This window comes from Ischnura elegans, chromosome 2, assembly GCF_921293095.1.
Source record: "Ischnura elegans chromosome 2, ioIscEleg1.1, whole genome shotgun sequence".
NCBI classification, from domain to species: Eukaryota; Metazoa; Arthropoda; class Insecta; order Odonata; family Coenagrionidae; genus Ischnura; species Ischnura elegans.
In genome coordinates, this window is record NC_060247.1 from 117,591,655 (window position 1) to 118,161,492 (window position 569,838).

The window sequence follows — 569,838 nt, forward strand, 5'->3', positions numbered from 1 at the left end:
GCTTTAACCTCGGGAAATCATTGATGGATGACATTTCAGCCACTCAGGTGAAGTATCACCGGAAAGGGTCGTCAACAGGTCGGTTGCAGTTAGAAGTTTGGACTAAAAACTTGGTGTTGTATACTTGAAAAAAATCCTGTGTCAATGTTGAAAATCAATATTTTAATTAATAATTAACAACACTCCAAAGGAAATCATAAGATAGATAAGCGGTTAAAACGAAAATTATCCAAGAATTGTAACACGCTGAGATAGATGGCTGAGCGGGGGACGAATGTAAAAATATAGCGTTTGTTTCTCGTACAGAAAGTTGTTTTTTAATCGTTATTGTTGAGATCGATTTTGAGCTGTATAATCGGTAGCCTGTGTGAAAATGAGTTTACTGAAAATACTGGTGAGTCCTGAAGTTTTCGATCGAAGTCATGGAAAGCCTAGGTTGAGTACATTGGACAACAAAATGAAATGTGCGTTGGCGGGGAAAGAAGTCAAGGATATATACAAGTGGCCTTTATATAAAAGAATACTCGATAAATATCTTGGCTTAATAACCGACTTTAAATCCCCCGTACACGTTTCAATAGTAAAAACCTTGGCCTCATCACCAACACGACTCGTTTAGGCAGAGAATAGCAATGCATTTAGGACAACGTTGGCCGAAATTAAGAGGGCAATTGAGCAATTGGATACGACATGGGAACGAATAAACGAAAGACTTGAAAGCAATACTCCGCCGAAAAAGGAAGCAAAGGCTATCATCTCCGAGAATCGTTCCATGAAGAAGTCCGCGAGAAATAATGACAAAAGAATTCGGACCAGAGTGGGACACGACGCAATAGCTAACGTGTTCAGCGATCCCAAACATCCTGCTGGCTTTTCCAAAGCCGTACAGATTAAAAAAATAAAATAAGAGAGACGTTTTCCCAAATGGATGGGTCAACAAATTTCAAAATAAATAATAATCAATTTTCAATCAAACAATTTTTTCCCAAAAAAATGATGGACTTCACTTGGTGCTGAATAGAACTCATGCCATCAAATTTCTTGCTAAAATCCTTAGGGGTATGAGATAGTTTTCCATCAAATTAAGTGATGCAATGATGTGATAATGTTTTCCTGGCTTCCACTGCATTGATAGTTGTCTGCGACTTCTGATCATAAGATTCTTACCGGCAAAACTGTCTTCAACTGACAAAAAACAATAAGTTGCCCAGAAAACATTATTGTATCTGCCATTTACCTTGGAGGCCTTCGCAAGAAAGTTCTTCATAGTGATAAAGACACACTGGTATTTTGGATACCGTTGACCATATCATGGGATGCATGTCAAAATCTAACTTAAGAAATGATACCAATGGTTTGATTCTCTCCAGTCTTTGTTTTATTAGTTTTTGGATAAAATATTGACATTATGGGACACATGTTGTAGCCTTCTACGTTGGGAATCTTCTTCAAACACTTTTGTCACTATCCTTAATGACTTTCAGATCCTCGGCTACACATTGATCGTTGCATTCTTGTCAAAAGTCAAAGTGACTAAATTGATGCTGTTGCTCTCCACAGGATTCATGGCTGAAACCTGCATAAATTAAAAAAATTAAATTTGGGATTGGATGATTTTATCAACCAGTACACAGAATCACATAAGCCTAGTAACAATGGTAGAAACCCTTACCATATGGTTAAAATAAACAATTGACTTTTATTGATGCTTGAAAGTTAGTCGGTAACCTACTTAACCACTATGAGGTGACTTTTTTTTAAATTCAAATGCTTATAGCTAATTTTCTTTTCAACGAAACATCTATTCTACGCACGGGCCCTGCAGTGGAAAATGAATGCTGAGAGTACAAAAAGAACATATAAGGAAACCCGTGACGGAATTATTTCACGCTGCATGCACCTGAAGCAATTAAATGGACTCAGAATAATGCGGTTGATAGCAGTGACAGTGAGAGAGACAGTGCTGAAACTTATGCCCTCCCTTCTTTCATCCCTATCATGCCGAGCCTCTCACTTCAAGGTTTCATTTTTACCATACCATGATGTAAGGCTATGGCCATGGATTTTGCAGACTGCAGGCCAAAAAATGTAGAATTCATTTCTGTCTTTGCTTTAAATCATAGAAAAATAAAAGCAACTACATACTAAACGATGAATTTTTCTAGCATAGCACTACACAGGTAAAACGATTTGCTCCAAAAGAAAAATGCAAATCTTTTCACTGTGAATGATAGCCAAAAATCTCAGGAAATCCTTTGATGAATGAAACTAGATATTATACAGATGTGTACATACCGTGGGAAGAAATGGAATAGGGGTTGTGGTCGTCGTGTTCGTTGTGGATGTACAGTTGACTTCATCAGAGTTGTCTTGGCAATCATCTTTTCCATCACACACCCCAGCCCTGAGTATGCAATTTTTATTTTGGCACTAAAAGAAAATAAGGCATAGAAATGAGATAACACCAATTCTTGTAATTTATAAATTGCTTGCACATAAGAGACAAAGATTTGGCAATAGGCATCGCAGTTGCTGATATGAGACAAAGGAATTAAAGCATGAATAGAGTAAACTGCATGAATTGAGCTATTAAAGAGTTTAAATTGGGTATTAATCAAAGAGACTACATACATGGCACATATGGTTCAAACAAAGAATTTAAAGCTTTCATTATGAGTTATCACACAGCTCTGTTTAAACATCCACGGGGTTTTTGTCTGCCTTGTCCTTTACATACGTAAGCAAATAATCCTGAAGATCAGGCTGCGATATGTGAGCACAAGGGAAGTCTGGCATATGTCTCACCAATTATATGAAACATACATCTCGCCCTGAGATTTGTTCAACACTTCAGATGAAGGAGAATTAGCTCGCAGCTGCATTGTACTCGTGAAAAAGCCATCCACGTTGGATTAGCTGTTGGTCTTCTATCATGGCAAAATTGGATAGCTTTTCGATAACTATTCAAGATAGTTGGGAGTGATGGAATATGTGGAAAAGCCCTTTTGAGTTTTTATGGCACTGCTTCAAAAAAGATATAATATTTTAATTTCTTTTTACTTATTTTTAGAAATCAGGATTCGTGAAATATAGATTTTAAGTATATCCTGCCTTATATATTTACCATATTGGATGAATTTTTATAATTGTAAAATTTTCCAACTGAATTTAGCTGAAATTTTTTCAATTGAAAAAAGTCAATTGACCGTTCAATTGAAAAGTGACAAATTTCAATTGAATTTTTTTTCAACTGAATATTTTAGATTTGACAAAATTCGATTGAAATTAGTCACTTTTTAATTGAATGTTTCCATTGAGTATTTTTAAATTGATTATTTTATATAGGGTGGGAACATTTCTTATATGAAATTGGGCATTTTCCTTATAAGAATACTCTTATTAGAGAATTTTTATAAGAAGCATCCTTGCGTAACAATTCTCATATGTATCAATTACAACATGTTATTTATAAGAGTCAGATCTACATTTGGTCTATACAAGAGCCAAATGCAGCTCATTTTTGGTCTTCTGGTAACGTATAATTTAGGTCTACGGTTCAGCCAAATTTAGTCATAAAATATTTTTTACATGAACATCTATATTATTCTGCTCATTTAACAGTAATAGGTAAAGCTTTACACCTTAAGATGAATTTATGGCAATTTTGATGACAACCTTCGAATAATTATCAATTATATCCGCTAATAACATAGGATGGCATATTTCTGCAGCAGCATTGCAGTAGGATAACATTTCCAAATCCCAGGAAAGGACATTCAAGCTCTTTAAAGTTCACCTGACTGGCCAGACAAGGCGAGATACCATAGAGGTCGTTCAGGTCATTGGTTCTGCATAGGATTAACGTCCCCACATGCAAAAAGCAATGAAACCAACAATAACCTAGAATGATGTAATGATAATGGAGTTCAACTTTGGCAATCACTACGCAATGAAAGATAAAGGAATTGCAATACGGAATTTGGTTTAACCTGGAAGACTGAATAAGGAAATGAAATAAAATTCTATTTTGACTTGGGATACTAATTGGGATACTTGGAACAAATTAAATGGAAGGAAAAGTTGACAAATTTAATGCATATGTGCAATGTTTATTTAAGATACCAGAGGGAATGACCTGTACATGTAGGCTAGTGTTGCCGCGAGACGAGACTTGCACCAGTCTCGTCTCAGCCTCGTTTTCCAGACTCGGGTATCGTCTCGAGTCTCGTCTCTTGCACCACAGTCTCATCTCGGTCTCGAGTCTCAAAAGAGACTCGAGACCGAGACACTTGAAGCATACTCGAGACTCGACACCGAGAGAAGAGTACCTTTCTTCTCTCGCAAAGGAATGACCTTTGTTCGACTACATTGTGAAGGCTATGCGCCCGAATAGACTCCAAACATAAAAACTCATTGTCAACCGGCCTTCACCCTTGTGGAGCCTTTGCTTTAAGCTTATTGTATTTTTTTATTGGAGCTAGGCGCTGCTGCGTCAATGCGGGACTCGTCTCCATAAGGTAGAATTTTCTGAGCGAGAAACAATGGGCAGTTTTGCCCCACATTATATTTTCACTTACTTTATAATTTACTGAATCGGAAGGGAAAAGACTTCGGGTAACCATTTGAAGAGTAAGTTTCCTTATTATCATGCTCTAGAGCGCACTATCTTGAAGCATACTCATCGTTGCTTTGCAGCGAAAACAATTTATTATGTACTTCGTTACGGGATCACAAAACGTCCGATTTATTAAAGTGGTTTTCCGCTATCAATTCGTACCGTTCTAATCTCTCTAATTACTTAGTACGTCATTCCCCACCGAAAGTGAAAGTAGTATAAAAATATATTCAAGAGCACATGCAAACGAAGCATTCCGCCGTCTAAGACTTCAAAAGCAAATCATGTGGTCAGAAACGGTCGGAAATATCGTTAGAATCGAAATACACTATCGATGGTAGCACCAGTGCGCATCATTTCTGCGCATAAAATTCGCCGAAATCATTTACCGTGCATAGCGGTACCGGCAGGAGAATATAATTCGAATGACAAATGAAAATTCACCTTGTTCAGCGGCCTTTACACGGATGACAAACGAATTGGGTTGGGTGCCGCTAGAGATTCGGAGGCTGCGCGCTAGGCTTAGATAGCTTGAGTAATTGGGTATGGATATCTTCAAGGGCGACACGGAGATCATATTATAACCCCACTTAATTTTCAGGTACGACAAAAACGATAATATAATGGAGATATTTAGGCGAACGGACAGGTGCAGGGATTTGTTATCTCCCACGCACAACAAAGGATTTTGATAAATGTTAAGCGTAAATTCGTTAGAACATTTCCTTTTCATATGAACACGGCGGGTTTCCCGACATCCCCCGCTACACGCCTATTGAGGCAGCTCGCGGGGCAGTATGCAGATGTAGATGACCACTATAAAACTTTTATTGATAAAACGGCCTACTACACGTGCACGGTAGTGTGTTTATTTATCAAATAATTTGCCAAAAACTGCCGTCTTTGAGTCTTAAAAATCCCAAATAAGCAGGAAGGAAATTCCCCGACGCCCAGTCCCCGACCCTTTGGTCCAAACTTGGATCCGCCTATGGTATCAGGCGTATCACTGTAGGTTGTGAAATAGTAGATCATTTTGTTCCTTTGCGTTTGGCGCAATACGTATATTGAAAATAGAAACTAAGCGCACAAAAAGTTAAAATACGCGTAAAAAAACGAACTAAAAAATAAACGCAATTGTTGAGATAAAAATGAACCTCACGGAAATTTGACTCGAAGCGCATCACAAGGGTTTTTTTTAACTATTATTTACATAAAACTTAATGTATCAGGTACTGCATTATTATGTAATTGGCATATATTTTGTTAATTGATAGTGGCTCATTTCTGGTCCTATGACCTTCGAGAACACCTAAAGCTCCTCTTTTTTCATTTATTAAGATGTAAAAAAACAAATGTAGGAGTAATAAATTATTATTAAAATATGAATATTCCAACGTACCTGAACTTATATTTAAACTCTCAATGTGTAGTAAATCGATACAGGAACCACTGTTCTTGTTCGGCAAATCACTAAAGTTTTTTGAGATGTTATTAACATAAAAGTTTTTTTTTCTTCTCACATCTTTTCAGTGCACCGCTTCTGTAAATACGCTTCATATAAACGCTTCAAAGAGGATGAAACTCTCTCACTAACCAGACCAGCATTCGCTGAGCTACTACGTTGTACTAAGAATTTCGCGATCTAGGTGAGGAAAAACAGAGAATATTTGTGTGCGCGCGCAGCTTCCCCCCTCCAACAACGCTCCCTTCCCTACTTCCAGTCCTGGAAGAACTACTTGGCACTGATTTCCACGGTACCCTTTGTCAAAAAAATATTTAAGAGAAATGTGTAACTACATATACTCTGACATTGTAATCTGATATTTTTCTCGATGAACGAATTGGGTTATCGACTACCAAGAAGCACCTACAGGGATATCGGGTTTCGCTAGGCAACTGGAGGCTTCGGGGAGAGCGGACTAGGGAAAAAATGGAATGCCACATGATCCGTAGTGAGCGTATACGCGAGCGTTGTGTGGGCCCCCGAAGCTCGGGGCCCCCAGATGGCAGTTCTCTACACAACACCCTCATAGCGTCATGAGGGTTTACACAATGACATTATCGACGATCCAGAGGACTCTGGGGGACCCATGAGCTCGGGGCCCTCGGCGATCGCCGACCAGCCGACCTTGCCAGACCGCTCCTTGGAAGATATCGTATATCAAGCTGAAGTAGCTGACCCTTCTGGACGTCTCACAAGAAAAATTGGCAGCAGTTTTCAAGATAGTACAGTTGAAGAAAGAAGTTGATTTTTAACACCGAATACGTCAACTCACTGGTTTAAAATGGAATATCATCGAAATATTAAAAACAACCTGAAGACATAAAACCGTTATTAACATTTTCTTATTTAAAGAAAATTTTTCTTCAAAAATCAGAGTAATTAGTCCTATTTAAAATTAAATATCTGTCGGAGAAAAAATATTAGATACTGAAGTTCAGGAAGAGTACTGCGTACACATGACGGTGTTGAGAGGTTAAAGAACTAGGCCGCAAATTGAGGGCTCTGGGTTCAAATCCCGGTTAGGGCAAATGATTTTTCCTCTCAGACATTTCGCACATATTTGCAAATAGATTTTTTTCTAGAGGTTTTTGGACCCTTTTAGAATGGACTGCGTGCTACTGAAATAAGATTTCTCTCCTCTAATTAGTGCTTCTGGAGAAAATATGATGAATGGATTAAGGAGTGATTTATGAATAAATGCCGGTTAGATGATCCTTTATGGACCTTTGATTAAATGAACCTTTGACTAGCAAAATAAGTCAAAGGAAAGCTATCCTTTTTAATTGTAACATCCTCAACACAATTTAGCGACATTCTGCTACATATCATCACTAACCTCGGAAGATATAATATACAGAAAGAGATACATAGTTATTCGAATTTTTATTCTTTTCATCTTCACCAGCCAATCACTGGTGGTTGTTAATTTTTTTCTATTTACGGGAAAATATGTCATCAGTCGTTCACCTCTTATAAATACTCGCTGAATTCCACTTGTATGCTATAAATTCATGTCGAGCTGAGCAGCGAAGAATGTTTAGTACGCTGTTCTGCCGTCTTTGGCGCTCCAACAGAAGCGACTTCATTTTTATTTATTTATTTCCAACTTCCCCGTAAACAGCACTTTAAGGCCTTTACAACGCAGGATGAACAATACACAACAAAAACATCCATGCCCTGGATAGGGACCACCTACCCAGGTGGGATTCGAACCCACGACCTACGGTTTGGCAAGAAAGGACTTTACCCCACCGCCACCGAAGCCGGCAACTTATGTTAATCTGAGGATATTTGACGGCATTCCTAACCTATTCTTTCCTAAAATCTTATCCTTGCCTCATTTAAGTCCCTTGTCTTACGATAAGCTGCTTATCAATTTTTTCCGTAAGAAAACCATAAGAAACGGAAAACTCTCTTACTTTGTGCTATCTGGGAAATTGATTTTTGAACATATTCTACAATTTAGATTACACTCTAGGGTAATGATCACTCCTCTGGGTGTGGCATTTTTTATTGTTCCCCCCCCCCCCCCCAGAAACTTCTCCGAATTCCTCCGAACTTCCTCCGAACTTATCCGCAGAACTTCTCCCGCTAAGGACTTTTCGCGCTAAGGCCCTTCGACAAAAGGCTCGGAGACCTTGTCTCGGAAACTCCTGTCTCCGGAAACTCCTGTCTCCGGAAACTCCTGTCTCCGGAAAATCCTGTCTCCAGAAAATCCTGCCTCCGGAAAACCCTGCATCTAGAAATCCAGCACCCAGAAACCCAGCCCCGAAACCCATCCTACCTGCAGTGCAAGACTTATATAGGACTACTGCGGAGGAATACTTACCCCTTGGCAAGCAAGGGTAAATGGGTGCTGAGTCCGTAGTATGCAGTTTGGAGTGATAAGTATTACCATAGTCCTATCACAACTCTCTCTCCCTCCAACACCTCACCCCACTATGTCTCTCCCCTCCATGTGTTCCAATGAATATTCCTCTGATTCGACTGATGTGTCCAACCCAGAAGTTTGAGGGGAAAACTCCGGCTTGCACGCTGTTCACTCAAACCCAGGAATGATGTTTTGCGGAGCAGCCTGTCAACAGGGGCAGTTACGCAGCTGATAGAACATCGCCCTCTTTACCCCTCCACTACTTGGCAAAATCCCTCCCCTCCACACTGCCTCGTCGTGGAATACCCAGGTCTCTTCTGCTCGGGCTCTGGTGGTGGGTGCATGATGTGATTGACATGGCCGATTTTAGAAAAATTATACTGCTGGTATTTAGTTTGGTAATGTTTCCTATAGGATCATTAGTTATCATCGTTGTTTTCTGTAATAATTCTGATTTTGAATTGTCTACTTCAAATATATATTGAACAAAAATAACTCGTAAATATTTTTGGCAATTTTTTCTTGTGTGCTGATTTCTTGTTTGTGGAGTCTTTCCCTGAACCAGCTTGTGACCGACGGTTGGAGTTTCCCTATGTCTGGGCTTACGCGAGCAATCTGCAAGATTAACGACGTAACGCCATATAGGTACAATCAATACACTCCTGCGAATAATTTGGCAATGCATTCAGCCTTCTGAAACAAATGAGCATGCAACACTCAAACTCACAACACAAAACAATCAACTCCATCTGCATTCTGTCTCACCGTGAACTGCCATGATTCGCAGGTGTCGTTCTTGCAGTCTGATTCATCGGAGCCATCAGCGCAGTCTGTATAACCATCACAGCGGTACATCATCGGTATGCAGTGTTTGCCACAGCTGAACTCAACAGCTGCAAGACGGAGGGGAGGGGTTATCACACAGAGGCATAGACAAATATACCATAGGTACTTGAAATAGGGCAAATTCCACGTTGCCTTTTCATCAAATATTTAAAAAAATGATAATTTTAGGCAGATGATCACCAAAATTATTCAACCATTAAAGGTACCTTTTCATGAATGCGTCTGGTGCGCACTCGCGCACTATTCTTCGCGAGAACTGTTCTCATGAAAGCGAACCTATATGCGTAGGCGAATCTACGCGTAGGAGGCTCCCGCCCGCTATCTGTAGCAGAGAAACGACAATAAAACAAATGAAACATGACGACCGTGAATACTTCCACGGTAGCGGTGTTCTAATAGTCTTTTGTGGATCATACAACCCAAATAAGTGTAATTCTTCAATTTTCTCTGGGAGTCCATTTCTCTCATCCACACGTCAAATTGCTGAAGGTACAGGGTTTGAAACTTGTTACGTAAAGACTTCCATTCGACCGACACATCTACATAATACCCTGCGAGCCACCTCTAGGGTGTTTGGCAGGGGGTGACAAATCACCATCATGCAGTATGCAAGAGGACCGCCGCATGCACACCGCACGGTCATAGAAATATTACGCATACTAGCAAAATATACTTGTTTATTCATAAAAAAACACTTTCTAATGGTTTGTTATTCCTAGAACAAATACATGGAAAGTTAGAACTATGAAAAAAACATGCATTGAGTGATTCCAGCGAGCGACGCCATTAATTCTATCAACTGAGATAACGTTGCTATCCTTAATAGTACGAGGGAAGAATGACATTTTAGATGTCTCTGTTTTGCAGTATATCTTTTTTATTCTATTCTCATGACCACGTCTAATATAGTACGATAGTAAACGAAGGATGTGATTCACGTCGTCTGAAAAAAATATCTTCTTCGAATTTCCTAAGTAACTTAAGCCTATACTTCGACCTACGCTCCTCTAAAATTCCCATCCTAACTCGTGTAACATATTAAAAACACTGCACTTTTTGTCGTAACAACCAATCACAAATCTGGCCGCCCTGCGCTGTACTCGATTGATTTCAGCTATTAGTCCTACTAGCGTAAGGGTCCCATACGCTAGCAGCATATTCTAAGTGAGGCCTAACTAGAGTCAGGTAGCTTATTTCTTTCACCTATTTTGGGCGTTTACCGAGAATTCTTTTTTACAAATCTCAGTTTACGGTTAGCTTTCCCGCATACTTAACGTATGTGTTTACTCCACGAAAGATCGCGGGTAATGGTGACCCCCAAGTAATTAACGGATTCGGCATTTGATAGTGGAATCCCGTTAGTGGTGTCGCTCCTCCTTGAAGATATATCCTTTTTCCAAAAATGCATCACCATACACTTTTCAAGATTTAATTCTAACTCCCAAGTACCGCACCAGTCATTTATGGCAACAAGGTCCTTCTCTAATGCTAATCTTTTGCTATGGTCGTAAACTTCACTGTATACAACTACATCATCTGCGAAGAGGCGGATTTTGCTCGTGACCACGGGGGTAATACCATTAATGTAAAGAAGGAACAAAAGAGGGCCGATAACACTGCCTTGGGGTACTCCTGAGGTAACTTGAATTGTATCCGAGCTAACTCCATCCAAAACATTCCTCTGTTCGCGATCATTTAGGAAGTCTTTGATCCAACCAATTACGTAAGTATCTATGCCGTATGCTTCCAACTTTTGAATCAACTTTAAATGCGGAACGTTATCGAACACCTTTCTGAGGTCTAAAAATTTGGCGTCGACTTGAACGTGTATGTCACCCGCGGATAAGATATCGTGAACGAAGAGAGCAAGTTGAGTTTCACAAGACCTCCCTTTTCTAAATCCGTGCCGTTCTTTTGCTAACAGATTTTGGCTACCTAGATGATCTATTATCGAACTGAAAATAATATGTACCAATACTTTACGCGAAATGGAAGTAAGTGAAATCGGACGGTAATTACTAGGCTTTTCCCTATCCCCACTTTTAAATATGGTCGTGATGTTCGCCGTTTTCCAATTTTTAGGGACTGTGTGTTCTGCTAGAGATTTTTCGAACCTTATCTTCTAGTAAGGTGCTATCTCTGATGCTGATTCCTTATACACTCGATCTGGAATGAGATCACTGCCTGTCGATTTCTTTGGATTAATAGATATGAGTTGTTTTACTAAACCACTGCTTGAAATACAGCTAGACGGCATCTGATCTTGGTAGAGTGGAGGAAAAGGTGCTAATATATTGGTCGAGAAAATAGAGAAGACACTATGGAAAAAGTTATTTAAGAGGTTAGCTTTATCTCGATTGTTCGTCACTTTGTCGCCACGCTCAATTATGAGTGAAGAGACTGTAGCGCTATTTCCCTATACCTGCCTTACATATGACCAGAAAGCCTTAGAGTTATCATCCAAATATTCTCCCAATAATTTTGTTTTGAATTCACTCATCGCATCCCTAAGTGTTTTCTTCGTCTCTTTTTTCAATTTTTTTATAATTTTTCTTGTATTTTCTCAAAAGTAAGTCCCGCATGTGTCTTTTTTATTTTAGCGTGAATTGCTCTCTGTCGCTTTAGAGCTTTACGGACTTTAGCATTGTCCATCTGGGTTCAGAATTCAAACGTTTTAACTTACTGGGTATCGTTTTATCCACGGCCTCTTGCATAATACTAATTAAATTATTCCATGCGTTGTTTACCCCAGGTTGAGAGTGGCGTCTTTGAAAACAGTGAATGAGTTCAACAAGTACTTCTTTAACCCTTCAAAATTCGCGTTATGGAATAAATAGACCCTTCTTCTCGTCACACACATTTCGCTGCGAAACACAATGATGTTACCACTCATGCTTCAACATTATCTATCTTTGAGAATCATCAGAAATTAAAGTTCTCCTTGTCTTCCATTCCAACAGATACTTACATCTCCCTCTAGGCTTTATACTTCCGTATCTGTAGTCTCCAAAAATTGCATGCGTGAGTACATTTCTCCCTCATTTAGGATGCAATAACTTCATCAACAGAGACAAGGCATTGAATAATTATATTCCTAGGGCATAAATAATTAGTTTGGTTAGGCATGAATTTGTGTATTTTTGCCATGATAATATTAAACTAACGCTGAATACACCCATGCCTCACTTAGCGCAAGGGATGCGTTCCCCAGGGTCTTTGTGCCAATCGAATTTCCGTTATTGGAGACCATGTTAACATTTAGAGGAAAGGGAAGCATTCCCGGTAGCATAGGTATTGGGTACCGAATTTCCTATAAACCACATACTATATTCCTATTAATAGCCTTGGAAAACCTTTTTTATATAAACTACTTTTATAGTTTAAAATATCTTCAAAGACAGTAGGAACTACATTTAAACAGGTTTTTTCTCGTAAAAAATATTTGTACGTGCTTTAGAAATCCACCTTACATGCGGATGGGCTAACGTGTAGGAAAAAAATGCATGCTAGCCCAGGGGTTTATGATGCATTACTGGAAGGAAGACGAATTTTCAAACTGGTCTAAAAAAAATTCTTGTGTCAACCAGTCCTTATTATTTTTTATCCAAATACAATAGAAGCCCGGTTTAATGAGTGCTAATTGTCCATCGGAAATCACTTGCTCAACTGAGCGCTTGCTGTAACCGATGGTGTTGAATAAACCCACCGAAGTCTCTTGATCGTTCGTATTTACAGATTTTCTTTTGTTTCCGTGGTATTTGACGAAGTTAAACAGGTAAAGAGTCATTGTCAGGCACAATCTATTTGAGTATCAACATATGTAAAGTGAGAAACAGGGTATTTTTGTTTTATAAATAATTAATTTCCCCAGTCTCAGTGCTTTTATTCCCGTTATTATAATTTTTGATCCCCTACGAAACCTTTAATAACAGAATAACTAGTCGGAATCAATATATTTGGTATGCGGAGGAAGAGTTTTTGAATTATTTTGTGAATGCATCATGCCCACCAATGGCGTACCCAGGATCAAAACTAGGTGGGGGAAGCAGTGGTTATTCAAGTTGTAGGTAAGATTTAAACATGGAAAAGGTGAATGAAATAAACATTTTATTGAAACTGTACAGCTTTTTATTAGTTTTTAAAATTATTTGCTTGAAATATATTATTCTCGCAATAGACACTTGCGATTTTTGCTTCTAGGAGGGCAGCTGCCCCTCGCTGGGTACGCCCATGATGCCGGCAATATCAGTTTTGCCGAATTTTTGAATATTTAACCACTGCGTCAGTCAGTTGGGAAAATTGGTCCATAGGTTTTCTGATATACGGCATAATTCGGTAATCGAATATATGCCTCCCCATTGGCAATGTAGTCGGCTTTAATCTTTAACATGCAACCGTTTTTGGGCAGTCCTGCAGACCTTTGTTGACAAAACCACTTAAGTAATGCATATTCCATTTGCGGTCCCATTACAGTAGGGTCATTGGTGCAGGTTCATTCACTGCAGCACAAATTTTACCTTTTTTCTTTAATATTGTAAATAACTTAGATGACATATGAGATTTAATCAACAACAAAAACGCAGTGGAGTGATTTCGAGGTTGGGGAGTTACTCACGCAAGCAGGTGGCATTGGGGCAGGCCGCTTCGTCTGATCCGTCATAGCAATCGTCGTCCATATTGCACACCCATTGTTTGGAGATGCACCTCCCGTTGGCACATGTGAACTGCTGGTCATTGCATGTGACATGCGCTGCAAAGGAGGAGGGAAGCAACAAGAAGGTCATAAACTGCACTCAAAACTCGAATGGAGCATCAATCGAAAAAGAAGAGTAAACCCCAAAGATCGACTCCGTAGTGACATGTTCTTCTTCATTCACTAAAGTTGATACTAATTGAATGAAGTGGGAATAATTTATAATAAAGAATTAATTGCTCCATAATATCCAGAAACTTTTCTACATGCCACATGCCCACTTTCACACGTTCGGCATGCTAAGCAACTCCTTGTTAAACTATCTTGGGATACATCTTTTCAGTAACAAAAGATGTATCCCAAGATAGATCCCAAGATCTTAACAGTAAGAAAAGATGTACATTTTAATGGTAAATTAATTATATATGATAGGCTTTAATATCAACGACCATATTTTTTAATTGCACAAAAGTCTCGTGCATCAAAAATGAATAAGATAAAGGGCACATCAGAATATAAACTACCTAAGTAAATATGCAACAACAGTTCTTACGAAATATCTATACTTAAAATTGATAATGGTATTAATTGGGTTTTCTTGAAAAGATAAAAACCTACTAATGTAGTCACATAAGTTTCCATGACATTTTAACAAATACCTTTTTAACAACATAGTGAGGCTTCTCCAAAATGGCCTGACACATAGATTGTTCTTTTTTTTAAGTATACCGGGACTAGCCACGGTGATAACTTTACGGGAGTCACCCGCAATGCACAAATTGTGCGAAAAATCCACAGAGAAAAAAATCATTCGCCTTGACCGGGATTCGAACCCGGATCCCTCGATTTCCGGCCGAGTGCTTTAACCAGTTAAGCTATCGAGGCGTATCGAATCCCGGTCAAGGCGAATGATTTTTTCTCTGTGGATTTTTCGCACATAGATTGTTCTTGTTGAGAGCAGTGTTCTTGTCCAGTGATTATGAAAAACTCTGTTACAATGTAAGTATGGTTTTTGGAGGAGGCGACCGACAGCTGAGGTCATTTGTGCCATGAGGGAAGGGTAAGGAAGGAAGGGTGGAGAGAAACCCGGCGTCGGCATTAGCCTGCTCTTAACGAAAAGCGCCAATGTGAACAAGGCTTAACGTCTCAACCGACGGACGGAGTGTTGACCTTGAAATATCCTCCAAACAACACTCAAGCAAGGATCGGGCTCTCTGAAAATTCTCTGTAACCGCCGGGATTTGAACCCGAGCCCACCGGGTGGGCAGCGAACACCCTTGACACCACACCAACCCGATCCCCCCATGTAAATTTCCCAAATTATATTTTTTCATGCATTTCAGCTAAAAACACATGGATACAAGACATTGGAAGAATATTTAACTCTTTACAAATTGCTGGGAGAACTATTGCCTTTTAATGAATGGAAACAATCGCTTTGACATAGGATCAACTTCTTAAATTGATTTAAGTTCTACTCCTACAGAAATGCAATTTCTTACTACCATTGAATGACATGTATATTAGATTCATGTAATAATGGGTCCACCGGTTATTTGGGGAAGCCGCTTAATTGAGGCAGATCTTAAGGTACAGAACCCAGTAGAAGAATATCCTAGAGTTTTCTCCGATTAACTGCGACAGCATTCCGCTATATCGGGCCATAAGTCGGTGACATTGACTCATGACGAAATAAAGAAATTTTTTTTAACATTCCTCTCCTATAATTTGGTCTTATTTTTCACAAGGGTACCTATTATTGCCTTATCTTCAAGCTCTTGATGTTTTATTGTTTGTTAGAGGATTAGGATTCCGTTTCCCGACAATGAGGCCTCATTGAACGTAATGTTGTTTTTAAAAGGAGAGGACTCCTATGGCTGTAGTTGGACTATAGATGACAGAATGAACACGAGATAGTGAGAAAGAAGTGTTGCCACCCGTGGTGAAGGTTTAGGAGTTGGTACGGGCCAATTTTAGGGATTTTTTCATTAGGGGTACATTTTTAGGGATTACTGGCCGATTTCGAGCAGAGGAGACTTGTCGAATGAAAAATATATATTGCTTACCAAGAGATTTTTGTTTGCGACATATTGCACAAAATTAAACTGACAGGTGTGGTCTATCCCTTCCGCCGCTTTCCACTATACAACTGAGCTACCGCCAATTGAAGATTACAATGTTTCGTCGTTCCTTTCTCTTTTTCTTATTCCCATCTCAGCAGGTGACGCATGCACAGAGTCATTTTTCTCTTTACTCGTAAGTAAACATTTGAGAACTAACAGTCTAATGCCAGGGTAGATGGTGCGCTCGTTTGGTGGGATTTATCCCATGTTCCACGATCTAAGTGAACTTGAATAAGTGATATTGTTTTAGTGCCGAGAGTTCAGCAACACTCCTTTTTCTGAGTGGTTTGCCGCGAAAAGGCCTTTTGCTGGCTGAAAAAATTGATATACTGGTTAAAATTAAAGATTATTCCCAAGTTAGCCATCGCCGTGAGGCTGTGATAACTGGGGCGCCGAAAACGACGATGGCTCAATTATTGCAGAAACATGATGAACTGAGAGAAGAATGGAGCCACAATGGAAAGCAAGCACCACCCCTGAAATGCACACATCAAAGTAAGGATCCATATGTAGTGGATTTGGGTTAAACTGTTCATTTTGATGAATCGTTCACTTTGAACATGCTCAGTAAAAAGAACAGTTCAAAATATCTGTTCATGCCGAACAGTCATATTCATTCAGGTAGAAAATACTGTTTATCGGACCTTTAGAGAAAATGAAAGCTTAGTGTGGTATCATATGCTTTGTGCAGCTTGCCATAGTTATTTCATGCAAATTCTGTCCCGGGCCTTCACTTGGCTATCCGTGTTCAGGACAATATTTGCTGTCCACTTGTGGAATAAGCCAGAATTATTTAATTTATCAACCCAGCGTCTGATGTTATTCGCGTATTTAGCACCAGATAAGTTTTTAAATGCTACTCCTATGAACAATTTAGAATTTCGCACACTGCTAACTGTTCTATATAAATATTTTTAGTATAAACGTCATTTGGGATATCTCTGTCGTAGATTCCTTGGTAAGATATCGATTTTTTCTCCTCGTTACAGTTTGTGTCAGGTATTTATACATTCTAACGATGCAATTAACGGTCACTAATAGCATCCGTAAGACGGTGAGGAACAATCACTTTCATGGCTATATTAGTACTTTTGGTAGAATGTAAAAATAGTAAATACGAGTATGTTACACCCATGGAATTCTGTAACATATTTAAATATGAAACATGGAAAACAAAGAAAGAGGTAACGCTTTGAGGTGTATTTATGTGCAAATTTATTGCAGGTTTAGTCGAAATTCATTGTAGGGATCACGTATTAATTTTTTCCATAACGTTAATCCGTTCGCAACTGGTAGTTAATGACTATATTATTTTTCCCATTTATTTCGTTGATCTGTCAGAGAAAATTTATGCAAAATGGATCACAAGGGCGAGAGTCTCCAAAATTATAGGGAGCCGAGTACCTATAACGAAGATGAGTCGAAGGGAGAAAAGTCAGGGGGGCTAGTCGAAATTTCTAGTGATGAAGGCGACCAGGTTGTAGAGGGTGGAAAAACTGAAGGTAGGCCAGAGGGTAAAGCAGCAGGGAGTTTGGAAAACCCTATTGAGATGCTAAAATTGTTTGATTTGCTTGCGAGAATGCAGGGGGAAAAACTAAACAAGCGGAGGAGAACAGGAATAATTTTGCGGGATTGAGAGAGAAATTTGATAACTTAGCGGAAATGAAGGGAGAACTGATTGCTACGCTTGATAAGCAAGCAGAGAAACTTTATACCTAACCAGAGAATCTTGATAAGCATGCAGAGAAACTTTATAAGCAAGCAGAGACATTTCATAAGCAAGCGGAGGAGATGAGTAGTAACTTGGCGGAATTGAGAGAGGAGATAACTGACAAATTTAACAGGCAAGCGGAAGAGATCAAAAACAATTGGGTGACGATTAAATAGGAGATTAATGAAATTAGGGAGGAAAGTGAAAGGACTCGTACGGAAATAAAAAGCAGTATTGAGAAAAAATAGACGATGATAAAGGGCTAATGAGGGTACGAGTTGAAGAAGTTAATATAGAATGCCAGATGGTTTAGATGAGAAACTAGATGAGATGAAGAGAGAGATGACGAATGTAGTTGAGGAGAGAATAGAGGGGGTGACGGACACTAATGTGCAGCAGGGGAATAGATTAGATGAAGTCACGAATGAGATCTCAAACATTCGCCGATATGGAACGAATAGTACAGCTGGTTATAGTTTCCCTAACCCTCCATCAAATTTGGAATTCAGTGGGAGATCCGATGAAAACCTAGTAGCGTTTATGCGAGGGGTAGAAACTTATTACTATATCTATGCTAGTCCTCAACGGTTGAGTAGCTCGATAATTCACAAATTCACTGATTGGGTGATTGATACAAATTAGTAGCCCAAACTGTGATATGTATTGGAATTTATAATATTGGACGTAAAAGTTAAAAAAAAAATCATCGGGAGGAAAAATCTGAAATCTTAAATAAGTCGATTAGTTTTCGAAATATATCGACTTGAATTAACATGGGAGTCTTATGGGTCTAAAACTTTTCCGTTTTTATATTATATTTTTAAATGTGTCAGGAACATGCTTTTCCCTTGACATAAACTGCAATTTTTGGTTGATTTTTGGTATGGTTTTCATTGCAATAAATTGATATTTATTATTTTTTATGATTTTTTGAAAGTGCCCAATGCTTTTCCTATGACACTTGCCTAAGAATTTTTTTTACCAACTTGCTATCATCGTTGGAAAAATTCCTTGAAACGCATGATACCAGATTTTTTGTTTGATTTTTTGGCTATCTTGCTATTTTCATAAGTCGAAGCAATTCCGAGGAATAAACAATTTCGATTGTAGGCGTGCTCAAATTTTCAATCTCGGATTTCGGTCTTGAGACATGTGCCATGTGGAAATTTGGAATCTCCTGGAAAAACCGTTTAGGATGCTTCGCACTAAAGAAATGTTGGGGTATAGTTACAATATACTGTTTTTCATACTATATTACCGACATATGTTTAGGAGGTGGCATATCTTTTTATACATGTAACGAATCTGCGTTTCATTTTCAAGTTTAGCTGTTCACAAGGCTAACCACAAAATCGTCGCTTTCTTGATATTTTGAGAACCTTAGTCCAATTATGTCTCAATGACTTTTGCAATCATCTCTCCCCAAGTTTTACCCCAAGAATGACCTATCCGTCAAATAAAATCCTATGCAAATTAACAAATGTTTTTAACAGTGCAGAATTTTTCCCTTTCAAAGAAACGGCGGGGAAATTTTTGAATGTTTAAACCACTTATGGACACATGAATCGAAAACACGTGACACCAGCAAATACCCTTACCCTCCCCAACCCGCATAATGAATTCGAGAGCTTATAGACATGTCATGCAATTGCTCTTGCAGTAAAATTGGAACAGTTGCAAATTTACCAGAATATTTTATCACTTTGACATTATTTCAATAATAATTAACCTTTATGCCTTCATGTTCACCTTTGTATTCAATTTATAATGATTTATATTTTTCATGCCAATTAACTTGGAAATAACCATCTATTCCTATTACACGGGAATTTTTCGCATCTTCTGAGAAATTACCTAGGTTATAATAGAGAGATTGGTTACGAGGGGTAAGTTTAATTTTATATTAGTAAAACTGAATGTATTCCGTTAATTATTTTGCAACATGGACTTCTCATATTATAACATTGTTAAATATATATCCGGCTCTTCCACCAATTCAAGTCTCTTAACCGTATTTATGGTAATCAATTCCTTTTGCTATTTTAAACCTTCCTTAGGTGTAATAAGGTGACAGCATTGATAGAAATATGTCGTCAGTGACATCCCAAACAGGCTTCTTAAAAACCTACCTAACCCAACGAATTCTCCTCCTGCACCGCCTTTTCAACTTCCTCCTGTCAACTTCCTATTTTCCCACATCCTGGAAAATGCCTAAAATCATCATGATACCCAAATCCGGTAAAACCCCCGCCCTTCCCTCATCGTATCGGCCAATTAGCCTCCTCAACACTCTGTCGAAGCTCTTCAAGAAACTTATACTTCACAGGCTCAGCCATGTTCTATTGGCAGAAAACATCATCCGCCCTGAGCAAACCGGATTCCGCCGAAAAACCTCGACCGTTCAACAAATAGTCCATTTAACATCTGTATTAAACCAGCACCTGATATCGCATGCAGTATTCTTAGATCTCGAGGCAGCCTTCGACCGCGTCTGGACCCTGGGCCTCATCCATAAACTTTCCTCACTAAACAATCCTTCCTATCTCCTGGAAATAGTCCAATCCTTCATCTCAGACCGCTCCTTCTTTGTAACCCTAAATTTTGCAATCTCATCCCGTTATCCAATTTCCTCCGGCGTTCCACAAGGCGCCATCCTGTCCCCAGTACTGTTAAATCTTTACGTAAACGATTCTCCTCCCTTCCGCATACCCTGCTTTTCCTTTATGCCGACGACACTACCATCCTAGCCCAGGGATGGTAGTGTCGTCCGGGACCGAACCGCTGATCTCGCTCAAGACCACCTCGATGAATATGAAGAATGGCCGGCCGACTGGAAGCTCAGCGTGAACGCATCAAAATGCACACACGTCGTCTTCTCCCGATGACCGAAGGTAGGAGACGGTCATTGACTCTACTACGGTAACCAAAGAATCCCGAAACAACAATCCACAAAATTCCTTGGCGTCCACAAGGAAAAACGGCTAGCCTGGCACAACATATAAAATCTTCAATAAATAAGGCGAAAGGAATCCACGCAGCACTGCGACCTCCAATAAAATCTACCTCGCCGCTGAGATTCAAAACCAAACTGCTCCTATACAACAGCTGCATCAAGCCTCTCCTGTCTTATGCATCCCCGGCCTGGCTCCATGCTGTTGCGACGCATTTAAAATGCATTTAATCTGCCGAAAACGTCATCGTAAGAAGAATTGTTGGGGCACTTTTTTCGTGTCAAACAAAAATATCGGGAAAGACCTGAAAATAACCGTTCTTCTTTCCGTCCTAAAATTATACCTTCCCAAGTTTGAAAAATCCTTCGCAGCGACGCAGAATGAACTACTGGAAACTCTTTGGGATTATACCCCATCAGCACACACGGAACACAATGTCCCCAAAACTGCCCTTCCCATATTCCCTCCTCCACTTCATCAAGCCGTACAATCTATGCCATGATCACACCGACAATATTTTTGCCTGAAACTACAAGTAGTCAAGAAACTCTCAGTAGAAAACCAAAATAGCGGGGAAGTTGAGACACAATAAAACCCGTGAAATTTATGCGTAGCGTGGAAGGGGGAGCCGATACTAGACGAGCCGGCCACAGCCGTTATGGGGTTGACAGCTGACTGCATCATCCACAGAGGGAGGAATACACTCCTGGAGGCAGAATGGAGACGAAGCAGTTCCCGTGCTACGTCAACGAGAACTATGGACCGTATACGTTTAAGGCGACGCGTTGTGTGAATGAATAAAGTATAGGGAAAGATAAATACACAATAACAAAAATAATCTATCCCATTCAGCTATTCATTTGAAGCTTAAAATAAATAAATACAAAATTTGCCCACCAGCGTTCCAAAAATTGGCGTTATCATTTGAGATTCAGTTACTTTACTTAATCAGGGAGAACCTTTCAATAAGAAATAGAATCACGAATAAGAGTGTAATCCGAAACAAACGACACGAGTGATGGATCGAATAAAGGGAAATTGTGGGTCTCAATATTTTCAGAACTTCATCACCATTCACAATATTAAAAACATAACCCCATTGCTGGGGGTAGTTTTTTTATTGTTGGATATAAACAGTTGGAGGTGGTGCACACTTACCAGGGCACGTTCCATTGTCATACGACTTCTCACCACCAGCGCAGAGGCACCCGCCGTCAGGGCCCTCAACCATGCTGTCAGGGCAGAGGCATCTGTGACCACCACGTGGCATGCCCACGCAAATGTACGGACATGGAGATGGCTTTCGGGAGCAGGAATTCTCTCCCTCCTGTACACCGTGAGCAAAAATCTGGGAGAGAATACAAAAGTCAAGCTCAAACAATGGCATGTCAGGTAAATAACTGGTGAGAAATTAGTTCAAAAATAGGCAAAAACCTTCTATTTGAAGAAAAACTGTGGCACATTGAAATCTACCAGTTAGACATGCTTTTATTGTAGCCCTAGAGTTGTAATTATATTTCAAGTAAGAGATGCTGGATCGATAGTGAATGTGGATGAAATGATGAAGAAGATGGGAATAACTTATCCAAGGAAATATAGGGCTCAAATACATATGCACCTCAGAAGACAATCCAAAATCGGAAAGAATGTGGGATAGAACATAATGCAAAGTGGGGAATTGAGCTCTGCGGCCTCAAAGATGCCATCCGAAACATCCTAGTCTTTCGCCTTCTTTTCTTTATGATAATAGCTAGCAATAATAATCCCTCACCACACAACACCATTTTAACTACTGCTGTGTGCTGGGTAAATTTTAGAACCAATATTTGTGGCACCACCGGTGACCTGGGTGGAGTAAACCCGAGCAACCAGACGCAACACCGGTGGAAGGCTCGGCGGAAGGCCCAATGCTTCTGTTTCTTGTAGATATCTCATTGTCCTCATCAAATTCTCTTTATCTTCTTTGACACATTTTTCCATTAAGCTGCTCTAAAAATTGACCGAAAATACAAGGTCAAATCTAGTTTTACATGATGTATCGTGTTATATATAAATTATACGAAGTATCTTTTAATATCGTGAGTCTTAGTCTCAAATGGACCGCAAACATCAATGTGAATTATTTGCAAAATTTTGTTTGCTTTCATTCTTTCAGTATTAAATGGTAATCTGGTTTGTTTAGCATTCACGCAAACAGAAGAAAATTTAATTCCATTTGTACTTGCGATTTCTGTAGGTACACCATGGCATAGTGATGACAATTTTTCAAGGCTTTTAAAATTTAAATGACCGATTTTTCTGTGCCATTCTATGTCTAAATTAACTGCCTGAGTTAACATGGCTTCGGTTGCTTCAGAATTGCTTCAGAAAAATTAAAATATTTGGAGGTCAAGTACAACTTTGTCAGAGATTGTGTAGAAAATGGGAAAGTGTGTTTTGAGTATATTCAAAGTAACAATAACTTGGCCTACTTCTTTACCAAATCTGCAACTAGTGTTAAAACAGGATTTTGTGTCCAAGTTGGGACTAAGATAGTTCTGTTTGTGAGAAGCACCTTCATTTTTTTCTTAATTGATATAGTTATGTTCATTTTGTGTCTGATATCCGACCAGGGGAAGTGTTGGGGTTTCATTCTTGTGTCAGCTATCAGCCAAAAAAGTTGGCAGGCGTGAGAAGGTGCTGATCATTCTTCATGTGTATTGGTCGCGCAATCGCGACGAATGATGTAACAAGTGTCGTTCATTAAAGTTGTTCGCCCCTGCTTAGTGTGTAATTTCATTGCCCACATGAACGCTACACTGCTAATCAGCCCACATGGAGGAGGCTTTTTTTGCTGTAGGTTTGTTGAACTTAAAACGTGTTCGACATGGCACTGGCTCTGGAAGCCGCTTGCGGTCACATGACGCAATTGCAGTTATTCTTTGAAACTACTTTGGCATTGCACCGCACTGACTCGCGAAAGGTCTCAACAGGCCATTATTCGAGATTTGCTGATGGTGGAGTTCCAGGAGACATCCAGGGACGCAACAGGGCCGAAAACAGTGGACCAACGGTAGACCGGAGTTGGCGTTCAGATCGACCGCAACCTTCTCCAGCTAGGCCATGCAATAGGTTCACAAGTGATCATGGTCCAAAATTCTGTGGGTTCCGCAATACTTTAAGCCATTATTGCTGTAAGGTGGGGCATATCGATCGGGCGTGTAGAGGAACCGGGGGCTATTTCAGCCGAGAGATATTCAGCAGCCTATGGACACGAGGGACGAGAATTCCTGGCGCAGCTGCCAGCTAAGTAACGAGGATTCCAGTGGTAGCAGATACAGAATGGTGCAACCTTGCGACGTTAGATCTGGGGATGCGACTCACAACATGAAACTGCGGGCGACGAGTAAACATGGACACACAATTTTCTGCATGTTCTCATTTCCCTGAAACTATGCATTCCCTCGAATACGACTCCTTGTTTCATCTTCCCTCCGAAGTGTCAGCACCTCCAATTACTATAACTTTAGGAGTAGAGGGGCACCAATTAAAATTGGAGGTTATACCCTGGTACTGGGTATTCTATTGTTGGGCACAAGACTTTCAAGGCCGCATTTCTCCATCGTGCATCAGGGGCCCTGGGGGTTATCCTTAGCACCTGGTCAAAGGAACAGTTGACATTGATGGGAATTTTTTTTGAACGTGCATTTCCCAACACACAGTGCTAAACTTCCTTGTTAGTGATGACTTTCCTTATAAACAATATAAAGTTATGGTACCTTTTCACACGATTTATTCAAGACGACCGGTTTCGTCGCAGAGGAGACGTCATCAGGTACAGAAATCTTTGTTTTTACTGTTATTTTGTTGTTGTTTATCTGGTTGTTATGACGCGTCGGTCGCTCCAAAGGGGGATAGCTCAATAAGAATTTGTCTGGACTATAGTGCCACCGCCCATACTGCATGCATGCGAAAAATTTCCCCCTGCCAACCATTGAGTAAATTGTCTGCAAGAAGTTTCTTCGCAAAAATAGACTTATCTGAAGCATTTCTGCAAGCAGGAGTCTTCAAAACTCCTAACGTAGAATACACATAAGGGGGTGTTTCGTTGTCCAAGATTACCACCACGATTATGTTGTGCAGCAGCTATTTTCAAGGCATAATGGAACAATCCATGCAGGTTTGGAAGGGGTCTAAGTGTATATTGATGATGTACTGTGTCATGCACCTTCAAAAGACTTGCTGTGGGCACGTGTGAAATCAGTTTTGGGTAGAGTAAGGGATGCAGGATTCAAACAAAAATCGGAAAATTGCAAATTTGATGTCAAGGCTCTGGAATTCATGGGCCTAAGAGAAGGGTATTCAACCGACTTAGGAGAAATTAATCTCCCTTTTAAATGCTCCCTCTCCTACAAATGTGGCTGGATTACAAGGTTATCTAGGGTATATTAATGATTATGATCGTTTCTTTCCAAAAAAAATTATATTATGTTTTAATATTTTTTGTTTGAGCATAACTGAAAGGGGTAGGAGTTGCAATGTATGCTTTGCGGGATGTTTTTTTGATGTTCATTTATGCATAGCAGCCTGCCCAGCAGGAGGAAGCGACAGTTCAGGACAGTTGCCAACGAACATTCGGGATAGCAGAATGCAGCCCTAGTTCTCGACATTTATTTCTCGTGCATTGTGAAGTAAATAAATCCTAGGCATTCAACGCAGAATTTGTTATTCCAACGCACAGACATAACTGTTAACCTGTGGGATGTTTGAGTCATACATGATAAAATTTCTATTTTGTAACATTTTCATACATTATTTACCGCCGATCGTAAGCAGCCTCACTGAATGATTTATAAAATAAATAGTTCATTAAAGTCACACATTAAATACATCTAAGAGCCCATTACTGCTGAAAGTGCCATTATTATCGAAAGCAAAAAGCATGATCATTATAAAAGAAGCTTTTTAGGAAAAACGGTGAGACAGGATATTCATAGGATACACGGTTACAGAGGAGAGATACAAAAAAAAACATTGCAGCTGAAGTAAGCTGGTTTTATGTACTCTGCATTGGACAAATTAGAGACAACAACTTTGAAGCTTCCCGGCTTCTTCAAAAGAATGTGAGAGATTTTTAGAACAAGTGGGACTATGTTCAAAATAATGAGGTAACTAAATATTTTACACCTTGTTAGACGCGAGGCAGTGGCTATAATACCACATTTTGTAATATTTTAAGCCAGAACTCATTCGTAGAGCAGTATCAACAGGATTATCTATGTAAATATAAATAACAGGACAATGAAAGAAGTATAAACTTTCAAAAAGATATAATGCCTTAAAATCATTGCCGGAAAAAAAATATATACTAAATAAAGATTCTTCTACTACAAAATTTGAATTCAATAATAAAATTAATTAAACAAAATACATCATGTTGACAGGGTATTTTCTTTATTGTGATAAAAGTCACGCAGTTATCCAATAAGGGATTTAAAGTGAAAAACAGAGTCATTGGAATTCCTTTAACAATTAAAAATTAATATATACCTAGTACTCAAGGAATATGCTATGCCTTGATACACACCTTGAGGTCCAATAAAGCAGTCAAATTCTCAGCAATGGCCGTGATGCCAATGCCCAAGTCCTTGTCGGCCATGTAGATGGCATGCTGATCCCAATCGTCCCAATACAGATTATCCTTGAACACAGCAACAGCAAAAGGATAGAACCCTTGACCCTGAGGAAATAAGGATAGAGGAAACTATAGTGCCTAAATTTCGATAGACAGCAAGGGGGAAAAAGTACATGCCATCTAAACCTGAATAAGAGAGGGGCAGCTATCTCCGAATCATCCTTGCAAATGAAACTACTTGAAGAAACGAGATAGTACTAATGAAAGATACGCCATACACTATTCAAGCTACTTTTCACTAGGAAGATAAAACATAAAATAGAATGCTATCTAGGTCATTCACCTCAACCGCGGTTGAAAAGTAATTAGTATGCAAATTGAGCATTTTGAAATACAGGAATATAATGCCTTGGAATTCTCACCAGTTTCTTATATTTCAAAAAAGTACCTTCTCACATGCGATAATCCCAGAAGAGTCCTATCATCGCAGTTGAGTATCCATTGGGAGGGCTATAGACCGCCCCATAGAGGGGGCTATGGCTGCTATTCTGGATGGAATAGCATCATGCTATTCTCCGATATTGCAACCGATGTTGCTATAATATAGTGTATTGTAACGCCTATGCTATTTGGTATTCAGAACGGTTGCAATTCGTGTTTTTACTACACCGGAAGACGTAATTCTCAGAATAGCATAGGCCCGTAGCAATTCACTATTCAGAACGGCGAATTGCAACCGGTAGGCTTGCTATAATATTACGCAGTCTTCGAGGCCGAGCTATTCGGTATTGCAACCCTGAATACGTGCGCATTGCGATGTCGAATTGTTTTTCTGAGGTTAAAGTAACATAATCAAGCATTGAAAAATGGAATAATAGCCAAAAATAAAATGTTATCTGCTTTATTTTAATTAAATAATAGTAGCATAAGTGATGAATATTTCACTAGTTAAGTGAATTGGTTAGAAATTAACATTCGAGCTTAATATATGAAGCTCAAGCTTGCTTCATCGACAGTACGAAAACAATAACAATTAATGCAAAGAATTACTACGATTGGCCCAAATTTTCCGTGTTTTATTCATATTTACAACTCATAATTTTATTTCATCACTTGACTTGCTACTAAAAATATCCTCAATGTAGGCTATCAGGTCGGTTCTTGAAAATTTTCAAGCTTGTGTGAACACACTATCTCGCCAAATATAATAACAGTTATAGCTTTCAATGAAAACCATATATTACCATAATAATACCATATACTTTGATCAGCCGTTCATTTCCTCAATTGGACAGTATATACAAAAACATGCAACGAGTCGAAATTATTTTCCCCACTATTTGCTACCTTCTACAATTAAAACTTAAAATTTACAAACTTATAACACGGGCAGTCGACTTGAATTACTTGCTTGAAAACAAAGGATTTCTCCGAACACCAATAAAGTTTCCGAACAAATATGATTCGCCACAAACGTTTAATGGAATATCCATGTACATCATTAATGCAATATATATCATGTGGAATTCAATACAAATTGTTTCCTCTATAGGCAAGTAAGTTATTCACACAATTAAGTTTTAGTATATCGGCACAGTTCAGGGTCTATCAAAAATTTCAGTGAGCATATTAAAATCAGCTGATACGAAAACAATAATAAGTGACACAACAGCACTTTCCACGCGATTCACTTTTTCACAGTTGTTCCATCCATCCTCAAATTCACCATCACATCCCTCTGCTTTTTCCAAATCTGCAGCTGAAATATTGATACTATTCCATCATATTACATGAAAGCACAGCGGTGACGTTGCCACCTACTTCATTTCCTAAACAGAGAATGAATTGAAATTAGGGAGTCATATAATATAAAGCTAGTATTAGAAACGAAAGCTTCTAGTTCATACAGTAAAGCTATATCGTCACGATCAAAGCAATAAAAGTTGGTACATATTTATTTTGACATGCAACGAACAGACAGACTTCGAAGCCTAAGACAATTACGAAGAAAATCAAACATATTTAGGTTTCAATGATTATTTCGCATAACATATATCTCACGATAAAGGACCGATCGGATATAGGTAAATGATTCAATATTTATGCCCGATAAATCATCATTATAACAGTAAAATTATGACCTAACCCACCTGTCTGAAGCCATTGTGATATTATCAAAACAACAACAATCAGCTGATTTCCTAAACGAGATTTTCAAAGCATATTATATAAATCCACGGTTTAATATAATTTTTAAATGCAAATGAAGCAATTATTTGTAATTGCAAGTCAATATTCCATAAAATACAGAAAAATATATAAAATATCTTCTCCCTCATTGGTTGCGCAAACTGTTCAGAAATTTTTTCATACGGGAAGGGGCGGAGCTTCCAAATAGCTCACGCAAGAAATAGCATGCTGCTATTCCGAACAAAATTATTACTACGCTTCATTCTGAATACGGGGTCGTTGCAATAATGACCCGCAGAATAGCATATGCTATTTTTTGCAACGCTTATCCAGAATAGCAGCATGCCTATAGCTACTCCTCCATTGGGTCGAAACACACACTAGATTAAATCGAACTTTTTTAAGGTGCCACTTAGCACCATTTATTTCGTTATATTTTCTGATACATTAACACGCTGTAACGAATTGAAATACTAATTATCCTAAAATTTAAGGCCTATTTTACATGCTAATGGTATGTTTCAATACAATGGCACATCCAGAGAGGGGCTATGGGGCAATAGACCCCAATCCTGGGTAGCTAATTTAGCCCCCCGTGCTCCGCATCCTAGATCCTAGATCCACCACTAATTAACCGTCAATCCCACAAGCAGGCCGATTTTCAAATGCTAATACATATATCATATTATTTCCATGTCCCTTGTTCAGATTGAATGATAAAAGTAAGTGGATTGTAAATATATGCAAAAGAGATGAACAGTAAAAGCAACAGTTCAAAAGTAGAGAGTCCTGTGATGCATATGGAGAGAGAATAGTTCAATCTACCCTATTCCATTGTCATGTGAAAAGTGGGAAAAATTGCCATTCTTAGACCATATATCTTACATAATTGTAAAATTTCTCCTTAACTATGATACTAAGCTAATCTCTTACAATTCAGTAACATCCAGATGTTATTTTTACAAAGCATTCTCTGTAAATACGCTTGAGATAAGGTAGTACTTTACAAATTCTTTTCACCTCATAAAAAGGAAGCTTATTAACTGACTCGACTGCCTATCGATTTTGCCTATTTCTGTTCACAGAGCAATACCAAAGCTTATAGATAACTTCTGCCACCAAATTCGGTGCAAGGCTAGTTCAGGTAATAATGGTTGAGATCATGACTTAACATAAAATAATATAGAACCCAATTCCACAGCCAACCCATCATAGAAGAATAATGCTCAACTTTGGCAATTGATTGGCACAGTGATTGTGTGCGACAGGGGTCTGGTACCAACTTAGGAAGGGGTCAAAGATTCATCCCTGGTTTGGAGAGCATACTTAGGGCGGATCGCAAAAATCGATTTTTTTCAAATCCATCTGGCCCAATGAAAAAAAGTTGTGGGACCGATCAAAAATAAGGCCTGAAAAATTTGAGACCTGTACGTGAACCCCTGACCCTCGCTCAAATGCAATTTAGGGGGGGAGGGTCAAAATTCGAAAAATACAATATTTTATGGTCATTTCCAATAGATTTTTCCGAGTTACTGACCTTCTAGGTAAAAATTTCGTGCATTTCGACGTATCTGCCACCGTTTAGCCACAAAATGCCTAATTTGAGTCCGCGTCCGCGAAGAAAATATTCCAACGCCCACGCAGCGTCGCGGATACCAGTGCCGCAGGCCGATCCCTTCCCCTCCACGCTCGCTTCTCCCCCTCCCACGCCTCTAATACAGCAAAATTCATCCCGCGCATGCTGCTAGGAGGTCGTTTATCTTTGATAATATAAATCAGAAGATGGTAGAAGGTAAAAAGCGATGCGTAGTGAGACGACTTGTCCCTTATTTGGCGCCTCGTCGGCGTTAAACAAATCGGTGTTACCAACTTTTAGAGAAGTTATGAAATAATTTTAGACCTGCGCACGCAGGAAAGGAGACTACGGTCTTGAAGACGCCTCTCGAGTGGCTATGAAGGTTTGGGAACTTAGGTTATGCATTTCTATTCCGGTATTGTCCGACAGCTGTGACTAAATTGATGAATAAGGGTGAAGGCCGCCGGCGTACCCTCCCCGCTCTCCTCTCGAACAAAATTCATGCAACAAAATTCACACCAAGTGCGTCTTTCTTCGTTGGTCTTACTAATATTTGATGTATCAGCATCGTCCAGTGAGGAACAATCACGAAGGAATTACTCAATTACCTGCTTTCCAGTCTGTATTTCTTATGTTAGTGTAATTCCTCGTCTTTTGATGCTGTCAACAAAGTTTTGGTAAATTCTTTCGCGATTCTCTCGTCCGTATGTATAATAAAAGGAATATTGAAATTTAAATTTGAACTTTCATCAATAGATTTTAAAATTCCACAGCGCTAAGCTCAGATATAGCCGAAGGAACCGGAGTCTCTCTCCAATATATCATCAGCCTTTATGTCGATATTAAAATCCAGCAATTAAAAAAATCTCGAATTGGTCGCCAAACGCATCCTTGCAGAAACGCAAATTGGGTCCCTAGATTACCCTCCCAACGTTCATGTCGCAAATCCAAGTAACATAGTGCAATTAGCAAAAAGACTACTGTAAGGGATGAAATACGATTTGATGCTTTCCCGGCGAATGATGTGGGTAAACTCTTTTCGGGGTTCAACAAAATTTATCCCTTAGGATGAGCCCCCAGTCGGAGCTTGAAATGTTGGCCATCATGGAAAAATTAACCCGGTGGGAATCCCGAGAAGAGGTTACCCACACTGCAAGGGATGTTGAAATTATGCTTATATCAAAGGGATGATGCCTCCTTTTTGGGCGGTATTCGCTTGGTACCATCATAATCAAATCCTTTTTAATTCTGTTATCTAATTTTCACTCGGAAAGGAATCGATAATCGCAGATTTTATAACTTTTGCTAATCCTCCGACGGGGGAGGCAAACCTCCAAAAGTGGGACCCTGTTTCTTCAACTAACACCACACATTCCCCTCTAAACTTGTATTGATAAGTCATCCTTTTGCCTTTTTTCATCAGACAAGAGTATAGTATTTCATTCCAATTAAATGGAATCCTTTGATGACGCCACTCTTTTCTTATTTACAGGATTTAGCATATTTTTCTGTATACGTAAGTAATTCTGGTACACTAGCTTTGATGTATCTTACGAAGTTATGACTTTTGCGTTAGCTAAAGTTGCGGGAACGAGCATTGCTGTTGCTTGGTTCTTGCATATACCTCTATCACAGTTGGCAGACGCATTTTCCCCGAAGAAGTTCCAATTTGAGGTTATAGTCCTTAATGTTTATTTCATGAGGAAAGTAGAGATACAAATCGGCTAATATCTCGCCAGTTTAATTTTCTTCGGATGAATTGACGAAGAAAATTTTTGATACTTTTTTCCCGTACAAGAATTGACGATGTCGACTCAACACTCTCCTTTGATTCCCTTTTTTCCTCAGTTGCCGAGTTTCTTTAGGGTTCAATCCAGCAGCCATCATCTTTCTTTTCGTTAGATTGTCTCTCAAAATACTTCTCATTGGGGGAACCTTATGCTCCTCCATGCACTTACACGCAAAAATATCGCACAATTTAAAATTTTTTGAGTCTTATACTTCAATAAAACCCACTTTTGGCCTCTTACGATTTTCCGTAAGTTTTAGTACTTCCTGTGGTACCGCTAAATCCATTTAGTCACATTCATAATGGAAGAGAAGCGCGTCACCATAGTTCGCACACCTTCATAGCCACTCGAGAGGCGTCTTCATAGACCGTAGTCTCCTTTCCTGCGTGCGCAGGTCTAAAATTATTTCATAACTTCTCTAAAAGTTGGTAACACCGATTTGTTTAACGCCGACGAGGCGCCAAATAAGGGACAAGTCGTCTCACTACGCATCGCTTTTTACCTTCTACCATCTTCTGATTTATATTATCAAAGATAAACGACCTCCTAGCAGCATGCGCGGGATGAATTTTGCTGTATTAGAGGCGTGGGAGGGGGAGAAGCGAGCGTGGAGGGGAAGGGATCGGCCTGCGGCACTGGTATCCGCGACGCTGCGTGGGCGTTGGAATATTTTCTTCGCGGACGCGGACTCAAATTAGGCATTTTGTGGCTAAACGGTGGCAGATACGTCGAAATGCACGAAATTTTTTCTAGAAGGACAGTAACTCGGAAAAATCTATTGGAAATGACCATAAAATATTGTATTTTTCGAATTTTGACCCTCCCCCCCTAAATTGCATTTGAGCGAGGGTCAGGGGTTCACGTACAGGTCTCAAATTTTTCAGGCCTTATTTTTGATCGGTCCCACAACTTTTTTTCATTGGGCCAGATGGATTTGAAAAAAATCGATTTTTGCGATCCGCCCTAGCATACATGTTAAAGTTGCCATCATTGCCATGAATTTTAAGCGCTACCAAACAAAAAAACACACTTACATCATTGGAAATGACTTTTCTAAACATTTTGCCGTCCAAGTCTGAAGAACAGATCGACGCAGCATCGACCCAGTAAATGCGCTCTGCAATATGATCAACCGTTATGCCATTGGGCAAATCCACCAGGGGTTCAGTGAATAACTTGCAAACATCACTGCCGTCCAAGTTGGCTCTGCTAACGCTAGCGTCACCCGGAGACCAGTCCGTCCAGAAAACATAGCTGGAGAACAAAGACTTCACATGAGAGAGGGAAAGATGGAGAGACTAAGGAGAATGAGGATAATGGTACATAACGTTGACATCCTCCTTGTAGATATGTATGCACCAACAGTCAAGTAAAAGCACATCCGAAAATATACCAAAATGCTATCATCAGATGAAGTGAATCGAGTGCTACTTTCCTTATATTGTGCGAGGAAATGCCTATCTCATATAAACTGTGAAAATTTCTTTAATTTACATTGAGCTACATGCTAAATGTTGAGATAATAGGGTACATTCCTTCATCAAAGAAAACGAAAGGCATTGATTGCGATTCATTACCCATCATTATTGTATACATAATATACAAATTCTTTGGTTTTAGGAATCCCAGTTTAACCCCAACTGGCCTAACTCAGCCCCATACCTTCCCAGCCCTTCTTCCTACCACAACCCCTCTTCCTGCCTTCAAAACCACCCTTCAATGCCCGATATCCATTCCCTCTCCCACCGGAATGCACTTGAGTTTTTATATATACGAACGTGAAATGAGCATATTCAACAGTCCAATATTTATTTATGAACGACGATATCAAAGGTGTTATAGTGAAATGAAGGAATGCAATAATTTGAGCGCCCAATAAGTGGTCAATGACTTGTTAGTGAAGCCCCATACAGAAATAACTGGACAATTTTGAGTATTGATGAACTGGATGCTGGATGAACTGTATGAAAGAAGGCCATTGTCTATTGGAATACTATTGACTGCAGGTGTTCTTCGTTCTGCAAAAGAGAATGTAAAGGAGTTGTGGTCAACTGATACCAGCATTCGTAGAGCTTTTTTTCACAGCATCTATGACCTGCACAAGATTTGAACGAATCACGAGATTCATGCGATTTGATGACAAAGATACTAGGGCCCAAAGAAAACAAATTGACAAATTAGCTGCTGTCCGTAATGTCTGGGATATTTTCGTTGGAATAGCCAAAATATGTTGATCCATGTGATTGCGTGACTGTTGATGAGCAACTGGTATCCTTCAGAAGAAATTGCCCTTTTAGGCACTATATTAAATCCAAACCAGGGAGATATGGGATAAAAATCTGGGCTGCAGCTGATGTCAAAATTTCGTATCTCTTCAATTTGCAAGTTTACGCAGGGAAATTACCGGGGCAGCGAGATGAGAAGAACCAAGGGACTAGAGTGGTCAAAGATCTCATGGAGCCTCTATATAACACTGGCCGCAGTGTCATAACGGAAAATGTTTTTACTTTCATGGAGTTGGCACTCTTTTTTGCATCGAAAAACGTAACTCTTCTAGGAGCAAAGAGAAAGAATAAGCTGGATACTCATTATGACTTGAATAGCACTAAATATCGTGATTTTTTTTTTCTAAGTGTGCTTTCTTACATAAAGACGGCCATGGTCTCGTACATGCCAAAGAAAAATAAAATGGTGCACTTACTAACATCGCTATACTTGCATAACAAAATATCTGACTGTGAATGTAAGAAACCCCTAATGATATTAGAATATAATAAAACAAAAGGAGCTGTAGAAAATGCAGACTAACTCATAAAAGGAATACATATGTGCCCGAAAATAACTTATAGATGGCCAATCAGGCTATTCATGAATATAATAGATATAGCAACTAGTAGGTATGCATTTGTCATATTTATGAACAAAAATCCAGAATGGAATAACAAGACCTCGTTTAGAAGGAGAATATTTCTCAAGTGTTTAGGGCATGAACTTTTTCTACCAAGCATGAAAAAACGCCCAGAAAAAACTAATAGTATACTTGTTACTTCTGCTCATCTGGCATGATGAGTAAAATAAGCAAATTCCGAAATGGCCGAATCTGAACCCAGTTACGGCAAAACCAAAAGGGGCAGATTCCGAGGTTAGTGGTAGTTTTCTGGGGCCAAGAAATGGTCAGGTATACTGGATGGGAGGGCGACCCTTTTTCGAACCCTTTCTCGGGGTCTCAGAGATAATCCGGGTGCTCGGGAGACGGGCGTCACAGTATGAGGTAACCGCTGCCGATATGACCTGTCGTAGTACATTTTTTTACTTTACTAATGTCAATACTTGGAGGTAAAGAAATGCGCCCATCATACTCATAGTCGTTGGGAGATTAAATGCGTTTTTTGATCGAGGTTCTACGATGAGAAATAAGGATTCGATGCCCAGTGTCCAATCCCTATCTTACCGGTATGCAACGCAATTTGTATACATGCTGATGCGAAATGATGCAAAACCTGGGTATTAAATATATAGCTTGGTTTGTGGTCCATCACAATGTATGATTGCTATTTTTCACTACGGTAAGAAGTCAAACTAGACGTTACGATCGATGAAAAAAGTCGAAATTTCGATGTGTAAATGGTATTACAACAAAATGTTGGATCGAAGAATCGCAGATATTTACCAGCAAGCAAACTTGCTGAAACGTAAAATGAAGTCAAAACATTTCGAATGCGAATTACCTCTGTAATAGTGGATATATGTATAACTGAAACGAGCAGATACGACCAAACAGTATTTCACTAAGGGAAAATTTATGGATTATACGTACGGACGACATGTGCTAAAGGTCACCAGTGAAGGAACGTAAAACAGGACAGAGGACCACAATATAGATAGAGAAGTGGGGATAAGCTATCAAGGGGCTCTTTCCGTGCGATAATTGTGACATTCCTCTAAGATCACTCGTGCAGTTTGAGACGACTGACAGTAGGCTAAGTAAATACAACCCCATGTTAAAAATTTTCTTGATCAGATATTATTCATGAAAATCACCAAAATCCAAATCTTGATGACAGGGAATAAAAATAATAATACTTAACAATATCAATTGTTTATAATGAAATTAGTTATGTGAATAGAAGTAACATATATTAATAATTAATTATAAGGAATCAGTTGTACACGCACACATTTTCAAAACAGTCAAACATTCCGTCTGGAACATTGGTTACCAAGTGGGGTCCATCTGGGACCCCATCCGTATTTTTATTGATACAGCTTACAAATAAATGTAATTTTTATCCTACTTTGGCCAATTATTCGGATTTAAAAAGTTGTTCACATACCTGGAGACACATGAACGTGAACATTTTTTTTTCCTATTTATTAGCGATTTTTCAAGTGTGGGGTCCCTAAAGGACCCCGCTCGGTAACCAGAGGGTTAAAGAATGTTAATGGTCGATTTCAACCTTATTTGAAAAGACCAGATTGGGTGCTTCCCATTCGTCGACGCAAGTTGACTTGCGTCGACACAAGTCGTGTTTTTTGCTTTCCATTCGCTGGAGTTGCCGACACAGGCGGACTCACACCGACTCTGACGAAAAGCTGAGTTTAAGACAGCGGACAGAGGAATTGCGCATGCATAGTTGTTTTGGCGCCTTTCGCCTACATTGGAGATAACACTATTTTTATAGGAGATCAATTTTTGTACTTTAGTTGAAACATTTTTTAAATAAGTTATTGGCAAGTGTGCGATATGTTCAAGGTATGACGTTTTAAATAAATAGGTTATATGCAGAGATAATAATGCATTTTTTTAATTTGCAGTAGTTATTATACAATTGTGAGATAAAAATTTATTGTTATTTTAAAATTTTGTGATTTTGAGTGAAATTATTTCTAAATATACCTGCCATGCCTATAACTAAGTCGAATTACATGGGCTATAAACTGCTCTTCGTTCATCTAAAATAAAAGACAAATTTCAGCACAAGTTTTACTTTAAACGGTCAAGAGAACAATCCAAATAACCAATGATCAGAATCCAACATTGGTCAATAATATAAACAAAAAACATCCCAGATCTTCATTCTGAATCACTTACATCGTTCTCTTTGGACAAATTTCCAGGTTTTCTAAACTCGTGTTCTACCAAGTTCTACGCGCATCAACTACTGCGCCTACGGTGCTTTCCATTCGTGGCTGGCTAGGAGTTGACTAGAGTTAACACAAAGTGACACGAGAGTCGCCTGAATGGAAAGCACCCATTGGTGCACATGCGATGCCTCTTCACGTGACGTCACAGGGACCTAGATTCTAAACGAGTAGATAGGAGTTTTACATCGCCTGAGATTACCAATGTATGCATGAGGCACAAAGCTATGGGAAACATGTCTTAATAATAGCCTATTAAAACTACCTATGGTCGGAAAGTTCTCTTCGTTTGACAGGGAATTAACAATCTTTATTTAAACCTAAAGCAACCTGCTAGCAGGGTTCTGTACGCTACCACCATGCTCAGTAGCAAGCACTCTGCATCGTAGCGGCGTTCATAGCCTCGTACCCAGGTGGCCTCACGCAACAGTAGCCAGACGTCACGCGGGCTATCCCCAGCATTCATACTTAGCCGTCACGTTTTCGTGCGCTTGAAAATTTTCACTTTTCATTTAATCGCGAAAAATAGATATCGTCATTTAAAAATCTAAAAACGTGAAATATGAACTCCAGCGGAAATAAAGGAGAACAAAGACTTCACATGAGAGAGGGAAAGATGGAAGGTCTAAGGAGAATGGGGATGAATGGAGTTTAAAATGTCATTCTCCTTGTAGATATGTAGACAACAACAGTCATGTAAAAGATATCCGAAAATATACCAAAATGCTGTCATCGGGTGAAGTGAATCGAGTGCTACTACACCAATACTGTGAGAGGAAATGCATATCTTATATAAATTGAGAAAATTTTTGTAATTTACATTGAATTGCATGCTACATTTTGAGATAATCACACTGATACTGGTAGTACACGGCGTGCACAGGTAGCTATCACAATAAGCAAATCTTCAATAATCTTAATAACAAACTTCGTAAGAGCGAGTTTTTCAGGAATGATTGCAAAAAAACATAGCTTGACAAAATTCCTAGTCTCTTCAATCTCCCGTACTGAAACGCGCACTGCGGAATAGCTTCAGAGTATAATAAACGATACATTAAATTATGCAAAACTATAGTAATTCTTCGACATACGAACAATATGCGCTCCGGGAGCTTGTTTGTAAGCTGATAAACCTACACTAAGCAACGAAAAGTGTGGTAATCCTGCAGAATGAAACTCTGCATTACAATTTTGTGTTCACTCACGATTGTGACGAACCGATCTAGCTGTACGTGTGACGCCGATGGAGACGAATAAAATGCGCTGTCGGCGGGAAGGTGGAAAGGGCGAAACGCTGAACAGTTACTGACTTCATAATGCATTTAATTGACACTGCGTTCAGATTGTGCCCAATGTGCGAGTTCCAACTGCATTGCGCACCCAGGGAACTTCTTAACTAAGGTAACTTTATAACCCCCGGGACGGGAACAGAAATTCGTAATTTCGTTATAACGTTTCTATTCCTATATTGGGTTAGCCTTTTTGTCAGGACCAACGATTTGCTTCGTAAAAATGAGAACTTCGTGATAACGTTGTTCGTACTAACGAGAGTATACTGTACCACAACTACCGTATATGCATGAGATATTGCAGTACCTACATTCTTCAGCATCAGAACATATTCGTTCATAATAAACGAGGACATGATAATAAAATGAGGAGGAAAAAGTTGTACAACATACCTATTCACTAATTCGAAGCTACTAAAAGACCTCCCATTCCCATGGCAGTGAAAATTCACAACTGCATGATAGGTAAATAAAGTGCCATAAAAATTGTATCGACTGCAGACTTTGAAGTCTGTGCTAAATGAAAAGTCTTATTATTTGATGAGTTTTTAATGGACAATTTCAGAATTTAATTACTGCACATTTATATAATGTTGATGGTGGTATATTATTAAATGTTTAAAATACATTAGAAGATCAATAATCCAGAATGCTTCGGACCAGACGCATGCCGGATTAAAAATATGTCCAGTGAATAGATCAGAAAGTACCTAAAGATGTAGGCAACACTGCAATATGGAAAATATTCTTTTCGAAACGTGCGCTGCCATCAGTGGAAATGATGCACTGTTGACTAATGGGTAAAGTAATGAGAAAACCCCAACCAAATTCATAAATTGTGTGATTGAAAAAGATTCGAAACATTTTAAAAAGTTCTTAAACTGTAAATCACTAAGACAATCAATCAATCAATCTTCAACGAATCACAAATAAGTCATGAAAATATTATTGATGAGATCACCTGTGAATAGAAGGTTTATGGCACAACATTTTTACAATACGACAAGAACATCAATATTTTTCCTCTCCATATTTTTCAATAAGTACCTTTATTCAATAACTAACAAATTCCATGTCATTTTCACGACTACTTACATAAAATTATCAGTACCTACTTATCAAGCCCAATAATCGAGTGAAATCCCACTTCGAATATCTTACGATAAATAATAGCCGAGTGTGAATTTCAACTCTTATTTTCCATATTAATGGTCGCAGCTAAGCTTATAAGTGCGGAGAAAGCGAGTATTTCGGAAAAAAACTTATTGGCATTAATTTCATTTCATGGCATTACGTTTGCTTTTCACTCCTTTCATGGAACTGTATTTCACAATCCCCGATTTTACAAGCTTGGGCCATGAGGAAGGGTTAAACATTTTGAGAAAGTGTACTTGTGAAAAGGGATGACATATCTGGTAAAAAAAACAACTGCAAGGCTGCTGCGCTTGCAGCAACTCACTATTTCACTTTTTCATTCGGGAATTTACGTAAAAAGACCTTCTGATCGGGAAAAGAGGCTCCTTCAGATGTTAAAAGGTTATCTATTATGATAACGATATCTGAATGAACAAGTTTGAAACAGAATGTTGAATCTCACTGCTGCAAAATGATTGAATGTAGATAAAATATTTTAGTAGAATTCCTCTTTATGGCGGTCGGAGCTCAATGAATGATAAAATAAGTAATCATACTTCAAGGAGGTAAATGAACAATTATCATTCATGTTCACAGTATTTTTTATAAAACTGCATACGACATCGAATAGATTTCGTGTAATTTTGGGCGTGCGTCGTGCACAATGTAAATTTCAACCTATTTCCATTCCTATCCAAATCAAGTCCGGAAACTTCAAGAAATGGACATCATACCTGTACTGATACCGTGAAAGGGAGGCTTTTGTTTGATTGGTGTGAAGACAGCTAGATTATGAGACCGCAATTAAACCACTGAGATAGCCGTTTATTGACCATGCAACTTTTAAAAAAAATAGAAATTTTGAAAAACTCGGGAAAACCTTCCGTAGTAACGATCATTTTCTTATTTAGATTTCCGGATCATCGATCATCTACTGCATTACACTTTTACTTCCGTAACGACAAGGACAATTTATTTAGCAGTTGATAACAGTAAGAGCAGTAAATATTATGTGTGAAAAAATTATAATATTTATTTAACCAAGATACTCTGCTGTATTGACCAAATTAGCCATACCAACTCAAGAAGAGAAACAAATCAAACAGCGACACCAAAGCAACACCAACTCGAGTAAAACTTCACTGACCCATTCACCCTTTTGTCGCAGTCGAAGAGACAGAGAGGAAACAAAAAATCACATTTGATTCCGCACAGGATTGTAGTTACCCTTGCATGGGATGGACAGCAATCCCTCGAGGTTCACTGAGGACAGTGGAATTGAGGATTGTCCTGCGCATCCAGCCGAGCCTATTTGTATCAATTCGGATCACCTCAATCGTGGGTCTCATTGCATCCACAAAGAAGAGCAGGTTGCTCACCCAGTCTAGAGCCATGCCTCCAATGGAGCCCACATCTGTTGCCACTAATGTCTCAGGCAATTCCTTCCCATCTGAAATGCATTGCCTCTGAAATTTGAGATGCGAAGATGAAACAAAGAAAAAAACATCAACATATCCTCAAATATTTAAATGCTATGAATACGTACTCGAATAACATGATCCATGATATCGTCCCAATATACACAGTTGTTTCTCAGGTCAAATTCAACGGCTACCGCATGTTTACGGTTTTCAACAGAGAGGACCTGAATTTTGTTGTTTTCGAGTTCAAAACGTAGAATTTTCCCCCATTGTACAGCAAGCATGAATTCCTTTTTCTCCCTGAAAAAATTGCAAAGAAAGGGTTACAAAATTAAAATTCAAGCTAAAATTAAGTTTATATCTTTCAGGTATATTCGATTACTTGAATGGGCAAGGTAGACGATCTGGCAGGAAACGTGTTTCATAACCTCCTTCACAACTATCCCCAGGAATTTTGACGTAGCCCTTTGTCCTGTTGTACATCTGCCCTGGGCGGCAGGAGGCCGGAACAGCGTATGGATCAAAGCTCAGAGACTTGAGCCTAATGCACTGGTGAAACACAGGATCACGCTCAAATCCATCGTCACTGAAAGCAAAAATTGATACTTTACAGAAATGGGTCATTAAAAATACAGAAATGGGTTACATAATATTGTAAATCAATCCATACTAAATTAATTGAATAAATGTTTTACCGTAAAGTTTTGGAAAAAATGCTGTTAGAAATATGATGCTCAGAAAATAAAGGAATGATGCAACGCTAATTTGTATTGGTAGAACAGAACGATGGTATATTATCAAAAAACACTTACGAATCCAGACTAAATGATTATGAGCTGTGCTGAAATTCATTAGATAACTTATTCAAGCCCTTGCACTTGTGTTGGGTGGTAAAATTTTACACGACCACCGCTGGAAAACGATCATCGTAGATCCTCAGCAAATGAAGGAAATATCCAGGAAGGACAAGAAGGATTTGAGTCACCAAGGAACTTTTTCCTGAGATTATAATTGATTGTATTTCAGGGCCAGTTAATTAAATTTTTACAATATTTTATACTCTCCCATGTACTGACAAATAACAAACGATTTCGATCGGGTATAGCCACGGTATAGATCAACAAAAATTCGTGTTGATATTCTGAAAATTTTAAATTTTTGAGATTTAAAGATTGTTTAATTTTTACCTCAGTAACCAAGGGTGAAAAAGAAAAATGTTACCCGCAAACACAGTGGACAACATAGATAACAACATGTGATAATCTTTTGAAAATGAACCGGACGGCTTTTTCACAGTAGAAATCGTTAATAAAACTTCCATAAAATTATGATTTGGCCACATTTATTGGCTCTCTCAAAAAATAATAACCATTCGCAATATCTCACACAGAGTTTGGGAGTATTAATAAATTAAAATCCCAAATCCCTCCAGAAAATGTGTGAAACGTTCGCCATTTAATTTTTTTCCGGGACGATCGATGCAATCAGTATAATAAAGTTTACATTTTCAACCACAAAACCAGTGTTGTATATTATTGAAAATTTAAAAGGACATCGGTCAACTAAACAACTAAAAGTCAACTAAATGACCTGTCTTTAGAATTTAAATGTAATGTTTATAGAATCGAAATTTTCGGTAACCTTAAGCAATTTTTTAATGTTTATCTCCACAACCTAGGGTGACGAAGGAAACTGTTACCAGCATACAGTGGACAACATTATAGGCATACATAATAATTTTTCCTGGAGTCGATATTACAAAATTCCGTCGACAGCTGCACAAAGTATGGAAAAAAAATACAATTTGTGCCGTTAAATCTCAAATCGGACGGCTTTTTGGCAATGACGCACGAAAGAAAAACATTACAAAATTATAAGAAAACGTAGAAAAATATATCATGTAACAACAACCAACCATTTTACGTGAATACTATGGGAGTATTTGAGAAAAATTCAAAATCCCATTCTGAAAGTGTAAAACATTTCTGCATTTTAACGTCATTATAAGAGCGCGGAGAAAGTCTTTTGACTTTTTGTAAAAGTGGGACTTTTGTGGTTTTAAATAAAAATCTTCACCAACCTCATCAAATAAGACCGATTTTAATGACTTTCTTAGAGACTTCTTGGGACTTTTTTGCTGTGGCGGGATTTTTCGACTACAAGAAACTTTTCTGGGACTTTTTTTAATACCTGCCTAAGTTAATATTTGGCTCTTGTGACCTCACTCGTTCAACTTTGTGTCGGACAAATCTTGTTTTTTATGCGGTGCATACTACACGGAGTATATATTTACCGTAAAATGTAAGCTATTAACATTTACTAATGCGGATTTTATTAATAGCTCCGGAAACTGCAATGAATTCTTTCGATTACTCCACCGTTCATGAAGTAAACCCATGCAGTGCTTCAACTCGAAGGTGTTTTGGGTATGTGAGGGTAGAGCTCACCACGTACTTATCCAATTGCATCTTAAATTCACATATGGTTTCTTTCCCTGGGCCACCTCACCCTTTTTTGCTAAGGGTTTCCAAAGACTCCACAAAAGGACATTATGAACCAACTTATTTGAACCCGGGTGGTCTGCTGACAAGGGGACAGCGCTAAACTGCTTGCTAGCACTCTGCTTTTTTGCAGCAGATTAGTGGAAATATGATACAAATATATGAAAGGTTATCTAGAATTTCCGACAAAGTGAATGTCTCACGTTGAGTGTAGGTGGTTTCGAAAGGAGCCTACATTGTAGAGAGGCAAACAATGCGCTCTTGGTACTCGGTCGAAGAGGAAAAATGAAGGCTCAAGAAGGACTGGTGAATGTATACACATTGTATGAACGCAATTCTATATATTCGAGTAAGCCGCGTAAAGTTTCAGTCATTTGCTGAGGTCCCCAAGCGTCGCAAGACCATCGTCCGCTCGTTTGTGCAGCCCAGCCCAAGAAAATGTACAAGGTGAAAGGACAGGCGTCTCCAGAAGCCAAGCTGACTGCGTATGCTTCACTATGCAAGTACCTACAAGTACTGAGCAACCGTATTTACTGAAATGCTTGTGAAAAAACCGTGAGTATCAACACAACTTTTGAATCTGACGACTTTAATAATTATAATTATTATCTTAAGAATTTTTTGGCATTCCCGAATAAGTCAAAATTGTGAGATAAATCTTAAACTGTACATTGTGTGTGTTTTTAATTATAATTATTTATAAAAATACAATGACCAATTTTGAGCTATGCTGAATAATAACTTTAAAAGTAATTATCATAATAATTAACTTTCTCATTTTTCAAGATATCACCGGACAAAAAGTCACATGTGAAACAGCATATTGACAGCTCATCGCATCTATCTCAAGTGAAATTAAAGGAGACTGTGAGCTTGCAGAGTTTACGACAGAGCCAACTATCGTTTGCAGCCACCGGCGATGAGTTTGCTTTGGACTTGTGCTAGCTATTTGTGGCATTGAAAATGCTACTCACAAATCAAAACACCCTCTTTCACGTCGTTTATGGAAAAATATTTAAGAAGGACAGTTCCATCTGAGAGTTCTCTTCGGAAAACTTACTTGCCGAGACTCCACGAAAAGGTATGAGTTTCTAAATACTTTAACGTATTAAATGCTGTAAAAACCTTTTGCATGCCTGCTCTTTGGATAAGCGTTTGAAACTTTGGTTTAATACGATTTCAAAGAAATATTCGGCTGTATCAATCATTGTATTACATAAATAGTTCACTCAAATATAACAAGGTGTAAGTATAAAATATAACACATACCTTGAATGGGCATTCCCGAATAAGTCAACATTGTCCGATACGTCTTTAACTATGCATTGTTTTTAAGTATAATTCTTCATAAAACTACAAAGACCTATTTTCTGCCTGCCTTTCAACATGCATAGTTTGCGTCGGAAATAGTATTATCTATTGAAATACTTTTACTACTTTCTGGTCGTAATCCGACTGGAATAAGATTAAGAACGAAAAAGTATTAACTATTTACTAAGAAAGTAATTATGTGCCCTGGCCAATTTTTATTGCTCTTTTAAGTGCTTGCCTTAATATTTTTTTTTAATGTTCTTGTGTTTTAGATCACGAAAAGTATCAAGGATGATCTGAAATTAAGCAAGTTATATGCCATTGTTGATGAAAAGACTGATATTAAGGGTCGATATATGTGCAACATATTGCTGCATTGACGAATCTTTAAGTAAGTGGTGATACCTTATTTGGTAGGGTGAAATGTTTGCTGAAAAGGCGAGCATATTCAAATTAGAACTGAAATTAATTAACGGTATAACTAATGTTGATGAGTTTTTACCGCATATTTACCTTATTTATCGTAATGTGCTCACCAATTGTTTAAAGCTTCCTTGTTTAGAGATAATAGTGCCAGAGAAAATTTGCTTCTTCTCCTAACCGATGGAGCGGCGTACATGGTTAAAGCCGCCAAAGTTTTGGTGTTTTTCTACCCTAAAATGATTCACATCACTTGCATAAGGCATGCTCTTCACAGAGTATGCGAAGAAATTCGCAAAAGATTTCCCACTGCAAATAAGTGGGTCTCTACCATTAAGAAGGTAGATACTTTCCGTTAATAAAACTAAAAATAAATTTTCCAATATATTACTGCAGAACTAATATTTAATATCTTCGTAGGTGTTTTTGAAAGCACCATCGCGCGTGGAAATATACAAAACATTCTGCCATTGCCTCCGGATCCAATCCTCACGAGATTTGGAACATGGCTGGAAGCTTGCGTGTTCAATGCACAACACTTTGAGAAAATTAAGAATGTAAGTAATTATTTGTAGTTGATTGTGAGTGATGAATCAATTTCATTATATGAAATAGAATTACTGCAATTTTGCTCAGTTAAAAATAACTTAAACTGCACGTTCTAAAATAAAGAGGAAAACTATATATTAATTTTTTACTACAGGTTGTACAGAATATTGACCCTGAAGACGATGAATTATGTATAGAAAATGCTGGAGATCTCTTAGAAGATAGCTCACTCCCACTGGAAATGATTTGTATGTCAGCATCCTTTGGGTTTTTGGTAGAAAAAATCAAATATCTTGAATCTTCCATCCTGAGCCTCAGTGATTCGGTGTCGACAATAATGGATGGGAAGAAGAAACTTGAATGTGTAAAGGGTGAACAAGCCGTAAGTTTTTATGGCAAATTGTACAATGTTTTGAATAAAAACGAAGGTTTCGAGTTAATGACTGATATAGCTCAGGTTCTCAACGGAAAGGTGAAGGGGAAGACATCTAATGTTTTACAAAAACTCACCTTAAGTGAAGTGGCTACGCTGCGATATGCTCCTATGTGAAGTTGAGCGATCGTTTTCGACGTGTAAACTTATTTTGACCGAACGTCGCACAACATTTACCATGAAAAACACAGAAATATACCTTATCTGTCACTACTTCATTAAATAATTTTTTGGCAATACAACTCAAAGTGAATGAAAATACGTTTTTTTTTCTTTATTTTATATCATGCAATTAATAAATAAAATCTGTTATCCATAACCTGTAATTTGACTTTAATTTCTCTATTTCAAAATAAAGATAGATATTGATCAGCTAAAAAATTACAGGGGTCAACTATATTCTTAAACTATTGCTGATCATCAAAGAAAGTGTTATTCAGAAGTTAAAAAAATATTTTGTAAATCATGGTGATCTCCTGTCTTGAAAGTCCATAAAATACACGTAAACCCACAAATCCGCATCTCTAACCTCTTTTCTCCATCAATTCAGTTAAATTCAGCCACTTTATCATGGAAATGACTCAGACTTTCAAAGAGACTTTTTTTCAAAAATATTGACAACTTTTTAGGCGACTTTTTGTGAAAAAATTCAGGGTTTGGGAGTTTTGGTTTCCTCTTAAAACACACACCTCCTCAAGGAGGAACTCCCAGAGGAAATTTGAGATCCTCCTCCGAGTGGGGAGAATAGAAGAAGGGAGAAAGAAAAAAAACTCTCGCGTTTCTGAAGCCAGCCGCTTCCTCCCGATCGAGGAAGAGGAAATTTTTCGTGGAGGAAGAGATATTTTGAGGATTATTTTAGGTAACCAAATGTAATCCTCTTGTTGGAGCTACGCTGTCTGGACTCTGGGAGGAAATTATAAACTATTTAATGAAACAAAATTTTGACATTTTTACCGATTCTACAGTTAAAGAACAAAAAATGAACGCTATTTTTAAGTTTTATATTGTTTATAGCAATCAATTAAGTTTAAACAAAGTTAGCAACAATTTCGTAACATTTAAGAGCGTTTAAAATTTCAAAATGCCTTACGGGTTAAACAACAACAAATGAACGAACTTATGACTCTCTACATTGTTTACAACAATTCTTAAAGTTTAAACAATTTTAGCAACAATTTTAGTAACTTTCAAAAAATTAACAATTCCCGCATGTTGTACGGTTGAGAAGCGTTGGATGAACAATATACCCGTACCCTTTCATGATTATAACAATTACTAAAATTTAAACAAATTAAGCAACAAATTTAGCAACTTTGACAAAAATTAACAATTCCCCCATTTTATACGGTTGAGAAACGTGGAATGAACAATGTGTTCCTACTCTAACACGTTTACAATAATTACAATTGTTTAAACAAAATTAGCAACAATTTTAGAAACATTTTCAAAATCTTACAATTTCTTTAATTTCTCGGGTTAACCAACAGCAAAAGAATGCTTCAATGGAATTCTACATACTTCAAAACAATTTTTAAAGTTTAAACAAATTTAGCTACAATTTTAACAGCATTTTTAAAGTAACATTGTATTACGGTGTAAATAATAGCCAATGAGCACTGTTGTGGTGCTTTCAGTAGGTTCTGATTACCGTTAATGTTTAAACAATTTAGCAACAATTATAATGTTTATGACGATATTAACAACCATTAGGTATGGTTTTACTAAGTTTACAACATATATATGACATGCATCCTGTAAAGTAGACATACAGGTTGAAATAAATGCTTAATTGAATTGTTTTATTATGACCTGACATTTTTTTCAACTTTTTTCATCCTCTTGATGAGGTGCCTCCCTCTGTCCAGAGCTCTGCCATGTGTGCCGCAGATACTTTTTTTGTATTGCTCTAGCTTTTTTGGGAGGAAACTTTTCAGAGGAAAGCCTTTTGATTCACACCTTGACTCATGTTGGAGGAGAAAAAAAAACTATGAGAGTATTTTTATTTCCTCTGAACAGAGTTCTCCTCCCAAGAGTTTCGGAGGTAAGGAGTTGGGAGGAATCCCTCCTGACTCTCCTCCAAGGAGGACTCCCAATTTTTTTAAAAATTGGAGACTTATTTTCCGCGCTCTAGTCATTATATTGGCAGATGAAGCACAACTTCGGTTTTCGGAATCTGCCTTCACATCAGTTTTGGTCCACAACCTTTCCCAAAATTCATCCCTCCACCTCTTCTGGAAGTGTTCGGGAATTTACATACGTGAGTGAGTCACAGGTCTGGTTTTATATTTAACGGAGAATTCCGACGATAATAAACCTCAGCCTGCGCTTACCACTGGAAATCTTCGGCATCACATTCACAGTTTTCAGTTTTGACAGGGCGGTCAAAATCCCGACCATTGTAACAGTTGGAATGAGATATCCTCCGCAGGAAGACCTCTTTCTTTCCGAGGAGGCAAGGCATCTTGGGCCCGTCTTCACTGCTCGGAGACCAGTACTTGTAGTCATCCTTGGTGCATGGGTAACCTAGGCCAAAAACATGCCTCATGTAATCAATCAAAACAATTCTATGTATTGCACCATTGATAAAATCAATAAACAGTCACCTACTGTAAATGCCATATCAATAGTAAAGGGTTTAACTCTAAACGACAGGTAACATGATGTCCAACACTATTACCATCTCTTCATTAGCAGACACTTCAAAGCTCTCGCTGCCTATCGACAAATATTGCCTTGGCTATCAATTCTTCGTGCTTACATACAGTTTAATTCCAATGTATTGGAGCAACTGGAGTTTGGCCTGTTCAAAATTGGTATTCACACGTGGATGATTTTTTCGCAGAACCCCCTCCAGGTTAGCTGTTCTCAGTAGAACCAAAGAAAATAAAGAGAAGTCGATCACGAGGGATTGCCTCCGATTCATATCTACTATATGCGGAATATTATCGAAGATTCTGGGTAAACATCTAACTGAGACAAAACATTAGCCACCGCGGTAGCTAAAGAGCCATCTAACTAGATTCAAGGACAATCTTTTGCTGAAGACCCCAGAGACCCTTTGTTGGAGAGACTTGCCGGTCTATTGAGGCCCGGATCAAGGAACACAAGCCATGAATTAGACTGGCCCAACCCCAAAAGTCAACCGTCGCGGAACATAGCCTCAGCCGGGACAATCGGATCGTTTTTCACGATGCAAAACGTGTTTATAGATCTAGAGGATACTGGGACCGGCTGACAAAGGAGGCTATTCAGATAAGGTTTTCAGAGAAAAACTTCAACCGCGACACGGCATACGCAATCAGTGAAGTATGAAAATCAGTGCTCAAGATCATTAAGACGTCACGGGAAAATAAAAAAGACGAGATCGACTAAGGCCAATCAGAAATGACCCTACGCACGGCCAGAAGATATACGAACGCAGACAAATCCTTACCCAGCAATCCCCATCCTGAGGACGAAGGCAGAGGTAGTCATTGAAACATCGGCCCCAATAGAACAGCTAACCCGCCGGGAATCCTGCGAATCATTCATCCACATCGTTCGCCAGGAAAGTACCAAGTCTTATATGGTATTCACATCTTTGCTGTAGCATAAGGAGAAATAAAGTTCTAACTGTAACGTATGGAGCATTGGGGACTCGTTAAATTAAATAAGAGAGAACTGCGTTATGTGAGAGGAAAACATTGACTGACGTCGACCAAGGTGGTTTCCCAGACTACCTTGTACATATCGGGTCGGGGACTGATACCGGAAGAAGTGGCACGAATGATAGTCAATGAGAGTTTTAGTTATTTTATATACATTATACCTCCCCACTCAAAATTTGAACAATGTCTGGATCTCCACACTAATATCTGTCACATGAAAAACACACCTGGATGACAAAATATAAAAAATCACAAGTTATTCACATTGCACTCAAATGATGTGGATCGCATCAATAAGAAAAGCAATGACTCTAAACAAACAATAGGGGACAAATGCCTCGCTAACACATGCTCTTGTGGCCATCAGGGCTGCTGACGCTTTTTAATAATACTACTGTCAAGGGCAATCAGCTGATCAATGAGTCTGTTCCAAATTAACCCTGATTTGATAATAACAGATAGCATAATACTACTCGATTTTTCAAGGACAACACACTTGATCCACTTGTTTTCAGAACGAAAATTCCTCACTAACGCAGATTAATTAGGATAGAGAAATCTACCCTTTCTACCATCAAAATACTGCTTTTTTTATCATGTTTTAGTTGAACGGTTCTGGCTATATTGGGTCTCAGGAGATCAAGTCTAGACCTAAGTGATCTGCTAACATCAATTTTTCAGGTGTCTCATTTGCGGAGGAAAGGACTGAGTTTCTATAATCAAAAAGCATTCTATTTATGGCTATTATGATATAAATATTTTCAAGGAAAGCTAGTCTAATTTTACGCAATTTTACTGAATTATCACCTTGTACGTTGGACTGAGAATCGTGAGCAGGTGAAATGTATGTCTAATACCATTTTGTTGCATAAATTTCTCGAATTCCAATGAAATGAATGGAGGTCCATCATCACTATGAACTGTGACTGGTAGTCCAAATCTATAAAAAAAACTCTCCCAGCTTCTCAACTGTTAACTAACCAGTCAGCACAGGAGGGGGTGATATTATACGCTTAAAGTGAAAAAATACTGAACGTGAACCTGCCCATTTTCTTGAGCTTTTAGAGTCTGTACCGATAAAAAGAGCTTTCTATGAGTAAAAAATATAATTTGTCGGTGAAAGGCGTCACAGGCAACAAAAATAATACTCATCAATATAATATGCGCTTCCCAAAAACGGCTGGAAAACACTTATCAGAAAACAGCTAAAAAATAAAATAAAACATAGTTTACAATTCGTGTGTGATATTTAAAGAGAATTATACATCAATTGATTTAAAAAAATTCTCACTCAGAATGTTCTTCTGTATAATTATCAACACTGATAATTCCAATCGCCCATTTCTCAGAGGTTTTGATGCATTTTAACAATGTTATTCCTTAAATGTGAGATTTAGGTGGTAGGTAATCAAAAAATCATCATCAGTGCATCATTTAAGACAAGCAAAATAAAGATACAGTAGAAGAACGTCAATCTGGCATTCTAAACTACCGAATATCTGATTAAATAATGGTGTATGCAGGGGCGGATTCATGATTTTTCTTTGGGGGGGGGGCACAAGAGTCTGACTAGGATTCTCATAATTGAGATTAAAAACAAAATGCAGCAATTACTGCAGATAACATTTTCTTTGTTTTGATATGGAAGTTATAAATATTAAATTAAAGGATTGAGGCTCAGTAACATACGCAATGAATTTCACAATGGCAAAACACGGAGCAACATGACGCACGATTGATTTTAAAAAATCTAGAGTCATGGCGAAGGAGAAATATTTCAAACTTCTAGTAGAAAATAGCCTCCTACACGTCCAAAAAGTTAAAGTTGAAAAGGTAAGAATATTGTGCTAAGCCCTCATATACTAGTACAAAATCGTTAAAGAGGCGATGAAAAACAAACTGGAGAGGCGGAGGTGAATACGGACACTGGAGTCTACCTCAGCAAAGCGTGGTGACTGATTTTGAACAGGACTGTTCAAGAAAGTCCTAATCAGGGGCAGGCTCCGGACCAGAAGGTGGCCTAATTTTTATAAAGTGCCAGTTATTCAAAGCTGTGAAATAAAGCCAACAACGAAAAAATAAGAAAACTTAATATTGCGCCCAGAAATGGACCTCTGCAAAAAGCAGCAGGCAAATCGAGAGAAGAAAGAATAAGGACTTAAAGGACCAGGGCATTAGTGAATATAAATGACAAATTAGTAGACGATATTATAACACTGAAGTTGAAGCACTACATGCACAAACGACGAATAGGAAAAAAAAGTTCCCGAAGCAAATGAAGCAGTAGATCTCAGAGGGAAGGAGATGGGGAAACAGGCAAAAGAAAACATGGGGTCAGAAATAAATGGCGGAAAGGGGATTAGATGAGGGACTGAGGAAGGCATGGAGATTAGGAATTTGAAGACTCAGAATACCTATCATAAACCGAAACTTAATTTATATTAGCAACTAAAAGAAATGATGACTCACTGAATGCATTGCGGAGGTCCACCTTCACAATGTGCCACTCGTGATGTCCTTTGACTGAGCCAATCACTGTGAAGATGGTCGTATTCTTCCCTTGCTCTGTTATCAGTCCATAGATGCGAAGGTCATCCTTGTAAAATTCATATGAATTCCATGTCTCGCCCTCATCGGTGGAGTAGAACAGTTTCCTAGTCGTGCCACTGAATTTGGAGTAACTGACAGCCACCAGAACTCCTCCGTGATCACCAAAGTTAAAGAAATTATGACCTTTCAAAACCTGGAAAGAGAAAATTACACAAATGAATAAATTCCAGTTTCAATCTGCTCATGAGCAAAGGGTTAGGGGGCAAATGAGCGTGTGAGAAGGTCAGGATAACTTTGGCAGGAAAATGAAATAGATCTGGCGGTAGGTAATACATATTAAAAACATACATGGCATGTAAGCAGTGAGTGAATGGGTCCTTACCTGATTCCATGTTAGTCCTGCATCTCTGCTGAAGAAAACGCCGGGTTGGCCCTTGAGGGACTCGCCAATGATGCCCGTAGCCATGATGAGACCGGGTGCTGATTTGGACGACAGGATGGGCACAGAGCGAGTTATTGGGTACAGCTGGTTGAAGCGCTGAAACAGATGCAGCGAGCACCCATCCGCCTGCAGCATAAGAACGGCCAGTAGGGTAGAAGTATTATGGTCTAACCATTATAATTTGGCCTTCTAGTATTTAAATCTACAACCAATAAGATTCTGGCTGGCGCAGGGTCTTTAGTAGTGACATACATATAGCCTCCAACCCAGGCTGGCGTTGGTAGTGCTCAAAGTAATTTAATTTCTCATAATTTTTATGATTTTTCATGCTAGCCAAGAAAATTTAAACAAAGCAAAGTAATGGTTTGAAGCTTTGCCATAGCAATGGCAGAAAAACCTAAGTTGTTTCTATTCTGGCTTATTAGAGGCGTAAACAAACGTCATGCAAAATTGAATTCATGACACGGTTGATACTATTTATTAAAGACAAATATGTTGTGAGATAATCTAAATATTATGCAATCGTCTTTAATACTCATAGATGTAAAATTATAATCTCAGTCAAATAGGGCACATGTCAATATTTAAAACTGCGCCTGGCGCAAATTATGACAGTTCTTTACGTGCATCATCACCCAGATGGAATGTAAAAAATAATTAATAAGAAATCATGAAGCAGTGACTTCGTTCAGTAATTTAAAAATAAATTGATAATACAGTCAAAATGATATGCAAATGATTTTAAGTATTATATTGATTATTGCCCTAGACAAAGGCTCAAATTATTACCATTTGCAATACAAATCACTCTGTGATAGATACAATACAACTGAAAACAATACAGTACCCAGTGAAATAAATAGTATTCTACAGTGATGACCAAGTAATCAAATAGAGATGGCATGGAATCTGTTTCTGATAGAGAGAGCCCTCACCATTGAACAATTGATTGGCCGCCCTTCGTTATCAACTTTAGGGGGCTTGAGGGGCCTCCACTCGCCACCCATGTCAAATGTGATGACGGTTGTGAGGTCCTCAGGTCTTACACCCGGCACAGATATGTTTGAGATTTGGGAAGCTATATAAATCCCCCTTAAACCTTCAACCTTGTGGAAATCAGCAAAAGGCTCGTCTGTCACACCGCTAGAAAGCATATAAAAAAAGGAATTAGAATACTTCTGCCATGAAAATTTCTGAGAATATTTTACCCGATTTTCAGATACGGTAAGTTTACCAAATAATTTTCATTTTCAATTTACACAGAATTTAAATAAATTTAAATACGCCTAGAGGCATTTTGTACAACCATTCTATCATGACTGCAACATACTTTGCACATTCAGCCTCCTAAAAATTATACTACCAATTTTGAAATTACTTAATCATTTTCAAAAATAACTTTTGGTTTCATGGTCCAAACATTTATGCCAAATTTATAAATTATGTTGTAGTGGTGGTTTGTGATGCATATATTTTACGAAAGTTGAAACTACCATCTGTACCGCTTGCACTATCCCGATTTTAGTTTCAAAAAGTTGTTTTTAATGCTGTTACTTGATCCCACAAATCTGAAACTTACTTCATTTGAGAACACATTGCACTTGCAAATATTTAGGTAAACAATACAGTTTTTGGCGGACGAGAAATTTTGCACAGTGCAAAATACTCGAGGGTAGGTAATATTTCGTTCCCAATATAAAAATTCTCAAACTTATCAAATTTCCAATGGCACAAAAAGCAGCATTTGAGAGGGGTCGGGAGGCTCTGATGTCACAGCTGTCATTCCTAGGACTCCCACGCCATCCCGTTGTGCCCCGTTCACACTACGCTCTTTTTACGCCGGTTAGCCCCAACCATGGTCACAAAACGAGGTGTGAACGCAAGTTATCGTTAACCATGGTTGGTATTCTTACCACCGTTTTCCGACCATGGTTGGGGGTAGTTTATGCTTGTGGGAACGCAAGTTGGTTAAAAGCTGGTTAGAAAAAGAAGAAGGCGAAGCAGCAACGAGGTGGGATAGTAGCTTAGACCATATGGTAAGGGAATACAGGTGGCAGTACTAAATTAGGTGTCATGGCCGAATAGATGGTCGGTTGCGTAAGTACGTTTGTTCGTGTGAAACGACAAATAGCCAGCACTATGCCAGCAATGCTCTCTTAACCAAATATCAATAGCCTTATGATGGAAAACTTAGAAGGAGGAGTTCATGAGAAACAAAATTTGCGGCGGCGTACCAATAAGTGTTAGACAAAAGCTATCTCTCTACATAGATTCCCCAAAACTCTTTAATTGAGAAAGAAGAGGGAGCACGTCTTGAGAATGGGAAAGAGCTAGCTAGCTTACGTAAGAAAAAAATTAGAAAGGGTAAGACTGAAATATATGAAGGGCACGACAACGTCAATGTATTTTTTTAAACCTACATAAGAGATGATCGTATGGGAGTTCCGGAGGAGGGGATGCAGACAGAAGGAACCGAAGGAAGTTCGATCAACTTTGTGATAACTGTCAATGAATTTTCAGCTATCCAATAAACCAGGAAAGTTAGGTTTACGCGCTTCTGTTACCCACCCCTTCCTCTCGCTGAGCGGTTGTCTCGTTCTGTTCCCGCAACTCGTCGCACGTACGCGGCGTTATAATGTTATTTCAAACATTGTTAATTCCGTTGCAGATTGCGCAATTTCTATTTAATAAAATTATATGCTGTTCATATTTCTTTCATTGCGTAGAAACATTTTCATTGGCATAAAGAAAACCAATGCGTGCAGTGTGGCATGAAACCATCGCGAGGAAGTGAAAAATCCACCTCACCACAACTGGAGCAGTTTCGGGTGAAACACAAGCATGCGATGAGAAATTGACCACATTCGGGAGAAACGTATTTGAGGTATATTAAAATTCAATCAATGGATTATCCGAAAATTGAAACCTATTTCCATTTCCAATCGTAAGCATAACAGTTTAGATCCTGAAACGTTTAAAATATTAGTGCTTCTAAAAATAACTTGAAATACTATAAAAATGATTTTTGATCAGTAAAAATGTAAAAATGTGTATGAGAATGTAAATAACATTCCTTTGATTGCATATACCCCGAAGAAACTTGAATTATTGTTTCGTTGTATAGCAGACAGTTGAAAATGCATTTGGATCCGGAAATATCCGAAGATCCGACACCTGAAATCAAGCATCCGATCAGGATCCGGGTCCGAAAAAAATCCTGGATCCGTCCCTATACATAATCATTTAATAAATAATTCATCATTGGGCCATTTCACCATGGAGTTCTATTGAGAATTTCACCACTAGTGCACACTAATGATGTGACTGAAAGGGCATCACATATTTCTCAAAGTAGACCCTAAAAAATTCTTCCATAATTTTGCTATTTAATTCAACCAATGAAGTTTAACATCTAACATCTATACTTCAAACCTCATAAATAAGATTAACATTTGGAGATACTTAGAAAGTTTATTAAGAATGCACTTTTGGCTATATTTTTTATGAAAACAACAAATGACTCTTTTCGTTATTTTTTCAACATGTAAACAAAAAATTGACCGTGACACCCCGACTAGGGGGAACTGTTAGAGTGGGTAAGAGTCACGCACGGTCTTAGAAAAAGAGAAGCGGTCGGACATCTCGCGAGGTGGGGTCCATGATGATGCCTGGGACTCTTTTCCCGTACATGACGGCATGATAAAGAATGTTTATCATGCCCTGCTTAAACAATGTTCGTAGGCAAAGAGTTTAGGATGGGTCGGTCCTAATTTTATTCGAATCCAACACCAGCTTGGTCCCTGATATTGGTTCTCCGTTCCCATTTTCATTCATGTGTTGCGTTTTCATTGTTTACTTTTCAAAAGCTATCAATGATTTTCGTTGGAGTGACATGAAAACTCCATAAAAAAATATTGATCCATTACTTCAAACTATTGCTTAAACAACTTAAAAACTCATAGATTCATAACTTAAAACTATTAAAAGTATTTGATGTAAACTATGCTAAATAAAGGTTATCTAATTGATATTTGAGCTCAAAATATTGGTAACGTTTTTTTGCATCCCCTCTCACAGCTAAGGAAACAGAGATATTGAGAACTGAGCAGTCATCATCATCATTGAATTTTAGTTTTCTATTCTTTGGAATTTGTAAAACTTTGATTTGTGGCTCACTCAGTCTCATGAGAAGCCCTACTGATCAGAAATAGCTACACAATAACGACCTCCCCATAGCTGAGTTCTTTTAAAGAAATAATTGCTCCACAATTCCAGCTGCTTGAGGCACTTACTTGAGCCATGAGACTTTCCAGGTGTTATTGGGGAAGAAGCATAATATCTTCGGTAGAGATAGGGTGAACAGCATACCATCCTCAGTGGCTCTGTCAGACACATATAAATTGACTTGCCCATCACTATCATGGTCAACTGCCACAAACACTTTCCCATCTGACACTTCTACTACGTGATATTTTAAGTTATTCGTTTCAGAATTAAATACAGCCTTCACAAAAGGTTTCCTCTTATGGGATATATAAAGGTCCAGATTTTTCTGAAAAGTAAAAATTTAATTATCACCATACATTAGCCAATTTCAATTAGAAATTAACTCAAATAAATAAAAGGCCATATTTTAAAAATTAGAACAACAACTCTGACCTCTCCAGCCTTTTTAGTAGCAAACATAAAATCTTCCCGAACTTCAAAGTCCTCCACATCCCTGAGGACGACCTTGGTAAGCTCCTCATCTTGAAAGTATGATGGTGAAGAAAGAACAGTTGAAGAGCCGGTGGGCTCCTCTCTTACCACATACAAAAGTTGTTTCTCTCCAGGGAGGTTTGACCAAAAGTAGGCTTTCACATTTTCTTGAACGAGCGTCCAAGTGCTTCCGAAATCTTTTGTGACCCACAGCTGTAACATGAGATTTAACAGATGTGTTGCAACAGGCTCTCTTCCAGCTTTTGTCAAGAAAATAATAAAGGATAGCAATACCTTTTTCTGAGGGTCAATTTTGTCGTAAGCCAGAAAAGTGAGTGGTTCTTCTTTATTAAAACATATATAAGTGGGATGGAATTTCAACTTAATCATTTCAAAGTTCTTCCCATGGTCTGCGGTTGTATATATAGCCCTGTTCGTGCTGTCTTTAAAAACATACTGCAAGTAACGATTTGAAGATTATTACATTTAGAGAATGAACGATACATGGATTCAAATTTACAGTGTATGAACCACAGGGAGTCCATAAGTGAATGCAAATCCCATATTTCATGAAGTAAAGTATGCTCGTATTCAAATACATAATTGGACAAAACAGATCCTTTGCCCTCACATACGTCCATCCATATGACAACACTAAATGGTTCACACACAGTATGAATTGAAACGGGTCATACTGGAAAATATATCTTCATGCCTAAACCTATTTAGCCTTATGTGCACTCACATGCGTATTATACTTGGGATGATTGTAGAATTTATCCACATTAGCGTAGTCACCCGACTGGTCTTGTAACGAGAAGAAATGGGTTTTATTTTCAAACGTAGTTCCGTAATCATAAGAAATAAAAACGGACGATGGTCTGCCGCGACCAAGAGTAGAGTCCCTGGCGAGACAAACGAAGACGTCAGATCCTTTACCAGCCCAATGCACCGTTAGCTGCTGGTGACTGTCGTTCAGACTATTGACCTGAAAGTGAAACGGATAAGCATGTTAATGGTAAATAATGACCAACCACTTCCTTTAAATTCATGATTATAAAAACACAATATGAAATGCTTGAGTAACATGTGATCACCACACAGTACGACGCCATTAGGAAATCCTAATCCTAGCAATATTCTAAGCTTAAAATTGGACATTATTAAAGAACCTTGAGATACCCTTTTATCAAACATACCACTGAAATTATCTCGCCGTCATGAGTAGACGCTCTTTTAAAGCGCTCTAGCTGCGACTCGATGTTGTACCCGTTTATGGGGCCACCCTCCACAAAAGAGTCTCTATTGAATGTAAGACTTCGACCATGGTGGACCTTCGTGTCTTTCACATACAAATTTTTACTCCTCGGTCCTTGTAAATCTGCTACTACCGACAATAACTCAATTGCCAAAAGGATAAAAATACATATCAACCTCCCGGGGGAAGCCATTTTTCCCGACTAAACACGAATAAATGACAAACGCGGCTCACAACTTCGGCGACAGAAAACTTTAAAATTCAAGCCGTCACAACCACTACTTTTCCGCAACGCATATTCATCATACCCACACGGCAGACGGACGAAGACTGATATGACGACCAAGCAGATAACTGTAGTGCAGTCTGAACTCCAGTGATCTCGTGCCATTTGCGTGTTATCATTAAGGTCGATGTGCTGTTTACTACGTTATGATCGGTGATAATGGGGTCATACTGGATAAAAACATTGCCCTATAGTGTCGCAATGCATAATTGAGGAATAACATTCTAGAGGGCTCACGGCAATGGCGGAGTTGCTATCAGGAGATTTAATTCTCAAAGGGGCTGTTACGAACGACATGGTGCACAGTGGTCCGAAATCGGGAAAATGAGGACATAAGTCCCAAATTGCTTTTTTTTTTAGGTAGAGACTTGAAACTTAGTGAATATTCTCACAAATCATTGGAGATCATGAAACGATAAGTCATTTTTCATAGATTCCAGCCGTTGCTATGGCAAAGAGGAACAAACATAACCGAATTTCCAAAATCCCGCGCGATCTCGTATTTCTTCGAAAAACTACAGAGATTAGATGGTGGCAGAGTTTTGGAGGGATTTTAATGGGAAAAAAACATTATATTCCAATAATACGGTACTTTATCCATATTTTACATCATTTTTAATATTTGGGTCGATATCGGTTTGGTATAATGTCGAATAATGGCGGACGCTTTTTTCCGGCAAAACCTGATATAAAGTGGACAATATCTTTAGTTAGAGAAAAAACAGTTCTCCTAATTCTCATCAGAGCATTTAATAGAGGTTATTTAAGAATATAAAACAAAAATCTTGGAATAAAGTTTGCGGCAGCGAAAATGAACGCAATTTTTCGATCTCGGTTTCGCAACGTGGGGGCTTATAAGCGTGGAAAATCAAACAATGTCACAGAGACTCTATAGACGATGTGACACTGTTTGATATTCCACGTTCTATGGAACTTAATTATTTTATTAATTTGATAGACACATAGTTAAACTGTTCATTTTAACTATGTGTCTATCAAATTTCAAATAATGATCCATGGTTATACCTAAGTATTTGTAATGTGAAACTTGTTCCAGAGGAGTGCAGTTACAAGTGCTAGAAAGGCCTTTTTTATATAGACATTTATGGTCATGCATATTGTAACCCCACCGTGCGGGGCACATTCGGGGAGGGGGAGATTGGAGGGCAAAAGGGGGGTCAGAGGTGTAGCGGGGATATTCCGTGCACCTGGGGCGAGGGAATGGGATTTTGGGAAAGGGTAGGAGGGGAAGTTTAGGGGTGATGAGACCTGAGACAGGAGCGTTCGGATAAAGAAAGCCGTTCGACTGCGTAGTTCGCTCAACATAAATTTAATGAGTTTAAATATGATCATTTACAAATACAAGCAAATCAATGGCAAAAGTAACAATTAACCTCTTCTCCTTGAATTCAATGAAATACAACGCATAATTCACTATGCTGCACAACAGAAAAATTTCAGTCCTTAACCTAAACCCAAAAAAAAAATCACGCTACACGTTTTCACATTCATAACCCATACAAAAACCACAAGAAAAGGGGACAAATAAAAAAACAAGAAACGGGGGGGGGATGGAAATATGAAACAACGAAATAGATATTGCACTGAAATTCACACGGTAATGGGGGGGAAGTACTGTCCTCTTCTCTATTTGTGCGGGGGGAATTTTATCAATGTTTTTAATGAATTCTCTTCTTGACTTGGTGAAGTGGGAATTTTCTTCTGTTCCTTGAAGGGGGGGGGGTTGGGGGGGGGGGGAATGGGATTTCGTGGCTTTTCTCTTACAGTTTGTCGAATTTTCGGGGCTCTCGATCTGCTGATCGTGGCGATTCCGTTCCGCGGCGTAGGCTGCTCTGCGTCAACTCCGGCAGGTTCACGAGTGGGAGATGGCTTCTCTGCGACAGTTGGGAGATCCTTTCATCGGCACCACGAGTCTACCTTGCAACTCCTACTCGTATTGGGCACCCTCTCTCTCTCTCTCTCGGGATCTCTCCACCAACTTTTTTCTCTGCCTCCCCAAACTCCGCCTACTCTTGGGAGCGTTTTTTATTGCTTGGAATCGCCAAAAAAAATCATCTAAGCCCCTTTTCCTCCGGTGCACCACGTTATATAGCCATTGAGTGGAGGAAACACCGGGGAGGGGGGGGTCAGGGGAAAGAAAGGGATGATGCACTTGGGGCTGGACGGTCACTTCACCAAGGACACGGGGGGGGGGGGGAACCACGCTCTTCTTCGTCTTAAGAATTCGACTCGCACACATATGGAGGGGGGGGGAAGCATTACACATTGTGGGGAGGAAAATAGGGAAACATCAAACGGGGACTCAATGATTCATGACACTCACGCACACATTCACACGGACACATATCAAAAGAAAAAAAAAACGGCCTTCCTTTACCTCGCACTCCCGTCTCATGCGCCACTATGTAAGCGGGCAGAATGCACCGGTTACAATATAGAGTTTAATGGGAGTAATCTTAAATTCTTTATTAATAATTTGCATTACTTTTGTTTTACTAGGGTTTATTGTTAGGTCATGATCGTGAGACCATACAGCTATGTTTTGCAGATCTTCTTGCATGTACTTTACTGCCTGAGTGTAATCTTTATGGTCTGTTATTAGAACCGCATCATCTGCATAAAGTAAAATTTTACCGTACTTAATGGCTTTAAATATTCCATTCACATAAATGTTAAACAATATGGTCCTAGTATTGATCCCTGAGGTACTAGGTTATAAGTAAGATGGAAAAGCTGAATGAAACCAATATTTTATGGAAACTGTAACAGCTCTTTATTAGTTCTTAAAATTTATTTGCTTGAAAAAATATTATTTTCCTTGAATACATTTGCGATTTTTGCTCCTAGGGGAGGGGGAAGGGTGTCTGCCCCCTCCTGCTCTTGCTGAGTAAGCACATGCTTACAATCACAGAGCTCGTATTGAAAACAAAACTTATATTTATTCATTGATTTTAAGCCTTACATTATCCCACGCAAGTGGCACATGTGATTTTTCTCACTATTATTCGTTGATACGGTTAATATAATTAAATAAACAAACTTCAATACTTGCTTGATCAAACAAGCTTTATCATGAAATGTCATCTTTACGGTGAATACGCAACTGACAATCTTTACATTACTGTCAGACATTCATAGATAGCGTAGTAGCACAGGTTACAAACCAATCACGAGCACACGACAATAGAGCACTGATAATTACAAGTCTAGACCGACATTTTTCAATCTTGCCAAACCTGATTGCATTACAACCACTACCTCTGTGATTATCAGCAGAATATTAACGCTATATGTCACGTTGAAAATAATACTATATTGGCACAAAGGATGTTTGTAGAAATCTCAAAGCATCGAGCAAAAATTGTATTCACCTTACAATAGAAGCAATCTTAGTCCTTTACGAAGAATTTTCCGATACCTATGAAGAAATGGATGAAGTCCTTGCATATGAAAGCATATTGAACATAAGAAAGCATCAAAATTTATCTATGTAAATAAATGAATGAGGTGCTGTCGGTAAAAACAACTTACCCTAACATATCCACCTCCAACGGCCGTGGTTCAGACTGCCAGAAAGGATGTTAATTAGGTTTTATAAAATTTTTTGTTTCAATGCTCCAGTTTTATATGTTATGCCCCTACTCAGATATCAATAATAAATGTGAAACCTTAGGGTCCCTCTCGTCCGATATTTTGCTTTAAAAACGCCAGTTCGACCTGAAAACGGTAAACGAACGTCCTCCATTAAGAGGTCGGGGTCATAAAGGCAGGGTATCCGGCCGTGGTATCACTCCGACCCCTAGCCGTTGTGTCGCTCCGACCGGCAGTCACTCGTAATCGCTTGGAGGCGGTTAACGTGCTTCCGGGCGGTACGACACCGTATACGGAGTTTCACGGCATGCGGTTAGCCGTTCGTAATAGGCCCCAAAGAGCAGATAGGTGGCCCCGGAGTAGCGAGCAATAGGCGATAGACCTCTCGTTCATTGTCTATTCTGCACCTCGATTGTGAGAAGGGTGAGAGCGACGTCGCCGAGTCGTCCGGATCGCGAAAATTTTGGGCAAAAATTAGATTTTTGTCGGATTACTTACAGAATTGCACACTCAATCTTTTCAATCGAATTTGTTGAATTTGTTTTGGGTAGATATAATATTTTTTGATGGAAAGTGAGTCCATTTTCCATTAAACTGTCTCTCGCACAGGCAAGAAATAACTACAGATTTCCAAGCTAGATGAAACAACAATGTTTGTCGTAATATCCGCGATAGGTGGTCTGAATGAAGGTTTCTCGTTAGATGTCTACTTGCAAATGCTATTATTTCCGGTTTTTACGAATTAATTTCTAACACGGGTACATCATATTGCAAAAATATGTTATTGGCTTGAGTTGAGAAGATAGCAATGAGGAAAATGTGGGTTGATTCTTTCTGTTTCCACATCCATGTTTACTTCGGCACCAGAGCCTCTACCCCATTCACCTGAAAAGGACACATGTCAGCAAAATCTTTCCTCAGACCACCCCCATCTTTTTGACGTGTCGTTGGCAGTCCCAAGAAAGGTATCCTTTCTTCTTAGTGTGAAAGGTATCTTCTTCTCTAGGATGAAAGGTATCCTTTCATCCTACTTCTTACAAGTGGACCGACTATCTTACTAACACCCCTTGCTTCTTCTCCGCACACCCTCCAACCTTCGAACAGCCGGCAGGAGTGGTGCGAGCCTAGAGACAATCCAATGCACCGTCGTAAAATAATCTTGAAAGCGGAATGCCTTCCATCTCAAGCAGCTGTAGTAAAGGGTATTTGAAACCCATTTGTGTTTAATATCTGATGCTTGGGGGTGGTCGTATGGGAGGAAAGGTATTGGAGCTGGAAAGAAGATACGAGTAAAGGAATTTGTGGTGAAAATTATTATACATTGAATGAAAAATATAGAAATTATTCAATATTCTAGAGCCCTACCTAGACACTGAGGCATGCTAACAAAAGAATATGCCGAAATATCTTGAGCGGAATCACCATCCCAAGGAAACATCTGTCCATGGCGATTCCTTGTATTTATAATTTGCATTACATCCATCTAAACCAAAAACGTCCTATGGCGACGGCAAAATACCAATGGCGATACCAGTAGAACATTACTTGCCTATTTTCCTAGTACTTTTTTGGTTACTTCGCGTAGGAAAAAATTGAAAGAAAACGGTGGCGCGGGGCTAAAGCCGATCTTAAGCAGCCCGCATCAAGCGTCTATCCCTCTGTGCGGTTGACGTGATATCATGTCCTAAATAAAAAATTTCACAACTATAATTACGGCCCAGAAATTTTCTGATTATTTTTTCCAGCTCTTTGGGAATCCATGTATGCGTTTTCCCCTAACAAACGGAAGCTGCCACAGGGGATAATGCTGACTTTTACTTGGTCAACATTGAAAGTGCTAAGATTGCATTGATAAGCGCTAGGAAGCAGCGGCGACGCGTGTATATACGCATGTTAGCAAGTGGACACCATAAGGTGAATGAATTATTAAAAGGAACCTATGTATTCCTTTACAACGAGAAAGATAAAAATCCTGTAAATATCAGGGACGTACCCAGGATCAAAACTATGGGGTGGGGCAAGCTATGGTTGTTCAAGTTGTAGGTAAGATTTAAGCATGGAATAGGTGAATGAAATCATACCTTAAGGAAACTAACAGCTCTCGATTAGATTTTAAAGTTATTTGCCAGAAAAAATATTATTTTCCTTAAAGACATTTGCGATGTTTGCTTTTAGGGGGGCAGCTGCCTCCTACTGCTCCTCGCTGGGTACGCCCATGGTGGACATATAAATTGGATATGAAGCTCCAAACGCTACAGCTATCTCCTTAGCGAATTCACCGCTCTATAAGTGTGCGGTCCGATGACATCGCGCCGGACGCATATTCGGTCTACGCGTTCGCTTGTCGGTGCTCGGGCGGGAAGAGGTAAGCGGGGGGTCATGCAATGTTCACATGGGTGCTGGGAGCAGAATAAACACGAAGTGAGTGCGCACCCGCATATTTGATGAGTAACTCGTAGGTAGTGTAGCTGCCACCTACACTACCTGCGCTCAGGATCCAAGTCCGTCAATGCATTCAGTGCCATTTAGCAGTCATCATTTGAACTTTTTCATCATCGCATATCTTCTCCAATGCAAACCTGGATATAAGTTCGCCGGGTCAGCTATTGTATTCATAAACTGAACGAATAGGCTATTAGTTAGATAGCGACAAGGAAGTATTCACTCGACCACCACGGATTATGATGAAATTGTGAGAGATATGCTCGAATACCGAATGGACGTTGGTGGGGTTTTATATTCAGTATTGCAATAATATGCGAGAAAGAATGATATATTTGACGAAAGTAGTGATTATTTGAGGTTTCCACCCAGAAAACCGGTTTAAACTTCCTCTAAGCTAAAAAAAAACCACCGCTCATCACCAGTTTAAACTTCCTATTCGCTTCCTAAAAACCCCCACCACTCATCACCATGCCCCCACACCCTCCTCCTCCTGTTCAAGTCCTTGCTCTATTACATCAAATTAACGAACAGCATTCAGGGACAATCTTAATTCACTAAACTTTCCCTTATTGCGATGATTCTCCTAGCGATTTTCCTGCGGATCGATGTATCATTATCTAGGTCACATCTCTTCCTCATTACGTTACCTTGACATTTCACTTTCATCTAGGCCAGGGGTCGGCAACCTGCGGCTCGCGAGCCACATGCGGCTCTTTGGATATGAAACTGCGGCTCTTTAGTTCCATACGCAAATATTACTTATTATGTTGTAGTTGAGACAATTTCTCATATATACTGTGACAATTGACTGTCGATATTGCGGTGTGGGAGAAGCTGTGTGGCCTGCTCGGGCTAGAGCAGTCCGTCGAGTCTGTCCAAGTTGGTCAGTACGTGTGTGTCGGTTCGGTCGGTTGGCCGCAGTCATGGTGCGAAGTTCGCTAGATCCATTCTTGTATGGTGTATCATATCCTTTTTGTCTTTTGGAATAAAGTTCCAATACCCAGAGAACAACTGTGCAAATTGATTCACCCCTCCCAGAGGTTATGGACCCAGGGGTTACGAGCGCAGGAACTCCAGAAATCCCGGAAACAGTGAGAAAGTGACTTGCGACCACGTGGTGGATTAGAACTTCTAATATGGAAGAAGAGCGATATAGAATACCGCTATTAGACGGGAAGAACTATAGTGACTGGAAATATAGAATGGAAGTGTTTTTAGATGAGAAGGAAGTCCTGTCACATGTTGAAAGGTCGTTCGATGTCCTGTCAGAACCGTACGCAATATTAGCAAGTGACAACGAGTCCGCACGAGAAAAGAAGCAGAAAGACATTATGCAATTACGTAGGAACGATAAGAAATGCAAAAGTCTAATAATTCAGAGAATACAAGATAGTCAGCTGGAGCTAGTCAAAAGCAAAGTTACCGCTTTTGACGTGTGGAAAGCATTAGAGAATAGATTCGAGAAGAAGTCTGTGATGAGTCGAATGATGCTTTCGAAACAATTACATACGCTTGTGTATGACCCAACAGAGGAATCGTTTAGCGAATACTGCCTGAGATTCGACAGACTGATCCGTTCCCTAAAACAAACCGGCGAGAAAATTGACGATGACGGTGCCGTAATAAGATTCCTGATGACGATGCCATCATCGTATGAGACAGTTGTAACTAGTCTGCAATCGCTGGCTGCAACAGAATTGAAAATGGAGTTTGTTAGAGTGAGGATTGAGGAGTACGAGGCACACAAGAAAGAGACAAGAGATTCAGTCGCTTCGGAACGAGATGTCCCGAATATGGCCTTTGCTGGCTGCAGGAGGGGCAACCAGAGGACCCAAAGTGAAGGAAGAGAGAAGAAAGAAAGCTTCAAATTCAATTGTCACAATTGCGGCTTGAGAGGACATAGGAAGGTGCAGTGCTGGAAGCCTGGAGGAGGAGCGTTTCATGGGCGCTCGAATGGAAGAGGTGGACGAGCAGTTGGTCGCAGAGGAAGACCATGGAACAACGGAGGCAGAAATGATGCATGTTTGGTGGCAGAAGAGGAGGTGGAACCTGCCTACAGCTTCCAAACAACGGCAGTATCATCAGCGGTGGTAAGCGAAACCGCAACACCTGAGAGTGACTGGGTGTTGGACTCCGGTGCATCAGATCATCTTGTTAAGGTGGGAACTCCGATCTATAATATTAGACAATTTGACAATCCAATAAAAATAACGGTAGCAAAGTCAGATACTTTTCTTGTTGCTAAAGAAGTAGGAGATATAAAAGCATTTGCAGTTGTGAATGGAAAAGTAAACAAGATAGAAATGAATAATGTGCTAATAGTGGAAAATCTCAAGTTCAATTTAATTTCTGTTTCAAGACTAGAAAAGAAAGGGTTTGAAATTAATTTTCGAAATAAGAAATGTTATGTCAAGAAAGGTAATGCAAATATTGTTGTTGGTGATAGAATGGATAATATCTATAAACTTCCTATTGTCATTGACGAGTGTGCCATTGAGAGAAAGGCTTTTTCAAGTGTAAGTGATCAAGTTTGGCATACCAGGTTAGGTCATATTGGCAATCCAAATTTAAAACATCTTTGTAAAATTGTTGATGGTATTGGTGATTTGAAATGTGATAATTTAGATGTGTGTAAAATATGTATTCAGGGCAAACAGACGAAACAACCATTTAATAGAACGAGATCTCAAACCACAAGACCATTGGAACGAATACATAGTGATGTTTGTGGGCCAATAACTCCTCTTGCGTATAATGGTATTAAATATATTTTGACTTTGATTGATGATTATACACATTTCACTGTTGTTTTTGGTCTAAAGTCCAAATCTGATGTGTATGAATATTTAAAACAGTACGAAGCTAGAGTCACGAGTCGTTTTCCAACTAAAATATGTGCCTTTAGATGTGACAATGGTACAGAATATGTGAACAGCCAAGTAAAGAAATTCTTTAGAGAAAAAGGAATTAAATTTGAGCTAACCATTCCAGGAACTCCGGAGAATAATGGCGTTGCTGAAAGAATGAATCGAACAATTCTAGATAAGGCTCGATGTATGCTTGTTGGTAGTCGGTTGAGAAAGTCCTTTTGGTTTGAAGCTGTGATGACAGCAGTGTACTTAATCAATAGAAGTCCTACCACAGCCCTTAATGAAAGTAAAGTCCCTGCGGAGATGTGGTATGGTGAACGTCCTGACTTAAGCAAATTGAGAGTGTTTGGGTGTGAGGCTTATCTTCACAAACCGAAGGAGCAAACACATAGTAAATTTGACTCAAGAAGCAAAAGATGTATTATGTTGGGATACTGTGATAATGGGTATAGGTTGTGGTCATTAGAAGATAACAAAGTTATTGTGGGAAGGAATGTAATCTTTGTTGAAACTAACAATGACTCAGTAACTGAAAATTGGGATATTGCATGGAAAGATAAATCTTTAGATGAGAGTACTGAGCTGATTGAACCAATCGAACAGGGAAGTGGTGAAAGTGAGGAACCACTCAGTAGAAGTAGTAGAGTGAAATTAAAACCTAAATATCTAGAAGATTACGTAACCTTAGCCACTAATCCTAACGAGACTGAATTTGCAAATGAAGTAACTGTGAAAGAAAAGAGTGATGATACTCTTGATAATTTTAACTTAAAAAATAATTGTGATGTGTCACTCTTTGCAACAAATTACTGCAATGATGTTCCAAATTGTTATACTGAACTACAACATAGGGATGATAAAGATTTATGGTTTGCAGCAGTTAATGATGAACTTGATGCATTAGAACTTAACAATACCTGGGAATTAGTTTCTCTTCCGCAAGGTAAATTACCAATTAAAAGTAGATGGGTGTTTACCATTAAGGAAGATGGTGATGGAAATGTAGAAAGACTTAAGGCAAGACTGGTAATTAAAGGTTGTGCACAGAAAAGAGGGATAGACTATGAGGAAACTTATGCTCCTGTAGCACGTTTGTCAACCTTTCGTGCATTGCTATGTCTCATAAACAAAGAGAAATTATTTGTCAACCAATTAGATGTAAAGAATGCTTTTCTACACGGTGATCTTAAAGAGGAAATTTACATGTACCCACCGGAAGGCTTGAATGTCAAAAGTGGTTTAGTGTGTAAACTCAAAAAAACATTATATGGTTTAAAACAAGCACCCCTTGAGTGGAATAAAAGGTTTGATGAGTTTATAAGAGCACTGGGTTTTGAAAGCAGTAAAGCTGATGAATGTTTATACATAATGAGAAGTGAAGTGGATGTAATGTACCTACTGCTTTATGTTGATGATTTCTTAATTGCAGGAAATAATAGTGATTTGTAAAATGAGGTGAAACAAAAGTTAATGGGTGAATTTAAAATGAGAGACTTAGGTGTTACCAGTAATTTCTTGGGAATTAAGGTAACTTTTACTAGTGATGGTCTGTTTATTAATCAAACAAATTACTTAAAGAAAGTTTTGACTAAATTTAATATGGAATCATGTAAACCAGTGAGTACTCCAATTGAACTCCAACCAGATAACGATGTGACATCTCAAGAATGTATCATTGGTGTTAAACCATATAGAGAACTAGTGGGAAGTTTGATGTATGCATGTCTAGGAACAAGACCTGATATTTGTGCTGCAGTGAATTTTTATAGTCAATTTCAAAGTAATGCCACTGAAATACAATGGAAAGGCTTAAAAAGAATCTTGAGGTACATTCAAGGGACACTTGATTTTGGTTTAAAGTATGAAGGTAATTCAAGTACACCTTTGTTGTGCTATGCCGATGCAGCTTTTGCAAATTGTAGTGATAGAAAATCAACATCTGGTTATTTATTGAAAATGTATGGTGATCTAGTTGTATGGAACACAAAGAAACAAAGTACAGTAGCATTGTCTTCTACTGAGGCTGAGTATGTTGCTTTAGCGGCAGCTGCGACTGAAGTGTTATGGTTTAAAGTGTTGATGTCTGAAATGAATGTTAATATGAAGGATCCAATAACAATTTTCCAAGATAATCAATCATGTATTCAGACTGTAGAAAATTGGAAGAGAAAACACATGAAACACATTGATATAAAATATCAGTTTGTAAAAGACTTGTATAACTCTAAGGTTATCTACATTGAATATGTGCCTTCCTCTGAACAGGAGGCGGATGTACTGACAAAAGGGTTATCAGCAAAAGTGTTTTGCAAGCATAGGGTAAATTTAAGATGTATGAGAAATTGAGGAGGGGTGTTGTAGTTGAGACAATTTCTCATATATACTGTGACAATTGACTGTCGATATTGCGGTGTGGGAGAAGCTGTGTGGCCTGCTCGGGCTAGAGCAGTCCGTCGAGTCTGTCCAAGTTTGTCAGTACGTGTGTGTCGGTTCGGTCGGTTGGCCGCAGTCATGGTGCGAAGTTCGCTAGATCCATTCGTGTATGGTGTATCATATCCTTTTTGTCTTTTGGAATAAAGTTCCAATACCCAGAGAACAACTGTGCAAATTGATTCACCCCTCCCAGATACTAAAAAAACATTTATAAACGATTTTGAATCGACTAACGAGGATTGGGCACCATTTCTCTCTCTCAGCCCATTGTACTCGCTTTTCACTCCACCTCTCCCCCGTGACACGCGTTGTCACTGTCGTCAGTATGGTAGAAGCAAGCTCTCGAATGACGCCGTCGCCGCTGTGCTGTGGATGTGCGAAAGAAGTGGGGGCCAGTCCGGCGCGAACCACGGTTCACGACGTAAGCCACCAATTGTCGCTCTCATCGTCCGTCACTACTCAAACCGACCTTCGCCTTCCTACCGACTTCGCTCCAACTCAGCAATACGGACCCGCGTATCGCCAACCGATCAGACACTCGCTACGCCCACGGGTCAACGCTTTCGACAAAAGTCAAGACCTACGGACACCGTCCATTCGTCGACATCCGCCAGACACGTGCTCGCCGGCTTCCCGCATTTTGAGACAAATCACAAATCGCTCCTTGAAAAAAGTAAGGGAGAACCTACCTACCTTCGCTACCTACTTTAACCAAACACTACTATATATTGCTGTACCTGTAAAACACCGACCACAATTAAATTTTATTTACGAATGAACACATTTATGACTACAGTGTAAATTTAGAAATAGATCAATAGTCATATTTCCCAATGTATTAAATATATCTCTCTTCTTGAAATAGAAGTGTTTTTTTTTCTAAATCAAGTGAATCAGTTATTTAATTATATTTTTTCCAAATAAGATACCTAACTATTGTAGTTTTTTGAAGTCAATGAGCATTGTCAAAAAAGAAACAAAGTGCTACTGTTTGATATTACCGCGAAAGTATTTTTATTGAAATATGTAGGTATGTATTTAATAAATTAACTATTTTGATATTTATCCTTTTTATATTCTTCATTACAGCATCACCGCAAGCATGGCATCTACAAAAAGAAGAAGAACTGAAGAGGAAAATCGAGAATTCAATCGGGATTGGACGGCGTCGTTCGCTTTCATATGCCACTCAGCTGGCCTTCCAACTTGTCTCATTTGCCACGAAAAACTCGCACACAATAAAAAATCAAATTTAGAGAGACACTTTACTACAAAACATACTGAGTTTGCTAGTAAATATCCAGCCGGCGAAGAACGAAAAGAAGCTGTCGAAGAGCTCCAAAAAAAACACAGCAATCAAGTTCCATGTTAAGTAAGTGGACGCAATCTACAAGTAATGTTAATCTAGCAAGCTTCGTGGTATCACTAGAAATTGCAAAAAAAGGCAAACCATTCACAGATGGTCAGTATATCAAAGATTGTTTCATACGTGCATCTGAAGAACTGTTTCGTGATTTCAAAAACTAGCCAGAAATCTTGAAAAAAATCAAAGATTTGCCACTATCTGCTAAAACAGTCCAAGATAGAATAGCTAAAATGTCTTCAAATGTGACATATTTGCCGGTGGAAGACATTCAACTGGTGTCTACCTTATCACTTGCTATAGATGAGTCTTGCGACATAAAAGACATGGCACAAGTTGCCCTTTTTGTCAGGTATATGTCTTCCCAAGGACCAAAAGAAGAACTTCTGGGATTGCTATTGCTCTCGGGACAAACTAGAGGGGAAGATATAGCAAATGCCGTGCAAAAATGCCTCGAAGATAATAAGATTGATTTAAATAAAATCGTTTCAATAGCAACTGATGGAGCAAAAGTACGACAGGAAAAAATAAAGGGACAACAACGATTCTTCAGAGCAAAATAAATCATGAAATTTTTACGTTTCACTGCATAATACACCAAGAAGCGCTTTGTGTCCAAACATTTCCGGCCGAACTAGTTGAGGTCATGAATTTGGTAATCAAGATTGTTAACAGCATCTTGTCAAAACCACTCTACCATCGTCAGTTTAAAGAATTCTTAAATGAAATGGAGACTCAGTATTCCGACCTCCTTCTTCACAATAAAGTGCGATGGCTTTCCAAAGGTGAGGTGTTGAAACGTTTTGCTTTGTGCTTAAATAAATACATTCCTCAATGAAAAAGGCATTAATCACCCTGAATTAGAGAACGGCAAATGGTTGCAAAAATTTTATTTCATGGTAGATTTCACGGCAAAATTAAACGAGCTGAATCTAAAACTGCAAGGGAAGGGAAACCCAATCTATGTTTTGGTAGAAGAATTGGTTTGCTTCGAAGAAAAATTTACTATTTTTGCAGAAGATATTCAGAGCGGTAAATTGCTTCATTTTCAACTTCTAAAGCATTATCGCGATAAAACCAGTGCAACTGTTGACACGATTTACTTCACAACAGTTATAAAAAAATTAAAGATGAATTTGCTGACAGATTTCAGCAATTTAAAACCAACAAAACCACTCTAGCATTCATAGTAAATCCTCTCAACACAAATAGTGACGAAATCCACATTGAGCCATTTGGAGTTGATACTGGATCTTTAGAAATTCAATTGATCGATTTAAAAAGTAAAGCTTTGTGGAGTGGAATATTTACAGAGTTGAAAAGCAAGTTGGAAGAGTTGGAGGTCCAGAAATATATGTACGTAACGCAACAAAAATGGACAGCTTAAAAAGAATTGCCGCGAGTTGAGGCACTTATATTCGACGCATGGGATAGTCTTCCAGATTGCTACAGTGAGGTGAAGAAGTTGGCATTTGGAGTACTGACAATCTTCGGATCGACATATTCGTGCGAGCAAGCGTTCTCTTGCATGAATATAATTAAAAGTAAAGTAAGAAGCCAACTAACAAATGAAAATTTGGAGTCGTGTATGAAACTTAAAACAACAAGTTATGAGCCAAATTTATCCGAACTTTCTAAAACCATGCAAAGCCAACGCTCCAATTGAATTTGTTTGTTTTTATTTTTAAGTACAAGTTACATTGTTTAATAAAGTTTAAATTTTTGAAATGTATGTTATTGTTTGTTTTTATTTTCACATCGATAGGACATGTGCTTGGAGAGCAACACTTTGCCAATTTCAAAGAAGTTAAAAAATTGGTTAATTCATGGTTTAACTCACAGGAGTTACAATTCTTTTAGAATGTTATCCATAAATTACTTCAGAGATGGTAAGATGTATAGAATCGAATGGTCAATACTTTGATTAAATAAATTTTAAGTAAATACTTGAAATAACGTGTTTTATTTTGCGAAAAATCCGATAAAGACCTTTACATACACCTGATATATTACCTAATTTGTTGTAAAAAACACTACTTATATAAGAATAAATAGATATTTTTCTTATGAATAAATAGATTCGTTTTTTTATAAAAAAAATATTTATGCGAGTGCTATTTATTGTTGGCAAGAAAAATTTTTGTGGCTCTTTAAAACTTTGAAATTTTGTAAATTGCAATTTTTGGCTCTTCCGACTCAAAAGGTTGCCGACCCCTGATATAGGCGAACCTCCCATCCTACGCACGTTGCATTAGCCTTGACCTCGTTTCCAATTAATGAATTCGTATGCATCGTGGCATTTCATGCATTCCTTCTAGCCCTAAGTGTCCGAAAATCGAATTCAAGTTAAATTTGTGCTTGGAAAATTTCTCTGACATTGGGGACTAATAAATTCTTTGATATCTTCCTTATTTGATTATAAAAATACACCCTTTAAACGGAATAAATGTTTGCATTTCATTATCTCTCGAATTAAACATTTAAATTTCCTCATACCCTTGAGGGTCCATTGCCAGGGTGCAAGGGTTCCCCTATTTAATATAATACAATATAATATAATAATATAATTTTATTCCACTCATATTCAAATACCTTACATCGATAAAACGCTGTAATAAGTGTGGAACATATAGGTACCTCCTTGTGGAATAGTTTTGGGGGCTACCATCGTACACTGTTTAAAACATGACCGGTGCTAACATACAGGAAAAATACATTTATTTCGTTTAATTCAGTGATGTTTTTCTAACCAATTGCATTCTATTGTGAATTTACAGTAATTTACACATGGATAACTAACTTTCTTACATAACGCATAAGAATTACATACAATATACATTTATTTGAAATCGTTTTATACCACCTTTCTTACAATTAGCAGAAACTCTACGTCCTCATATTGCTCTAGCCATTTTTTACCTGCGGATGTAAAACCCCACCTCTTCTCCCTCTGTGCCACATTTCTTGGCAGCATACCATACAATTTTGACCCCAAGTATTGATATGACTGTATATATTTCAGTCGTCGGCCTGGATATATTAAAGTTTCTACAAAATCTGATGGAATAACTTTGTGGTCTGGCCTTATCACCGCTACGGTTATAGAAAACTCTAAGGACTTTAATGCCTTAATGGGTGGATATCCAATTTTCTGAAAAGAGGGAATGAGTGGATTTTCCTATGCGATCGCGTTACAAACCTGATAACACTTTTTTTGCGCCACTATCAATGGTTTAATTTTGGTAAGATATGCTCCACCCCAGCAGGCTATTCCATATTGCAATATTGAATTAACAAGGGCGTAGTATACCATTCTTAATGTCCTTTTTAATGTGCAATGTTATCCATGAACTGGTGCATCAAAGGCAGTGAATAATACAATTTATGGAGGATAAATGTAATTAAAGGATAAATGTAATTAACTCTTATTCAATAATTTGTCTTGCTAAAATCACGTTTCCTTGAGTTATTCAACTGTAAACATTGTCGAAATCTTGAAATTCACAATGTCTTGTTCATAAAAGGCTGTCATCTGCTACTCACCAGAATTATTGCTCATTGCGTTTGATATTAAAGCTGTATATTTGTGAGCTGAGATATTTGTGTATCCCGATTCATTAAAATTTTAAATACAGGTATTTCTCAAGTGAAATCATTCGCGATCATGATAAATAATATTTCGATAAAATTCGTCATACTAGCCCCAATTCATGCTAAGGAACTCCATCTGGTGCATTTGCACATATTGATATTGCCGATATTGATATTCAAATCCTACGTAAATCTATTGTGTGGACCATCTATCTCTAAAGTATACGAAGGGAAACATCTGTCGCATCCTATCCATATATCAATAATTTGGTTGAGTTATGTGAAAAATAATTAATAAACGTGTTTTTCATTGTAATACGTAAAGTCGTTGTGTTATGATATTACGTATGAATTGGGTATTACAGTGGAACATGGTCTCAACGTTTTTTGTAATTGAATTGAATAATTTAGAGACGCTTTCAGACTTGTAGAAATTTATTTTACTTTTTTAGCCCCTCAAAAAACCGTTACTCTTTTATGAATATTTTTTTCATATTGTAGCCTACGTACCATGCGCTCGTTTTACGTGAAAGTGGAAATATTGCTTATACCTAAGCTAGCCAATTTAAAAGTAAACGATTTTTTAAGTAACAAGTGGAAAACAAAAAGTGTAAAGCCTCCCACAGGGACCATAACAGGCCGCAAGCCTTTTTCGGGGGTGGGGCCTGAGGGGACAGAACCCCCCAGCGAGCAAAGCGAGTCTTCTTCTTCTCCTTATATATACAATCGCATGTGTAACCACTCACTCACTCATGTATACTACTTCCCGACCACTTCCGGAAGATCTGGAGAGCTGAAATTCGTTGCACAGATGGAGAAAAAATATTGATCGGGAGGAAAATTCCGAAAAGTCGAAAAAGTCGATTGGTTTTCGAGATATATCGACTTGAATTAACATGAGAGCCTTACGGGACTAAAACTTTTTCCCACCTATTGCGTATTTGTTAACGTTTCAGGAAGATGAGATTCCTGTGACGAAAACTAGATTTTTTTAAATTTTTTTGATGTGATTGTCATTGCGATATTTTGATAAAAGTATTTTTTATGATTTTTTGAAAATTTCCTATGCTTTTCTTACGGGCCTATCTTTGGAATTTTTTTTTGACCAACTTGCAATAATCGTAGGACAAATTCCTTCAAACGCAAGATACTAGATTTTTTGCTTGCTTTTTTGGATATCTTGGAATATTCATTTGTCGAAAGAATTCCGAGGAATAAACGATTTTCGATTTTCTATTGTTGAGATGACGAATTTTCAAACTCGGATTTCGGACTTGCTAACGTTTTCGGCTACTTTCCCCGTGACCCTCTAGGTTAATGAATAATAAAATTCCGAAAAATATCCTTCACATGAAAAATTATTGTCGCCATTATTTTGTGAAGCACACGATCTTTAATAACTTGGCAACCGTTCAAGCTAGACGAATGACATTTTCAGGGTAATACTATTATCAACAAAGGAAAACTTCTGAAATGATAACCATTCCACTCGATCGATTCATGTGTGAGTTATATCGATACCAATCTTCTTGGATACGCTTTATTCACTAATAACTTTTTTATTAAGCAAGGTATGAATACAAAATTCAAATATAACAGTAAGGTTGACGTGCTTAATCAGACAAAAGTTAAATCAAGTGCATCAAATAATTAGAAGCGAAGTTATTATCGATTCAAGTGTGCATTCGATATGTCTTTTTCAGACTTATTTACATAGTTACGGGGATAATTTTATTTATTATTTGCTTAGAAAGCAACGTACTATACGTACATGTAAATTATTTTGATGAGTAATGATTCCTTATGAACCCAGATAACACGGCATTTGTATTACATCAATAATACACAAAAAATACGTGCCCAAATACATATGTATAAGATGGAATACGATCGTATTACATCGGTATATTTCACGTAGAAGTGGTTCAAAAGTCCCTATGGATGTATGTATTCGTGCGTATTACAAATTGGAAATCTGAATACCTATACATGAATTATACATATGTATACAATGGAATACAATCGTATTACTTCTGTATATTTCACGTAAAAGTGGCTCAAAAGTCCCTCAGGATGTATGTATACATGCGTATTACAAATTGGAAATCTGAATATCCTTACATGTAATATACATATGTATCTGCAGGCCCTCGTACACGAATTATACATATTGATTTTCTGACCCACATCCACTTAATATCAATATGGATCTAACGGATGAATAAGGAAACCAGAACATCCAGATAATAAAACATTTATTCAAAGAGAAAAATAAAATAATACACACAAATAACAAGTGTGGCCATGAATATTGCTAACAAGCATTAAGGGCCAGCAAACAGTAGGTGAAACTTAGTTTTAAAAAATGGCACAAAGATAAATCAAGTACAAACAATGGTTTGAATTGGAAAATAGAAAAAAATGTTAGCACGGAACAAGCATTGTAACCCATTGCACAAGAAAAAACCTGAATTCAGGAAACCAACTCTGCACAATTAACCACTTTCTGAAAGGAGAAAAGAAGAAGTCAAGTTTAAAAGTCATGCAAAAATATATCTTTTTGTAAGATCTTAATAGGAGCTCAAGGCCTTTCAATTTTATTTTTTTTCAATTCATATAGGCAGTCAGTATTCTGTGAAGTCTGTAATTTTAGTACTAATTCTGTATTCTGAATGCAAATGAAAGTTTGGCTTCTCTGCTAGATTCCAGACATAAGTTTTAAATTTTTTCATTTACCAATTATGTCGAGGTCCCAGCTAGCGCAGATTTGACCTTGTCCTTTGAGAAATCATATATTTTGGGGATATGCTTTCATTTTACAAAATTAATAGCCTTTCTCTTGAGAAGAATGAGAAATATGAGAAAAGATCATATGACTACTTTTAAATATAAATTAACTAGGAAAACGTGAATCCATTGGTATGCTTATTTAGTACATGATACTAATATATTAGTACCATGATTAAGTAGCGGATGACTCACACAGAAAAAATATAAACTTGTGATATCAAATTTTCAAACAAATAAATTTCATACATAATAGATAATTTCAGGCTTAACTTTAAGAAACCTCTCGATTATGGTTTTAAAAAATTTTTCCCTCAAAGCTTACCTCGGTATTAACAATTCCACCTGGTCTTCTGGCTTTGCGTCGTCGTTTTTTTTCGTAATCCATTCTCCTCTTGTCCAGGCCAAGCTATTTACATCGTCGCCTGCTGGGTATGCGCGAAAGAGCATGAAAAGAAAATTACAATTAATTAATTTGGCCCGTACGCACCTTTTTCTTACATATAATGACAAACTTTCGCATGAAAATTACGTATTTATCTTGTGTTAATAATAATGACGAAATGCACCTTGATTGACTGCATTTCAAGATGAAAGAAATATTACATTTTGCTTTAAGGGAACCGATATTACACGACCAATACTTCTTGTTCGTTAAATAATTAGAAGTAGAGGGCAAAACCGCTCGGAACCTCGAGGAATCTATTAGTGACAAGGCTACGCTGATAAGTCTAAGGTCAAAGATGTTATGACTAAAGCATAGGATAACTAGGAATACAAGAACTACAATACAGTAGGTTGTGGTAATAAACAGCGATAAAACAACCTACACGTGAACGAAAACATTCCTTTAAACAATTTTTTCTGCTCTTAATTAAGAGAAGAAAAAATGTAACTTCAGCCGCGAAGCACGGAATTACTATACGACGCATAATCTATTAATTTATACGTACAAGATTGACATTACTATGTTTTACCATATAAATTCAATGGACACCAGTCTCCTCGATACATAACTCAACAAAAAAGGAAAACAATAGCCAAACATAAACAAAATAATTACCTCTATTGGCGCAATGTGGTCAACACATTGCGCCAATAGTTGTATCCAAATATACTCAAATAACATAAGTAATGTAGTCTATGTATGCGTACAATATAATAAAAGATAAATCATACCTTACCTTAATTATCCAGTGACAGGAAACTGTTGGAGCTGGCTTGCACGAATCGCAATAACGTGCGGGATTGAAGCACATTTCCAGCAAAACATAGCTTCGGTTTGAGCACACCATCCACACGCACCGGTTATCGAGGATTAAAACACTATCTCAATTCTTCCAATACGTATAATAATACAAACAAATATAAAATTAACTATACATCAGTAGCCGGAGTTCCTCCTACAGCACGTTCTCGACGTTCTCGTAGTCTCGAACGAAATGCCGAGCTAACTGTTAACGAGATTATCACTCCCACTCACTTCCCTAGCCTGTTGCGACAGAATTGAGAATTTAATTTTTTTGTTTAAACAGTTAATTTAAAATATTGTTTAAAAAATTAAACTTCGCTTTTACTTTTGCGCTGTGCAAGAACTATTTTTTGTATTTTTCATGTATTGTGAACCATTTTCCATGTGTATATTTCGCGGATGGAAACTGAATTTTACATATGTAATACGTCTGTATTTCGCGTGCATTTACAAATTAACATAAATATGGTCGCCATACTACCCTTGCTCACATCGATCAGTATATGATTTATTTTTAAGCTTCCTGGGTATAAATTCGAATGGATGAATGATCATTGAAATGAGGAAATCTGGCGTTTGCAGTGAACATATTATTTCTGCAAAAATGTTTCTGAACATTTCACTAGACGCCACGAAAATCCACTTCTCAAAAATTACAGGAAATATACATAATGTATATTTTGTGTATTTTTGACCACATTTACATATGTATTTCCTCTGTATTCATACATATGTAAAAGTAGCAAGTGTTACACGATATTTACATTTGTATTTTTGACCACATTTACATAAGTATTCAAATTTCAAAAATACAAATGTATTTATCGTGTAACACGTACCACTTTTACATATGTATGAATACAAAGGAAATACATCCAATAATACATATGTATTACACATGTTATACATAACAAAAATACATATGTATGTGACCCATGAAAATACAATATAAATACATTATGTATATCCAAATGTGTGCTGTTGGGGAAGGTATATCGAAATCAAATAATATCGATAGGTCTCATTTTCTCCTTTGTTATTGACCGTACCTGTCCGAATTTTTTAGGATAGTACGTGATTGGTGATATAAAATTTCTGTTATCTTTTGGTCTCCATGGCAACCATAGTTTTAACTTTATGCCGAAATATATTTTCAATGTAAAGTAAATGGGGATATATCAAAATCGTTTCATACAAGTTTCCTCTTTTGCGAGATTAATAAAAATAAAAGGACATAACCCTTACCGTAGAGGTCATATTTAGCAATAATGAACATGCCGCTTGACCATTTTCGTACAAGAAAAATCGAATGGAAAATCCTGGAATTCGATTTTTCCCTTATTTCTTTTTTATTTAATTAGGCAAGGGACTGAAACTCTTACCGGTAGATAAAAATAAGGTACAAAGCAAGACAAGTTCAAGAAAACTATCGCATTAGTTTCAGTTGAACTTATGATCGATAACATTGTGCATTTTATAGATCCCTTTTGCAGACCTGTTACTGTAGTTGCTGGGATAAGGCTTTTAACGGTATGCTAGAAGGCAACGTAGCATTCATATATATTAAGTACTTTTGCAGAACTACATCCTCTTATCAAGATATATCGATATGAAGTTATATCAGTAGGTGTCATTTTCTCCTACCATATTAACCGTACCTGCCCGAAATTTTTGCCTTTTAGTGCGATGAAGTGTACGGTATTTATAGTAAGTCCATCTTTAGCCAACACAAACAAACTGAATGTTTCACCCAAGCGATAAAGCCTGTCACGTAAGATCGCATCTGTGTGAAAAACACGATTTTCCCATATCTAAGCCACGAACAGATATACTTTGGTCTTCTTTATTGTCATTGCGAATTCCAATCTAATTGGAAATTGAACCCGTTTGTATTCAATTGGCACAACTTTCGGAATAATAGAAACTCGTGGTGGTAATATATCTTCTTGGAACATGCCATTTATAATTTAGTGTAAGAAAGAAATTTCAAACGACATAAACAATACTAACGGTCGTCAAGGGGACATTAAGAAAAAAAACGCTAAAATTTCAGCATTTTTTTGATTTTGTTTCTAAATTCAGCGTAAATCAGGTAGAAAACGAAATTTGATTGCTGGAATAAGATAGTGCATTTCTATTTCTTTCCAATGGTATATGGCTTAACTTAATGTGACCATTATAACTAATTTAAATATGCAAAAGCAAAAACGTCTGCAGGCATTGAAAACTAAATTTAAACTAAATTTACATGCATTTCTCATGGAAATGACTCAGGACCCATTCCAGGGCCTCATGGATCCAAGGAGGTCAATGAGAATCCAATCAACTCTTGTTTACATGGTTCCGTTTTGGCGAATCTCGGCAAAGGAAAGAAAAGAGATCGAAAGAAATACTGTACAGGGAAAGATATGAATGCAACTATGTACTGTTATGAATACCAGTGGCGCAGCGAGGGCGGGTCAGGAGGGATGAACCCAACCCCCCCCCCCCCCCCAAGGCTCACATATATTTTTCAGTTAAATCTATTTTATTTATTTGAGCTAATATTACTTACGGATATAATAAAAAAATATCCCTCAAGGGGCCGTAACAAACACCATTTTGAACCTTTTATCTTATTTTTTTCCGGCGGAAGGCCTTCGCACCTCCCGCTTACCCTGGCGGGTACGCAATACCCCAAGCACCCCAGTATTACTTGCGTCTGTAACCCCCCCCCCCTAGCCTTAGTTCCTATCTGCGCCCCCGATGAATACATTCATCTAATATATGTATACTTATGGGGTTCTTAGGAGAGATTTAATAACTTAATTCAAATAAAGGAGTCAAATAAACCATCCTCTCCCCTCGATGTAATTTCAGGTGTAGGATAACAAAAATGATTATTATATATGCTCATAACAATGTCTACGGAATGTGTGTAACAATTTTTTTTCTAGTCCTTGGTTACTCAGAAACAAATTTAAAAAATCCAAAAATCACCGAAAATTACGATTTCCAAAAGTTTAACACAAGATTGAGCCCACTTATTCCTGATCGATGTTGTTAAAACTCTTCAATTACATACAACTATGCATGAGGTTTTGGAAAACGTAATCGTTTAAGAAATGTTTCAATCGATATACCAGCGAAAAAATAAAAATGGCGGACACTACCCATTTGTTTCCCGGGAGAGACTTACTTTTTACTGTATTACTCTCGAAATATGGATGTCATGGGGGAAACCTCTATTAGATATGACAGTAAATAAATGTGACCATATAATACCGTCATCTTCGAACCCCCTGAAACACCCTCAAAAAAAAAAAATTATGCATATGAGTCTCCTTTCCGGGTACTTTTCGCTACAATTCCGCCGCTTTTCCAACCCCTACCACTCATCGCCATGGAAATGATGCGGACGATTGGTGACCCCTGGCAGTGCAAATCTATTAACCCCCCGTTTCCCCAATACACCCCCAAAAATATTGAATTTTGCATTTTGAAGCCTACTTTTTGGGTACTTTTCGTCACAATTCAAACGCTGATCCCTACCCCCACTACTCATCCCTACGGAATTCATGTGAACGACTGGTGACCCCTAGCAGTACACCCATATAAACCCCAGGCATATCCCCTGAAACCCCTCAAAAATGTAAAATGTGACATTAACTCTTCTTTTTGGGACTTTCTGGCCGACATTTCCCCGCACTGCCCGTCCCTCACAGCTCTAAATCTGGAATATTTGGTAAGGGCGGGCCACCGTAAACCATACGAGAAAAAAACCTGAAAACTCCCGATCACCTCCTGGAAACTCCCCGAAAAATTAATTTGTTTAAGGGCACCTCCCCGGGTAGTTCTCGTCACCATTCAGCCCGTGTTCTCCAGCCCTACGAGCTATTAAAACCCTCGATAACCCCGTGAAACTTCTCAAAACAATTGTTTCTGAAAGGTCGCCTGTTCGGGTATTTATCGTCAGAATGCCGCCACTGTTCCGGGCCCCTACGACTAATCGGCACGGAATTTATGAGAACGATTGGTGACCACTAGTTGAACACAAATATAAAACCCCCGGTATTCCTTTGAAAACCCCCCAAAAATTAAAATTTGCCATTAGGTCTTCTTTTATGGGTACTTGTCGCCGCCATTACGCCGCATTGCCCTACCCTTTCCGAACGTCCCTACAGAATCAATGCGGACTATTGGTGACCTCATGTATAACACAACTTTAAACACTTGCCATTTCGCCCCCCTCGGAGGAGGGGACCAGTTACGGGGACTTCAACGGGGAACGGCGGAGCCTTTCGGAGGACTAGCTGGCGCAGGCGCGGGGGGCGTCAGTAACCCTTGGGCGGCGAAGCCACCCTTTACTAGAAACAGTGAAACCGTCCCAAGGAACAGGCGGCGCAGCCGCTGGTGGGTTCATCCCCCCTCCCCCCCCCCCTGGGCGGCGAAGCTGCTCCTTGACAAAAAAACGGCGAAAGAGTTCGGATCTTCCACTGCTGATCTTTTTCTTCCTCATAGGAAAATCTACTAGAATTGGTAGAAGAAAAATTGCGTACGCATGGTTTCGCTAGGTAGGGCCTCCTTCGCTTCGCGCTGGAGTGTTTTATCCCTATTTCCCCCCCTTCCATTCCCTGGAGTCGTCGGCGGGCTCCGATCGCGACGGCGCACAGTGGTCCCAAATCGAAAAAAGCTGGCCAAAAGTCATTTTTTCGACTTTTTACGAGGAAGTTTTGGATTATGTATTCGGATTCTACAGGCTATAATTATATTTCGTACCTGATAGGCCTATGTGATTATTATGTTGACCTGTGTAACCCGTCAAACATGGGCATGTTCAGCCTAAAACGCCCGAGGCGTAGAAATACTCGATTTAAGGGTAATTCAACTTAATAAATGACTATTTTAATTTCATAGGATTCATCTGTCAATTTTAATACGGTAATTTTGCATATTTTTTCACAATATTATAGTATTTTTTGTTCGTTTCAGAATTTATTATAACAATATTTAATTATTTATAATGCTAGCTATTTTTGGGCCTATTTTTAGTCAAATGTGTCGATATAGTTTTGTGCCCCTCCGTGCCCCTCGAAGATTCCTATGCTGAATCCTTAGGAAGAGTATGTACAACAAGATGGAGAAAGAAAATCTTGCCTATACTTGCCTATCCGACATCAAGAGGGTTTTAAGTTGAGCGGTGCACCGCTCCGCTGAGGGCGGCTGGCCGGCGGCCGGCGGGAGACAGTGGCATTGTCGCTCAAATATTCCTGTATCGGTGGTCAAACTTGCATGGTGTATACTTAGCATAATTCTACATCCTGTGCGATTACATAAATCAAGTGCTTCACGCCTATCGTATACATACTTCTCGTTTGTGCACTCACCTTCAAATATTCATGAAACCAATGAGGGCCGGTTTTCATGCTCTTAATGAGTAACATTATTAGTGATCAAAACCGACTACTTAAGTCCTTATGCGAGAACCTTATAGTAACCACATGATGCTTTTCTCTGCAAAACTTTCCTCATATTTTTATAGAGAAGAGATCCCTTACATGCTGTACAGCGTTGTCAGCACGTTATCCTGAAATAAGGTATTGGAGCTAAGAGAAATAAATGCTCCCTAATGCCAAGATTTGTTCACAGAATCATTTCAACAGCCCATAGACGTAGATAGGATTGAATTCGGAGGGAAAAATTCGTCTAAACCCACCAATGGAGCGTGAATCTTGCAAGTGCATTTTTTTATAATAATGGAATGAGGATGACGACCTCCCTCACCATAGCCATTGCATGCATAGCATTGCATTACCAACTTTTAGAAAAGTGATGAAATATTTTTAGATCTGTAACATCGATTTGTTTAACGCCGACGAGGCGCCAAATGAGGGACAAGTCGTCTCACTACGCATCGTTTTTTACCTTCTACCATCTTCTGATTTATATTATCAAAGATAAACGACCTCCTAGCAGCATGCGCGGGATGAATTTTGCTGTATTAGAGGCGTGGGAGGGGGAGAAGCGAGCGTGGAGGGGAAGGGATCGGCCTGCGGCTCTGGTATCCGCGGCGCTGCGTGGGCGTTGGAATATTTTCTTCGCGGACGCGGACTCAAATTAGGCATTTTGTGGCTAAACGGTGGCAGATACTTCAAAATGCACGAAATTTTTGTCCCCAAGGACAGTAACTCGGCAAAATCTATAGGGAATGACCATAAAATATAAAATGTTTTGAATCTTGAGCCTCCCCCCCTAAATTGCATTTGAGCGAGGGTCAGGGGTTCACGTACAGGTCTCAAATTTTTCAGGCCTTATTTTTGATCGGTCCCACAACTTTTTTTCATTGGGCCAGATGGATTTGAAAAAAATCGATTTTTGCGATCCGCCCTAATGTGCATACTGTTAAATCCTCCTTAATGCCATGAACTAAAGCTAGGTGGAAGGGCATCGTGCATAATAATCCCAGGGAGAAAGCTATTGAGCATTATGATTTGGTATACTTTTTGTTAGCAGCTCAATGCATTGTTTCTAATCAGGGTCCATTTCAGCTACTAATTGATGACCTATACTTATAAAATCTAAGGATAACTACATCTTAATTACATTAATTGATACTCATGGGAGGTTACAGGAGTGAGGACACTGAAGTTCATAATAAATAGGAAAGAGGCCAATGGAATCTAGTTACAAAAAATTTTAGAGAACAATCTGAATGAGGTGATTCCTTTCCACCCCTCATGCCAAAATTATTTTCAGGCAGCACTCATTTTGTAGTCCACCCCTAGAAAAAATTTGCCACTCATCCATCCAAAATCCAGCACTTTATGAGGATGCAGGGTGTGACGAAAACCTTAATTGTAGACCCAGCATCTTTAGTGTAATCCCTTGAAGTTTTACTTCATCTGCCTACCCAAACTCGTCTCCCTAGTGTGGCTGGTCCAAAATAAGTGAATATTTAAGATTGTTATGAATAATTTGGCTCCTGAAGTTAATTCCTAAGGGGCTGAGCATATTAATTATCACTAATTTCCATTTAAAAAAGAATGCATTCCGTTTTCACCAACTTATTATGAAAGCAATTCCACAGCCTTAGTAGCTTTTGATGCATCGACTGTCAAGCACCATCTTCATGTTGGCAGTTAAAGTAAGAGTTTCATCATAAGAGCCATCGATTTCACAACATAAAAAATTCGCCCCAAAAAACTCGATAACCTTTTTCATTAAAAAGGTACATAGTTGGAAGTTGAAGCTGACAGATTGTAAAAAGCAATGAGGCATTATTCGGAAAAATTCAAATGTAATCCCACTCAAAGCTGCAGCCACAAAAATTGAGTGGAGGGATTTCATAGTCTCACTAAAAGAAATAACCACCCAAAATTAAAAAAAACTCATACAGTCAATGAGAACAAAAACTTCTTTCCCTTGAAAGATGAAACTGTAGAGTAATTAGTTCAAGAGAAGTGATGATGAATTAGGGAAATATGAAACACTGAGGAATGGACACAGGAAGACATTTAAAAACAAAGTGATTTCACTAAAAAATTTATTGTGCCACTCAACACATTCTGGTAAAAATTTGTATTCTTCGTAAGATTCACAGACAATGACATCAGCATCTTACTAAACACCTTCTAATCAATTACTTAGAGCAGGAGAATCACAGTCCATGTAAGGACATGAAAATTGAACCCAAACCAGTCAAATGTGAGAAATATACCCTTTTTCTCCAACTCATAGCGGATGAGCTTCATTGTGAATCTTTCACTCATCTAGCCAATCACAGAAGAGTGGCACGTGAAATTGTGGACGAGGATCCAGTCTCTCTATCCCACTTACGTGCAGTAAACAACATAGGCAGATCCATGGGGGTGCACGGGCCCCCCCCCCCTCAGATCCTTAAATATATGCAGGATTTTTAATACAGTCCCATTATCATTGCGTTCATTTTGTATAACGAGATACGTGCCTCCCCCCCCCCCAGAACAAAATCCTGGATACGGCCTTGCTTGTGCCCCCCTCAGAAAGAAATCCTGGATCCGCCCCTGGTAAACATCCCTCTCCAGCCCACAGTGAAGCCAAATCTAATTTTTGGATATCGCACAGCATTACTCAGTGTGGTTTTCTTTAGAGCGAGTGTACCATTTACTTTTGCAGATTGGCAACACTGGTAGGAGGCTTGGAGAGGAATAGTGAAGTGATGAGGACAGCACCTCTGAATGGCTCCTAGCTCTCATCTGTAGAGCGGCCAAGAGTTTAGAAAAAGGGTATAAAGTAAATACAGGGTATGAGCATAGTTAAAAATACAAGTATTAAAAAATAGTGATTACCCATTTTGATTTGGGTAAAAAATCAATTCCTCAGGGATACAGAGTGTGATTGGTGTTCGATAGTTAGTACGCGTCTTCAAACCGACTTGTCCGAGAGTGGTAACTTTAATGAAATGAAAAACGCGTAAAGATACTTAGTGGACTGTATTAACAATAGCAATGGTTCACATCACAGGATAGATGCTTTTCGGTTGATGTCACGCCGAACACTGCTCTTGTCTCTGTCTCTGAGCATGAAACCCTCGCACTAAATCATGTCACCCTAGGGCCTCCGCCCCCGACCCCACCGAAGGCCCGTAACCCAGTCCTCCACTCATAGATCCATCATCGACCCCCACTCACCCCAACCCTAAGGTCCAAACAATTGGTACCACTGAAATTTTACTCTGGTTAACCCTTGGGCTGCGGGAGTTCTCGATTTTAGCCGCCAGCCAGTGCAGAAGAGACCCCCTCCCCTTGTACAGGAGGCACCCTCTGCCACAAGGGTTGGTCTGGTTGAGTTAATCCCCTTAGTGATCCTTATAGTGAAGGAAAGTGCCCAAAAGCAAGATATTAATAAGATAGCAATAAAAATTTTGGGTAAATGCAGGAGTCAGCATTCAAAACGTATGAAAAAGTTCCCGCGCTCTAAGGGTTAATATACATACGTACATGGAAGTCTAGAGTTTACTGAAGATCACGTTGCTACTTCATAGCACAGTTTCCATAGACTACACCTACTTAACTTCATTGTAACATATTTTGGCAACCATCAAAAAATATTTTTATCATCTCCTCACAAATACAGTGTAAAAATTCAATAAAAACTCTGCTTCAGTAAACTTTAATAGCACCACTTAATTAATAAGCACTTTCATATTAAAACATCTTACTACCTGTCCAATTGTAGGCAGTAATTGGTGAAAAATCCTAGGCCCACCTGTCTCTCCCAATACAATTTCATGAGGTCCATACAACCTCTTCCTGTGACTTTCAAAATGACGAGAGAGTTTATGGACTGTTGCTGAAATTTGACAAACCGATATTCACCAATGAAAAATCCATTTAAAAATCTGTAGGCAATCAACAATACAATACCAATTTGGAGAAGTGACCGACTCATATAAAAGACTGTCAATCACTATATCAATTAGTCAGATTTGAACCTGAAATCAGACCTGCCTAACTGAATATATGAAGTATAAACAGTGGGTCCTAGGGAGTGTAAGTAACTGAAGTGTTAAGTAAGTTTGGGCCTTCCACAGACTCAACAGCTGCAATACTGCCAAATTCAAATAGCCAAAGTTTTAATGCCATCAGAGCAAGCTGATATTGACCAACTTGGTTATGGACACATTGGCAGAATAGAACCCCTACGGGAGATCAAAATTAATCTAACTTTCCCGAACTATTTGTAAGGTTTTGCCAAAGTACTACAGAACCAAGAGAGCATCAAAGCTTCACATTGAGAGTAAATATTAACTTATATATACTAAAGGAGACCATAGCTATGCCTGGTTCAATTTATTTTTGTGGCTGAGTGGTTGTGGCTTAAGTAACAGGAGTGAGTGGAGGAAGTTTCTCTAAACGTGACATTCTCTTTGCCAATCAAAATACAGCAGGCATTAGTGCTTCAAATATTCAGTCACTCCAAAGACTTCCATTGTGCTAACATAGTGATTCCGCTAGCAGTGTTGCCAAATCTTACACTCTCTTTTGGCGGTCTACACTTCTTTGATCCATAAACAACTAATTCCAAACTACTCCTGCATTCTCCATTCCATTTTTTTCCAACACTTTCCAAAAACTTTTTCCACTCTTATACTTCCAACCTTATACTCACAAAGTCTCTTCCAGTCCTGGATCATAAGACAAGGTTTCACGTAGGTTTGTCTTTCGCACAAATGGCACCAAATTCAGTGTGATAGCTGACCATTACCTGACCAGCTGGTTCTCAGAGAAGGGATTATCCTTGATACCCTTCAAATGAGTAAGCATATTGCCTCGGCACCAGCCCTAAAATATCTGTGGCCACCCACAACTCACGCATTTTCTTTGACAAGCAAGGGTGGATCCATAAATTTTGCAACATTAAGTTTGCTCTAGTTATCTACTGCTGCAGTTCCTCTCCCCCACCATAAAGACCCGCCCAACAGAGACCAGTCTCCCACGAAAGACCATTTGCTATTGCCACAACTACTCAACCAAAAAGATATTTGAACCAGCTAGTTGGAAATAGATGAACTGGAGAAATGGTATGCCTAGGCATACCATTTCTCCAGTTCATCTATTTCCAAATACGGTGAGAGTCTTGGTAAGCTGGTCCTTGCGTGCCACAGGGATTTCCTGACCTCAAGCACCCAAAGGGGAAGACAGATTTGTCACAAAATCCACTTAAAAGACCCTCTCGAAAAAGTTCTCCGGTTCTGACCATGCAAGCAAATAATCTAGCTTGCTCTAAGTGATGGCTCCAGCCTGATTAATGAGAGGAGTTCAGATTTACATAGGTAGAGCTTGTGAGGGTTTAGCGACGTTTACTAAAGGAACCAATACACCTGAGGGCTTGAAAATGAACAGGTCATCTTTTGTTAAGCCAAGTGTAATAGTTCCTCTAAAATAAGAGAGCAAACAAAGGGGGGCCTGCCTTCTTATACCCCCTTTAGGAGACAAAGCTGGTTGTTCAACTTGCCGTGAAAGCATTTAACTTTCCTCTTCGAAGAAGATTAGAACAGTGAGAGGACAAAATCAGACACATTTTAGTGGTGCTGGAGGAATCATTTTTATATAGAAATACTGATAGTAAAAATAAATTGTCTTAAAGTATAACACAGGTAAGGTGGAAATATTTTCACATGGCAGATCCTCCAATTGGCGATTTTAAAATCAAGATGAAACGGTCAATATATTACAACGATGGCGGGAAATTAACCTCACAATTATTTGCAGTCACCTAATAGGTGTCTCGCTACAGAGGTTAATTAAATAAATCTACCTAATACACGGTGAAATAGTTCTTAGCACTCCCACCTGTTCACTGAGGGTTTTAAAAATTGTTTTTAGGCCTTTTCGTTATCCACCAGTGGTTATGACACATTTCCATTCATCCTTTGTTCCCATTTTGAGAATATGACATCCCTGTTGATTTCTGGAATATCTCCTGCAAAAGAATATAAAACTTAACGAAATTCACAGCTTCATTAAAAATTAAATGTCAGATCAGCATACCTATTACTAAGGATTTCCTCAAAACATCTTCCCATCTGCCATCGAGGCGATGATGAGAATGAATTTGCAAATCCTTGTCTTGAGTATTCAGTTGAGATGCTTCCATTTCTTCCAGCTCAACCTGAAATTTGATTCCTTGTCTCTTGATTATCAGCTCCCAGACTGTTTCGGGTGTTGCATCCAGAAGGTCTTTCTTCATTCTAATACGGAAATAAATAAGACAGCAAATCTTAAGAACAGAATCTAATAAAGATTAAAATGAGAACACACTCCAATGTCATACCAATCTTACCTATCGAGAGCCGAAGTCCTGGAGAGTTCCTTTTTGACTGTCTTGAAATCATATTCTTGAGACATTACGGTGGTTTATTAAGAGTTTATAAAAATTTGAAAACACGCTCGTGTAAATTACACAATGTGGCTTTCCTCTTTTGAGGTTAAAGTAAACCCAAGCACTTAACAAAGTAACATCCCTTCATTGACGATAATTACTCCAAACCGAAGTAGATTTTGAGTAGATTAGCATGTTAGCAGGGTCCATTATCTTGACCCACGTAAGGTCATCCCACGCCCTGGGAAATAGCGACAGTGAATATGTAAAGAAGGAATGGTTTGTATTATTGTTATTTAAGCGAATTTGTTAATGAAACGAGGTGGAATAGTTAAAGTAACGTTAATGATTTAATTTAACAAAATGAAAATAATGTATTTTTGATATAATGGGTGAAAATAAGACTTTATCATATTAGTGTAGACAAAGCTTTATTGGGTTATTCATAAATACATAAAAGCGACAATGCTTTGAAAACAAGCGTACAAGTAGAGGTAAGCAATCAATATATATGTAACGTACCATTTCAACCCGTTTACAGCAAATGTATGTTAACAATAACACTGTAATTACTAGGGCGCTATTCCAAAAACAGACCCCTTGGGAAACGAGAAATCAGGTAAACTTTGACATTGGATGTTACATAGCATAAAGACAAGGCAAGAATGAAATTATTCCTTAATGAAATGGGAAATATTATAATCTGTGAAGGGGATCATTAAAAACATCGTAGTATAACGATAAAGAAACAGAAGACATTATATAAACTGGAGCGCTATCGGAATGACGCCTCGTCGAAAAAAGTGATTGCAGGCCATATGTCACTGGGTCATTCATTTGAACACCTATACGAATAATCTAAAACAACGAACTTCATAAGAAAGAAGAAATAACAAAATGTATTAAACATAGGATCCCCATAACCATTCAGCTCACATAGAAAAACCAATTTTTTTTTTTAAATAGGGCGCTATTACATTTCAACACCGAAGAAATCCTCAGTAGGGGTTAACATTTACACTGACACATTCCAAAAGTTAAAAAGCGAATTTTATTCAAAACGCAAACCTAATTGTGATATGCAATGACGAAATAAAGACACAGCTGGAGCAGTTTCTAAAATTGGAATTGACGAAGTAGGAAAATAAATAATAATAATTGACCTACCAACAAATCGAAGTAAAGTTTCAATGGGTAATTTTTTTTAAATTGCAGGGAATTTTTTTGTCCGAACTCCTCTAAAATACGATAAAAAAACATCGAAGATTACAAAGCGTCCATAGACCAAATCGTTTAATAATAAATACAGTAACCTGGAGTCAACAAATACTAGGGCGCCCACCAGGGGCGGATCCAGGATTTTTTCCTGGGAGGGGCACAAGGATACCTCGCAATACAAAACGAATGCAATGATAATGGGACCGTATTAAAAATCTTGCAAATTTTTGAGGGTCTGGGGGAGCACGTGCCCCCGTGCCCCCCCCCCCCCCCCCCATGGATCCGCCTATGGCGCCCACACGAAATCACGCCCATGAAAAAGGATTGAACAGGCTTGGAAGTCATTTTTTTCTAACGACTGTGACGTACCTAGAGCTGAGATAAAGCATACATAACAGAAAAGACATACGAGACCAAATGGAAAAAATGAAAAACAATCATATAACATCACTTAGCCTCTTTAAAAACTAAACTTGGGCTTGCACAACCCACAGTCTCCGCACCAAATCAAATTCAGGAACAGTAAACATTTTTATGTCTGATTAATTTGCAGCTGCGATGAAAGCAAAAATTATAGACACTTTAATAAAATCAAAATAATAGGACTTGAGGGTTTGAAATAACTTTCACACATAAAAGACGGAGAAATAAAATAATTTGCCAGAAAAATATTCGAGAAATGGGTTTAAATTCGTCATTTTAAAAAACCGTTAAAGCGAATTTCAGATGTAAAGTCACCAATATTACGTGTGAACACATCTAATATTATGGGAATCCCATAACCCAAATCGTTTTAATAGAAATGGAGAAACCACGAGTAGAAAAATAATAGGGAAGCCACACCAAATCATCCATATGGAAGGGAAGTGACATGAATGAGAAAATATTTTTTTCCGACGACTGTGCCCGGCGTAAAACCGTGAGAACACCCTAATCATAGTCAAACATTTTCAACCAAGAGATGAAAATGAAAAACTCCATTCAAATTTCGTCTTTGAAATCAAGGCCTGGGATGGCATAAAATACAGACTGCGACAAAAATAATATATGAAAAAGTAATAAGTTTTTAAATTCTTTATTTTCGGTAGCAATTTGAAGAAGTTTACAGAGTCGCAAAAGAAATAAAAACACGGCGATAACACCGTTTTAAAAATTAACTGCAAAATGTAAAAAAATAGAGGAAAATAATAGACCCAAAAAAATGGAAGTAAACATTTAAAACTCACATTTTCAAAACTCTCCTTCAGAAATACGGATCGAAACTCATCTACATTACAAGGTCACACATCAAAGATTACGTAACACACATAGCCCATACAGATTTACGTTACATAGAGATACCACGAGTCGACAAATACAAGGTCGCCCACCCCGAATCACCCGCAAGGAAGGTAAGTGGTATGAATGGTAAAATATTTTTTTTCGAAGATCGTGCCCGGCCTACAGCTGTGATGTCAGCCTAATCGTAGAAAAATTTTTTCAACTGAGAGATGGAAATGAAAAACGACTACGAAATTACTTTTCCCCTTTGAAATCTAGGTCTTGGATGGCCCAACCCACAGCCCTCGACGCCATTAAAAAAATCTGGAAAAGTGAAACATATTTAAAATTTTTATTTTCGGTAAAAATGAAAAGAAATTTACCACAATCATAGATGAAACGAAAGCACGACGATACCAAAGTTTTAAAATTCAACTGAAAAATTGACCCACAAAAAACTGGAAGTAAAAATGTAAATGTGACATTTTAAAAAGACTCCTTCAGAATGTAGGATCGAAACTCATCTACATTAGGAGGTAACACATCAAAGATTATGTAACACACATAGCCCATAAAGATTTACGTTACATAGAGATACCACGAGTCGACAAATACAAGGTCGCCCACCCCGAATCACCCTCATGGAAAGTAAGTGGTATGAATGGTAAAATATTTTTTTCCGAAGTTTGAGCCCGGGCTACAGCTGTGATAACACCCTAATCATAGAAAAACATGGTCAACCAAGGGATTAAAATAAAAAGCGATCACGAAATTACTTTTTCTCTATGTAATTTAGGCCTTGGCCGTGAAATTTAGCCGCGTTATATATAATCAAATATTTGTTGTTCCCATGGATTAATAATATATAAAATGAATACCTTGTGTTTGTCTGAGCGTTAAGAAGTTTTAAGCGAACTCCTAACGATCATATTGACGGATTTAGACTACATATTTTTATTCCATATTGGCTGATTTGGAACTGAAATGAACTCCACTGATATTAACGCTAGAACTCCGATTGAAATTTCCATGTGATAAGCGAAAAACGAAGAATTCATGATTGACTTCAGATGTAAGCTACGAATATATTTTCGGAAAAAAGACCACAAATAGCAGTGGAAGACCGCGCGGAGGGGATAGAAAAGGGTCATTCAGTTCTATGAAGGGCATGGACTCGAGGGACATCCAATAAGCTGGTCTTTTGTGCCCTCGGCGGACCCTTTCCTAACCCCCGCGCGGTGCGGTCAGGCTCTTTAACCACTTTTTCGGATAATTTCGTGCCACACGGCATGAAACTATGCGACGCGGAAAATAAAGTGTATGGGATCCTTAACTTTCAAAAGTGAAAAGCTTCGTGCCGGCCTGGTCCGAAATAAATCGGATCGTTTCGTGCCTTTTCGTCAAATGTTTGTTTCACCGCAGCTCAGTTGTAAATATGTTCATAAAATTTTCGTAAATACTTTCCGTTAACACGGAGTCATAAAAATTTCAATTGTACTGAGTGTGAAATCCTTGATTTGAAATTCATCTACATCTACATAATACCCCGCAGCCGCCTAAAAGGCGTGTGGCAGAGGGTGTTAGGACACCAGCCGTTTACAGCTAAAAAAATGAAGTGCTCAAACGAAGTTCGGACTAGCGTTTATTAAAGTCCAATATGGTTCGGGGAAAAACGAGTTCCCATATCTATCTGGTCCGAAAATTGGGGTGGGCAGGCCCAAGGCTAGTTTAAAAGTATTGCAATGAGTCTTGTGAATTTTTAACGTACGCGATTACATGTTTTTACGATGATCTAAGAGCAATAACAGTTTTTAGCGCGTAAAAGTCGCCGTAAAAACATTTTTCGATGCCAGTCTTCCACTGGGCCGATTTCCGGAAGATTCTGCATATTGTTTATTGGTTTGGGGATGTTCTGCTTCACAAATAATGATGTGTAATATTATTAATAGTAGCGGGCGTAACTTGGTGGAAATACATAATCGCAGGAATAGAAGGATCTACAACTTTGCTATTTCCACGTAGTAGTTTATTGACACCGACCATGGTTTCGTAACAGAGTAACATAACAAGGTGAAAAATGCTGGTAAATTGACAGTATGTATAGCAGAGGGTTGGGTGTGGAAATACATTACAAGATTTTCCTATAATACAAGATTTCCCTACCCAACATTCCACTATATATACTGTCAATTTACTTGCATTTTTCACCTTGATAATGTTACTGTGTAACGAAACCATGGTCGGCCTCAATAAATTACTATGTGAAAATAGCAAAGTTGTTGATCCTTCTATTCATGTGTAATATTTATATTGAGGTGCATTTACAATGGAAATTCTCTTTATTTTTTATGAATGACATAGTGAAAGATATATTTTAATTTTTTTCTAGGCTAATTATTTTGTTTTAGCGTCGTATTTTGTTGAAATCCCGTTTTAAAAAGTTTTTACTGTGCCTCGCTTCTATCTAAGTTTATGAAAAATTGCATATTTTATTTCCCAGAAATAACGACATGATTAAATTATAATTAATTTTCCTGAGTCTGAAGTACCTGTTATGAAATTGGGATGAAGTGGCCCAACGGTTTTTTAAGCGAAGAAGCAATGAAATGGGTCTTGCGTTTTTTTAACGCTAGAGATAAGATGATTATACGCTGATGTAGATTTAATAACAATTTTAGGCGCGTCAAATTCGTTGGAACAAAATAAGTTCCGATGCGTATGATTTCTCTTTCCATAGGGCCGATTACCGGTTGGCGCACTAGTATTTGGTGACCCGGGAGTACCCTGTATGTACATCGATTACGGTTTTAAGGAAGTTCTCTTTCTTTCATTTTATTATTTCATTTTATATCAATCCATCTGAATTTCATTTAAAATTTTCTTCAATTGTTGCGTGATTACCCGGAGAAAATATCATTTAAAATTTTGAAGGTTAAATATTTTCCATACATTTGTCTTAAATATTGTCATAATTGTCTTAAATTCCAAATGAAATTTTTCATTCGTTGCGTCATTGTTGCATCTAAGATCATGAATAATTTCATTTATTACTTTCCAGAAAATAACAAAATTATAAAATTTTTACTTTTCCTAATCGTGATTTTCTAGCTGGGCAAATGAGGTGGGCATAGATATCAAGATATTTCAAGATAGATTCAAGCATAATTTCAGGAAGAAAAATCAATGAAATGGGTTGTAGTACTTCGCGACTTGCATGTGCTCTGAATATTATTTATTGGTCTCGGGATGGCCTGTTACATCAATTTTGATTTTATATCTTGACAAAAGGATTATTCGAAATTTGCTTTTATATTATTTGTAAATGACCCAGTGAAAATTATATTTCGATTATTTCGTGTATCTTTTCTTTTCTTATTTTTCAAACAAAGAGTCGATAAAATTGCAAACATTTCTTACCATGTGTCATTATTAAATATAAGTGTGTGGTAAATTTCTTTTCTTATTCTCCGAAAATAACGATAAAATTAATTTTAAGGTGGGCCAACCAGCAGTGGCGGATCTATGGGGGGCTACTGGGGCTATAGCAAACGTTAACCTCCTTGGGAATCCAATTTACGTTAGATAGCATGGTAATTATTTCCGACCCCCAATATACTGCTGGTATTTTTGACCCCACTTAGCCCCATTCCCTTTTCCCTATCCTGGATCCGCCACTGCCAATCAGTGGCTATTTATCAAAGCGGAAAAGTATTGAAATGATTCTGATGTACTATTACGTTATGGAATAACATACTTTTACTATTTAAAACATCCTGGAATAATATCAGCAATCGGCACAAAAAGAGTCGACGGGAAAAATATAATCCAGTACGTGCCATTTCTCATCCGCCGCGCCGGGACGATTTCGTGCAGGCGCCCTATTGATATTTATTGATTCGCAGTTACATTATACATAGTTAAAGTTTGGGATGGCGTTCTCCCGCAATATTTGATGTTTTATCTTGTAATATAGAAGAGTTACGCTTTGAAATTCGATTCCAATTTTTTTTAAATAACGCGTTAAAAACATTACTTCGACTTTTTTTGTCAGTAAAATATTTTCCTTCAGTATCCTCCGTTGGTTATATCCAATTTCTAACATCGGTGACGTGTCGTTCTGCCATCTAGTTGTGTGGAAAGTTTCCTTAAAAAACTTCAGAAAATAAGGAAGATATAAAATTTTTACCTTTCCCTGTTTTGAATTGGTGGCGGAGACTGTGGGTTATGCCAGCCCAAGCCTATTTCTTAAAGATTAAAAGTGTTATACTTATGAGTGTTTCTGATTTTTACCGAGTCGTTCAACACGCTTTTATGTGATCCATGTGGTATCACAGCTGTAGTGACAGTTGTCGGAAAAACATAATTTTCCAATTCATGTCTTTTCGCTTCCATGCGGGTGATTCGGGGTGGGCGACCTAGTATTTGTCGACTCGTGGTATCCCTATGCAATGTAAATCGGTATGGGCTACAGTCGTTATATAATCTTTTATGTATTGCCTCGTAATACATATATATAAGTTTCGACCTGAGTTTCTTATGGAGTATTTAGACAATGTCAAATGTAAAATTAACTTAGATTTTTTGGTGGGTCCATTATTTTTCTGTAGTGCCGTTTTATGATTCCTTTAAATTTTAAAACGGTTATATCGTCGTGATTTATTTCAGCTATGATTGTAGTAAATTTCTTTTAATTTTTACCCGAAATGAAGAATTTAAAATTTTTTTACTTTCCCAGATTTTCTTGTTGGTATCGTAGGCTGTGTGTTGGGTCATCCTATGCCTTGATTTCAAAGAGGAAAAGTTAATGGATGACGTTTTTAAATTTTCGTCCTCGGTGGAATATGTTCTTCTGTGATTAAGCTCTTATCTAAGGTGAAGACCTGGCACAGTCTTCGGGAAAAAATATTTTTCCGTTAATATCACTTATCTTCCACGGGCATGATTTGGGATGGGCGACCTAGTATTTGTCGACTCGTGGTATCCCTGTGCAATGTAAATCGGTATGGGCTACGGGTATTACGTAATCTTTGGTGTCTTACCTCGTAATGTATATAAGTTTTGATCTGAATTTCTCATGGAAAACTTAGAAAATGTCACATTTAAAATTAACTTCGATTTTTTTTGGCTTAGTTCTTTATTTTCCTGTAGTGCCGTAATTGTTTCGGTTAAATATTAAAACGGTGATATCGTCGTGTTTTTACTTCTTCTATAATAATAATAATAATAATAATAATAATTATGGTAAACTTCTTTTAATTTTCACCGAAAATAAAGAATTAAAATTTTTTTTTTAGATTTTTAGTTGGTGCCGCAGGCTGTGGTGTGGGCTACCCCAGGCCTAGATTTCAAAGGGGAAAAGTACTTACGTTGTCATTTTTCATTTTCATCCCTTATTTGAACATTTTTTTCTACGATTGGGGTGTTATCACAGCGGAAGGCCGGGCACAGTCTTCGGGAAAAAATATATTCCCATTCACATCACCTATTTTTCCATGCGCTTGATTTGGGGTGGGCGAGCAAGTATTTGTGGACTCGTGGTATCTCTATGAAATGAAAATCTGTATGGGCTATGTGTGTTACGTAATCTTTGATGTGTTACCTCGTGATGTAGACGAGTTTCGATCCGAAATTCTGAAGGAGTCTTTTTAAAATGTCACATTTACATTTTTACTTCCAGTTTTTTGTGGGTCCAGTGTTGTCCTCTAGTGACGTAAATTTTTCAGTTGAATTTTAAAACGGTGGCATCGTCGTGCTTTCGTTTCATCTATGACTGTGGTAAATTTCTTTTCATATTTACCAAAAATAAGAATTTTTTAAATGTTTAACTTTTCCGGATTTTGTTGATGGTGTCGTAGGCAGTTGGTTAGGCATTTCAAATACCTAGATTTCAAAGGAGAAAAGAACTTACTATGTCGTTTTTCATTTTCATTCCTTGGTTGAACATATTTTTCTACGATTAGGGTGACATCACAGCTTTAGGCCGGGCTCGATAGTCGGAAAGAAATATTTTACCATTCATACCACTTACCTTCCATGCGGGTGATTCGGGGTGGGCGACCTTGTATTTGTCGACTCGTGGTATCTCTATGTAACGTAAATCTTTATGGGCTATGTTGGTTACACAATCTTTGATGTGTTACCTCCTAATGTAGATGAGTTTCGATCCGAAATTCTGAAGGAGTCTTTTTAAAATGTCACATTTACATTTTTACTTCCAGTTTTTTGTGGGTCCAGTGTTGTCCTCTAGTGACGTAAATTTTTCAGTTGAATTTTAAAACGGTGGCATCGTCGTGCTTTCGTTTCATCTATGACTGTGGTAAATTTCTTTTCATATTTACCAAAAATAAGAATTTTTTAAATGTTTAACTTTTCCGGATTTTGTTGATGGTGTCGTAGGCAGTTGGTTAGGCATTTCAAATACCTAGATTTCAAAGGAGAAAAGAACTTACTATGTCGTTTTTCATTTTCATTCCTTGGTTGAACATATTTTTCTACGATTAGGGTGACATCACAGCTTTAGGCCGGGCTCGATAGTCGGAAAGAAATATTTTACCATTCATACCACTTACCTTCCATGCGGGTGATTCGGGGTGGGCGACCTTGTATTTGTCGACTCGTGGTATCTCTATGTAACGTAAATCTTTATGGGCTATGTTGGTTACATAATCTTTGATGTGTTACCTCCTAATGTAGATGAGTTTCGATCCGAAATTCTGAAGGAGTCTTTTTTAAATGTCACATTTACATTTTTACTTCCAGTTTTTTGTGGGTCCAGTATTTTCCTCTAGTGTCGTAAAATTTTCAGTTGAATTTTAAAACGGTGGCATCGTCGTGCTTTCGTTTCATCTCTGATTGTGGTAAATTTCTTTTCATATTTACCGAAAATAAAAATTTAAAAAATGTTTAACTTTTCCAGATTTTTTTGTTGGTGTCCGGATAGCTCCTTAGTTTCTGAACATGCGTAGTATAGCGCCTTAGTTTTTGAACTTGCGTAGTTTATGCTGTATATATTGTCGGGGTTGGGAATGATATGTTACCATATGCTTGATTCCTTGTGTTTCATTTACAATTCCCTGTTGTAGATATGTCGCATAGGTGAAATAATAAATGACCAGGTTACATATACACTGCAATCTCTTATTGCGACTTGCCCACCTCTCGATAGCGCCTAAGTATTTCATGTTATGAGGTTTATTAACGGATAAATTAAGGTCCCTTTCAATGTCTTTTTCAGTGATACTGAAGTTTATCGTTAATTCTAAGGTGGATTCAGTCGGTTTTTCGCTGTAATTTTTCGTAAAAGTCAGTGTCAAAAGTTGCCTTTACTAGCGCTCTCCACGGGACACATCAGGATAGCGCCCTAGTATTTAACGTACCTTTTTTTTACATATTTATCCTTTATGCTGCTTGAAATGTTAAGTTACATCAATTTTGTTTACTTCTCTATACTTTTAAGGTAATTTGTTTGCTATATTTTGTTTTATGACTTATTAAATGACCGAGTGGAACATTGCCTGTACTTATATTTTAGAGTGTTTTTCCTGCCAATATGTGACAAGAAAGAATAACTTTCTTGCTGAAAATAATAAAATTAACCGATTTTAAGGTGTAATTATAAGTTTAAAAAAAAAGCCGTCTTTATACCAGAAATATAAAGCATTATGTGTTATTTTAATTTTGTCGCTATTTCCCGGGGCGTGGGTTGACCTTTCATGGGTCAAAATAATGCGCGTATGTTAGCATGGATTAGCAGACAATTGCGCGCAGCGCTATTTCTCCATCTTCCCCGCCATATTCAAACTGGTAAATCTATTTTCACGTATTCCCCCTGCAAGTTTTTGACAATTTACTGACCGTCAATCATCTGACGTTGATATCAGGGCTTTTGATAGTAGTGGCGGATTAAAGAAGGGTAAGAAAATGGCCTTTCGCCTTTTAACTTTTGGCATACTTTCTTGCAAATGGTTATAATACAAGTTGGTTTTCTTAGTAAAGTATTCAGCACATGCAGATTCAACCAGTAGCAGATGCAGGAAAAACTCAAGGGAGGGCGCAAAAGATACCTTGAGTTACATTTACTTTTATCGTAATAAAAATAATCAAGTCACATTCAAAGTTTAAGAAGGTTTTAATTAAAGTGATTATGTAAAAATACAAGACAATGCCATATTATGATATAAAAAAGTTAAAATTGTGGTTCTGCAATGCTTGGCAATACGGGCAGCCCCAAAAGGGGGGCGCGCCCCCTCTGAGCCCCCATCTGTATCCGCCACTGGGTTCAAGACAGTTATTACGCATATCAATTCATGTTTACATATCAAATTCTTGACGAAGATTCAACTACATCGAAGTATCCTGGATTTATGTTGCATACCTTCCAGGAACCCAGGAAAGTGTTGCAGTACATGATATCTCAAACTGTCAAAAGCAAGAACTGAACATATCCAGAACCCACCTTGCCTAACCAAGCCTATGGATTGTTTGCATGGCGCAGACAGTGGCGATTACCAGTGGCAAGTGTTGCAAGCCCTTCCTCTGCTGATACTGGAGGCTTCATAGGGTGAAAGCTTTGGAAGAGATGAGGCTTTGCGTGCTTTAATAGGGGAGAGGAAAACAAAATTACTCTCATTCTAACACTACCTATTAGCCAAAAATGGCTAATAGGTAGTGTAGGTAGGTAGGTAGTAATAGGTAAATGTGTGTAAAATAAAATACATAGATTGTTTCCACTGGGGAAGCAGAATAAATGGTGACCACTCCAACCAATGCCTGACATCTGGAGTATATATAAGAAAAACTTATAGAAGAAAGAAAACAAACCTGCTAGTAAACGGAACAATCAGAGGCCAACTGACCATGAATTCACTTTATTTAAACATAATTTTGTAGCTGCTCGATCACCATGAAGATGATGGCAAATAACAATCTAAATAAATCAAAAGAAATGTATCATTATACCCAGTAGGAAACCCAAGCTCTCTTCCTACTACATATCAATATTCCAGGACACCCTGAGCTGCCTAGAGAAGAAGGGGGCCATTGATGCATCTCATTCCCGTCTTCTCTACTTCCTTCTCTCCTAAATGGCCAATTACATGTACTCACCAGTGCCTCTCCTCAATCCTCACAGGCGTAGACAGCAGACTGCTTGAGAAACCAAGAGGGGAAGAAATCCAACAAACTTCCCCTCATCCTCCGTCCCTGGTGCACCCTCATCCCATCGGCCATTCTGCTAATTATTTGTCTGGCCAGGGCAGCTGATTGGCAATTTGAGGCCCCCATGAGCTTAAGAAGCCTCCGCAACACGTTATCTTGAAGCGTATACATGCTACATAATTGTAATAAAAAAGACTCAGGTTACTCGAAACAAAGTGTTTTTGCCATCATAAAATTCTATGTTTTCATTTGTTGCTTTATTTTTAAAACATACTCAGAGTTGAAAGATCACATAAAAAATAGATAAAATAAAGGTGTCAGAAAATAAAAGAGAACCTGATGTTTTTTTGATAGATTATTTTAAAGGTTTTTTTTTTCAATGCAGTTTTAAGGAACTAATTCACTATATAGATAATAGAACCATAATACATTATATAAATTTTATTAGTTGTGAGTATAGTAGTATGTATGCTTTTCATAGTACATATTTTTTCTTACGAAATTGCTATTTTTTTATTAACTTTTATCTAGTTTTTAAGATTCAGAATAGAGTCAAAATCCATAACCGGGCATAGATTTTTCTAAAATTTGCCAGAGGAGGACCCCCAAATCCCCCAGTATGGAGGGTTCCATCACAAGCTCCAGCTGAGGGTCCCCAGTCACCCCAGACGGCCCCTACTTGTCCCACTCCCCTTCTATATCTGTAACTAAACCCACTCCCCTTCAATATCACGCAGACCTAACTCCCATTCGCTGCTGTTTGCAAACCTGTCTCACTTTCTATCAGGATTAGCCTTATTTCGGCATAAGTTATTCTCATATTTGTTCTTTTTCTGACTTCAAGTACGACTCTGCAGAGGCCTCCTAGAGAGTCTGCTCCTTAATTGTGTTTCATAAATCTTCACTCACTCGAAATATACAGACTATTTGCATGCCCATGCTAGGTAATTTTTTCAGTGACGATCTCTCATTTGCTATAACCTAATGTCAAGAAACCTCCAGTTTGTACACATTACTCCAGAGAAAGTAAAATGGACCATGAGATCGTAATACAATAGGAAGACTTGAATCACGCGTAAAAATATATGTATAGACATAAAGAAACACATAACATCTTAGTATGCTTCTCTTAGGAACAAAGGCATGGGTGATGATGGCAGCATAGAGGTCAAGGTACACAAAATGTGGTACATACACAGGAATGATGAAGATGAAATTGATCAAAAGGGTAAGTAATAAATAAGATTGGGAGAAAAGACAATTCTTTTCAAAAACCAAACAAGAAGACAGGAAGGGGCACATGCCCAGGGCGGCAGATTTCAGGCGATGACAAAATTTGAAAAGTTATTTAATTTTCTAATTGACTTATTTGATGGTAATTTTTAATTTATAAATTATTAATCAATAATATTAACAAAAATTTTAAATAGCAAACATATATGTAGTGTTTAATTTCAATTATGGCATATAAAAAAATGCTTACCGATGCAATGTATTATAGAGGTGAGGCTGGGTAGGGAGAGGGGGGAGGGAATTAGGAGAGGGGAAATGGCAAACTGATCTTTGCTCCCCCCCCCCCGGAAAAACTACCAGTAATGGCTCTGCTCATGACTAAATATTGATAATTACATAACCATAATTCACCACTAAACTCTAATATTTGCACGACATGTTTCACTGCAAAGCAAAATCATCAAGTAGGTAACTACATTTAAATTACAGAATTCTTGTTTAAAGTTTAATGGAAAGTACAAATATATAATGAAGCCTGATGTTGTTAAACATAATCTTATGACTGTTGATTAAAGATATTAATGAGAGATCATATATCATCGATTAAACCTGCACAGCTACAGTTTACAATTCTGCAATGGATGAGAACAGGCCACGCATAAGGAGGCATTGGCGCAGCAAGGGGGGGTTTTGGGGGTTAAAACCCCCACCAGAGCTCAAAGAAATAATAAATTTTAATCTATTTTACTTAATTAGATTGATATTACTAATATAATAGTGTAAGGATTAGTAAAATATCCCTCAGAAAGCTGTAAAACTCACAATTTTGAACCATTTATCTTAAAATTCCGCAATTTATTAATATGGCACCAACCGCTTATCCTGGTGGGTATTCCATACCCCCACACACCCTGGTATTAGTTGCACCTAAACCCCCCCTAGCCTTAATACCTGGCTGTGTCCCTGTAAGGTGCAAACTGTTAGACAAAGATGGTGGACATTTTAGTAGGACTCAAAAGGTAAAATATTACAGGTACCACAAGAGGTAGCATAGTTGATTGCTATAACCATGATTTTCAACTCAAGTTTTTGGGTGGCACTTAATATAAAATGGTAATATAAGAAAAACAAGCAACAACGAGGACACAGAAAGTTACATTTCACTCAGGCCAGGAGCAGTGATCCACTATGCCGTTAGCTATCAACAATATCAAAGAAGCTATCAAGAATAGAAGAGTTTAGAGTTTATCGAAGTGCTACAAGCCAGTATTTCAGGTAGGAGGCATTTAAGAGCATGGGCAAGTAAGAGAGAAACAGTTCCTTTTCATGGACCCTTACCACTCACTTAAAAACAAAAACCTTCGAAATGATACCATCAAATGGATCCATTCTCTCACATTAAGGTTGAAATGTTCATACCACCCAAGAAAATAAATTCTCTCCAAGCTCTCTCATATTATTATCAGGGCAGAGTTCAGCAAAAGCAACAAAAAAAAACGAAAAACTTCTTCACCAATACCCACTCACTCCGTGTTTCAAACTGAAGGTTGGTTTGGCTAGGTGAGGCTAGGGTCACCCCAGGGTAGGCCACAGGTGTAGGAATATTACACATTCAGGGTAGGGATAATTTCCCTGGGCCACCTGAAATTTCCAGGATTTTCAATTGGGATATCCGAGATGGCTTCACCTTCGCTCAGTGGCCAAACGCTCCGTCCACAAAGCTAAGTATGTACCACCAAAGCCGTAGCCAGGGGAGGGATCAAGGTGGATTGATCCCCCCCCCCGAAATGAAAAAATTAAATAGATAATTTATGCTTGCTTGGTGCTCACATGTCGATATTATTTAGCGGCGCAGGGACATCTAGTAGTCCAATGCGACTTAAGTCAATATTTATCTAAGCAAATTTGTAGGTGCAGTGTGTGTAGTTGTAGTGCAGAGTGTGAAATAATAGTGCTGTGAATTAGTAGAGAGGTGAGTGACCTATGAGCCTCCTGAGGGACCGCAGAATTGACATCGACACCGAGGAGTTAATTCATTGGGTCGCCGCAAAAAAAGCTAGAAGGCTAAATTCAATTTTATAATAATATTTTCATATTTTCCTTTAAGGGTTTATAATAAATATGTATATTTAACTGTATACGGTATTTTATTTATCTTATAAAAATAATTTTATGTTTGCCTACTATTCCATAAACCCCACGAAAATATTTTCTGGCTGCGGCCATGTGTACCACGCTACCCCTTCTTTGCCATGAAGCCTTGTAAACCACTAAAAGGACTTTACACAAAATCACATCTCAAGCAGCATTACGGTTTTGAGGAAAGAGAAGCATGAAAATCAAACTGCTCATCATAAGGAAATTGAAATTTCATTTAACTTCTGAGTGAATTTTGCGCTTGAAAAGATTTTAAAGCCAACACCGAATGATTCCCAAAGACTGTACATATTGTATGGATAGTGATATTATGGAAATATTTGTAAATTTGCACATCCCTTTATCATTCAAGAAAAATGCTAAAGGAAATAATAAAAGTTTTCAAAATTAAAAACACATAGAAGTGAAACTCATTCCTGAGGACACAAATAAAAAAACATATGGTGTTGGCATATTTTTAATTCAAGAAGTGTTAAGTTTCTTTTATGAAATACAGTATTATACAGTATAAAAGACTCAACCAAATGATATATTGAAATAAAAATTTCCTACAAATTTATGTCCATTAAATAACTTCCTGTGTATATGGGTCTTAAAATTAAATGTTGGACAATGCTCAGAGTTTCCGAAAAGCTGCCAGTCATAGTTATTGCATCTTCAGACAATTAAGTGTCTAATTCCTCTGGATGAAATAAATTTTTACAGGATAATATTATTAATACACATACACAGATGATTTACGTACTTGAAAATTTCTAGACACAAGACAAAAAGCCAATGATATATAAATAAGGTGTTGGTCACAAGCTGTTCTATCTTTTGTACCCTGAGTTACACACAAGCAATCAACTTTATTGGATTAAAATTTTGAATAACTCTAACAAACTGGTGCCTTTAGGCCATTGGACATTATAAGCTTATTAGCATATCTCCCACCATCTTCAACTAAAACCAAAGATGATTATTCACAAAATTCTAGAGTGAAAGAAGGGTTTTCGTGAAGTACTTTCTCTAAAAGGTTATTGGTTTCATACCTCATGACAAAATAAAGAAAGCAAAATAGATTTTGATAGGTTGATCCACTACTCATAAAGAAGGTCATGAAGTTAACTTATTTCCTTCATAACATGAAAAGTTACATATAATTGAACAACATTATGTCAAAATGAGATAGATGATTGCAAATTTAAATGGCAAAAAACACCCAATTCGTGTCATGCTAGCTTCAGTATAGTTGTGTACCAATTATAGTTTTCATGCTAAATCCACAAAAGGTGCAATTTTTGGAGGTAATATCAGATTGAGGAACAATTTACAAGTACCAAATAATTTTTTTTATTAAATACTGCTCTGATTGAAATGAATAAAATTAATTTAAACATCTACCAATCAGTACAGCTTACAGATACACATTCGTTTTCCCAATCATTCTAATGAAATAATAACTATTTCTCCATCAATTTCTTCAAGCACAACTCACTTTTTGAAGCATTTACGACTATAAAATAAGATATTTGACAATTTTCTGAAATTGAAATCAGTCATACCTAAAGTACCCTCTTGACAATTATGGTTGTTCAATCAATAATAAGAAACAATATTTAACTTATTCTCATGCCATGGCAAAAGCTACGATTTCCATCAACCAAATGACTGAGGAAATTAAAATTATACTATATACTTACTTCAAAACATTCTCTACAGATATTACCATTCATCACACTAAATAAAATTCAGCTCTATTTAGACCAAAATAAAAATCGGGCTTCATAGTAAAATTTGGACAAATAAATATCTGAACCAACAGTAAAAAAATTATCACATAATTTAAAGGTACTCCACTAAGTCAAATATTCTCTAAACTTATGCATCAGAGCAACTAGTTCAAGAAATTCATAACTGCCAAATAAAAATAATATTAAAGGAACAGAATATTTATGAGAAACAACTACGAAAGAATGAAAAAGTAATGCATTGTTACAGGATATACTAAAAGACACATTTAATAATGGTAAAGTCTGGATGTTGCATATATGTGTAATGGCTTTATAATGTGCTTATTACAACCAAATGCACATTGTCAACCGATAAAATAGTGTCAGGCAATGATATGTACAAGGGAAACAAGGAATGAAAATGTCACATACGTATATTAAAGAGTGGCACAAGTAAATGTGAGTTTCAATGGGAATTGTGCACAATTGTGCACCTATTGACACAATCTTAGGCAGGCACTGATTGGCTCCACCACTGCAATGAAAGTGACACTCCATAAAACTGTGTGCCTTGACACAAAATACGAAATTGATCCAACATCAGAAACTAGCTCAAGACCTGACTTAAAAGATAAAAATTACGGGTATTCATAGAATTCCAAAATAAACATCCATCTTTTTAAGAAAATAATAAGACTAATCCTGGTGGTCTGAAATCACAAGGAATCATATCACGCAGTTACATCCAAGAACTTAACAAATGCAATGGCTGGCAAAGATTTGCCAATGACAATGGAATGCAGTTCTTTACCTTGAACTCCAGCCAAAGCACTTCATTATTGGTAAAGGTGTGTGAAAAGCAAAATTGTAGCAACATACCAATATAAACCATCATACAAATGCTCTTTACAAAAATGGAGAATCAGCAAATAAAAACAATAAAGGATTTTCGTGGCTAAAACTTCTTTTGGCACACAGGCACTCATCTTTGAATTAAATCAAAGAACATAATCATAAAAGACAACATTTCATCTAGCCCTCACCTCAGTCAGCTGGTAGCAGATATAAACCGCAATAAGAGTAAATTTTGGAATAACACTGTTCAATGTGCTATAAGTATATAGAATAGTTCCCTTCCGCAGCAATGTAACTATTTAAATTCTGACACAGTCGACTGTAGTCTATTATTATTTCTGGCACAAATATTAATTTAAACAGTAAAAATAATTGTAAAATGTCAGCACCATCCAACTTCTCTCTAGCACTGGATGGAAGAGTAGCACACAGGCGTAACACGTTCACACTTCAATGAGCTCTTTTAATGGCTGTCACTCCTCCTCGGGGGAGCTTCTATTCACATGAATTACATACAAATCCCCTGCAACTTGAGCGCCGCAGAAGGAAATGTCCCACTGCCATTCCCTGAGGATAGGCATGGTGGCGGCACCACTCGGTGACATTGTGCCTCAAGTTTCTTATTATTACTCCATAAAAGAGAAGAGAGCAGGGTAACATAAGGACAAGCAAATCAATAATCACTTCAAAGACAGTCACAGTGTGCGTAATAGGTGATATGTTTCTGAAACACATCAATGAGACAAACAATGGATACATTGACAATGAGTGACTTTTCCAATGGTGCAATAATTACAAAAGCCAAGTGAAAATAGAGAGAAAATCATAACTCAGGGTGGGGGCTTCTTGAAAATTTAAAAAAAAAACACAATGTTTAGGATTATTCCTTGAGAATCTTTCTTCCTGCCAGAGTGAAAAAAAAAATGTTTGCTGGAACATCAGCTACGTCATAGGTACTTCAGTATGAACAGCGTTTCCACAGAGTACAAAAACTGAGACCTATTCCACAAATAATGTACAAAGTAGAGTCCAAGATTTCAATCATGAGATTCACATTGATATTCAAACTTTTTAAAAAGGAACTTCAGTTAAATTAATTTTAATTTTCTTTAAATCATTCTTTCAAGTTTTACTCATTATTCTAGCAACTGTCCAGTGGAATTGAATGAAGTGAACAGTGGTTATTGGCGAATGAAAACAGCGCCAGTTCCATACTCCTAAGATGGAGGGAAAGAGTAAGCAATGTTGCTCGTGTATTGCAACTAGTAACAACTCACACGTACACTCACGCAATCACCCATTCGCATGGTCGCACTCAAAGAAGACACACACACGCTCACACACACACACATATACACAGACGCAATTGAACACACACTCACAGACACGGCTCTTCACTTGGGGGGGGGGAGGGGTAGAGGGAGGAACCCCCCCCTTCCCCCTCACAACTACATGGGCAAGTGTAATGGACAGATGAATGGCACAGACGTGTGCACCACCATCAGCAGTAGTTGCCTTACATCAATAAAGTGCACTCTCTGCATTGTTCTGAAGGCTGGATGATTTCCTTTAAAAACCAATCTTCTCCATTATGGCTTAGGCGCTAGGGCCAATTTAACAAATTGAAACACCATCACACTTGACACCTTTTATACCAAATCCATTTAAATCATCTTGCTTTCAATCGCTCAGGCATAAAACTCCCGGTTTGAATTCTTGGTGTACGAGTTGACCGTCGGAGAACGTTTCGGTTCGTCAAGGGCATATGAGCCCTCATCCTTCTTGCGCATTCTGTAGACAACAAACATAACAACAAGGATGGCACAGAGTAGACCGACAACAGCGCCTCCGATGACTGCTGCTCATGGAAAGTGGAGAGAATAGAAAGAGAGTGTAAATACAATTCAAATAAACGAATAAAACTACATATTGCATGTACAAAAACATGCTAAGAATCCTGAACATATAAAAAATTGCTATTAAACTTTTCATTTCCTCAACGAGCAAATTTCAACTTTCAAAATTATAACATGATAAAAACTCTTTAAATACATCCAGACCAAAAGTCAATAACTAAGCTTCCCCTATCCATCTTATGCATTTGTCAGTTTGTATCACCTTTCACATTATGACTGAAGGACAAAATTAATTGAATAATAAATAAAAGGATTGAATTAGCAATGGAAAACTATGCCTTGATATGCCACACAGGAAACTCTCTCTCATCCACATTAGCCAACAACCCACTTTACTCGTCTCGCAGTGAAATGGATTTGCCCAACTCCAAGGATCAACAGTCAAGATTCTCATCCGACCTCATTTCTAATTCAAGTCTGGTTTCTCCCCTCAGGCATTGCTAGTTCCACACTCATACCGGCAGATGGAAGCAGAGGGCAGGGCCTTGGGGAGAAGATGTGACGTTGAGAGAGTGTCTCAAGGGATGCCATTACCATGAGTGGATGGAATGAGAGAATTCCTGTGGGGAGGGCAGCTCGGAAATGAGGACAAATGTCCACGTTTTAAAAGAATTAAACAGATTAAGGTCTTCATACATTTGATACCTCTACACCGAGAACATTTGTAAGGAAAAATTCTGATTTTGAGCGAGGATTACAGCACAACTGGGAGCAGCAAAGAATGACTGGAGTACATTGGATCTTGGAAAAGTCTCTTTCAATAATTTAATAACAACCCCTTAGTGAACCTGATGCTGCACTCCATGCATCCATCTTGCACTTCTTGTGTTATGGCCATATATTTAATATTCCTTAGTGAGGCAATATGCCACACACGGTATATTTTTTTAGAGAAAGACTGAGGAAAGTATGAATATGATGAGGGCATTAAGTACATGAACGCCAGAGATGGTAAGTGAGGATGGTGACTGATTTTCATTGAATAGGTCAGAGGAAAATAATTACCTCGAAGAAAGATTTCATAAGCATAAAAACTATTCTCTTGAGAGACAACTAATGAACCACACATACATAGAGGTACTTTCCCACAAAACTTGCCCTAATTTACCTACTGAATCATTTCATTTCAATTCCTAGCTGCACCATCTCAGATTTCAATTTAATTTAAAGTGAGAGGAGAGCCAACCTTTCTAACACAAAATACATGAGCTGAATTTACTGAAAAAAATTTGACCCTTGGGTATAAGCTTGTCTACAGTAGATACAGACATAATTCGATACGTCCACTGCACAAACACTCAACAATCGCCCACCAAATCAAATCCACTCATCTAGTAGCCCTAGCAGTACTAGATGAGCGGATTGGATTCGGCGCACGATTGTTCAGCATTTGTGCAGTGGAGGCATTTAATTAAGACATAAAGTTAAAGCACCACTACTGCCCTTTACCAGTATGCGCTTGAAATTCACTTAGTGTGAGATTTAATGCTATGTTACCTGCTCTAGTGTGAAACTTGGAGATGTCGTTTGTAGTAAATTCAGGAAATAAAATAAAAAGGAGGACTCCTAAGATGGAGGGAGAGAGTAAGCAATGTTGTTCGTGTATTGCAACTAGTAACAACCCCATCTTTCTGTGTCAACAGTTACTTGTCAGTAGTACAGGACTAGTAAATACAATGTACCTTCCCATCGTCCATGACAGATAAAATAACTCAAAAACGTAAGAAATTTACAAAAAAATGTTTTTTTTCCAGAGCAAAGAAAATCTATGTGGCACAGGTTTTAAAAATCACGGAGTAATAATTTTTCCAAGCCTTTAAGGTGTCATTTTAAGATAAAGCAGAATTGAATAGTGTATTATAGGAGTTGGAGAGATGTAAGGATTGGAATTTTCAAATATAACACTGGCAGGTATGGAAGTATGTTATTTTTGACAAATTTATTATAATTAATACAGACATAGAAAACACATAAATAAAATTGCCAGGACTGCCCTATATCTGTATGCACTTAAAAATGTACTTTATGTGAGATTTGATACTATATTATGTGCTCTATTGCAAAACTTGGAAAGTCATTATATATTTGTAAAATGCATTAATTTAATAAGCCATGGTTTACAAGTCTGATCAATGCATTATCCCAAAAGGTATTACGATGAAGCTTGGAATCATCTTTAAACTATCAAAAGCATTCATTATTTGAATAGACGGTATAAGTAAAATGCATTAACGCAATATTTATTTTTTAAATATCTAAGAGTATCATTGCATTAACTGTTGAGACATTTTTGCCCTCTCGCACATAATTAATCTCATTCAGTTCATACAGTTGGAATGGAATGGAATGACCCAGCTGTGACGTTGAATTTCATGCAGTTCTGTTATTCTTAAATATCAATAGAGGGGAGGTGTAACTTCTTGCTTTGGAATATTCAATTAATTCCAATGAGCTACTACCAGAGTAATTTGAGGCCTGCTAACTCCAAAATGGTTGGTACTCACATCATCTATTTGTCAAACTAAACTACGAAGTGACACTGGGTCTGATTCACTTCCATTGAATCAGACCCCCTTTCACATATTTGCCACTTTCCTCAAGCATTTCAGGGCACAGATTTCAATTTTCCTCCATTGTGTTCCAATAGGCCAAGTGATTTCCTTTCTACTTACTATTCATTCCTTTCTAAGTCCTCATAACCTTTTTCAATGCACATCATCTTTTAAACATAAAAAACAAACGCCACATGATAATATCATACTGAGATACAGCCTCACATCACTAAAACATTAGTAGGACAGAGACCTTAGTCAAATAATTCAAACGTTTTAAGAAGAAAAATAAGATATACTTCAAATTACTTGACATTTTCCATGTAGACATATGTAAATTTAAAATTTCCTACAATGAATATCCGAGAGAATGTAAATTCTTGATTTTCCTGCTAAACTGATGTCGCTAGAAAACTTATCACAAAAAAAATAAAAAGGTTTTTTTTTAGACTAACTAGAGAAATTACCTGCAAGGATGCCGGGTTGTGAGAAGAAGGAAGTGGCTCTTTCCTCTGGTTTTGTGTCCATTATGTACACGTCGTTGTTTTCTTGGTTACCATCATCAGGCCTTACTTCGTTGAAGTCACCATCTTCACTTGTAGGAGGTAATCCACCGGTACCGCCTCCCACACTGCTTGGAGGAGCTCCGATTTCGTTCTCTTTTGAATTTGGAACTGTCTCAAGAGGAGTCTGGAAAAACACAAGAGTTACTTTTATTTGGTAAACAAAAGGAGCAGTGCATTAAACTAATATCAAAATGAATCACTGAAAGATAAAAAGACAATCAAACAATATATGCACATTGTTTTTTTGTACAGTCACCATAAATTAAATATCATCCCAAAAATATAATCCATATAATTTCAGAGCAACACAACTCATATATTTTACCATATTTCAATAGAATGGCTTCTTTCACAGCCAAGTCATAAATTCTATTGCTAAAGTAATATTTTGAATCACCACGAGCAATGTGAAAAACATGGGATTGCCATACATTAAAAGCTTCATACATTAGGCAGAGTATATGTACCACGAACACAACTGGTATGGAACATAATGATTTTTAATTACCGTATTTTCCGGCGTATAAGACGACTGGGCGTATAAGACGACCCCCAACTTTTTTGTTAAAATATATAATTCGTGCTATACTCTCCGTATAAGACTACCCCTTTTCCAACGCACACTACCGGTAAATAAAAAACATCAGATTTGATTTCAATATAGAAATTTTTAATTAATATGCTTATGACATCATGGCATGACATGATAGCATGAAAACGGTCACTAATAAACATAAGTCAGTTCCTCATAAAACATATAAGACTAAAACAGTGCAAGTGGATTAAACTTTTCCTAAAGCAGTCTGATACAAGGAAGTTAACAAACGATAGAGAGAGCTCGCAAGTCACTGCGAGTCAGCAACGCAGTTTCCATTTAAAAACCTTTAAAATCCTCCTGTTCGTCATTTGATATCATCAGTACATCAATAACGTCTTGTTCTACATTTGTAAGGCAATCATCATATGGATCAAATTCCGTATCAGATGGTGTGGTCTCAGCTTCGACTTCCTCTTCATTTTGCCACAAGTAGTCGTCCTCCATACCATCTAACGAATTTGATATGCCACACTTTTTGAAAGACTTGATTACTGTTTTTGCATCAATGTCATTCCAGGCTTTTATAACAAATTTGCACAAAACATCCAACTGTGGAGCACGCATGTTTCCTCCTTTTGTGAATGACTTCTCACCGCTAACCATCCACTCATTCCACTGTTCTCGAATGCGATCTTTAAACGGCTTGTTTAGGCACACATCCAGTGGCTGTACCAATGATGTCAATCCTGCAGGAATAACTGCTGAATCTGTATTTAGTCTCGTCTCCGCCTTAAGTGCCTCCGACCGTTGGTTTAATTGTCTTGCTTGGTTCTCCCTTGGCCTCCTTTTAACATGGAAGTTCACAAAGCCTGGTATATTAGATCTCAGCACTGGGTTAGGGTTAGGGTTCTGCAAATGTGTGAAGTGTTTGTTCAGTGCGGCCACCCCTCCTCCTTGCTGCCACATTCCCGGCGTATAAGACGACCCCGACTTTTTAAAAAAGATTTTAGGTGCTAGAAAGTCGTCTTATACGCCGGAAAATACGGTACATATTTCAAGAGAAATGAAGACAATATGGGGCAATTCAATATTGGTTTTTGATAGGGATGAGTCGATTCCACTTTTTTTCGATTCCGATTCCAATTCCGATTCCCGATTCTCGATTTCGATTCCATCGATTCTTATTCCTTCTAACAGGTAGGGTTTTGATTTATCTGTAGCAATGCTGTCTTTAAAATTTAAGAATTGAATGGAATAAAATAACTAGGGATGGACGAATCCAGGATTTTTGGAGCCAGATCTTTCGAATCGAATATTTTCAAATCCAAATGCATTTTCAAATTCCTGCCATTAAATAAAATCATTTTTCCGAGGCCGCTTAGGTATGTTCGTCGCAGCACCCGCGTCCCGGGCGTATCCTCCGTGCGGGCAAGGCTGACTCCGTGGCCGCTTAGGTGTGTGGCAGCCTTTATGCCCCAGGCTTATCGTCTATGCTCAAAACGTTTATCTTCTTGGAATTGATGGAATCGGAATCGACTTTAGGCGATCGATTCTCGATTCCAATTCCGTGCCCGAGAATCGGTGGATACAAGAATCGGCATTTGGAATGGACTCATCCCTAGTTTTCGATGAGGAAAACGTTTATGCTATTAATTTACTCAGAGTAAATCACTGCCTTCTAGTAGATTTTGGAGGTGGTCACCACCAAAGAGTCATTATTTTGGCTACTTTTCGAATGGTACTGACTTTTAGGAAAAATGATGCTCGCGTTGATAATTATTCTTTTTTTATTGAAATTGGAGGTTGTAAGTATCTGAGCAAGTACACAAAGGAGAAGAAATACCTTAATTTACTTTAGTTCAAGATTGTGTCTTACTGATATCAAAAAGTCATTTGCATTAAAATCACATTAATCATCAAATGACATGAAATACAGATGGTGAAAAATTGAGGTCAGAATGAAAGATTTATCTTCCTCTCAGCAAATGGCTGACATAAACAGTTCTAGGGTTTCCATCAGGATCTAACACAGATGGAAACTTGATGTCCAAATCTCACAAAAAAGGATTCGATGATATCCTTGATTATTTTACACCATAATAATTCATCTTTCCCGATTATTAAAATGAGTACATTGGGGGACCAAAATTTTGATTACATTATTTGTGCATTCAAAATGAGACCAATTCTTTTCTTGGATAAATTAGATGTAATGCACGACTTCACTTTATGTGATGCAACTCACAATTTTTACTCATCCATTATTCTAATGAAAACTGATTTCGCAAAGCGATAAAAATGATAACATAAAATAGGAGATAAAACGGTAACTACGCATAGAAAAGAATCTGGAAAATTGTCAGGGGCTGCCATACATCCGAAAATAGTTTCAAAGGAGCCACTGCCACAACAATCAGGTTATATGTATTTCACTATCCAGAGCCTTTCTATTATCATTGGTCAAGTCCTACTCAATGAAAACAATGTGGCACCTACTTCCTACCATTCCAATTGCTGCTACCAATGACTGCAACTTATCATTCAAAGATTTACTCCATTTTTGTGAAGTAGGCTGACCCCTGAATGCTTTTAGATTTTCAATAAAAATATTGTAAGCAAATAATTTAACAAAAATGACAATAAGTACTTTCCAACTTCTAAATATTTAAAAATTATGTAAAATTTCAGGAAGAGGACATGTGCCCGCCAAGATAGAAGTAATTTAACAGAAGAGAGTACTATTACATTATTGAAATTATTTAGCAGCACTATAAAACTAACTACCTATGTTACATACAATAAGGAATCTGCACACCTTCATTTGTGAATTCAACTCCATAAAAACTTACCAATTCATTCACAGGGATGAAATTTATAGCAAGCCATGCATTAGCAAATAAATTAATGAATTATAAAGAATGAATTATCATGGAAGACTAAAGAGAATTCCACGGTTCGATAAAAAGAGAAGAAATTAGTAATGAGTCCTACCTTGAGGGAACAAGGGCTTAATTTTGGATACTAAACAGTTAAGGGAAACAAAAGCATTTAAAATGAGAAAATTTAACAGTCAGTTGACCATTTACTTAGTATAGCATTTACCTGTGGATGCTTCTCAATTTCTGGCTCCCTAGGTCTGTATGGATCACCAAGTGGTTTAGGCGGTAGTTTAGGGTTCTCAACACTTATTTCTGAAAAAAAGACAAAAAATTTTGATTTTATTTAGGAGCCATAAGGCGCAATAATCATCGGTTTGAAGTTTACCAAATTCCTGTTTCATACTAAAGGAACACAGTAGTTGCCAACAAATAACTAGAGAGACTTGGTCAGTTCTTTTGCATCAAATTAATTTTTCCAGCTTAATGGACATAAAAAGACATTAATATTAAATATAAACATGCACAAAATTCAAGCCACTAACTAAAAATGTGCTTTATTTATCAGCATTAGGTTATCAGCCCCGAAAACCTGAGGCATCAGCGGCTGGACTTGATAAATAAGCATGATAAATAAGAAAATATGAGATAAATCTAGAATTAAAAATTCTTAATAATCCAACCAAACCTCAAGATAAAAAAGGGTGAACCAGTGGCATAGACGGGGGAGATACGACCCCCGAAATATAAAAACACAATTAATTTCCTTCATAAAAGAAAACAAAATATTGAAAAATACTGAATAATCAAAATATTTCTTTAACAAATGGAGTTTTTTTCGATTATGAAAAGTGTTAAAATTAGTTTAAAACTTTACTTAGTACGTTGTTTTTCAAAAATTGTCCCCCCTGGTTTTGGAACCCCCCTCCACCTCCAAGAACGAAATTCCTGGCTACGCCACAGGGGTGAACCTTCTTTCCTGATTATAGAGTAATTATTATCCAGCAACGCTATCGATATGAAGCCCAGACATACACGTTTTCCTACGAAACGAGGGGATGGCATCGAGTAGAATATAAATGTAACTTTACCTGCATGTAAAACGGTAAATATTCATGTGACAAGCATGAAGCAATTGTAATTATGATCCAGGCGTCAGTAATCTTCAAAAATAGGACGGCAGTACTATTGGATTCTGATAAATTCTCATTGAAATTTCTGTCCTTCCAATTTTCGCAACTGAAAATATGTTAATCTTCCATTAAATTAACTCCACTTTAGCCGCTGGAGTGATACCACAAGGCAAATCCAAGCATAATAAATAGAAATCCATTTTTAAACATGAACGGATTGTTTAATTTTCGCGCATTAACAAGAAATTGATTTAAGCGACGGCAAGCAATAAGCGTTATACTTCCTTTTCTCCAACGCATTTATATCAGTGAATGCTTCAATGCAATCAGCAGCGATCTTACAAGCGGATGCACGCATACTTCAAGGGGGAACGACCGAAAGAAAGCGAATTTGTTGATAGGAATGCGATGAAGGGAATAGAAAACCTAAATTTCAACGCCCAGACTTGAGCGCACCGTCTGTGTCACTTGATTAATCCGTCCAAATATCTCGAGAATAATCGTTCGAAGCACTCTTGAGGCCACTTGGGTAAATAAGCATTGACTGCATTGAGTGAAACAATCGCAATGAGTGGGAGGGGACGGGATCGAGAGGGGCGAGACGGGGCGAGAGATGGCACCTGTAAAAATTGATTGACACGCAGCCGTTAGCACAATGACGTCTTCCCCGCTCGACCTCCCGCTCAACAGATTCCACAAGAAATGAGACAGCCGCAAGGCGCGCACGATCCATTCCCTTTAACCTCGCGATAAAAATCACAACACAGACACAATGCGGGACAAATCTGCTCCGGATGCTTACTGAACGCAGCCCTCTGGACCATACGTCGCAAAATATTGACTCCGCCGAGACCCATGGTGCGACGGAACACGTCGAAAGGGTAAGACTTACAAGCAAGAAGGCTAGTTAAGAGGACGGGGGAGAGCCCCTGCAAACGTCAAGACACATTCAATTAACTCGGGAGGGTAGGGAGGCAAGACCTGCTTTGGAGGAGAGAGAGGAGACGAGGCGCAAAACAAGGGATTGCCCCGAGCCGCCATAACAAGCGAGGAAGCCAGACGCAGCAGCGACTCAACGCCCAACAGATAAGGAGAACTGGGCTATTTGATGGCGGGCGAGGAGGGAGGCAGGGCGCAGAGAAATTTCGCGAAGCGCGGCAAAGATGGAGGAGGCGGATTTTCGAGCGCAGAACGAATAACTCACCTCACGAATCAACCTGCTGCAAGAATCCGCCCCTAAGGCAGAGCAGCGCAGAGACTAGCGGGCTCGCAACGGCCCCAAAAATTAGGGTCCGGCAGCAGGGGAGAAACGGCGCAATAACAATCGGCGAGCGAGAAAGGGCGGCAGCATCCGCTTCGGAGGAACCCCGTTCGCCTCTCTGGCGCATATCAGGCGAAACGACGACGTGGGGAGGGAGGGAGGGAGAGAGGATGGGGGGAGGGGGAAAGCACCACCCCAATGCGGCGGAGGGGAAGGGCGCCAGGGTGTGTGTGTGTGTGTTTGCGAGGAGGGTGGGGTGGGGGTTTCGACGGCCGAGGTTTCGGCAGGGTAAGGGTAAAAATGGAAGAGGGGTGGGCAGGAGGGGAATATATAACCCTTCCCCCACACCCTGACCGCCCACGCGGCCGACACATGAACCCTGCCCCTCCCCCCAACCCCACCGCCCCCCAGGGTGAACCCTTCCCATCAACTTTCCCCACCTCCTTTCCCCAAGCACGTGAGAAATAATCCTTCCACGAATTCCCTTCCCCATGTGCCCCTCCTAGGGTGGGAGTCATACACCTGCCCTCCCCGCACACATAACATACCCCTGCTGCGTGCATAGCTCTCGTAATCACCACCAGGCAAGGAGAAAAGGGTACATCTATGCAGAGCGGCACATGAGAGGGTACGCCCACAAAAGATAATGGGGCCATTAAATATCTAAATATATCTCCAGACATTTTGAAGAGAGCGGCGTAAGCAACGTAGAAGTACTCTAACTGACAGTAAAAATCCTCTTTGGATGAAACGCTGAATATAGACCTAAATTTAAGAGCTGATAAAAGGTTCGTCTTAACTGATACAGAAAGGTAATACGAATATCAGATGGACACTGGAAAGGTCTTTCAGGAGAAGGTACCGGGTTCATATTCCAGTCAAAACGGGGATTATGTATAAGACTGTTGAATTCTATACAACGCTATGAACACATTCAAAGCCATACTCAACACCTCGAATGACATGCTACGAAATGGCTCAGTGAGGTTCGGAGAATTGTCAACAGGAAGATTGAGTCCCACCCTGTGCAAAACTACTGTGAATGTAACTCAATATCCCTGACTCCATCCCATTAGAAAACAAACAAGAAACAAGGGATACGCGTTCCGACTTAAGCATTGATAAACGAATAAATTACCAAGTGGAATTTCGGGATTGACTATTCAATCCCTGGCATCAAGGTATCTCAGCAAAGGAGGACCGATATCTCATCATCATCATCATCATCCAGTAAGCAAGAAGGCAATTAACTCGAGGATCGCACCTCTCAAACACACACAATAAGAAGGCGCACCCCTGCACTCACCTGTTTCGTATCCGTCTTCGTCGTCGGGCCCCGGGCCGTTTCCCGATCCGCTCGACTCGAGATCGTCCTTGACTTCGCCGCCTCGTCCGCCGCCCGAGCCCTCGATCCCGTCCTCGCCGTCGATAAAGATTTCATCCTTGGAGTAGGGATCGCCGCCGTCCTGCAGAGCCCAACAAACCAACAAATTAAAATCTGCACACACAACTCGTGCGCCGCGCGGGCAACACGGCAAAAAAAACAAACAAACAAGAAAACCCGGCCGCCGACGCGGCAAAGGGGTGAAAGCTCAGCGGAAAAAAATGTTTTAATTTTATCTTAATTTTTCAAAAAAATGTTTAGTTTCCCTGGGCAGGGGAAAGTGTGGAGAGCGGTGCGGAGGGTTTTGGAGGCGCGGGCGTGATAGGGTGCAAAAGTGACTCGGGCTAAAATACACTCAATTCAATAATAATAATAATAATAAAGACCAGCCCTGCGCTCCCGGTTGCGAGCGGCCGGCGATGGCAACTGAGGAGTGGGAGGGGGTGCACGTGGGGGCGCGTGTGCTGATAAGGGTTCGGCGGGGACCCTGCGTGGGAGGGGGGAGAGCAGGGATATCTGGACCCCGCGCAAGCGCTCGCTCGCAGACTCTGCCGGAGGGATCAAATCTTGCCGTTTGAGATGAGGAGGGGGAGGGACGGGGCGGGAGGAGAAAGGGTCGATACGAAGCATGGAAAGGGAGGATAGGGAAGAGATATATGAGAGGGGAGAGAGAGAGAGAGAGAGAGAGATATGCGGGGGATGGAGGAGGGGCGGCCGGGGATGGCAATGTGGCCGCCTTTCACAGAGAGAGCGAAATTAGGAGAGTGCGGCCCTCTCTTTCCTTTTGCACGAGGCATTTTATTGAGCATTTTAAAGGCGAGTTTTTGGGCGCAGTGAAAATTCCATCGCTTACTGAGGTGAATTTCGACGACAAATGCACGCGTTCATGGATGCACAATGCTGCGATATACCCACCCCTTTTGCGACTGCGAGGCGTTGGAAGTTTCACTGAAAATGCCTTGTGGATAATGGAATGCGTGCCAGCAACATCACCAGAGGCTGACATCCATTGTCCTCGGCGGTGCGACACGGGCGAGGCTCGAACCCGCAACTCCAAGGAGTGGAGTGGAGAATATTTAAATACGGGGAGGGATGGAGAAGGAGGCGGGCATGGAGCATGCATTTGCGCACTCAGAGAGGGAGTGATGCAGTGGTGGAAGTCGGTTGGCGCATTACGCGTGAATTAGGGGCAGTTGCACTGCGGATGCAACGGGGGTGGGGGGGAAGGAGAAAGGCAGGGGGTGGGGGAGGAGAGGGCAAACGGCAAGGTCGCCTGGAAGACGGATTCGTGGAAGTAGGGTATGTGCGAGGGTACGACCACACATACGAGAGGGGAATGGCTCAAAGGGTTTGTGGGACATGGGAAGGGGGGAGCGCAAAAAACAGGCAGGGGGGAAGGGGTTTTTTTCATGGCAATCATTTCCTTCGCGGAGGCATGTGGGGAAAGGGAGACAAAAGACCTTTGGGAGGGTTAACGGCAAGCGGAATGAAATTGAAAAGTTCAATTATCGAAATTATGGGTCATCCTTAAAGCCAATCACACAAATGGGAAAAAAGCTCAAATTTAATAATATGCTTCGTGACTAACTCAAAATATTAAGCAATCGATCGATTTCGGAAGTATCTTCTACCAAAATGCAGAGTTCACTGCATCTGTTAATAACCTTGTCTGACGCATGAACAGATTATAATAATATCTACTGATTAATATTAAATGGTATAGATCAGACTGGTGGTCATTTTAGGGAGGAAAAGTAAGTGTTTAGGATTAATTTTCTCAGTCCCAAGCCGTTTTTGGATTAAAGGCCAAATACGTATTCTGCCGGATCCAGGATTTTGTTCTGAGGGTGCATAAGGGTACCCCGTAATACACAAAACTAAACGAACGCAATAATAACGGGACCGTATAAAAAATCTTGCATTTAAGGGTCTGAGGGGCACGTGCACCCGTCCACCAAATGATTGAAATATCTGCATCGAACACTTTCATTTCCATTAAATTGCAAATTTTAAGATGTCTAGAGATTTACAAAGAGTTGTTCCTGGCTTACTCTTCTTAAATTCTAATATATAAATAAATTAAAAATACTGGCAATTTCCCACGGTTAATTTAATTTCACGATAGGGTTAAATACATTTTGTATCATCTTTAGCTGGAGATAATAAAAACGTATTTTAAACGGTCGTTAAATTGAAGTAATCGTGGAAAATTGCAAGTGATATTTAATATTTTCGTATATTTCAGGCGATAATTAGTACAGACTCGTGACTATCATAATCACGTGATTTGGACCCACTCGATTGGCTTCAAGAGCGGCCTCTTCTCCGAGAAATTGAATGGGGGTCAGGAGGGAAGGTCAGGGAGGGTTGTGTCCGCCCTCCTCGGTGGCCCAAAAGCCTCGCTCAATTATTTTACGGAGCGACGACGCGCTCATCTTTTATTCCAAAGGTCGCGCAAAGGATGACGACGTCCGGAAAGGAATGACTCCCCGACGGTCCAGGGCGGGGGCAAAAAGAAAGGCGACGCCGTCGTCATCAAGAGGGCCGAAATGGAACGAATCCGAGTCACTGCGGACGCGAAAAAAAATCCCATTCCGGCCATCGCTAAATGCACGAGCCAAACCACCCCACCCTCCAAGCCCCTCCGTGCATCTCTCTCACTCCTTTAGGTGAAATTTTCCACGAGGTGCGCGAAATGCGAATGCAATATTAAAGAGAGCTCATGCTTTTGGACCACATCCACCCGAGTTGCCAGCGAGGCCAATCTTCATCACACTAACCGTAAAGGGTAATGCAGGGAAGCAAAACAATGTGATTAAAACATGGAGATCATACGAGAGTACCACTCTAAGAGCTAATTGTGCCTCCAAGCTCTGCGGTAACAAGTCAACCAAGCATGCAGTAGGTACACTATATATACATTATATACAAAAACAAACATAGTATTAAATACGGCTAATCCAATTACTAAGACGACCATGCAGCATGATACTTGATCCAGTGCAGTCATCGGACGCTGCTAGAATGGCAGCTATACGATACTATGAGATACAAAAGGAGTCATATCATAAAATTCATCGATCGATACGACGCAGCGTTCCTTCTCGGTCATGTATATTACTCAACATCCAATATCTATTTCAATATCCATTCTCCATCATCGAGTACAGGTCAGGTCACTGCACCTGATGATGACAATAGCTTCGAAACACCCAGTCTGTACGAGAAGAGACGCACGACGATTACGGTACCAAATATACAATCATGATACGTCATTCTTGTACCGTCATCCAATATATTTTTGGGTATTATTATTACTTTACAAGCAGAACTACAATATTTTTGTGCTTAATGAATATTTTCATACTTTTCACTACATGTTGCTGAGAACAATTTCATGTTTAAATTCCAATTCCATGTTTAAATTCCAATTCCATGTTTACATTCCCATTGGCCAATTTCACAGAGTGGTTATTCAGATTCCTCAGTATCAAAATGTCAAATCTCGCAGAAAAAAATGAAATTGATCACTTATACAACACACTTATTCTCAGTATTGAATGGAGACGACGGGACTGGAGTAATTATTGCACTGGATCAAATGTCGAGCGGCAGGGGCAAATGACATCATTCGATTTGACTAATGGTTACACTAAACTCTATAATGCACCAATGTGGTCATACACTAATATTCCACACCATGACTATTGAGTGATAGATCTACAGGTCAAACTATGACTATTGAGTGAGAACCTGGAAAAGTATCCATACCCAAGGTTCAGAAATCAGAAACAATGAAACGGATCCCGTCATTTGAAGGCTCGTTCGAGGAGATATTTAAGCGAGACAGCAGAAAATCTTTAACCCAAAGCTTCCTCGGGACCGCTTGGAACTCATAGGGCATAATGTAACCTGGTGGCCGAATTTGAAAGTGGGGATCTGACCCCGCAGGAAATAACTTGTACGCCACACCAGAAATGTTTAGAATAATACACGATGCGCAATGAAAAGCGGTCATAATTGAAAGGGTTTTATTAATTAAAAATTGGTCGTGTCCTATTCAATATATGGTTTCGATACTCAATCGAATTAGACATTCGAGTACCAAAGAGTTGGGTTCCATTGGAGATATTTATTAAAGGAGAAAACATTTAAATTAAATAAGATATAATAACATAACATAAAACTACTTCTTTATTCAAATGAAAAACTCCTGAGGAGGTAAGAGCTATATACATCAGCTAACAAAATAAACATTTTAATTTATTGAAAAACACAACCTGATTTGAGGGTTGGAATAGATTTAAATTGTGATTCGATCAATCAATAGAAATACCAATCGTACCGATAAATTAACGTTCCCAGCCTAAATTATAAGTGCCATTTCATTAGAAATATCTAAAAAAGAACAATTAAAAGTTTCACATTACTTATTTACGTCGATTGCAAATAAAATACATTATTATAGCTATATTAATTTGGACTTTATTGCGTAATAGATTTTTTTCCACTTGCTACCAGTAGTATTGGTCTCTAGATTGTCTTTTCATCATAAGCGGTATATGGATGAGAAATTTTAAGGAAACAACCACGAAATAGCGCGCCAGACCGGAGTCTTCAAGGAGTCACTCGAATGCGTAAATTATGAAAGTAAAATAAATTGGTCTTGAAAAGGAGTCGAACCAAAAATCTACTACAGAAGATGACACCTTGATGGCTTAATTACCGAAAACAAGAGAAACAGGATTAATTATTATCTTGGTTCGAGTCCAGGCCAGGGTAAATGATTATTTTGTGTGGTGGAAATTTTGTAAAGTTACCCTACAAGTAAAATTACTTTCCACCATTTTCTCTCTTCAACACCATGGAACGCGAGTAAATACGAAAAGAATAATAGCGCAGAATAACATCAACAACGATTTCTAAGAAAAACATTTTCATTACAAATAAGTATATTATGGAATATTATTTTCTCAATCTTATGGCTTACTAATAGCTTATCTTAGCAGTTAATCAGAGATTTAACTCTTTAAGGTAAGCTGGCCATTGCGAGGGCAGATCTAAACAAAAGTAAGGCGTAACTGCTGGAAGAGGATCCTTGATTTGGAATCAATGCGATGCCTATTAGGAGCTTCTCAATTTGATGGAATTTTTTTCTCCAAATCGGACTGGCGGAAACATTTCACAGTCATTATAGGGGAATTAGCAGGAGTGTAATATGGTTTCACTCCAAACGAGAAAAAGATGATTGCCAATTAACGATCACTTTCTCAGGGCCTCGATAACGATTCTTCAATTATTAACGTTAATGAGCACGACTTAATTTAGTTATGTATTTCACCTGAAATTATCATATAACGACATACACGTGAATTTACATAGAAACCGAACCAAATTGTGAAATGTTTAACGGTAAATAACCACAATTTGGAAATGTTACCAAAAAATGCAATATAACTAATGAAAAAGAGAACTTTTCTTCGGGAATGATAATGAAAAGCTCCTTTCGTAATAAAAAAAATCACCTGATAATAGAGATAAACAAAACATCTACCACAATAAATATCTAGAGAGATTAAAATACCAAATTGAACAAACCGATGTTAATGGGAACAAACTCGTCAGACGGAAGCGAGTTTTAAAATAAAAAAACGGAACTGCAGCGATACAAGGAGGGGAATCCATCGATGCGAATTGGATTGGAAATTGATATATTCCTACACATAAAATAAAAACGCTGGTTAAATGGTAATTAGTACACGCAAAAAAAATATTTAGCAGCCTTGAGAATCGGATTCCGCTCAAAATCCATACCCATAAACACTTCCGCGACCGGAACACCAACGGATCATATTCCCAAGGTTATCCACGCGGCATTTCATTTCTCACAGAGGACTGCCGGAGAGGAATCAAACACATTTTCGCTCCACTTGATTCAGGGCCGTCAAGTGCTATTTAAATCCTCCCATAAAATCGAGCAAAGGCTTGGCCAGAGGAGTATGGATTCGTCTGGCCGATCATGGGATATCTACGGCTGGAATATAAAACTGAATCCGAATCAAGCTCTCACGAAAAATCAATGGAGGTAAGCGTGCCATTTCTTCAGAAAATGAGTCCAAGGCCTCGGTGATTGTATACATAATTAGCATCACTTGTCTAGATTATGGAGCTGACGCATGATTTCAAATATTGAGTTCCTCCAGTGAAAGAAAAATTGACCAAAGTTCAAACACAAAGGTAGTCACTCTCAAAGTAACTCTGAGCGCTTTCTCTGTCGACAAAGACGAGGTAGGATTGAGCCAGCAGAGATGGCATCTACAGTGACAACCAGATGATTTATGGATGCCAATACACGGAGGCGCCAGATACAAACGAGGCATGCGAACGAGAACAAATGGACTCGGCCCTCTGGCTCAGCTTGTCTCCTGATCGGTCAGAGAAGACAGTACCACTGGACCGACGACTCTCAATTATTTTATTGTTTTAATTTAACGTAGGCTGATGGCAATGGAAATACATGGAATATTTACGTTTTACATACGGGGTAAGTTATAAATGTTTAGGGTTTTTGTGGAGTAGCATCCATTTCATAAGAAACGAATAGGATCACTTTCGAAGATTCTCATTGAATTCAGCCATAATTCTTTAAATAATGCTACCAGTGAAACTGATAGCTAAGGCAAAAACCTGGTTATAGGAATCACTTTCAAATATTTACTAGCTCGCGTTATCTTTGGGTACGGAATAGCTTGCCTGGTTTTTCACTAAACAAATCTTGGTCCTTAAGTCAATTAATAGATCTATTGTTGGACATGTGTATTTAGAGTATATAATTAATATGTTATAAGAAGACAAATAACGATTAATATGAAAACCTTGCCCGCATCAATATTTCAATTAAAGCAGTTAAATAAGAGAACATATTTTTCCATACGTTTTCTTTAAAAAGATGACAACTTTACTATAAAAACTTTTTTGCCTTGACCACGGCTATTTGTGTAACTGAATTAGAAATCTCCTCAAGGATATCCTCTGGGTAATCCGACCACAGTAAAGGAAAACTAGATATTAAGAACATTTTCTCCAGTAATTACTCACTTCATCCAACCTCAAAAAATCGCAAAAACATTGCCCCTTTAGAGAAAATCGAATGTTATGGGCTCAAGAAATTCAAAGGCCTTCCGACGAAGAAGGGATACTCTTTTTATAATTTGAGTGATGATGATTTCAGGATGAGGACACTTAAGTTCTCAAGGGGGTACGTGACATTACAGAAGCCCCGACGGGACTTCAGATGGGGGGAGGGTGGGGATGATCAATAAAAAGGTTGGTGAACTTATACTAATAGCAGAGGCCATAGAAAAGGCTTCCGCGAAATCACAAGAGGCTCACTCCCGTTCAGAGGGTTCAAACATGAAAAGAAACTAATTTCAGAATTCTCTGATATTACAAAAAAACAGCTTAAAGTCCTAGCTACACATATACATCCACAAACTACCCCGCGAGTCGCCTCAATAGGCGTGTGGCGGGGGGTACCAGCTGTTAACAAATATAAAGGAAATACTCTAAAGAAGTTCCCCCTAGCATTTATTTTTTCCATGACTGATCTGGGGAAATGGGAATTCCCATTCCTATCCGTTCGACAAAATATCTATCATAATTTATCGTTCCTGTCGGACCTGGAAATATTCCAACACCAGCCTAATTCGTTTTACATCTGTGTTACACCATCTATCTGCGTAGCAGTTTTTGTTGAATCGCGCAGCTTCCCTTTGCATTTTAATAAGTTAACGGATTAAGTCTTTCTGCGCCTGATCCCACATGCTCGTAGCATATTCAAGGAGTGGAAAAATATACACCAAACAAACTTAGATAGAGATAGGATAGAGAAGCACGACACATAGTGAAAGAGCGAAATGCTGATTTTACCTGAAAACTTTTGCTGCGTTAAGTAGCTGTACAGTCTGACGATCCACAAATTCATAAGGAATAAAAACGCTAAGAAAATCGAATACGTGGATGAAACGAGTAATAACTGACGGTTAGATTCATTCGCTGAATACATTTTTAGGTTGAGAAAAGATTGTGAGCTGTAGTGAGCTGCGGAATGCATTAGTATGGCATTTGAAAGAAGCCACCGACAGCACAGGTCATTCGAGCCACGAGGGAAGGAACGATAGAGAAAAACCCGACGACGGTATTAGCCAGCTCTGAACAAAAGGCGCCAGGAGGACCAGGACATAATATTTCAATGAAAACCCCCAGCAAGCCCGCTCGAATTGTGTACTCATTTCACAATTTACACCACCAAGAACAATTAGTCAATCGATAATCCGTCATCCTCTCCTATGCGCATACCAACAACGTATAACCTAATGATTAAGTAGTTTACGACAACATATCAGCGAATACTAAACCAAATCCTTCAAGCTGACCTATCACTCTTCAATTGGATAGACCAACTCCAGAACAACTGGAAAATAAACCGTATTGATGGATAGTGGATTAAGACACGGTTCCTCCATAAACTGGGGTATTTTTTGAAAATTACTGCGGAGAGCAAAATACAGTCGACAATTCAGACAGCTGGAACACCGTCACAAGATATGACAGCGTGATAAAGGTATTATTAAAAGGACATTAAGACGGCAAAAACGGCAAATGAGGGCGAAATACATGAAAGGGATGAATCGAAAGAGAAGAGCTACTTGAATGTTAGAAGATTGGCTGATTGGAGAACTGTGTGGAGTGCAGCGTCAAATCAATCTTATGATTGTTCACCGGCGATGATAATGATGGGAGACACGCGCGTTAAAATGTCATCCAACACCTAATTGCTATTATGGCGTTCTCCGATGACCTACAGCGCTATACGACTAATCTCGTAATCCAACACACAGCTCGCTCATCACGCGAGCTCACTCGCGCACTCCAGTGATGCGATCGCACTAATGCAATCGATTCTTCCCTTTGTGCTTCGAGGAGAAAAAAAACGTGGTACAAGCAAATTGACTTCCACAGTTGCGTCATTTCTCGCATTACTTCCACCGTGTAGCCAGGCACTGTAAGTCAACGACCTTAGATGCGTTTCAGGACTTTCCCGAACTGAGAATAAACTCCAAAGAAATGACCCACAGATATCCGCTTAAGCCGTAAAAAATGATTGCGCAATATGTGAGGCATAAAAATCATAAATAAATATCAGTGTCAATCGGTTCGAGTGAAATCATCAGTTCTCGTTACTCAGAAAAAATCGATTAATCAACTGATTCATAAAGATAAATTGGCAAATAGTGACTTTTATCTCACAAATCAGATCACCCAAGTACTGATAAATATTTAGCCTAAGAATACTGTAGCGTTAGTCAGTCAGTTAGTTAGAGATACATGAAAATCGCACTTTCATTTTTTATTTATCGCACTTTCAATAACAGTTTATCGCATTTTATAGCGTCTATTTTTTATTTTCACAATGAGGTAGATGGCGATAAAATGTAAAGAAACACATTTATACGGCAAAATACAGAATATTTTAAATAATTATGTTGTAGAAAAATAATAAATTTAGGAATGAGACAAATAGCGGCGGAGGTGTAGCTTGCCCGCGACCACTTACAGTTGGCGGCCACGTAAGAGTCCCAGCCAACCAGTAGCTGGCCAGTCGCTCACATGCTTTAAGCGGTGAGTGTCGGCGGAGCATTTAAACTGCGCTCGGCACAAAATGTACGAATTTTGCCGTCGAAAAGGCAAATTAGCGTAAAAATATCATATCCAGTCATCGCATCTACGTCGCATTTATTTGCGCACATCGCATCTATATCGCATTTGCGATTTTTACGCATCTCTAATGATAAGATAACAAGCATCTAGAATGATCCATCCCTGATTCCAAGCACTAATTCTTCCCACAGGCGGAAATCAGTAGACATTGGGTTAAACCAATGATTTCTGAGCTGTTTTTCAGGAAGGTCGTACTATCATAATATGATTATGGTTAACATATATACAATCAAATCTCTATGTAATGAGTATTTGTTCCACACCCATTTACCAATCCTACAGATAGACAAACCCCACACGCCTTAATATGACGCAATCTTCTACCCTAAACCGCCTTCACCCTCATAAATACATACATTAAATAAATAAATACATTAAATGATTTAAATAAATACACCCTTCCAATTCCTCATTTAAAACCGTATAAATCTTACAAGGGGGAATTGAGCACTACATACTCAAAGATGCAATACGGAATGAAAAAACTCTAATGGCCGTATAATATCCCCCAACGCTCTTCCACCTTGCAAAAATGAAGTATGAGTGAGTTGTCAGTGAGTTGAGTTTGGCTTTTCCAGTTGAGAGTCTGCGGTTTGGTCCATTCACTGAAACTCTTCCCTTTCCGCACACCAACAACACAGTGACAGTGGACGAGAGTTGGGATATATTATAAGGCCACTTGAGTTTTTTTTTCATTTCATTATTCATATAAATCCCGTCCAATTCAGATATCGCTACCCACTGAGTGTTGTAACCCGGATCGATGAGAGTACAAAAGCTTTTTTAGGATTAAAATGAAATTATTTTCATTGAGAATATTGAAAACTTAAACAAAATTAAGACGGAAATATTTACTTATTTTCGTAATATAAAATGAAAATAATAAGATTAATATAGACCAGCAATAATCTTGTAACCCAATATATAGATACATTGTGTGAGGAAGATGTGCCGAAGTTGCCGAAGTCGGTACTGCACTCCAATACATCTCCATATGTGTGGCGGTGGAGGGAATAACAGTAGACGGGTGCAACACACCTCCGTAACTACAGGTCTAACAGAATTTGCATTTGTTTTTTGTTTGGATTTTGGAAGCAGGGAGGGAGCACTGGGATTTCGTGAAATTTCCTCGGCTAACAAAAAAAAGAATGCAAATAAATACGGAATGGAGAATTTTCCTCGAATCTTGAGGTCGTCGTGATTTATGTTTCATGCTCGGCCCCTGCCCCGTCCCCTCGTGTTTTTTATCCCAATGGAGAGCCCTGCGTGGTTTTTTAATGCCCGTGATATTCCCTAAAATTTTCCCCGTCCATTTTTAAAGCTACCCTCACAACAAGGGTTTACAATGATTTCATCCCGATTTTGTGCAACACTGTTTACCCTACCGATTCAATTTCATTAATATCTTGGCATTTAAAATTTGTATTTTTCACCCAAGCCTTCCCTGCACGCAAATCTGCCAAACCATGCACGTACATTTCTCTGAGGAGACGGTCGATATTTATGGAAGATTTCTCTGAAAAGAGTATGATTCAAACCTTGTTTCTCTGAAGCGATAGGCTTTATCTATAGGTATAAGGTGGCAGGGGGAAAAAACTGATTAATGTAGTCGCAACCTTCAAACCATAGTCTCTCCGGAAGGAGGGTGTTTCCGGTATCCACTGCATAAAGAATGGAAAGTATAATCTCACCTGTTACACATTTTACCGTTGAGGTTACCCCAGCAATAAAACTGCGCAAGAGATGATACAAAAAACATTGTTTCTGCACGCAGACTTTCGCAGTAAGTACGTACTCGGAGGTAAACTGAGCACATATGTTTACATAAATAAGTTAACACAAGCAAATGACAAAGCAATACAAACGCCTCTAGGTACTTTAACAAGTTATATCCCGTTACATTAAATAATAAGTATATCCTGACGCTGATTTTCGTATCCGGACCCATAATTTTTATTTGACGAGCGGGAGCAACTTTTTCACAAACCACGGACTCTGTCCCGCAGACCATCAAAATCGGACACTGAATCAAAGGCAGCTCTCTCTCTCTCTCTGGGCCACTATGCTAATGCTCCCCTTGATGTGGTGCGGCCGATTCCCGCCGCGCTGACATAACTTTGTTGCGGATGCCACGTAAATTGGTTTAGCAACCCTCGAGGGCAAAAAGGAACCCGTCCCTTTTTGTTTTTCAACCCCCGCTCGATTTTTCGCAAAGGATCGATAGGGCGGGGGTGTGGAGGAGGTTAGGGGGGTTTGGAGGGGACGAAGTTCGCGGGCCGCTTTCCTCCCTCTCCCTCCCCCTACAACCCTCCCCCACACCCCCTAGAATGTACACACCGCGGACGCAGGGAGTGGATCGAAGGGATAAAAGGATAGTGGGAGTGGCCGCAGCATCAAAGTAAGTAAGCCTCCTCGAGGAACTTTCCGCCTATGCGGTTACTTCCACTCACTCTCTTAAGTAAGAAAACTCACGCGGAACGGGGGTGGGGGGGATGACGAATATTAACGGGTGTCCAGCCAATTAAAAACAGAAAAATTCATGAATAATTCCAAGATTTTCCAGGAAATGATACAAAATTTCAAGTTAATCTTACGGGATCAGAGCGAAAAATAGGAATTTTAAAACACCTGCAATTACTCCAATACTTTTAAATAGTACTAAATATCAGTGATCGAAATTTTGCACTTAATTTATGAAAGTTTCACTTGGCACCAAAAGGCATTGGTCATAATTTATTAATGAGTAAAACAGATATATGCTCTCTTAAAGTGAATACAGAAATGTAATCAATACGTTGCATAGCATACATGCACATATATTTTTTTTATAAATTAGGAATAACACTTTTTAGGCTATATAATGGGTGTTGAGCTGGCAAAATTTTATGTGAAGGAATTTGAAATAAAATATTTTTATATTCCAGACTGGAACAAAGATTCATGACTAATTAATGCGTAATTCCAGGAACTAAAAATTCACGCGTAATTCCAGGAACTAAAAATTCACGCATAATTCCAGATTCTCCCTATTTTTCTTGTGACCACGTACTCTGTATTACAATAGGGTGGTTTCCTATTTTTTTATTGCCTAAATCGAAATATTATTACTCCTGGAGTACGTATTTCACGCTTTCAGATTTTTAAATGACGATATACATTTTTCGCGATTAAATTGAAAGGGAAAAATTTCAAGCAAGCGAAAACGCCACTTCAAAGTATGAATGCAGAGAAAAGCCCGTGTGACGTCATTCTGGTTCCGGCTACCGCTGTATGAGGCCACCTTGGTGCGATGTTATGAGCGCCGCTACGATGCAGGCTGCTAGCAGGTAACGCTTGGCTTAAATAAGGATTACTAATACCCTATCAAACGAAGGAAACTTTCCGACCATTGGTAATCTCAGGCGATGTAAAACTCCTATCTACTCGTATAGAAACTAGGTCTCTGTGACGTCACTTGGAGTGGCATATCATGTGCGCCAATCTGGCCTTCTTCCAATGAGGATATAATTGACCCTTGCCATTCGTCTAAACCGGTATTTCTAAAACCAAATAATTTGTATATTATGAATCCTCTAACGGTGTGTAACGAATCGCAATCAATGCCTTTCGTTTTCTTTGATGAAGGAAACTACCCTATAAAGACTACCCTGTGGCATCCCACCAGATATGTTGCCAGCTACCGCGCATCTTAATGTGTTTACTATAGTCGCCACTTGACAGGCAAACCGATCCGAACTACACAGTGAAATAAAATATAATTGGGGGTGCTAACCGGAAATAATATTCGCGATGATGTAGATTGTGGCCAGTCTAATGCATAGCTTGAAGATGCTATTCATCACGACAGTAAATATTAAACAGTAAATATTGAAAATAAATGGATTTCTCTCACTTCATCGCTGCGCAACTTACACATGTCGCTTCTCCTCCTTAACACACTCACTTCCTTCCTACATCGATGATTTTTACGCATCATGCAACAATTTCACCGTACAATATTTGTCCCACCTGCCAGATAATTTCATGTTTTCATTTCTCCTCTGGTATATTCTTTGTCAGCTTTTATAGTGCTTTAAATTTTGTCTCTTTTCAAGTTTTCATTAAAAAGTTCACTTTAAATTGGCGTCACTGCTGTATTTGAAAAATAATTTAATAAGTAAATAAAATAAAAATCAAGCCTCAATGAGGCGGACTGGTGCCTCGCATGAGTAGTTCCCTCAAGGGGATAATGGCGCCCTCTAAATGTAAAAAAAACTCGCATCAACTCCTCCCTAGAGATATTTACCACAAGCGGGGAAGAATCTCAAGTGGATTTACTTAAAATATACGTCTCTTAAATCATTAGCTGAATCTGAAAAAAATGCTGTTAATAATTACACATACGAAGTCTCTCATTTATGTACAGCATTTTAAATTGGTTTCCCTTGTTCCAGTGAAAGTAGAATTCCCTAAATACATAAATTATTTAGGGAGTTCTTCGCCTGGCATGGGCGAGAAAACGTCCTCCCCCGGTAATCTCTAAATTCGCGGGTCATACTGAATTTATTCATTGGTCTCAAGAAATGCTGTTGTCTCCGTAAAAATAAAAAATAAATTCTTCACATTCATGGATCGTCCATTTATGTATTATGGTTTTCAGAGTACTTCATTCATCTTCAAGATAATGACCTATAGTGCCTACTATAGAAAAATACTTCATTAACTTATCATGAAATTTTAAGTCCACAAAGTTATATTCACGTTTTTCTTTATCTAAGTCTTAGCGCTCAACTAGGAGCTTATATGCTAGATGTACAATACATGAAACGAGCATGTTTAAATAATTATATTTTTTACGTATTAGGCAATGTATGGGTTAAGAATGGGTTTGAACACATAATAAAACGCTTTATAAAGTCAGTAATATGAGATGGACTGGAAGCAAATTCAACAAAAATACACCATTAAAAATATCTTTGGAATCAGGGATTCCCTTCCCAAATCAAAACATGCAATTAAACCAATGAATGAATTGCGCATATCGGATTACCATTGATTATGAAAGAAATTTTCCCTTCTTGAGCATTCTGATAAAAAATAATTTATAGACTTGCAAAAATACAAGATGATATGCATAAAAACTTCATTATTCTATAAACAGGAAAGCTGCTATTTAAAGGAAATTATAATTATAAATCATAAAAATAATTAAATGGCCTTTTAATAAACCTACTTGATCCATCCTAAGGTTCTTGGCTTTTATAAAAATGAATTATTTTAGCTTGATACCTTTTCATTATGAGGATCATGGTTTTCAGCTTCAAGAAAAAGTAAGATACGTTTTCTTGGCAAAACATTTGGCACGTGTCGTAAAAATAACTATAGAACCTTAAAATTTTCCAACAGACCGAAAAAAAACTATCAGACGGCTGCATCATAATAACGCCATTTCAAAATATAAACCATGATAAAACAGTCCGAGAGCATCGCAACCAGCAAAAAGGTTCTTCTTGCACTCATCAAGTATTTATTTGAGTTTCTCCCAGTAAATCGATGTCATCATCGGTTGCGTATCCCTCCGGAATTACGCTAATTACGAAACAAGCAGCCTTCAGACGTAATCGAACAACAAGGTCGTCAGTGAATGAATGTTCATTGACGTCTCTCGAGAGAAAACAGAGTTTACTTTTGGCAGTGGCTCCGATGATTCTTCTCCATTTTTTGAGCTTATTTAATTTTTCTTCCCTTATTGGGCATTCCCAGGATTTTTATACAGCTAATTACCTACGAAATTTCAATAAATGAGCAATACACCGGTCATAACGTCAAATGCACCAAAGACAATACTAATATCGAAGCGTTAAAATAGAATTCGAGCCTAGTAGCCTCATAACGAACAAAAATATCTGAGAAGTGAAGAAATCGCGCCTCGACTTATAATAGGCAACGTTATTTAATGCGATTTTATTTAAAAAAACATACCTAAATACTCTTACATGCTGACTTTTCTTAGCACAGACGCATTAGCTTAAGTCAGTTTTAAATTCCACATAATTCCCTTACCTAAAATTAACCGTTTTCAACTAATATTATCTCTACTCGGGTTGCATAAGCTTTTGGTATATGCCATAGTAAAAAAAACATCGTCGTCAACACTTTCACTGGATCAATAAAAACTCGGTACTTGATTGTCGCACGATATTAAATGTCTTCTTTATGCGACAAAATGGCCAGCTGGTCACGTTATCACCGGACAGTATATGAACACTTTTTGACCGAGGGGCAAATAGCTTTCACCAACGAAGAAACTCCCACTCCAAATTTCCAGCGAGAACCGTTTTGCTTTATGCAACTTCAATGCCGATATCGATCAGCGAAATCTTCTTCGGCACTTAGTGGGTTGATGATCAGCGATAAACAGCTACTAACTCTTCCTCCGACCTTCGTCCTGGCACCGAGTCAACCATTTGAATGCGATGATAAAATACCGGCGCCGTTCAATTATGGTGGCCAAATTAGGCACGCTTGTATCATCCCGGTTCCGCTCCCCGTAGTTTGCCGATAACATCCCATCTTTACGGCCGGTGATTCAGCGAGGAATGGGGCGGGAAAAATCACCCGTCCGACGGGGACGACTATCATAAAAAAAGACACTCGGAATGCGAATAGAGGAACCATTCCATAATGGCCAAATCCCAGAACTATTACCGATGTCCATTCTTCACACCTTTTTCGAGCGTTCACCGCCCGCGGGCTAAATCCCAGCAAATAAAACTGCAAAGGAAAATGCTTGATCGCAGAGGAGAAACGAGGGATCCCTTCCAGAAGTTTCATCCCACATTCAAAATTTTCAGAGCCAATAGGCAAACTATTCCAAAGTGTATCTTTAGTTTGATTTTTTACGAAAATACCCGTAATATTAACCCAATTCATTGGAAAGAAAGATTGCTCACGATTGTCCGAATACATTAGCGCTTACAATTGCAGAACAAATGCTTCAACAGCACTAACCTCCGAAGGTAAGATAGTATCATGAGAATACGCTTTATGAGCAATCACAAGAACAGCTTAGGGTTGGCTTTGGAACCATCACCTAAGATAGCGGCGCGCTGAACTCCAGCTCGGAGGGAAAAGAAATGAATGAGTAATGCCGACGGTTGGAAGTACATTTTGCCTATTATAGTAATAACGCCTGATGTCCGCACGTAAATGATACTACGGTGATACCGAATTTATTTTCGCTTTTCTTAAAGAAAGAAGTCTTAGCAGTACAAACATGTCGGTAACATTAAATCACAAATGCTTCTTTTAATTTTTGGGAGTTGGTAGAACCAAATCCATTTATGAGAACTTAGTGACTAAACGTATATGACGATGGGAGATTACAATCGTCACCAATTTTACCTGACTTCCTTATCGGTAGGCAATATTTAATGTCGACCGTAATCTCACAGACTCATATTGATCAACCTACGGTATTTAAAAAAATTTTGTACACAAAACAACAACCATTATTTACAACATGAAGCGTATTTATTTCACAGGACCACGCGTAATCTCGTACAATATGAGGTACTGTCTACCTCTTCTAACGAAAGATCAAACTCAACTATCGCTCTATTCCAATTCTTCGCTATTGACGAGTAAATGTCTTCTCCTTATCTTTCGAGAGAACATATATTTGTTTTTCGATGGCTCAAGTGTTGACCTTGAAGATACCGGTCAAATCATGATTTGGGCGTTGGGAAATGTTCTGAGTAATCCCGATCAACGACTTATCCTTTAAATATAAATACCTCAAACACCTGCAAAATATCCCCTAAAGACTGATATTTTAGGCTTTACTAACAGTAAATAATATTTGAAAATATTTCACCGGTCATTGTTCAGTTACCTAATTTCAATTAGTTAGAAACTTAATTTTGCATGTTTGTCCGTTTTTATGGATGTTTCTTTTGCATTTCTCCGGGATCATTCAGGCGTTATACCGTACTCTCCAGTTGATCTCCGTCCTTTTATTTTTGTAAATTAGGCCTTTTTATAGTCAATTCAAGTGACCACATTTCTTTGCGTTGTAAACTACAAACACTAAAGAGAGCAGTAGCAATCTTCTTTTTAAGCTCCAATGGTGCATTCCATAGGAAATAAGATTTAAAGCCTCAAACATTCTTCCCGTCACATGAAATACGTGGCTCCGGTATCTTTGGAGCTTGCAGCTACGAGAAGGCTAACCCTGACGCCGGGTTTTCCTCCGTCATTCCTTCCCATTTCTAAGTTGATGCCGCAAACAACAAATGCTCTCAGTAATATCGCTCTCTATAATACCATTTACATTTATTTTATCGTGATTTTACTGCTTCTATCCAATGGTATGGGGAGCGTGGTAGCCAAGGGGGCAGAGCGCTAGGCTGCTTATCGAAGAGTCCCGGGATCCGATCCCGGGCGAAGTCTTTGGACACCCCAAATAAAAAAAAAGTGCGAGGTGACCAGGTGAATATAACTGTCCCCTCCCTACTTGAATGTGTGAAGTTCACACGACTGTAGTCCGGGGTGAGCTCTAACCTCACCTAAACAAATAAACCTTCGGATTGAATCACTGAATGTGCGTTCTAATGGTTAAAATAGTGGTTAAAAATAAATGGTTAAAAAACATAATTGCACGAGGGCATTAGTGCACTTTGGAGGTGACACGTTCACTGGTTATCTTCGGATAAATAATCAGTAGCTCTTATTAGTTGCGTCATAGGCATTTTTATGGGGGAGCACTGTCTTCCCAGCTGCATATAGCAGTGGTGACATCAACACATGGGAAACAAATTCCTTCAATACTAAATTTTACGATGCGTTGGACAAATAGTTAGCCGATAAGCAAGACTGGCAAGTAGAATACAGGAGAGGTTAGGTAATGGGTATGAGGCCTTATCAAGGGCTGCTTACTATTAAGTAATTTAGCCTTTACCTTAAATGGACATGGGTTAGACACACTGATCAGATTATTAGAAATTTAACGTTTAGACTGTAACGAGAGATAATGGTCTTCGGGTCTAGATGGATTGTAATTGCATTGAGACCGGGAAATAAACTTATTTAAATATTTGGGAAGGCATTTTTTGTCGAACCCAATAATAAATTTTCGTAAATAGAAGATGAAAAAACACAACAACGGCTAATAAAACGATAACTCAGAGAGATGCCCTTTAAACCCGACAAAAAAGACAAAAATGCCACACTGGTTACAGAAAATGACGGAGTCACTCCAGAGAGACAGCAGACTTTCCTCCTGTTTGCCACGTGGTGAAGCAGGAAATGTTTGCCGGGAGAATCTTTCGGATAAGTCAGCAGCCTTACGTCATGATTTCTCAAGAAACCTGATTGGTTGATTGATGCTGCCCCGTCGCTGAGCTATGACGCCCCGTAAATAAACAGCAATCTTATATGCAAGGCATGCCGCACACGTGATGTTTCATGTAATCAACAGTCATATACCATCGACCAAGATAACTTACGCAGGGGGCACCATCCATACATGGAAAAGGGTTGACAAAAGTGAAAGAAGGGAAGAAAGATAGAGGGAGTCGAGGTATGATTCAATACACAGATTGAAACCTTTAACAATACCGATTGATAAAGCACCAATATAAAGTATTTACTTAAGCCAGCCTTCTATTATCAACAAGGGCACAAAACTGTCTTCCGACCAGCATGAAACATAAAATCAAAACAAATACCAGCATTACATTGGGCTAATCACCTCTACCACTATACACGCATAAAAAAGTGAATTAAACATTCAGGAAAGTTTTAATGTGATAGGAAAATACGACTTAAAGAAAATGATAAATTAGTTCTTCTATTTTTAAAATCTTGGTATTTTATTATAAAAAGAAACCTAAATCATTGTCCGACGGAAAAACAAAAGTCGCAAATTAAGTTTAACTTCTGGTAGTTAAATCGTGGAGTTAAAATATTATAAGTGTAATCATTGTTAATCTTGCTCACTGGTACCCTTTCATAGGAACAGTGAGAATATAAAATTCGGAATAATAGCAATGGTGCAGAGAGAAATCAAAGCCACGCGCTTAAGGGAAAAAAAGAGTAAATTGGCCTTAAAAAAACCACCAGTCTAAATACTTCCATACAATAAATGACGAATTATATAATAATAATACAAAATATATTATTTAACATTGATATCCATGCACGGCATTAAAATAATAAACTTGCCAAATGTGGTATTAAATAAGAAAATAGCATTGTGATAGCCAATACTCAAGTACTAAGCGATCGGAAATAGTTTTCTATTAGAGACACGACGAATAAGTGTGATATGCATATTACAAATAATTCATCATAGATTATTACCTAAGTGTATAAGTATTATTTATATTATATTGCAGAGTAGAGGAGAGATATTCAGGACTAATTAATAACGTTTACTGAGAAAAGTAAAACCATCAAGTTGTATAATATATCATCTCATAAAATTGATTCCTTTAGCAGTCCTTTGTTGATCGAATACATAACACCTCAATTTTATCAATAAATTTATACATTTTTATCCAATCAATAAAAAAATGTGTATACCATACGACATATTGGAGTGCATGGCAGCATGTTAGCGGATCAATAATCGCAAGAAGTTTCTTTTTCTGCCCAAAAACAAATAAGAAGACCCCATGTCCAACAAATCAAAGAAGGGGTAGCAGTAGGATACCAGAATTATTGATTATGCGTGATTAGGCATTCTCTCCACCTTGTGATGGGCCCTAGAGGCAACTTCACTCCTCATCGTTTGCACGCGATTTTAAATGTGGTATTTAACACGAACCCAATGACAACGAAAGAGTTTAATCCGTTTAACCGACAATGGGTGCCTTTACAGAGCGCCAAACATACGAGAAATATTACATTATGTCACCCATTCAAACATCGAAATGCAAATTGCGAAATGCAAGAAAATAAACAAAGGCGAATATAAAATATCAGTGGGTAGCTATGTCGCAGTTCCTGACCTTTCAAATAAATCTTTATGACTGATGGACGGGCGGATTATTAGTTTGGTCTTCAGAATTATTCGCCACCTGGCTTCCAACGTTTCGCTCGTTCATTAGACCATCATCAGGTCTGAGTACAAGACCATTACAGCAACACTGTTGTTCTTGTAATGTTGCAACAGGAACAGACTGAAAAATATCCTCTGAGAACAACAAGATCAAATGTTGTCGTTGTAATGTTGTACGCAGCCCAACATTGTTGAGTCATATATAGTTGTACTCAACCCTGATAATTATTCTCGAATATAAGATCAGGTCGTGGAAATTTGACGAATAATTCGAAAGATCAAGCCTTCATAACTCATTCCAATCAGATGCAAATATCAACAAGATTAAAATGAAAACAACCAATGGTTATGACGACAGTAAATGAGGAGAAGTAGACCGTAAATGAATGGTTAATCGAGCGAGAGATAGATATTAATACTCCCCAGACTCGTTAGCACAAATACGAAATCGAGCGCAAGCAATGAATGCGAATCCAAGGACAGATAAAAAGAGTCGGAAATTCGCCGCCGGCTCTTAAGAAATTCTTTACGGAATATTTCCTAGGGGGGAGGGGGAGGTTGTGTGCTGCGTATCTTGGTCGCGGAGAGCATCAAAGCGCGGCGTTATGCTCTCTTCCTTGCCAATGCCATTCACAGCGTGGAGCGCAACCCGCCGAGAGCAAACGCACTTCGAGTCGGGGCGATGAGAGCAAACAATTCGCTCGAGCTGGCCTCGCACAACGAGGAATTCGCATTTGAAAAAAAATAACACCCGAAGGGCGTTGCGCGCTTCATTCTCAGAACGAAAACGGGTGTCGTAAACAAATGACCTCTTGACCTCGATGGATCGCGACTAAATCCAGGGAAAATGCGGGAAAATTACCAACAAAATCAATCGAAAATCCTGAAGATAATTTTTCCACGGAGGATATTCTGTATTTCCGAATGACAATGGCGACATTCTGCGAGTTGTTGGATCTTCAAATGCACCGAACAACGCGCAATTAATTGCTTGAGGAGAGAACAATGACCCGATGGAAATAAACCAATCCTGTGTAAGAGTCCTGTAAGTGAGCTGTTAATCGCGCGCCGTATGAGGCCATTTATTGAACTTCCAAACAATGCCAGTGTTTAGATAAAAACTGTAACGTCATTCGAATTCGAGTCCAAATTGCAGAATAAAAGTCTGATCAGACAGATGGAAGGATTACCATACAGTAGTTAGGGTGATTAGCATGTAAAGTAGTACAAGTGAAATATGCTATGAACACGAAATTAATACATACACACGTGAAAGTCAACAAATAATAAATAAAAAGTTTTATAAAACGTCCAGTGAAGCGACAGAGTAAATCACCACATAGCCTAATCCCTAACTGGTAGGTATGTCGCTTAAAATATGGGCCATATTTTCACTCACGACATGGCTTAAATACGTATGAACGATAACAGAAATTGATTAAAACCTATATTATAAAACTGCATTGACAGATACTTCGAATTACAAGGGAGAATTTGATAGATGCAGTGAACCAACCCTAGGATATCAGCACTAATAGCATGAAACTAATATTAATTATAGAAATTTATTTATTGTTTACCCTGAGTGAGAGTAATTTCCCCGTTGATAAGTTCTGATCGAAAATGGTAATTATGTATGTGCCTTTGTAATTACTAGTAACTTTACTATACAGAGACGTGTGTCATTTACAGAAAAATTGATTAATTACTGCTATTAACCGCAGAGATTTTTAGATCCTAAATATAAGGTCTAAATTCAACAATAAAGGAAATTCCCACCCAATGAGAAACTCTTATCCGTATTAAGACGAAATAATCATTAAATGATATTATATTCGTTTCATGGGGGTACCTAACTTCCAAAAGACTTCTCCTCGACATTCCCATGCATCGAACCACATGGCCATGGTTTAGGACTTCGAATTTAAACGCTATGCCATTCAAAGTAGACGATTCAGGGTAACATCAACCTATTAACGATCCGGTATTCCTGGATCCCAACTTGAGTGATTCGCGAGCCTGCGAAATTAAAATCCAGTTTATTTCACTGCCATTAAAAATCACAATTCCTTACGCCGGGTTTCAATTATTACCCTAAAATACGAAAATGTAATAAGTGAAAAGTTAATTACTTCGAGGCACTTCGAGGAATTATGCCTTTGAATAAGTAAGTATCAACTGTGAGAGGAAAGAGAGGATACACAAATTTTAAGTTGGGTAAATTAAATTTCATTTCCCAGAATAAAATTTGTATCTTTTTGCTCACGTACCGTTTGGAACACATTGATCAAAGCGATACAATTAACCACTTGATGCTAACGAGGATTTTCAAGCGAGAAAATTCTTTGCGGTAAACCCTTGGGTCCACTGAATGGAAATAATGAGAACGGGCGTTCGCAACCAACAATCTTTTGACTCTCGTACACGTAATTTAATGTCTTTGTCCGAAACAAGCGACGCATATCCAAGGACGATTTACCGCTTGTATATTTTCAACAACTTCATTAACAGCACACAAACCACAAATGCGCATTAAAAAATCATTCGCCCACAAAACTCCAGAGCCGAGCGAGACTCGTGGAGCTGCTCGAGATCTGAATTTGAGTCGTAAGCAGAAAGAATTGCACCATTGGCCACAAAAGGAATGACTTGAGGACCAATCTTCCAAACACAGCAAAAACCGAAGAGGAAATGAGTCGACTCCGCTTTAAGAGTATGCATGTAACAGCAGCACCACCACGAGAAGAGAAATGCGGCCTTTATGGTCTCTTTAACGGGTTCCTCCGCTTAACCTTGAAGGGGGAGGAAGAGTTGCGTGTTTAGCGAGTTTTAGTTTCCCCCCCTTCCCCCCCAACACGTATCAGATAGCCGCGCCGCCGAAAGAATTCTAGGCGCCGCTTGTTCTCCACCACGCCAGCGCCGCGAAGACCAAGGCACACACACACACACGACCCAGACGAGACTCACTCAGTCCAAACACGAGGGATTTTTCATCGCTCATCGTCGACGAAATAATACTTGTAAACTGCACGTGGAGCGGTATGTCATTCTGAGGACGCGACCGACAGCTCAGACCATGGGTCTTCATCCGTTTTTAATACAATGGCCACTCTTCGATTTCACATCGTCCGGAGGGCCACAATTCTCCACGTCATAATGTTAGAACGTAGGTTTCCGCGGCGATGGTTTGATCTCTGCATTTCTTCAGGGTTTCCTTCCGCGTCAGCTTGTTTGTGGACAACAGTTTCGGGTCACCTTCGACATGAAGACGCTGGCAGGATAGCCAGCGAAACTGTTGTCCACAAACAAGCTGACGCGGAAGGAAACCCTGAAGAAATGCAGAGATCGTTCTCCACGTCACTTTACCACCATATCAATAAAATAAAAACATAATTATAAATTACAATAATCTTTAATGGTTAAAAAGTTCAAACAATCAATCCGATTTTTGACATTGTTTATTTTTGACGAATGTGTCGATTTTCATATATTTTATATTAAGTGGCGCGACACAATATTTTCTCTAGCCTTTAGGGGCCGCAATAAATTAGTCGGCGGGCCGCGAGTTGAAGACCCTTGGCTTCGACCATTGTCGCGCCAGGAGACAAGAGCAGGGTGCCCAGCCAATCAAAGCAGAGAAATTTGAGCCTAATTCCTGGTTTTCGACGGAAATTTTACGAAATTCTAGGTTAATCCAACGTGATTACGGCGATGGATAAGAATTTTAAAACAACCAAGATTACTTCAATACTTTTAAATAATATTATATCTATGTACTATTATGTCCCCTATACAGCTGTCATGCGAAGATCGGGCAGGACAGGGAAAATTATCTGCCACCTCCGAGATATGAACCCGGACCCATAAGGTGGGAAGCCAACTATCCACCACACCTCCTCAACCCCTTTCCGATGCAAAGGACGGAGTGCTGTACTTAAACTGCCCTCCACAATGCACTCCAGCAGGAATCGGGCCTTGCATGAGACTTATCCACAACCGCCGGCATTCGATCCCGGACCCACAAGGTGGGCAGCCAACACTCTAATCACCACACCGATCCGATCCCCTAAACTAAACAGGATTTTTTCTCAACAGAGTAGAAATTTCTGTAGGAAAACTCCCCTCCCCGAGTATCTTCAGTCGCTTCCCCGAATATTTGCCACTGCTTTCAAGCCACAACGCCATGTCCCTATCTGCAAATCTTTATGTACTTGCATTCGAAACTTCTATCCAGCCAGCATCACAACAGTTTCATAATTAATTAACAACAATTTACAGCCGAAATTTTATATCTATTGGAAATATTGGATATTAAACCCTCACCATGGGGTATGATTGAAAAATATTTCAATGATGTATAAACTCAGTTTCAGGCATATATTCTGAGATTGTTTTTACACAGCTATTCACTGAAATTTTCAACTGGATCATATTTAAAGTAATCATACATTTATTTTCTTTTAAATACTTCAACATTTGAAATTTAAGCTATCATATATTATATAGAAATATTATTTATAAAAAAATTTAAGCATTTATATACCATCCATGCTTAATACGTTCAAGTCTCGTATTTCTTTAGGCCTTTGTAATCACATCCATGCTTAGTGACCTCAAATATCTTGAATTTAGGATTTTAAATAATTGAATACTAAATATTCACATTATTTTAAGTAGCTTAATGGCATTAATATCTCCTTCAGTGATAGAAAGGGATGGATGCAAGTTATGCAGAATCCTACGACAAGTAGTGAGCTTCTCATTTGCAGCCTTGATAATGTGCAAATAAATATACCTTTTTACTCAAAAAGAGTTCTCCAGAAAACCCCTTTCATAGCAGTTATATAATTATAATTAATCCTCGCGTAAAGTTAAAAGAACAACAGTCTAAGAGAAGCCATTGCCATTCTTCCCCAGCAAACATTTCAGCGGAAGACGAAAGAAAATGATATTTTGTAGCTCCATAGTTAACAAGATAATCCTGCTCCGCGGTTTTAATTCTTAAGATTCACAAGACTAAGTAATTTGTCTTTAAGCTGTACTCGGATTAAATGAAGTCTTTTATACGACCATATTTCAAAAATAAATCGGAGATTAGACATTAGACATAAAAGAGTTGGAAACGATATTCTATCCTGGCGACATAGCAAGATAAATGATTCGTAATCGATGTATTTTGAGGGAAAATTCATCATCTAATGTGCACAAATCCATTAAAATAAATCGAAGTCAACCCTAACTTGATGTCATCGCGATGATAGTATAATACGTCGTTGGTCAATTCTAGCGAATTTTAAGTAGGAACACATAAAACACGACGATGAAAGCGGAAAAATTTATTTCCTGATTTTATTTCCTGATTTTTCATCCTGATTTGCATCGGCGACATGAGCACGGAGTTATTTTATTGGAAATGGAATACGATAGCCAATGGATATGCAATGGTGTGACGATAGTTTCTGAATATGAAGACTTGTTCCTTCGTGTTGTTGTCTTCACAGCTACGCATACGGCTCGCTGATCCACGTCGATTACCAACTCCTCAAGGTAAAGTCTGGTCAATCTCCGCAGATCGCATTCGGCCACAAACTGCGAACATAACTTCCGGTCGACTTGCGCCTCAGCTAATTCCATTGAGAACTCATTCTTCTTCATTCAGATGAATAACCAAGCAGAGCCAAATCTTGGCCATTGTAGATGACCGAGTTACATGTTTATGGCCATTTAGTGGAGTTTGACTTCGACTGCTTTGATGGAAAAAAGATTTTATTGCTATAATCAAAGACTCGCGGCACACAAGGTTAAAATAATTTGACCTTATACGCATAAAACATAAGATATATACGTTGGAAAACCATAAAGATGCGGAAAAAGAAGCCAAGACACTTTGAATAACAATCACGAGGATTAAATGGTTAGGCGAATGGAAACTGAACGATATTCACCTAAAAGGACATTGCGTAAAAAAAGGACACACAAATGAAATACAAAGAAAAATGGAAAATATTCATGAAGATAGAGTAGATGAAAGCGCGTTAGATCTTGAGAATCAAACTGTCTGAAGACAAACTACACCGGAAGCCCATTAATTAGTCGTCTAACAAGGCAACTCACGTTACGTCATCGCCGGCAACAAATTTCCACCGACTGACGAGAATTCCCAATGAAGCGATTTAAACGGTTCGCAGAAGATAAGAGAGGGCAAGCGCCCCGACAGGGAAGAGGGGCGAATTAGCCGAGGGACTCGCTCGGATATAGAATAGAAACACAGCCGAGGCGGCGACCAAGCTGCAAAAGAGCTTTGAGACTGATGCGACCTCCCACACGCCCCTCTCCAAATTAACAGCGACTCCAGTTTCAAAGCTTACGCCTCGATAAAAAAAATAAGTCCACGAAGACATAGCATGAATCCCAGAAATTTCTTCCGTCAGCAGTTTGTCTTTAATAAATTAAAAAAACGCATCCAGAAAAAACTAAGTCTTTTAGAATACCACGACTATTGTAACATTCGTCCTACTCTTACAAGAGAGGTTTCAGAGATTACTTTGCTTTGCGAATTGTTTAATGACTAGAAATTTATTGACATTTAAAATTTGAAACTTTATCATTATTTTAACAACAAAATTAAAACTGTTATTCATAGAAAAGGATAATGAAATGCACAATGCGACAGTGAAGTCACACACAATCGTTAAATTTTCCGCCGCGAAGTAAATAAACAGGGGTCTTTTTTCTATCTTATCAAAAAAACCTACCCTGGCCCCCCACCCTGAATGAGTGACATTTATACGCCTGTGACCTAGTTCGGGTTGAGCTCTGCCCTCGCCTCTCCAATCCAAGCTTTGCGTTGAATCACCCAGTGAGAAACCCATTAAAAAATAACTAAGATTGAGACATTTTTGTAACTACGGCAGTTTAACTTTTTCCAAGCAAGCTTTTTAACGCACGTTTTATTTTCGTGGAATTGTTTTCCCAGAGAGAAAGCTTCCAAACGCCAAATCCGTTTCTTATCGAAGCGGAGAGCAGGGTGAGATGAGGGGGGGGGGTCCTTTTGCCGCCGCAAGCGCGCGCTCCGAGACAATCCGGGATGAAGATCTCGTGTCGGGGTGGTCCAGCGGAGGTGGACAATTACGAGCAGCTGAACAATTACATCGAGGCGCACATTTCATGCGTTTGTGTCTCAGCAGGACCATCGGCAGATTAAAGGAGACGCTTCCGCAGCATCCCGTGGGCGCTAGTTCCCATTCAAGGGATCGTATAACACGAATGGCGCATTGCAGCCCACATATGTTTCTTCCATCTTTCTGGCTTGCATCGCCACGTCTTGACACTTATTTCCGCATACCCCTCAATTGTCGAATCAACTAAGAGGAAACCCAGACGCTTATGATAGTTCAATTTCCACATTTCAATTTTTAATGTGTTAAGCACTGAATTTTTCACTCAGCATACTTGGAAAATGCATTAGCAAATCACTCGTACGTGACCCAAATTATATCATAGGCACGGCGATAAAAATTCCAAAAAATTCTTCGATAAAACAGTACATTCCACCCCACTCTGTCGCTTGTCTTTAAGACGGTGTGTTTATTGAAATCCTATTCGTGTTTATTCAATTACTTCCTAGCTGACTAAGTGGAATTTTCTTCTGGTCGAGCGACTATATTGACAACTTTTTCTACTCAAAAAAGTTCTATTCGGTACAAAAATTGGCAATAAAATAACTTCCACAGAAGGTTAGAGTACTCGGCTCGCCTTCGTCGCGATTTTGGAAATGAAATGTTGCATCTAGCACTAAATCACTAAATAACGAAAATCCGCAAAGAGAATAATCAATAAAATTAATAAAAAAATCCATCAATGACTGGCAACGAATCCCCAGTTGACGGTCATATCTTAAGCACTCGCGTGACCGTTATTGGAGGAGTAAAACCCAAGATGACGTTTCTCGCCGCATAATAGACCTCTTTACTGATCCGATCTACGTAAACCACATTAATCAGCGATTGAGATTGACCGATAAATTGGAATACCCTGCCGCAGCACTACATCAATGTATCACGAACTGAAAGATGGGTCGAATTTCACCGCTGACAAAGCAAAAAAAATTTTCCGCACTAGAGGGACGACCGAGACGTTGGTTTGAAGGGCGAAGGCGCGACGACAGGAGTAAATATTCAAATCGTCTAGGCAGGGGTGCGAGCGTTTACCGTGATTCCTCTCCCAAGACCACCTGAGGTTCCAGCAAATTCAGGCGACTAGAAAATCACATAGCCTAAAGCACAGGCCGGCATGCAAACACGGACATGCTCTGAAGGAGAAAAAATGAAGGAACTCTATGAATATAAATGAATATATGCAAATGACACGAAAAACAAAGGAAGACATGAAATTAGCACAAAATAAAGGCTTCCATAATGTAAAGAATTTAAGAATTATGAGTAGGCAAGACTGCCGATGAAAAAAATTAAGCCGCAGCAAATACATTACTAAAACTTAAGGAATTCCAAATATAGAATACTCATAAAACATTAACTTTGATAAGAAAACATACAAACTGTCGTTAGGAAAATGGCATTTTTTTCTTCGAAATTAGAGGAAATGTAAGCGGAAATCAATTTCCGAATAAACTACAACTACTAAATAAAACTCAACACATTGAAGTCTGCTAACGTCAAAATATGCGTTTCCACTGCGCACGCTAATTGATCGAAAAGTTAATTTACGTTTTCACGTAAGCTGTCATTCAATTTTTTCTGGAATAACAGATGTGGCTAATTCCCCTCAGCGGTAAGCGTTTCACGTAACAATTTATAGCGGCCCGCATAGCCAACAATTTTACACCCACGGAAGTGAAGTTACTTTTCGAGAGATAATGTAGTGCACCGCCAATGATTACACAAAAATGTTATGAGAAAATACCTGTACTAATGGCCAAAGAATTTCATCCACAAGGCACCCACAATTTGAAAACGAGGCCCGCAAGTACATGCCCATAAGAACGAGTGACCTATGAGAATGAAAAGGTTGCCGATACGTTCCTTATAGAAAATTCATTACCATTGATAGCCCTTACGTGGTTGTTAATTCTTGCTGAACTTCTGGAAACCAATAAGATATTTAGCATTGTCAGGGTTCTGGCGTGTCTTACGTGATGTATATATTTACGATTCGCTAGCAGGTCAACGCTTCAGCGAATGGAGGAAATATATGAATTTTCACTAAACATAAAAGTGAGAGACGTTAAAAAAATACATTGAAAGAAAACTTAAATGAATAAATTACTCCTATTAATGTCAACTGCTTGGAGTCGCACGGGCGAGATATGCCAAAAGCATTTTAATCAAAAGTAACAGTTTCGAGAAAAAATTCCTGCCGAGTAATTTTGTGACACATCAACATGCATTTTTTTTAAATTTCACTCTTATTATAATAATTTTTAACTTTATAATTAATCCTGAATTTTTATTCAATGATTTATTAGCTGCATAATTATTAATTAAGACTAGTAACTACCTGAAAGGCAATATTTCGCCCCGTGGCACTTTTCGGCTGATAAGCATGAGCCGATATATCGGCCCGCGACACAGAGGGTTAAACTATTTCAAAAATCCGTATTCAAATAGAGGACAGCATGGATGCCGACTTACAAAAAATATTGGGGGGCCCAAACCGGGTATCTTGCCCCGAGAAATTTTATAAGTAGTGAGTTTTAAGATTTTTAAGCATTTTAGACGAGTCATATGATCAACATTATATCCCTGATAACTCAAATCTCGATATCTGGGCATTCCGGGGGAAAATCGACAAGCCTGACACATTTTTTCCTCACACCCGTGACGAATTTTTGAGGGAGCTCGGGCCCCCTCAGGCCCCAAAGAGTCGGCGCCACCGGAGGACATTTAACAATAGAACAAGAATATTTCTGTCGGCTGGGAATTACGGAATTCAAAACTTGAACCTCCTATACTGAACCTATGGCGAGATGAGTAAGTATGATGACATACTCTGCTACGGTGACAGGAAAAATCCCTTGGCTTATTGCAAATGCTCCAACTAAATCAGTGATAAAAACAGCTGTGAGTGTGATTGGGAAAGACAACAAACGATACACTAAGCTGACATCTGACATTCAAATGGAACTTGCGCTTTTGATCTATTGGCTTTCCGCAGACTTCTTTGCATAAAATATTGACAGATTATCAAAATTCATGGAAAGGCATGCGTCACATATCGATTTCAACGTTCTAGCGCCAGGGAAATGTTCGAGCGTATCACCAACTGGCGTTTTAAAGATACCATGCATAAATTACGCCCGAGGTTGTGAAAGGCTCTGCTGGTTGCAAATTTCCCCAGCACACGTGCACACGATATAAAAGAAGGATACTGTGACAATCGATAGCTTCACAGCGAATTGTAAGCAAGCAGCGAATTTCGCATTATTGCCTCAACATGAAAAAAAAACTCCAAATGACACATTTCACAGATGTCATTCTGAAAGATCAAGCAGGAAACTATAGCCTATGGACCGCATTGCTTGCGATGGATTTTTCTATTATTTATTATCAACTTCCCTCTAAACAGCACATAACGGCCTTTTACAACGAAGGTTTCCAACATTAACAAAGTACAACACAAACATCCATGCCCTGGATAAAGATCACCTACCCAGGCGGGATTCGAACCCACGACCTACGGTTTGGCAGGCGAGGATATACCCCACGGCCACCGTGGCCGGCAAATTATGCTGAAAATAGGAAGAAAGAGTTCTCAAAAGCGGTAAAGTTATCATCGATTAGAATAGCAGGCACAAGTGAGTCAATAGGCTTACTTTCTCGATAATACTCGATAAGAGAGGATGAAAGCGGTATTCGGTTAAGCCGCCTTAAGTACTGGATTAGCAGACGGCAGTTAACGGTCTATTATAAATAATTTTTAGAATAATAGACGAATGCGATAGTTCGTGGAACTGTAGTACGTCAAACATTACATAAGAATCTACTTTGGTCTTAGTTGAGTTGAGAGGCTCTTGAAAATGATACACTGTCGTAGAAAACGATCGGAGCATCTAAAAAGCTGTGAGGAAATTACAAAGTAGTTTCTTTTAACATATTTATGTTCATGAGGGCCCCGAACTTCTGGTCAGAGAATATTTTTAATGGATCCCTTTACTGTTTCAAATCGTATATTATCATTATAAAAAATTCAGGTGCATGCCCGAAATGAAAACTTGACCTCCAGTTCTTCTCAGTTGAAAACAATGTTAGTGGGTAAACGAGGGAGAGGAAGGAAGAGAATAGGACTTTTAGAATAAAATGAAAGTACCTAGGCTTTACTGTGAATCTGAGAGGGAAGTATGCAAAGGGAGGGGAGACTATCGGAATAATTTTTAAATACTCCATGGAAACCTGCCTCAATCGATAGGATAATCTAATAGTTAAGTACTTCTCCGAGAAAAAGGTTCATATTCAGAATATACCTTGGTCATTATTGGCAAGTGTCAACTCCATCCGCCAACAAAATTTCAAGAAAATATACTTTGCTTTTGGTAAGTATAAAAACAGGAATTAGAAACAGAATGGGACAGGTTGGGCGGGTCGTGAAGCGACCTCCTCTTCAGGAAGGAATTTGGCCTTCATTTGGGATTTTAATCAGAGGCCGATTGTTTGCCGTTCGTAAACAGCAGGTTACCGGAGACGGAGTTCCCACTTTCCTTCCTCCTGCCTTTCAATTACTAGCCCAAAACCTATCCTCCCGGGCGAAATTAATCGAAAAATTACTAAAAGAGAATGAGGTTGGTGTTTTGCTCGACTATTGGATTGAATTCAAAACACGACGAATGCCGAACATTATAAGGTGATTCGCGACCCTTACTAAGGTGTTGGACTCCTGAAATACAGCGCAGCGGCCGTCAAATAGACCGTTAAATCGGTATCCACATGGTGGTATTCTCACATTCTGACGTGGACGGCGTATTTTCCCCTCGCGTTCCCTCCCTTCAAAGGTTAAATGACCTCAGCCGTCAGATCGTTCATCGCAAGTGACATCATTATCACTAAAAAATATGGTTTCTGGCGCAATAGCGCGCAACAACTTGTATTTATAGCCAAAATATGGTGGGAAATCGTCACCCAGACCGAAATGATAAAAAAAAAACTACTCTCCACTCTCGTGGGATTGCCTCGGGGGAGCTTCCTGGATGGCCGCGACTCCACGGGATGGATGATATATTTCGCCACCATTTCAATTTCCTCCGCCGACTGCAGGACGGGCACAAAGGGATCCGGAGAAGTCGCTCGCTCCTCAGAGACGACACGAGTGGGTCATTTGAATAGGGGAGCCGCGTCCCGCGCAATCTTCTCTTTTCCTCTCCCTCGAGGACGTCCACAAAAAATAATTCGATAACGCGAGGCAAATTTCCAAGCGGCGTGGGAAAGGGAGGAAAAAAAAGCGAAGGCGGAAGTATATAGCGGCGATAAAACATGATCCAGCATCAAATCTCTCAACACGGATCGAAAGAAAGAGTATACACAAGAGAGAAAAAAATCCACGATAAAAATGTCGGATACTGGGGAAGGCCGCGTATATCGATATTTTTTTTCGCCGCAGGGTGGATCACAATAACAGAGGATGGAGAGGAGGAAGTAAACAATAATGGCAGGGACGGTGGGGAGACGGGGAGGAGGGAAGGGATAAGTTGGGGCAGGAGGAGGGGCAGGAAAGAGAAAGGACCTGGAGGAAGGAGCGGAGACGTACTCTTTTTTAAACTCCTTCCCATTCTACGCTGCACATCCTTTTAACGAAGATGGAGCGGTTAAGAGGGAGATACACTCGAGGGGGACCAAGAAGAGGGGGATCCCCCCTTTTAAAGGCAACGAGAAGGGAAGGAGTCCAATAAGCCGCTCTCTGTGTGGGAGCGCAACAACTGTGGGGGAGGGGGGCAGAGTGAGGATGCACGACGAGAGAAAGAGTGGAATGCGAAGGCGGAGCTGAGGGAGACACTGGGCTGGACTCGCGCCCCCATCCACCGGCACCAGTTATCGAGTCGCGCCCATATCACCACAGCCTCGTGTCTTATTATTATGCTTTGCTCCCACCTCGTAGAGTGTCCAGCGTGGAGCCACAATATTAAGATAGATTCCCTAATAGGGGACCTCAAGCACAACATTCGTCCGCCGATGAAGGACGACACGCTAACAGACTTGTTCATTTTTAAGCCTGAATCACACGATCAATTTCTTTCGTCCTTCCCCAGCCACAGCTCCAGCGATCGCTCCAATGATGGCGGAAGCATGACCGTACCGCGGTGGCTCCAGGGAAGCGAATCCCATTCCCTCTTTCCACAGCTCGGCGCGTCCCTTTTTCCTTCCCCGGTAACGTCTTCCAGCCAATTAGAACGCACGGCCGCTAACAGCGATTGTAACGGCACGCTTGGATTTTAATTGAATGATAATTGTAAATACGGCAAGTGACGGAATAAGCGATGGAAAAAGGGACGGTGGAAATGACTGCGTGATTCAGAGGTATCACTTTGAGAGAGGTCCCAATTAGCTCGGAATAGCGAGATTCCACTCCACTGCTCCAGATGTTTTTCTAAATCAGGGTTCCCACTCTAACTAAATTATAAAATTCACGGTTTTTTCCAGGTTTACACGGTTTTAATGACGCCTAATTCAAGGTCTGTTGAAAAGCCATTTTTGATATAAATATTGATCACGTAACAATCAGAGCCGCGCGTTAACTAAAAGTAAAAAAAAAAACGCGACAGACGTCGTGAATGCAAACGCAGCAATGAAAGTATTACCTCTAATGACGTCACCTATCGTTGGGAAAATTCAGGGCCGGCTAAAGGTTATGAGTGGGAAAATGGAGGGAGCAGGGTGGCATGGAAGTGAATAATTATCTTATTTTTCGCAAGGGTTAATGAACACTCTGATTACCGGTCTTCCAATCACAGGCGTAAGGTCAATGTATCGTCACGGCACACAGAGGAATTACAGCACTTCGAATTTACGCGGGCAGATAAATGGGTGAACAGCGTCCGCACGTGACTCGGCCTTGAATCATGATCGAAATATATATTTTTCTTTTCATCTATCAGATGCAGTTCTACAATCAAATTTGAGAGATTTTTAAGGTTCATTAACGAAATTCACGGCTTTCACCAGGTTTTTTCACGGTAGACGAAATTCACGGCTTATTTACGGTTTAAAGGTTTTCACGGTTGAGTGGGAACCCCGTATATATCCGTCGAAGCAAACTGCAAAGCATAAGATGATAGTAGCAGGAATACAGGAGAGGAGTGGAGGGAGGGGTGGTCAGGAGAAGACCAAAGCAGGACTTTGGGTCCGTGCCCCCTCATTTGAGTCGCGCCTATCACACGGCACCGTCTCGGGCCCTCCTCTCTCCCATTGTTACCATGACCACCCACCCCCCCCCCCTCCCGTGTCTCCCTGCCTTCCCTCCACAAGGGCACTCTCCATACGCGGCGGCAACGAAAGAATGCTCCCCCCTCCTTTTGTTAGCGTCTGCGACCACCTCCTCCCTCACCAAAGAAGAAGACGGCCTTGCTATTCCCGAGCGAAACGGACCCTCAATGGCAGGGCCGCCGACGACGACGGAGCGTGTGGGCGGGCGCCATATACCCCTCCACAAAAAGTCCACAAACTCACGAAAGATAATATTCAAGCATAACTCCCGGGTTTTCGGAGTCTGCGAAAGACGCATCACTCAACCTTCCCCCTCGATTTTCGTCACTGGTTACGTGAAACTAATAACATCAACCTCAATATTTTCAGGTCATATTAATCAGACGATTGTTCGAATATCAAATTTGAAAATTATGACACAATCAGTACACTCCCAGATGTAAAATTCGTGCATTTGAAATGCGTGCATAAATATGTTCATGTACACTGCAGTATAGAAATGAACATTTAAGAATTGGATTGAATTCCATACGACGAAAAAAGAAAACTCTAGATAACATGAAAATTTCAAGAAGACAACGTTAGTTTTGCAAGGCACGAGAATAGGCAAATTACGACGGTTTGAACGGGATAATAACAGAACTTTCGGTAAAGATGTTCAACATGTTTCCCTTGGTTATGAAAAATTGATGTGATAACTAAATTGAAATAATAATTTGATAGATAGGTAATTTGATTAGTAAATATTAAAAGGTAGCAGAAAGCTGCGTCGGAGTCGTCCAAAAATAAACAAATTCCATTCACGGAGTTTCTCACAATGATATTTTAGCTTTTAATTCAAAAAGTTTGAGACCTATTACCTTTGGTTGGCTCTGTAGAGTTTACTTGCAGCGATAGAGCCTTTGTAGTTAAAAATTTAACTTCTAAAAATAGAAATTCACCTTCTTACAAAAAAATCATACTTCCTTGTTACGTCACTTCATACATCGCTGCCATCGTGGTTGATTTCAAATACATAATAAGGATATCTTGAAATGATAATGCAAAAATTCTCAATTCCAACCAAAAATTCACGAATGAATTAATCACGGAAATTTCCCGGTTTCGATAAGTGGTTTTCATAATTTTGTACATGGTTCCAAAAGACAAAAAAATATAAATATTCAGCCGTCCAGGAATTAAGAATTTGCAGTTGAACATGATACGTATCTCCTATTGCACGTTACGTATTCAGATTTATCGATCTATCATTTTTTATTTCCTTTCTTTATTCCCATACCACCAAAACAGCTCTTTATGGGCTTTTACATCGTTTTTTTGGACGCATTCTTTAATTGGTTTCCGCAATATATAAACGGAATATATAACCGTCACGACAAAATAAATTTATCATTCAACCAGGAACAAATTGATTTTGAAAAATAAATTTTACAGTCAGAATTTTAGATACCTACGTGATTTTGATAATCTTTTGAACGGTTTCAAAATACAGCCCAGAAAATATCAACGTTCAGTCGACATGACATTATATCCGCCCTCCCGGGTATGTTTTTCTTTTATACAATGTCCTAGCTCTCTACCATCCGCACGAGACGGTCGTTCCGTGATTCAACAGATGAGGAGATGATGGCCCGAGAGACGGGTCCAGTCGCCAGTTCTCCCCCCTCCCTCCCCCCTTTCCCTTGGTTGGTCAGAGCGCGGTTGAGGCTGATGAATATGCGGACGGATGCATCATTATTTCGGCGGAGATGTAAACTGATCAGGCTCCCCGCTCCAATTTGGCGCCGTCCACCAGAGATTGAAATACGAGGACGGCATGATGCACGGCAGAGGGAGCTATGCGGACGAGTGAGGGTCCCCGCCAAACAAATGCACGACGCTTCGTCGCAGGAAAAAGAAAAAAAAAGATTGATTAAGCGGGACGGAGTGCGAGGCTTCGTTAAAAGAATAGACACAATGCTATCACAGAGCACCCTTTCAAAATGGTTACTTGAAATAGAGCAAAACAAATTCGCGCTTCACGCTAGCAATGAGCCTTTCCGCAATAAAAAGTGGGAATACTTAATCAGATGCAAAAAAAGCAAAATATACCAACTTTATAAATTAAATTAAGAGGGGTAATAGTGTAAATGTTTCAATTGTATTCAAATATACAATTTTTATACATTATCATACAAGTAAAATGGCGACTATTACGTCCGTAGTTTCAAGACTAATGGAAGTTAGATATATACGCTATCATTAAATGTCTGCCTTCGGTTACAAGTTATAAAGCCACTTCTTGGTTTAGCACCAGCATATTCGCACATTTAGACATAATTATTCAAACACGCCAATATCATCAAAGCCTTGGAACAAAGGAATTTCCCATAAAAATGTTAATCGTTGTAATGGTCAATAACATGAGGCATTGGAGACCGGTATGGTTCGGGTTCGAATACATTTTTTGGGCATTAATGCTATCTTATTGAACGAAATTACTGCGCGAGTACCTGCAATATAAACATCTCGGACTGAGCGGCATTATCCCTATGCATGCCAAAATGCGCTATGTCACTCAGCACGCGAAAGCAAAACATTTCTGTAGGATGAAGTCGGGCGTACTGATCGCACGGAGCGGTGAAATAAACCGTCTCCACTGATTCTTTAAGGAACAATTACCGTTAATGACATTCGAGTACGAGGAGGCCATTAAAGGGCCTGAAACAGACCCCTTGGGCAACAAACAACAACATGAGAAGCAGTGGCAAGGAGTTGCGAAGGTTTACGACTCCGTCCCTCCAATTGGTGCACGCGGGGGCGGACGGAAGAAGAAGGAACGTTTCTCCCGTTGACCCCTCCACACCCTCCCCCCTGAAAGCAGTTTTCGGAGAAAGCATGTTTCCAGGTAAGAGGCGAGGAAACTGCAAGGCATAGAGGGAGAAAAGGGTGGCTGTGTATGTTTATAGTGGCGGTGGGGAGCATAAGGCAAGGATGAGGGCCGAAGGTGTAGTAGGGAAGTTTATAAGGGCTCCATAAGGATTGGCGAAAAGGGAGAGAGGGAGGGGATGCGTGTGGGGGAGGGGAAGTAGGGGAGGTAGAGTAGGCCACATGGCGTCTTGAGCGCGGAGAGGAGGAGGTCTCCCCTGCGTCAGTCTCGCCCAGAGAATCAATCAATACGCGCCGCCTCCCGAGGCAGGACGGCCAACAGTCCGCCCATTTACAGGTCAGCGATACCAACGTGGCGGAGAGGAGCACAACAACAGGTTTACGCCTCCTTTACTCACGCACACGCGCTTCGTCGTCCTTGAGAGGAATGGGACCGGCGCAGCGGCGAAAGATGTTCCGTGGAGGAAGTCGTGGAGTTGGGTGGGGGGGGGAGGGATGGCGATCGGCGGATTTGGCATCTTCCCCTAGGAACCACTCGCCCAGTGGCGGCCAAACGCTTGGGCCAACCTCACGACGCGTACATGGCGAAACGTAACTCACAACTTCATACGGTTCAAGTCGTGATATGGGCCAGCATGGAGACAAGTACGCAGCGACGGGAGGCTTCAGCCCCCCGAAATATTCTGCCTTGTAGCGATACAGATGCTTAAGATACCACTAGTCCAGGGGCAAATATCCTACGCCACTGTACTTCTTGTTATACGAGGAGCGTTCAGAAATAGTGGGAATTCCAGTCTTTTGAAAAAAAGTTTATTTATCCGTCGACATTAATGCTGTCGCCTTCAAAATAATACCCATTAGATATTATGCACTTGAGACAGCGCTTCTGCCAATCTTCGAAACAATTATCAAACTGGATCTTTGGGAGGGCCTTTATCTCGGTTAGAGATTTATTTTAATGTTAACGAAGATAAAATGGATCGACTGATAGTAAGTAATTAGGAAGTGCTACGAAGACTGGGAGTAAAGAGAAGTCTTCGTAAAACCTCAAGAAGAAGACGGTACGACTTGGGCACATTATGAAACATGATGGTCAGATGAAAACAATCGTAGAAGGGCAAGGGACGGCCCCGAATGAGTTACATAGGACAGATTATTCAGGATGTAAAAGAAAAGAAATACGTCGCTATGAAAAGGCTAATTGATAGGAAAGCGGAATGGGGAGTTGCGTCAATCCAATCATAGGATTGTTGACTTATGATGATGATGTCATGTATGCTTGTTAAACTACGACCCTTTCAGGTTCTCTCTACCTTTGGAAATATGGAGAAGTCACATGGTGCGAAGTGGCGAATATGGAGGCTGGAGCATCACAACAAATTTCAGCCAAATATTCAAGGGCATGCAATGAAATGTGAGCCGAAAAACGCCGAGCTCATAATTAAGATCATAATTCAGGGGTATGTATACCAACATCATACAAAAAGTACACGGCCAGACTCTCCAAATTCGCGACCAATCTATAAATTTAGTTAGTTTCTGAGCACAGCTCGTAGTTACATTTCATGTCTGTCATAGACGAAAGATGAATCGAAATTTCAGCATTATACAAACGAAATTTATAGCTGACCAAATAAAATGAATGTTTTTCTGATGCGTGCGAATTGTCAAAAAAAAATATATCAATGGGTAACCCGCATCATAGAGTATGTATATATAGAATATACTTACTCTATGCCCGCATACTTCAAAGCACCCCTACCCCAATAAAAAAAATTCTGGCTGCGTGGCTGCACCGAAAGTAGTTCGTTGTACAACCCTCGGAGCAATTCTGACCAAGAGTTCTCAATTAATGGTTACGGTGGTTAAGAGGTGATTAATAACCCCGATGAATAAGAGAATAAATTGATAAACATTTAAACACATTTCCTGCACTTCGCTTCAAGGGCATAAATGATCAAGTAATTCTTAGCAAAACACATCCATCACAGAAACATTAACGGTAACAAGGAACTTCAAAGGATAATTTCACAGAAAAACCTTGTTCTTACGTCTCGAGGACCTAAATTAAATCGCGATACGGGAAATGATAACAGTCCTTATCATGAGATCACATTAAGTTACCAATAAAAGCATAAATACCGAAGTGGATCAGCTCTAACTTACTAAATAAGGGGATGCAATCTTAATTAATGACTTTATAATATGAGTTACATGTCGGAGTTAAACAGAGCAATTCGTGCAGTATAATTTTAATTTAAAGAAAAAAAATTGCAAATTTCACATGCTTGATATATAGCTTTTAGAATTATTACAGATATTATCGCACCTCTTCCGGTCGTCCAAAATTATATACATGTGGAATTCACAATTTTTTAAACCTAAAATTAAGACATTTCACCAAGTGACGCCTCAAACTATTGATTATACAATTTTCATTCTTAACTATAATGCCATATCACAAGAGTTCGGAGGTGAAAACTAAATTTATTACAACAGTTTTACTACAGTCGCCCATAACTGCAATTGTCAGGCCTTTACGTTATTTAAAAATTGGTAGAAAGATTTCATTCATTACAAATCTACTAAAAGCTATAAAGGACACGGCAAAATCCCACAAAATAATTAGTCGCGGAGGGGAGAAAACTTCTCGACCGCTTACGAAAACAGCCGCTTTCCAATGGGAATGACATACTTTTACGAAAAATGTTTACCTAAGCAGACGTAACACATTCCATTTTCTTCTCATATTCCGGCCACCCTGTTCATTTTCTCACTCGAAAAGATCTACTAGTTGACCTCGGAAACCAAACGCGGATGTTCACAGCATTAAGGGGAATAGCTTCCGAGAATGTTACTTCAATCCATGCAGTTATGATCATCATTAACCTTATGCAATACGCTGACCTTAAGAGATCAATTGAATATGTACTTATATCGCGCTACAGGCTTCGCAGTAACCCTTTACAAGAGGGTAACTTCCGATCCGTCGAAAGGACAAGACGCAACGACAGTATTTAACAGTTTCTCACAAGCAAACCTGTGAAAACGCATTCTAATGAGTTCCCAAAAATTCAGCATCTGATTTGAATACCACGGCTGCGATACCGAGAATAAAGAACCCTGGGAAGGTGATCTACTTGTCATTTGGATGCATGCCTTTTCCTACAATACTCCACGCGTGAAAGCGATTTCTTAAGAAACTGCGCCCCACACTCCCATTCTGCTCCTCACTTTTTTTCGTTCCTCCTTCACGGCCAACACGATATCGTCGCCCCAGCCTTCATCAACAACTACTCACCAACTGCTTGCTACTTTCCGCGAAATTTCAGCTGCAACTTCCTCCTATGACAGCCGTCATGACCAAACACTTCCTCCATAACCTTTAGTCTTCGCATTTCCACATCTCAACAGCCTCATTATTTCCCTATCATTGTCCCATGCATTCATTTCCTCCTCTTCACTCAGACCGACAAAAGAAGCTACAACTTTAATTGATAATCCACGTAGGCTTCCGCGGAGACTGTGGGCAGTGATTCTTCCGGGTTTTCTTTCGCATTAATCCCTTTTTTTCTGGACAATATTTCGCTAAGAAAGAGGTCCAATTTCTGCATCGGCACTTCAGTGGACCCGAGTAAGCCAACTGGAACGTTAGCGGAATATTGTAAAAAAAATTGATAACGGCGGAAGGAAACCAGGAATAATCACTACCTACAGAAAATCCTCAAACTTTTCTCTCCCAACTTCACCGTACACATTTTTAAATGAAATATAATTGCACTTTACAATAATTTATTTTCTGCGTACGACGTATTTCGGCTCACTGAGTCATCATCTGGTGCAAGACATCCTTCGCTTTCCCTTTTCCTTTACAGCCTCCCCACCGTACTTCTGTTTCCCACCCCTACCTAAAAACTTGTCAAATCCTCCCACACCTCTTCATCAAATGCATAAATATGATGCTCTCACTCACTGTGTTTTCTGATTCCAGATTATGGGTCTCTCAGCCGAAACACGTTGCACGCATTAAAATAGATGTGGGAATTTGTAGTTGGATTTTAATTAAATACGTCCAACTTCCACCAAATTTCGCATAAATCGGTTTAAATTTACCAAGTACCAAATTTAAATAGTTCTCCACCTTTATCGAATAAGGAATCGAAAGAATGACTTACGGACACGAAATTTCCATGCGTAGTCACGCGCACTTTTTTTGTGCATGCGATCAGCCTCTTTGTCGTACGTAATCCTACTTCACGGAAGGAAAAAACTTCGCTTCCAACAAATTAACTTTTACTGTCGACTAGTTTCGATACACGTATCACCATCAATACAAGAATTCAGTCCATCAACCCTACTTAGCTCCGTGACTCTCACATTTAGATATTTCGTGAGAAAAGTGACTCAAATCCAGACAGAAACTACCTGTACATACAGAAACATAGAGACAAACAGAAACTACCAGCTCGGCTGAGCCTTGTCTACCCGCAGAAAAAATTGAAGTGATTTTCTGAAAATCGCTATTTCCACCCCAGTAAATAAAATTATTATATGGGCAACGAAAAATCATTCAATCACTCTTATTTATTTTTACCACTTCTTCAGAACCTATTTTATGCTAGAATATCGTCTTTACATAGTGTCTACAAAATACTCGTAATTTATCATTCGCACCGATAAGACTCTCTTCGGGGTGGTGATTTTATTTTAGCTTTCCTTAAATTGAGAGATTGACAATAAATTGCCGTTACTACCTTTTTCATACAAGAAAAACATCAACATGGATTGATGTTGCCTTAAAACGAGAATAATTTGGCTATTCATCAATTCAAAATTTTGATTTTACAAAAATAACGGCCCGCTGAGTTCAAATGTGCACGTGCTAGCTTGAAAGACAATCCCTGTTAAGTAAGCACTATAGAGAACGCCACATCACCAGTAACTATATAGATAAAAGTGCATCGCAGGTTCCTGGATGATAACCTCGAAGAAAAGGGATGACATCGCAAATGAAAGACGCTGGGATACAATTTAGAGGAGGAATTGCATTTGAAGGTTTTCGCTGAGTAGGGAAGTGTCTCGTCAAACCCATCAAGCAGACAGGCGGATGAGAGCGCAAAAAGTAAGTTTGGAGGCAGCCATTAAGAGGAAAGATGTTATTCGCGAGTCCATTACGGCAGAAACTTGGCTCCCTCGAATCCTATCAGCCAGAAGAGTCAACACAGCGCACAGATGCATTGATTTCTTCCTTGATAAGCGTTAGTGGAAGCATCAATGCCGTCGCACTGGTCATTTTTCGCATTACTTCATCGAAAATTACGCCACCATTTTCAAATGCTCAGGGAGTAAAGAAAAGCCTCTCGTCAGTATATACGTAGGTTACTGTACTTAAACTATAAGAAATTTTTCCCTGCCTCTCAGAGAAGCCGTTTCTAGCATAAAAAGGCGTCACTGGAGATTTCGCAAGATAAAATTATTACCAAACGGGAGGTGATACGGAAGCAGGCACATTGGTATCTCTGATAGAATTTTTAAAATTTCATTTCTACGACAATAACTTCTGAGAGCACACACGTACAGCACTTTCTATAAACGGATCTACCCCAGCCTACCCGATGTTTCATTAAATTCAAACAAAGACATATTCGACGTAGCCAGAGAAGAGAGGAAAAATCACAGGAGAGTCAAGAAAAAGATATAATGAATGGTTTAAGATATCAAGGGGATAGGTGGGTTCCGAAGTCCGCGGTTTAAGGGAGGATTGCCGATTGAGAAGGAAAGAGGAGATTAGGCTCTTTGAATGCCATAAAGAAAGAGGAAGAGTGCGAATCAGAGAAAGGAAATGGGGACGTGAGTGAAGGCTAAGATTTACGAAGGAAGGGTAAAGAAATAGTGGATCTCTTGAAAAATAACGGTTAACTGCAAATTTATCCATTGAATTAATAGTAGAGATAGATAACTACAATTGAATTGGAATACAGATAATGAGTGACTTAATTTCTACTCGCAGAGTATGACTTCACCACATATATATATGTATTACGAAATCGTACTACTGAGAGTCATCCTTGGTTCGTTATGGCAATAAAATGACACAAAAATGAAATTGATATATCGACTAAAGTCAGGTTAGAAGGAAATTTGCAACCCCATGCAAAGTTTTAGCAGCTAAGCGTAGGTAATCCAAAACTAAATGCCTTATTTCTTCAGCTTAGCTATTGTCTATTTAAAGCACTAAGGTGATATAAAAAAAAAACAGCTTTGGAGATATCTAAGAAATTCATTGAACCAGTATAATCGAGCTTGTTTTTCTACAAGCGAGACAATATTTATCTTTTTAGAGACAGACAGATTTCGAGACAGTATTTTTTGAATTAATTTTTAACAATAACTTCCATTTTTTTCTCGATCACATCTCAAGTCAATATGACCACGATCGGTAATATATTTCGGTTTTGGGGGCTAATGACCCAGCATAAATAGGCGTCATAGGTGGTAAAAAAAACATTGGTTTAACATACACAACTGCGCTACCACCTACAGCTTTTGTTCTTTCTTTTCTGCTACGTTTTTCTAACAGCCTCTCTCACAACAAAGCAAAGGAGGAAGACTGTTAGGCTGAAGATAAACGTCAGATCCAAGGCGAATTCATCGGCTTACATTTATTCCACCTAGAAAACATGAAAGGAAAAACTAACGAATCCGTGGGATACATATTCAGCATTCAAAGCATACTCTTCCACTAATAAAGTAGTGAAGTACCTCGTCACCCTTCGGTGTCCCAGCCTAGAATATCAGTCGACGGCCACGGACTATGTGGAACGAGGATCGAGGAAATTCAGCAATAACACTAAAACTCAATGGATCAATCGTGAATATTCACCACATGCCACAAAAGTTGTTGAAAACAAATTGCTAGATTTCCATTGCACAGAACAGAATAACGTCGCATTCGTAGTGCTACTCGGACACCGCGACTCGAGGCGGAGGTTTGCATTACGAGAACGCGATGCCTAAGCGCTCCCTGACGGAATCCTCGGAGAGAATTGCGCGATTGTAACCGCTATCTCGCTCTTGAGCAGCTCCCGTCAAAATCAATAAAGAGCCGCTGAAATATTTCCGCGCGTGAAAGCACTCAATTGTTGCTCTAATCAAACACCACGAGAACAGCCGACCATAATTTCACACGACAGGAACGAGCAGAGCAGAAAAAAGCCGATAAACCGCACACGAATAGCATCCAAATCGCTGTAAAGGCGATATAGAGGCTGGTGTCCTTCCGCTCAACAACAGCCAACCATATTTCCACCTAAAGCCTGAATCACAGGATTAATTTTCAAGCCCAGTGATCATTTTAGCTATGAAATTCAATGACAGGGAAAATGATGGCTTAATATTTAATCAAGCCTGAATCAAACGATAATTTTTTCAGTCCCTCCAGTGATAGCGCCAGAGATAGGTTTTCAGGGACCAAAAGAGTGATGGCTCGACACATCATTTTCTGTATCACACTGTTTTCCCACCCCTTGCCCCTTTTTACATCGCTTATTCCGCCATTTTCCGTACTTACAACTGTCATTCAACTAAAAGCCAAGCGTTGCGTTATAATCGCTGTTAGCGGCCGTACACTCTAATTGGCTGAAAGACGGTACCAGCGATGGTTTCAGCAATGGAAAAAGGGACGTGCCAAGTGATGGAAAAAGGGATGGTATTTACATTCAAATGGTTCCGCGAGACGGTCACATTTCCGCCATCATTGGAGCGATCGCTCGGAAGGGACGGGAATAATGATCGTGTGATTGAGGCTTTACCCATATCACACGGTCGTTTGAGGCGTCCTTGATATCAGCGTTCGTCCAATGACGCGTTTGCTATGTTCGCTGAAATAAAGCTCAGAGTCGTCGCCACAAAATGCATTCGGAATAGTGCGTCGATTGGCTGCTTCTCCTGCAAATCACGTAAAAACGTGTTCAGTGTAGGAAAATGCGACAGAAAAAGATAGGGACATATCGACGATGATCCCTATCACTGCCATCATGGAAAATTATGACGTCCGAGAGTCATCACTCGAGCTCTCATTACCGCTATCCCCGAATCTGTACGATTTGAAAAATGACAGTGTGTGTAAATACGCGTCGTAAAACGAAAGCTATGCTCCCGTGAGATTGTCTCACCTTGCTACTACTCTGCCGGGGCAACATTCCTCGACTGCGAATGACCGCTAATTTGAATGCGCTCTTGATCTACAAACTCACTTCATTCATGGCGTCGCCTTGGAATCGTTGCCTGCGGCGACTCACTAAGCAAGGCCTCGAGTAGGGGAAGGGAGAGTGATTTCCAGAGGAGAGCGCATGAAAGGAAGTCCCATTCACAGAAGGAGTTCAACAGAAACAGCTTCCAACGTTATTTCTAAGAAACTCATACACCCAGGCCCACAATGGTATTCCTCGTACCCCCGCTCGGTTCTGCCATCACGCCACAACAATTCTTTTTCCCGCCGCAGGTTGGACCAGCCAAATTTATCACACCCTAGTTTCAAGTTCTCCATCCCAATTAACCACGAGTAGTTAAGGAATGAACTGGAAAAAGTTTCCACGGATATAATTACGGACAAAATATTTCTAATCCCTGCGTTCAACCGATTGACTGTACCTCATGCACATCTAGAGCGTAAAAAAATAGCAGTTAATACAGGAAATAAGACGCAGAAATAAACTTCACTTTGTTCTTCAATTTGTTTACCTATGTATCAATAAATTACAACAATTACAATCAAGTGATAATGTTGTTTGTAACGACTTAACGCGTGGTGTCATAATAAAACTCGGTGGAAATATTACAATGTCTAATTTTACTAATATTAAGAAATTCCACCATATCGTGCCCAACATCATACAAGAAATTACAACAAGTTCACCCGAATGTTAATCAAATGTTAGCACTTTTTTAAGCCTTATGTTTATGGTGTTTATAATATGTTCACTAATTAATTATTATCTTTAATCCCCAACTCTTGAATGGGAGGTAACAACTAAATATCTTAAAAGAATTCAAGATTGATTACAAGCTATGACTACATCGGTTCCCAAAATGCTTCGTTATGCTCATTCTTCGGCAACCTGTTAACTATAGCCCATAAGGATGTTATGAAAGGATAAGTTGTGCTCATAAGTCATTTATCCCTAGAAGGAGCTCTATACTGGACAGCTTATCAGTCTTTAAAATGGATATATCACTTAATATAATTAGCCAGCGATTTTAAAATTTTCTGGTGAATAACAATCACAAATTTTCGGGTTCTACACCACATTAATTCAGTCGTATTGGCCCATAGGACAGAATTAACCAGGTGTAGGACCCGAGAAGAATTCCAGAATATCATCAACCAGTAATCCTATTAACCAGTAACCAGTAAGGGAAGTAATCCTCTCCCCACGTCTTCTAAAACACACGCAGTGTCGTCATTCAGGTTAAACAGTGCCTACTCGCGCCCATTATATTAACATTCGGAACGAAATTATGCGAGAATGAGCCGGCTCCGAATGTCAGAAAATGCTAAGTAACAAGAAAAAATCTTTTACTACCATTGTATTCCAGGAGATACAGAGGAGTTCAAACACTTTCTATTGCTAACATAGATTCGGGTTTGGTCAAAATCCGAGTATAAAGTACCAAAGACTACACCAACATCCTGCGAAAGCCGTTTTGCATACGGAACGATAAATAATCAAAGGCTTAAGGGAGGAGCACACACGAGAATGGATGGGGAAGGGAGCCGTGTGGGAGGGTTGCATTACCAAAGTCATTAAAAATATGTTCTTTGACAGAAAAATCCGAAATTAATGGGGACCTCTCCAGGCTCCGGGCTGGAGGCTAAATGATCCCCCCCCAAATGGATTCAATGCGGACACTAATTATCTCTAAACGACGTACTGTTATTATGCCCCTCATTAACTCACTGTTTTGCAATTATAAAAGAAAAAATGCCTTTCCACCATTGACACTAAAAATGGTTGCATTTTAATGAGGACTAGCAGGTTAATTATGATTTGGGGAGGTGTGAGTGCCGTTGAATGAGGAAAGGAATGGGTAATTTCATCCCAGAATCCACCGAAGCTGCTTGGGACGTATGTGCGTCATAATGTTACACTGCTTCAATAAACTACACCACATTTCTCAAAAATATTTTTTAAGAAAATTTACTATTTATTCCGAGTGAGCGGGATAGCTTACCTTTACACCACTAATGTTTTCTAATGGTTGAATAAGTAATCTCAATTTAAACATTTCCAAAATAATCAGTTTCTTCAATTTAAAGAGTAAAAATAATTGAGTGAAGACAACTTAAGCTTTCAAAATATTTCACAAGATTTTCAAATATCGGCACAAGTTTTGTTTCAGTATGTTTTTTTGTTTCCTTGATGAATTAGGGCGCTACGAATTAATACGAATAAAATTATCAAATGCGTTAACATTTAACTCGCGAGAGCGATAACACGACGAAAAAAGGGTGGTATCTTTATGCATTATTGATAAAAATTAAAGAAACGATCTACACATTGAAGTAAAGGAGTTTCACCGGCTTATTTCCTGCCCTTGCTTATAAACAACAATTTAACAGCTAAGGCACTTAACTTCACTGTGATTAATCTTGGAAATGTTTTAATTAAATACGACGTATTGTTTTTAAGTATTTCGCTGAACCGAGTCCATCATTACGACGGGCAATTATAGGCAAAGCCGCAGCAGCAAGTACGGTTAAATGATGTACATCGGATCGGATGACTGTCCGTGTCTATCGCACTGGTGCCGGCAACGGCCTTCGAAGGTTACACTTGGATACGAGCCAGTGGGATGGGAATTGTTAGAGAAAAGACATCACCCTGCTTCGGCTCAATGGATTCCGTTACAGCTTGAAATGATGAAACGTCTGTTTACCAGTAAATTGAATCGAACCACGAGATTAACACGAGGTTCTGTTCCAGAAATTGACCGCCAACAGAAGTTATTGGCGTCAAATGAATACGTGAGTGCGCATAGGATGGATTGGTAATTTATTTAATACAAATGTTCTCGTGACTGAATTTTTTTTATTTTTTTATGGAAGCACATTTAATACATTGCACTTCCAGGAGGACGTGTCTCATACTCTCATCACGCGATTTAATGTTCAACACGGCGAACAACCTAATCCTCTGCAAGCCGTCCTTAGCTTATTTTCTGATTTTAGGATTAAATGTCGAATTCGGCGGCAGTTAAAAATCTCCTTCGAGGGGACAATGACATTAGTTGTACTCCACAACTCGCTCCACTGAATCCATTATTTAAGGGAAGAATAATGCCTACACTCGAACGCAGGACGAAGTGAATCACTTCCCCGTGGTCGAATATTTTTCTCTTCCTGATTGTTCCTCCATTATCAAGATTCCTTCCCTCCATTCGGATGCCCTCATCCTCAACCCAATCAATTCTTCTCAAACCACTAAATGTTCTTCCCTGTCATCATCTTCAACAACAGTCCTTCTCTTATTGTTAGTCAATTATGTCAAGCACTTCCTTCTTGTTTTCCGTTCTGCCCGACTGGCAACCACAATTCGTACCCTCAATATTAAACCCCAAAGCCTATTCTCATCCACCTTCCCTGGTATAAACGAGACGTTTATTCTACTAATATTCCTACTAAAAATATTCCACACTTATTTACTAACTCCACACAACTCATTCCGCTGAGTTGTCAAGTACACTTATGCTCAAACCATACCTCGCAACATTCCCTGCCAAGCAACTCGCGAGCCTTTTCAATGCACTCTTCCATCAGTTGCCTCCCGTCCTAGAAGACCATACATTATACTATCATAGTTCCCCTCTGAATGACATTATTACTGACCCCTATCACCTCCAATTAACTTGTTGTATAATTAAGTCGACTTAATACCTTCATTTCATATCAGCCAACATTTACGTATAGTTTACTTGTTTGGTAAACAAACAGTTCATCTAACCCATCATGAAAAACGCTAAGGGGTCCCCGAATCATAAAATTAATTAGTACTTTTGCTCCAGCACCTACTTACCATCTCAGTCATGCATTTCTTTCGCAGACTGTTTGAAGAGCTCCTTATCTTGCCAACCCGACCCACCAGGGTGCGGGGTCATACCTCGACGCCCACGAAGGAGACGATAGCAAAGAGTCACGTGCAAGGACAAAGAGGCGACATCCAGCGGAAGGATACGACCAATTCAACTGCTTCATTCAACGATGCAGGGAGAACCTTGAGTCTTAAGACTTGAGGTGATGGCGAAAAAGCATAAGGGTGGGTTATATCATTAGGTCAAGTATCAACTCAAAAATACTATGTAAATCTACCCGAGAAATTACTTCGGCTGAAAGTGAAGACAATTCAGAGTCTAGCGAGCTAACGCAGAAGTTTCTGTCCAACATTGCTTCCATCATGTACACGGCGCAAATGGCTTTAAATATTGATAGTATCCTATAAATAAACAGTCAAGGAATTCAACGCCACGTAGAAAACATTAAAGAAATTTTAAAAAAATTGATAAAGGAAGACAGTTAACTTAAAAATAAGAAGAGATTGAGAAGCAGCGTAAAAGGCGATAGCAGAGAACAAGAACACGCCTATGCTTACGGTAAAAAGGTGCCTGGAAATAGAGTAAGAATAGAGATATGAACGAAAGACTATTTTTTAATGTCAACCAAGGCAAACCGACGGGAACGATCATGATTAAGCCAATGCCACCCTAAAGAGCAGAGAGGAATATGGGCTGTGTAGCGAGCGAGAGGGTGCCACGCGAGCTGCAGAGGTTCCAGCATGAGAAGCGAGGGTGCAAAGGGGGGGTAAGGGGACGGCAGGTGCGAGGCGGTCGGAGGCGCGAATGGCTTCATCCCATCCGGAGCACTTGGCCTGCAACCCCACCGCCGCGCTCTTTAAAAGGTTCACAAAGGGAGCAGAACAAGACCCGAGAAAAAAGAAGCCGATCCATTCCATTTCGCCCGGAGTTAAACGAGAGAAAAATTCATGACTAGCAAACGCTCATAGGAGGAAACAAAAAAAAAACTGTCAAAATAATGGAGCTTACGCAGAATAACACTGAAATATCGCCAATTTACAAAAAAATTATTGCATATTCTCATCATACAATAAGCGAGAATCCCCGAACTCCGACATTTATCGAGTCGTATCCTGCTCATCGAGAAATCCGCAGAAAATGTAAAGTTCTAAAAACACTACGCGGGGGAGCGTGGTGGAATGTAGGGCGTAGCGCTTGGATGCCAATCAAGAGGTCCCGGGTTCAAATCTCAGATGAAGCCTTCGGACACCCCCATATTAGTAGTGCGGGGTGGCTCAGGAGAAGATAATTTTTTTAACCACAAAAAACTGCCTTTCCCGTGCTTCCTCCCTTAGTAACCACCAACACCACTTTCTCCGGTTTTTCATGTCATCATCTTCCCCTCTTTTACTCTCCTCCCTATTCCATTAACTATCTTCTTATCTTTTTTCATCTCTTCACCCTCCTCTCTCCCCTTACTTCCTCCATTCCAGTTAAAATTTGCATAAATTGAATGCACTACACAGTACTAGTACCTTGAAGATGATGTAATGATATTGAAACCTAGGTCGTAACACATTTTATATCCTTGGAAAGTTGCAAGTATTTATTCCAACCCGGGACAAGGAGCTCCCCTCCTGCCCTCCCAAAATGAATTTGAGACATTAACACGCTTGTGGCTCAGTTCGATGTGAACTGTACTCTCAACCGTCCAAACCAACCTTCTCCTTAAAGGACTGATTGATTAAACTACATATCGCAAGAGTAAAGTTGTTGAAGAGTCACAAGACCCCGTCGGCGGCAAGTACGACATTTAGTCAATAATTTCCTAAGTGACATTTTCATCGACGATGAGATTAGTGGGTAAATAACATTAGAGAAGATCGATCTATATGATAAACTGACTTCCACTGTATTTTTTTAAGGAGAACAAATGAAGTAAAAATCCAATGACAACTAATTTGACTTTGATTCGTCATAAATAAAATGACCGCAAGAGAATAAACTCATTTGCCAATAAACCAATGCGGTTGCATCAAGAACCTTGGCAAACCAATAAAGCGGATATACATATTCCATTCCCTCTTTTGCAATTGAAGATTCATGACGCCGCGAATTATTTTGTGACGAACAGAATAATTCCCGATTTTTTCCCGAATAAGATTGTAGAAGGTGGAACGTAAGGTGATGTTTTGTCAGCCGAAAATCTTTTTCATCGTCCATCCACCGAATTGATGAATTAAATCGCGGATTCAGGTCAGCGTGAAGGGGCCCGAAGAGCAGAGGCAGGAGAATAAGAGCACTTGATGAGCGGTGCTTCTGGAGGACCGCTCCACCCACCACCAGTGGCATTAACGAGTCCCTCGCGGAAATACGCTGATTCCGACGCTGCAAACCTCCACTCGATCAATCGGGAGAGCAATCGACGACGAGAAATCGATAACTACTCGAGGCTCACCTTGCGCCTCGGCTAATTGAGGCCAATGTTCACGTGCCGGCATTAATATTTCACATCATCACGAGTGTGCACGACCGAAATTATTTTCATGAATTTTAAATGCATCCCCGGCCCCAAATGCGAACGCCATTCCATTACTCGAAGGATAAAATGCGATTCCAGAATACGTAAGAGAAAAAATATACTAAGTTATAAAAATTAACCAGCTAAGACCAGCAAGATGCATGAAAATAAAGTCTCTTTCACGGCAACTTAACTAGGCGTTTGGCATAACTATCAGGCATAGGCATTATTAAAAAGCTAAAATTTTCCTTCGGCATAGTCAGGAGGAAGAATGATGATTACTCTAATCGACTTCCATTACTGATCCGCAGTCTGAGCAGATTTTAGTGGAACATTGCACTTAATAGTCTGGGTCGTAATACCTAAAGTCACGCCAAGCTGTGAACTTCAAGGCAAGGCACGCGTTAAGGCTCTCGTTTCGGAAGATTTTTTCTCGTTGAAAATGCATCCACCGGGCTACCCCGTCTCACAACTACAAATTATCAAGAATTTTGAGATCAATACACGGCGCATAATTCATAAAGTGCATAGAAATGATTTTTTTCACGAATTCACTGAGCACCTATTACTACGGATCCCAAATAACAAGTACTTTAAAATCACTAGCCACAAAAAAATTACACATTAAATGATTGAGACTAATTAATAAATGATCATCTGAAAAATGTAATTTATAAATTGAAGAACCGTATCAGTTATCGCTCGCAGGGTCGCACGAGTAGCCTTCTCAAATGAAAAGGTACCTCGAATCTTACAGATCACGGAGCCACTTAAAAATATGGCGCCATAAAACTTATACGGCACACAAAAAGGTTTAACATAATGGAGGGAACACGTCCTAAGCATCGATTTACGGAAGAATATTTTTTTAAGGGCTCTCACAATAAAGGGATTATTTTAACCACTCAACAAATGGAATCAATTAAGTGTCTTCATTTTCTTTGGTCTTTTTATCCTCTAATAAAGCACTCTACAGCAATGCCATTCCAAGCAATTAAACATCTCTTAATAGGTAGCCCCTTATAATATTGAGTGGGCCCTTGTAGATATATTGGTGTTTCACCAAGGCATATCAAATGGACGTGATAACTGCTGGATGAAAGTTAGCATTTTAGTTGATAGACCGAATCACAAACACAGACAAAACAATATGGTTAAGTCAAATGAAATAAAAATCTAGTGCGAAGGTACATATAAACCTATATATAATACGGAATAGGCATGAGTGCCATGATTAAGTTTACACATACAATATGATTTCTCGCCTTTTCTCGATTACTTACAGAACTGAAACTAAAAAATAACTTGCGATTATACACCACTCGTAACACATAGGCGATAATGAGAAGCAAATAAATAAGATGCAATGGATAACACACGAAGAAAATGCCACGAAGTAAATTCACTTCGAGGAATAAATCTCTTGCTTGATTGAGAAAAATAAGGGAGTGTGTCTGAGAGATCTTGCAAATAAACTCTTATAAAGTTTCTTCATAGGATTCAAGATAAGTCATCTAAAAATCCTCAAATATTTAAGCAATTTTAAAATGAATTCTTCAAAGCTCAGGCAAAAAAATACAGAAGTGTTTCTTTACCTTCGGTTCATTTTTAATGAAGAGCTCCAGAAAGAGAGGACCGTACTACAGAAAAAAACTGCGTGGAATTTTCCCCAGGGTACATCAACAACACTGTCAAAAGCAAGCAATGCGAATCCAGCCAACTTGTCTACGATCCAGAATCGACCATATATAGAATTTATACTATTTTGCAAAAGAAATACAATATGCAACGATCAAGATTTCACACTAGACACCAGAAAAATTCCAATAGTAATTGGAAGTTACTTCATTTATTATCCACCGACAGGGCTTTGTAAGTCGACACGGCCGATAAACGAACAGCTACATATTTCGACGGCCAATGATAACCTTCGACAGTCGCTGACGGTTGATTTTAATCGAATTTGAACATTGAAAATTAGGCAAAAATTTAAAAAAATCTGTTGGAAATCGACTAACTGTAGAACACGGGCGAATACCATTGGAAGTATATAAAAAAAATATATGCCATCGATATCCGCGGTCCTTGTCAAGTGGACGATTAATCGAACCACCAACCAAAATCATAAAGCAGAGCATAGCGGCCAAAATAACGGATATGCACCCATAATTGGCCACTCAAAGAGGAGCATCCTTCGGCGGGTAAACTCTGCTTCCGCAGAGATTTTCACGCATCGCTGCCCCTCCCCCTAATCTTTATCCCACGAGGCGGCTGCTGACTCCCACCGTTCTCCCTCTACAAGCAGGCGAATGTGATTGTAATGGCCTCTCTCCCCCCAACCCCCCAGACCATTGAGCCTTCCTTCGATTGGAACAAATCCGGCTAAAAGGGTTCGAGCGGAATCCGCTACAACGCAATAAAAACCCCGAGAGAAGCACTTTCACCCGGGGAGGAGAACGGGCCCCGAGGAACGACTGACTTCGTGTGCTGCGGGGAGGAGGAGAAAAACATCGGCGGGAACACGAGCGCATCGCCCGGAACAAATGCGAAACGGAATCGTCAAAACCGCGTCGAGGACGTAAAAATACGATTTCAAGCTCTCACGGAGGAGCCAGAGCGTCGACAGACTGATGGATTTCTCGAATGAGACAGATACTCAAAACGAAAAATAAACGCAGAAGGAAGCGAAAGATGAAAATGCAATCCAATGATAGAGTCCGGCGATTCCGACTTACGATTCACTCTTCATAGAGATCTTAGAATTTATCCGGATTCTTTCGTGACTGGGAGTTAGCTACAGCTAAGTCAGCCATAAGAGAATAAGGCAACCATTGTAGATAATATTAGCCTTCTTCGCTAGCTTTAATTAGCGACTAGAATAAACTCCATGATAACTATGACAATAATTCTTTGACTATGGAATTAAAACTATTTTCAAATCAAAAAGAAAAGTAAAACACTTAAGAACATATAAATTACCAACTAATATGGGCAATTTTCCACAAATAATTCAATTTACAACGGTAAACACTGTAATTCGTTAATACGTCAGATTTCCACGAGATTAAAACTGAAACAACTCCCTTAGAGCAATTAATATATTTCGTAATTTAAAAATAGAAGAAGAATAAGATTTGAGAAACAAACCGTTTTTACTTTAACATATTAAAAATAATCAGATGCCAATCTTTGATCGGTTAAGATTTTCAACGAATGTAGTAATGTTTTGAAGCTTTATTAGATGAGTAAGGCGAGTAGAAATACAATGCAAGTAGGAAAATAATGATTCGCATGGAAAATGAAAGGAGGAAGACGGAAAAAATGAAAATTTGGATAAAGAAAAAGGTATTGAGACATGAAGACCCCGTCCTCACTGTGTGGAACAAAAACGAAAGAGGAATAAAGAGCAAATATTGGGCAGAAAAAAAACATTAAAATGGATATAAAATAATGATGATGATGAGGAAAATTTAGCAACAAAGATGCCTCTTAAAAAAGTAAAATGGAAATTTTACAGGTTAACTCTTGAAAATTAATCGAAATATTAGTAGGATACCTAAGGCCGGGATGACGATTGCAAATAAACAACGAATTAGCCGAAGGTAGAGCGGGATGAAAAATAGGAGCATATATAACTTAACACTAAACAGAAATAAAACGAGTTGAATAAAGAGGTTATGACAGTTGCAAAACTTATGCATATTTTATGAAAATACACTAAACAAAAGGGGGGCTAACGCAGGGCAGGATGAAACCGTTTCTTTCCTTATGATAACAACTTGTCATATACAGAAATACACAAAATAACGAAGGGAGCACACTGAGGAGGCAGATACATTTACAAGCACAGGCTATCTCCTTCAAGCCGTACCGTCATCTGCACGGTAGTAACCTCAAATCTCCAGGTTTTATCAAACAATAACGAAGGCTAACAATAGCTACGCGCATTAAAACTGATTGAAAGGGAGATAGTAATTATTTCGTTCGACTCTAAGTCTAAGAAGGGAACGTGCGCAAGTATTCGAGACAATTATTATTTAATCTGCTCCTTTTTGCCTCAGATAAAGAGCCACAGCTTGAAGGGATGATCTTATCTCGTTTCAAAAGAAGTAGTCTGATGACATCTACAAACAAGGAAATCACTTCACACAGTCCGTACAAAAAAATGACGCATCCGCAATCACACAGGCACTTTGTGACATCAGAGTTCATAGCGATAAATACTGCTGTGTTTGGAGACAGCTGAAGAGGAGACAATTACAGCTCGGTCATAACCAATGATGAAAAAATAGGGTGAAAAATTAAAGCAGCCACCACAATGTCGTCCCGGGAAGATCGGCAGCAGTCACTCTAGTGGAAAAAATATCTCCACATAGACAATTTTTTCTACAACTATAAATGTTAGAAAAAAATAAAATTGGCAGTTCACTTTGATCTTTCAGGCTAATAAATACGGATAAATTATGGAAATGGTGACAATATACATCAAATAAAGTACGTAAAGAATAGGAGCTACCTTTGAAATTAAAATTTTTCGTCTCGAATAAAAGTGACATAAATAATAAATCCAAACACAATTACAGTTAGGAAAACTGAACTTTAGGGGATCCACGATATAGGTACCAGTAGAGGAATGGATCTTCCTTCGGCAACAACAGCGATCGCCCTCTTTACTGCCATCAAGCACCTCCCAACGAAGGATCTCGCACTCACCGGGCGGCAGAACCTTTCCGCGAAAACAACACACATTCTCAATTACCGAATCTCGATTATATTATTTACGAGTGTCGTGCCCCCCCCCCCCTCTCTCTCCCTCTTCTATCCACGTACACTCGCTAGCTCCCAGCGTCTCCCTTCGTTGAATATTTACGATCGGAGGCGGTCAAACACCGCCCGAGTGCCACTTCGTACCCTGTCAACAACTCCCCCCCCCCCCCAATCTCAAATGGTCGGGACAGATCACGCTTTTTCCGCAACACATTCGGACACGGGCGATGGTGAGAAAAAACGGGGGTTGAGAGGGGATGAAGTCGGTCAAATTGCCCGGGGGATCAGAATGGGAGGGTAGAGCAGCAGCACGTCTCCACCGTATTTTCCTCGGGATTCGCTTAACCCGATCACTCACCCACCCATCCTAAAGAGGTGATTGAGTGATCGAGATCTTCAAAGTGATCGATTGATGAACGGGATCACTGGGATGAACGATACAATCTTTTTGGTCTTTCGCGGCAGAAGTGGTTCGTAGATCATTCGCGACATATTTATGCCGTCGAACATTCGACCTAAGATCAGGCGCTTCGAATGATATCAGCCGCGATTGATATAGGTATTAACCGATCATACAGTTCCGTAAGGCAACTGATGTCAATATCTAATAACATCGGTTGTAAATAACATAGGTAGTGACCGACGATCGACCGTTCGCCATTGACTCACTCAAACGAACGACATCAGTCAGGGGGGCAGCTAGGAATTAAGGCTGGGGGGGGGGGGGGTTAAGGTGCAACTAACACCGGGATGTGTGGGGGAATGGAATACTCACCACGATTAGCGGTAGGTGCGAGATGAGTAAATTACGGAATTTCAAGATAAATGGTTCAGAATGGTGATATTTACGGCTTTCTGAGGGATATTTTATTAATCCTTACACTATTCTATTCGTAATATCAATCCAATAAGGTAAAATGGATTTAACTTTTTTCTCTGATTTCTCTGAGCTCTGGGGGTGGGGGTTTATCCCTAAACCCCCCCCCCTCGCTGCGCCACTGACATTAGTGACCGACCGACTTGGTTCATCACTACCACTCACAGCTCAACAACTCACCAGGGGACTCGTCACGTCCACAATTCTTATCCGCTCAGACTATCTAAATGTAACGCTGACCACGCCCGCAATCCTGCGACGGGAAGAAAATACAGGATGTTCTGGGCCAAGCGCGAAGTATGCATTCTTATTCACACCGACGGAATTCGTGTGACACTGGCGGGGAAGAAAAAAAATACGACTCAACTGGATTATTAGTGTAGTGAGATGATAACGGACGCCTCTCCGGCAGCTAATGTGGAAATTATAAGATCCCGTTCCCCAGAAAAAAATCAGAGGAACGGCACGAATTCCGCATAAAGAGAACCTATGTCTTATAAAGACGTCTTTTTCAGTTTTTCTGAGTTGATAGCAATCAAAAGACCCAAAAGAAAAAAACATGAAGTAATAATCATATTCGCTTCCAAGGAAAGACCTTCTGTCTGGCAATGGCTCTCCGAATAAGAGCTAAAGACACTAAATCCCTCCGAAGAAGTAAGCGAATAATGGGCGAACGACGGATAATGACTTCAAACACATACCGAATGCCACAAAACAAGAACAAACGGCGTTACGTCTAAAAATATTTCATTAGAAACCTTATTTTCCAAATTAGATCATTATTATTATCCACTTTCTGCGGTTTATCTTAGCGAAGATATTTTCATTTTCAAACAGTCTGGCTAAGCAACTTAGATTATAGTATGAATGAAGCATTAATTTGACAAAAATACATCTTTTATGATAGCAAACCCAAACCATTCGGTACCAAGAAAAAGAAATGCCACTGCTATCTCATAAATCATAATGTACAATAATATTATATATTATTAGTATGCTACATACTACTTATATAATAGAATGCACATGAGACACTTTGCTCCAGATGTTCACCTAATCTTACGGGAATAATTTGCAACATAATCATCTTATAATAAACTTCTACGCGATAAAATTCTACAAGGGAGTCCAATAACCATACCTGATGATGAAGTATCGTAGGTCAAAAGCAGCGAATAAAATCTGCCCAGTAAAAAATTGCAAATATATATCCGTTATCTTCAAATTACAATTTTAATTTCAAAATATGGAGGGGAAAATCTGAATTTCCTACGAAGATAAACGATGAAACACCACTTCATTTCCTGGCATCCTTTAACATGACGAGAGTGAACTAGAAAGGCATCTACGACCACCCAGTAAGCAATCATGAAACGAGCACTCTCCACCGAAATGTCAAGAAGATTGTCTTACGCATCAGTAATGAATGACTTAAGCCGTGCGGGTGTAGGGTTCAGAGGCCGTTGACCGCTGGCTCTATATAGCTCATGCTTAACAATGCTAACGTCTCGGTGATCGAATCGAAATCATACCCAAGGTCAATGCAGCGCGAGGCTTATCGTCTCAAAGGAATCGTCAAGAGAGCGAGCTATCGATTGCAAGGCCCGTCTCCTGCGTTTATTAACAATTTACGACACGATAGAGCTCGACATTCGTCAAATAAAAATCGATTGGTGGACATTCCAATTTCAATTAACTGGACAAGCGATGCCAGTCGAGTGAAAATAAGTTCCCTCGCAAGGAGAATGTTGCGGGTGGCCGGAGAATGACGATCAATTTGTCAGAAGCACAGAGGCAGAAGCAGAGAAGTGTCTCGACTCACGCAAAATTATTCATCCATTATCGAGCATTCAATATATTATCTAGAATGAAAACTTTGCGTTATCCAATAAATGTTATTAAATACAACGAGCTACTAGGCTTCGATTGATGTACTGCCATAATTGTAATAACTAAATAAAAACTTCAACGAAACCCGATAAGAGACGTAACATATGATTGTATGTTCAATGGATGTTTGGGAAAATGACTGTATCAAGTTACACGAAAAGTGACAATTGACAACTGCGATCGAGACTCAAAAAGAACTCTGGGTTCAGATGTACTATAGTCAAAGGAAATGAGTCTATAACTTTTGAAAAGAATTTTTGTCGCTTAGTAATCAGGCGAAGGGGTCGAGTAATGCATATATTTATCCACACGTGACGCTTGCGTAAGAGACAAAAATAAAATGTTTCTCAAAATCACGCAATGACGGAATCAACCACAGCGATGCTTCACGAGGATCATCTGACGTGAATAGGAAAAAAATAGTTTTTGCTCAGCAAGATAACAGCAGGGATGATCGCACTTAACGCAAAAGACACGGCACTATTAATTCATCCAAATAATCAACTCTAATCAAAGGAACTTACGCCAAGTAGAAATCAGTTGCATCTCCAAACGCCATCATAAGCAGACCGTGGACTAACAAAAGGTTGACGGAAAATACAACCACGAAAAAAAGAGAAAATAAAACAGCGATTTCACAAAAATCATCTACTTAATTACACACAACCATGCGCTGAAGAACATGATCTTGAACTTCAAGTTTTCCGAATCAGAAGATGCTAAACCGTAACAATGTATTTTGGCTCAAATGCAGCGTTTTTCCTCTTCTCAACGACGGAAAAATTCCTTCCAGTTAACTTCGAAACAGTTTTTTATATTATGATACAACAAACAATGAAAATTATAAGATTCAAAAACTACAGACTTTAAATCGTATATACACATGTAGTATTTAGAGAAAAGGGCACAAAAATGAGGGATGAAAGCGCAAAAGAAACCAAAGAGAGGAATAGGAATTTGCATTTCAGATACTGACGAGGCAATGACTTCAACGATCTAAATATTTTATACATCAAACACATATTCCAAAGCGAAATACATCCGAACAAACACTTCCATGCGAGTGTTAGAAGGTCTAGATCCAAGAAAAAGTGATCAGAATACTTGTCAAATTAACAAGCGAGGATATGTAATTCGTTATAAAGTTGATTCGTTCAAAATGATACTACAAGTAACGATTATTATTGTGAGCAATCCAACAAGACGACCTTTTACAAATATTTCCGTCGGGAACCTCCCTCGACTTAACTCTGGGTGAGAGAAAGGGCGGCGGCCGAAGGAAAAGCTCTTCGTTTTGTTTTAAACTTGGTAAGCACCCAGTAGCTAAAAATTAGCAGCCATATATCCGACTACAGTCACCCACTTTCATCCTGTTAAAAATTTGATTTTGGTAAAATTTGATCTGATTAATCAACCGGGCTTGAGTGGGAATGTGTGCAATGATTAGAGGTAAAATTTAACTGTGCGTAAGAACAGCCAATTTCCTCATATAAATCTATTTCGGTTCATAATATCGCCGATTACATTCTATTTCGTCATTTCAAAAAATCACAATTTTTATAGTTTTAAAAGTTCTTTTGTATTTGGTGTAGGTATGCATGGAAAAGAAGTTGGTATGCAAGTTAATGCTGTTTGCACAGAAAAAGAATAATTATGGTCAGCCATGTCTTCAGACGTAATGGCATTTTTATTTTCCACTCTAACAACATACGGTGGCATAAGGTATTAACACAATCCCGGCAAAGGCATTGTAGACAGTTATCTTATCGTTAATGGCGGGCCATTTCAAATTCTGAGAACCAGATTACACTGTGTGGCGAGGGGAATCAAAAGGTATGGAGAAAAACACATGAATCAAGGCAAAAGTCTGTTGCAGAAACGATGAAAAACGATGTTAGAATGTATTTAACTGTTGAAAGATGTAATTGTGTAGTAATAGTGTAATAAATATGTTTCTTAAGAAACAGCCTCAAAAAAAATTAAGGTAATACAGTTTTTCTCAGGCTTTGTTGAAAAGTTAGCGCGAGAAAGAGCCAAAATGTAAATTTTCCGCTTAACCCAGTAAATTCCGAATATTCGTCGCGTACTCGCGGATCACGAGAATGTGACGGTTCTTGCAACGATTTTAGCACTTGAAATGCATGTTGGTGCGGCGGATTGTATTCCTTATTCTAGTGCCCCAAACATTATTTCGTTTTGTTTTTCTTTTTAATGTAAATGTTCCGGTTTTTATATTAATACTGATGCACGCAGATCTGTCACTACAAATGGTAATTTATTATCTTTATAGTGTACCTATGTAATTAAAAATAATGTACTGCTTAATATCCAAATTTGAAGAGAGAGAAATGTATGTTGCAGTAAGAAATCGATTAGAAATAAACGGGCGACGCCATATGTGATAACTTATACTCTTCATAGTGATTGTTCTGAAAAATGATGTAGTGATTAATGTCACGTGCTTAAAAGTTAAGTAATTAGAAGAGAGAGATAAGTATGTTGCAGTAAGGCATTAATTGGAAATCGATGAAGAGAGTTATCTTTCAATTCAATTGAAATAATGTTTGCTCGAATAGATTAACCAGGGTCGTCGTCATTCAAGTATTACGAAATATTATTAGCTGTTTTTCCTAAGAATTAAAAATTACCAAGGAAAGTTTACTCTCGATGTGACCCCAAGATAGTCCTTTGTTTTTCTCTTGGTCCATGTCTCATAAATATCCGCGATAAATTTCTCATCGCTTTGACCCCAGCTCTTCTTTATTTGTGCCGCAGTAAGCATTTTAGGGAGTACACTTCAGATGCACCTTGTGCATGCCATGCACAAATTTATTTAACCTGTTGGATTGCTGATTATAATAACTGATACTAATAGTATCGTTTTAGACTAGTCCAAATGTTTACTCGATGTGAAGTGCTAATGTTTAATGGACACCAATGAGTCAATTTTTTGTATTTTACAGCTATGGATGATGAAAGGGGAACACAGAAATCCGATTTTGGATTAAATGTAATAATTTTGTATATTATCGTTCGTCCTTTGCTTCAGTTGCCATCAAGGAAAATGCAGACATTGAATGAATAAGGATAAAATATATCAATTAGATTTATTGCCTTGGGGTGGAAATAACACTGCATGTGTTTTTTTTACTTCGCCTGCGTTTAACTTTATTGCACACTACCTTTTTCCTCGTCCCACTTCAGGTACGCTCTATCCACCGCCATTGACTCATTAATGAATAGTGGGTGCGTTGAGTTACGTGCTGACGTGAAAGGGGAATCGGTTACATAAGAGGTCATTATCTCGCAGCTATGTGGGGCGATTATTTTCGTTTTGATACAGTCAATTAGTGCGTCAAGATCTACCCCATAACATTTGTGGAGAGGAGAAAATATGCCTGTACGAAGAGAACAATAACAACAAGAACTTAACATTAATCCTAAATGTGCCAATGCTTTTGTTTTCACGTACCATGCTATGGATATCCTCAAGCGACGCGGACCGAAGTGGTTGCATGAATCGTATAATGAGGTTGCTTACAACCTACGATTAAGTTGCACTGGGTTGGAAACATAATGAAGTTACAATTTTGTATGTTCCACAAGAGTTTTAATACCGACCCAGGTTTCGACAGTACACTATGTCATTATCAAGGTGTACAGGACATAGTGTACTGTCGAAACCTGGGTCGGTATTAAAACTCTTGTAGAACATACAAAAGTGTATCTTCATTATGTTTCCTCTCACCAAGTTCCACCAAGTATCGCCTTCCAGCCTTAAGTTGATTGCACTGGGTTCATAGTTTGGATTAGCTCTTTCACAAAAAAATAAACGTTTTAAATTTATCTTTAAAAATGTAGTTAACATTGTCATTTATTCGTACTTTTTGTATAGAAGTTGACTTTTAAATTTTATATGTTAAAATTTACTGCGCACTACTAAGTTGAAGATAAACACTAGAGCTTTCCCCTCGATCGAGCCGACTTCTCTCCCACCCAGAGCTTCAGTCATGGGAGGCTCCCGACGGAGGGATTTGCGAAAGGTCGACCCTCGATCTCAGCCCGATGACAAATGATGGGATTCGCATCACGTACGCGCCTGAGCGATTTCAGTCTGCTGGGAGGTAGCAGCTCCAACCCTTTGACACGGCGGCCTTCTTTTCAACGACAAGGCGGAAAAAGTCAAAGGGAAAAGCGCCCTGACCTTGCTAGCGGATAAGGCGGCCAAGCAGCCTAAATCGGTCCCATAGAGCTTGGAAGGGAATCGAGAAAAAAATTGATCCAACAGTAAACTCCTTCTCACATCCTCACACCTGAACATCAATGCACACGAATGGACCTCCGGGAAAGACAATAGATTAGACGTTATGGACTTCGGGAAGGAGAAGACCAAAAAAAAAGTTGCTATCGTTACGATCAGAGACGCTCGACTGGCAATCCGCCAGCCCCTCCGGCCCGCCTGAGTTCCCAAGCCAAGTTTATTTTTATAGCAAACTTTTTCGATTCATTCCTTTGTTTTCCACGCATAAACACAGGTTGATACTCCACTATCCCATTCGGTGGTCCCATAAAGACGCCGTTAACATCTTGATAGGGATAGGCGTTATAGTTTCAAAAGAAAATTCACCGCCAAGCACAGAGATTAATTGGCTGTTGGAAGAAAACGTACGCTCAATGAAACGGATGACTCACTCTGGAGGAAAATATGGTATACTGAGCATACATCCCATGAAAATTAAAACAAATGGAAGACATTCTATGTTGATTAAACGAAGCAATCCATAAAAATAAAGCAAACTGATCCATGAGTAGCATGAGCATCCTTAAAATCAATAAGAAGTGGCAAGCATAGAGTCACGGACAAGTCATAAGTCATCCGTGTGATGCCATAACTCGACGCCCGCACCGTGATTAATGGGGCAATGAGAGAACTTTGGTCGCCCAACAAAGTAGCGTATAATGTGAGAATCAGTTTCAAGGCACCGCATAAAGCCGACCTCAAGAATGAGAGACGGATTAATCTGGTGGTGAGGCCTTTGTCGTGACCTTCAACAAAAGTAATGGCAGTTGAACTCCAATCGCTAAAGATTCACACTTAGTTCTTACGAAACCATTTCTGCATTCATGCAATACAGCTTAGCTGCACTGAACTGTATAACAAATGGCATAAGAAAGCTCCATGGAGGGTGGTTAGCAGCGAATGAACAATTGCGCAAAGTTATGTATAAGGTTATCCATGCTAATTCCTCGTGTCAACTCCATTTTTCCACATGGCACACGTAAAATTAAGACTTGTATTCCTTTTACAAGCATCGAAGGGATAAAACGTAATACTCATGTTAGAATAACATGGAGTTCGACCCAAGCAAGCTCCATTGCAAAACAAGTTCATATAAATAGGGAAATGAAAGACTCCTAAAAGAAAGGATTCATCTTAGACCGAATGAAAATATAAATGCAGCACTTGATGCGAATATTCGAATCAGAGCAGTAAATTAAAACCTATACTATAGTATTGCCAATTTTGCCAGCAACTTTTAATTTACTTTTACGTTATAATTCCACCAGATTAATTGAGACAACTCCCAAAATTCGAATAAGATTATTCTCAGATATTGTACAATATCTTGACGATAGCAAAGAGTATCTCGGTACTGCGGTAGAGAGGATAAGGGAGGGCAGAACGCGTACGTGTTTTAGAATGTACCTATTTAAAAAAAGGGGGACACAGAAAGATGCAAGTTTCGGAAAACCAATGCCACCGCCCTTGGCGTGGCTAGCAAAGAATTCTGCGCTCTGAGGACTGAAAAGATAACAATACTTTTGGAGAGACAGCATTGATTCACCCCTCAGATGAAACGGATGCCACACTAGACCAGCTGGCGGTTCAGTTAAAGGACAAGGCGACTCGATTAATGCGGTTTAGACATCTACTCACATCCACGAAAATATGACGCAAAGAATTCACTAGGGAGATTAAAAACCACTGGATGACGGAGCGCAGAAAAATACGGCGCACCAGGAAATTCTTCGTTTCGCGGAACCTTAGTCACGTCAAAGTCGGGACGAAAAAAAAATTACTTAAATAACAAACAGTATCAATTCCCACGAAAAGAATTGCGACATTCACAGACATCTCCTACTGAAGATACGACGAGCGACTCGCCGACGCAGAGACAGATCTACGCATTTTAGCCTTGGCATTACGCAGAAACTTACTTTCATAGGAAACTTACTTCCATACGAGCCTGCTTGCAACGAGTAAAGAGCAATTTCTAACGGCACAACGTAGTCGCGGCGGCCACTTGTTCCTGCTTATCGCCACTTCTTTCAGCTTTGCTCATGAAAGGGTCTTTGCCAGAATGAATAGCGTAGATTCCCTGAGTCGACTGCGAGGATCCTTCCCTATCACATGCAGTAAGCATGTCAAGAACTTTAAGTGCCTGAACCAACTTCAAATATAATTTCTCAGTTCCCATGGAGTGCATACAAGCACTGTACATATTGCATTCTTTGCTCACCTTTTTGGTCTCCTCTACCTTCTTAATTCCATTCTTCAAAACGCTGATCCCTTTTCTCTATCATCAAATGCATTCAAAATTTGCCTCGGTCTCAACTCTCTGATAATCAATAGCATCACTTCTTTATTCAGTGCCTTACCGATTGTTGCCATTCTTTGTGTTACGTTCTATGTATTTTTATACATTTTTTGATGTGGCCAAGGCATATATATGGGCATTTTGAATCAAATAAATAAATAATTACACTGTACATTGGTTAAAAAAACTCACCCCCTGCCAAACACCCTCGAAGTGACTGGTAGGGTATCATGAAGCATATACTGAAGAGTGATCTGCTTTCATGAAGTCCTTCTGGCAATAAACCTCTAATTCAATTATTATATCAAAAGACATGAACAACATATTTCAAACTCGCCCTTGAAGGAACGCATCCGGGGTGAGTAGTGATCCCTTAGTCAGGATGTTGAAGTAAGCACTGTGGCTACGATGCCTGATGCAGGCACTACAAAGCAGGCGCTGGCCGGACGTGATTAACGAGAAGCTGTGAATCATAAGCCACAAATCACGCGGCTCTTTCGAATTAGGTCATTCTGGAGCAGATGCTCATATTTCTTCCATAAGAGGCAGCTAAGACGTAATGTAAGCCAAACGGGCTTTTATTCCCATCCCGCACTTTCATTCAATCCTATCGAGGGTGTTGAGGCACACATTACCATTGCAGTGAAACTTCTTCACCAATACTCAGAAAAAAAATGAGAAAATAGACGCCGTGCCTTCCCTGCACACAAAAAATATTGAAAAATATAGAGGTTATATGTCACATTTCACCAACCAAAAAGTATTTTTTTCACAGCAAATATCATTGAAAATGGCTATCACGACAAAATTATAAGTGAAGATCACTAATTTTTACAATACCTATCAGCGTAAACAAATTTATATCAGCGAAATAAACACATGGAAAATTGCAATTCCTGGTAATATCGTATTTTGTTACGTATTCATTGTAATGGAAGCTACATTTGTCATCGCTAATTTATATAAATTAAAATCAAATGCACATTGATTATCGCCTAGATATTTAAGTTAACTTAACGAGAATAAAATTTTCCCTTATTAAACATGGAAGCACCCTTTCGATAACATGGATTAGGCGGTTTCAAGTTAGTTTCAACTTCTACATAATTATTGCTTTAAAAAATTACTACAACACCTCAGTGGAATACCCGTAATTATTCTGACGTCAATAACATAACCCTTCATTAGTAACAAAAGAATAAAGCAAGGTTAAAACATCGCGGAAAGATGGGTTTACGCGCTAGCGAACACTAATTCTACTATTTATCTATCAAATCAGTAGTAAATTGTAGATGCTAATGGCTGGCCCAAATCTACAATTTATTACTGGTGCAATCCGTGAAAATAGGCAACATAATGGAAGTCGAATACAAAAACGTAGTTTCAAAGAGGACAAAAAAATCATTTCTGTGGGCTTAGATCTGAGGATGACTACGTCATTCAGCACCCCACGTTATGCGAGAGTCGAGCAATGACTATTGGCGGAGAGAAATGCACGCCCGACGAATCCGGATTAAATTTAGCAGCCTCATTTCAGCACGACCTAGAATTGACGGAGATCGATTCTTCAACGGCGAAGCAACCGATTTGGTCGCGCGAAAATTACAAAATCATTTCCGCAGCCACTCGATGACGACAATTGGAGCAGGGTATTTTACTTTAGGACCCTATCTGCACCGTGGGCGAATAGTCATGACAGAGCTGCGTTGTCCAGCAACCATCACCAAAATAAAGCTTGGCAAGGACTTAATTGCAATTGCTCATTTGAAATTTAATTCCTGATTAATCAGCATCGAGAAAATAATAGTCTTAAGTAAAATATCAAAGTCAAGGAGAATTTTGAAAACCTATACATTCATTACAAATGTGTATATTCATTTATTTATTCCTTTCAAGACATTAAATATATTTATAATAGCGATAACAGGTCTTTTTAGGCTATCAAAAAGTCATCCTTTGCAACACGGTAATGAATTTCACGAATCCCTTTCTCAAGGCTACATAAGAAGAGGTCAGCAAGGTTTAAACAATAACATCAGATTTAATAGATAATTAAATACATCAACATCATTAGGATGTAGCTGCATTATTAACGAAATGTGATTGCTGTACCTTCATATAGTCCTTCTCAAGATGATGAAATGAAACCCTGATGATAAAATTCATTACATTTTGAAAAGTTGGCTAAGGATGAAATTCTGAGCACCGTAACTGATGCATAGGTAGTCGCCAATTTGAAAGCCACGAAGTCGAATAGAAGAAGAGGAGTAACCGAGTTTTGAGTTCGGGGGAATGGATCAGATTGAACAGTGCATCGCAAAGAGAATAATAAAATTATCACAATGGGCCCTTCGATCAATAAAACGTGTTAGATCCCGTTGATAACGCAAATAAACTACTAAATTGAATAAATTAGAGGCAAAAATCAAAACTAAAACAACCACGACGGTATTTCCAACAAGTGCTGTGATAAATATTTTGAATGAATTAAACAGATATAATGCGAATATTTTTATGATTATTGTCTGAGGAGGGTTCAAACTCCATTGTTACCTCAAAGATAAGAAGAATACAACATTTCGATACAGTCCACAATAAAAGACTGGTATCATCATGTCTGGAATAAAAGAAAAGGCTTCGGGAGTGAAATCATATTAATGAAATTACGATGAATATTGAGAACGTAATTATTCACACTTCTGGCAGCATAAGTTTATAAAAATGCGTAGGATGAAGTACAAACATTACTCGAGCTAAGATATGCTCATAAGTTAAAGGGAATTTAGGACAAAGCAGATTAAGCAAATCATTACTTCATCATCAACGGTCCTAAGATTAGTTTGACGTAGCTCTCCATTCGATTCTCCTCTCAGCTCATCTTTTAACACCTACATAATTATTCTACTTTCCACCTTTCAGCACCTTCTCCATGTATCTAATCCGGGGCCACCCTCTGCCGTTTTACCCTTCCACCTGTCCTTCAACAATAATTTTCACTTTTATAACATCGTTTCTCTTGACGTGTCCACCAACATTCTCCGTCTTCCATCCAAGGTTTTCAAAAGACTTCTCTTCTAACTAACTCTTGTTAGAACTAACGCAATACTCGTACGGTCTATCCATTTGATCATCTTTCTTCCATAAAACTACATTTCGAAAGCTTCCAAACTTGATTTCTCCGATGCTGTCAGTGACCATACCCCAATACCATCATTCTCCAAATATTTCCTAGCTTCAATGCTTATATTTTCAACTGCAAGAAGGTAAGATCAACAAATTTCTCAAAAAATATATAAACGCATATTACTCCATCCCAAGTTTAATATCGATTCCACATACAAGCTCCACTAAATGCAAATTATGCGAGATTTACAACTCGGGAGTCACATGTCGAGCGCCGCGGACATGAAACCATAGCGTTATCTCGGCCGATTCATTCCAACTCGTACGAAGTCCGGCACTCGGTGGAACGCGGTGCGCGGCCAAATTCAGCCCAATCGACCCAGCACACCCCGCAGCACCTGGCCCGCACAGGTGGTCCATCCCCGGAAAACAAGCGGCAGAAAGCTTTCACCCGTTGGCAACGGGGCGATGTACGCACCATAATGGACTTCATCCGAGGAAGTTGCGCGGCCAATGGAATGGAACAACGACGCGGACCAACGGAACATACAGTTATGGACACCTGCGCACGGCCGCCCACCACACCTCCCGCGGGACTCGCTGATTCATTGGTCGAGGATTACTACTCGCAGCGCCGTGATAGATAGGCCAGAGCGGCCAGCGCAGATTCCACCATGGAGCTCAAGGCGCCCCCGCGCCCAGAAAGAGTGGGTCCCGATCCCAGGAGAGGAAACGAGGGACGAAAAACGTGAGCAAAGAATCCACAATCAACGAATCAGTCCACAAAGTCATTTTAAGCAAGTGGCGAGAAACTCAGGAACCCCCTACATGGAGATCAGTATCTCTACTCCAGTTAAAATGTCTTCATAAAAGTTACCATATCAAGCCGCCAACGTTTTTTTTTTCATTTCTCCTACATGCCTATGCAATATCTATTCAAATATAACAATTCCTTTACTATGAATTCGTGATGTATTACTATTTCCTACTTCTGCATTCAATGGCATTGTTCTGCAGTAAGCTCTTAAGCTCTCATGTAAGTTACACCAAAGGTTAAACTCGCCAAGAAAACAAAATGTCAATAAATAAGCCCAATATTATGTTCATGGCGAATATCACCGTTGATATACATAACTTTGCATCCGTGCTAACAACAAGTGCTTCGGTGCGAGACTTCGCAACAAAGCACTTGTTTCAATCAATGGTTTCAAGTAAATTTTATATATTTCTCCATCCATCTACGTTACTCTCGTTTGTAGCCTGGGGAGTAAAGACAACAATTTCCTGAAAAAAGCATAATATAGAAACTTAAAAAAAAAAAACTACATAAATTGAGCTCATTCAATTTGGAGTCACTTGAAAAAAATCGCACTCAATAAGAAACAATAGAATAATCAGGAAAAAATGGAAATGGTCTGAATTAGACCTAAAGACTACTAACGCCACTGGGAATAGAGAAGGGGAAAGGGGAAAATGAGAGGGATCTGGTAGCTGGAAAGCGGACGACCGAAGGAGATATATAAAAATGCCTCAATTACAAATAATTACTAAGATTTTTAGATATAAATGTAATTTACAAATCCCCGCCGATATAGCTAAAAATTAAAAGGTCTCCCTATACGATCAATTTCTCCATTTAATGAGATTGTTTCCTGTTTATTGGCGGTAGATTTTCAACGTTTGTGCATAAACCAATGATGAAATTCGGATTGAAAATATTATGCGGCTTGACCGTAATTCCAACCAGGATCACCATTTTAGCAATCAGGAGTGCTGGTGCCATCGCTGTCTTTTAACGCTTATCGAGTTCCACTTTCAACCATTATAAATGATTTTTTCACAGAAAATTTGGTCTTCGAGCAAATTTCTATGAAGCTGCGCGAGCGCTGCTCAAATTATTAGTTTGTTCAACCAGTTTGTTGGTATTTCAATAGAAAACTCTTTACCTTCTAACAATATACATAAAAGTCATTGCCAGCATACCAACAGCTGGTGCCAAGATATTGAATAAATTGAAGATATGCAAACTGTAACTGTTTAGAATATAAAAACTACCACCGTACACACTTGAGTTGTATCTATCGAATAACTCATCAAGTTAGCAATTTACGTCAAAACCAAATGGAAAACAAATATACATGTTAGTGGAGTATTTACATCGTTAACGTCTCTCACATTTTCTGAGCAAATTCTTCGTCAGTGCCCTGCTCTCCAATTAATTAAGGTGAGTGGTATTAATGCTGGAATGGTATCACGAAAGGCTTCGTGTGTCTCTCTCACGGAATAGGGAGAGTTAAATCGGCCGGAAAGACTTATGAGTGAATTCTGTTTCAATACAGGATCAATAAGGAAGATTACTTAAATGAAGCCACGATTAAAAGGAATATACGACGAAAAAAAAAACTGAACGTGAAAGACTTACATTAATCGGCAAATAACTAAGGCACATAATGAGCAATAACTGGGATACAGGGAGAGAAAATTAACTGGAGAAAGGCAAAAGAGAGCACAGGCTTTGATGATTTACGACACAAATAGCAACGGAGACAAAATTTAGGGAAATGATTTTCGAAACAAATTGAGATACAACCGGAAGGAAAGAATTTTCTCCTGATAAATGGATCTCGAGCGATATAGCGTGTAAAACATTTAAAATAATTCTCTAAGCTCACGATTTACACTGAAAATATGCAATTTCAGTTGAAAACGACACCGAAAATGAACGCAACCCACCACTTAAGAAAAAACGAATTAAAATGCAACCGGTGTCGATCCCAGATAATAACTGCGATTGCATAGGGGAAGAATATTTTAAAACCGTTCACAATCATACAAACGTGGCAAATGAAATCCCATTCCGAAATCCAACTGATTGTCATGCGGGACAAAAAACAAAATAAGAGGAGAGGAATACTATCACCGCCAGTAAATAACATGTAACTCAAACCAATATGACTCTAGCTAATGAGGACATTAATTTCGAGCGATGCAGAGAGACGAAAGGCCAGAAAATTTCCTCTTAAAAGATAGAAAACAAAACAAAATACAGCCTGCATTGACGATGACGTGTATTCGTCGACGACCTGAAAAAAGGGTCCACGGAGAAGATCAGGACCTACATCTATGTTCCCTCAGGAGGGACACGAGTCATTGGGCCCGAGTCAACAGTTCCCATGGCATTCACCGGATCGACACGGAAGATGAGATATTTGGTCCATGGTGAACAAACCACCGAAGCGAAAATTCGCTACCGCTAAGGTCAAGGCTGGCCGTCCTGAAAAGGGCGGAGGAATACATTTCGAGGAGAATGACTTAAGAAAATCACTGAATGACATTTCCCATCCTTCTAAATTGAAAGTAAAGTTGAGTTATGCGAGTTAGGATAGGAATCTTTACAAGAGCGTGGAGTGCAAAGTATAGGCTAAATTTACTTCGTAAATTCGGAAAAGATTTTTTTCTTCAGATGACGTTTCTCCAGTGATCTTACTGGCGTCTTCTAGTCTATAAGTGAAGATCACTTGAGAAACCGTCAATGAAGACTATGAACGCGTGGGGCACCCGAAAAGATAAAGAACAACCAATTACTCCGCGGAAACCAGCCAGTAATTTATTTAAATAATTTTCAAGAGGAAATTGCCCGTCATTTTTCAAATGGAGTATCAAAATATTATTACCTGAAAAGGGCCGAATGCAGGACATCTACAGATAATACTGGTAAAAAATAAATTCCATAAGGCCACACCAACCTTCTTCTGTAATCCCTTTGATTCGTAAACAAGAACAATAGTCCATGTTTACGGAAGACATTTGGAAACAGAGGTAACTACTACAAAATCAAATACGGACATCTTAACCAATTATATAGCCAAATACAAGAACAATACATTTCTTATAAGTGACCGAACAAAGGCATTCATAAAAAATATAAATTAAATTCCATGGCTCACTTCATGAATGGGGAACCAAAATATACCGAAATAAATACGTAAGGATTCTTAACGTGGCAACACTGTTCACCGCCCATTCTCTTTTGAGAGCGACAGTAGATGAATGGACGGGAGGAAACCCTCAAAGGCTGGGGAAAGCATTAAGAACGCCTTCGGAAAGAAAATATGACGAAAGGGAAAGGGACGACGCAGCAGATGAACGATCAATCATGCTAAAATAAGCGAGCGGGAGTGTAGGTGAATTCATGCGATAGAATAGTGGCAAGCCATTCCAGACAGTATTCTTGAAAAAGCGTCACGTGCCGAAAGCAGAAACTATAGGCGTGAACACATCTCGTCGCGGCCAAACATCGACAGCGCGCTCAGAAGTCCACAGATAATATTCGTTCAAATATCACTGCAGACAGTTCCGTACTCAGAGGAAGGAAATAAAGTGAAAACAAAAACGCCGAACAGCAATCGTGTTAAATCGTTGCCAGACTTATACGTCACACATTTCATAGTAATGAAATGACTAAAGAGTGGTGAATGAAAGACAGAAAAATTCAAAATAATTTAGATGGAAGAAACAACGGGATACATTTTCCCAAACATTGAATAAAATTCGTGTGTCGTACATCATACATTAATGCGATGTCATTACGTATTAATTAATATCATGCCTCCTTATGAATATAATCCATAAAACTAGCTCAAGCAAGAAGAAAAAGATATCTATGATATTGATAATAATATAATATTGATACATTTGTTTAACAAGAACAGGCACAGTGGGGTTCATTCAACGATAGTAACAGAAAACGACACCTACCACAAGATATAATGATCAAACTGAAAAGCCAATATCTCCAATTATAAAACATATTAGAATTGCCACCATGGGAAGAAAAAGTTTAATAAAGCAAAAAATTAAAAATACTTGGACCCGAAGAATCAGGTGAGAGAATTTAAGATGAAGTTTCGAGGCTCGTGTTATCAAAAATGAATGAAACGTCATGGGAATTCCTTATTCTCAAAGGGTGAATCACTCTCATAAAAGCCCTCGAAAAATCTGTTGGGAGTATCATGGGATCAATCAAATAAACCTAAAAAAAAAAACTGGGAAACAACCGTATTACCGTTCATTGACCTGATTCTGTGGTCAGAGATTTTTGGAAACTCGTCAGTGAAAGACGAAGGAAGGATCGGAGCGAAATGTCACGCTCTCGCGCAAGCGTGAAAGAAGAAGAAGAAGAAGCACTCTTTGTCGCGTCGCGTGATCGGGGATTACGATTCGCAATCACGTATCTCGTTGAACGGCGCGGGGGAGTGGTCAAGGTGTGGAAGAGGGGCCGGATGCGAAGGAGGAGGAAGTAGCGTGGGCGAAGCTGGCGTCGACGGCGGACGGAAGTTGAAGGTGGGCATAGTAAGCGGCCGAGGCTAAAAAAGAGTCCATCAGCTGGGAGCGAGCCATCGGAGGAGGTGGCAAGCGACGACCTTTCGACCGACGCAACGCACGCACCGACAAAAGCAAAGGGGGAGTCAACACGATGTCGCACCGATGTCTTCCTCGTGACGCACACGAATACCTTCCCGCTATTGATGCAGATGAATGCACGGGAGTCGTTTTCCACGCACTTACAGCGGGCCAGACAGTGACTGATTGTGAGTAAAGGGAGTTAGAAATATAGTGATAACAAAAACGCCAACAGAAATTACGTTAAATCGTTTCATGACCAATATGTCACACATTTACCACCAATGAAATGAGACATTCGATAAAGAAACAGTGAGATATATCTCCTCCTCACCCGTGATTTTTGGACAAATTGAAAAGATGATCATTTTAAGGTGCCTCTCTAATAAAAGATTTTACTTCACCACTTTAACCAGCAATGATTGAAAATTATATGAGAACGAAGGTTTCGGCGGTGTTATGACTCCAAATGGAGGAAGCCAGGATTATTATAGTGAAAGAAGGCAGATATTATCCCATAATTATCCGAGAATCGATTGACATGGCCAAGACGGACACTTTCAGCAGAGACGATGGATACCACACCTAGACGCTTGTTGAAGGAGGCTGCTTAAACGGGCCAATGGGAGAGCGGAAAAAAGAACTGGCGGGAAAGGGCCTGTATGTAAATAGGGCCAAGATCGAGAACCGGGATCTTTGACCTGAAGACAAGGGATACTGTTGTCTTTTACAATGACGCAACAGACGCGGTAGTAAGAAAAAATATTGGAGATTTTGGTTTAAAAATATTTTTAACATGCAAAATCCACTTGTCCACGCATATCATGTCTTAATCTTTTGTCATTGATACCTTATGATAACTGAGACTGTATATTCAGGAATATGTTTATATACTCTGCACGAAATGAGTTGCCCCTGTAATTATGTTGTTGGGAAAACTATAAAATGAATAAATAAATCATACCTCAGGCGCATTGTCGCCGAGTGAGTTCATCGTTACTTGATACCATTAAGGCGCCGAATTAAATCATAAACCCCTCTCCAAACAAAATAATGACCCTCACCCGCCCACGGGGCCAGAGGAGTCATCTGTATCAAGTCGTTGTCTAATAAGTTGCCCAGTTTCTAATAGGGTCTATACCGCGATTATAAATTCTCTAGCCGCATTTAAACACGTCACCGTTCTACACACTTGCCAAATGTAGACTTTGCAATAAAATTTAAAAATAAGAAAAAATTACTCATCACCAAAAAATGCGCACAGATTTTTGTTCCTTATCAGTTCTAAGATCATTATGAGTATCTAATCCGTTATTCAAGTTCGATATAAGACAACATTGATAATCTGCGAGGTTATTGCCGCTGAAACAAAACAGTAACATTAATCCCCAACGTTCGGCTCCAGCTTGGGAAAAAATAACCATCGGACAATGGCTAGGGATGCGGCACAGGGCTAAAGATAGATACTACATACCGTCAAACCTTATCACGCACAATTAGGAGGCATTTATTCACATCTACCACGTTTCGAAGGAGAAGTAATTTCAATTTTCCACGATTTTTCATCGCCGATATAACTTATATAGCAAGTATTTTAAGTGATTAAAATGAGAATGGTAAATCGCCATCTTCCGTCAACAGGCAACGCAGAACCAGGATTGAGTTCTAAAACCATGAATTTCAACTGTATTATCTTTCACATCTCTCACCACCAATGCTAAAAATCACGATCACCACCACACCAAAAGTATCTTGTGTTCAATAAGAAGATATTCTGAATTCCATGCAAGGCAGTGAAAAAAGATAATCCCCCATTTGATGAATAAATTGTAATTTTCGCGGATAAGCCCAAACAATTCTATCCTTTAACAAGAAAAAATTTAGCTACACCGATTTCATCAATTCATTTCCCCAGGTTTGTGAACATTTAGATCAAGGGAATATTTGAAGTCATCCTTTTGCAATGTAACAGGAAACACTGCACGCAAACTCCGTCACGAATCACAATTATCGAACCAAAGTAGAAAACCGCGCTAACAACCTAAGACGAGAAAAACCTCACTGATGGGTGATTTTTTTTGCACGAGTACTACCAAAGAAACCAGAACTTGAAGCTCACGGCTTGGCGAGATAAGGCAGCATATTCGGTCAACGATTCCAAGAAGCCGCTTTAGAGGGAGTAACTCCGATAACATAAGGGCACCAGTCAAGATTAGCGGAGCATCCTCCATCGCCAAGTAGTCGCGATTGCTGACTGCGCAGTCACGCCATCATCGAGTTGGCACACTCGCCGAAGCCCACAGAACACTTCTCGATGAGTGAGACTGGCCCCAAACTCTTACAGTGCGTTGGAAAAGAATAGCAAACAGTGATTCTCCCAGTTTTCAGTTTCGACAAATTATCATATCATATCATTGACCTCCACATTCCAAAACATCACACGTCTCATATTAACAAATCGTTCATAGTAACCGCCTCACGAATATGGAACTCTCTCCTAGCCCAAATAGGAAGCATTACAAACATCAATAGATATAAACATAGCACATATTGGTTTATAAAAACTGCCTCCTTAACATCAAGTTGAATTTCTTTTGTTTATATTCATGGTAAGCCTAATTATTATTATTATTGTTATTTTTATTGATACACATGTGAATAAATAGTTAACTAAATTTAGAATTGTGCCAAATCACAGTGTTATCTTAATGTTATGGTTTCCTTAAAAAACTGTTTGTTTTACATAATTACCACAACGAATTATCACCTTAAATTCTTGTAATTAGTCTGTTATATCTAAGTGCGATTATTTATTTTTTTTTTGAAAATATTGTTTGGCTGAATTTTTTTCATGTTCTTGGCAATCTGTGCTGATTGCATTTCTTTTTATTTATTAATTCTTTTATTCTATTTATCTACCAATGCAGAAAATGTAGAAAGCTGTAAATATATTTTCTCATGGGCCCCAGTGCCTACGAAAGTGAACGAAATTATTATTATTATTATTATTATCAATCAGAGAGTCATCAATCAGAGAGTCATTGCCCTTTCTTCTTTTGGCTGGAAACACAGTATATACCAAAGTTTTAGGTAGATAAGAAACAATAATATTTATTAAGAATAAATCTGCCTCATTTGATACAGAGCCAACTTTTTATTCATGTTAGCATCATGGATTGTGTTCTAGCTATTGGAAGAAAATACAACGGTTAAGTTATAAATCCATGTATATGTTGCTTTTCGGAGCCAGTAGATTATAGAACGTGAAAATGTTGAGACGACTAAATTTCGGGACTTGAACCGAAGAAAACCTAAAATGCCACTTGGACAAACTTTTGTTTACTATCGGAAACAGTCTTCGGTAGGTAAAACAATAATAGCAAGTTGGGAAGGCAAGTACTAAAAAAAGCTTTAAGGTACAGCATCATCGTAAAAAAGCAGAAGAAGAATTGGTATCGGTCACTCATGAATCAAAAAACTGATATAGACGCACTGGTAATTGATTCTGGGGCAAAACAGTTGGGGATGACTTGACCAGATAAAACCCTATTTTTCTGGAGGGGCACATAAGATAAGGGTGCAATAAATCGCAAATTCATTAACTCCATAGATATAAACACCATCGTCGGAGCCTCTGCCTAAATGAACAAAAATAGGTAGGAAAATGTATGAAGCTCTACAATTAGATGGACGCAACGCGTTTCACAATTAAAAGTAGCATTCAGCAAGTTCTAAGTACAATCATGAGGAATTCGTAATTACTCGAGCAAAACTCTATCAAGATCGTGGTTTTCATTTTGCTGGAGTTAATTGATGGCAAGAAATCAAAATTCTGGAGCGAAACATCTGGAATCAGGAAGATGGAGGACGCCGTGGGGGCATTTGAAGAGAGCATCGATTGAAAACAGAGAAGAAAACATTTAAGCAGCCATGTGTGATCAAAATGAAGGCCTCGGGGCTATTCTGTTCACGTCAACCATCCGTCAACGGATTCATGCCAGAGATGGGGGACCGTGAGGACGCTGGAGATGCCCCATCTAAATAAACACAAAAGGTTCCAAAAGCGCAACAGGGCCGATTACGAGGGTAATAAGGACGCGGTGCCATTGAGGACGTCCGCTTCCACAAAGTGCAACACTAGAGTCAAATTAAGGCCGGCCGACCTCTGGTTAAGAGCCTCCGTCCTCATAACCTTGACTGACTGACATTAGCTGTAGCCGCCGAACGAGGAAATTCCCGGACTACGAGAATCAATATCCACGAAGAGCAGAAGGAAAATATCCATCATAAACTAGTGCAGTATATCACGATTTTGCACTTTTATCTATCATTTGTATTTCAGGCGACCGCTATTAATCGACTGTAATATCATATTTAAAATGATAAAGCCAGCTGAGGCAGGTCGTCTCAAATAAATAGACAGTTTGAAGAGGAAGACATGCCATTCATTTCACAAGTTGACGACAAAACTATTAAGTGCTTTTAACATTAAAAGGAAGCATTATATCACGGAGAGACGACAATCAATGAGAAAACAATATCATCAATTGAACATAGACGCATCACGAGGCAAGAACGGAAATTAGACAAGGGTAAAAATAATGTTTGAACAAAGCCCACACTTAAGTCACTCAAATGACAAAACATATTTTTTCACTGACTTTAAGGTTACTCCAATTCTTTCACGATTGGCAAAGCAGAAACTAGAGCGTGTCATTATAAATTCTAAGCATACTTTTAAAATAGTTAACTGCTGGTATTATCTAAACAAAGTCAGAAATAACGCAACACTTCTAAAAAGATTCCGTGAAGAAAACTTTCCTATGGAATAAAGAATATAATAAACGCATTTCAAAACTAATTCGATGACAAAATACGCCGACTAGACATCCAAGCCCTCGACCAAAGGAAATAAAGCGTCAAAAACCGAGACTGGAGAGAAAGGGCGGATTGTATTCCCTGGCGATCCACCAGCCACCGTTGTTTCCCTTTGAACATCCCCACATGTTTTCTCGCTCACGACAACGGCCCCGGAAATCACACTCGTCCTCAAGGTTGGTTTCTCGTTCTTCCTCATTTGGCCACATCTCCTCCGTCTTCCGACCGCCGGGGCCTGCGAAGGACCGCAGCGAGAGAGTCCTCCCTTCTCGTTAGGCCATAATTACAGCGCATCCTCGCTCGTTATCCAGGGAATTGCGCGACGGAAACGTTCAGATTTCAGCGCAACAATGACTTCACCCTCCGCTGCAAAAACGAAATGAGAGCCCGGCGATGCTGCATAGCGGCGCTGATTAAAGGCGCTACCAGTCATTACCGTGGGTTCCCAGATTCCGAGAGAGTAACGTGACAAAGCTAGACCAATCGAATCATTCCTTTTTCACCATTCAAAAGGGGTGATCCCGCGTCCAGTCATGCTTTTCATGACCCACAAAGAGCCCACCACGAATCCGAAACTTAAATAAAACCGACGCGGAATAATATACGCTTCAACAATACGATCCGATTCAATGGAAGACAACAAAGTGTGTAACCCAGATTAAGCTTGACCTAGGTTGCACCGTAAAAACCGAGTGGACTATGAAGATATGAAATATCATGACAAGAATTAAAATAACTACATTTTACATAACTACATTTTACACAACTAATTTTCGTCCAAAAAATTCCTCTCGATAGATTATTTTCACTGGAAATTGAATAATTGTACGTCGGATGTAGAGCCTATTTCATTTGGAGATATGACAGATACCATGACATCATCAACTTCACGTACTATTATGACAATCATCCATAAGAATTATATCAAAAAAGAAGAGAACAGAAAAGAAAATCAATTACAATATCAGGTCATTGCCATAATTTTACCTAATATGCTCGAAAGACAAATTAGGCTTGACGAAAACAAAGAAGGATAGGGTCTCACCCTAAAGGTTGAAACGGGATTTGACTCATAACTATCGATTCGAGTTGACAGCCCTCAAACCTCTCGGCCGATTACCTTTGAGCAGTATAGCAAACGCTGCGGTTAAATAACAAAGCCACTAAATGCCAAGTCTCGAAAAACCCTAACGGCTTGGTTGGGCGTAAAATGGTAAAGTAACGGCCTACTCAAACGAGACCTGGAGCTGCGAAACAACGGGCAGCTGACTGACAGAAAGCCTTGCTCTATTTTTTTCACACTCGCCGAAAAAAACACGCGGACGAGTGCGACCGTATTACAAACCCGATACACGCGACGAAAAAGCATCATTTCGCGCGATCTGCACTCAACGGGGATGCGAGCTCAGCTGAGGGTGGAAAGAATTTATCACGGCGTGGAACGGTGGGGGGGGGGGGGGGAAGCGTGGCACGGCAATAAATTATGTTGAGGATGGTGGAATCCAAGGAGAGAGAGAGAGGAAAGGGGAGGGGGAATAAGATCGGGGAAGGGTTTCCGGGGGGAGGGAGGGAAGGGAGGGTGGGGGGTCAACCGAGGGGAGTGGCACGGGGTGGGCGTGGGAGGAGAGCCTCCCAAGAGGCAATGGCGCAATGCCTGCTACCCAGAACAATCCCGGAAGGCGCGTTGAGGCCGCTGTAAAGGAAACTTAGTAATGAATCATCCCTAAAGAGACCTGAGAGTGACATTGCAGTATCCATGCGTCAATGCATTTTCTACGGCGTTAATTTTACGCAAATTATATGGTTAAAAAAAAAACAAAATACTGCCGAATGAGCGTGGGTGATGCGCCCGTAATTATTATCCTCGGAAAACAACTCGGTACTCATTCTGTCGCCTCCAAATGGCTGATTCGGGTAAGTCTTAAAAAGCATTACACGTTTCTACGTTTCAAAGTCAACATTCCTCCATTACCGTCATAGAAAATGCCAGAACGGAACCTGGTGAAATTAGCGCAAAAACGACCGGGGTTCGGTCGATTTCGAAAAGACGGGTAAATTCGAGCGAAACTTTGGTACGCGCACGGTCGTAGTCATATCTTTTTTTTCATGCGTAACTCATCTGTGATTCGTTAAACCGTAAATCGTGGAATAGGACGCCTCGGAATAAAGAGTAAAGTGGATAACAAACGGATTTGAGAGGTAAACTCCGGAAAAGTCATCGACGCGGCTGAGAATTGACTCAATTTCAATTCCATGCTGGGGGCAGTTTGCAATTACAATTCTGCATAAGAATGATGAATGGGGTACAGTCCGTGCTATTTTTTTTCTAAAATCCCCCCAAAAGATGAGGTGCTAATTTAGGTACAAGAGTTAATATTGCTAATATTTTTCTATAGACAGGCCTTCCGTGGCAACCTCAAAGGAAACACAGACGAGAACGATTTTCGCCTCTTAAGCATGCGACCAAGACTGAAATGGTAAGATTGCTAATCACATGATCCCTGATGGACCTGATTGTCTAGCTCCAACGATAGCATTTGTTTATAAGTAGCCAATTGGAAGATTAAGCCAATTGTATTTAACATTCACAAAAAAGCAGAAGCATCAGGATATAAATGAATCAATTTTCAAATATTTCATTGGCTAGCTTTTTCCATTTCCCGCAGCAATGCTGAAGCTGTAGTATCTGTAATAGCTCAATGATTGCAGAAAGTAGGATCAAAAATTTTATCAAATACATATATTTGGAGAGGGCTGAAGAGTAGCATGCGGGCGATCAGCGGCCCAGAGACCACAGACCGCCGACCGAAACCGTGAGTGGGCCCACTCGCCCGAAATTACTCCCAAAATGCACAAGGATATTGATCACAAGAGGAAAAGAAAATTAAATTATAAATTTAAAAAATACCTACGATTCGCACCTTACACTCGTGCGCAATCCCATTCCAAGGATCTAAACAGATGGAGTAAATTTAGGGGTGAAAATTGCATGGTCTCAATCAAGAACGGCCATTGTATCATAGAATCCTTCCACATTAAGTGCCATTCACTGAAAACAGGTTCTGGCGGGGAGTGCGCCTATTCACATTATACGCCGGCCAATCAGTGGCGCACGAGCTGCGGGCAGGTGCGGGCACAGAGCACCAAACGGGAAGGGATAGGGAAAGGATCGACCATTAGAGAGGAATGTGGGAGAAACGCATGAACGGAATGCTTTCTAGGTCCACCGAACTACCCGAATCACCCACTGGCAGGCGAGGGAATTGTTTTCCGAGGATAAGAAATAAATACGGACGCATCACCCCGCTCATTCGGCCGTGTGTTGTATTTTTTAAACATATGATTTGCGTAAAACTTACACCATCGTCTTGAATTTTTCAGGGTACATAGGAATGCCCCATGAAAGAAATTGCTTATCACTCAAATATAAAAATGTTACACCTATGAAAATAATAATAGGATTACATTTGTATATTAGAGATACGACGAAATTGTCGAAAAATATCCACTCTTCGTATCCTGAAGATTTCAATATGACAGCGTCAGTATTGGCCATGTAATATGTCCAAAAACAGAAAAATCGAGCCGGCATGATGCTGGATCTGATATTCACGCCCATAGAAAAATGGATAACGGAACGGAAAACTTTATCAACTCATGACACTTGTGACAAGAGGGAAGACGATAATATAATATGATAAGATAAGACGATACCTACCATCACTGGCAATGAAAGCCCAATCCTACGCTGATAATGTAGTTATGGAGTTAATCTATTATTTACTCATTCCGGTACTTGTTCAGTAGCACTAAAACGACTAACGGATCAAATGAATCGACTAGCAGTTCCAATCTGCTTATCCCACACCCAGATTGTTTCACAACACCGGGAAGATTATTTTTTCCGCATATAGGTATTACCGTGAACTCTATGTCCGTGTATTGAGAACGTGCATGCACCCTTTCAGAGATAATATACGCAATGTATTATCGAAAGCATGCATCGCGCCATGCGAGTAAAAAATGAACACACCAAACCCCATTCCTGTAGCACTTGGTAAGACTGAATAAAACACTGAGGTGAGACTGCGAAGGCTGACACGCTACAAACGTAATATTTATGGATGAGTGGACCAACGAATTACAAAAATCTATACTCTGTACTTGGCTACCCAACTTCTGTATCAAGTTGAAAACTAATTACCGTGAATACTAATTGCACTAATAAACTCGCAAAATGACTGCTGTAGAAATAAATATCGTATTCAGAAGCATTCTACTGACCACGGTATCCATAAACAAATAATACATAAACTTCGATTCGATAAACAACTTCAGTTTTAAATATTATCACTTCTAATTTCTCTCGCATCTAGATCGATTTACACGACAAGAATTAAAGTAAACCCTTGCATCAATAAAATTGCATCTTGCGATGCGGCGATTTTCACGAACGCTGTCGCAATTGCTTGAGGCTTTCGCAGAAGGTGGGAGAAACAAAAACTCCTGACAAAAAAACCCTAAACGTATGCAGTGCCTATCAAGTGCCTTTCAAGCCTAGTAATAACTATGACCATCTTCTCTCATTTCGGGATGGATAGAAACAAGTATAAAGATCCGCTTCGTTGTCGTGACATTTGCCGATTCGTCAGCGCTGAATCTGAGGCTTCTACGAGGGGCGTGTAGGAGAAGGATACGACCCTAATTGCGAGCGGAGTCTCCCTGTAAAGAGCTTTCTGGGGGCCGAGTCACTGAGGAAAGTGGGCATGGGTGTTGAGAGGGAAAGAAATGATATGAATGGCGGGCGGCTCAGGGCGGTGGACTAACGACGCTGCGAGTCTCATCTCTCTCGGCCGCTTCTCATTTCCTCCGGCCGACAACAACAAAGGGACCCGCTCTTCCCGGCGTCCACCCGCGTCAGCCCCGGGACACGCCCACCGCTTGCAAGCAAGGAACTGGGCTCCCATTTGAATAGGCCGGGCTCACAAGAAAGGGTACGGGTAGGCCGAGGAAGTCAAAAGGATGGACGAGGGGTCGGAAGGGGGGGAAGATTTATGACCGTGAATTCCAGTGGAGAACCCGATCCCCAGTTTTCACCTGAGCCGTGGGATTTTTCTCCCTCGCCCGGGGGGCCAAGGAATAAAAAATCCGCGTTCCGTGGTGGGTCGCCGAGGTGGATAACAGGTGATCGGGGGAATGAGGGCCAATTTGCCCATCACCTGTCGTTTGATTCAACAGCTGAGGGCCGGGGGGCGAAAAGCCGCCTTCTGCGGGGCGACACTTATCCACACCGGCCCAGCTTCCGAAAGAGCTGAACACCTTCCACTTCGGATGCTACTGATGGGACTACAGCTCAACAATTCTGTATTTACGCGAAAATAGTAAATAATTCCTTCCTTAAACAACTCTTAAGCAGTTTTTCTCCAACAACAGCATACAGTTTTATAATACATTAGCTGCTATACTCATGAATACAAATAGCTTTCTAATACGAGTATTAAGAGCCTAAAGAAGCACAAATTATGCGGGTTACGATATTGATTTCAGCGATGAGTGCAGCTATAGGTTTTACGTCCGGTTATCCAAAACTCCCGTGCGGATCAAAATCGCTCCTTCAATGGGGGAAAACGGTTAACTAATCTACTACTTTTCGTGCATCCCGAAGGGTTACACCCGCAAGCGTTGACAAACTGCGTTTCTGATTACCATATTCATCACTATGGAGGAGCGGTCTGCCTCCTAATCCCTCATAAATGTGTCACAGACAAATACTACTACTGATATTAACCGATTATTCAACGACCCTTGTTGCCATTCCCAAAAATATTTCTTTTTAATCCCATACCACCGAAAACAGCACATAATGGCCTATTACATCGAGGCTCCTTCAATAGTTCAGCTATTGCACATGCACGAACAACCATACCCTGGGTAAGGACCACCTACCTAGTCGTGACTCGAACCCGCGACCTCTAGTTTGGCAGGCGAGGACTACCCCGCCGCCACCGACGTCAACCAAATATTAGCTAGGAATTATGATAACGGGTCTTCGTATTTCAGCGCAGGCAAATAGGAATCAGTACGTTTAATTACGGTCCATTCACATTTCGTTTATATATTTAACTTACATTGTCGTTCACAAGGCTCGTTTCTGTCACCCTAAATTAGGGTCCCGTGAGTTTCCTAGATGACTAAACAATCAGAGAATTTTCATACAAACAAATGGAAGAGCCACGATGATACGCTAAAGCGAAGTGCTTTTGATGCTCGAGTACACAATAATGAATACGATCCACTTCGATGCGGTGTATCAACTGAAAAAAATATTAGTGGAAAACTAATCATCGCAGAGGCGGATGATAAGCACCGGCAATAAACCTAAGTGGTTCCAGGGGCGCAGTCAGGAATTAAGATTAGGGGGGTTTAAGGCGTAACTAATACTGGGGTGTCTGGGGGTATGGAATACCCGCCAGGGTAAGGGGAAAGTGCGGGGGCCCTTCCCAGAAAATTTTTAGAATAAATACTGAATTTTACGGCATTCTGAGAGATATTTTATAAATCCTTACACTATTATATAAGTAATATAAATGCAATTAAGTAAAATAGATTTAACTGAAAATTTTCTCTTAGCTCTGAGGGGGGGTTTGTCCCCCAAAACCCCCCCTTGCTGCGCCACTGAGTGGTTCCACATGCTGTCTTCCGAAGTAAATTGCATTCTATTCCACCCACATAAACATTTATAGTCCTAAATATTAACAATATTGCATTTTTAGGGCTGAAAATCTAGTAGGTATCTATGCATCATTTGCACGGAAGAGTTTATAATTATGCAAGCACAACCAGTGGCGGATTCAGGATAGGGACAAGGGTGGGGGGATGCTAAGTAGTGGGTAACCTCGTAGCAGTACTGGTGGTCCGAACAAAATTAGCATTCCCTCTAGTGTAAATTGGGGGCCCTCCCCAGAAAATATCCAAGGAGGGATAGCCCCCTTAGCCACTCCTCCCCCGACAGATAAGCCAGTGAGCACAACACGGTTCCACAGCTCCCTTGTATGTTCCTGGTAAGCAGAGGTAGTCGATTCCAATAATCCAGAGGAACGATCAAATACACGAATACACCGACAGGAAACACGAGTCTACGTGTCCCACCTTAACATGCCATAGACCCGACCCATGCATAACGCCCTTTTCTTAAATCATAGCAGCTCATAGGATGGACTACGAAACATGAGCATACTTATATAATAAGAGATTTCTCACGAAGGGATCACAAGTAATCGTCATATCCAAACTGAATTCCCACCATTTCAAGATGCTCCGGAAACGAGGAAAAGAATCATTTTTCAACTTCATCAGTGCATTAGATGATTCCTTATTCCACGAACGTAGGGTTCTCGAGGCGTCACGCAGACATGGCACAATGGAGGCGAACAGCCCGACCTCGACTTCAGAATCATTCAAGGCCCCACCTTTAACTCTACCCATGGCCCAACCATTTGTAAACATTGAAACCGACTCAAAAGTTTCCCGCGAATCACAATCCAAAAACTCCATCTCTACAAATGCTCCTAATGATGCCTTAATAACCGAAATAAAAAAAAATTAATACCACAGAAAAGTTAAAAGGAAGACTTGAACGAGGAAAAATGTGATGCGAGAGCAAACGCAGAAATAAACCACTAGGCAAAAATAGTGGATTTCATTCCGGCCAGAAAATTATCAACGCTCTCGCTTACCGTCTTTAAGTCTCAATTTTATCAGATAAATCGTGAAAAGATAGCTGGGGGATCTTTTTAAACGATATTACTGACTGACGTTAAGGCCGCTGTACACGGCGAATGATTTCATTCGCATGATCATTCAGCATGATCATTCACCGTGTATAGCGGCCTTTAGGCACGTGAAATTTCTGATACCAGGGAAGTTTATACTATATAATGTGGGAGACTACTCATTTCCAATGACACACTCAATTGTATGCTCACTGAAATAAAATGAATACACATGAACAGAACCTAGCTGGGATCAAATATTATAATTAATCATTAAACATATGGTTCACTATTTAATTTTGTTGTAACTTTTTTATAAAAGCTAACTTTTATAAATGAAAATTTTGCATAAACTGATTCAAACGTAGCTTCAGTGACAACGTAACAGTTCATTTTATTCGTTACATTTTGGTGATTGTCGATCAGTTCGAATTTGAGAAAGAAACTTGTCCAACAGAGAGGAAAATAAAACGATTTATAATAATGTAATATAGCAGGTCAGTTGTGCCAAAATGCAATGAATAATTCCGGAAGAATGCATCCAAACAAAAGGAGTGTATCGGCCGCCCAAGCATCGGAATGCAACCTCAGACGAGAATACACGAGACAACACGAAGATGATGTCCGCGAAGGCAAGAATGACTCCTCGGCGACATCGCGTTATCCATATCAGAGTGTTTGTTGAACATGATATAGAGGGTCACCAAAAACCTCTGACTGGTAACGAGGGGAAGTAGCTCGTTATTTGTTCAAGGTGACTGAAAAAATAACTTATGACTTGAAAGAATTAGAAACATTAACCCGTTACTTTTTCAGAAAAGCAATTTTTAACTTTAAACAGCTACCTTTTAGAGAGATTTAAGTAAATTAATAAACGATTAACTTTAATCAGTTAATGTTTTCGGTAACTTTTCCAGCACTGGCAACAAGAAATTCATAGTTCATATTTTGCAGAAAGCAAACAAATGTGATTCCCAAAAATATATGAACAGTGAGCTGTGCTTCGGTGACCTCAACACAGCCCAAAAAATTGAAATGGATGTGATCATACGAGCAATGGCGGAGAATAGTACACAACCATCAGAGAGCTTATCGTACACATTCGAACTAACAGCTTAAACCGGTCGCTTTTGATATGAAGTGGTTGGAATTCATTACAATCATAAAGCATTTCAAAGCAGGTGAAAGTCTAAAGTTCTGATTATGCTCCGACAAATCACTGATTTTTGCATGATATCAGTCAGGATGTGTTGGACGTTATTAACATTAGTTAAATGTGAAATTGCAATATTTACACTGAATTTATTTTATCAAGACGTGTTTCGTTGTTGGAAACGTTTTATAACTTCGAAAAGAGCCGTGCGAAAATAAATTCAGTGGAAATACAGCAACAATATCTCATTTAACTAACATCACACGTCACTCAAACTCAAAAGTTGACTTTACGCATCAAATAGACAGCAATTATTGCGTTCGTTGAAGAAAATTGGATCGAACTTGACCGAGCATCAAATAATTGTACAATAGGGTTGACATCGATATTAATTTGGCTGGCCCTATGCAATTTATTACCCCACTGTAATCGAAGACACGATCGCATAACTTCCTCATCTTTTCATCGTCGCTGATTGGGGTTGACATCCAATGTAGCTTAAACCACAAGTGAGGAATTTTAAAAACATACGCACTATGAAAGAAATGCCATGAAACACCTTAATGTATCTTTAGATATAACATATGATTACTGAAACTGAATTTATTTAAACCACAGGGGAAACGAGACCCTGGTCGGTGTTAATGCGGTAGAAAATAAATACTATCTATGGTTGCTCCACTGCAAATTTCCATTAACTGGAGGCCGGGCATTTGGGCAATCGCTAAAATTCCACGAAGCATCAAGTAAGGATAGGGGCCCGTCTTCTGCGCAATTTTATCATTCCGAATTAACAACGGCTTACTTGGTTGAATTAAAATAATATCATTTTTTAACGAAACCTTTGAGTCAAAGTCAATACTTTCAATATGCAAATTTTTAACGCTACCCTTCACAGTAGTTCCCTAACAAAAATAAACGTAATACTCTACCCTTGAGACGAAAAACTCACATGTAGCCTCGATACATCTATAAAAGGGAGCAGGGGTCCGCTAAGTCACCCAAATTACATCACGTATTTCACGAACGACCCCTAGCCTATAAGAATCAAGCGAGTCACTAATATCAGCATTCAGGTCATGCATTTGCAATAAAACATCGCATGATTCCCCTCCGCGATCCGCCACATCCGACCCCATTCATTCCGTTGAATATACATTGCTCCAAATCACGAACCTACGGTTGGCGCAACAATAAAGTCAATCAATCCGGAGGAAGAAGAACAAAAACGATTTACTAGGTGCTCAAAACATTTTACAAAGCTAAATTTGTATTACCCAGCGAAAAAAAATATCCTCCGTCCATTGGCGATAGAACCAATATGGGTAATTTTGCGTTCGACCACGCAGTGCATAAAAGAGGACTCATGAATCCCGATCACACGGTCGCACTGTGTCTCATTCTTGATGTAAGTCTCTTTACAAACCATACGATTGACCTGCCTATCAAATATAAGCATCGCTGGAATATACAAATGCGAAAATAATTGAGTAAAATTTTTATATTACAGATACACACAAATTTGGACTAAAACAGTAAGGGTCTGCAATAGAAAAAATTTCGAGATGATAGCGTAGCCTTAAAAACAAGTAATTAAGCCGTGCCAGCCGTTGAAGATCACGAGTTCCGAGTTTTAATGACCCCACTAGATCCATTTCCGTCGCAAATTCATAACAGCAACATGCAATTGCGATTTAAAGCACAGAAAACAAGAAAGAAGTGAATCGCCGCCCCCTCTCTGTACGTGACTAACATACTATACGCCTGTGAGCTTGGCGATTATGAGGTCAGCTCCTATCACACCATATTTGCCGTAGATTGCAATGCGTACGAATTTGCTTCATCTCAATTGTCGCCTTCCCTTAAATCTATAGATAGACTCCATCCTTTTGAACGTTATATAATTACGCACTGAAAGACCACGAATAAGCAATAATACTGCGTCGAAGAAGACTGCGATGTCAAAGTGCAAGGGTTATCGCCTCATAAAAACGCTGGGTGGTCCCAATAAAAACTACTAAAATGTAATCCGACCATTTTGAAGTATTTCTTAGAAGATGAAGCATCATAGGCATGCCTAAACAATTCATAAACATGCAGGCGTGAACCTAAATCTCGGTAAGTCATTCTCCCTCATTACACCCGCATCTAGAATAACTGAAATCTTCGGCAATCACAGTTCGGCCTTGAATATTGAAATTAACATTAAAGTTGCTCTAGTGAGAATATTAATCGATGAATGACTCCCATACATTAGTGAATAAAGGTATAATGTAGTAAATAATGTTAAAACTAAGAGGATCCAATCATTACAGCAATCGCTCCCGGCGATTCAAAAGGAAAGAATTAAAAAATATAAAAGTGCGCATTAAAGAAATGTTTTCAATCGTAGCAACGGGCTTAAATTTAATCCTCGGCTAATTTTACGCAAGGAACCCTCGACTTGGAAGAGGCACAAAGGCAGAGTTTTAAGCTTGTTTTGCAGATGGGTAATTTTAGTGGCTACACGGAACAAAATTAGCTGAATGTAAACACACTTATGCTTGTCTGCCAATGCAGTCTCAGGAAAAATCTTCGAATATATCAGAACCATATATGAAATAACTATTTTAAAGTAGAAATGACAAAATTATAATTGTGACTTAGAAGGCTAGACTAGAAGGAATCGTATACAAAACTTCCAAGTTCTCCTTTTCCGGTTACACGGAAAATATTAAAATTATTTGCTGGAAGAAACATAAACTGACGACACAATGAGAGAAACAATAAATACATTATTATAAATATCAAATCGCGAATCATTCCGCGATTCATTTATAGGGACGGAAACGATAGTCTTAAACTGTGGCTTACTCGGGCAAAACGTAATTCCTGGGTGAATTCTACCCCACAATAGGATTGGCTTATTTAATTAGAGCATTGAAAGCTACGTTTTCATTTTTCAGCGATCATCAGAAAAGAGAAGACTAGTCCGTGTTTTTTTTCCAAATCAGAAAATGGACCTAAATGCACCCATGCGATTGAAATTCCGGAAGAAACTAACATAATTTAAATCCACGATGATGTATACATCACTCTATTATTTATTGACACCAAGGAATACGCAACTAAACGAACCGCAGAAGAATTGGACGACAGAGACACGCAATTCACGATGAAAAATTAAAACCGTGGAAAATACAACGAGAAGAAAGTAACGGTTAATGGGATTCTGGGAAAAAATAGAGTGGGTGACCCACCCGAAGAGGGCAGACGAGACTTGGAACGGTACCTGAAGAGCACCCGAGAGACGGCTACCGAGGAGGAGCTATCAGAAGAACTAGACCACCCGGATGAAATAATGGAAATAAAGACGCTATTAATCGGCCATAGACTAGCACGATGTCAATGCTTCGATCACAAGACAAACTGAGAAAGGCAGCCCACGGAAACGCCTTCCCCTCAACCACCACTCCGTTCCCAAACACAAACTTCATCACCATGATCGCTGATCGACAATTTTGAGAATGGTTTAAAGCAGCTCTCCAAGCAATCCGAATACCAGCAAATCGTTTCATACCAACGTGCGTTTTTCCTAACATCCTCTGAAACTCGAAGTATGAATCTCACACATGACGATCCTTCTTTCCACTTTATCCTGGATGGTGATATTCATCAGCCCTTCATGTTTCACGAGGTGGTCGATGAAATTATGCCATATCCTATGATGATCTCCTGTCTTACGATGAAGAATTCAACGGCCGAATTCAAAATCCCGTTCAAAATTGGCGGCTACAAGAGGATAGCGTATAATCATATAAGGATTTAGCATCCTTGAACCAAAGGCCATGATAACAAGAACGATTCGTTCATTCTAAGTAACAAGAATAAGTTCACACTTTGCAGCGATCGTTAGAAAAAAGAAGGCCATCCCGTGTTTTTTTAATAAGAATAAGGGTAAAAATACACTGCCATGCAGCATCTCTGGCGACGACTGAGGAAATGAGGATCAAACTTTCTACAGACGGAAGACAACTTTGACGAAATATGTATATTCACTTTCATTCACAAATGTTTGGGGTTTTATTCGGTAAATTAATAAATCGTTTGTGAATTGAGCTCATTTTAACTGATCAGATTTTTACCCGAACAAAGTCTAAATATAATACATCATTAAATCAGATAGCAACATTCTAAATACGCTTTAGAACCTAATATGAAAACAGTCAACAATACCCAATATTATTAATATCGCGTATTAACTACCATTAATTCTACCAAAAAAGTTGAAACATGTATTATTCCCTGCCAGTCAAGTTATTAAATAAAAAGGAAACACATATTTCACAAAAAACGCTTCAATTAGGTAACGTGCTGACATTCAGATTAAAATTTTGGCAGATAAAAACATCAACTGAGAGATATATGCTTCGACGACCTTGTATCTATTCATCGTAAACGCCCAAGACTTGACAAACCAGGTCGAACCTACGGCCAGAGAGCATCGGTACAGATGGAAACCCAAATATAGGCACCGAAAATGCGCTTAACTGGTTTCTCCAGATGGAATTTCAATAATGATAGCTGTGCCCGGAGGAGTAAACCAAATCGACCAATGGATTACAAAAGACAAATCCAATAAGCTAAGAAAGGTTAACTTGAGTACTGCATGGATTTTAAAGTCAGTATTGAATAATGAAACACTCGAAGGAAATTAATTTACCAAAAACTAAGCCTTTTCTTATCTATATCGCTTGTTACGTAGTTGAAAAGTCAAGTTGCATGACTAATTTGTTTTCAATACGACAAAGGAGAGTAAAAAGACGATAAAATAATGCCAATGTTGATAAATAGGAGAGGAGCATTTTTCAAAAGTATTCGCACATACCTACACTGCACACTATTCGGGTTTACCTACTTCAAAGACGACATGGAGTAAAAATAAAATTCAAAGACTACGTATGATTAATTACAGGATTTCGGTCTGCTTCGGCAGATCTTTATTGAGACAGGAAAACCTCAAGACAAATTTTCCCTGATAACACTCCATGCTGAAACAATTTCGCATTCAAAAGAAGCAATAGCTTATTTGCTTCAGATGACGAGATATCGAGCAGAAATAGTGAATGAATCCTCAGGCTCACTATAAAAACTTGTGGGCTGAAAATAAAATCATTGTGGTTCTCAAGGAAGGTCTGCACAAGGCGGGAAACTTGCAGAACACGCGGACAGCAAAGCTAATGGCCTGAGCACACAGTAGTTGAGGATGCTCTAACCTCCACGGCCGAGAGGAGAAAAAATAACGAGGAATGTGAAGCACAATGTCGATTCAAGAAGGTACAGCGGCTTGATACCGCCACGACGCAGAGGATTTTCTAACGATGACTAATTTTTCAGTTTTAATGGTAACTTGTCGAGGAAAAAACGCCTTGTTTTGATCTAGGAGGAGGAAAAATCCACTTAGAAGGAGCACATGCGCTTGTGAAGAGTCGTTCCTCAAGGCACTTGCGGGCTATTTCCCCTCTTGGTCCTCGAAAGGCAGCCAGCCTCTTCCACCACCACTCCTCCCTGGTCCGAGCGCCGCTGCCAGATCTACACCGACTCCGAAAAATACTAGGCGCAGGGAGGAGCAGGCGATGGCACAATGACTCCGTTTCACTGAAGGCAGGCGGGGGCGGGCGGAAGATGCACTATTTTTTTAACTTTCAAAACAACTGGCGATTTCATGCGAATAACTTGCATCTAATCGAAACCACATGTGTAGTCAATAAATTAAAATGAAAATAAAATACTAAACCGCAGCGTTTAGTATCAACAACGTATATTTTTCTCCTCACTGCTGAAGAGATAGCAAAGGTGCTTTGTAACGATAACAAAGATAATCCCAAAGTGGAGATAAATGGGAGAGTGAAAGCGATTTCCTCTAATCGGGCTGAGATAGTATATTTACGGGATATCCACAGTTATCAAGACATTAAATCGTAGAGGGACCGTAGTAGCCTGGTGGACTATCTACCGACCGCAGGGTCCCGGGGTCGTAGCCCGGGTGAGACGATCGGTCATCCCTGACCAAATTCTACTCAGTTCGAGGTGTCACAGAGAAATTCCATGCTCAGAATTACTCCATCACTTTCATTCACCATGATGCAAAGACAAATGTTCAACAGAAAACAACTTATTTTGTAGAGGTTTTTTGAGGGGTTTTTGTTATTCAACGCGATTGACGGGATGGCTAAATGGAAAAACGAACCCGCTCTGATTCCGTTAAGATAAACAATCGGTTGCACACTTCTTACACGCCAAATAACAGTTAAATCAATTTGGAAATATCAAAAACTCGTAAGGAACAACACTGTTTCAAATTCATTGATACACTCGATAAATACTCTGCCATTAAAATAAATAAATAAATGAATGAATATGATCAGCAGTAAACACTGAAGAAAGGGTAAAGACGCATAAAATGTCACAAGAAAGATCGAGGAGAGCGGACCCTGAATGCATCCTTACACGAGGGAAAAAAAGAATTGGCGACGGGCTAGCTCGTAGAGTGGAAAAGATTTGGCAACAAGGCAATTTTCGAGCAAGGTGTAGAGTTCAATAGTAACCTTTAAAAGGACCGCATATTTACCTTATTCATTATGATAACATTTGCACCTCATGAAACGACCTTTTATGCTGCAAATACATAATCTCAGACGACTTACAATACGGAATCTAAGTATTCATGGGTTATGCTGGAGTAGCTACACAGCTTACACTTCTTGCTCGAAAACTAGCCGTCGTAATACCATTACCTCGAATTAAAAGGAGGAATAATAGACTATAGTATACATGAAACCCTAAAACACAAGAGTACGCTGTTCCTAGAAGTGTTCAAGATTTGAGAAATAGTTTAAGTTAGTACAACTTAAAATCAATTCCTTACATGCTGAGAGAATGCAAATTTATTTCTTGATTAAGTCAGGTTCGCAAGAAATAATTAAAACTGAGATTGATTACAAAGGAGAATAACACTGAGGAGGCGCTTAGCGAATGACGAACACAAGAATATTAAGTTAGATAGGCATGTTTTAGTAATCATACAACAGAAAAATAGCTACAGGCTAACTTCCAGAACGCCGGGGACAAAGGAGTCGCAAGTGCAAACCTATCACTAGAATAATTACTGAGACACTAATCGTTAATTCCATATCATCCCCTCTGAGTTTTAGTTTCCTAATCAATGTGTTGTATGGAAGTTCTTAGCTATGCAGGAAAGCTTACACAAAATTTCCTCCCGTTCATGGCTTTCACACTACAAAATTGGTGAACAAAAATAAACAATATACAGAAATAAAAATGGATACATGGTAACCCTCCCGGAGCTGGACTGAGTTCCATGAACCTGCACAAAAACAGGGGCGTATTGGACTTTAACAAAACTCAAAAGCTCACAATTACCAATAAAGTTCTCCACCATAAACACAGCTACATAAGCTAGAAAAAGACTATTCCTTGAAGAGATATTGTGGGGATTTTGATCTTCATTACAAGATAACCGACTAGGCGAGTTAAACAACATAAGTGATGTTAGATCAACTTTCTACCAATCGTTCTAATGATTGACGGAAAACAGAGGAGGGATTGATACTACTTATGGGTAAAAATTGCTATGAATGCTGAAAGAGGAAAGAATACAATTTCAGGTCGGATGAACTAAAAAAATATGTACAGAAGTGTGGCATATGGCAAAACCCATTCAAACTAGCAAAGAATGCAAATAGCGTGAATAACTGGGCACTTAAACAAGCGTGTTAAGTATTTAGTTATACATATAAGTGTGAAGTAATACAATTTTTTTATACTTTTAAATGCAATGCAGTATAGACAAACAATATTTACCGGATAATATTCCTTGTGCCACTGCAATAAAGCAAACAATGACAATGAAATTCACTGACTACACAGTAAATTAAGTTATACCATAAAAGCACAGTAGAAAAATGACTCAATAATTCAGGATCACACCTTAAACTTTTTGCATGAACTGGGATTGCGATCAAATACAGAACATCAATGCAAAGTAATCGGTAACAATAACCTCTGAAGATCAACAACATTCAATAACTGTAACAAAGCATTCCTACATAATCTGCGTAAAACAGCAACTTTGCACATTATACGTTGAAACATTTCTCACATATTTAAGATAATAATATTTTTATACACAATGCAAAATTCTAATTCCGAGTTCGAACTCCACTCGGTTTATCTCACTCTAAAACAAAGAAAGATTCTAGCCAGTCACAGAATGGATACAGGAGAGAACACGGATAAGTATCTTAATTCGTGAAACGTTATCTTACTTCTCAAATAATTTAAACTAAGCAAGGAATAAGAAATTCTTCATTGGCAGCCATGTCATTACAATACATCCTAATGCACTGATCTTACCTGTTGTTGAGCCTTTGTGTATCCGACTAGGAGTACACCGAACACAGTTAGATATATCATAAGATTCATCACCACTTCCTTAAAACAGTTCTTATGTTGGAAATCACCGACACAGGTATAAGCACAGTGTACGTATCGTCCACTTTTTTGGCACAACCTCTCACTCCTTCGGCAGCACTTAGATCAATGAAAACTCAGTGTCAGTCAACCGATGTAGTTCCATGGCACTCAGCAGAATATCCCTACGCTCTGCGTCACATCCGGTTGTTCCGATGTTCCGCTTAGTTAGCAGAAGGAAATTTGTTGACAAATTAACTATCATGTAAATATGGTTAATTTCTATAATTATGAAAATGTTTTTGCGAAGTACTTTCAAGAAAACGTATGGATAATATCCTTCGGGTGCAATTAGCTCGTACACTGAAGAAATGCGTATTATTGTGGTGTCTTTTATCAGGTTAGCAATGGTCTTTTTCATTTCTTCCTGATATTAATTTACCGTCGGAGAAATTAGCCTCTGTGCTTCATTCCTCAAACAAATTTCAGTTTTCGGGCTGCGCAGAACTATTACTTTTCGTTTTGGCTTGTCTTTTGTAATGAATTAATTCAATTTCGAATTCTGCGATCCAACTTACTTCAAAAATTGACAGGTAAACATCGCATACTTCTTTATTTTTCAGTGTTATGCTGTTTAAGGGAATTAATTGATCGCATGTATAATTCTAGGTACGCATAAAATATACCGCCTATGATTTTTGTTTAATGTAAATACGGTATCTGTAGGTAGTGATATTTAAACTGATTTTAGGGTGCTAAACCGGCTTGTGAATATATAATTCTGAGTGACACGCGGAGCAACTGAGTAAATTATGACCAGTAGAATTATCAATATGGCCAGTAGAATAGTTTTCTGACATCAGTATAACCGTGGGGAATCATTAAAATGAGCTATTGCCTTAATCTTGAATAAAAAGTTAAATTCTTCAGTTTCTGTCATCTTCACATTTGATGTAGCTACTGGTTGGCTGTAACATGTAGTTAATATTTTGTTGAATTATATGGTTGCTATTCAATATGATTTTTCTGTCTAAAATTGGCTTTTTCGTCAAATTCCCTGAGGGTTGAGCTTGCCTACAGTCGTTTAGATCCTCCAAAAACTCTTTGAACTACAAGTAAGATTTCAAATCATGTTAGAAACATACTCGTCATTCGTTTGTTGATCTGGTAGATCCTTAGTACATTGATGTATATGGTAGTATATTCTACTGGAGTATTAGTGAGTGTTAGCTTAGGATCAGAGAGAAATCTACTGTTCCAGTACACTACCTCAAATTTACATGAGGAGGTGTAGCATTTTCCCTTTTGCTGTTCAATTGAATGGCGTACTAGACTTATCAAAGTGGCAATGCCAATCAAAATTTCTGAAATAATTATGTAGCGAGGCACTTAAGTAATACAATGTAACAACACTGTAATTACAATGAAAACTCGATCCTCTGTAAGGAGTTTCCTCTCCTCCAATCAACAAATAACTTTGGGTTGTTTTGTAGGTTCTTGTGAGTTTCTATTAGTATTTAAGGAATATTATTTATTATAATCATTTAAAACTTCATGTAAATATAGTAAAAGTAGTTTGATCTTTAAATTTCACCTTTCTTTAAGTTTTACTGAGACCACTCAAATTCTACAGTCACTAGATGAGTCAGGAAAAGTTGCCATAAGTCAGAAAAAGTTGAGTTAACCATACCCTTTGGTGGACTACATAGTGCAAAATATGAGAATAAGGAGAAAAGGATTCTAGCAGACATTGAAGACGAAGAGAGGGCAGGACGGCCACTGAGGAGAAATCACCCATATAATAACAATAAATAAATATTATCTATCGTCATTAGTTGAAGTCAGCCCATTGGCCAGGCGTCACTTTAGACACTTAGGCAGGTAGATTAGATAGCAGTTTTACAAATGTCAGCCTGACCTACTCTTTACTTGACAAATGTCTACTCAGGGTGTCCCTTTTTATTTAAAAAAAATACAGTTAAGATTTCATTGCATTTCCTTAATTACTAATATAATGAAGAAAAACCAGCTTTAACCCTGTAAATCCAAATTCAGAGATTCAAAACTAATTTTCAAGTGAATACACTCAGTCCTGTCTGATAAAAATAGGCTTCATCATGCACATTTTGTCAGAGTGGGAAGCATCAAACAAAAACACATTGATTTTTATTTATAACATGTATTGACATTCAAAATGTACATTGGAATAAGACAAACTACATTTGATTTATTGTTCTACTTATACAAAAGAAACGTGGCATGGAGTAGGCTGTAGTCTATAAAGTAATGAATCCAAATATTCCACAAGTTAAATTTCTTCCTAATCTCCAACACTCCTCCTCTGATGAAGCAAATTTTTTTATTTCATTGTGGCAACAGGTTTTCTGGTTTATTACACCACAACTTCAAAAACTAACTATACTGAAAAAATACAGGGCATGTACTTTCTAGTCTATCATTTTTTAACTTAGCTAGAACAAGTGAATTGATCTTGAACAAAAAAATCTATTGTATTGGTGGGTGAGAGGATGCACACAGCATTCAGAAGGGCCGCAAATTAATGGGTTTCAAAGGAGCAGTGTTGGGAAACATCTATCTTAAATGGAATGATCAAGTGAGGATCAATATAAGTCTGCACTTCTTCTCCCTCCACATAGATGACCATGATGAAGACAGGAGGACATTGCCATCATATTTATACATGTATAATAAAATTTAAGTACATCTTTAATAATTATTCTTTTGTATTAGGTATCAAGTAGATATTAATGAAAAAATCTTCTACCTACTCCCTCAAATTGATCTGAAATTGGTTTTGGAGCACGAGATCAACATATTTAATGTAAATAAATATCAATCACTAAAAAAATAAATTTACAGCTCTAATTAATAAATGAAGTAAGCACAATGACACCAAAATGTGGGACACTTCCATCCTCTTACTTGTAAACTGAGTAAGGTGGTGTGTCTCCCATTGATTACGAATGCTCACAGCAGTGTCTGACAATCTCATGACATTTTGGCATGCTATCATTTCTTATGGTAAGGATGACTTAGCATTCGGTTTAATTCAATAGATATTGTAAGTGCATACATCAATTAAGGACAAGGAGAAATTTCAACATATTTACAGATAATCTTACATGGCATATCAACACTATACATTTACTGCTGCAAATGAATTTTCACAGAATGAGTACCTATAACAAATAACAAGGAAACTAGGCAGGGTTAATTACAAAACAAAAACAACACATACAAAACAAATTATTCACAAATCTCACAATTAAAATTTCTAAACATTTTTTCCTCACTAGGCTAGTGCTTGTAATTTTAAAAATAAACAAAAATACACTAAGTACATATCAACCAATTAAAACCGAATAAATTAGGATAGGTTGATTTTTTTGGTCCAATGAATGGAATGCAGAAGTTAAAATATAGATACAAATATATACAATAGAAGAAGTTCATAATTACAAAACAAAACTTGTCAAATGCATTGAAGTAGAGCAAATGAAAGTACAACATGGCAAGTGACCCAATGTTTTCAAAGATGACGGGGATGAAAGGTACCCCGCACCATCATCACAACCAATCAAATCTTCCCTCACGCGGTGACCAAGACTCTTCGACTTCCTTCACACACACACATACACACTAATACGCACACTGTCAACACTGGATTATGTACAAATCAATAATGGATAAGTATGAAAATAATAGGAAATGTACCCACACAAGTGAGGAATTATGTAAATGTACTAGAATGACACTGAAAGTAACAATGAAGATCAAGACAATAATGTTTGGCTCCATTAAAAACATCTAAGGAATCACATCAAAAAGAAAACTTAGTGACTGCATCAAAAAAGACATTGGAAGTGTTCCCAAAAGAAAATGGAATTTAAAAAAAATGATCATTGGCAAAATGGTGTTAAAATGCACTTCCTGAGGAGAGTTAAGGAGAGGCAGCATATGAATAAAAACTCACAATGACATACCACTGGCTAGGGCTTAATCAGTCACAGAGAAAGCATTTCAAGGCATCATATTTACACATGAAAACCTTTGTTTCCACTGAGAAAAGAGCAAAGGTTACACAAAATATGATCTCGATTAAGGAGAAAAGGACAACCAGCCCAGAGAATAATCTGCCAAGGTAGAAAACTAACATGGCCCTTGATGTGACATAGAGGCTCTCTTCTGTATGTAGTGCTTCGAGTTTTACGTAGGTTCCTCTGGTGTACATTGAAGACACATGAAATGTGATTTTGCTGGAATATTTTTAGTCTTTAATCCCTAAATGGATCCATTTAGGTTTTAAAATGTCTATTATAAGGAAAATATTGATGACTAATCTAAGCCCTACAAAAATGATGATTGTGAATTTGATGTTAATGCTGAAATGATTTTGAAAAAAATTATAATTCAATAAAGCTGAAACATTCTGGAATCATTCAACAACATAAATCACTCAAAATTTCTAACACAGAATGTTTCTTCACCCGAAAAAAAAAAATCTTTGGACTATAATACACTACGGATGGACTATGTTTGCATGATGCTTTTACAACCCTTTTATTTTGAATTTATAATTTTTTAAATATATATAATATTTATATCTTTTTATTATGATTTCTTGGACAGTGATAAATGAATTGGACACAGTTCACTCTTCAAAATCTTGTGCCACAAAGCCACAATTATCCAGAGAGCAAGGCTCCTGGCACTGTGTTTTCTGCAATGCCACAAGGAGCAATCACAAATACTGCAACTATACTAATTTTTTTTTCAAGCTGCACTTAACTGTCCGATCACGGCAAATATAAGGACTCCAAAATGGACCATGAGCAAATAATTGTGGTATAAAGTGATGAGCAGAGGTGGTGTTTCAAGTGAGGCAGGACTATTTGTGGTGAGAAGAGAGAAAAAAAAACATCTTTCAATGACGATCGTAAAAATATGTAAACCCAGCGTTCTGACCACAAGCCCCACTGCACACCACTAGCTCAGGAGGGAATTGGAGTGTTGGAGCAATGAATCAAAGAAACCCAGATGAGAAAGTGGTTGGCACAAAGCACACCGAGGGACTCCATTCAGTTTTGGGGGATTTGGGGACGGAGAGAGGTGACTCGGCCAGGAGTCAAAAAACGGGACAAAGGTGACTCAGCTTGCAAGATCCCCAATTCGACAAGGATGGATGAAGCGACCAAAAGAGGTGGAAGATGCAAGACAACTGGAGTATGCCGACTCATGGGCACACGTGACACACAATGGCTGCCAACATTTAATTCATCATCTCTCTCTATTGTATTTATAGTTTTGACCCTCGACGAGCACTTCAGTGAAGAAGATTGAGACGGTTAGCCGGGAGTGGAATGAGAGGCAAAAGGAGGCTTCCTTTCCACTTCATTCTCTCTTCTCCGCTAGCACCCACCTTCCTTCATCCCTCGATTAAGGAAATCCCCTCGCATCCATATGTCACTCCAAGAGATTCTTCTCCCTAGTCCCAACGTTGCTTCCACTCCCCTACTTGCCCCGGCTCAATCTTCCTCCGGCAAGGCTGAGGCCTTCCCCACGACTTCGAGATCGATGTATTGTTGATAAACCTTCACCTGGAAAAAACACCAACCAATAATGAAAGAGTGAAATTATTACAAATCACTCCAAACGATCTGATGCACAGAGCAGATGTTGGAATCAAAGTGAATATGTAAAGAGTTTTAATTTTATGTCACCACACAATGAAACGTGAGAATGTGGGACAAAGCAGTTTCTACAATTTCATCGGTGACACAATATACGCAGATAATCCTTTTCATCTACAAACTGCAGGATGAATACCATCCATCACCTGTAACTACAGTGTGTCAGAACAATTGCATCCCTCGTCTCCATGTCAAGATGAGTTCATTGAGCAGCTACCTTTCTATCTCTTCTAATATTTATCTTTAGAGATCTTTCCGGTCAATGGATTACAAACAGAACCCACTGAATCTTAAAACTAGATGTTTCAGTTGCATTTGAATTGACTCAGATAAACAGGAGTAATGTAAAATATCCTGAAATATGTATGGACTGTATACTAGTCAAAATTGTATCAGATTTGAATGGTTTCGCTTAAATATCATTGATGCCAAGAAATTAAAATGGCTCCATGGTAACATACAATTCAGGATGCATAACCAATTAGTACAAACTAAGCCTAGGTACACATTTCACATCATTTACCTCTGCTCAGGCTGCGCTTCATGCTTGCAGAAGAGATGGAGTTTGAGGATGAGGCACGCTGTGAAGTGGTCATCATGGTGGTTGCATGACCTGCTTCGGAATGTTGCTTCCCACTGGAAACATTATTGCCCACCCTCATGGCACGTCCTCTCCTGTCCTGAATCAGCTTGTCCGCACGAACAAATATCCCACATTTTGGGCGGCAAGAAAAATATCGCTCTCCCTGGACTGACCCATCATTTTTACCTGAGGATTGAAAAGAAACTTATGCTACTGAAGCTAGCAATTTTTGAGTGCTTTTTAAATTTAAAGGGTATATCTCCTTCTATCATATCAATTTCATCATCACTACATCTTCCGCGAATACACCAGTTTTTGAACAAAAAAAATGATTTAGCTACTTGGATTAGGAGTTGGGCAATTTCACACAAATACCTTAGCCAGCAGTTACATTGGGAGGCAATAAGAAAGGATCTAAGTAAGTAGGAAGAAGTCCAGACCTTAATAGAAGATTGAAAGTGAGACAAACTAGAACCTAATTGATGGATTTATATCGCAAGCACTCTGACTTAAGAAGGCCAGAGCTTATTAAGTTTTCTTAATCCTGGGTTTAGATAAATACAGGTGATAAGAAGGTTTTATGCCTTTGTGGGAATATTTATTTTTCAATTTGTTCGCCAAAAGCACAAGTTCAAGTATTCACTCCTTTCCTAAAGTTTTATCTTCAAATCTGTTGGTAATACAAAATTATAAAATTTGCCAATGCTATTTACAGATTAATCAACCCCAACTGCCCCTGCAACAGAAAATTTCTGAAACCAATTTAGGAAACAACCAATTCCCTAAATAATTGATTATATTTTTGCTAACGAACAGCTTTCTATAATTTTTTTTTCTAGTTTTTCCTATGTTATTCACATTTTATCCATATACCGGAAAAAATAGGATTTAATTTGAGATAGAAAATTTCTAAGTCCGCGGATTTTTGTTTACATGACAAGCCCCAGTATTTTCTTTTAATTCATTCAATAATCAATGCTGGAAAAACGTTGTATAAAGTTTGTAATCAGGTAAAAAAATCTTAATTTCATCATTTGTTGCTTACCTGTAGGAGCATCAAGTTGGACGCCTATCCACAGGCCACCTGCAAAGTGCGTGGGTCCAATGTAAGCTACAACACCAGAACTGTTATATGGCCGGATTAGAACACTCTCCCCCAACACAACCCACTCTGGCAGCGATGAGGTGAGCGCGGTACTAGATGATGTCAAATCTGGACGGGACTCAAAGGATGTTGTCCACTGCTCCTCATGACCACTCCCCTCCACAGACTCCCCTGTGATTGGAGCACATCACATATTACATATAATCATTTGGTAACTGGTATCATATACACACACATAATATCTACGTATTATATTTCAAATTCAAAATGACACATATCACCAACAGCAAGTCTGCAAACATAAATACAAACACAGGTGAGACAAAGAGCTAGAAACACAAAGACATGAAATTGACACAGTGATGGTGCGGAGATTGAATGATTGGCGAAAGCACACGGAAAAAAATTTCCATCTTGAACAGGAATCGAACCGAGGGCTTTCTGCTTCCTGGGGAGATGTTCAGACAACCGAGCTATCACAGTTCCTTTCATTTGTAAAGCATATGTTCTTATACTACAGCACTGGAAATAGCAGGAGAAAACCCCCAAAATTAAATGATATGATAAAAAAACTGGGATAAACCAGGGAAATAACTGAAGTTACTGGGAGATTTTCCATTTAAATAATATTGAAGAAGAAAGAAAAGCAATCAAGAAAGAAGAAGAAAGCATAATATAAAAAGAATAACACAAGTAATGTTGACTAAGTTATAACATATTGCTGATAACCTACTTACAGTGACTTGATATATTGAATGATGAATCAAATACTCTAAGAACACAATAAGTAATCATAAAATTAGAACTCACCAAGGGAGGAAAGGGAAGAATTTGAGGGAGATGAGGAATGAAGGCTTCCCTCCACAACGTCAGGGCCATTGAGGGATGTTTTGTTGGCCACCATTTGCAGAGCTCGACTGCTTTCCCACACTGTGGGTCGTGCCTGAGGGAAAGACGCCCTATGGCTGCACATTATGGCTTCCCTCTGCTTTTCTTCCACACTATCACGAGATTTCTTTGGCCGTCTGACCACCTATCAGACAAAATTGGATCAATTTTAAGTATTGGAACGATATGCATAAACTTACGTCACTCAGCATTAAGACCAAAATTCTAAATAAGAATCAATAATAAGAGTAAGTTAGTATATCCAGTGAGTAATTCAAAGACTAAAATTCATAAAAACCAAGCCACAAAATACTTTGAACTAAGATCGAAGAAAAAGATTATTGAAAAGGCATTGAAATTTGTGACAAATTTTGTGAGAACATACGGTAAAAAAATTTAGTTTAATATGAAGGACTCATCAATTTTTTGCAAAAGCAAATTATTGCAAATTTAGGTTTTAAAGCGCTCTCTAGGTTTTTTGGCAATCTTAATGACTTTTAATGCGATTTGGAAAAGTTTTTCGATTATTTTGCTGTTTCTTTGCTACATTTCAAAGCACAAAATACTAGTAAAACTATCAGTTTTACTAATGCCGCAACATAAGTTCAGACCATGGATTAAAACACTAAATTCTTGATCCTACTGCATTATGTCATCCTAAAGGTCCCCATCAAATGAGGCGGCAATAGAGTGGTTTCCTATTATTTTTTTATTGCCTAAATCAAAAGATTATTACTCCTGCAGTATGTATTTCATGCTTTTAGAATTTTAAATTACAATACCTATTTTTTGGGATTACAGCACACTCCCTGTTATCCGGGGTAATGATGGGGAGAGACGGCACGAATAATCGGAAAACACGGATAACCCAAACCTTCACTTAAATGTCTTGCAATGTTCATAATTCACCTAAAACAAGCAATATATTATTCTTTATGTAGGCAACTATGATTGATATTCACTACTCGTCTGTGGCTCAGTCTGAGAGAGCTCTAACCTTACCAATCCAATCTAACCTAAAGCTTAAATTAATGTGTGAGTGAGTGATTTTTACCTGATCGGCAAATGATTGCAAGTCTAAATTCAAAGGCTAGGAAATTTGGTTAGGAAACTCGTGCCCTGATGGGGCCAAGTAACAAGAACCCAGACTTGAGTATTGAGACTTGACTTTGGAACTGAAAAAGTACCAGTCTACAAAAAACATAAAATTAATGACCCTGAGGACTGGACTTTTTATTGTTTCGACCTATGTTTTAATGACTATGAAATATGGTCCTCCTATCTACCTAACCAACAAACCTATCTACCCATCAAAGAACAACTTGCACTAGTGAGATATGACCCACACATCTTACTGATGCTTCTTTAGACTTCCCTTATGCCATTTGAAGCAAATTTGGATCATTAATATTTTCTTAACACTTTCTCCATGGTATTTTTGCCATTTTTTTTTGTACAGAATGAATACAGTCTCCACCGTGTACCATTCCGCAGCCAGTAGTAAAAAAAGACGTAAATTAAGGAAAAATGCTGTACTGGTATTATAGCAATGTTCTACTGTGTTAAACCTTTGAATGGTAGGTATTTTTGAGGTGTTTCTTTCAAAACCTACTCAAAAAATCACTCTCATTGCATTATCATTGGTGTCAGGTCAACATTCCTTGCAGAAAAGATCTCAAACATTCTATGAAATTGTGTAAATTTCATGAAAATTTTGCCACATTGTGTTATCGCTGTTTGGAAAAATTTGGTCCCAGTAAAGATAACAAAATATAGCCAGAAATACAGGTATGGCTATTGTGAATACATTTTAAATACAGAATATTCACGAGTTTCACGGGATTGTAGTACATTCAATGAGCATTAAGGGCCGTATTCTTAGTCGACCCTACATAGCAGTCCCTGCATAACATAAGGCCCCTACATTCGTTTCTCAATCGACCCTACATAAGTGGTGGGGGGTTATTCTGTTGTCAAGTTCTCTGAGATGATGTAGCGCCAATTTTCCACTCTAGTGGTATAATGGGAACTAACTATGAAACTAAGAAAAGACGTCCGATAAATTCCAGGCGTATTGTTAGGGAAACGGCTCAAGGTAAATAAACAATAGGTGTCGTCTGCCAGTTCCTGTCGGTACCTTAATTATCGCTACAATTACTCTAATATCGAGCCAAAAGTAGAATCTTATTGTCTTTAAATTACTTCAAAAGCGGTCTGTACCAGGTAATAATAATTACGGAGCAAATATAATAATTGACTCGGGAACTTACGTTGCATCGTCAAGGTTCGTCATTCGCTTTCACCTTCCGTAGTTAAGTTTATTATGTGGCAAATAGTGGCATGAAAATAAATTTTCTATGGTTATACGTAAACGAAGTATTGGTTTCCCAAAAGTATACCAAGTGCCAAACGTGAAAAATATTATTATATATTCGTAGAAACAAGGTGTATGTATACCGCTATATTGTTATTATTAGTTCAGTCAATTTTATAATTTATTTAACTTGGTGGCTATAATGTGGTAGTATTATTACATTTCCGCTGTCTTGCTGTGCATTTTAAAATGCTTTGAGTGAGCTCGTCTCGCTTCATATCCATTGTAACGAAGATTCTTTAATCGAAGTGATCAGCAGACGATATTTGGCCACCATGTTTTTGTAGGGTGTAGGGCTGGTTCGGGTACCTTACATCATGTAGGGCCCGTTTAGTTCCAAAAACGGCCATATGTAGGGCTTGATGTGGAGTATGTAGGGCGAGATCGGTTTATGTAGGGGCTGATGACATATCCAGGGTCGGTTCGCCCTGCAGGGTCAACTAAGAATACAGGTCTAAGTTGAAGAGGTAAAAATTCTGAATTTATTTTATTTCTAAGTATAAAAAGCTAAATAAACTCGATTGTTTCTGGCTTTACCTTGTGAAAATCCATTCTGAACAATAAAAAGTTATGGTACCTGTTCACACGATTTATTCAATACGACCGGTTTCGTCGCAGAGGCGACATCATCAGGTACAGAAATCGTTATATTAACAGTTATTTTGTTGTTGTTTATCCGGTTGCTACGCGTATTAGCAACCGGATAAACAACAACAAAATAACTGTTAATATAACGATTTCTGTACCTGATGATGTCGCCTCTCCGACGAAACCGGTCGTATTGAGTAAATGGTGTGAAAAGATACCATAACTTTTTATTGTTATAAAAAGCTAAATTAGTCTCATGCTTGGATCTACAGCACTTTGACCAGCCCATCATAAGCCAACCAACAACCAATCCTTGTACTTCACTCAATCAATGGCTCAGCTGGTGTGTTTGATAAACAATATCTGAGTTATTCAAATGACATGCATAAAAAAAGAGTGAGAAATTATTGCGAAATAATGTAGAAACCCATGTAGAAATCCAAGTCAAATCCTTATAATACAATTTGCCAAAAAATATAATGAATAAAATGGATACTCTATTAATCAAAGGCAAAGCAGTATTACATACTTCTTTTACTGAAATTTTGTCTTCAGGAATTTCTGGAATGACATCTTGAAGCTTTATCACACCAAGGTCTTTTGGTGGACTCTGCGATGAGGTGTCCATAGATCCCTTCTCAAAGGTTGATGTTTTCTCGCTCTCAGCAGTGATTATTTCATCGCAAACTCCCTCTGGTATGCTCGCTGAATGAGGAAGCGGCATTCCCAATAAGTTCAATCCATGAGTAAGAGCTGTGATTGGGCGAGGCCCTGGGGCATCAGGAGTTTCATCCACACTTATGCTTCGCAGTGAAACACAGTCCTCATTAGTCAAGTTTGATGATGATACTGCCTGAGAACCATAGCCACTGAAATTTAAAGTACATAATACTTCAGATTGAATTTCACTATGCAAAATTTACGAGCCCAATTTAAGTTGGTACTGATGTTGGGAAAACAGGTGAGATTTGATTTCCAAACAGATAATTTATTCTTAAAAGAACTGAATTATATAAAAAATATGAAAAAAATATCAAAGATAAACAACAAATTGACTAAAATTTCTTTCCCCAAATAAGCTATGTGGTAAAAGGTAATAAAAAAATTAAATCTCCAATACCAATATTGGAATAACAATGACTGCCATCTACTGGAAGGAGTTTTGTAAGCTGCGAGCCCAATAAAAGCCAGACATAGAATTTAAGAAATACATCGGTTAAGGTGAAAACTGATTTACAAACAGTTATATGTACTCAGAAAACAAGACTGTCCAAGAGGGGAAAAGAATCCATACACGAAAAAATTCATTTATGGAATATATTAGCTTCAGTATGATTTATGCATTACATATAATCATGAATAGACCCATGTATGATTTTATCAATGAAAACCAAAAAAGTTACATCACACAATAAGGTAGAGAAAAGAAATGTTAATCTGATGATGTAATACATTGGAAAAACATATGAGTGGTTGCCTATTACAGTAGATTCCGGTTAATTGGCACATATCGGGACTTGTGCACTTTGACCCAATTAAGCGGCTGCTCCAATTGGGCGAACTATTCTGTATATGGGCATAAACAAACGTTGAAATGGTAGAAAGATGACAAAATAATGTTTATAATGCAACATAAGTTTATTAAACTATTAATTTGATTAATAAATCAGCGAGTTTAGTTAATTTATTATCATTTTGAAGAATTATAACGTTTTCGTTAAAAATATATTTTTATTTATTTATTTATTTTCATTGCCCCATAAACAGCACATTTACAGCCTTTTACAATGGGGAATAATTAATAATTAACAATGAAGGACATTCACACACACCCATGCCCTGGATAAAGGTAACTTATCCAGGCGTGAATCGAACCCACGACCTTCGGTTTGGCAGGCGAGGACTTTACCCCGCCGCCACCGAGGCTGGCAAGCCTCGCCTCACAGCCTCGGGCGATGCTGAATTAATGTCTTTAACTAAGTCCTATTAAAGAAAAGTCCTAGGCTCTTGTGGATAGTATAACAACAAGAGCTTTCAAAATAGGGCAGAAATAGGAACATTTCTGAAAAATAAGAGTAAATCAAAGGAGGAAAATATAAAAAAATAGTATTCTGAAAACAAAAAATTTTAATTTCGTCGCGAGTATAGAGTCTATGTCGCCAACTCATGGCCCAATAAAGCGGCATGCTGTCCCAATAAAGCGGAGAATACAGTGGGATATTCCTCTATTGGGTTCTGTTTTTCAAGATCTGCCCCAATTAAGCGGCTGCCCCAAGTAACCGGTGGACCCATTAAACGGAATCTTCTGTATTTTAAAGTAAATGCTGCTGAAGGCTATTATATTATATTATGCACTAAATTAAATGAAACAAATTAATCCATTTTGGCAATTCATTGCAGTTTTCCCTAACGTTAGGCAGTACTAATTCTTGGTTCGAGAAAATGAATGGCCCTCACCTTGACATAGTGCTGGGAGTCCCAGTTTTGTTTGATCCACCTGTTTGCAAATCAGACAATGAGTCAAGGGTACGTGAGGTTGTGAGAGGGGCCCGCAAAGTTTCTGGGAAGATACTCCTATCATTGGACATCTGCTTCCCATCTGCACACTGAAAAGGTAAAAGTACAAATCAGAACACATTTGAGAGATAAGCATTTTGAAAGTATGATGTCACTAGGTATTTTATTAATTTGTAATAAACCCAAAAACAGTACATGAGACCTTTTACATTGGATTTTTAAACAAATGGTTAAATAATAAAGTGTAACAAGAAACAACAACAAAAAAACATGATTAAATACACTCAGATATCACATAATACTTCACTTCTATGAACGCCTCATCCGCTCACTTGTTATTTGGGAAGGGCGGAGAAAGAAAAGAGGGATTTAAAGAGGAAGTTTCCTGAAGGTGGTCGTAAATGATCCTCTTTAATCCTACGTAAGACATCTAGTATTTATCACTACTCTTCATTAAATACAACATATTATAAGAGAAATAAATTATTTTTTCATAAAAAGGAAATATTCTAAAATTATAACTTCACAAAACTTGTCACTTTATGGTGCATAGGCATTATGTGATAATTAGAAAAAATTTCCATAAGTAACTGTAAATACAATAGGTCTCTGGACAAAATTTTAATATCCCTTCAAATATCAACTAAAAATCGTGAACTATAGTAAAATTTTCATAAAGGCCTCTTTAACGCACTTATTTCACATATTTTCTTAAGAATTTACAAAAGAAATGACCGAAACAGTTCCAAAAACACACCCACTTCAAAACGTAATTCCATTGGCCAGCCGGAAAGTGATGTCAGCTCATGCAATCACGTGGGAAATCCAGTGGCGGTGCACATTGTCACCAAATTTCTCGGTTTATTTAACGACTTTAAGTGAGGTTTTATTTCTTATATATCTTTCGGAGGTTTTATCGTAAAAAACAAACGCCACGGAACCTGGTTTCACCAAGGCTGATTCCGGAAACTTGCCAAAAATTACAACGGCAGCAATGTTTACTTACATTAGCAACAGAAATTGCTACATGCATGCTGAAATCCGGGGAGTGAAGATGCATAGGTATGGAAATATAATATCACCGGCTCTTGTAAAATACATATTAAATGTGTTTTTGAAATTTAACAATGAAATTCCATTTATTAGGGTCGGATGAGAAGATTACGCTGACGATGCCATTGGCACAGTCTAAACATATGTTTAGACTGTACCATTGGTTGCGTGCAAATTATGCACAGTCAAAACCAATGTATCGTTCAAGCTCGTGTGTGCCCTGAGCACAAATAAGACCTATTATGTGGAGGCACAAGTTTTTGAGTAGGACGGTGAAGTGGAAGTTAACAACCTTTCTTGCAATGATTGCATAGCTAGTTCTGTTAAGTTCTGAGAGCAGTTCAAGTATTATGTAAGCAGGGCTGGGCAAAATTGAAATGCACAATACCTGTGACTTGGGTGTTTGAAATCTAAAACAGTATATAAAATACTTTTTGAAAAAAAAAACATTTGTATGGAAACTAAGAGATCTTAAAAAAATATTTAACCTGTTTTTGCTCGTAAGGATAGTTACAAATAGTACACGAGAAAGGTATGTTTTAAAAATATATATTTTATTTTTTAAAGTAAAACTTCTCAAATGATGCTCTATATGGTTGCATTAGTCTCCTTGAGGAATGCAATTTTTTCAAAAAGTGTCGGACAGAGATCCCTTCAAAGTGGATAAAGCCAGCAAGTGAAAAATCTTTCCACTGGTGGAGATGAGTAGGTATAGGATTTTGTCAAATCTGATAAACAATGCGTTAATATTAGAATTCATTTTTTTCATTCATTCACATTCGTCGGCACCTTCTCATCCGAACCAATCTTCGTTCTACGTCTTGGGTGACCGTATGAAAATATTTATTCGGAGCATTTCTAGTCGTATTTCTGCACTTAGGCACAATACAGTACTTGAAGCTATACGCTGCGACATATCGAGAAATAACTACGACACGAAAAATACGGCGTAATAACCACAATATCTCCACTGTAAACTTCAATAATGTGCACGATCAAGTTGGTTAAGAACAACACTATTGCATGAGCTGACGTCATTCAAGATGGCGGCGGTGCGATTACGTTTTTCTTTGATGGCTTGTAAGAGGTATTTTAAATGCTCATAATAAAAAATAGATGACTTTACAGCCATATTGTTACAACTTTTAGCTTAATAATTACACCTACTTTTCAGAAACGTCTTTATCTAAATAGGTGTTCTATTGAGACTGTAATTAGTTGGTGACTGTATTCTCTTTGGTATTTTACTGCAACGATTTATTTCTGGGGATAACAATTTTGCCAGCCTTCCAGCTGGCATTGTCAAGTCCTGAATGAAATGCGGACCATTTCCTTATATGATGACAGTCATGTGCTCACTGGCTCTATGAGAATTCAAACTCAATTGTTGGATGAGCCTTTTACACGTTGAAGCTAGCATAGTACAGTAGCGGATACGGGAAAAACTCAAGGGGGGGGTGCAAAAGATACCTTGAGTTACCTTTACTTTTATCATAATAATTATTTTTTTTATTTATTTTTTATTTGCCCTTAACCTGCTCCCATCGTCTGTTGACGATTTGAACTATTCTTCTACTCTCCCAGTCCATGTGCGCTTAGAAGTTCTTCCTTTGACAAGTAGATGTCATGCGGACCTCTTTTTATTTTTATTGCCCTAAGTATTTTTGAAATTTTTTTTTCTTAAGTAAAAAGTTATAATTAATAAAATTATGCAAAAATAAAAAATATAATTATTATCTTTATGCGCCTCTGGGAAGCTATATTTCAGCTTATTTGCACAGTTGAAGGGTTAATAATCATGTCACATGCAAAGTTTAAGAAGGTTTTCATTAAAGTGATTATGTAAAAATACAAGACAATGCCATCTTATGATATTAAAAAAGTTAATATGTATAGTGGTCCTGCAATGTTTCGCAATACGGGCAGCCCCACAAGGGGGGATGCGCACCCCCTGAGCCCTCCATCTGTATCCGCCACTGGCATGATAACAATCTTCTCTATGTGTTTTCCACTATTTTGATATCTTCCCTTATTTACTAATTTTCTCAGAAAATGGTGTTACACCAGTTAAAACGGAAACGTGATTGGATCCTGAAAATACATGCTTAGCGATTGCAGGGAGTCAAAAATTATACTTTTGCCATTGTGTAACTAGTTACTCTTTAAAATTATTACTGGCAACTGTAACTGATTAAATACAAATTTTTAAAAGTGCCTAGTTACATTTGTTTGGCACAAGACCGATCTCTGAGAATCACACAGAAAACAGCAATGGACGGTCACACAACTTGGCAGCCACCTACCTTGTATGATTCACATTCGGAGAAGTCCATTTCGCTGGGGACGTCATCTTCGTCCTCGCACGTAGTCGCCCCTTGCACCTCCTCCTTCGACTGAGCGGGAGCAGCGTCGTCCGCAGCCGCCTGCGACAGCTCGGACTCCTCCTCCCCCCCCTCCACCACGCCTTCCTCCTCCTCCTCCCCATCTTCCTCCCTAAGGAGAGAATCCCGCTCTCCCCTCCGAGACCTCCCCGCCCCCCCTCGGTGCCTCCCCCCCTTGGCGACCATCGGGGGGGACGCGGTTGCGTTGCCCAACTGCTCCTCATGCAGCGTCGTCATTCGCACAGGCAGCTTCCCTGTGCCGGTGGAATTGGGAGACGCTTAAACGTCGGGGAGGGTTAGGGGCAGCAGGAGACCATGGATCCAAGGGGGAGGGGAGGGGAATGATTTAGAGGAGGTGAGGGAGAGCGGATGGAGAGGACGGGATGGAGAGAGGGGAGACAGGAGAGGAGAAACGAAAAAAAAGCCTGCTCTAAAAACGTGCCAACTCATTTCTACCACTGTGATTTGGTTTTGGTGAGTGGACCAAACTGCATGATGAAATGACATTTGCCATTGCACCTCCTTCTTTGCTTTGGGATCAACCCGATATCGCAAAAGAATGACAGTGGTACGAAGAGTACCACAACACCCAAAAAAACCAACACCACAGGAATGAGGGGTGGAATTCTTTTCAATACACTCCACGAACTACAATGAAAATCAAATCCCAAGAGCTAAAATCAAGTCTTCAAAATCAGCTGTCTTAATAAATTACTTATATGCACCTCAAAAAGGCAAAGGCAATACAATGATTACAAAGCAAGAAAGAGGCAAATGGCAGAATAAGTATATACAAGTATTGTAAACTATTTCTCAAACACAATCTAAGCAACACATTTCTTCACAAAATTTATAACAGCATTCCTGGGACTGTGTTCAAATGCTGAACACTATATACAATTATACAAAAATTGTCAACAATGCCACATATTACACACAATGTTTTGGATGAAATGTAAAGTAATATTAAACTGAAAATTAAATATAACTGCATTTACCAATTAATGCAGTACACCATGCTGTATTTCAAGTAATTACGGCCCAAATTTGAAATTAAAAATAAGATGGGAAATCTCAACATACCATGCGATCACATTTGAATATTGAGAGTATTATGGTTTATGCCTGAATATACTATAACCACAACAATTAAAGTATTTCAAAATGAACATGATTCCTTCATCAGTGACTTTTCTTAACATACTTATGTAGCCAAGAACAAGGCAAAATATAAATTACAAAATCAAAATTCCGGCTAAGTTAATATTTCAGATGTATGATGAACAATATGAATAAATCATCCCTTAAAATCATGACTTACACTTGATAAATTCATAAAAAGAACTACTGAATGAAACTGTAACAAATAAGTGACCTACTCATACCTTCACATAAGCAGTTGAATCTCCCTTGATTCCAAAAATATTACCAAATAATTCCAAAACGTTGAACATAAGTGTTAAAAAATGATCTTTGCAAACCAATATGTAAGGATGAACAATAAAAATACCATCGCATACACAAAGGAAATTTCAGCATTACACACAGGATGTGACATACAGTCAAAATGCTTACTTTAAGTATTTAAAAACAAGTAAAAAGTACCAACACTATTAAAGAAATGATTTTTGGTATGCTGAGATTTGTCACATAAATGCAAGATTAAGGCTAAAAAAAATTCCTTCCAAACAAATTATACCGTAAAAGCAAACATTTCATGCAAATTCAATATTAAACGCATTCACAGTCAAAAAGAATCCATCAATGCATAACTTCCGCAAGCCAGTATTCTTAGCAAAATATTTCATTATTCATTAAAACAGGTTTTAAAATCCAACATTAGCATGACTAAAAAACCCAATGTAAACAAAAATATCCAAAACATGCCACAATTAACTTGATTATTAAAACAATTGATATCATAAAAATTTTTTTAAGATGTTAAAATATATTCTTTCACTAAAAGATAATACTTGCCATAATTTTACAACGAGAGAAATAAGTCAACAGCCATAATAACCCTTAACAAAGCAATAAACTTATACTTTATCACAAAATCAGAGAATTGAAAAATGGAAAAAATCTTATCACTATTTAAAAAGTAAATTATATTACAGAATCACAAATTAATTTGCATTTAGGTACAGCAGACCACAATTATAAACACAAAAGAGAAAAAAATTGTAATAAATATGTTTCAGCATCCTGAGAGTACTGCAACATAAACTCCATAACGAAAAGATTATTAAATGAGAAGAATACTTAAATCACAGAGAGCAACTTTAATAAAGGGTTGCATGCCACTAAATATATTAGTAAAACAACAATAATGCAAGATATGCCAATAAAACACATTTTTTAAGCCCTGCACTGCCCATTAGCCAAAGAAGTAGGATGCTTACAAATGGAATACATCATGCAACTGAGGAAACATCACAAACTAATTTATGCGACAAGCAATAGAAAAAGAAAAATGCAAGGGTCAGCATGCTTTAGCTCTTTTTCCTACAAATGGAAAAACATCTGGCCACCTCACCTGAAAAGCCTCGAGAGAAATAAACTTTGATACAAAAGAGGAAAAAAGTACAGCAAATCTTTACGAAAACAAAGGGAGGAAGAAAATATGGATGTGCAGAAGCATGGGTGTAGGTAAATAAGGTGGGTGAGAGGAAAGCCATGGCTAAGGCAAAATGTTGTTTTATGCCAAAAACTGCCCAAATTCAGTACTTCTATGGTAAGTCTCACTATTTTTATGTACTCATTAGGGATGATTTGCTTGGGCTATTTATGTTAAATAAATCAAAGGCAAGAAATAACAGACAGAGACATTACAATTTACTAGTTACCAAACATCTTTGAGGAGAATAGGTAACACAATCTAGTGTTTACTTTTAATTTTAAGGGTACCTCTAGGAGATCACACTTCATAACGACAGTTACAAATAGCATTTAATGGTCATTGATACAAAATTTTAAGTACCATTAGTTTTTGGCATACATGGAACTAGACCCACATGATATAGCTATTAATAAATGTGTCATTCCATAAAAGATCAAATGGACGTTTTCCAGGCACACATGTAGAACTGAATAAATTATTTTAAAATAAAAGAGATAGGTATGTTAACAGTATTTCTCTAATCAACAAGTACTTAAGCAGTTAATGTAATAAATGTGAATTATGCTAAGAAAGAAGAGAAAGAGCCAATAATTTACACAAATTTGCATCCATCAAGACTCACTCTACAGAGCAAGATACCAACCTGATAATTAGTCAAAAGTCTGATCTTATAAGTCATCAAATATACCACAAAAAGTAAAACCACAAAGAGTAATGACAATTACTTATCTTTTACTTGCCTACAATCCATTTTATATTTCATGGAATGACTGATAAGGCTTGTAGAAATATAGTAAGTGTAGTGATATTTTATAGTTGTGAATACACACACAGCAAGTAACAAGAATAAAATTTTATCCAAAATTTTATATGGAAGATACTAGAAAGGCAATTAGTAATCTGATTAAAATGCAAAACAATGTTAATCTTCAAATTGTGAGGAAAACTTGACTTTTAAAAGATTACTCAGGACAGGTAAAATTAATGTTAATTTTGCCCACTGAAATAATACACCTAGACAACAAATTGAATTCAGTATTTATAATTGAAGCCTTTCTAGAACAATCCACTGTGAGTAATTGGTTTCATTAAGCAACACTTATTTTGAAGATAACAGAAAGTTAACACAGTAATATAAATGATAATAAAAGCAGAGTGCTGCACAAAGATTAGCAGTTTTTTACTATATTCAATTACGTTAGTAAACAGAAGAAAAAGTATTGAGAATGAAGCAAGAGAGTACAGGTTAATGATGTTAGAAAGGGGTAAAAGCAGAAAAGACCTACGTTTAGCCCCCGAAGATGGCTGCAATCGCAGAGAGTTGAGGTTGAAGTTGAGGTTGAGGAAAGTAGGTCGGGCTGAAAGAGAGAGAGAGGAGGAGAATGGACCACAACAATGGCACACATCACAACAATCAGATCATCAGAGAGAATGAATGCTCTGGACAGTTTCATTGAGATCTAGACCACATCAAAACACACAGCTCTTTCGCCTTTAACAGGGGGCTCTTACAACGTGAAGTATATGTTCAAGGTATTTCTTCGCTGCTATTGTACATTGAATCCATAAGTAATGATTTGCATAAATTGGTTGAAGGATTGGGTATTAATTGGTAAGGTAATTGAAAAGATTTCTCCAAGTAACGTTGATACTCAAAAATATTCAGCAATTGAAACTCAATATGTGAAAAGCTCATGGTGTAAATACTGCATCTAAATAAATACTCTGGACCTAACAAAGAGCACTAAAACCTCACGATTAATCTTGCAAGGAATTACTCATCTCAATGCATTATCACTCGCAGTAGACTAAGGTTGAATGAAGAATGAGAAACCCACGGTAAAAAATTTAGCACTAAGTCTCCTTCTTCCTTATTTTCAATGGGTTTGAATAGCATAAAAAATAAGGGAATGAATAATGAAAAATGGCTCCTGATGGGTTGACTATGTTGTCACCTAATTTATTTTGAGAAATAAAAAGAGATTTCTGATCCCAAGAATTTTCTAGGAACAAGAAATGAAGCTTCGGGACCCATTACTTGGACAACATCGTAGATGTGCTGATGTAAAACTGATGGTTAATCACACGTAAATCTAATGAAATTTACAGTGAATCAATGGAAGCCAATTGATGAGAGTTGTATGAAGATTCTGCGCATTATTTACATCAGGTGATGTAAAAAGGAATCCTAACGTTTTCACAAGCTTAACTAAATTACATCAGAAATTATGAATATGCAAAGGTCAATATGTACAAGAAGATGAAGATGATACTGATGCCAATGAAGTGACCCTATGAAATGGGTATTTAAAAAAGCCACTAGTCACACCATTGAGGGATGATCCTTGCCAGCTATAAACTCTTCCATCCACCAACATTTTAGTATTCATGCTGCATTAATAAATTTTCCTATAAGGGCCTCACGAAGGAAAAGGTTATTAGTGACTGGTTAAGGATAAAAATAAAGGGGTTTTAATGATAAAATACTGTTTAGGGTCTACAGTGCTTAATAATCAGTAAAAAAGTACTTCATGAAATACAAGGTAATACTTTTTTCAAAAATCTAACTTCTAATGGATTGATCACAGCTCTAGTATAATGCTAATACCTACCAAGTTAAATATTCTATGAAAACTAACATCAATCAAGTTAAGAGATGATATTTTGGTCAATTTAATACCTTAATTTAACAATCTTAACAGTACACATTGGAAAATCTTTATCACAGATAATTAATCTAATAGAAATACTTATGCTTTCAACTGATACAGTGAATATAATTGACATTTCCAAGTTAGGATATTTGCCTATTGGGTACAGGGTAATAACTTGAAAATTTACTCAACTTTTGCAGCTGAATGATTCACTCCATAAGCATAGTTAAAGCTTTTTAGGTTTGAGCCCCAAATATATTTAAAGGACCGTGGCTACTCAAGCACTTAATCATTTTTAATACATGCAACTATCTCACAGTAATCTATTTGCTATCCTTCTCTCTGAATTAGCATACAGACAATATTTGCTCGCCTTGAGTAATTATTCAAATTTTCACCAAGCAGTATGTACAGATTAACACAGGCACTCAATGTTGGTGAAGGCAATCCTTATATCTCAACTCTTGTACATTCAAACCCCATCACTGGTAGACAACCTTGAAGTTATAAATAAAATTGATAAGTGACCACAAAAAAAAAGAACTCAAAAGCAGTAAAAGGAGATCTTACGGTGCGATCCACTTTGCGAGCACTGTTGAAATAATTGTTGCACACAAGAGTAACTAAATTCAGCATTAAGTGATCGGAATTTTATTTTATAAATTATTAAATAGTGAAAAAAAATCCATCTTTAAAGCAATCAGAATGCTATAGGCACTACTTGGCTGAATTTCTTGCATTAATTGCATTAAAATTATCAGTAGTTGTCCTTGCAATATTCACACTATTAATATATTTCATTACACAATGTTTTTTTTTAATTCCCTTACAGAAAGATGCTTAAGGCAAAACTAAACATTTTCTATTTTATTCATGGCTTAAATATAACCATGCTATTCCGCGTTTGCTACATGGAAGAATGACTTTGTGCTTCCACACAGAATCTTTTCCCTTCTACTCGCTCGTAGGTGAAATAAAAAAGCACTGCATTATCAATGTCCATATCATGATATTGATCAGGTCCCCAATCAGCAAGAACACACAACATAGTTGCAGCGCAAAATTGAGGGGTATACAATGATTTCGCATTATCATCACTATAACATTTATATTCACTGGAAGTCCTCTGTCCAATCACAAGCTGTAGAGTGATAAATACATTCATCGTTGCGGGATTAGGTATTTATGGGTAACGTATCTGACGCATAGAATTATCCATAATTCCTTATATCCTGAATGCTGGACATAATGAAGAGTACAAAAAGTTGTCCACCCAAGTCACACTGGAGCATAATTATTAGTGCTCATATTATGATGGAAATGGCTGTTCACTCAGACCCAAAGTCTTTATTTAATATGTTTCGGTAGATAGATGGGAAAGATAAGTTATAATGAAAATAAAGTCTTCCTTTTTCAGCCATTTCCTCATTACTTTAAAATGAAAAAAAATCCAATATTTGCTGCCTGAGTTAGTGACCCCATTAAAGTTTTGGTTCATTAAGTTGTTCAGAAAGACCCAATCATAACAAAAGAATTACTCATTAGATTGCTTATGAAAATGAATCCACAAAGCTGAGAAGTAGCGAAGAAGCTGTGAGTCACTTGGCAAGAGTCTATGACATCATGAACCTATAAGTGAAAGGGGTAAGCCCAACAATATACAGCCACAAATTGATCAAGAAGAAGGTGATGGATATAAAAATGGAAACATACAAGTATTTTTATGTTTTAAAATCTGCTGCAATCAACATTAATTAAAAAAATAGTGAACTAGCCCATTAAATGAAATTACAGCACTGTGAGGAATACACTGTGGACTCATTCTATAGCCTTAAGGGAATTAGACAATATACTTGACAACTGATATTGATCCGCATTGACTCATCTGAATCTACATTGATCTGCATAATATTTCGATGATATGGATACAGAGAAATGCATTTAATAACTGGAGAAAGAGCTTCATGACAATACAGGCTTCCTTAGATGACTTGAAAAATGAATAGTAATTTTAATGATTAGTATACGTACATTAATTAGTATAGGGCAACAGTAAGGCTGAATATTCCATCATTTTATTTGTAATTCAAAATTATAAAAAAACACCATTAAAATAAAAACGCTTCATGGTTCTCATCAGTGACTAGTTTCAAGAGTGAGTGCTGACATAAACATCCATGCCAGGACAACTGATCAGTAATATGTAAGTTTTATTTTGCAACTACAGACATGACTGTGAGCTAATTTCTACTAATGCATACTTTTATATAGTTAAACATGGCAAAGTTGATCCTTTAGACTATATTCTACTCTTGACTTCACATACTAACAAGTTTGAACATTTAACAGAATTTGATGAGTTCATCTCCTCTTTTAATTTACAAAATTTACCAGAACCCACAAGGTAAAAATGCATTAGTTTCACCAAAAATGCCATTGGTCTAAAACTAATGTATCCCACGCATGCTAGAAAAAAAGAGCTCTCTGATTGGAAATAATAATAATATAAGCCACTTGTATGTGTGTTCAATTCTTGTTTATCTTTTTCTTATTAAAATCTCCATACTACACAAATTGCTCTAAAAGAAGCCGCTAAGAGTTGAAATACTATGCTGAGGGTAAAAGCCTCAAGTCCATCTTGTGTTCATTAGTGCCATGATACGTGAGGGGATCAAAAAACATTCTTGACATGAATGTATGTAATAAATTAGGACAGAAAAGATTATACTTTCCTTTCATGTTCACACGATAAACTCAAGGAGAAGCTAGCCTAAATGCAGTTTTGTTAAGTTTGTGAGCAGAGCATACCAATATCTAAATCCTATAACTAATGAATGGGCTAAAGGCACCAATTTTCAATAAGATTAAGTCTAAGAAATTTAATATTCAAGGTGAACAAGATAAATTTTAAAAATGCACTCAGGTTTGAATTGGAGGAAATTTTCAATCATGAGGATTGAAGAACACAAAAACTTATGTAATTTTCCACTCTTTGATCAAACTTACACCGAACTACATTCCAACAGATGACCGCCATTTTCAAGGTTGAGAATTACTGTTATCCCTTAAAACTAGGTCAGTGTAAATTTTATTCAAGCGTGAAAAATTACAAAAGTTTGTGTATAACTCTATCAGCATAATTTATAAGGTTAAATTCATACTAAGTAATCAATGAATCCCAAAATGTTTTTCTTCCCCTGGTTACAATAATGGAGTAAATTTCATATCAATGATGTTAAAATCTAACTGCAAAGTTTGAATACTCCCACAAAAATTATTTAGAACCCAGGAAGAAAATCCCCTTTGTATTCTAATTGTGGATTTTGCATTTAAACTAACAATATATTATAGAGGGAATTCAAGTTTCTTTGATCCCACCAACCCTTACGCTGACAATACAGAGCAATAAAATTCTAGCCTCCATGGGTAAAGTACCATGAAAAAGTAATTGTTTTAGATTACTTCATTTTTCAAATTTGCGATTAGCAACAATTTCTAATAGGAACTTCAAGAGGAAAATAATAACAGTTACACTAGCTTAGTATAAAATTAGGTGTTTGAAAATATCCTCAAGAAGTTAATGAGCACGGTGTATTTACAAAAAGATTGTTGTTCTCACAACATTTTGGGCTTAGGCACATAGGTACAATAACTTAGCACAGAGAAAGTGATGTTAATGTTATACTAATTGCAAAAATAATGACATGATTACCAGTAATGGTCACATTTTTAAAAATATAATGATCACAAGTGAAAATTGAGCTATGGATATGGAATCATTATCAGCAACTCAGTTACTGTCACTACAAACTACTCTGTTGATGATGGGCAATTGAGCTTTGATTACACCCCCAAATGAAGTGGAAAGCCCAAATCAAAAGAGAGAGATAATTCAATCAAAATCATTTCATTGAAGGGACATTTCCAAAAAATTCACGAAAACCCTTAGTTAAAAATATATACATAAAAAGTGTGTGTGTACTCATTTACATTTCATCAAAACTTTTACTTCTAAAGAGAGGAAAATTTTCAAACAGGTTTTCTTGCCATTATTTCAGCAGCAATTCTTTCTGGCATCAGAATTTTCATCCTCAAATGCAATTTCAATCATTTCTTTAAAGGTTTCGTCGAAGAGTTGCCCTAATGTTGATCTCTTACACAGCTATGAATAGATATTGGGGCAAATTACAAACGGCTCACCGCATGTGGAGAGACTCCTCATACAGTGTGGTAACATCCGGAAGCGCGTTCACCGCCCCAAAGTGATTACAAGTGGCCACCAGTCGGAGCCACTCCATGTTTAGGGGGTCGGAGTGACACCACGGCCAGATACCCTGCCTTTGTGACCCCAACCCCTTAATGGCAGACATTTGTTTACCTTATTCTGGTCGAGCTGGCATTTTTAAAGCAAAATATCTGACAATAGAGACTTGAAAGCCCTCATATTTTATATTATTTATAATATTAATATCTGAGTAAGGGCATAAAATATAAAACTGGAGCAGTTAAACCAAATGTTTTATAATACCTAAATAACATCGCTGTAGCAGTGTAAGCCACGGCCGTTGGAAATGGATACGTTTATTGTAAGTTGATGTTATCGACAGCACCACATTCATTTACGTAATTAGAACAAATGTGCTGTTTTTTAATGTCAGCTATGCTTTTATATGCAATAACTTCATCTATTTCTTTGTAGATACCAGAAAATTCATCGAATAGGACTACTTTTGCTTGTATTGTAAGGTGAATACAACCTTTGCTTGCTGCTTGGAGACTTCTATGAACATCTTTTGTGCCAAAAATGGTGTTATTTTCAACGTGACAACTACCATTAATGTACTGCAGTTATTCACAGTGCCAGTTGTTGTAATGCAGGAAGTATGACAAGGTTGAAAAATATCTTCCAAGAGTTGAAATTATGAGTGTCCCATCGTAATTTGTTTTGTAAACAGTGGTATTATGTTATCAAGATTTGTCTGAAAGTAATGTAAAAATTGTCAGTGGCGTGTTTACCTTCATTATTCACCGTAGAGATGACATTTGACAATCAAGGTATCAAGTTCAAACCTATATGTGAAATTTATCCAAGATTAACAACCGTATCAACGAATAGTAGTGAGAAAAGTCATCAGTGCCGCTTGCATAGGATAATTTGAGGCTAAATCAGTGCTTAAATAGTAGTTTTCATCATAACAAGCTCTGTGATAATATATATTTATGTATATATAGTATTACGTGATGAATATAAGAATGGTCTTCCAGTTTTTGATGATTGTATTTGCCTATTTCCCATTTGTATTTTTAATGGTATGAGCTTCTATATATTGATAGTGGATTTTTAATGAATTATTGAAATACATAGTAGCTTGTGTGTGTGTGTGTTGGCAGCGGAACTGATTTGCAATCTCACATGAGAAGACTTTTTCTGTGATTGTGTATTCGTGATACCAAGGAAATTGAGAAACTCTGTCACATTATCTAGAAATAGGGTCAATACACAGTGCTCCGTAATGGTGGGGGTCTCACAATAGCTTGTACTCGCTTTAATGTGGTTCCACTGTACTTAAATATTACTTTAGATGTAACTGTCTCCATTGGAACACTCCTTAATCAAAACTTACTAACATATTACCAGATATTGATAAAAAATATTCTACTCACTTCTGAACACAAAAACTACCATTTCACCACTAAAATAATGGAAATAACTAAGGTAGTACATATCTTATCTAACTACTTGAATATCTGCATGAGAATATGGAATAATTCGTAATCTATACTAATTTATATTTACCATTAAAAATAAAATTGAAATATCTAGAATGGCATGAGTTACACATGACCAGAACTAATATAGTTGGTCATCAACACTGGCAACAAACATAACAAAACTGCAATTTAACACTCTACTTAAATTTGATATACATATAAGCTAGTAAAATAGCTATGAATTATGAGATGAATAAAAGCTACAGATATGAAAATGGACTAAAATACCAAACTAAATTGGGCAAAAAAATGTACTCAAAGGAAAAGTTTCTAAAGTCGTTTCTCAAAATAATTTAGTATAATGAATACTTATCACTTTCGAATGAAATAATCACTGTGCGGGCAGTGCAAATTTAATATTTCAATAACTTCTGGCACACAAACACATGAAAGTCTTGGGCTCAAAAAGGAGAAACCAAATATACAGCAAGGAGGAAGAAGAAGTAGTGGAGTAAATGGGTTTGAATGACAGAGATGAGGAGATTGCGGAGGGTTGGACATCAGATAGGTGTTGAAGAGAAACCAAAAACCATGACTATATGTCCAGAGAAAAGGGAAAAGAGATGACAAGATGGGAAGAATAGAGGTAAAAGAAGAATAGAAGACAGGGGGACGACAGGTAGAGCACATCAATGAATCAATCAAAATGTCTGCCCAGTTTACCTGTAATGATTGAGCCTATAGCAGGAGGCGCAACGAAATGGAACATGGTGTAATCAGCAACGCAGATCACGGGGGAAGAGGGGTAGGGGAAGAAAGAAGTTTAAACCAAAGGAGAGCAGAGGTCAGAGAGCCAACTCAATTAGCATGAGAACCACCTTTGAATAATGTCCTCCAAACCTCCCCAAACCATTATGTACTCAGCCTCATCAAACCCAGCATTCGTTAAACTCCCAATGAATGAAACTGATCATGTACATATGTTTCAAGTTATCTGCAGGTAAATGTGGCAATTTCATAAATATGAATGTCAGTCAATGCCCCCTGCACTGTGACAAATATTTATGAATGAAATAGAAAAACCTCTTAGGTTTATTTTGGTCACAAATGTAAAAGCAAACCACATTATGCCTAAGCAAACACACAAAGAGTAGATAGTAACACAGCATATATTATGAAGGTTGTAAGATCCCAAAACCACATATTTCCCTCAGGCCTGTTTGTACAAGCTAAGAAACAATGTTAGTCAGAGAGGACACACAAGAAAGCATTCATTTAGTAAAAGCTTGCTGATAAATATCAATATACACATGTACAAACATTGATAGACTCTGCAATTGCAGATGGCCATGAATATATAAAATGCACTATCAGTTATTCCAATCGTCACCTTCTGTAAAAATAATATTCACAAGAAATTGTGATATTTTATAATCTAGCCATTCAGTCAAAACAATAAAAGCTTCCATAGTATGGCTTGTACAGCACATTTGGCTTCATTCTCAGCCTGAAAAAAGATAAATTTTCGAGCAAGGAATCCTGTCCTCTATGATGCTCATCACTGGCAACAATGAAGTTTGAAAATATGTAATTCACATGAAAAATAAAAGTAACTTCAATATTTACTGAGCATGAATTCTTCAGAAAAATAAATTTCTAAGTAAATGAGAGAATAAAAGGGAATTCTTATGGAGTTTACAAAATCGTAAAAAAGTAACTTTTGATGCATGGATACAAACCCTTTTCATTCATACATTTTTGCCAAATAATTTGATATGGCTAAAAAAAACTTCAAGCTTTCCAAGTAACAAATTCAGAATTACCTACTTGAGATAGGTTAGATTTATAATTTTTTCCTTCGCAAAATACCAGATACATTTTTCTTCACACTGTAAGCAAGCTATGGAAGCTTTTCAATTGTGTTCTCCAGTTATGTCAAATAAAATTTACTCTGCTATAATAAATAATTCTTTTTGACGCCTGAACTGATTACCCCACGGTAAAAAAACATCCAAAAATTTCCCACCAGCAATGAAGTAATTGAACGTAGGTCTCTCGAGTGGATTTAAAAGCAATTGCAGTCAAATGAAAGCAATTAAGCCCATATGCATAGCACACTTCAATTGAATTGTTAGCATCAATGCCAGCATTACACTTACCGAGTCCAAATGGTTTAGTTGGAGAGGCAATGGTAGATGGTAAAGTAGATGCATCACCACAAGCACCACTTTGGGCCAATGGGGATGTCTGGTGTAGGTGGGGGTGATGAAGGAGATGGTGGCTTTTGGATATTGAAGGACTGTTACCAGCACTACCGGCTGGCCCTCCAGGAAGCTGCTCGCTGTTAAGGTCGGCAAAGCTCTCAGAGCGGACTGGACCCTCATGTCCTCCCTCAAGTCGCAAATACTGTATGCACCACAGAAATGTAATGATAATTTTCAGAGCTTGCATTAACACTTCAGTTTTCTCTACTCAAACAAAAAAAATGAATGTCGGTAAATCATCAATAATCAATCAATCACTAGGAAAGTCTCCACATAAAAATTTTAAGAGCTTCCTCTATACAATTGAGTCAGAGAGTAAATGCATTTTAGCTCTTTGCTGTTGAGAAATTAGATACAAACGTTGATACCTTACAATGCATGCGAGGAAGAGATTACAGTAGACTCTCGTTAATACGAACAACGTTATTACAAAGTCCTCGTTTTTACGAAGCAAATCGTTGGTCCCGACGAAAAGGCCTATCCAAGCTATAGGAAAAGAAACGTTATTACAAAATTTTCGTTTTTACGAAATTACGAACCTCAGTCCCGGTCCTGGCGGTTACAAAATGAACTTGATTACGAAGTTCCACGCATAAGCTATGGCATTTGGATGGATATTCACTACGCTCAGTTTTATTAATCACGCCACGTTTAAGTTGTCCTCATGTACTGTGACCGAGAGCGTCATTTATGGTTATTTCTTCCCCATTCGCGCAACGTCATATAACAAGCTTCATTCCTGTGGAATCATGGTCACAGACTCATTACAGCTCGTAAATTTGATGTACAGTTAGTTCTCTTCCTACGCACATTCGATTTACGAACTTGCAGAGATGACAGCATTCAAAAATTTCGAATTTGGCGCCTTTTGATTTAGCCGTTAATACGCCTTGCGGCGTAGAGGAAATCGTTCTCTGGGCATAATCTGAACCAAGTATCATTCATTCCGGTGTGAAGTTAGGAACTGTTCAGTGTTTCGCCCGTTGTTCCTTGCCGTGGAGAGCGATTTTTTTTTCGGCTTCGGCTGCGTTGCACGCCCAGCTAGATCAATTCGTCACAATCGTGAGTTAGCGCACGATTGTTGTGAAGTGTTGCATTCTGCATGGTAACCGTACTCCTCGATGCCTTGCATACAGTACGACCGGTCCGATGACGGCTCAATAGGAGGTGCGGATAACACTTCGCCAGCACGGTTTGCAGCCAATCGCTGTCCCCCAAACGCACCTCACACCATCGCCTAGTCATACAACGTTGTCAAATGCATACAGAGCAGCGAAATAAGCCTGATCCACTAAAACATGCTCTTTCTTCGAATCCCCAAAACAAGTGATTCTTCCACGGGGTCCTTCACGCTCGTCGTCCTTTCCGTCTCCATTCTTCACGGAGGCCCTTATAGGCGTTTAACTTTCTCACCTGGCAACGCTGCCCCGACCTAGACTATTCTGCATGTCATCGGACAACTCTCGGCGGCCGGACCGTAGGTTTATCAACTTAGGAACAAGGTCTTGGAACGCATCTAGTTCGTAAATCGGACTTACTGTACTCGGGAGGATATCAACCCTCGATTACGTCATGCCGCATGCCGAAACTGAAACGATTTTTTCTGTTTATATATATTTCCGCATAATTTAATCGCATTTATCACACACGGTTTTTTTCGATGATTCCTGAAAGAAACGTTCATACGAACTCCGTTATTACGAACCTCCGGATTATAAGTCCGTTGAACTTCGTAATAACGAGAGTCTACTGTATAAGAGTAAAACTTTTAAATTTAATGGGGTTAAAAAGAGGAGAGCTAAAATATAGGAACATATATGCAAGCCTTGGGTAAAAGTTGACTTTTTCAAATTTCCCTTAAAAACATAGGTGAAGAGGCACTTAAATCACTTGCTCTGATGAGCCATCCCTGAGTGGACTAGGAAATGAGTAAATAATGTGAAAAAATGAAATCCCTTCATAATGTTTGGCAAAACATTACCTACCTGATCACACAATAACTGAGGTAATCACATACACTGAAGCACTTATCATTCAAACATACACATGAGTGTTTGTGTGACATTACCAATAATTTTATCATGAGTCTGGCTTGTTTTATAGCCTTTAAAATAATTTTTTAAATCTCTTCAATGCTTAACTTCAATTGTCTTACTTTTTTGTACAACAATATGCTGTACTCTTACAGGTTACAAAATATTTCAATGAAATCCCAGACCTTAGAAATTCATTTCTTGGATTTGTACAGGTGTTTTTACAGCCAAAAATGTTGATCTCAACCTAAGACTACTTAGTATACATGTCTCCAAAATGACCTTCCATGTGTATATAAAACAGCCACTCACATGAGCAAAGTTAGGAACACTGGCAGTCTTTCTCATGAAATTGTTCTGCAGCAAAGCGCTGGGAGATGCACCACCAATGCTGCTGATGGCTGTGCCCCTATTTTGAAGGAGCTCTTTGACAGCAACATTCTGGCGGAGGCGGTCCAACGTAAGGATACTTTCCACAGCACTCACTCCACGAGTATATTTTTCTGTATTTCACAGAGGAAAAAAATCAACAAATGTAAGCAAAATTTCATCATGAAAGTGCTTCAGGAAAGAAGTATACAATCACCGGCCAAAAAGACAGGAGAAAAATATCATGCATATCATAATATATCACTAGATATTGATAAAGTAATACATATTCACTCTTAATGGGATAAAAATAACCATAAACTAATAAGATTTCCAGCATCAATTTTATTGTGGCTGCACTATTCCAGTGTTATCCTGCATGAATCATTTAAGTTAATATACTGATATTTACTCATAGGCATTGAAAACTTATTTCATGCTATGTTACTCTGTTTCTACCATTCCTCAATGAAGCCACCTACTGCATAGTTCTGACATAAGGGGTATATTTGCTGACTGATGCTTACATTGTATTTTCTTCCAACTTTTACTTTGCTATATAATGTATTCATGATATGAGACAATGAAAGATACAATGTATTATTTAACATACTATGGCAGTGGTTCTATCGTTTACTGCTGCAGTCAATAAGATTACTAAGCAGCACAATATAAGAGTAAAAATTTAATAACAGTAAAAGGAAACATCCTTTCTCTTTGATAAGTACGTCTGAATTTTGTAATACCAAATGCCTTCAAAGCTGCATGGTTTATAATTTTATGTGAAAATTTTCTTGTAAATATTTTGAATGCCCTATTTATTTGTTTTCATGTGCCTAGCTCTGCGGCCAGAATGTATTAAAATATGAGAGGTTGGCACTAACACTGGCACGACAGGGAACAAATTGACAGGGCTGTAAAATGGAGGAGAGAGGCCATTCAACATCACAAAAATGAATACAAAAGATTACTTTTCATAAATTAAAATGCTTGAATAAAAATATTATGTGCACAAAAAAATTAACAAATCTTGCACAAAAAGGCCAAAGATTTCTAATGGATAAGTGAAATGAAGGACGAAATTTTCAAAATGATGCAATTTCCTCGGCCTTGGGGTGAAACTTGAATCCTAAATTCTATTTTTTCGTATGCATATAAACTGGCTTCCAACCATGGAAAATATGAGCTTGATTGAGACACACACAATGAGCACCACAATTGATTGAATGATGAACTAAATTTCAAATACAGTGCTAGCAATTGACATGACAAAGTTGTGGTTACTGCCAGTGAGGGTGGAAACTTAAATATGTGCCACTGAGTATGTACTGTGGAGCACAAGATAACCAACCAGGTAAAGTGAAATCCAGGAAAATGTAGAGAATTTCATGTCACTAACCAATATACGTTTCGCCATCACCCATGGAAGAATCCTCTCCAGAAGCCGCTATCTGGGCAAGGGACTCCCTTTCTTCCAATTCTTCACTAGCCTGTTTAAAGAGAACAACATGAAAATCACTAATGACAGAAGAGTTTCCAAAATCTAGGTTGGTAAAACAGCAGATATGAGCACACAAACCTTGGGAATGTTCGATACCACTTCATACGTGACACCACAGCGAGTCATTATGTACTCAGGTCTGGTGATTCGTCTTCTAATTCGTTCAGTCAAACTTTGTCGCTTGTAAATGTTAAGAGCTAAGCGTTTCCTCAAAACTAATTCCATGGGTGCAGGATGAGACAGCCTGACACTGGCTTTCAGGATCAGATAAACTCGTTCAGTGGCTGAAAAATAATGAAAGAAGTATAAACACCTGTACTAAACAATTAAAAAAATAATTGTATTGTACTTCAAGTTTCATCAAGAAATTTTATCAAACAATGCACAAGAGCAAGTATATATAATGTGCAGTAATTTACAGTGCAACCTCGATATAACGACACCCCACGGTGCTCTAATAAACACTCGCTATAGCGAATTGTCGCTTTACCGGAGGTGGAGCAAATAATAGCCAATATACCTGTTGCGAACAGATATACAGGAACAGGAGTGGTGCGGCGACAGATAAACATCTATCCGATAAACGTAAGCATAAATCCAGACGAAAGGCGATGTTTTTTTGCATCACTAAATTTCCTTACTCAAATAACGACTAACTATTCAAACAATTTATAAGCGCCGCACTGAATAAAAATCATGCAAAGCATTCTTTCGTCAATCATTATATTTATCGAACAACAGTTTACCACATAAATTTGAGACTGAGCACTCCATTAACTTCATTTCTAGCAGATCGCTAGCAATTACAGAGGTTAAGGAGTCTTGATGAAAGTCTTCCGGCGGTGAAACCCTCGCTATGGCGAGAGCCAACACCGAAAGGGTCTCGTAAAAACGAATTTTTTAACACTCTTATTATAGGGTCAATTGACGGTGCATCGGCTAACTCTCGTAATAGCGGGGGTGTCGCTATATCCCGTACTCGCTTTAACGAGGTTCTACTGTATATGACCTATGATTTGATAAACACATTTTCAATAATTTAAATAACAGTGACAAATATGACTTTTTGACACCTCATTTGTGATGGTATATGGAGTGCATCATTGTGCGAGACTAACTAGCATGCCAACTCTCCAATTGTCTCACAAAGAATTTTGAACTTTTAGATGAATTGAGTATTGATAGAGACTTAAGGAATAATAAAAATGCAGGCAAAACTTAAATTCCATTTGAAATACTTGTTTACTATCAATTTAAAAATCAGATTTTACTCAAAAGGCAGCACCATGCTTCTCAGTGCATATGAGATCATGGCATGACTGCTCAAGTGAAGATCCTTGAAATTTTTTGGCATAGGACCTGTGGATTAGCTCACATCAACTACTAGCCCACGGAACTTATAACTAAGTATTGACTTCTTTGCTGCTCTGGCAGTCAAGTCTACACTTGCCAAGGTGTATAAGAGGTGAGATTTCCAGAGCTGCTAGGTCTAAAGTCAAGAATTCCTTGATCTCATATGCACTGAGAAGCATGGTGCTGCCTTTTGAGTGAAATCTGATTTTTGGATTGATAGTAAACAAGTATTTCAAATAGAACTTAAGTTTTTTTTGCCAGCATTTTTATTATTCCTTACATTTCTTTTAATACTCCTTCACATCTAAAAGTTCAAAATTCTTTGTGAGAAAATAGAAGAGTTTGATTGCTTTGAAGTCTCGTATAATGATGCAAAAATGCTATACCTAACAATAACGACAATTTTATGCTGCTGTAGGGCAATGAATTGTGTTGCTAGGAAAATATGACACATTAAGAAGTAATAAGTGAAACGTAATGCATGGAATATTAATCGGTTGGATTTGGAAAAAAATTTCAAATGCATACGTGAATTTTTAATTAAATTTATATGTCACTTTCTAAGGCTTAGCATCATGTGTAGCTGCTAAAAGTAATAAACTTATAGACATCAGCTGATTTTAAGAATTTAACTATCCTGAATGGTATACCGAGTACATGAACACCACCGCTCAATGGTGAAATACTCATTTCTATGTTTAAGTGTCATTTATGCCATTAAAAAATTAAGACAAAGCCCCAATACTAACCTTCAGTGGCTCTGTTGAGATGCGCACTGTCATGAATAGATGAGTCCCAAGCTGCCTCTGCACCCACGTCTCCCTCCAAATGCCTCACAATCGGAAGATTATAAAACTTATTACCATGCTCTTTAGGCAGTATGGAATTCAGCCCAGCTATGGTCATACTTTCTCCGCCTTTTGAAGTTGATAGATCATCAGCTGCATCAAAAAGAAGACAAACGATTTATTGACTGGTTACTTACAGGGGATGGGGTGAAAAACAACAGGACTTAATTTTTTAGTTCAAAACCTTTATCTCCACCAGACTTGAATTCCTGCAACCGAGATATTTCTCTATCACAAATAAAAAATACATGAAATTATTATAAAAAATTGCAGTCAACATGGGAGCAATTGGAAGTATGAAAAGTGGAAAAGTGAAATCAAAATGATATTATTAAAATAAGACATTGCAATATTTCCACTGAGTTTTATTATTACATAACGCGTTTCATCGTTACAAACAACATTATCAAGTGTGTTGTAATGTCATCAAGTTTGTGATAATGTTGTTTGTAATGACAAAATGCATTGTGTAATAATAAAACTCAGTGGAAATATTGCAATGTCTTATTTTAATAATATTAAGAACTTCCACCATATCGTGCCCAACATCATACAAGAAATCAAAATGAATTAAGAGATGCAGTATTACCCTGCCAGAGTTGAAGTCTAAGTTGGCTATGATTAACCATGAGGGCCCCTGTATCACGTATACAGAGGGAGAGTCTCTTTAAGTCATAAAGGCTACATTTTTCTGTGATAAAAGTGGCCCCTTAATTCATTTCAAGGTATGTAATGGCCCTAAAGAATGACAGATTGCCCCATAAACAATAAACGATACAATTCCTTTCACCCCTGAAGAGGAGATAATTGAAAAGAGGTGGCAACATTGATTACCGCCAAAATACATATAAACTAAAAATTAATGGGAAAACTCGAAATATTCAAATAATATTATCCCTATCTTGTAAGGGAATCCATAGATGAATTGAGTATAATTAAAAATTTTTACTGTTAGAAATAAAATAGTGATTAGCTGATTCTTGAATACATATGAAAAGAAACAATTTTTATTGGCAAGTTACAATACTATATAACCTTAATAAACTACTTGCATGCTGTAAAAAATAATAGAAGATAATCAGCAACTTTAAATTGTAGCATATCTTGCTTTGGATTTACTATTAGTGATTAATACAGCACTCCAGCTAAAGCCTAAATCACACGATCATTCTATCCGTCATTTCCTAGTGATCACTATCGCAATTGTTAGAGTGATCACTCTCAAATGATCATTGCCGGCAATTGTTTTTCACGATCACGATCGCGATGAGGATTACCATCACTATTTTTCATCACTCGCCCAGTAGCTTTTCCCGTCGCTGAAACCTTACTAAAACCCCATATCAGCCAATCAGAACGCATTCCCATATGGTGCGATCGCAGCACAACGTTTGACAATCGTGGGAACGACATAGATAAACAAACACACTATATATTTTCGTTATGCAGGTCCTATGACAACGAGCTGTGATATCGGAAGTGATGCGAAAGACGACGACGGGAGGGACCGTGTGATTCAGAAAAATGATCACTGGAGCGATCACTTTTCCCGTCGCCAAAAGCAATCGCTCCAGTGATCACTTTTCACGACGAAAGAAAATGATCGTGTGATTCAGGCTTAACCACCAAACTGAGGTAGGTACTGGGCCGAACAAGAGGAAAAGATTTTCATGTAAAATCCTTCACAATATTACCATTCAAATCAAGGAACAAAACAGGAATGTGAGGTTCCATTCCAGACGGTGGGTCCCAATCTGCGGGAGCTCCAGGAATGCCAGAGCCAGGCTCCGGGACAAGCACAGCATTTCGCTCTTCCGTCAAACTAACCCATTGGTTCACCAAACTCTGCTCTCGTTCCACATCACGTTCAGTTTTGTCTGTTGGAGGAAGATATTTCATAATTCTATAAGTTCTAATGTTCCATGAGGAAAAAAAATTAAAATGCTTGTTAAGTGGTGCTCAACTATTATTATAGATGAATTTGAGTAAGAATATAGAATAACTACTGGAATAATAATAAAAGGAGGAGTAATCTGGATTGATTTGGCTGATATCCTGCATTCTCTACCCGTTGTTGATTTCCCCGCAATATAAGACTCTTGAGTATATCATACTCCTAAGTAACCCACTCCCAAGGGCCTTAAATCACAACCAATTTGTCAAAGGCAGGAACCCAAAAATTTCACCAATAGTTTTTCATCAAACTTTATTATAAGAGCAACAATGATGCAATGTTGATTTTTAGAGTTATAATAAGTTCAAATATGTCATTTTAATGTTAGCAACATACAAAGAAACTTTGTAAATAACTTCTTATTCTTTCATCAAAATATTTCAGTAATATCTAGCTTATGTAAAGTTGAGCAACCCAAATCAGGCACTAATAAAATATTACCCTTTGAATGCAATTACCAAGGATATTAGTCATAGGCAACCCACACATCACCATACTAAAAGGCTGGGTGGGTATGGTCAAGGGCGGATCCAGGATATTTTTCTGGGGGGCGAGGGGGCACAATTTGGGATTAAAAAACTACATGCCACAATTACTCTATCAAAAATACTCACTAATAAATAAATATTAATAAATTCTTTACTAAAATATATTAATACAGTGCAACCTCGATATAACGACACCCCACTGTGTACTAATAAACACTCGCTATAGCGAATTGTCGCTATAGCGAATTGTCGCTTAACCGGAAGTGGAGCAAATAATAGCCAATATACCTGTTGTGAACAGATATACAGGAACAGGAGTGGTGCCGCGACAGATAAACATCTATCCGATAAACGTAAGCATAAATCCAGACGAAAGGCGATGTTTTTTTGCATCACTAAATTTCCTTACTCAAATAACGACTAACTATTCAAACAATTTATAAGCGCCGCACTGAATAAAAATCATGCAAAGCATTGTTTCGTCAATCATTATATTTATCGAACGAGAGTTTACCACATAAATTTGAGACTGAGCACTCCATTAACTTCATTTCTTACAAATCGCTAGCAGTTACAGAGGTTAAGGAGTCTTGATGAAAGTCTTCCGGCGGTGAAACCCTCGCTATAGCGAGAGCCAACACCGAAAGGGTCTCGTAAAAACGAATTTTTTAAACACTCTTATTATAGGGTCAATTGACGGTGCATCGGCTATCTCTCGTAATAGCGGGGGTGTCGCTATAGCCCGTACTCGCTTTAACGAGGTTCCTCTGTATTTGTTTTAAAAATTTAGTCAATTTTTAAGCCTCTGAGGGGAGGCTGTGCCCCCCCACCCAAAATCCACCTATGGGTATGGTGGGTAATGGCCCTTATTTTGGATATGTCTTTGTTATTTTAAACTGAGAAATACAGAAATCTGTTTTTCAACTCAGGAACATAATACATATTTGCAATTTTTACGCTGCTGGGGCCATGATTTTCACACCACCAATTTCCCACAAGTTTATTCACCACTCTTCAGGGTCCCTTACCAAAGATATGCAATGTTAGGAGTTGTTATTACCATGATGTATATCCCTATTCGTAAATCCAACACTATTTTTACCAAGGAAACATTGAATTTCGAGAAAAATAAGTGTTATGGCTTTAAAAATGCAATAAGCACTGAAAGATAGTTGTTGACGAAAATCAAATGACAGCAAAAGGAACTACATTCATCTGCTTGGGTAAAATGCTATGAAATATCTCATTTATAACATAATTTTAAAAATTACAGAGAAAACCTCTGTATCCACATCCAAAAATATTTATCCATGGGATCTTTCAGTTTTACATGTAACAAATCATGAATGTAAAGAGTATAATAGGGATACAATATGATTTCCACATTGATATTATTGCGTAAGAACCTAAGTCAGATTTAAATGTACTGTAACTTACCTTGTTTGTTGATTATTCTCTGTATTTGCTGATCAAGGTACTCCCTCCTCCGCATTAATGCATCACTCCATTTGCCTCTTAAAACAGACAAATCTTCTTCTTGATAAGAGTCAAGAGGTTTCTGCAATCGATTCCTGCAACAATTAAAGAGAATTCATGAAAGTTGATAATTACTCTCTTCTTCTAATTGGTACAGAGGAACCTAACTTCAACGAGTATTCATAATACTCGGAAAATCACTCGTTATATCGGGCACCCATAACATCTGAAGGTGAAGGATGAAACCCTTCAATTCCAATACCCTTATAAACATACTGTTTTTCTTTTGCATCACCACCGTTCCATCTAGTTTCATCAGTGCATTAGCTGTGCATGTCGACATTGGCTTACTTGAAAGGCACCAAATTTGCAATTTCGAGCAAGCTTGAATTTTTCCCATGTCCGTATTTCTGAAAGTTCGTAAATCGAATGTGTGTAGGAAGAGGACTAACTGTTTGTCCAATTTACAAGCGTTAATGATTGGGTCGTCATAATTCCACAGGAATGAAGCTCATTATATGATGTTGCGATGTTGCATACAGAAGAAAGAACCATAATTGACGCTCTTGGGAACAGTACACAAGGAAAACTAAAATGTGGCACAGTTATTAAAACATAGTGTAGTGCATGTCCACCTAAATGCCATTGCTTATTCGTGGAACTTGGCAATTAAGTTCATTTTGTAACTGCTGGGACAGGGACTGAGGTTTGTAATTTCGTAATAACATTTCTTTTACTATATATTTGATAGGCTTTTTCGTTGGGACCAACGATTTGCTTCGTAATAACGAGGACTTCGTAATAATGTTATTCGTATTAACGAGTCTTCTGTATACGTCTTATGTTTCATGATAATTAGATGTTTAGTGGCAGGTAATATAGGTATATATTGTACACCTGTTTCCGGAGTCATTAGTTTCACCCTCAATGGTAAAATGGGTGAACCCTGTTTACTTTCATGTGAACTAAACATAGCCATGACGAAATATACTCCGTAACACTGAGCACAAACTGTAGCAAGGACTTCTTGGACTCACAATATTCATATTTTTAACACATAAATCATAGGCCTTTCGATGGTATACTGCCAATCACTTGTACAACACAATTCTTGCTACATGCTCAACTCACCAAAACAAGCTCCCATGGCATCTACATTTCATAGGTTGTAAACATTTCAAGTTGTTAATGTAATTGCTAAATTACACAAACACTGAATGCAAAAGCAAATTCTTCCATTAAATGATTCTGACAGTGATGCCACATGAGAAATATGTTGGGATAAATTAGCAAAATTATTTTCATTATATGAGTTCTTAAAAAGTTGACACAATTATCAAGAAAATATTGAAAACGTAATTTGAATGGATTGCATTTAACAAGGGATATCTACTTAAATGAATCCAAAAAGTTTTCTTACCTCATTGTTACGCTACCAACAGCTAGGGACACAATTGATTCACATATGATTGGAAGGGTTCCTGAATTTTGGACGGGTACAACACGGACTTGAATACGACGTTGTTGGCCTTGACGAAGTTGAAAAACACCTCCTGTGGGTAGGTATTCACCTCCGTTGCCACCAGTGCATGACACTTCAACGGCAGTGTATTCTCCCTGCTCATTCAGTTCCTGGATCTCAACCCAAACCTAAATCATAAGGAAATTACTTGATTAACATAAAAAAGAAATGCCAAATATTCTACCTAAAATCCAATAGAAGTTATTTCTCACTGGTGTAGCTAGGAACATGCCTTTGGGGGAGGATGGGATGGCCTGGGGTGGCGAGCCCTCCCCCAACACAAAATCTGGTAAAATTTTTGAAAAATGATATGCCTGGAAATACATTTTACATCATTTTGGCGCTAAAGATTGAACCTTATGCAGTTATTACCGTATTTCTCTGAAAATAGTCTCCCCCCTAGTTTTGAGGCTTCAAGTTTCGGGAAAAAATTAAAAAAATTAATTTGAATCTATTCCCCCTTTTACTTTTACCACAGTCATGTTTGCAAAAAAAGGGGGGACTTTATTCTGGTAAATACAGTATACGTCAAAACTAGATAATAGCTTTAAATATTTTTTTTTTCTCTGAGGCTTTGGCAGGGATCTATACCCTCATCCCCGCCCCCCATTGTTACGCCACTGTTCTTTGTTCTTTCTCTTTATTTTCTGGGTAAACATGAAGTGATCAAAAATTTATTTTGCAAACAGGTAAAAGTTGCTATTAATCAACATGAAGTTTGAATAGTTGGCAGATTATACCAACCTGCACATCTGCATAAAAGAAAAAAAAATCTTAAAATGTACCTGAGTAAAACCAGAAAACGAGTATTGTTCGTGTCAATAGTATTAATTTGCATAATATATAATATGAAACTTGAATAAAAAGTAATTATAATAATTATTACTGATTGCAAGTTCTTTCTGAAAGAATAAAAATATGTACATGCTACAGAAGAAAAGACACTTGATTTTAGAACGTAATAAAAAAGTTGAATTTTGTTTATCTAAATTGTCATTGGTAGTACTTTAAATATACAACCTATACTAGGTTAGATGTCACACTTACTGATTTGATAGTGATTTTGTACTTAAATGTGTATGCTAATACATGTGGGAAAATTTTTATGAAAGACATAAGGGCATTGCATCCATCCTTTGCATAAAAGCAAATTAATGACAGGTGATGGCCTAAAAGATACGGCAAATGAAATAAACACACCTCAATTTTTCTGGTTAGCTCTGACCACCGATCAGCAAGAGATCTTGCTTTAGCTAACTGCTGTTGTTGAACCTCCCAGCCAGGACGAGCACGCGAGAGACCAGAGCATCTGTGCCCCCACACCTCTATCGACAGCGCTCCTTCTGCAACCGTGAGAAGAAATCAGGTGTTAAGTAAATTTAACTTTTCATTTTGTAATAAACCAAAATTAATAGCATACCAATTTGCACAAAATGAATTGAAACTAAATAAAATGTTGAAGTCAGTCATAATGAACAAATCATTTCCAAATAAATTTCAAGCCAAGAACAAATATGCTTACATGAAGGTAAGGCCATTAAAATTTCAACAGCAATTCAATAAAATGAAATACTAAAAGGGGGAGCCATTATAAACTTAAAGAAATGAATTAACTTAGTAAAAACATTCATAAACCACAAATAAAATAAGGTCTTGGGCACTTCAACGCCATCTTTGTCTATTCAGATTATAAATTTTTCACCAAACTCAAAAAGGATTACTCTTAATTCAACAATGGTGATATTTCATTTATTTCTGGAGAAAACTTTTCTTAAAAGTCTTACGGCTATATATAAAAGTCTTTCGCATGGAAAAAAACCAAGGCCCTCATCTGAACATGAATCTTCAAAATTGAAGCTCATTGTTAGAATCTTTCAATGTTCATGGATCCCAACAAGCTGGTAAATCAAATTAAATTATGCTGAGTAAGTAAATCTGATATTGAAGGATTCATGAAGATTTAGACGAGATGCTATTACCAAGATTATTCCACAGAAAATCAATAGGAAGGAGCAAAATGAATAAGCAAACTGACCAAAAGAGAAAAGTGATTTCATCATAAGATATCAAATTGATTAGAATTTCCAGCCCCAAGTCTATAGATTTATGATGGGATGCCAAACTTGATCTCAAATTCATGTTCCAAATCCAAGAGGAATTTTGAATGAGAGAAAAAACAGTCAATAATGGAGTATGAATTACTTTCTTCGTTCGTTTTTAAATGAAAAATGCAAGTAGATTGGCATGTATCTATAGAATATTGATGCACCGAAAGAGGGCAGCATCCAAGCATATGGCCATGTGAATTCAAGTGATACCTTGGGAAACCTCAATGAGGGATACTCATACATCTGAGGCTGCCCAGCAAAAAGAACAGCCCCAACCCAGAATGTACATTGATAAAAAAATATTAATCACACACCAGTGGATTAGTCTGGGGTGAGCTCTATTCTCATCTATTCCAACCAACCTAAGGGTTGAAAAGCACAGTGACCAGCATCTTCGGAGTCATTATAGGAGTGAAAATCTTAAAAATGACTATGTACAAAATTAATGTAATCATTCATTATCAAATATAAAAAATACAAACCTGTACAGTGCTCCACGAACTCTTCAGAGGTAACAATGGTGAAATCTTTCGTGTGATCAAAACGGAACGCCATGGAATCTCTATTGTTGTTAGTACTAGTATTACTCCCAGACCTGGAAAGAGTCCTGCTTTCGGATAAAATTGATGCATTCGCTGCAGTTGGAGTTTGGGCCGTTGAGGATTGGAGTGGGGAATTAATATTATTTTGTACAGGTGGCGGCAGGGATACATCCCCTGGGTGAACAGCGGGTGGTACAACAATGCTATCGGAGTACCCCCACATATTGTACTGGCAAAAAACAAAATTGGACAGGGACGGGGGCAACCCTGATGCCTGCTTGATAGTAACCTGAAAAAAAAATACAGAAATAAGTCCATCATTTGCCAAAAATGAAGTTCAACAAAAATTCATCTTTCATGTTGAATGTGTTCAACAAATAGAAAGAATGTTTTGAAAGGAAAAAGGGGACGGCTTGATTTCCTTCATTACTTTCCAATCAAGCAGTACATATAGAAAGGCTGAAATGAAAGGTTACCATTACATTCTCATATGAAGACATATAGGTACAAGTTATCTTACTCGAACGGTTATCTGGTTATTTCCATTGTAGTTGTCATCTTCCCTGCCACTGGAGCCATTGGAATTGCTGTCTCCAGAGCTGTCTGATGCAGTCTCACACATCCTATCCTGAGGAAATACTCCTGCAATTCGGCAGAGTTCAACCTAAAGAGAAACAAGCAAAGCATATTTTTCACTTTCAATCGGCTTGAAAAATAGACAAATTCCCAAAACAGAAATGCGCAGAACTATAAAAATTTTGAATCAAAACAATATCTCTTGTTGCTTACAATTAGTATTCGTGCATAGGGACATTGATGGATTTTGTATGCTTCACTATTGTTGATTAGGGTTGTCAGTATTTAACAACTACATAAAATAGAATTTTACTTATAAGAGAATATTCTGACAGTTTCTTTCCAAAGTGATGAGCATATATAGTCATTTGAGTTCTACAATTCTAAATTATTCTAAGTCTAATTTTGTTATGGTAGCCTGAAGTAAAAAAAAGTCTTATTTCTAGACCATATTTATTCACCGACTTCAAACATCAAATATTTGTTTTTCACACTGGTCTCAAAAGGGATGAATAATTTGGCATTGAAGTTCAGTTTTGACCATGAGAAAAGATAATTTGTTTCTCCGAATATATTCCCCCTCTGAATACAAACCCCCCCCAAATTTTGAGGCTTCAGTTGGGAAGAATTCAAAAAATGCATTTGAATATAGTACCCCTTTTACTTTTAATGATGGGAATTTTTGGTAAAAAAGGGGGTACTATATTCAGATAAATACGGTATTTCCCATTAGTGCAGTTGCATAATGTAATTTAACTCAGAGTGTGTTTGGAGGCAATGATATGTATAGCCTTTGTTATGGTTATTTTCAGATCACATAATGAGAAAAGGACTTCGGTTTACCCTACAGTAATTTTGTTATTTGTTACTAGTAAATCAATATCCCAACACAACCTCTATGACATCCAAGTTACTCTTTGGTGCAGTCTCCTCGGCTACTTTACTGACATTTTTACGAGCAAATTTTAGCCTTACAAAGAGTACATCATTTTATTTAGACCATGCTAACCACAAAAGACAGTAAAAAGTACTTTGAACCAAGCCAACATAAGGTGGCAATTAATTGCCCTTTCCAGTTGTTTTTCCCACCCTGCAGCGGCCTTGCAATAGATAGAGATGTTTCTTTGGGTAAGTCTCGAGAACAACTGACGGTGACTAAGCAAATTCTCATAATACAGGAGGTCTTGCTGAAAGGTGAACTGATTGTGATGTGTTTAAAAGCACATTAATTTGCATAACACTCGTTGGATAACATAGCTTAGCTTATAACAGGTAGATGAAATAAAACATGCATGGAAGCATAGCATAATTTTCTTTTAGCTTTAAAAATCAAGGTATAACTAAATGATGACTATAAAATAGAGGTGGATCGAATAGCATTTTTCTTGAATTCGAATATCGAATAGGAATACAGTAAAACTTTGATTTTACGCAGTTGGAGGGACCGAAATATGGGCACTGTGTAAAATCAAAGTGTGTAAAATCAAGAGTTGGTATTGAGGAGGAGTATAGTTTTCAGGATAACACTGGCTCATTATTTTTAGAATGCTTAGTCATACACTTTTATATAGTTCTGATTTAAGCCACAATCGGAACCAGAAAATGTCTTAACGTGAGGTTTTACGGTAAAAGAGCATGAAATCCTTTTCAATCGCGTACGATGTATGTCTCCCGGATTCAATTACTCATTTGGCAAGAAAATGAAGCTTAATAATCTTATTTACTCATAAGCAACACCACAGATGACGTGTTACCTTAAGAGAAACAACGTTGCATTCCTGAACAATGTTTCCCATGGTTGAATTGCTAGCATTTCTGGCACTAAGATTACTTCTGTTACCCAGGAGAAATTTCGGAATGGTGATACTTAATGCCCGAAGAGAAGCTAATTTTCAAAAATATTCTCATTAAAAGCAGTATTCAGGAAATCCGTTTAACCACCAGCAGACAAACAAAGATTGGAGATTGAAGAAATGAGGTATCTGAAGAAAGTCATCCAAATTAACCCCATTAATAGGGAGCAAAATTTCGCTAATACATCACAAAGGCTTTACACACTGTGGGCCTGGGTTCAAGTCCTGGCAGTAGCAGAAACTTATCAGAGATGGCCCTATCCCTACCTGAGTGTAATGTGGAGGGCACTTCCAGTGCACCACTCTGTCCAGCAGATTGTACGTTAAGTCCTGGTCCCATTGGAGCCTATCATTACAACCTGGCTAATGCCAACATAGGGTTCCTATCCCCCCAGACCTTACTTCATGGCGCTAATGACCCTAGCTGTCGGTTACCTCCTTCCAAATAGCATACCATAGATAATATGGAGCACAAAGGACCCGGGATATTCGAAATTTAGATTTTTCCGGTGTTTAGATCACTTTTTTTAAGTGAGCTATTTAAATAACCACGCAACTACCGTCATGCCGCCAGTGATGAATAAAAAAATGATTAATAGTCCGGAACAATTTTCCCTCTTTATAATTTTTACGCATTAAAAAACATTTTCCCATGAAATTTTAACATTACTTGATTGAATCTACCGGGTATAGCTTCTCTGCCGGCATTCTTCCGCGAATTCAGCGCCGGGACCTTCGACTTACAAGCCGTGAGACTCATCTTCACATAATATTTTACTTCCCCATACCTGATAACAACACCGGACACTTTTTGAATTTTGATTTAATGGTGCTAAGCCATTCCTGAGTTTAAAGGGACTGCCTTATAACTCACATCTTGAATTTTACTTCAATGATTACATGACGATTGATGACGCGAGTTATTCTCCGAGGGCATTAACTCCCTTTCCGTTAAAAATAAATGCTTGCCACGTAGCGGAGTTAAGCTAACAGCTACAGTGGAACTTGGTTAGTACGTTCCTCCTTAGTACGTTTTCCTCCTTAGTACGGCGATTTCCCTCGGTCCCGGTACCATCCGAACAAAATACAGGTAAAAGAATTTGGTTAGTACGTTTGAAAAAATTGCGCTTTCCTGGTTAGTACGCTCAATTGCTTGCCGTGACGCAACCCGCAATTCGTTCTCTAGTGTCTTTTTAAGGGTCACAAACGTCTGAATTCATGATTTAATTTATTATCATTAGTCATTAACATTCTTCCATTCATTCCACATCTCTTTCTTCTACCGCAATTTATCCAAATGCATTTCTGAATTCTTGTGACGTGATGAAAAATAAAATGCGGCCATTTTTCGGGAATGTCTGACTATGAAAAACTACAACCAATAAGAAGCCCCAATTTTCCCCACCCCGAGCTCCTCACCTTCTGTTGCCTTTGGAGCGCTTGGGAGTGCCCACTGCTGCGCACAAAGTTCGTGAGTGGGCAATTGTTGCTATTGCACGAGTTATCATGATGAAGAAATGAGTCAGACAATTTCCACATTATCTAAAGCAGTACTGTTCCATAAACTCGACGTCGTGCGTATTTACTTGACTACTGTTGCGGGAGCAGACGATCCTCAGGATCTCCACGCGAAGCTTAGCTTAAAAATAATTGATCTCGGAACGAAAGCAGACGACATTAGACAAATTTTGAAAGTAAATTTCAACTGTTTAATATAAAATTTTCTTGTAATTACGTCGTAATCTAATAGTCTTGCGTGTCATCAGTCGATATATCGATCGATTTTACAATCGAAATGGTATCATTCCAGAAGCGAATGTCTACGGCTGTTGCCGTAATTTGAAAGTCAATATAATTTTGCCCAATTTTTATGATGTTTAAAAAACCAGTTGACTTACTCCGGGTTGTTGTTATATTCTCCGAGTACGCTGTGAGAAAGAAAAATGACTTGTCTTCGCTTGTCTGAGCTTCACTCGTCCTCGTTCTGTAAATATATATAGGATAAATCACGGGAGATAGACGCCGTAATCATGAAATCGTCTCCGGGATGTCCATGAAAAATTGCGATTTTTATTCACATGGTATTGTTTTTCATGGTAGCGCTCATTTTCTTGATTTTAAATGTGAAAAGAGTTAAGGAAGGCGATCCTATGAGAACTACCGATAGTAATTGTAATTATGACGACTTTTTCACTGATTGCAATAACCCCGACTGCTATTATTTACTTTCCTCGTTAGTACGTTTTCCTGGTTAGTACGTTCATTTTTCGTGGTCCCTTCAGAAACGTACTAACCAAGTTCCACTGTATTTAAGTTCCAGCCATGTTTCATTTAAACCCACTGACAATGAGATACAAGATGAGTCAGTTCTGATTAGTGCGCCGCGCAAGCAACTTTCCCTCGCCTCCATTCGTCCCGCAGATGTGGGGTTAGCCCGCGGGATGAGACAATGCATGCTGCTTTTACCATCGTGTTGAATCACCATCGACTTACGTCCATACTAGAAGTACGACTATCTTTTTTGGATCACCTTGGATTTTGGCAAAATTTTGGCATGGGAGGATTTTTAACGGCTCATTTCGCCGTTATATTTCGCTGGGGTGACGGAAAACATAGCGTTGGCAAAATTCTAGAAAACCTTCCGTTAGGGATAGATATTCCGTAGTTCATAATTCCGAATTAACGACCATCTACTGTAATTACAATAAATATGTTATAAACAGCGTCGACAAATAAGTTGAATAATAAACGAAAGGTGATAATGTTAACATCTACGGTGATCATCTGTCTTAATCAAAAGTAGTTATACATACACGGCGATTGCCGTAAGTTTTAGGTTTCGATATCCTTCTACGGCAAATTTGAACTAAGAGCGATATTTGCGTTCGTAAAGGAGCCTGAAATATTACTGAGAGGGCACGGGGGGAAGCAATAATTAGATTCACGATGTTTTTAGTTTCCCGCTCAACAGCACGACGTCATTTCAACTGGGTAAAATCAAGTTTACCGGCCTCTTTGGGGCTGGGGTAATGCTGCGCAAAATCGAAAAACTGCGTAAAATCAAGAAAAGATGTAAAATCGAAGTTTCACCATTGCAATTCCCTATGCTTTCCGGCCGGACTTGAGTTTCGCTGCGTAAAAACGAGACTAGATGTGAAATCAAAGTGCGTAAAATCGAAGTTTTACTGTATTTAATTACCGTATATGTCTGAATATAGTCCTCCTTTTTTCTCCAAAAATGCCTGTGCTAAAAGTAAAGGGGGGAACTATATTCAAAAGCATTTTTTTAACTTTTCCCGAAACTGAAGCATCAAAATTGGGGGGTGGGGGGATTACATTCAGAGGGGGACTATATTCGGAGAAATATGGTATTTTCCGAATACCTCACTCGCATATCAAATACAGCATTATGTACTGAATACTATATTTGCATTTTTCCACCAATTTTAAATATAAATGACAGTTAAAATAAAAAAATGCTGAACACTTTGCAAATATTCTACTTCAATACGCTCTTAGATCCTGATGCAACTATAACCCACGATTTCATAAAACTTGCGTGCATGGAGCAGCGCAATTAATTTGGGTTTTTTTTATTATATGCATATTGAAGGTTATATTATTATCAATGCTTCACTGCATTCATGGAAAAACTTAAACTAGATAAAAAATTGACAACTGCTTTACAATCAGAATATGTGAATTTCATCATGCAACAGGGAGTCAGAAAAGGAACAGCCAATCACGCGTGCATTTGAACCTATGTATACATCCCTCTCACTCTTGTTCTCGTGGAGCCATCAGCATTTTAGATATTTTAGTGCTTACTTTCAATGATAAGTTGTTATAAAAGTATAATTAAAGAAATGAAACAACCAAATGTGCTAGACCTTCATGTAAGACCCAACCATTTTCTATGGATTTGAAGAGTATCATAGACTATCTGTGCTATGTATTTGAAATTTGAATAACTGATTACTTTGTGTCATCAAATATCGAACAGTGTAAAAAGCTCATTATTTGAACGTCCCATCCCTACTATAAAACTAAGAAATCATCACAACTAGTATAACATTGAAATGAAGACAAAATAAAATACATACCTGCAACCTGCCAGCAACTTCACCCTGCTGACTGATAATAGGAGTATGATAGTCAAGCTGCACGTCATGGAAGAGCACTTCTAAAAACACGTTAGCCACCCCGATCAAATTATGGTTTTCCTGGGATTCATAGAAAGGGTCCAGCTCTTTGGAAACTATGCTGCCTATTAAGCCACTGTTCTGCACACCCTCACCACCACACATGTCCCTCTCCTCACTCTCGTCATTGTTATTCCTCTCCCCACGAGACTCACTCACATCTCCATCACCACAATTACCACTCCCATTCTCAACATCCCCACCGTCTTCCACCTCTCCCTCCTGAAAAACAAATCGAAGCATATTTTTGAGCATTTTGATTCACATATTAAACACACACAAAAAATTGCAAGTTGCACATTAGCCAACCTTTTATTCTGGTGGTGCCAAAATCGATTTTTAAAAATTTTAATGTACAGCAGTGAATGAATGGTAGGAGAAAATAACGACTACATAGTTACCAAACAATTAAATCAGAGAAATAAGAGGCAGTTCGTATTTTAAAACCACTGAAATGATTTCATGGCCACTATCAAGTACGTAAAGGGAAAGTTATTTCTGTTGACTTGAAGCGAGATTACCTGATTTGGCACCTTTCCCTATTTTTTAAAGTAACATTCAATTAAGCTAACTTTTGAATGGAGAAATTACACATGGAATATATTCAGAGATAAGATAATTTTTTGATGATTGAAGCATTACATCACATATTGAATATAAAAGTGAAACTGCCAACATCAACGCCATATTTCACCAGAGCACCCTTGCGTTACTCACAAGGGGTGTTCTGGACCCCATCCCACCCTATATTTCATTGTGTCATTTTTTTGTCTTTACAATACTAACATAGCCTCTTCAGTAGCTTGAATGTGATGTTTTCATTCAAGTGACATCAAAAACCTCAGGTACACAATATAAACTGCCTTTGCAGAAACCTCGAAAAGGGATCATGATCATGCCAACCTGCAACCAATTTTCCTCCAAACCTTATAGTGTTCGGCCTAAACTTCATAATTTAGACATTTTGGTTACAATATGCTATGTATTCTGGTATTTTATAATTATCGGTAGGAAAATGCTTCCTATATAAACTGCGTCATTTTTGCTCACAGCTTTGCTTCTGAACATCCCAGGTATCTCTGTGCAAGTATAACGTGGTAGAGCGATCTATTCTTCCTCTTCAACATAAAAAAACAACACCTGAGGTACATATTTAAAAAACAATAAAGGTTTATAAGAACAAAATATTGTGTAAAATATTATGCAACAAAAATTTTTTGAGCTGTCAGGAATACCCCATGCAGCTAAACAAGATCAAAAAATGCAAGCCAGTGACGTCTACATCTACATACATATTACCAAGTGAAACACCTCAATAGGGATGTGGCAATGTTGTGTTAAGGCCGTATCACACTAGCGACTGCGGCTGCGACTGCGACTGGTTCGTCGACCAATCAGAGCGAGGCAGTCGACGCTGCGACTGCGACTCCAAAGAATAGCCGACCGGCTATTCTTCTGAGTCGCAGTCGCAGTCGCAGCCAATCAGAGAGCTCCATTTCAATCTCGCGCGCTTGCGGCAGACGTGTTTGTTTGTTTTGGTTACCGTAGCGAGGGAAGTTCAAGAAGGTTATAAGATAACGCTGAGATAATTTCGGATTTTTAAAGTGAAGATGGAAGCCCAGTATATTGGATATTGCACCCGAGTACACAGGTGAATGAAAATAAAGTACGTTTTAACATATTTTAGGAACATTTTCAACAATTGCTGCTCTCTATCTATTCTTTGGGCTTTCGTAAACAAACAAGCCACAAGCAGAAATGTTCATACGTGCGCATGCGCGATCGTGGCGTCGGCCGCAATGTGTGATGGGGTGCAGTCGCAGCCGCAGCCGAAATCGCGGTCGCAGCAGCGGTCGCAGCAGCGGTCGCAGTCGCTAGTGTGATACGGCCTTTAGGACAAGTGATTAAACAATAAAAAGGAAAGGCTTTAATGAAGTTCCACCAAGTATTTATTGAAGTCCTTCATCGTTCAGGGGAAAAACGAATTCCCATACTTGAGTGTTCAACAAAATGTCTCTTTTGATTTTTCATTTCTGTCAGACCTGGAAATATATTGGGATTCTAGTATGATGTTCTCCGTGTTGCACTGAAAGATATCTTGTCTTAATTGCTTAAGCAATCTAAGCCTGGCACACAGCCTCCAAGACTTTGGTGCCTACCCGCCTTATTCAATCAACATCTGCGTGACACTTTCCGTGTGCCTGTAGTGGTTTTTGACAAATCATACCCCTTTCCTTTGTATTTTAATAAGTCTTATCTTTCTGTACTCATATGCTTGTTGTATATTCAAGGTTTGACGGGACAAGTGCAAAATAGCACCTCTCTTATAGTTTTTCATAGGAAAATCTTCCCACACCATGATTGGCGAATCCTGGCTTCTTCACGGCTCTGCCACAAGTATTTCTTATATGCGTTCCCCACAATAGGTTCGAAGTTATTGTTGGGTTAATAGAATAAACAAAAGCAACTCCACGCATCCATATGGACAGTGGAGGTATAAAGCTATGATAGCTTCTACTCACAGGAGTCATTGAGCAACTTTGATTTTTCTCCGCTCCCATTTCTTCCTTGCATTCCTCATAGAGCTCCCTCATGTCTATCAGCTTATTTTCCAATTTATCCATGGACCACACCTGGCTTCCCATCCCTTTCCTCTTCACCAGAATGGCTGGCTCACTCACAAATGCTCCTCTCTGTTCAAATGAAAAAAAAACACCGTTTACAATAATCTGAACACATATTCAAATTACATATGAAACAGTTAAGTAGATGTTCTCTTTTCAAATATCTAGGCATGGATATAATAAAGAGTTGACCTTCGCTACACTGCCAAAATAACATTGATTTTAGCACTGAGAAAACAGAAGAAAAAACAACTGGCACTGGTTCCAAGAAGGCAAACTACTGTTAGGAAACAAAAGAAGAAATGCCTAAAAGATTCAGTCCCACGGTTTTCTTCACAATGATTTCCAGATTTCATCAGGAGAATTTAAATATTTAATTGATTTGGTAGGTTATTAATCTCATTCAAATAAATTTATCAACAACACTGAATAAATAACAGCTAGATAAATATTTTCAAGCAAATCTTAAACCTAGAATAACCTTGATTGCCTGGTAATAATAGCATTAGAAATTAATAACTTATCAGCAAAAGAAGAATGCGAACTGAGAGAGTGTACTTTAAGCATATACATAATCACAAAATGACTGTCCATCTTAACTCTTAATGAAAAAAAAACATATCCATTAAAGTTGTTGAACATTTCAGACAATATTTATCTGCAATACCTTTCGATTTGGAGAGAGATTGGCAGGAGGAATTTGCAGGGTGACACCAAACGTTGTTTTCCTCCCCATTTCCTCGGCAAGGAAATTTGCCTCCCTCACCAATGCGTTGGCCTTTACTATGTCCGCTTTGAGCTGCCCCAAACTTCTTTTGAACATTTCATCTCTGTAAAAAGGATACAACATTCATTAGTACCTCCAGTGATTGGGACTTTACTCGGGCACAAGCAGAAGAAACAATGATAGTTCTTCACAGAATAATTTCTCTACATCCAAGGCCATCAAATAGTATGTCATCATTCTAAATATACCGTATTAGTGGCCCTGAATTGCAGACCAATATTCTGCCTCTGAGGTAATTTCCAAACACTTGACCCTTTGCTTCTTCTTCGGGAGCCATACTTTGTGCACATAAACTCTGACATTCATTTCCTAAGTTAGCATAAATATATTTCTTAAATATCCTTCTGATTGACACACTTGGAAGGATAAATGTGTGAAATTCATACAACACTTTGAGGAATGACAAAACATATTTTTGATGTAATATTGTAACTGCTTCATTTTAGTCACTTTCCAATAAATATGTAAAATTATGTCCTACTTAAAATGATGGACTCTGAATTTTAAGAAGCATAACAGAAATATCGACTATTGCAAATGGGTAACAAATTAGGAGGAGTAAAAAATGATGCATGAAATTACCGTTCTTGGGCCCACTTTTCGACACGCATCTGGGTCGTCGGGGTGCAAGGTGTTATTTTGCCAAGTCGGAATGGATCAAAAGGAACATAAGGTGAATATGGGGTTGTAGGGGAAAGGATATTTCGGAGATGCTGGAACTGTCGCTCATACTCCTGTCGTTGCTTTTCTAGTGCCACTGGAAAAATGAGAAAAAATTATACATGTACATGTGCATATAATACTTAAAGAGAAAAAAAATATTGACCTTACGTGATCACAAATTTCACAAATTCAACTTGGTGATTATCCACAATAAATGGGTGCCATATACAGCACATTTGGAGGCCTGACAATAAATTAGCAATGAATTGGCTAAGCCAAATTGTAACCAACATTTCTTATCCATTCATGGCTCCATTTTTATTAAAGCTAAGATAAAATTGATTCATATATAATTATGAACAGTGGAAGATCAAGAAGGGGAGGCTATAGCCCTCCCCTGGAGATTCCAATTTACACTAGATAATATGGTTTTTTTTCGGACCGCTACTATTGTTGGGAGGTTACCCCCCAGACCTCCCCACCAAGCCCCAGCCCTCCCTTGTCCCTATCCTGGATCAGCCACTGACTACGAAAAGATATTAACACCTGTATTTGAAGTAGTTTTCCAGTAATTGATCTGAATTAATTTTTTTTTTAATGAAGTATTTCCTGATTTCCTCACAACCAATCCACACAAATGAAAATGAAAATGCTTTAAGAGAGAAACTTGATTTCACAATTTCATGAATATGTAAAACCTGTATTTGAAGTAGTTTTCCAGTAATTGATGTGAATTAAATTTTTTTTAAATTAAGTATTTCCTGATTTCCTCACAACCAATCCACACAAATGAAAATGAAAATGTTTCATGAGAGAAACTTGATTTCACAATTTCATGAATATGCAAGAATTTTTCAAATAAAGCTCTGAAGATAATTTAAAAAAGAGGCAATTGAATAAAAGAGTATTGATAGAAATATTTGATAACAACAATGTAATGTGTTACAGACCATTTCAAAATACGTACATTAAGTTCCTGTGATGCTTACCTTGCTTGTCTTCTTCATGCTGCCTCTCCAGTTTGGCTATTGCTGTTTGAATAGGATTATTGCCCATTCCATTGAGCATCAATTCTTCACGGGCAAAATTGTAGTCAATAGTTTGTGCAGGTGTCTGAGGCTCTGATGCTCCTAAAATAAAAATTACACCGACTCATTACTCTTGATTCCACAAAATTACACTTAGAAAAATCTACCACAAGATGCAGGTACACCATTGTACAGATCCCTGTATCAATTAGAATTGGACAGATAAAAACTGTGAAAAAATATATTATACACAGGAAAGAACATTATGTTTGATCTTTTGACTCTTCTCTTCAAAATGTAACACAAAGAACTAATGGCAATTATGATAAAGATACATCCAAAAAAGAGATGATTAATTGGATGCGATAGTAATGGAACTTCTCCTGAAAATGTGTGGAAGTCATCCACATTTCTTCAAATTTGGGCCTCTATCTTAACGTCATGAATTTAAATAAAATGCATGAAATTAGATAATCTTTTGCCATATGGACATATAAAAAATACTGAAAGAGAAAGATGGTAGGTAACAGGAATTAAATGCAGACATGAAACCACAAAGAACCCATTTTAGAGACAAATTAAAGAGAGATATTGACAAAGATGATACTATGGTTTGGTATTTAGTCTCAAAGTGAAGTAAAAACAGATCCAGGTAAATGACAAATATCACAGAAAATACATAGAGATGAAATTTCGATAAAAACACTACATAAATGTAATTTTCCTTAATAATTCATTTAAAATAATGTTCTATAAATTTCAGGAATCCATTAGAAAATTATTATTCAAAAGAAGATATTGACACTAAGTTAGCAAGTAGAAGACCATCAACAAATTAGGATAAAGGGTGAAAGTAACCTACCCGACATAGATGCTTTGGGACAGTTGACCCGAAAGAAATGGTGGTTTCCCCAAAGGATACGATCTCCATGATGCAGCGGCGTGTGAGTCCCAGGATCAACAGGAACACCATTGACAAAGGAGCGAGCTCCTTCTAAGGCTAACATATTCAGGGCCCCATCGTTCACTTCTAATATACAATGCTCAGGGGCAATACCAAGTCCAGAGAGCTGAATGTCTTGCTCAACAGGGGCATCTCTTCGACCAACAAGAGTTCGATCCTGCAAGCAATTAAAATTATACCAATGACTTCTTTGAAACAGTACACTGCTTCAGATACATACATGAAGTGCATTGATTATGAACTTAAAATTAATGTTAATCTAATAAAGACAGGGATATATGTTGAACTGTTTAACTGTGCATTAAAAATTTCCCTCAAAGGAATAGTTGCTTCAATATAATACAAGAATTTCCTTCACTACACAGCTGTCTGTGTCAAATACATGCATACTAATAGAATAATGGGCATATGACCAATGACTCTGAATTAATTCTAGAAACAACTACTAATTAGACAGTTAAAAATTACTGCTAAGTGTCAAGGTGCCTTAGTGGCACAATTGGTACATAAAAGGACTCAAGCACAAATTCAGGATTTGAGTCTAGGTCAAGGGAGATGAATTTTTCCTTAAGCATAAATTTTTACATATTTTAAAAGTTATACACCTATATACCAAGGAAACACCAAAAAAAGAATGCAACATTTGTACGACTAATTTTAGGGTCCTACCTTCAGGTAATATACAAGCAACTCATTAAGGGAAGGATCAGCATTAAGGTTCACCAAGTAGTATTTATTCTTCTCAACTTTGATTCCAGATGCCTGTACACTGATACCCATTTGTTCAAGTGCCTGCTGCCGTTCGTGCTGCAACCGCTCTGCAATTAAAATGCAAATGAAAATATCAAGATAATTCAAATAAAATCTCTGACAACCCCCTCTAACAAGTGCAAATGCAGTTACCAGTTAAAATGTTCACTGTGGCGAGACCCAAAAGTGGGTAACACCCGAATTCCTCATTGCACGACAGCAAATCTACCATTTTGCTTCATTTCGTGGCAGTCACCATTCAGCAAAATGAGAAGTTAAAGACATAAAGCTTAGTGAGCCTACACTATACATGATAACCTATGCGGTGCAACCAGAAGTGTGACCCTTCAGTGGGTCGTCTTCTCACCAGACTGGGTGGCACAACAAAAAATGGCTAACCATCCCCAATATGGCCCACCACTTATGATCAGAGAAAACCCATCGCCAAGATGTCACTTCAGGACGGAGTTTTAAAATGAAAGTTGAAAAAAATAAGATTACCACCATCTGGGTGGAACTTTGAGTTGGCTCTATCTGACACAGGCCTCACTCAGTCAAATGCTCAGGTTGAGAAATTCCAGAAATCAGGAGTGCCGAGTCCTGGTAATGACTCGTGTCACATTCTTGAATCCCTGTGCTAGGAGGGGCTCAAAATAAAGGCCTTTCAGTATAGTCCAAAGCTACAATGGGCTCCAACAGTGGCAGCTATAGCATGCTCCTCCACTTCCCCTCAACCCACTCCCATGGGCCCCTGACTTGGGCAATGGTGAGTCACAGAATGGAGAATGTGCACACATAATTGGACGTCCATTAATTAATTATGAGAGGTGATTTCGGCAATTTTTGGATCCCCCCCTGCCCCCATAGTGAAATATCGTGAAATTTGCCTCGACCACCTCCCTCCAATCTCATGTGAGATTGTTAAAAATGCGTATTTTTAGTGTAAATAAGTTAATCTATGTTCCATTGCATTGGATTTATGTAAAAAAGTAATTTGTTTAATTGTTTCTATTTGATACATTCCCTGCCATGGATTTTAAGACAAATTCGCCCATTGTGCCAAATGTCTTTTTTTTTCTTTTGCTGTAATAATTGGATCCTCTCCATTTGAGTTTTTGTGTGCTTTCGGCTATGTTGGTCACGTCATATATGCATTGTCAAAGTAGCTGTAACCAACGGCGTGCTATTAGTGGCAAAAAAAGTGACTCATTCACTGGTCATTGTGACCGAAACGGTGTGAAGATGAAGTATGTGTTGCGGCCATTATGACCGAAGCAGCAGAGAACGCGTTAAGATTAGTCAATACGCCTGCAATGCAATTAATATGTCAATTTTAGCGTACATTTTGGTGCACATACTTAGTAGAAGGTTTCCTCTATTATTCAGTCAGTATGAATTGTGCTCACTGTGTTAAGCTCATATGTACCTTATTTATTAGAAATGAAATTTGTGTGAATTTAAAAAAAACTTTGGGTGCTGACGGGTTATAATATGTACTAGACACTGCATAAAAATTATTACTTTGATGATAATTTGATAATTGGAGATTTATGCAAGATAATTTTCACAGAATAAAATTATTTTGTCACCTGTCTTCTGGAGCTTTTCCTCCCAGGTCTGTGACATTTCTTTCATCAACTTTTCACTTTCTGTCAGCTGTCGGTGGAGGTCAATGCGCATTTTCCTATCCAATGATCCCGCAGATCCTCCCTCGCTGTCATCGTCTTCCTCGTCGTCCTGGTCGCTCTCCTCCTCCTCTCCACCTTCCAACCTCCGCCTCTCCCTCCGACTCCGTCTCTGCCCTGAGCAAACAAAACAAAACAATAATAAGATCTAGTCTCTAACTTCTACATCAATATTAACTTCAATGCTTCAAAAATTGTACATTTGATTCAATCCTTCAGAAATATAAAATTATAACACAGCATATTAGATATTTTGATTTACAACTGAATCGAATTCAGTATCCAAAAAATACCTACACATCAAATTGAAGCGACTCGTGAAAAAAAAAATTTAGCAGCTCAATTCAAATTGAAAGATTTGCTCAAGAATCAAATCTGTATCAAAAGTGATAAATCAAATTATCACAATAAGTTATGAGTTGTGATAATTACAGAAACAGAGCATAGAATTGTCTCCTTCCACTGAAGAGACACTTTTTTTCAAATAGAATATTACCACACTAACTTTTTGTATTTAGAGCAAAACTCTGATCCTCGGATTTGAAAATAAGTCCTGCAAATTTGAATACCTATTAAAAACTTTAGAGTTTCAAATAACTCAAATTACTAGATAAATTGAATCTAATTATGGCTGATTTCATTTAATTTGATGTCAAGCATTCATACATCTGCAGCTATGATAATTATTTTCAGTGACTATGGCTCAATGTTACATTAAAGTAATTTGTTGTTAATTTAAATGTTATTGTAGCACATGTAAAAACAACAAAACATCTCAGACTAACCTTCATCCAAAGCGCTAACCATAGTTCTTTCTAATGCAGGAGTGCCACCCATGTTGATGGTCACATCACCGACACCAAGACTTCCAATAGTGGCTCGCTTTAACATCTCCTTCAAAGCTTCCACTTCTGCTCTTAATTCTCTGATTATTCGGGCATTAGGATCTTCATTGACAACAGCATGGTTGACTATCCTCTTAGCCCGATCAGCATACCTTAACGTTGATAACGTCTCCTCATAATTATCAGCAGATGGAGAAAGTGTTGCTACCATTACCGTTTTACTGTTTCCACCTAGGTTGTCCTGAAAAGATAGTTTCAATAGATAATTTTAAACAAAAGAGAAATAATTCCTCATTAGTAACCTCTGAACTGGGAGAGACTAATTAATGTTACGGCAGTCAATTAGGTGAAAAATGTAGCACTTTAAATTTTTTGAGGTAAAAATAAAGAAGTTCAAAAAGCATCAGTGAAAAAGCACATTCACGGAACATAATTCACTTTTCACGGAACATAATTCACTTCAGCTAGGGTTTTTCAGGGCTTCTACCTCAAGTTCTGTTTACATTTTTTTGCTTAAACATAGGCTGCAACACAGATTTGAAAAATTTCTCTGGAAAATAATCTTTACAGTCAATAAGTTTGCAATGGTAAGAGGTGAAAATTTTTTAATCATTTTAAAAATATTAAAAAGGTATTCACATTATTTTCCTTGCCTTAGACAACTAAATTAGTTATTAGCTAAGGTATGACACTCCATTAACTGTATCATTCAACACATACTTCCTATAAAAGCACATGCATTAGTCATTTTTCCCATAAAATCTCAATTATAAGTTCAAGTTACCTTAAAAAAATTACCAATAGTTACATTTTCAATGATTGGCATTGAAGAGATATCAGAAAGATATGGGGTATAAAATTTTTGTGCTAGATTAGCAAAATAGTGACTGTTTCATACCTTTAAAAGCCATGTGAGCACTGAATCTCTGTAAGGAACAAATTTATCCCTATTTTTCCCTCCAGAAGACTGGTCAGCTAACTTGGATATGACCAGACCCAAGGTTGTCAGAGATCTGTAACAAAAACATAATTTAAGTGACAAATAATACCATTGTCAACATTGATTATGATTGGCATAATAATTCTAGGCAAACTATAAACACCCAACAAACTCACTTATTGATATTTGAACCTTCCTTCAGCCGATCACCTATAGCACCAGTTTTCACAGCACGCTCACTTCCAGCAAGATCTACTAACGACATCCTTGAAACTTTTTCACCGGAGACCCCTGAAGCTGAATCCGTTAATGTTTGCGTTAATATGACAGAAAAAACAGCATGAGATCTTGACGATTCACTATTCATGTTTGTGGCAGCTACTGTGCGGGATTTATTGCCCTCCGCCATTAAGGCATCTATATCCTGAAATGAAAAGATTTTTTTTCATCAGTATGGTACACATAGCACTCAACATTAAATAAATTTATACTGATTTTGAAGCTAATAGGTGACCCAAGAATAACTTTTCCAGATATTCAAGGCTAAACGGTAACAAACTCGTGAACCCACCTTCCCAATTCTCAGTAAATGACCAGTCATAGAAACAATTCCTTCCAGGAAAAAGAAAGTGATTCCTACATGCCAAAGGGTTTTTTTTACATGTTCAAGTAGTAACTGATAAGCTAATCCATTCTCAATATAACACTCAATACCATCAGGAAGCAGGTGTTATGAAGCGGGAACCATAGGGTTTCAAGAATATAAGAGCAATTATGAGAATAGAAGGTATGGTTCATGTGAATGATTTTAACTAAATGGAATTTCCCTACATGAAAATTAATAGGTTTTAAGGAAAAGGGAAATAATGATCACCAATATCATATGAATTTTCAAAAGCAGGAGTCAAAGAAACTAGCAAAATATATAGGAAGACTAATGGTAAGAAAAACAAGATCAATTCCTTGTTATAGGCATATAATGCTCTAAAACAGTGAAAAGAGGAATACTGATATAAAGAATTAATACACAATAAAATGAACGACTATAATATGATAACTTAAAAGAATGAAAACTTCACAATGTGCAGAATCAAAAGATAAAAAAGAGAACTAAATCAAACGAACATCAACTCTGATCAATTACAGCCACATCTGAATTTCAAAATGATCGATTACCTCATATGCAGCAACAGCTAACTGTGACAAGCCATCTACGTATGGCCCTAAGACATTGTGCTCCCGAACTCTTAATGACTTTTTGTTAGGCTTGGGATCCAGAAGATCATGAACTTTTTCATTGTAGATCTCCATGTAGCTGACCTGTTAGAGATAACAAGAATGAGTACGACCAAATTTCTCTTTCCAACATGATATCGATGATAAATGATATGAGAGATTGCCCCTCGCAGATCAAAGTTATCCCATAAATGAAATTTCAAAACAAATCCATTTGAATCAAATAATTTTTAAAACATCAAATAGAACATTAATTACTCAGAGAAACTATGATTCTTGATAACATTAAGAATTATGACACAAATTAAATAATGTTGACAGCATTTGCAAACTGGCAGCTAGTTACTCTACAAGTGATATTGACCCAGGCAGAAGCTCATGAAAATTTCACAGCAATAGTGTGCCAGAGAAGCATCAGACCTTCAAGAGGACCACAAGACGTTTCAAACTAAAAATTTCACACATTTCAACTTCAAAAATATTTAATAAAAACTTGCTAAGAAATAATGATGGAATATCTGCAACACTAACCTCCACTTTGCATGACAATTCAGCATTCTCCTTCTGTGCAATACGCTCAAAGAGTGAATCACATAGGCGAGGGATTATGCCTTTGCTGTCTCCACTGCCCATCATTGTGTATGATTTTCCAGATCCTAAAAAAAAGGTAATTACTTAATAACTGAGGTACAACATAATGATTCTTATAAAATAAAAACAGCATAGTGACAACTATGCCTTGATCAATATTAGAAAATTCCATCAATTCATTCACACATCAATTATCCATTAGAAAGCACATTTGAGGAAAGTACTCCAAAATATTATGGTAGTCAAATGTTATCTAAGAATAATTGTATTAACTTTTGTCCTAAATTAAACTAAAATTAGCGTAAACATGGACTTCAATTGCATAATCTGACAATACTAACTGCAATACATAAGATGAAACAACAACATAATGAAAAAACCTGTACAAAAGAAAATCATGAAATTCAGTGCTAAAAAGTCCTAGAAAATGGAGACTTTTAGTAAAAGTGAGTACAATACATATCTTACTTCCAAGAGTTTATTTCCAGTCGTCTTCATTTTTTTCTGAAGTTCATTTATTTTTTTACGGTAGGGATCTTTGAAATAATTTAATTTTTTCACATAGAAATGGAATTACATCACCTATCTACCTTAAAATACCAACACCAATCAAAACGATAGATTAAGCGTTTCTATTTTTTTTGTAACGGTAATGCCTCTTTTATTCAATAAATCAATACAATATATTATATCTGGTCATTTTGATGTTTTATTTAGCACATTTATCCATTTAACATCCCTTATTGCATTTTGAATGGAAATAAGCAGCATGTCTGCCATACCGAGAGGCGTGTGGCAGGGAAAGCAGGAGCCACTTGACTCCTGTTCATTTCAAATTTTTTAAATGTGAAATGATTTATTAAAAAAAAATACTCAGATTTTTTGGATGAACAAAGGAAAATGTTACATTTAATGAACTGATAAATTAATTTTGACATAGATGAAGAAATACTCAAAATAATTACTGCCTGTCAAAATGATGGGCAATGCTCCATCTAGGTAGCCCTACAAACCTCCAGAGTAGCTGCAGAGTAAATTCATGACTTGGATCGGAAAACATTAACGCGGATTGTTGGAGAAATAGAAATTAAGCCGGTCGCATCGAGTAACACACATCGATTCGCGGATTCTGCATTTCACACGAAAATTTCGTGACGTCATCCAAAGAATCGGTCCCCTAAACGAATCGACTAAATGAGGAAGGGGAGGAAGAGCTGCGTGAGGCGCCTTATCGCGATTGGACGACGAGTGACGTCAACTAGAGTCCATGAAAGAGGCTTTTACAAGTTCAACGTTTTGAAACTAAAAAACGGATCAAAAAGCATGGATATCTTTATTTTTTTAAAAAACCTCTGCCGGACTGGGAGATAAAATAAGTTAGTAAACGAACCCACTGTCGAGGACAACACAAGAGGTCTTTTTTTTACGAACTACTCGAAACGGCAAGAAATAAAAAAAGTTAAGCCGACGGAATGCAGCCATAAATTGATCATCAAAGACACCGTTGGGCCGTGACCTGCTATCACTCGGAGAAACCTGAGAAATGCGGAGAAATTTCACGGGACATTCCTCAAAACCTTGACCCGCAATTCGCTCATTGAATAAAATACGTCGAAACGAAGTTAGAGAATAGAATTCTATCGATTTCCTGCGGGGACCGCTCGCTGCTCCTCGATTATTCTAGGGGGTATCGGAAGGGGGGAAGGTGACCCTAACGGCCTGACCCTAGCACCCCTAACAGCCTCCCAGGGCAACACCGCCCACTCCCACCGTCCTAACCAAAACATTTCTTACGGTGGACGACTGCCTCAGGCTCGCGAAGGGTTGAATAAAAAAAACCTTTTAGATTTCACATAGATAATTTAATCTCTACCAGTTCCGATTTCGCACAGAAGATAAGATACGACATGGGAAAGACGTCCAATTGATGATATCGCACAGCGACAAAACTGGTCGATAAAATAAAATTATCTATGCGAATCTACTAGGCTTTTTTTATTCAACTTGAAGCAATTTCACGAAGTCACACCTCAAACTATCCTTTTTATTCGTGAAGAGGTTTACTCGTTTCGCACGCATACGGTTGCATTTGGCACGGCACGTACTCGATTCGTATTCGGTGGAGTACGATAAGTGAAGGTGTGTCCTATTAATATTATTGTTATGTCTACCAGGTACCTATATGGATTATGTAGCTACCTGATAGACACCGCATATCACAGAAAACCTCCACGAGACGGATTGGCTTCATACGATTTCGGAAAGGTGTGAATTCGTGTCCAAGGGACACAGTAGAAGCGTGGCGTTCACGCGTGCAAGGTTTAGATTCGTCTGTTGTCTGAGGTAAACCCATTTAGTAGGTTAGTAGAGTAGTCGGCTAGAGACTAGATAGTACTTAAAGTGCAAATATTTTTGTATACTGAGTTTATCCTCCGGATAGGGCTCATTTCGTACATGTATGGTTCCATTCGGCAAGGCACGTATTAGATTCGTGAAGGTGTGTGCTAGACGTGTCGGTACCCGATAGACACAACATATCAAAGAAATCCCCCATGAAACGAAACGGTGTCATAAGATTTCGAAAAGACATGAATTCGTGTCGAGTGCCACAATGGAAGCGTGGCGTTCACACAAATTCTACAATCAGTTTCGTTTGCTGTACGAGGTAACACCATGTCCCCCAATAGGTTGGAAAAAAATTCTGTTTTATTCATCGCTGAAAACCCTTCACGTTTTTCTAAATGAACAACATAAGAGTCATTAAAACTTTTTATTTGGAATTTTTGCAATGTCGGAAAAACATCAACAAAAACAGTGGCGCACAATAAATAAAATGTCACTGATTAAATTAATGACGAGCACATCGTTATCTTTAGCACTAAACACGCAAATAAACTTGAAAAAAAAAACGTTATTTACCCGGTCCAGGGCAACACAAACCTGATATGAAACGCGCACGAGTAAAGAAAACAGCAACCGAAGACGAATCGAAAACTTACCATATCGTACGGAACCTAATACGTGTGAGACGGACCTTGCGAATAGAGTGAAGATGGAGCTATCATAGTGGGATGAGTGAAGTCAAATATCTGAGAATTACGATGATTTCAAGCAAATCGTGGGGAACAATTAGATGAAAAAAACACTTGCGGCAGAGCTCTAAAGAAATTAGGATTTATCAAGCGTAGAGTGGGAAGATCGCAAGAGGAGAAATTGAAACAAACGAGGTTAATTATTTCGCACATGCTAGACCGCACCTTGAGTAAGCGAAAAGTAATTGGAATCCCGACAAAAGTAATAGGAGTCTTGACACACTCAAACCACATTTATCGATTAAAAAATGTTATCTTTGTAATAGAATACAAAGGAAAGCGGCGGAATTCGTTGAAATAAAGAGCTTCCATAGGAACTCTAATGTGGACATTATTCGGAGGAGGAGAACGACAGGTGAGGTCATTGCAATTAAAAATAGACTCAGGTTACTCGAGCCAAAGTTTTTTCCTATAATAAAATTCTACGTTTTCATTAGTTGCTTCATTTTCAAAATTCCCAGCGTAAAAACATCATGTTAAATAAAAAAAGGTAGCAGAAGGCAGAGCTTTTTTTGTAAAGGTTATTCCAAAAGTCTATTAGAGCTTTTTTAGATTTCGGAGCAGTTCTAGGGAAAAAATTCACTAAAGAGATAATATAATCATAATACATAATTAAATCATATAAACTTTGAAATTCTCACCTTTCATAGTATTTTTTACTAACTTATATCTATTTTTTAAGAGCCAGAATACCGTCCAAATCTATTTCAGTGCATGCGATTTTCTAAAATTTTCCGGGAGAGGATCCCCGAATCCACGGTAAGGGAGGCCCCAGCATGAGCCCCAGCCGAGGGCCCCCAATCATCCCAGACCCCCCTGGCGTGGGGGCTGGTGATTTCTTTCTGCGGCGCTTGCCCGGTTTTCAATATCATCTTTCAACGATAATTCATCTGTGATAACAATACGGAGATGTATGGTTTATAGGTATTCCTCAATAACTTAATAAATAGTTTTATTGGAGAGTCACTTAAATTGTTCCCATATTTTAATTTTTCTAGAAATTATCGGGGGCAACCAGTGCCCCTCATTAACAGGCCATTAACCCAGGAGAGGGCGCCCGGCGAAATTTAACATTAAAAGGTGCGTGGGGTGTCATCGACACCCCGGAGGAAATATTTTTTTTCCTTTCCTTGGAATGATATAGTTATGCTGTGTTCTTTTTTAAGTAGGTCCACCGAATTAAATTGATACCAATAATTATTCTAGTTGGTGGTTGTTTTCGGGAATTGCTGCGTAGGTAACATTTTCTTACTCAACGCTTCACTCCTCCTAACTGGGAGCGTTTTCATGAGAATGGGAGCAAACGGGAGAAAGCCAGTAGGAGGAGTGAAACGTCGGGTAAGAAAATGTTACCTACGCAGAAATTCCCGAAAACAACCACCAACATTGATAAAAGAAGCTGTGAAAATCTTCATACGAAACATAATTATTCTTATGAAATAAAGAAGAACCATGGGGTGATATACAACACGCCCGCCCTTTCCCGGATTTATTACCTACAGGGTAAGTTCAACAGATCCAGGCTTCAATTGGTGGAAGTTAGACATATTTCAATAAATAAAAGATCGTACCACTTTTCCACAAGATTTCTTGTGGATTAATCTTGTGGAAAAGTGCTACGATCTTTTATTTATTGAAATATGTCTACAGGGTATTTATTTGGCCCCATTCACTGTGTCAATGAAAGGCCTTCTATCTCCACATATCCACCTTTGAGCGGAAGAACAAACGGAAAACAAATGCCCACCCCACATTTTTCTCCACGCTGCGTGGCCCGCGTGGAGCATTCTGCTCACCTGTTTGGCCGTATGCAAAGATGCAGGCGTTGTATCCTTGGAATGCGTTGTCGAGGATGTCCCTTCCGAGGCAGTTGAAGACGACCTCCTGGGAGGCGTAGGTGGTGCCCCCGCCGCCTCGCCCCTTGCCTTTCCGCCGCCTCCGACCCCTCGGTGTCTCCCCCCCCTGATCCTCGTCCCCCTCATCCATCTCCTCGTCCTCGCCTTCTTCCTCGTCGTCCTCATCGCAGTCCAACTGCTGACCCCACACCGAATTGAAGCAGTGGTCAAACGCAAACGTCTTCGGAGGCTTCCTGCAAAGATAAAAAAGGCGGGAAATCGTCAGATCTGAAACATCAGACAGTCGGCGTCGGGCGCGCTATCAATCAGCTTGCCCCTCCACTTTAGCAGCTGGATGCAGTTTTAGCAGCCGCCAATGGTTGGAGGCCAACATGAGACACTATATTACCCTTACTGAATGTCATTTCATTACATTTTTATAGCTATATATTATTTAAGCAAAAAAATAAATGTTTAACTGAAATTGGAAATATTTTACTCTAGACCGGTCTTTATTGGTGACTTATCACCAGGGATGCCCACTTACAAAATATATTGGGGGGCCAAACCGGGGAAATTTTATAAGTAGTGAGTTTTAAGTTTTTTAAGCATTTTAGAAGAGTCATATGATCAGCATTAGAACCCTGATAACTCGAATCTCGATATCTGGACACTCCGGGGAAAATCGACAAGCCTGACACATTTTTTCCTCACACCCATGACGAATTTTTGAGGGGGCTCGGGCCCCCTCAGGCCACATGGAGTCAAGGCGTATAAAGTCGACCGTTGCCAAGATTTTCCCGGAACTGCGACTTGATATTTTATAAATTTTACCTTTTGATTACCTTCTTATATGTATTTTTTTTTTAATTTGAGATAAAGGCAAATGTTGCCACTCTGCTTACCCTGTAAATTTCACGATGACAGCGTACGTTTTAAGTAAATAATCCGTCATCAAAAAAGACAGAGAGGGATGAATACGTCCTTTTAATTCGAAATACTCAGTCAGCTTTAAAAAGGAATGTTCACGTTTCTTTCCTTACATACGATGATTCCTCGTACAATGTGACCCCTGACCTAAGTATGAATACATTACAAATTATGAGAAGAGATTATATTTATTCATAAATATGAAATGATTGGAGGACTATGGGAACAGTCTTGACATCGATCGACCGAATTTCGGGAACGATTTCGGAATCGGACGATTTTCGGGAATTTAAAACGGCTCCATCTGTTTACACTGACCGGTGTCGCTGATCCGGGGTAATTGGGGTTGGACCTTGGCAGGATTTTCCAAAGAAAAACTATCATCATTCAAAAAAATAACTAGTACTAATAAGAGATCAGACTTAAATGTCGATGTCAATCGTTTTGAAAATGGGTCAATCATTTCCGGTTTCAAAATTGTACCGTTGAATTAACATTGAAAATCATTGAATCAGTATTTGATAAATTGGAAATCGGGGAAAAACGAAATTCCACGAAAGATATTTAGACCAGGTTACAGACCTTCTGAATAATTTTCATTTATGGAATTAAAAGTTATGGACGGTGCAAATTAATTAAGACCCCTAACATTACGTTCCATTGAATTTTACTCCTATTGTGACCGCTCAAATTTAGTTGAACAAGCATTGCGTTAATAATCAGTAACAAATCGATCATTATTTTCACTGGTCAAAAAGATGCATCTCTCAGTAATAGGTAGGGGAAAGAGGGGCAAGAGTACGCATCTAACAAACAATCATAAAAATTATGCATTACGGTTCAAACAATAAATTCCATTTTTGCACAATTTATTCTTTGCTAAATCTACTACAATACCTATCTTCCATTGCAACAGAAAAAAACAAAGAACTGCCGTTATTTATCAAAATATAAGAGAAAAACAAATAGGAAACTTGCACCTCACGGGGGCAAGAGTCCTCCCTTCATGGGGCAAGAGTCCTAATCACATTTTTCACAGGTGAACTTTCGCTTTCCAGAATATGTGGTGCAAGGTTCTTTTATCCATGTTTTACATTCATAACACATTATCCAATCGACAATGGGTGACTCTAAGTACATTTTTTCACAACCTCCAAAAGTATAATCAGCATTTCCGGTGAAGTGAATTTTGCCGTTTGCCGTCCACAAACCGCCGATTAGTGCTGCGATCCCTATCCCTGTTTTTAGATATCTTCACATTTACTTTCAGGGTGTATGATAAACTCGTAAGAATTTAGACCGCTTTGAGTTTTTACGCCAATTTTGCACTTGCAATGGTTTTGGATATGGACTGATGCTCTCAAGTAAGACATGTGCCTTCCGATATGTGCAAGACAAAGTATTCTCAGAGGTGGAAGGTTTAAAAGGATTTGATGGACAGGAATAAAGGGGTTAAGAGAGAAATTCTTGAGGGTAAAAAGGCTTCTCCGCCTTCTAGGTTCATTTTCTCTCAAAGTTCCCTCTTTTTATCCATTTCATATCCTCCTTGAATTGGATCCAACTTAACCGTAACCAATGAAACCAGACTCATTATCTGAAACCAGACTCATTAAACACGTATGGACCTAGTGAGTAAATACCTTGTCTATTATCCCTTTGCAGCATTACCGACAGTTGCTTCTTTCTCAAACATTTCAGAGGGCCAAAGAATGTTTTATCTACTAGCTGAGCGTTGTGTGAGCTATGTAGGGAAGGTAGAATCATTATACGGATGAAGTGAGTCTCACAAAATTATATGCTAAGATGGGAAACGTGGGAGATATGGTTGTCTAAAGTGAGCACGACTGGATCATCAACAGAGGGTTTTGCATTTTCCTTAGCATGTTTCGGCCAGTCAATATAAATGTTTGAATTGATGAATCCCAAATCACTCGTTAGAAATAGAGTTCCTGGAGGTTCTTCATTTGCAAAATTATTTTTCAAACGCTTTCTCGGAAAAATAAGGGCTGGGGGAATATTCACTCATGCCTGTACACGGGTTTGGACGACAACAGGGAGTATGATGCATATCGACGAATAAAGCTCGTCAAAAATCTGGAATCAATAAATATTTTCCGAATTTCCAATCATTAATTGATATATTTTCTATTTCAAATACCGACTTACGCAGAAAAAATTCATCAATTTCTAGACCAGCTGCAGTAGAACGTATGGATTCTCCACTGCTCCTTCTCAGTGTAGCTAACTCCTAAATCTGTTATCCTAATGATTTTCAATCAGTTTTTCTGTAACATTTCTTCATTTATTTCAATACAATTATCAACAAAGTACATGTGATATTTATGGCAGAAACTCTGAGGTCATAAAAAATCAATAGTGTAAAGTAGGGCGGGGTAAATGGGGTGGGGTATTTATCGCCCGTGGGGCAGGAGTCCCATGCGGAAACTTGCCCCAGGATTCTTACCCCAAAGGCACTTGGTACACCTATAACGCCATAACACAATCACGTGGTGAGCTGCAAATCAACTAACTACATGAATTTTTGAGGCAAAGAATGCACATAAATAAATGTTAGACAAAAATTTTAGTTCAATAAACGCCCAAACCACAGATAAAAATTCCGCGGTCCTACAAATTAGATAAACGTTGCGTATAAATGAAAAATAAGAAAAACTCACGTTCTGTCATTCGTTGTCTTCTATTGAACACACCCTTGTGTGACATTCGATTACGTCAATGAGACTGATTCACTACAAGTGGTATCATCCCGACATTTAGATAAATATTTCGTGAAAGTAATCTTGTCCCATGTGGACTCTTGCCCCTCACTCCCCTACATCAAGATGAATAGTTGGATCAAAACACAGATATTCACTGAGCCATTTTTAAGATACATAAATCATATACACCTACTCTATATTGCGCGCCAGAATACTAAATTCAGCGAAATTCAATCAAAACAAGTTGTGCATCAAATAAAATAGCCATTGGTATTAACTTTACCAGGTAATAACGGAGAAAACGCTAATTCTACAGCTAAAAGCAAATTTTTATCCCATTTCTACGTAAAAAAAAAAGAGCAAACCTATACTCAAGAATTACATTTCACGATTTCAAATAAGTGGAAAGGCACGAAGATGATAAGAAGCAACCTTCTCGCGGCCCCAATTCATACGAAGGGCGGCACGAGATAATTTTTGGAAGCGACACCCATAAACTTCAAACCGGGCATGGTTTCAAAACTAACATCGATTGGCGCAGGATTTCACCGGAGCAACTTCATTCCAAATAAAACGGAGCTCACCAAGCTAATTGCCAAACATAGGTTACTTTACGAGCCAAAATTATATTCGCTGATTCATAAAAGAACTATCTGCGATTGAGAAAGAGTTCCACAAAACGTCTACGAGGCCTGCCGATGACCTTCATAAAAAAAGAACACAACGCCCTTGAAATTAATCGGAGCCATCATAAACATTCCTCACACCTTCGTCAGGAATTCTTTCGACGTCATGAATAAGCGCGCGTTCACCATGTTGCCGATATCGATAGTTTAAAAATAAAAATACCCGTATTTTTTCGTTTTTCAATCCGTCACCTGCTTCTCCGGCGAAATATCGACAAGCTTACCCCTTTTGCTGTCTTTCGGTTAACTCTGTTGAATAAAGAAGGCCGCTATTACCCTAGGATCATCAGGGAGGAAATTGAAATCGCCAAAACACCCAAGAATTTCAACCGTGGAGACGGCTACACTCTCGCCAGTGCGTGGAAACGGTTCTTCCACGATCTCCACCAATCACGGTACGCCTCCACAAAATAGGCACCAAACAGGGATTATATAAAGACGACAAATTTTTTGCATCGACACTTCAGCGGACCTGAGGAAGCCAACTGGTGCGTTGGCGAAATATTGACCAGTAAAATGTATAAACGCGAAAGGAAACCCGGAAGAATCTCTGCCTATCGTCATAATCTCCGCGGAAGCCTACTCGGAAACTCTAATGAGCTGTTCTTTCGGAAAATGATCGTGTCTCTTTGAACGAATTAATGAACCAGATCTTTAATGACGTCATTAACTCAGAAAAATGGAACGGGAAATTAAGCATTTTTTTCATTTGAAGTTAAGAGAAAATGGCTGATTAATGAAGAAGACTTTTTTGCCATAACTTATCTTTACCTTTCATCTGCCGAAAATATTTTATTGAATTACAGTTTCGGATCAGAGTAAACGACCCCATTCTTTTCACCACTCGGAACATTGAAGAAAATTAAATTCGTGAGCGATTCCACGCTTGTTTTAATTCACAATACCTTATTAATGATGCAAATGAAATTTAATATGAATATAACATTAAAAAATCCAGTGAAAAATTTGTCTTCGCAACATCAATCTGGTCTAACATCCTCGTATTGTGCCTGAAACTTCTATGGGAACGAAATTCTGCCAATCTTAAACATTGGCCGCAAGTGAGGCATTGGATGAGCAGCACGGACGCCGAAACTTCCCGGAGAAATTCTTTCGTCGCTTCACGGAGCGAGGGAGAGGCAGCAGGCACCTGGCCTCTCGCTCTCTCATCCGCCTGCAGGTGGCCACAAGAGCGCCCAGCTGGACCTCTCCAAACTGATAGCCGACAGATAACTGCGCAAACAAATTACAGGCTGGACCCGATTCCGGCTCGATGCAAACGACTGGCCATCGCTGATCCCCGGAAAACATGAGGAGGCAGCAGGCGTTTGTCTCAACACACAAAGGATCCAACGAGTCAGAAGACTGCATCCACTGGAGGGAACCACTTCGCGAAAAGATGGGGTTGGTGTGATGGCCATAGTGTTCATTTCCCACCCTATAAGCCCAAAGGGTTCAAACGATGATGGTTGCAAAGCCTTCCTTTAGATACCTGCTTAAGTATTAAGTGGAGGGCACTTCAAATAAAGCACTCGGTCCGTCGAATGGGAAGTTTAGTCGTCGTGTAATTTTAAAATTTTCATTTAAATTTTTACCATTGTACATATTTTCGGATTCTAAATGCAATATAACACAAATTGGCCATGAGTCACTAACTACCTGGGTCCATAATAAATTCTTCCCTCGGTTAAAAAAAGCAATCAGTAACAACTTCAGTCCATATGAAATAGTCGTAAAATTCTCCAATACTTACCGCTAAGAATCTCAAAAGTTAACTGTGCTTCGCAAGCAACCAGTCTCCACGAAATATCGCCAAAGAGTCAATAATGATAATTGAAGACTGAGTAAATATGGTAGTTCTAAGCAGGCCGTGTTCATTCAAGCGGCGCTGGTGTCAGGCATGCCAAAAATGTTATCCCTTCCTCCAATCTCTAAAACTCATATTTTCATCAGGATTAGGCAGATGCCATCTCACTTTCCCACCACTTCCTTCTCTGACACCAAAGTGAGAGTAAGCTGTCGGTCGCCGCCCCCAAAAACCTAAATGTACACGTCTTCGCGAGCAATCCACCTAAGAAAATAATAAAAGACTCCCTCTACTGTCATTCGTAAAATAAACGTAAGCAGGCAGCACAGCCACTATACGATTCAAAAGAAATAATTACTTCAAACTTTGGGTAAATATTGTTTTGCGAACACTGATTCACACGATACAACTTCAATGTACTAGAAAACAAAATTAGACAACATAATAATGCAGGTCAGCCATTGAATTTATTTTTCAATGAAAACTTTTTTCAGCAGTTAAGAGACTATAGCGACATTTTTATCCAAATAACGCATTACGGCCTTATCGTTGGCGGCGAGGTAAAGACTTCGCCTTCTAATCCGAAAGTCACGGGTTCCAGTCCCGACCGCCAACCAGAGCATTGATGTTCGTGCTTGCACAATTGTTACTTGGTGCGATCCTCGGTGCAAAGGCCATTGCGAGCTGTTTTCGGGGTACATGGACAAAAAAGAACCAAATAGATATCCAGTCAGCAAGTGCTAAGGTGCGATGATCACTTTTTACTTTTGTCATGATAATATGACAACTTCCAGTATTTTTCGTGAACACGTCTTTAAAAATTCAATCTAATCCAATATATTTCCACGCATAGACAAGCACCACTATATAAGAATAGAATAACGGACTTTAATGCAATTTACAGAAATGCAGCGTAAACAGCGAAATGTTTTCGTAAGGCAATTAATAAAATCCGAAATAAGCAGGAGATATTTTGGCATACTCACCAGAGTTACATTCATTTCTTCGCGAAGGATAGGGATTGAGGGATTTTCTCAAAAAACGCACAAATTCGGGACTATGGGAAGTAAAAATCAAAACCTGTGAAAATGGAACTCTAAATAAATGAATTAACAAGGAATTTAGAATTGAAATGATTAACCATCGAAGGGAAACATTTAGATTAAGTACCTAAATATTTTGCGGAAATTTCAAGTAGAACACTATTTGCCAGATTTGCAAGATATTTTGAGATAGACGAATCATTATATGATAGAAATAATCACATGAATAGATAGCAGAACAAATAGATTTCAGATGCCTTTTTTTCCGCGTACAATAAGAGACCATACTTCCTGAGATAGTTCAGTTCTAGAATAACTTGACTCGGGCTATGTAAAATAGGCTTTGCATGAGTAGTGAATAACTTATTAGACATCACTATCTGCATGAATTTTTGGCATTTAATAACTCATGAATGAATCACTTATTACGCTAACTTTTCGTTTTTCCATTACTATAATTAGTTTTATTTGCATGGTAGCAAGTTCGTGCCATTACCTCTCTACTGGTCTCTAGTCTGAGCGCGTGTCGTTGCCCTGTGTGCTTGGCCTTTGTCCGGCGAGCGAGCGCGTTCTTTACTACGGCTAGGATGAGTGCTGAATGCCTGGCGTGGAATCACCCCGTGCCACACACCCTGGTGGTCTTGCACGGTACCTCGTAGATGTAGAAAAACAGGGTTCCCACTAACTAAATTATAAAATTCACGGTTTGTTCTAGGTTTTCACGGTCTAAATTGCGTGAAATTCACGGTCTGTTGATAAGTCATTTTAGGAAGAATTATTGATCACATAACAATCACTGGCCGCACGTTAACTAAAAATATAGCTAACGCGATAAACGCCAGGAATGCAAACGCAGCAATGTAAGTGCTCTTATGACGTCGCCCATTGTTAGCAAAATTTAGGGCCGGCTAAAAGTTGTGAGTGGGAAAATGGAGGGTTTCAGGGAAATGAAGACGTATCAAATTTCTCGCCAGGGTTAATGATCACTTTGGTTCACGGTTTTCCTATCACAGCCTTAAGGTCTGTGTGTCGTCATGGTACACGGACCAATAATTGTGCTTCGAATATGCGTGTGCAGATAAATGCGTGGACAGTATCTGCGAGTGACTGACCTTGAAATATGATCGACAAATCGATTTTTCTTTTCATCCGTCAATCGTAGTTATGAAATCAAGTTTGAGAGGTTTTTAGACGAAATTCACGGCTATTTCCAGGTTTTTGCACGGCGTACGGAATTCACGGCTAATTCTCACGGTTTTAAGGTTTTCACGGTTGAGTGGGAACCCTGAAAAAATATAAAAGACTCAACAGTTTCACAAGAGTTATTTTTCAGGCCGCAGCAAAAATGCTTCACAATCTCAATGAACTTACGTTCTTATGTATCAAAATTAAGCTGTACATAAACCGGAAAAGAGTCACGAACTGAAAGCAATGTTATCATGCCCAGCATTTTCGTGGGCCAGGTATTGCACCGGGAATGCAACGTTGCCGATATTAGCCGCCACACCTGCCAGCACATACGGAGGAGCCACTCACAGCACCTGTTGGCATGAAATCCTTCGCCAAAAGTTCGCCTGGAGAATATCTTACATTTTTTAGTACCGTGATACTTTCAACTTTCAAGATAAATAAGTAAGGGCAATATGTGACAGAAATCGATGCTTCCTTAAAGCTTATTAATAATTAAGTAATTATTATTATAATTCTTTTTTATTAATATCTTATAATTAATCCCTCACTCGACTTAGAACTCCAAAAAATACAGAGAAAATTCTAACGATTACAAGTCGACACTTTCCTCGCACACGCCCAACAGTAAAATCAAACACTCACGCCAACTGATCACGACAATTAATAACGGAAGAAATTTTTTCTGAAGTGAAAAACGAAACGCACCATCAAGACATAATCATACGTAAAGCAACACTCATGTCATGGATTCCAGAATAAGGCACCATTTCCACTGATTAGGAGTCGCACTAACCTAGCTTTCGAATGTGCTCTCGGCCATCCAATGGTCAGGTTGGTTTTATTTACTCACTAGTCGCTTGAAATTCTCCGAAATGCATCTAACATTTGGCCACTGCCACGCACTTAGAACGAGCGAAATACCGGGTCACTTCGCATCCCTTTACGGCAAACATCAACTTACGGTGGACGGACCAATTACAGCGGCGTCAAAGCCAATGCCACGCCACTCAAAGTCCTCGATCTGCGGTTCAATTGGGCGCAATTCCGCAATGGTAGCCACGCTGCGAAAGGGAAAACGGGCGAAAATAGAGCAATGGGACAGCGGAATGCAAATGAAGGAGAGGGGCAGTTGGTACAGAGGACGCCTACGGCGGAGAGGGGAAGTCAAAATGCCCCGGATATGTATCTCCGATTCGGAATAACCATAGAGGTCCTTGATTGGCGCACAACATTTAAATGTAATATGAGGGGGGGGGGGTAAGTCAAGGGGTACAAGTGATTTTTTCCTCAACAGAGTTAGCTTAAGTTAATTGTTAGAAGAAGTACACAAAAACTTGGTTGCCAAGGGATATGAGTGAGTCTCAGTTCTGTGATGACATCGGGTGGAAAATCAATTGCACTATCAAATAAGTAATTGATTTTGTTTGTTTTCTATACCTAATTTCTGTACCTAACTCTGTATAAAAAATAAATCACTTGGCTTCTCACCCACTCATGTAAGAGATAACAGGATTAAAGGCTGCTTGCTTAGCCGAATATTCACGGATAATGACAGCAAATTAATGATCACGAATCGCATCAACATCGATCTCCCTGCGACAGTTCCCGTATGGGAGAATTACTCAATATTTTACAGTTATTTGGAAGAAAATTGAATCGGTATGTTGTGGATTTGATTGAAAAATTGTTTTATTGAACCGACATTGATGCAGATTATACAGCACAAAACTTATGGTTTCATCATAAATTTTCGACAAAACTAACTCTTCCTCGTCCACAGGGAAAATCGTGGTATGATAAAACGATAATCGAATTTCAACGGATGAATTCGTTGAGGACTGAGCCGTTCCGCGAATAGTCATTGAAAACAAGCAGAATACTGTAATTTGGTATTAAGACAAAATTTATGGTTCAAAAATATTACCAGAAGAAAATAGAGACTCGAATGCGTGTATTTCATCATTAGTGCGTCGAATGAGAAAACTAAGAAACAAATGTTAAATATAAAAACTTGAATATAGAACAGAATTATTTTCAATCTTATGCTTCAATAATTTTCTCAAATTAATACATTACGCTTAAGTTGAATACAAATAAGAATTATAAGAGAAAATTATACAAATGTTAGAAATGTTACGATGATGACGATGAAGGAATTGGAAAAAGATATAGTCGATGAGGTAGAAAGGAGAAAGGTTTGGCAACGTTAATAGGATGGATGACATCAGATGGCACAAGCAAATATTGGATTGGAGATCTCCTGAAAAACTGAAACGAAGAATGTTGAATTGGAGACAGGGAATACGAGCAAAGGATTACAGAGAACAAGAGGATTGAAAGGAGAGTCATGACTGAGAGAAATAGAAGCGGAGTGCGGGAAAACGACGACAGTCGTAAAAAAAACTTTCTGAATATATAAGAATTATATCTACGGATTGATAAGGCAATTAGTGATAATTTATGTCCCGGAGGCTGGAAGCGATATTTGAGACAAGAGACGATTTGAGCATTTCACGAGTAAGGTATAAATGACTTTAATGAGGCAGCAAAAAATGTGTGAAGTATGGGAGGGAGGTTTACACGGGGTGGGTCGAGGGAAAATGAGTGACGGGGGAGAACCCTGGAGTCACGGTAACACAACTTTTTCATCGGCAGGCTCACCGCTTCACGTCCTCTCCGACAGCAGTAGAACACTTGAGGAGCTTTTCTATACGAAGTTGGGATAGGATTCTATCGAAAATTCCCCGCCCTTCACGCAAGTAAGGCCCGAAGGCTGGGGATGGAAAGCCAATATTGAAAGGGTTTCGCGTTGAGTTCTCAGAACCATATAAGAGATTTCGGTTGGAGAGAATTAAGCAAAAGCAAGAACAAGCAGAAGAGGGTAACATTACAGGACTTCATAAAGGATACGTTGACATGTGCTAATACTCCTACTCTCAAAATAACCCCTTCCTAGACTTAATGATGTTTTCTCGGGTTTCCGATCGGGTGCTAGAGTCCATTTCTCCCACGTTTCTCCAACAAGTCCGACGCGTTCCTCGTCAAGAGGGAATGATGCTGGTGCCACGACCGTGGCCTGTCTTTATTCTTGTTATCGCAGCTGCGTTCTCTTCCCATTATTGACCATTTTTCCCCGCACCGATTTTCGCTTTGCATTCACCCGCCCCCAAGTGTTGCTCAAGGAGTACCCGGTGTCTCTATTGAAATGTCGGTTTTCCAATCGGATCGCAATAGGGTGGTTTCCTATTATTTTTTTATTGCCTAAATCGAAAGATTATTACTCCTGGAGTGCGCATTTCACGCTCTTAGATTTTCAAATGACGATATCTATTTTTTGCGATTAAACGAAAAGTGAAAATTTCCAAGCGCGCGAAAACGCAACGGCTAAGTAGGAATGATGGGAAAACCCCGTGTGACGTATTTCTGGTTCCAAGCTGTCACCCTTTGAGGTGACCTTTGGGCGAGGCTTGAGCGCTGATACGACGCAGGCTGCTAGCAGGTAGCTGAGTACCCTGCTAGCAGGAAGCGCTTGGCTTAAATAAGGATTATTATTCCCCTATCAAACGAAGGAAACTTTCCGAACTTAGTATTTTTAATGTGTGATTATTAAGAGATGTTTCCCTGAGCTCTGTGCCTCATGCAAGCAATGGTAATCTCAGACGATATAAAACTCCTATCTACTCGTATAGAAACTAGGTCCCAGTGACGTCACGTGGAGTGGAATCGGATGGGCGCCAATCTGGCCGTTTTCAAATGAGGTTAAAATTGACCGTTAATATTCGTCTAAACTGGGATTTCTAAAACCAAATAATTTGTATTTTATGAATACACTAATGGTGGGTAAGGAATCGCAATCAACGCATTTTGTTTTCTTTGATGAAGGAAACTACCTTATTGCCCTTTTAGATATTCTGTGCCAACAGTTGAATGTTCGGCAGAATATTTCCATTTATCCATTCCGACCTTTCTACACGTCATCCAATGCTCGGTAATGGCCGACTTGGACGTTTAGACTGGACGTAAATGGCGACCATGGTCTTTGAGTCGCGTTTCAATGGTGCGGCCACTCTCCCCGATGTACACTTTACACACGGGAGACTCCAGGTGTCTTGAGCCCGATTGGGTCATTTATTCTGTCTATGCGCAGGAAGAGCAATCTCAGGAGGATCTCGCAGGAGGATCTTTCACCAACTCATTCCTCTCTTCATCACTGCGCGCGGGCGGCTTCCACGAAGTCTCATGACGCACACACCGCCGTTCTCTGAGAACGCGAGCGTCCACCTCTCGTGTCATTCATTCCCCTCTAGTCTGCCCACCGCTCACCTTTTCAACCGTGCGTAGGTTTTTCAATCCTCATCAATAATTTTCCTATAACGGCTCCGCCTTAGCTATTTGTCGACCCATTCAAAGAGTGACCTTTGACGAGAAAAAGAGAAATTGTACCACGCTTTGAATTATTTATAATTCACATTTTTGTCTTATTTATTTACCCCTTTTCGCCAACTCCTTTCGGTAAATTTTACAATAGTAATACTTTTATAATTCAAAATAGTTTTTATAAGATTTTTATATTCCCTGATTATTTCATTATGAATTTCATAGCTTGTTTTATCTATCCATCCATAATCATCGACAGACATCAATCGTAAGATTGGTTTCACGCAGTTCTCCCATCTGCTGATGTATGCATACGCATAATTCTTCTGAAGAATTATCGCAGGCTTTCCCGGCGTATCGAATCGTTATTCGGGAATTCCTCCGGGTCAGGTTCTCCAACTCCATCTCGGCCGACGTTTCGATGAACGAGTTGTCCATTGTCATCAGGGCGTCCCACTGTCCCTCTCATTGGGATTTTTCTTCTCATAGAAAAATCTCTTCGGGTTGGTGGTAGAGAAATTGCGCACGCATGGTTTCGCTAGGTAGGGCCCTCTTTGCTTCCATAGCACTGGGGTGTTTATCCCTATTTTCCCCCCTTCCATCCCTTTTCCTTCCCTGGAGGCGTCGGCGGGCTCCGATCGCGACGGCGCACAGTGGGCTGAAATCGAAAAAAGCTGGACAAAACCTCGAAAATGGTTTTTTTGAGTATGGAAGTTGAAACTTTGCACAGTTGTTGCCAACACATTAGTGCATTTTTTGACGCAAAATGTTTTTCATAGGTTGATTTTTTGTATAAAATACATAGCCTCAAAGTTGAACAAATTTGGCGCAAATTGCCCGCTTTGAATTTTTTTCGAAATTCAGCATGTTTAAACTAATGTCACACCTTTAGTAGTAATTCAATAGCAACAAAAATGTATAAAATTGTTAAACGGTTTGTTAGCATTAAAGACCATCAACTTTCACGACTTAGTTGTTGTATTTGTGACGATACAAAATGGCGGACCCTGTTTTTCGTCGAATTTTTGGGTTTATGTAGGATTTTAAAAAAAGGATCACCGAGTTACCTCGACATATTTACACCACATATACAAGAAAGTATATAGATTACGATAATCGGAAGTGCAGCTGCGACCACCTGCGACGCCGAAATTAAGATCGATTTTTCGAACGTGCGGCACCGCCCGGAGCTTGCTGCTGGCCACGGGAATTGCCGTACTCGACGGATGTTGGATAGTGAATCATTTTAAGCAAATTTATTGTATAAAAGCTATGATATATTATTACTACATTTATTTTCCTTTTGTTATAACCTGATTTCTTTACTCTCTTGTAATATTTATAGTCGATGCAGTACAAAATGGCGGACGCTAATTTCAGTAACATTTTTATAAAAAAAAGAAGGCTATATAAAAAAAAACAGCTATATAAAAAGAAGGACACCGAGTTGCTCTCAGGTGTACTTCTTTTTATATAGCCACACACGGGCAAAAATGTTACTGAAATTAGCGTCCGCCATTTTGTACTGCATCGACTATAAATATTACAAGAGAGTAAAGAAATCAGGTTATAACAAAAGGAAAATAAATGTAGTAATAATATATCATAGCTTTTATACGACAAATTTGCTTAAAATGATTCACTATCCAACATCCGTCGAGTACGGCAATTCCCGTGGCCAGCAGCAAGCTCCGGGCGGTGCCGCACGTTCGAAAAATCGATCTTAATTTCGGCGTCGCAGGTGGTCGCAGCTGCACTTCCGATTATCGTAATCTATATACTTTCTTGTATATGTGGTGTAAATATGTCGAGGTAACTCGGTGATCCTTTTTTTAAAATCCTACATAAACCCAAAAATTCGACGAAAAACAGGGTCCGCCATTTTGTATCGTCACAAATACAACAACTAAGTCGTGAAAGTTGATGGTCTTTAATGCTAACAAACCGTTTAACAATTTTATACATTTTTGTTGCTATTGAATTACTACTAAAGGTGTGACATTAGTTTAAACATGCTGAATTTCGAAAAAAATTCAAAGCGGGCAATTTGCGCCAAATTTGTTCAACTTTGAGGCTATGTATTTTATACAAAAAATCAACCTATGAAAAACATTTTGCGTCAAAAAATGCACTAATGTGTTGGCAACAACTGTGCAAAGTTTCAACTTCCATACTCAAAAAAAACCATTTTCGAGGTTTTGTCCAGCTTTTTTCGATTTCAGCCCACTGTGCGCCGTCTCCATCCTTTTTCCTTCCCGTCCAGCCCCTCCCCGGGTGCGCGGGCGTATAAGCTACGTGCTTGGTCCCGGCCCCGGTGCGTTGTACCCTTGGTGAGGGTTCGCCCAGAACCCTCGAAGTCTCTGTCATCAGGGCGATCCCTCCCCGGAGGCGTCGTCGGGCTCTCATCGCGGCGGCGCCTCCTTTCCTTGCTCCTTCCCGCCCTTCCCCTTCTGGGTGCAGAGGAGAAAAGCTAGCGCTTACAGTCCCTGCCCCAGGAGTGTATCCCCGCGAGCCCGCCCTAGGGTTTCGTTTCCATTGTCATCAGGGCGATCTATCAGGGGATATCTAGCGATTTGATCGATGGTTTTTTCTTACTCATACGAAAACCCACTAAAATCGCTGGCACATTAATTGCGTATGCTTGGTTTCACTAATAGTAGGGCCCTCTTCGCTTCTATAGCGTTGAGGTGTCTTTCCCTCGTCCCGTCTCTTCCTTCCCTTTCTCTTCTCAGAGGCGTCGACGGGCTCTTATCGCGTCGGCGCCTCTTTCCTTTTTCCTTCCTCTCCAGCCCCTCCAGGGTGATCGGACGTATAAGCCACGGACTTGGTTCCCGGCCCCGGTGTGTTGTATCCTCGAAGGGCTCCCCTGAGCCCTCATCCGTTGTCATCAGGGCATATCTACGGAAAATCGTAGAAATTTCCTTCCTCATAGTATTTTTTTTCCTTTCTGTAGAAACATTAAATTATGGTTTCGCAAGTAGTAGGAACCGCCCGCCTCAGGGACAATGCGGGATTCCTCTTCCCTTCCAATCCTATCCCGTCCCAGGAAGCGTCGTCGGGCTCCTATCGCGGCGGCGCCTCCTTCCTTTCCCCTTTCTTGCCTCCCCCTTCCGGGATACAGAGGTCAAAAGCGAAGGCTTATAGACCCTGCCCCAGGAGTGTAACCCTGCGAGCCCGCCCTGGAGTCTCGTTTCCGCTGTCATCAGGGCATATGCCTGCATGACTATAGCATCATGCCCTGATAATGATGGACAACTCGTTCATCGAAACGTCGGCCGAGATAAACTTGGAGAACCTGACCCGGTGGAATACCCGTATAACCTTCCACGATAATTCTTCTGTTTCGCATCCTTTATCACCTGCTCTATGCAGTAGTATGCATCTCATCCGTGGTCTACCTCTGCCCTTCTTCCATTCTACGACCTGTCGTACCTGTCCTTCATCGATCATTTTCATTTGAAATTTCCGCATTTACTTCTTACAAGATCTATCGTTTTTATCTTCATCATCCTTCTTTAACACCACATTTCGAAAACTTCCAACCTTGATGGCTCAGATGTCGTCCATCGCCCAAGTCTCACTACCACAAAGAAGTATGCTTCATATGTAAGTCCTAATAAATTGCTTCCTGACTTCAACGCTCGTACTTTCAGCTGTAAGAAGACTCCTCTTTTTGAAGAATGATTACTATCCTACTGCTTCTTTCCTTCTTCCCTCCCGAAAATTTCCACTGACTCTTTCTTTCTTGATTCGTCCGTCGTTGGTTGCCCGACTACCTCCATTTATGCAATTCTCCTGAATAACACACCATAATTACTTCGGATTGATAACTATGATTCTATGACTATGATTCGGTCATTTGGCTGTAAGCATTCTCTTCCATTTTCATCAAACTTGACTTTTAATTCTCTTTACATCTCAAATTTTTGTTCTTGGTAAAATTGCTATTTTATCTCTATATGCGACAACACCAAATCTTCTCCCAGTAAATTTTTCACAGGGTTCACAACGTGTCACAGGCATTCCCAATAGTGTCGTAGCTTACGAGATCTTGCAGTCAAAAGGAGGACAATAGATATGGTCCGATGGAGAAAGATCATTTTAAGTCACACTCATCTTAGCTCCAATAAAACAAAAAAAGTCTTTCCAAGGCCAATCATTTATTACTAATCAGGTGCCATACCTTTCAACCAACCACTTATCACAGCATCAACTCACTTATTATTGAATGAAAACCCCTCTAACCATCACTGATGGGGATAAAAGATATCACCGACGAGGAGTCGTGAAGGTACGTAAAAACACTATGGAGATGAAATGATTCTGAAGATCCATTAAAAAAAAGAGGGAACTGAAACGGGGGGGGGGGGGGAAATGAATCGAGACCGAGAGGACGCCGAGGAAAAAAAACAAATGACGAGCGCAAATGGAATGGAAGAACAAACGTATTGAGAAGTCTCAGAAGACGAAAGCAGACTTGGCAAATATTGAAACGCAAGATTCAAGCTCTTAGGTTCACAAAAACTACCAATATGGTTCTGTGCGGCCCTTCACTTTATTTTCTATTCAGCTACGTGATTTTTCTCGGCCTTATTTTGACATTCCTTGCGATATGCTCGAAAAATTCCGTCCCAATTCCGACTCTTCGTCTTTTAATGCAGTTCATTTATCCTCAGCATTGTTTTTAACACAAAAAAGGACATCCACTTTGTTTTTCAAACGTAACTTTGATTACTTAGTACTATTGTGGCGACGAATAACAAGGCCAGAAAATGACGTTCGTAAAAAAATATGTTCGTTAAAAACAAAATTGACAGGAGAAAATTCATCGTCTCAGTATCATCAATGAAATGATTTCCGGCGTAGCTCTTTGGAAATTTTTCCTTCAAGGAGACAGAATAAATTAAACACTGCAATGACACATGAAAGTCAGATAAAATTCCATAAACGCACAATGAAATATTTTCATGTGGAATTCGAGTGCTTAGTCCAATCTGTAACGGTAATATCAACTGTAACCATCAAATTACATCTGGATCCAACCAAATTAGTTAAATTAGAAAGGAGTGAAATAAAAATTAGTTCAACCAGATAATACTGTGGACGTTCAACATAATATTTTACACATATGTAAGTGGCAAACCCCAGACGGGGAGAGGTATTATCGTGTTGGAGAAAATCTTTTAAGGAGCAATAATAATTAATTCCTCAACGAGAGAGCGAGCATTTCTTGGATTCGGATGCGAGGTAGACGCCCACCACAGGGGACGAGCAGATGGAAAAAAACGGCACGAGTGTCGCAGAGTACGCAGACTGAGGCAAGGGAAGCCGTGCAAGTGGCAAGACTATTAGCAGTCCAAGTCTAGAAATTTAGGTCACCATGAATTCGCTCGTTTCACGCACAACGCTAAGGTTTTCGACCAACTGTGTGAAATGAAGTGAGGGAAATAAAGCCAAGAAAACAAAATTTTGGGAGGAAAAGAGGGAGGGGGGGGGGGCTCCTGACGGTGCGACAGCGATACGTGTGTCCAAGAAGGAAAACAATCGATTCGAGGGAAAGCCATCGTACGGGAAAAACTCATCGAAAGAAGACACCGTGGCTAAAGAAACCGCGTTTTTCTGTCACCACGGCGCTATTTAAATAACACACCTCAGTTTATGCGTAAGCAAGGAATTCAATCAAATACCAAACGCAAACTTGTGGCCTCAACGAAAACAGGTGTTCGAGAAATATATTCTTTGAAACGACCCGAAAGCTTTCATTTCTTCACCGAACACATCGAATGTAACTAGTATAGCGATCAGGGTGCCCTAAAGACATCATGATCGCATATAACCCCTCTAAAATTCCCATCAAACCTATCGTCATCCGTACTCCAATCTCTGGGCCCACGAATAATATTACATTACAGCATTCTTAAGTCCGCCGCTAGAATTGTTGTCGCTCCGCGCGCATTAAAATCAGATTTCAAAATCGCCACTCGCGGCAATACCAGTCATCTACATCCACTCTTCACGAGTAAATACTCAGCGGTAACACGTAACTGAGCCAAAAAATCATATAAACCACACATTTAACGCATGCGAGACAACTGTCATCTAAAACAGAACACTTCCACTGCGGTGAATGGCGAAAGTCACACTGAAAGGGATACTACAGCCTATTGGCGCCGCCGAATAAAATGCACGTGAAACGGCAACAGATATAACACTTGACAAGACATGTTTTTGGGTTTCCTTAAATGGAGTCTCCTTGTCTGGGTCATTCGGTGATGAAAGTCCAGAAAATACTGTAGTAGTCAAGGAAAAATACATTTTGGTGGCATTAACTCTGTATTTTAAGCAATGAATCCATTCCTAGGCAAATGCTCCTCTATCACCCACAGTTTATTTCGCTGAAATCAGGCAACAAGACGAGAAGGTGAAGTCCATCTCGGGAAGTTCTGCAAGCGAGAGTGACCAGATAACAGCCTAACTTCCACCACCAGCAGAATGACTTTCGATGATGCGTGAAATCCAGTTACCTCATCCCCTTCCCTCCTCCATCGCTTCCGGATTGCGTCACACAGTTTGCAAAAAAGATCTCTGACGCGGAACAGTCGAAAATTAGGATGACACATTCAAAACGGCGAAACAACCTCATTGTGTAGGCGCGACAATTCAACGACGACGGCGGGAGTTAGACTCGTGCAACTTGACCAAGGTTTAACTTTGGCATGCACCAGTCGGATTTATTCACAAAAGTGTGATGCTGCTGATTAAATTAATACCTAGCGGCTATATATCGAGCCTAAATGATGTGATAAATCCCGATTTTAGTAGCCTCATCAGGCGAAATGTAGAACCCTTAATAAATAATATAGTGTAGTTATGTTGCTTTTTAATTAAATCTCGACAGGTAGCGTCTTCGCGCATTTTAAATTAAAATTTGCACAACTTCTGGAATAGATTCCCAACCAATTTAATTACACACAAATAAATTATTTATAATTTCGCTAGAGGAGCAGTAAACTGCTTTTCTTCGCACCGCTCCAGGCCACAGTTTTCGAAATAGCAAGCTGACTAAAAATTGGGAACTAAAAGCATAGATATCATTAGTTAAATATTTTATCATTACAGAGTTCGCGACCCGAATTTTACTGTTGGAAGAGTGGTAACACCACCGATGACAGACTCAAAAAATAACGGCCGATTCATTCCGTGGAAAGGCGAAAGACGACGGCCTCCCTTACAACCTGCGACACCGGAGAGGAAGCTCTTCATTAAGACGGACGGAGGTGGTTGCTGCATAATGAATAGGCGAGGATGATAACAATGATGAGACAAAAGCAACAGCCGTGGGCGTGTATCCGATGCCGTTGGGAAATAACTTCAATGGAACGGACAGCCAAGAAGACGGACTTGCGAAGACACGAGAGGAGAATATATTCATCGGAAAATGGGAAAAGAAAACAATTTGGGACAAATTCAGAAACTAAAATGTCACGGAAGCGATGCTGAAAGAAAGGTAAATAAATAGGCAAAAAAATCAATGGTTCGTTGTCTTCCAGAATATCGCCTAGCTATGGTGCACATTAAAATTGATAGTAACTTTAAATTTGCCGTATGTTAAAGTTCCACCAGAAAAAGCCCGAATCAATTCTCTATACCCGCCTTTCAATGGGATAAATCGGCGTTTATTTTTTTATTCTTTCATCGGTGGTTTGACGTCTCTCCCGGCTGTAAAATTCAGGTCGCAAATTAAGTATGGATAAAATATTTATGAAATTATATCTCCAGGATCAGTCCCCGATTTTTGGGATCGGGGTTGCGGTCTTCAAAAGCGTGGCTACAAGTGGAGCGAAAAAAAGCAGTTCATTACTCCCCATAAGAATTTGAAATTACTTTATTTGCCCATTCTTACATAAGTTAGTAATCTAAACCAGAAGTTGGGCAAATATTTATTTAAAATGCACAAAAATGATGTTTATCACTTTTAGGTACAAAAACAGTTATTTACTAGCTTTAATTTAGCAGTGATTTCAACACTGAACTACAAAATATCATTGATTAGAGGCTGTACATTACGTCTGATGGGCGATAGGATGATATGAATAAGCAAATTTGGAAGCATTCGTAAACCAGAAATGATGAAGTATCTAGAATAATTGCTGCGAGGGAGTAGTCAGTAGCGACATACCGAACGACGAACTGATTTATTCCGATGAAAATGCCTGTGAAAAAACTGCGACTGGTAAGAATGGTAAAGTAAAAGTAAAAAGCAATAATACATTCGGACTTTGTAATTTTACTAAGAGAAGATGATTTTGGTCAGCACTACTTAACTCGTATAACCATAGGCTTGAAAACTCCCATTGATCGTCACAGTAAAGGCGTTGGTTCACCAGTTCAACGTGCATTTATGTCTTGAATCACGGGTGTATCGGAGGTTGTGACCGACAGCTAAGGTCGAAATGTTGAGAAAAAAACCGGCGTCGGCATTAGCCTGCTCTTAACGAAAGACGCCCAGGGGACCACGACTTAACGTCCCATCCGACAGACGGTGAGCTGTAATTGAAACGCCCTCCTCAAACAGTCAAGGAGACCGGGCAATCTCTGCCACCGATTTGCAAACAGGCCCACGGGGTAAGAAGCTGCATTCTAACCACCGCATGAGACGATCACTTCATTCCATTCATCTCGAATCATTCTGCAACAATAGGCCAACGTGAAGTTGAAAATCACTGTACTTATTTAACTTCCGACAGAGTTACCTTTACGAATGGACTCAGATTTTCAAAATCCCTCAAATAAAAAAAATGAATTTGAGCGAGAAACATAATTTTAAGAACCAATGGAATAAACTTAGGATTTTCAATAAAAGTAACCTCGTCGATAAAATCACTTTGGATAGCTCGAAAGAAGAAGCTATAAGGGAGAGACTAATACTTGCTCCGATCCTTCATTCGGATGATATGCAAAGGGAAAAGGGAATCTTTGTGCAAACCACGAGGTCCAATTAGGGAGGGACGCAGGAGGAAGAGATCGGCGGTCATTGAATGCAAAACAGCACGAGACAAGAAGCCATCCACGAAACGAAGTGGAGAAACCACCCCCACCCCTCAACTCCCTCCCCCCCCCCCCCAAGAAACTTTAATTGAAACAAAGAAGCGCAACGTGGAGAGTTTCACGTTTCCATGGATACTCAGCATGCAAATACACAAAAGGGGCCACGGAAGACCAAAGTTACGAAAGGTGCTGGGGAGTAAATTAATTACCTGCAACTCCATAATGCACCGCAAACCACCTTAACAGGCGAGTGGCCGGGAGGGTTACATGAAGGGCAAAATGATTTGATAATAACTTATTTCTTTCGTTTTTCACCTCTTGCTTATACTCAAATATGAACTCTAGGGGTTTAGGTAATTTATTAAAAAGTATATTTTCCGATGTTTCGGAACTATCGGAGGCTTTCGGCAGCAGTTGCGTATTACGCTTTGTCAAGCGATCCGAAATTAAGATAGATGAAATCGCCGGATGATGCGACCTGCAATGGCCGCCAAAGCTCGCTTGACAAAGCTTAACAGGCAGCTATACCCGAAAACCTTAACTACACAAATGGTTCTCGCCGTGAAAGTCTACGATTCGATATTTCGGAATTTTATTTTCCATTTTCAATGCTTTCATGTAGTTTCTAGTATCTTCTGGGCTCTACCACAAATATTTCTCGCATATTATATTATAAATGAATATTTTAAAATTATTAAATAAATAAATATTTCAATAAAGAAAAATAAAATATAACTCTATAAAAATTATAATAAAAATATTATTTTAACATTATAAAAATTTATTTAATGCAAATATTTAAATAATGATATTTAAATACTTTTAATAAATATTTTTTATTATTAAATATTTTATATACTATTTTTTAAAAATTATATTGTGTGGCAGGACATATTAGTTGGTCAAGAATTTTAATTGAAATCTGCATCTTTTTTTTGCCATTCATTTTACTGAAAACGTCAAGAGGTTGCAGGAAACAAAACCTTTTAAGGTTGCAGGACCTCTTTTAACAACTACAAAATTATTTTCCTTTCGGCTTTTCACAAATCACAGGAACGAAATCACAACATAGAACACCAACAACGATCAGACGAAGAAAATTTGAAGGAATTAAACAGACAACTTCGTCGTGGAGAAATATGAAAATAATGTTCAGAGCGCGAATTTTTCTGAACAATTTTGGTATAATAAATTATCAAAGAGATGAGTCCTAAGAAGTATTAAGTAAACCTTTGCACATTTATTTTAAATTTAACGTACATGGCCAAAATGAAACCTACAGCCGACAATAAAAATAAGAGGAAACGTCTGTGGCACTCGTCAACCGTCATCCCGAAAATCAATAGAGTTAGAACGATTTTGAACAATTTCCATCCCAATATATCTGAATCATCTTCAGTCTTAAAAATACAAAATGTAAGTGACTATTCATAGGGTACCATTCGAACCGTTAAGTAGCAAGAAAGCGCAAAACGGAAAAGGTCCTGTAAAGGGCATCGTCCGAACTACATTAAAATATCTTCATTGAAATACAATTTAGATGTAGAACAATTTTGCACTGTGGGGGAAGAATATTCTGCTCCCATTCTACCTCCATTTTCTACCACCAAATCGCAGGAGAGGGTTTTTAGTTCATATAAGTGACAAGTTACCACCATATCGACAAAAAGAACGCTAAATTACGATACACAGTTTATTCAGGTCGACTTGGTTGAAAAAAATTTGCCAGATTTGATCTTCTGATCATCATTCTGAATAATTTTGAAGTTAGTCATGGTATATTACCAGTAGAGCGATGGTATTTGTTTATCTAAAGGGACCACTTCACACATTAAGTAATACAACAAAAATTTGGTTTATGGCAGTTTACCGCTCATCTTCATCACGATGAATATAAGCAATTGTCATGTTTCACTTATCGATTCCAGCATGCAAAAATATCTATAATCCATAGCAAAAAGACTATAATTAATTCTAAGAGCAAGGTGAAAAAAATTCTTGCAGAAACGCATAAATACGTTACAATAGTTTTTTCGAAGTAAAAACGAACCTTTCCTCGCGTGAGTTCGTCTCTCACTCCCTCAAATTCCCAAATGTGTTACTATGGCGATCCTTTCAACTACTTTTGTTCCAAAAATTCTTGATTCAAAACATGAAATTTGGCCTAAATTACACATGTCAAATTTAAAATAAGTTTCACAGTTCCCTAAGTAGGAATAAATTTAGTATTCATACTAAGCTCTAGCCGGTTTTAATAAAAACATACGCGTCAACAAAGAATTAATAACTCTATGAGACAAACAAATGTGACACAGTGCTTCCAAGCTTTACTTGCGTAAATATAAAATAATGAAGAGGAAATCTCCTTTCCTTTCCGGGGCTTCAGGATTACACCGCCGCTTAGCCAAAGAACTCCATCAGTAAAGTGGGATTAGGAAAAGTTAGCCTTGGCTTCTTAAATTTCGAAGAAGGATAGTTGGTTCCTCTGAATTCGTAACCACCGCTCGATCGCTTCCTTTTTTCACATTGTTTCCTCAAAAAGTTTCTTTAAAAAGTATCCTCATATTGTTTACCCCCCGCCCCCCCGCTGCATTACCACTCCACGGCACGCCCTCCTCTCTCTTTATGCCTCTCCATTTCACTTTTTTTGAACAACCTGATTCTCAGTCAAGGGCGTACTTCCTCCTCCTAAATCTCCACAACTTTCTTGTTTGCTTTCCTCGCTCCCTAGCTTAACTCAACACACCCTGGAGATTCGACGATGGTGGGTTGGTGATTGAGGAAGGTCGATATTGGCTGGGAGGCATATCCCCTCCATCGTTATAAACACTTGAACGCATCTCATCACTCATTTGTCAGCCATTAACCACGCACACAATTTGGCATCCGAATTCCTTGGAATCCGAAATACAGCGCTGTCTTGAAACCCCCAAAGAGTAATTTTATGGGGCTTGAAGTTCCTACCCTGGCAATTAGGAACTAAATTGTGAGTTAGGAGGTTTATCGACACCAAAATAATAAAATAAAAAGTTTTTGGTCTCGTCCGCGTACTACCAGACGGAATATTAATGTTGTGAAATAAGGCACCAAACAATCGGTGTAATTCAATGCCGGCACCTCAGTCAATCCAAACAATTTCAAGTATTGAGTGATTATATTTTCATAGCGATAAATATAAATACGTGCAATACTTATGTTTCCCTATGCGGACATAACTGACAAACAGTACAGATGCCCACTTTTCGGCGCGTAGTTTATCCATAAAATGACGACCCTATGCTTCGGAAGCTCAAATTTTCATAAATACGATTGCCACTATGCAGATAAATTAATAGCATTAACTCATACGTCAACAGAAAATAAGCAGTATTTATTAGGCCGATTCAAGTCGATAGCCAACTCTAACGAATAAATCAAAATTAACACACTATGATGAGCGTTCGGGCAGAAAGATTAAGTAAGTTCAAGAAAAAAAAAGGTGTTTCCCAGGAAGTGATGAACTCGGGGATCGAGGAGGCTCAGCGGGTTATGAGAATCAAGAGACAGAAGGCAATCGGCGGGAAGGAAAATACCTTCTCAACACTGTCGTTCACATCGAAAGCGCGAAAAGCAACCATTCATCTTGATCACGAAGAAAAGAAACGCAAGGCACACTTTCACTGCAAATCGATTCCTTCCATTGTTGCGTCATTATTAACGCCGTATGGGTCTTTTGTGCCAAACGTTCCTTTTCATCCAGATTGAAATGGACTAAGGATCAAAAGGGTTTCCCAACAAATCGAGCAAAAATCACTAAGTACTACCAAGCGTCATCCAAGGCTTCTCCTTCTTAAAATCAGTAAAATATCTACTATTTTTAATTTTGCTTTTTATTTATAACTCTTATTTCACTTCTTTATATACTAATGTTTACTTTTATTTTTTATTTACTACTCTTATTTACAAATTAAATATTATCATTAAAGTCATAAACTAACAAGGGGTCATGAACTAACGACACTTATGGTCTAGCACTAAATACGACCGTCTCTGTTTTTTTTTAATGTTTTCCACGCAACATGGTAACAAATGCATTTGTTCACTTTTCAATCAGAAAATGGCAGTACGGAGATTAATCCTTAGCTAACATCAAGCTTCACCGCTAGGTAATAAAGACATTATAAGTCAATTTTCTCGATCTCTTTGCTTTTTCATAAATCCCATTAACATTTCCATGAGGGTAACAACATCCTTAAAGATAGGCAACTTATATTATTTCGAGGCTTTCAAATAACAAACAGAAATAGGGAAAGCAAAATTTTGTTAAGTGTCGCCAATCAATCCGTGAGGAAACGTTTTCGACCCATGGCAAGACCAAAAGCCCTTTGCGACGATTCAGCAAGCAGTAATTACTCTAGCTCGCAGCAGAGCCCGAAAATATATGGACTGATTAGACATCTGCGAAGGTTTTAAGAATAAGTCGGCATCCTAAAAAAAATTAGATGAACTACTTCTCCAGATAAAAGCATGGCCCACACCAATTGGACATTATTTACTCGCTTAACTATCGAAGTACAATTAATTGAGATGAACTCCTAAAAATAATAATTTTGAATCACTGTGAAGTTCCTTTGGTAGTAGAAGTTGGTAAAATTTTTGAAAAATATTTTCAAATAAAAATATGTAGGATTACGATCCTGAAATATAAAATATCGTTTATATAAATGTAAATTATCGAAGAAAGAAATTTTTCGCCGACAAAGGCTGAATAATATACGAATATGCCATATATACCTAACGAAGAATATTTTTCTTTCGGGTAAAAATTAAATGAAACGTTAGCATTGAAAATATATAATTTGACTATATAATAAAAAAATTCACTTAAGAAGAAAGAAGAATGGGAAATGATTCAAGAATTAAGACTTCTGTCATCAGCAACCTTTTAGTATGCGAAAGGCACCTATTCCGCTCTGGAAGTCAGCAGGATAAACGCCAACAGAGTGTTAGAGAAAGTGAATTCTACGATTAAAATGTAGATGAACAAAATTTATGCATTTTTTTAAGTACACAGAGAAAAAATATGGTGCGCCGTTAATGAGCGAGAGTGAAATATTTTATTTATATAGTTAATTTGTATATTCAATAATACGATTACAAAAAACGGAAATACACTAGGTTTCAATTTTTCCATAAATTTTATCGATAAAAGTTGGACACTTATTTGACGTGCTGATGCAATTAACGAGGACGAAGGTGAAACGATACTGAAGTCTCACTAAGTTTTTAAGTTACCAGAAAATAAATACAGTTGCTAATTTTACTTCATTACGAATAATTTTCTCAATTTTCGCGCAACTTCATTTTCACTTTATTAAAATTAAAGCACACGTTTTCATGCTAATATGGAAAAAAATCTCTCCCTGAACGCACCCATCGATGCATATTTTCCACACAAAAGTACTATTTTGCATCATTTTATTAAATAAAACCCAACAAACTAAAATAAATTCAACTATATGACACGAATTATCGTAAAGGACTTTCGATTCAAGAAAGAAAAAGGCGTGTCATTTATAAAAGGGAAATCATCTTCTTACGAAATTAACGAAACCTGAAACATAAATCACGTATGTTATGAGACTAACTATAAAATATGAAAGCAAGGATAAACTGTTTCAGGCCTATGTGGTGGCGTAACTACAAATATGCTTTTGGGGGGAGGATAAGGGGACCGGGAGGGCGACGGAAATTTTAAAAAATTTTACGCCTCGAAATACATTTTACATCATTTTGAAGCTTAATATTTGGATTTCATTCAAATCTAGGTTAATTTTATTATATGCCAAAACTAGACACTAGTTTTAAATAATTTTTTATTACTCCGAGGCTTTGGGGGGGGGGGGGGGGCTTTGGTCTATCCCCTAATCTCCCCCCAGTTACGCCACTGTGCCAATGTGTACCCAGGGGAAACACTAAGAGAAGCTCTACCATGCCATTACGAAACTTGTACACGCCGAAAAAATCTTCCGTAATAATTCACATTAGTAATCCATTAGTTGCCAGTAGAAAAATTACCCTGGACCGGAAAACGAATCACGGACCTTTGGCTTTCCGGATGATTGCGCAGACCACTACTCTGTTTAAGTTCTTTAATTCCACGGCAATTTTACTGTGGTTCAACCGTGCTAGGCACATGTGGAACATCCAGGATGGCAATACAAGGCAATATGGACTTCCAAGAAGCCATTACCGGAAGGTGTACCCCGTTTCAGTGCTAAAGACGCGCTTTGGGGAGTATTTCAAACCAGCCGCGCGACGGCGATGAAATTCACATTAATAGCCACGAGAAAAAAAAATACCGAAAGTAAATTTGATGTTGATAGTAAATTAGCACTGCTCAGGAATTCTGGACATGTCCTTCGTGCTGCCCACCAAATGATTCGCACGCGACAAATAGCCTTGTCCATTGGGTCAGGCGCCAATGAGTTTGTAATTCGCGAGCCCACAACACTAACCGAATCTCCCTCAAGTTTCTAACACGTTATCAATCCTGTGTCAAACATTGAGACGTGACAATCCATTCCTTCACGGAGACGACCACACCTCACGTCCCTCCCACCTTCGATCGAAATGCTAAGGAGGCCTTAAATTGTTCATGCATTCCTTTTCTTCTTCCCGTGGAAGTTTTCCACCCTCATCATTATTTTCCACCGCGTCAGGACGGAGCTCCGACATGCACGCGAAGGGAAGTGAAGTGAAACCACACGTGTCGCCACCAATCTTCATCTCGCCAACAGCTGACGAAAGTTTAAAAATGCGTTTTTTTCACTCCGTGTAGTTGGCACGAGAAAAGTACACGTTTTAGGGACGAATCTTCACGTAAATCTTGCAGATCGGTGGCCACTATGGAAATGAAAATACCCTCACATCATATTAGGCATACTGAGCTTCAACGTGTCACTGTAGGATTCACATCTGGATAACGACCAGCCAAATTATTTAAAGGACTAGTAGGGGACGGAAAAAATGCCTCATTACGACCAGTTTTCGAATAACAGGGATGTTCTACTTACGTAAAAAAATCACCATATGGCTGACAAAGAGGGCTACTTTTACGCATGTTCCATCCCCTGATCACAGGATGATTTCGTCACAATAACCATCCAACGAAGTAATATATATGCATACACATCGCCAACGCTTATAAAGTAAACTAAATTACTAACCATTATTCAAACTTTCGGCCTCAATGGAATCCATCATTAATATATTACCTTCAGGGCAGGATCATATAACATACAAGCTTATCCGTTGAGATTCAACGAGACATGTAAGAAAGGCGAAGTATGCTAAAATTAACAAACAATTCCTTTATTATGTGTTGCTGTCAGAGAGTTAGTAGATCACAAATCAAATATCTTGTTGACCCCATTATCTTTTGACAGGACCATCATGTTTTTGCTGTGAAAGAGCTTAATTGAGGATCTTCCTGGGCACCAACGCCGTTGTTATATAGCCTTCAGTAGTTTTGGAGCGATTGAGACTGACATACAGGCACTACCGATCGATGTATTTGCAATTTCATCGTTAGAACTAGGCAGGGATACTGCAAGTCGGAGAATTTTAAACAGGAGCTGTCACAAAAACACATAAAAATTCTGATGGACAACAAATTAAATCCAAATATAAAAAAACACAAAACAAACAGTCAAACTGTAGCTACAAGAAAAATGCTGAACTGCTCGTTTGGTATTTTTACGTCTTCGTTTAATGTTGTAGCCGCCATAACTTAAATGAGCTTTTGTGACAGAACCTGAACAAAATAATCGAAATCATAGTAACCAGACCTTACGATGGTTCATAAATAAGCAGAAACATGTACGTTGCCTTCGAAAGAGCTCTTTTCATGTTCTATGACCAAATCCTTCAAGGAAATAAAAACGATACATTATCAACATTTTATTAACATTGAAAAATTAAGAATCTAATTAGAAATAAAAAACAAGCATTGACCAGAACTCTCACCTATATTCAAACATTAGGTGTAAGGGGGAAAAATAGGAACGAAGCCAAATATTTCCAGGGAATGAGAGTCCAATATCCGACGTGGTTTACGCGACGCGACGTGGCCTGTCATCTCTCACTTACGGTCAACTCAAGCCTCGCGTTCCCTAATTAAACTTTTTGCGCAAACGCAGAGAGCTGAGCTTCATTTATCACGGCCGAGGATATTAAGCAACGGCATGATTCATTGCCATTGAAAAAGTTGGTTGCGTGTATCCGCCAACGGCTGTTGTTGGAGCAAGGTGTGCAGGACGCTGGCCGCAATTACACAGCTCAGAGGTGCGTGAGTGCAAAGTGAAGACTCAATTGCAGCACGGGACGCAGATATCGTGTGCGGAGACCATCTCCTTATTCCCACTCCCGTCATTTAGCTCGATTATTTATATCGCGCAGGCTTCTCTTTCCTTCCACATTAATATTTCGCGTTCTGCCACAGCGCTGACCCGAAGCTTTTTTTAATTAAATTATCTTCACTGCAAGGACAGAAACCGGGGAAAGAACACACAATTTATTCTGTTTTTTCGGTAAAACATGAAACTATTAAAAAATTTCATGCCTAAGGTGATAATAATATAAAATTTCCATGTTTTTTTCCACAGAAAACACAGACTTTAGGCTAGACATGGGCGTGATTGTAGACTTATTTTTTTATTTAAAGGAATAATAAGTCACACCAATACACACAACTATTGTCTTTGTGGTATCCCGATTCGCATCAAGACAAAATCATTCCAAATCACCAAAACTAACCCAACTACCCCACTGACAAAATATCCTAAACCGAATCTCTCCTTGACAAAACTACCCTAAAATGTAGGATAAAAAATTAGGAGTGCCAGACAATTTTCAACCCATTTGTTACGAAAATTTTCGAAAACTCAGCACCATGATCATTGCTGAGGCAAAAATAACTGCTACACGAATTAGCAAAAGATTTTTCAAAATGAGAACAAATCATTAACAAACCTTAGGAATCCTGTGGATAAGTTCTTCAAGTTCTTTCGTTTAGCTCTAAAAAGTACACTGCGATTAGACAAAAATTCACCATGTTTATGTAAAGGGTCGACGTCTCTTGGTTTACTTAAACAGAACTGAGAGTAAGTGAGAGTTTAAATCGAATGGTAACAAATCACGAAAGGCTAAGGAAGAAACGAGGCATGCTTCAAGCCTTAAACAGGGAATTATTTCGCAAAACAGACTCAACAGAAAAATCCCATAAGAAAAAATCTTAATGAGAGTGATTTGTACAATAATTTTATATTTATCTTCTAAAAAGTCTTCAAAGTGTGTCAAAGGTCCCCATATATAGCCTGAATCATACAATCACTTTTTCTGTCCCTTTCGAGTGATCGCTCCAATGATGGCGGAAAATATGACGATTTCACGCAATCATTTTCTGTGATTGTTCCAGGGATGGTAATCCCATCCCTTTTACAATCACTCTACACGTCCGTTTTTTCTTCGCTGATACCGTCTTTCAACCAATCAGAACGCACGGCCGCTGACAGCGATTGTAACGTCACGATTTTGTTTTTGATAGAAAATTGTAAACAGGGACAAATGGGCGGCGGAATGACCGTTCTATACGGAAAACGATCGGTCGAGCGATCACTTTTTTGGTCTTGAGATAAGAGATACCCATGACTATCAGTCCCTGAAAATTTATCGCTGTCACCCTGAGGGAAAGAAAAAAATGATCTTGTGATTCAGACTTAAGATAAAAATCTTGATGAGGAAATGTTAAGCGGAGAACGCAGGATTTCTGGTCTTCTTCCTGTCTTAACCCTTTCTAACCCAAAGCCGATTCCGGGAGAAATAAAAATTTAAGATTTTTCATTGTGAAAACTTGAAAATTCTGCTCTAAAATAACATTATCGTGACAGCTAAACCTTTCGTTAGGACAATTAACATCACCAAATAATACGTTGTTTAGATATTTCCAAAGTAGAGCAGATAATTTATACATTTCGATGTTGCTCAGAAGCAACATTGGGTTATAATGGGTTAAGGCTATTCCCAAAGCCACGACTCAATTTTCTCGCGAGTGGGCGGCCCAGGCGGTTGCCTAGTGGATGATGCGCTCGGCTACCTTTCGGTCTGAACCGGGGATGCAGTACCGAGAAACATCTCTTGGGGAAAATAGAGCAGAACCTGAGCAAAGCCAATGAATCGGTAAATGGTTTTCCGGAGAAACCTCACGCAATTCCACAGAAGGTTCATGCTTTTTCTCAGTAATATACAAGATTTAGAACTTAAGGTGATTGCTTCCATTGTACTGACTCAGAGGAATAAGTAAAAAATGTGCTTGCTATGAAATAAACGATTTAATGAAGATTTATTAGGAAAAAAATTGCCACAGAAAATTTTTAACGATACCCTGGTCATAAAAATACAACTAGTTCGATTTATTGACGACAGCAAGAATGGAATACATAGATAAAAACTAGATTAATTTTTAGTGCTCCAGTCATGGCGATATTCATGTCTATCCACACTCAGTAATACGCTTCCGTACACATTCCCATTAAAGCCTGCGCTATAAAATATCGTGAGTCATAAACTTCCGGGGGCAACGTCCCACTCATACATAAGCTGCAAACTCAGATGGAGAGTGGATTCAAAGAGGAAATGATCACACGGTGCATGGCGAGAGCAGTGATGGGCCGAGTCGATCGTTTCACTGACGACGATCACCATTCATACGAGTGAGTCAATTGCGAATGGTCGATTGATCGTCGGTCACCATAGTAATTCATTTTTTCTTTCTTTCCCTTGACATCAATTTAGTTATTAGTGTTTTCGTGTTTAGGCCTTTAATAACTGAATAAAAATTTTTGGCCAACGTTTCGGTACATTTTTTATACCCTCTTCAGGGATTTTTTTGCAATGAGAATTAAATATTTCAAATTCATTTTATTTTATATTTATTTCCATGTATCCAGGGCGAAACATAAACTGAACATCAACAACTATAGCCTACTTAAGACCAACAGTAAAAACCCCATATTCATCGCAAAAAAAATCCCTGCTGAAGGTATAAAAAATATCGATACGTTGGCCAAAAGTTTTGCATTTCTTAAAGACCAACTCGCCTTGGAACTTATCAACTACAGTAACTCACAAAGGCCAATCACCACCGATGTCGGTCACGAGCAATATCAGTCACTACCCACGTCAATCTTGATCGAGGTTACTCGCGACCGATATAAATCAAAGCGCCAAATTGCGCGGGATCTTGGAGCTGCTGAAGAATGGAAATAAAAATAAACATATGCTATGTTCTTTGGTCATCTTACGTTATTCATAATGTTTGTTGAAAAGATTATTAGCTGGAAAAACCCCCTGTGAAGCCACGCTTTTCTTGTTTTTAATGTAATTATTTATTGGTGGCAAAATTAATTAGTGGTGATCGACGACCCACGTAAAGGTCGCGAGTGACAGACGAAAGAAATCGGTCGCGAACGACCGAAAAATGATCCCGTTCGTCAATTGATCACACTATAGATCTCAATCGCGCGGAAAATCTAGAATGTGGATGGGGGCGATCCTAAAAATTAACGCAGCTAGAATTATTTGAGGGGCGGGATCGGGGACCGAAAATAGTAGAGGGGATTACGCTCCGGAAGAATTTTGAGAAAGCGAGTAAGGAGCTTTTTGCAAGAGAGGAAAAGAACGCCACAGCTAAGAAGGCTTAAGACGCAACAGTAAAGACTAGATTGTGGGATAGCTACGGATTACGACAATGAGAAAATACGAGGAGCACGGAGGTAATTAAAATGCCTCGAGTGGGAAAAAAATCCAAAAGCCAAATAGGATTGCAAAAAAAAAACCAAGAAAGCCGTAGAAGAAGTGAAAGCACGACATGCGACCACTGAAATTGAAAGGGAAGAATTTAGCACGTTTTCAAAAAGTCTGTGAAACGTTAAGTATACTTAGCGAAGTTATTCTATAAGTAAAATTCAATTCAATTAGGATCATCAAACAATTGTCATAACTGAAAAATTTCCATACAGGGTGGAGAAAAATTGTGTCGCGAAATTTTAATCCTGGATAGATGATGCCAGCAGTAACCAAAATTACGAAAGATGTTTAGGTCGAAAACGCATCAACTCATAACTTCGAATGCATTGCCTACCAGAGATTGCGAAGTATTCAAGGATCCATTATTAACAGTGCAAACTCGCGGCCAATCGGAGCGCTTGGCTCAAAGTTTCTGAATTTAAAAAATGGTACGTTTTCGACCTAAAAATCATTAGAAATATTGTATCTACTGGCATCAGCTACCCAGGGATAAAAATTCGAGACAAATTTTTTTCTCCACCCAGTATAAGAAGATACGGTGCAATAAAACATTTTGTCTTTTAAGCTTACATTGATACAGGCACATAGCCAGTGGGAGTTTGGTAAGTTGGGGGAATTAACTTCCCGGAAATTTTTTCCCTTGGCGATAACTCACAATGTTTCTGCTGAGGAGACAAAGGGCACCAATCCTCTGACCCTCCATTTTTCGATTTAGTCACACCTTAAAGAGTTTTCCAATTACAAATGATGAATTTAACTTTTGTCATTATGCAGACTAAATATATACCTCACTGAATGAAATGTATGGTTTTCCGATGCATTCGCATTGGCAAGAAAATATCATTATAAGCAACCCGCATACCACCCAAGAACCCCTGGTACTTTTCCAGCGACGATGACGACATGACGACGATGACGACATGTAGCAACATAAGATGCGGTAGGGAAGATCACATTACGTTTGCATTTTATAAAAAAAAGCATCGCAAAATGTCACTAAGTCGAAAGTCTCCACACAAAAGAAGTTATTTTCCATAGAATATGCAGACGATGTCGACGTCGATGCAGATTTAAAGTCGATGTTCCGACAAATAGTCCGAATGAATGCTTGAATTTTAACTGATGGATTTCCCCAGCATTTAAATTAACAAACGGGCGCTAAAAGCAAATTTTATTGAAAATCAATTACATTTCCATCTTTGCTTACAAAAAGAGGCAAAAGCTATCATTAACACACACAAAGAAACCACAGTTAAATGTTATAACTAAAAAAGCATAAATGAACCAGGCCTCAAATTTTTAAGGAATGTTCCGTGTACACTTCAAATGCTTTTAATAGATATATTTGCGCCAAAGGTTATCATATGAAAAAAACGGATCAAAAAGAACAGAATTCCGGTATAGCATTTCCTCTCTTCCACGGCGACGGGAGCTTACAGACCACTCTGAAAGTTCGAAAACCCATGACATTCCGGGTTTTCCAATGCGATCGCCATCCCGTCTCGGGGAAGACGGTCAACGGCTTCAAGAAAAAAGAAAGAAAATGACAAGAGGGAGAATAAACTCAGGGGCAGTGCGGCAGGAAATTACGATCTATAATACAGTGGAGTAGAAATGGAAAAACGATCCACAGATAGCGCATTGGAGAGAGACGCTAAAACGCAGAAAGAGGCAAAAGAGTGAGTACAGCAAAAAAATAGCTTACTCACGAAAAAACATTTAAGAGCATATGGCTACGCCGAGGATTAAATTCGCCGCGAAAAAATATGTCGCTTAGTTCTACTAGCACCCGTGCGCGTGACTGCGTACAAAGTTGCTCGTTTCATGCGGTGCTTTGAAATTTTAGAGCACGTTCAAAATTCTAAGCAGCGAGAAATGCCACAACAAAGCGGACAATAAAATATAACCGGAAAAACGCAGTCAGGGTTCCCACTCCAACTAAATTATAAAATTCACGGTTTTTCCAGGGTTTCACGGTATAAACTTCGCCAAATTCACGGTCTTTTGATAAGCCATTTTTGGAATAAATGTTGATCACGTAACAATAACCGGCCGCACGTTAACTAAAAATTTAGCAAACGCGATAAACGCCGGGAATACAAACGCACCAATAAAATTGCTCTTAAGACGTCTCCAATCGTTGCCAAAATTTAGAGCCGGCTAAAGGTTGTGAGTGGGAAAATGGAGGGTGGCTGGGTAGTGAATATTTCGCCAGGATTAATGAACACTTTGATTACCGGTCTTCCAATTACAGGCTTAAGGTCTGCGTATCGTCATGGCACACGGACCAATAATTGCGCTTCGAATATGCGTGTGTAGATAAATGCGTGGACAGTGTCTTCGAGTGACTGACCTTGAAATAACGATCGACATATCGACTTTTCTTTTGATCCGTCAATTGTAGATATACAATCAATTTTGAGAGGTTTTTAAGGTTTTGCGACAAATTTCATGGCTTTTTCCAGGTTTTTTCACGGCAGACGAAATTCGCAGCTTACTCACGGGCCCTGACAGCACCAAGATGAGAACTGGATAGAATCGACCACTAGATGACGGAGAGAAAAAATAGCAATAAATAAATAATTATTAATAAAATGTGGTCAAAAATTTTATGTACTTAGTGGCCGTGAAAAAAAGAATGAAACATAAAAGAAATATTTCCAGAAGTATTCCTCGAGGGTGGACAATTTTATGATTACTGGCGGCGTAATGCAATCCTTAGGCCCAAAAGATGACGGAATTCGAATGATTACTGAAAAATAAAAAAAATAAAGAAAACATGCAATAAGTTAAGTAAACGACGAAGCAATTACTTAAAAGGCAAAAAATGAAGACATAAAAGGGGCGGAATTCAAATCTCACGGAACAGAGAACGCGTAAACAGTGGGTCTGATAGGCTGCGTGATTTGCACGCGACACAAAACGCGACTTATTGCTAATTCATAAACAAAATTATTACCAGTGACTCATGATAATAAAGATCCATCCATTTTCAATTACCCAATTTCCTTTTTTCTCGTCAAAGAGCTGTCATTCGTGTAGAGCAAAAAGCACATCGCATTATAAATGTGATCCTCGCCTAACTATTATCCAAAACAATACAAACACATGCGCCCCTCACAGAATGTAGAATAAATAGAGAATTAAGAGAATGAAAAATATATCTGTTATAAATGTCAATGAAATAATTTTGATTAATCCGAATCGATTCGGCTTTATGTGACAAGCATAGATGGCGCGGTGACGGATGACATTTTATCGCTACCTTCCGACTAATCAATCACGCCGTGGAATTGAAACACGGTTCAGACGCGAAGGCCACGGCAACATCCGTTTCCCAGAATGCAGCGCTGGTCGAATTTCCGGGAATGCTAGCGAGTACGATCGAGAGTCCAATCAACGGCCAATCAACGGCCAATCAACCTTTCGGACGAGTAACTCGTGAGAAGTATTCCAGACGACTCCACTTTGACCTCACTCACCCACTCAGTTCACACACTATCTCCATTCCGGATTTCATTTTACACCAAAGAAAATGGTTTCAGAATAATCATGTCAGAATAAATATCGGCCTCGGTGGCGGCGGTTTACAGTCCTCGCCTACGAAACTGAAGAGCGCGGGTCCAAAGAGTGACTTCCGGGCGATGAGTATGTGGTACCGGGGTATTTAAATTCCTAGGAACGCCGATTTGGAAATATGTGCCTATTAGGGCGTAATGACTTTGGTTTAAACATGGTTAAAAAGCTAATGTTTACAATATAACTTTAACTAATCAAACGTTATGATGCACCAATTCATTATGAATAACGAACAACAACTGAAAACGTACTAACGAATACGTATTGTACGCTTTAAAATTGTTTAGGTTGACGCGCCTAAATGACGAGGATCTTAGTCATCCGTCCGGAACGTTCGGGAAAAATATGACGAGAATTCTCGCCATCCGTACGCAGCGTGTTAAAAAAATGTATTCTTACAGCTATAGAATGAAATCAATGCTTCCAGGCGAAATGTTGCGGAATACTATGATGTGAAATAATTTCAAAATGTTGTCCTACATGCCATCGTTAATAATTTCACCGTACTATTAGACTTCGATTAATTAATTCATGATATATTTTTCTACAATGCATTATTTTTATTGCTTAAATTCACTATTTTTATTAACATAATGCACTATTTTTAATACTAAAATGTGTTATTTTCATTACTATAACATGCACTGACAATGATATCAGAAAAATATTTTTCTTAAGGTTAATTCAAACTTTAAAATACGAGTTTTCAAAACTAAAATAAAAATGATTCCAAATCAATTGAAATTCCAAGGACACAACCACTCTCTAGCCACTAAAAGGTAAATCTTCTAAAAAAAATCCGGAGAAGTAGACGGGACACCTTAATGCGTTTAAACTAGTTGTACCGTTAAAGTTAGTAAAGAGTATATACGTGTGCGACAACTTTTAGGCATTATCATTAAAATATAAATAAATATTATTCGGACAGAATTATTTTAAGTTATTTAACTTTTAAAATTCTATAATTTTATAAATATTTTTTATTTAATTTTTTCGGCGTGACATTTTTGATGTGATGACAGGTGTACTCATGTTAATTTCTCAAATGATGCTTAAGTTGCTGCGTTACATTGATAGAACAAAAAAATAATAATATAATTATTTGTATGCTATCACTTGTTAAATTTATACTTCAATTTAATAAATGAAAAAAGTAAATGGTAAATAGCCTTCTGATGAGCCACATATGGCTCAGAATGGCTCAAAATTTAACGGAAATTATGATAAAAAAATACGTGCGAAAAAGCCACACAGTTAAAGAAAGATTTTAGAATTGGATTAACAAAAAAGAGATTTATAAATAAATTTATAGAAAAACAAACGCAATGATGCTGATTGATTGCCGATGACGGTGATAACCACTTTCCATTATTCTTTCACTCTTCGATTATATGCATTCGGTTGTGTTTTTACTACATTTCCCGAAGCGAATGAAATGTTCACGCACGCTTTGAACGCAATTCGTTTCCATTTTTTCCACACACATACACCCACACACACCACACACTTTTCTAGAGCTCGCCCTACCCACTCGTTGGGTAGAAAAATTTGCAGATAATGTTTTACGGGTACAGAGGAGGAGGAAGAGTATTCACGGAAGCTAAGTGCGTTCGATGGCGCGGGAGCACTTCATCCTTGGGCAGTCATCATCACTATCTCATATGGTTGGAATGCGGACTAGGCGACCGTCACCCTAAGCACATCAACCGCACTCACAGGAAGTGTGCATTTAAAATAAATGAGAATAAGTTCATTTAAATAAATGTATTCCAGATATCGCTATAACTCTCTATATAATAGTCTGAAAACTATGCTCCTTAACCATGAACACACTTCTGCAGACGAGTTTTCCGCGCTTCCCACGTTTCCTGGATGTGAGCAATCGAAACATCCTTCAGAGTATGCGTGCAAGCCGCTTTTACAACATCCACGGTTCGTGGTTACTGAGCACCTGGCAACAAATGACATCTTCAACGATACTCCAGCCTCCCTACAGCCCCGACATTGCCCCAGCAGACTCTTATTCTCTTTTCCAAAGTGAAAACCAAACACTCCGGATGTAAACACAGGACCTTGAACGCTATAAAAGCGGCTTGTGCACTCATGTTTTGAAGATTGTTTCGGTGTTATACCTCTAGGAGTGCACTAAGCGTGGAAAATTCGCCCGCTGAAGTGTGTTGACATTGGAGGAGCATATTTTGGAGACTACTAGAGTTATGTTGCGATATCTCAAACATACAGAGATACACCAAACAATCCAACTTTAACTAGAAGTCAACTTAGGACTTTTTTTGGCATATTTTACGTCATAGTTGAATTTTTTGACCGTCATAACTTTAATGTTTTTTTTGTGACATAACCTGACTCATAGTACCCAGCCCTGACGATGGTTTATGCATAATCAGAAACAAACATTGCTTTGGAAAGAATTCCTATCATATCTACCCCTCAAGAAAATAAAAACAATAAATTACCAACATTAAATTAACATTGAAAAATTAAAAATTCAGCTCGAAATAAAAAACTTGTATTAATCAGAACTGTCAACTAGATTCAGCCATTGGGTTTAAGGTGATAAACATAGGTACAAGGAACAAACATAGTCATAGGAAACAAAAGATTCTCAGGCAAAGTGAGTCCAATATGGACAAGGTCCTCTGAAGGATGTTTCGGTTTTTCGGTTCTAGACACTGAAGTAATCGTGGAAAAATCGTGGATATTTTTGAAGGGGAATGATTTCAAGACTAGTAAGTTTTGTAGCGATATCTCGAATTAATTTCTTTAAAGTAATTTGTTCTAGTTGTGTACATGTATAAACACACACAGGCTCGAGGAGGAATGAGATGAGGCCGAACGACAACGCATCTGCAGGTTCATTCTTCCCTCACCTCAACGCACTCTTCCTCAGCCTCTACTCCCCCTTTCCCCTTCCCCCTACCACGCGGTCCATTGCGAGCCGAGAGGAGGCGAACGAGTACCCTACCCTCCATCCCACCTACAAAAACAATACGACGGCAAAATGCAAACTCATCGGGAGCATGTTATGTTTCAAAACGTTGGCGTTCTCGGCTGAACAATGGAATTCGCCCGGGCGGAATGTTGCAGGCACCCACGCGTCGGAAGACCGCACACATCCGAGAACTTGGGAGGACATTCCCTCCTTCGAGACTTGAGAGGATCATTCGAGAGAATGGAGGCGTTCATTCGGAGGAGAGCAGCGGCTGGTAAAAGTGGAAGGCCGGCCCCGGAAGTAAATGACGGGGACAGGAAATTGCTAAGTTCAATGAGGTCAAATGTTCAGCCGGAATTTACGCAGGGTTATAAACCGCGAGTAAATGAAGGCATTCCACCAAAACCTTAAACCCTTTTATGCATTAATTTAACAAACCCGCCGTCAAGCATGGAATACATGAGAAAATCCAACAATTTTTTGGAAGGTATAAGTAAAAGAGGAATAGCGAAGCAAATGAAATCCTTCCTCCCACCAGCATGAACCATGACTAAGGTGATTTTGTAAGTGATCTGAGTTTAATACTCCAATTACAGTGAAGTTTTACAATGGAATTAGGTCATATCTGAATTTCAATTAAACAACCGTGAAATAAAATGTGTGCGCAGAAGTCACAAGGTTAGTACACAATTAAAGAAAGCAAGCCTAATGAGATAGACCACATGTGTAAAAAACAGAAACGAAATTAAAAATAACAAGTACTATTGAGTTGGATAGATTATTTAAAGGACTTCCACTAAAATATTTATTTATCACACTAAATATTCAAGTTTCACACTTAAAATAATTAAGCATAGCAATTTGACGGGAAAATGTATTGTCGTTTAAATTTAAATTGGATTTAATCCGTGAATTTGATGACTTTTATTCTTGAAGATAAAACTCAAAAAGAGTACATATATCCGGAACCACTTACGTTGTTGTTACTCCTCCTCGGTTTCCAACCCTGGTTTTGTCAATTTATGCCTGAAATTTTGCTTCATAGAATTTAGGCCTCTGCCTTCCGTTATAATGTGTATCATCAAATCTTCCAAGAATGAAATTCCTACGAGATGCTATGAAAACTGAGCTTAAAATAAGATAAAACTCTTCATCTATCGGAAAGCCCTCTTGTGCACGGCGGAGCAGTCCATGGTTTATTTTTATGGTGAGGTGAATTCATCAGAAATGTGTTTGAGAGTGATGCTACAAATTGCCCTTCTGGTATTTTTACGGTATATAGCTATACACTGAGGCAATAAAATAAACACATTTTAAAGGAAAGGCCGGTGTTTTGAGATATCTATTTAAAATTCAAATTTATAAAGTCAGTATCCTTATGATCGAAAATTTATTCTACCAGAGCAAGTATATTAGAAACCTAAAGCTATATTTGCTCCCTTTTCAATAATTTGCTTGTAAATGATATATCTACATTAGAAGTAGGGCCATTAACAGGTGAGTAAGCTTAAACATTTCAAAACTGTATGAAATTGTATTTTTTCATAACTAGTTAGGATATCACCTAATATGCCACATTTGAAAGGAATGGGAGACAACTGTGTTTAAAATTTACCTTTTTGGCGTTGATTTGACGTGGAATGACGCATAGGCTACATAGGATAATAATTATAGCGTTGGTACCCACTCGCTTGCCGGACTCGTTTCAATTCGTTCTAAGTCAGGCCTTTCCCAGAAGAGGCTTACCGTAACTGGATCGGATATCACTCACTCGCGGCAAATTAAACGCCTTCAATAACTCCAAGGAAGGACACATCACTGAAGGTTAACGAAGACATCTAAGTAGTTCTCAACACAGGAGGCGAAATACGTAAAGGAACATTGGTGAAATGAGAGCTCGCGTAAGAGTAAGTTCGAAAAATTAGGTAAATTTTGCATCGGAAAACGTTGATTTATAAAAGTTCCCACCGATTAATTAGGATTACGGGGGCTCATTTAGCCCAACGATTCCCATACTGCAACCTTTTCAAAGGCAAAGGCAATATAGTTATTGGAAAAGTTACTGACAGCACTGCTGTTTCATTCGAAATAAGTTTTTTATGGAGGATCGTATAAGGTTTTATGAGGAAATCCTACGCAGAGAGAAATAAAAAGTTATTCCTTCAATGGAAAAACTTAAAAAAAATAATTGGATAGTTACCACACTCTAAACAGTTATTTCAGATAATATATCCCAATGTCGACTTGCAGTACACCGAGTTCAGCACCTCTGGTGGTGAGCGGGTGTAACTGTAAGGCATATCTATCTTATGTTACTTTGGGGTTTATCAAGTCAAAAATTTTAAACCTTTCCTGAGATAGATTTTTGCTACCAGTACTTTTTGTCACAACATAGTTACCCCCTAGTAGTTTTGAATATCTCGTGTGGATCACCAATTTTACAAGACCCACAAGAGGATTGTTACTCGAGGCTACTTATTTCGAAACATCTACCTCAAGTATTTGCTTAATAATATTGGTTTATTATTTTTTCTAATCACATGACGTTTCCTGTAGCATATGATTGATCGATTAAAACATTAAATTGAAGCATTTTACTGTAGTTACAGTCCCACGCCACATGAAGCACTGCTAACAACCTAGTTTTCGCGATCGTAAAGACTCAGTGGAAACCGAGACTCGAGTTTCATTTTGAAATTATGTAAGACAAAATAACGCGGTATCGCGAGGGAAATATTAGGACCTAATATATGAGTAAATTCGGACTCTATAGATATGGCGTCAAATTCGAAAATTAGGCATGAAGTATCGGGAAGTACTGAAGGAGAATAATTGCGTTCCATATAATTATTGCCAGTAAATTTTGAGTTAATTTCCCCTAATCTCCAGCCCCTTTCTCCAAGATTATAAGTCGACTTTTGGCTACAATTAAAATGCACCTAACACTGTTGACCGTACCTCATTAATTTATCAAGCCCCGATAAACATACATAACAGCACAAATATAGCCCCGTAATAAGCCACTCACGTGAACTACGTGAAACGGCATTGCCCTTCCGGCATCAACTATTTTCCCACAATACACTTCGCACTTGTTCCATAATCCCGTCTTCAGTCGGGCTCAGTAAAAAAGTAGACGCCACGTAAATCCTTGCGGAAAAAAAGCGTTTTGACTTCGTTCGAGTGATATGCGCTAGGGTGCTCAGACGGATATGTAGGTCAACGAGGAAATGCAGGCGCTGTTTGCAACGGTAGATCCCAAAGCATGCTACTTTCAGGTGGGGTTAGAACTTAAAAAAAAAAAAAAAAATAGAAGACGCCTACTATCAACATTCCACTACGTGCTTAAAGCGCTGCCCGAGAGAGGCCCACATGACCAAGAATGAACTATCATATAGTTAATCACAACAGACAAGTTCGATAAACAGGACACAAAAAAGAACGGGTATTTTAATACACCAGAGAAACAAGGTAGAATCAACTTTGCTAGCTGGTCACGTTACAAAGAAAATGGACAAGGCAGTGAGAATCCTTGAAGTAGTAAACATTGCCGAAGTCCTAATAGACGGTACTGGGCGATCCTCATGCGCTGACATATTCAGCATTTACTGCGGAGGACATCTTTTTTACCATAATAATCGCATTTTTCTTTGAGCTAAAATATTTTTCATTATTTTTAGTGGTGCATCATTTGTTAACAACACAAAATATTTACAACGAATTTCGTACAACGAATGAATTGTAAACAATATATTACGAAAAAAAGACAACGACAATTTATATATCTATCACGAATTTTTGGAAAAACATCCTTCTCAGAGATAATTAGACTGTGAGTGGAAGAGAAATATGGTAATCATTAATATTACAACATTATTTTATGAAAAGACACGCGATAGTTAGATCTAGCACAAAAATGAAAATTGTAGGCTCTTTCCGGCAAGCTTATAGTGGATAATTTGAACCCTTATTTTTACGTCCTTGACCAAGTGTTTAAAAATTTGACGATTACATGTTTACACAACACACGGCCAATTGAAAAAATTGCAGAAATACATTCATAGCTACACAGTATAATTGATTAACGATTCCATACGCTAGAGAAATGCAAACAACTTTTTAGTGACTTATGCGAAAAAGATATTTTTGCGTTAGTTGGTTGCGTTGCTCGTCAGCTCGAAATATGCAACGCAGAGTCAATAATTATAATTGTTAATTAAAATGTAATGTGAAGCGAGGGATTTCATTCAATTCTAAGATTATTGTAGTGGAAGAGAGTATTGCGTCGTGCATAATAATTTATTATTCATAAGTATTCAGTTATAGCAGAACACAAATAATAATATGGCTCACAGACGATGACAGCAAGTTAAATTTCGGTGAGCCGCAAATTTAACCTGCTCTCTAAATTTACAAGTAATTACGTAAATTTACCGTGTCATAAGAACGCTTGTTCAATGTATTGTTCAAACGGAAACGTCAAGGGCTCTAATTTTCCAAATTTCACCAATATTTCCAAACGCAATTCCATCATTGACATACAATTATTTTCATTTGATTTAATATAAGCAAAAGGTTAATTAGTAACACTTCTTTTTAGCACCAAATTTATTTTCAACTTCAACACTCATTCTAGATTACTGGGCGGTATATTTTCAATTCGTTGGTTATGGATTCCCATTTTAATTACACAGTGAAATAATTATCTGGAGCAGTGGATATGTCTAGAAGAATTTTTTTATGGTTTAACCGCAGGTGAGAGGACTGTTCCGGCGTTTAATAAGCCTTTATAAAACTATTCCAACATATATCATGAAGCGTTAGACGAATAAAAGATATAATCCCTACGCAGCAAATGGACAAAAATAGATAAAAACATGCCTATTTGAGCGCGTAATCATGATTTGATAATGGAAATACAAATCAGGGAGTTCGGCGCTAATGCACAAATATCAACTATGCAAAAGAAGTTAACGGGAAGTTGTGAAAGCAAATACGACCACGTTTCCAATTAATGAGCCATAGCGGATTGCAGGAAACAAGAGGAGGAAAACATACAGGTGGCGATGAAATCATTAAAAATATACATTAAAATCATAATAATTAGTATCTAAAAACCCAGGATATCTTTCTTCGCATATAAATGACGGGATTAAAAAACAAAAAAAAATTTTGCCGAGGGTAATAAATCGACACTTTCCTCTCCCGTGCGTGCCTTTCACAAACTCCACTCCTCCGCCAAGAGATGAAGCGGGATTATTTTGGCTTCGAAACACATTTTTGCACCCCGCATTAAAAGAGCGCAGCACAGGAAGGGGAAAAAATGCACAGAGTCCCCTCTCTCTGCCGCCCACTCTGCGCAAATGTGCATCTCGGAATATTCATGAGGAGACTCGACGCGGAGAGAGAGGCAAAAGTGGAAGGACCCATCATGTCACGGAGGATTTATCGAGCTAGAGCGAACATTTTGATGCCCCCTCGCGGGACGCAATCGATGCTAATCATAAATTAAATAAATTAAACAACGACCGTGAACAAAATAACTGAACAAACAAAACAAAAAGTGTACAAAAATATCGATCGAAAAAAAAGCGGAAAAAAAGGACGAGGAGTCCTTGCTTAAAATTCCACGCGCTTCCCCGAGAGGGATGGTGGGATCGATTCGGAAGGGAGGGGAAAAAAGAAAGAAAATAGATCAAGGGAATAGATTCGGAATCAAAGTTCTCCAGTCGATCGATGGGATACAATAATAATCCCCCGATGCGAATGAAAGAGAGAGAGACGGTGGCAAAGTATCGACCCGCGTAGCAAAAAGCATGCGCACGACTCCCCCCGATAAGAATAGGTCTGCTTTCAAGAGACTACCAATCCACACTCCCAACAATCCCCTCCACACCGATTCCTTAACGACCCCTCCCTCTCCACATCGTCCCTCGGCGACAACCAACTTGATCCACCCCACCACCCCCCTGGAGGCGCTTGCCCGACCACGAAGATCACGAAATCATCCACAAAAGCGGAGAGAGAGACAACAGCCCACTTCAGTCGCGACTTTGGTCCATTATACTCCTTCAAACGAAGGAAAGAAAAGAGGGAAAAAATATTGTATGCATAAAAAAAGGAAGGAGGTCGGCCTTCCTGCTTGCACTCCTCAATCCGTTAGCCGATTCGCCAAGTGTGGCGTTCCGCTTACTCATTAAAAAGTGGAAGGACGAGGGAATAAAAAGGAAGAAGCACATCGCTGGAAAACGGAAACGTTGATGGGGTGGAGTAGATTGGACGCCGGGGCCACTTCTCAGTCACTGTCAACGCTTACGGCGAAAAGAAGCGAAAAAGAAGCGGGAAAAAAAATATATCGCCATTCCGAGGAAAATGACACGTTCCACCTCATCCATCCGAGAGTCGCCCTCCCCCTCGCGATCCTAACTTTTCCGCGCGCCAAACCGGAGCGTTCCTTCAATCCGTCAAGCCCCGACTCCTTCCGCTCCACCACACACACGGTGGGATAAAAGTGACGAAAGCAATTAAACCATATTGGACGCGAAAATATTGCGGAGAGCGATCAGGAGTGCGGGTAAGTGAGATAAACCACTGTATGTGCACAACCCACCGTCCACGATACAAATTAAGTGTCAAGGAAATATAACTCGGGGAAAATCATTGATACAGACTCGCACTCAAAACCTTAGTCCATAGAATTCTCGCTAAGTGCCAATTTAAGCATTTTAATTAAATTGAATTTTCATTGGATTGGATTAAATAAATATAGTCAATCGGTTCTGAACTTACGCAGATAATAAGTCACAGCAAAAAGTAAACTAACTGTCTCAATATTACACTCAGAGGAAAAATACAATCAATAACCTCTGGTATAACTATGGAAAATATAAATAAAGCAAGCCTTGGTATCATTTTTGTACTTCAGTCAATTAAAACTTGATCTCCGTGTTGGATTCCTGATCGATAGGAAGTTATGACAAGAATCTCATTTCGCATGTCCGTCAAGTGAAATAGCTCATTTTCCTGGCGAACTTCCGAGCGATTCGAACTGATGACAGGCATTTTTATTTAATAGGGTTTACGAGCTAAATGTCAGGGACGTTTTAGCATGAAATATTCAACGATACGCATCCATCGATGGCTAAGAGCATAGACATGAAAGCAGTGACGTAATTTGGATACTTTAATCCTTAACAATAACTTATGTTTCAGCAATCACGGAATTAGATTTGAGGTCTATAAAAATGAGGTCTATAACCCCACGTATACCTCCTGCTCGACCACTCTTTAAGTAGGGGCATGTTTAATAATTACACTATCATATTGAAATTTTCAGTTTACAAAAACCATAATACAAATACCCTCGGCAAAACTTGTATCTCAAATTTAAAAATTTTTCCTCAGTATTTTCTCATGTGCAATTTCTTTGCAACGTTTTTCTTAGTATTTTTCTACTAGGAGTTTGCCTTCCTCTCCGTTCTGTACTTGGCAATCGATATTTCGACCGATTAGCTAGAGCGCTAAAATTTTCATGGTAGCTTCGAAACGGATGAAAATGCAATAGTCTTACATTTTTATCACTGTCGGAACAGTATCTCGAGTAATATTCATGAATAAAAAATAAATATGGAACTGTTTCCTAAAAAAGGTCCCTAAAATCTACTGGCGGCGCTGTGATCATCAAAAAATTTAAAATTTTAAAAGAAAAATCTAACTATTTCCTGATTCAACTTAAAATAAGAGCACGGTTGAACAAAAAATCTCAATCAAAAATTTTTGGGGAAATGAAATCGATGATACAAAATAAATGCAAAATGCTGTGATTAATTCAATTTGATAAAAATGTACTGACAAAAATATTTTCGGAAATTATAAAAAATAATGTTTGGAGCAAATTTCATGTTTTATATACTTACAGAAAAATATTGACAAAGATTCCGATCCGACTACCCTTAAAATGTAGAGAGGGTAGCGCAAGTTTAAAATAAGTAATCGGAGACAAAATACTGGAGTAAGAGGAATGCATCGTGCAATTATTCTTCCAATTCGATGTAGCCGCTCCATGGTGCATTTCGCCGATCAGCCCGGCCCGTCTGCACGCCCAACGTGGACTTCCCTCTACGATTCACAACAAGGCCCTTTCATCCTACCACTTACGAGCAACAAGGATGAAGGTGAACGCCGGATACCCTGGCATTCGGCTCGCACCAGGGGAATTCGGGGTTGCTTAATTACAGGTAGGGCGAAGGAGAATATTGGCGGATGGGATCTAAACTTTGAAGGTTAAAATAATAAACGGGCACAGAAGAGGTTCGGGAAAGCCTTGAAGAAAAATCGAATAATAATAATAATAATAATGTTACCGTACACGGGCTGGGGGATTCGATACGGAAACTTTTTTGACCCGTCGTCGCTCTATGACGTAATAACGGCTCGCTTGATTCTTGGCGATCGCCTGACCCCAGCCAGGGGCCAACGCTTTCCAGTCACGCAATCGCTATTAAATCCGCCTCGCCTTAAGGACAACTTGTGCGAAGTGCTGGCCGCACCAAAAATACACCTCCCTCTCTCTCTCTCTCACTCCAAGAGAATCAACAGGGGGGACAATATGAGGGGGACAAGCACAGGGTGGGTGGGTGCGAGAGGCGGACGGGGGGGGGGGGCGAAAGGGCTCCCCCCCACACCCCTCACGCCAGACGATCTCAGTCACGCGTGCACAGGATTTCGACGAGGGACATAAGATTCCTTTTGATGATTACCCAAGGACGATTGATTTTTCGGCACGAGTATTTTTTTACGTATTCATTGCCTTCATTTTCCCCCGTTCGACAGACGCGGACGATTGCATCATCCACGGAATATGAATAAAACACACGAAAAGGGGTTTTCAATCGATACTGGCTCAATAGAGCCATTCATTACGACGGATGGTGCCCGTGGTCTACACGTATTTCCGAGATAATTAAATCATCGGCCACGGTCATTAACGATGACCTCTCTAACGCTCCCTAACACTGGAGCGTGAACAGGCGATGCAAAACAGTCAACAAAGTGGGAGGAGGGTTGATAACAGATGATGAGTAGGGCTGCCGCCACATGAATCCACATGGTGCGGCAATTGCAAGAACTACGATGTGTGTGAACCGTGTTCTGTTAGCGAACACTTACAAACCACAATGGGAAAGTCTTGAGAGCGCTAAAAACACAATGCGACATCGATGAGAAAGCATATTTTTCAACATCGTCAATAATATCAAAGGCGTTTTAATAGCGTCAACATGAGTGAGTCAATTCGAGAAAATACACATTACTTATTGCCATTGATTTAAGAATACCGCTAATATTGATAATATGCCTGGTTCAGGCAGAGCAACTGGAAACAAAACTTGCGCACGTGAGCGCATTCTTTGCATTAAATCGAAGATAACTGAAAGCCTAAAGTGGAATATCCTCCAACCATAAAATCACACATCACACGATCATAAAATCATGGGATAACGTACAAACATTTTTCCAGAACAAGTCTATCATATTAAGTACAAGCATCGTGTTTTTTAAACACATTTACGACCAATTTTAATTTTCTTAAAATTTTATGATCAGCTTGCAAACATTATAAATAATTAAGATAAAATAAAAACTTAAATAGTCTCTTGGAGATAACGCTTTTCTGAATTTAAGACCTAACGAGATGAAAATGCTTCCTTCTTCGCCGATTTTCGGGTTCAACTGCATTTAGAAGGTTGCTTTGAGTTACAAACAAGATGAATCAGGACTCTCTAAGAAGACTTCAGACCAATAATTCGCCGGGAAAGAATTACCTGATATTTTCTTCACTTAAAGGACTCTAAAAACTGTTAAATACCCGACAACCTTCATACGTAAGCTTAAAATTTTGACGGGCAGCTTCGAGCACAGAGTTTGCGGTCATTAATGCAGAGTAAGCAGTCTAAAGGTCGCCGCTGACAGGCGAAGTTCCACGGCAAGAAATCTGGCGACTCAATACGAACTAATTCTTAGTTTTTTGTGGTAAACAATCATATATTACGCAATAATTAAGCAAAGCAATGGAATAAGCGGGGATAGCTGCAAGCCGTCATTTGTCTCACTTGCGCCGCTAGAAGCAGCAGCTCTTTTGTAATAGCACACAATGATATGCATGACTAATGAGATAAAGTCGTTCCTATCGACTATTCTTACGTAAAGAAACGAGAGAGACGTTATTGATTTTGCTATCGATTTCTGAAGGCCACCAGAATGGACGAACGCCGCTGAACGGATAAATATTTTGCGTTGAGAAAGAAAACATTACCAAGTAATCCGCACAACAAGTAAGCCAAAGTATGCAAAACGCCGCTTCACCAAAAAAAATACCAATGACAATGAGATACAGCCGATAAAAATGAAAAATTAGGGAGACTGAAAAATAATAAAAACTGAACGGAATACAAAGAAGGCTCAGGAAGAAGGTAAATTTTAATCAAATAAAACAAGAAAAATGAATTAAAACAAACAACTAAGATTGGGGCCACCTTTTCAATTCAAGGTTCGTTTAATTGGTATCACCTAATTTGAAAGGCTGGTGATAATACTGCAGAATAAAATAGTTTCAAGACCCGGCAATTATAGAAACACAAGAATGTCAATGGCAACCGTTTTACAGGGAAATTTCTAACCACACGGGTGGAAGGTTAGAATTATATCTAACCAACAAATGTCTGTTATATCAAGGCATACTATGAAATGATATAAAATGCAGCTATTGATGATTGAAAGAACTTGATTACCTTATCACATTCGCCCAACCTTGACCTCACGATCTGATTCTGAGAAAAACCTTCACTCTCGATTTTTCTTTGCGTGACCACGAATGAACACTTGATGCGTGCGAAACTCCGAATTATACCAAAACAATAAACGCTTAGTACCATGTCCCCCTTTACTTGCTTACTTCGCAAGAAAATGTATTCACATAAACATGTACCATATCATTTCATAACCCTAATTACAGCAACCGAAAGATCCAAAATGCAAATACTTCAACATAAACCACCAAAAATTCAAAACGAAACGACGTAAGAATATCTATAAAAAAGAAATACAGTACTTCCAAAAAGAGGTAAACGTTTTTTGTAAAATTAAAGAACTAAAATTCGCAAAACACTATCAAAACCAGTAAATTATGCGACATATTTAAAATAATTTACAAATACCGTACCGCTGAAGTACGCTCTACGAATCTTTACTGATATTTGAGATGTATTTTAGTCACGGCACTAATTTTAAGTTCAACCAACATCCAACACCAAGCAACATGACGCCAAAATTCAGAAAACAAGTAGTCGCTGGAACCACGAATTTATAAAAAAAAACAACAGCTGATAATGAAAATCTATTTTCTTGGAAGTTTCTTCCTCGAAGACTCGAAGCAGAGCCAGGAGATATTAAAATATGAATTTCAGCAGAATAAAAAATTATTAACTCCAACTATACAATTCAAAAGGCAAAGTTTCAACTTCATCATTTGCGGCAACAGCCCTAAGAAAATTCAGTGTAAACGATAACAATTATTAATTCGTATTGAACAAGAACTTAAACAGCGAAAATGATTTTTGAACAGCACACATTATCGAAATTTCATGGTTGCACAGAAATTTCATGGACGGGAAATAAATGAATAAAGTCCATTCGGTTTTTTTTGTAACATTTAATTTCTGATTTCCCGTAAATGAACACGAAACACAACCCAGAGAATATTTCCTCGAGTATTTACGATCCTATAAGGTATTTTTTTACGAAAATGAAAAAAATAATCGATTCAACGAGCTTCTAAACAACGATTTACGATCCTCTAAGTACTTTTTACGAGAAGAAAAAAGTAATCAAAGATTTACCATTGTGTAAGGTATTTGTTTACGAAAATGAGAAAGTAATCAATGCAGAGAGCTTAAACAGTTTCTGCCACTAGGAGGAGGATTTCAAATACTTGGATTTCAAGTAAGGGTGTGCGTGTCCTGTAACAATTAAGTTTACCCTAGAAACCTACTTGAGCCGCGGAGCTGTTACTATTAGTCCCAACTTCCAAACGCTTTCTCACTCACCCTCAACAACACCGCTGATGGAGTTTTATTCACCAGCTCTTTGAACTTTGAGAACCAAGGCTAAAAATACACTCGAACTCGCATGAGGTATAAAAAACATTACTCCAAAGTTCCATTATTCCTTTTTTTGTACATTACTCGGTGATTATACGCTTAAAATTATAAAAACAACTATACTACCCGTAGACATGAATTATGAAATTACATTGGAGTAAAGCAAATCCAAACTAATCGAGACCAAACCCTGTTATAGTTACTTAATTCTTCCACACGCAACACGCCCGCTGATAACTAACTCATAGGCGCGCCTGTCACGTTGGGCAGTCGTCCCTTTCCGTCAGTTTGTCATCTGTTGTTATAGTGCGCATATTGCTCCTTTTCTTTGCTATTAAGATTAAGCTGATGTTCGGATTAGCGGGACTCCATTGTATACGAAGATTTAGCACGCTTTGATAAAAATCATTTCGTATACCAGCACAGGTTAATAGGTGGTTGAATGGGTGCCGATTCGCAAGGCTAACATATGTTTTAGGGCAAATTCTTTAAGGAAAATAAAACATATTTCTGCGCTGTGAAAGGAAAAGATAAGAAAATGAGGTTCAAGGTAAAGGAAAAGATAAATAGCGGTTAAGTTAGATTTGAAATTTAAGTTCCTTTTTAGTTTTAAGAAAGTTAAGTTAAATTCGAAAAAATAAAAATGGAGGATATTACGTGAAAAAATTAAATAATCAAATAAATGCATAAAAATGAAAATAAATGTATCGATATATTAAAGCGACCAAGAGCAGTTCTCTGACAAAAACTAAAACGATTTCAGATAACATGTACTGGCGAAGAACGTTACGAGACGATACTACTGCTGTTCGATATTGCTTGAGATTCAAATGAAATAGTCCCATCTATCAAATCCTCAAAATGAAACACATGATTGGAACTTGGCAAGATTAACAGCCATCTAAAATCGATTAATCACTGCGAGATATTGCGAACGAAACTCGAATCAATCGTAATTGGAAAACTTGCCCAATAATCGAGGAGCACACCGGTATTCTAGCATGCAACGCGGAAGACACACTTCATTGCTTAGTTTATCGCGGAATTAGCGGAAAGTTTGTCTCATAATTTAGGTTAACTGAGTACGTGATAATATTACCCGAGTTTTCAGAAAAAAAAACATGAGGTTGATGGACTCGGTTCGTCACGACCGATGAATTCCAAGGAAAACGCGAAAAGGTCAGTACATAATGCCAGCCAGCTATGAAATAAAATACAACTTATGCAGAAAAAATATTCGGATCGAAAAAATATATTTTAAAAATCACTCGAATTCGTCTGAAGAAGTAATTCTCGTGGCAAATTACGAAGGCCATAAGATACTGGATCCACGCCGATTAATCGTGTACGTAAAATAGAGCTTATCTAAAAAAATAGCTACTAGCTAAAAATGCATGCGATCAAACTATACGAAGGGAAAAATTTAATTTTTGTGATACTGAAGCAACGCGAGAAGACCAAAAAAACACTAAAATTTCCTTCGCTTAAATTTTGGAGGGCCAACAATATCAAGGATCTAAAAGCTTAAGAAATTACTTCTAGTAATATATTTAACGGTAATGTGGTGGAAGTTTTTCTTTAAACGAAAATAATTTTTCACAACGATTAAGTTTTTATATTTTTAATTAAACTGTTTACAGAACTCAGTTAAAGTGAATTTTAAATAACAGATTACGCCTTCACTACATTTTGATATGGAAAAGAACAAACAAACGGGATACCGTGATGAGCGCTAAAATTAAAAAGCAATTTAACTACCAAGGCATTCCTCCAGTTTCAAAGATATCATTTGCACGACCACCAGCTGCAAATGAGATACACAAATATTCTTGACTTTTAACTTGTCGGCTGAGAGAGAAAGAGAGACGAGATCGTAAAAATAAAATTTGTTATAGAAACTAGGAAAATTACATTTTTTGGTATCGATATTTAAAATGTTAAAAGGTTAAATTAGTAATATACCGTAAAAATACAGCAAAGAAAACAATGGAATTGAAATCAAATTAACAACATTTAAAAAAAGGAACATTGTTTTGAAATACTTCAATGAGATATTCCCTATAACATTTTTGTTGCTAAATAGCCAGAGTTTCATATGCAATGAGAGTAAGTAACTACGCCTGATGCATGTGAAACTGGATATTTAGCAAGAAAAATATTACAGGAATCCATGGAAATATTTTTAAGCTCTAATCTTATTAAGATTTAGTTGATTCTATTTCCATTCCATTGCTTTTCTAGTGTATATTACTTACGTATCAAAATTTCATTTTGAAGACATTTTTTGTCATCCAATAATGCAAACAGTATCATGTTGTTTTCTGAAGGTTATCTCACCAATAGGCAAGCCTCTGGGGTCACCAGAAGCTCAAAAATTGGTTTGTAACAACGGTATATTAAAATGTTTGAGGAGCAATTGATTACTTTTTATTATTTTTACAAACAGGAAAAAGTTGCTAATGAAGTATTATTGTGATTTCGTGAATATTTATGAGGAATATTTTTTAATTTATTTAAGAAACGTTTTTAATAACAATTACGATAAGATAACTAATTAAATATTTCTATTAAAAATATGTCTACAGGAAAATGCTAAATTTGTGAACCGTTTCATTAACTATACAGAAATTACGATTAGAAATATGACATTAAAGTAACCGTACGTTTTCGCTTACAACACGGATATTTAAGCACTGAGACGCATCACTTCACTCAAATCGACCATTTATTGACCATGGGTTTTAATCACGCCTCAAGACCGCCTCGAGGAAGCATCATGAATCACCAATCGCACACACGACATCGCGTTTTCTGCCTCGCGATAATAATTGAATGCCACGATCGAGTATATCGATTTCCTTCGTCCCTGAGGGCCGTCGCAGCACGTGGATGCTTCGACAAGGCTTTTAAGTAAGGTTTGATCGTGAGAATCGAAGCAGTACCGACGCGGACCGTTCATCACTTAAGCGTAAACGCCGAAAGCTCATATTGATTTCTCGCTTTTGATCGAGCGCCAGCACACAGCCTTCGACGCGATGCGAAAACCTCAGCCAATCGTGTGGCATGCGAAGGAATAAGAAGTACCAAGTAAACGCGATTCGATAATGACGTTCACTCAAATGATCTCCAGCACTGATTTTTCATTCTGGGCACAATACGTAACCGAGGAAAATTACAGTAAAGGGGCTTCGGTTTGGGATTGCAGTCGATATCAGTCATTGGCCACATTCGTCTTCCAATCAGTGATCGTTTCGACAGCCTATACCAGTTAAAAATGAAAAATTATCTATTTATTGAAGAATAACTTGAAAAAACATTTTCACTTCGCTAAACCAGCAAATAATCCACGATTTCCACGGCAATTTGATGGAATTATATCACATGAAGAGGCTGCAAAACTAATAAACAAACCACTAAGCCGCTCTGGACAGGTAGGGGCTTTCGTCGACTTGAATGTTCAAATAAACGCACAAATTGGACCTTGAACATGCTAATACTGATTCATAAAGATTCGGTCAAAATATAATAGCCATTTAAGGAAGGGTTTAATGTGGTATACAAAATTGCTCAAACTCCATTTGTGAAACCCAAAACTCAATTTGCGCCGTGAAAGCGGACGTTATAAGCTATGAATATCATCATCCTATTACAACCCTTATCAGCGAGGATGAATACGAGTTATTTTTTTCTGGCAATTCCGTATCCAACCTAATTCCGTTACACGGATTCAATTTTCTTAACATGTAAAATAAAAAAGGCGGAGAATTACGACATATTCAACGTTTAAAAATTTAAGGTAAACTGAATTGAAAATATTTACCAAAAGGTAAGAGCTAAAAGTTGTAAAAATGTAAATTCACAAACGACATACACAACGATTAAAGCATTATTCAATGGTTATTGATGCTAAAAGTATTTATAACAAACAAATTTTGTCAAACCAATTTCCTTTCCGACTAATGCAATTAATCTTCGGAAATATTAGGCCTTTATTATATCAGAGTTATGTTTTTCTTTCATCCCGGATATGCTCCGTTAATACTGCACCAACAGTGATAAATGAGATATCATTTGAAATGTTTAATCACCGGCTTCTGACGACAAATACAATCTCAGTCTCAAACTGCACTATCTACCCATTAATTTGACTAAAAAGTTTCGATTTTTCCACTTCGATTACTCTCTCGAGGCATATTGACCCCACACATATTTTTTGAATTCTAAACTTCGAAAAAAAGGTTAAAAAAACCGTCAAACCATAAATGAACCAAAGAAAGGATTAAAAAAACAGGCAAAAATATTAGAAATGAAATCTAAAAAGTATGAAGAATGTTAAACGTTCTCTAAAAGAAAATCGTGAGTGAGGAACTTAAAAGATAAAAAACAGTATCATATTATTCAGTGACAGACGTCAAGATTGTTCCCACAACTCTCTTGCCTGTATTGTATTCATATGTTTTGTATATTTTTGTACAAGAGAACAAGTACAAAGAAAGTACTTTATGATATACATTCTTCCCTATTTGAAACCCAATTACACCGTTTCCTTAACATACCTATTCCCTGATAGCGTGAAAGTGCGTAATTTCCATGTGAGCTACCTAGTTAGACTTTTATTACAAATGCCTGTGGGCGTCGCCAAAGACTCATCCTCCAATTAAAAGCAGCTAGTACTATTCGAGCTTTTAAACCCTCGGAAAAAATACATACGCTTCGACAGAGGTAAATTCTTTTCCGTACAGCATTATTGATTCAAATGCAACAGCACAGAGTCACGTAAGTAAAATAACAAATTCTGAAAAATAAACCCAGAATGAAAGCGCGTATTTGCAATGCCTAATCCTTGCTAAATATCAATTCAGTAATAATTTAAAACTAAAAACGAATAAATGTTCTGAAATTGGGTTTTAAGGGTAATTTTAGAGTGAAAACATTTAATATTTTCATGCTTTCGGGTCAAAGGCTTAAAATAAAATTGTAATACTACATTCTATCTAAATAAATACGTTTCAAGACATGACTTATAAGAACTGAGGGAGGCAATTAAATGTAACTCAAACTGAATAAATAAGCCAACATATGTGTTTGGGAAAAAACAGCATTTACATAAAATATACTATCCAATCTCAAAATAAATGATTGATGAAGACATTTTGGCAACTATTAACTATTATGGTACATAATAAATAGAAACAACCAATTAATAAGGACAAGAATCTACCTTAAACAAGATCATTAAAAATGTTCCAATTACCCTACGAGAGTACACCAGTTTTGCCCTAAAATTGCTCGCACCACCATTATTTCCCTTTCTGAATATCCCATTAACGCTGGGCGAATAAAAGCTTTACCCACAATGAAGGCAAAATGTGAATTTTTATAATTCATTGAGGGAAGAACTTACGAGCGAGACGTAAAAAGCGATAGCCTTTCAAGCCGCGCTTTTATAAGATTATGGGCATCATCCTTTGGTCAGGCAGCCCTTTAAGGCATTAAGAATAAGTTAACATTTCATACAGAAAATATACGTTTCTAAGGCCTTACATATATATTTTTTTATTAAGGTCACAACTGCGCGCTTTTAAAGCGACGGATAGCCTTATTCCTCATCTAGCCCTTCATCTATTCCTGCCAAGCCGTTAGCTCGGCGGACGAAGAGGCGGCTCTAGGATATTATCCCCGTTGTAATACCAATCTTTCTCCCGTAATCCCTCACCTCTTCGAAATTATTAAATGCAGGGCCGGCCCTCGGGGCTGCGTCCGCACGAGGCCTATTTTCTCTCTCTCTCTCTCTCCACGGATAGAGTAAGAGGCGGCGGCGTATGAGGGTCGGAGGATCAGGAGGGCCTTTAGGAAGGATGACGAAGGAGGGACGACCCCTGAGGACTTTCCCCGTGGATTCCCCCCCCCCCCCCACCCTCTGACACGCCAATCCCCTCTCGACCCATCCGAATAAATGCACTCTTCTTCAACGGAGGCGAGGGAAGAAAAAAAGGAGAAGGGATAGAAACCGAACCCTCGTCGGAGCGAGCCCATCTAGCGACTGAGCTCCTTGGGGCAAGACCGTTTCATTCACACCCACACGCGGAGACGCAGAGCAGCCTCGAGCAGATGGGAGGGTGGGAGTGAAGCTCTCTCTCCTTCTCCCCACGGCTTCTCCTTTCTTCGCATCGACGGGAGGCACACGCGCGGCCGGAGAGGAGGAGGGAAAGGAATCCTCCAAGGCATGATAATCACCCTCACTCCCGAGTGATCGGGGTCTCGGCCTTCCTCTTTTCCTCCTTCAATCACCCCAACCCTCGTGCCTCGGAGAAAGAGACCCTTCTCCCTCCCACGCAAGTCTCGTTCCGAAGTCGACTTTTTCAAATAGCTAACTAAAAAGGGCTCCGATATCGATTGTGAGCATCGGAAAAATAATTTTCACGGTCAGTGGATTGGTGAGGATAACGAGAAAATATATTCTCCAATCATTGTCGACGGTCAATCAATTTTGGACATCATTTATTGTCAATGGAAAAACGTGGTATACGAATGTTTATAGGTGACTATCGATGGTTACTGACGACTGAATTAACTTCGGTTGCCGACTTCGAGTGTCTATGATTGTTCGTATGCTTGTTAGCAGCGGTCGCAACGTTGACCTCCAATTATTGATGGGCTTTAAACACCACTGATAATTAACTGTCGAAAGTATTTGATCATTATCGATCATCACGGTCGCTCAAGTCCGTCTTTGGTCATCGAAGATGGATCGACAATAGCAAACACGTTATAGCAATAGACATCGGCATATACGGGAGACTTACCGAAGGTTGCCAATCGAGATAAAATAATGATGCCGACAATGACATCGACAGTCATATTGATAGTGACAATGATAGTGTGAATAAAGTTTTCTCGGGTTTTCAGCAGGGTGAGTGTGGCAATTTTCTCCGACGCTTCTGAGGTCCGACACGTTCGTAGTCATCAGGGAATCGATCAATACCATTTCCAAATTACGAGGATTGTGTTGGACCTCGAAACGTTGGAGAAAATGGACACTCTCACTCGGATGAAAACCCGAGAAAAGCTTATTCAGTCTATTCGCCAGAAAGGTGTCATTACTTTCAATATCAATAGCGTTGACAATGGGGAAGACGCGATTTCGACGGATCGAATAAGACTCGAGGCCACCGTAACTCCTCAACCTGACCTCCTCCACACTCTCCTTCCATCCCTTCCAGTCGACTTTGCACACCGCATCGCATCCGTCCTCCTCTCTCCGCCACCATTTCGCCCCTCGGCTCCTTCGGGAGGAAACGCGAAAAGAAGGGGGCGGCGAGGGGAGGGGAGGGGGGATGCAGAGAGTGAATCGATAAAGCAGACTTGCCACCGCGCGCCTCCCCACCAACGCCAGCGCCACACAGCCAGGACCACACCAATCCCCCTCTCCCCTCGCTCGGATTCTATACTCTCTATCTCTCTCCCTTTTCGAGACACGAGAGCGAGCCAACCCAGCAAGCAAGCAGGCAGCGGTTCGCTCGAAACTGTGTTCCGCGCGAACCGGGGTATGAGGAGGAGGAAGGGTGCGGGTAGAGCGGAGGGATTGTTGGTGGAGAGGGAGTTAAAAGTCTGGGGGGGGGAGAGAGAGAGGGGGGGAAAGAGACGCACGGTCGGCGCTGATCCCGAACCTTGGCGTGCGGCAGAGAGGCTCAGCTGCATCGACGGATACGCCGGAATTTCCGCCGCGCCGTCGATCCAGGGAAGGGTAGCCGGATTGCCACGCCGCTGGCGGGGGAATTTATTTTTTACACACGCCTCCCTTATCAAATACGTAAGTAAGTTCCGTTTATACATGCGGAGGCGCGTGTTTGAATGTGCGAATGTTTTCCTTCCCGCTGGTAGGCTTCGGTTTGGTTGCGGGGCGGCCACGAGGTGATCCTTGTCAATACGGAAGCGGTAATATGCGAGGTTTTTGGCTCGCTGCGACCCGCTGAACCTGATGGAAACACACTAATGATAATTTAGGCAATGTGCCGGTAAAGCCGCGGGGACATTACTAGCTACCCAGCAGCATCAGATCTCTCGAATAAAAAAAAGATACGAAGTTCATGGTGGTGATAACAAGAATTAATTGGGCTTACACGTGGAGACTGAGCAGTTATTTCTGCTAGCGAGGCAGGAAACGATAATATCAATGGATTTACGGAGTTTGCCATGGTAAGATTGAAAGAAATGCGGAGCAAGTCACAGAAGTGGCCTCGTTAAAAAAAACTTATAAGTTCAAGAGAAATGTTTAATTCCCTCGCATTTACTTGGTATAAACAAGGTCAACCGTGGGTTTCTAGAAAAAGACGAATAAGACGATTTCCGTATATACTTCTTCTAGCAAAGCCATTCATTATTTTCTAGAACGAAAAGGTAACGCTTATGTGTTTTCACGAAGCAAACCAGTTGGCCTCATGGTATCACGTAGAGGGAAGAATGATGAATTCGTAGGCGAAGAATAATGAATTGGAGCGTGGAGATACCAGGCAGCATCACCTATCATCGATGCAAAAGGAATAAGCCAAATTGATCCCTGCATTTATTGGAATTAATAATGGGGTGACGCGAAAACAGTATTTACTTTTTCCACGAATTTAAACAAATTAATTATGCCTTTTCGCGAAGAGCATCTATTAATTTTAGCCAAATTCGCAGGATATAAAGTTGTTTCAGGCTTAATCACGAGGAATTCTTACTCGTTAATAAATTAAAAAGTTACTGGAAATTCTCCACTGATACTTCACTGGCACGACCAGTTTCAATAAATTTTCGAAAGACATTGAAGATAAAAAATGTACATCCCCACGTGAATTTTACACATTCAGAGTAAGGGCAGAGGGGAGAGGGGGGGTGGACAGTTCTCTCTTTTATTTTTTTGGTTTCTGGCATCTGGTTATTCGACAGGCCACTTAATAAACCTGGGCCACCTAGTACTTCCGAGGATTTAGCTTGAATCCGGGACCCTTAAATCCATAGCAAAGCTCTCTACTCACAAAGCTCCCACACATTTAAAGTATCAGTGGAAAACTTCCACTAACTTATGATGAATTGAATATTAAATTTGCGGGAGTGAATCCTACTATGATGTGAAACTGGAGCATATATTTATTCTTTTCTGGTCTTATTAACAATCAAGTTGAAAAAAACTCGGTGACGAAGCTGGGAGTATTGAAATCACTTCAACCACAAAATGACGTCACGCTGGATTTCGCAGCTACATTGGGCGACTTCCATCCACTCACGAGTCACGGCCTCGCGCCGTCGCTGCTGCGGAGACAACTTTAACCTCTGCGGGCGCCTCTATTGTGCACTCGGCCGCGCGACCGACCCCTCTCTCCGGCCACCTCAGAGCCCACGAAACGTGTGGGATTGTGAGCGAGTGTTTGAGAGTCTGCGAGTGTTTGTGTATGCAGGCTATAACTCGGCGGGTTCCGTAAAGTGGAACGGATCGCGGGAGAACGCGAGACAGGATTTTCGTCGATTAGGTATGAATTTGGAGACCTCCTCGAGGGAAGGGGAAAAGGTCTTTCGGAACAAAAAGTACTCCTCGGGAGCAGGCGCACCGCGTTAATGAAATCATCCACGTGACCAAATGGAATGCATTCTAAGGCGAAACTAATAGAGCAGAAACAGCCGGGCCCGCGCGCGATCCATAAAACAGTCTAGCGAGCCCATCGCAATGCCGTGGGACCCGCAGAAACGGAGCACCGAGTTTTTTTATTATTTCAGCGATAAGGAAACGTTGAGAAGAGAGGGGGACTATTTCGGTGATGTATTGCGCAGAGAGACCTCGTGGAAGATGAGAAATGACGAAGGCGGTAAAACGCGAGAAACCACCGAAAATATAAAGGCTGAAATAAAACGTGGCAGCAGCCAGAAGAGTTACGAGGGGGTGGCAAAGAGGATTTTGAATGACAATCCACGAGGGTGAAGTGGGAGCGAAGAAAAATATGACCTTAAGACGCAGAGAGAAAGAGATGAGGGATTCTACGGTCAGGGAATGGAGAGGAGATAGAGGAACGAGATGCAGGGGACAACGACGGTCAGAGGTCAAAGCCCTGAAAGGGCTCCAGCAGTATAAATTATGAAAACACTCGGCAAACGTGCTAAGAAAGGGAGGACATCTTGATCAAAAAAATAGCTCAACATTCAACAGAAGACTTTGTGGCAGAGAGATCATTGGTTTTATTCAAACTACCCTCTTCGGTCAGAAGATCGAAATCTATAAACCTACCACGTTTTAAGATTTAATCAGAAATTATAAAATACAAACAAACCTGAACTTTGGGCCAACGCGGACACATGGATAACCGTAAATCGACAAAAATGAAAATGAAAGCGGGTATAATGAAAAAGCCGTGTTTATTTCTCGAGTGGTACTCACCGCCCGAGATATTGAAGGATGCTAAAATAAGAACTGAAATAATTTCTAACCTTTTTCAAAAGGCTTTGGAAACGAATTCTGGAGAGTGATTAAGGTCTGAGTTTTATCTTTACATCGGCACATAAAGAGAGCAAGAGAGAGGAAGCGGGGTTCAATGATTAAAAGTGGCCGAGAATACTTGAAAGCAGTGATAGAATTAAGAGATGATGGGATGGCAAATGTTTGACATCTCCCGATACTAGCGAGGACTTATTACTCTCCTCGCAGAAAAGCTTCAAGAAACAGAAAGCCTATGAAAAAGATTCCCCCGGTTAATCAACATTCGATAGCTATGAAATGCATAAGCTGGGTCAAACATGGCTTAAATCAATGACTGTAATAAACCCACACCTGACATTGGGGTCGTTCTTGTTTCGTAGAAGCAATTAAAAATAATCGTCCTTAAGCTCTAAAGCATATTGTCGAGGAGGAAATTTTGAAATCAATGAGTAATATATAATTAAACAAAGCGGGATCTCAACTAAAAATTGGAATTACTAATTGAAACGAAAGTCCTCATCAAACTAATGAACACAGATAGGTCACGCAATTATTACTTATTACAATAGAAATATATGTCATTTATCAGTTATAATAGAAATTATAACTTAATAATAATCACTTAATTTTCCCAATATTTAGTAAAAACATTCCGGTGTTCCGCAAGTTTCGAATAAGAGCTCACTACGTAGCCAATTGAAAAATATTAGGATACACGATAAATTCATTATTCACAATAATCCTTTGATGGTCTCCACATTGGCGGATGCTTATTGTTACTCACAGATATTTTCATGTTCCCAGAAGAAGACGGTCTGGACCTTTTGGATACGTTCATGGATAACACTCACCTGAAAATAGAAAGCAAAAATTATTCAATGACATCGAAAATAAAAGTTGAAAAACATAATTCAAGCACAACAGACACTTTACGAACATAATCATGGTGAACAATTTTACAACCCATCCACGCTGCGGCTGTGAAAGAACGCTAAAAAAGGCTTGAAGTTTCCAACTAAGGACGGTTTCACATTCAATTGAGAAATAAGTGTATTTCATAGCAATTCCGCAAATCTTTTTCCCTAAATCTTGGCTTGTAACCTTTCCTTGCCCATACGCTATATGATAAAGAATGGTGAAATTATGTGCGACAAAAACAGCTGAGCTTTAAGTTTTATCAACTCTCGATACATTTACGGATTATTTTATTATTAGTTTATTATTTTTTATAAGATGATGAATATTGATGCTTCCAATTTTTTTCACCGTATGTAATCCGCTCGAGGCCTCTAGACGTTTACGTGGGAGAAAAAAGTATTAAAATCCCATATGGATCTATTGTAACTATGACTACGGTGACGTCACTGAAGAAAAAAAAAACATTTTTCCAGTGCAGGTGAATAACTATTTTTGAAAGTTAAATTAACTTAATTACATGATTAGCAATCAACTCTGTAATATCAATCTTGTATACTTCCTATTCGATTTACATAAAATACAATCGTCTCATAAAAACTAGCTCAAATCTACGTCAAAACAGTTCAAAATCAAACAATTAGATTATTTGACATTGAATTATAAATCATATACAAGAGTCAAATAGATTGTGGAATTTAGTTGAAAGTTTTTAATTTGAATATTTTAAATCTCAATTAGTAATGCGTTCAATCATACTGCATAGCTAAATAAGCATGAAAATAGTATGATAGGATTTTCGAAAACTGAAAAAAAGCTCACTTAATGGATTGAAATAATAAAATTGTGAGGGAGGTTTTGCTTATTTGGGGGCAAAACCAACACCCACTAAAAGTGCATAAACTTACTATTAAGCAGTGTAATCACAATAGAAATGAAGTGGCGAAAAGATTCATTTCTTTCCATAAACTTTTCAAAATTATTTAGAACTAATATGAATTCAACTTTTAACAGAAATTAATTTTTTTTATTTAATGCTTGCGATATTGTTTCGGCTGAAAAATTACTTCCGCTTCTACTTAATACCAAGAAATTTTTTTCTATAGTTGAATACGACAGTCAATGTAAAGAACTCCTGCTGGCGATAAGACCGAAAAAAAACTACGGGCGCTAGAATTGGAAGGGGAGGAAATAAAATAGAAGGAAGTTAAGAACCAAACACACACACAGTAAGTAGTTTATTCCCGAAATAGAAGCAAGAATGATTGCATGCTGTCCAAAAATAATAGCGAATAAAAAAAAAACAATTCGTCATTTTATCGGACCTGAGACTGAGGAAATTTCGTATCGTAAACGCAGACTGACCGCAGTGTATTCAAACCTTAATCTCAATTCCAATCCTTGACCTTTGGACCAAGCGACGAATTGCATTTGTCATTCGAATGGCGTGCTCCGATCCGTTTTCACGAACAACGCCGTAATTGCATAGTCAACTAGGCAACCCACATTTCAAATGTGACACGCAGGTTGCGAACAATCACGGCGCTCAGTCGGGCTCTAACATGGCTGCTAACTGTCCATGAAACGAATTCGGCGTCACCCATGAATTTTAATTCACGGCAACTTCGGAAAAATAAATGGGAGCGACTCTTCATCACCAGGTAGATTCTATCATTTTCTACGAGTCTATAAATCTAAGTGGAAACCAACAAAACATATTGCCCGGAAGATACATGAATTTCTATAAAGCAAAACCTGCCAAGTATGCTTGCACATTATTGGAGTAAAATCAAAGGGCAGATTACATGATAGGAGAGGCTGCAGAAATAAAAACCAGAGCAAAACGGTAAGTACATCAAAGAATACTGAATATAAAAAAGAACTTCCATTGCACTCGGATCATGTTCAGAGATTTTCACTTTTAAGAAAAAATGCCGCATACTCATATTATCCATTTAAACCCGTGTAATAATGAAAAATTAATACGTTTCAGTGCTTTTAATTCCAGGGGTTTAACCCCAAAAATCGTTTCTGCATCTTATTTAATAACTAAAAAGACACACGACAATAAATAATGGACGCAGTTAATGGGAATGTGAATGTTCAACCGCAAGTAATTTATAAGTAGAACTTCGTTAACTTATACCTCATCTAAATTCTACATTTAAAATTATATTTCCAAAGAAATAGTGCAAATCTTGAGAGGTATTTCTAGGATTAATCTACCTTCATCGTTCTTCGCTGTCATTGTCAACCTTATTGGAAAGCTAAAGCTAAATTTAAAAGTTGTCTCCACGCATCGTGTTGCAAATCTTTTGTAAAAGTATTTTTAAGATAGTAACTCAGAACTGTTTGAACGAAAACGTTAGAGTATAATAATGATTACCGTCGTACTTAAGCGCTCTAGTTTCGTGATGCGCGGCCCCGATCACAAATATTGTCATGGAAAAAAGTTCATTTAAGGGAAAATATGCTTCAGTTGAAATAAATTACGCACTTTAAAGTTCAATGGATACAACAAAAAATATAGAAGAGACATTCTTTTATTCTCAAAAACTCATTAAAAACTTAATAATGTTGATAATATCACCTGATATGAATAAAAGCAGCCAAATTTGATTTGTAAAGGGTCCCTAAGGAACTTCATTCCACTTCTTTCAACCAACATCGGAAGTGGTCACTGACTGGCTTACGTTAAAAAGGCAAAACTATCAAATAAAACGAGTAGACTGGAGTGGTGCCAAACACATATCGATGGCTAAGTTAGTCTAACAACACGTACCTCAAATTCGGCCGGTTTGAGACGGGTATCTTAAACAAAGTGTAATAACATTAAAAAATAAAATACAAGCAAAAACCAACTCTTTGTTTGCAAATGAATGCTTCTTTTTCAGTTTTATGAACTTTTGGTTTTTAAATTTAGCGTACAATTAGAAAAAATGAATCATTTTTTTTATCTCCTGAAAAGTTGCTATTTTTGAGATACGTATTGTTAGAACTTAGCCATCGATATGTAGTACTGCTAGTTTGATAGTCAGCCTATAATTGATATAATTTTTTTCCCGGCGAACAATTGCATCAAAAGATTGGATTGGATTCCTGAATCCCTGTTGACGATGGGCGAGTTGCTCATGGAAACGTTGGAATGAGATATGGAGAACCTGACCCGGTGCAAAACCCGAGAAAACTTTACTGCAACCTATAATTGAATAACCTCAGAAAATCGGCGGCAAGAGGAAACGTACACTGGTTTAAATACGCGGAAAACGATACGTTTAAAAACTTCGCTCTTCACTTCGTGAAATTTATTTATATTCAAAACTAAACATTCGTACTTTTCCACTTAACTCACTGATGCTGGGAACTATGGCCACAGAGGCGAGGTATGCTCACGGGCACATCTGTCACGGGCTTGATCGCAAGATAAAGTATATCCGAAAAATTGTCCACATAAACTATATGTATTCCTTTTCCATGATTTACTGCATCCAATTTCGCCTTATTTTAAAAATGGCCCCGAGCGTAGTAAAATGGCCACGGTAGTACCAGAGAAAAGGAGGAAGAAACCTACCGCAAGATCTTGGGATCAGAAATGTCCAGGTTATAGTCGTAAAAAAAAGAAAGAGAAGATCCGAACAAAAGGACGTGTCCTCCTCAATGGTCGGGTATTGCTTTACCGCTAAAACCCCTTCCCCTTTCCAAGCACACAAAAGTTCAAAATTCTTTATACGAGGTAGTTATACTTCTCGTAGCCTAGGTAAAACAAAATCAGCGAAGAGGCATCTGGCTATCGAAAGATACTCGTATTTATAGGATTTCATGTATTGGTCAGATCAAAAACAGGGAAAAAAATGACAGATTAGACAGATTAAATACAAATAAGACAAAACCTCAATCATAGTTTCCCACGCATATATTATCATCTCATACATACCTACGCACGCTATAGCATTGTAACACTTAAATTTCATGTATCTGTTATGAAAAATGACAGGGAAATAATGGCATGATAGATGAATGAGATAACAGTTCACTCACTGTTTCTAACGAAAATACTTTCTTTTATAATTTCGATTCTACGGTTTAAAGTAGCATTAATATTTTGAAAATACCCGCTATTGCCTGTCTTTTCGTTCGCATTTTACTCCGACATTAATTTAATAATGGCACACGGTAAGGCTCCATGCTCTTTTAAATAAAGCAAAAGTGTAGTGAATTACAATAACAGGCACCAAATTTTCGCGTTAGAAATTTAAATTAGTTTATTTAAACAATAATTTTCCATGTAACTTATATAACAATCACGTTAAGTAAATCGTTAAGCTAAACTCAAAGATTACACTATTATAATTATAATGTGCCTCTAATTATAATATATTTTAGAAAAGAGTTTTCAACGCTTTCACAAACCTTATTGACAGCAATACTGAAAGCACCGATTAAAAATGAAAATAGTAAATACAACTTCATAAATTAGGCAAAAATTAAATGATCTGTGTTAGCCTCAGGTTTTTGCGCCGGTGAAAAGGCACTAACAGGTTGTCAGGTGTATTTTTTGGTTAGGCACCCAAAAATAGACCTTCCTTGTTTAGTGATGATTGAAAGATCACAATATTCATTAGCAATCGCATTATCATTACTAAATCAAAAAAATACAACTGACAGTCAAACTACGAACGATGCAAGTGTTGGAAAATGAAAACGGAATAAATACCATAATAGTAATTCATAAGGTTTTTCTTCAGGTCAATGTGAACACACTTTTCATTTTCCCAGCTAATCGATTATCAGCTCCAAAGTCCGGAGGGGAAAACCTCACACGCGCGATATTACGAGGGATATAAAATTGCGAGGGAAAATAATTGAATCACATCGCAACATATAATTGCCATTAATGTATTCAAATCCAATTATAAGAAAATAAATTTCAATTGCAAGCTGTTACTTTCAGGAATCATCGAACGTATTCGTCCTAGATTGAAAAAGTATAATTCAGCGCCCAAGCAAAGTACTTTCACGGTATTCAGAGATATTTAATTATTAATTTCAATTTATTCTTTAAATTGAAGACCACTATGTAAATTAAATGCTACTACATTATCAATAGAAAATGATTGTCCTCTCATGAGTACAATGTCAAAGAAATATAATCGAAATTTTATAGTTCCAGAGGACAGACGGTAATACAACACGCAAAAACAGCCAATCACTCACAAAGCGATTCCGTGAAAAATATGCGTCAAATAAACAAGGGCCCAGTGTTGAAAATAAATCACTATTACCTATCGGTATTGCTAATGCGTACGATAGAATTCATAAAGGTTGGAAAGTTCCATTTCCAATTAAATGACTGAAAATGAGAGGTGGCAAATGAAAACATTTCATTAATTTTTAGAAATAATAAAATAACTTCCGACTGAAGTTTCAAAACCACTAATCCTTTACATTAACGCAGAACATTGTAAATTAACCAGAAAAATAAAATCTACTATGCGTTTAATTTCAGCTCATTCATTACGCTTTTTTAATTCAAAATTAAACACGACGATGGCACGAAAACAATAAATAGAAACATGGACGCTTAATACTATCAACTTTCATATTCTGCACGTAAGAGGTGGATAAATTCCAGAACAGTAATTACATTCATGAATACATGATAATAGAGATATAAATACAATGATGAGACAATTACAACAGCAAGCACATCAATTATCAGAATAAAAGAAATAAGGCAAGATTCTGTACTCAATGACGAAAAAATTATGCCGATTCAAGAAGTATAATTTGTAGTGCAGTCTTAAATGAACAAGTAGCTCGACTGGAATGTAATCTACGGTGAAAATACTGAGTTTAATGTAATGATACTTTTAAATATAATTATTAGAACAGATCTTCAAATCATGGTAACAATTGGGTGAAATTATTCAGGAATATCAAAGTGCTGATGAGAACAAATGCACCTAAAAAAATTAACCTCATCATAAAACGTTTTCTATTTCTTTAAAGGTATTAGAAAATATTTCCCGATAAAATTTTCAGAATATTCTGATCATCAAAGATCTGGCAGCAAGTCTGATTTTTTTTTGTTTTCCGATTCTAATATTAAGCATGATCATAATTGATAGCTTTAAACTTTATATGAGCTAATAATTTTCATAACTCATAGCACATATTACTTCTAGCAAGTTAAGAATTTTTGAAGAATTACAATATGACTATTGGTTCATGCATAAAATGTTTTAAGATAATAATGAATGCCATTAATAACTATACCAAAAGAAGCAAATTTGCCGAAAACACTGTTTCAGAAACATTAATACAGCTCTCACCACAAAAAATACATATTTACCAAAGGATAAGCTTCTCATGGATGAAGCAAGGCGTAAACATCACCAATCTTTCCACTTCACCACTATTTTCTCCGATCATATATTTCCGGATATTAGAAAAACAATTTGGCACCGTGGAATTGAATCAAATAATTAATGATGTGAGTTGACTTCCTGTTTGAGAATCGAAATCCGCAATTCAATGAAAAGGGGAATAATAACGATGAAGGGAAACTACTTCCACTCATGATAGGAGCATCATCCTCCCGTTAACGTTGTCAACAAGTTCCATTGAAAAGACTATCGACACCCACTTCCTGCCACGTCCACCAGGACAGAAGCGCTTCCGTTGATAAACACGGCCGTGAGTCACGGAGAAACAAGTCACGAGCTCCTGAAGGCCAAACGCCATCACCAATGACGGCGATTTGCTGCCGTATTAAAACCTTTCCTCGAGTGAAATATTGACTAACTCATAGAAGAACACCTATGGCAATAATTACATGACTGACAAACTACAAAGAAATTACCAATCCGATTCAGTACGTAATTATTTTTCAGGGGGCCTCTTTTAGGCGGAAAGATACCAGGAATAATAATCATTTGCCATTTTCTATTCATTTAGAACGTTGTGAATAGATAAATGCGTGAAAATGTTCACACTGAAGTGTATCATACAAAAAAATATCCACGACGTTAACGCAATATTCACGTAAAACAGAATATGTGAAACAAGAATAAAATGGAAGCTCGACCTTGTAGCATGACAAAAAAATCCAACGACTGGCCTCATTACGTCACAAGCAAAATGCAGTTTGTATGCGTCTCAATAATTCAATAGGACATCGTCAAAATTGGACAACATGAACTCTCTCGCCTAATAGCCCAGCTGCGATGGAGCCATTCTGACAATGTACTCCAATCTGCGACAAGCTTCTAGAAAGCTTTCGGTGGAAGTCCTTCCCAAATGGGCATCCATAGAAATGATATTGATGACGCGAAGCCCTGATGAGGAGAGCGCCATCGAATGTCACCGCAAAGGAGTATTTCAGGCCCTGTGCATGCGTCATGTCGTTTCCGAAGACGCAACTCATGCGACTGAGAACCATCACTTTAATGCGAATCACAGCGAGGTCCATACATCCCATATACTCCAACATTCCCATCAACAGACGGTCGAAAATTACAGATATTAAAAAATAAATAAATTGTATACTTGCGAGGATGCGCTTTTGAATATATCTCCTTTCGATAACTATTCTTTGTATTTAAGGTACTAAAATATTTCGCAAGTCCTTCCACTACTTAAATTAAGATATATCCATTAAAAATATCGAGTAAAGGTCGAGAGTTTTGGGAAAAATTTAATTGGTGAAAATTTTTAAAAAGGCTCTCAAATGAAAATTTTCATTTCACCAGATTAACAAGCAATGTTTGAAAATAATAGATGAAAATCAAAAGACCACTTGCCAACGCAAATCAGACTCCATTCACATTATGGCTGAGAATTACTGAATAAAAATCAATGCGCTAAGGAAGATAATGATGCCCTCCAAAATTCTTCCAACCTTAATACGCCGCAGGATTCATGGGGACATAGAGTTCGAAATCAGGCCGAGAAAAAATATTTGTCCACCGTGGAATTTTATCCACTAATAATAATGTTAGATTAATAATAGACAGTGTATCGCTTTAAAAATAAAGCTTGCAGTGGAAACGCTTAGGGCGTCCGGCGCAGTTGCCCTGGATTGTCCGCGGTCAGGCGACGAGGAAGGTGAATAGCCTCGGGGCAAGAGCACGCTCCGCTCCCAACGATTTACGTCACGCGTAGTCCACCGCCAGGCTGCATCCACGATGACGTCACGTTTAAATGGATTCGAGAAACTGTTTTGAATGTAAATAGAAGGTATACGTAGATTTTTCTAAAAGGAATCTCAAAAAGGCGTTCAAACCACAGTGATGGATCCATTTTCAACCACATTACACATTATGAACCACACGTTTTCACCCCAAGGTCTCCCGAAAACTAAAATCATGAGTTTCCTTACTAATTATAAATCGAGTTTGGAAAATAAGCACCAAAAAAGCAGAAACATTCCACAGTCTTACTGTCAGCAAACAATGGTCATTGGACGATTCCCCGTTCGTCAATTGTATTTAGTTGTAACTATTCTAAACATACTTAGAAATAAAAAATGAAGGAATGTAATGAATTTGGCAGCTGTACAGTTCCGATTATTAAGCGCAAAAATTAAAGTGAAGAATGATTAATTAATGATAATGCTAAGCACTAACAGAAAACTTGTACAAAGTTGTTCAACTGGACAATTTCTTTAAATCGTCCTCTGAGAGAGTTTGAAAAATAGAGTCCCGTAATTTTCCGTAATTCGATCCGTCACCTACTTCTCGAGACAGTCGTGACGGCAAAGAATTGACGGTCTTGCCCCTTTAGCAGATAAGCTGATGACGTCACGAACTCCTGCGAAGCGGGCCACCACTTATCTGCCCCCCTCATCGCGCATATGTGCGCATCGACCTCACGTGGCTTGCAGTTGTTTAAACAATAGTTCAGAGATTCCTCCCCTCAATGAGCGGTTCTCCCTGAATGAGCCGTTAAACCGAAACTGTAATGACGTTACTAACTCATGAAAAGTAGGCGCAAACTTTCGAGTTCTCATTAATTTAAACTCATCAGGGAATGGATGAATAAGGAAGAGCTTATGTCGTCATATATCTCTTCCTTCGATCGACCATATTCTTTAAATTAAATGCGACCCCATTATTCCAATTTATTCAAACTTTAAAGACTAGTTTAAATATATAAGCTTTTGAAACGCCCATCAATGGGAATCACATGAAATTCCGCGAATTCCAAGCAGGACCGCAAGAATGGTTGACCGGGTCAGAGCGTAAAAACCAAAATTTTCAATGGCTTTCCAAAAACGCGACGAACTGAAACAAAGGGTGCACCGAGAATGTCTCCGCAGGGAGCAGGGATGAGAAGCTGTCAAAGATCCTCTCCAGTGACCTCAACTTCCTCCCTCTCTCTCTCTCTGTCTCCATTGGCGATTAATGATGACGAAGGCGTGATTCCCGACGAGAGAAAACTTCCGGAGCATCACTTCCATCCCGACCAAATAGGGCAACACGCGTCTACCTTTCAAGAGCACTGTCACAACGACGCTCAACCGTTCCCAGTTGCCTCCAAGGGATTGTCTTCTCGTCCCCGTCAATGCAAATTTCCAATGCGATGCCGCGAGCTGGCTAATGCGGGAGAAGCGGAACGGGAAAAAAAAAGGTCGAAGAAATGGCGAGAAATCCCCTCCCCCTCACTTCCTTGGAACGCTTCTCCGAGCAAGCAACAAAGCGTCTCTCCCGTCTCAAATCCCTCCAGGGAATCGCGCAGGAGAGAGAGCTGCACCCGTCTCCGTACTCCACGCCTAATTAAAGGAGTCTGCCTCGAAGAAGCCGTAAGGAGGCAAGCTCCACGAAAAATCCCATTCCCAAAAACACAGCCTCCTCCAAGGCACGGCGAAATTGAATTTTTGGCCATTGAAACTTTACCTGCAGGGCGCTAGCTAACATTGTGCCTTTTCTGGCGTTAATATACGTTTCGAGTATCAATCGTCAAAATTCAAGTTGATTAACTTTTTCTTTAATTAAAAATTCAAACAGCAGTTAGTTCACAATCCCATAGAATTACAGACTACTCTGTTGAATGAAAATTACAATCAAATTAACAGCACGACGTTAGAATTTAATCCATCCTGGGAAAACTATAATTTAAAGATAACTTAAATAAGACATTGCAATACGTCCACTTAATTTATTTTCGCGCGACGCGTTTCATTGTTACAACAGCATTTTCGACAACTTAGCAAAACAAATTCATAAAAATGTATAAATACTTCAACAACGTCTTATTTAACGGATAATAATTACTTCCACCAAATCGTGCCATATATCATATAATATATTATTTTAATCATAGATAACTGACAGATATAGAAACATATCTAACCAATTCAAACTAAAATAAAAGGAAAAAGCATTTTATTCATAAAAATATTCTAACGTATACTGCATAACCAAACTATGTAATGCATGTTATAATCGTGAAGAATATTATTGAAAGAAAACTAGCGGGGAAAGTTCAAAGATCCCAATGACAAATGAGGAACTAAGCTAACTAGCATTAGATAGGGTGGGATAGAGGGCTACAGTCAACCGATCTCAGGATTGAACGACCATTGCATCAGTTAATAAATCGCTTTCTGGAAGAAGCTATCTACCTTAAAAATTTCCAAAAATAATATACATCGTGAGAAGCTGAACGAACTGCAATACATTTCCCTTAAAGCAGTCATAACCACTGATGAACTTAAATAGCAACTATGATTATGAATGAAATTAGGGCCGAATATCCTACGTCGCGGTAAAGGCAAGAGACTTGCTACGTATTATGCTATGATGAATTGTGATAATAGCGAAAAAAAATAATCAGCGTGCCAATTCTCATGATAATTTTCAGCATAACCACCCCTACATTACATAATTGCCGGCCACGGTGGCGGCGGGGTAAAGTCCTCGCCTGCCAAACCGAAGGTCGCGGGTTCGAGTCCCGCCTGGGTAGGTTGCCCCTATCCAGGGCATGGTTGTGTGTGATAGTTGTTGTTTCATGTTATACCCTCCGATGTAAAAGGCCTTGTGAGCTGTTTTCGGGGCGATGGAAATAAATAAATAAATAAAAATATTATTTTCACAGAAATATTTTAAAATCGTTCAACATAGGAATCATCAAAGAGTTCCTATTTATGTATTCCTGCCATATTTATCTCCCAGCCACCTCAATACAACATTTCTTCCACCATCCCACCAAGGAAGTTTCTATGTATCAAATATTTATTTCCTAGTTTATTATAAATGCCATTACTCCACCCGCGCCTTTAGTAATAATCACCTACTACACCAACCAAAATTTCGTCTTTTTCTCTCCCAGAGATAACTTTTTTTACAGACTCCCTACCTCTTTCAATACCATTTCGACTACTCACCCTTCCCTGGATATTTCAATACCCATCAGATCATCCAAGAGGCAGCTTCGAAAAGCCATCTTCTGAATCTTTTTTTTCTTCAATATTTTTTTAATAGTTTTTTTTTATAGTTCATATTTGTTAAAGCTGCAGATTTTCAATTGTTTATTCAATGTAAAGGCCGTTTTGGCTGCTTTTACATGATTCAATAAATAAATAAATAATAGTTCTTACAAATAATTTGTGAAATAAAGTGAGGTACAATAATAAGGCAACAACAATACGCAAACTAATCTAGGATCCGTGATTTCGTACGCATAAAGAATTTAAAAAAAAATGGCCATCGATTTCACAGCCTCGCCATTGATTTTATCGTCTTAACCCCCATGAGAACAACCCCATTTCATATTAGGAAGGAAAGTAGTGGCGAAAGGGCAAAGGTTTGACACCGATGAGGATAGCAGACCGCACGAGACGCTAAATTCGCTGACTAGAGGGCCCCAAGGAGGCTTGCCATCGCGCGAGGGCAATATTGGAGGCTGAGTGGATTCTCAAGGGAGAGGCGGTGGTTAAGCGGCACTTTGGCAAATGGGATCCCCGCACGCAGGGAACATCGGGTGCCACACTCCTCGTGAAATAGATTCGAGAACAAAATGTGACACGGGAAAATTTCAAATCAGGACTTTAAATCGACAATTTATAGTCGATGAGACATCTTGCATAACAATTCAGAGAAAAATACTAAGGAGTGCACTTCAAATTATTATCTTCGGTCAACAAACCTAAGATTGGTTTGACGCTGGTCTCCACTATCACGTAATCAGCTAATCTTTTTTCCTGAATATCTTTTCCATTACATCTTTTATCTCTTGCTTGATATAGATACAATATCACACTCACTCACGCCATTCAACCCTGAGGTTGGTATGATTGGGTGAGGTTAGAGCTCACCGCAGAAGAAAACCACAGGAGTGTGAATATCACGCTTTATGTGAGCTAGTTCCTTCCCTCTGCGCCAACTCGCACTTCCGAGGATTTTGAATGGGTGTCCGGAGACATCACCCGGGATTTGAACCCCAGACCCTCCGATCCGCTTTCCAACGCTTTATCCACTGAGCCACCACGTCAAAATTCGCGTGGTTGGCTACCGTCCTCCATCTGACTCTATCCCAAAGTAGTTTCTCCACTTCCCTCCGCTCATTTCCCTCAAAAAATTTCCTCAGAAACTCATGATGTGGGCAATTAACGCAGATTATTATCCCTAGGAACACTTATCGGAACACCTAGCCCACCAACGCTTTACCCACTAAGTCTCCTACCTAACTCTGAGGAAGGTGGATGTATACCACCGAAAATTTAGTTCAGTGAGCGTTTTTTAAATCTTTTTGTGTCCCGTTTTTCTGCCCAACCTGTTTTATATTTCTGGTCTAAATTCATATATAAAATAAGGTTGATCTCAGTCGTCAATCACTAAAGAAGCTTCAGCCTAGTAATTTACAAGGGTGTTCCGTTTCGGCACTACATATCCTAAATTCTTATATTTTAATGTTTGGAGTTTGACACATTAAGAGCCGAAAAGACAAATTGAGGAGTATATTAAAACGCTTCCGCGTAGGTATGACATTAAGAAGAGACGAGATTGATTAAGATTAGCGCTGAATGGGAACCATCCAAAAAAATTCATAGGATAGAATTGGCCACGCACGGGTCCCGTCTCGCAAGCAGCTGAACGACGATTGAATATTTTATTCATTCCATTGAGACGGTGGGTATGGTACTTGAGTGCCAAGATCCGTTCTACCGGTGCTGCGGTGGTGGAATTTTTTATGCGACGAGCCACATGGGCCCCCCGATATAACCTAAAAAAAACGGGCAACAAGGCGAGGAACAGATTTTACTGCGGGAGAGCATACACTTCGCAAGAGATTATATTCGAGCAGTTTATACGGTACGACGGGCGATGAGAAGCTCTAACGTACGAGAATTTGAGGAAGGTCTTTTTTTTTCTTCAGTATCGGAGCGAGAAGAGGTGAAACATGGCTACAATAAATTGGATTGATGGAATTGCTCCCACCTTTACCACTTCTGCTCATCTTAATCGACGCTAAGGAGTCCACAGAAAGATAACAGTAGCAAAATTCAGCTCCGGTACGGGAATGAATGAATGCATGTAATCAATGAAATGTATTCAGTAAAAAAACTTGAAGTTTTTTTACATAAGAAAATTAACACTTTCATACATAAAATATACACACATGAGTAACGGTAATATAAAAACCTACGAGCGTGGTGGTGGCCTAATTCGTAGGTCTTTGGATTACTGATCGGGGGGTCTCGGGTTCAATTCCCGGGTGATGCCTTCGGACACCCCATAACATAATCCTTGATTCCGAGGTGGCCCAAGGAAAGGAACTGCCCCCTCTACCCTGAATGCACGATAATCACACGCGTGGCTTAATCTGGGGCGAGGTCTACAATCCCCTAACCACACAAACCTTCAGGTTGAATCATTGGGCAAGTGCGATATTATATCTATTTATAGCAAGGGATAAAAGATGTATTGGAATGAAAATATATGAAAAGATTAGCTCATAGGAGAAGTAATTGGAAAGCTGCGTCAAACCAATCTTGATTGTTGATCAAAGATAATGAAGATAAGCTACGGTAAAAAAAAGAGTAACATAACTTCTTCCCGAATGTTGCTCACAGTATTCGTAATAAAAGAGAGAAAATTTTCCGCAAATATTATACCGACAAAAAAGCTATATCAAATTTACGTTAAAAAGCTATATCAAATTTACGTAAACGATCCACCTGTTTTGTTCAAAAACAGGTGGATCATTTACAAAGAAAATTTTCATCAATGCAATTGTAATATGTGACGACATGTCACTCCAATGGGATCCTCATTCGAATGATTCTGGGATATAAAAAGCAATCTCGGCCTGCTCAACATGTTATAAGAGCTATGTACTTCTATTGACACCTTCTTATTCCTTGACCTTTCAACGACATTTTTGCGTTGATAATTTAAAAAGCAACCTTTTCACAGCTAGCATAGGAGAATCATACAGTAATTCATGGGAAACTATACTTGTAATGTACTTGGCCAGATGAAACGTATCTTTAATACCACTCACTACCAAGTAATTTTACCAAAAATAACTACTCTATTAAATTAAACTGAAAAAATACAACTCTACACACCACATCTACTCTAAAAAATCCGTATTTTATAAATGATAAAACATGTACGGCTATCTACAGCGATCACAGTATGGAACACAAACACCGAAGTAACCTCCAAATCATTCGCAAGATGATTATATGCTATGAATGCAATTGCTTTTTTAAATAAGGGAGACCTCAAAATAATTTTAGATAAAATAATTTCAATAAAACTTGGAGCAACTGACGAATTAATTATCAATAGCGTTTCCACAGAAAACATTGTCCCAACTGAAAATGAGAAATGCTACTATTTATGCTAACGCGCTACGGCTGGAATGCCAAGTGATTGAATTCAAAAATGCAAATTGGTGAACGGTTCCCATTAATTTCCAACCCAGCTTTTCGCGGGACACTTTCCCCCGGATAATATTGGATGACTAATGCTCTTGACATTCGAAATAATTGATTTCGAACGACGAGATCCTTCAAAACGATCCGAAAATTGGACTACCAAAAAGGGAAATTAGCGATGACATTGCATATGAAAAAGAGGTAAAAAAAACAGATTTTTTTTGGACTTCAATTCAACTCAGCATGAAAAAATTTACAATCGTATTTTACTGAAAAATTACACCATTTACCACACTGAAACAAGTAAAAAAAAAACATCCCATAACGTGATAATATACCATCATTGACATCTTAACTCCCAAAGCACCATTGAAATTAGCTTCTATCAGTCAACTGTGATATGATAAAACAAAGAAGATCACTTTTAGAAGTTTATTTTTGACTGTTAGCTTCGAGTAATCATTTTGGATTTATTATGAAATAGAAATTGTAAACTTATCCGCACAGGAAAATCTCATAGACTGAAAATTCTAATGATAATCCTAAAATGGAGACAATGCGTAGATTTCAACCATTAGTATTATTTCAAATGCCCATGAAGATAGAGCAGATGTCGCTTTAATGATACATCTAAGTTTCTCATATATAACTATGGATTAAATATGTCAACAACATTCATACAAAATCAGTTATTGGGCACACACATTCACATGTTCAGGGTGATTCTAAGAAGAGAGTATACATCTCACTTCATCTGGTGGAATTCTAACACATTAGTGAATTAAAAATTACAGGTAATTTTCCGCAAATACTTAAATTTCACTTCACACACAGTAACGATGAATTTTGTATTAACGTAAGACCTGAATGCAAGGCAGAGTGTATTGCAACTGGTCGTGTAGTGAAATTTAAATATTTTACCAATAAGTCTCCAAATCGTCAAGTTTTGCAAACATCTGCCCCAGAAATTACCGGCAAGCGCTTCCTCGGGTTATTAATTCCGAAAATATAAGAGAGAGCAATCTTACCGATAAGAAAAGGTACTGAAAGCTGTATTTTGGGATTCAGGATCGTGTGCTAATATTTAACTAGTTAAAAAGTATTTGCACGAAAAGCAGGCCTCTATGAAAGCTACTTAAGAGATGATCTTTGAGAAGAAGAATCATAAAAACCCATATTCAGGAATCAAACGCCAAGAAGCTTGAAAATAGCAACGCGATGCAAGGAATAAAAGAAATAAATCCGAACAGATTCATGAATTCACATCACTAGGCAAGTAAACTTATGGATAATACTCAAATAATACACAACTGTCGTTTCTTCCAAATATAAAAACCGAATCATTAAGAAACTACGAAAACTAAACAGTGCACCCACTTTTCTTTCAGAAAGAATACAAAAGAAAAGGTTTCACTAAAACAGCAGACTTCTTCATCTCAGAATTGCAAAAGTAACGCTCACGTAATGGCTTCCTGCAAAAGTTTCGTTTCAGTGAATGTGTACACGCACGGAAAGAAGTAATGATACTTCAATTAAAAACCATAAAACGTGACCAGGAACTAAGGAAACACATACAATATATTCATACCCTGAAATAGCATACCATTCCCAACAATGACAGCAACCAAACCCAACTAGAGCAATGATGTAAACTCAAAAAATCATACATATTAATTCCCAAAAATAAAGGAAAACACTATTACATATCAATTAAACATGGACACTTTCGAAGATAAGCGTTTCTATTTACCGAAAACAGCTTGAACCTAGAAAAAATGAGGAAAAGCGAAGCTTGACATCTAAATTTTCACCTTAAAGTATGAGTGAATTTGCAAAACAGCATTTTCTTTTCAGCAATTCAACATCCAGCACAGTGTTGCCTCCCCAATAAATTTATGTCCAAACTGCATCTTTATAATTACCTTGTCAAGCATATTAGGAGTCAGCATTAAAAAATAAAGAGAAATCATCACATCTGTTATTTATAACAGCCATTGCATAAAGAATTGAAAATAAAATTACAATAAGGAAATGATGGATGCCAGGGAAATGATCGAATAACTTTCCAAATAGATTTCCACACATTCGAACTTAAAAGCAAAACCGGAGAGACTAGAATGGTTACCCGTTGGATGAGCAACCTTCATTGGCAATATATGGTTCTGCTAATGACTTCGTCAGCGTTGAATGAGAAAGAGAGTCGCGATAGGAGGACGATGATTCTTCCGAATAAAAAACTTTGCAACGTAGTCGGCAAAAGAAAAAGGTTTTAACGAGGTCGAAACACAATGATATAAATTTATGGAAGGGTGAACTGATGTATACTTTATTTTAAAAGCAATTCTAGCTCCCCTTGGAGATCATAGCGGAGGGAAATGAAGCTCGGCGAGGATTGAAGGCGTAGTAAAGAGGACAATAGATAACAGCCCTCTTAGAATAAATTATTATACGAGAATTCATGCATGAAACAAAACGCAAAGCTCTCATTATAATTTCGCTTTAAAACCAACTATAATTAGTATTTATATTAAGAAAAAGGAATGAATGTCATTCACATTTTTAAAAATATATATAAATAGCGCTATGTTTATAGGGAATAGCAACTGCTTCAAGCAGCACAGGAAAACTAACCCGAAAAAGGGCAGTGTGAATAAATTATCATTTTCATGTCATTGCTCAAGTAACTAACTCTTGCTTAACAACGGTGGTTGCGACAGCGAGCCGGGCAGTCACTTCGACGCCAACTTACTACAATTATGCTGGGATCACTTTTATTATCTTGAGTTACGCATCGTTATAAGCCGTTTCAATCTAAATGGAGATTTACCAACCAAATTACGATTCATCAACGAAGAAGATATATTCGTAACAATGCTCAGTGGAAATAGATAGCTGACACAAGACGCATCCGTTAAGTTCAGACCATCATTAATTACAAGCCATTATAAAGCATAAACCCGGTAAAGAAATACTTTCAAATGCTGAATTAGAGCCCTGAGGGTTAGACCAAAGAATGCTCATAGACGGTAAGACATTTAAATGGACGGAGGAAAAGTTAGGGCTGTATACTGAAGGAGGAAATGGAGGAGGAGGAAGGGACGGAGAGATCAGGAACCAAGTGTGTCACGGATGAATAAATTGGAATGAACTCTAAAGACGGATACACCACAAGTCTGGAACAAGAGAGAACGCAAGAATGAACATGAATGAGGGGCGAATGAGGGGAGCATGCAGAGGGGCGAATGCAGGAAATGCGGAGGATAAAGACATTGAAAAGATTCCGTTTCTTCGGGCAGTCATTAGTAACAGGGATTTTGACCGAAAGTTTCCGAAGAGATGATGGCAAAAAGGGCATATGAATGACATATAAAACATAAAACCGAAATTCTTTAAGTGATCCTCATTCAGTAAATTATGTTTTCAGTTCATGCACTTCCCATGCTGTCACTTTTCACAAGCTTGCAATCTTTACTTTTCTTTGCCTCCACGAAGCACAAGAAATTAATTCTCTCCCTGTCTCCATCCAAGCAGTTCAGCTCATAATCATGGATTGGAATTTGGAGACTGATTTGGAATATATCACTACTCAGCTCAGCCAAAACGTAAAGAAACTCTTCCACTGCCTTCAGGGAAGAGCACGGAATTTCTGATCAGATTCGCTTATAAAATTTCTCAAAATATGAATGAAAATTAAAATTAAGTTACCCTTAATGTAGGAACTGGCAAACATATAAAATAGTCACTAAACACTATGTCCCTTTTCCACACTCTTTGACACTAGCATGGATCACTAGATTAAAATGATCGAAATTTTTCAACAAGACAGCAAAATGCCATCGAGCTATCCAGTAAAGTAGGCGTTAGTGTTTTAAAATATTTTCCCCGAAAAAAATATCTAGAAGAGAAAGACCCAAGGTAATTTACATTAAGATGAAGAATCTGAAATAATTTAGCACACACTTGAATAATTTTGAAATTGCATTGAACAAACTGAAAATCCACTGAGAAAAATTATGGGCATACGCGCAGAAATTGATACGTGTCTCACATTTTTATTGCTTTCATAAACCCACCTTTTCAAGCATTTTCCCAGGGTGAAGTTTTCGTCAGGCTTTTTTAATACGTAATTATTCTTCAAAAACGTCATAAACATGAAATACATAGCTGAAGAAAAGAGGTCATTATAATATTTCCAATTACCAGTTCATTTTTCGCAAATAACTTCAATTAAAAGTAACAAAATGATCTGAAATGTACAGTAAAATTCACCCACCACATCTGCCGATCGTTTTATGAACGTAACGTCTAGAAGTACGCATTAATAATTGTTATTAGCTATTTTCATACTTTGATTTTTTATTTTCTTCTCATCAAGTGGCAATCTGTCTAAAACAACTAGTTAATTAAAGGCAAAAAACGTACGCAAAAACATTATTAGAATGGCTATCAAGAGCACCATTTACTACACCAATATATAATCGACAGCGTTCAGCGACATCCGGCGTTGCAGCAATTTTGATGCTCGAGATCATTATACCAGTAATTTTACTGCTCACGTAATTTGTTCTGCATCCCACGTAATGGATGCCGCTGAAAATATCTAACCACGCCGGCCTTGACGATATTCTTAGAGTAAAATGCGGCGAATAATATTGTAAATACCGCCGCAGTGGTTTTCTTGCAAGAAACAATTGTAAACAGTTACATTACACAAGGGTGAGTGGACCCAAAGGAGTGCCTTCCACAGATGAAAATAATATCCTATCTTTTGGCATATGCAATTAAAAAAGACACTACTAAAAGTTCCGAAAGCTTCGACAAGTCAAAGTCATCGAAAAGAACTATTCCAGACATGGATATTTCAAAAATTATTGATATGACCACTTTCTTCAACAATCCCAACGAATAGTAAAGCAACAAATAAACATTCATTGAACAAAATATATCGACAGGAGTAGGCAGTTCACAGTATCATGGACATCAATTCCCTTTCAACTTAATTTAATTAATAATACGAATACATCAAAAAGCCCTTAAAAAGAACAATATTATAAGTCAACAATCGTGAGATTGGTGTGACAATGCTCAACATTCCGCTATCCTCCCCTATCCTTAATAAACTGCCCTATGTAACTCATTTGGAGTCGTTCCTTGCCCTTCTTCCCTTCCAGCTGTCCTGATTGTTTTCATCAGGCAATCATGTCATGGGAGGTACTAACAAACCCTGAAATATACGAAGAAATATTCATAAATGAAAATTAAATGCTCTTTTATTATTTAAATTCTTCATACGTAATCTCCTTTTCGCTCAATGTGGATTACTAGAGCGTTGGAGAGATCAGGTAATTAATATTCGTTTTGTGTTCCTCTTTATAACATTTGTATGCATGCCGATACCTACCTCTATCTTTAGTATAAAGTGCTCTCGCAAAAAGTCGTTTGCATTTTTGATTTGGAAGTTGATCAGATATACAAACAAAAACATTTTGAGCGCACACCAACCCATCCTAGCGTGGCCTTCCTATCTCCGCGTTCAGAATAAGACTGCTCAAATACCTAAAAGCCATTACGAAGATAAAATATTTCTCTTACTGCCCAGGTTTGCTGCAATCGAAATTGAATTGAAAACGGGAAAAACAATAAAAAATGACTCTAACCAATACACCATCACATCTCATTGATATAGGGCCGCTATTTTTAGTTAAAATAAGATATCGATGGCTAAGTTCTAACAACACGTATCTCAAATTCGGCCGGTTTGAAACAGGTATCTTAAACAAAGCGAAATAGCATTTAAAAAATAAAATACAAGGAAAAAACAACTCTATGTTTGCAAATGAATGCTCCCTTTTCAATTTTATGAACTTTTAGCTTTTAATTTCAGTGTGCAAGTGACAAATATTAATCGTTTTTTGCTCTCTTGAAAATATGTTAGTTTTTAGGAACGTGTTGTTAGAACTTAGCCATCGATATGTTAAACGTACCGCATGAAAAATAATTAATGACAGCCAAACTATAGCCAAACTTTAATGAAATCACTACAAATTCCGAGAAGCTGTCTGCATTCCTAATGCCATTAAAATATGGCATTTAAAAAGGCGTGGCAAGATACGTGGTCTCCCCTTGTGTCTAACACCAATACAATGTTTCAATGCAGCCTCAAGTAAAACTTAGCACGGACATTAAAACATGAGATAACCTCAGCTTCATAATGCACAAGCATTCCATACGTTTATGAAACAATATAAGCGCAAAAAATGCCTGCACTAAAATAGATAATTTTATTGGTGCAATAAAAATACCCAAGTTACATAAACAATTATTAATCTGCACAAAACCTCTTTGAGAACCTTTGCACTATACTCATTATTTATTCTTAGCTTTCGTCACATTTTGTTGGATCGTGAGACGTTCTATTGAGTCCACACTAGTTCTAAAGGACACGGTTGAGCTATACCTGAAAATACATAGATAAGATTAATCCGCGAATGAAAATACACATGCAACAAATAAAAGCATGTTAAATATTGGAAACCAATATAAAATGATGAGTACTGGATAAAAAAAGGAATCACCATAAAATGTTCCGTCTACGCTCATAAAAACAATTGAAATTCGATCACGCTCCAAGAACATTTATATGGCCGTGAAATGGTCGACAGAAAAAATTGTAACAATAATAATAACATGCCCCTTTCATAAGGCATGTGTTTATGGCGCGTCTAAAATAAAAAAAGAAAAGCTGGTGGCTGAGCGCACGTAATTATCGCACACCGCTGTGTGGGTATCGACTCGTTATTCCGGATGGATTCGTCGACACCCAGCCAGCTCTCGAGAAAACACGGTCGCCGCGGCGGAGAGACACTCCGAGGGAGAACAAAAGAATAGCGCAGGCCGCGTGGGATGGGCGATGGAATGAAAAGGAGGACGAGGAGAGCGTAAAACCCAACCTCGTCCTTCCCTTAATACCGACGAGGGAGCGAGAGAGAGAGAAACGCTTCCACAGGGAGAGAGAGAGAAGAGAAGCTCGAGAGAATGAGAGAGAGAGGAGCTTAATCCGATATTTTTCTGACGCGATGAAACATAAAATGGCGTGCATCCCGGTCGACAGTGGGACGACATGCAGGAAAAGGAGCTTCCCTATTCATCCCACCCTTACAATTCACTTCCCGACTCTCGCAATTTTTTTCCGTGTCAAGCAAATTACAATTACGACTCCGGATGGTAAGAGAAAAGGAATTTGAAGAAAAAAATAGGAAAAATTGCATGCTTCTGAAAAGGAAAGGGGGCAACTTCCCGGGAGGGAAGAACAACAGGGGTGTGTGAGTGTGGATTAGGGAAAGGGGTTTTTAGAGGAAGAAAGGGGGCAGAGGCAACGGGGCCGTTGAGTATCCGAGACGAGGGATTTTTTTTATTCCCCACACCGGTACGGGGGAATTTCGCAGCCGATTCATGAAAAGAAGGGGAAAAAATAAAAAGCATTTCGACCTCATCCTCCCGACCAACTCCTCCACCGTGCCCCCAGGAGAGCGGTCGTGATGGCGTGGGCCGAGCCAGATTAGGCACTGCGGCCGAACGGAATCAAAATGCTTCATGTGCGACTTGCGACTCTAATCAAGCGTCCATATTTGAATGGAAGGCAAACTTTTCTACAACATTATAACAACTGCAAAAAAGCGCTTCACCGTCTTGTGCTACCACCAGGAACTCGTTTTATCGAACGACAGCATATCGCAAAGAAAATAGTTTTGGATACAAAATTATTATTTTTTACTTAAAAGTGAGAGGCCTGAAGCTGTGAAATTCACTCCTAGGTTTTTTATATGACTAGCACAGCACATCTAACTCTAAGTTTATTGATGAGAGTGATATTGGGTTATAACACGAGACTTTGGCCACCAGGAAAAACGTTTTATTGAACGACAGTATATCGCAAAGAAAATGGTTTTGGATACAAAAATTATTATATTTTACTAAAAAGTGTGAGGCCTGAAGCTGTGAAATTCACTCCTAGTTTTTTTATTTGACTATGATAGCACTTATAACTCTTTAAGTTTATTGATATAAGTACTTAGGCGTGGTGAGGACTTTTTCTTACGCTTGTTTGTTATCATTATTCTCTCTGGCCTTCGTTTAAAAACGATACATTTTTATACGCACACAATAAAAAGACAGAGGGCAATATTCATTTATCAGTCAATTGCAAACGCACGCGTAATAAACGCGGCCGTCGGTTTAAGTTCTAAAAATAATCGCCAATACCACAACAAGTAAATCCATACAAAATGTGTCTCCTTTCATTGAGGACAGACCTTGCTGCCGGAAGTAAGGCTCATTTATCCCTTATACTTTTGTTTCTGCTGCCGCCACAGAGAGGCTCGAACACCAAACGAAGTTTACATCAGTTCAGTAAAATATGATTTTTGGTATATTTTTCCACCAGTAAAATTAATCACACTATGTTTTGAATTTTAACTCTTCGGCTTTATTGTTAAGGTCTTCTTGCGCAAAAACTCGATTTCTTGGGTAGTAAAATGCGTTCATGCACTATTAAAATATTAATTTTCACTTCACAGTCGCCTTGGAGGAATATACTATTTTCTCTATAACATAAGAGGTACCTATTTTCATTTTAAAGGAAGAAATTGCATTCATATTTCTGGAAATTGTTTCTCTGATGCCACGGTTAGATCTCACCAATTTAGGTGAACAGATAATAATTTTAAATCTGATGAAAGATACCCCCGAACCTATCAATATGTAACCCACCAACAGGCATTCAGTATTATGATGCACATTTTCTCAATGTGTAGCTTCTTACTTTCCTGTGGTTCTATCACATTTTACCGTAGAAAACTGCGCATATATGAAGGATCTGGCGCTTTCCTGAGTAATGGTTGGAAATAAATTTCTAGGAATTAAAAAAGGACGAGTTGGTGCACGACTAATGACGTTTCCAGGTCGGGATTGTTGTTTCTCGCCATTGCAGTGAATGTACCAGATGAGTACACAACAGTAACCATGAACCATTTCGAGTTTTGAAAATAAGCACTATCCATTATCTAACTCTTCACGAGAAAAAATACCTTTTCCCAAGAGTCTTGCATGATCATGAAAATTTTGGCAACTTAACGTCGTACGCCGCCATCTGAAGGTAAATCGAACGAAAAAAATACCTGTCTAAGTCCAGCTTAAGAAGAGTTGTAAAGGATATTTAGACCTATGTTTTGCAGTAGCTGCGAGCATTCTTTGAAAGCAAGATCGGAGACCCGCGCAAATAAATTTATGTATATATCATCAACGGGCATGTAGTGATATCACGCACACCTTCCTCTCGATCAAAGGGATAGTTTCTCTCTCTCGTGTAATTTCACCACAATTTACGGAGGACAAATACGTATACATAAGAGATCTGGCGCTTTCCTTACGTAATATTTAAATGATTTTTATACATAATATGCTATGATTTAAAACACGCAATTAATACTATAATACATGAGTTTATTTCATTCATTTACATAATACATAGCATACAATAAGCATTAAAAATAATAGAATGAAATCAGGCGCCCCAGAAGAGCACTCTGTTGGTGGGATTGCCATTTGATCCAAATGGCAGCACGGGCAAACAAAAATATCGAAGCATGTAGGCAAGTTTATGCACAGAAAAGAGTTCATTATTTCAGAAATATCATAATGAGCGCACAATAAAAAAAATAAAATCATTGTAACAAAAAAATTTTGGATGCTTAAATTCCTTGTCCAATCAATCCCAAGCCGAAAGTTTTAAAAACTTTTTTCTATACTGTCAAGTTCCACAGAAAATTGTTAATTATTGCAAACATATCATAATGAGTGCACAATAATATAAAATACAAAATCATTGCAACAAAAAAATTAATGGATACTTAAATTGCTTGTCATATATATCCCTAGTCGAAAGTTTTAAAAACTTTTTCAATGCTATCAAGCTCCTGTTAAATTCTCCAGGTCTCGCCTGCAGAGAGTTGAGTTGATGTGAGCTAAGTTTGAGGGGGGAAGAGGGGAGGGACTGAGGAGAGCACAGCTCCGCGAGGCAGGCAGCCACCACTCCTGGAGCCGCGATCACGCGATAGGGGGCCGCGTACTGCCGGGGTCACGGTGCGCAGGGCGCATGCGGCGGCAGGGAAAGTGAAAGAGCGAGCTACGTGGGGTCCGCGGGGGAGGGGTGGGAGTATCCCAATGAAGATAGCACGCTGAAGGCCCAGGTTCCACTCTCGGGAGAGAGAGTGTGACAACAAAAGTTAATAAGGTCACAAAAATGGTAATGGGGTAGTTTCCTTCATTTAACAAAACGAAAGGCATTGATTGCGATTCGTTACCCACCATTAGTGTACTCATAAAATACAAATCATTTGGTTTTAGAAATCCCAGTTTAGACGAATGGCAATGGTCAATGTTAACCGCATTTGAAAAAGGCCAGATTGGCGCCCATGCGATGCCACTCCACGTGACGTCACAGGGATCTAGTTTCTATCTAGGAGTAGATAGGAGTTTATATCGTCTGAGATTACCAATGCATGCAGGAGGCACAGAGCTCAGGGAAACATGTCTTAATAATCACGTATTAAAGCTGCCTATGGTCGGAAAGTTTCCTTCGTTTGATAAGGCATTAATAATCCTTTTTTAAGCCAAGCGCTACCTGCTAGCAGGTAGCTGAGTACCCTGCGTCGTATCAGCGCTCAAAGCCTCGCCCCAAGGTCACCTCACTTGCGGCAGCGGGAACCAGAATGACGTCACACTAAGCCGTCGCGTTTTCGCGCGCTTGAAAATTTTCACTTTTCCTTTAATCGCGAAAAATACATATCGTCATTTAAAAATCTAAGAGCGTGAAATGCGTACTCCAGGAGTAATAATCTTTCGATTTAGGCAATAAAAAATAATAGGTAACCAACCTATTGGCACTTTTGCGCATTGCACTGATTTTTAATGGACAACTTGGGTTTCAACATACACTAACTCATTATTGGCGTCACAGGCAATCAAGGTAGGAGGGGCAGTAACGATTTAGTAATTTTCTTCACAGCGTTCATTTAACCCAACCGATTTTCACAATTGCTGCGTAATTATAATGGGTACAACTCTTTGTACAAAAAAGTTGTATCATTGAGAATGACATAGTCAGTGTTAAAACCGGTAGGGTTAAATAAACATTAAGTGTAAAATTACTAAGTCGTTATCATTCCCATAATCTCCACAAAATTCCACAAATTTGAGAGAGAAATTATTGAATTGTCAAGACATAAGACGCAAACATTTCCGGGACGGAGAGGAGATGACATACCCAGCTTGTGTCAAAACCTAGATCGTCAAATTTAAATCGATGGAACACACTAAGTGCCTCTTTGTAGCCATGTCACACAGTTTTATGAAATATCGACAATTAAACTCCATTTGGCGCGAGAAAAGTATCCAGCCCTTCCCTAGCAGACACCTAGTTGACCTTAACCGAGGAGATAAATTGAGCGCATTACTCAGTCCGTCGGATGAGTCGATAAAATCCAAAGAATTCATATTTTTCTTCAGTTTTGTGTACGACTAGCACAGGACATTAGAGAAAGGATTATTGGCCAGAGTATCATGGGGTAATTATATAAGACGATCAATGCAAGTATAGTCCAGCGAGGACCTTCTCCGACGTTACCTTTTGTCACCATATTTCTCTCTCGCCTTTGTTCATAAACGCTTTATTTTACATGGATACAATAAAAGACTAAAGGCAACAATTATTTATTTATCAGTCCATTGCAATCGACGGCGTTAAAAATGCGGCCGAGGGTTAAAGCTGTAAAAATAATTGCCAATACCACAGAGTATTAAGTCACGGAACCTCTGTCTTGTGCATACATCATTGAGGAGAGGGCTTACTGGCTGATGTAAGCCCCACTTATCACTTCTTCATAATTTACCGCCCTTGCCACAAGGAGACTCGCCCATAAAAAGAATTAAATGTAAATTTAGTGAAATTTTTGAAAGCATGCCCTTCCGATTGAGCGCTATTGACTGTCAGTCAAATAAATTGAGTTTACCCCGCCACGTTTTCCGAAAATTTTATCAATTTCTATGGGATCACAGGGCGATCCATATTGGAGCTTAGAGGAAGGAATATTGCAGCCGTGAAATTTATTTCTTTAAGATATAAAATACGATAATGAGTCGCGCCGAGATAAGAATCAAGATAAAACTAAATTTAGGCATCTTATTGTACTTTGAATTATTCCGAAATCAATTCCCTTGTGCCTCTGCATCTCGAATGGAGACACCACAGAAAAATAAGAAATATTAATCAGCGGAATAAATAAAGTTCATCGATAAATGTTAGAATTTAACCTCTTCTTATAAATATTAGATTTGCCATTAAAAAAGCATTAATTGACCAAACATGGGTATATAATCGACTTCAAAGGTAATAAAAAGCGTTCGTTGAAAAATATATATTCATACAATTTTTACAAACTAAATTAAAGCCTATAATGTAGTGCAACCGCAAGCAATATTCACCCTTTGATTGCCAACCGATTTTCTAGGTACTCAACTAAATTTGCCAAGGCATTTTTGCCTTCCCTCCAGTAGTTGAGAAAAAAAATTAAAAATACAATTGAAGGTAAGTGTTTACAAACTCCTGGAAAACTTTATTACAAATCGTTTACCTTTTAAATATACTATTTGACGATTTTTTAAAACAAAATATGAGTTAAGTAATTATTTAAACAAAATGCATTATTTTTCAATAAAATAAATATAAATATCGCGCTCTTGGCACTTATCGCGAGAGACAGTGCAGTACCGCTCCCCGACATTGAAACGATTGTTGGAATATTTAAACGTACGATTGTTGGAATATTTAAACCTAATGACGGTAAGCCATCGATAGTGTCCACAAATATAAAACGCTATATTTGTTTGTTTAAAAAAAATCTTCCGCATTAACAACGAGGAAAACATAAACAATAAAAGGTTACATCCCTCAATCCTAATTTCCATACATGACTACATGAGTAATGATGATTATCGTAAACATCATAAGGAAAAACATTTGATAAATGAGTTCAACTTTATGAACTCATAGCGTTGATATGAACTTCACCGCTACACGTTACTCTTCATTCAACGTTATCGAGAACACTTTTGATAAGTTACGCATGTGATGATGATGATACAGTTGTACGAAAACGAAGAAATGACGATAAGATCTAATCGATAAATCTCCTCATAGGGTCAATTTTTAACACTGTTGACCTTCATCATGCAAGCATTTATGTAATGACAGAAGAGGTGGAGTATTTGTATTAAAATCGCGCGGTCGCAGCGGAATCTCCTCAAGCGTATCCATACTGCCGGTCTGAGGCGCAGATTTGTGAGGAATACAGTGGTGATGAGGCGTGTAAGCAATCATCGAGAAAGGGGTTCGGTGGGGGGTCGGGGGGTGGACTAACAGGGGTTAGGGGTAGAAGAAGGTCTCTAGTGAACAGGATATCGAGTAGGGGAAGGAGAGGTAAAGGGTTCGATGAAAGATAATTAACGGACTTTTGACTTTGGCGGAACTCCCTCAGAAGTGACTCAAGATATCCCATATCGGCTCCCTCGAAGTTCATACGCATCCAGAATAAACTGACGGTTTATCGGAGCACTTCGGCAACAATCATCACAGAACGGGGAAAGATAACCCTTTCTCAATTACCGCAGCAAAAGGGAGCATCATTAGTGAGAGGAATTCCAACAAAATTATAAAAAATAGAACTATGCACAAGGACCCCGTGAAGCGGTTAACGAACAATACTCACGATAACGACGACTCGCGGATGGAACAGTTCGAAACGAAATAAAAACGCTGCAGCGCACACAAGGACAATTGAAAGGAGAATTTGGAGGAAAACAAGGGACAATTACGAGCGAGACGGGAGCGGGTAAATAAGAAGACGAGGTCCGTAGGAATTTCGCCGACCGAAAACAAAACATCTGCAAAAGAAGGGCAGCAAAGTTTACGACGATCGCGGTCATTAACAGGGTGGTAGGGGGATGGGGAGGGCTACAACGAGTCGATGCGTGAGCAGAAAAGGCAATAGCAGCAATAAGGGGATCAAAAAGAAAGGAGAGGAGAAAGGCGGGAGCACGCCTCGGCCACGATCTCGGCATCCAAATTACGTAAATGACCCTCGCAAGTTTTGAGTCGAGGTCGTCACACAAAGGAGGGACCGGGAGTTGGGGGGGAGAAGGGTAAGGAGGAATGATGTCCGGGAGAAAGGAGAGAGAGAGAAAGGGGGGTGGAGTGAGTGAGTGGAGGTGGTTGTGGCGTATTGATCGCCCCCACCCTCTCTGCCACAAGGAATAGAGGAAGGAAAAGGGGTGGGGGAGCAGAAGCAGGCCTTCCCCCTCCTTCCCCTACACCCCTCTCATCATACCAAAAGGCTGTGGGGTACACGGGTGAATTTGAGGCACGAGAAATCGTTCAACAACGTACGAGAATATTTATTTAAACTCGTATCATAAGCTCTGGAAAAATTGTTAATTCTCGAACTGAAAAATAGAGCACATATTCTTAAAATAAGATATTGTTAAAAAAAATCGTCATCACTGGTCAACAATCCTAAAATTGGTTTGACGCAGCTCTCCACTCAATTTTCCTATCACCTAATCTCTTCACACCTACGTATTTCTTCTCTTCAACATTCTTCTTTACCCGCTCAATTTCTTTAGACTACCTCATTACTTACTCGGTCAATCCATTCGATCCTCAACACTCTTTTGTAGTGCCACATTACCAAAGCCATGATGATATATTTTATTCGCTGCTCACCTCCTTGCCTCCACCACCCTCGACGATAACTTTCATCCGGCCATCACGTCTCAAGAGGTAGCCGATTAGGTCATTTCGTTTTATGATAAAGGTTTACTCGAGGCTTCTCTTCTCTCCTACTCTTCTTAGGACTTCCGCATTACTTACAGGACTACCTCATTACGTCGATCCCTTTCATACACAACATCCTTCTGTAGCATCGCATGTCCAAAGCCTCTACTTCTGTACAGCTCTCATTGTCCATGCCAGCTTCAGAACGGTATATGATCTTGACATAGATTCTTAAAGCACTTATAAGAATAAGCTTTAAATTGAAATGTAAAATGTTATTCCAGTAAAACTCATTATGAAGCTCAAATGTATTAAGAAGCGTGCTTCACAAATAATATTGATTACTATGCACGAACAAAGTTGTGACCAGTTATCTTGTCTTCAGGCTTCCAAATTATACTAACACGGGTCGCTGATAGGTAAATTAGGCGAATTAAGCAAAAATTTTCATTTAACAGTAACAAGCCACACAAATTATTACACCTCACCAATATTCAAAAATATGAATAAAAAAACTGCGTTTATGACAACCGTCGTGTAATTAACCACACTCTTCCGGTAAAATATCGTAATTAAACTTCGACACAGTACACTGAAATCCGATGAATGAATTAGTTTGAACGGGATAATTATTTTTCGCAAAAAAACATCACTCCAATGATAAACCACTCACTCAGAAGCCAAAAACGACGATCCGCGGAACTCAAAAAGTCCGTGACGTGATTAAAGACATGCGTCAACTTCGACTCATCTATCGGGAACCGATGGACGGAGAATGACACTTTGCTTCACGGTGTGTAGACGAGAGCAGTGAGTGAAGCGAACATCTTTCCACGTCCTATCCTAGATGAGGATTCAAAACGTATGTGAGGGTATCCGGAGAACTCAGTATAAATTCCTAGTATCATATGGGATGAGAATGAAGGACGGAAGTAAATTTGTACACAAATTTAACGTAGATGACCCGGTTTCAACACTTTGTGTCATTTATAAGGCAACCAAAGAAGAGTTGCCTTGATAATTACACAATGCGTCGCAACTGGGTCGGCCAACACAGAAATTTTTGGAAATTATGTATTGTCTTTCATTGTCACACCGTAAGGAATTAAGAGTTTCCATCTTATCTTTACACTCACCGTGCTCAAATTAGTACTGTACCCCAATGCTGGCCACTTTCAATTCTTTTGAGTTATTTCTTAACAAGCAAACTTGGATGCGAGGAATAGGTGTTAGGCATCATTAAAAAAATAATTTGGCTTTTGTTTTTCATTCATTTGTTTATTAGCAAGTTCAAATACGGAATACAAAGATATTTCAAAGAACGAATGGCGTAACAGTATGCCCGTGCCAAAAATCGAAGGGTTTCAAAAATATTACGCCCATAGCACGCAACAAACGCCTGCAAAGGACTTAAAACGAAAAAAATTCAAATTGGATCAAATCATAAAGGAAAAAAATTGACTAACGACCCTGTTTCTGAGTGAAAAAGCTTGCCTTAGGGGTCAGGTGTGGGGGGGGAAGGGCCCCTGAATGTGGAGATAAAAAAAAGAGGTTTGTGGGGAGGGATGAGAAAAAAAGTAAGCAGCGGTCGGTGTGAGTAATCCAGCGAGCGCATGGAGTCGCTTGCTTATTGCTCATCGGCCTCGGGTGTCGCCGTAGTGTGTGGCGGCTGCGGCAGGGGGAGACGTATCTCGCGGTGGATGCTCGCCTGCGAGGAGAGGCACCAGTGAGTGGGAGAGGCCACACTTTGCAACCAACTCCGTGCGGGGGTAATCTAACATAAAAGCCACCGCCGCCCGCTCCGGTTGTCGCCGCAGATGATGATGAATTTAGAGGAGGAACGAAATAAGTTTCAGCCTCACTCACGAGGGAGAAAGTAATGCGAGATATGTCTGCTTGACGACGCGGGCACGCACTCCGTAATGATGATTTCCCGGAATAAAAATGTAGCCGCGACTCGAGTTGATTAGGATCCGCTGATAAACAGGATTCTTTTCACTGCCGAGGGGAAGCCGAGGGATAAACAGACAAGTTCAAGTTCATCCCTTGAATGTTTAGAAATCGTCCGATTTGAACGACGAGGATAAAAAAAAACTCTCTTGAGAACAGAAAGAAGGATAAAATTAATGAATATCCCTCAGTGAAAACATATATTTAGTATACTAAGTACATTTCCATGACATATGAGTTAATTCCTTCCTGGGGAATCATTTTCGTGAAGTTTCAACGGGTGAGAACATAACCCTCGGAGCTGTATGTCAGGCGTACGCACTTCTCCTGCTCAAGGCTTAAAGTTGGCACATGTCCTCAATGTCTTATTATTTTTACGAACAAATTCGAGAGAAGGAAGGTGAGGATATCACTCGAAAGACAACAAAGATCGTGGAATTATCCTCGGCGAAGCAATACTTGCAAATGCGATAAAATATCGTATATTATCATCTCGTTCGCAAAAGGGGTAAATATCAGGTAATTTTGATTATTTCTCCCCGAACATTCTTCCACCTTTAGGTGATAGCGACACCAAAACATTACGACCACACAAGCGCTAAATGGACCAACAGTCCCTTTTGGATACCAACGACGCAGATAGAAAATTCGCAGACCTCGACCACCAAAGGCTCTTTCCAGCACGTTCACGGAGATGATCATTAGACACCAACCTGGACGAAAAAAAACTCATTAGCATCGGAGAGGCAGAAAAAAAACCGGGTCGACGAGGGAGCGGGAGAGAAATGGCGGAGATACAAAAAATCCCGCGGTCGGGAACGTTTGGGAAACGGGTGCCCGAGCTCCGATGTCGTCGCGGGAATGGAAAATAAAATAAGAATAAAAAATAGGGAGCGAATGAGAAAAAAAAAGAAGGATCGGTCCCACGGCTAACACTCCCCCTCGTGGCCTTCCCTCGGCTGCTGACGAGGAAGGAAGGAGCAAGTCGAGGAGGAGAACGGCGAGCGCGGGAGTATAGTTAAGAGGGATAGACGTCGAGTCCACGGCGCGGCTCATTCATCGGCCAGCACGGCGCGGGAGGGTGAAGGCGTGCGACACACAATCTGGCTGCCACTTGCCATCTGAAGCCCACCACCCACCCATCGATCCACGGGGATGGGGGGAAGGAAGGAGGCGTGGGAGGCGAAGCTCTGGAGGGAGAAAGAGATTAGAGTCATGGCGGTCGAGAAGGAAAAGAGAACCGCACGGGGAAGGAAGGACAGTAAACTGAAGGAGAGATATACAGAGAAACTAGCAGGCCGCCCGGCGTTGCACGGCAAGGATAGTACTCAGGGAAATGGATTAAGGGATACAACACACCGGGGCCGGGAACCAAGTCAGAGACTTATACGCCCGATATCCCGGGGAGGGGCTGGAGAGGAAGGAAAAAGGAAAGAGGCGCCGCCGCAATAGGAGCCCGTCGACGCCTCTGGGGTAGGATAGGTTCGGACGGGATAGGACGGTGAAAAACACCTTAGCGCTATAGAAGCGAAAAGGGCCCAACTAAATAGCGAAACCTGGCAAAGCCATTACTATTCTAGCGATTTTGGACGATTATTCTGTGAGGAAAAAAATCCATCGATCAAATCGCTAGTACCCAGGGAAGTGGGAAACTTGGAATTCATAGTCACAGGGCAGGATTTTTAGGTGTAGGAACAAAGCTGGTATGATGATGGTATACATATGTGACGCCAAACAATGGAACAAACGATTTCCTTATACCGCGGATGGAATCAGCTTGTACCCCGCCCCACAACATTGATCGTTATGTGTGTCCCTGCGTGCTTAGACTAAAAACGTCGTGTGAACGCATAACCCAGCAAAATGTTCGCACCGACAGGATTAACAGTTCAGTGCAAAATCCCATACCATCGCGTGAAATGGTCGATTTTTCGCTATCATTGGAGCGATTACTGGAAGGGAAGGAATGGGAAGGAAAAAATGACGGTGAGATTCGAGTATTAAGATAGAGCTCACCCCTGACGTAGATATAGCCCGTGAATGTCACACATTCAGGATAAGGGACCAGTTCCTTTCCATGGGCCGCCTCGCACACCGTATGTTTTGACAATTTATTTGTTTGCTTGTTTTTTTTTGAACGTGGGAGTCGGTGAGAAGTCTTGTGAAAACCTCAAGGAGAAGACGGGACTTAGTTGGCCACATATCAGGTGGCCAGATGAAAACAATCGTAGAAGGAAAAGTGGAAGGGAAGAAGGGCAAGGGAAGGTCCGGAATGAGTTACATAGGGCAGGTTATAAAGGGTGTAAAAGAGAAGAAATATGTCGCTATGAAAAGGCTAGCGGATAAGAAAGCGGGATGGACAGCTGCGTCAGTACAATCTTAGGATTGTTGGCGTATGATGATGACGATGATGTAAATCATTCGAGGCAGTCCCTTGCCCTTCTTCCCTTCCACCTGTCCCCTATAATTGTTTTCATCAGGCCCTCATGATGTGGCCAACTAAGTTTGACTATTACATCCATGCGTCACTATGACGTCTTCTCCTCATGTTTTTTTACAAGACTTCTCTTTTCTTTTCTCTTTTCCCCCACCCAAGGAATGAAAGCAAAGCAAAAAAAATGAGGACGAGGAAAATAAAACTCTGAGTTCCATCCCCTCTCCCTGTGCCACAGCGAGCGAGGAAAGAGCGCGTCCTCCACGAGTCTCCCACCGACACAAGAATAACAGCGACAGAGAGATTCCATTTGACACCTTCCTTTTGTTCTTAGACGTGATTTTTCCACCCGCCCCACCAGGGAGCGAGTCGCAGGTCGATCGAACGACGAAAATTTATAAGACGGAGGAAGACGAAAACAAAGCAATAAATAAAGAAAACAGTTTGCCATATTACATTTCAAATCTCCCTTCCGTTGTCTTCCGGACACGCGAACGAATGGACGCGCTGACGCTTGGTGAAAAATCCCATCTGGAGCAATTCAGCTGCCAGTGTTTGTGGGGTATTAGCGGAACGAGGAAGAAGACATAGTTGCGACTTTCAGACACACACTGGCTGCTCTCTCAATCGGACGGGATCAACTTCATCTAAGAAACTCCAGGAAAAAGGAGAATCGTACAAAACGGAAGGCAAAGGGACACGCACGCTAACCAGCGACCTTTCCCAAGTGTAAGTGTTCAACTCAAAGTAGCTGAAATGGCTACAGAGAAATGAACTTGACATAGTGCTTTTCATTAATGATATTGGTTTTAACACGGAACGTCATTTTCAAGGCTACAGCGATAAATTATTCTGATATAATAAATAAACTTAGCTTCCATTGAAAATAAAGGGTCTGAAAAAAGAATGGCATGCAAAAAGTGAGATTTCATTTACACTGCCGCTCTTCTATTAAGTACAACTTGGAATTATCCGCCAAATGGTATTCTAACATACTTCTTTGGATTCGTGAATAAAAAGTGGGAAAACAAAATAAAAATTCTAATGAAAGATTTCATTTGAAGCAATATAAAAATCAATCTTACTAGGAATTGCATTCTAACACCACGAGGTGCATTTCAGGATTAATGGCATTCGTAGACAACTTAATTACACAGACAAAACTGGTAAGAAAAAAAACTCGAAGTTAGTAACAGGAGAATTTCCACGATTCTAACGCAATAAAAATCAGTAGTTACATTAACCTTTCAAATTCAATTAGACTAACTTATGAATATGAAGATATTACACAACAGCCTTTTATAAATGAGACAGCACCACCCTTTCATATCCGAGTAACGAGAGTAGAAACCGAAATGAAAAAAGAAAGTTTTTTTAGTTCCGTTGGTTTGATAAAACAGTCTCGCAATAAAAAAAGCCATCTACTTGGCTTGTCTCACTTGTCTTGGCATTCCTCGTATTCTTCACATTTACCAGATTTTGATTCAGACACAGAGACATTAATCAGCGAACCGTTTTTTTTCTTTTTAAACAAGATTCGTACTGTTGGCACGCGTGAGAAATGAGCTCGAGGCTTAAAAGTCTGGATTTTCTCGAGGGGAGATTAAATGCATCCGAGGTAACAGGGAGACTGCGTAACGGCAAAACAGTATTATGCATTAAATTTACGGTTCCAATCTTCATGAATGCGGGGGAATTTGGGGAGCCAAAAAGACCCAATTATCGTAACTGGCACCTAATATTTTACGGAAAAGGGGCCGACGAAGCACCCCATTCGGTAGCGCGGATTGAGTAAAACCAGAGAAAACGAGAGAGAGAAAAAAAAGGGACGAAAGAGATATCGGTAACATTGGAGACGAGATACGACGCAAAGGATAGAGATATAGAGTGCGAGCATACCCCACCGATATAAATGATTTCGATGATGACCTCGATGGGGCCTCGTTAGAACTGATTGAGTAAAAACCTGACATGAAAATCGACGAAAGAAGCTGGGTCTCATTCACAACAGCTTAACTTGATTTGACGCAACCATGTAGTTGAAAAACTTAAAAGGAGCGTGTGCTGGTTTAGAACAACTTGTGGTGGCGAAAATCGACTTTGGATTATCGCACATTGAGAAATACAGAAATTTCTCATAAAAATAGCCAGTATCAAGGAAGGTAGAAGAGCCCAGAGTCCTCTAGATTGCACTTTTGATATTACTTCGTTCGTCATCATCACTGGTCAACAATCCTAGGATTGGTTTGACGCACCTCTCCACTCAGTTCTCCTATCAGCTAATCTTTTCATACCTACGTATTTCTTCTCTTTCACATCCTTTACTTGTTCCATATATTTTGCTCGAGGTCTTCCTTTTCCGTTCTTGCCTTCCACTTGTCCCTCGACGATTGCCTTCATCAGGCCATCATGTCTCAAGATGTGGCCTATAAGGTTGTTCCGTCTTCTTGTTAAGGTTTTCATGAGGCTTCTCTTCTCTCCTACCACGACTAATCGTCACGTACACTTCCACAGTGGTAAAGACGATGTCCGCCATTTTTAGGCTTAACGCCCCTTAGAATCATATGGGAAAATGAGTAGGTGTAGTGTCACTTTAATTTCTATTGAACGTATTAAGTTCGTCCGGCATTCGAGCAGAGTTGATATGTTTCCCAAAGCCCGTAAGAACCAAGTAACAAACATTTGAATCGTGATAACTTTGAAGCAATCGGAAACAGCGTGAAAACCCTGAAACTCAAGCAAGGTTTTCGTATGAAGATTTTCACAGCTTCTTTTATCTATGATGGAGTTTGTTCTCGGGAATTGCTGCGTAGGTAAAATTTTCTTACTCAACGTTTCACTCCTCCTACTGGGAGCGTTATAAAGAGAATAACGCTAAATCCGAATATTCCAGCGTGATGGAGTGGAATTTTTCCACACTAAAAATTAGTACTTGCAATTTTCCACAGTTGAAAATTTAAAGGTTTCAATGTTACTATATCATCTTCGAGACCGTGGAGACGATGTAATGACATTGAAACCTAAGCCGAATTAAATTTTATGCTCGCGGAAAATTGCAAGTATTTATTTCAATAATTTCGCCTTTATGGCCTGGATGGTATTTAGTCAAGTTACGCTAACTTAAGCTGTTAAAAACGGGTCTTAACTCACAGGAGCTAAGGCACAAGAAGAAAGGAGTGTGAGAGAGAAGCTTCTTATTTTTATCATCCTCTGGAAAGGAAGAGCAAAACGATTTCGGACTCCCAACCCTTACGTAATCGTAATTCGGTTCGAGCAAATTCCAACCGACGGGCGGGTAGTGAACGTGAAGGACTGGAGGGTGAGGAGAGGGGGAGGACGGGGGGGGAGGAAGACGGGGGTGGCGAACAGAGGGGTCGAGGGGGATGAGGAGGGGAAAGGGCAAAAGGCCTCCGAAGAGAGAGAGTTAAGGGATAAAAAGAAATGCGAGAGCCGTGAATTATTGAGTGGTGGATCGAGGCGAGGAAAGCAGCAGCAGTAGTAGTAGTGGCGGGGAGAGAAGAAGAAGAAGGAGGCGAAGGTTGGAAAGAGCACGGAGAGAGAGAGAGAGAGAGACGGAGGATGAGGAAAGGCGAGGAAAGGAGAAGCGATGAAGAGGTCGAATGCGAATCCAGGAGAAAGAAGAAGGCGGCGATTGAGATGGATGGCGGAGCTCTTCACGGGCGACACAAGACCCTCCTAACAAACCCTGTAAACAACCAAACTTAATGAACCATAGGTACTCGTCGGAAAATAAAAAAAAAACACAAAAAGAAATATGATGAAGTCACACGCGCATCCCGGGCGAAAAGCCACAGCATCACGGCGAGGACGAAACGTAACCGAAATAAACTCATGCCACTGGTCATTTCTCTGCACATTGTGTGAGAGAGGGGATGGAACAAAAAAGAAAACAAAATAAATACATTTGCGGGTTACACACGGTTTTATTGGTAACCTCCGACCGGCCTCGAGACCTCTTGAGTGGAATTCCCAAACATTTCGTCTTAACAACAGAACAGACAAATGTAACGAAAGCGATGCGGTCAGTAGTCGCGGGTGTAAAGGTACAACAAGGCGAGGAAAAAAAAAACACCGCCGAAAAATATCTCTCTTCCTCACTCTCGCTCACACATCACTTCGGCACTCATAGCGGTGGCATTAGAGCGCGAAAATAATATAAGATTCGTAAAATACGCACAGTAAGCGGTAAGTATTTTTATGTAATATTAACAACCACGAGTAATACCACATAATAAACACAAGTCATTGATTTGATTAATCGCATTATCATGAATGTAAAATTTTGGTTAATCTTCCTCATTATTGCTTACTTATTCGTTAAATTCGGATCGCACTGCCCGTCAGCGACGCGAGTGGCGAATTTCGTAAAGACATTAAATGCGCGGATAGTGACAACATTTGAAGGGACAGGCTGTAGAATCCTCGATTGCTATAACCGTGGTATTTCCACTCCATTACGCCCCCCCCCCCCCACCCAACCTACCTCCCCTCCTTATCTCCGAGCCGCTTAACTACTCTGCCACGGAGTCGCACAATGCGTGAGCGGCACGTCGGTTAATGTTCGCAGAGTGCTGCGAGGAAGCTCTCACCATATAAAGACTCGCATTTGCAACCTCTAATCGAAACACTCGGGTTCGAACAACGAGCGCGCAAATGTTTCGCACTGAATAGCAATGAATTCCACAAAATGCACTTTAATATCTACGGAAGAGACAGAACACGAATAACATTTGCGGGAATAAAATTCATCGAAACGGCAATAATCTTCACATAGCGTAGTAAACGCATACAACAAGCATAGTGAAACGCGAAGACAAGCCGTCTGTCTCAGGCGCTACTTCGTGGCATTTACTGTGACAGAAAAATAAACCCTTGGTATATCCGCATAATTTATTGATATGACCATGGTTTCCACGAAGAGATCCATCATTAGATATAAACACAGTAATACGGTAATTAGCACACAAGTATGCACCTAGAGGCGTGTTTGTTGCCGTAGTACTATGTGTCTGATGAAGACGTCACTGCCATGGTCGCATATATTAATCACGAAGAATTACCATGTCTTTTCTGTTCAATCTCAAAGACGTGAAAAAAGATAAGAGGACAAAAACTCCGAAGGATTTAAGACATTTCGGGGGAATTGATAGTAGAAAGAGTTAACGGATATCCTACCGCGATACTTCCACTGCACAAACGCTCAACAATCGCTCACCGAATCAAATCCGCTCATCTAGTAGCCCTAGTAGTACTAGAGGAGCGGATTTGATTCGGTGGGCGATTGTCGAGCGTTTGTGCAGCGGAGATATCTACCGGGTCCTTCCGTTGATCTGCGTCGACTATTGTCCTTCGCGCCGCAGTCTGTCATTGCCTTCAGGGTAATGGAGCAGCTAGATAATTCTTCTCTCTGTATAAACCGAATAATTTTCTAGCTGCTCAATCACCCTTAAGACGATGGCAGACTACGTCCGCGAAACGTCGGTCGGAAACGAATCAACCTATGAACCCGGAGAGAAACTCGAGAACTCTTCCAACGGCAAAAACTCCATCGAATGAGATGATAGAAAGAGGAGTACATATTTAACGATCGGCCGGAGAGATAAGTTCGTGCGGTTCACCACCAACCCGAAGGCTTCCTCGTCGCGAGTGACCCCGAAAATACTTGAAGGGGAGCAAAAATAAAGCAAACGCAGGCATTTGCATTCCACTCGATGTTAATTGGCTCGATGCGAGTGAGTTTGCCTCTCGAATTTCCAAGAACGACCCCCTCCACCCACCCCACCCTCCTCCCACCCCCTTCGGATATTCGACACGGCCATGTTCAGTGCCAGCAGCGAAGGGGAAGCACACAGTGTTCGCGGCGAAACATGCCGAGCTCACAACGGAACGAAAAAATATATAAGAAAAGAAAAACTAAGAACAGCAGCACATTGTGTTGCGGACGACGTAGTGTACGGGCGAAATAAATGCGCCCATTTCGAATATTTCACGCGTGAAGTGAACAAACTGTTTTGATGCATGTCGTGAATGGAGTCCGGGCTTCTTATCCCGATGGCCCAGATTTGAAGCCAGGGAGTAAGTAAAGAAGTATTTTTTTCAAAGAGAAATTCTGATTTCTATTTGATTGCAAAAAAATGCCGGCATATTTTGCAAGGCAGCACTTCGCTTGATAAAGATTGATAAACAAAACCAAACTACAGTGATTCAACGACCACATCTAGTCCCAATATGAATCTGAGAAAGAATAATAAAGGGATATAAGAAGAGTGCCAGTGGATAAAATGCATTTTGTAAAAATGTTTAAAAATAGATCACTGTCACAGGAAAACGATCATAAGATTGGTTTGACGCAGCTCTCCACTCAATTCTCCTATCCGCTAATCTTTTCCCATCCACGTCATTTCCTCTCTTTCGCGTCCTTCTTTACCTGCCCCATATATTTTAATGAAGGCCTTACTTTTCCATTCTTGAAATCCATTTGTCCCACGACGATTGTCTTAATCATCATGCATCAAGGTATGGCCTATTAGGTTTTTCCGCTATCCCCATTAGATTTTCATAAGGCGTCTCTTTACCCCTCTTAGGACTTGGTAGAAATCAAGGGTGGAGGCATCCGAAATTAGGTGATATAAAAGAATGATGACAATCAAATGGATGGACCGAGTTAAAAATAACACACGAGAGCACAAAAAAATAGAATTGAAGACACAGGAAATTACCGGAAAATAAGTGCTCTGAGGATAAGGCAGAATCAACTGATGTAGGAGAATAGATGACTCAAGTTTACAAATGAAAAAAAGACATACGGAAATTCCAAAGGAGAACCCGGAACACTCCAGGAAGAATCTAGGAAAAAAATAGTCACTAGATCTATAAAAAGATTAAGAAGAGAGCAAATAAAGAAGGATGGGCCTGGAGCAAACCAATTCCGGGATTGAAACACTGATGATGAAGGAACTCGGTGCTGTGCATGACTCGTCAACGGGCGGACATCCGAACCGCGAAATATTGACAAAAAGTTCGAGAGACGAAGAGAGAGAAAGAGCGATTCGAAGAGAGAGGGAAGTGATGTCGTCGTGGGTGTGTGTTTTTTCGTATCGGGGGAATGGAACGCACCGGAGATTGGATGGGAAAGAGAAAGAAGGAGGAGGGGGTGGGTGGGGTTGATGGGATATGACGGGGGGTGTGGGCGCGCGCGAAAGGATATGATGGGTATTGGGCGGCGGGAGAGGGGATTGTGGGAGGCTATATAGCAGAGGAGTACGAGGTGGTGGTGGAGGTGGCTTCGCTGAGATGATCGAACGGGTAGGTGGCGAGAGGGTACGATTAGGTGAGGCGTTTGGAAAAAGGTGTATGGGTGCCGAGCGGAATCGAAGATACGGAGGCGAAGCACGATGTCGAACTGGAATGGAGGGAGGGCATGTGTGGAGGGAAGAAGTTTGCGAATTCACCGGATTAAAAAGGGTGCCCGTCTGCGCGGATGGATCGAGGCGATAAATGTTCCGAACGAGCGACGTCTTTCTAAAAGACCCGCCCGCGATCCAACTGCTCAACTCATCGATCCACAACTCATTGAGTGCCCGCGTGCAAGAAGTCCATCTTCCATCAATTGTACAACCTAGTGGACTAGGCAGAGGAGACCCCATTCCATCCCAATTATTTTGTTATTTTTATATTTTTGTGAAAGGAGAAAAAAGAAATTTATTTTGTTCTGTCCATATATTATCCTTTTTTCTTGTTTATTGTAAGTTATTGTCACATATATGCTTCATTAGGACAATGTTTCAAAAAATTATATACACTTTCTTTTGTTTTCTGGCCTGCCTTGAATTTAATTTTTAAGATGGTAGCTTCCATACTGTTTTTACTTTTATTTTAACATTTGAAGCTACCTGAAGTTCCATTAATTTTGTGTAGTTAAAAAAAGTGTACATTCAAGGTTGGAGTAATAAATTTATTCGTTCATTCATTCAATTGAAGGGCGATTTCTCTTCTCGCCACTTCCGTCGCTTTTTTAATCGGTTTCCAAAACAATCCGCAGAGTAATCCGCAGAGTACGACTATCGCCACTAGTTCTCATTGCCAGTCACGGAATTCTACTGATGAATTACACTCACGATGGATATGTAAAGCTCAAGTACACCGCGTGAGGTTCAGTAGTGATTCTATGTGGGGCATACCCGAACAGCATTACAATGATCGCCATGAATCGTGCACACTTTAATGAAGAATATCATGAGAGGTACGTGAGCTATTAAATACAAATTGCAGAGTGAATAATAACGTCTTTTGTGTCTGATATTCCACGTTCGACCACCTCGTCGTGCAAATGGCATGCGACAGAATCAATCAGTTGGCCCGAAAGAGGATAGTCTCCATTTTAAGATACGGCGTGAATCATAACTGGACTTTAAGCTTGAGTCGATTTCCCAACTGTCTTTATCAGTCAACACCTGCAACATTCGAAACTATGGCAACGATAAGGAAAGAGCAAGCCAGTAGTGATTGGTGTCGAAATGAAGCCCTGTATCAGAAATCCAAGTTGTTCGCTTGAGGTAACTTAAAATAACACGTGATGCACGGTAGCAGGCAATCAGTATTTGTAACGCTTATTGATGATACGGATAAGTAATATTGCTAAAGATTCACTAAACGTCGTCGTCCTCAGACATAATCATGACTCTTTCTAAGAAAAATTCACAGAAAATGGTCACAAGTACAAGAATCAAAATATAAATCATTGCATAGTTACCTAAGCTAATACACAAACCATGCAATTTCTAATTTTTTTCAGGAATCTTCTAGCTTGTGCGGCTCTGAGGGAAAACCTCTTCATCCCTATCCTTAACAGGATCGAGGATTCATACAATAAGCAAGCTACTCGAGAACCAAGGAAGTATGTAACTCAAGCATTCTACTTTCCGCTAGATTTTTGATGCAGGCGACACGAAAAAATACAAAATATTCAGTTCTGACCCAATCATATCTAAAATTTCACAAAGAGGCCGTAATTTCAACTCAAATCCTCATAAAAACAGATTAAAGTCTCCAAAAAAAGGAGTTTCAAATGAGAAACAAAGCACATTCAATCGTGGTATATAAATATCCGTCTAACTGTGCCCCATCAGCCGCCGTTAAATAAATTGGGTTTTAAAAGGTTAAATTTTATAAAGAAATAGGTAGCACTACGGATTCGGAGGTTGGCGTTTCAAACCAAGTCAGCGACATGAAAACGGTAAATAGGTCATCTAAAACTGAGGGAAAATGAGTTAATTAAAACCAAAATTCATTGAATAATTAATGTACTAAGTAATAATAATTTTATTCATAACAAAGAAATTGATCATCAATGAAACAATACTTTTAACAATCACGCAATAAATTCTGAAGGCAGCCGATGTAAGACAAGTGGAAGGGAAGAATGGGGTAAGAATGCCTCGAATAAGGTACATGGAGCAGATGGCGAAAAATGTGAAACAGAGGACATGTGTGGGTGTTCAAAAAGTAGGAGAGATAGGAAGACTGATTGAAAAGCTGCATTAAACATATCTCGCCTCGATGACTACTGATGGCGACAAGATAAGTTTGAATAAATTATTATTATATGACAAAATATTACTTTATTTAATTCATTTACATAACTCATAGCATATAATACGCATCAGCCGTAATGGACACCGGAGAGGGCACCTTAGGCACCCCAGAAGAAAATACTTTTGTTGGGTTTGCCATTCGATACGTAGAAAAGCACAGACAAACAAAAATATCTACGAATGAAGGCATTTTCATGCAAAGAAAAGCATTCATTATTTTAAAAAATCAAAATCAGTGCACATTAAAAGCAAAGTAGAAATCATTATAACGAAAATTTTATGAATATTTAAATTGCTTATCTTAAATTTCTATTTCAATGATATAATCGCTTAATTGCGGAGGAACTTGCTTAAGATGGCGGTAACTTAGCTACAACTTTAACGTAGGAGTGAGATGACACAGGATCATATGGACCGCAGGGGAGGAGGTGGAGGGCTTTGTATGATGTGGCCGCTAACGTCTCTCTCCGTCTCCAATGCAAATAAATCGTCCACTCGAGAGTACTATGAAATGTAGCCAATCGGCAGGCAGTTTCCTCCTCTTGCAATACATTCCTCCGTGATGTAGCTCGCCTCAGACTACATCCTCCTTCAACGAGGAATACTACAAAGCAGAGAATGATTGAAGGAAGTCTTGGAACCTTTTCCCGGACTTCAATCACAAAGACATACCTACACTCAACAGATTACAGACTCCCACGCCGTCATGGCTTTGCCCATGGAGCACCACAAAAGATGACGTAAACCGACAATGGAACGAAAAATCCGATACTCGGATTCAATCGCATCACTCCTCGATTAGTGACTCCTAATCTTTGCGGCTTTGATCTTAAACTCACCTAACTTCCTTTCCCGTCTAAACTCGCGAAGATTAACTGAATAAAATGGCAAAGGATACAAAGGACTTTGTAGCCCCGCGTAAGAACTTTCAATGAAAATTTCCGAAACAAAAATATAAATATGGTTTGGCCAGTTAGAGGCCATTACATTTTCTCCGCCACTTAAAATTCAAGAACGATAAAACAACATACCAATAAACGTCACGCGGAGGCTCTCATTTTGCGATATAAATTTCTGCCTTTGCCATATAATATTCCGCCTTAGAGTCATTCTTAACCCTAAGATCAGTATGAGGGCGTCAAAAAAGTTAACGGAAAATATCACACTGGTGTGCATCAGTTTATTTGGCATAAAAATAGGTACATTTCAAATTATTAATGCCATTTACAAACACTAATTTTTATTTAAATGTTGATCATTGTAGAAGAAACTTCATTTACACATGTTGAAGTGTATAATTTAAATTTTTATTCTCGGAAACACCACACAAACACTTGCGTTCAAAATGAAAATCCGATTCTCTGGTAGGGTTTTATCCCAATGGGACAGCCAAAAAAGCGCATTCGACGCAATCACACCAGAGAATTGAAGTTCAGAAACGGCTTAAAAACTTCATTTTCCCACAAGCGAGATCACACCATAAAAAGAGTACATCAGATTTTATAATGAGGTTCACAGCATAGATTAGAGTACAGGTAATAGGTAAATTACCAACCTGAAGTTTCCATTCTTATATTCATTTATGGACTAGTAGCACCCATAGCACCAATTATGCTGTCAATGCTCTTTAACACGTGGCTATTAAGATTACACTAGATTCACACTCAAATGTAATCCCCCCAGAGTAATAACACATTCCCTTTTTTCATTGATGTTGAAGGTTAACAATGCCATTACAGTATTGCGGTGCTGTATGCAACCAGCATATTATTTTTCAGACAATGCAATGAAATTATACTACCAAAAAGAGAGATAAAAACAAGTCCTTCCGTTGCCTTATTAATATAATAACCGTACTGGTGTAGTGTCTCAGCTACAGTACTGATACCAATCTTTCTGATAAATCAGGGCATGTATCTATTTACGTTGTAATTGCTTTATCCATTGCTTCACTTGCATTCAATAGCTTTTTGTCGCATGCAGATCACAATGAGTCCCTTCCGTCACAAATCAGTACTGATACCACTATAGCTACAGAGATGCCTCGCACATGAATCATACCTGCCACTGCTCTTTGTAGCAAGCGTTGCGGTGGGTATCCGTCCGCCCTGCCATACGCCTACGCTTTTTCACAGTAAAAAATGCATGGAGCGTGACGCATGTGGATGAGACTCCACCCCCTCAAGGGATGCCTTTCCGAGAAGTGCGTAGAAATGGCGGGGGAGGTGTTAAAAAAGTGAACGGCGACTCTTTCCTTCCGGAGGGGCAATTTCAGTCCGGAATTCGCGAGCCCGTGTTGCCTTTAAGAGGGGGACGGGCGCAGTGTAGGGTGGGAGGTCGCAAGGTCGAGAACGGGCGGATGGAGAGACACTGGGGAGGAGGAAGATGGTCGTCAGCGGCGAGAGGAGAGAGGCCGTCAGTGGGGACGACGTGTGCGGATCGCGGGAGGCACTAGTCGCCGCGACAACCGACCCACGCACACACTCAAAAGCACCGAAACCTTCCTCCTCCCCTCCCCTCCGCCATCCATCCACTCTTCCTACCTCCGGCGGCCCTCATGAATGTCTGCATTTCCATGCAAAAAGCCTCCCCCCCACACGCACGCCAAGAATGAGCGCCATAACACCCTCGCGAGTAATTTAGCTGCACATAAATTATCCGTGGAAAGTGGGAGGAGGGAGTGTTGGTGTAAAAGAGGGGGAGGAGCGGGTGACGTCGCCAATGACGCATGACGCCTCCTGTCGCCTGTGTGCGCGTTGAGAGAGAGAGAGGCCCATCTTTGGCACCGCCGAAAAGTACGCGGAATCGATAGCAGAAATGACCCTACCGGTTTTCATCAGACGCTTATCGATTGGCCGAGCGGGAACGCCCATCGGGCCGAGCCCAAAGGAGCAAAAGCCAAACAAATTAGTCCTTTTATCTCTTTGAATGAACTTCAAGCCCATTACCTTGTTGGCCATAACCTCAATCGGCTTCCCCGCCTTCCTTCAACATAATCGCTCCTTTTGTACGCATTATGTACGTGTTAACTCAATTTCACAATCGATAATCGTCAACCCCCCAGCCATCTCTGCACATCGATCGTTAAGAGGCCATAAGCCACAAATATGAGAAGCATGAAGCTAATGTGGAACGCTTCGACGCTCATATGCAACCGTCTTTTCACGAATTACAACTACCGACACAAACTAACAAAATAATCTCGTTCCATACCAGAGGCCATAATTGAATACCTGTTGAGTTAAGTAATGGCTAGTTATCCAACAACCCTCCCGTTGACTCATTCCCCATCGTTGGACTCGCATGAATCAAGATTTTACGCACATGGCATTGCATATGGCAATTCAATGAGTAGCACGATTAAATGTATAAAAAAATATTAATGCAAACCTAAATTTGGGCAATTCTTCCGCTTCCCTCGCTATAAACAAAAAACAGAGTTTGCTGGACCGTGTGAGAATGCATTTTTAGAAGCTTGTCGCAGTCGATTTCCACGAAAAGATTTGGCTTAATTGATACTTACTGTGATGATTTCCACTGAAATACTCATTCGTTTATATTGCTTCTACGTGACTCGACTTATTTAGGTGGGTATTAGGTTCAACTCCTAAGACAAGCAGTTGGTAAGCATGTCATGAAAAAGAGTGAATTAATTTTTTCAGGAGAAAGTATTTTCCTGCCTGCGACCGATCGTTAACTCATATTACTCGATCACATTTGGGGATAATTTGTATTGATTTTCTTTCAATGAATCCGCATGTGTACATGATGGGTTCAAGTCTTGATAATCAAGCCAACTTTTTTCCAAGTCGCCGCAGTTCTGTCAAAGAACAGATGCTGTGCCTGCACGATATATTATTTGAAGTACGTGGCTGGAAAAATTCTCGGATGAATGCACGAAATTAGAACAAGAGTTATTTCCTGGACATGCATTCGTGCATTTGTGAAATTTTGTCTGTTCGCAGGGTGAATTTTTGATTGTGAATGTGTTTACGCATCTACAACCTAATAATTATCGAACGATCATTTTTAACGTGTCGGTTCAGTGATGGCTGCAATGACAGCTAAAATAATGGCTCTCAGACGTAGGGATGGAAGCAATGATCATCGTCCCTATTTCCATCATTCGTAGCCGTCGCGTGCTATCACTGAACACGTACGTGATATATGCTAGCAGCCAATCCGCGCACGAGACAAAATGCATATTGTGATGACGCCATTGAGTTTCATTATAATTAAAATAGTGTACACAGTGACACCTCGAATGATATTGTGATAAAAAAATTAAAATTGTTAAATTAAAAATTATTTATTTATTATTTAACCATTTGTTCACAAATCAAATGTAAAAGGTCTTATGTACTGTTTTTGGATTTGATACAAATAAATAAAAATGTTGGAATGAAACATTAAAAGAATGAAATAAAATGTTTCGCTTTACAACAAAAATCACTTTCCTTTTCACCTTAACAGCTTACCTGATGCAATCACTAAACTTTTACGAGAAAAATTATAGCGTGATTCAGGCTTATCCCCAGGCACATGCATCGAGTAAACCCGCCTTCAGTTCATGCGCAAAAAAAGTGTTAATATGTAAAACTTAAGAGAAAAACCCCTTCGTTTAGACTTAAAGTAATGAAGGACTGCTGCCACCGCATTAATGCTCTCGCAATGACCGAAAAGAAGTAATATGGGACTTTAATTTTTCCCAGCGAATGGTGGCAGTAAATTCTTCTCGGGATTTCATTCTGATAATCTCCTCAATCTCCATCCCTGGCGACGTTTCGATGAAATCCTTGAAAAGCATTTCAAAATTGATTTCATCGAAACGTCAGCAGCGATGAAGATTGAGGAGATTACCCGGATGAAATCCCGAGAAGAATTTACTACTACCAAAAAGAAGAATTTTAAATTATATATGACTGGATGCATTGAAGGATTGGCGATGCCACGATTCGGCGTCGTTGGGCGCGAAAGAAGTCTCCGGGGCAAACAGCTGCCCGTGAAACGTCATCCGCAACGCACGCTCACGAGTAGGTATGGATCGGATAACCAGCGAGCAACTTCCGCCACGGATACAGAGCGCACCTCCCTCCACGCCACGACCAACTCCAGGCAACGCTCCAATTCCAAAGCGAAGCGAAATTCATGTCGATAGAAAAACCGTTATGCCACCACTATGTTATATGAGGGGGTGAGAAGTCAAGGGGTACAAGTGATTTTATTTCTAAACAGAGTTAGGTACAGAGATTGATTTAAAAAATGTACAAGAACTTGGTGGCCAAGGGATACGAGTGAGTTTCTGCTCTGTGTTGAGATAGAGATAAAATTTAAATGCACTACTAAATATCTAGTTGATCTCGTTTTTTTCTTTACATAATTTCTTTTCTTTACTCTGTTGATAAATAAAATTTATCTATTTATTTTAAAAATATACATCTTTTAGCGACAATGAGAAACATAAATATCATTAATTCCACATTTAAAAAATTCAAAATGTGATGGGAATGTAGTTGGATCCATCAGAGAATAATGTTTATACAATTCATAAACATCTAAATATATTATCCATACCTGATTTATTTCAATATACTGTAATACAGCGGTTCCCAAACTTTTTCTTTCCGCGACCCATTTTAGCTCATTCTTTTTAGCCGCGACCCCCTAAAAATGGTCGTCCAAGTTTAAGTACGTTGTTCACCATATTATTAGTATCTCGCGACCCCTTTCCGAACGGCCTACGACCCCCTTGGGGATCGCGACCCCCACTTTGGGAACCGCTGCTGTAATATGTAATACCCACTTCAACAATTGGTCAAAAAAATAAGGATAGCTCAACATGATATGAGACTCCGAAATTTGGGGAAATATTATGAACACGAATATAAGAAAACTTTCTATGTAAAAGTTACAATTAAGACATTTTTTGTGCGAAAAACATAATGAAAATGATACACGAAATACTTAGGATTATAATATTTATATAGTTAGGACATTATATTTTTCTGAAATGAAAGTCTTTCAAAGGAATTTTTTCACAGCAGCAATCCAAAGCGCTGCGACGCTAACAAATCATCTTCAGGTGGAAACTGTTTTCAGCGGAATCAGTGGCGTCGACTCCATGGGGCCTGAGGGGGCCCGAGCCCCCTCAAAAATTCGTTGTGGGTGTGAGGAAAAAATGTGTCAGGCTTGTCGATTTTCCCCGGAGTGTTCAGATATCGATATTCGAGTTATCAGGGTTCCAATGTTGATCATATGACTCTTCTAAAATGCTTAAAAAACTTAAAACTCACTACTTATAAAATCTCCGGGGGCAATATCCCCGGTTTGGGCCCTCCCAATATTTTTTGTAAGTCGCCTGACCGGAATATTAGGTGTAAACTAAGAAACGCGTTTTTGTACTGAATATAACTATTGAAAACTAACATACAGGCGCAATCATTTCATGATATACATTTCCACTGCATCATGCCTAAAAAATTAATTTTTGCGCTCTCTCTGCTAGAAAGTTAGACAAATAATAATAAATAATTATTGTGATAATTTATTGTTCTACGACCTCATTCTAAGGAAAACAAATAATTTACATAAATAGTTTCTGCAGTGAATGATACACAGGAAGAAATAAACAAAACATACAAAATTGTAATAGTACAAAATATTTATATTTTACCACTATTATATTTCTAAATGGTTGGTTTTATAATACGCATCAATTATAATAGTATTTTCAAAATTAATATGGATACATACATGGGTATAGGATAAACCCCAATCATCGTTTAAATACAGTTAAGGTCGCGCCATTCGGTGAGTGTCCAGAATCGCTGAGGTATGTCTGGAACAGGGACTTCAACGTAATACATGGCTCGAAATAACATAATTCGCCGTGGACGGTAGTATCACCTTTCTCGTCAGTCTCAGCGATGAAGACTTTAAAACTACAAACTGTCGTTAATCCTCGAAAGCAGGGTAGGAGGCTCTCACAGCGACACAACAGAGAAACCAATCGAAACACCACCTGGGGGAGGGGGGAGGGGGCTCTGGGGAGTCGCGCACGAATTGAAAGCCATTCACACCCACGGGCGGGAGGAGGGGACGAGGTGGAAATAAAACCACTTTCACCAGTGATGGGAAAAAGGTTTCAAAAAACGTAATCGCGCTAAATTAAAATATCAATTTAGTGATTAATGAAAATTACAAATGACTCTTTAAAAAAGTAAACAGCATCGTTGCAATTACTTTAAATTTTGCTCCTCCACACGATGCAATAGCTGTCAATATTTTCTCAAACATGGAGTACTAACATGAAAACCAGCATTTTACTAATTATTCGACGCCACTGCATAAAGTAATAATCGAAATATATATTATTTAGCCCCTTTTGGCATAAATAAATATGCTCCAACAAAAATGCGAAAAAAAGGATTAGGTTAATGTAGTTGGAACTGTCCTTCGATGAGAGCGCGCGGAATTCACATTTTCACTTTTGACCACTAAAATGCAACCATTACTCAAAAAATGTAACGATAACTCGCACGAATTTTGGAGAAGATAAAAGTAAAAATTGTTTGTTTAATGTATCGATTAGAAGAAAAAAATCACCAAAGGTGTAATCGCTGACAGTAATTCGATTACTTTCACTTTGTTACATCACGTCCTTCGGACACCCCAAAAACAAAATCCCCGACGAGCGAGGTGGCCCAGGGAACGGAAACAGCCCCCTACCCTGAATGTGAGAAATTCACACCCCTGTGGTTTAGTTCGGGGTGAGCGCTACCGTCACCTATCGACACCAACCTTCGGGTTTAAACACTGGGAGAGTGTGACATCACATCACTGGCTTTCACCACTGGAAGCAGCCGGAGAGAGAGAGAGAACTTCCACGATGAGGAAGAGAAAAGACAAAAAACGACGACAATACTACCATGGAAACTCTAGAAGTAATTTACACACTTTCGCCCCAACCTCTTCCCCCCCATTCGTTTCCGCAGCAATTAACGGCCAGATGGGGAAATAAATAACTGTGCTGCGACGCTCACGTAAACGAACGATGTGGGCCCGTGCAATGATAATAAAAAATAAGAAACGATTAAGAGAGCGCAGGAATCCACTGTTTTTTCCCCGCATGGTATCGGTGGTCATGTGAGGCGGAGCAATGGCAGAATGGCAACGTCGAGCACAAGATGGCGAAGTGGGAATGGGGAAGCAAGTGGAAAAGATTGCACTCGCACTCACTGACGCTGGCAGGGAGAGGAAACACACACGAAAGGGGGGATTGCCACAACAGGTAAGGAGAGAGTGCTTCGGATGCCAGTCTTCTTGATACGGACAGTGGAAATTGTGGGAGCAAGCGAAGAACCATAATCGCGAGGTTGGGAAGCCTTAGAGGCGAAAGGAGAGGGGGTAAAAAGATTAAGTGAAGACTACGGTTGGCCACCACCAACAGCCTTATTAGGAGCAAGATAGGATTTGCTCAAGGAGCCACACTAAAGAATCACAGTCGAGCAAAAGAAGAAGGCAAAAAGAATTGGATTTCCACTTGCATAATTTAAGATCATAATTATAATTATTATTCAGTCGGAAAGGGAGGAAGGTCAAGAGCCTGGCAACACGAAATTCATGCGGGGGTCCAAGGGAAAAGGAAAGAACCGATAACAGTTTACGTTACGAGGCGAGGTAAGGGTCACAGAGTTCACGAGGAAGAGAAATGAAAGAATCGTAGCAAAATTATACCAAGAAAAAGAAAGTAACACTGCCAAAAAAAATTGTAGAGCATTAAAGACAACGTAGGCATAAATATTTATGCCTACGTTGCATAAATATTTATGAAAAAAAATCACTCCGAAGAACGCATTTACGACACCCATTAATAGATGGATGGATGGCTGGAAAATACGCTGAATTGGATAAAATACTGAATGAAATTTTTAACTCTGAAATGCTTTTGAAAATAGGGCTAATACTTTCAGAATTACAATGTTTACATTTAAATGGAATAAATAGCTCTAAGAGCCACTTTGCGCATTTAAGGGAAGAACTTACTGTCCATATTAATAGGGTAGTTTCCTTCATCAAAGAAAACAAAAGGCATTGATGGCGATTCGTTACCCACCATTAGTGTATTCATAATACACAAATTATTTGGTTTTTGAAATACCGGTTTAGACGAATGGCAAGGGTCAAATTTTAACCTCATTTGAAAAAGGCCAGATTGGCGCCCATGCGATTCCACTCCACGTGACGTCACAGGGACCTAGTTTCTACACGAGAGGATAGGAGTTATGCATCGTCAGAGGCTACCAATGCATGCATGAGGCACAGAGCTCAGGGAAACATGTCTTAATAATCACCTATTAAAACTGGCTAAGGTCGGAAAGTTTTCTTCGCTTGATAAGGTATTAATAAACCTTTTTTAAGCCATGCGCTACCAGACAGGAAGGTACTCAGCTACCTGTTAGCATCCTGCGTCCTATCAGCGCTCAGAGCCTCGATCAAGGTCACCTACCAGGGGGGAGGGGGAACCAGAAATACGTCACACGGAGAGATTTCCTTACCCGTCGCGTTTTCGCGCGCTTGAAATTTTTCACTTTTCAATTGATCGCGAAAAATAGATATCGTCATTTAAAAATCTAAAAGCGTGAAATACGTACTCCAGGAGTAATAATCTTTCGATTTAGGCAATAAAAAAATAATAGGAAACCACCCTATTGAAAACAAATATCCAATCAATTGGTAACGATTTATCCATTTATTCCACTATCCAACCACCGTGGGTCATTGATAGAAGTCTTCCGATAGAATTATAAAAAAAGAAGACCAATTTAACGTAAGTGACTGGTAAATACACCGTCAAAAACTCTACGCAACAAACGAAGGCAGTAATTGAGGTAATTTAAGCATTCGTACCGAAAAAATACCTCCAATAAAATTAAATGTCAACATCTCAAGTCTTGACATTCAGATCTCAGGGTATGGAATTGACACAGCTCAAATAAACGCATTCTCACACGGATATGATCAGATGAAAACGATAAAACGGGCAAATGGCTCCCGGGAAAGTGGATTGACACCCAACATTTCTTCCTGTTTATAAGCAGACCTCGGAAGCAACGTGTCTCTCTCGTCGACTAATAAAGCGGGAGGAGCAAGCGATCTGGTCGATATGTGGGCCTGAAGCGTCGCGAGCCTTATCTCATGAAACTAATATCTCCTCTCTTATTTTTTTGTCCTTATCTCCAGGGCAAGACACTCCAGCACGACGGGAGCGGCACCGAACATCGCCATCGACCGCTTTCTTATCAGCAAGCCGTCTAATTGTCAACCATGGCGGAGCACCACTTGTTATCTATGTCCCGTAATAAACAAGGTTATCTATTCTCCTCCTCCCATCCACAATACCCTCCCCCCGGGCTCTATGAAGGGCCACATCTATCAACAGGTGCTGGAACACTAGGCAAGACTCATGGATCGTTGCCCCCGGGTAACGAAATTCAAGAGTCGGCGGGAAAGAAGTGACGTCGTCCTCAGACTTCGCGATATCCTCCGCTACCGCATTTATTTATGATAATTCGAGCGTCCCGTTCGCGTCAAGAGTGTTTACCTTCACGGTTGAGTCCATATGAATGTCAACGGTAGCCTCTTGAAGAGGAGCGGGGAGGCAGGAAGAAATGGAGGACACTTCACAATTGCAAATGTGATCTCGGCGAAAGTCGCCTCCAACACGCGGGACACATTGGCATGAGCCCGGAGGAGACGTTATTCACACCCTTTTTGGTATATGGATGAGGCGACGGACAGCTAAGGTCATTTCAACATAGAGGAAGGTGGAGAAGGAAAGGAAATTTCCAAAGTCCCAATCACCTTACTAAAACGATAAAAACCGATAACTAACCTAATATGTACAGCGAAAAAAAATCCATGGCGATGCAGTAACATTGCAGACTCAAACGCGATATATATATGGCGGTAAGGTAGTGCCAAAAAATAACATAATTGGAACCAAGGACGAAATCCATCAGGATAAAAATCATTTGGCCTCCCCGGGATTCGAAACCGGATTTCCCAATCCAATATTTCATAACATTGTCTCAATTACATTCTGCATTCTTGAAAGAGCTTTTGTTCACGAAACTTCGCTAATTGATTGAATCGTAGGAATAGAAGGAATAATAACTTTGCTATTTCCACAAGGTAATTTATAGAGACCGACCATGGTTTCGTTACAGCGTAACATTGCCACTTAAGTATTGCTACCCGGCCCACGAGAGAGTACTAAAAGCTTTCACTGATTACCGATCAACAAACGATCACAATTTGAAGAAAAAGTAGGGACTGCTTCAACCAAAACATTTGTATTTTTCGATTAGAGCGTGTGATAATGGCGGGGCTCCTCACATCGTCGCTGACGGCAACCACAAAACGAATTTCGTCGGGTGATTTACGAGCACGGGCAGAGGAGGTGTCAAAATTGCTTCGTCGGAGTGCGCTTTTGACTCCCGTCATATTTCAACCGAGGGCGCCACGTGATACAGGAGGAGAGGAGGCGACATTGGATGGCCAGTAATGGGATCAGGATAAGCGATAAAAAAAAAACAAGGCGGTCCTCGAGAAGTTTCACTTTCCGCGGAGCGCATAAAAGGCGAAGGATCATTTCGGCGCTCCCAATTACGACTCGGTATCTTCGAACGGACAAAAGCCCGCTGTCACGCTAACGTGCGTGCAACTGAAGCATCACGAGGTCCTCTTAAACGTTCTGATATAAATATACCGAGATATTTGTTTTTTCAATTTTTTTCAAGGACTGCCGCGTACCCGAGCTCGAATGACGCTACGATATTACACCGAAAACAGTTGAACGGCGCGGAAACGCGGACCTTGAGGAAAGCGGGAGGAAATAGACTCCTCACGATTGAGAATTGGGAGTCGAAAATGAACAAGACAAAACTGAGGGAGAGAATAAAACGCAGAGCCATGATTCTTCACAAATTTAAGTAAGTAATTAGTAAATTAAAAGCTACCGGCATTTTTTTCCGAAGATAATCTACTTATTATACAAAAAATGCATTTAAGCTGGCCATTAAGTTAAATTAAAGTATCAGAGAAATAAGTAACTTTTGATTCACAAATACGAATATACTAGAATAACAACTGATTAAGCCTGAAACACCTCTCTAAATTTAATTAACTGGAGCCATTCCTTCCTTTTACTTTTCCAAAGACTGCAACGTATCTGGGCTAGAATTTGTGACACAATTCAGCTAAATATAATGATACAATGTGGAAACGTGGAATTCGACGAAGGAATATGAAAATAAACCACTCATGTTCGAAATATGAGGGCGGAAGGAGGAGGTGAAACGTTTGGAGAAGAAAACGAGAAATGAGAAAAACTGCTGGTCAAGGGGGAAAATGATTTTTAAAAATTGGCACAAATTTCTACCGAGAACATCAAACCTTGCAATACGAATCAGTGAACTCAATGACTTGGAGATCAAGATGCCCAAAGTACCAAATAAGGCGAAGAGGAGTAACCTGTGAGCTGTTTGTATAATAAGGATACAGTACAATAGGATACTGAAAGAAATAAATGAGGTACCTAGTGCTCGACCTTGTGGAAGGAAAATTTTAAATTGACGTAAAAACTGCTCTCAGATTGACGGGTACAAGATGCTGTGGCATTCTGCGCAGTGACCCGTAAAGCATAAGGTCCGTAAGTCGATTCCTGGTTTAAAAAAAAGACATTCGTTTCGTGGCTATTATTGCGGAGGAAGGAGCTGCGATCTTTTAGACGGCATTCGCGAAGATACAAGAGGGATGGATTCTGAATCCCATTACGGATAGAAAGACGACAGTTAAACGTGGAAGGGTGAGGAAAAAGGTATAAGTAAGCCGTAAGCAACAACAAAGAAAGAAATAGAACCGCAAAATATGAGCGGGCAGAGAGGAGCACCGTTAGATGTGTTCCAGCTCCCGCATGTACCTACCCTAATCCCTAGATTATCTCTAACGGCACCAACAATAATGATAACTCTCCCGAGAAGCGAGCTGGTAATATTTGAAATTCCGCTCCACATTTTTAGGCATAAATTTTCCCCGCGGCTGAGCGGAACTCTGTTTGCTCAAATTAGACGCGCCGCGATAAATTGACGCGAACGAAGTGGAGGAGAGGGACATTGTGAAGAGGGCTCGCGCGGAGGGAAGAGCAAATATTTCAACAGCCCTAACAACACCTGCTCTCCTCTCAGCACAGAGTCTGCTCTGCTGCCATTTGGATCAGCAGGTGCGAAATTTTTTCCCAGAGTCGGGATCAAAATCCCTGAAACGTAACTCTTTCTTTTTCTCTCTCTCTCTCATTCCTCTCTCGCGATGGGAAGGAGCAAAACGAACCCGAGGCACTGGATGCGAGCAGAGAGGACGGAGGCGTGGCACAGGCTGAAGCTAATGTGCGAGCTATATGGCGACAACGCGAGGAGGGGCACGGAGGGGGGAGTCAAAGAAGTGCCTGCTCAGACGTACGAACAAACGAAGGCGGCGTTGCGCAGTCGAGAATTCTGCTGAATCACCTGTCAGGAACTATTGACGCCACTACACTCTAAAGGTACTTTTTTTTACTCCATAAATGGTGGGAAAAAAATTGAAAACAACGATTGACATGGATGCGTCGCACGTCGCGTCGACTGAAAATAGCAAAGCGAAAATTTTAATAGTAAAGAGAGTATATGGTACCGCGGTGGCTTTGAAAGCAGAGCACTAGGCCACCGTTTAGTGAGTCTCGGGCGAAGTCTTCGGACGCCCCAAGCAATAATTCATCTACATTTACATACTAAACCGCAAGCCGCCTCAATAGGCGTGTGGCGGGGGTGTTGGGACACCAGCAGTAGGCAAATAAAAAGGAAATGCACTAACAATGTTGCTATAGAAAGAGTTACACGGGACAAGTTGTTAAGGATGTAAAAGAGAAGAAATACAAGGCTAGTGGATAGGAGAGAGGAATGGAGAGCTGCGTCAAACCAGTCTCAGGGTTGTTAAAATTATGATGATGATGATTTTAAAGGTAATTTATTTCTGGAAATTCGGCTAGTATGCAGGCTGATTCAACTACATACTCCAGAACGATATATACGATAAAAATAATAAGTGGAAAACGAGGGAGGAAAGATAGGAATTTCTTAATGGAGTATATATCCAAAAAAATTCATTTCGAAAGAATTTGGGCAGGAATGAGCAGTGATAGATGAGTTCCGGCCCCCGCATTAAGGTGCCCTAATCCCCAGCGATAATAATAACTCTCCCGGAAAGGAATTTTAATCAAGAAAGAGTTTTATTGCATTTCAACACCCTATAAGGAAGACAAAATTGAGAAAATGTATGCTCTCGCAAAAATTACCGTATTAATTAAACAGAGACTGACATAATGGCAATAATGACCGTGATTTTCACAAAAAAGAGCAATGAAAAAAAAACAAATTTACCCCAGAGATGATATTCATTTCACCATAAGGCCGACACATATTCAATTTAAACGTCACTGCCCTCAATTCGGGAAACAGTCCACCAACAGGACCAATAAACATGAATCCAAAAGAAAACACTTCCTCAGACAACCCTATGAATCACCACTATAAATTTAAGATATAAATATTAGTGCTGAATAGTTACTATTTCCAGATCAACCACAAAAAGGATACTAAATATGAATTTCTAAGGGAAAAACTGCAAATTCCCTCGAAATTTTTCAAACTTTCCCACTAAACTACCACATTCAGCACACATCCAATAGAATTCTCTCCATTTCCTACCCCATCCACGCCTTCCTACTCCCACCCTTCTCTTCAACTCACTCTATTTTCACTGCATCGTCCTCATTCGCCTCACCCTGGTTCGTACCATCATCATTTCTGTAGAACTAGAAAAAAATAGAATTTTCATAATCTAGACTGCAAAATTTCCATGGTTGCAAAACTAAACGGTTTTATGAAATTCAGAAACTTCATCAACTTTTAGGTACATATAATGAGATAAGGATCGCCGATTGAAACGCCGACATTCTTGTTGAGGAAAAGGCTCCAAACAGAGTAAAATACTTTGGTAATATCGCGCATTATGCGGCGAGAGACACTCCGCAAAACATGAATTGCAAAACCGACATCAGACGCGACACCGTCCAGAAATTTCCGCAGCGGAACCTTGCATGCCACGAAAGCTAACACGTTAGATTTCATGAGCGACAAAAGATATTATGTCTACTAAAAGTCATATAGTTTTACATAAGCGGCAACCGAATTTAAACTCTCGCAAGTTAGGTCATGGGTAGGCACATTTTAATAACCTACTTGCCGTAATCGTTATCCAGGGCACCCCAAATAAAATTCTCAAACAATAGGTTTGAATACAACTTGGTGTAATGTTTATCTTACTCCGAAACATCCAGTAATCGAAGCAAATAGTTTAACCTAAAGAGGTACCATGAATCAAATACGGAGAAACCATTCGAGAATTTGTACGGCACGATAGCCGAAAGAAATGTCGTAAATCATGAATCTTGCAAGGTGTCATTATTCTCCTCAAGTGACGTATGGGCACCGCTGAGTCTCAGCCATAAACATAGATGCGGTCGAACCGCTTATCATCAGAATAATTCCTCCCCACTCTACCCTGGAGGTGTTGTTCCACGTTTGAGGTTAAGGAGAGAGCAGTTTCCTTGTCTGAACGATGTCAAGGCGACCGCGCATCCAAGAGGGAGAGAAGTCCAGCCAGTCCACATCGCGAAAAGGTATCAAACAAAAAAACTATCGAAGCGGCGAAAGGTAGAAACTCGTGAACCGAAGTGTAGGTATATCACGCGGAAAGTAGGTCATGCACTGCCCATCGAAGCCGAAAAATATTGTCAGACACTTCTTCTATCAAGCATCCCACAATTTTCCACTGAATTGACTAGTCGTTCGATGGAGGAAGGACATATTTCAAAACAAGTACGTGATTCTGGCTCGTTATCCAAGAAGTGGGTGGAGGGGGTAGGGGGGGGGAACACAAAACGACTTGACGAAGACAAAGAACCAGTCCGGAAAGGGTAACGTGTTTCCTCATTATATATTCAGAAGAAAACGGGGCTTGGGGCAAATATGCTGACTTGGTCGCGTGCAACTGGGAACCTTGGGAGGCAGGAAGCAAATAAAATGGCGTCTGGGAGCAGATCTGGCTCTCCCCCCAATAGGAAATATTTACATTTCCCCACGAATGATAAGTTCTTCCATTTGCTCTGCCCTCTGAGATATGGAGCAGTGAGTCATCGACCAATTGCAGTCAAGCACGCCGAAGGAGGAGAAAGTTATCGCCTCACGGTACGGTGGCTAGAGAGGCCCACGAAAAAAAAGAGCACCGATGCTGAGATAACCACCGCCCGCTTTCCAGTTCCATTTCCCTTCCGGCAATCTCGTTACCCGACGATTTAATCAAAATGAAAATCCTAGACGTTTTCCGGTGGGGAGGAAGGATGTTGTGCTCATCAAAAGTCTATAAAGGCCCCAGGGCTCCAAACAAAGGCAGACTCACGCCGCTTGATTTTATAATTGGATTAAAATAGAAATAAGTTGAGCACTGAAATTTCCTCCGCACAAATACCAATGATATAATCCACAAGAAAAGGAACGAGGCCGATGAGCTGATTAAAGATCGTGGATTCGGTTATAAAGACGACTTGGCAGACTTTTTTTTTCCGGCAAGCAAAAGCTTTAAGTCTCGAATTAAAAGGATTGACATAGATCGGTGGGCTCGCTCTAAAAGTCAATTGTACCACCAGGCCAAACTTCTGTGTTCTTGCATTGGATAACATCGAGCGACGGCAAGTGCATTCCCGAGTAATGGACCAGACCGCGACGAAAGTTTCAATGATGGGAAAGCTGGATACTTGGGTCACTAGCCATTTCGTTTTTTTTGCAATCTGATTTTCTTTCACGGCAGAAAAAGAAGCCCGCAGAGCCCAGATAAATTATACGGAGTTGAACAGCCGCGGGGGCACGCAGACTTAGCAAACTTTCACGCGATTTCGGCAAGTCTTTTGCGCTGGTGGTGGGAATGAATAAAAGGCTGTCTCAAATTATGAAATATGAAGAATATCGACGCGTAAATTCCTGGTCCCGAACGACACTTGAGGCTGTTTACATTGTTTAAACACAACGCCTTGCGTTTTATTCCATGGCATAATACAATTGTTAAGATATATTTTTCTTCTGAATGTAAAATGAAAACACGGAACTAACAACGGGAGCCACAGTCCAGTATATCGCTACGTAAAAAATGATGTCGTCGATCACTTTCTTTTTGGGCAACTGAAATCCATGATTTATTCGTCTCGCGTGTATCAATGCAATTCATTTTTCCAAAGAGAGTAGCACAAGATTGAAGATATGACCTCCTTTATTCATATTTCAAAATGAATGAATAGGAAAGATATCTGATAAGTCCTACTTCATATTCAGATGTACCGAAGTGCCAAAATATTATATACACGTCATAGTTTATACATTTCGACAGATCTCAACTGTATTGGAATACATTTCTGCGAGTTTCTATGAGTATCTATGAGCAACTATAATGAAAAGAAGACAGAGACCATGATCGGCCCTCATGCCTGCATAAAAATGATTCTCACCTCCATTTTCATAAGACTTTCGATGTATGCGTCAGTTTTTTTTCGAATCCGCTAACGCGAGGTGCTCTAGCTATCGATATGATAATATAACAACAATTTCTATGATAAGTCACTTCAAATGTGCAAAAAGTGATAGATTCCACCGCTGGAAAAAAACAACAAAAATATTTTATTATAAATATGTCTAAGGAACGAATTGTTAGCCTAAAAACGCAGCCTACACTTACATAACGATGAGAACTCAAAACAAAAGCGATAGTCAACAACCGCAACTGAATCAGCAACAAAGAGACAGAATGCACAGGAAAACATGGGCCACGGTCACCAGGCTAACAAGTTTCACCTAACAAACTGAAGAGTCAAAATTATACGAACTTAATTCATGCAATTAATATCACAAAAGTCACCTCCGCAATGGATGATGAAATGTTATTAAAAAATATCGAACGGATTATTATAAAACCTCATAACCTCATCAAGCTCAACCGGGGTGAAAGAATTTTGGCATAAACGTTACCCACAATGTGAGGATGATGCCTTGTTGACTGCGAGCTAACACCCTCGTTGACATCACTGAGGATGGAGATTAAGTGAAATAATCAGAGGGGGATAAAATACCTGACGAAAGAGTGCTGCATGAAAGAGTTTCCGCACCCGAAGCTAATTCCCACCATCACCCGGAGCCGATCAACTTCTTTTGAAAAAGAATTTTAATTTCAGACTTTGGCTCCAAAAACACGCATCCCAGTGACGTAACTAGGAATATGCTTTGGGGGGGATGAGAGACTTTGGGGGGAATTGAGGGGGCTTTGGGGGAGTATGTGGGGGGGTCAGTGGGGGATGAGGGGGGTTAGTGGGGGCTACCCCCATCCCCCCAGGAAATGGGGATTACAGGAAAATTTTTGAAAAATAACATGCCTGAAAATGCATTTTACATAATTTTGTCACTTAAAATTTAACTTTTAGCAGATGCAGTTATTAAGTATCAAATCCAGACAAGATTTTCAAATAATCTTTTGATTTCTCTGAGGCTTTGGGGGGGGGGATGTACACCCCCCTCATCCCCCCACCCTCCATAGTTACGCCGGTGACTCGTCCAATTATCTGGGATTAACAACGTATGATGGGATCGAGGAAATAATGAAGGCTGCGGTGACCTAATCCATTGGGCGCCAGAATAAATCCAAAACCAAAATCGAGTCCCATCCAACGAGGAGAAGCTGGCAGAATACCAAGCGACCGACCACTCATATCCCTGGGAAGGGAGCAGCGGTGTCACTCACCAAAGTCTCGTCGCCGATACAATGGAATTGCGCCGCTATAAGGGAAGGCGAAGGTGTCGCAGCAGTACGCAAGGACCGACCGCGGCTTGATCCCGCTTCCAAAGCACATAAAAACCTCCCCGCGAAAATTGGCAGCCTCCTGCAGAGACATGGCGGTGCGGCAGCAATTTCCCTCCTGCACCTTCTTATTTTGCCGTCTAGACGAGAGATGCTCACTCCAACCTCTGCTTAACGGTCAATACCCCTGCGATGCACCGTCCCACACCACTGTTTTCGACTTGATTAACCGCGTCGCATCATAAAAAAAACAATTGGAGACTTTCACGAAACGAAATTGTTTCTTAGTATGCTCGGCGGAACGTGGGCTATGTCAAAAATCAGTGAAGCCGATGACCACAATCTTGGCAACCCCGAAGGGCAACAGAAAGAAAGAGCCCCCCTTCTCAAATTCGAGAATTCGAGGAGCGTTTGAGTTTGGCTGGGAGCATACGAGAAGATTCCTCGTAAAAATATAGATTCCATGTCAAAAATATTCCCCTGTACTGGAAATATACATATTTATATGGAAAAAAGATAAGCAAAATACCATGAACCACACACACCTTTAATTGCATGCTATACCACCTTGGTGAGAAGTCCACCACTCAGAAGAAAGAAGTAGGTACACTCGTGGTTACTTAAGGAATTTAAATTTAATAGAATAAATGTAATATGTTTCTTAAGAATGCCAATGTCCATAAAAATGAGGAATCCCCATTTTTATTAAGTTATATTTTAAGTTCTCCAGTCGTGATATTATAAATTGTTGTAACTTTTTTAGTGTTTTTTTTACACATCCTCACACGCAAGTGAATAAGCCTACTGTTGAAAAAGTAATTTATTAGTTCCCAGAACACTAAAACCGGAAGTTTAACTTGTGTTTCTTGAAAAGCATTCCTTGAATTTATCTAAACACACGAATACGCCTTGAAAAATTTATTGAACTTACGAGAGGTACAGAATGCAGCGAGTCAAGCCACATCTAATCAGTGTAGATAACCCGCAAAAACGGTGAATCGAATTGCCACGATAAGGAATTCAACTGGACCGGGCATGGAGGCATTCATGGAGGAAGATTCAGCATTCCGGGCCCTAGCGCAGCCCATAAAATTAGTTGAATTTAGTAACCTGAGTCACACACAACTTCATTCAAAGGCAATGAAAGGACGGAAAAGTGCAAGTTTCTTGCGATTCCAGCATTTAAAAAAAAGTTACTTCACTCTCAACCTCATATAGCAGAGGCTTGTCTAAAACGTCAACAATATAGCAACGCTTCACGCTCGGTTCCTTCATCACAAAAAAATGTTGTAAAATGGCAATTTATGAGTAATTTACCTCCGCAAACGTGGCCAACTTGCGATAGAAAAAGGTAGGACATAGTCGGCAATGGCTCAAAGATGGTTCCGTAGGGAAAAAAAGTAGTTCTACTCGAAATATCTTAGGGTTTTAAAAATGCGTTCAGCCATATTTGAGCAACTACTGGATTACCTCAAGAAACAAGGCGCCAAAATGCACCGTAAGTGCATGCATTCATTTTTAGAAACGCATTAAGGAACAATAACCCGTATGAAGTTGTAAAGGAAGTCATTCTCGCGTGCCTGAATATCACGTATGTTGTCTGTGACCACCATTAACGATGAAAAGGAACCCCAAGACACCGTGACGTAACTCACGCGCAATTCGCAACGTGAGGCGGAAACCGGAGGGAAGCGACATCTACGAAAAAGACCCGACTCCCGCGGCAACCAAAAAAAGAAAGGAAAAAAAATAACAGCGTTTCTTCATTATTGCGCCAACAATAGAGGCTCATCCCTATCATTCACACGCTCCCTCCCACTCGCCTTTCGACGTCGAGCGAAGCTCCATGTCGACGGCGAAACAGACGAAAAACGAAAAAAAAGCGAGAATAATAAATCTGAGGAATCACAAGCGCAGGGATCAATATCAAATGAGCTGACAAGTGAAATGAACGGAAGATATGACGGGAAACGACAAACCCCCCGCGGCGAATGGGAAAAAAAGAAGAAAGAGGAAAACAAAAAAGGCGAGCCGAAAAGCCAAGAAGAGGAATTCATTTGTGGGATAACGACGAAAATAAAACAAGAGTAAATCATTGCGGGCAATCATTTCCCAAATAGTCTCTCAAAAAATGAATGGCGAAGTACAACAAAATAATTATGCCGTAAATTATAACATCGACACCAATATTTTTCTATGCTCTCGTTTTACAAGCGTGATGGATGAGCACGAAGATAGGGGAGTAATTTAATTTTTTTTACTGAAGTTACTTATAACAAATATAAAAAATGAATCGACAAAATGGGCATCAAATTAAAAAAAGTATCTCGCTGGAATTAAAGAGATAGTTTACCAAAGGAGATAAAGACGTTTTACTCGCACGTCCTGTGAAAAATACTCTGTAGAAACACATACAACAGTAAGTATCTTCAATTTGATGGCAAACCGTCAATGGGAAAGCTAGTTAAAGATGCATCAATCAATACCAATCACTTACGAATTGATATTATATTGTTTTTTGTTTCACCTTAAACTACTCTACCAAAGTTCTGTCCGATTGAGGAGGATAGCCATGAGTTTTTCAATTAAAGTAACTGACATATAACATTATTCAACATAACCTTTGAATGCCTTTGATATCCATAGAGCTCATTTGAAAATATGGCCGAAGGGATGGATAATGGACTTTGAATATTTGCACGCTGATTCGAGAATAAAATGAAGAAATAGTGAAATATTTACAAAAAAGCTAAGCAAACGAAGGATAAACATCTGATAAGGAAAAGAGTCCATGAGTTATCCCCGTTATGACAATATATTTTCCGAGCTGTTTTTAATAACACCACGAGAATGGCGTCACCATTTTCCTCGGCCGAGGAAGAGTGCATCGCAAGCGATTCGAGATCGTAGACGCATTAGGTCATGAATGTACCGTTACGTCATTTTTTTGTGGCGAAAGCAGTAGCTGTAGAACCTCTTAACCAAGACCACTTCTGGGTGGGCGGGCCGGATTTCACTTGACACACAAATGGGAAAGCCTCACAACTACACCATCCGAAGGCTTCACAAGGTGAGTACAAGACATAAAATCTTACATCGCTGTAAGCACGCATTTCTCTATTCATCATCGCAACATGCGAGGTCGAACGGCCAGCGCATTGGTCCAGAACTTTACCACTACCTAAAATCACATTCTAAAACCACCATGGCTGATATTATAAGCGGAATATTTACCAGACAACGTATTGGAGTATGTCCCGTCACCAACAACAGAATATTACACTGCACGTCCAACACGGGCAAAATATCGAAGTGACAAGAACCTAATGAAACGTTCAGGGAAGTGCACAGCGCCAAGGAGAGACTTGTCAATTTCAATCACGCAAGATGAGGATAGGAAATCCTTGTTTATTTTCCGCACAGCTTCATTCTTGACAAATAAAGTCTTGTTAAAACCTTGTCCGATTTAGATGGCAGAGTTAAACGGGCGGAATAATGAGGCTAGGTTGAGAGCATGCATGCCTGGTGTGGAATCAACCCATGCCACATACCCTGGTGTTGGCTCGCGCGGTACATTGTAGATGTAGAAGAAATCAACCCTTGAACCCGGAGGGAAACCCGATAAATCTACCTAATATCAGTTCGCCATGAAAGCCCTGGATCCTTCGGCCGCTTCGTGGTTATAGAATTGGAGCACTGATTCAATGCGGCGCGCCGCGGCGTTCAAATTAATCGGGCGAGTCTTCATTAATTCGAAATGCAAAAATGATAAAATATAATCACGTAGCAATTCATTATGCAATTTGAAACCTGACGCATAGTTAACCCCATCTGTCAGAAATATCTTACCCTTGAACCACTGACATTAGTTTGAGAGACCGCAATTTTTACCTGAACATCCATCCCAAAGAAATAAAAAAACTCTCTTCGAGATCTCCGACGGACATTTTCTCTTAATATACTTCCTGTGATGTCATTTTGTCCCCCAAATAAAGAAACGTTCTTGACACACTTCGCCTAGTCAGCATGGTGAGAGAAGTGACCTAAAAATATCGCAATCAACGAATTGGATATACCACATATTCCATACCACATTCACACGAATACGGTTCCATTCCGCACGGCATGCATTCGACTCGTTTTCGGTGGCGTCCGATATGCGTGTACAGTGTACGGCGTATGTCCTGTTCCTCATAAACACCACATATCACCGCACAGCCCCACGACACGAATCGGTTTCATAAGTCTTCTAAAACGCGCGAAATAGTGGTTCGCAAGGCACACTATGTAAGCGTGACGTTCACACAAGCAAGCCTCAGTTTCATTACTTGTTTAAAGGCGTTTACACGATATATTCACGCGCACGAGTTAACGTCTGTTTGCATGGACGGTTTTTATGGACCGGAACGGAATTTGTACGAATAAATGATCCAATTTAGAACAGGTTCTATTTTCCGTACACGCATTCGCACAATTTTACACGGTACATTTTCGTGTTCATACATTAAGACATTAACTCGTACGGATTAATGTAACACGTAAACAGACCTTAAGGTATATACATCTCTACCCATTCTTATTTCGCAACAAAAATTGTCTGTTTGATTCATCTTCATAAATATCTAAATTAACAATAGAAGAGTCATTATAACATTCTCCTTGGATTGATGCGCTTCACTGGGTAACATCTACAAAAACACTGGTACACAACAGATATCGTGTCACGAATTACGAGCATATCGTTGTACTGTAAGAGGAAAATAACCACAACCACGCATTTAAAATTGCAAAATGAATTATAAACCTGATATAAACCAGAAATGAACCGCGTCCGCGCGAATGCGTTTTCGAAGGCCAACGAAATCTAATTGAAAGCGCACTGTGCCGAGTGAAACCGAATGTGTGTGGCACGAGCCTGAGGGTTTGGTGCTCAAAATATGGCACGAAAAGCCCATCGCAGCCGCGGGGGACGGAGTAAAAATCATCCGTGCCCAAACTCGGCGAGACCCCCCAAGCGCATGATGGAGTCAGACAGAGCAGGAAGTCTCTGGCTCCATAGCGGCATGATGAATTAACGACCTGCGCCAAGGATAACGAAATGCACCCGTCTGTCGCCGAAAAGGGGGACCGCCGCCAACCGCTCGCTCAGTGACAACTTCCATCCTGTGCTCGGTGGAGATCCGAGGCAGGAGCCGAAGTAGAGGGGTGGGCGGAAAGGAAGGGGGATTGAAAAATAAAAAAAAACAAAAGAGAATCGCCAAGAGGAAGGATGAATCACGACGTCAATGAAATCCTTACGGCTGTGCAGAGGCAGAGGGGAGGGGAGAGGGCAGAAGGCCATAACGCTTGGAAGCACCTCACGCGACAGCGCACAACTTGATGGCGAAAATCTCGTTGTGATGTGCCAACTGGGAGACGATGACAAAAACAGAAGTATTTCTTCGACATTGATGGTGGACGACAAAATTCTACCGAATCGAAAGCAAAGGCTATGGACGGAAGATGGTCGACGACGATATTCGCGAGTAATAATATTGTCCATCGAAAAGTGAGTGAAAATTGAACATCGAATTGAAGTAGTCGGCACTGAAGCCCAAGCAATGGTATGCTGGTACCCCCTTCCCTCAATGAAGTCAAGGTATTCCGCTGAGCACAAACATGTATTCAGCCACGATACTGCACTACGACCTAAGAATTTTTACTAGCAAATGTAATAGCTGACACGTTTTTAAGACATCACTTATCAAAGTATACTCTTGAGTTGTGCAGAAAAATATGTAGTAAATTTAACGTGCAATTATTTTAAATCACTACGATTAAATTACTTATACCATAGTGGAATCAACTGGCTGACTTAGGTCACAGGTTTCTAAACAATTGTGCAAACAATGTTTGTCAAACATGCACGCAACAGTTCATTTCCCTGACGTACTTGTACAGTACTGAAGGGTCACTTCCCTCTGAATCAAGACTTTTCCTTTTACAATCGGAGCTCATTTTTATTCAAAACGCCATTCCATCTTATCTTCGCATCCATTGAGTCTGTATCTCCTCCCTCTAGAGTTTCCCATTCAATCGAAGCGCATACAACTATCTCCATCAAGTTCTAAGAAAATGCTTCCTTAAGACCAATACGCCAAATCAATCCTGTTGCGCAAGCCCTCTTGTGGTGATTCTTGATATTGAAATCCCAGACTATTTTCAAAATGTTCAATGTTAGAATTGGCCTTTTACATACATTGTAAACATCTACAGGAACTTTGTAAATTATACGTACATAGACATGCTCTGGAGAGTGACATACTCCTCAAAAGTGCCACATAGAAGCCATAAATCTCAAGTTTGGTGGGTGAAGACAGAATCACCGATTGTAAGACCAACAGTTCTTTCTTAAATAGATCTGCAATTTTCCCATCAAGCTATGTAATCCAACCAATGGAAACCTTTCCTTCCGGATCTCAATTGACGAATTCAACGGAAGAATAAGAAAAGATATTTTGGGTGAAAATTATATAATAACAAAATCATTCACATATAAAGCTATAAAATTAAATAAAAATATCGCATTAGTTTCCACCCGACAAAAAATTCAGAGCTGTTATTTGACAATCAAAAAGGAGGAAATATGAGTACCGCCCGCCCGCAGGGATTGGACGAGAGCATCGAGTGATGTCACTCACTTTCCAGACATCTTTCCAGGAAAGGGTTTTCGACGTCAATGTTCCTCCGTCGATAATTTGAAAAGTAGACGGCGGGTAAAAAAATATTGACATTTTCATTTCCCAATCCCTAAAGAGACACAAATTTTTTATTGTGAACAATCCCGGTTATCAATCTAGAGACTAGCCCACAAGTCGCCTCAATAGGCGTGCGGCGGGGGTGTTAGGACACGTGCCGTTAACAAATAAAAAGGAAATGCTGAAACAAGATTACGACTTGCATACATTACATTCTTTTCATTCCCACGAAAAACACGAATTCCCGTGCCTAACGGTTCGGCAAAATATATCTCGTCATCGATCGTTTCTGGCGAACCTGAAAATATAGCGAGGTTTTAACACGATGATATTGTGCCGCTCTGAAATATATCTATTCTCAATTACTTTATGCTATCGAAGCCAAGCGCGCAGCCTCGGAGTCTCTAGTGGGTCCCAGCCAAATTCGTTTAAAAGCTGGGAAACGCTTTCAGAGTAGTTTATGACGAATCGTATTGCTTTCGTTGTATTTTCTTAATGTCATGGAATAAGTGTTTCTACGCCGGAAAGCCGCGGCTGCGTCGTCAATCAAAATATAACATAACTTTTTAAATGATAAAAGCCGAGCCATTATGAATATCAGGTGACTGCTGGGAAGAAATACCATTTATCATTATTGGTTGCAAAAAATTAACCACAGTTTATCGGCTAACGTTGAGCGTTACTCAGCTGGTTACTTGACGCATTCAGGGAATCATTCGTGGATTGCCAGTTAAGGAAAAATTCCCTCAGTTTCTGGCCTCTCCGCCCTTCCCCTTGTTTACGCTTACACCATGTATAAAAACTCCCACAACGCGGAACCATGAGGAGTACCCGAAGATGACACGACGAAACTAGTTGGACGAGTCAACAGGGAAGTGAACATAAATTACATCCTTAGTATATTTGATTTTACACGTCACAGGATTTATTTTTACTTCCCTCCCAAATCCACCACAAAGAGTTCAGGAGAGATTCAGTGGTCCTTCGGAGTCGTACTCAATCAAAAATCAAAAGCGCAAGCGGGCTGAAAGACTGAACGAAAAAAAGTTGACGGCACCGGACGCCCGCCGCGTCGAAATTAGCACGGGATGCTTTTCCCGCCGCGCGCGCGCACGCCAAGTCACTTTCCCCCAACCCCCAACCGACCGCAGGTACATATACACTCACATGCACAGGGGCAGGAGAGGAGTAGGAGGCTTTTGACGGGGGAGCAGCGTGGACCGCCCGCCGAGGTATTGATACGGCGGCGGCGGAGAGAGGGTCTCCTCCGCATTGCAGCAAACCAAAGAGTGGGAAGCTGGGGCGGCCGGGGGCAGGGGCAGGAGGGGGGGGGTGGAGGGGGATTCGCAAAGCAGGAGAGGGGGGAGGGAGGGGAGGATCTCGTGGCTGGGGATCCGTGTGTGTAAATGTGAATCCGGGCGGACACTGAGGCGAGAGAGGTCGGGCGTACCGCGTGCGATCGGCACGCGCGGGAAAAGGCACGATGCTTAGGTGAGGGCCGGCCGGAGGAAGCGAGGTGGAAGGCCTCCAAGGTGAGTAGAGGCCGCGGGGTTGATGAAAGGGAAGGCCCGCGCGTCTAGGGGCGGAAGGCTAGAAGAACGCGGACGCGTGGGGTTGAGTGAGGGGGAGGTGGTGAGCAATCCTGGGACTGAGAGTTCTCGCATCCCCCCAAATTTGCAGTAAAAATCCTCCCTCCTCACTGTACGAGTGAATTCGGAGTTACCAGGCGAATTTTCACGCGCAAATTCAGGGATAACTAGGCAGGTCATGTACGAATCGTCATTCACAATAGGGTAGTTTCCTTCATCAAAGAAAACGATAGGCATTGATTGCGATTCGTTACCCACCATTAGTGTATTCATAATACACAAATTTTTTGGTTTTTGAAATACCGGTTTAGGAGAATGGCAAGGGTCAAATTTTATCCTCATTTGAAAAAGGCCAGATTGGCGCCCATGCGATTCCACTCCGCGTGACGTCACAGGGACCTAGTTTCTACACGAGAGGATAGGAGTTATACATCGTCTGAGGTTACCAATGCATGCATGAGGCACAGAGCTCAGGGAAACATGTCTTAATAATCACCTATTAAAACTGGCTAAGGTCGGAAAGTTTTCTTCGTTTGATAAGGTATTAATAAACCTTTTTCAAGCCAAGCGCTACCATTCAGCAAGGTACTCAGCTATCCGCTAGCATCCTGCGTCCTATCAGCGCTCAGAGCCTCGATCAAGGTCACTTCACAAGGAGAGAGGGGGAACCAGAAATGCGTCGGACGGACTTTCCTACTTACGCGTCGCGTTTTTGCGCGCTTGAAATTTTTCACTTTTCATTTAATCGCGAAAAATAGATATCGTCATTTAAAAATCTAAAAGCGCGAAATACGTACTCCAGGAGTAATAATCTTTCGATTTAGGCAATAAAAAAATAATAGGAAACCACCCTATTGTTTTAGGCTCCACTGTTAAATTAACTATCACTTGGAATTGTTTTCACGGAGTTTTAGAGGATTTTTTTAATGATTCCAACTCTGGTACAATAACAATATTTTTATATCCATTAAAAAAAGCGAGTGTAGGTCGTGAGTTCGGGTGATTAAAAAATCTTTCTTGGCAAAAGTCTCGATTTTGTCAAATAAGCTTTGAGATCCGCGTATTTCGTGTTTTGTATCCTAATATGATTCTTTTCATGTACACCTGAAGATGGAATTAATTGAAGTCCGAGAATAAGACTGGTATTTTTCAATTGCCCAAACTGATGACCAGCACTCGATATGTCAATGAATACAGAAATCTAAAGGTCAAGAAGGAAGATGCAGTATAATAACAATAATAATGTTAGCAATTATGTTCTGGTTGACCATAGTACTCATGTTCACCAATATGTCTCTTTTTTCAATTAATATGAGGTACCAATTCACCCGTTTGAAAGAGAGATAGAATGAAAACCACTACGGGTACTTCAAATTCATAAACGAGCAGATTGCCGAAGCGAATATGAAATTGAAGTCCTCAGTCCACTGTCTCGGATGATGGAAGTTCTGCACGAGAAACTACGCACATTTGAAACTCGACCTTCTTTTTCTTAATGCTAACGCGGTGTTATTTTTGCAGGAAAAAAGATATCAAAATATTTCATATCAAAAGATGCAAGTAAATCGAGGTGATAGCGTCTCGCAAGAAGGCCCCAAAGAGTTTCTATCCGACCTGCTGAAACAAAATAAAATACACATAGTGATAATACACAGGTACTGCCAATGGCAATGATAAAATTGACGAGCATAAAATTGAGAAACTATTAAAAGGGTCTTTAAGCTAGCCACTCAGGCTGTAGACCCGCGCTCATCGGATTAGCATGAGAGGGCGTTAACCCGCGCCATCCTCAACTCAAGGATTAGGCTTAAGCTTTTCCGGATTTACCTGCCATACCGAAAATGAGACCCGTGGCAGCAATAATGAAGATTGAGAGATTTTTCCACAGATTTATCACCTACTGGGCTAGCTCGTAATCGTGTAGAATGGGATGGAAAAATGCTCACCCAAAGGAGTGGATTTTTTTCAGTGAATGAAAGCTAATTTAAAAATTACACTAGCGTAGAACGGATAGTATTCCAGCAATATATCTTCTTTAAAATGCTGAAAGACTAAGAACCGGTAAAAGAATTCTTAATAACTTAGGAACCATCAAATAATTAATCCAAGTAAACACGAAATCCAAACCTTAAAATATATCCAGGAACTCAATACGCAATGCACACGTTATCACGAGTATAGAAAGCCGACAATAGGAACCGTTAAATTCAAGTTAAATAGATTCAGTATTTTCGTTCACACTAATTTTAAAATGAACAAAGAGCTATAAAAATTTCAAATACGAATAATACCTAAAGTTCGAGACAACCTATCAAGTCTATGAATCACTTATGATGGCTATGACCCTTTCCAGGAACTCAAATAAAACACCTCATGTATTTACGTAACTAACACACAAAACACTTTGGTATAACTTCTGTAATCACATCAACCGCATAATTTGCTGCCGATTAATGTTTACAACACTTGAGACATTGCACTTCAATCGGATGAAAAATGTAAACAAGGAATGAAAAAAAATTGTGCGGGTTCTAATGACGGAAATGTATAATTTACGATAGCTAGTATCCCTATCAAGGGACTGAAATAAGATCACCTGATTCGGGCTTCAGAATTCTAAGGGATGCAGAATATTCCTATGCAATTTATTAGGGGATTGACGAGAAGTCTCATGCTACACACATACATTGGTCGGCATTACATTTGTAAGGTCAACACCAAACGTTTTGGAATACATAATAATTCACAAAATCCTAATGAATTTGATAACACGGTAAAAGAATATTTTATAACTACAAGTTAAATGAACTCAGAACTTACATTGAGCAATGCTGCGAGACGTATTGCCGAAACAGGGATAAACTCGAATTAAAAACTTTTCAATCTCATATGCTATAGCTACATGTGACACAGAAAAGAGTTTCTTTCAAACAGTAACTACTTGAAAAAATCCCACGGGTTATATTCTGGATGAAAATTGCCCCAAAATGGGATCAACCATTAAGACGTTGAGTTGACCTATCATTAAAATTATGATCACCATAAAAATAACATATACAAAACACTATACGTGAGACAGCTATGAGAACAAAATTAAGGAATGAAAGATGCGCAGGCCTGTTTTTACGCAGTATTTATTCCGATTTGTCGGTACGATGGGTTTTAATCCAAGACGGATAACAACTTTTATTTCCCACCCATTTCAACTTTTCCAATCCTAATATCAGACAGATAAAAAATTTTGTGTCGTCCGAGTCATCAGATCCACCAGCCATATTGACACACATATCCTGAACGACACGACCTAAGTAATGGATTGGTCTCACTCAGGTTGCTATGACACCTTTTCACAACCATAAACCGGAATGGTTCATCGGAGAATGGACCCGACTTTGCACTGCAGCCACCGTCAACACCATCATGGTTGGGGGCGCCAAAATGGAGTCATTGGTAATCGGACGCGGGTGACAACAACTCCTCCACCCATAACCTTTTATGCGTGAAAAACAGTAGGCGATAAAACTTAACTTACTTTATAACGGCCCTTGAAACGTTATTTTGGAAGCGGACCAGAGTATGTAAAGTAACGGTGTTTTCATTTTTCAAAAACCAATCATTTCGGTATTTTACCGTGAATGGTCGTATTTAAGGAGGACAAAATAACGTACGAGGCATTTACATGGATGGTGACTAATTTGAATCTTTCTCGGGCTGCATTTGTGTGCAGGAATGGACGGCCCGACTCGGTAGGAAGCCCGAGAAAAATTGATTTCAGAAATTCACCGGGAAAATAACAAATCTTCCTCGGACGTTGACTAGTCACATAGCGAAATTTATAAGCATGCATTACTTCCGTACCGTTTTCAGTGAAATGACACGGTGAACATTTCAAAAATAAAACAGCTAATGCATTCCCATTATATTCGTGACAAATACACAAAAACGTTTAGCCATTGCTTCTGTTATTACTTTTACCGACAATTCGTGGCCCTTGAATTTTTGCAACACTGAAGAAATTGCCCACCAATCATGAAAAATGGAGACATAGAATGAAAAAAGGGAAGGTGTTCAAATGACGAAAAATGGAAAATTTACAAGGACAGCCCTCTCGAGCGTGCAATTCAGTATATTTCGAGGTAAGCTTCTACAAGAAACATTGATGCAGCAAACATGGGGCGCTTAGTATCGATCAGATATCCACATCCAATAGACACCCTTTCAAAGAAAGTTCTCTAACTTTCTCGGGCGACCCTAAACCGAATCTCCGCCTTCCTCTCCTTCCTACGTAACCCTGGGCGCCGCACCAAATCATCCCAACACCCTCTCAGGCCGCAGTACACGATCGGGTAAGGTGCCAAAATCACTCCGAACGAGAGGCTACCTTCCCTCAATCTCTCTCCGGAGGTAAGGATATCTCGGAGAAATGCCTGTCAAAACCCTTCGTCCCTCCCTTTTGTGGACCTCTCTTCATCGAAACATCCCGCCGGCGCGCCAAGGGACCCAAATCCATTGGATAAAGTGGTTTGGAAACTCCGCTATCAATTCGGCCCGCGGCCACTCACCTCTCTTCTGGGCGCTTACTTAAGAGAACGTACTCGAAGGCCGCAGGGGAGGCCCGGGATTGCACGATAAAAAATTCAAGAGAAAGAAGGAAGAGAAAGGAAGAATTATTCTGGATGTGACCCTATCGACACCGCGTGCCCTCCATACGAAACGATCAAAACGTGAAAAGGTCAACCAGTGCCGTCATTAACATATCGGACGGAAGGAAAGTAAATGATAACAATATTTTTACCGATATACCCAACCTTGAAGATTTATTAGTATAAAACTGATAATTCGAGAATTTCAATTCGAATCTAACTGAATAGGATGTCTAATATTTTTTTAAACTAGCCGAAAAACATTAACTCTCCGTTAGAAAAATAAATCCAAAATATGCTATAAAATACTCATTTTATAGCCTATATATTATAGTTTATGACAACCGCTAGCAAAGATATTAGAAAGTAACCCGTATAACAGAGTACCCCGCCCAAAGTAAACAATGAATCGTTTGGAAAAACAAAGCATGACATAATAGACGCGAGATAGCAAAAATCGGCTTGCGAAGGCCACACAGTCACTCAGTCACCATTTAGGGCATTGATTATCTTCCACCAGTAACACGCAAGGGCTTTAAAAACAATCACATACCATGAAATGAACCCTACATAGGTCATGGAATAAAATCAATATATTCAGCATTTTTACATTTTCCACGATTAACATATGAGAATTATAAAACTAAGAAAAAACAGGTGGTTACTCAATCTATGCTTTCTAATTCATTACCGCGTTCCTTGACATACGACGACAACACTATCGTTTAGTATTCAGGCTGGCAGCTTGTCAACCCACGCGGCGAAGACCCCGTAAGCATGTAGGGGATCGGGTTGGTGTGGTGGCAATAGTTGGCTTCCCACCCATTAAGTCCGAGTTCAAATCCCGGTAAATGGGGGAGACTTCACAGAAAGCTTGAATACTGATTGAGAGCTTTGTGGTGGGCATTTCAAGCACAGCACTCCGTCCGCCGTACGGGACGTCAAACCCGTGGCCTCAGTGGCGTCTTTAGTTTTAAGAGTAGGCTAATGCCGTCGCCGAGTTTTTCTCCATCCTTCCTTAACCCGTACCGAAATTGACCAAAGCTGTCGGTCGCCTAATCCAAATACAATACCATACCGAAAGCGAGGAGAAGTCAACAAGTTATCAGATCCGCGAGTACCTAAAAATCAACGGAAGTGCACCGTACAGTTTTTGGTTCTCGAAACTTAAAGATTTCCGGTGTAGACATTCGTTTTTCAGCGAGCAATTGACTGCGCTAAAATAATCTATTGAGGCGAACAACATTTCATCCAGTTACGCGTCAGTTTGACACGGGACAAGAGCACCCATAGCCATGCTTCATCGAGTATGCGTCGTAATATTAAAGATTGCCGAGAATGTGGCGCGACCTCACGTAGGCCCGCAAGGCGTTTCTGCAACATTTTCCTCCCAAGACGAGGCACCCCCCCTCTCTGACAATACCCCCCACTCTCGCCCCCCCCCCCCCCGCCGGGCTACAACCCGCTCGCTTCTCTTGACCTACTCCTCAACTTCTTCTTCACGTGAAATGCACTCCGCCCCGTACTTTATTCCAGGGATCAACAAAAAAATGCACACGATTCTTTTTCCCCGCGTCTTCAAAAGACAACCCATTCGTCTTCTTCCGTATCTGATACAAACTTGCTCTTGCATCGCCCACATCTTGCGCCGGAATGTCCTCAAAATGTCTTCGCCATTAAATGCACCCAAACCCTGCCTCTCTCCCACCCAACCTCTTCCCGGCACAATAATAACAGCCAACGATCTACAAGACGTCTTCACATCGGCACGGCTGCCTCTCCGCACATGAATCATCACGTCAGCCAAAGACGCTTACATTGGCCGAGGAGACGACGCGTTAGAGGTCTCTTAAATCTAATGCCGGAAACATCTGGATCTGTCCGTTAGCTTCAAAATCTTACGTTAGCCGAAGTTACGGTGAGTAATATTGAAGCAAGGAATGCGTGGTTCTGAGATACCCATGAAATAAAAGGTCATCTCAAAAGGCCTAGATACAAAACGACGAAGAATACTTCGATAAGCTACGGAATCCGCTACGACATCTACACAGCCAATTATTGCGACCTTGATCAGGAAACATAACCGACCTATTGATGCGAGGCGGGAGGAAAATTACAGGTATTCTTGTAATAAAACGGGTATTCAATTTTTTTAAGCAAAGAACGACATTTAAGGGAATTACAAAATATTCTTAGGGAATTAAAAAATCGTCTTAGCTCATCCCCCCATCATGCCGAGTTCTTTAACATCTGTACCCTATGCATCAGGCAGTGAAATCATTTTCAATGCTTCCATTAAAATATCATCATAACGTAGAGCCTGTTTAACCATTAAGGAAATTACTGTGATTTGATAAATATAATTGTCCTGCTCTGGAGGTGATATATCATGAACGGTGTAAACGAAGAAAAAGTTAACGTGTACTTTCTTATTTAATCAATATACAGCTGTCATTCATCATTCTTACCTCAATAAGAACTTGAAACCGTGATATTTAAAACCTTAAATGGAAAAAAATCAGTTAATCAGACAATCATTGTTGATTTTCCGTTTGTTATGAATTTTATTTCCGGCATACATTAAGTATTCCGCATTCCGTATCATAACTTTTTTTCTATCTGTCAGGTAGCTACAGGGAGATGATACTTTATGAATAAAACCATTCACCCTCAACCTAGATTAAACGCGAAAAAATGTGAAAATGAAGCTAGCCGCAAAATTCACTGCAACTTGAAAATATCTAAGCAGAGAGAAAAACTGGAGCACTTCACGACTTCCTCTCCCAGTAAAGGAATTGGGGATGAGTAATCCAAGGTGGAGATCCATGTCATCGTCGCCCGACACAAGTAATTGAGATACCATTTTATGAATAGAAAAGTTATTAAAACAGTAATAAAACCTATGGTGATACAACGGAGATAAGCATGGAAGCTTTCAATTTTCAATTTCAAGTGAATTTCTATTTGGCGAAGGTTTGAGTTGTTTAGCATTGTCACCGTGGACATGAAGATAACCTATTTCTATTCTTCTCGGGCAGAGGAATCATCATCGTCTGATGCCTCGAAACCGACTACCTCTTTTCGGCTTTTCATGACAGAAAGAAATTTAACCTTTGCTTGTAATTTTGATTATATTTACCATTTATTGTAAATTACTACTACGCTAACATTGCCTAATTGAATGTTTATATGATAGGCTTGCAAAAATGTTTGAAAATTGATTCCCATAGCCCGTGGAAAGGGAAGTTTCGCTATCAATTAAAACTACGATATTACCGATTTTTTTCTTTCTGGGCAAGTTTTGATAAAAATATAATATAAAAATTACTCACGATAAATATAGACGATCATGCATCCATTGAGCCTCAATATTGTATACTTTACATGCAGTAAATTTAGTGGCAAACGATTTCCCTTCCTTCGTCGCTCGCGTTGTTGCATTTATTAGGATTTTACCGTCCCAAAACATCAAACGCTTGAAACCTTTTAAGCAAATGAAACTGTCTTAGGTGTAATTACATGTAAATTGCAATGATAGACAGGATTCGACATCTCGAAAATAATGGCAATTGTTTCGCACAAGACCTGGGCGTCATTATTACAAATCGATGATGTAATGAGTTGCTTAAATTCGGTTCCTGTAAAAAAAATCACGCCTAAATTCGCCAATTTTAATCCCTCCCATGGTCACGTGTTTTTATCTATTCTTCTCGGGCAGAGGAATCATCATCGTCTGATGCCTCGAAAGGTCAGGTCGGAAAATAAGAAGACTCAAGCTGTTATCATTTTGAAGTATTGAGGGCGCTATTGACATGATTTGGCTTCATTTTCATGAAACACTTCCTTAGTTGCCTATTATGTTCATGACAATCAAATTCAATTCATTTTATAGACATTCCACGCACAGAAGATATGATGGTGAACAACTAAGATATGATTTCATAACCCAAAAAATGATTCGTCAAAAGTATAGACACATGTAAAGTATGCAAAATTTAGGCTCGATGAATTCATGAATATTATTAGAATATTGAATATAATTAGTTCTTACATTATGCTATATCCATAACGTGTGTAAAAATAAAAAAAAATATCAGTCATACCGCAGTAACCACGGAAAGCAAAAGTTGCCTTAACACGGGCAACGGGAATCCTTTTCAAACATTTTAAGCCAGCCCATCACATAAATCTCAGCAGGAGAAACTTCAGCGTGGCGTGCCCCATACGGATATCATCCCCTTTCACATATGATGAGTTAGATCGTGCATCCCACCACAACAAGAATCAAACTATGAATATTTCTTTCCATTCTTCCACCCGCCGACATACGGATTAAGAATATGGATGAATTATTGAAAGCCGCATGCAAGAGCAATCGCTCGCAATAACGACCGGATCCGTGATTGGACCAGCGCTAAAAGCTCCAATTATGCATACGCACGGTATCGAGGACGAGCGCCTAAACACCCACACTGCCGTGCACCGAATCTACATTTCGTTTGAATTAGCAACGAATAGTTTCAAATGAAGCCCCCGGGGCGCAATTCTTGGTCCAGCGGCGCGATAAAATCGCTTCGTTGGTCATCAAAGCCGACGCTCTCCACAGCGACGGCGAATGCTGCTCGGGAGGAAAGCAGAAAAATATAATTTCACCGCTAGCAGAAAATATATAGCCAGGGAGCCGCAAGTGACTCGGAGGCTGTGCGCTGGGTTTAGATTGCTTGAGCGATAGGTTAGTTTCCATCAAAGAAAACGAAAGGCATTGATTGCGATTCCTTACCCACCATTAGTGTATTCATTATATTCAAATTATTTGGTTTTATAATTCCCAGTTTAGACGAATGGCAATGGTCAATTTTACCTGCATTTGAAAAGGCCAGATTGGCGCCCATGCGATTCCACTCCACGTGACGTCACAGGGACCTAGTTTCTATACGAGTAGATTTACATCGTTTGAGGTTACCAATGCATGCATGAGGCACAGAGATCAGGGAAACATGTCTTAATAATCACCTATTAAAGCTGCGTAAGGTCGGAAAGTTTTCTTCGTTTGAAAAGGTATTAGTAATCATTATTTAAGCCAAGCGCTACCAGCTAGCAGGTTACTCTGCTACCTGCTAGCACCCTGCGTCGTATCAGCGCTCAAAGCCTCGCCCCAAGGTCACTTCACTTGCGGCAGCGAGAACCAGAACGACGTCACACGGAGTTTTCCCATCATTATACTTAGCCGTCGCGTTTTCCCGCGCTTGAAAATTTTAACTTTTCATTAAATCGCGAAAAATAGATATCGTCATTTAAAAATCTAAAAGCGAGAAATATGTAATCCATGAGTAATAATCTTCGATTTAGGCAATGAAAAATATTAGGAAATCCACCCTATTGAGAATAGACATCTTTCAGAGAGACAGGGAGATCATAATATTATAACCCCATTATTTATCCAGGTCCGACAGAAGCGATAAGTTAAGAGAGATATTTTGACGAACGGATAGACATGGGAACTCGTTTTTCTCTCGAACTATAAAGGACTTTAATTAATGCTAAGAGAAACATAATACGCGCATCTCTTTTTATCTTTAAACGGCTGGTGTCCCAACGCCCCCCGTCACACGGCTGACGAGGCAGTATGTAGATGTATATCCATCAACATTGGCATCCCACAGTAAAATTTAAACATTATACGTATCGACCGCATTTTCTTATCCAAGGAAAAGATCACGGCTTAAAGTGAGACTGACATTACCATTGACATAACCATTGCGTTAGACAAATTTTAAATACGATGTAAACATTGGAAACATAAAATTTGAGTAAGATTATTTCGTGACATTCAAACATCACCTCCAGCCATTAATTGAAGTTTTGTTCAAGAAAACAAAGGCGAACAAAATTCAGTTTTATTTACAAAGAACTCAAATCTACTCAAGCACAGCAAACATCAGTTACACAAAAATACCGAAATTTGACAAACAATGGCTAAATGTCCAGTACCAAAAACTGAATAATGCACGAGATCATGAAACTATTAGGACGTAAAAATATTTAAATCAATTTTTAGAATTGAGCTCAGAAATATTATCGAGCACGCTGCCTCTAAGAGGCAAACGAGGTCAAACGCAGCCTTATTCCACAGTGCGATCACGGCCAGAGGAATTTCCATTTACTCGCTGCTACGTAGGAAGTGCGACGAAATCAATATTTACGGAGCTGCCGGTAATCACCATTACCGTCAAATAAAAACCTCAAAACCAACACGTCCTCCCTCGGCTAGTGATTTATACATGCGGTTCCTGAGGAGGGAGGGAGGCCGCCTTCACGGCCGGGGGACCACCAGTGTTCCTCCCGCAGCGAGGATATAAATATTACTGGAGAGGCAGGGGCAGGGCTCGTGCGTGAACTCTCAGCTCAGAACTACGTGAGGGTTCGAAGGATTCGTAAAGGGTACCGGGAATTTTCGCCCATTCAGCAAAGGGAAAGGAGCAAACACTCATCTCACTCGTGGCGCCACGGAGCGGCCGAAAAACACACCTCCCTCTCTCCCATCTTGTCCGGGTCCTTCCGGAGAGAACATCCAAGCCCCAAAAGCACACATGAATAAAAATGGAAAAATTCGAGATCACGTGATTCGGGTCCGAATGGCTGACTACGTCCGTTTCCGTGCTGTTAATTTCGATGAAGCAGAGGCGGATTTAGGGGTTCATAGGTGTCATGACCCCGCCTAAATTTTATCAATAATTTTTAATTTCATTAGTTTAATAATATTTTTTTATCCTTGTAAAATAGTGATGAGAGTTTATATGCAAATGCATGCTACAAGTCTCAAACATGAGAGAAGTTTATCGTAGAGCGTGGCACTCTTTACTGTGAAAAACAAGCTCAAAAATAAAATAAGCCCTGCCCCAACTCGTTAGGCATAAGGGAGCATGGGTTTGGGTGACTAAAATTTAGCTGGCTAACCCAAAAGGAGCATTAAGTGGGAAATCCTTACGCAGGTATTGCCATCTGCCAAAAATTTTACACGGGAGAATACCCCTCTCTGCCGGGGGGTATTCCATACTCCCCGGACCCAGGCCATGCGATGCAGTTAAGGAGAAATTGATTACAACTTACATTTGCATCTTTACGGTAGTGATGCACGGACGGAGACAGAGTGGGAGAAATCAAGGCTGGAAGCTTTCGAAATGTGGTGTTAAAGAATGATGAAGATCGCACGAGTTACACAGAACGTTTAAAAAGAGTAGGAGAGAAGTATTTTGAAAACGTAGCCTAGAAGACGGGTAATTTTAATCGACTACGTCACGAGATACGATGGAATAATGAACATTATCGTCGAGGGACATGTAGATAAGGATGAACGCAGAGATAAGCCACGGATGAGATACCTAAAGAAGTTGATGAAGGATAAAAAGCTGAAGAAGTATGCAGTTGCTAAAAGGTAAGCTGATGATAGCATTGAAAGGACAGCTTCTTCAACCAATCTTAGACAACTTTTGATAATGATGAATATCAAGGGTGACTTGACTTCAGATTCGTCTTTCCAGTTGTAATATAGTTCTCCCGTGTTATCGCGACAACTGCAACAGCCTTCAAAACCCTTATTGTGGCAGCGAAATAAACGTGCTAATCACATCATCACCCTCTCCCACTCCATTAGTAGGGGCTGCATTACACCACTTCGTTTCCCGAAAAAGGTAATACACGCAGCCTGTGATCTGAGAAAGAGAAACTTAGGTCACGAAAAGTTCAAGTGAGCGATAACGATCGAGAATTTTTTTCTAAATTACGACAGAGAGGTTGAATGCATAACATAATATTTTGTTGAAAACAATTTCGCAATCATAAAATGAATTGATATTTCTGATATAGACCTGCGAGTGATGCTTTCATCGGGGGAAAAAGTATAGTAAAATGTTTTACAGCTGAGATAGAAATTTCTATCAAAAACTTATGTGTTTAAACATGATGGCAAACCACTCTCAGACCTTGACAAGCAAATCAAATGCTCTCACATTAAAACATCGTATTTACTTGCCTGACAAGTCTAAATCTAAAAATATTCACTGATTCGATTGTATTTCCATTTATTATTACGTTGAATGACATTATGACGGCCTTGAATTCTCAGCAGATACACAACATTCATGATAACAAAGGAATATTATACATAACTAGAATCACTAGTCTGAAGCGAAGTCGCCTCATTGACAACTGTTTCCAACCGTGCAGCTCGGACTAATTTTAGCTTCTCATTATAGCCATCATATAACGTTTCCTCAGCACAAAAAAAACTTTTTTGCTTCGTTACTTAAAGAAAATCTTGACATTTCTGTCAATTTCGCAACACCATCGATATGTAGACTTAACTTTAAATAATTAATACCATTGAAAATGATTAGGGAATTTTCCAGTCACCAGAGATCTTCAATAATTAATTATTTTTTGCTAAAATGCCTGACAATCCGCTGGGAATGTAAGGCATATTGATAGGTATTCACTTTGGTCCACTTCGCTCTTCCCCTTACTGGCCTTTCTCATTGTCCATTCAGACAACGACAAACGCACGTACTTAAGAGTTCACACTCACGAACCTCCACGACCACCAGCCCCCTCCCTCCCCATTACTACAGTACACCTCCACTCCCTGATCGGCCACGAATTGCACCGAAAGCGCAACCTGCGAAAAAAGGTCTATTAACTCCCTTCTGAGTACACTGCGATCTGGACGCGTTACCATTATCGGAAACGCCAGCGATCAAAAAGGAAATAATCTCAGCTGGACATCGTCGGCGGAATTAGATACGGGAAACTAGCTCTAATCCCTAGAACGTGGAGATATTTCCTGGTATGTGGATTTTTTTTCCGGGCGCGTCTTGTCATCGCATTCCGCGCGCGCCGCACATGATTTGCCATCATTTCTCTTTCATGTCGAGTCCGCTGTGAAAGCCTTTCAGCGAAACGTAAAACTACGACTCGAACGCCTTCGATGTTTCGGTCGCAGAAGACATATTTTGTATTGTCTGCATTTTCCGAAAAGGTGGCGGCGGATGGCAAAATGAATAGGACCTTTTTTCCCATAGCAACAAGCAGGAAATTCTGGGAATGCCCAAAAGCGACTTAATGGCAACTCAGGTAACTCTGGCAAAATATTAAATGCAAAGAGACCACAGTACACGGCTAAACAACGCGAACCCGAACTTACAATTAGAGTTGGGTAACACATGGATTAAAATAAGGCAGGAGAGAACTACACAACAGCACGGAGATAGAATATCATTTCATCTCAATCTAAGAGGTACCGTGCCAGCCATAATCAGGATGTGTGGCAGGGGTTGATTCTACACCAGGCACCCTCGCCATAATAAGACACGCGCTCGCTTGCCGAACAGATCAAGCAACCAGGACAGCGTGATGGGGTGAAACCAGTTACTAATGGAGTGCTAAGGACACGAACATGCTACCATACAATAAATATAACCATTAGTTAGTGACAGAAAACGAATTTAGCTTGGTAAGTTATTCATGATTGACATGCCAAGAAATACATGCAGATACCTAATATTGACAATTATACTAAGCTATTAACTATATGTGCAGATTCTACTTTATCTACTTCGAGTCAAGCTATCCTAGGGCTAAACCATCGCAGGTATTATGGCACCTTATCGCAGGTAGTACCTAATTGTACGCGGAAAAAACAACTGAAATCTATTGGTTCCGCGGTCTATTTCCCTAATCTTATCCTGGAAAACCTCATTAATGAAAACACTATGAGCAAAATTATAACATCTTCAAATTCCGGAGTTGATAGACATTCCAAAAAATAATTGAATAAAGTTCAATCAACTTAACAATCACTGACTTTCCATTACTTGATGAAATGCTAATACATTGATAAATTACATCACAGCGCAGAAAAAGGTGTTTTTGACACTACAGCTAGATTATTTTTCAGTAACAGATTTTTTTAAAGCCATGGCCAATTTTGATGAAAATCTTGTTGATTACCTTGGAACTGAGGTTGATGATAAGGGCAAAAATAGCATTTGGCTGACGTACAACTTGTAGAAGTATGGTATAGTGTGGATATTTACTCAGTACTCAAAGAGTATCGCATTGATATCAACATTAGTTTCATTCCGCACAGGGGGGTAATAGCCTCTAAAGCCTTTGGCATGATGATAACTACCCAATGCTTCGGCAATAACAATAACTTCCATGAGCTAAGACAACGAAAGATGCTAGAGCGGCATGTTTTTATGTCAGCAACCTAAGTATTACCCCTCACACTGCTTGGAACAGCAACATTCCTTTTCGAGGCTTAATCACAAAAGGCCTTTCGAGAATGTTTTCTTGTTAGCACGACATACATAACCCTTGCAGAGTGCGCCTGCCCGGTGGATTCTGGGATCGCTCGGGACCACTCCAGTCCCTCCCCCCTCCTCTCCCTCCCACTCCAGGAGCAGTGACGTAACTCGGGGACCACTCCGGGGGGGCCGGCAGACTCCGAAAACAAGAGCACGAGGAGCGCAAGAGATCCAACTCGCTCCTCTTCCCACGGGAAGAGTGAAACACAGGGAGGAGCGGGCCTGAAAGGGCATTATCCAGGCGGAAGCTCACGCAATTTGAAATTCTCCGAGGCATTCACACGAGGATTGGGCAATTCCGGCCGAGATATTCACAGGCCGGGTCGGGCCTTTCCGTGAGGGGCCGTGCAATCCTCACGGGCTTCTCGCCTAGGCCATAGTTATGGGGAAAACAGCCAGGAGAGGAAACACACTAGGAGGTACGAGGTAATGAGGAGCTAAACGCCCCGCCAACGACAATAAATCTCAATTAGAGCAACGAGAAGATTATTTGAAGTTAGTACCAGAGCAGGGCCTCGACATAAATCCAAATACACATGGCTAATGAAGAATTAAGCAGTCTATTTTTTAGCTGGAAAATCATCAAGAGCTATGAAAACAAAAATTGAAAAGTTCACTTGCTTAACTGACGTGTTTATCCTTTGTGATTGCAAAAAGGCTCTTTCAAATCAAGGTAATGGCATAGTTTTCAGCGAAACCTGGGCAATATCATCAAAATTATGTCGAACACACAAAAGCGGTGCATTTTGACTATATTAATAATAACAAGGATCCATAAAACATTGCCAATTACACTTAGTTGGTTGGCGAATTCTCCAATTTTCTCACAAACGTGAATAAAAATACCACGGCACAAAAACAAAGCCAGAGGAGACAAGCAAACTCGTGGATCGGGGATTGAAAACGAATTTTTCTCATTCTAAAGAGTGAAGGAGCAACCCAATGTCGCCCTCCTGTACTAAAAATATTTCGATTCACAGGAACTGTTTCCTCAATTGAACGGCAAATCAAAGGAACAGACTACAACGAACAGTATTTGTTCTACCGAGGACAGACACGGGAGGATAAAAGATAACGAAATAGAACGATAGACGATAAATGGAAACTCGGTGTTGTCATGAAGCTAAGGTTAGAAACGGGGAAATGAGTCCACATTTACTAGCTCGTACACTTCCTCTGCGACAGAGAGTGAGCTTCTATTGAAAATCTCTGCGCACGACGAGGCGAATAATGACAGGACAGATTTCGCTGAAATACTTACCATCCTGACGTGACCACGGAAAACAAAAAAAACGAAAAAGCAACGGAAACATTGATCAGTTGAATCTCAAACTCGCGAGTTTCAAAAACAGACTGAAACGGGAGGACTACCTTTGGTTTCCGGTTTAACTTAGCCAGAGGAAACACGATGTAGGCTAAACAAATCCACTTTGCACGTTCCATAATGAATATTTATCAACATCGACCATGGCTTCGACACTATTATAATAATGATGCATTGAAACAGATACTACAGCGTCGAAACTTATGGTCGGTGTTCAAGAACATTCAGCGCGGAAGGAATAAAGAGAATTTTATATCCCACGAGCAGGAAACCTGTAAGAAAACATGTGTCCAAACACTAAGTCCGCCGTAAGAGATAGGGCACAACACAGATGATAGGGGAGGTGTCAAGTAATACAAGGCGTGGGGCCCTAATATCTTGACAAACATCAACTCTACCTCCCTCACGTGTGATAGCGAGGATACCTACTTCTTAGAAAAATTCACGACGATCAGGGCTGAAGCAAACAGCTTGGGCACACAAAGTAAACAGCTTGGGCACTACAAGGATTCGGGCACACGGCTGAACTAACTCGAGAAGGGGGAGGGGGGAGACAAAATGTCCATAAAAGAAGGGAGGCCGAAGGACGATGCTGCACACTGCGACAAACTATTACGGCAAAACTTGAAGAAGAAACTTATCTCATCTATCCTGTATCTTGTTACCTTATCTTACCTTATGCCGCATATGTTCAGCACTAACTCCAGCACTGGTACTAGCGCGGCAGAAATTGTAGCGAGTAAAATTGGCAAATATTATGAAAGCGTGTGGGAATGTATGCTAGGATAAAAAGGGTAAGATTACACTCGAATCATTATGCAGTATCAGAATCATTCGTCTGCACCGAACTTGCATAGGATAAATAAGTTATGGTTTAGCCATTCAGACATGTACAGTGTACACATATATAAATACACACCATTAGAAACCGGATCAATAACGGAACGGAGAGCTTTGCATAGTTCATCATATAAATAGAAATGCAAGTAACTCACAGTCCCAATTTAGATAAGGAGAATAAAACAATTCACAATGGGGTCAGACTAATTTTATAAGCCTCAAGTGGATGTACGCCTGGCATTGATGTCATTTTCTCCGCTTACCGTAGATGATGACTTCAGGAAGCCAAAGGATGACCATTGAAATACATAAAATTTTACTTACAGGGATACTCAAACTCAACGTAAACTATATTGGCCATTTCTCAGGCTCAAAAAATAAGAACTGAATGTTGAATTCGCCGTTCCTACAGGAAACTTTTGATTGAAATAAAATCAAATCTAAATAAATAAGTCCTAGAATCTCAATCATACTTAATTCAAGGTGAAAAATGGGGCATACACTCATAATGAGCTTAAAAATTACAACAAAACATAGATTTCACCAAGTATGCCGAAAATTAAAACTTACTATTTAAATGACCAAATTTGTTAAATGGAGATCAAAAACTGATGCGTAAGTATAAGGGAAAGACGACGACTTAAGTTGGCCAGGGCAATAACGAAAACAATCTTCAATGCGACCGGCACACTCTTCCGAGAGAGCAATGAGAGCAGGCAGTGGCAAATTTGCAGGTTTGGACAAATGCATCGAGATTTTTACATACCTGGTTCGACCAACCACAGTTTATTCCACGATCACTGGACAGCGGAAAACTCCTTATTATCTAATCAAGAGTGACCAGCACGGGACATATGGAGACCGCTGATACGCAATTTATGCAATACTCATGATTGAAAAATAAAACATGTAGCGGAACAAAGAGGCCCTTAATTTAAGAGCGGTGTTTCCTCACAATAGAAGTAACAGGAAATTGTAAAATTTAAGGGCAATAGCAAAAGAAGCACCAACTCCCATGAATTAACCAAAATTGTGAGAAGATAAAAAACGCTTACGCAATGCTTAAAGCATTCTCCGCGCAACTCCCAGACAGATTGGAGAATGATGATTATTTGCGCTTACCTTTCCATTTTGTCCACCGAGGTCGGGTGGATGAGGATGGTCTGCTGACCCTCCATTTGGATCACACATTGTGTACCGATTTCCAATTCTGAAAATAAATAATGAGAAGGAAGTTGAGGAAGAGAGACAATAGATAACATTGAGGGAGCTGAAAATTGGCAAGCCGAGGAAAATGAATAGGGAACTTAAAAGAGCTTTGCAAATCTAAATTATAAATCAAAACTTAATAAAAAATGTGAATATTTCGAACGAGGGGTCTAAGACGACCAAATAACGATGATTGCAGAACGAGGAATCACGACACGATAAAATAATTTTGGCAATATAACTTTTAGCATTAAAATTAGGTAAATGGTAACAAAAATAGACTTTCTGCCACGAAAATTAAAGAATTATGAAACAATGAACAATGTTGAGGCTACCAAATACATTGAATGCAATTTTTTTAGATGACCACTAAAATTCAGCTGAGTCAGGTCGACAAACATTGAGTAGTCACAGGTTTTCCAGTCACAACACGCCATCAAATATTCCCTATCGATCACAACATAGAAAAAAAACAGAAAAACTTATTCTCGAAAATATAAAACGTGACGGTCTTCTTTCACATTGGCCTCACATCATCGTTTATGACCAAACATGGAATTTTAGGGTATGCTGGTAAATTATTCAGCCCGGCAAAAATATGAAAAGTGTGCATAGAAAGAAATTTCAGGCTTCATCAAGTGGAATTCTTACACTTTGGTAAATTAAAAATTACTGGCAATTTACTAATATGTATATTGTGACTATTATGGGCCGGTTGCCGATTTGCTAAAGCGCTTTGCAACAGAATACGTCATTTTATCGTCCAATGAGATTTAAATGGCAGCTATCGCGTGGTGGCCGATAGGAATCGATCATTTAAAATCACAAAATGCTCTCAAAGATAAAAAATAATCAGGGAAGGAAGTCGCCGGCGCACGGCGGCAGTGCGCCGACGACGGACTTCACCATAGAATTGCATGTACGCCACATCAATTACCGACACAAACGTGACCAAGCAATGCGGATGTATGGAGGGGTTGGCGAAGCACGGACGACGACAAGGGCCCGAGATTCAAGCGAGCACTACTAAATCACACAAGGACCCTTTTCCGGGGTAATAAAATTTAATCAAGTAATTGGACATATTTCTTTCCCCCAACGGGACTGGCGATCACCACGACGAAGTCGACACGCCACGGGAAAACGCATTGAGGGGTCGTATGCGTGCGATGGATTCGGCAAAAGCCTTAACAAAGCAACGTTAGCATCAAACTGCGAAAAAAACGAGGAGATATACCTCATATCCAGCAGAATTCAATCGACTAGCAATAAGTGCTAAGAGTTAGAACAACGCTATCCAATCACTTTATCCGCTATCAATTCCCTTGCATCCGCTTATGAAACTACGTTTCATCTACGTGCACATACTACCAGACAATCAGCCGCAATAGGCGTATGGCAGGGGAGTTATGGCACAATCCGTAATAACAAAAATATAAAAAGGAAATCCGCGTGTGAAGTCCGACAGAGCATTTGTGAAATTCCTATATCGTTCGAGAGAAGAACAAACTATTGGTCGTCGACCTTTTTCTTGCGGTAATGAATATGCCAGGAAGAAAATAATCCTGAGTTTGAAAATAGCTTAAGAGATAAAATATTCTATTAGGTCAAAATCATCATAAATGGTTCAAGTTATGAAGGTATATTAAGCTTCAATGAAGAATAAATAGACCTATTTCCACGTCAATATGGGATGAAAGCAAGAGTAATGCTCACAAAAATTCATTTCTGATCTTCGAGATAAATAAAACTTCATCAAAAACTGCGTTAAAACATTAAAGTTGACGTAATTATTCCACAACTTATAGCTAAATAAGTTCGAGCTTTGCTCACTCTTAATCATCCCAATCCTCAGTTGAATACCTTTTCAGATCGTTTTCGTCCCCTTCAAAATTGACTCTTATCTATTTAAGTCATTGTAAATAAGACGTCTCTTTTAATTACAGGCGGCCATTAAAGTCAAGAAGAATTTTATGCGCGAATATGGAATCCAATAGGTCCACAATGTTTGGATTTCTCTCTAATTTCAACATCTACGTATGACGGAAACGTCTCCATTGGATTCCATTAATAATTTCGCATTCAAATACGAGCTACGACACTGGCTATGAGTTCAAAGACTCCCCGAGAATGCTGGCATCACTAATGGCTTTTTAATCTCGCCATGGAAACGGAACTCGCGCAATTTCTTCCCCGTCTGATCAATTTCCAGAACAAATGATTGTTTTCCGGCGTGGGTTCGATCGATTTCTTCGGCATTTATTACCTCGCCTTTTCAAAAAGACATTTATCCGTACAATTTTTGTGCCGTTTCAGGCTGGGAATGCGGAATCTTCTGATTCATTCACAAATTCACTCAGTAGTGTGCAACAACAAGATGGATTGACCGCGAGATGAGACACGGCAGTTACGAGGGAAACATTTCACGGAAAAAAATTGATCAGAAAGTCCGCAGGGGAAGGCCAAGTACCAATGCCAGATGAAGAAAGATACGGTCAAGAAGAATCCCAGGGAAGTAAGAAAAAAGCTAGCTTGGGATGGGGAGAAATGGAAGGTTGCAGTATACCAATCTTAGGATTGCAATTCCATGAATCCGTACTTAATCTCGAATGATGGTGTGGATAGTTTAGGTTTGAGCTCACCAGCACCTAAGACGCGTATACTTCACACATTCGGGTCAGTGGGCTACTAAAAAAAAGTAACTACTAAGTACTAAACTAGCAGGGATGCCGACTAACAAAAAGTATTGGGGGGCCCAAACCGGGGATCTTGCCACAGGAAAGTTTATAAGTAGTGAGTTTTAAGTTTTTTAAGCATTTTAGAAGAGTCATATGATCAACATTAGAACCCTGATAACTCGAATCCCGATATTTGGACACTTCGGGGAAAATCGACAAGCCTGAAACATTTTTTCTCACACGCATAACGAATTTTTGAGGGGGCTCGGGCCCCCTCATCCCCATGGAGTCTAGATGGAGATGTAAACTAGTACTACTAAACTAGTAGTTTCTCTCCTTCAGTCACCTTTCACGCCAAGGAATTGTTCAGGATTTGGATATAAACAACCCTGGATTAGATACCGCATCCCCAGGATAGTAGACAAGCGATCAATCCTCAAGCCCACAACGTCCCCAAATGTCATTAGAATTGTAGTTGTTATTATCATGATAGTATTCTGCCGAAAAATGAAGCATTATGCCTACCTACCCGACCCGTCTCCCCTCTCAATTTGGACTTCCCTCTCCAATTCACAATAAGACCCACCGCTTTTCATTCCAACTAAAAATCCTATTCTCTTCCTTCCTCTCCCTTTTCTACACAACTTTCTACCCTGTAACAGTTTTCAGCATCCCCTTCCCCTCAGTACTCCCACTATCCACACCGCCTGTCTCCTACGTATCTCATTTGGAAGCTGCCATTCCTCACCTATCATGTACAGCACTTCGTCGTTCCTCTTCATCTCCGTACACTACACCTCCATACCCACATCTCCATTTTTTTCGCGTCCCCCTTACTAAGTGCCCATGTTCCCTCACAGTAAAGTACTATATAAGAAGCATTGACATAAATACTCGAAATGAAAATTAAATATTCACTTGTGCATTCGTTAATCAAGAAAATAGACAATCGCCGAGTTCCATCAACTGATCCTCTACCCTTCAAACCCTCTTCTGCATGAATACATGAGTATTCATCACGCGACGATCCAAAATTACATTTTGGCTTGTAATTAATGATTATATTATCGGAATTAAGAACATTTTTTGCATTACATTCATCGACTCCTACTCAATTCTACTTTAGCACCACGCAATAGATGAGGAAACAATGTCCTCATCATGGGATACTGGCGTATCCTCGATGTCTCTCGTAGCAAGAGAGATAACATCATTTCAACAAATAAAAAGAAGGTTGTATACAAAGATATTCAATTACTTTATTCCAAATCCAAGTCGCTAGAATATACATAAATGAAACTAAATTTCTTTGTTTTCGTCCTTTTTCTTGTGGTAATGAATACGCCAGAATAACAAAAGTCTTGAGTTTGAGACTAACTTAAATCACAATAATCCTCCACGCTTAAGGGCATAAACAATTCATTTTTTAAGTAGGTAAATAGTACTTCAATGAGGAATAAATTGAACGAGTTTCAAGTTAAAATGGCATTAAAGCAAAAATAATGCATTAAAAATTAATTGTCCACCTTCGATGCAAATAAACGTTTGCGATTCGATTTTCAAAACTAATAAGCAAACTTCGGATCCATCAATGCGTAAAAAATAGCAATGTAAGGAGGATAGGAAGAGGGTGTGAAATTTCGTGGCAGTAATCGTATTTTTTTTTAACGCAATTCGCCCATCTACGTCCTGAAAGCCGATAAAACTCTGGATGAATGTGACAAGTAATCGCTAATTAAGAAATCCGTTTATAATTGGAAATTTGCGGGTAATCAAACCTTTATCACCAATAGAGGCCATAAGAAGAAGCAAGACATAAATTTCACATTCCAAGAGGCATGGTGGAGTAATCTTCTCGAGAAAAGATGGACCATTGATTCGGGAGCAATAAAAACAAGCGGTGAACGCGCCCATAATAAGAGAGACGATTGATCATTTAACAAAAAATACAATATTGCCCCATCACAAAAAATTGGTCCAAATTTGGTCCAAAACCTGGAGGCTCAAATCCTTCATGAATAATTAATTCCACATTCCTTTAAGCACTGCAGAAAGTACAAAGAGTATTTGATGAGGCTCAATTTCACAGTTTGCTAGATGTGGAACGCCTGTCAGGCGGTTTCATTCAAAGAAAGGTACTGACAAACACGGAAAAGAAACGCATGGCATAAAACGTAAACCATGATAGGAACAGCATTGACCCAATTGTTAAGCGTTTTTTTTTTCTTCATTTCTGTGATTTCCTCGACCCGTCTGACCAAATTCGACACTGTCCTGCCAAAAAACTCTCGTAAATCGTTACAGATGTGATACTGGAATGAAATGAAATCATGGAAAAAAAACAAGAAATTTTGACAGATAAAAATAAAACTGAGCAAAATGCTGAAAGAAAACTTGCTTCGGATGGGATATTTATGTCATTGTTTCCATGGCATAATATAAAATTCCAAAACTACTATGAAATGAGTTCACAGAACTCAAACAATGGCTTCTCTATTTGCACATGAGAAGTTTACACATGGTGCACAATTTGAATCAAGCAATCAAAGGAAGAACTGACATCATCATTCAGATTTTCGCTGTCCATTATCCAAAATGCAACTAATGTTAACAGCAATGCATAAACAATAATTGCGTGTGGCTTGTTCTCCGGTGCTTTAGATAAAATACAAGGGAGGACTTGAATCGAGATTCTTCGGTAAGATCAAGTGACGGAGCAAAACCTCCGATTCGTCTGACACCACCAACATTTTCCCTCACTGAAGTACGAATACAGTCTGATAAACTTCAACTGCAAATATCGACACGAGAACTAATTGTACGTTCTGAAGTCAAACAAGGATAGAACCACTGCATAAAATGTCATTCATTCTACATTTCCAGCGCTTGGGACCTACAGACACGTAAAGAGCCATTGTGAGCTTCATATCGTGGCGAAATGATTTAGTTTCTGATAACCCGTCACGCATCGGCGGATGCTGCACTGATGGCCTACTACAGCTAGTAACCATTGAATCGGAGATAAGGCGAGAGCTTCAAAACAGGAAAAACCTGAGTGCCCAAGGGATAGATTACCTAAGATAACTGATTCGCGACCACCAGGTTTTTTTACATCGACATAGGCTTCTCAATCAGTAACCTCTTTTAATAGAAATTTAAATCCCAGTGTCTTTACCCCATGACAATCCTAAAACTCCTTGGATGCAGCTTGGCAAAAGGAAGCAATGAGGAAAAAACTGTTGGATGAGCACGGAAACTATAGGAATCCGCAAACCTAGTGGAATGCCAACGGCTCACGGTAGGTTGAAATGTCGGCAGGAACTGTTTGGCTGAGGTCGCATCGCAAAATTGGAATTCGCAGATCGACTCTTAGGTACAAATAACCAGGAAGAACATCTGCATTAAAATGATAGCCATTGCTAATCCATGAGTTAATACTAAAACTTCTATTTTATTCAATACTAAAAAAAACTTCTCCCAAAACTGAAAGAACTCCGCTGAGCATGAGTGCGCGAGCTCCCGGGGAGATGAGTCCAGTCGCTCACCATATTTTGGATGGGAGGCCATTAGCGTCGCATAAACCACATGATTTAAACAAAAACACGAATGGTAAGAATTTCGAAATTAATAACGAGAACACCATATTTACAATAACTGAAAACTGGCTCCAATTTATCCAACCACCTCATGTAATACGCAGGTGCCACTAGCATTGTCACATTGATGTTTGGAGGGAGATAAATGAAACAGAGGTAAATTTATACCAATTCCGTCTGTCATCAGAGCATATTGCAAAGTGCAAGTGCCTTTCGTTCGGCCTAAGCAAACGATACCTAATGGAAATCAGGTACAGGCGCAGTCCGAAGGAAAGTCCTTGAAGAGAAGATCTGCGACATATAACTAACTGCCGTTATCAACTCCATTGAGATTAGCCAAACTCGATCAGCACATAATCTTATTCACGATTCTAGTTCACGATTAGATACACGAGCACTAAATTCAGGTGATAGATTGACACATGAAGATACACAAAAATATGTAGCGCAAAAATTCCGTACCAAGGGTTAAACAGTGGCATAAACAGTGGAGAAACACCTGTCGTAGACATAACATTTTTAAAATGCCATTAGAAATATTTACAAACTCACAAACGTACTCTTTTACGAAGTGCATAAAATACTGCCCCACTTCAAACACCTTAGCAATCTTCAGTGGGTGTGGCGCAAGGTATGACAAAGAAGCTTTTGATCAGCATACGGCAGTGCATTGTATTTTTTACGGCTTAGAAAAGCACTCCACACTACAATCATAGAAAACTCCTCACCACAGTGGAGTGCAACTAACTTTTGAAGCCAATGCTGGCAGTTATTTTCGCATTAATAAAACGGGGAAAACGTTAAATCAAAGAAAAATAAAAGCATTTAAAAATAAAATAAGTAACGAGTAATTAATTTATAAAGAGGGCTGACAAATATTTCTTCTGTGCTAAAACTAATTAATTTATACTGGAGAATAAAAAATAAGTATAAAGAACAGGGAGTAGTTGAATCGATGAGTCAGTGAAAACTCAATCAACACTAAAGAAAGGGCTTCCATTAAGTTTGAGTAACTTTCCGTGGGTAGAAAGGCAATAATAACAAGACGTTGACTCACCTCTTCTGTTGAAGGGACGAACCCGTACAGCAACTTTAATTTTATCCGTAGCCATAGTTATTAAAAGATATTTTAAAAATTGGTAATAGAAAATACACAGCACTAAATTAACAATACTATATTCCGATCACTTCCGATGTTTTCAACCCATCTCAAGCACGATAAAAAACATCGTTTCAACCACACACAAACACACGTCACCCACAGAAGACAACCATCTTTCGACTACGGTTATTGTATTCCTCCGCACTGGTACTCAGGCGGATAATTTCGTCAGGTGTGCGCTTGCGCCATTAGCGGATATTTTCCTCATTAGTAACTCACATATATTACTGTTATTACTCTATAACCATGAATTTCATTTATTTTTTTCAAATTCTATTTAACAATTAGAAATTCAACTATTTCGGGCTTCATCTCGCGCTGTAGATTTTTTTTAAAATAATAGTTCATTCACATCAGTCATTCTGATTAAGAAATGTAGCATTGACTAAAAAACATAAAATTATTTTCTACATTACAATAGTCAAATTATACCATTTTTCTCTTAAAATCATAAAAGTGACGACTCATTCATTATGTCAATATTGCGCAGTTACCAGCATGCGTTTCCAATGTTTTGATTCCATCTCGCCATTCATTTGTTTTGAATTAGCGATTTCAACTTGTCATTGGAGATATGTTTTGCCGACTACAATGAGAATATAATTTATATATTTTGATTCTGCATTGGCATTGATTATTCAATCGACTAGCAAACATGGACGATAAGGAATTTGGATGGGATCTTTTGTATCACTGTGTGGAGTCGTCCATTTCCAAAAAAGAAGATGTTATGATAGCATTTGTTCATTTTATATTAATAAAAAATGGATTCCGATGCTATGGGTTCGACGGGGAGGCAAGTAAACTGTCATCCTTCAAGAATGTATATAAAGCATTGATCTGAAACTCATTGTCCCGATCGCTTTCTGAATTTCAGGCAAGTATTGATAACAACGATGGCAGTGAGTTGCTACCTCCTAATTGGAGCAATAAAGAAAATCTTACCCTTAAATACAAGTTAGGAGAAAAGTTTTTCGTGTTACAAATTTCAGCAGCACACGGGAAGATCATCATCAACTTGCTGGTGTGTAAAATTCTTTGTTGTGTCTTATTTTTATGATTGTTTTTTCGGCAGTTAAAGAATTACTTTTTTTCAGAATCCAGACAAGGTTGAAGCTTCCAATGTAGTTTTTGAGGTGGAGCCGAACATATCTGAAATTAAAGGACCTCTTCGGGTTTTGATTCCAAAGCATGCAGACGTATGGAATAAAGTTGAAGAAGCTTTATTGACTGCTGCAATAACTGAAAGAAAAGAACCAAAAAAGACTGAACCCAAGGCAACTTCAAGTGATGAGAAACCAGCGCGTGAATGGACTCCTAGTAATCCAAGACCTTCAGCAGAAAGACATAGAGAGAGGCAAGTGTGAGCGCTAGAAATGGACTACCTACTGAATTATATCTCTGGTTAAAATTCTCCATTTTCATTTATGCCTGCAAAACTAATTTGAAGACTTTCAAGTTTTAATATTTTATGTCTTCAGCCCCAGGAGGTCACCAATGCCATCCCTTATTAAAACCTTTATTTATGCATAATTAAAATTCTTCAGCCCCTTAATGCAGAATTTGGATCCATCTTGGCGATTAGCATCGAAGCCTTTTCAGTTGTTCGTGTTTTTTATGAGGTCTTATTTTACTCATTTCTTGTTAACGTTAAAGAAAAGTAGTTTCAACTATTTTCATGTGTGATATGGCTTTTTTGTACCTGGAACCAGTTTGCATTCAGAACCTGATAAAAGCTACGATTCATTTGTGGTTCTATTAAAATAAATAAATGTTAGGATTTTCAAATCATATGATACTTGAAATCCCCATGTGCTATTCACATTAATTGCATTGGAAAAAAATTCCCTTTGACCGGGAATCAAACCACAGACCTTTTGCTTTCTGGTCAACTATGCTACCAGGGTTCCTGATTTCCCAAAGCAATTGAGCTGAGTATCATGTTATGTGATTATAAGCTGAGGTACAAATGCCATGTAAAAATAGGAACCTGGAAGAGCATAGTGCTCTACTCAGTGGCTCAGAAATCCATAAGTCCATGGTTCAATTCTCAGTGCAGGGGAATTTTTTCTTTTGGCAATAGGGTGGTTTCCTATTATCTTTTTATTTCCTAAATTGAAAGATCATTACTCCTGGAGTACGAATTTCACACTTCTGGATTTTTAAATGACGATATCTATTTTTCGTGGTTAAATGAAAAGTGAAATTTTTCAAGCGCACGAAAATGCGACGGCTAAGTATGAATGCTGGGAAAACCCCGTGTGGCATCATTCTGGTTTCCACTGTCGCTGGGTGAGGTGAACTTGGGGCGAGGCTTTGAGCGCAGATATGAGGCAGGGTGCTAGCAGGTAGCGCTTGGGTTAAATAAGAATTATTAATACCCTATCAAACGAAGAAAACTTTCTGACCTTAGGCAGTTTTAATAGGTGATTATTAAGACATGTTTCCCTGAGCTCTGTGCCTCATGCATGCATTGGTAATCTCAGACGATGTAAAACTCCTATCTACTCGTATTGAAACTAGGTCCCTGTGACGTCACGTGGAGTGGTATCGCATGGGCGCCAATCTGGCCTTTTTCAAGTGAGATTAAAATTGACCATTGCCATTCGTCTAAACTGGGATTCCTTAAACCAAATAATTTGTATATTATGAATACAATAATGTTGGGTAACGAATTGCAATCAATGTATTTCATTTTCTTTGATGAAGGAAACTAGCCTATTATTGTGAAATCTCCACCATTCACAATGCAGGTTTTTTATATTACGCATTAATTTTCCATGGTAATAAATATCGTCTTTTCCTCATCTTAGGGATGAGTTCTTCGATCCCCTAGGGGTTGGTCGTTCAGACCTTGATCCATTGGGCAGATTAGGAGGTGGCATGCTCTTCCAACCACCGAGGCGGGGTGGAGTCATGCCGGGACTTGGAGTCCCTGGAGGTCTACCCAGGTGCGTAAATTATCAGTCATTCTGTATGTCATTCCAAATTTATTTCATAGCTATTCATTTGTTATGCTTGTTTCTCCTCTCGCTAAAAATGCTGATGAACTGTGATGAGAATTTTCAATTTTTTTATATTTTGTAAAATTTGTTGCATCGTGACTGTTGTGGCAGGATGCTATGTTATCACAGAAGCAACTGATTCATCTGAAAAATAATATATTAAGGGTTTGGCTTGGTCATACTTTACATATGCTGAAAAGCTGGTTCATGACACAGTCAGTAATAATTCCTCTGAATTGGCTATTAACATTGTACTTATAATATTTATCGATGGTTGCTCTAATAGAGAATCTACTGCTCTTGCAGAGGTGCCATACCCCCTGGGGCAAGATTTGATCCATTTGGGCCACCTGATTTGGACCGTCCTGGACGAGGTCGAGGCTTAGGTCGCCTTTCAAATCCAGATCATGATCACCTGCCTCCTCCAGGCTACGACGATATGTTTATGTAATCTTGGTAATCTTTCTCTTGAAGCATGTAATATCTGTGATCCAGGTCACTCTTGCTTTTGTTGTATGCGTATTCACGCTGAACAATAAAATTTTCTATGCTAATTATGTTGGTGGTGAGTGTTTCTTGCTCTAGATTCCTTGTTAGAAACTAGATTTCAACCTTTACTTGTCATCAGGGAGAACCCACAAAATAATTTAGGGGAAATACTGTCATAACACATGAGTACAATTGTAATTAAAGTATCCCTATTCTACCATAAAATGTTGCAGTAAAGATTCCTTTTTATAACTGTCGGTGAGCGTCGGCTTCCTCCATTGAGGTGTGAGTGCCCACCCCCACTAATTTTGCACTTTATGGAAAATATGGTTATCTTTAACCCTTTCCTGTTGATGCCTACGAAAGGAAAATGTTGTCCGTGCTATGAGTAGCATGAGAATATTTTTAACCTCTCTGTACGGAGCTCTTTTTTTTGGGGGAGAAGTTGCTTAGATGTTCTTGTCCCTCCTATTTGGGACCCAGCTCAACAGAATCCTAAGCCATCACCCGGGCCACAGAACTAGAACCTCTGACCCCATCTTAGCACGATACCATGGTCAACTTATTGATTACCAGTTTTTTAAACCAAATATTGCTTTTGATTTTCAATAATTTACACTTCTTTGAGAGTTATTAACATCTTTCAAGCATTGTAAAATTTTAAACAGATTTCTAGCATTGATAATTACAAAATTAGTAAGCAAGGTACATACTAAGACTCGTTACTCCAGAAGTCCATTGATAGGAATGCTAAATTTTTGTTTAAAAATTGCTTACTCACAAAAAAAACAAAGATTTCATTTAAAAAATAATGAATGGAGTATGCAAAAAAACTTTCTTTGCAAAAACCACAGACGGTATAACCTCTTCACGACAGATTTCTGCAGCGAGGGAGATCATAAATGAGTAGGAGGGTTGGGGCCAGTTGCAGAGGAATGGCCATAAGGTCTCCCTAAGCTGGGTATCAAATAGAGCCTGAATGCATCTGAACATTGCTACCTCAGCAATTACTTCCCTTCCCCATGCTCTGGTCGACATCTGTTTGTTTGCGTTGAAAAATCCATCCAGCTAGTGCCGACGTTAGGTCTTAAGTGTATGAAAAGTGAAATAAAAGATTCCTGTCCTGCCCAACATCGGCAGTGGCCAACATCTGGTGCAAAAGGGTTAAGGTGGATCTCCATTGAAAGTTATTATTTCACCAGCTAAGCAAATAATGTTTAAAAATTATTATGGATATCGAAAAGACCCTCGTCTCTGCATATCCAGCCTGATATGTGTTATTGCTTTGAGGTGCACCATACATACCACCACTGTGTCATGGAAAGAAAATGAACCATCCCCCTCCAAAAATTTAATCCAGCCCTGGCATCCTCCCCAATATTTGCTCCTGCAAGGGATAAAGTAGGCTTAAAGCCTTATACATTTATTTTTTGCCATATTTTTATAACATTGCTAAGTTTATGGCCTATTTAAATATTTTGTCTTCAAAATATGATGGATAATGAATTGAAAAATACTAATCAAACTGATTACCTCCAGAAAATTTAAGTCTCTAACTTTGCTTTGCTTATATGTGAACCCACAAAACATTTACCAGGGTGATTGTACCTATCGCAAACTACTTACCTTGTGATGTATAAGAAAGGCCAATATAGTGCTGTTTTTATGGTATGGTAAATTTAAAAAAAAACATGCATTGTATAGAAGTCATTACTGCCCCTTCAATTGGTTCAGAGTAAGGCCAGTCCCCTTCACTCATAGCCTGAATACATCATTTTGTGTTCTTTAACATGTCCTGAAAGCATGGGGCCATATACCACAATACAAGTGTAGTGATGCTCAGGTAATTATGGTTAAAAAAATATTATTTAGTTGATAAATACTTTTGAACAAGCTTTCAAGGTCAGCCCTGTCTTACGTTTTAGAGCTCAAGACTCAATCTCCATTTCAGGTGGCATCAATTTGAGAATGCTGGCTTTGTAATTTGGCATGAATTTAGCCTTCCCTTCTTTTTTCCTTTGAAGCTTGTTTGGTATTAGTCACCAGGGGTACAGCTAGGAATTAAGACTGGGGGGTTTAGGTGCAACTAATACCGGGGTGTGTGGGGGTATGGAATACCCACCAGGATAAGCGGTAGATGCAAGATCAATAAATTGTGGAAGTTTAAGATAAATTATTCAAAATAGCGAGTTTTAGGACTTTCTGAGGGGTATTTTATTAATCCTTACGCTATTCTGTTAGTAATATCAATCAGATTAAGTAAAATATATTAAACTTAAAAATTTCTCTGAGCTCTGGGGGGGGTTTTATCCCCCAAAACCCCCCCTCGCTGCACCCCCCCACCCCCTTCCCCCCTCACTGCGCCACTGTTAGTCACAATCTGAATCATATAATCTACAATGAAAAAAAATCAGGTGGGATTCGAAGAGAGATTAATGCATTTCTCATGGACAGCAATTATCCCACCCAGATTTTCGAGCGGCAAGGAATTCAGTTACACTAATAGACCCGTTTTGAGAAGGAAATATGGATCAAAAGGTTTTTTGAATTTCATTGAAAAAGACTTGGCAATACTTGAAATAAAAGAAAAAACCATGAAAATTTTGTAGATATGTTCAGGGATTGGAGTTGTTGCAAGAATTTGGCAGACTTTGAAAGTTTATGTTCTACAATGCTAAAAATTAAAATTAAATGCTTCTTTCAGGCAGAGAAAAAAATTACATTTTTATATTCAATACAAAATATTAATAGAAAAATGACACAGATCAGAGGCACTGTAGCACAAAAATGATCTTATGAAGTAACTAGTATATAGAACACAATATCCTGAGTAGGCTTTAGACTTAAAACATTAAAGTGGTAATTTAAAAAATGTAGAATTGGAATCATTTATTTTGATGAAAATGTAATATCTAAAATTTTTTAATAATATTTTCGACCATTCCCATGAGTGACAGTGATAGAGCCAAGGAATTCTGACACATTTGAATTTGCTGTTCAGCTCTTAAGAGTCTCATCTTCTGCAATGTATCTGCTTCCGATAAGTTCTTTTAATGAACTCCAAAATGTCAAAGTTGAAAGGGATTCAATGATCAATTGCATCAAATTTGAAGATTCTTGATTGATTTTTCTGCTGCTGGCAAGGTTTCACATTATTGGAGTCAATCTGCGTTCACCACACCATTGAAAATACCAGAGCAGGCATCATTGACAATCCCTAATCAAGCTGGTGGCAAAACTTGGGATCAGTGGCGTAGCCAGGAGGAGGTCCGGGGGATCCGGACCCCCCCCACCCCAAAATATAAAAACACAATTATTGTCCTTCATAAAAGAAAACAAAATATTGAAAAATCAGGAATTTACGAAATGTTTCTTTAACAAATTAAGTTTTTTCGTTTATGAAAAGTGTTAAAATTAGTTTAAACCCATTACTTAGTGCCCGGTTTTTCAAAAAATTTCCACCCTAATTTTAGACTCATCCCCCTGGTTTTGGACCCCCCCCCCCCTGCGATTGAAATTCCTGGCTACGCCACTGCTTGGGGCTACACTATGGATTGCATTTGTCACTCCCTTCCATCCTCTTCTCGAATGACATCATTCTAATAGCATTATCTTTTTTCATCAAAGTGCTCTGTAAATCCTCGTTTGCAAGTTGCAAATTTCCCATCTTGCCACTTGGATAAACTCATCTGCGCATTAATGTACACCAAAATTGATATTAGTTTCATATCTAAAAAATGATAAGCATGCAGGAACTGTTTCTCTGTTTAAAATGTGATAAAGTGCTCAGTTTGAGGTGAGCAATACAAATTGTAGTGCAGCAGTTGTACTCACCGATGCTACAGATAATAATTAATGCATTACTGAAGTGAAGTATGAGCAATGACAGCAGCAGAGAAATCAATGATGGAGGCTTTTTAAATATGGTGCTGGTGAAATAATCCGGCATGTGACGCTAAAAACTAAAAAGGTAAGAATGCTACTTAAGAATTTCATAGAATATGTACTGAAGGGCCCTTGCAAGATATGTGGATATATCATCACCATCATCACAGGTCATAAAAGATTGATTTGATTATGCATCCATCATTTCTCATCAGCTTATCTATTCACACCTGAATATTTCTTATAATTTTTTATCACACGTTAGAAGTTTTGATCCTGCTCAGGATATTGTTTCCTGCGGAGTAGCAGCTCCATGAAAATATCTTTGAGCTACAGTAAATTTGAACAGCACAACTGTGCTACATATTAATAATTTGTATTGATTATGAAAATAGAAATTAATTTCATCTTATGTCTACCTGAAAAAGTTAATACACTACAAAAGTGAGGCATGGTCAATGACAGCAGCAGAAAAATCAAGGCTGGAGGCTTTTGTAATTTGGTGCTAAAGAAAAATGTTGAGGACCAAAGAATCAACTGATTAAACAATGAGGAAGTCCTAAGAAGAGTGGGCGAGAGGCAGTGGCACAGCGAGGGGGGGTTTTGGGGGATAAAGCCCCCCCCCAGGACTCAGACAATTTTGTAAGTTCAATCTATTTTATGTATGTATTTGGATTAATATTACTTATAGAATAGTGTAAGGATTATACAATATCCCTCAGAAGGCCGTAAAACTCACCATTTTAACCATTTATCTTAATTTTTTTCTGGCGGAGGGCCCTCGCACCTCCCGCTTACCCTGGCAGGTATGCCATACCCCCAGACACCCCAGTATTAGTTGTACCTGCAACCCCCCCCTAACCTTAATTCCTGGCTGCACCCCTGGCGAGAGGAGAAGCCCCATGAAAACCTTGATTAGAAGACGAAACAACCTAATTGTCCATATATTGAGACAGGATGGCCAGACAATTGTCCAGTGACTAGTAGATGGCAAGAACGGAAAACCTCAAAAAAATATATATGGAGCAGTTAACGAAGAATGTAAAAGAGAAGAAAGGAGATCTGAAAAATAGTTCAATTTCTCATCAGTTTCCATGGAAGTTCTAATATTATGTAGTGAAATGGCCATAGCTTTGGCCATTCTCCAGGAATACCTTTTTGTATTTAGTATTCTTAGGTGAACAAATGAGTGATGAATGCATGACTAAAGGTGGGGAGAAAGCAGCAGGGATTCAGGAGAAAGGGAACAGATTCTGCCGTCAGCTAACAATACAGGTTCAACTCTTCCCAAATCTGTGTCATTATCAGTTGGTGGAGAACTTACTACTTTCTGTTCATCCTTCTCTCTCGTCAACTCCAGTGACTAAAACCTGAATCACACTATGATTTTTTCATCCCTTCTGAGCTATAGCTACAGCGATTGCTCCAATGATAGAAGAAAAATGACGATCTCACACAATCATTTTCTGTGATGGGTTCATGGATAGATTTTCCATCCCTTTTTCCTTCATTCAGCACATCCCTTTTGCCGTCGCTGGTACTGTCTAGTGTCCTCATTCCATCACCCCCCTCTGCTGGCCCCACCCCACCCTCATCCCCGAGACCTTTTACCTTTTAGAACAACACTTTATAGTCACATGTTGGAGTGTGCAGTGAATGGCGAGTTATCTCTCACAAAGGAGTCGCATTTGCCATTACTGGTATTCACCATAAATTAAGAATTACAATGATATGCTATTATTACTGTTTATTCATTCCCAATGAGTCAGGGCTGGACTCTTTGTCATTATTTGGAGGTAAATATCAACACAGCTAAGCTTTGGAATAAGAATTTATCTAATTTTGGGGAGGAGCAAATGGGCAGGTTATTACAAAGAAAAGGGTAAGAGTGTAAGAGTATGAGCAACAGAAGTTCTTCGAGAATTGTTGAAAAAGGAATTAAAGTAGATTCCAGCTTTAGAATGAGTTTGACTTTCGATGGATTCTATAAATGATCTGAGCTGATTTTGTGCCCCCATTTTAAAATTACAAATTTTTCCAATTTTGTTTACAATCATACAATATGCCATCAAGTATATACATATGTAATATTCATCTTCTGATGTTTGTCAAAAGAGATCAGGAACTATGAAAACCTAGTTTATGGATTCACCTATTGTGGGAAAATCATTGACAAGGAATCTAATGTAAGAATGCTTCACATTAATTTTCAGGTTTCCATGGATGTTTTTACATTTTTAAGGATTACACTGGGTCCAGTAATGCCACTGACTATGTACAGTTTTTGCAGTGATCCTCCTGGTTTTTTCAGGTCGAAGGTGTTGCTATGCATTGGTTAGTGCAATAGAAACATATATGTAACAACACTTTTGAACTGAAGATGCAAGGTGGATCAGAGGTGGAACTGTTGCCATAGGCAACGCTGGACCCATGGTAACCCATAATAAAGGAAAATCAATGCTTCACATTGTAGTCCAAATCACTTTGTCCTAGTAATAAGATTATGCGGGTATTTATCAGAGGAATTATAACAAACCCTGTGGCACAAAAAATATGTGGGTAGTTCACACCCTAACATAGGGATATTCTGTAATACCCCACTCCCTCTGGTGGTAAATACAACTTGGTAAATTTCACCAACCTCCTCCCTCATGACTTATGTTAGACCTGGATCCACCAATGACTATTGTCTTTCATTTCTTTGAAGAGAGAAAAAATAAAAGTTCATCCATTTTTCCCACTAATTTTCTGCTGAGGCTTAGAACTTCATATTTTATAATTGTGCGGTGCTTGAATTAGAACAGAAACTTTGAAAGAGAGAGACAGGCCTACCATCAGCAATGGTCTCTTCCGAGGGAAAAAAAGAGAAGAAAGGGAAAAGGAACTGCAAAGGTTGGGATATGAGGGTAGAGGTGATGCTAATAGAACTTAAGCAAATATTCTAACCTAATGACCCCTTAAATATCAATAAAACATAAACCTACCTCATGAAGTGTGAAAAATAATTATTCTAGAAATAAATTGATATGTTAATCACAATTTTTTCATTCTACTATCTGTGATACCTTTCATAAGTCCCAAATCATACTCCTATCCATTACCCCACAGAAGTGTTACCCTTTTTAAGGCATTCACCAAGACTTAGACGTGTTTAAAAGGCTAGCTAAATGCCCCTCGGGAGCTAAGGAGCCACACTGAATTTGAATGTAAGTGCGAGGTGGCAGATGAATGTTTGCTCATTATTCCTTTGGGCGTTTTCTGGCCCATGGATTCCTGAAACTCGGAACACTTTGATGCAATGCCAAGGAGTGCCCTAAAATGTATAGGAAATTTTAGTAAGTGGCAGATTATGGAGTTGGAGCAGGACCTATGGCCTTGAAATTTCTAGAAAAGATTGAAAAAGACTAATATTTAAGGTGGCTCTCCAATGAAAGTTTAAATTTAATAACCAGCGTAACAAACAATGTTTAAAGACATTGATGAATATCTAAAAGCTATATTTTTATGGATATATGATCTCAGAGAGGTATTGCATACCACCAAGTTAGTGTGGAAAATAGTGAACCGCCCACCCACAAAACCATAGCCTTAATCTGCCACTTATACTTTTGTCAAATGTTGCTCAGCCCTGATTCCTCAAAAACAAAACAACTGACTATATGATCATCAAGGTTGGTCTGGCCAGGTCTGCTGGTCAGCAATTGCTGAGGGCCCTTGCAACCCTCCTGTCCACTGTGAAGCGTACATGGAAGGTGTAATAAAGTTGTATACCACCAAGGTACGGCAGAAAATAATGAAAATCCCCCCCCTCCCCAAACCACAACTTTAATTTTCCCTTAGTACAAAAAGACTATGATTACTTGAACCAATTATTTTTTGCTATCATAAAATTCTATGTTTTCATCTGTTGCTCTATTTTTTCAACATACTCAGAGAAAAAAGTATGTATAAAAATATAAATAAAAGTATGGGTAATATAAAAAAATAAAATAAAGTTAACTTTTTTAAACTTAACTTAAAGCTAACAATTGTCAGAAGATATAAGAGAACCAGATGCTTTATTAGAAAGATTTATTCGAAAAGGTTGTTTTACAGTTTTTTTTTAATTTCAGTGCAATTTCTGGGAACAAATTCACTTAATAGATAATAGAGCAATAATTAATCATTAAATTGTAAAAACTCTGAAATTCTCACTTTCCTCATTGTTTTTCCTTACAATATTTCTATCTTTTAATTAACTTTCACCAAGTTTTTTAGAGCCAAAATCGCTTCAAATCAATTTCTGGGCATGCAATTTCCTAAAATTTTCTGAAGGAGGACCCCCAAATACCCTGTGAAGAAGGGCCCCATCATGAGCCCCAGCCAAGGGTCCCCAATCACCCCTCATGATCACCAATGTTTTATTCAAATAATGTAGTATATCCTCAGATAACCGTTGTGCTTTGCCACCTTGCCAAAGCCACTTATGCCACTTATATGTTATCAGCAAAATACCAGCTACTCTCTCAGAGCTCTCTTCAAGGAGTGAGAAGGTATTCAATCACTTAGAATAACAACACAAAACAACTTTAGGAAAAATGGAGGTCCAAACTTCATTGCTGGGCTGCCATAATTTGACTTATTTTGTTCATCAATGCACATTCTATGGTTTAATAAAGGTGTGCCCACACTGATGGTTGATGGTGCTATACATGCCAGTGAAATTTCCAGTAAGGAGGGAGTAAAATTATATTTTGATATTATAAAAAAAAAAACATATACCTAATTAATTATTCATATTATTAGGCAACAGGGTGGCATGGTAAAATAGCAGGTAGAGGGTTTGGTTGCTGATCAAAGCCTCCCAGGTTCAAATCTTGTGTAAAGCCTTCAAATACCCCTAAATATGCAGCAAATATACAGTGAGCATATGGGATCTGGTGCAGAAAGACTTAATCCACGATCTGAATAATATACAATAGGGACTGCGCGTTTTGTCTAAAACTGCTACGGGTGTACAGACAGCGTTACCCAGATGTTAAGAGAATTAGGCTGGGAGCCTCTGGAGACTCGGAGACTGCATGATAGGCTTAGATTGCTTGAAAAGTTGAGAATGGATATCTTTAAGAGCAACATGGAGAACATAACATTAGAGCCCCACTATATTTCCAGGTCCGATAGAAGCGATAAATTAAGAGAGATGTTTTGCCAAATGGATAGGTATGCAAATTCCTTTTTCCCCCGAACCATAAAGGACTTAATAAATGGCAGTCGTTATTTCGTTAGAGCATTTCCTTTAATGTGCAAATGGCTGGTGTCCTAACACCCCTTGCCACACGCCCTTTAAGTGCCTTGCAGGGTAGTATGTAGATGAAATAAAATCCTCTAAGTGCAAGGCCACCGAGGGAAAAGAAATTGGCCTCCCCACTCTGGATGTGTGATACTCATATGTCTGTAGCCTAGTTCAAGTTGAGCTCTATCCTCACCTAACCAAACCAACCATTGGGTTAAATCACATTATGACTTACAATAAATCAATAAAAATATCTGGGGCATCATTTTGTGATTGCATCTCGCCATTTTATCCTCTTGAAAAATTAAAATCCTAGAGAAAGATGATTAAAAAGCTAGGAGTGGGGGGAAAGAGTTTTCTGCTTGGAGGGGATTCAGTCAGGCTCAATTTAAATTTGGGGATTGGGGGGGGGGGGGAGAGGTGTGAGCCATCGATCCAATTAAGGAGCCTTTTTGAAAGGATCTCTTCACCTTGCCATCGGATCTCTATTTTTTTCCCCAACTTATTCTTAGCATACTATTTATACCATCCCATTGAAATTTCTATGGCACAAAGAGCACACTGTTGTGAACATCATCATGCATCTCAAATATGAAAACTACATCAGTATTGCATTGGTTCAACATCTGTCACCCAGCTGAAGACTGCAAGAACCATTCATGCCTTGTAAATCACCCAACTGACTGCCTCGTTAAATGACTTACCAGGAGAGAAGATTTTATTTTCAGTTTGGTGTATTCCCAATAGCAGTAATTCTCAACATGATGTGATCCCAAGCTCAGCAGAATGGAAATGACAGCTTGACCGAGAACAAGGATGGGGAAATGTTTGACGGGAAAGGTTTTGTTGCACCACACGGAGAACAATCCCTTTCATTTAGCACTCAAAAAAGTTATAATGAACAACATCAATGACATTTAATGCAAGGTAATATAACCCTGATGAATGAAATGCTTATGATTTCATGTGTGTTAATATGCGAGAGTGAAAATGAAAGTTAACAGAATTGATTCACGCCGACTAAAATGGTGATCAAAAACATTTAATAATTACTACTTATTGCTGCTGGTAAGCGAACCCTTCAATATTTTAACTATAGCAAATATTCAAAAATATGAGTGGCTTCTTTAAAATTTTTAGAGGAAGTGACATAGTCCATCGACTTTACACTATGAATTGCAATTGCTTGCAGTTTGAAATAGAGTAAGGAACAGGATAAGTCAGTGAGATTACGACACAATCTACGGGACCCACGACTGGCGCTTAATTCTATGGACAGAGATAGAATAGTGGAATGAATGGACACCAGTGGCGTAGCCAGGAATTTCGTTTGGGGGGGGGTCCAAAACCAGGGGGGAAAATTTTTGAAAGATAGGGTACTAAGAAATGGGTTTTAAACTAATTGTAACACTTTTCACAATCGAAAAAACTTCATTTGTTAAAAAAATACTTTGTAAATTCATTATGTTTTCAATAATTTGTTTTCTTTTATAAAGAAAAATAATTGTGCTTTTATATTTCGAGGGGGAGGGTCCGGACCCCCTGGACCCTCCCCCTGGCTACGCCACTGATGCACACATTAGGTCTGTACCACACTGTGGTCGGAATAACTTCACGTGACCTGGTGGATGTCGCAGGACTCCAATTCCAAGGGCCTCGATCCAGAGGTAACTCTGGCGCGCTCCTTCGATGCGGTTCCGCTCGTTTTCTTTGGAGGACCGCGCGTCGGCAGTGTGGTGGCTCCTCGGGTGATTTGATGCACCCTCTTTCTGGAATAGCCAGAGTCGTCTGTCCGCACTGTTTCGTTGTTTTGTCCGCGATAATCTCCGCTTGCGTCTTTGCCTTTTAATACTATCTTTATGCGATTCGCGGCAATGGCAATCAGCCGAGCAGAGAGAAGCGTAGAGAAGATTCCCCTTTCGCCAACGTACAACCTCGTCTTATTTAACTGTCTAGCTAGGGGGAGACGGGGGGATCACCATACATTCGGTAGGGGTTTCAGGGGAACACTATGCCCACGAATATTACAAAAGAGGATCCTCAAGTCCTTTAAATGTGTTATCACCCACCGCGCATTTAAACGGGTTCACATACATTCGGTAGGGGTTTCAGGGGAACACTATGTCCACGAATACTACAAAAGAGGATCCTCAAGTCGGCCTTTAAATGTGTTGTCACCCACCGCGCATTTAAACGGGTTCACAAAAGTCGCCAATCATGTCGCTGACGGTAAAATTGATCTGAGTTTCACGTGGCAATACGGTATAATTAGGGGTATTGACCGAAATTTATTCACATGATGATGTGATCTCTCAAATGCATTACTTTTTCGTGCTATTCCTCGCAACTACAAACATTATAATGCAAAGTATAAGAAAGACAGTGGATCGCATTGCACTCATCACCCCGCCACGGACATTTTGAAAACCGATTTAAATGCGACCGAAGTGGCAACAGAAATCAGCCTTCTATGGGATGGAATTGGGCCTCCTCTTTGCAGTCTCCTTGACAATGCCACTCCTATTTATGATTCTCTGTCAACTAAATCTAGGCCACTCGCATTTAACAAAAACCAAACATAACCGCACAATTCCTTTCACTCACACGGAAACCTTGGGTGGAGGGAGAAAGAGAGGGATAGGTAGAAAGGACGGGAGGAGTCCATCAGCTGGGACGGACCAAGACAGTCATTGTGTAGACCAAGAGGTTCAATTTTCAAATTTTAATAACTGGGAAATGTTGATAATGGTCTACTCAGTGCAGTGCAGTGCAGGGGCGCAGCTAGAAATTAAGGCTGGGCGGGGGGGGGGGGATGCAACTAATACCGCAGTGTGTGGGGGTATGGACTACCCACCAGGATAAGCGGTAGGTGCGAGATTAATAAATTGCGGAATTTTAAGACAAACGGTTCAAAATGGTGAGTTTTACGGCTTTCTGAGGGATATTTTATTCATCCTTAAACTATTTTATTAGTTATATCAATCCAATTAAGTAAAATGGATTAAAATTAAAAATTTCTCGGAGCTCTGGGAGGGGTTTTAACCCCCAAAACCTCCCCTCGCTGCGCAACTGACTCAGTGTACCCTAACATCTTCAAAACGATAGCGTTAAGTTTTAAACTAATCACGCGTCGGAGAAAAAATACGAGAGGTCTAGTGGGAGGGTTGCGTTTGGGATGCCTTTGGCGCTCAAAATTTGATAAGGAGACAAATGTGAATTAGGATCCACCGTTTTCACTATTTGGTAAGAAGGATAAATTTATCAGGAGATCGTGTTATCAGCACGAAGCTGCTCCACTCAAATTTTAGTCCGGCCATTGAAGCGATAGCGCGGTCACAACTTTTCGGTGGAAGCAAAAAAGCGTTTCGTACGTGAAAACAGGGGCGGTCTGGCCAGTTCGGCTGGTCTACGATCGCCGAGGGCTCTGATATTAGAGGGAGGACCCTCAATGATCGTGTCTATCATAAAGCGTATTTGAAAGGTGCAATAAAAAACTACTCGGATTGCTTGGACCAATTTTTTTTGCTATTATAAAATCCTATTTTGTCATAAGTTGCTTTATTTACAACATAGTGTAAAAAGTTTATCTACAAAATAAATAAAATAAAGGTGTCAGAAGATGAAAAAGAACCTGATGCTTTTTTGAAAGGATTATTCGAAAAAGTTATTTTAGAGATTTTTTTTTAAATTTTCAGAGCAGTTTCAAGGAACTAATTCACTAAATAGATGATAGAACCATAATAGATTTTTTAAATTTATAACCTGTGCAATTCTCATTTTTCATAGAATTTTTTCTTACGAAATTGCTATTTTTAAAAACTTTTATCTAGTTTGTAATAGCCGGAATAGCGTCAAAATCCATTTCCGGGAATGCAATGTCGTAAACTTTTCCATGGGAGGACCCTCGAACAAGGTAAGGAGCCTCAACCGAGAGTCTAAAATCGTTGCAGACCGCCATTACGTGTAAATGGGACTCAAACTCTTCTAAGAGTATTAATGCTATTTTACACGAAGCATTCCACTGTACTTTCTGATGCATCTCAGTGATTCGCGCACCCCACCATGCCATAGAAAAGTTCGAGCACGTTAGTTTCGCATTCAAAGGCGGCGACTCATGTACATGTTCATGTACAAATTGAGGTCAGAGGACCTCTGTAAACACAACATATTGGAAGTAATTACACTATCCTCTGTTAAACGCACATGATGACTCATACTTACGTATCAACAGGAGACTTGAATGTGGAATCCCAGACGGCACAGGAAGTTTTCGTACCTAAATACGAGGGTGGACAATCAAGATACAAAAATCGCGCTTAGGAAGTTACTTAGAAGGTTTTGTTTCTTTATTTCCTTTAATGACGAAAAAAGATGCAAGAGGACTGGCAAATTCATATGCATCGATAAAATTGTATCTCATCGATAAAACTGTATTCGGTCTGGGACTATTTTCTTTCGCGGGTGGTGCCATCTGGTGCCATCGTGCCATATCCTCCTAGAAAGATCACAAGCCGTTGGAGATGGCATGGTTTACGTCACGTCTCACCACATTTCAGGGATTTTTGTGGTTAAGTTTGTGAAAAATAGAGTGTCTGGTAATGGTGAAGTTTCCCTTATTCTTTAATTTCATTCTCTGGGCTTCAGAAACGTGTTTGTGAGATATTTTTGTTAAAAATGCCTTCCGTGTGTGTAATGTCGGGATGTAATGGAAACTCCGGGACATGGCTCAAGTTTTTAGCTTTCCAAAAGATCCTGAGTTGAAGAAGAAGTGCATTTGGGCGATAAGAAGAAAACATTTCACCCCTACGAAAAACTGTGAGGTATGTACTCTTTCTCGCTGTAATTATTTGGATGTAATTTTAAGTTAGAAGTGGCTTCGGGATGTTGATGCATCAACATCCCGAACTATTCAGTACTGAAGTACTATAGTACTATTCAGTACTAAAAATGGTGATTCAAAATATTGTAGCAGCAATTCTTTTGAAAATTCTTGCATTTTAGTTGTCTTTTTTGTATTAATTCATTCGGTAAACGTGTGGTTAAAGGAGAAACTAGGAATAAGCTGCCAAGTTTATAGGTTCGAATATTGCTTCTTAGCTTGCCCTATGGTGTATTACACGTCGGCTTTCATCATTTCAAATTATCTTATGCTATAGTTTAAAACAATAAAAATATCAGGCATAAAAATATTTACTATATTTACGAGCCTAGTAATTTGATTTCTCATGCAGAAATACCAAAAATTGGAAATGATTTGACCTAATAAGTTACATGGTATTTTATTATTTATTAATTTTAGGTGTTTGAGCTTCACATCGCACCTTGTGATATCAGAAAATAATCTGTGGCCTTGGACGAGAAGACGAGGAGAAAATTCTTGCTGAATTGGAGGTGCCCAGATTGGAGGAAGGTACCATTGCTTCACTGTTACCTGTCGCCAAGAAGACAGACATTGTGGCAGAAGTGACATTTTTGTGGATGTGGATTTGATTTGTGCAAGTTGGTGCAGTGATAGTGGACGTTCATCGGAGAAAGTATTGACGATAGTTTGTATGTATCGACCAGTCCTCTTTTAAATAATTTTCTATTCGAAAGAGAATAAGAGTAATTGTTTCGCTAAATTAGATGTGGGATAGAAGAGAAAATTGGAAATATTATTGTGGTTGACAATAGAAAATACATAATATATGTATTGTATTTCTGTGGGTTTTTTCTTTCCTGCCTCTTTAAAATTTCTTGCGGTGGTGACTTCATGCAAAGTAAGTATAAAATCGGAGGTGTGATCTAAGAGATAACATGTTTTATTTTACAAGTGTTTATGCTGGTGATTTGGCAGGACTTTCATATTTTTAATAGGGTGATACATTTACTGCAGTGACCTAGGGACTTTTACTCATCCCAAATAATTTTTCAAATACTTTAGCGCCTGATATGGGTAAGTTTTAGTAGCTGAGACTGAACTATACGTTAATTTTTGCTTGCATTTTGATGAATTCGATCATACTAATAGCAGATGTGTCAGCAATCCTGTTTCATCGGCAATTTTTATTTAAAATTTTTTTTCGTCAGGCTTTAGGGTAAGCTTTTTAATGCTCGTGGGCTATGTGATGTCTTATTTAGTGTCAAAATTAATAAGAATTTACTCTCATTAACATCTCAAGGTTTCCAAGTAAGTACGAGCCACTTAACAATGCTGGATGCTGGGGGTGCGTGAATTAGCCATGAGAATCTCATTTTTCGCAGAGTTATTTAAGTGGCCGAGTAAGTTTTGTAAGTTCTCAATGGGTAAATAATACTATATCATGAATTCTAATTACCATGAAAAACTCACAACCGACAAAACTTTGTCGGTCGTGAGTCTTTCATGGTAATTAGAATTCATGATATGGTGTTATTTACCTATTGAGAACTTACAATTCATAATGATTCGTATCAAGGTTCTCGCTACGGTCGGTAGCTATCGATTGTGTTGCGTTCGATACATTTTTCGATCGTGCGAGTTACGATATATCTAATGTCGACCTAATCGATTGAGATTAGCCTGAGTGCCGTGTTCCTGCGCGCTTCGTATCCAATCGTACGTGCTTAGTAGCGGACATTCACATGCTGCGTACGCGCTTCGTCGACAGGCCGCGAACGGAAATTATCCATTGACGAAAAGCGACGAAGCGGCATAGTATCCCCTTAGTCAATGGGTACTATGTACATACGAATTAGATACGGAGGGTTCTGTGCCGTCTGGGATCAGCCGCATTTTGATAAAAGTTATTTAAAGAATGCGAGATATTGTTGCAAATGAACAAATGTATCAGTTTGTGCGCCGTTAACGCCAGGAATATTTACCGTTTTTTGTTGTTTTTTTTAAATTATTTAAAAACCAATTTTAGGAAACAATAGCAATATTTAGGAAGGAAGATATGCCGTCGCATGTTCTCTGATAAATTCTGTGCATTTTGGTACCTCATTTGTAGAGTTTGGTTGCGTATAAGTTGAGAAAAAGGTATCTATACAGTAGAAATAATATAGAGGATAGTAATAATAATAATAATAACAACCCTTTATTGTTTTGCGGAGGGCACTTCAAATACAGCACTCCATCTGTCGGATGGGACGTTACGCCTTTACCTTGGCACGATGGCACGCCTTTACGATGGCACCTTTCGTTAAGAGCAGGCTAATGTCGACGTCGGGTTACTCTCCACCCTTCCTTTTCTACGCTTTCCTCATGACGCAAACGACCTTGCTTCCTTCAAATAAAATATCATAACCAAATCACCCCCCATTTAAAAATGGTTTAAAAAAGAGAGAGGTGTGGAGACAAACAGTCTTTGTCCAGCATCGCCGTGAGCTATCAGGGGGACCATGTCTTTACGTCCCTTAAGGTGGTATGGGTTATGTATTTCTTATGCACTCAACATGGAACTCATGTGAGGATCGTGTTTCCCCTCGATAAAACCCTCCATCATCTCCACATCCGGGATTTGATCCCGGTTCTTTGGGATGTTGTCACTAGTAATGCTACAATGGTGCAGGACCCTAGGGGTCCAAAGGCTATGAAGGATCCCATGAAAAAATTCAATTAGGATAGCGGAAAAAGGTTATCCATAGAATGTGCTATTGTGTTTACGTGAAATATGGTCACTCGGTGGTATGAAATCAACTATTTAAAAATGTCAAAACTTGGGAGAGGATATAGAGGAGACCCCATTTCACTTATTTCTCTCTAGAGTCCGGGTGGATACGCAATGAATGCAATGATAACATTCCAATCCTTCACCAGCAGTTCTAAGAGCGCTGCAGACAAGGAAGGGCTGAAGCTCTAATTGTAAGTTGAACTGACCATGTACTTAAGAGAACGGCAGACTTCGACTATAGTCCTCTCACTGCACTGGGTTAATTTTAAATGCAGCAAAAATAACGCAGCGCTCATACAAATTTGATAGGAATATGATAATGATCTAACCTGATTGGCAAATTCATAAAACCACACACAAGAGCAAAGTGTTTTTTTTTAATTTGTCAACAATTTCAGTCAAATATTAATTATCTTCAGAAAAACATGATTTATACCTATTTAATCAGTCTCGCGATATTTCAATGGAAAAAAAGAAACAGGGGAATTTAAAATCCAAATTTTAATTGGGGAACTTGGAAATGAAAGTTAATACGGCATTGAAATCTGATTCAATCTTCATAAATGACCAGCTTAGCAACAACAAACAGCAGTGTTTGTAAACATTAGACATCCATTAGTCTGAATAAGTTGCTACCAACCACTAATTGACATCAGTAAACCTTTGACACTTTTCACTTTGTGCATCGAATCATGGTAGACGGACATGATTTTGACAGCAGATGGACAGTCAGAGACAAAATTAAACATTACCGAGGTCTCATATCATTACGCGGTAAGGATGTCTTCTAATTTCCACTTAATGTAAGTACATCGATAACATTAGCCGGTCACTTTAAAGTGATCATACCGCACCAGCAATTCATCTGTTAATTTAATGCAAGTGCACCTAGTAATATAGATTAATGCATTAAAATAATCATAATTTCTTGGGATAATATACGCTTAATGAAGAGCGGGAAAAGGAAAATGACCGCAAGGAATTTGAATTGGAGAGTATTCAAACTTCTCAAAAACTAAATGACCTGAAAAAGGAAGTGCGATGGATGAGGATAGAACGAAAAAATGAGGTGGCGGCAGCATTCCTGCGAAACATAATACAAGATGACCGCCGATTAGCTTTGTCTCTGGGAGACAGATGCCCAACGGTAATAATAACTATAAATTAATACTCCTACCTTGCTTATAACACTATTTTAAATGACTCTTGCAAGCTCAGATTTATACCACAGTGAAATTGATGTTAGAGGCAGTGAAGTTGTTCCGTGGCAAAGGTGCAAGTACTTATATCGTATCGGAATAATCCTCCTGGAGTTTATCCAGTAATGTTTACCATTCCGTATTTTCCATATTTTAAGTGATTTCCACGTGACACCGGGAGTGATTATCTGTTTTCGCAGACTTGGCATCAATTTTTATAAAATTTCGGGACTTCACGTTATTAACGTTAAAATTTTTGGATCATTCAGATATTTGGAATCACAACTATGAGATGTCCTATCTTATGAGAGGCGTATATCCAAAAAAATACCAATCATGCAGGGCTTTACACTTTTTTATGTCGTCACACTAATAAAATATGAATGAAATCACAGCAAATATGATGTTTTCAAAAGAAAATACCTGACAGTTAACCAAAGGTTACTAAATCTGGCTCATAATCACGTGATCACTTAACCTTCGTCGCTCTGACGACGCTATTATTTTACCTTCCAATCGGGTTATTTTTGTGTTTTAAACCAATTAACTCAAAGTTTTATCCAAGTTTTATCAGTGGTACTTTTGTTAAGTTATTGCGTATTTTAAAGTCTAAGTCAGACGTCTTTTATTGAAAATATTATTATTAGGGATGGACGGATCCAGGATTTTTTTCGGATCCGGATTGGATCCTTGATTTCTCCTCTGCGAGAGCTTTCAAACAAAACGATTCATGAGTAGGACAAGAATCGCATGCGACGGCGCATTCGAAGAGAGAATCGGAACCTTTCCACCCTTATGGGGAGTTGCATTCACTGAAGCTATTATTTAAAATTTCGGATCCAGATCCGATGTCTTCCGCGACTTTGGATCCAATGAAGGGCAATATCCGCAGATATTTGGATCCGAGGTATCCAAGCCGACCATCCCTAATTATTATTAATCTTTTTATTAAGATGTATAACAAAATATTTTGATGTAAGGTGCTGGGGAAAATATTTAAAATGCCATGAAATACGTAATTTTCATTTACAAAATGCATCTTCAAAACTTTGGAATTTTTATTAGGCGCATCGTTAAAATAATGAAGGTTTGGTTACCCAATGTTAAAAAGATTATTCGAGCCTCATAACTTAACTAGCCAATCCATTGTGTATGAAATGATTTTTAAAAAAGAAATGTGCTCCTCTGTTCATTCATAAAATTGGTCACGTCTCCACTTCCTCCCTCTACTTTTCATCAGAAATTTCCTCCCTCCTCCCACAGACTAATGACCGAAATTGATCCCTATGCAAAGAACACTAACATTTTCAACTATAAAGATCACGTGAATCACTGGCAATGGTGAAAAATATAACAAAATATTCCCCATTAACTAAACGGTTGACAATAAAATTTGTTACTCAGATTAAAAAAAACTGAGATGGAAACCGGTACCTACATCCGGAAGCAGTTGGTAAAGAATATTGTACATGATTGTGATAAACGAGGGCTTATCGGAGAGTAACCTCCGTGTTTATAAATAAAACGCTAATATAGATGTACGGAATTTAATTTATTCATTTAAAAACTATGACTTTCCTTTACTTTTCAACATAATTTCCTATTTGGGCACTTGTCATACCTATAAACTAACTTTGAAATTCCTTCTGCAAACAAATCTCCCGCCTGTGCCATCCGGTGACCGCATTTTAAGGTTCTTCATCTTCCTCAAATCGCTGGAAGCCAAGCCATTTCTTCATATAAATGCATTCCAGAACAAATCCTTCAATCCCTCACATAGTCCCCATGAATTGCTTCTGCCGAACATATTCTTTAGCTGAGAAAAAACGAAGAACAGCACACACATCACACTTGGGGGGATTTTCTATTGCAGCTCACATTTTGACAAGCTACCAAAAAAACAACTATAGTCTATTCGCTTTATGTCTGCGGGTGAGCTTTCGTGAGAGCACGGACACTCTCGGATGGCTTCGCTGATAGGGGAGGGGTAGTACCGAGAGAGAGAGGAGGATCGAATGTAACGTTGCCAAATGTGCATAGCCTCCCTACTTTGTCACTGAAAACTTTTGAGTCGTAGGTGGCCAAAGGTATTTTGGCTCCGGTGCCGAGACCATAGGCGGATCCAGGGGGGGGCACGGGGGCACGTGCCCCCCCCCAGACCCTTAAAAATATGATAGATTTTTAAAACGGTCCCATTATCATTTCGTTCGTTTTGTACGATGAGGTATCCTTGTGCCCCCCCTGAACAAAATCCTGGATACGGCCTTGCTTGTGCCCCTCCCAGAAATAAATCCTGGATCCGCCCCTGGCCGAGACAATATACCTACTCATTAGGAAGGCATTGGCGATAAGCCCATGGCATTGCCAGCTACCGCGCTGAATGAGGCACCGTTGGTGGAAGGCATACTTAGTCGCATACAAGGAGAACGCGTGAGTTTTGGCAGCACTGCTTCACGAGCAGATTCACGATCTTGTTCACGATGTGTTCACTCGGTGGAGGTCTGAGAGCGACTCACTGAGGCCACGCCTACTGTTTACTGATTGGCAAAGGCAAAGTCACATGTCGAGAAACTTTCCCTCTCTCATCTCCACTTGTTTTGGCCACACCAGCTCACCCCGCAGAGATAAAATGAACATATGTATAGCCCTCAGACGACCTTCACTCCACCACGCAAGGGGGGGGTGCAATCCACGCTTGTTGTTAAATTTAAGTATGGAACTGTTGAATGAAACCAACATTTTTAAGAAAACTATAACAGTGCTTTGTTTTAATTTAATAAATAAATAATATTTTCTCGAAAAAAATATTATTTTAGTTACATTTCGTACACTTGTATCATTTCTCGTGGGTTCGAAGAAAATTTGTTGAAAACTTTCGTTTCAATCCAGCCCTGATTTTCCTTAAAGACTTTTGAGATTTTTGCTCCTTTGGGGTGGCAGCCGCCCCCTTCTGGCCCTTCCTGGATACGCCCATGCTACCAAGCCTGTATGCCGACAGACCTGCCGTGCGTGCCGACGCAAATATGGCGGCAACTTTTCACGTTGTGAGCAAACGGACGTCACTTCCCCAATAGCCCTCGTATTTTCGTGAAGTTTTAATCGCCAAGAAATTTATTATTTTAGGACCTAGTAAATGAAATGCGACAGCGGACCTGCGTGAAGCAGAGAGAAATGAACAAACTGCTGTATCTGAAGAGTATAAAAATGAAAGAACTTGAAAATAATATGGTAAATATATGGATGACCTGAAGTGGAAATTGCTTGGCATATACTTTGGGAAATGTATTTGGAAAATAATTGGATTTTTTTGATTTTTCAGGTTGAAATAGAACTTTTAAAGGAAAGAATAGCAATGTATTCTACGGTTGTGTCGGACACTTCGCAGGAAATTCTGAATAAGGAAATAGAGAATACCAAAGTGAAATATTACACCGCCAAAAGCGTTCAGAGTGCGTACAAAAAAATGATAGGATTAATGAGAGAGGTAATTCAGAAGCTCATTTTTGGACCTTAAAAAGAACGTCAAAATAATATCTAATCTTAATTCAACATATATAATTTCCATGTATCCTCGTTACTTAAAATGATAGAGTCAAGTGACCTACGGTTTCTTAGAAGGAAGTGTAACTGTTCCTCCCCCTGTGTCCTGAATTTTTTATAAATTACTCCATCTTTTGAATAAGCAGTATATTTCGTATATTTTATGTTTCCGTTCGCGCTGATTTATTTGCTGACGATGCTGATAAGTACTGAGAGAGTGTCAAAAGAGTGTTAATGTAATTTCTGCTGATATCATTACACCAACCGCCACGTGTCTATATCCGCGGCTTGCGGGCTAATATGTGAATGTAGATGAAATCACTCCTTATTTCATACTTTAAACTTATATTACACAATAATTAGATATTGATTAAACCTAGCAGAATTGATGAAATGACAATTATTTATTGTGGAAATTAACGGTGACTAATTTAAAGTATGACCCGGGTAAAACTCAAAAAGAAATGCACAAAAAATAATGAATTTCATATTTGTGCAGTTTATAATATTTTTAACTGATCAGGTGTAACTCATCCTCTTTACTTGCGGCCAAAATTCATTCTCAATTTGTTAACTCTAGGCATTCCCAAAAAATTATCGTAAAAAAAAAACAAATTTATCACACCGGAGCGACGAAATGAAATTTAATAATGATGAGGATTAGTCTTGGCAATTACGGTCCACGCATCGCTTTAATATCTGGTGTATGCATAGAGTTATCTTGATTTACAGCATAAGGTGACAGTTCTTCATTCCATGCCAGAAAATTAATCTGTAACAGTGTAAAAAATATAATTTTACTTTTGATTCTTTTGAGTCAAACACAGAGAAATAGGATGGAGCGAATTTTGCGGAAAAATAGGTGCTAAAGACAAAAGTAGAAACATAAAAGAATGTGTGAATAGGTTTTTATTTGGAAAAATCAAATTAATGAAATTTTCAGGTATGAAGATAGGGTCGAAATATTGAAGGCTGACAAATGAAAAGGTGCCAGTGGAATACAACAAGCAATTTCAATTAAATACAATAATTTTTGCCTACGTTCTTAATTTTAAATTATGACTAATTTATATTGAATGATAAAAGAATAGATTTTGTATCTTGTCGGAACTAAAACTACCATCAAACATTGGTGAGATCACAATGGTGACAACGGTGGGATAATTTTTTCGGAAAATCATATCGTAAACGTTCAAGGTTACTCCGCTGCATCCACCGTCACCCATTTTGCCCTAGGGTTGTACCAGAAGCATAACTTGATTGGTTTAAAAACAGTCTTAAGGTCCTTTTGTTTACAACCCGTAGTAAAATTTCAGCAATAAATTTCTCATGACTTTTGAATAAATTTCAGATTCGGATTATTCCGTAAAAACAGTGTAGCAATTGCACGGATACAATTAAAGAACTTAGAAATTACGGCGCTGAAAACTAAACTTTGCCACCCCAAAATATTATCTTAATTGTGGAATTAAATAATATCTTTTCTGAAATTGAGTCAATAATTCCAATATTTTGATCTTCTTTCGCGTAGACGATTACAAGTTCGATCAGGGGTGGATTAAGAGGGGCCAGCCCCTTCTAATTCCAGGAAAAAACGAAAAGGTGGTTATCATTAAGGTGGCTCTGCAGCGAAAGGTTTGGTTTCTCCAGCTCAACACGCAATACTTTGAGAAAATAGGATAACATCTAAAAGTATTCGTTTAGCACGACACCCTTTAAAAATACTATTGTGACTAATATTGACCTCGTCAAACTGTTTCTTCTTTATTTCTAATTAATGTCCAATCGTCGTCGTATTCTCTTCGGGTTTTGGGCGCGTTTATTCACTTGTCTTAGCAGACGAATTCTCGACGAAAGGTATTCCTTATCATCAAGGAGCGGGGGAAGTTTGTGAACCCCTCCCCACCCCCTAATCCGTGACTTTCTTCCGCCCTTTCATCGTTGTTTTGATGAGATAGAAGACAAGTGTTTTTAATCCTAATAATAAAAATTATGAGCCCACATCCAGTCCCAGGAGTATATCTTAAACATTCTATCCTGCAAAATTCCTTAACAGGCCAATGTTGGGAGGTGTTATTTTTACCTCGTTATCTGTTTTGGTATTAATAATTCAAAATTATTATAATTGACAAAATAATCACTCCACCAAAAATTAAAAATGTTTTCAAAAGGACGGGGCTTTGATTTTCTCATCAAAGGCTAAGGCTTAGATTTTTTTAGTCAACGGTGTTGTATAGTGCATGTTAACCTTCAGAATGTCATCCTGGTTTTGTTCACTGACAATGTAAATGCATTATTGCATCAAGGTTACTCCGTTGAATCTACCGTCACCCATTTTTCCACTATAGTTGTACTAGAATATAACTTGATTGGTATAAAAATATTCTTAACGTCCCTTTGTTTACAACAACAAAAAAAATGTCATGTATGTACTACAGTATGAATTTAATTACTGTTATAACGATATCTTAGGAGTTATAGTCGATCATTTCCTATGGAAAATGCGAATTCAGACAGTAAAACACGGTTAAACTGTTGTTGAGACTATTGTATTTGTCTCAGGGGTTTGAAATTTGGATATAATATGTAAAATGTCATGTGGATTAGATGTCAGTATTTATTTTGTACTCGACAGGATTCGTTTTATCTGGATCACATCTTATCCGCACTGCTTAGAGACGCGAATGGACAGTCCCAGATCATCAAGAAAGTCAATGAGAAACGTGAGAAGGCAGCCGAGCAAAATTTGACGGCGAGAGCTGAGCTCCAGCTCTTGGAAGAGAAAACCGTGAGCTTGATGCGTATGAGAGACCGTGCCATTCGCCACCTACGCCAACAGATTAATTTGCTGAAAGCGCGTCTGAAAAACCCGGAAGTTGAGGTGAGAAAACATATCATTCATTTCGTCAATAACTTTAGGCCCTAGTGTATGGAATCGAGTCCATTCTGTGGGAATATTTATTACAAAAAAAAGCGAAGATACTGCATAATATTTGTAAACATATTACTATCAAGATATTATCATCTAGATGGAGCCAAAAGGCAGTATATCTGAACTAAAACTGGAAGATACAACCTTCAACAGGAGCCATATACTTCTAACATACAATCACTTTCTGTAACTGGTCAAGAAAAGGATAGTAATAATATCAACTAAGCTAGTATATAGAAGCTATTATAGAAGGTGTGAAGAACATTTCAGAGTACTTTTCATTGATTCTATACCTCGGGTGCCGTTTGAATATAGGAAGTCTTTGGAACCAGCAAAATGTTTAAATTGGAAATGTTGACGCAAGTGAACGAGGAGGATAATGAAGACACTTATATACTTCACCATTATACACTTCACCATCTGGAGAAAGGATTGAAAGACCTTCAGGAAGTGACAATGGTGACGGACTACAGAAATATTTATGGAAGGTATTCGTTCAGCTCGGCGCGCTCTAAAAATACGAGTGTGACTAAGATTGACCTAACGATATTTTTTTTATAACTAATAACTTCAGGCTTTACTTTGTGAAACCTCTCCATATTGGAAGTAAGGAAATAAAACTTTGTAAGGTTCACTGTTATTTAATTATGGGCACGACCCGGGTTTCGTAACTTGGTTACATCGTCAGGTGACTGATCTTGCATGCATCATACATTTATACACAAAGTACACAAGTGACAATGGACAATGGATTCGGGGGTCCCAGGGCGGGCCCCGCAAAGGTTACGCTCTCGAGGACCGGGAACCAAGTCTGAAGACTTATACGCCTGTGCCTCTCGAGAGGGGGAGGACAGAGGAAGGAAAAAGGAATGGAGGCATCGCCGCGATGAGAGCCCGACGACACCTCCAGGGGAAGGATAGGAAAGGAAGGGAGGGGACGAGGAGTTCCGCACCGTCACAAACACGGGCGGGCCCTACTAACAGCGGAACCAAGCGTACGCAATTAATATGCGTAGTAGATTTTCCTATGAGGAAGAAAAATCTATCGATCGAATCGGTAGATACACAAGTGACAGTGAGGACATCTTTCGGAAAAGAAAAGGACTGGTTGAAAGGGCGGGGGTGAGGGTCCCTATTCCATTCCATGTTTAATCCTCACCCTTTCAACCAGTCCTTTTCCTTTCCGATAGATGTCCTCACAGTCACTTGTGTACTTTGTGTATAAATGTATGATGCATGCAAGATCAGTCACCTGACGATGTAACTAAGTTACGAAACCCGGCTCGTGCCCATAATTAAATAACAGTGAACCTTACAAAGTTTTATTTCCTTACTTCCGATATTTTGTTTTCTCCAGACGCTAATTAATATCGAATCGTCAACGTATTCTCTTCGGGTTTTGCCGCGTTGGTCCTTTTATAGAGGGACAACTGTTTCACTTGCCTTCCAGCTGGTGTCGACGCGAAATTCCGAAGAGAACGCGCTCGTTAACCCCTATATGGAGAGCAATTTTTTTTGCCAAAGGGAAAAGCACACCTACCCATTTTTTAAATTTTTCTCAAAATTTATTATACTTAAGGTATGTGCTGAATTCGGTACATTGGGCATTCCCATCACAATCAGGCTTTGTCGGAAGGTAGACAACTGGCCACAAAATTTTTAGATTATGAAGAAATAGTTTTTTTGACTTTCAGCATCAGTGGCGTAGCGAGGGGGTTTTTGGAGGATAACCCCCTCCCCCCCCCAGAGCTCAGAGAAATTTTTAAGTTTAATCCATTTTACTTAATTGGATTGATATTACTAATAGAATAGTGAAAGGATTAGTAAAATATCCCTCTGAAAGCCGTAAACCTCACCATTTTGAGCCATTTATCTTAAAATTCCGAAATTCATTAATCTCGCACCTACCGCTTATCCTGGTAGGTATTCCATACCCCCACACACTCCGATAATTAGTTGCACCTAAACCCCCCCCCCCCCCAGCCCTAATTCCTAGCTGCGCCCCTGGTCAGCACTGCGATTGGCCTTCCAGATTGGCAATCGCTTTTTCCCTTTCTGCACGGAGACTCGACGGGAGAAGTTCTGGTGTTGTATCATCTTCAGCAAAACTGTCTGAAGCACTCTCGGAGTCATCAGGTGATTCTCTCCACATCTTTATCGCTCGAGTTTTCACCAACATCAGGATCATCACTATCATTTTTAACAACATCCCTCTCCTTTCCCCATAAAAAGTAACGGGATTCATTTTATGATACGCCAACAGGACAAAAATTATCTAATAATACCAATGATAAATGTTAGAACTTCGCCATGTGACTACTCTTTACACTCAACTACATAAAAACGACGGAACCTTGAAGTATATTTATGAAATATTATGCATCAGCTTTCGGTAGCGATTTGTTGTTTAACATCGCTGCATTGCCGTACTTGCCCAGAGGGACGAATTCGTCACACACTTACTCTTCCTCAATTTAAAAAAAATCTTAAACATTTACATGTCAATATTACATTAAAAAATTAGAAAACCATAAGACATGAAATTAAAATTTATAAACGCATAAACTTACTATGAAAGCTAAAAGAAAAACACAACAGGTAAATGATATAAAACGTGGTTCGCTTCAACTTTTTCCTATCGAAGTAATAGTTCTACCTGTCCTCTCCTGGTGGCAAAACTCATTACTATCGGCCGATACAAACGTGATGAAAACGTCACAATGGGCTATAGTGGAATAACTTACTTGCCTACTGAGGCAAAATGGTTCTGGAGGTATGTGCCGAATTTGTCACACCTGACGTTAAAGGGACTGCGGAAGCCTTAGAAAAATATCGTCTTTATTGCCGCAGTTGATCCAACGGCCAACTTAGGTGCATATGAGAGACGCTTTACTATAGTTTCACCAATTTACTCAGCGCATTTTCATCTTTGATTAAAGATCCCTCATTGTATTTGGACTAACTCTTCATGGCCTATGGTGGTTATGTGGTAAGGTTCTTAGAGTAGATTAATATATTTGACACGTTATTTGACATGGATCTTGGATTTTTTTGTTTTGCTGATCCTATCTGAGATGCAGCTGTTCTATGATGAGATTCTATCTGAGAAATTGCTAATTTATTTTACAGATTGCAAGATCAGCTAGAACAAAGACAACACCTGATAATGAAAGTAGCCACATGTGAGAAGGACAGAAGAAGCCTTTGCGACAAGCGAGACTGCCTGAAAGAATCCCTCCAAAAACTCCAGCACACATATAGTGAAGAATGTAAAAGGTAAAATAGATTCCTTTTTTTCAAGTTTTTCAGTTTCTATCTTAGGATATTTTATCCAGAACGCTATCAAAGATCGTATCTATTCATGTCAGTCCACATGCTTAAGGCAAAAATTCTTATAAAATGCCCACTAGTTTTCCCACCTAAAAATAAAATGTGGTTCATCCTTATGAGAAAAAGTCACTCCATCACAGTGGCGGCGCGTACATAAACGCATGTTAGCAACTGCACAGTACACACCCAAAGATGAACGAATTATAAAAGAAAACTGTGTATTCCTTTGCAAAGAGAAAGATAAAAATCCTGTCCACACAAAGATGGGATATGAAGCTCCAAACGCTACTGGCATCGCGTCGGCCGGCCGCATATTCGGTCTACTCAGTGCAGTTGCTAACACGCGTATATGCACGCGCCGCCACTGGTTGGGATTGGTCCTACCCCCTAACAATGCTCGACCAGGAGATTCATCTTACACATTATGAGGGAATATTTTTTCGAGGCCTTTCGGATTTTCATCGTTTATTCATCTTGAAACTGAAGGCCAACTGACGAATGGAAAAGTTGATTATACAGAAAAAATTACATAGTTTTTTCTACATTTAATATTTTTGAGCGGTATTTTTCGGGGAATAAATATTTTTTTTTAGAGACTACCACGATCCATGAGAATCGAAGTGGATAATTTCCGCTGACTCTCAATTTAATTATTATTGAAATTGGTATTTGTCAATTATCACCATTTTATCATGACGTAGCTGGGATCCTCAATTTAAAAAGTAACAAGCTGAGTTCCAAATAATTCATTCATGCAGCTCATCGGTTACTTTTGGTCGCACATAGTTCTCATGGAAAGTAGAATGAAAAAACCTTGTTCACCGTCATCAGTACCTGCTGATCTCAATCACTAATTAATTACTTCCAAAATAGACAGGAAGGAGACGAAGTGATATACCGGAATGAATTGCTGCAGGCAAAAGATAAGACAGAGGAATTGGACAGGCAGTTGCAGGAGATGACCGTGAATATATTCGACATGAGAGCCGTCATCATAACCCTTCACGAGATAGTGGGCCGCGTGCGAACTCCGGACGAAGTGGAGCAAGAGTCGGAGCCCGTGAGTGACCTGACCTTCAAGGAAATCATGAGCCAAATTGCAGATCGTGAGTAAATGAGCGGACGTGAATTATCCAAAAATTTTCCACTCAACCATTCTTAAATAAGAGTGTGTGACACGGTTTTAGACTCTATAATATTTACTTGAATTGAGGACCTGTCGAGAGAACCAATTATTCCATCCTATTCACGATCAAAGGTTATCTGGTCCTTAAAATCAATGAATTTCATCATTAGCAGTCATCAATCTTACGATTGGTTTGGCGCAGATTCCATTCCCCTATCGGCTACTCTTTCAACGCGTACATGATTCATCTGCATTAAATCCTTCACCACCTGCGTTATACAGTAGAACCTCGGATAACGACCACAATCTGTTCCAGTATGCTGGTCGTTATCCGAAATGTTCGCTATCCGAAACAATTTTCCCCACAAGAAATAAAGGAAATAGGAATAATTGGTTCCTAGCTCCTATTGACTCGCTATTATATGAAATTTATAGGCTCTATAGGTATTAAATTATATTGTATTACTTGTAGACTTACTATTGTAGACATTGTATTACTTTGTATCCATTTGAGATCGCACAGCACCGAACACAAAATGGCCGCTGCACATCTGTTCGCTAACCGAAATTTTTTTCGCTATCGGAGGCAAATTTTTTGCGAAATTTTTGGTTCGTTATCAGAGGCGTTCGCTAACCGAGGTTTCACTGTATATATCTTTCGAGGCCTATCTCTGCCGTTCTTCTGCATCGACGTGTCCTTCAACGAGAATTTTCAATAAACCATCGTGTCTTTTGATGTGGCCGACTTAATTGTCCCGTCTGCCATCAAATGTTTTCAAAAGAGTTCTCTCCAGATTAGAACTCCCGCATTAGTTACACGATGTATTCATTTCTCTTTTACATTCATTCCTCTAACACCAATGAATTTCTTCCGTGCATGTCCAAATCAATCGCAATAGGGTGGTTTCCTATTATTTTTTATTGCCTAAATCGAAAGATTATTACTCCTGGAGTACCAATTTCACACTTTTAGATTTTTAAATGATGATATCTATTTTTCGCGATTAAATGAAAAGTGAAAATTTCCAAGCGCGCGAAAACGCGACGGCTAAGTATGAATGCTGGGAAAAGCCCGTGTGACGTCTGGCTGCTGCTGTGTGAGGCCACCTGGGTGCGAGGCGAAGAGTACCCTGCTAGCAGGTAGCGCTTGGCTTATATAAGGATTATTAATACCTTATAAAACGAAGGAAACTTTCCGACTATAGGCACTTTTAATAAGTGATTATTAAGACATGTTTCCCTGAAGTCTGTGCCTCATGCATGCATTGGTAACCTCAGACGATGTAAAACTCCTATCTACTCGTATAGGAACTAGGTCCCTGTGACGACACGTGGAGTGGCATCGCGAAGGCGCCAATCTGGCCTTTTTCAAATGAGGTTAAAATTGACCATTAACATTCGTCTAAACTTGGATTTCTAAAACCAAATAATTTGTATATTATGAACACACTAATGGAGGGTAACGAATCACAATCAATGCCTTTCGTTTTCTTTGGTGAAGGAAACTACCCTATTTATGCCCGTGTGTGGTATATACATCTAAAAAGGACTCATACCTTAAGCTCAACCATCAGTATTTTACCCTTTTTCCTTATTATTACTCGTTTAATACTTAGGCTAAACATATTTTTGTTTTTGCTAATATTCTGGTATTACGTTACGTTAAAATATTATGTTTTTGCTATAATTATGATATTCTCAGGAATTGTACAGCACACTGCCAATAAACACAAATAAATATAGCATTCAAGGTTATATTGACCAAGTTTAAAGGTTATCTAAAGAATTTTATGCTTTTAAGATGAGTGAGAATGATCAAAAGATAATGAGAGTATGCAACCCGCGTGCCACCCAAATTGACTGACTGGGGTGGCGCGCGCTTACTCTCGGTGCGATATCTCGGGAACCAAGGGGCAGAAATGAAAAACAATTGAGGTGATACTCTGAAAATGACTAATGATTCGTTGTAGATGACGAAATGGTGATAGAATAATCCGAGAGTGACATCATCTTCACTTATGTCCGAAAAACACCCAAAAATACCAAAATTTCAAAATTTTAGGTGCGATATGGCACGTTTTCCCGGTATCCCATCGCAAAAATAATTTTCATGATTTATTTTCACACCAAATGGAACAAAACTGGGGGGGGCGTCTCAAAATAAATTCGAAAACTTTAAAAATAAGGACTACCCTAATACACTTGCCTGCTTGCATAAGAAGTCCTCCCAAAATTCCATACGAATTAAACTTCGCATAATAAACAAAAACCACCAGAAAATTTTTCGTTTCAACAACTCTGGAAAACCATTAGATTTTGTGAAATTCTCTCTCACTAATTCAAAGTAGAAGATTGTCCTCTCTCTGTCTCGCACCTGTTGTTCGACGCGCGGCTACATCATATTAAAAAAGCTCCTTGATGAGAAAAATATTATACTCAATTTTTTTTTCATCATTACGATCTCTAACTCAGATTTTGATTACGAGGGCATTCGCGGGAACTAATGAATTTCTTCCCACTTTATTGCAGCGTTTGAAACCCTCGAGAAGATTAAGGAAAAGGTAGGAAAATTGAGGCATGAGATAGGCATTGCCGTTGAGAATTGGCCAGCGACGGGAATGGGGCTGGCGGAGAAGGAGTTGAAGGAGACGAAGGAAGTGATGCCTCCGGAAATGAACGAGATTCTGAGCAAAGACCCGCTCATCCTGAATGACGCCCGGAAAGAGTACCACAACAAAGTCATCGAACACATTGGAAGGACCCATTTCGGAGGAACGGCTCCCTATTTATACCGTAAGTCTTTTCTTCTTCCCCCTCTTTTTGAACAGCTATGCCTGACCCAGGGCACGACCACCGAGAGAGAAAGTGCTGCTGTGGCTTGAAAAGGAAGAGTTAATTTGCCGATTACTTTTAATTCCCTTGTTCTCTAGTATAATTTGATATTATTATGAATGTCTATTTTCAATAAGTAATAAGAGGTGGTGCACTCTCTTCCTAATGCTCCAGTGCAATATAATAGCTCCAGGCTTCACGACAACATCCCAAAATACTGAATGCTTATTCATCTTCACCAGAGAAATTACGCTTTCGTAACAGTCTAACTTTTGCTTAGCCTCCTCATATCCTTCCTCAGTTTTCAAACTGTCAGCTAAATCAGCTTCCACAGCAGCACTTTCAATGTCTCGGTGGTCTTCCAGAGGGGCGGTCTGTAGTAAATGGGGGCCCTAGGCTGGAACTTATATTGGGTTCTTCTGGGGATGGCTTCGAGGGTCCTCCTCTGGAAAATCTTAATAAAACGCACGACCGGAAATACACAAAATGTTGACACTATTCTGGTTCTTAAAAACTAGATTAAAGTTAATTGAAAATAGCAATTTCCTAAAAAAATACTATGAAAAGAGAGGATTTCGCAGCTTATAAAATTTGATAATTCACTGTGGCTCTATTATCTATTTAAAGAAGTTGCCCCGTGAAACTGAACTGAAATCTAAAGAGAGCTCGAAAATAGCCTTTTCGAATAACCATTGCAAAAGCTTTATCTTCGGACATATTTTTTCATAATATTTTCACACTGAAAATGTTGTAAATAAAGCAAATAATGAAAACTTGGAATGTTCTAATTGCAAAGCTATCTGGTTCAAGTTATCTGAGTCATTCATTCACGTGATCTTTTTTATTATACCATTCATATATGCTTCAAGATATACTCGAGCGTTACGGGGCCCCCATAGCTCGGGGCCCTCAGCTATTGTCGATCAGCCGAACTGGCCAGACCGACCCTGGCCTGATCACTGAGATACCATTGAAAGTACTTCGGAAGAATACATAATTTGATATAATCTTTCTTAAAGGAAAAATTGTTGACCTTTTATTGCACTTTTATCCATCAAAGATGGATTTTGTAGATGCGACCTGTCAATAAATGAAACCACCAATATGAAAATAATACAATAGACATAAATATTTAAAGCTATGTTCATTGAACGAATGTTGATCGCTTGAAAATGTAAATACTAGTCAGTGACCAATAGTTGTCGGGCTCGTGAAAAAGTGTGATTATTTATCGGTATGAAACTACTACAAACAGTATTTTTACTACAGTACAGATAAAATGATAACAGTTATGAACTATTTCGAAATCCAATTTTTCTAATGCACTCTTTATGATGTTATCGTATCAAGTCTATTAAAGATTCCTCCTCAAAATGCAAGACCTAAATTACTGTTATCATTCGACATTGGTTGTTTCACTGTAAGTTTCCCAATATTCCCGATTCTAGTAAAAGAATAATTTTTAAGAAAATGATCTCCAATTATCCTCCATAATTTTTTCAGCTTATTCGATGCATAGTAAAAGTAGGACTACTTAGATGGATAGTGTGTTAACTTCACATTTTGTGGAACTCGGGTTCGAATCTCGGGTTTTACAACTTTGTCGGAGGAATGCCGATCACTTCAACTATAGGTAGGGCGAGGGAGAAAGCTTTTATCCCAATTCCGTATATTTCTTGTTTCTGTAACTTATCTCGTCGATGAAACTGGAAAAAAGTATCAGGGGTGCTGTGTGATTGCATGATTGGGAACGGGATGAAGGAGAAAAAGAATATAAACCCGTTGTACGGCCAGCAGTGCTTTATAGTAGTGATACCTGGCCTGCTAAGAAAGCCCACGAAAAGAAAATGGATGTGGCAGAGATGAGAATGCTGAGGTGAATGATTGAAAAAACAAGAAAAGATAGGATTAGGAATTAGAGAATGCGTGAGATGGCATGAGTGGTTGAGATCTTAATTAAGGTGTAAGAGGGAAGGATGCAATGGTTCGGTCGTAGTTTTTAAGAGAGGATGTGGGGAAGAGAATTAGAAATTTAGAATGTAGAAGGGAAGAAGAGAACGAGGGAAGACCAAAGAGAAGATTGTGTCGAGAATGATTTGAGGGAGAAGGGTTTGACTGAAAGGGATGCACAAGATATAGTGACTAGTCAGGGACAGCAGACCTATTACGGGAGTTTGGCTGCAGATAAAGTTGAGGGAGAATGTCGATCACTTAGGTTCTTTACGAAGGGCATTACGGAGGATCATCGAATTGATCAGCGGTCCATTCAACCGTCGTGGACATTGAGTTTCTCTCAACCATTTGACCATAACATTTGACTCATCTCCGAAAGAGACAATTTTTCTCGAGAGGAGTAAGATGAGTTGTAAAAAGGCGATAGGTAACGATGAATCGTTGTTAGCTCTAAAGGCCGTTTTACACGGGGAACGGAATTGCGCAGGTCAGAACTGCATTAATTTCTAAAATGGCGTGGAATTTCGCGAATGCATGAACGAAATTAGAACGGGCTATTTTGCCATCTCACGTCCACGCATTCTCGCATGTGTTCTAGCAATTCACCGCTTTACACGACGCAATTTTGACTGTGCCTTGGTACACTCGCCAGATTGTGCAAGTACGTACGTTCAAGCGCGTTGCATATTTTCTCTATGACCTTTGACCCCATTATGACTTTCGGAAGTCAAAAAATCAACAATACGGATCTATGAACTGCCTAACCGACTTTGGCACCCTTCAAAACCTATCGTTTGACACGTTGGTTGTCAGGATTGCCCGAGGTTTAACCCTATGACCTTTGACCCCCATTGTGACCCTCAGAGGTCAAAAAATCAACACTACGGATCTATGAACTGCCTAACCGACTTTGGCACCCTTCAAAACCCATGGTTTGACACGTTGGTTGTCATGATGGCCCGACGTTTAACTCTATGACCTTTGACCCCCATTGTGACCCTCGGAGGTCAATTAGTGAATAATAAGGGTTTTTGGACTTTACCAATGACTTGGGCACCCTATAAAACCCATGGATCGACACCTTTGTTGGTATACTATTCTTTTTGCCACCTTTATGACCTTGACGGTGACCTTACTGGGTCAACAGCTGAATTTTCGTGAATAAAAGTATTATTTTCGGGTTTCTCGTGTCCGAAAACCTAAGAATAGTCATCTTGGTTAATGAAATTCAGACTTTTTTCTATCTCGATTTTTTAAACATTGAAACCCCATAAGGCAAATTGAAATTTTTGGTTTGGACGCACATTGTGAGGTCAAAAGGTCAAAATTGTAAAATTTTGCTTACACTCAACAAAACTTAGGGCCTTTTCCCATAAGTACATATGCCAATTTTCATTAACATTGCTTGATGCAAAGTTACTAAAATTACAGGTCAAAAATGGCACACGACCCTTGGGACAGTCTGTATTTTCAAAGCCCGGCGAGGAATGAAAACGAGCATAATTTCTATTTAAAAAGTTGCAGAACTGTAATTTTTGAAGCAACTAATTTGGTTTTTGCGTATTTTCCTCCCAGCCATATTAATCTAAGTTTAAATTATATTGCGGAAGTAGCAAGGAAAACAGTGTTTTGAGAGTTACAGGAAGGAAGTGTGGACACGGAATCAACTCGCACACCTTCCCATTTCATCACTTCATCAGGAATTTATGGCGTCTGAATACACGAATTCATCTTTTTTTAAATCTTATCATCATTATTTTCATAAATCGGCCTTCAATTTAAAATTCGGCTAATAGTGTTCGATAGAGGGTAAATTCAAGAACTCGCTGCGGTAAGCAGTTAGGCCCGCGGAAAGGCTAGAATTTGAAATGGCGATGGAAGTTGGGTCTACAGTGACGTCAAGCCAATGGGAGCCCGAGTCGCGAATGAGGCAACCTTTACTCTAAGAACCTTGGGTGCAACTAACACCGGGGTGTGTGGGGTATGGTATACCCATCAGGATAAACGGTAGGTGCGAGATTAATAAAGTGCGGAATTTTAAAGATAAATGGTTCCAAATGGTGAGTTTTACGGCTTTCTGAGGTATATTTTATTCATCCTTACTCTATTCTATTAGTAAAATCAATCAAATTAAGTAAAATGGGTTAAACTTAGAAATTTCTCTGAGCTCTGGGGGGAGGGTTTATCCCTCAAACCCCCCCCCTCGCTGCGCCACTGGATTACAACACATTTAGAGGCCGACTTGAGGATCCACTACTGTAATATTCATGGCCATGAAGATTAAAAATAAAGAATGGTAAACTCCGCATTTCACCGCGATATCTTTGCTTAAGACGGTCGAGGTGCGGCGCCACCAGTCCATGTGAGGCTACTAATTGTAAGTGACGAATTCTATGTAAACTTACGGATAAATAAATATCGCCAGCTAAGACTACAATTATGACTACGACAGATAAGCAATACAGTCGTCACTACTCTCGATGTAGGCAAATATTTCTTCCATGGCCAGATTCAATGCTTCATCTCGGGGACGACCAGTTTAACTTCCAATGAGTGGTTTCAAAAAAGAAAAACTGCAACCATGAATATAACTAGCTTCAGCAGTTACTAAATTATGTTTAAACCTTATGCGAGCGATAATATTTTTAAATTGTTATCAGAACGAATTATTATGAGCTATATACAGAACAGATTCTTTGAATGAGAGTGCAGTAACTTTACAAATTCTAAGCCAATACCTCACATCTCGTTTCCTTTCTATTCTTCATTCCGTTCATCGCCGCAGAAGAAAGAATGATTTTTAAAACAAAAAGCTGAATCATTTACGTGTACTATTGTACGAGGACGACTTACTTTCGATGTACTGGCTTGATCCGCTTCATGATGTCTTTCCACTGAAGTGATAGTGCAAATCCAAGTGTAGTTTTTACAACATTGCACATGATTTGCCACTGATTTTTGGATTTTTTTGGTAGTTAATGAATTTATTACTTCTTTCAGCACTTGCATCATCAGTCTTTGAGCCACGATCAGCAGTAGCAATTTCAAAGTTGCTAAGTACTAAATATAGTACAAACTTATAATTCTAGCAATGACCACATGTTTTCACTAAGAGGGAATATTTAAAACTAAGCCCTCTGTCCCGATTGTTGGCGGATGGACAGGTGAGAGCTAGAAACCAATATGCGAGTTACGCGTCCAATAATGTTCGGAGAGCGCAACAACATAGCCATGCACATTACGGAGAATACATCTCCTACATTCGAATGGTTTTTTGTCAGAAACGGTAAATCTTAGAGAAAAAAGTGAGATGACAATTTTTTAGATAATTTTCTGATCTACAATTTTTGTCTGAGCAATTTTTATCACAAAACTAACCGTTTGGCCAAAAAATGCAAATAACTCATTTTTGTGGCCTTTGACCTCGAATAAATTTTTTTGCACACACGGGATCGATGGGGACTTTTCAGGATTTTATTAGAGTGGTATCCTTGAGGTTCATGCAAATTTTCAGCTTGTTGGCAATTTATGCAAGGGTACCCCTATGTTTTGGGCTAATTTGACCGGGCTATTAATAAAAGAAAACAAATTATTGAAAAATCATGAATTTACAAAGTATTTTTTTCACAAATGAAGTTTTTTTGATTGTGAAAAGTGTTAAAATTAGTTTAAAACCCATTACTTAGTACCCTACTTTTAAAATATTTCCCCCTCTGGTTTTGGACCCTCCCCCCCCCCCGAACGAAATTCCTGGCTACGCCACAGGAAAGTACCCAGAGAATTGAGAAACTTGGAATTCATGGCCACATGGCAAGATTTTTGGACGGAGGAACAAAGCAGGTGTAATGATTGTATACATATGTAACAGCAAGCAATGGAAAAAACGATTTCCTTATTCCGCGCACGGGATCAGCGTATACCCCGCCCCACAACATTGATCGTTATGTGTATCCGTACGTGGGCTGACTAAAACCGTCGTGAGAACGTATACCAAGCAGAAATGTTAGCAACAAGAGGATTAATAGTTGAGTGTAGAATCCTTTGATTCATGTTTTCCCTTTGAGCGTGTCAAGAGGTGTGCCTACCTGGCTTAATGTCCAACCACCGAAGTTTTATGACGTGACGCAACTAACTGTAATGAGACAAGGAGACGAAGGACGCGACGGACGCAATCGAAAGTAGCACTGCGGGCTTTATGAGTATGAGATGCACCTACGTACTGACTTTGGTCGCAATCCGAGCAGCCGTATGAAAATGTATAGCGGACATAAAAACAGTCATCCTTTTTTATATGTATAGATTTATGAAGCAAAGGCACCGGCTTTGGGTTTTGAACAGATGATAAATAGATCAGCTTGAATGTAATAAAAAGGGGGGGCTGTTGATTGTCTTACGTGGCCGCATTTTATCCTCGGAGCAGCAACCTGGCCAGGTACTTGGTCGTTCAAAGTCGCTGAGCAGCGATGATTCCATTCTGTGCCATACGATGTCTCCGCCAAAGCCGAGAAAATGAATGGTGGTACTACCATTGGATTGTCCAGTGGGCCACTAACTGTGCTGTCATCCACCGCGCATTTGAATGGGTTTACAAAAAATCGCCACCCGCATCGCTGACGGTTAGTGCAATCCGAATTCCACGGACATGTAAGCTAAAATTAGGGCTGCTAAACGTAATTTACATTCGCGCTGGTGTAATCTATCCAATTTATTAATTTTCAACGCTATCCTGCGCGATTACAAATAATAGATGAAAAATCTTGAGAAAGCACGATGCGTTAGCGCTTCTAGCGATGAAACTAATTTAAATAAATAAATAACAAGATTTTAAAACACAGGAAAAAAATATTTCTTGCGTTTCAGTGGGGTAGTCCTCCATTATCAATAAGTGAGAATGGACTCACAGCACTAAAATTTTAAATAAAATGGAGTCAATTCTATCTCATTGAAGGTTATCCCACTGTAACCTCAAGAAAAAAATTTCGAGAATATACCTTCGAGGAATATGATACAATTGCTGGACGAAGTGCGCCAAGCCTCCCTTCTGTCCGTTGCGCCGAAGCGCTTCGTTCTGATTATTCGTCCTCCTTTACGTTCACCGAATACCTGTGAATAACTGTGGTTTAAAGTGAATAGTGGTTGGGAGAAGGACGTTGAACACGGGAATGGAAGGGAGCGAGGATGGAGGGGGTTACTTCGGTTCCAACTCCGGAGTCAACTATCACCCATGAGCCACACAATCACAGCACTAACATGAGTGACGACCTTGTTCCTTCGCTCACCGAGCAAAAGACGCACGCATTCCATCCAGTATTCACTTCAGCACCCCCAAGCCAAAGAAGAGAGCCACAAATAGAAATAAAAACTAAAGGGTGGGGGTAAAGGTTTGGTCGAGAAGAAAGTTATTTAATGAGTGAACTAGGATTTCAATAGGGATGAATTGAGCAGGAGGATATACACCCAGAAATGTAAAAACTAGCCTATTTAAATTACTTTTAAATTTCTTTGACACTAAATTATTTTGTATATTAACATATCATATTTAACCCTTAGGTGCACGCTAAGCGGGGATTTTGCCGCATTTTTCAAAAATTCGAAATAGCGCGTTTACTGTGAATCGACCACTTGTGGCATACTTTGTTATTCTTTTTCTGTACTTTTCCCTCCACGAAGAACATATGTTTGCGTCAATGTGACCACCAACTATTGCGTTACAATCTTACAAAGTGAGAACGACGACAACTTCGGGTGATTTGCCGCTAGATGGCGTTCACACGATACTAAGGAACTACTGATAATCTGTCGTTACTGGTGGAAACTTGGAAGCATAATCCTTTTTGCAATACTATGTTAATATGTTTTCTCGTATTTATTATATTTTTGTAAGCATTTGCATTATCATTTCTTTACTATTATTATTTGTATAATTTATGTCAACCTCAAACCACATGTCGTAATTTTAAAATTTCGTCTTCATACTCAAATATGCATTACATTTAAGTAAAAATGCACTACATACACTTAACTAGTGACCGAAAAATAAGTGATGCACGTTTATTATAATGTATTATGCATTGGAGCATGAAGACCAAGGGTCGGCACTTTTTGTTTCTACCTGCGGGAAAAGAACATAATGCGACAAAGGCATTACATCAAGATTCAGGAATCGTAACCTCCTTATGGACATAAATTGTATTATGAATTTATAGAATTATGAACAAATCGAGCCGGTGATGACTATTGTAGAGTATATGATATTCCAAGGTCAGTACGTATTTATCACCCAGTTGAGTTCTAACGAGTGCTTCAAAAGCTTGATAATGAAGATTGGAGGGAAGGGCAGGTAAACCACGATATGGAAAATATTTTTTTTTGATTTCTCACATGAAAGTGAAGGGGAGGAAGAATTTTTTTGAAGACGCATTACATTTCAGTGAGAGTTAGCAGTCTGATGATAATAATATTATTAGCCGCCCACATAATTTCAACGTTTGTCTAGATCAACGGAAAACGGTGAAACTTTTTGGCTGAACTCTTAGATACAATTTGCAAACAGCCAAACAAAAGCTAAATACATTGTTCGTATTTCACCAGGGCCAACATCATTTCCTAAGAATGCCGCAACTAAACTCGAATTGTTGCCGAAAACGATTTTACTGAACGTGATTGAAAAAAATGTCGAAAATACCAACCTGTATATTGAAGGAAAACTGTTATCTCATGTGTACTCGAGAATCAGAGATTGCATTATTACTTCTCGTATAGAAATAATATCTTTATTTGGAATTAAATGCACTCTCTTTGTAAATAAAAGTTTAGGGAGATGCTAGAAGAGCTTTTAAAACAGATGGAACAGGCCTGATGATTTACAGAACAGCGTTCGGGATAGCAACAGGAATTCATGAATTCAAATGGGAAAATAACAGCAAAGCATTACTATTCAATTCTTGATTTAGCCATTTATTTGCTAGAAAATGGTCTAACTTTGTTAGGTACCGTGAAAAAATCCTTAAACCCACAGAGAGTTTCTACCCTGAAAAATTCGATAGGCTGCAACTTCATTTCTTGGTTTCCGGGATACCTGCACTCTTGTTTCGTACTGCACTAAACGAAACAAATGTGAAATTCTTTTGAAGTGCTTTCTACGTTGCCCTGCAAAGAGGACATCGAAACGAACCGCAAAAACCATCCTCTGTGCATCCTCTCCAAAATTTCTAACTAGGTGGCCCAAAATTTGTCTCGACGCGCTTTACGCGCTCATATTCATTCCAATTTCACAGATCAAAAACTGCACCGATTTATATTTAAAACAAACTTTGATTCAACTATTTCGTTTCTCAAAGTATTACAAAGCAATATTTCCAAGCGATTTAGACCGGAAGTGGAACTGGTGTGACGTTTGCATATTCATCATCCTATGGGTTATGCGTCCCTAAATTCACTATTAAAATATTTGGCATGTACTGGATAGCGAACTTTACTGTACAACACAGAAAAAATGCAATACTTAAGCTGCCGCTTTTAATTACTTTCCGAAATGGCTTTCTTGGGACATGGAAGTTGGAAGGAGGAGGTGGGCTCAGTCCTCGCGATATGTGTCCTCATTAGAATGCACAGAATGGGGAAGATGAGAGGTGTTGGGGAGGTAAGGACAGGGCCAGCTTACGGGCCGGGCAACCCGTAGCTAGGGGGGCGACCAAACCCCCTCTTTAATGGGGGGTATTCCACACCAAACCCCCGGGGCAACACAACAGCGGTTTGCCCAGGTAAGTATTTTGCATTGAGCCGGCCCTGGTCAAGGAAAGAGCCCAGGGGGAATCAGAGGCAGAATGACTAAAATATATCCAAGGATTGATGGATATCCGAGCCGTACTCGCCAATTTGATTCGTAAGCGACCTGGCACGTGTCCAGAAATGGGATTTGATGAAGGGAGTGTCTTGGGTGGTGTCGTATGTGGACAGCCTTTGTTAATATTTTGTTGTCGGTTCACACGCATCGGAGAACCATACATTTAATTAAATCAGCGATACATTTGACTAGCATAATGTTGAAAGTTAAATTCCTGAGAATAAACTAAAATGGTAACCATCCACACAATTTTATTTACTGAAATACCGACCCGGTTTCGACACGCGTAGTGTCATTTGTCATTATCAAGGTAATGAAGACGCATCGAAGTAACGTATCGAAGACGGGTCGGTACTTCAGTAAATAAAATTGTGTGGAAGGTTACCATTTTAGTTTATTCTCATGGATATAAAACATTTCCACCAGATATCGCCGGACACTGTGAATTAAATTCCTGGTTGATTATATCGGCAGACATTATGAAATGTAACTAGGTATATCGAAAACTGGAGTGTCAAAGGATAGGTGGCCCTGGACTTGTAGTCTCCTCAGCAAGTGTATCGCGGGTAGCTGCCGCAAATGGTAACTTTTCTGGGGGGGGGGAAAGGAGGAAAGGAGCTGAAGCCCCTCTTGAGGGACCTCACGTGTAAGTTCTCTCTTCTGATATTGGTTCAATAATATATCGGCCACTGTCTAACTAAGAAAATATTTTAAAAATTACTGGCAGACCACCCGGCGCTAATCGGGAAGGATAGTACCCAGAGGAGAGGGAAACTTGAAATTTATGGTCACACGACAGGATTTTTAGGTGAAGAAACAAAGCAGGTATAGATAGGCATGATTGTATACGTGTGTAACAGCAAACAATGGAAAAAACGATATTGCGCACGGGATCAACTTATGCCCCGCTCCACAACATTGATCGTAGTGTGTCGTAAGTGTGTTGACCAAATGAGTCGCGTGAACGCATAGTCTAGCAAAAATTCTAGCACCAAGTGGATCAACAGATGAGTTGAGTTATCCTTTGAGTTATGTTTTCCACTTGACAGTGTCGAGAGGTGTGCCTACACGGCAGGATGTCCAACACAGAATCCAGAATAAAATAAATCAGGGCGGGCCGTGGACAGCGAGTGGGATTAGCCTTCAATGATGCTCATACCTTTTGAATCAGCACCAAGAATATCTATCTGAATAGTATTATCAGACTTCATATTAAAATGTTTTGGATGGATTTCAAGCAAACAAACAAGTTACAAAAACATGCCACCTTAAATATACATATCAAATGAACAATACCATAAGATATTTTATTAAGTAGAAGTATTAAGGAAGTAAGAATTAAGTATTGAAGAAGTATTAAAAATCAATACCAAATGGCAGAAAGAGAATCGCGAGTCATTCATGAGAGTCAAGAGTTATGTCTGGATAAAAACACCAGTTATGATTTTTAAAATGGAATGTAAAAGACAGTATTGTGGCATTTTTTAGTGTTTCCCCCCCCCAGAAATTCCTCCAAATTCCTCCGAACTTCTCCCGCTAAGGACTTTTCACGCTAAGGTTTTTCGCGCAAAGGATTTTCGCGCAAAGGCCCTTCGACAAAGGCTCGGAGACTCCAGTCTCGGAAACTCCTGTCTCTGGAAAATCCTGTCTCCGGAAACAGCCCCCGAAACAGCCCCGAACCAGCCTACCTGCTATGCAAGACTTATATAGGACTACAGCGGAGGAATACTTACTCCTTGGCAATCGAGGGGAAATGGGTGATGAGTCTCTGTATGCAGTTTGGAGTGAGAAGTATTACCATAGTCCTATCACAACTCTCTCTCCCTCCAACACCTCACCCCACTATGTCTCTCCCCTCCTTGTGTTCCTATGAATATCCCTCTGATTCGACTGATGTCTCCAACCCAGAAGTTTGAGGGGAAAATTCTGGCTTGTATGCTGTTCACTCCAACCGAGGGATGATGTTTTGCGGATCAGCCTGTCAGCAGGGGCAGTGATGCAGCTGATAGAACATCGCCCTCACTACCCCTCCACTCCTTGGAAAAACCCCTCCCCTCAATCCTGTCTCGTGGTGGAATAGCCAAGCTCTCTTCTGCTTGGGCGCTCTTGTTGGACAGACGGCTAGTGGGACATGGCCGATTTTAGAAAAATTATACTGCTGGTATTTAGTTTGGTAATGTTTCCTATGGGATCATTAGTTATCATCGTTGTTTTCTGTAATAATTCTGATTTTGAATACTCTACTTCGAATAGATATTGAACGAAAATAACTCGTAAATTATTTTTGGCAATTTTTTTCTTGTGTGCTGATTTCTTGTTTGTGGAGTTTTTCCCTGATCCAGCTTGTGACCGACGGTTAGAGTTTCCCTATGTCTGGGCTTACGTCAACAATCTCCTAGATCAGTGGTTCCCAAACTGGGGGTCGCGAACTGTTCGGAAAGGGGTCGCGAGATGTATACGAATAATAAAGTGAACTATGTATTTAAACTTAGACAACCATTTTTAGGGGGTCGCGGCTAAAACGTATGGGCTAAAATGGGTCGCAGAAAGAAAAAGTTTGGGAACCGCTGTCCTAGATTAACGAAGTAATGCCACAGTATCTTATACCTAAGGCACTGCATTCAGCTAATACTAGACGGCTCTGTCAATGTAATCCTGTAACAATTAGTTCTAGTATATGGGTCATGCCTAAATATCATTACCTACTGTGGCGTGTATTGATCCTCATTTTGGAGGGACTAGTAAGTGACCATCAGGCATGATCGAGATCGATAAGGATCTATTGATAAATAGGAGTATTCCAAAGAATGACGCTATCTTCTTGGATATTCACGACCAATTCATGTTGTTTGTAGACCATTCACAATTAAAGTCTGCGATCATTCATTTGCTATCCAGGTACATATCTGGTTGATAATTCACAATCAAAATCAGTTTCAGACGTGTGTGATCAAGAAAAAGTTTCTATTCATTCACAAAGGAAAATTATTGCTCGTGAATGGAATTCTCCATTAATGGTGACACCTTGGCCAGATGTGCTTTGTCCAATTATGGGATCAGTGACTAATTATGGAGATCTATCTATTTCAAAAATATCAGATAAGCCGTTTCATTTTTAATCTTATTCTACTTCAAAACCATACTTTTCTTGGAATTTCCATACCTCAGCAAATTGTCCTTGCTTGGCACCAAAAATATGAAAAAATCATAATGAATGATATCAGTCATGATTGACATAGGTACTGATCAGCAATCAGACATTTGTGATTGACTCACTTGTGTGAATGGTGATCTAAATCACTGAAACAACCCACTCCAAGACATCACCACTTTAATTATTATCATCCCATGATATATGTATATTGCATTTCAATTTATACAAATAATATTATGCATCATTGGATGCTTTGGTCACCCCCTCATGCACGATTCATTATACTAATACATAGCAATGGCTAAGTTCTATCAAAACGTATTTCAAAAATAGCAACATTTCAGGAGAGCAAAAAAAAATTACTAATTTTTTTTACTGCTACACTGAAATTAAAAACCAAAGGTTCATAAAACTGAAAAAGAAGCATTCATTTACAAACAAAGAGATGTGTTTTGCTTCTACAGATTTTATTTTTTTAATGTTATTACACTTTGTTTGAGATACCAATCTCAAACTGGCTGAATTTGAGATACATATGTTGTTAGAACTTAGCCATTGATATGGTATTTAATTGATACTGATGGAACAAAAGAGTGGCGAAACTATGGGGGGAATGAGGGGATGTATCCCCTCCCCCCAAAGCCTCAGAGAAATCAAAAAATTATTCGAAAATTTTGTCTGGATTTGATATATAATAACTGCATCCGCTAAAAGTTAAATTTTAAGTGCCAAAATGATGTAAAATGCATTTTCAGGCATGTCATTTTTAAAAAAATTTCCTGAAATCCCCATTTCCTGGGATGGAGGCCCCCACTATCCCCTCTCATCCCCCCCCACCAAAGCATATTCCTCGTTATGTCACTGGAACAAAACACTTATTCCATAATTTTCCACACATTAATGAAGCATACACTGTCTCTACGTTCGAAGGGTAATTACCTATAATTTTCAAGTAGCCACACCCCAGCAAAGCACAAAATAAATATGCACTGTTGGGTGGGGAAAAAATGACTGTGATATGCTTGCATGTATCAGTGGTAAATTATGTAGTACATAGTATGCTGGTGTTTGGCACCTTGCAAACGAGGGATACTGGTTGAAACCAGGGTTGGTGTTAGTATTGTTAGCATTTTATTATTACGTTTCATTTAAGCTTGGAAAATTACTAAGTAAGTGTTTATCTTCCATCATCATGATACAAATTCCAAAACCCAAGTCAATGGTTATCCTTGTTAGTATTTTATTTCTTTATTAATTTTTTTGGGTTGACGGAGGGGAGGGGGAAGAAGGGAAAGGTGTGCTGGGAGTTGACATTGTCGTGGCTTCCGTGGTACCTCAAATTCCATGTCCCTGATTCTATACATGTACATGCATGATTGATACTCGATTTTTTTTTGTAACTAGCATTGGATGAAGTGAAAGACGTGGAAGCAGGCGTGGCATCAAGGGCTGAGATAAAGATGGCTAGCCGCCGCATTGTGAAGGACTATGAGGTGCTGACAATGGGATTCGGAGGTAAAAAAGGATCCAGGAATCTCCACAGGCGCAAGAAAATAAGGAGAAGAAAATTGACTATATAAATGGCAAGCAATTTATTTGTCATACGAATGAGATGTGTGTTGTCAATGCAGTATTTTGATCTTAATAAATTCTTAAAATGTACTAGGGCAGTCAATAAAATTTTAACTTGGATGAATACACGAAAATGTCAAGAATAAACAAATTTTTGATGAACACTACCAATTATGGAAAATTAATGCAGAAATATCTACTAATCACTTGCCCTGTTCACCTTCCCACACAGAACTTCCCTCTGCTATCTTTCCTGAAATGCTTGAAGAGCGAAATCCTATATGAGTGACTGACAAATTATATCACTCATCAAGGTAGAGCCTAAATTTATTTATGATACTCATAAAAGTTCCAGACATGTGCTAGTTAAATACAATTTCCAGAAATGATTTTTGGGGTAGTTTTTGTTCACTTTAGCTCACCAAAATACTAGCTATCTTTAGGTAGTATTTAAAAAAATCAGTGATAAAATAGAGAAAATTTCAGAATATGCCCTCAACATGAAGTATTAACTGCACAAAGTACTTTATTGAGAAACAATTTTCAGGTGTGCTTTGGCTCTTTATTTTTGACAATTGCTAAGCATAAAAAACAATTATGTACTGGTGCTATAAAATTGAACATTTCGAAACATATTCTCAATGTGATGGAAAAGTGAATTAAAGAATGATAATTTGCAAAAATAATATTGGGTTAAAGATAATGGGTTTCTTTCAACTTCATTAAAGTTAATCACATTAATTAATAATAGCATTAATTACACTATGGGTGATTTTTCTATTGCACTTTCACAGTAGGCAAAAAGTACATATATTAATATCACTCCATTAAAACATACTTACTTGATTTATTTTAATAGAATACAGATCCACAAAGTCAATACTTTCCGTACTTTCCCCTAAAATATGAAAAACAGGGAATGCCATTTCAGAAACATCCAGATACAAAGGTTTTCACATCAAAAAATTTGGTCCACCAATTTTGTTCTAATGCTGGCACGGCATAGTTATAGGAATTATTATATTCCATCAGCCACATAAGTTTTATACCTGTAGCAAAACAACAACAGTTAGCTGCTAGTATACTAGACTAGTCTAGTCTTAGCAAGTCTATAGACTAGTCTTGAAAATGATAAATTGTATTGAAACTACATATAGTTGACGATTATTGGCTGAGTTGTAGAAAGTAAAGCCATTATTTTTCCTAACTTAAAATGGAATTCTACAAGGTTAAGGCCTCAACAATTCAGTGCAAGAGAGTAAAACTGTCAAATTTTAAATGTTTAAAAGAAAAGGATCTATCACTTGAGATCCTGCAATAGTATGATATTCAATAAAGTATGATCCCTATTGGAAATATTCAATTCTGTTCAATTGAAAAGTGACAAATTTCAATTGACTCTATGGAAATTCATTTGAAGACACATACATATATAACCATTCACACTTTTATTAAATTTTATTGCTTAATATCCCTATTGGAAGTATTCAATTCCGTTCAATTGAAATCTATGGAAATTCATTTAAATTAGATTTCCATAGATTTCAATAGATTTAGATTAGATTTCCATAGATTTCAATTTCCATAGATTTCAATTGAACGGAATTGAATACTTCCAATAGGGATATTAAGCAATAAAATTTAATAAAAGTGTGAATGGTTATATATGTATGTGTTTCAGGATTCTGACAATAAATGGCAAAATCAATGAACACGAAAATATAAGCAATGAAATACAAAGGTCCAAACAGTACCTAACAGCCATGATACACATATAATTTTGATGGAGCTTTCAAAATAATACGATCATACAGCATAGATATCAAGTAAGGTCGTTCAGTTTCTTTCAAATCCTTTAAAAAATATATTTTTTTGAGTATAAGGATATTTGACAAAATTCGATTGATTACAACCAGAGCATAGCTTGCACATGTGTGTGGAAATAAAAAAGCAAGATTATTTTTTATGACAAACAAATCTCACTAGCAATGATGCCTAAGATACAGAGTATGCTATCTTTTTGAAACACTAGCATCATCAGATAAGAATTTTTAATTGGAAATTTTTAATAGCAATTACTGGAATTGATCACTGTTATTATACTGATCAACACACTGTAATTATGACATTTTAATGGAAATATTAGTTTGCCTGGTTAATCAATTTCTTAGTTGTCCATAACATTACATCTCATAAGTGAGGGTGCTCCTACTTGGAACAGAAGTCATGCCTGTGTAAGTTGCCCAAGAGAAAATAGTATTTATCTGGCCCCTACACCAGACCCACACGGAAAATAGATATCTATAGATATCTATATATTGTCTATTTTCATCTATGAATAGATGTATATCTAATAGATGTCTATTAGACATCTATTAGATGTGCAGGTGACAGGGGGCGATTTTGGATACATCTCCGAAAGTGTGTTTTAAAACGCGATTCATGAGCTATGGAAGCGATATAACATTTGATTTAGGGACAATTTTTTTGGTTCCTTACTGGAGTGATAACGGACTTGAAAAATTTTGCGACGCGTAGAACGATGCGCGGCGACTATGCCAACTGTATCTATATATTGTCTATTTTCATCTATGAATAGATGTCTATTAGATGTGCAGGTGACAAGGGGCGATTTTGGATACATCTCCGAAAGTGTGTTTTAAAACGCTATTTATGAGCTATGGAAGCGATATAACATTTGATTAAGGGACAATTTTTTTGGTTCCTTATACTGGAGTGATGACGGACTTGAAAAATTTTGCGACGCGTAGAATGATGCGTGGCGACTATGCCAACTGTATCTATATATTGTCTATTTTCATCTATGAATAGATATATGATTCCATTGAATGGGCCTTAGTTTGGCTGTAATTAATTTATTTCCGAGTGGTATTTTTAAGAATCGTTATATAATTTCAAAAAAGCATCAATTATACAACAGGATCAGTTGGTGTAGTGGTGAGTGCAATTGGCTGTGGAATGGTGGACACAAGTTCAATGCCATCTCGCGGTATTTTTTTTGTAGTTTTCATTTTGATCATACGGCGACAATTTTTTCACTAATGCTAATTGCATCAAGCATAGGCATGAGAAAAGTTTTTATAGATATAGATAAGTATAAAAAAGATAATTAAATATCTAATAGACATCTGATAGACATCTACAGTAGATGTCTAATAGACATCTACCGTAGATATCTATTAGAACTGCTGCTATTTTGACAATAATATATCTAATAGATATCTATGATAGATGTCTATTAGATAACTATTTATCTATCTGTAGATATCTACTAGATGCTTATTTTCTGTGTGGGGACCCAGTGCAATATGTCTTCTCTATATGGAAAAATACTTGTTTCAATGCCATTTATATTTGTGTAGTGTTAAAATGTTTTAAAATATCTGATAATGTGAGATAAAGTTTTATTCCTCTCCAAGATCTGCTATCTATTATCACCTGAAATTAAATCACTAGTCAAAGCAATTCTCATCTGGAAAATGGATGCAAAATTTGATTCTATGCAGAGCATATTCGACCCGATGTAAGCATGTATTTTACAAAGCTGTGAGAACCTGCTTAATCCAGTGGTTGGAGGACCATGCCCAAGCAAGTCTGAGTTTTCTTATGCGTATGGCTTACTGTTAATGGTCAGATTTCTTTATCAATATCAAATTAAGAAAATTTCATTACCTTCCTGAGTGAATTTTCCAGTCATTTAAATAATAAAGTTTTGCAACAATGAAAATAATTAGCATGTATTGGTTCCACTACGACAAAGAAAACCCTCCACAAATTTAGTAAATTCTTCTTCAAAAACAATTGGAAAATAGGAATTTTGCAAAGCTACCCTGAGTACAACAATTTCAACGAGTGTTGATGTTGAGCATTTTTAGGCTCTACAATGCAATCATTAACGACTTTCAGTCAATCCACAGAGGCCAAATGCCAAAAATTCAATACTAATAATTTGGTCTATGACCTCTACTCTATGGTATGAGTAAGTTTAAAAATTTACATTAAGGTGCTCAATAGTACTGTATGACAATGTTTACTAACTATAGCACTCTAAACTCTGAAAGTTTCACACCAGTGATAGGCAGGCATAAATTAAATAATTATTTAATCCTATTTGGTTCTTATAAGCTGATATCCACATACTCTTCTCGCCAATACCATAGTCTTAAAAATAACTGTAACTTCAATTTCACAGTCTCAAATGTTTCTACTTTAGTCTCCATTCAATGTTCAACTGAATTTCGAACTATTCAGACTCAAAATTTTCAAACTCTAACACTAGATTAATTACCCACTACCTTTAATTTTTCTATTAGTATTTTTTTTTTGAAACTTTTCCTATGTCATCATTATAGTATTAAATCTGATAAATTAGAGTGAATATAACTACGTATAACAGTTTTTTTCATTAGTTTATGACAAGTTATGCCTACAAGGACGGCTGGTGGTCATTTGACCCCTCCAAGTTGCTTTTGCACCAAGTTCTCCTTTTTCTCTTGCCCGTGGGCTCTCTTGTGTCATGTACACCATTTAATCAGAAAAAGGCTAGTTTTGTAGTTGGAAGTGCTTGATTTTGATCCGGTAAGTATCCAGTTCAATGCCGGTTCCATCCCTTGGAATCCAATTTCAAAACTTAGGCACAGTGACTTCTTGCACTCAATATTTCAAGTTTACGTGCAGCAAAGGGAAATTAAACCGTTCCAAATGTTACTTTGCATGAAATTTATGCAATTATGATACTTTTTTTTGTATTTTTTTAATTTGCAATTATTGGTGTTTCACCCACACCCGAAAATCATATGTATTCCCCTGAATGTTGTCCTAGAATTGGAGCCCTAAGAGATAAATATTATTTTTCATCGACACCACATCCTCTTTTTCAAATAAATGTTTCCTTTCTGGCCAAATAGCATTGTCACTCACCCTTGTGCCTTTGTCTGGTGTTCCGCCAGACCCTGTCCGTGTTGGGGGAGGGTGTCAACCCACGCTGTGCCCCAGGGCAAAATCTTGTCTCTTGGGAGAATAGAGGAATGGGATGGACTGTAAAATTATACCCTTACACTTTCCACCTAGGATAGGGTAGAGGCATTATGCAAGCTCTTGAAGGAAGAAAAGAATCAGCATCCAGGTGGTATTCGAGTCCCTGCATTTTAAACAGACATTTGTGGAAATTTTCATCCTTTTGAGAATAGAATGTACCAGTGGTACATCTTGCATGCTATGTATTCTATTACGACGAAATATGATGCTCATGGATTATAATTCACATAATATCAATTAATCATCCTTTATCTGATCTAATGCACACCCTGGATATTACTGCTAGCCGCCAATGATAGACTGAGTATTTTGCAATATTTTGAATAAACAGGTGGGTGCTTTAGATTGAAACCACAAACAAAAAATAAGTCAAAGGAAACACACTAAAAAATAGGTGGAAGGAGTTTTGGGGACCTCATTGATGGAACCCCCATCCACGGAAAATCATAGGGTTTCTCTTCCTTGTTGGCAATTCTGTCCTCTCCGTAGAAACAGCAAAGCCTTGTTTTGCTAATAGTGGGCCTCAATGACGGTGAGGGTTTTTCCCCATCCCCTTCCCCTATCCTCTCCCTGGTGGCATCCTTGGTCTCTCATCGTGGCCGTGCCTCCCATCCTTTCCTTCATTCCCCCTTCCCCTCCCAAGAAGCACGGATGAAAAGCGAAGGCTTATAGATCCTGCTCTAGTGACAGTAACCCCACAAGCCCGTCCAGGGTTCCCATTTCACCTGATGGAACCCTCACATCAATTAATTAACACAATCAATCACGTCATTTGAGTCTTTAAATCCAACAGACAAAATAAAGAAATGCCAATCACCACTAATTTCCCGTCTCCCTTGTGATGATGATGATTCATCTTTAGCCAGACAATTGAAGCTGAATTTTCCTGATTTTGAACAATTTCTTGCTGACACTAAAGAGATGCTTAAGGGAAATGGATAAGTGATTTAATACCATAAAATTGTGCAGTCCTAAGTTTTTTGTCATTGAGGAAGAGTTGAAATCCTAACAAGGTGAAATTGAAAGTGGCATAAAATGAACTTGAAAAAAAATACACTACCTTTGACATTTATTGCTGTATGATACGTAAAGAGGAATCCGGTTACTTTTGTGGATTGTGGAACCCGTTCCAGCTGATGACTTATTTTGTCTTCCATTTGTAGGAATACCAGCAGTGACTTTTGAACTTCAATTAATTAGCGGTAGTCAATCCATGACAAGAGTGCTTAACCATTAAATTTGGCAATATAAAGAATTTCAAATATGACACACTGTTCTGACATATATTTTGTTCATATCTTTGTAAACTTTTTTGACCACCAAATTAACACTTGAAAGCCAAAAGAATGAAAAAAAGGGTTTGAGTTTAACATGTCCTATTGTATTCACCACTTTCAATGATTGTTCGCTTGACAAGTATTCCATATGTCCTGGACTTACACCGAGCTCTTTAAATGTCAACATTTTGAATTTTCATTAATGAATGAGATACTATAGTGCCCTTACGACCAAATGCTAGCAGATATAATTCTCACCATGACTACAGAAAATTGAATTTATTGACATTAAAACATTATGAGGTGAAATTTGGATTCATAATTTCATTTTTCTTGGCATAAATTACACTTTACAATAGATTTCCCTTAAATGATCAAATTATTCCATTGCCTACTTCCACCAACCCTATCAAGTCATTAAAAATATATATTTCTAATGAAAACAAATTTTGCAAGATAGTGATTGAAAATGAAATAATAAAAACGTATGTATTATATAATTATTTCAATGCTTGTTTTGAAATTTACGCCTCACTTCAAGGCCTTCAACAATACATGTACCAAGTTCTACAAGTTAGAAGTGACTTTGTTCACAGTAACTTACACAAATACACTAAGGTGTACTTCAACATGACAGAAATTTAGCTTCGAATCATTTGGCTTAGCTGGGATTCGAATGCTGATATCTAGATTTCTGGTCACGCAGGCTACCCAACTACATCCCCAATCTAACTTCTACCAAGGCATATTTCAAACTGATTTACTGAACAACACACTTGTCAGACAGCTGATGGAGCCCAGGCAATGCTAGTGATGTTCACCATATAAGTGAAGATCTAATAAAAGCATGTCACTTGGCAATCAGTAGCCATGACAACAGTTGTAGGCCCAGCATACTCATTTCCCCTCACTTGCAGGTGAAGTGGCCCAGCGGAGTACATAATTCAAATACTGAGGCCATTCTACAGTTGTAGATTGACAGACAAATTAGCCCCCAAAGGGATCACTGCACCACCAGACAGAGCAAAACTATAAGGATGACTTATGACATCCTTTACCTGATTTACACACCCGAATATTAAAAATTATGTGAAAATCAGCAGTCTCACAAATATATACTCTAAAAATATAGCAAAAGTTGAACTTCATTCACTTCACCCGACAAGCCACCACTGAATGGAACCAGAATAACGTATGTATCAAATATATTAGCGTAAAAAGGGTTTGATGCCCAAATTCAATTAACTATCAACAAAATACAATAAATCAAGTTATCAGCCAGCAATCAATTTATTTCACCTGTGTGTCTTCTGTGTACTAGAAACATGAGTCAGGATGTAGGAACGGATTTAATTTGACTACACAATTGGGATGACATTTCACACAAAACTCTTACGGATGAAGACCCATGACCTGAGAGAATAGCTGGACGTAGTACTCATGGAAAGGTAAGGCTTAGGCATTTAGATGTAATTTTCTACATAGAGCTGGCACGGGCCTTACATACTTCTAACAATTTAATTTTTCCTCAAGATGAATAATCTCCTATTTTAAATGAAAATGCCATTCAAATCCATGCTACTGTAATAAAGGGGTGAGATCATCACAAGGATATATATCATTGTGCACAAAGAAAATCAGAATATTTCTATAGTTCGGGCTGAAATTCTCCAGTACATACTATTTGTGTGTGTCCAATTTTTCCTCAACACTAAGCCAGCTTGTTAACTCGCAACAGTGCATGCACTCTTTTCATCTGTTTCATGAAAAGATGCAGGAAATAGATGCTCTCATGTTAGTTACCTACATTCACTGCCAGACAAAATTCCATTACCGGGACTGCAGAGTAGTTTGTAAATGTATCGAAAGTAGGACGTATTTTTTCATCTCACTGTGATGGTATCTTACCTTTCAACTGATCTCCTAAACTATAAGTACATATTCTGTGCTGGACTTGAAACACGAAGTCATTACATTTCACCACCTTAATGCCACCAAAACCTCCAAATCCCAAATGCTTCTAGAGCTATTTTTACAATGTCAAAATCCAATGCTTATGGTAGAATCAAACTTTTAAAGATGAAAAGAGAAAAAAAAAAATTGCCAACTGATAATCAATGAATCACATTGTATCAAATTCATGACTTATATTACACTTTTAATTAAACATTTGACAAGAGGATAATTTTTAAGCCTGGAGACAAAACAAATGAAAATTTCACAGATTACAAAAAGTACAAGCACAAGCAAATCCACAACAATGGTAAAAAGTCAACTTAAAATATCTGGAAGATATGCGATTGCTGATTAGATCTTCGGTCGACAATCAACATTTTAACTCCTATGTTAAATAATTGATTTCAGTAGTGATCACATTAATGAAAAAGTAATCACACATATTTCAACTGGGTTTTGAACATCATTAGAATTCATTGAAACTTTGAACGATAGCAAAGATAGGTTTATTCTGTTGATACTACCACCATTGTAAAATTTAATATAACAATGGAAATTGCTGAAAATAAGTTTGGGACAGGCATAAAATTGAAACAAATCATTTGCTTTAAATTTGATGTGAACAGATGGTGAAGTGATGAAGTTCAATGAGGTAATTCGAAGAACTGCACTTTATTATTTGATATTTCTCTATTAACACCTATCACATTCATTGAAAACATTCAAAATTAATGACTGAGTAAGTGTACTTAGGCATATAATTTTGGTATCACAAATGAGTTTTTAAAGTCTGACTTAGATTCAAATTAAATACTACTACCCACAGTTTTATCCTATATGTGGGGGTGACATTTCAAAAGCATATTAATTAGAAATAATAGCAATTTTTAATGAACTTTCATAAAAAGGAATCGGAACATACCAAAATAGCAATAAGAAGCTGATATGCTATTGTTGCTGTTTCCATGGAAAATAAATCGACTGCTACTATTACAATGGCTAACAAGCATAAATTGAAATAATGACATTCAATATGACTGAAGGAAACTGCTCGTAATCTATAAATATTAATAGGAAATCAAGTCAGTCTAACACATTAAAAAGCATCATCTACTATAGTTATAATAATATGCAAATAATATCAAAATTCAATTGCTACAAATAGAAATGAATGTGTAAAATGAAATCACTAAAACTGCCCAACAATCCAAGCAGTGGTAACTGTTACTACTAGCTATTGCTGCAAATATTTGTCACTAAGCTTAGTTTTGCCATAATATTAACATAATAATGCAAGAAATTATGGAAACACTAGCTTTCAAACAAAATCAATATTGATATTTCAATACACCCAAGTTAAGATGGAACTTTACGTTCATTGTCACCATGAAGTCTCAAAAATTAAGGTGAAGTACATAGGCATGCCCCAGTTTATGCACATTTAACTAAGCATTTTTTTCCATAGCTATATCAAGGAAAGTGACACGATTCAACATTAAAACTGATGCCAAGTTAATCCGCACTTTTTTTCATATTTTAAGTACACTGACATTGTAACTGGAAACTGACAGGAAAACAATGGCACAAGAATTAATAGTGGCAAGTTAGTTCCCAAATCACAGCCAAAATTAGTAGTCCTTTCCCATAAGACCACAATAACTTAGGCATCTATTCATTGTGGTACTGAACCGACTCGTTCACTAAGTACACTGCTTTCCCTTGCCTAAAGATATCTAGGCCCCGCAAATGGAAGAGGCTGAAGCACCAAATGAAATGTTGTGGGTGAGGCTCAAAATTGACTGATGTGATCCCACCTGGCTTGTGGTGGTCAATACTTATTAATGGCATTGTATATAGGAGTCTTACATCATTGTTGGCTTATTATCCTGAACACGTATTGGTGATAGTTATATACATAGCTTGGCCAGTTCAGCCAGATCTAACAGCAACCCTATCAATGACTGACTTAGAAAAAAAAGTCTACCAAATGAGCACAATGAGATAAAACAATGACAATAAATTACAGCTTCCATTAAAACACTGGTAACAACTTCATAAGTCACACAAATGATTGCCATGACAAAATTCTAAAAAAAATAAAACTGATAGGATATATAATTGCATTTCAAATGTAATGTTTTAAATTAAGATGTGACCAACAAACAATGTCTAGATACATACTTTCAAACAAAACAATGGAAACTTAAAATGAAAGATACACATCTTGAGCAAATAATTGAAAGCAAACACAAGAGTGCATAACTTGCAAATTGAAAGAGAAAGATTTGTAATTCCTCATAGAAGGGCTTGATTAAGGAATACATTGGATTTCAGGCAGAATATAGAAGAAAATTTATTTCAAAGTTCAGGCAGCAATTATGGTAATGGAAAAGAAATCGAATTTACAATAAATGCAAACAGCTTTGGGCATACTTACGCATGGGGAACCTCCAAGTTCCTTCTATAGTTGTGCTTTAGATGAAGCACAAATAGGTAAAAGGTAGTTTAAGGAAGAAACAAAAAATAATTCTGGGAAAGAATGTTAAATGGAAAGGTATTTTTAATTGGCTCATGACAATTAAATTTAGTTAATCACTTCCTCCATAATGATAGATGAAAAAATGTTTAGAAGAAATGGGGTAATTTTGACAAGGAAGACTGTCTTCAAAAGACATCTTTCAAAACATTATCTTTACACTTCAGCCATGTTGGTAACATTTTTATTTTTAATTTTTAAATACCATCCAATTTGATTTACTTCCATCAGAAAAAAATTCATAATGCATGAATTAATTGCAATATCATTTAAAATTCCTATTTCACTGTCTCTTGACTGCTGTCTCATGGCTTTTAAACCAATATACATAATACACAAAAATTAAAGCTTTTTGCACAGTACCGTAATAAAGTATATTTTTGAGAATAGGTCCTTATCGTTAAAAGCATGCCACCACCTTAGCCTCAAACAATCAAGAGTCAATTTATTCACATAATTGAGAGCATAACTAACAAATTCATTGCAACCTAGGAAAAATAGTGACTAACAATTTGCTGGCATATGGAAAAACTGTATTAGAATTTTGTACATAAACTAACACAGAAGTACATAGAAACAAGAGTGATAGCAAAGAAAGAGACAAAAGATTTAAAGCTCGAGAATGTGCAGTGGGTAAGAGACTCCATTAGCTGTAGATTTCCTTTATCCTTACAGTCAAAAGTGGCTCAAGAGATTTACACTAAACATTGGTGATGGCAACAGAAAAAAATGTTTTCAGAGGTATCGGGATTGGTAATAAATGTATCACACGGTAACCAAAAATTATTCAATTCATTCTACATGGATACATTTCAGTAAAGCAAAATTACTGACATCCCAACCTCTTGAGACTTATGGTGGCATACATTAGCTCAAGAAAATTGTTAATTTTACATAGACCAGATTCAAAGGTGAGCTACTCCTTGTCCTTCACTAGATATTTTGGTTGAAATCAATGGACGAACCAATCATTGGAGTGCTGTTGACCAAAATGCACTTGTTCTTCTATTGCAATGCCTCATTACTGAAGGCAGCATGAATTCTTGTGCCCATTTTTAATCTTGAGGCGAGATTTGGGACGGTATTTCTCCAAGAAGGACAGCTGCTTTGCATTAATAGCACCTCGCCGCTTTCTACACACAAAGAAAAGTCAAATTAATAGACCACCAGAACATAAACTAATCATTACTAAATGAAAAAATCAACTACATCCTCAACTTACTCTCGAATTAGTTCCACGGCATCTTCATATTTCATTCCAAGTTCCACAAGTGCCAAAGCAACCAACACAGGAGCTCGACCTAGACCAGCTACACAGTGGACCGCAACACATGAATCGGCAGATTCTCGGAAACGGCGCTTGAGTAGCTCAAACCACTCCTCAACCACCTGCCAAAATACAGTGTATATTAAACTCCTTAAGCAACTCATAAATCAGGGGACAGCAAGCAATAAAGGTTATAATGTGCTAACTGAGCACATTACAAATGATTTTGCACTTTCCTGACATAATAATTATATACCCATGAACTTATCCCACCAGATTAAACAATAAATTTTCTTACACCATTCTGGAAGTTTGAGAAAACTTCAAAGCATCAAACAACCAATAATAAGAAATTATTTAAAAACAGTAGTTATTGGTGACATGTAATGCATTCTCATTGATTAACAGTATTACCCCATTCTTAATTTTATTAAATTTGGATTTTCTTTTAAATTATCTGGACATAAACTGGCTCATCCTACGTCAATCAGATGTGCCTATAATAACATTTATTAACCCCCTTATTTATTAAGCCACTCCCATGAGTGAGTGCACAAAAGCACTTATACAGCAAATATAAATTGTGTTTCTAGCATTAGAGCAGAGATAATTTTCTGATAAAAAGGCTGATTAAGGTGTTACAGAGGTAGCAAAGATTCCAACAGCCACAATCAACTCCAAATATAGCTACAATGGAACATTGTTCAAGTAAGTCCTTTAACAAGAACCACATTATAGCAAATGATTAGCGATGTATAATCCGAAGGTCTATTATTAACACACAAAATATGGATATAGTGAGGCCCAGTAGCCATTGTAGTGGTATGCGCTCTATATTATGAGGTACACATTTCTCTTCAGAGTAATGCATAACAAGTGAACTTGAAAGTTATAGGGGGCACCCAATTGGACTGGTGATGGAGAAAATAATAACTCTGAAAACAGACATACAATGTTGATTCCACCGACGACTTAATGTCTAAATATCACAAATAAAAAAAAATACTGCAAAGAGTAAATCTCGAGGTACAACTTAACTGAATGAATACCTGGCTTGCAGGCAAGGTATCTTATTAATAATCAGCAACATTGAGGCCAGCATAGCTTCGTGCACGCAGAAGACTCAAATCTGCAAACTGGGCTGCCAAATGTCAATTGGGGGAACTATTGAGAGGCCATTTGCTGGACTGATCGGTACCACACCGTTCTCACCATGTGTTTTCTAGCAGCAATGTCAGTCAACTACAACTTAGAAATGCAAGAAATGGCAAGTCTATGAAATGAATAGTCTGAGCATAGGCAAAGTATCAAAAGCTTGTCCAAGCCACACAGTTGACTCCAAGCCTGCTCCTCAGTGTTACTGTCACCATGTTACATATATTCGAATCCAGACCGTAATGCTCACTAAATCATTTTATCACTTGGAAATTTATTTTATTCTTTGCCAGTTCTCATTTCTTGAAGCAAAATTCTTGGTTTCCTATCACTAATTCCCACAGAATAAGCCCAGTGTGTTAATAGAAAGCCGTCTCAAGCCTGTCAAGTACACTGAGATAAAAAGTGATCAGTCACCCATCAAATTGCCGGCCTCGGTGGCGGCGGGGTAACGTCCTCGCCTGCCAAACAAGGGGTCGCGGGTTCGAGTCCTGCCCGGCTAGGTTTCCCTTGTCCAGGGCATGGTTGTTCGTGTATGTTTATTTGATAAAAAATTGTTGAATACTACGATGTAAAATGGCCAATAGGAGCTGCATTCGGTGGTTTGAGGATAAAATAAAAAAATAAAAATAAATAAACAAATATGCAGAGCATTCCCTGATGCATTTGTCATGAGATCCCAGTGATTTGTAGTTAGCTTTCTATAGTAAGAATGCATGCAGCAGAGGTGTTCCTAGCTAATAAGATGACAGTAGAGAGACAGTGTGGGCGAAGGTGTAGAAAACTTCAGAATTGCACCAAGACTGGGGAAAAGCCTACTCAATGGAACGCCACACCTTAATTCCCACCTACACTGACACTGTGCTATCTGACACTGTCACTGGGACTTAGTTCTGAACTAAGACCAGATGGATTTTCCTCATAAGATAGTTTAAAGAACAATTTTGAGGGTTTATATGGCATTATCTGTTCAGGGGCCATATTCTGTATTTCGTCGGTACCACACCAATCGGTTTCCTTTTCAAGCCCACCAACTGGACATCATTCCGTACCGACAACGGTTTCCATATCGACGACAGCTCTTTCAGCGATTCTGTACGTTCGTCGGTTTCAAACCTGTCGGTACGGTTCCAACTCCTTCCCAAACAGGGAAAAACCGAATATATGCGAAGTTAGAAGTCATGTGACGCGTCACCACCAATGAAAGAAAGGTAGAAACAAATGAAGACTTATTGGCACGCAGTTTGTTGATGTTGTTTTAAATCTTTTTTTTATTGGTGGAAATTACAACTTATTGTTAGATTAAGATAATCAATGTGAGGTAACTTGTTAACAATGCTTATATAATGTGCGGTAGTAGTGCTCCACCTACAGAAGCGAAGGAAACAATATTAAAACATCGAAAAATAGTTTACATGTGATGGAGATTGTTGTTGCTGGAATGAATTGCTGAAATTATCTTTGAGATTGTATTTTCTTTTTTTAAATATTGGTACCGGATTTGCTATTTATTCATGATTTGGTAATATAATTGTCATTAAGTAAGTTCTGTCTAAATGTTATCAATGGACTGTTATACCATTGGCACCGTAGCAGACGAAAATCACATACCATGGAATGTGAACGTAGGAGTCAAAAGCAAATGTAAATGTTATATTAGAGGAACAAGTAAGGAAATTGTTATCAAAATAAGGAGCTGGGAGTAATTAAAAGAAGTGTAATGACGAGAGATTTAAGAAATCGTGATTGGGTGAAATATATATAAGTTGCGCATTCCAAGTGAGATAACATTATAACATTCCAGCTAACCTCATATTTATTTACAAATACCTTCTTTTATCGTCAAGGGAATTAACAGCTGACGATAAAATGAAATTGGGTTGCCTATTCCAAATGAGAGAAAGTGACAATATATTCGCAGCAAACTTCATACGTAATTATGAATATCTTTTTTTTACACCTAGGGAATCAACAACTGATTGTACAGTGAGATAAAGTTGCCCGTTCGGAGTGAGAGAATGTGACACCAATTAGGCAAACCTCATAATTAAACATAAATACTTTATTTTTATGTCGAGAGAATCGCCAAGTGATGATTGAGTGAAATATAGTTGCCTATTCAGAGAGAGAAAGTCATAACATGGTGGCAAACCTCATGATTATAAACCAATATCTAATATATATATGTCAAGGTTATCAATAGTTGATGACACAGATGAATATAGTGGCCTATTCAAGGGATGAGGAATATATAACATTGTGGGAAAACTCATATTAACTCGTTGATGAGGGAAAAACAAAATAAAACGTACAATGCACACGGAGGAATTCATGAAACCTACTAGTCAGTGGCTGTACCGACACCTCATAGGTGTCGGTACAGCCACTGATGGTACTGTCGGCACGGCTGCCGACGATCTCCTGTTTTATTGTTGGTGCCGCATCGATCGGGTGCATACAGAATTGCATTACGAGTCAGTGTGACGTCCCATCTGACAAATCGGTGCCGCACTGATTGGTTTGGAGATACAGAGTACGGCCCCAGGACACATTGTCAGCTAATTCTGAGACATTATGGAAAAAAGCTCCTTTGGCTAGGACTTCCATTGCGATTTCAGAAAGCCGCAAAGATTCTTGAAAAAATAATTGATGCACTTTCTCAGTTAAGGAAATTAAGACATTGTATTGATTTAAGATTTGCGCTATACATACTTTGCATTACCATCGCAAGTAATCCCAAATCTTCTTACATAAAAAAACCAAATTACCTCAGCTGGAGGAGATGTACCATCTTCAAATGCCAAGTCAGTCACATCAATACCCTCACTCCTCAGTTCCTCTACTTTATAGGTTGGTTCGCACACTCTGACCACATCCTTGACTTTGTGCTTTTTCAGTTCCTACAAAAAGGAAAAAGGTAACAATAACCAAGATGTATTACTTAACAGTAATTTACTCATTCAAAAAGCTCATGTATTTCCATGTGCATGAAAGCTCAACGTACACTTGACAATGTGCAATGCTTAATAAAGCAAGTATAAAAAGGAGAAACAATATGCTTGATACTGCTGGCAATCATGCTATTCTTAATGTCTACAAATATTGGCTTTCTATACTAGTATTAATTCCGTATGATAAATATGGACGGGGCGGATTCAGAATTTTTTCCTTGGGGGTCACAAGGTTCTGATTGGTCTTCTCATACTTGAGATTAATAACAAAGTACAACAATTACTAGAAAATATTCTCTTAATTTTGATATGAAAGTTAATAATATCAAATTAAATGATTAAGGCTCCATAATACACTAATTAAAAGGAATTGAATGATAACCATATTAAAAATCTTGTCTGTTTTTTAAGCATCTGAGGGTGAGGGGCACGTGCCCGCGACCCCCCCCCCCAAATCCACCAATGAATATGGTGACAACAACAAGAAAATCTAAAGGACTAATGGATTTTTGACATATGAACTTCCCCTGAGAAATAAGTGAAATTGGTTATTATAAAATTTGGATATTTACTTTTTATGAGAAATCCCATTCATAGGATGACTACAATGATATGGAAAGGTGGAAGGCCTCTTTCATTCATGTGATTACATCATGACACGAAAATAATGCAAAGATGCCTTGGTTTACAGTCATACTCTAATCACCAACCAAGAATTTTGAGATATACACCTTTCAACGCAGAAGGATGAATTTCCTCTAACTTGCACGTTAGAGAGCCAATATATCATATCTGATCTCTTAATATGCATCAATCATTAATGAATACTCTTTTCAGGGTTGACATGCATGGCCTACTTTAATTTGACTTTTCAAGACCAAAATGCATTGACTTTGATGTGGGCAGACGAGTAAGGAAGAATAAACATTAAAAACCTTTGACAAGGGCAATGCCACATCATGTCTCTCCCTTATCCTACGCAATGGGTACTCAAAAATTTGAATCACTTGCTGCAAACTCGAAAATACGAATCTATTAAATAAATAATTGAAAACCATAGCTGACAATTGAAAATCCCGGGCTACCACAGAAGACTTCATTCACGTCTATTCCACTTATTCAATTTGGCCATCACATAGGTTGTGCCTCCATTTTGGAAAAATTACCAATTGGGCAGAAAAAAATTCAAATCCTCCAACAAAATGATATTTTAGCTGATAATGTGGTAAAATAGCTTTGAAATTATGGGAAACTGGTGGCAAAACTTCACAAATGAGAATTTTACACATGGGACTGTAAACAAATAAAAGACTATACAAATGGAAAAATCTGACAACCAACCTTACATGAGGGAAAAGTTATAACTGTTGGACTTCATATTTGGGCTCTACTGATTTGAATGATATGATAGCCTCAAAAAAAAAAAGAAACAGCATATCAACATCATTTTCCATTCTATCATAATGCAGTTAAAGAGCAAAAATATTATTTCTTTCATTCTTGCTCTGACTTCCTTGATTTTCAACATTTACACAGGGAAAGTCACAATTTATCAAAAAGAAGACCTCACAAGTAAACATCTGCCAAGAGAAATGACATTGTACCACATGCTGATGAAAAACCAGTCCCAGAGAAGGATGTTAAAATAAATTCAGAAAGGGAAGTGACCAAACATCACCAGAAAGTGAATAAGAGGATAAATAAGATCGTGGTATGCAGCAGGAAAGAAGAGTCCACAATAAATAAGATGCCAATAAACAAAAGTTGGAGAAGGTTAGCATATCCAGATGAATGGACCAAGAAAGACATAGAATACCCCAGGAAAATAAGGGATTCTACCGAAAGAAAAGCCAACATACATTTGCAAATGTATGGTAAAAATTGGGAATCAAACCCTTCTAACCAGCATCAGGAGCATGTTCATGTCAAAAACGAATGTGCCACGGCAGAAGTAGAAAAGTGACAGGTGGAGCTACCAAAGAATTACACAGCTCAAGTGTATAATGCAGACTGACTGAAAGAGCAAGTCCTACTGACAGAGGAAGAGAAGTCATCTGAAATGCCGAGAGAAGACAAATATATATAATGAGCCACATCAGGAGAAAAGTAGGTCTCGAGACATCTATCGTTTAAGGGCAAGTGGGAAGGAAAAACTGCATTGGAAGATTTTTGAATGAGATTTAATGATCAAATGATTAGGAGTGTACAATAAAAGATTAGCCAATAAAAAAGATTAGAGAGCTGGGTCACACCAATCATTGGACCGACAATCAATGATGATTACACTACTATAAAGGTATCAAAATGAATCTTAGAACCTAGAGACAACAACGGATAGGTTCTCCAGTGATTTAATGGACTCAAGATCTACAGCTACCCACCGCTGTTTATATCATAACTGATAAATTAAAAAATAATTTATTAATCAGATCAATCCAAGAGTACCATTGGACACAAATATCACATCCTACTTCTAGGATTCATAATCTGCTTTCACAATATAAATTCAATCCAGGGGTTTCTATGAGCATTGGAGTGGATATGCAAAAACGAACAAACATTTCATCAACCCAGAAATGGCATTAGCATCCCAAAGGAATGGGTTCATCAAATATGATATCAGTTCCTTGTTAGTATGTATACGACTACTGACAGATGCTAACTTCTTGTGACAAGGGATTTTTCACTCTTTTTCCCAACCCATTTGAATACTTGTCTGCCAGTCTTACGGGACTAAATTGAGGATAAGAGTAGCACCCCATATTCCACCAAATATGAGGCAGGGCCAAGCAAGGTAATGGCGCTAATGATAATGGACAATACAATATGGACAAACAAGATGTATTAAGAAAAACAAAGAATACTTATTCACCCATTAGCTGAAGGAAAAGGAATTTAAATCCTCTAAAGGCATAAAGAATAATGAAGAACACATTGAATTTCTTGAATTCTTACCAACAGAATTAAAAATATGACTTGAAATAAAATTCAGGTCCCCTTCGGATATTAGTTTCAAAACATAACGCATTAATTATTATTAAATCAGCATGAAAATTTTATGGATGGAGAAATGTGAAGTCATTTACTTCTTCTGAAAAACCACAAGAATCCTCACATCTCTTGTACACCACTAAATAAATCAGAGTATAAAATTGGAACAGATTCATCATACGGTACTTAGCTCACCCAAAAGTGGATTCAGAATACAAATAGTGCACTGCAGCATATAGTCATCTCAAGGAAAACTTATAAGAACATCATGTTTGAAGCTTTATAATTAATAATAATGACAATTGAAAAAGCTAAGAACACAGGAAAAATTTAGATGGCATTGTCAGTTTCACTTTAAATGATATCTTCCATTTGCCTAGTTCCTGCTACAGCACATCACCCATTGAGATTATATTTGTCCTTCCACCAAATGTTATTGCTAATTTCCAAAATACTCCTTGAATTTCCTTCGCCAGAATAGTTATCCTTCCACCAAAATAATCACATTTAATACTTGCTTAAATCCCTATGCAATAAACAAATGAGCAACCATGAACAAAGAACTGCAGTAGGACATGAGTCTAAACATCACCTCCAAATTATGCCCGACTGAGGGGGAAAAACTGTAGCACTCGTGGCAAAGGCACAGAAAATATAAATTACAATAAAAAAACATAGAATTAATTGATAATAGATTCATTTAAATGAAAATCTTGCTTGATCAACTAAATCTAGAGGTAGTATAAGATTAATTCCACTGACAACTTTGATGCCTAATATCTTGAAAAGGAGACAAAGAAATTATAACGATTAATTGATAATAGATTCATTTAAATGAAAATCTTGCTTGATCAACTAAATCTAGAGGTAGTATAAGATTAATTCCACTGACAACTTTGATGCCTAATATCTTGAAAAGGAGACAAAGAAATTATAACGCTCATCTGCAAAATTCACAAAATATTTACCTAACTATTAAAAGTTTACAACTACCAACAATAGCAAAAAAATCTTATTGATAATTAAAGACAACTTTTCACTCACCTGGATGTAATTGTGAATATTCTGATCAGTGGGGCGATCTGTGATCAGGAAGCGCATATTCTTGTACTCAATCTCAGAGGGAGCCGGTCGAATAACCTTCTGCCTCATACTGCTGATATTAATAGCACTGGCAGCAGAAACTGAAGAGGATGACGGTGGTGATGTGATAACTCCGGCACCACTACCGGTGCTCATCTCTTGAATCTGACAACTGGATTGGAAAGCAGTCTTTCTGCCTTCAATAGACTTTCTTCTGAGACAGCGGCAAAAAAATATCAGTTGGGGACTACTTATAATTAAAAACGTTGTTTCGGAAGGAATTGGTGATCTCCGTCCGCAACCGCAGCACTTCACCAAAATAAATACAGGCAGATGAAACTGTTGGTGGTTTGCTTCCGTCAGTAAATTATCGAGTACTCTTTATGAGGAAAATGATAACTCACAAGTGAACATACAGAAGCTGGATCAAATGTTCAAAGGTAAAAAAAAAACAAACAGCCCCGAGATCACTTACATACACTTTCGCCACTTAAACACACACTGACACTCATACACATATACTTTAGACCTAACTGCAGCTCACCCTTACTCCACGCACACTAAAAAATTCAATGAAAAATAAAGTCTTTTTTTTATGTCCACTCTTGAACTACAATTCACATAAAAAAATTTACCAAAATTCTGCAGTTCAATAAATGTGCCTCTCCACCCTTAAAATTGATCAATCGAAGAGGAAATCAAAATCAAACTGAAGAGATAAAAACTCGGTGAAAGAAAAAAAAATTAACTATAAAGTGGCAATAAAATTTTCTTATCGAGGTATGAAGAGCAGCTCCACCACTCACTCCCAGGGTCCAATCGGCACAACAACAGCAACAGATGACCTTGATTTCCTCCAGCAAACAACTTCTCGCCTTCCTACAACCACCACCGCACTACGGCCCCTCCTCCACCCTCCTCCGCCTCCTCTTCTCCCCCCTCCTCCTCTTCGCCTCCACCTCCACCTGCCAGGGCTTCCTCCTCCCACCTCACCGTCACTTCTCATTCGACAACAGTCGTCTGTTTCCTTATGTCCCGGGCTCTCGGAGAGCTCCCGGCCACTTGAGAAGGAACCTTAAGGCAGCTTTACCCAAACTGGATCCGCAAGCTTCATTCAATACACACAAGACCCCGATGGTACTCAGCAAAACCACGGCTCCTGGAAAAATGAGCATACATGACTCTTAAAAACCTTTGTTCATTTCACAACAACAGCTGTTCAGGATCCACATCCATGATGTTATTATTATAATATTTGAATTGGGTAGCTTACAATGATAAGTAATCACATTAGAACCTTTTCAAAGTGCACATATTTTTAGGGAATTACATAGATTTTGCAAGGTTTATTCCTTGAAAATAGAGACATGCAGAAAAGGCATCTATATGTGCCAAAACTTTAAAAGAGGGAGGAAATTTATCCACCCAAGATGAATGAAAAGGTAATTTTTGGGTTAGTCAGCAATTTCCCTAAATAAAAAAAAATGAAAGCAGGAGTTTTTTCTCCCTTTCGACTGCCAAAATTAATGACAATGACACACACACATTAACAAGAAGGAAGAATTTCAGAGATTAAATACAGATATAAGAGAAGGAAATAGATTGTCATGAAATACATGCCCGACAAAAATTTAAACCCTGAAACCAATCCACACAATACAATTAGCTTTAAAAACTCCATTAATTTTATCAGCGTAGGCATGTAAGGGAAATTCCATTTAATGAACTAGCACATGAAATGGGAGAAATAAAACACCCACTTCAAAGAAAGTTAATTGGATAATAAATGTAAGTAAATTGTACAGTTCTTTGAAAGACGTTCATACCATAGAGAATGATACTAAAAGTAGTTCAGTTGCACACACACTTTATTAATTAGAACTAATTTAAAAAAGAGTAAAAATAAAATATGAACAACATTAGCAAAATTATGTGAACTGTAATTTTACCCATGAAAATGTCATCTCAAACCACACCAAGGTGCAGATGCCAAATCAAATTTCCTACATGAAATAAATTAAGTAAAAAAGAATGAAAACATCAAATTCTTACTTTAATAAACTTTCAGGGTAACTGTGGGTAAACCAGCTTAATTTTTTTCACTTTACTATGGAGAAATGTGAACAAAAAAACTCACTTTCTGCACCTTCTGCTGTTGCCGTTGTTTGTCGATTGTCCCAATCTGGGAGGGAGTTAGGAGGAGTGCAAGTCAGGGAGGGAGCGAGGAAGAGCACGGGGAGGACAGAAGGAAGCTAAGCGGAGAGAGTGGAGCTAAATGGTCGAGGAGTTCAGAGGTGCTGATGGCAGACTGGCCCAAAGAACTTAATGGTGCAGGGATTGGAAGCTCTTGAGGATGATATTGAATAATGGCACACCCCAGGCAATTTATTTGTGCTGGGCCTGGCAGTACTCCCCGCTGTCCAGCTGGAACTCCATGAATGTGAGGCCGATCTCACCCAGAAACTGGAGAAGAAGAAAGAAGAACATAAATGATACAATCCCAATCCACAAATAATTCAACTTTATTATCATCTGTCATTATTTGTAAGCTGAAGTGGATTGAATACAATGCATGATTAGGAGCACTCATAAATAAAAAATTGATTCCCACCCAGGCTTTTATCAACAAACTTTCGAGCAATGTGTAAAACGACGACCAATTTAATTGTAAAATTAAATTCTATCAAAAAATCGAGATTCAGAAATTCTACAAATAAAAATTGCTTACAGTGTTCAAAAATAACTTTTTAAAGATTTCGAGTAACCTATGGATGCAATCAGAGTATGGGAAAAGAACATACATCGCCATGAATTATTAATTATTATAGCAATTAAGGTTATTGAAAACAAAAGGCTCACTAACTTTAATGGTTATTCGTAAATTTAGCCTATCTCTCCCTAGCATTACTGCCTTCAACATGTCACTACAAGGACTTGATAGTATGTATACAATAATAATTCTAGATACCTACATAGGTTTACAAGTAATCTAACACTAGGTTAAAGACGGCATTTATAAATTCTACAAAAATATACGCTTGATGATAAAAAAAATAACGCTGATAACGCCTTATTATCCCTTTACCATAGTTTAAATGAATCTCTGAACCGAATCGCTGCTCATCTAGTGCTGCCCCCCTCCGACGAGGCGGGAAAGTAGTCTTCAATTATGCCCAACTACAACAGCAACACGATAAAGAGCCTCGAAATGCCTCAGTGGACGCCAAACCATTATATCATTCCGAAGCGCAAATAAATATACCAGAGGCCTCTCGAATGTTCCTCTATTAAGCTCTTACGTAACGGATGGACACAAGAACCTGCTTCGAAGACACTCCGCGAGGAATTTACGTCGGCGAGATCGGTCTGAACAAATTCGAAATCACACTCACGCTCCGGTGGAAATTAAATGACTGAACCTAATACTAGGAAGTAAAGGTGATAATAATGTAGAAAATATAAAAGGATATTAAATGTTACGGGGTATCTGCACTGTAGTCAGAATGTCATTGTAAATACAGCAGCAGAACTATGCTAACCGGGAGGTAAGAAATTATAACAAACAACTTATCTAAAAATAGCGAAGAATCGACACAGAATCAATCAATCTTACATACGACAATGTTACGACCACATGTATTGAGTGTATAGCAGCACTCGAATGCTTCTTCCAATCTTAGGCGATATCATACCGTGAGCAACTAGATTTTAATTGAGGAATTATTTTCAACGCTTGAGGAGCAACAATATTGACAAACCGGAAGAGACATACCACGAATAAAATATATGAAACAAGTAAAGAAGGACGTGAAAGAGAAGAAATGCGTAGGTGTAATTAGATCAGCTGACAGGAGAGTGAGTTGAGTGGTGAGCTGCGGCAAACAAATACTTGGATTGTTGACCAGAGAAGATGATCGCATATTTTTTAACACGTATTTTCTCGAACACTAGAGAAATTTGAGATATTAAAGAAAAGATAAATCCGCTAAGCGCACAACGACGGAAGGGGATGAACGGACATAACATGACAAGGGAACCCCAACCGCTGCTGAGGCCTTAGGGCACCCCTGCAACCTTCGCCCTACGCCCGAGCACAGTAGCTTCCTATCGATCTCCTTGGGCGAGCAACACTATTCCTAGAGCAATGCCTCGACGACACTGAGTACCACCGAGTGCACAAGGGGTGGCGCCAACCACGTGCACCCCTGAGCAAGGATTTTCACCCCCAAAGGAAAACCAGTTAGCACCCTTAACACACCAAGCCATTCAAAATCAACGAGTTATTTTGAACACAAAACAATTATAATATCAGGTACACACCCCTCCAGGGAATACCTTAACTAGACTTATCAGTGATAAAGAAATTAATAGCAGTAGACACCTAATACTGTACCACCAGCAAAAATGTGTCATTAGTCCCCAAGATCGCTATATCATTTCCGGATCAGCACTTGAAAGAGTTAATCAGTTTCATTAACAGGCGGCAACGAAATACATTTTTCAAGTGACTGATGCGTCAGGGAAGAAAACGAGACTCCTCAACTGTCTAAAATATGCGATACGTTAGAAAGACATTGTTAACTCAGAATTTATTCATTAAAATGACAGGCGATTCGCGCTTAAACCCAGCAAGAACACCGAAGAGAACGGACGAAAGCTAAGCCAAATATCTTGCTCTCAATGAACTCGCGGACATGGAACATATGTTTCTAATTTTCACCTTAGCAATGGTATGGACTAAGAATTCGCAAACACATAACATTCAGCCATCCACCTGGGATCTAGAAACGCAAGTAATGAAATTTTCTGACCAGTGTCGGTGGCCATTCAGACGAAACAAAAAAATCAACTACCGAATATCAGCTCTAATAATGATAGAAACAGGAGTATTACGCGCAGCATACTAACCCAAAACAAATGTTTAACGCACCAGACAGGCGAATAATAACTTAATCATTCGCGTTAAACGGTGTTATTATTTACTTACGCGCTATCCCAGCTCAAGTTTTTCGAGAAAAATATAACCACCAACAACAAAACACTAGCTTCACATTCACGGATGCAAGAAAAAGTGGATCAGTAAATGGTCCATCAAGTGAAGTACGAAAAAAAAGGATAATACAAATTTCAAAATACTAAATGCATTACGATTCGGCTAGCATTCCGATATCTGGAGGAAATATCGATGCCTCTCGCAAATATTTCTGCGCATACGGAACTGATAAGGCAATTTGTGACGACAAAAGAAAAGTAAATCGTCAACCAAGGACGACCTTATTAGTGAGAACGGAAACAATTGAGACGGGTCTCCTAACAAAGCATAGATTAAAGACTTCGAAGCACTTACAAAACTACTGACGTCAAAATAAACCAAATTTGCGGCGACTTCCCTAATTTTGAAACCCACCGACAAGCAGTATACTCAAGACAATGTTCAGGAATTTTCTCGATTAGCGATAGGAAACCATACGTGTGACACTAAATAGGTTTGTGCTGTAACTACACACTAACAACCCCTACCATCTAAATCAAATGTTCATCTCATCGAGAAACTCAAATCCAAGCATAACGCAAAACGCTATCACAATACCCATGAATAAACAGAGCTTAATTTAGTTTCAACTGACGTTCCCGAAGTCGTATAACGTTAACACTCACCTCAATCTCACTTGAAAATAGCTAACAAGTCAAAAGTAAGTACCAAATCAATTAAAAGAGAAACCTTCGGGTACACTGAAGTTGGACACAAAATTCCGATCGCGATCCGCAAACGTAATGAGAACTCTCCTTACCTGAACGCTTTCGAACCTTCCACCCAACATCCCCAGACGAACGCCCAAAACAGACTGTCTTACGACACGTCCTGTCTGGCGCAAGCCACAGGGAGGGGGCGGGAGGGGAAACTGCCCCCTTTCCACTGCCGCTCCCCCCCCCCCTTTCAATGATGACGTCAGATCCCAGCGATAGGGCAACCCGGGAAGGGGGAACAAGAGATGGAATTTCTTACTCCAACACCGAGAGAACCAAACACGGCAATAATAATATACAATAAACGTCACACCTTCACAATATTATTAATCGCAAAGCACCATCTAAAACGGGAAACAGTAAAGCAGTGCTTACGCGTTTCCATGGGAGGAGATCGGTATCTGCTCTCCGCGAAATAGCCTTGAGAGCATTCATTGCGTCTGCTAAACCGTGAAACAGGCTCATCGGCGAGGCGGAAAGACAGATACAATTAATTTCAAAACACGAGACGCCCGCAAAAATGGAGCTCAGGAGGAAAACTACTCTTCTTAAACGCTAAAGAATCATGAATAATGAGAATTATAACACATGCCAATAGGAACTGATCAAGTTTACATACAACATTATCATAAAATTGCCAACTTCGTCATTCATTATTAACTTTCGGTACGAAACGTGAAGCAAAAAGCAGTCAATATCCCGATGAGTTAATTAACGGAAAACAGGGGAAGGTATAAAATTAGTGAAGGCGAATTGAATTCGCTCCTTTATTCGAACTTCCTCCTCCACTCGAACGCTTTCTCGAACGAAATGCTCAATCAAAGAAAGAATACACCCAACTCCTATCAACTGATTACTATTGTGAATAAAAAGCCCACCAGTTTACAAAGAATCAGCGAAAAATAAAGAAACTGCCAACCATAGGCAATATGAACAACTTAACTCATTAAATTCGGCGCTCATGCTGAAGGAAAGAAGAAATAAATTTGAGCTACGTAATGCGTGGACCATACTTCGCATCCGGAGTTCCAGAATCGCGCGGCGGGTGAGGCTGCTCCCACACTCACCAATTCAGACGGTTGATGCCTACGTCACTAGTAGTTAACCCATGACGTCACCTCCAGCGGCCGATCGATACCAAACAAACTCTCGCCATTTTGACGTCATACATAGGCCTACGCACACTTAAAGTAGTCGGCATGGAAAAGGTCAGAGTAATGCCATAATTTGAAACATACCCTACACATCGTTGATGGAGGTTGCCCGCACACACTCAACAGATTGTTGGGGAAAACGCAGCATAATGGAGTCATCTAAGGATGGAAAACTTATTTAAAACGTTTAGCAACATAACTGTTTCGTAAAGATACAATATCCCGCTAGAATACAATTTAGGTCTGAATAAAAACTATTACAAAAATTACTGGAACAAGTAAGCACCGAAGCTGATATTTTTATATTATTCAAGCGAGTGAATCACGAAGCATCGGTAAAAATACGGAAAGAAAAAAAATCTGAAAATTATCGACTGTTCACCAAGTTAGGCGAACACCAGTATGAAGACGACTTCGAGGGAATAAAAAGACGAACACGCGAAAGAAATAGCATCGTGGTCAGATCGATCACTGGCGGGAGCGAGCATCTTTCGCGGGAAGAGGTGAAATTTCGGGGAAAAGCGATGACGAAAATTGGTTCGCCGGACGAGAACCGGCGGTATTCCCCATGCGCCAATCGGAAGCCGCAGATGGGAGAGTAAACGAATCGGAGGCAATAAATGGCAAGGGATTGGTCAAAGGCAGACAGAACACGGCGGCGGCATTCACAGAATGGTGGGCCACACCTATTGAGGCGGCAAGGTGGACGCACTACTTGAAGGACGGCGTTATCCGAGGTCGCCGTTATCCCCCCACGGGTTCGCCGACACCCGGCAGCACATCACCACTCGTCAACCTTGAAACGCCTCGTGCTCCACCCGCAACCACCAACCATTCCGCGCACTTACTTGGACAGCGCCACGCATGTGATGCCCTTCCTATTGACGCTCGTCTTTCACCTCATTTAAGTAAAAATAACAGACTCTCTACGAGGAAGCGCAATCCCTCGGAACGCCGTGCAGCACGCGATAATGAGATTAGACACATCCACGCGGGGCTGCGGATTAGGACGGCGACGGTGAGCCACCGGGAAATATGAAATGCATACGTCAGAAGGCAATACAGTTATAGCCGATAACAGCATCGCAGCAAAATCTTAAAAGAATATTAATGTAAAACGCAGAGAGAGGAGGATACTAATTTAGAATACATATTACGAACCTGGTACAAAAATTAGCGGTAAGACCACTAGGAAGTGTAGCGGTGAAGATGAGACGGCCTCCACCCCCAACGATTTCGAGAATTTGTACGGCATCCCCCAAGGATGTGACAAGTACTACAGACGGCCAGTAAACGTGCATAACAACCCCTTCAAGAAGTCTGGTCATTTTTACCACTAGGTTCTTTTTAGAAGCGATTCAATTGACGTCCATACCATATTGCATGCATGTATATTCAGTATGTGAAACAGTAAGTGCAACCACAAGACGGAAGAATCATATTAAAACACGAAAAATTAATAGGAAGCGTCTAATTAGGCAAAGAGCGATAAATATATGTGACTGCCATCCTAATGGATACGGAATAATTTGCCGATAACATCAAGAAGCAGCAATGTGATGAGATGATCAAGCACATCGATTAAAAAAATACTTTTCCACCGGGTACGTTAGCAGACGGAGCAATCAAATGCATGCGATGAACTACGGTCGAGGAGAGCTCAAGCGTCACCATTCCTCTTCGTCTAGTTATAAAGCGCGAGCATCATTTACGGCATATCAGATAAGACATTCCCTACGAAGGGCGACGAGGAAATTTTACGACGCAGTATTCAGCTAAAAAAAATCAAAGATGACAAATGCCACGATATCAGTAAAAACACTTGGCATTATATCCAATCTTATTTCAACGCAATATTTTAGCGACGGATCAGTACTGAGTAAACTACTCTAATTAATATGTATTTGCGCAATTACAGTCAAATTTGTAAAAATAATCTACAATGCAGGGAATGAAATGAAAGGGTTAAAAATTCCGAATTTTAATGTTTCATATCATTCGAGCGCTGAGAAGTAATTCAACTCCATTACTTTTGGGTTTCCCCTACTGTAAAATTATTCCGTCGTCATAATTTACGAGCATCAAAACTATATCATATTCATCGAGTTTTTTATCTCTAAAATTTCTCAATTATACTATCGTTTCCACATTTGGCAACCACTCAGCTTTGAAGCACTCGAGTACGCACAAAATGAAATGTGAAAAACAGACGGAAAATATCATCTCTAAACCTCGACCTTGGGTATTTGCTGTCCGAAATCACAGTTAGTTTCAAAGCAGAATAAAATAATTCCAACCAATGTCTATTCCGCTCAATCACACAATAAGAGTCCCCAAATACCTCACCCCACGGTTCTATCTTCGAAGAATGGCACGGATGTGATGCAGAGCCGGTGGGACAATAAAAATTGGGAGCACGGAATGTGATTGGACATCATATATAAACTTATTATCTGGAGAGGCGACGCATCAGCGGAAAGCGGTGGTGGAGATAACGAAGACAATCGAGGTGGGGTCTTCAAGGAACCGTCTTGTCAGGGACAAACGGAGGCGGCACAAACGAAGAGGCGAGAGAGCTGCAGGGAATTTTCCGAGGCGCAGGCCAATTACCAATGCCGTATACGTGTCCAAGACCCACACCGTGGCCTCAAAAAAACCACTCTCACTACACATGACGGTTCTGCCCTGCTCAAGGGCGGCGAAAACTATGATGCCCCAATGACGATTGAGACTATGTTCCCCGGAATATGGATGAACAATACAGGTGGTAAAGTTTTGAAGATCATTTTCTTGATTGAATTCGCGCAGATACATCGACATACAACCCCAAAAGTCGTCTCAATAGAAGGGTGGTGCTAGGACACCAGCCGCTAACAAAAAAAGTATGAAAGAATAACAGGAGATGCGCGCACTGAGTCCAACCTTTCATTTAAGTCCTTATTGCTCGGGAGCAAAACGGATTCCTATTCCAATCCGTTCGGCAAAATATATCTCTTAACTAAATTAATACGTACGTAAAGGTAAGTAATAACTTGAATGATTCTAATGACTTCGTAAGCATTCCAAAAATACATTTAATATCTACACGCACGGGCATCATATCGTAACAGAAAATAATTCACATTGAATAAGGCGTTTTACGTAAGCATAGATAAAGGAAACAGTCGAATCATCAAGTTGGTAGCGCTGAAATGGAATTTCCTCGAACACAAAGAAAACGTAGCATAGTATTCCACGAATATCTGACGCGGCACTAGAGTATTCGCTGAAAACACGCTGGAAAGGTATTTAGAATGAAAAGGTACCATAAGTTTAATAAAAGGTACCTACCCCTAAAACATATTGGCGAGGGAGTTCAAAATTACATACTCTGAATAATTCGGTTTGTCATCACCATAAAGATTGATGAGCTTGAAGAACATGTAGAAACCAATTTGAGCCACTCATATTTACAAGAAACCCTAAGAGAGTTTCGCACTTTCTTACAAGCGATACTGACTCAATTTGGGCATTCATATCCGAGAATGGGGAAGAGACAAACCAGTTTGGAAGTCATACAGAATCGAGAGGATTATATTCATACTAGAAAAACGGGAAGAACTATAATTATACATTTTCAAATACAAGTGAGCTGATATTCTAAATCGGATAGGGAGTGACGTATTTTCATTTAAGAAATGTCAGGTATGCCGTGTCATTTAAGTTCAGGGTCGGTCACCACACTCTGAGGTTATACACTTGAGGAGATAAGAGAACTTGAACAGAAAAACTCCACGAATCGTTCACTTTACCTGCTGAGTAGATATTTAAAGCAAATCCTTAATAATTACGTCTCGCCCGGTTTTCTTCGGCCAACTACTGGGAAACAATACTGAATTTTCATATCTAACATTCTCCCCGAAAAACAAAATGTATTTCAGAGATGGGCATTAAATGATAACGATTTAGATGTCTCTTCTTGGAGGAAGAGTGGCAGGGTCAAAACAATTGGGATGATAGACTGGACTCCCTTGATAGTTGCCTGACCATCGTGGGCTAATAATTCAGAAGCATGGTCACGCACCAGAAAATCAATAGACCACAAGTAGTACGGACCAGTTGACAACATTCACGAAAGAAAAGTTTCACACCCATATATTAACTCGGTTTATTCAGTCCATGAATACGTGCTTATTTACTGCTCTGATAAATCCGACTGCTCTTATGTCTTGTAATTCTACGGCCGCAACATTCTTTGACGATATAACAGGCGAAACAATAGATATCATGCGAATTCACAGTAAATGGATGCAGAAAAACATACCATTTTGAATTATTTAAAAAGAATATTCAAAAGCGTATTGAAGTAGGATCAATTTATCATCCTTATTGCAGCACATTTTCAATTGATATGATGCAATAAACGCACCTATGGAACCTATTCAGCAGCGCCTCCGTGTTTTAGCTGTTCCCTCCGACAAAATCAGCGTTACAACTCACAAATAGATTAGATGACTTGTAGTGTAGCCTATTGACTCATATATATCTCTTTCTGAATTTAATTATTATTTATAATAGCACACGGTAGCATAATTTGTTAGCATGCGTAAAGTTTTCTTGGACTGCGTGGTGTGCATACGGTAATCCAATTGCATGCTGGTGATTGATCACTCCCTTCCAAACACCCTAGAGGTGGCTTGCAGGGTATTGTGCAGATGTAGACATCTGCAATTTAACTTCAGCCGTATAAAGTGCACTACTGGGAAATTGTGATAATAGTACAAGGATAAGAGAGTACTCTACACTCACAATAGTAAATAGTACTTACGTATAAAATGAGTATAATCAAGTAATGGCATACATACAGTTTGACATATACACAACGAGCTATGGATTCCAAGCATTCACATACCACAACGAATGGTTCACATTTATAATTAAACACGAAAGTTGTCCTAACGACAAAAGCACTACGACGTAATATCCCAATATCACCTCATACACTATGATTCAACATAAAAATTACTAGGGACAAGTAGGAAAAACACAAAACTTTCTACCTGATGCATGAATATTTATTTGAAGTTGGTCCCCGACGCCAACACGAGAAAACGTAATGGAATAACTTCATACATGACTATTCGAAATAATAACTTAAAATGTTCCAACACATTTAAATTACTTAGACACTCCTACTTAAATATACTTACCTAGACAATTAATTACACTTGGAAACACAGGATATATTAAGAGATGACCGTAACTCTGAAATTTCATTTCACTGAGATTGCACATGTTCACAAAATATTTTACTTTCACGTTAATAGTAACAACAAGCATGGAAACCAAACAAAGAAATCCAAACAATAAAAAGAATGGCGAAATAGCTGAAACTATAATTACGGGAATATGATAAGTTTAAGACATTTAAAATTCATAAAAACGACGCTTCACATGAACTACCTTTACAAGTCAAAATGAGGAACACATTTATCAGTAGGGGTATGTGGGGTTCTTTCCCACACGCATTAGTTTCTGATAGATGCGTTCACGCTACCCATTACGGGAATTTCTTTGGCTTCCAACGGCTTCCCCGATGGGGAGGTGGACTACAAGGGCGGGGGTTCGTTAGGGCTGGTAAGTGGCCATTTATCCCCAAAGTAAGCATTTTAAGTCTATTTTGCTGGCGGGAGGTGAAGCTGCGAGGGTCAAGGGCTTGAGTCGATTGAGTATAAATGACATGAGGCAAGAGATGGAGTATATTTCGTTAGCTGGGCGTCACGATGACTGCGTGAGACTACACTATGGGACACTCATTAGCGAGCTTATGGGAGGGGACGACAACAAGGCTTGCTATCAGACGCAAGGACACTCGAATTTATCAGAGACTAGAGGTCGTGCCTGCGGCACGCTCCGAAACAAGGAGCGACATAGGGATATCCGGACACACTGACGCAATTGGTTCCAGGGAATTCCGAACGATGACTCCTAGTAGACCCTGGTTCAGGGGTCAATGATTTTCTCACTGAGGAAAGGTAAAACGCTTACAGCCATTCCTAAACATGAGAGTCAATACCTTTACAGAAGACAGCGCACTTGAGTCATGATAAAATTCATTCTAATCGCATTAAGTATTTAAAACAGCAAAATTATTTCGAAGACAAAAAAATGAATGATACATGAAAAATATGTATGCAGATTTTTAACCACCGGGTACCAGATACCCAAGCCCACAAACTAAAATCATGATCTTACGAAAATAACCGGAACATGAACAAGTAAGCAACATTAATTCCTAGCTTGTATAGAGAAACAGGTAATTTCGAAGGAACGAGGAAAAGAACGAAAAACTCTTGGAAGCAGTTCGATCAATTGTTAAGAGCCTCGGAACAGATCTCCAATAAAGAAAAAGCCATGGGTCATACAGGTAATGCTAATCGTAAAATACGACTTGAGAGAAGAAACAAAATCAACAGAGGAGAATTGGGAAGTTGTTTCCTAGTGAGACCGCATTTGGAGTACGAGGGCAGTATTTGGGATACGTCTGTGGGAGGGTTAATATCTACTTAATACCCTAAGGGTAGTGAGACTGTATTGCGTGCCTGAAGAATATAGTTTAGGAGATTACCCTGGATAGAAAATAAATAAAATGAGAAGGATGAAGACACACAAGTAAAAGCGGTTCCGTACACTAAATATATATATAATCGAGTTTACAGAAGTGGGCATATTCCGAGAATAATACACATTTTCAGAATAGATTTAGCCATTTCCCTTTTCAATAAATGAACCTCGAACTATTTCAAAAACCACAATGACTTCCGTTATAAATATTCAATATGAAAAAAATTTCAAAAAAACAAGGGCTGGATCCTTATTCTCAAATACATATATACGACATTTAGATTGATAAAAAAATAAGTACGGGAAGATTGACTTAACTATGGTGCACTATTCGGTTTGATAAGGCAAGACGCCACGGTTAGGTGGCGAGGAAGTTACACACATGCACAAAGACGATGTTATGTACAGTAAACTATATATAGCATTGCAGTTTGAGAAAGAGCCAAAGCTATTAAACGAGTTCGGAGTTCCTGGGACGCTCCATGAGGTACGCACTCATTGAAACTAATAATAATTTTTACAAAATCTCTACCGATAAAAGCTCATCATAATAATGAGAACATAACAATGAATAAAAATTTGAGAGATGAAAACGATCTTTACCTCAAGGGTATCAAGAAATTAGATTATAAATTATTATATATGACATATAAATCTCCAGAGCTAAAACTTTGTCGGGAAATAAATGAAGGGAACGTATAAACGGTGGGCGAATGATCCAAAAGTAGGCGTACAAACGGAAACGCGTAGAATTACTATAAACGACCGAGAAAGACTAAAATATCGTGCTAACGGGCACGTTACTGAATCATTTGATAATGTTGCCGGGGGTGGCAGAGAACAATCTATTGACCTCTAGGCAGCGAACGATAATGGTGGCTCGAAAATAACACCGCATGACATAAACAAAAGACATGGGTACTCTTAGATGAACACAGAAGGGATTTAAGCCGCAAACTAGATTTACAAAAGGGATAAAGAGCACGAAGGAGCCAGACACATTCAGAACGCAGGCTAGGCTTACAGGGTTTTTCTTAAAACTCCTACACGAACAGTTACCGTCGCTGAAATGAAAAAAAAACATTGAAATTATCTTTCTCAAAGTAAAACGGAACGAAAACAGTGCGGGAAGGAAAATCTACAATGGAATAGTGTATACGAGCGACCGACAAATTTAATTCATACAGAAAAACAAAAATAAGTCACGCAAACAGAAACATGAAATATTATCCGGGTTTAAAATTCCACATGGTGAAAAATTACGACTCAAAACGCAAACTCACCAAATCGGACAAGCCAATTGCACTGTTCTGCGAAAAAAATAATGCTGCTGACGTTCTGTGAAGTGGAGAGAAGTTGATTACATTTCGATGACCTGTTACGACGTCAAGGTTATTCGAGTTTACAGCATCGTTTTCTCAATGAAATTTTCTTAACCATACCAGGAAGAAGGATCACAAAAAAAGATAAAAACGGCCGCTTTTACGCACAAGTTCTTCATTCAGTAAGCAGTGGAACTGACATTCAATGAGATACTACCATCATAAAAGCTATTTTAAACGGGAGAAGAAAAAAATTAGGGTCACTCAAGGCTCACGTCCTCTTATCTGGGTTCCAACTTCGAGGGAATTCGAAAATATCGCTTTTGAGCATCATGGGCAACTTATCACAATAAAAACTATTGTGTATGTGAACTGACTACTAACAGTTCAATTTAGGGGATTACTATATACGTTAAAACGGTATGTTTTACGACCAACGCCTAAGAATATTTTTTGCTTATAATTTCTTACTATGAAATATGTGCGTGAATTATAACGCACCTTGATCGCCTTCAAACTAAGACTGTGTGTGTGGAACCCAACGCATTTAAAATGACAAGACTCGCCAGAGATTTTTATATAAATTTATTTCTACAGTCGAACTTACACGCATTTCAAGCGGAAAGAAGTCGATCATTTGAAGCAAGCGTATTCCCGATTATTCATTAACATTCCCTTTCCCTACCATGAAAAAAACCAAATACCTAGAAATGCAGGATTTACAGCCTGAGGGAATAAAAAGAGTCCGACTGACTAGATTCGATGTCGAGCAATTATTAATTTACCATACGATCAAATACGAATGGAGGTAAAAAAATACTCAACAATAAAATCATAACTTATATCAATTCAAGACCATTCATCGGGTCATTAAATGGAACTTGCAGATTTTCAACATTAAGCCAGCGATATCCTCACCATTTGTTTGACTTGCGGTATAATGGGTGCAGGAGTCCCACTACCTTCCCACGACTGGCACGAAATTTAAATCGCCTCTCTAGTGCCATGACCTAAATACGAGCGTGGTGCGAACCGAAGAACGATCAAGGGGTCACCCTTTTCCTCTATTGTAAGCTAGAGCGTCGCTGCACATGGTTGCCAAACTGCCTAATAAGGGTGTAATGCTTCCCCAAGCACAAGCTGTCTCATAGGTATTCAGCATTACTTAGGCCACAGGTATAAAACCATAACGCAGTTTGGCAACAGTTAGTGAAAAATGAGTAGACAGAAACTTCACCCATCAACACCATGATGAACGGAAGTAGTTTGACCGCATCAAGGATAATATAAAATCGCTGTATACGAAGTGCAGAGACGTGGGCGTAAAATGATCAACCGATAAGTAGCATTCATTCCCCATACACAGCCTTAAAGACGGATACCGAATTCAAGATTAAAAATAGTTACTGATTCTGGTATTTTCCCGCATTACCCCTATTAAGCGCGCGCCAAAAAATAATCGTAAAAAACCATATGATTTGAAAATGGCAGACATGTTTAAAAGAGTAAAAATGTATGCAGAAAGCACTCATAAGTAGGGGTGCTTTGCTAGTCAAAAAAGTTTTCAGAGCACCACGTAGAAGACGGGAAGAAAAATCAAAGTTCATGAAATTATGAATAAATTCCAATTCTTTTAATCGGACCAAACTTTCGATTTTGGTGGATATCGCCGGTGGTGCAAGGGATAAAGTCTCACCCCGACAGTATGTACATCAATATACCACGGCCTTTCACGATCAATTTATTAGCACGGTCAGTTAGTAAAGCGAACGATACTTGATAATCTCCATGAAGCCATCGATAGACTGCCATTCGATATCTTCGATCAATTTCGGAGATAAAATACGGACCTCTTAAAAGCTCCGCAACAAATGGCCAGGGCGGCGCCGCGATGGGACACCTGTGGCTCGGCAAGGCGCGAAAGAAAAAAAAACAATGATGCACCCCAGAGTGAGCATGACAAAAAAGCACGCACCTCACGCATCGATCAGAGGCTTCATTAGCACGCACAAGAGCACCCATGTTCAACATGTTCCTCCATCAACCGAAAATTTTCGCAGTCATGACATTTTTAAGGACCAATGTTTTTTAAATCTAGGTTTTGTAAGTGCTATTTTAAATGCTTAAGTAGCAAAAATTATTATAATTACTATCATTCATTCATCTGGAGTATGCTCCTATACGGAAGTGAGGCATGGACAATGACCGCAGCGGAGAAAGCAAGGATAGAGTTCTTCGAAATGTGGTGCTACAGAAGAATGCTGAAAATCAAATGGATCGACCGAGTTAGTAACGAGGAAGTCCTAAGAAGAGTAGGAGAGAAGAGAAGCCTCATGAAAACCTTAATAAGAAGACGGAACAACCTTATAGGCCACATCTTGAGACATGATGGCCTGATGAAGACAATCGTCGAAGGGCAAGTGGAAGGAAAGAATGGAAAAGGTGTTAAGATTTCCATGAAATGTATATTTCGTATATTCGCGGACAATGCCATTTTTTTATCAACAGAAAAAAGTATCTATGTACTTTTTTGTAGTCAAGGGTTTGTTGTTTTACTTTGTTGTGACTCTTTAAAAATGGTTGAAGAATAAAACTTGAAGTAGATAGTTGATCCTGTTTTTTCTCCGGACTAACTGTCGAAGCTTTCATAGTGGCACGAAGATTTCGTCCACTGGTTACCGAAACAAATATTTTTTATCATATGGAAATTGATGATGATATGCTAGCTAATGTATATCTAAACGGCCTTCCATCTGACTGGAAGTTTTTTGTCCAGAGTTATCGGAAAGGGAAATTAGTCTCAAGAGAAGTATTGGGTGACATGCTTGTGGAAGAGCAGAAGATGCTATGCATGTCAAGAGAAAAGAAAGAGCTCAAATCTGAAGATAATAGCGATGCACATCAAGTTTACAAGGTCACAAAGGAATCAGAGTTTTCTGAGCATGGAGTGAATAGGTTTAAAGGGAAAGGAAAGAACAAAGGTAAAGGTGGAAGAAAAAGCCATCCTCCCATCTGTTATGTATGTGGAACAGAGGGACATCTATCTTTCCAGTGCCCTGATAAGAAACAAAATACTATTGAGAAGAATCAGAATTTTGAATCTGTGAAGAAGGGGCGAGCTTCTGTCATCACAAGAGGATATAAAGCATTGTGTACTCACCAAGAGAAAAGTATAGGAGGTGGGGGATTATGGATACTGGACGGTGGAGCATCAGACCACATGACCAATAGAAAAGATTTATTCATAAATCTTTGTCCCATAACTGGTCAAGTTGTTGTGGGTGATGGATATGCTTTGGAAGTCAAAGGAATTGGCACCATAAAATTGGAGATCTCCACTGAATGTGGTGGCTTTACTATAGACTTCTCAGATGTACTGTACATCCCTGATTTGAAAGATAATTTGCTTTCACAAGGAGTATTGGACAAGAAGGGAATGAAGTTCTCATGTTATCAAGGGGTGAACAAGATATCAGATGAAGGAGAAGTTTTCTTAAAGGCATTTCTCGTAAATAATTTATATTACATCACTACAGAAGGAGGAGTCAGCATTGAAGATGTCAAGATTATTTCTGAGACAAAGAAAGCATCCATAGTATCTACCATAATATGGCATGATAGACTGGGGCATCTAAATGAAGACGATATGAAGAGAATTCCTTTGGATAAAAAATGTGGAATTAACCATTTTGATTGTGATACTTGTAATGCTGGGAAAATGAAAAGGTTAAAATTTCCTAACATAGGTGGAGAAGATACATGCAAGGTCTTGGATAGAATCCATTCTGATGTGGCAGGTCCATTTACACCCAAGACTTTTAATGGAGCTAAGTACTTTGTCACATTTATTGATGATTTTACAAGGTATTCTATGGTCTACTTATTGAAAAAGAAGTCAGAAGTATTTGAAAATTTCAAGAAATTTCAACGTAGAGTGGAATGCCTGCACGATAGGAAAATTAAGGAATTCCAGAGTGACAATGGTGGAGAATACACAGATAAAAAATTCTCAGTACACCTGGAAGAATGTGGAATCTTACATCGTTTCTCAGTGGCATATACTCCACAGCAAAATGGGCTATCTGAGAGGTACAACGAAACTATTCTGAATACAACGAGATGTTTACTGATAAAATCTGGTCTTCATAAGAGATTTTGGGGAGAAGCTCTCATGACTGCTGTACATCTCAGAAATTTGTCTCCTACTTCTGCACAAAATAGCAATATTCCAATGAGTTTGTGGAAAGGACGGGAACTAAAAGAGATAGATTATAACTATCTAAGAGTATTTGGATGCCAGGCATGGGCATGGCAGCCAAGAGAGACAAGAGATGGAAAATTGAGTCCCAGAGGAGAAGAAAGCATCATGTTAGGATATGAAGAGGGCATCAAAGGATATCGACTTTGGAGTCTGAAAAAGAAGAAAGTAATAATCAGCAGAGATGTCAGGTTCAACGAATCAAAATTTCCTTTCAAGATGAGCCGAGATGATATCAAGATTCCCGATCTAGACAGCGATGGCGAACCTGATCCAGGAGAAGACATTGTGGAACAAGGCTATGTTTTCACAGGCGATGGAAAAGCTGAGGAGACTAAATCAAACCAAATTTCATCACACCCGGTGGTGATACCAGGTCTGACTCCAGTGGTCCCAGATTCAGTTTCAGGGGGAGCAGTGCCTGAGATACCAGAGGAGGCAGCGCCTCGTGTTGCAGTTTTGGAGGATGACGTTGAACAGCCTGTCTTGGTGGTCTACCCCACAGTTACTAATTTAGAGGTACCAGTGACAAACCTTGACCCTGGTGAGGTTGCAGGTGAGGTACCAAGCCAGTCCATTCCAAGGAGGTCAAAGCGTGTTAGGAAGCCAACATCTTGTCAAAGCTGCAACTATGCTCATGCAAGTATTGAGTGTACTTCCATTCCAGGGACAGTAACAGAGGCTTTTAATAGTAAAGATTCTGAGTTTTGGAAACAGGCAATGCAAGAAGAAGTAAAAGTTTTGTCAGACCAAGGGACATGGGAAATAGTGCCAAGACCAGAGGGACTAAATATTGTAGGTTCAAAATGGGTGTTTGCTTTGAAACGTAATGATAAAGGGGAAATTATAAAGTTCAAGGCAAGGTTAGTTGCTCAGGGATATGGTCAAATTCATGGAGTTGATTACCATGACACATTTAGTCCTGTTATTCAAAAGAAAAGTCTGAGGCTTCTTATAGCTATTGCTGTTGAGACAGATTTAGAAATGGATCAGTTGGATATTGTAGGGGCATATTTAAACAGTAAATTAGAAGAGGATGTGTACATGGAGATACCAAAATATCTCGGAGAGAATATAACGGTTGATAGAAAGTTTTATGTATGTAAGTTAAAAAAGAGTATATACGGTTTAAAGCAATCAGGTAGAAATTGGTATTTGCATCTAAGCTCAATTTTGTCTGTGTATGGATTAAAACAGTGTTTAAGTGATCCATGTATTTTTAGCATGTCTGACCTTAAAGTAGGGGTTTATGTTGATATGTTGCTTGTCGGAACGAAGGACAAGATATCACAGTTTAAGAGTTATCTAGGTAAGCATGTAGGAGTCAAGGATCTTGGTTCAGCCCATAATATTTTGTCCATCAGAATACAGAGACCTGAAAGAAGTGTGGTATATATTGATCAGGAGAATTATATAAAATATATGTTGGAAGAATTCGAGATGCAAGATTGTCATGGGGTGAATACTCCTTTACCAGTAGATTTTCAAGAGAGAGATGTCGAAAACCAAATAAGCAATTATTTGTATCGAAAAGCAATAGGCTGTTTGTTGCATTTGTCTGGAAATACAAGACCAGACATTTCCTATGCTGTGTGTATTTTAAGTCAGTATATGGAGGAGCCATGTCAAACTGATTGGAAAAATGTCAAGCATATGTTTAGATTTTTATCTAAGACTAGAGGTTATGCTTTATGTTATCAAAAATGTCAAAGTAAAATTAACGCATACTCTGATGCAGACTGGGCAGGCAGTAAAGGTTATTGTAAGTCCATTACAGGATATCATATTTCTTTAGCAGGGGCTCCATTTATCTGGCGAGCAAGGAAGCAAAAATGCATGGCAACCTCATCAACTCATGCAGAGTTTATTGCATTGTATGAGTGTGTAACTGAAATAGTATGGTTATCAGAGTTGTTAATAGAAATTAATCAAGGATGTTTAATGCCTAAACCTTGTGTTATTTATTGTGATAATGAGAGTTCCATTGCCATTGCCAAAAATGATGTTATAACTGAAGGAAACAAACATTTCTTTGTTAAATACCATTTCATCATGGAACAAGTCAAAGAAAAAATGGTGTATTTTATATATGTACCATCAGACAAGAATACTGCGGATATATTTACTAAAAGACTGCCAGGGACAAGAATCAAAGTGCTATCAAAGATGATAGGACTTAAGGATCTGTACAATAGAATTTAAGATGTTTGAATATTTTATAATTATAATGTCTTGTGTTGTTTGGTACTCATTCAGAGATTGAAGGTGAAATGATTATTGCATTTTCAAAACAGGTATTGTCCGAGGGGGAGTGTTAAGATTTCCATGAAATGTATATTTCGTATATTCGCGGACAATGCCATTTTTTTATCAACAGAAAAAAGTATCTATGTACTTTTTTGTAGTCAAGGGTTTGTTGTTTTACTTTGTTGTGACTCTTTAAAAATGGTTGAAGAATAAAACTTGAAGTAGATAGTTGATCCTGTTTTTTCTCCGGACTAACTGTCGAAGCTTTCATAGTGGCACGAAGATTTCGTCCACTGGTTACCGAAACAAATATTTTTTATCAAAAGGAAGACCTCGAACAAAATGTATGGAACAAGTAAAGAGAGATGTGAAAGAGAAGAAATACGTAGGTGTGAAAAGATTAGCTGATAGGAGAATAGAGTGGGGAGCTGCGTCAAACCAATCCTAGGATTGTTGACCAATGATGATGATCATTCATTCCCGACGAGTAGAGAGAACGAGGAGGCTGGGCAAACAGATGTTTATTCCAAAGAAAACTACACAACTCCCAAGTCGCCGACTCATTTTTCCCTCAAGAGACCGGGAGGGACGATAGATTCCAAGGAAGGGAGCCGACAATCGTTAGAAGTAACAGAGCATTCGCATATTACCTCAAACAAAAATTAGTTTAACTGCATTGGGCGATATGATTACACAACATGGAGAATGAATTAAATAAATACTTTCCGCGCAGTCCCCATTTCGTTGCCAAAATGAGCGAGGCGCTTCGATGAATTGAAGCATCATTAGGTCGATTACACACTTTACTCGATACTCGATGGACATAATAAACACTTGCAATTTGTAAACATGTTGTACTGATTACGTAATATTATCTGGCTACAGGTTAGGCCAAAACCAGCCGTGATTCCGCTCAGAGTATATTGGACTAATTATTGGATTTTAATTAAACCTCAATCACACGATCATTCCATCCACACCTGGGCGATAGCTCTAGCGATCGCTCATATGATGAAAAAATGACCATTTCATGCAATAATTTTCTGCGATGGCTCCAAGGATGAAATTCCCATCCCTTTTTCCTTAATTCGACTCGTCTTTTTTTCCATCATTCGGCACGTCTTTTTTCCGTCACTGGCACAGCGAATCGGAACATATAACCGCTACCGGCGATTGAAACGCCACGTTTAGCCTTTAATTGAATCAAAGTTGTAAATACCGAAAGCGACGGGATAAGCGATAGAAAAAGGGACTTTGGGAATTACCGTGAGTTTACAAAATAACGGGTCGAGCCCATACTTAAGTCGGAGATGAGTGGCACTAAATCAATGGTGAAACAAACAGAACAATTTTTAATATGAAGTGACGAAGCACATAATTTCAGGCCGTCAAAAAACGCTCAATATGCGCACAAGCAATAATGTATAGATCCTCTACGTAAGATTCGTTATCATCTCAGATCCAATTTGTATTCTCCACATTCACGGGACTTGCCATTGCATTCAAATTTGCACTTGAAAAAAAAACGCTAAATTTCCACGAAACGGGATGACGAATATGATTTCCCGGCAACACACATTCATAACATGTGCGAATTACGACGGAGGGAAAAATGAATTACCATGCACAAAGGAACACGGAAGAAATGGTTCACGCACACAACTGGAGCATGCACACACTATGAAAGCGGGAGTCCACTAATGTATATACCTCACGTGCTCGCAACACACGACAATATTTTTTTAGCTCCGGTATTCACACAAAAGGCACCCGTCAGGTACTGAGAGAGCGCAACGACGACCCCAGACTTCACGTCAAGCGAACGTCCCGTTTAAGGACGGCAACAATACGTGCACCACACCATGTGGAGCGATTGCAAAACGATAACCCAACAGCCACTTCCCTACTAATTCAACTAACGACTATGGATGGATCAAAAGAATTCCACGTCGCCATATCGATTGGACGGACGGGAGACACGACAATGACACGCGGTGTAAAGAACCGTCCAATTGCGACTCATTAAGGGGCCCACACGTGATTCATTGCGAAACGACTGGTAATGCGGATGTGGTCTCCGCGGGCTCGTATCAACATCATCATCATCATCATTGGGAGTCTGTATACCACCAGAGGATATCGAATTATGCCCGCCGTGTACAACGAGACGACGTTCACCCAGTGACCACACGGATATTCTGTCGAGGGGAGGAGGGGAAAAAAGGGAGTCAGGACACAGAGATACTCAGATAGAGGGCGCGTCAATAACAGGGATGATGCGTACGAAAACTACACACCCATAGCACAATGGGGAACGGCGAAAGAGGCGCGCAGCTGACGTAACAATTTCCTCTGTTACGGAAAACAAACAAACATCTATCAAAACACGACGTCAATGGAGTGACGCAACACCTGTCGCGACGGTCGCCATGCTATGTGCACCTCTTAATTGAAAATTCCCTTAAAACTAATTTCACAACATAATTGCCCGATACAACTACATCTCAGGATGAAGGCTAGCTCCACATGTCTGCATCTACATAATATCCCGCAAGCCGCCTCAATAGGCCTGTGGGGGGATTTTGATGTCAATCCTAGACAGAATAATTTTTCCAAACATTTCTATTCTGAGAAAAGCAGCAAAATTAAAAGCACGCACGATGTCTGGCCTTATGAATTACAACGATTCGGGAGATAAGCCACACGAGACGAATACCCACCCACAAGAGACTGCCTAGTACTACGTGGTAGGGGTTCGGCAAGCTCGTGCCAGTCTCCGTTACACACAAAATGGAAGGTCGATTATTTCCGGTCAACTGTAGATGTAGATAAGCAAGACTAGCTGAAGACGGGAACCCTCATTAGAATTAACAAAGAAAACTAGTACCTAGGGGTCATGAAGGATATGATAGAATACATTTTTCCGACTGCTACCTCATTATTTCAGCCGATTATAAACATAATTAAATAGCCACACATACGGGATATGATGTTAAAAGCCGAAGGAGAGGCAACAAATATTTGCAATGTCAAAATACAAGGAATTAATAAAGCAAAAAAACTCACGTGCTAGCAGTATTTCCATTCGTCTAAGCTACTTCAGATGCATGCGAAATTCTTGGAGAAAGCGCAATCAATAGACATAGTCTTTAAGCATAGAGTATAATAAGCAGTAATTGACAATATGTATGTATTTTCCTTATAAAGGTATGTTTAAAAGGATGAGGATGACCAAACCTGTAGGAAGGAACACGACCGTCAGACGATCGTAAATGTAGCCATAAGAACTTACGAAAACATATAGTGACATGATCAAAGGTGTGTACTCGAAGAAATCGGCATGCTTGAACGAAATATAAGCTACAAGAAACCATTTGCAATCAAACCATTCAGGCCCAGTCCCAAAAAATATTCAAATAAACAAGAATTACTTAGTAAATGAACTCTTTAAGACCACGTACCAAAAAATGAAAAGCAAGAGGAAATTATAACGCAATCCACTTCAAACTTCAATCGTCAAAAGACAGTGCAAAAACTGAAGGTTTTGTATTGGAAGAAAGACAACACACAAGTTCATATAAGCAAAAACATACTCCAAGGACCGCTTAAATATCACCTTCAACTGTTTGCGAGCGAGCTTACTGGAGTTCTTAGGTTAAATAATTACATTAACTACAGATTGTGGAACAAAGCAATCAACATATTTATATAACCGTTAAATATCTTTATTTAAAACTTTGCGGAGCGTGAATACAGCACTTAACGCATGCTTCCATAATAGGCTTTACTGTGGATTAAAAATATTCTCAACTTAAGCTTATGGCTGAATTATGTACCGGTTTACTCTAACCAGTCATTATAAAACCGGCCGTCATTCATGCAAATATTTTTATACATCTCTGATAGCCCTAAAAAACAATAAATAAACGGAAAAAGGGGAGATTAAACCATAAAATATTTTTAACTTCCTCCGGTAATCAAAATTGGAATTAAAGTCCTTAGCGGTATTGCACGGATGTAGAGTGCAGTCGATTTTATAACAAAAGGGTCATTCTTACTAGAAGATATGTCTGAGAAAATGGTAAAAAATGCATGCTGGAGAAAGAGCGGGATGATAGGAAAGTAAAGCAGCCATGGCAAGCGGAGGCACGGTACTGCACGATTTTCAACAGACAAAAACTCACAATCAGGCCACACAAAAATCTTCCGTATCCTCTTACTTTCACAATCGACGAGGAACACTTTCCACCGAAAATATATAACTGCACCAAACACAACTTGGGGACACGCACTTTCGGGAAGCAACTACGAAGTAATGTCTTGGCCGATCGGAAAAATTGTGGACAACTCAAGAATAACAACAGCTACGGCCCCGGATCATTAGAAGGAGGAAATCAACATGGTGACGGATAACGATGACGGAATCGAGCTTCAATCACCCTGATACACGCTCGGCACATCAGGTACCCACGAAAAACTAAACTTCACACCAAAAACAGTGACCTAGCGACAAAATAGGGAGAGAGGTTAAAGCCCGTCGAACAATGAGATTTAGAAGATAATTCACGCACCCCGGATCGCCAAACGATGCCAGTCCGTAGTAGAGGATGATCACGCAAGATTCGTTAATTGCATTCGGGCTCCACTGAGATTAATTCCGCTAGCCCGCACTCCCTGCCAAATCCGCCTTGGCAATAACGACGCTTTAAGACTGGTCCCATTTACAGACCTTGGGAAGGATTCTGTTTTTTTTCAATTGCGACGAACCACCAAGCCAATTCAGAAGCCGCCCTTGTCCTTCCTGGCGAAGCAATCACTTGCGTCTTGCTGACAACCGCTACAGAGACGACGGACAACAAGCTGTCGCCAAAAGCGTGCTCCTTAAGTACTTTAACACTATTGCTAAACAATGTGCTCCATCTGTCACAGTAGACGACGTATGTCACAGCCTCGCAACTATCGTGCTTCCGCGGACCTGCGCTCTCCACGTTAACCGCTAATGGGAAGTGTTTTTTTGCGCTAAAAAGATGCATTAAAGAGGTATAAACACCACAGAGAATTCAGAGGGAGAATTAAGTAAATGAATATGCTTTAAGTCTGCTGTTACGATACCTGCACGATCAAGAAGATAGAGATCGAAGAGAGATACTCTCGTGACGTCTGAGGAATATTGAGGAGAAAAAGATGCTAAAATATCAAATTGATTATAGGTGCTACAAAGGATCCCTCTCTGCCAAGAGAAGACCACCCGAAACCCATGCAAGCAGAAGACCACGCAACAGTAGCGTGTAGTAGGGTGGACTACAACTGCCTCCGTGGAGAGGAACAAAAAGATACAGGAAATGCTACATGACCATCATATTAAATTGTAAAACGAACTTTTAGCCAGAAATTGTACGAAATTTGTAAGTATACTATGTACATGTAGTCCCGCCAATCCGAACTAGTTGGGACCGAACCAGGATCGTTTAACTTGATAGTTCGGATAACCGAAAAGTTAGTAAAAACCTGGTTTGAACGAAAGAACGAATCACAAACAAACGCAGTGCAAAGGACTGCGCAGCTGGACGAGGGGGTACTCTCCCTCCCCCTTCTTCGAGGCACCACACTCACGCTGATTACACATATTATGGGGCGCGTGGCAAGTTCGGCAATCGTCAATCCCCATTACTGTAATTTACTTCAAAATAAGGATTGAATATTTTACGTGGTTTACTTCTAGTTTATACTGGGAACTATATTTTAAACTTTTTACATACATTAATTATTGCTCTGTGTTTAAGGCACATATTAAAGAAAAGAACTGTCACCTTTATGACAATAACAAGGAAATGAGGAAAATTTTCTTCGACAAAATAATTCGTCTCGGAGCTGTTAGGATTAGCGAGACTCCACTACTCCAGTGAACAAACAAACTACCAACTTAGAACAAATTACAATAATTTAATGACTTGAATATCAAACACCATATCTTAAACCCTAACAATGATAAAAACATTGTTTCCGTCACTACACTAAACATAAATATTGTAATGGAAATACAGAAAAATGGGTAGTAATACTGCTTTGGAACATATCACAAGATTAAACGTAGAGGAAGTAATTCGTCTAGTGTACCGAAAATAAGCTTCAGCGTTCTTCCTAGTGAAGGACGGAAAGCTGAATAAAACCTAATCTCAAAACCACAGGGAATTCGAATACGTGACTGTTGAATGCTCCACAGACGCAACCTCTCACAAAACAAACGAGAAGAACAGAAGAAGTTTTGCTTTTCTATTTAATTTGAGTATTCGCCGAGGATCACGTGGGAGAAGGGAATGCCAGGTCAACGCACCCATTATTACAAGCGGTGGTGTAAAAAAACAAAACAGGAATGCGCTTGAAACAGTGAAAACTTTCGAGGGAAGAGCAATGTACGGTAAATAGGTATTTATAGTGGCTGCCTCGTACGTATTACCCAATGTTTTTCTCGTCCTCGAAAATATACGTGTACTTGTTTCAATGCTCTATTGCATTGGCACAAATCTGAAGACGAGGTTTTTCTCCCTTCCTACTCCTGCATATGAGAGGTTCGTCTTACAATTGGATGCAAAATTCTTGAACCCTTAAGCAAAAAATGAGACAATTACAATGGGATACCAATTAATTATCTCCCGGAGACTTGGGCAAAAACTACTGAAGAATATATTCGGAGATTTACGGTAATTAATTTTCAAAATTAAACTAATCCTCAAGAAAAAAAACGGGTGAGTGATCGCCTTAGATACTTGTAAATTCGACATAAGTATGGACAAGACGGTTGAATACGATTGTAGCATACGAGTAATTCCCATTATAGGGAATAAATGAGGCCAAGCTAAAGGAAAGGACCGTGAATGTGTCGAAACGTGTGAAATGAAAAAAATTATTAATTAAATTATATTAAAAAACAGACCAAGCACAAACTAAGTTTTATTGATTACTCGATTGAGTCGCCAACAGCGTAACGTCTCTTCAATCAACACCACATCATGGATAAGAAACGGAAGTTTCAGTTCATTTTGAGGATTCACTTTACGCGATTCAATTCATGACAATGATTCGATTCTTCAAGACCTTTTGAAACGAACAAAATGATAGAAATGCACGATTCTTCGACTTGAACCAAATCCAAGAATCCATGGCGCATACTTTGTGGATCCTAGTGATTTTTGATGCCATCATAGAGGAACGCTCAAAGAAATTACTATATTTTATTCCATTACAGTAGAATGTATACTGAGCTAAGTCAAAGTCAGTTCACGGCGATCGCAATTTATTCTTTTCGGAAATCAACCTCCACGTCAAAAGCAACTTTCGAAGACGGCAAACAAAGATGAACTTCTAGCCCACATAGTAATTCCTGCTCACGGTTTTCACAAAATTAGCTAGTAGCTGCTGATTATTTATAAACGCAACCAACCGTTCAATTTTTATGGCACCATTCTTCGTAAACTATTTCGTGCATTTGAACGTCTTCATCAGGGAATCACGACTCAATTTATTCGTTTCATTCTAATGCACCGTGCATTTTAAATATTCATTCACAGCTTCACCATAGATCTCAACGCTCATACCTCTAAGAAATTCACTGTTTTATTTCCGAAAAATCATCCAGGCTAGTTGTTTTCCTAGAAGAATCGCGAAACCATAACAGGGGAAATCCCGGAAAAATATACGCTAATCTTAAAATAGCCGCACCGAAACAGATGCGACTCCAATTAAAAATTGCAAACGTTCGTACCAGGCCAGCATACCTCAAGGTAAGTGGCGCTGAAATACACGATGAACTTCATCTAATTTGAGCGACGAACACAATCGATATTCGGAGACACGAACTTAATGACACGACCCTGAAACCCGGAGCAAATAGTCTAACTCAGTCATCAAAGCAAAACAGTTGCATCGAAAGGGTAGCTCACTGATAATATTAAGACGACAGGTGGCATTAATTGGAAACAACAAAATTGATCCTTAGAAGGGGTTAAATATTTTCACGCATCTTTCACCTCCCGATGCTGTGGAATGAAGTGGTATTGATTGGCATAAACTAGGATGTTCGTCAGATCAAATCATCAGTAGCATAAAGACAGGACCGAAGAAAAATAAGGAGGAAAAAAGGGATAGATGAAACATATCCCTACACGCAATTCCACGCATAGCGCAAACGAGGATGTTCAGACACGCCAAAGAGCACGAGAGCATTACTGAACTGTGTAAATAAATGGGCTAAAATTATCGAGTCCAATAGTTACTCATAAGCCAAAACAGCAATAAGCACGAGGCAGCCTTGATGAAGATGTGACTGCGGTAAATTTAGCGACCTCAAAGATGCTCAACACGGCCTTCTTCATGTACTACATCCCACGGATTAATAACTACGCAGAGGCGAGTAGCGAGTGGGGCTAAATAGTCTTACTACTGCGCGGGACGGACGTTTCCGTCACCTTGGCATTACGCAGCACGACAAATCGAACAAAAATAATTCCGCGTTCTTCTTCAGTTTGCACGTACATACCAGACCATGCAAATTGCAACTAGAACCTTCAGCTTGCTGTATTAAATACGATTTTTAAGTGAAATTTAAAAAAAGCGAACAATATCAAGAAAATACCTAAATTATTATTAAAAAATAGCAAAATTAATGCGCGCCACGCGATGCAACCGACATTTGATCATCAGGAACATATTAACGTCATCGAGTGAGCTATTACATCCCGATGAGTGGTTCAAAACACGTCGTGTCGTGCGTATACATCTACATAATACCCTGCTAGCCTCTAGGGAGTTTGGCAGGAGTAAACTTGCTGAGAAGAACCGACTTAATAGGCCGACCTAACTTTCATTATAATCGTGAAATCAATTGCATTCCTTCCTACGGTTTGGCACAAGGCCTAGCACCCTTCATACCGACGGTTTGGTGAGTTTCCTGTAATATGAATGACAAACAATGATGATACCAATTTCAATTATTTTTTTTTAACGTACAAATGTAAGCGCAATGAAGTTAGGCAAGTTGCAAGCATGAGTCGGTGCACAGTATCGACGCAGTTCCCGCCCGAGGGAGAAAAGCCGCCGCACACAAAGGGTTTAAAAAATACGAGCGGCACAAAAGCATTGTCCTCAGAATTTCGCATCCCCGTCGCGACCACCTTATGTAGCCCAAGGCCCCTCTCCTCACACTCTAGAAATAGCGAACCACAGCGGAGAGCGGGAGGGGAATCGGATAAAGGGGAGTCCGCGGAGGAGAGTGGGGGCCACCTCCGAAAGAGGATGCCGCCTACGCAACGCGAGGAACTCCCTCCTCCCCCGGAAAAATCACCACTTCCCCGCAGCACGCGGGAGAGGGTGGAAGGTGACTCGCGGGGCGATTGACCAATGGACGAGCATGAGAACAGGGGAAGGAATAAGTGACCGCCAATAGCGGAGGGGAGTGCGCTCCAACTGGGGAGAAGGCAAGGGGTGATGAAACGTAACGCTGACAGCAATTAACGCACCGACCCAAGACGCAAATACCTGGACCACCAGCGCATTCTTCCGATTCCTTTTTTTCCGATTTCCAAACACTGCGCCATCCCTCGAGGCTGCTCTGACCATGTGACCCAAGGCTAATCAACCCCATTCACGTGATCGCGTAGTCGTCCACCCGTTAAAAAACGACGGCCGTTACCCCACGTGCCAAGCATTCAGACGCCTTCAATCTTACCGGACTTATTACTCACAATAACCATCACCATGACATTTCGTCCCGGCAGCGCTATCATTTGGTTCTTCACTAGTCATTTTGATTCCCGGTAATAATCTATGCAGCACTCAGTAACAGGAAGTTTGAATTGCTAAGTATATCGCTTCGAAATTGTACTGACATTCAAGGCTTAACTAGTGCTTCATCAGAGCGAAGTGCACGCTTGGTCAGAGCTAACTCGAGTCACACACACGCATAGGTCAAAACTATCGGAAGCATACAAAGGCAAGGTCTAACTCTTATGAAAAAAGTCACTCACAGGGAGAAGGTATTCAGATTGGGAATATATTTGACGAAAATCTCGGGAAAGCCAACGATTATTATCAAGAAACTGTACAAATCTTGATAACATCACCGCGAAATCAAACTCTTCCGCGGTACTAACAGCAATGATAAAAACACACAAAGGAATACAGATCCTATATATAGCTATTGAATGGAATAGCAGATAATAAGGAGCCGATCATAAAAAACTGCTGTACTCACTCATTGATCTTCAGGGGACAATAGATACGGAAATAAATTGGAAAAAACGTAATAACTCGAAGGATGATGATGAAATTAATAGAAGTCTGCAAGCTTTTACACACCCTACAGGGAGGGTGTGTAAAAGATCCCTCTAAAGGAATCACCTTGCAAACCTACTTGTAGCAATAATGGCTTACTTATCAGGATACGCCTCAGCAAGTGCCGCAAATAGCAATCTCAGAACAATATAAACACTTCATCATTGGCACTCCTTACAAAAGAATAACATCAAATAGAATATAAGCTTCAAAGTATTGTATTTATAAACAGAATAAACTAAAGAAATTGCCAAAGCTCGGAGCCAAAAAGGACTAAACACATGCAAGTAAGTCATTGCAGGAAAATTAATAGAAAAGCACTAAATATTAGCAGACCAAGGAAATTGAGAGCAAATTCACTATCTAGAAATCCGAATTGTATGTGGAGCAGGTATTCAACAATCTATAGTAACGCAATTGCGAGAGTACCTATATCACAGTTTCGGAGATAAGAAAACAGCGATAAGCACAGAAAAAAAACGAAGGTGAAGCGAACTATGGCAAAAGCCTAAGATATATGACAGATTAGCAAACAAAACGAAAGAGAATACTCGGAGGTTACGGGAAATACTTCATAGTAATATTCAGCCGAAGGCTATTAGAGAAACCACGAATCGAACCGAACACTGGTGGGTCGGCTCGAAACATATGTGCACTCAGAAGAGAACTACCTTTATAAGTTTCTGATATTTCAAACAACGTACTATGCACACAACACAAACAAATGCGCTCCATAAATATTGAACTGGCTGGTTGTAGTGAACATTATCGGAACAGCTGCAACGCGCCAAATGATGAGATTCCACTGTTGCCCCGGCAACGACGCACTAAAATCCCGGCAGAGGTTTCTCAGAGACTGCCCGATCACCGCTATAATTCTTTGTCGAGGGCACCTCACGTGCAGCACGCCGTCCGTTACGTTAAACCATGGTCCCTTAGGCGCCTTTCGTTAACAGCAGGCTAATGCCGGGTTTCCCTCCGCCCTTCTCTCAGTGGGCTAAGGAGTCGACTCCGCCAAATACCATACTATACGACCCGCCAAATGCTGTTACCCTCGAAGCTGTAACACACTATAGACACTCGAAGAGGTTTGAATTGTTAAAACTGAAAACATTTGTTAAATAATGTTCGTGCTTCAAAAAAAGCATTATTCAACCAGCACACTAATGCCAATGTTAACCAAAATTGATCTCAATTCTTTTGAAATCTCTACGCATGTACGTGAAAGATATGCATAACACTGGTACTTTCAAATCGAAATTACACAAGTATCTAGGAAACCATCAACGTCTCTCCATCGATGAGCTCCCATCACACAGCCAAAGGAAAATAAATTTCTTTTTGTACTATTCTATTCCCCATTAAATGCTGTCACATATATTTTACACGTTTATTTCATAAGTGTTTACTTGTGCATGTTTATACTAGTTGATCCATTCGCTGCTGTGCAGCTTAGATGATCATAACAATCCCCTGATGCCTGTAAACAGGCAAAATGACTTGTCCCATAATTAACAAAAACTTGTCCTCGGGAATCAATAAAAAAATTGATGTCTGCCAATTGAATTCAGAGAGTTCAATCCTTTGGAGAAATGGTAGGTAACACGAAAGGTAACGGAACGGGTAAATGCAACAAGGAACGAGGTGAAAAGCAGAGACGGGAAGAGGGAAAGGGTAGGAGGGGGCAAGCTAGAGGTCGTCACCCTATCACACGCCCACACCCAAGCACAAGGCCTCTGCGTCATCCCAGGGAAATCTCACACAGGGTCAACGGACATCCCAGCAGCGTAGCACGGGGAAAACAAAACGGGTAAATCAAGAATAAAATATTCTGCAGACAGCCTAAACTTCTTCTTCCGCTAGCAGCCACGGGGCTGTTTTGCAGCTACTCAACCATCCCTGTTCTCTGCCTTCTTCTTCAGCAGCCACTATGACGCCGTGTTCATTCATCTCCCTCGTGATCTGATTGATGTATGCAAGTGCTCATCTTCCCCAGGCGTTAATGCTTTCTATTACCCCTTCAATGAAACCTTCTCATTTCTCCACCTCGGCTGAACACTTTCTCATTTTACTTCATTACCAACCCAACTGATCTTAAGCATTCTCCTCTAGCATCAAGCGTCAAAAGCCCAAACATTTCCTCTTCAACCTCTCAGATTATTCACGTTTCACTTCCACATAAAGCCGGCGGGTCTCTTAGTTTTTCCTCATGTTACGGTATTCATTTCTAAAACAAAAAACATATTTCTATAAAGGACATTCTATGCCTGAATAATTGTGCTACGTATTTCCCCTTTGCTATACGTACGTCCAACGCTATCAGTCTGATAAAGTAGGACGAAGGTACTAAAACAGAAAAAAGGTACCACATGACACGGTAAATATGGAAAGAGAGTGAGGTAGATACGCGGAAATATTGGCCCCATCCGCAACCAATGAATGAAATGTGCAGATAATGGGAATCAAAGTCCCTATCATCCGATATATCACGTAAAAAAACTAAAACTTGGGCCGGCAGGACACCTACGCATCTTCTGTGAGGCCCATCGGGAATAATAGACCAATGCAAATAGGTGACTCACGATCACGTTAGCGGCTCGTCCGTAAAACACAGATCAAGGGCGCAACTGGGTTGATTACGATACGCCAGGGTACAGACACTTTTCCGTGGATTGCATCACCTTATCTAATCACCCTCAACTGTCTAAGAGACTTCTTTCTCGAAAAAGCAATTGCTTTTAAAATCTCGATACCACGATATCACACGATGACCCATCGACAAGTAGGATAACAGACTCTGAACGATCGTCTTGATCACTACAAATTGGGATAAAATACCGAAACACATTTGAAGTCGACGTCAATTGGGAAAGAGGACTCTAAGGATAAAAACAGACGAATCTTAAGCACGAGTCAAACGATCATATCATTGCCCCTTCCGACCAATATCTATCTCTAGTGATTCTAAAAAATGATGACGGAAAAATACCGTATCAAGCAATCATTATCGGCGACAGCTCCAGAGAAGGATATCCCATCCCTCTTCCTATCACTCGCCGCGTCCCTTTTTCCGTAGCTGAAACCATTGATGGAACTGGCTTTCAGCCAATCAAAACGCAACGTCGCTTACAGCAAGACATGATGGGCTTATAATTGAATGACAGCAGTAAAACGGTAAGGGGGGAAATAAGCGACGGAAAAAGGTACGGTAGGAATGACAGTGTGATTCAGAAATTGATGGGTCAAGCGATCACTCTTTTGATCGCTGCAGCTATCACTCTTGAGCGGCGGAAAAATGATTGTGATGTAGGATTTCTCAACTTATCAATTACCCATGAAATTATTAAAAAATCTAAAAGAAAACCCCAAACCCCGCAGCCGCTAGCATTAATATCTACAATTTGATCACACATTCAGCAATTCAACTCGAATGTTGGCTTGGGTAGGTGACGGCAGAGTTCACCCCGAACTAAACCTCAGTCGTGTAAATATAACATTTAGGGTATGGCGGCCAGTTGCTTTCCCTCAGCCACCTAGCATTTCAAGGAATTCGTTTGGGGCGTCAAAAGGCTTCTAGCGGGATCTGAACCCGGTATCACTCGATCAGCAGCCAAATGCTTTACCAGACTTCCCCTAAACACTATAACAAAACATGCAAAATGTGAAATGAAAAAAATTCTACCCAAATAAAGGAATAAAGGCATAAAAATGCATGCAGATATATAATACTACCGTGTACAGCATCGTCAATAATGAAGCAAAGTAACAAGAAATACATTGAGCAGATGGAAATTCATGAAGGTAGCGCTGGTAAATGATAACATTTTCGAATGCAGAAAAATAAACACGCAGACGAAATATTCACACGACACACGTCCTGAGAGCGTTCTAGCTGACACGAGGACATAACTTCTAAATATAATGGGCCATAAATCATAGAGAGAAAGAAGCTTTCCACACCCCGGATCCTAATTGGTGCTAAATAAATCCCAGCGAGCCAATTTCACTGCAACGTTTGAAATTGGCAGGAGATGAAGGTGAACACGGACGGGTTGACGAAGTATTTAGACGCATTAATTTAGAAACACGAGGCATTGCGTCGATTACGCAGCAAAAGAATCGCAGAATAGGTCAACTTTGAAGGATACACATTTTCAGAAAAAAATACAAAGTGCAATACCAGCTACAAAAGATGTAAATGAGAGTTGAAACAAAATGACCGAAGAGCTCACATGAGGGGGGGTGAGAATCCAACGGGTACAAGTGAAACAGAATTAGGTACAGAAATTTATAGAATTAATATACAAAAAATCGGTTGGCCAAGGGAAACGAGTGAGTCTCTTGTTTCGTACTGACATCGAGGGGTATATCAAATGCACTAATAAGTATTTAGTTGTTCTCGTATGCTTCCATCACCTTAATTCTCTACCTAAATTTGTTTAGAAAAAATCAATTTGCACCCCTTGATGTCTCGCCACATTACGTGTAAGAATAAAAAAAAATGCAGGCTGAGGAATAACGGTTTAATCGTGTAAACGCTTAATCGTGTGCATGCATTTTAGGGTAGCTTAATGTAAAAAGCCCTTTGAAAGCTTTCTTAATTATAAATACATGTTGAATATTTACGGAACACTTTGTGTTTACTTATTCGAATGGTGTGGCTGTAGAAAAAAGAACAAGCATTGGCTATTGAATTCCCGTAAGATTCCGTTCTCCCAAACTCTGGAAAGTGTCCTATAATGCGGGTCCGGGAGCGCGGAATCTTAAGGTAATTCAATAGCCAATGCTTTTATTCTGCATATACACCATTCGAAAAAATAAACACAAAATCTTACGTAAATATTCAACAAGTATTTACAATTAAGAAATCTTTCAAAGGGCCAACCCTTTACATTGAGATATCACAAAGTGCACACATACACGAAATGAAAACAAGAGGGAAAGTAGCACAACAATAAGATGCAGATATCGCTTACGTATGCACGCCTGGCCAACATTCCGAATTCAAGACGTCACGCAATATATATATCATCTCAGTGAAACATTCTCGCCACGCGTGTCGCGTAAAAAAAATAACTACCATCAACGCCACATACCTCTGAGCAATCTGAATTCCTTTATGAATAAAAACTATGCCAAAGCTTGCAAAACAAGGTTAGAGGAGTAGGAGGAGACCAAAAACTTCGAAAATGAACAAATGAGACAGCTCCAATTTTATTTCACAAAACGCTCGCTCCATCAACGAGGAATGTGAGAACCAAGCACAAAGAAAAATATAATGAAAACCACACGACTAATACTTGTCAGTGCCTTCCAAAAACGACCCTGAAATACTGGCCCGCCCGCTTTCATATATCACGCCTTCCAGAATTTGGGAGCGCGGAATCTTACGGGGACTCCTGTGCTTGTTGTTTTCTAAAGGTACACCATTCGAAAAAATAAACATGAAATCTTGCGTACATATTCAAGATGTATTCATAATTATCGGTGAAACAGGACTCTTATGATACAGGAATATAAAGTGGTATATAAATAGATTTGGTATAATGTAATGCAGAGAATTACAAAAATTACTTTTAAAACTTCCAAGGTGAAATGTATTATTATTGTTCAGCGTGCATTGTTTTATGGCCTGGTCACATTGTACATCACCCTGTAGGAATTGATTTCCAAATGTACGAACGTGTGAATAAACGCAAAAATGCACCGTGTAACCACTTAACTTGTGCGAATTCATGAACGGAAAATAGAACCTGCCTTAATTTTGTTCATGCTTTTAGACATTAACTCATACAGGTTAATGTACCGTGTAACCGGGCCTTCAGGACCAGTTAACAACCAATTACTAATCTAATCTTAAGAACCACAAATCCATAGGCAAACTGCACATCGAAGAGAATACCTACTGTGGTCACGAGAGAGATTAGCATTACCCCAACGCATCCGAGAAATAATGGATGCAATGGGCATGTCATAAGGCCAAAAACAATTAGGGTGTCGCGGAACACTAGCGACCAATTGGCAAAGCAACATTTCCACAGCTAAATGCGCCGCAGAAGCCGGTGGACGCCCGTGACGAGCGATAAAAATAACATAACTAAAGACAATGAGACGGTGCACCAAAACAACATGTTTTCCCGAGGTTAGCCGACGTCTTCGGAAGAACACACACACACAACCCAAAAATTACACGAAGGGATTAACAGCAAGACACTAAACACTGATGGCGAACGTATTCGTTCTTAAACAGGCTCTATCGCGGCTGTTTACGGTCACCATGATTTGTTAGGAGAGCGCGCGAAAAAAAAACAATGAAAATAGTGGCAAATACGATGTTGGAAATGGTCCAACAGACGAAAAAAAAATGGATCACAAGGGCGAATAGGACGAAAAGTGAAAGAAGAAAAGGCAGGCCGTCCTCTGACTTGGAGAGAACGCCACAAGTGGATGGCGGGGTATGGGGAAAAGATGAGCATCACGTGAGAGATACAGCTGGGAGCATTTGCATTCCTCCGGTCGAAAGAAGAAAATATTCATTTATACGGGAAATATCGGGCAATAAAAAGCTAATGGTGATGGGGCTCACAGACTATTATTCCAAATTTAGAAAAAAAACAGATCATGTCACTCGATGGACTGGCATCGAGAACGAAAACCATACAAATTGTAATAGCAAATATGGGTTACAACCAACTCAACCAATGCGACAAGTTGTGTATTGAATAAAGCCCTTTCCAACGATCCCTATCAAGCAACACGTTGCGAGGAGTGTTGCTAAACAATTAAAGGGCAACTTGTATGGTATGTGGCACGTTTTGGCGGAAGTTATTGATATCAGTTAAATAAGACATTGCAATATTTACCCTGCATTTATTTTCGCGCAACGCGCTTCATTGTTTGAACAACATTCTCAAGTAAATAGTTGAAAATTTTACTTGTTAATGTTGTTGCTACCACGAAACGCGCCGTGCGAAAATATATTCAGGGGAAATATTTAAATGACCTCTTTAACTAAAATTAACGCGTAGCCAAACAGATAGCAGTCATCAAACTAGGGTTAAATTCTGACTTGATGCGGAAAAATGGAGGAGCGGATTCTGGGCGACATTAAGAAGGGCCCAAGCAAATTCAATCAATGGTTGGAAACAAAATAATTTGGCGCCAGCTACAACTATAAACATTAATTCGATTAGGACAGAAAAAAATATCCCACAAGATCACCACTAATCGACACATACAATAAGAAAGGCTAGTTTCATGATCGATGATCAGGAACGAAGAACAACACAGTGGATCAATTCACAATTCACCCGCTAAGGAGCATAAGGGAAATGGAGAAGTTACCCGTATCTTGAGGAAATATGTAAAGACGAAAACACGTAGAGTACTAATTTACTATCAAAACTCGTCGATATCTTAGAATTTTTAGGTTTTCTCCCCTTCCTCGACTACAATCTTAATGAAAACGGATATTAAAAGTTTACTGAGCATTTTGTCAGGAAAAATAGTAGAGGGAGTTCGGTGTTCAAAAAATTTTCACTGCGCTAAATAATACCTTACTAAAACACTCGGGAAGAAGAAACAGCAGAGGGCCAAATTATAGAAAACTACTTCACAGAAAACCACAGACAAACCTACTCGAGAGAGGACTCGTAATACTCAATCCCATTCTTTGTCGAATCAAGAAGATCTTCATGCATGTAATATATTCAGAGCTATAAAATGACTTTGTAACCCGAGCGAAAATTTCACGCTATCAGGTAATAAGTATGTTAAGGAACCGGAGTAATTGGATTTTAAATAAAGAAGGAGTCCCATAAAGTACTTTCTTCGTACCCGTTTCCTTGCAAAAATATACAAAACATACGTATACAGTACAGAAAAGAAGGTTTCGTGCCTTCAGGAAAAATCATGATCTGTTACTAAATAATGGCACGAATTTTACAAAACTTCTTACAAGATAATTTTCGAAGTAACAATGTTGTCGTCTGTAACTTTTTGGTTATGAGTTTCTTTAATAGAAACATAAATATCACGGAAAGTGCTAATTCCGGAAAATGCAACATGCAACTGTCCATGCGAAAAAACGGGTCTCTCACTCTCATACACACCAATTTTATACCATTCACCCATGCAAATTCGCTCTGTGCATGTCGTACTATTCTCATACTTTGTTTTCAATTCCTGTGGATAATAATACTTGAATACTTTCAACAAGATACTTTTATTTATTCGCGATAGATATTTTTTAAGTTCCTTACACACGATGTCTCATTTTGAGACCATGAAACATTATTCGTATTTCTTAGATTTTATTTTTAATATTTTTTTGCCGGCCTAAGTCACAAATCTTTAGTTTAGTTATGGATTTAACGGGTTTTTAAAACCATTTTTTTAAGTTAAGAATAAATATGTGGAGTCGATGCGAGTAATGAACATGGACTCAGACATGGAAAAATCGTAACTTTAAATTCAAATTAATGAATTTGAGATTGAAATTGTATTTTCGTAAGAAGCCGGTGATTCAACGTTTACAATGATACCCCATTTATGATTGTAGGCGTAGTTTTAACGGAGCATATACAGAATGACAGAAAAAGACCTTACGGTTATAATTTATGTAGATCACCAATGATTATTATGCCAAAAAGGCCTTAGTGGAACAGGTGTTTAAGATCCACGCAATTATGAAACATACTGTTCGAAACCTATAACTAGCGATACGCTTTCTAAGTCTCCAACCATTTGCAAAGAAAAAATGAACTCAGGGATACATAATAAAATGACGCACGGAGACATGGCCCTAACAAGAGGGACCCTTTTATGAAATGCACCACTACTCTAGAGAGAGCAACATACATTAGAAAATGAATAAATAATAAATCTTATGCACTAACTTAAGGGCACTCCGACCGAGATGATGCAAAGAATACAGAAAAAGCTCTTTTCAATCACATCTAGCCAGGAAAAAAAAATCAAATATAATGCCCACGAAGAGCACATGCCTTTCACTATGATAGGAGCTTTATCACCTGGAAAAAAGAAAACATTCTGGAAATATGGAACAAGAATATAACATCAATCCTACCTAAAATTTGTATCTGCAGACTGATGAGTATGAGATAGAAACTGCAAAGAAAATGAGCCATTATCGAAGAATACATAATCCAAATGAGAGTCATAGCCGCCGACCTCGACGTTCTATCTCGGGACTCCTTTAAACTACGGCTCATATAAAGCACTAATATCATATGGCAAAGCATGTAAATAAGAACATCGACTAGAAACAAAATATTCAGTGCAAGGTCATCTATACATAGTGCGAGACAAAAATACTTCTACTGTGAAAACAAGGACTAACGTTTCCTGTACAAAGATGTGAAGAGCAGCACGAATCTCAATGACTAAGCCGTTGAGAGCAGTTTCATTAATTCGTAAAAATGCGCGACGGACGCAAGGAAAATATATACAAACACATCCGTATTGATCACAAGTACACAACATCGCTACTTGAAATCATCGAAAAATAACAATCATCAATTATAGTTTAGCACACCTGAAGGGACAAAAATGATAAATTACACCGAATCTTAAAACGGGGCAAATATGCGTAAAGAGGTATTAGATGGCATGAAAAACACTCCTAAACGTCGGTTATTCCCACCATTCTTTGTTTGTAATTCACTCAAGTAATAAGGATGGTGATTGACGGAAACTTCAAATGAACTACACCATTTTCAAGTCATTTTCGGTAGGACACAAAAGAAATACTTCCTTCGAAACGATTCAAAAACAGAAATCGTACACAAGATTTGAAATGCGTTAATGTAAAAATTAATTTCGATAGTACTTATTTCCATTAGGTAACCCCACCTTAAAACCCAGGGTCAATCGGCACCAAACTCAGAAAAAAGTAACCACCAACAAAAAGTTTCCGCACCACCATAGTCACTAACCGCCACCGTGATAACCATCGACCGATTCAAAATTCAACAGGCTATTTTCCTAGCATATGCTAGTTCTACTCCCGGAGTTGACAAAGAAATTAATTCTAAATCCATTCCTGAAATAAAAACCTACGAACTCGCAACGTGAAATGTTTTGAGAAAGAATTATCGGCTATTGCAACTAGAGAGCAATATAAAACGAAAGATGCTGCCAGGAAGACACTAGCAATGCCAGACCACGATATTTCCGGGTGCGTTTACCAACCACAAAACCGAGGAGAGAAATGCATGTTCTATATTTTTCCTGCATCCACGGAGTCCATGAATTCGCTGAATGTAGAGTAACATGAGAATTAAATCAATCAAGGCTGCAAGGTAAGTCCGTATGAAAGTATTTTTTGTTGTGATTTTGCAAACATTTGAACAAAGCAGGTACCACGGAAACGTATGTACAAAATTAAAAGCTAGATCAAAGAATCAATCTCAACCACAAAACGCCACGAACATCGTAAATAAAATCGCCGGAGGAGATCACGACCTTCTCCTTACTTTCCAAGATAGCCTGCTAATGCACCATTACACAGCAAGTTCCATCCCAGCGGAACAACAGGCGCTAACAAACTTTAGATCGGAATGAAAACTTCTTCGATTCCAAGTTGATTAATTTTAAATATAAACTAGTTTCGCTGCTATGAATAATCAATTTCGTCTTAATTAACATATAGATACCAAACGAATACCTAACCCAGGATACATGCTTTACCATTGCCATGAAAATAGAACATTGAACGTTTTGGTAGGACATCCAGATGTTCACCCGAGGATTGAACCCGCTTTAGTAGGAGTGTTATGCTCACACCACAGGAAAAACCGGAAATGGGGAGTAAAAGGATTATCGAAATACTTGCATTGACGATTTACACTAAAGATGTTTCAATACGATCTTCCGCACTTAACTTTAATACTACTTTTTATAAACTTCCGTGCCCGTTTTATGACACTTCGCTTAAAATTGCAGGGAGATAATATTTTGGGTTGTGTTTTTTTATTCCGTTCGCTCTACGACTGCCAGCCCAATTTATGAAACTACTCTCGACAACCTGTATCGAGTCACCGGCTGATCCTCAAAACGTCGATATTTCCAAGACTATGTAAAGGTACAGCTGGAAAACATGATTGGACTAGGGCGATGGCACAGTTAACAAGTGAAATTGCTTGGCGAAGTAAAAATAAGGTCACGTTTTAAATTGCGGCTCGAAAAACCTGACGAAACACGCGAGTAAAGAGCAAGCGAGATATATTTAGGATGAACGAGCCATCAAATGCATTAGAACTTTTAAACATTGTATCCAATGCAATTTTACCGATAAATAGCGGAATGAGAACAATTTTTCTCACTAAATTCTGTAAACTCAACGAATTACGCGACTATATGAGGCGAATTTACGCCACCAAAATGGCATGTTCACGACAGCAGATCCGCGATTGGCTAAATACAACATTCGACTTGAGATGAAATCCGGGGCAGCAACCTAACTGGGCCAGCATGCACGATGAATGTACACTCCCCCAAACTTCACCCCGCGAGCCCTGAAGGACCCAGCCATCTCGATCCATGGGAGGGGGAAGCTGGTTGCGAAGAGCCTGGGTCGGGGAAAACGTTCCAAAAAAAATATTCGCCGGTGCGAGCGAATCCAGCAGTCGCGGACGATGAAAAGCCGCGAGTATATTACTAATCCTTATAAAAAGGGCGTCGTCGTTACACATACGCGTTTTGCCAAAATAACGAGAAAGCACCCTATGTGTACGTCCTCTTACGAACATCTAAGAAACATACCTTGAAATATCGGGAGGAGACGACTTAGCCTTTAATTTTTTCGAGAAAAGTCAACAATTTTGAACCCGATTCATCAACTGCGTTGATACAATACTAATTCTTACGATACATGCGTCCATGTTATGAGCAATAATTAAGCAAAACAAAAATGAAGTTCCTCTTGGCCATGACCATTTTCAAGACGAGTGTGTACACTGGGAAGTTTCAGACTTATCCAGCGATGCTACTTGCTAACTGCATTGCTTACAAGCTACAAATAGTGGAGAGGGGAAAATAATTAGATCATGCGAGCCTTGTACATAATCAAAATGAAAGAATACCATTTGAAAGTATCTTTAGTGACTGCATTGCCCATCATTGCACAAGTTAAAATTTCAGGCAAATTGTGACTTCGCGTCCACTGGCAGTGGTTAGTATAGTTCATTTTCGTGTTTGTGCCTAGTTCATCAAGATCAATCAATAGAACACTTAAGGCGCGAGTCATATTCAATAATGCAACTGGAATCATGTAATATCATTGACTAAGGGGCAAAAATTCAAATCAGCAACAAAATGTCACTCAACTATATCCCATAAAAGTGGTAATCATGAAAATACCACGCAAAGAATAAAGTGGCTTCAATATCCACAGGTGCTAAGCTATTAGGAAGCTAGTGTTTAATTTTCCAAAAATATTGATTGAGTATTAATTGACATTCTATGCGGATGCAACCTCAAGGCTAATAAAAATCAAGTAAATGGTAACACAAATAACTTAAAAAATTAGCAGGAATAGAAATTCAATGCAATTGAACTGAAGTATAACTAAAATTATAGACAAATCTCATTTTCACTCCATTCACAAACAGCACGATTACTTGCAGATCGTGAAAAATTAAAAACGACAATGCATTTTACACATTAATTCATGCAGTCCAAAATGGTCGATAAAGCTACAGAAAAAGCAAACTCTGGTCGCTCCAGCACCTCCAATACCACATGAGAATATTTACACGATGGCGGAATAGCTAGGAACGGAATATGAGTGTACAGTGATGGAAAGATTGAAAAATGAACAAGGACGAAGCTTCCAACGATAGGGTTAAACATGGGCAAAATAATCTCCGACATGCTTACAAGAGATTCGTTGACGATTACAACGGCAAACATGAGATCAAACCACAAGCTGAACTTCGACCCCATAACATATCTCAAGAACCCTGGATTTGCAAACGGGAAAACGCCCGACCTGTTGACAATTCTCTTGATATTACTCCTAACTAGAACAAACATTTCCCTCAATAAAAGCATGAATTCAAGAATCTTATCCACATATTGCATAAACTCAAATGTTTAATTAAAACGAGATCCCATGAAAATATTTCATGCCTACGCCTAAAAAGAAACACGTAATCTAGCAATTAACGCCATTAAATATACTTCCAAATAGACACACAGAAGCAATAGTGACTGAGCAGCAAAATTAAATAACCCAACAACTACCGAGCAAAATTCCTCGTATCAATGCCATCGCTGCTGTCCCATATACTCACCTAACTGAAGCAAAGATAAGCAGGGCACAAACGTACCAACTAACATAAGCTTCAGAAACTTAAACGATCCGAAATTTCAACGGAACCATATAAGTAACTCCTTTCGCTCACACACTAATTTCTATGGCATTTTAGTTACTTCCATCTCAGATTGGCTAATAAAATGACGCATTCATTTCACTTCAAATACCAATAAATGCCATATAATAATGAGGTTCCTGCTCGATTATTTTTCTAAGCATCCAATACCGTGATAAGGCAGCACGAAAATACCAAGCTAATGCATTAACAACTCTACACTAAATGTTTTTGAGGTTAGGGCCCTACCCAAGATCTTTCCGTTGCATTAAAAGGCAACCACAGAGAGAAATATACCACAAAAAAGATAATTTGAAAGCTACTTACCACAATATCCCTACACATTGAATACGGATTGAACGGGAGTAGCCGCAAATCTGCGAAATAAAGATAATTACTCCGACGTCTCAATCGGACCACAGCACCTCTGACAACTGAGACAAAATGGCCGAGGAGGAAATGACGTTTATATATGTTTTTTCCTATGCGTAATCTCATTGGTCCTAAATTTCAATAAAAAATAATTATATTTCGTCTGCTAAGAAATTCAAAAGCGTGTTAGAATAGTGACTACAAGATCTAAGTTTTTCGCCGGTTAGTGTAAACGTTTAATTATATTTCCATCCATCAATATCCAAATAAATCTAAATGCCTAGTAAGCGGCAAAATAACTTTGAAACCTTAGTTACAAACCACCGCCTGTTGAGCTAGTTCAAATACTTTCATTTATTCCCGTCCATTTAATGTTGTATCTAGTGTATGCATGAGCCACAGTGTATTTTACTCACGGACAACATTTGGCGAAAATTCGTAATTCGGTGATTAACGTTTTACATATTAATTTTAATTGAAACTTATCCATGCCTGCCGGTAATATGATTGTGATTTGTACGTTTTCGTTTGTGCAACAAGTTAGATTATTATTTCGGTGAAAAATTATGTTTAACTGCATACTTTTGGATGAGCGAAAAATTCAGAAATGAATATATGGCTATAATTTGCACAAGACGGTACCTTCTTTGGAGTTTAGAGCAGACCTCAATTGAAGGTTGTTATTGGCGGTAATGAAGGTTTACTGGATTGAAGATCCTCTGTAACTTTTTATTTTCTGTTGCCATTAACTTCGGTGCTGCTAGAATATCATACCTCCATTGTGCGAGTGAGACTTGATTTATTGAGGCTTGGAAAAAATCTTCTTGACTCTCACCTGGAGGATATAGTTTTATTTAACTATCTAATCTTGCATAGGGAAGTTTTTGATCGCATGGATATATTGTACTCTTTTACAAAATATGCATCTTATTACTGCTTTGCTGCATCCCTTTATCTATAATTCCTAGATGATTACTTCACTGTGAATTAAAAGCAATGAAGATGTATCACATTCACATTTATTTCAAAGTTTGCCTTGACATTAATTGTATACAGAGTTCAGAGGCACAAGTGTAAGGATTTAACTCATCCAATCAAATGTCAGAGCTTCTGTTAAATGAAGGTTTACGGAGTTAAGCAGGTTTAAAGAAGAAAGTTTTCTGCTGTACTTCAGGAAAAAAAAAACTTTTGTGTGTAATTGAAACTTCCTCTTTTTTATTACTTGAAAATGTGATTTTATATGTTTGTAGCATCCTTGCATTATAACCACTATTGGTGCAAAATAGGTAAAACGCTGAACTTCGTCAAGCATTGTCTCCACACTTCTGGGTTTCACCGCATGGATTTTCTTTGCAATGACAGTTTCTCCGGTATTCCAACCGGCGTCTTCATCCATTGATCTGAAGACTGAATACTGGAGAAACTGTCGTCGCAAAGAAAATTCACGCGGTGAAACCCAGAAGCATAGAGACATCGTTTATACAACGCCACGGAAAACTATAACGCATCAACTTTGTGAAGCATTTGTATGAAATTCTGCTGAAGCTGCATAGATCATTTAAAATTTCATTTTACTCATTTTTTATTCAAATAAATCAAGGAATCATTAAACACTGTTTCAAAGCAATTGCTTCTGGAGTGTCGACTATGCACTCTCGCTGTAAATGACTGTGTGTTGGCAAGGTTTTTTTAATGGTGCTCCTTCGTACATCAATGATGTGGCTGATTCTCATGGCCTGGTTATACAGTACATTGACCTGCAGGGATTAATTTTGGTCGACCAGAATAGAAAAAAATGATTGTATGAACCAAACTATAATAGCTACTATTTTCTGTACATGCATTCACGCAATTTGGGTTGTTACACTGTGCTTCATTTGTTGTGATGCATGAGTTCTTACTCTGAGACATTAACTCAAGGGTTGATGTACTGTTTAACCAGGCCTTTATAATGGGCACATTCAGAGCGAGCGAGCTGTTCCCAGAATGTGACGGATACTTAGCAGCACAGTGTGAGCATTCAGTCATTTCTCGAAGCAGTCTTTTTCGTTAATACTTGCCCAGAGCACTCATCCCTAATTGGTAGGAGATCAAACATTAGTTCTAAGTGGCCTTTGGTGTGTTGCTAGATGACTTAAAAGCCTGTACAAAGCACTCTTTCAACTTTTCCTGTAAGGGAGGCTGAGAATATTCTGTGGAGAGATCCTCTCCCATGTAGAGGGAGAGCTCTGAGCACTCAATTCCCCTGAATGTGCCTAAGTCTCTCTTCCAAGCTCATCCAAGTCCCTGATGAAAATTAGTAGATTTCAAGAGGTTTAAAAAAAATTTTGTGTTGAGATCGAAGAGATTTTGAAATCTTTTTTTCTCTCACAAACTTGAAAATCTAACCACAGTCTTTTACTAGCTTATGATTTTCATCAGGGGTAACGTTATGTAAAGGAAGCTTTGAAATTACCCAGCCTTTGATCAACTGGTCGACAACTATCTGTCAAACAGATACCTCTTGGTTAGCTGAAAAAATTATTAAAATGAAATTAAATGATTAAGGCTCTGTAATACACAAAGCAAAACAAAGATAGTGATAACCATATTAAAGTTCTTGAGTATTTTTTAAGCATGCCCCCGGGCCCAACCCCTAAATCCACTTGTGCATGTTATCCAATTCTATACATGTAGTTAATTATTATTAAAGTATTCTACCGATTAAGGTAGGTTTCCATGGAGTATTTGAGAAGAATACTGGGATCCTACCTCCCCATCAGCCACTTCCCTCTTCAGTTCACAATAAGGCCTACTCCCATTCATTCTATCTAAAAATCCTATTCTTTTCCTTCCTCTCCCTGTTTACCTAACATTCTACCCTCTAACACTGTTTCCAACATCCCCTCCCCACTAAGTACTAACTCCATACAAACCTTCTGTCTCCTCCGTATCTCAACCAAAAGCTGCCTCTCCTCACCCACCATGTCCAGCACTTAATCATTCCTCCTCCTCTCCGTCCACTTCACCTTCTCCATTCATTGCCACACCCACATCTCGAATGCCTCCAGTCTTTTCTCGTCCTCTTTCCTAAGTGTCCACGTTTCTGCACCCTGAAGCGGTACACTCCAGATCAGACTCTTCACTAACCTTTTCTTTAAATTCTTACATAGCAAACCTCTCTTCCTGTTCATGAATGCCTCCTTTGCTGATGCAACTCTCTTCCTCATGTCCTTAATAATTTATCCGTTTTCCTCTAATGTGCTGCCTAAATAATTGAACTGCTCAACCTGCTCAAGTTCAAGTAGTTTATACGTATAGGAAAATAATGCGTAAGAAAATAATGTATAAGAAAAATATCCTTGGAGAAAAACTTATTTTTCCCTAATAGGGTGGTTTCCTATTATTGTTTTAATGCCTGAATCGAAAGATTATTACTGGAGTACGTATTTCACGCTTTTAGGTATGGTATGGTATTTGGAGGAGGCGACCGACAGCTGAGGTCATTTGCGCCATGAGGGAAGGGTAGGTAAGGAAGGGTGGAGAGAAACCCGGCATTGGCATTAGCCTGCTCTTAACGAAAGGCGCCAAGGGGACCACGGTTTAACGTCCCATCCGACGGACGGAGTGTTTCGCTTGAAATGTCCTCCACACAACACTCAAGCAGGGATCGGGCAGTCTTTGAAAATTCTCTGCCACTGACGGGATTTGAACCCGAGCCCGCCGGGTGGGAAGCCAACACTCTAGCCACACCACCAACCAGATCCCCTTTCACGCTTTTAGATTTTTAGATAATGATATCTATTTTTTGCGATTAAATGAATTGTGAAAATTTTCAAGCGCGCGCAAACGCGACGGCTAAGTATGAATGCCGGGAAAACTCCGTGTGACGTCGTTCTAGTTCCCGCTGCCGCATGTGAGGTGACCTTGGGGCGAGGCTTTGAACGCTGATACGATGCAGGATGCTAGCAGGTAGCAGAGTACCCTGCCAGCTGGTAGCGCTTGGCTTAAATAAGGATTATTAATACCTTATCAAATGAAGGAAACTTTCCAACCTTAGGTAGTTTTAATAGGTGATTATTAAGACATGTTTCCCTGAGCTCTGTGCCTCATGCATGCATTGGTAATCTCAGACGATGTAAAACTCCGATCTACTCATATAGAAACTAGGTCCCTGTGACGTCACTTGGAGTGGCATAGCTTGGGCGCCAATCTGGACTTTTTCAAATGAGGTTAAAATTGATCATTGCCATTCGTCTAAACCGGTATTTCTAAAACCAAATGATTTGTATATAATGAATACACTAATGGTGGGTAACGAATCGCAATCAATGCCTTTCGTTTTCTTTGATGAAGGAAACTACCCTATTGTTGGGCCAATCTATTTCAGTATGGTAAAAGGCATATGTTTAAGGAGAAATCTGATATCAGTATTAGCCTTAGCTGTAGAAAAATTAAGGTGACTAGGGGGACTGCTTAACAAAATCAACATTGACCGATAGAGTTGAGAACTTGAAGCTTCTGTTGCAAAATATTCAAGAGGGAGTCGGGCTTCCTGTTCACCTGAGAAATCTTCTCAGCCTCATGGACTTGGATCCAAGTGGAATGGGAAGCCAAAAATGTCACTCAACCTACTCGATACACATGGATTCATTTTTCCATGAAATACCTATTAGTTTGATAAATAACCTTATTTTAATGAATAGACGAGAGTTTTATCTCATGAAGAAGTGTCGGGGAAAGGTTTTCCATAATACATATTGTCAGTTTTCCCCTTAATTCCATTGTTACCACTTCCTAGCAGATGGTGGGTCTACCTATAGATATGGAGGTTAGCTGCAGTATAAGCAAGTTTGCTCATTGAATAAGTAGTTATGGAGGAGAAGCCTTCCCAATGAATCCACAGCTTAGACCTTAACCTTCTCCATTCTCCCCTGCTTCACCATCTCATACTTTTCCTGTCCCCCTTGACTTTTCCCAACGGCAGTCCCCTCTACATAACCCCTCATTCCAGGGCTTGGCCACATACCATACCTATACCTTTATGTATAGTTACGCGATCGCTAGGCTTGTACTTTAAAGTCTTGCAATTGCCTTGGTAATGGCCATTTTCCAATCCGTAGTTGTGCTCCCATCATGCTATTTTCGATTATCAACTTTATTTTTACAGAATTATATATTATACGTACTATATTATACAGGGTTTACATCAGCTGGTGGTGCTTCAATACAAAAGAGGGTCTTATGGGATATAAGCGATGGAACTGCAATACATACTCTCTTTCCCTGTGCCCCTCATAGAAGTGGACGACTGCGGTGATGGCTTTCAAATGCGATTAAATAACAAGTTGGAATTTTTTCTTCCTTCCGCTACCATTACCATTTTGGAGTTTTTTAATTCTCCTTACCATCATAATGCATTTTACAAATGGGCATTTCCATGAAAATGTCAACTTTTTCTCTTAAATTTAGACTGGAAATATTTTATCTTGTTAAATCAACAGCTAAATGATTGAATTTTATGAAATCAGTATTTGACAAATTATTCAGAGCCTTATTAAAAGTTTTCAAACTATACTTCGATTCACAGAGCTTTGAAGATGTTTAAAATCATTACACGTAGGAGGTTGACCTGGCAGTAATTCTGTCACATGTCAATTTTTGGGCCCCTTTAAAAGGTATTTTGATAGTTAATTTTGTTTCTGCATATGAACATCACCTTCAAAAATGTTTTTGATCATGCTCAGAAGTTTTGCAATTTTTTTGTGTATCACAATTTTATCAAAATATCCTATTGCATATAGTTTTCTCTAATCTCAAATGGAATTACCCAAATATTTTGTGTTTTGCGATTCATATCTTTTAAAACTTTAATTTTTATTAGCCAACAATATTTTGTACAAATATCGATTAGAATGAATTCGTAAACTTTTAACTGTAATTTTGCATTTAATTTTCAAATTTGATTCAAGCATTTTATCTTTGAATTACTGCTGATTATGGAATATTTTAGCTTAATGTATTTTATGATCTATCACATTTCTCTAATTTATCCATTTTCTTCACTGGTTCCTAACATTTCTTTAGCCCCCTCAGAGTACTATCGATGATTGAGGAAACGAAAAGAAAAAGGAAAGAAGTATACAATTAGGCAATTCAAAAGCGACTTATGGCAACAAATTTCTGAAAATTGGGTCAGTTAAATAAATATGTAGTTTGGAAATTGAAAATTTGTTCAGTGATTATAATTGCCACAAATTTCCTCAATTTATCTGATGAGAATCATATATTTTGAATGAAGCGGAAGATTTAAGGTATTGCTTTTTGAAATTTTATAAACATTATCAAAACACTTTTGACCATTCCATGAGACATAATGAATTGATTAGTTGGCCAGCCATGTTATAATCAGATGGGGTGGGTGGGTTAAAATCTTTTTATAAACTACGCGATAGTTTAGTAGTTTATGCAAAGATATCTTTTAAACATTAACTTTAAACTTTATAACATATCTTTTAAAACTTTAATTTCCTCAATTTTAGGTATGTATGTGAAAAGATTTTAACACTTTTAAGTGCCAGTCACTAATTTAAAAGCCCTACTGAAAAATCCTGCAATTTTTACTAAATTCATGCATTTTTTAACACATTAGCATCAAAACTATATTTATAACGATGTGTATTCCAATAAAAACGAACTTTTCTCTTGTTAATGAACGAGTTTAATAAAATTTATTGCTAACTTTAAA

The 569,838-nt window shown here is 38.9% G+C and overlaps 8 protein-coding genes and 1 non-coding gene across 21 annotated transcripts; 3 read left to right on the top strand and 6 right to left on the bottom strand.

Moving 5' to 3' along the window:
* Positions 1–1,355: 1,355 nt before the first annotated feature.
* On the bottom strand, positions 1,356–59,122 carry LOC124154473 (sortilin-related receptor-like). The gene is made up of 19 exons (XM_046528227.1): positions 58,721–59,122; positions 58,267–58,509; positions 57,816–57,977; positions 57,483–57,734; positions 57,116–57,375; positions 53,759–53,966; positions 52,764–52,949; positions 52,301–52,574; positions 48,515–48,707; positions 41,353–41,556; positions 41,096–41,270; positions 40,777–41,015; positions 33,019–33,238; positions 26,381–26,533; positions 21,973–22,162; positions 13,952–14,086; positions 9,256–9,383; positions 2,296–2,430; positions 1,356–1,576 (listed from the first exon to the last, which is right to left on the bottom strand). The coding sequence occupies exons 1-19, from the start codon at positions 58,970–58,972 to the stop codon at positions 1,493–1,495; spliced, it is 3,693 nt and encodes a 1,230-aa protein (XP_046384183.1). The 5' UTR covers positions 58,973–59,122; the 3' UTR covers positions 1,356–1,492.
* Positions 14,842–14,914, bottom strand: Trnas-gga. The gene has a single exon. It is a non-coding gene; the product is annotated as a tRNA-Ser (tRNA).
* An 11,531-nt stretch (positions 59,123–70,653) lies between the features above and the next one.
* Positions 70,654–71,857, top strand: LOC124174127. Its single transcript, XM_046553250.1, has 2 exons — positions 70,654–71,098; positions 71,515–71,857. Exons 1-2 carry the CDS (start codon positions 70,751–70,753, stop codon positions 71,554–71,556), a joined length of 390 nt encoding a protein of 129 aa, XP_046409206.1. The 5' UTR covers positions 70,654–70,750; the 3' UTR covers positions 71,557–71,857.
* Positions 71,858–90,457: 18,600 nt separating this feature from the next.
* Positions 90,458–91,473, bottom strand: LOC124154476. Its single transcript, XM_046528231.1, has 3 exons — positions 91,221–91,473; positions 90,929–91,128; positions 90,458–90,860 (listed from the first exon to the last, which is right to left on the bottom strand). The coding sequence occupies exons 1-3, from the start codon at positions 91,283–91,285 to the stop codon at positions 90,787–90,789; spliced, it is 339 nt and encodes a 112-aa protein (XP_046384187.1). The 5' UTR covers positions 91,286–91,473; the 3' UTR covers positions 90,458–90,786.
* A 15,251-nt stretch (positions 91,474–106,724) lies between these two features.
* On the bottom strand, positions 106,725–218,887 carry LOC124154477 (syndecan-like). 2 transcript variants are annotated; one of them, XM_046528232.1, is made up of 6 exons: positions 218,665–218,887; positions 218,113–218,133; positions 121,002–121,161; positions 117,528–117,616; positions 113,789–114,011; positions 106,725–110,711 (listed from the first exon to the last, which is right to left on the bottom strand). In XM_046528232.1, the coding sequence occupies exons 1-6, from the start codon at positions 218,731–218,733 to the stop codon at positions 110,542–110,544; spliced, it is 732 nt and encodes a 243-aa protein (XP_046384188.1). In that variant the 5' UTR covers positions 218,734–218,887; the 3' UTR covers positions 106,725–110,541. The 2 variants fall into 2 exon arrangements, with proteins under 2 accessions (XP_046384188.1, XP_046384189.1); XM_046528233.1 differs by lacking the exon at positions 218,113–218,133 and having other exon boundaries at positions 218,665–218,886.
* A 1,997-nt stretch (positions 218,888–220,884) lies between these two features.
* LOC124154478 (kinesin-like protein KIF13A) lies at positions 220,885–447,767 on the bottom strand. 6 transcript variants are annotated; one of them, XM_046528236.1, is made up of 36 exons: positions 447,537–447,767; positions 440,119–440,206; positions 286,998–287,290; positions 282,050–282,174; positions 281,459–281,602; positions 280,459–280,706; positions 280,241–280,355; positions 279,283–279,583; positions 278,402–278,614; positions 276,732–276,880; positions 275,961–276,219; positions 275,060–275,200; positions 273,990–274,164; positions 273,288–273,450; positions 272,519–272,689; positions 269,898–270,218; positions 263,886–264,029; positions 263,306–263,654; positions 261,916–262,058; positions 260,614–260,843; positions 259,155–259,288; positions 256,970–257,152; positions 255,177–255,368; positions 253,153–253,358; positions 252,973–253,063; positions 251,517–251,707; positions 249,067–249,313; positions 247,631–247,645; positions 239,828–239,899; positions 235,844–236,175; positions 232,428–232,576; positions 230,500–230,839; positions 226,931–227,153; positions 226,061–226,291; positions 224,956–225,201; positions 220,885–224,339 (listed from the first exon to the last, which is right to left on the bottom strand). In XM_046528236.1, the coding sequence occupies exons 1-36, from the start codon at positions 447,589–447,591 to the stop codon at positions 224,254–224,256; spliced, it is 6,765 nt and encodes a 2,254-aa protein (XP_046384192.1). In that variant the 5' UTR covers positions 447,592–447,767; the 3' UTR covers positions 220,885–224,253. The 6 variants fall into 6 exon arrangements, with proteins under 6 accessions (XP_046384192.1, XP_046384190.1, XP_046384193.1 ...); XM_046528234.1 differs by having other exon boundaries at positions 235,844–236,199; XM_046528237.1 differs by lacking the exon at positions 247,631–247,645.
* Positions 447,768–448,129: 362 nt separating this feature from the next.
* LOC124154479 (proteasome inhibitor PI31 subunit) lies at positions 448,130–451,203 on the top strand. Its single transcript, XM_046528240.1, has 5 exons — positions 448,130–448,437; positions 448,519–448,665; positions 448,739–448,998; positions 450,455–450,592; positions 450,953–451,203. Exons 1-5 carry the CDS (start codon positions 448,297–448,299, stop codon positions 451,095–451,097), a joined length of 831 nt encoding a protein of 276 aa, XP_046384196.1. The 5' UTR covers positions 448,130–448,296; the 3' UTR covers positions 451,098–451,203.
* Positions 451,204–468,511: 17,308 nt separating this feature from the next.
* Positions 468,512–497,948, top strand: LOC124154480. Its single transcript, XM_046528241.1, has 10 exons — positions 468,512–468,700; positions 468,880–469,073; positions 472,249–472,353; positions 472,445–472,609; positions 475,301–475,546; positions 475,913–476,085; positions 478,727–478,873; positions 479,801–480,033; positions 482,583–482,846; positions 497,243–497,948. The coding sequence occupies exons 1-10, from the start codon at positions 468,619–468,621 to the stop codon at positions 497,416–497,418; spliced, it is 1,785 nt and encodes a 594-aa protein (XP_046384197.1). The 5' UTR covers positions 468,512–468,618; the 3' UTR covers positions 497,419–497,948.
* Positions 497,949–508,243: 10,295 nt separating this feature from the next.
* On the bottom strand, positions 508,244–563,184 carry LOC124154481 (PRL-1 phosphatase). Of its 7 annotated transcripts, none has more exons than XM_046528242.1 (6): positions 563,067–563,184; positions 519,822–520,147; positions 517,646–518,843; positions 513,428–513,559; positions 509,460–509,626; positions 508,244–509,370 (listed from the first exon to the last, which is right to left on the bottom strand). In XM_046528242.1, the coding sequence occupies exons 3-6, from the start codon at positions 517,838–517,840 to the stop codon at positions 509,259–509,261; spliced, it is 606 nt and encodes a 201-aa protein (XP_046384198.1). In that variant the 5' UTR covers positions 517,841–518,843; positions 519,822–520,147; positions 563,067–563,184; the 3' UTR covers positions 508,244–509,258. The 7 variants fall into 7 exon arrangements, with proteins under 7 accessions (XP_046384198.1, XP_046384202.1, XP_046384204.1 ...); XM_046528246.1 differs by lacking the exon at positions 563,067–563,184 and adding an exon at positions 543,588–543,662; XM_046528248.1 differs by lacking the exon at positions 563,067–563,184 and adding an exon at positions 543,237–543,260.
* Positions 563,185–569,838: the final 6,654 nt, after the last annotated feature.

Excerpts from the sequence above, each read along its gene's own strand:
- LOC124154473 (XM_046528227.1), bottom strand. The coding sequence starts at position 58,972 with ATGGCTTCCCCCGGGAGGTTGATATGTATTTTTATCCTTTTGGCAATT. Across the intron at positions 52,575-52,763 it reads CAGGACTAACATGGAATCAG|GTTTTGAAAGGTCATAATTT; the intron begins GTAAGGACCCAT and ends TTCTCTTTCCAG. Across the intron at positions 41,271-41,352 it reads CGTCTACCTTGCCCATTCAA|GGAGAAAAAGGAATTCATGC; the intron begins GTAATCGAATAT and ends CAATTTTTTCAG.
- LOC124174127 (XM_046553250.1), top strand. The coding sequence starts at position 70,751 with ATGGTAGAAGCAAGCTCTCGAATGACGCCGTCGCCGCTGTGCTGTGGA. Across the intron at positions 71,099-71,514 it reads CAAATCGCTCCTTGAAAAAA|CATCACCGCAAGCATGGCAT; the intron begins GTAAGGGAGAAC and ends TCTTCATTACAG.
- LOC124154476 (XM_046528231.1), bottom strand. The coding sequence starts at position 91,285 with ATGTCTCAAGAATATGATTTCAAGACAGTCAAAAAGGAACTCTCCAGG. Across the intron at positions 91,129-91,220 it reads AGGACTTCGGCTCTCGATAG|AATGAAGAAAGACCTTCTGG; the intron begins GTAAGATTGGTA and ends TTTCCGTATTAG. Across the intron at positions 90,861-90,928 it reads GAGGAAATCCTTAGTAATAG|GAGATATTCCAGAAATCAAC; the intron begins GTATGCTGATCT and ends ATTCTTTTGCAG.
- LOC124154477 (XM_046528232.1), bottom strand. The coding sequence starts at position 218,733 with ATGAATCTTATGATATATCTAACTGTGTTCGGTGTACTCCTAGTCGGA. Across the intron at positions 117,617-121,001 it reads CGAAGACGGATACGAAACAG|AAATAAGTGTTGAGAACCCT; the intron begins GTGAGTGCAGGG and ends TCTTTTTTTCAG. Across the intron at positions 114,012-117,527 it reads AAATTGAGAAGCATCCACAG|ACTCCTCTTGAGACAGTTCC; the intron begins GTAAATGCTATA and ends GTGTTTTTCCAG.
- LOC124154478 (XM_046528234.1), bottom strand. The coding sequence starts at position 447,591 with ATGGCTACGGATAAAATTAAAGTTGCTGTACGGGTTCGTCCCTTCAAC. Across the intron at positions 232,577-235,843 it reads CCGAATGTGAATCATACAAG|TGTGCAGATGGGAAGCAGAT; the intron begins GTAGGTGGCTGC and ends TTACCTTTTCAG. Across the intron at positions 226,292-226,930 it reads TTCTTCCCTTTCCTCCCTTG|GGGAGTCTGTGGAGGGGAGT; the intron begins GTGAGTTCTAAT and ends CTCCAATCACAG.
- LOC124154479 (XM_046528240.1), top strand. The coding sequence starts at position 448,297 with ATGGACGATAAGGAATTTGGATGGGATCTTTTGTATCACTGTGTGGAG. Across the intron at positions 448,438-448,518 it reads GCTATGGGTTCGACGGGGAG|GCAAGTATTGATAACAACGA; the intron begins GCAAGTAAACTG and ends TCTGAATTTCAG. Across the intron at positions 450,593-450,952 it reads GTCCCTGGAGGTCTACCCAG|AGGTGCCATACCCCCTGGGG; the intron begins GTGCGTAAATTA and ends CTGCTCTTGCAG.
- LOC124154480 (XM_046528241.1), top strand. The coding sequence starts at position 468,619 with ATGGTAGACGGACATGATTTTGACAGCAGATGGACAGTCAGAGACAAA. Across the intron at positions 472,354-472,444 it reads AAGAACTTGAAAATAATATG|GTTGAAATAGAACTTTTAAA; the intron begins GTAAATATATGG and ends TTGATTTTTCAG. Across the intron at positions 476,086-478,726 it reads TACAGAAATATTTATGGAAG|ATTGCAAGATCAGCTAGAAC; the intron begins GTATTCGTTCAG and ends TTTATTTTACAG.
- LOC124154481 (XM_046528242.1), bottom strand. The coding sequence starts at position 517,840 with ATGAGCACCGGTAGTGGTGCCGGAGTTATCACATCACCACCGTCATCC. Across the intron at positions 513,560-517,645 it reads ATATTCACAATTACATCCAG|GAACTGAAAAAGCACAAAGT; the intron begins GTGAGTGAAAAG and ends TCCTTTTTGTAG. Across the intron at positions 509,627-513,427 it reads GTACATCTCCTCCAGCTGAG|GTGGTTGAGGAGTGGTTTGA; the intron begins GTAATTTGGTTT and ends GTATTTTGGCAG.